We start from the raw sequence: 487,587 nt of genomic DNA on the forward strand, positions 1-487,587 counted from the left end.
GAAGGAAATGGCAACCCACTCCAGTGTTCTTGCCTGGAGAATCCCAAGGACGGGGGAGCCTGGTGGGCTGCCGTCTATGGGGTCGCACAGAGTTGGACATGACTGAAGCGACTTAGCAGCAGCACCAGCATGTTCTCACTTACCTAAAGAACAGGCGTCCCTCACCAGTCTCTGGACCTGTTTCCAAGGGAACTGCCCCTCGAGTAGCTGTGAGCCTGGTGTGCGTGCCAGAGGACGGGAGTCAGGAGTCTCCAACGTCGCCGCCTCTGCTGGCTCCGGCCTTGTCGTCCTTCTCAACACGCTCCTGTGCTGGCGCGCCGGGAAACACCTCCCACTCTGCAGAACTTGATCTGACTTCCTGCACATCTTGATTTTCTCAAGTACACCTTGATGTTAGCGAAACGTTTGAATACCCTTCTGAATTAACTGGTAAAATGTAGGCTGAATGAATACTACCCTTAGGTTGATTCTTGGCTGATTGACTCACTTTGTACGCCTAGAAAGAGGGAGTGATTTTTTCGGTGTGGAAACAATTGATTAGTGAAATGTTATGGGGGTACACAGATCTTTCACTCAGAATTATTGTCAATCAATGACCCGGATACAGGTAGGAAAGAAACACATCGAATTTGCTGATTTGTAAGATCTGAGATGGGTAAGTACTAGCGTAGATGATGCTCAAGATTCTGTGTTATTTCATGTGGTTGGAATTCTGCATTGAAAGCAGCAAGGCACAGAAGATGATAAACACGTGGGCTGCAGGCCACGTCCTGACTGGTGTCTGGCGAGATGCGATGTGAGTCACATACATAATTTAAACCTTTCTAGCAGTCACCCTTGAGAAGGTCAAAGGAAACTGGGAAAAGCAATCTTCAAAATTCTTAACTCTAGGGACTTCCCTAGTGGTCCCATGGTTAAGGTTTTGCCTCCCACTGCAAAGTCAGTTCAATCCCTGGTTGAGAAACGAAGCTCTCATATGCCTTGCGGCCAAAAAACCAAACTATAAAAGAGAAGCAATAGCGTAAAAAATTCAATAAAGCCTTTAAAAATGGCCCACATCAAAAAAAATTTTTTTAATGATTTATAACTCAGTATATCCAAAATATAATTATTCCAACATGTAACCAATATAAAAATTAATGAAATATTTTATCATTTTTGTAGTAAGTCTTCAAAAGCATATGTGCATTGGATATTTATAGCACATCTCAATTTAGACTAACCACACTTCAGATGTTCCACTGCAAGTCAAGAAACTGATACATGTAAAAGTTATCAAATAAATGTAACTGATCATGTAAAGCAATTATCCTCCAATTAAAAATTGCTGTTTAATCACTAAGTCATGTCCAACTCTTTGAGACCCTATGGACTGCAGCACGCCAGGCCTCCCCGTCCCTCACTATCTCCCAGAATTTGTTCAAACTCATGTCCATCGAGTCGGTGACGCCATCCAATTGTTTCATCCTCTGTCACCCCTTCTCCTCCACCTTCAATCTTTCCCAGTATCTGCATTTTTTCCAGTGAGTCAGCTCTTCAAGTCAGGTGGCCAAAGTACTGGAGCTTCAGCTTCAGCCTCAGTCCTTCCAATGAATATTAAGGGCTGATTTCCTTTAGGATGAACTGGTTTGACCTCCTTGTTGTTCAAGGGACTCTCAGGAGTCTTCTCCAACACCAGTATGGAAGCATCAGTTCTTCAGCACTCGGCCTTCTTTACCATCCAGCTCTCACATCTGTACACGACTACTGGAAAAACCATAGTTTTGACTAGACAGACCTTAAAAATAAATAAAATTTTTAAAACAGTGATAAAAAATCATGAAAATCTGAAATTAAAAAAAAAAAAATGTGAAAGTGAAAGTCACTCAGTCATGTCCAGCTCTTTGCAACCCCATGGACTGTATAGTCCATGGAATTCTCCAGGCCAGAATACTGGAGTGGGCAGCCGTTCTCTTCTCCAGGGGAATTTTCCCAACCCAGGGATCGAACCCAGGTCTCGCACATTGCAGGTGGATTCTTTACCAGCTGAGCCACAAGGTCAGCCCAAAGGAAAAACATGTGAAAGTGAAAGCGAGGTCACTCAGTCATGTCCGACTCTTTCCAACCCAATGAACTGTAGCCCACCAGGCTCCTCTGTCCATGGAATTTTCCAGCCAAGAGTACTGGAGTGGGTTGCCGTTTCCTTCTCCAGAGTACCTTTCCGACCCAGGGATCGAACCCAGGTCTCTTGCATTTCAGGCAGACGCTTTACTGTCTGAGCCACAAGGCCGGCCCAAGGGAAAAACATGTAACTGATCACATATTTAATGTAAGCCACTATAATCGGTAATCCAATCTTGGGTGATGCTAGCTATGCGGTGTATTAACTATGTATTGCCAAAATAACACTGTAAAAAAACTCCGCACTGAAACCTCAGGGGGATGTAACACTAACTGTGTATTATTGCTCCCAAGCCTGCAGGTCAGCCAGCTGGTTCCTGATGGGGCCAGAGGTGACCGAGCCATGCCTGCACCAGCCAAGAGGTCAGACACTGCTGACCAGTGCAGGGTGGTCTTGGCCGGGGCAGCCCATGCGTAGGTACCCGCATGTCCTCTCATCCTCCCCAGCGTAGCCCAAGCCGCCTACAGGGGAGGGGACGCTTCCAACAGGACGTCTCAGGGGCTGGGCTCAGAACTGCACTCCGTCCCTTTGCCACATGCGCCAAGGCAGGCTCACCAGCCGGAAAGCCGAGTCTGCTTTCTGGTGGGGAGTGCGTGAGACCACATCACATCACATCACATCACATCACTCCAGGGATGCTGGAGCCTGATGTTTGGGAGCACTGGTGCTGTCGGGCCCTCTCGGGCGCTGCATCATGGGTGTGTGTGCTGAGCAGACGGGGGTCACTCCTTCCAGACCTGGGCACCGTGTCTTAGAAGTGACAGGCGGTGCGGTCAGGAAGGCCGTGTGGATGGCAGAGCCCGTCGGGTTGGGCCCCTGGATCAGGACTTACGGGAACGCTCTGCTTTTGGTTCCAAAGCGAGAAGACTGCAGACAACCCGAGAGCTGTCGTCAAACTGTAAAGCACAAACCTGGGGAGGGAAGGAAGAGTCTTGTTCTCAGTTCCCCAAAGAAGTTCTGAGGGTTAATTCTATGCCAGGAACTGGGCCGGATGCAGAGACAGAAGTAGAAGAAGGGAAGTTTCCGTAGATACCGGCTCACCCTGGAGAACTTTCTAATAAATGGAAAGAACCGTTACAGCCGGATAACTCACCTGCCACAGGTGAACGCTGAAGCTGGAGGCTGCGCCAGGGGAGTCCCGTCCCAGGCTGCCCTCGGAGGGGCCCTCGGCTCTCAGCTCTCCAGGCCTGCCAGACGTTTTGGCTGTTTGATTCTTGGGGACCCCGCGGAACATGCTTCGTGCCCATAGACACATGCAGAGCCACCGAGTGCCCCAACCAGTGATGGACGACCAGCGTTAAAGGCAGCCCCAAGTCGCCTGGTGTCCGGTCCTTTGTTCTGTGGGAGGAAAGGGTGAAAGGGTACAGGAGGTCCCGTGGGATGACGGGATAAACTGGGAGCGAGGCGGCTGCGGGTGCTGGCCCACGCAGTTCGCCCAGTCCCCAGGCCGCAGCCCCGAGACACCGTCCCGCGCGCTGGGCTCCCGGGGCAGTCGCCCAGCTTCTGCGGCCGCGGAGGGCTTTGTGGGAGCGGCAGGAGCATCGCGCCGACCTGTCCCTGTTTCCTGCAGGTACAAACACCGAGAACCTGGGAGGAAGGAATTCAAGGGAACCGGCTGCGGACCCAAGGCCACCACGGCGGATGCCGGAGGAAGGACCGAGCTGGAGACGCGGTCACTTTGAGGTGGACCATCTCCCTCTGTCTCAGCAGAAACAGTAAGGAGCCCTGAACTCAGCCCTCCTTGGTTCTCGGAAGCCCCGTAAATGCAGGTCAGGCTGGCAAGCGAGGGAGATATTGCCAGGTGGCTCGCTAAGGCTTCTCTTGGCCTCTGGGTTTCCAGAACTCTGAGGCTCTGGGGAGAAGGGGCAGAAACCGGTCTCAGGCGGGGTCGCCCCTCACCGAGGAGTGGCCGGGTGACGGGGCCTCACGGTCCCCCCACCAGACGAGTCCACGGCTCCCCACCCGCGCGGTGCCCCGGGGACAAAGTCAAGCCTGCAGGAGTTCAGAGGGCACCCCACACTCGGCGAGGGCGTCGCTTGCTCTGACAGCCCCCCTGGCCTGCGCAGTCCTAGACCGACACGGCAGGGCGGCTCTGCCCCCCGCGAGGCCCGCTCGCGGAGGCACAGAAGCAGCGACCACAGAAAGTGCCCCCGCTCTTCCCGGGGAGGGGGCGTATCCGAGCCTCTTCCCTCTTCAGCAGCGCCTCTGGGAGCAGGACAGGCCGTCACGGACGAGCTCCCAGGATTCCTGGGGCGTGGTGTGAGCCTGGAGGGGCAGGGGCAGCCGTGGGCGCGGCTGCAGTCCAGCGACCGGGGGGCTGACCCGGAAGTAGCTCTGTCTGTGAACCAGCATGCAGCTGGCAGACCCGGAAGTGTTTGTCAGTGCCGCCCCCCCACCCCCACCCCCACCCCCCCCAGGATTAAAGGAGCCCTGCTGAGTAGGTCTGCCCACTCCTGTGGAGTGAACAGCCCCACTCTGGCCGGTGTCCGGCAGCCAAACTGATGTCACTGAGCGCGGGCCTGGGAAGGGAGCCCCCACGCCTCCAGGAGAGCCGGGTGCAAGGCCACCACCCCCAGGGACTCGGGCAGCAGCAGGCAGGAAGAGGACGTCCCGGGTGACCTCACGGACATGGAGCTCGGGGGGAACCATCAGCTGGGACTCGGCGACAGCCAGCGGTCAGCGGTCAAGCAGAGGCGCACGCGGCAGAGACGGACAGGAAAGGACTCCGGGGACCTTCAGCGCGGTGGGAATATTTTCTGTTCTCATTGTGCTAGTGGATACGCTGCTGTAAATTTGTCAAAACTCACTGAAACTGTCCCGACCGTGACTGCTTTCTGTTGTGTATAAATCTCTCTTCCGTGTTCAGTCGCCAAGATGTGTTGGCCTCTATGTGACCCCATGGACGGCGGCATGCCAGGCCTCCCTGTCCCTCACCATTTCCCAGAGTTTCTCAAAGCTGTGTCCATTGAATCTGTGATGCCATCCAACCATCTCATCCTCTGTCGCCCTCAGAAGGTATGTATATTATCTCAATAAAGTTGACTTTTTAAAACATGATGCCGCTCCCAAGCAGAAGTATGTGCAGGTTGATTCCTAGGTCTGGGCCAGGGGCGGGGTTGAGACCTAATGCCGTCATTCCAAGGCCGGAATGTCAGTCAGAGCGACTTAGCAAACTTGTCCCAGGCTCTCCCTGCCGCTTTCCAGTGTTACTACTTCTAAGATCTGCTGGTGAAAGACTTTATCTTTTTGGGATCCAAAATCACTGCAGATGGTGACTGCAGTCATGAAATTAAAAGACGCTTGCTCCTTGGAAGAAAAGCTATGACCAACCTAGACAGCATATTAAAAAGCAGACATATTACTTTGCCAACAAAGGTCCAGATAGTCAAGGCTATGGTTTTTCCAGCAGTCGTGTATGGATGTGAGAGTTGGACCATAGAGAAAACTGAGCACTGAAGAATTGATGCTTTTGAACTGTGGTGTTGGAGAAGACTCTTCAGAGTCCATTGGACTGCAAGGAGATCCAACCAGTCAATCCTAAAGGAAATCAATGCTGAATATTCATTGGAAGGACTGTTGCTGAAGCTGAAACTCCAATACTTCGGCCACCTGATGTGAAGAACTGACTCATTGGAAAAGACCCTGATGCTGGGAAAGATGGAAGGCAGGAGGAGAAGGGGACGACAGAGGATGAGATGGTTGGATGGCATCACTGACTTGATGGACATGAGTTTGAGCAAGCTCCGGGAGTTGGTGATGGACAGGGAGGCCTGGCGTGCTGCAGTCCATGGGGTGACAGAGTTGGACACAACGGAGTGACTCAACTGAACTGAACCGAAGGTCTGCTGGAATGATGAAAGGAGAGATGCGTCAGGCTCCTGCGCTGGGCCCCTCACCTGCCCTCCCTAGACATCAGGCCACCCTGGGCGGGGTCTCCGTGACTCACCTGGACCTCACCTCAACTGTGTCTCTGCTCCAAAGCCCTGCGTTAGCTTCCTGGGGACAATTCCACAAAGTTCCACAAACCCAAGGGCTGAATCTACAGGAATCTAACCTCTCACAGTTGGGGAGTTCAGAAGTGCAGGATCAGATGGGGGCTGGGTCCTCCGTAGGTCTGAATACAAACCGCCTCAGGGCCCTTCCCAGCTGTGGGCGGTGCCTGCAGCCCCTGGGGGGCCTTGCCCTAAGGACACACCACTCCGCTCTCTGTTTGACCCTCGCGTCACCTCTCTGCACCTGGATCCTCTCCTCTCACAGGGATGTTGATGCGGGGTGGGGCGGGCACCTGTCTCATCCTCACGCCAAGATGATCTGAGGCCCTTGACTTGGCTATTAATCTGTAGAGACAGGGGCTTCCCAGGTGGCACTGTGGTAAAGAACCCACCTGCCAATGCAGGAGACATAAGAGATGAGGGCTCCATCACTGGGTCAGGAAGATCCCCTGGAGGAGGGCGTGGCAACCCACTGCAGAGACGCCTCTGGGCAGAGGAGCCTGGCGGGCTGCAGTCTGAAGCAACTGAAGCAACTTAGCATGCACATTGCAGAGACTATGTCCAGACGAGGTCACGTGCTAAGGTTCTAGGCAGACAGGAGTTTGCGTGAGACTGTATTCACCTAACTGCACCCTGAAACTCTACCTCCAGCCCAGATCCTTCTCTGGAACCCCAGATATCGGACTCTCACTCAGAACATTCACAAGGATCTCAAGCATTTCCTGTCTAAAATCAAACTCAGTTTGCCTTCCATAAATTTGCGCATCCACAAGCTCATTTCAGCACCAGGCAACCAAACCCCTTCAACCCGTGTGGTTCAGGCCACAGACCTTGGTTCAGTTCAGTTCCATCCCTCAGTCCTGTCTGACTCTTTGTGACCCCATGGGCTGCAGCACCCCACACTTCCCTGTCCATCACCAACTTCTGGAGCTTGCTCAAACTCATGTCCATCGAGTCAGTGATGCCATCCTACCATCTCATCCTCAGTCATGGAATCCTCCGGGCAAGAATACTGAAGTGGGTTGTCCTTTCCTTCTCCAGAGGATCATCCTGACCCAGGAAGAGCACCCGGGTCTCCTGCATTATAGACAGAATTTTTACCATCTGAGCTTCCGGGAAGTCACAGACCTCGGAGGTGCCCAAATTCTCTCTCAGTCCCCATCATGCACGCTAACGAATCCCCTTGGCTGTGTCCTTGGGATTAACCTGAACCCTGTATCCCGAATCTCACAGCCTGACTCCTCCCCTGCTGACCACCGATCTCTGGGGCCAGCACTCGCATCTTCCAAGTGGCCCTGCCCCACTCCTGTCTCCACTCGGCAGGCCCAGTAGGACTTTCACGACTGTTCAGGCCAGGTCTGGATTCTGTTGGAAACCCTCCAGGGCGCCCCCAGTCCCAGCCTGCACACCTACAGTGTTCACATGGGGAGGGGGGCCCACCACGCCCTCCCCCTCCAGGCTCTACCTCCCCCATTGCTAACACCCAGGACCCTGACATCCAGCCTTCTCCTGGAGTTTGCTCAGATGTTCCTGACTCATGGCCTTTGTCCTTCGGACATCTCTGCTAGGATGTGCCCCCCGCGACAGACAACTTCAGGTGGACGCTCCCCCCTGAGGCGCCTGCTCCAGAGCTCCTGCCTCCCTGACCACCCACGGGGCTCCCACTGGCCGGCTCCAGCCCTGCTTCATCGCCCCATGGGCCACGTTTCCTGTCTGCGGCCACCAGTGTGTACGCCCCGGAGAGATGGAGCTGCTGTTTGGCTCCCTTGGACGCCTCCCCAGCTGGCAGGTGCTCCAGAAAGGCCTGCTGAGTGAACAAGCGAGGGAAGTCATGACAGGCGTGGAAAATTTGAGGAGTGTGGGCTTTCAAAGCTTATCTGCTCACGCATCCATCTTCAGACCTGATCACAGATGAGGGGGCTCACCGCAATCTGGGGCGAGACAACCTTGTGATTTGTCATCTCAAAAGGGGAAGAGGTTTTGACTTGAAAGAGAAATAAAAGCAGGCGGCCTTTATGTGGGACACTCACCCGAAGCACACAGGGCCCGGCCACTTCCTTCAGGACTTCTCCCTCTGGACCCCCCGCCCACCACCCTGCCAGAGGGGATGCCAAAGCATCCTGCCAGATGGAGCTCCTTGCTCTGACGAGACACACGGATGCTCTGGCCAGCGGACAAACACCCCTCGAGAGAATGTTTGGAACCTCACACTGGGCTATACAGAAGATGCGTTTGTATTTATTTACAGCTGCGCTGGGCCTCTGTTGCAGCCTGCAGGCTTTCTCTAGGTGCAGTGAGCAGGGGCTTCCGCCTAACGGCAGCGTGTGGGCATCTCATCGGGGGGTTTCTCTAGTTGCAGAGTGCAAGCTGTAGGCATGTGGGCTTTAGCAGCTGCGCCTCCTGGAGCAGTTGTGGCTCAGAGACTTAGATCTTCTCAGAACCGGGGACAGAACCCATGATTCCTGCATTCACGGGTGAATCCTTTCCCACTGGACCACCAGGGGAGCCCGGGCACATTACCCATACTTCTGCATTGCCTTTTAAGCCTGAGATTCTCCCTCGGTCAAACTATCAAAGACTACAAGCCTAGGACATCAGAGAAAGTACATGGCCAGTGGGACACTGGAGGGTGTGAGTGCAGTGAGTGGGGCCACTGCGGGCAGAGTCGCCGAGACATAGGCTTTTTTTTAAAAAATAATTTATTTTTTAATTGAAGGAGAATCACTTTACAGAATGTTGCTGTTTTCTGTCGAACCTCAACACGAATCAGCAGTATATCGCCTCCCTTTTGAACCTCCCTCCCATCTCCCAGGACTAGAATGTTACAGAGTTCACTAGACCGTGGATTTAGACCGGTATCCGAAGCTGGGCTCCAGTGCTTATCAGCTGGGAGCTCTTATCAGCTGTGTAAGTCACATCATCTCTCAGGGTGTGTGATGCAGGGCGGTGCAGCCACCTTGCTGGGAAGCAGTTGGCAGGTGGTGCACTTTAAAGAGGGAAGGGCTCAGGGGAGGAGGGACAGGTAGGTGGTGCCTAAGCCATCCTAAGGGATGAATGGCAGGTCTAGTCTTATGCTGATCCAACCTGTCAGGAGACTGTGGAAGCCTCCCACTGAGCCCCTGACCCTCAGCCCCCGGCCCGCGGCCGACCGTGCGTCCTGGGAACCCCCTGGTAGAAGGCAGAGGAAGACGACTCAGCCAGGTGTGAGGGCGGCAGAGACAGGCTTGTGTCTGTCCCTGCTTTACATACAGGAACCCCTGAGGTGGAGGAAGTGGGCTTGGAGGAACCAGAAAAGAAGGGAAAAACAAAACAGCCCGCAGAGGCGGGGTGGCCGCTCCCCTTCCTGTCACCTGGAGGAAATAAAGGCTAATTAAGGAGACGCCAGAGTTTCCACGCTTCTGATTCCTTTATTGCTTATTGTTCAGTGGCTCAGCTATGTCCGACTCTCTGTGACCCCATGGACGGCAGCATGCCAGGCCTCCCTGTCTGTCACCGTCTCCCGGAGCGTGTGTCCTGGGAGAGGAAGGAAGACCCTTCCCTGCCAGTCCCAGCCCTGCTCCCACCCGAGGTCCTGGTGGGGCACCCGCCCCGCCGGCCTGTCTGAGCGGCTCCCCTCCCAGCTGCCCAGCGCGACGCTGTCCTCCTCCTGAGAACCGGAGGCTGGTCCGGCTTCTTGCCAATTTGATCCCCCTCTGATGGCAGCTCCGACCCCCTCTTCACCTCCAGACCAAAGCCACGGCCGACTCGGGAACCCTGGCCCCAGGAAATATGCCGCACATGAGCCCGGGCCACCCTGGGTCCCCGGGGAGACCCCACTGAACTGTGACCTCTGTCCGCAAGGGGAAGGCAGGGGGGCTCACGTGACCCAGAGCCTCCTATTCTGAGCCCCACGGAGCCCCACGCTGAGAGGCTGGCCCGCAATTTCTGTGGCCCCCGAGTTCCTGGAGTGGGAGGTCCGAGGATTTACCGAGGACGCCCCGCTGTCCCCAAGGGTTCTGATTTCTGTTCACTGGCCGCGGCAAGAGCACCGCTCCTCGCGGGAAGGAGGCGCTTTGTGGCGTTCGCCCCAGCTGCCGTCTCTCAGCAGCGAGGACTGCCACTCACCCCTGCCTGAGTCTGGCCCACCCCACTCGGCTCCGTGACTGAGGACGCGGCACCTCCTCCCCGAGGGCCGCCTCCGTGGGCTGCGGGGGACGCAGGCGGGGAGGGGCCGCGTGAAATGGGCAGCCGCCCCGTGGGGTGGTCTCAGCACCTGGAGCGCCAGGCCTGTAGGGACAGGGCCCAGGAAGTTCCGTCCTCAACTCTCCCAAGTGCTCCTGATGTCGGTGAGCCCAGAACTGCTGAACTAAATAACAAGCTTTTTGTTCCACTTCAAAATTCAAGCCTTGGATTAATCCATGTGACCTATGCTTAGGTACCACAGTAATGATACTAGCAACCAATCTGAAATTGCTTCTTTAAACCTTTTTTTTTTCAATGGAAATTTTTAAAATATTGTCTTAGGAGTTCATTGATGCTATGTCTGGGGGGATTTTCTCCTTCAGTTTTGGAGTTTATTTATTTTCGTATTTACACTGTTGGAGTTCCCTGAACTTGATGGACCTGGAGTTTATCTTGCCCTGTTTTTGGAAAATTCTTAGCCACTATCCGTTTAGATACTTGACAAGTCCCTTGGACAGCAAGATCAAACCAGTCCATCCTAAAGGAAATCAACCCTGAATATTCATTGGAGGGACTGAAGCTGAAGCTCACCTGATGGGAAGAGCTGACTCATTGGGAAAGACCCTAATGCTGGGAAAGATTGAGGGCAAGAAAAAAAGGGGAAGACAGGATGAGATGGTTGGATGGCGTCATGGACTCAATGGACATGAGTCTGAGCAGACTCCAGGAGATGGTGAAGGACAGGGAAGCCTGACGTGCTGCAGTCCACGGACGGGTTCGCAAAGAATCAGACATGACAGCAGTGAATAACAAGGACAATCTGTCTAGACATTTCTTCTGTTGGTTCACTCTTACTCTAGGAACCCAATTAACTGTGTTGGATTATTTGATATTGCCCCAGGGATCTTAGATTCTGTGTTATGGTTTTTTTTTCAGCCTTTTATTCTTTTTTTGTGTATCATTTTTATGATTTCTGATCTACCTGCAAGTTCATCAGCTTTCCTCAGCTGAGACTAGTCTGCTGAGAAGCCTGCTAAAAGAACCCTTTTATTTCACTTATCATGGTTATTTTCAAGTCCTGATCTCAGCCTTCCAACATCTGGGTCATTGCTAGTTCTAGTCATGCTGAGTGCTTTATCTGTTGGCAATGATTTGGTTGGGTTTTGCTTTGCTTTTTAAAGTATCAGCTTTGGATTGACTGCTGAAAATTATGCATAAAGAATGTAAAGAATGTAAGAAATCACAGTAAGTAGCTTTTATGTTCATAAAACAATCATTTAATATGTGGTTCCAGGAGCGAGGAAGTCGTCTGTCTAATCAGGGGTTGAGCTGGGTTTCAGGGTGTTTGTCTTTAATTGTGACTTTCAGCGCATCACAGTGGGCCAAGTGCCGCTGGGTTTTTCTCCGTGTTCCTGCCCATCTTCTCGTTCCAAAGTTTCTTAATCCTGCAGAAAGAGGCAGCTACTGTTTATGATTCGTACTCGGCTCCTGGTGGTGGAATGAGGGATTTTTCTGCTGTCCCAAGGCTGACGTAAGCCTATGAATCAGAGCTTTGACATAAGGTTTTCAAGGCACTCCAGCCCCTCCTTCCCACGGAAGCCCCGCTCTGCCCTGTGGCCGTGGCTGTCCCAGGTGGGAGACGGTCTCCTGATCTGTCCCGAGCTGCAGTGGGTCATCGATTGTCCTCAGCTGAGAAGCCGGACCGCTCTTCTGTCCGTAGCCTGAGGCTTTTGCTACCTGGCAGGAAAGGGTGACGCGGGTAGGAGAGAGTGCTGTGTCTGCCTCCCGGAGCCCGAGGCCCCATGGAGGACCGTCCACAAGGAGCTCGCCCCTGAGTCCTGCCCGCAGGCACCCCTGCCATCTCCGGGGGAGGCTGCAGAGAGGAGCCCCGGGCGAGGGTGGGCCTGCCTGTGTCCCAGGCCCCGCTGTTTGAGCCGGACCCCCAGCCCACCTCGGCCTTCAGCGTCCTTCACCGCTAGCCTCTCTCCGCCGTGGGCTGGCAGCCGCCTCTCCCCCTCCTCTGCCAGGTCTGGCGTGGCGCGTGCCCACTCATCCTGCCAAAGGGCTCTCCTCTCCGCAGGGCTCAGCCGCAGAGCTGTCCTGCACACGAAGCTCTCTGACGGCTTGAGAAGTGCTGTGACGTTATAAACGACCTGGGGTCTCCTTGCTGCTCCGGGGGGAATGAGCCCCTCCTGAGGCTTCCTGAGTCGTGAGAGGAAGTGGCTTCTAACAGCTGGCATTTACTATAGCACACCGCGTGACTCCAGAGGCTGAGACGCACACCCTCAGCTGCTTCACATTCGAAGAACGGGTCCAATCTCCCTCACTCAGGGCTCCAGGTAAAATGCAGAACGGCCCTAACCAGACTGAGCAGGTGACGCACCAGCATCGAAGCCTCGGGGAGCTGGGGCCACCAAGTCCCCTGACGGGAGTGAGCAGAGGCTGCGGCCCAGGGCAGGCGGACGGTGAGGTTGGGCGCGGCCGAAGACCTGGGGGAAAGCCAAGGGAGCAGACGGGGTGTATGTACACACCGCTCCATGACGTGAACACACACACACCACTCCATGACGTGAGTATACACACACCACTCCATGACGTGAACACACACACACCATTCCATGACGTGAATACATACATACACCACTCCATGACGTGAGTACACACACACCACTCCATGACGTGAGTATACACACACCACTCCAGGACGTGAACACACACACACCATTCCATGACGTGAATACATACATACACCACTCCATGACGTGAGCACACACACACCACTCCATGACGTGAGTATACACACACCACTCCAGGACGTGAACACACACACACCACTCCATGACGTGAACACACACACACCACTCCATAACGTGAGCACACGCACACCACTCCATGACGTGAGCACACACACACCACTCCATGATGTGAGTATACACACACCACTCCATGACGTGAACACACACACACCACTCCATGACGTGAGCACACACACACACCACTCCATGACGTGAGCACACAGACACCACTCCATGATGTGAGTATACACACACCACTCCATGACGTGAACACACACACACCACTCCATGACGTGAGCACACACACACCACTCCAGGACGTGAACACACACACACCACTCCATGACGTGAACACACACACACCATTCCATGACGTGAATACATACATACACCACTCCATGACGTGAGTATACACACACCACTCCGTGACGTGAACACACACACACCACTCAATGACGTGAGCACACACACACCACTCCATGATGTGAGTATACACACACCACTCCATGACGTGAACACACACACACCACTCCATGACGTGAACACACACACACCATTCCATGACGTGAATACATACATACACCACTCCATGACGTGAGTATACACACACCACTCCATGACATGAACACACACACACCACTCCATGACGTGAGTATATACACACACACCACTCCATGACGTGACTACACACACACACACCACTCCAGGACGTGACTACACACACACACCACTCCATGACGTGAACACACAGACACCACTCCATGACGTGAACACACACACAACACTCCATGACGTGACTACACACACACACCACTCCATGACGTGGATATATACACACACACCACTCCATGACGTGAATATACACACACACCACTCCATGACGTGAATATACACACACACCACTCCATGACGTGAATATACACACACACCACTCCATGACGTGAATATATACACACACACCACTCCATGACGTGAGTATATACACACACACCACTCCATGACGTGAACACACACACACCACTGCATGACATGAGTATATACACACCACTCCATGACGTGAATATACACACACACCACTCCATGATGTGAATATACACACACACCACTGCATGACGTGAACACACACACACCACTCCATGACGTGAATATATACACACACACCACTCCATGACGTGAACACACACACACCACTCCATGACGTGAATATATACACACACACGCCACTCCATGACGTGAATATACACACACACCACTCCATGACGTGAATATACACACACACCACTCCATGACGTGAATATATACACACACACCACTCCATGACGTGAACACACACACACCACTCCATGACGTGAATATATACACACACACGCCACTCCATGACGTGAATATACACACACACCACTCCATGACGTGAATATACACACACACCACTCCATGACGTGAACACACACACACCACTGCATGACGTGAGTATATACACACCACTCCATGACGTGAATATACACACACACCACTCCATGATGTGAATATACACACACACCACTGCATGACGTGAACACACACACACCACTCCATGACGTGAATATACACACACACCACTCCATGACGTGAACACACACACACCACTGCATGACGTGAGTATATACACACCACTCTGTGACGTGAATATACACACACACCACTCCATGATGTGAATATACACACACACCACTGCATGACGTGAACACACACACACCACTCCATGACGTGAATATATACACACACACCACTCCATGACGTGAATATACACACACACCACTCCATGACGTGAACACACACACACCACTCCATGACGTGAATATACACACACACCACTCCATGACGTGAACACACACACACCACTCCATGACGTGAACACACACACACACACACACACACACACACTGGGCTTGTGCTCAGCCGGTCCGTTGCGTCTGCCTCTCTCACCCCGAGGACTGCAGCCCCCAGGCCCCTCTGTCCGTGGGATTCCCCAGGCAAGAGTACTGGAGTGGGCTGCCCTTCCCTCCTCCAGGGGATCTTCCCGGCCCAGGGATGGACTCCACGTCTCCTGCACTGGCACTTTACCTCTGTGCCACCCGGGAAGCCCCTCCATATACATATATGTAGCATATGTGCTATGCACATGCATGCAATGGCATACTACTCAGTCATAAAAAATGCTGAAATGTTGCCAACTGCAGCAGGATGAATGGACTCGGAGGGCATCATGCTGGGGAAATAAGTCAAACGGAGAAAGACAAATATTAATAGTATGATATCATTTATACGTGGAATCTGAAAAAACAACAAACTAGTGAATATTTATTTTAAAAAGAAGCAGATCCGCAGCTGTGGGTAACAAACCAGTAACTACCAGTGGGAAGGGGGCAACAGGGAGGGGCAAAGTAGGAGCCGGGGATGAGGAAATTTAAAGATATTTGCATAAAGTGAGAAAACAAAGCAGAGAACAGAGCCCAGAGCAGTCGGTGAAAGGGAGGGCCGCGTCCTCAGGCTGGACTCCCTCTCGCCGCTGCTGCTGCTGGCGGGCATAGCCACTCCCCTGACTCAGGATGCTGCGAGCGCTGGACCCTGAGCCAGGACGGAGTCAGGACGGCCGGAGTGGGCGCTCCAGACGCGCCAGGGCAGCAGAGATGAGGGCATCTCACGTGGGCGTGTCGGGCCGTCTCTGTCCTAGGAGCAGCCCCGACTGCGTCTTCAGCGATCAAAGCAAGGAAGAAAGCAGGCCATTTCTCCTCCTGCCAGAAGATTAAGGTTCAAACTTGTGAAGCAGTCCTCATCCAGTAGCTGTGTAACTGCCTGTTCTGAACTGGGAGGCCAGCAGACCAACGTTTCTAATTCTGAAAGTCTGGCGCCTCTCAACCTCTAGTGAGCACATAAATCCCCTGAAGTCTTGCGACGCACAGACACGGGTGCGGCGGCTCCGAGTGGGCCCGAGAGTCAGCACTCCTGACGCGGCGCTGACGGCGTACGCGGACCACTCGCTGGGGGATGTTCCGGAACTCGCACCAGGAGCTGATCCGGACCTCCTGGGCACGCCGGGAGGGGCGGCAGCCCACAGCTGTCACCACTCATTAAGCTCTGGCAGGGGCAGGAGGGCGCAGTTAGAAACCCCACAGGTTGACGGAGATGATGTCTCAACGTGAGGACCTGAAACTGAGTCTTCTGAGAAGGACTGCACTGTCCCGGCCGGGACTCCCCCGGGCTTCCAGGACAGAGGGAACTCACCGCACAGCACTGAGGGCAGCTCCCTTAAGTGCTTATCAAGCACCCACCTGGAGCCAGACATCAAGCTAAGCCCTTTTAGCTACATTACTACCCCAGGGTTCATTATTTATTTACTTCTCCACACCAATGCACCCTGAACAAGTGAATGTATTACCATAAGCCTGGGACATAATTCAAACCTACTGTTCATTATTCAAACCTACTCCTCCAAGCCAGGCTTCAACAATACATGAACCAAGAACTTCCAGATGTTCAAGATGGATTTAGAAAAGGCAGAGGAACCAGAATCAAATTGCCAACATCTGATGGATCATGAGAAAAGTAAGACAATTCCAGAAAAATATCTACTTCTGCTTCATTGACTACCCTAAAGCCTTTGATTGTATGGATCACAACAAACTGTGGAAAATTCTTAAAGAGATGGGAATATCAGACCACCTTGCCTGTCTCCTGAGAAACCTGTATGCAGGTCAAGAAGCAAGACTTAGAACCGGATATGGAACAACAGACTCGTTCAAGAATGGGAAAGGAGTACATCAAGGCTGTCATTATCATCCTGCTTATTTAACTTATATGCAGAGTACATCATGGGAAATGCTGGGCTGGATGAAGCACAAGCTGGAATTAAGAATACCAGGAGAAATACCAATAACCTCAAATATGCAGATGACACCACCCTTATGGCTTAAAGTGAAGAGGAACTAAAGAACCTCTTGATGAAGGTGAAAGAGGAGAGTGAAAAAGTTGGCTTAAAACTCAACTTTCAAAAAACGAAGATCATGGCAACCAGTCCCATCACTTCATGGCATATGGAGGGGAAACAATGGAATCAGTGAAAGACTTTATTTTCCTGGGCTCCAAAGTCACTGTGGATGGTGACTGCAGCCATGAAATCAAAAGATGCTTGCTCCTTGGAAGAAAAGCTATGACCAACCTAGACAGCATATTGAAAAGCAGAGACATTACTTTGCCGATAAAAGTCCATCTAGTCAAAGCTATGGTTTTTCCAGTAGTCATGTATGGATGTGAGAGTTGGACCATAAAGAAAGTTGAGCACCGAAGAATTGATGCTTTTGAACTGTGGTGTTGGAGAAGACTCTTGAGAGTCCCTTGGACTGCAAGGAGATCCAACCAGTCCATCCTAAAGGAGATCAGTCCTGGGTGCTCATTGGAGGGACTGATGTTGAAGTTGAAACTCCAATCCTTTGGCCACCTAATGCAAAGAGCCGACTCATTGGAAAAGACCGTGATGCTGGGAAAGATTGAGGGCAGGAGGAAAAGGGGATGACAGAGGATGCGATGGTTGGATGGCATCACCAACTCGATGGTCATGAGTTTGGGTAAACTCCAGGAGTTTGTGATGGACAGTGAAGCCTGGCGTACTGCGATTCATGGGGTCGCAGAGTCAGACACAACTGAGCGACTGAACTGAATATAATAATAATTTCTATTAGGAGCAATGATATTCAGATTTTCCTTTTAGATAAAACCACAGGCTCTGAGTCTATAGAGTTTCAAATCCATCTTTATCTGATCATGAGTTCCTAAAAAAAGCTGTTCCTATAAATCACTCGAGATTTGACTCCAAAATGGTAGGTTTTGTCTGGAGTTTTCTTCTGGGAAAGGGAGAGTACCGTGTCCCCGGCCACCCCCAGGGCAGCATCGCTGGGTGGGCAGCGTCCTTCGCGGGTCAGATGGGACTGGCCTGCTCAGACGCCCTGCTCGGGCTCACAGCGGCTCACGCGCTCAGAGCAGATGCCAAGTCTCCACCAAGCTGGTGTCACCAAACACTTGCTTTAGTTAACGTGAGGACACGGGAGAGCTATTGCACGTCTGGGTGAGTCCTTTTACAGTCTGCTGTCCAGATTGTCCAGACTTGGGGGGAGGCGGTCAGCTCCCTCCCTGAGCAGGGGTGCTGTGGGGCAGGCCTGGGATGGACATGGGTCTGGAAGACACAAGAGACATGGCAGAATCTAGCCTACCCTGCATGGTCCGGCTGGCTGATCATAGTGACAGGTTTCAAAAACTCGAAAGGCAAGCGAAGATTTCCCTAAAGAGAAGCAGTATAAACGTTTAACTTCTTAGAAACGTTCTTCAAGAGGTGCATTTCAATGGCGCTAAAAACAGGGCCGTGTCAGCCCTCTCCTGCCTTTTGAAGAGAGTGGGCTCCACTCCCTAGAGGGTGTGAGAGGCTGCCCTCTCACTTTCGGGCCCCATGTCTGGGCGCCGACCTATGCCCCAGCAGTGCGCTGGAAGCACTCGCGTGGGTCCTCCGCCGATCCCGCACGCACCTGGGAGGAGGCAAAGTCACAAAGGAGAACAGTGAGGAGCCCCACGGTTACCCGGCCAGGAAGCGATGGGACGAGATGGGACCCCAGGACTCCTTCCTGCGCTTAGTAAACATAAAGCCCTAACTCCAGACCCACATCCTGTGTCTGGAAGACGTACTGCCCAGAGCTGCTGGCTTTACGGCGGCACCCCCACAGACCTTCACTAGCATCCACACGTACTGCCCGGGGACAGTGAGCCTCCGGAAACAGAGGTGAGGAGGGAGACGATGAGCTCGTATGGAGACCCTAACTGGGCGCTGCATGCTGCTGGCCTGCATGCTGGCCAGCCTTTCGGCCAGCGAGGCGCTCCCCCGATTCTACGCATGCGCAGACTGAGGCTCGGGGGAGAGGAAACTTGGCCCTGATACATGCCGTGCATATGAGGATTAGATTTCAACTCAAACGTGCCCTTCAAGTGATCCATGCTCTTCCCCTATGTGACTGTATCAAGGGGTCTCAGAATGGGACTGCGGGCAAGGCGAGCCTTGCTGGAGGTTGCTAGAAAGATCTGGAGCCTGGCCAGATGTCCATGAGGAATAAGGCCGTGGGACAGTAGGGAGGAAAATGACCAGAGAGAGAGTTGAAGGAAGCTGCCTGCTCTGTCATCCTGTCCAAGACCAGGCCTAGGCCAGAACAAAGCTGCTTTGTCTCCTTCTCAGATCCAACTGAAGTCAGAGTGCTTAGGTACTTTTAAGGAAAAATCAGAAATTTAACTGCTTTTTCAGATAAATTGGTGAAATTTTATTTACCCAGGTGGCTCAGTGGTAAAGAATCTGCCTGCCAATGTGGGAGATTCCATCCCTGAGTTGGGAAGATCCCCTGGAGGGGAGCATGGCAACCCACTCCAACAGTCTTGCCTGGAGAATTCCATGGACAGAGGAGCCTGACGGGCTCTAGTCCATGGGGTCACAGAGAGTCAGACACGACTTAGCAACTGAACAACTACAGTTAGTTTTCCCCCCAATTCCGTTCTCCCTTTCTGAACACAAGGTCACTCAGCTGGAGAATAAACTTTTAAAAATGGGAAATCAAATGGATTTTTATCATGGTTACTTTTAACTAAGAATCAAGAAATCATTAGTTTGAACAAAAACTAAATCCTTGCTGAGAGTTTTGCATCCATATTCACAAGAGATGTCCGTCAGTCGTTTTCATATCAATACATTGTGAGATCTTTGGCTTTGGTGTCAGCAAATTGGCCTCAAAAGGTGAGTTGGAAAGTGCTCTTGCCTCTTTTCCTTTTTTAGAAGTTTGTGAAGAATTGTTATTAATCTTAAAACAATACTTGGTAGAATTCAGTGGTGAAGCCACCTAGCTGGATTTTTCTCTTGGGGAGTCTTTTAAATTAATACTTCATTCTCTTCATTTTTTACAGGTCTATTCAGATTTTCTATTCTTGAGTTAGTCTTGTGAGTGTGTTTCTAGGAAACTTCCCACTTAATTGAGGTTAATTAATTTGCTGGCATGCTGCTGCTGCTGCTAAGTCGCTTCAGTTGTGTCTGACTCTTTTCGACCCCATGGACTGCGGCCTACCAGGCTCCCCCGTCCCTGGGATTTTCCAGGCAAGAGCACTGGAGTGGGCTGCCATTTCCTTCTCCAATGCGTGAAAGTGAAGTCGCTCAGTCATCTCCGACTCTTTGCGACCCCATGGACTGCAGCCTACCAGGCTCCCCCGTCCCTGGGATTTTCCAGGCAAGAGCACTGGAGTGGGTTGCCATTGCGTTTTCCATGTTGGCATGCAGTTGTTCTTAATATTTGCTTACAATCCTTTTTCCCCTATAAATCAGAAGTAATGTCCTTTCTTGCATTTCTGCTCTAATAATTTGAATATTCTCTTTTCCTTGGTCAATCTAGCTAAATTTGTCAATTTGGTTGGTTTTTTCTTTTTTTTTTTAGCACTTCCAGTTGTGTGGAGAAAGCTAGAGGTCCCTTTGCCCCTGGCCTTTATGTTATTATGTATTGTACCTCTGTATACATCACATACACTAAAACCCAACAGACTTTATTTTTTGTTTTTAATCATAAACATTTTAAAAACTCAAAACCCCTAGTCTACTATGTTACTTACATAATTGCCTTTTCCGATGTTTCCTTTACTCCTGGTTTTTCCTGTTTTCCTCTGGTATCCTTTATCTTTTTTGTCTGAAAAACTTCCTTTAGCGAGTCTTTCAGAGCAGGTCTCCCACCAACGGGTCTCCTGTCTCTCCTTCATTTGAGGTGACCTTTCTTCCTGAAAGTCACCGTCACTGTGTGTAGCTCGCTTCTAATGAGAAATCTGCACGCGTCTGAACCTTTGATCCGCGATAGAGACTGCATTCTGTGGCTGCCCTCGAGGCTTCTTTCGTGGAGTTTTCAGTAGTTTGATCATCATGGGTCTAGAATATGAATTTGGTGTGAGGTTGCGGGGTGTCCGGTTTGAAGCTTCCTGCGGTTCTTGAACCTGTAGGCTTCCATGTTTTGCCAGATTTGGTAAGTTTTTGCCACTATTTCTTCAAATATGTTTTCTGTTACACTCTTTCTCATCTCTTTCTGGTATTCCTGTGATACAGATTTTGGTGATGTCGCAAAGTTCCCTGACCCTGTTCATGCTTTCCTGTGTCTTTTCTCTGTCGTCCAAGCCAGATAATTTTGTAGAACTGTTCGCGAGTTCAGGGACTCCTTCTGTTATCCTTGTTCCACTACTGAACCCATTCAGTGAGAACTTTGCTTCCTTTTTTGAAATTTTCAGTTCTGACTTTCGTTTACTTTTCCTTGGTGCTCCTCTTTCTTGGCTGACAATTTCCATCTTTCCACTCAGGAAGCATTATCACGGCAGCCACTCTGACGTCTTAGTCTGAACATTAAGATTACTAACCAACGGGTCTACACTTTAGACGTTTTTGATGTTAAAGTTTCCATATCTCTTTTATAAAGGTAAACTTAATTAACAAGAGCACTCCACCTCTGAATCATCTTACTAAGTGGGGTTTTACCTCAAACCAGCTTGGCTGAATAAAGGTCGATGGACAAGAACACCTACACTGTGATTGCTATTACATAACTGAACACACGCTTAGGGTATAAATAATTTCTAAAACCACAGAGGCCAAACCACAGTGGAAAATTCAGCTACTCTGGAGAGAAACAGCAAAATTATCTTCTGCAAAATTTCCTATTCAGGTATGCATTTGACAGTGGCCTATATTTCTAATGCTTCTTAAAGTCCACACAATTAAAGAGCTAGTCTCTATGAGAAAAAAAAATGTACATTTTTGGAAACATTTTGCCTCTTTGGCTCTGGATTTAATATCACAGACAGGCTTTAAATACTAGTGAGATATTTAAAATATTAACAGGATAGATTTCACTTATTTTTCAATACACAAATATAGACCTCTGAGGATTTTGAAGATTTTTTTTTAATCAACTCATTTTTTGTGAATTACTTAGGTTGAGGAGTGGCCATCACTGGTAAAAATAACCTTACACATTAATACACCCCCCTCCCTGCCTCTCATATTCTAGTAACCTCAGAACGGAGCCGGGAAAGTCTACTGCAAGCCAGCAGCTTAGGAGATTGATGTGTCCACACCACAGCAGTTGAGGACATTTCTTCCCAGGAAGCTTCCGTGGCCAGCTGATCCAGAAACGTGCAGTCGCCAATAGAAAAGAGAACTGTGAGTGGTGGTCACGGCTGACCCATGAACCCCAGCTGACCATCTGCTTCCGAGAAGAGGCCAGAGGCCAGCGGCGCAGGGAGCACAGCTCTTCCACCGCGGGGAGCACTGGCCCCACATGGTCGCCGCCCCCGACGTCCAGCCGGTCCTCCCAGCCCTCGCCCTCCCTGCCCTGCCCCCTCCTTCTCCTCCACACCGTCTCCTGACCGACTTCTCTTCTCACTTTCTCCTTTGTCTGTCCTCTGATTTCCTGCTCCACCCTTACTTGACCATAATGAATCAACTGGATATGTATTTCTCTGTTCTTAGAAAGTTGGCCATTTTACAGACTGTTAAATTTTGCAAAGTAATGTTTGCAAATAAGCAGAAATAATGTTTGCTTAAACACTCTATTTCAAGTTTTCTGCATCCTCTATTTTCTCAGAAAAAAATTTTTTTAAACATTCTCTGCTGTTTCTGAGGAGATCCATTGCCAAATATTTTTATAAGCCCATGGCAATTGTTTTTTCCTTTTTCAGAGAAATGGAAATAGCGGCAGATAAATACCACCTCCTGCTCCAGTGGTAAGACTTCAAAATGCACACTGGGTAAGTGACCTAGTTTGACTGGTTGCTGCTACTAGGCATATCACACACACGATGCCGCTTAATACCTAGACATGAACAGAAAAACGTGACTCAGTTTTAGGCGGGTGGGTTTTTTAGGGAGAAGGTTGCTTTTAACACATTAATTTCAGTAGTAACTCTCAGTAGCCCTGAGCAAGGCTCACCAGACGACAGCGTGCGGCCCTGGCGTGTCCTCAGGGCATGTCGGCTGAGGGCAGAGATGCCCCCTCTGCTTTCTTTACAAAGTGCAGCTTTCCTGTGCCAGCTGGTTACACCTTCTGGGCAGCATGCTGACCCCAACAACAGAGGCGCCCAGTCCAGCAGCTCCCAACAAGGTAGGTGTTAAAGGAAAATTGTTCTTTTCAAATTTCAGAGCTTGATTATATATTATGGGGGGGCGGGGGGGCAGCTTTCCACTGCCCCCTCCTCAGCCCACTGGTGCGGAGTACAACCAAATAAAATTACTAAAGCTTCCACTCATGAAAGATATTTCAAAAGCCTCACATAAGTCAGAGGGTTAGCATTCATCTTCCTGTAGAAACGTGTCCAGAAGCATAGAGAGCAAGGGACTAAGCTACAAAAGTCACTGCCCAATTCTCAGTTTCAACTCTGCTTCCTGCTCTGAGTCTTCGCAGCACACACCCCAGGCCGCCTTCTGAACTCATCACATTCTGGACATTTCACAGTTTCTCGAACAACCACAGACAGCTATGCAAGGTTTCTGCCTGCACTTTATTTAAGTTCAAGTGAAGGAGTCCAAATTGAGAGAAATCCCAGTACACAGCCCAGCATATGACAACTTCAACAAAGGAGAAATGAGAGCGCCCTGAGTCATTCCGTGACACTGCCCCTGGAACAAGTGGCCTGGGAACGGGAAAGGGCTGGATCAGGACACGCTGCCAACTAACAGAGGTGGGCAGGGGGTCGTTTGCCGCAGAGTCGTCAAGGGGAAGCTCACAGGTCCCCCTCTAGCAGCAGCTCCGGGGACCCTGTCCGCTGAGAGGCACAGTTCCGTTTTCATACGATTTTCCCGAATCCCCACCTCACTTTATGGCCATGGGTTCTCTAAAAGACAGAAAATGATATAAAGTAAAAATTATAATAGGTAATTCTTGGATTTGCAACAAGCATAGAGGTAATAACAGTAATAGAACATAAGCAAGGGAGGAGGGAGTAAAACTATGTAGGAGAGATAATTCAGTGGAAATAATTTAGGATAAACCCAAAAAAGATGCTTATAAGAAGTACATTGTAAGCCCTAGAGCAACCACTAAGAAAATAACTTTCAAAAGATACTGACAATACATAGGAAGGTGGTTAAGAGAGCAGATCCTAAGAGTAATTCTTCATCACAGGGAGAATTATTTTTCTTTTTATTGTATCTATATGAGATGATGGATATTTACTAAACCTACTGTGGTAATCATTATTTTATGATGCATGATATAAATCAAACCATCATGCTGGACTGATCACCGAAAACATACATAGTGATACATGTGGAAAAGACACACACATATACAGTGAGCACAGCAGGAATTAAGTTATCACACTAGGAAAGAATCACTTGATGCAAAAGAAAGCAGTAAAGAAAGAACAGAAAAACAAAAACAAAAAGTTCATGGCATATATAGAAAACAAAAAAGTGCAACTTGTAGCCATAAATCAAACTATATCAATAATAATACTAAATGTGGACGGATTAAACAACCCAAGCAAAAGTTAGAGGTCATTTAGATTCAGAGATAAAACAGGCTGAAAGGAAAAGGTATCTCATGCAAACAGCTACCATAGGAACAAGAAAGTTTATACCGGTATCAGGCAAAATGATCTTAAAACAGACAAAGACAAAGTGCTAGAGATGAAGGACATTTTATGATAAAAGGCCCGTCCATTCAGGAAGATGTAACAATCACCTAACAGAAGAATTTCGGCACACAGGCATTTTGGACCGGATGAGAGAACTGAAGGAAGAAATAGATAGTTAAACAGTAACAGTTGGAGATTTCAACACCCTGTTTTCAGTAACGGACAGAAAAACTAAGATCAAGGAAACAGAAAACCTGAACAGCACTACTAACCAACTAGACCTAAAGACGTCTGTAGAACACTCTAGCTAACAGCAGCAGAACACAGCTTCCTAAGGGAACATGAACCACGCTCCAGATGCGAACCCAAACCCCAGTGCAATACGACTCCGTGTCCACCAGAACGGCTACGTTTAGACAGAGAGATACTAATGAGCGCTGGAGAGGATGTGGAGAAACTGCTGGCAGGGATGTCGAACGCTGCAGTTACTCGGAATGCAGTTTAGCATTTCCTCAAAATACTAAGCATGGGCTTACTATATGACTCAGAAATTCCACTTCCATGTATGTCCTCAGGAGAAAACATATGTCCTCACAAAAACTTGCATGTGAATAGTATGTGAATACTCCTAGCAGTATTATTCATAACAGCAACAAGTGGGAACAACTCAAATGTCCATCAACTTACAAACTGACACATCAGACATGGTATATCCAGATATCCATACAGCAGAATATTATTTCACAATAAAAAGAAGGTAGGTAGATGCTACCACATGGATAAACCTTGAGAACATTACGCTAAGTGAAGTGAGTCAATCACAAAAGAAAACATTAATACAACATACTGCTTAATCCCACTTATTAAGAACAGGCCCAGAGTAGGTAACTCTGGAGAGACAGGAAGTGGCTGTCTTGGGGGAAGGTTGGAGGGGTGTGTAAAAGGGCAAATGACTGCCAGAGGGTATGAGGTTCTTTTTGGTGGAGAAGGAAATGTTTCCGAACTGATTATGGTGGTGGTGTCGCGCAACTCTGTGAGTAGACGGTGCCCTGTGTGGTGTGTAAGAATCTTGATAAGCTGTTACGGTAGCTCCGGGAAGTGCCGGGACCTGCATCACGGCACGTTCTGGCCTGAGGCGCACACCTCACCCTTTCTCTGGCCCAAAGTTTGTCTCCGCTATTCCAGCTCACTACTTGCCAGCTTCTTCTTGGCTGAGTTATGCCAGTGACTGGGCATCGGACTATAAACTTCAGAGAAAATGTTTTTGTGTTTTGCATGGTTAGGGCTCTCTGAGCAATTTTTACTGGGACCTTGGACAAAGGACGGGCCTTAGAAGTTACTGCATAGAGACTCGCCTTTCTCGTGGTCTGTGCTTATATTTCAAAAGGGTTTGAGCCCCAGGAGCCATGAAGATATTCCAGGGGTCTCTCCTCCTGGAGACATTTAGTTACATCCCAAAGAACAAGAACCCAGGAGGCCTTCCCCCTTTCTTCCTGAGAATTTATTTATATTGAGGGAATCAAATTCCTTTCCCTGTCTCAGGGGAAAGATCCATGTTCATAAAGCCTGCAGATCCTTATTTGGGTGGTTTCTCACTTACAACTCCTAAGAGGCAAAAAGGAATTGGAGAATTCTTCAGACTGCCCCCTAAAGATTCAGAAAAACAGAATAGGATTCCTGAGGAGGCTGGAAGCGGTGGCTTGGGAAAAGCAAAGAGAAGTGCATGTCCTTTGCCACCTGATCACACAGATGATGAAAAAGAACAGAACTTTCTTACTCATCCTTGACAGACGTCTCCTGTTTTCTCTGGTATTCTAGGATATAAATTTGCATAAATGCATTTGTTCTAATTAGCTTTGCTGAGTAGGCATTTAATTTTAAAAATGAGGCTTACATTTAATTATTCAAAAGCAAGCAATTATGATATTGCAAAGTTTGTAAGATTAATTACAGTTAACACAGTTATTTGCTCTCCTTTACCTATTATTAAGCTTTTTCTTGTTAAAATTATTATGTGATATTCTAATTATGAATCTGATGTATTTGAGACTTGCTTAGATCTTTGTACTGTAGCCATTTTATTGGTATTTGTTTGTTGGAATGATGCCATAGTTTTCCTTTTATTTGCTTTTTTAAAAAAAAAGCAGAGGTAGATTTTTGCACATTTAAAAAGTCAGTGTTAATTAAACTGAACCTATACCCTTTTTACAGAGAAGGCAATGGCACCCCACTCCAATACTCTTGCCTGGAAAATCCCATGGACGGAGGAGCCTGGTACGCTGCAGTCCATGGGTTCTCGAAGAGTCAGACATGACTGAGTGACTTCACTTTCACTTTTATGCATTGGAGAAGGAAATGGCAGCCCACCCCAGTGTTCTTGCCTGGAGAGCCCCAGGGATGGGGTCGCACAGAGTCGGACACGACTGAGGTGACTTGGCAGCAGCAGCGGCAGGCCCTTTTTAAGAAAGGGGGGTCAAAGAGGCAATGCTGCAGAAATCTGGATGGCTGTCTACCTTCTCCTTAGGAAAATTTAAGGGCAGTTTGGTCCTAAGGGTTTAACGGGTTAATAAAGCTTCTGAAAACAACAAAAAATATATATAAACTACTAGTAGAATCAGGCAGGAAAACTCCATAGACTACTTTAAAAGAGAGAAATTTTCCTAGAATATACCTTTGGTTTAGTGTCATAGGGCTTCCCTGGTGGCGCAGCTGGTGAAGAATCCGCCTGCAATGCGGGAGACCTGGGTTCAATCCCTGGGTTGGGAAGACCCCTGGGGAAGGAAACAGCTGCCCACTCCAGTATTCTGGCCTGGAGAGTTCCATGGACTGTGTAGTCCATGGTGTTGCAAAGAGCTGGACACGGCCGAGCAACCTGTACTTCACTTCACCTACAATACAGCCCCAGAAATGGTTCGATGAGGGCAATTTGGCCCCCACCACATCACTGCAGGAGGGGACAGCTAGAACAAAGGAACAAACCTGGTTACTGCTCTCAGAAACAATCGGTCCCTGCCCAGGAAACCCACGTGTACTTTCAGGACGACACAAACAAACATGGGTGTGCAAAGATCACCGAGGCGTGTCCACTCCTGCCCTCACCACCTCAGAATCCAGTCTAGGCCACTATACAGATTTCAACCAAACCTTCAGTGCAAATTTACTACCTGATCTGTCCGCAGTGAGCAGTCCCACTCCTCAATCTGCACAACCTGCTCTCTGAACCACGTCCCGGTTCTGCTGGGGTGTAGAAGCCGTGCGTTCTGCACGTCCTGTCTGAAAGGCGGAGGTCCCGCCTCTGCAACCTACACAGTCTTACCTGTAAGAGAGGACTGTGCCGTTTCCACCAAGCTCTTGGGCGCATCACGTGGCATCACAGCTGCCTCTGACGGAAGGACACAGCAGTGAGAAGAACAAAGTACCTGCCTTATTTACGGAGCTTACGTCTCCTGGGAGAACACTCTGTGAACTGAGAAGGCTGTGGTCACAAGCAGCTGTTACTATGAATGGCAGTTATTTTAGTAACAGTTCCCAATGCATACTATCCTTTTAAGAGGCAAGGTAAAAGCATATGAGAATACATCTATTGTTCCTTAAATTTCTCTGATATGTACTGAACAGTCTTGCTGGCCGAGAGACTTTGGGGGAGGGTTCTTTATAAAGTTTAATACAAGTTTAATACAATCTGATTTCTGACGAAGGAATAAAGGCAATTCAGTGGAGAAGGGCCAGTTGTTTCTCCAGTGGTGCCGAACAACTGAACAGCCATACGTAAACAGGTAAATCTAGCCACGGATCTTACACCTTTCATAAAAATCAGCTCAAAACATATCACAGAGCTACATGTAAATCAGAGTATCTCAAAACGTGTAAAGAAAAACAGGAGAAAATCTAGATGAACCTTGAGTTTGGTGATGAGTTTTTAGATATAAAACCAAAAGTACAATCCATACAAATAAAAGAAAAATCTCATACTCTGAACTTAATTCAAATTTAAATCATCTTTTCTGAGAAAGACTAATAAAATGGCAAGCCACAAGTGGGGAGAAAATATATGCAAAACACCTGATAAAGAACTTGAATCCAAAAATGTCAAATTTGGTCACGCAAGGGCGACTTTTTCACAGACTGCCGTGGCCCCTTGTGCTCTAAGTAGCCAGGGGGGTGACCCGCTGAATTCTCAGCAGTGTTGCTGGCTCAGCCCCCAACCCCACATGCAGAGAAGCGCCTTTAGCCCCCTGCAGTCCAGCAGGTCCCCAGTGGGGTCCGGTCAACAGGGGATGCTGTGGGTGCTGCGGCGCTGACAGTGGGTGCAGGACAGCTGGGCCCCACGCTTGGCAGCACCCCCGAGGCACCGAGCCGAGACAGAGGAGCCGGCAGCCTGCAGCCGCCCAGGAGCGGACCCACCGCGGGGTGTCTGGAAGCCAGGCTGACCTGCCCCACGGGAGACGGCCACCTGGGGCCACGGTGGACTTAACATGAGTGAAAACTCAACCTGCAACGGTTGATATTACAGCGTGGACTTGCTGTCTCATCAAGGGAGGAGGGTTGCCCAAGCGCTCAGCGGATCCGGGCACAGCACGGAATCCGCTGACACGTGCCAAGTGCGGGCATTCTCCCGTCACAGGACCCCAGGGGCAGGTCCGAGAGGAGAGCCTGTGCGGCCACCTGCCACGCTCTCACCCTTGTCCAGCCGACTGGGGAGCTTTCCACCACGAAGTCTGGGCGTCCACCCAGGGCCGAGGGCAGCAGGAGGCCCGGCCCCCCGGGGGCTCCGTGTGGGAGCCGGCAGGGCCAGGCGCTGGGGGCGGGCGTCCGGGTCGGGGGTGCTGCAAGGGCACCAGGGGCCTCCTCTCCACCCGCCTGCCTAGGTTCCTGCCTGTGTTTTACCCCTGATTCTGCACCCTGGGTCTTTCTGAGAAGCTGCGTCTCTAAGTTGGGGAGAGACTGAGTCTGCAGCTTGTAACCAGAACGCGCGGCATTCAACGACAGAGGTCGACAAGACGGCTGAAGCTGGAGAGGCGCTGGGCTGCTCCTGCCCATGGACAACCGGACCTGCGACCCCGGATGAGCGCCGCAGGCCGCTCGCCCACCGCCCGCAGGCTGGTGGGGACCCGGGAACAGACAGGCGACATCGGAGGCGATAGACGGCCCGTCACAGGTTCTCGGGACCCGAGTCTCCCGGGGAAACTCGCCGTGTCTCAGCTGTCTGAGCTACCAAATCTGCGCCGTTTCAGACGCCGACGTACTTTCAATGGCCAGTGCTGCCTGGTAACAGATTTAAACTGTTTTCCCATCTCCACTGTTTTGGATAAGACTCCTAGCCTACTCACCGGGGCAGGGCCTTGTTTAGCGGCCTGTAACATTTGGGATTACCTTCTTTTAGCGAAGGGACACGAAATTACTTATGCAAAACTAGCTATAAATATACATGCTCTGAATAGACACAAAATCACAACAAATGACAAAATTTAACAATCTGATGAATACCACAAACATCACAAAACATAGGAAAGTATTTTCATTCACTGCTTGATGTATTTTCACATTTTTCCTACATTGCTTTAACAGCATACTTGCTGATATCGCCTCTTCATATCAGAATGACTTTTAAAAATATCTATGGAGATAAGAAAATAATTTTACTCTAGAATGACTGATCAAAGTGGTTTTTCAACTACTGATATATTTTAAGAAGTTTCACTGAATGATGAATTCATTTTGCAAATGACATGTGTGTTAAGTTTGAGAGCTGCCATCTTTTGGAAACCATTGTCAAGTTCTTTTTTACATATGAGTTTGGGATTTATAGCACTTCAATTTTTTTTTCAGTGACTAGCAACATTTTAGGAACATAAATGTTCTCAACTATATTTATTCATGTTTTTCATTAATGGTCTTGTCATAAACGGCATATCACAGTATTCTGTGGTCTTCAATAATGTCACATCAGTAGTAAATCTAAATGGTTTTGATGTATATGATTTACTCCTCTTCATTCATTGTATCATCAAACAATACAATAGCCTAGTGATTTATTTGTATTCAAAATCTAACTCATGAATTACTATTTTGGTATAATCCGAAGAAGTATTTTGTCACGTAAGTATCTTTTAATGTCGGGATAACTTCTGATGTTTCATCCTCAGGCTCATCACACAGACCTTAGCGGCAGGACTGAATAAAGAGGCTCGCCCTGTAAATTTAAGCCTGTGGAGCCCTCGGCATGCAGCGGCACAGACGTGTTTCCCCGTCTCCGTCACCAACTGCAGAGACCTGTGCGCGCCTGGCACCGCGCCTGGCGCCCGGCACTGTCAGCGTCTGGAGGAACGCTGGTTTATTTCCCCCACGGCAGGGCATGCAGGGAGTCCACACTTGCTTCCTCTGACCTGGGCCTTGAGAGAGGAGAAAGGGTCGGAGGGGCCCAGGTGTGTGTGATGGGGAAGGGGAGTCGGGGAAGGTGGTGCTCCCAGCCAGAGCACCAGCACGCCAGGGCTGCAGGAGCATCTGCCATCAAGGCCCAACCCCAGGCTCAGCACGGTGGATGCAGCTCAGCATTCTCCCTACCACAATTTAAACTTGCAGTCAGATAAAAGCATCTGCACCACATGGACTGAGAGGAGGGGGAGAGAGATGCTGAATGCTTCAAGTGGAAAGGGTATTCCATTCATGAAAACATCCCATTTCAGAAGAGCTACCACTGTTTTTACAAGCTATAAATGACCTCAAAGAAAGGTTAGGGTCCATATCCAATAGCTGAGTGATTCATAAAACAAACTGGCCTTTGCAGGAACTCACTGTTTGAAAATTAAAACGTTCACAGGAAAAATAACTTCATCAAATCTGAAGATTTCGTAAACTGACGAAACGAAGCACTCGGGTTGAACTATCAGAAAAGAGCCCCATAGGCGAGGCACCCCCCCACCCCCCGCCGCCCCATCCCTCTTCCTCTCCACCCGCCCCGAGCTGCAGACCCAGGGACCCCCCAGCCCTCTCTTCTCCTTCCCGTTTCTGCGGAAGCAGGCTGACTTTCCCCAGGGCCACCATCTTTAGAAGCAAAGCGGTGGTAAGGGCACCGCGTGTTCCACAAGGAAGGGCGGGGCCCCCAGGGCCTCCCCCACTGCCGGGAGCAGCGCACACCACCCCGCCACGAGACCCAGACACCAGACACCAGGCCCACTTCACACCTGGCTGTGGGGCTGATTTCCAGCAGGCAGAAGGCTCCCTTTTCCAATCAGGATAGAAAGTCTATGTTCAAAACTCATCTTGCCTCCTCACTTTGTAGTCATTGCTCTGTTACTTCCAGCATCCAGTCAGGCAATTTCATTCTCACTCCTTTAAAATGATCTTGGGGGCCTTTTCTCCACACTAATCAGGGTCCATGCGGCCATGGGCCTGGCTCCACTCACCCAGACACGTGTCTCTGAACAGAAGCGCGCTTCTGCCAACGTCTCCTGCCTCAGCTGTAGCCCTGTGGATGGACACGAGCGTGCTGCGTCCTCAGCCTCCTGACCATCCTGCTTCCTCCTTGGTCGCCTCTGCTGTGCGTGCAGAGAGCTTTTTGCCTTTCAGGCTACTCATCTTTTTGATGGAGTTCTCCCATCATTCAGCCGAGTGATTTGACCCAAGTTTTTAATAAAAAATCAATTGTTCCTTTTCCACGGCAGTTTTAGATACAAACGGCCTCAAATCTCCAATCAGGTTTTTACAATTTCTTTGTTCTTTGAATTGTTGTCCCAGGATGAGCCATTCTGTCCGTTCATCTCATCCTCCGTCCCACGCTGCTCACTTTCCTCCCCGCCAGGGACCTGGGACCAGTGTGGATGGTCCATGGAGGTGCTGCCCTCCCTTCCTCTGCGCTGCTTCCCCAGACAGGCCCCTTCCTACAGCGGAGGCCGGCAGTGCGGACATGTCAGGAGCTGAGGTGGGTGGAGGTGCAGGGACAGAGACCAGGTGGGGTCCCAGCCAGCCCCAGGCCAGACCCTGGAGGGTGAGCGCTGCCCCACAGGGTGCCCGCCTCTCCAGCGAGCGCTGTCCTCCTGGCACGGCCATCGGGCGGTCAGTCCCGCTACCTCGAGCCCTGCTTCTCTCGTGCCAGTGTCCACGATGAGCCACGGAACGGCTGTCTATATCCTTCACAAGCAACGTTCCTCCAACACTGCAGGCGGGAGGTGCAGCCAGGGCCCAGTGTCCAGGAGCCCACCTCTACTGAACACAAGCCTCCGGCTCAGACTTGAGGCTGGCAGCCCCGGCAGGTCCCGGGGAAGGACGGCCGCCCCCAAACCGCAGTGCTGTCCTGGGGCAGCAGCCGCCCGGCCGCACGCTGCGTGCCCCGCCCCGCCCCTGCTCCGAGCCGGGAGAGCCTGCTCCAGTCGCCCTGGCCTCGTACTGAGCCGTCCGCAGACTGAACGCTGCTCCAGGGACCCAGGGTGCACGCTGGTTAGCAGGCCAGCTCCCACGGAGCTTACAGATGCCCACTCAGCACAGCCCAGGCGGCACTGAGTAGGTACCCCAGGCAGGGCGGCAGGAAAATGCATCCCCTCCAGGCTGGAGCTTCTCTGAGAATGAGAGAGAGACGAGGCGGCTGGCAGGGCTCCGAGGGAAGGAGGGGAGGACACCCCGAAACAGGGCCAGCTGGGCCGCCGGCAGTGCCACAGGCTCGAGCGGAGGTGCCGGCGTGCACTGGCCTGAGAACGCGGAAGCGTGAAGGGGCCGGGGGCCGGGGCATCAGATCGGGACAAGGGCAACGCGGGGATGGTGGCGGCTGGTCACTGTCACTGCAGAATATGAAAGTGTGAGCTCTTATTTTAATCATCATCAATGAAGAGACTTTTATTGGCATCTGACAAAAAAACATTTGAAAAACTCCATTGTAAAATACAAGTTTTATGGTAAAAATGCTATTTCCTGGCTTAGTATTTCAATGTGTTTTTCTTGCTGTTCAGTCACTATGTCAGGCCCAACCATTCTGAAACCCCATGGATGATAGCCCACAAGGCTCCTCTGTCCATGGAATTCTCCCATGTATTTCTTAACAAAAAGAAAACACTAATCACAAGCAAAACTGTCTAATCAAGGAACACATGTGGAAACAGCTTTTTCAGAGCGCAATTTGAAGCTACTAAATCTACTGGATCAGACAGACGCAGTGTGTGATGACAGAGTCTCCTACTTAAACATCTTTCTCCCCATCCCCCCAAAAGATCAGACTCTAGGGGTAACAGAAAAACGACAAATTTCACATGCCACTATCTGCAAGTTTCCCACAAGATTAAAGATTAACGATTATCCCACTGAAATGATTTTAAATCATTTCATAGAAATCTACCTTCTATCAAACAATACAAAAAATAATTCATATACTTGACAGATTCCAGAGGGCCAGGACAGAACTATAATCTTTATAGAAAGTGACTGTTTACAGAGATGACATCCAAGAGATGCATTTTGTAACAGCACACTGGGGGACTTCTAACAGCAGACTGCATCTTCACGCAGCTATATGTCCTCACACGGACGGTGGTGAGCCATGACCGAGAGCAAGATCAGCACCCACAGCTGGGGGTTGACAGAGGGGCTCCCAGGCCGCCCCGGCCCACATTCTGCCTTGCTTCCTCTTGGAGTTCACGGCTCAGTTTCACTGAAATTTTGTAAAATCGGATTCTAATGTCACATAACCTAAATACTTATATTACCGTTTCCCTTCACATTTCAGAGCCCAGTAGACATTTGTGTAGTATACAGACTAGTATGAAATGAAAACCCGGTATACAAACCACAGAGTCTGTTCACTTCTTGAGATCAATGAGTTTAAGTTCCAATTTGCTCCTTTTATTAACAAAGGCGACTCTTAATAAAAAGTTTTAATTGAAATTAAAAAGTACAGAATTTATCCCTCGGTCACTGCTGTGCTCACGAACAAGCACGCCTTACTTCCGCAGTTCTCTATAACACTCAGGAGCACGGGGGTCCGCACCTATGCGGACAGCAGCAGCGGGGCAGACACAGCGAACCGCCCCAAACTCCGCCCCCGGCGCAACGCCGAGGGCCCCAGTGAGACTGCGCAGCGTGCAGAGCTGGTCGTCTGGGTCTGGTCTCAGGCCATGACCAGGGTCAGGCCAATGGATTCAAATACAACCAACTTACAGATCTGAAAAGAAAGCAGCACTTCATGGTTTCAGATACATCTTGGTATTTAATGTATTTCAAAGCATCTTTACAAATAGTAACTGCAATGAGGAGAACCTGTGAATAAAACTGCTTACACAAACCCAGGACGGTGACCTCAAATGCATCATGGTCAATTCCACAAATAAAAAATCACAAGCACCTCCAGATTTTAAAACTTTAAAACGAGCAAAACTAAGGACACACACAAGGATTTTAATATAACCTTAATGGTCTAACAAACCTCCCAAACGGAAGGAAATGCAAAGCCAAGTCAACCTATCAAGTGTAACTTACAGGGACAGGCTCCAGGCTGCAGATCTTCCAGGCCACGGGACAGCTTGCTGTGGAACCACCCACCACCGCCCCCTCCGGCTGCAGATGCCCCTCTTGCTGCCGGACGCCTGAGCCCTGGTGCCGGCCCGCAGGCAGGCAGGCAGGCGCGTGGCGCCGTGAGCCCACAGCTCTACTGCCGCCTTCGCGATGCGCTGAATACCAGCACTGCACCGGCTCCCTCCTTGTGGTAAATTTGAGCCTCATCAACTTTCATAGAGAAGCATGTACCTAGACCAAATTAGGAATATTAAATCTTCCACACATGGGCTCAAATAGGAATTATTTTGTTTAGTATAATGAAAAGTCAATTTTTTAAATATCTGTAATCCTTTGCAACACGAGGCACCAACAGGGAGCAGACATTCCAGCAAAGAGTGATTGTCTGGAGGGAACTGATCCGAGTCCCGTCCTCTGCCAACAGCGCCCCGCCCCGCGCGGGCCTAGGCCACGTCTTCCAGGTAATCGGCGACATCACTGAGCTGCGACACCGTCAGGTCCTGCGTCAGGTCCTCAAGCTGGTCGTTTGGAAGAAAGAAGAGGATCGGTGTCAGCAAGAAACAGCTGTCAATGCTTCTCAGCATGCTGCTGTAACTTAAAAAGTATCATTTTATACTCTGCCAGCTGACTCACAGGGAACAGTCCTTGTCCTGGCGTGGAAAACACATACACTACGGCATGTAACATACAAGCCAGTGGGAACCCGCCGTACAACCAGGGAGCGCGGCTCAGGGCCGCGACCACCGACAGGGCTGGGAGGGGACACATTGACACCCGGGGCTGATCCACACGGGGACCTGCAGGCGTGGGAGGGGCGGGGGGGTGGCTGGGAGGGGTGGGGGAGGGGACACATTGACACCCGTTGCTGATCCACACTGATTATAGCAGAAAACAGCACTGTAAAGCAATTGTCCTCCAAGTACACAATTTTTTTAAAAAGTCTTCCTCCTCACTTCCTTCTTCCTATTTTGAAATTGGCGAGGATAACAAGAGCTGAGCTGCCAGATGAACTCTACATTAACAAGAAGACTGCTAAAATTACCAATTTGTAGTTCTTTTGGTAACTTTAAAGCAGTATTTTCAGAACTCTTTAGGATAACATAAGGTGAAAAGGTAAGAGAAAACAAACTATTACAAACTTATTAGTACACTGTATCAGGAACCAAAGAAGGCACTTCACATACCATCAGGTAACCTTCCAAAGGACTCTATAAGGGAGGCATTAACACCCCCATCTCAGGAATAAGGAAACTGAGGATCAAAGGTTAGAGCTAGCGGAAGCAAACACACATCAGAGAGTAAGACTCAGGCCCAGATTCGCTACACAACGCTGCCTGTGTCTAAGGCCTTTCCCCGCGGTCGTCTGTGACAGGCAGAGTCCCACCTCACTCGGCAAGGCAAGCTTCACCCCCAGGGGGGAGCCCCCTCAGCTGAGACGCAGCCTCCCTCGGTTCACCGTGGGCACCAACACCCAGCCAGAGGTGCCACCTGACGTCTCACACCCGAGGTCTCACGCCCGACACACACCTGGGCACTCTCCTCTCTGCCGACAGACAGCTCAGGTGTGGATCTCCATACCGAGGCGTGACTTTACCCCTGAGAGCCTGTTAGCGAGGTCTCGTCCCCCGGCCTGCTCAGGGCTCGCCGACACCCTTCAGCCAGTCTCTGCTTCAGCTCCGGCACTCAAGGGGCTCCTCTGCAGCCACCGCCCCCCAACAGGGCCTTCTCTGACGAGGACCCCTTGCCTACACTGTCTACACCCGGAGGCAGTGGGCTCTGCCTCCAGTCCTGACCCAGTGGAGTGGACCTATGCCCACAGCAGTGAAATCCCAGTAATAACACACAGGCATCTCACAAGCAAAGCAGGCCACGACTGGAAACACTCATGACAGGCATCGAGCCCAGATCTGGAGCAGAAACTCCACCATAAACCTTTCCTAATTTTCAACTGCTCTTCTCCTAGCTTCTGAAGCTCCCCAGTGACTCAAGGCAACAGGCATAGACGGCACGCCCCAGGGAAGGAACAGCATCGCACTTTATCACTGATGTTGGCGTCATCCATTTCCACAGAGAAGTCCTCCTCAATCTCTTCCCCAATACTCAGCTCACTCTTCTCTGAGCGATGGCTGGTGCTAATTTCAGGAAAAAAGAAAAATAACAACTCTGATTACAAGCATTTATAAAGAGTAACTACCATTCTTTCATTTTTCAGGTATCTTAATTCTTTAAATAAAATAGAATAAAATACTTCATGTCATTCATTCCATACATCCCATCTCACCTGATCCTAAGCTAACTTAGCAGGGGCAGCAGGAACAGTCCAATCCACTTAACAGACGAGAAAACTAAGGTTCACAACAGTGACTACGGTCACAATGGCATGAAAGAAGAAAACCCAGATTTTTAAAATTTAATTTCTCAAAAGTATGTTAGAAAGTAAACATGAATCCTAAATTGGAAGAAAAACTATCAATTGCATAAAATCCTCACACTGATTTAATTACTTCCTAATTAATTATTAGCCAAGTCACAGATTATATTTTCTCTACATTTATAAAAAAGCTATTTGAAACAAAATATCAAGAAATGTCATCTGGATCAGAAAAACAAATTGAGAGGGTGATCTGTTTACGCCAGTTGTGGACAATGCCCACCGCTGAGATCAGAAAGGGGAGGCAAAGCACTGGCGACCGCGACCACACTGCTCCTGTGGCCTGAGTCCACCCTTCACCGCTGGCTCCTCTTCTGCGTCTCATGAGCTCCCTGAACATCAAGGAGAAGTCCTCATTCAACTGTGACATCAGAAACATGCTTCACAGTCTAGGGACAATTCTGGATTGACTCTCTTTAACTCACGTTCAATCAACACAAAAAGAGAAGACAGACACTAAATAAGCACAAATGTGATTTTGGTCATACTGTCCTGTTCAGAAATTGTTTACAATTTATATATTTCTTGTCCAACCATTTTTCTTACCTATTAAAATCATCAACATAGTCGTCATCTTCTCCAGTCCCTGGTAAGTTTAAGAAAACATACATATATATTTACAATAAACACACCTCACCATATCGACAATTAGACATACACGTTTCCTTCAGAAACTACCCCAGGCAGACCGAGCAAAGAGTGAGAACCAGCTAACACAGTGGGGACCGCTGGGCTGCACCTGAATCTGGGGAAACTAACCAGCCCCTCACTCGCCTCCAGCTTCTGCAGCCGATTCCAGGACGGCCACCACGCAGTGTGCTGGAGCCGGCCATCAGCCACTGACCGCCTGGTTCTACGGAGAGCTGAGCCCCAGGCCAAATCTGCCTACAACCCGCTTCCGGGCAGCCTGTGAGCTGAGAGGGACTTTACAGTCTTCAGCGACTGTAAACACACCAACGCTGGACACAGACGGCACGTGGCGCACAGGCCGGAAATGCCCGCTCTGTCTCTCTGCAGAGCGCTGACCTGCGCGTTAAACACGCAAAGTGCACGTCTGTGAACACGAGCACCTCTGAGAACATAGGGAGCTCCAGATAAGCTGGCTGACCCTTCACTGAAGATTTCATTCTAAAAACAATCACTGGAAAGTAATCAATACTGAAACTGGAAATTTAGTTACCTAATCCAAGTGATCCAATTTTATCATTGACCAATTTAACATCTTTTAGAATTGGGTTTCCCCTTTTACCTGTGAACAGGAAAAAATATTCACATTAAATTGTCTGTTAGAATACAACAGTCTTTAAACCATGTCAACTTTTTTTTCAGGGTCTGCTGACACATAATAACTGAACACTAATAAGAAATTACGAATTGTGACTAAATACACTGCATTATTCATTATACAATAAGATATGTTTACATTTTGTATTACACACCCCTTTTAACTACACACTACTATAATATACAGACCTTGTGTAGCCATACTATATTCTTTTTTGGAACTTGGCAATTGAAACCATTTTTACCCAACCATCGGATGTCAACCTTCCATAAGAAGCCCTACTGGGTATGAATTCACAGACTATTCTTATCAGTTTTATTTTTCTATTAAACTTCTGCCTTCCGCTTCAACTTAATGGCTATTTCGTGGACTACGCTAAGCTCCTCGCGGCTTTGTTTTTCAGCCGTCGTTCTCAACGGCCTCTCTGAGTCACTACTCCCGAATCAGTGTTAACAGCGGCACGACCATGGTATTCTGGACTCCTTCCCTGAGGGTGACAAGGCCACAGGAAAGAAGAAAAGGAGGGGAATGGACGTGGCGGCCTAACAGACGCGTGGCGAGTTTACCAGCTGCCGAGACGCGCCACAGGTGCCTGCTGTCCGTGCCCCGGAGACCCCGCCCACAGGCGTGTCCCGTCTCACCAAGGCTCAGCCGCACTGCGGGCACACTCAGTCGTGCCCGACTCTGTGCGACCCTGGGGACTGCAGCCCGCAAGGCCCCTCAGTCCATGGGATTCTCCAGGCATGAATGCTGGAGTGGGCTGCCATCTCCTTCTCCAGGGGTCTTCCTGACCCACGGATCCAACGAGCACCTCTCACGTCACCTGCGCAGGCAGGTATGTTCTTTACCTCTGGCGCCACCTGGGGAGATTATGCAAACTGCCAGAGCAATTTCCTAACAAAGATCTACTCAAAGAGGCACATTTACGCTCTAAACAATGGCAGTCAAATCCTGTATTTACTCTGATACAGTATACAAAGTTCATCTGCATGCTTGCTACATGTTTAAGGCTATGCCTGTAAATCCTGGGTCTTGTCACCATCTGTGTGCATCAAGGCCACTCCGCGTCAAGCTATCAATTCCCATCTCGGCTACATATAAAAACATACAGCTGATTCAGATTGCCAAAGGCAGAGGAGCATTCTAACGTTCTTACAATGATTACTGTGATTTGTACGGAATCTCTGATGCAAACTTTAAAAAATTAATTGTACTTAAATCCTACATAACTCATTTTAAATGTCCAGCAAAACAGAGATGGCTTAAAATTATATCTATTTATTATATAAGACAGCTATAAACTCAATTTTCTAAAAGTATTTTCATGGCATAGGAAAAGCAAATACAAACAGTATAGAAGATATGACCAGACTCAAAAGAAATTTTAAAGGTTAACAAAATATTAACTGAAAATATCACTGAGTAGCAAAATTATAGGCTGTTCTTATGATTTTACATATATTTTTATGAAAAAAATAAATGATCATACACAATTAGAGGAAAAATAGCAGCAGCCTTAGAAGTACATGTCTTTAATCAGCAAGTCTAGAACTTTCAGACACTCACTTTCAGTCTCTTTCAATGAAGGGGCTCCAGCAAGGGAGCTGAGTCCACTTTTTAGGGGGGGCGCATCAGAGAGCGATGCAAGGCTTCCTGCTTGCTTACTGGGTTCACTTCTCCTGACGAGAAACAAGCATGCAGTTAATGGCGTTCTTACCCGCTGCCCCTAACACCTAAGCAACTTGAATACATCTCACAGGCAACACAGGCGCTGGAAAACAAAGAATATACATGTCACAGATTGAAGCCAAAATGTGTACCTGCAAGGCAAAGTAGACTAAGAATCACTGCAAATTCATGTAGGACATTATCGCCCATCCAGAACCTTCTCCCACAAACAAACCTGCCGCTCCTCAGCTTCACTGTCTGTGCTGCCTTGGCAGTCGCTTCAGGGGCCCAGAGATGAAGGCAAGGGACAGCGCAGGAGCCAACGGGCGCCGTAGACACGGCCCGGCCGGCCAGGCCACGACGACCCCGCCAGCTGACCCCTGCTCAGAGCAGACCGCCCCCTCCCGCGGACGGCTGACACCACCACGCGCGCCTGGCCTGCCTCCTTGCACTCTAACACTGCGCCTCTCACCCCTCCAGCACTCTAGGAGCCCCATCCCTCTCTGACCTCGTTTCCAATTTCCTCTTTAAAACTTGGTTCTTCTCAACAACATACATGCGTGCTGCTGGCTTTCCCACCGTGACGTTTCTCACCCGTGTCCCCTCCAGCCGTCTCCACGTCCTCTGCACCCCTACAGTCAACTCACCAGGAAACCACTCGTCACCACAACCCTCCACTCTCGGGCTCTCGAGCCCACCCTGACCCGCCCCGGCCCGGCCCCCCTCGAGCAGCCTGCCTGGGAAGGCCCCGGCCGGCCTGCACAAGCTGAGCACGCGTCCACCCTCCTCCAGGTTCCCTTCCCGCCGCGACCCTGCCTCAGGGGCCCTTCAGCTCCCCCGCCGGGCCTTCAGCTCAGAGGGATGAGTCCTTCCTGTCTCCTCTAGCCCAGACCTCTGCCTTCACACCCACACTCACACCTGAAAACAGACTTCCTCCTGTTGACAACCTTCTTAAATGAGCGGGTGGGAAGTGAGGTTGGATGGTCACACAGCCCCCTGTGCAGCCAGCCTAGCTCTCTCCACTCTTCACCTCAGTGACGGCAGTTCCAACCTTCTAGTGACTCAGCCGGAGAAGGCAATGGCACCCCACTCCAGTACTCTTGCCTGGAAAATCCCACGGATGGAGGTGCCTGGTAGGCTACAGTCCATGGGGTCACGAAGAGTCAGACTAAGCGACTTCACTTTCACTTTTCACTTTCCTGCATTGGAGAAGGAAATGGCAACCCACTCCAGTGTTCTTGCCTGGAGAATCCCAGGGACGGCGGAGCCTGGTGGGCTGACGCGACTTAGCAGCAACACCAGTGGCTCAGCCCAGGAATGGATTTGCAGGTACAGACGCAGCAAGGGATGCTACGAAGCAAATTACCAGCAAATCCCTTTGGATCCAAATTTAGACTACATCCCTAGCCAACTATCCTCACCACTTCCACCTGGCTAACCCCACAGCGTCCGCCTGCAGACCCAGCAGCCAGGAGATCCTGTCACAGCGCAGGTATGTTCTGGTCCCTCTGGTTCTCAGACCCCAGGGCTCCGGGACCCTCACAGTGGGGCCAGGCCTGGCCATGGCGCCCCCCAGCCCGCGTCCACCTCCCACAGGCGCCTTGGCCCGCGCCTGGCCTCCTCCCCTCTCCGAGAGCCCGCCCTGGGGCTGACGCCTTCTCTGACAACTCGAGACCCAGCGGCCCTCCACACTCGCACTCCTGCCCTCAAAGCTCAGTTCCCCAACACGGCTGCATCCCCCAGACACGGCGCCTGACGGGCCCTCGCTGATGCTGCCATCCCAGTGTGAGTTCCCAGACGCAGAGCCTGCCTGCCTCATCACTGCTGCGCCTGGCATGCGACCGGCACGCACCACACACCTATCGGCTGAAATCGTTAATGTCCAGGTCTTTCAAAACCTGGACTCTTTAAGCCCTAAAAGGCTTTCAGGACACAAAATCAGACTTATGAATTCAATAATTACAGACCATTGGTAGCTCATTTTCTTAAACAGAAAATAAAACATGCAGAAACTCCATTCCTAAGCCTCTGGTCTGATAACATAAAAGCACAGGTTACTCACCAACCATACGCTGCTTCTGGTTTAGGAACAGGGTCATCAAAGAAAGAATCCCCTTCCAGGTCATCTTCATCTGGACCGGGACCCGCTTTGGCGTTGACATCGAGACTGTTGTTGCCTAACAAGGATCCGATTTTAGCTTCATGGGCCAGTAAGTGAAGACTACTTCTGCTCTTTGGCTCTGATGATGAGATACTGGTATCGCTGTGACTGGCATCATTGCTGGCCTTCTAGAAAACAGGAAAAGACAAAAGTTCTTGGTGACATGAAAGCTAGTTTATAACTAACTTCTGAAGGGGAAAAATGTCAAAAATATTTATACCATCCCTTTCCTCCCTCCCTCCGTGGAAATACCTTTACCCGGCCCATTCATAAACAAACTCTCCCATTTCCTCCAACATATGTATCATTGCTTCATAAATTACCTTAATATGTTTTCAAATGGCAAATGAAGAGCATAATAAAGAGGCAAGGAGGGGCATCATCATTAGTACATCACATAATTGAACCCAGGAGATACACAGAGTGTTCGTCAGGAAAACTCACAATTTTCTACCAAGGGCATCAAGATGAAAGTTTTGCGAGTGAAATTACCGGTCTTAATTCAGACTTTCAGTGACTCCCTAATCCACACCTTCCTTGTGCATCCATGGACACATGTATATGTATGTTTCTATGTGAAAGTTAAAGTGCTAGTCGCTCAGCCACGTCCGACTCTGCGACCCCATGGACAGTAGCTCACCGGGCTCCTGTGTCCGTGGAATCATCCAGGCAGGAATACTGGAGTGGATAGCTATTCCATTCTCTGGGGGATATTCCTCACTCAGAGACTGAACTCGAGGCTCCCACATCGCAGGCAGGTTCTTTACCATCTGAGCCACAAGGGAAGTCCCCTGTTTCTATATACCGTAAAGCAAAGCATTCACTCTCACTCTTATTCTGCTGACCTGGGGATGTGAGCACAAAGCGTGGGTCGTGTTTTCGGTCAGCCCTGCCCTTCACGACCAGATTGTGTTCTATTCTTGGTCAGATTTCTTTCTGCCTTTAGACATTTCTACGTCAACAACAATAGAAATAATGAAACTAAAAAACCAGGACAGCAATAATAAAAGGAGCATTTATGGAAAGCCTTCAAATGTTTCCCATGGTTACCTGACTTTAATCCTCAAAGTAACTCTATGGTATGTGGACGGGTTCTGTCTTCTCTGCAGAAAAGGAAATGCAGAGGCATCAGTCACCTGCCCAGGCCTCCAGGGGGGGTCAAGAGGTCTGCTATCAAAGTCTGATTCCAGAGGTTAGCACAAAAGGCTTATACAGAGGAGTCGTATGAAACTGCAGTTGGTATGGGTCAGAGATTTAGCCCCGACACTAGAGGGCAGCACTGAGTAAGACGCCAGGAGCGGGGGACGAGCGCTCTCCTGAACACGGAACATGTGATGCCGTCTGTGCTGTGTGTGTGCGCGCTCAGTCGTGTCTGACTCTTTGCAACCGCATGGATCCCACGGAGCCCGGCAGGCTCCTCTGTCCATAGAATTCTCCAGGCAGGAATCCGGAGTGGGCTGCCACTCCCTTCTCCAGGGGATCTTCCTGACCCAGGAATTGAACCCGGGTTTCTTGGAATTGCAGGCAGACTCTTTACCATCTGAACCACCAGGGGAGGCCCTGTACTCTACTACTAACTATGTAATTTTAAGAAATTTAATGTTCTCAGGCATGAATTCCCTCAAGAACTGAACCAGAGTAGTCTTTTCCAACTCAAGTTACCACGACGAGTTAAGAAGAAAGGGATGCATGGTTGGGGAAAAGTCGCTGACTGCTGAAGCAGGGCAGTGACAGCACGTGTTGTAACTGATTCCACGAGACACTAGGATGGTTGTACTTCTAACACGGGTATGGCGGGGACGGTGCAGTAAGATACACGCCGACATTTTCACACCAGCTAGAAGCCAAGGTTAGTCAACAGCAGGTAAGACACGCGCTGTACACTCCATGTTATAAATGCAAAGAAATAAATGGTTGTAAAGAGATGTCTGGAGAGACAAATACCAAGTTATCACCCTTTCAGACAACATAGGATATTTTCAAAGAAGCAGACAGTTTTTCAAATTTCCTCACAACCTTCTTGAAGTTTTCCTGTTATTATCAGTTAGAGACACATCAACCACTTATGTATTTCTTAATAAGATTCATTCCCATTATAATTTCTGATTTACAAATGTTTTAAAAGATTTATATCTTTTCAAAGAAATATACATTTGGAAATAAATACCCTGAATTATTGTGCTTTTTAAACACATTTATGATTACAGATACTAAAATAGTATCTCCTTCAAAACACCCCTGAGAAACCTCAAAAGGATGCCTGACAAACAAACACAAATGTAAAAGCACATTACAAAAAATAATCGTCATTTCAAAGTCTCTCTTCCCATGAATTCACATCATCAACATAACTTAAGTTCATATATTGAATTATCTAAACTGAATAACTAATATGTCCATGATTATTTTTGACAGGTTTTAGCAATATTCTTGCTATGAAACAAAAGACTAGTTTTAGGAAGACAAGTTTCATGGCATAGCACATTATGATGCTCAACATAATACATACTTTTAAAAATAGTAACTTGTTTTAACATTATAGTTCTATTTATCTATGGAGTAAAAATTAAACTTTAAAAACACTCAAACTTCTTTGGAAGTGTTCCCAAAATAAATTTCTAAATCACATAGGAATGTGTCATTACTTTATAACTGGTTCTTTTTTTTTTTTTAAAACCAAAAAGACTATTACCTAACTGGGTCACTAATGAATTCACTAAACTTGATTCCAAGTATTTTTTGCTATTAAACAAAAAAAGAAACCCACACTAACAAGAGAAACATTAATCAAAACATTCTGTAGATTAAAACAAAAGTACTACAAAACTTCAAGAGCAATTTTCATCGAGAGCCCACACTTTTTGAGCAACATCAACTCACGATGTATATACCCTGGGATCTGTTTAAAAAAACTTTTACCATGGTTTAAGACAAGTCTTATAAACTTCAGTTACTTGGGTCTCTATCACCTAGATGTGGATGAATCTAACAGCTAAGATTAAAAATTGTTTAAAATGAAGTGTGACCAGAGGCCCTGGCAATTATTATGAGTTAAATTGTGATCCTCCAAAAAGTTCAGTTCAGTTCAGTCGTGCCCGACTCTTTGCAACCCCATGAACCACAACACGTCAGGCCTCCCTGTCCATCACCGATTCCCGGAGTCCACCCAAACCCATGTCCATTGAGTCAGTGACGCCATGCAACCATCTCATCCTCTGTCGTCCCCTTCTCCTCCTGCCTTCAATCTTTCCCAGCATATGGGTTTTTTCAAAAGAGGTAGCCAAAGAGGCTTCGCATCAGGTGGCCAAAGTATTGGCGCTTCAGCTTCAACATCAGTCCTTCAAATGAACACCCAGAACTGATTTCCTTTAGGATGGACTGGTTGGATCTCCTTGCAGTCCAAGAGACTGTCTCAAGAGTCTTCCCTAACACCATAGTTCAAAAGCATCAATTCTTCAATGCTCAGCTTTCTTTACAGTCCAACTCTCACATCCATACATGATCAATGGAAAAACCATAGCCTTGACTAGACGGACCTTTGTTGGCAAAGTAATTTCTCTGCTTTTTAATATGCTGTCCAGGTTGGTCATAACTTTCCTTCCAAGGAGTAAGTATCTTCATTTCATGGCTGCAATCACCATCTGTAGTGATTTTGGAGCCCCAAAAAATAAAGTCAGCCACTGTTTCCATTGTTTCCCCATCTATTTGCCAAGAAGCGATAGGACTGGGTAACACGATCTTAAGTTTTCTGAATGTTGAGCTTTAAGACAACTTTTTCACTCTTCTCTTTCACTTTCATCAAGAGGCTCTTTAGTTCCTCATTTTCTGCCATAAGGGTTGGTGTCATCTGCATATCTGAGGTTATTGATATTTCTCCTGGCAATCTTGATTCCAGCTTGTGTTTCTTCCAGCCCAGCATTTCTCATGATGTACTCTGCATATAAGTTAAATAAGCAGGGTGACAACATACAGCCTTGACGTACTCCTTTTCCTATTTGGGACCAGTCCGTTGTTCCGTGTCCAGTACTAACTGTTGCTTCCTGACCCGCATACAGGTTTCTCAAGAGGCAGGTCAGGTGGTCTGGTATTCCCATCTCTTGAAGAATTTTCCAGTTTGTTGTGATCCACCCAGTCAAAGGCTTTGGCATAGTCAATAAAGCAGAAATAGATGTTTTTCCGGAACTCTTGCTTTTTCGATGATCCAGTGGATATTGGCAATTTGATCTCTGCTTCCTCTGCCTTTTCTAAAACCATCTTGAACATCTGGAAGTTCACGGTTCATGTATTGCTGAAGCCTGGCTTAGAGAATGTTGAGCATTACTTTACTAGTGTGTGAGATGAGTGCAACTGTGTGGTAGTTTGAGCATTCTTGGGCATTGCATTTCTTTGGGATTGGAATGAAAACTGATCTTTTCCAGTCCTGTGGCCACTGCTGAGTTTTCCAAGTTTGCTGACATACTGAGTGCAGCACTTTCACTGCATCATCTTTTAGGAGTTGAAATAGCTCAACTGGAATTTCATTACCTCCACTAGCTTTGTTCATAGTGATGTTTCCTAAGGCCCACTCAACTTCACATTCCAGGATGTCTGGCTCTAGGTGAGTGATCACACCATTGTGATTATCTGGGTCATGAAGATCTTTTTTGTACAGTTCTTCTCTGTATTCTTGCCACCTATTCTTAACATCTTCTGCTTCTGTTAGGTCCAAACCATTTCTGTCCTTTATTGAGCCCATCTTTGCATGAAATGTTCCCCGGGTATCTCTAATTTTCTTGAAGAGATCTCTAGTCTTTCCCATTGTATTGTTTTCCTCTATTTCCTTGCACTGATCACTGAGGAAGAATTTCTTATCTCTTCTTGCCATTCTTTTGAACTCTGCTTTCAGATGCTTATATCTTTCTTTTTCTCCTTTGCTTTTCACTTCTCTTCTTTTCACAGCCATTTGTAAGGCCTCCTCAGACAGCCATTTTGCTTTTTTGCATTTCTTTTTCTTGGGGATGGTCTTGATCTCTATATGTGACAAACCTCCATCCATAATTCACCAGGCACTCTATCAGATCTAGTCCCTTAAATCTATTTCTCACTTCCACTGTATAATCATAAGGGATTTGATTTAGGTCATACCTGAATGGTCTAGTGGTTTTCCCCACTTCCTTCAGTTTAAGTCTGAATTTGGCAATAAGGAGTTCATGATCTGACCCACAGTCAGCTCCCGGTCTTGTTTTTGCTGACTGTATAGAGCTTCTCCATCTTTGGCTCCAAAGAATGCAATCAATCTGATTTCAGTACTGACCATCTGGTGATATCCATGTGTAGAGTCTTCTCTTGTGTTGTTGGAAGAGGGTGTTTCCTATGACCAGTAAGTTCTCTTGGCAAAACTCTATTAGCCTTTGCCCTGCTTCATTCTGTACTCCAAGGCCAAATTTGCCTGTTATTCCAGGTGTTTCTTGACTTCCTAGTTTTGCATTCCAATCCCCTATAATGAAAAGGACATCTTTTTTGGGTGTTGGTTCTAAAAGGTCTTGTAGGTCATCATAGAACCGTTCAACTTCAGCTTCTTCAGCGTTACTGGTCGGGGCATAGACTTGGATTACCGTGATATTGAATGGCTTGCCTTGGAAATGAACAGAGATCATTCTGTCGTTTTTGAGACTGCATCTGAGTACTGCATTTTGGACTCTTGCTGACTATGATGGCTACTCCATTTCTTCTAAGGGATTCCTGCCCACAGTAGTAGATATAATGGTCATCTGAGTTAAATTCACCCATTCCAGTCCATCTTAGTTCACTGATTCCTAGAATGTCGACGTTCATTCTTGCCATCTCCTGTTTAACCACTTCCAATTTGTCTTGACTCATGGACCTAACATTCCAGGTCCCTGTGCAATACTGCTCTTTACAGCATCGGACCTTGCTTCTACCACTAGTCACATCTCCAACTGGGTGTTGTTTTTGCTTTGGCTCTATCCCTTCATTCTTTCTGGAGTTATTTCTCCACTGATTCTCCACTGTCCCCCAAAAAGGGACATTGTAAGTCTAACGCCCAGAACTCCAGAATGTACCCTCATTTACAAACAGGTTCACTACAGATTTAACCAGCTATGAGGAGGTCATGGAGGAGGTGGATAGGCCCCTAACACAATACCCCTGGTGTCCTGATGAGAGAGGACAGATAAACACAGGGAGACGGCCCCATGAATGTGACAGCAGAAATGGGGGTGACGTGTCTACACACTGAGGAGCATGCAGGACAGCCGGCAGCCACGAGACACTGCAGAGAGGCAAGGACTCTCCTTCCCACCTGAGAAGCAGCCAATCCTGAGACACTCTGAGCTCAGACTCCAGTATCCAGAGCCTGGGACAATGCACGTCCACTGTTCTGAACTACCACGTTTGGGGGACTTTGTTACAGCAGCCCTGGGAACTAAGAGGTATTTATAATAAACATCTGAAACATAATGAAGTTGTGTCTTTTCTTAACAGAGAGGCCTACTGCACAGCACCATGGCAGTCACTAAGTGACCTTGGGTGAATGTCAGGATTAACACACTTTAAGGTGAACTACAGCAAAACTGTGAGAAAGCTTTAGTGGATGATTCAGTTTCTCTAGTACACTTACACATTCAAGATTTTAATCATTTCTAGATTAACAGAAAATTAGCATCATAGAGAAGTTTCACAGAGAAATTACTGTTTTTCCAGTAGCTGAAAACTCAATTATCATTAATTCCAGGTCTTAAAAACCTTGGGGGTGGGGGGAGGTGGACAAAAGCTTGCTTTTCTGAACTAAAGGCTTAATCTGCAGTGTTCCTGAGAGAAACATAAAGGTTAAGCGATATCCCAGCTCTGCAACATTCAGAAGCATCTGTCCGATTTTAACTCTCTTCTGTGCCATGCCTCATCTCCCCTCCCCCTCCCGTGTCTCCTGCCACTCCTGCACGGGGAGGCGGAGTCTTCACACTGAGCCACCTAGGGAGGCACGTCAACATAACGCTGGGCTTATCCCAGAATTCCGAAAACAAGGAACAAATTAAGAAATGTCATTTATTAAGAACTTGAGGACAAAAAAAAAAATCTCAACAAAAATTAGCTTTAAAACACCTGAAAACAATTATGAACAGAAAGGATAACCTTTGATGCTCCATTTAATGTGATGATTAAAACTGCTTAATGTTAAAAACCAACAAACCATCTAATAACTTATTCAGTTTTTTCATCTGAATGGTAAAAACCTTTGTGGAGCGTAACAAGTCTATTTTAATTTTTGGTATTTTTTTCAGACAACTAGCACCATGCTTGGTACAACAAAACAGTTTACAATTAAACAAATTATTACAGATACGTTGGAAATGTTAATACACGTTGAAAATGTCTGAGTCAAGAAACACCTTCCCACCCAGAATTTACGCACCTTGTATTCCACCTTCACTATCCATCCTTCCCTGTCTCACAACATTACAAAAACAGAACGTAACTTTTATTTCTACTAAATTAGTTCAAAACCTTAGATTTTGCTATGTATATTAACAGGTTTACAAGAGTAGTAAGTATGAATTAGTTATCCATATAACTGGTTTTTTAAAGTTTATTTCTGATATGACTATAGCTTCTCTGAAAATAGCCCAAAGTTTCTAAATGAGCAGTTAATACCTACGCCTCACCGCAGGCAGAGCAGCTCCTCCTGCAGGGCGCCCGGGCACGGGCCCCTCACGGCTGGGGCAGCACTCCCAGGTGAAGGTGCCACCGCCTACGGCGTGAAGGGCTCCCCCTGGAGCCCAGCTGCGGACCAGCCCTGACCGGAGGCAGCCTGGGATCTGGGCTGTCAGGGTGTGGAGGACGCTGGGCTAAACCAGGGCCCTGGGCGCCTGCTGCATGCACAGGGCGGAGCAGGAAGGCGCGGCGGGAGAGGGACATGCTCCTCTCTCAGGCTGGAAGCAGGCAACACGGGGACAGCACAGGCTCCTTGTGAAAGCGACTCAGAGACACGAGCAGGAGGGAGAGGGGAAAGCAGCTTCCAAGAAACTGAGCAAGTGCTCTGGGCTCAGGAGGACAATCACGAAATAGGAGGGGCTAACTTGCAGCCTGCAACTCCAACGTCCGGGCGGACAGACTCTCACTGTTCAGAGCACACGAGGCCCTGCTCGGAGCAGAGGAAGGGGGAGGCCTGGGGCCCCAAGGCCGCGACCAGCACACAAGGTGAAGCGTGAGAGGGGCTCTGGTTCTACGTATCAACTTCCTCCAAACGTCTCAGCTTCTCTCAAACTCACCACACCAACATGATTTTAAAATGTGACACTATGAAATACACTTTTCAAAAAGTACAAGAAGCTGATTTAAGACATCAAAAAAAATTACAATTCATACTTTCAATATTTTTCTTAAGGTCTGTCTCACCTCTGCCATTTGATCATAAACTGCTTAAGGGAGGACCCATGTTAAAATTTTTCTTCCTCTCAGCACTCAACACTAAAACTTTCACTATGTAAATGTTCAAACATACTCCAATACATTTTAAAACATCCGCTCATGTAGCAGTGCATAAGAACAGTGTGAACAAATATAATAACAGGAGCTTACCATGGAAACCACTAGAACTAAAGCCAGCTAACATAGCAAACACAATTTTTCAAAATCATTCAATTTTGGAAGTCTTGACCTTAGTGAAAAAAATTTGTACATAAACTAAGACTCAACAAGGACTAGTAATTCTCAGAACTGAATGTTAAATAATTTGATTTTACTCTAAATAAGTGTAAGAACTACCTTGGCAACTAATAACTCTCCTGAGAACTGTAATATTTAAATATTATAAGCAGCGCATCTGCCAACTTACTCAAAGTCTGAGACCTTTTGGGGAGGAAAAAAAGCAGCCAAGGCAGCGACACGGAGGGTCCCCGAGTCCACTGCGGGCTGGCGCCTGGAGAGCCAGGGCTCGGAGAGGCTGACGGACGCGCAGGGCTGAGAGCTGTTCAACACGAGCAGGAGTGTCCTGAAGGACACCAGGGCTGGCCTCTCGGTTGCCAACTAGAGCTTATCCAGAAAGTAGTCTGATGCTCTATTTATCTCAGATAAAAACCATCGGGTTAAGAACACATAGGTGAGCATCCACTTAAGAGGAGAGTAAAGTAAGAGGAAGGTATTTTCAACTTTTTCTATTGCCGACAAATCAAGGAATTTTCAAAGCAAAACTGAGAGTAGAGTTTTAAAATACAACAATATGATTTTCACCTAGGTAGAAAGTTAAGTCAAACTACATTTTCTTTTATGTCACCATGACTTTGGCACATTCTGCTCATAGACAAAGAAAGCGGTATTTCAAAAGGAAACATAACCCTAGGCTAAGGGGAACTGGGCCCCCGGGGAGGCCCGCAGGGGGCTGGCGGTATGCCCGCCCAGCCGCCCTCCTCTCACCCTCCCGTGTGTTACCTTGGCACCAGACTGCTGCCCGCTTGTCTTCTTCTTACCTTGTCCTCTATACCTTGGTATCTGAGCATGAGAATAAAATGACATTTTACCACAAAATAGAAATCTTTAAAAGTAAACTAATTCATACCAAACTAAAAAAGATTCCTATAGAAAATGTCTTAAAAATAGAAAATCTAATTAATATATTCTTCTTTGAAACAGTTTTTTGCCTTTTCTTGACACTCTTCCTAAACTCACGCTGCAGTTCATGTCCAGCAGTCACGGGGTCACACACGGGGCCCGCAACCTCACCCCGCCTGGCTCCCTGTGTGAGACTCACTCCGTCCCACTCTGGCCAGTGGCACCCCAAGAAAGCCAGCCTTCCATCCTCGCAGCTTCCTTTAGGAACCAACTTTCTCGGGGGGATGCAGAGCAAGCGCATCCAGGCTAGGCTGAACCCTGGGCCTGGCCACAGCTTCCTGGGACTCCTAGAGCTCTTCAGGCTGATGAGGTGCCCTTCTTAGAGCCCCAGACACTCGGAGACCTCAGAGAGAGAAGAAAGCTGGCCAGAAAGGGGTGGGCAAAGTACTGGGACCCCGAATCAAGATCCTGTAGGACTAGAGAGGAACCTCATTTTAATTGCCAAGAGCATGCCTTGTCTTCAAATAGCCCCAGCCAGCCCCACTAGAGACGAGCTTTGGTGTCCGAAGTGCCCACGGCCCCCACAGGCCTAGGTGCTGAGGGAGAGCTCAGGCAAAACTGAAGACCATCAGAAGGTGGTGGCGATCACCTGGAAACAATCAAGCGTCTCCAGGTTCACCTTAAAAATTACCATCACTTTTCATTTCCTGACTTAAAACTTAAGAGTCTCATGATCATTCTCATGATACAGCTTAAAACATTTTTATGTACAGAGAACAGAAATACATAATACATACAACAGACATTAATATATCCTCCTGAAGACATATAATATGTGGAAAGTCTGTATTGCTAACATGCTTTCAGAAATAACATCTAAAAAGAGAACTTCCAAATAACTCAGTGTTACAGGTACTAATAAGTATTTTGGAACATGCATTAATTTTAATCCCACTAAAGCCAGATATTCCCACAGAAAGCAAAGCTTTCTTTCCCTGCGGCTCCTGTGTGGCACTTAACGTGAAGAAAACATCAGACTCACAACCTCGCTCTCCCTGCACAGCAGTTCCAGCCTGACGAACATCGTGGGAGAATCCTTCCTAGACCAACACCTGCCTCTCGCCCCAGGAAAGGCTAACTGGACCTCAGGGAACAGGACACCAACCACCAGCATGATGGCCTCATTCCTGGTTAGGAATAATGCACAACATTCCTTGGACTCCCGAATTTAAAAAATAAAAAGGAGCCACAAAATCAAAGAACCAGCAACAAACAACTGGAACCATTCACTGGTGTCTACTCCCAGGCATCCGGAAAAGAAAGGAATCTAGCAGTGTGACTGCTGCTCTCCAGAAGCTCACCTGATTCAGAAAGACACAGCTGGTGCCGTCGGGGAGGACGTGCTCCACCAGAGGTGCTCACACAGCACTGCAGACCCACGCCCCGCGGGGCAGGACCGGCGGGTTCACCCACCGCATGGACGGAGCGCCACCCAGCACAGGGGAGGACGCCCTTCCTGACGGTCACCCTGCCATCCACCCCGCAGGACGGGCAGCTCTGAGTCTAAACTCCAGCAGGGGTCCCACTCCATTTCTTCTCCATTACCCAAATCCCTGAAGTCAGAAGGCCGTAACTTCAACAGCTCACACACACACACATACACACACGCACAACTCATAGACACATGCACGCATAAACACACACAACTCACACACATGCACACACTGAGACACACACCTTCATACAGATGCACGCACCCAGACACACAACTCATACATACACGTGTGTGTGGATACACACGACACGCACACAACTCATACACACATGCACGTATAGACAACACACAACTCACACACAGACACACCCCTCATACATACACATGTGCAGAGACGCACACACATGCAGAGACACACACAACTCACACGCATACGCATGCACACCCACACAAAGATAACCAGAGTACATAAACGTTCTTGTAAATTCTCAAAATAGCTCATCAATATAAAAAATCATAATAATGTACAATTCCAAATCTGAGCATCTGTCTATAGCATTTAACACAACAATTTTATACTCTGGAACTTAATATTCTGAAATTATAGGAATTTAAAAGTAAAAAATAAGTAAACTTCCTTTGTTAATTGGACCAAATGTTGAAAGTATGAAATGAATCCAAATATCCTACATTTCTGTTATTTAACAGCATATATCTTTCTACAGTACAATAATCAAAACACTATCAACAAAGCAAAAGAATTAATTAAAAAAAATTTTTCATTAGAAAAAGTAAATTCAGTATTTTAAAAATGCATAATACTAAGATACAAATATGTGGCTCAGCATAAAAATCATTGATGAAACAATTTAAGAACATATTTACCTGGCATTTAAAAAAACATACTGACTTGTATAATGGTCCCAAGGAGCTTATTAAAGTTTCAGAAGATTCTCATAAATAAAGATTCCAACAAAGGATAAGAAGCACTTTCAGCAACAATGACGCTCATACAAGACCAGCGGCAGCAGCCTTGGCCCGCTCACCTTACTGGGAGGAGTGTGTGCGCCTGTTTTCCCTTCCGGTGACTTTGGAGGAGAATGTGTATCAGACAGGTCCAGCGCACCCTGAAATATTACATGGTTGAAAATTAAGACACATTTAAAAATAAAGCATGAAATACTAGTTATATACCTCAATAGAATTTAAACATTTAAAACCACTACACAATGTTGCCATTTTTCTTTCTTCCTATTAATATAAATATCCTTAGGTTTTCTCCAAATTTTACCAAAACCACAAATAAACCTCAGGCCACATGTATTAATAAATACGCCCCTAGCGTTCTTTCCAAGTGAACCTTCTCACTTTGCTTTCCCTGCTCTCCACAAAAACACCACCCTCTGATTCTCAAAGATCGTCTCTTTCTTCCCTCCCTGGACTTACTTCTTTACTTCATTTGGTCTCAAAAACAAACAAACAAACAAACAAACAAACTCATAAAAACAAGCAACTATGTCAAGAATGCAGGACGAGGCACTCAGCTCCAGGGGCTGCCAGGAGAGAGAGGAGGAGAGCAGGGGCCCGCGCACTGCACAGCGGGGCGGGGAGAGGACCACCGTTTCAGGCGGGAAAGAGAAGAGACAAAGAGAAGAGACAAAGAGACAAAGAGAAGAGACAAGGCAAGCAAGCAAACGCCGCTCTAGGGTACGCTCTGTCTGGCCGAAGTGCAAGCTTCCAGATTTCGAAGCCAGGCACGAGGCTAGAAAGCCAGGTGGGAGCACATCATGCGGGGCCTCATGGCTGAGGAAGGGAGCGCTGCTCAGTCGTGTCTGACTCTGTGACCCCGTGCACGTAGCCCGCCAGGCTGCTCTGTCCATGGGACTCTCCAGGCCAGAACACTGGAGAGGGGACCTGTTCCCTTCTCCAGGGGGTGTTCCCAACCCAGGGAGCGGACCCAGGTCTCCCACATTGAAGGCGGATTCTTCACCAGCTGAGCCACAGGGGAAGCCCACAGCTGAGGAACCTGAAGGTTATGCAGTGTCATTCCATACTCACTGCAATGTTTAAAGAGGGACAAAATAGACAAAGGGCTGAATTTTAGAATTAATTCAGCAATCATGAACAGAAAAGACTGAAAAGATGTGAGCCCAGCAACCTGGTTTTAAGGAAGGTTTAAAATGCACATTTTGAGGCTTCCCAGGTGGCACTAGTGGTGAAGAACCTGCCTGCGTTTCAGGAGGTATAAGAGATGCAGGTTCCATCCCCGGGTTGGGAGGATCTCCTGGAGGAGGCAGTGCAAGCCACTCCAGTATTCTTGCTGGAGCATCCCATGGACAGAGGACCCGGCAGCCTATGGTCCAGGGGTCGCACAGAGTCGACTAAAGCAACGCGGCATGCACACACACACACAATGCCCTTTTGGTGAAAGCATCTCTGAGTACAGTGGGCTAATCCACAGCTAGTTTTCTTCTCCAGCATCAAAAGTCAAAATGAGGTCAATGAAATCTACGATTTTTTATTTCATTATAAAAATCACAGACTGTTTCCCCTCAAAGTGGTAAGGACTAGTAAATGACAAAAGGGCCAAAGCAGATACCTGTGAGCGCGCTGCTTTAAGTGTCAACCCACTGTGTGTGCGCGTGTATGTACACCCACGAATTACTAAAAGACGACACCGGGTATGAAGGAGGGAAAACCAGCCAGCAGTAGAGCTGACACGTCCAGCCCAACAGGAGGCTCTGCGTCCTGAGCGGGGATCCGCTTCTGGAGCCACAGAGACCCCACGCCCAGTCCACGGGACAGGCCTCAACCACGAACCAGGCAAACTGAGTGGGAAGCTCTGGACCCACCTGTCAAGAGTTACAGATGGAAAACGCACTTACTGAGTCTCGATTCCAAATCTAACCAACCAGACAGGAAAGCTCCTATTGGGTCTCTGAGGCAGACATTCTGCCGAGCAGGGCACAGAGAGCTTCCAGGAACCAGCCTTTCTTTCAGGAGCTGCTGCCAAAGCCACAGGGCCCAGGAGGGACAGTGACAACTCTTACTGAGAAACTGGGCCGGGCCCGAGCCACGTGACAGGGACAGAACCTACACAAACTGAGACGGAACGTGCAGACGGGCCGGGCGGGTTGGGGTGGGGGTCACTTCTGGTCTGGTGCAGCTTTCACTGTGTTAGAAGTAAAGACAACAAAGTCAGTTTTCTTTCACAAAGATTCACACATGCCAGTGAGTTAACCAGGTGAAGGGCTGGAAATTCTGGTCTCAAGCCTGTGACAACGATTGGGCTGGGCTTGGGAGTCCTGTGTTCAGTCCTAACAGCAAAGGAAGGAACAGGAACAGTGGTCATGGCCTGCCCAGCACGGCTCCCAGAGCTCCGTGACGCGGCAGCCTCTAGTCCTCGATGCAACCACAAACACACCTGACTCTCTACATCTCACAGGGGCGGGACCCGAGGCACGCGGAGGTTAAGTGGCTGAAGACAGGCACACACAGGATGGAACGAGATGCACTGTCGCCCAGGCAGTCTGGCCCCAGAGCCCAGGTTACTGCCAGGTGCTGAGGCAGGGAGAGCGAGCCAGAGAGACAGCCGGCAGCCAGCACCGCAGGAGGGGAGCCAGAGAGCAGAGAGAAACAGGATGAAAGGGGCAAGCGGACAGACCCAGCAGGCAGGCCACAGAAGCCAAAGACGCATCACCTCCACCCAGACCAAGGTCCAGAGACAGCAGGGACCAAGGCCACCTTTTAGTTCACCAGAAGCTAGCACAGCAGCCTCATGGAAAAAGTTCACACCAGAAACTGCTCGACTGTTACGAATGACTGAGCCCCAGTGCATGAGCTGCAGTCGGGGCTCACCGCCTTCTCCAACGCCCTTCCTGAAACAGCTACCGTTCTCTGCTAACTAAAATCACCACCCCTAAGAAGTGTGGAACTCATCATGGACCACGGGGTCTGTCCTCTGTGGTGGCTGGGTGTGCTCAGTGCTCAGCAGTGTCCGATTCTCTGCAGCCCCGTGGACTGTAGCCCGCCAGGCTCCTCTGTCCAGGAGACTCTCCAGGCAAGAATACTGGAGTGGGTTGCCATTCTCCAGGGGGTCTTCCCAACCCAGGGACTGGAACCCAGGTCTCTTCCATCTCCTGCACTGCAGGTGGATTCTTTACCCGCTGAGCCACCATGGAAGCCCTAATTTAAACATCCATTTCCTTATGTGAGCACATCTTGACTAGCTCCCAACTCCTCTAGAACAGATGACTTGCTTATATTTTATCTTTTAATTAAACAATCTATTTAGTATGCCTTTGATGCTACAGGTATTCAGTCAAGCTTTAATGATTTTCAAAGATTCTAATGGGAAATACACTCTGAGACTCTCCAAATGGAGTAATGGCAGCCCATAACCTTCCAGGTTCCTACCTACCCACTTCTATTCAACCAGGTATCTGAGACAGTCACAATGTTGTCTGTGTAAGTGAAACAGCATCTTGATAGAAAAGTATTGTTTGTAAAGGAAATCAGACTGTTAATCTCATTAGCGTGATTTCTAAAAAAAAAAGGCTAAGAATCAGAAATACAGTGGCTAATTTAAAAATTACAAAAATGTCTGGAAACTGCAGAATCAACAGTTTAAAGTTTTCAGCCTAGTTTTAAAAAGATTTTAAGTTCAAAAAATTGTTAACAAGCCTACAGCTCAGCCTACGTTTAGAAGCAGTAATAGAAATAACGACCAGCAATCCGTTGGGTGTTCTCAGCATCTCACATGCACCAACTCATGCGTGTAAGCCTCCCAATGCCCGAGTGAAGTCCACAGAGGAGCCGCCGGAGGGGAGTCACGTGACCAAGGCCAAACTCGGCTAGTGGGGGAGCCAGCAGGGGCTCCACACACGCGGCCCCTGAACCCCACCCTCTGAGTGTCCCTCCCCAGAAAAGGCACAACAGAAAGAAAAAAAAAAAAAAAGCGCAACAGCAGCAGCCCCAGAGCTTCTGCGTCTACAGTTTTCATCAAATTGTGCATTTACACAATCTCTGAGTATGTCTGGTTTGATTTGAACGAGTGGCCTCTTTTTATTTCAACCTGACTCAACACATGTCAACTAATCCGCACAGCCGCCCTAGATAGGCAAAGAGTGGAAAACAGAAACAGATAACAAAGGACAGGACTGTACTCACTTCCCCACTGGTTGACCCTTTTTCTTTCTGTTGACAGCGTCTGATCACTTCTAATAATAAGGGTCCACCCACAGTACCTTCGGCTTCAATAATTCCTAAATCTCGGGCTAAATTCTCTCGACCTTCAAGACCTTGAAACTGGGAAAGAAATAAGATGTAAGAAAGTAAAACAGAAATGCACAGAAATATAGCAAAATTATTTTCAGAGGCAAAAGAAAAGTATTTTCAAACTTAAAGACATCCCTAATCTCAAAGACATCATTTTTCTAATGTCTCCATTTTTAAGACTACACATCTCCACATTTAAAGTCCCCATGAGCAGATGCAGGCTAACACTGGAACAAACGTACTCTACAATAACAATTCTGTCAAGTTCTGTGAAGCAGGGACACTGGTGCCAGCTGTCTAACAGCTCAGATGGCATTTAAGAAACTAAGACATAATCAACTATAAAAAATAATCTTTATGCAAGACACTCTCAATTGTCCAATTTTGTTAACTTTCAACTTGTAATGAACCCATCTGTGTCAAAGGCGGTTTCAAGGACAGACATTAAAAAGCATCATTCTTACTGTGCTAGTTTCAGGCTGAAAAACTGCCAAGGTAAAGTCAAGATTAAAAAATTGAAGAAATTCGGCAACGAGACTGGCCACCAGCCGGCCTGCAAAGAGCAAAAGAGAAGGTGGGAGAGGATCTTTAGGAACCCAAGGCCTCGTCACCGACACTGGAAGTAAGATAGCTAAAGGGAATAAAGTTTCTCTGGGTTTTAAATTACAATTTCTTCTCTCTGAATAATACAATTAAGGGATAAATGTCTCAGTCTCCCTCATTATGATTGTCAGGCTGAAACAATAAATAAGACAATATGATGTTCTATAAATGGATTAGACTATTTTGCTTATAACTTTACAGTACATCAGTTTTCTGTAATAAAACTGTCTTTAACCAATAATGTTCCATAGCCAAAGATTTTCAATAGCAAATCAACAGCTGTACAATCATATACAATTTAAAATGAGAACTTCTAATAATTGACACTTCAAAAAATAATCTGAGATTCCTGACTTATCTCAAATGGAGTTAAGATTCAAAAATTCAGAGACAGACAAAATAAACAACAAACATCTTACCATCTTTTGTATTTAAAAACTTTTTCAGGCTCTCATTAACTAAAGGAGTTTTGTTCTGTTAAAAAAATGAAATATCATTAAGCATTACATGTTCGTCCCCAAAACTACTACAAAATGTAGACTAAAGTTTAATTTTTTGGCAAGATATTAAATAAAATACTGTCACACAAAAAATCATGATTAAACCCATTCTGTAACTACTGATTATTACAGGAACTGTTTTTTTATTAAGGTAAGGACTGAGATACTCAATTTGGAGATTCGTCCTGACAGCAGCAAAAGAAATTTTTAGGTGTAATAGTAATGGATTTTAAATGTTAATGAATTAGAGGGTCCCTGGAGCATAAGGGACTATGAAACCATTTCTTCAAGTGTTTCCAATTTCCCCTAAGAAAAGGGATCGATGAGATTTAGTACTGACTTCAGAGCTCCTGTGATAACTTTCCTGAGGTTACTCCAAAACTCTAAAATATACATGAAAAGAGGATAATCTTGACTCTCCCCTAACAGTAAAGGAGCATAATCTTTAGTTCAAAATTATCCCTGGCTATACACTACTATAAACAGCATTTCAGGATGGTTTTTCAGCAATTAGACCTTAAACGAAAATGAATATCGTCATTAACGTTTGTAGATTTCATACCTCGACTTTTTCTTGCTCCTCCAGTGCTAAAAACACAGCTGCCCGGAGTTCAGCCTTTAAGGGGGGTGGAAGAGGAGAGGAAAGGAAAAAAAATTATCTGCAGGCAATTTTCATGGCAAGAAGCACAAACATCGAAATTCCCAAAGTCAAAACGAAAACCAGCAAGATTATAATGCTAAGGAGGCAGGTGCAGAGAGAGGTCAGAGGGCATCCTGACACACTCTGAAGGTGAGGCAAGCTCTCAGGTCCACTGTTCGTGCCCCTGGCACTGCCTCTCTCAGCACCCATCTCTCTGGTTTAAGCTGCGATGTCCAGTCCTTAATCATGCCCACCAGTACTGTGAATGAATGAGAAATACACTCCAAGAAACAAGCTGCTGGACATCCACAACCCGCCCGTTACAGCCAGATGGAGGGGCTGGCCGACCGGCAGCTCAGGCCAGGGGCGGGGGAGACCCAAGGAGTGGGGAACAACTCGACCACCGGACTGTGGGCGACGGGACCATCGGAGGCGGGGCGGGGACCACGGAGGGGCAGTGGACAACTGGACCGCCAAACGTGCAGCGGGGATCAGAGGGGACAGCGGGTTAGCTGGACCTCAAACGTGCAGGGGCTGTAGGCGACAGGACCCCGGACGCCGACCGGCGTCCTCCGACTAAAGCCAGCAGGGCCCCTTCGTCCGCTCACCGCCGCACCGCCCGGGGCTCCCCGTGACTGACCCCCGAGGTGGCCGGCGGCTCGGACCCCAGCCCGGGCGGCCCGTCCGTCACGCCCCGCGCCCCTTTGTGACGCCCGCGTCCACACGGGCCCCACGGCCCGCCGCCCGCCCGCCAGCTCCCCGTCCCCCGCCTCACCTTGATGCGGTTCAGGACCCCGCTGTTCTCCAGCGTCTGCACCAGCAGGTCCCGCAGCTCCGTGTCCTCCTCCGCAACCACCGCGGCAGCCGTCGCCGCCATCTTGCTTCTCCAAGACAACCGCCCAAGCCGCGCCAACGGCCGCCGGTCGCCTCAGCCCGCAGGGCGCGCGGCCGAGACCACGCCCCCGGCGCCGGCGCGCAGCCTGCCGTCACGTCGGGGCGGGGCCTCGGGCGCCGCGGGGTGGGCGGGGCCTCGGGCGCCGCGGGGTGGGCGGGGCCTCGGGCGCCGCGGGGTGGGCGGGGCCTCGGGCGCCGCGGGGTGGGCTGTGCGGTCCCCAGAGGCCGGAGGCTTGGGGGCCTCCGGTGGAAAGTGGTGTTCAGCCGGGAGGCAGGAGGAAATAGCGGCGTTTGGAAGGTGTCAGGTGCACGCCTGAGGGTCGCTGCTGTGGAAGAAGGGCTGAAGTCCTGGGCCCCCAGTGGCTTCCCAAGGCGCGGCCGAGGTGTGTGTGCGGACAGGTGTGTGTGCACGCCCGCCGGGAGCGCACGCCTCCCCGCGCCGTGCCCTGGAGGGTGTGTGGACGTGCAAGCGCTGCGCTGCGGTGCTCTCCGCCCTGCGTGTCGGCACAGCTGCGCCGTCACGTGTGGAGGAAGGCGACCCACTAGCAGTTCAAGGGGAACGCTGTGGATTCTAGAATCCCCGGACTCCCGCTCGGCGGGTCTGCAGCCCGTCCTCAGAGTCGACTTTCCCCAGCAGCCTCGGGGCTCCGACGCTTTTGTCTGCAGGTGACCCTCTGCGATACAAATGAGTGAGAAAGGCAAAGGCGCGGTTTCCTGGCAGGTCTGTTCAAACTGACACGTGCCTTTCCACGCAGCCTTTTACACGTGGGTATGTTACATGCACATAGTCCTTTTCTCACTTCCCTAGTTTGGATGCTATGCTGACTACCTTTTAATTTACTAACTTCACTTAATAAATCCTGATCATTTTTTTGACGGGTACATAAACATTCTGCCTGTTTTTAGCTCCTATGTACTATTCTCTTTAAGGATGTTCACAGCTATTCTTTGTAATTAGGCTCTGATTTATTTGCATTTGTTTTGACTGTTATGGAAGTTACTCATACCAGTGGTTGAAAATCAAAAGAAAGGGGGAAATGCTAAAAGTATCTACATCCTCCCTACTCACCTAGGCCTCACCTGTTACCAAACCCTACTGAAAGTGAAAGTCACTTGGTCCTGTCTGACTCTTTGTGACCCCATGGACTATACAGTCCATGGAGTTCTCCAGGTCAGAATACTGGAGTGGGTAGGCTTTCCCTTCTCCAGTGAATCTTCCCAACCCAGGGATCGAACCAAGGTCTCCACCAGCTATTAATTAAGTTTGTTTTTCGTGTTTTTTTTTTAGTTCTTCTGGTTCTTTTTAACTCTAAATAACATATACCCTGACCCATCAACCATAAAAAAATCTTTTCAAAGAATAAAAATTCATCTTTTCTTTCAACTACTAATTTTAAAAATTACATACTTTTACTAATAGTGGAAGATTTTGTGAGTTTTAAATTATTTACCTAAGTCATTATTTATAAATTTACATATTACCTATTGGCTCCCTGCAAAGGTAGATGAGGAAGTTAGTGTATCTACACTCTTTTCCACCCATGTTATTAGTTCAAGTTTTATTTTTATATCATCAATAACTTGCATTCCCTTCTGTACTTATAATTACATTTCAAACTTTGCCGTAATTGATGGAAAACAGTCAGCAGCATTCACAGTATTCAGGGTATATCAGATCTGTAGGCAGAGCCCATATACCCTTCAGCTGAACCTTTTCTGCCCCCGGGCCAGCCTCCAGCTTTGGCTTTTCTCACCACCAGAGCCTGGTCTGCCTGCACTGGGAGAAGGCCTGACGTGCCAGGGGATTTGTCCTTCCTGAGAGTGCCTGCAATCACAGACAGTGAACAGGTGAGGAACCCCAGCTCTGTCACCCCTGGGGGCAGGAGACACATCTCAGCTGTGTCCACTAGCTTCCAGTGTTCAGGTTCAAGTTCTAGTTAAATGGAAACAGGCTTTATGAGTTTCCTTCACCGCCTGGTCCAGGGTCCCTGCTCTCTGGTGTTTCCTGGGATCCTCTCCCAAGACCCTCAAACCAAGACAGTCCCCGCAGACTGAGTCATGCGCAGCAGACACAGGGATGGGGTCTGGAATTCGGTTCCTCATCAGTCAGATGGCAGCGAGGCCCCACCGTGGTGATAAGCGGGGTGATGGTAACCGTGGAAAGGTATCACAGCTTTGCAGTTGTGACCAAGCGGGAAGGGGGTGCATGGAGGGGGGGTGCTGACTTGTGCAATCCCTCCAACACTTGGGGAAGTGGGAGCAATGGTAATTTTAAAGACTGTGGAGTCACTTTGCTTTTTTCTTTTAATGATAGAAAAATGCTGAAGGAAGAATACGACAGCCGACCATCAGCCCAGAGTGTGTGCCCATGAAATCACTTTGGTAGCTTGAAGCCACTATGGTAGAAAACACTAAGGAAATGGGCAAGTTCATAAGTTAGAGCTTAAGGGAAAAAAACCAGTTGTTAAACACTTCCTAGCACATTTCCCTTCCCTTCACTGGGCTTCCTGAGTCTGAGGATTTATTGTGGTGGTTGTTGTAAAGTCTCGAAGTCGTGTCCCACTCTTTGCAACCCCGTGGACTGCAGTACACCAGGCTGCCCTGTCCTTCACCATCTCCCAGAATTTTCTCAGACTCTTGTCCATTGAGTTGAACCATCTCATCCTCTGCTGCCCCCTTCTCCTCCTCCTTTTCCTGAGAATTTCAACTGCTTGTTAATTCTCAAGGCCTCCTGGCCTTTCTAAGCCTCAGTTTCCTCAGCTATAGAGCATTAATCTACCTCACAGAATTCTGTCATTTTTTTTTTTTTTAGGGTTTTTTTGGTTTTGTTCTGTTTTGTTAAAAAAAAAAAAAAAAAACAAGACATTAGAATTCTGTCATTTAAAATAACATAGACGAGGATCTGGTCTGTTGGCGGGGGCGAGATGAACGTGGGCAGAGGGAACCTGCAGGCAGTGAGTAGGCCACGGTACACATCTTTATTTGGCCTCGGCAGGTCGGCAGCTGAAGTTCCTGTTTCAGCTGAGCTGCGCTTCTCCATTTCGATTCTTTTAGCAGTTTTGGAAGGTAACTTTCTAAGTCACTAGGGTGGAATTTCAATTGCTGCTGCTGCTGCATCGCTTCAGTCGTGTCCGACTCTGTGCGACCCCATAGACAGCAGCCCACCAGGCTCCCCCGTCCCTGGGATTCTCCAGGCAAGAACACTGGAGTGGGTTGCCATTTCCTTCTCCAATGCATGAAAGTTAGAAGTGAAAGTGAAGTCACTCAGTCGTGTCCAACTCTTTGCGACCCCACGGACTGCAACCTACCAGGCTCCTCCCTCCCTCCCTCCTCCATGGGATTTTCCAGGCAAGAGTACTGGAATGGGTTGCCATTGCCTTCTCCGAATTTCAATTACTACTCTATCAAAAAAGTTAATATAACTCCTCACTTGCTCCCAGGGAGTCATTTATACCATGGGGGAATTTACCTTAAAAATGTACAGGTGTTTCCTATTGTAAAGTCCATAGAGTGGAAGCTCTGTTAAAATATTCATTTCCTTCAGCACTTTAACACAGAAAATGTCACTATTTATAATTTGTAAACGTGGGATTTTTAATGTTGTTGCTGTTCAGTCACTAAGTTGTGCCGACTTTTTGCGACCCCATGAATTGCAGCACACCAGGCTTCCCTGCTTATTTTCACAATTAAAGGAAACATACTATTACGTTTTCTAAATATCCCAAATAACCCTTAAATTAAGCACAAAGAAATGGGAAATGCATTCTTACTTGACTTGGGAGATAAGAGAGCTATTCATGTATTAATTTTCATATCACCAAAATTGATGGATTAAAGGCTAAAAAATACTTGAAATAATAAAAAAGATGCCCTTAGATGTGGCAATTATGTGCTCACATTTAGCTGGTTCTTGTACTTACTAATTTAGCTTACATGTTCTATTTAAGAAAACCAGTGCACAGCTGATGAGTTTGCATTGTTTAATTCACATCCTTATAAGAGTTATTCAATTTATCATAATTTTCACAGCTTTACTGAGAAATAATTCATATATCATATACTCATCCATGTAAATCATACAAGTCAATGATTTTAGTACATCTGCAGAGTTGTGCAACATCACCACATCCTAATTTTAGAATATTTCTGTCCTCCCTAAAGGAAACCCTCACCCATTAGCAGTCACTCTCCCCCACCAGCAGCCCCAGGCAACTGCTGATCTACTTCAGGTTTCTGCATTTAACCTACTCTGGTCAATTTCTACAGATGGAGTCAGCTTTTGTGCCAGGCTTATTGCTCTTAGCGTGATGCTCTCAAGGTTCATCCATGTTGTGGCTTGAATCTGTACTTCATTTCCTATTACTATTAATATGCAGTAATATTGCATTGTATGGTTATAACTCGTTTATCTATTCATCAATCAGTGGACGTTTGGATTGCTTCCTAGTTTGGGCTATTATGAAAAACACTGCTATAAACACTCATGTACAAGTCTCTGTGTGAACATATATTATTCACTGTATTTCTTACTGACACCTAAAAATAAAGACAATGTGACCAAAAAAAAGTGAAAAAGGACTTTGGGCTCAGAAGTGCAGAAGTGAGGGTGCAGAGGGACTTCCCTGGTGGTTCAGTGATTAAAACTTTGGGCTTCCACTGCAGGAGGCACGAGTTCAATCCCTGGTCAGGGAAGTTCCACCTGCTGTGATGTGGTCAAAAAAAAACCAAACTGAGCATGCAGACAAGATGGACTTGAGAGATGTGAAAATGCTATACAAACAAACCCTTTAATTAGATTTTGATAATAAATTCTGGAGCTGGACTAGGGGAAATGCCTTCTGACTTCTTACTTGCATATTCTTGGCATAGAAAGTTCCTGTTTATTTAATATTAAAACACTGAAAATGTATACTGACTCATGGGGCTCCTCTTTCCATGTGCACGTGGGAGTATTCATGCTTTCATTCTTGAGGTCAGCCATCCTGTGCTTGAAAGAGTCAGGATAGTTTAGACAGAGGTGAGGGTTAAGTACAGTGCTTCGTGACCTGTGAGCTCTCATAAATGTTTCATAGATTGTTCGAAAGACACTGACGTCCTGGGAAGGGGCTTCCCCTCCCGGCCTGTTCATCACGTTACTGAAGCTACTTCATTCATTATTTCAACGAGGATTTACTAACAGGTTTTGTGTCATGGTTAAAAGTATGGACTTTTAAGCCATGTTGAGTTCAAATCCTCTTACTAGTTGAGCTAACTGGGGCGTTCCTTAATCTCGCTGTGCCTTGGTTTCTGATTTGTAAGCAGGGTCAAAGTCTTCATGTGTGGGCATATGTATAGTTAGAGGGATTGCTTAGATCATACTGAAGGTCTGAAACGCAGAAATCACGATAAGAATATTAACTATTGTTAGTTGTTATATACAGGCTCATGGCATTTTTATTTCCATGATTTGTTATTGTTTAGTCACGAAGTCATGTCAGACTCTTTGCAAACCCATGGGCTGTAGCCCACCAGGCTCCTCTGTCCGTGGGATTTCCCAGGCGAGAATGCTGGAGCGGGTGCCCATTTCCTTCCTCAGGGGTTCTTCCCAGCCCGGGGATCGAACCCACGTTTCCTGCCTTAGCAGGTGGATTCTATGGCTCGGAGCCACCAGGGCGGCCCCCTTTTCCATGATCCTCTGAGCTAATTTTTTGTGTTTGTTGTTGTTTTTAGCTCATTTTATGGATGAGACAAGTAATACTCAAGAGGAGGTAAGCAGCTTGCCCACAGTCATACGGCAGCAACGATGAACAATTCAAGTCTACCTGGTTTGCACGATACTTTATGGAAATACTCCTCTCAATGTTTATATAACAGAACTTAATTAAATCAAATGGAATTAAAGAAATACAGGAAAAATGGTTGGATGAAGAAGATGCGGAGTGCAGGCAATAGGAAAGGCGCTTCTACCACTCACAACCACTAGGGGGCGGCATGCACCAGAACAACTTGCAAGGATCCCATTTTTCATTTTCATTAATCACTCAAAGCTATGATAGCTAATCCTATCATGGGGAGTTAATGGACTCCCCACTTAGCTGATGGCTTCTAATTAGATATCCTTCAGTCCTGAGAACAATATGAAAGTGGTTTTCTTCTACCCCAGGACTTCTTTGAGGTTTTTTAATTTAGCTTTATAATGCTTAGACCTCCTTATGAATTTAATTATCTTGTTGCTAAGTGCGTGTCTACGCATAAGTGGTTGATACAAAAAGCCATTGCTATGGTACCCTATCAGTGTATAGTACATTCAAACCTTGGAAACTTTCATTCTTTGTGTTTCAGAAGCTTCTTGAAGAGCTGAGATTTTTTTAAAGTACTGTAAATTGTTGTTACCATTTTGATTCATTATTTTAACCCATTAGTTAAATACCTTTGATGCTGAAGTTCAGAATTTGATCACTATATCAGAGCTAAGATTAATTAACTAAGACCATTAGATGTAACTGAAGGAAATATAATTTAATACTATTATAGAAATTAGGTGGCACTAGTGGTAAAGAGAAATCTGTATGCAGGTCAAGAAGCAAGAGTTAGAACCAGACATGGAACAATGGACTGGTTCTAAACTGGGAAAGGAGTACTCAAGCTAGTATATCGTCACCTTGCTTGTTTAATTTATATTCAGAGTATATCATGCAAAATGCCAGAGTGGATGAAACACAAGCTGGAATTAAGATTGCAGGGAGAAATATCAATGACCTCAGATATGTGGATGACACCACCCTTATGGCAGAAAGTGAAGAGAAACTAAAGAGCCTCTTGATGGAAGTGAAAGAGGAGAGTGAAAAAGCTGGCTTAAAGCTCAACATTCAGAAAACTAAGATCATGGTATCCAGTCCCATCACTTCATGGCAAATAGATGGGGAAACAAGAAGCAATGGAAACAGTGAGAGACTTTCTTGAGCTCCAAAATCACTCCAGATGGTGACTGCAACCCTGAAGTTAAAAGACACTTGCTCCTTGGAAGAAAAGCTATGACCAAGCCAGACAGCATATTAAAAAGCAGAAATATTACTTTACCGACAAAGGACTGTATATTCAAAGCTATGGTTTTTCCAGTGATCATGTATGGATGTGAGAGTTGAACCATAAAGAAAGATCAGCACCAAAGAATGGATGCTTTTGAACTGTGGTGTTAGAGAAGACTCTTGAGAGTCCCTTGGACTGCAAGGAGATGCAGCCAGTCCATCCTAAAGGAGATCAGTCCTGGGTGTTCATTGGAAGGACTGATGCTGAAGCTGAAACTCCAATACTTTGGCCGCCTGATGGGAAGAATTGACTCATTGGAAAAGACCTGACTTATTGGAAAAGACCCGACTCATTGGAAAAGACCCTGATGCTGGGAAAGATTGAAGGAAGGAGGAGAAGGGGACAACAGAGGATGAGATGGTTGGATGGCATCACTGACTCGATGGACATGAGTTTGAGCAAGCTCCGGGAGTTGGTGATGGACAGGGAGGCCTGGTGTGCTGCAGTCCATGGGGTCACAAAGAGTCGGACACGACTGAGCAACTGAACTGAACTGAGTGTTAAAGAACCCACCTACCAGTGCAGGAGACATAAGAGATCCTGGTTCTATTCCTGGGTCAGAAAGATCCCCTGGAGGAGGAAAGGGCAGCCCCCTCCAGCTTTCTTGCCTGGAGAATCCCACGGACAGAGGAGCCCGCCGGGTTACAGTCTGTGGGGTCACAAAGGGCCAGACGTGACTGAGATCATGCGTGTGCACGTGTGTGTGCACACACACACACAGAGAAATTGATACTATGATAAGTCCAAAATGGATGTGAATTTATTTTCTAAACATGGGTGAGACAGAAAATTAGGCTGATTAAATTGGTGAATCTAAAAAATACACAAGAAGAATAACATATACACAACATCCAAAGATCAGGATATACTCACTGAAAGAAATCCTAGCCTCTTAAAATATCCTTCATGTATATATGTGTCTATATACATATACCAACCTCTTCTTTTTGCTTTTGCCTTTTCTTATACTCCTGACTCTAAAATAGTGGTTCTCAACTGGCGATTTTGCTCTCCTCGGGGACATCTGCAAACATTCTGGTTGACGGGGAGAGGGCTCCCTGCTCCTGGGGTCCCGTGGGTGGAGGCCAGGGACTCTGTGAAACATCCTTCAGTGCCCAGAGCACCCCACAGCAAGCACTGTCGGGCTCGGAGCATCCGTCAAGCCCGTGTTGAGACATCACATTGCAGAACAACACCCCAACCTCAGTGTGATATAACTGCAAGTGACCGACCCTGTGACCCGCCCTTTGTAAGTTTTCCGGTCCAGGTTAAATGCCTTTTGCCTCTTAACACAAGCCCCCTTCCTCACCGGCTGAAGCCACTGCCAGCTCTTAGTAGCTTTGTGTTCAGAACCCGATGAAATTTTGCCCAGTGAGACTCTAAAGCCAAAAGGAAGCAAAATAATTTTGCTTTTAACAGAAAAACGTCTGTGGGACAAGTTATTTTTTAAAATAGAAAGGTATTCACACGTTCATTTTATTATAAGAAATTTTAAGGAAAATGTTACAGCTTTAAGAAAGGCCACTTCAAGTTGCTCTGAGAGCCTTTGACGGAAGATCTGCTTCCTCTGTGACTTTGCTAAGTCAGCGAAGTATCCGCGTCTTAACCGCCGACAGCATATCAAGTGCCAGAGGGTTCTGGTTTTGGTTTTCAACTTAAAACTTACAGAATGTGACAGACCTATTTACCCAGCTTTAGCAATGGTCACCATTTTGTTGTATTAACTGTATCATTGTATCCATCACCTGTCAGTGTCTATCTATATATTGATCAGTTCATTGATCTGTTCGGAACCATTTGAGAGTGAGTAGCAGACACTGGGTCCCTTTACCCTCAAACACTTCACTGTGGACTTGCTGAGAATAAGAACTTTGCCCCACAGGGTAGAGAGATAATCATCAGGAAACTGGCCACTGTTACCATACGACTGTCGGCTGGCATACTGGCGGGGTGAGGGGCGGGCCGTCCTAATTCCTAACATTTGCCGATCTCCGTGGTGTATGGCTCACTGGAGCTGGTTTTAAGTTACCAACAGCAACAGCCGGTTTGCAGGATTCCTCAATGTTTCACGATGAGCCGTGAGCCAGCCAGGCCCCCCCCCTCACTGGTTTCTACCGTTGACGGTCAAACTTTCCAGCTGTTCCGACCGTATCCCCAGCAGCAGACTTTATTCCCAGCTCAGGATTCAGTCCGCAGTCATCACTGCTCAAGTCCCCTCGCTCTCCCATTATCCAGAGTGGCTCCAGCCTTTCTGGTCTGTCATGACAATGTCATGAAGAGTACCGGTTAAATCTTCTGTAGAATGTCCTTTAATTAGAATTCATGAAGTCTTAGATTTAGATGATGCATTTTTGGCAAGAACACCATGCAAGTGCTGTATCCTCAATTCATCATGTTAAAAGCATTTGGTGTCAGCTTGTCCCATCACTGGTGTTGCAAAGTTTGGTCACTTGGAGTGGTGGTCTGAGTGTTCATGTCTTCCCCCCCAGATTCATACATAGAAATCCTGACATCCATTGTGATGGGGTTGGGGGTGGGCCTTTGGGAGGTAACAGGAGCCATGCCTCACAGGAGATCTGAGGGAGCTCTCCAGCTCTCTCCCTGCCCTGCAAGGATAGCTGGGAGACACACGCAGTCCAGCAGGCGTGGGAGAGGATCTCACCAGGCGCTGACCCTGCTGCCCTCATCCCCAGAAAGTCAGTGTCGTTGATGAGTAGCCAATCGACGGGAATTTGTCACAGCTGCCTGACATCTTGGTTAAGTGGTGTTTATGAGGTTTTCCACTGTCAAACCGTTGTGTCTGCCCTTGCAGCTAATAAGCATTTTACGAGGCTACACAGTGCAAATATCTTCATTCAACTTTTTAAAATTTATTTAGTTTTAGTTGGAGGATAACTGCTTTACAATATTGAGTTGGTTTCTGCCCCACGCCAGCGTGAATCTTCTGTAGGTATACACGCACCCCCTCCCTCTCGAGGCTCCCCCCCCCTGTAGGTCGTCACAGAGCACCCGGACTGAGCTCCCCATCCCCCCGGCTGTCTATCTCACACGTGGTAATGTCTGCTCTTCTTTCCCTTCGTCCCACCCTGTCCTCCCCCACACCCCATGTCCACACGTCTACTCTCCACGTCTGCATCTTCACCGCGGGCAGATACATTCATCAGTACCATCTATCTCCACCTGCATCTGCATCTCCACCTGCAGATACACTCATCAGTACCATCTATCTCCACCTGCGTCTGCACCTCCACCTGCGGATACACGCATCAGTACCATCTATCTCCACCTGCATCTGCACCTCCACCTGCAGATACGCTCATCAGTACCATCTATCTCCACCTGCGTCTGCACCTCCACCTGCAGATACACGCATCAGTACCATCTATCTAGAGAGATGTGTTCATACACAACCTTGTGTTTCTCCTCCTGACTTGCTCCACTCTGGATAAGAGGCTCTAGGTTCGTCCACCTCGTTAGAACTGACTCAGATACGTTTCCTTTTTACGGCAGGGTAATATTCCACGGTCTGTATGCACCACAGCTTCCTTATCCATCCCTTCCTTATACTTTTCCTAATCTTAGCATCTGGGAGCCCCCACCTCTGGCCGCGCAGCAAGGGTCCGGGCGTGCAGCCGCGGCGCTGGGAACCTGGGAAGCTCGGCGCTGGGGCTGGGTCCAGGGCAGGGCGCGGGCTCCCACCTTGCTCTCCGGGGTCTCTGGCTCTACAGAAGCCGGAAAGTCGTGCCCCCAAAATAGGTGAGAAGGATAACCTGGTATTTTTAAGGAAATGGACGTGAGAATTAGTCAAGGGGAACCACACAACCTCACGTGTGGGGCGCTCTCCTGCACACACACCTCAAGGGCAACGCGGACTCCAATGGGAAGAGACGCTCCCGTTCCCCTCAGGCACCGGTGAGGAAGGAGGAAGCGTTCTCCCCTCGCCTGGCAACGGCTCGGCCAATGAGAGGCTCTCACGACTCAGCCAATGAGCAGCCACCCTGCTCCAACGAACTTCCTTTAGGGGACTTTCTGTCTACTGCAGCCCCCACTTCCCTTTCCCTCTAGAAGAGTTCCCTCTGCTCTGCTTTCCTGGGCTTGCTTGTGGTTCACTGTAGCTGCCTGTCTCAAATAGCAAGCCTGTGCTGCTCTTGACTAAACTGGCTTTGTTGGTAAAATAATTGGCCGTTTTATTGTTTCAGATTAACAGCAGACATAAAGAATGGCATAAGATGTAGAAAGCAACATGTGTCAGATTTGGAAAGCTCAGAAAGGAAGTGACAAACTCAGTGAAGAATTAAAAATGTGTATGTGTTAAAAAAAATAACCCAAGGGCAAACGAACAGAACTAATGATGCATTAAGAGAAAGAAGTGAGAAAAAAATACATGTTGAAAGATATGTAAGAAGGCCAGGATAATGGGTACCCGAAGTTATCCACAAACTAAACCCCCAGAACCTGTGTGTATGTTCCGTGTCTAGCAGGGGTCATTAAATTAGAGATCTCACAACATCCTGAATCAGTTGCGTGAGTTTAGTCTAATCACTAGGCTTCCCAGGTGGTGCAGTGACAAAGAATCTGCCTGCAATGCAGGAGATGTGGATTTGATCCCCGAGTTGGGAAGATCCCCTGGAGGAGGAAATGGCCACCCACTCCAGGATTCTTGCCTGGAGAATTCCATGGACAGAGGGGCCTCATGGGCTACAGTTCATGGAGTCACAAAAGACTTGGTCATAGCTTCACTACTGAGTGACTGAGCACAGTCTGATCACACACATCCTTAAGGGTGGAGAATTTTTTCTGACTGCGGTGAGAAGATGCAAATACGGCAGAAGTGAGAAGTAAACAGAAGTCCTAGCAGAGCAGGTGCACAGAAGGGTGAAGAAGATACCTGTTTATCCTGGAACGGAAAGATAGGGTGATCCAGAGAGCCTAACATAGTAACCACCCAGCATCCTGATAGGCCTGGCCATTTGAAAACAGCAATTGGTTTTGTTTTTAAACATAATTCTTTTGGTAAGCCTAAGAAGAAATGACAGAAGACTACTAAATTCTTAACTCCAGGAAAAGCAAACATTGGACAAGAAAGAAAGAAGAAATAGAATCATGGTATACAACATGTCTCACAGGGATAAGTACTTATATTTTGGTATAAGGTAAATTAGCATTGTTTTAATTCTTACTGCATGGCAGGAAAGAGGAAAATTTGGGAAGATGATTAAATAAGCCATTAAATCTTTATCTTCCATTATTGGGTGACCAGGGAGAACGTCTTAAAGTGATCCAGGGAGAGATGTAAGTATAAACACAGTCAGAATGAGGAAGGTAAGTATCTGCAGAAACAGCAAGAGAAGCTGAAAGAGGCTGCTTCTGGGAACTATTCGTGAATCACTTAGGTAGGAAAAAATTAAAAATAACTTTAAAAAGTGATAAGTAAAAGAAATTTTAAAGATGAATATTTTTATTAGACAAAATATGCTGTAAGTTAAAATTTTCATTTTACTTTAAAAGTATTTTTTATTAAATGAAGCTATTGCAATGCATGACATAATTGTTATACTTTTTAATTTGGTAACTTCTTATGTTTAGTACATATTCTATAGTAAATTTCACGTGGCAGACACTGATCTCCAAATATTATTATTTTTTTTTAGAGTATTAGTCTGGCACATAATCATTCATTTCATGCAGCTTGAAAGATTTTAATGTGGGGACTTGATTTAACATTTGGCTCAGTGGTAAAGAATCCACGCACAGACACACACCTACATGGATCTTAGAAGAGACATTGGATGTTTCTAAAAATTATTAATCTTTTTTTAAAAAAAGGAGGGGAATTGAATGAAGGTTGTCAAGAGATAAATAAGATAAATTGTTTATGTAGTCTTCTAGTCTAGTCTTAAGATAAATGTGTAGTAAGGCTGTAGTGTACAACATGGTCAATGTAGTGAACGCTGGTTTTTGACATATATGTATATATATAAAAAACCAGTGTTCACTACACATATATACATGTATATATATACAAAAGTTAAGAGAGTAATGCTGAGTTCTCATAACAAGAATAACAGGTTTTTCTCTTTCTTTAACTTTGTATCTATGTGAGTTTATGGGTCTTCACCAAACTTACTATGGTAATCATTTCAGGATGTTACAGGAGTCAAATCATTATGCTGTATGCTTTAAACATACTCAGCGCTATTGTCAATTATATTTCAATAGAACTGCAAGAAAAAACAAAAATTAAGCAAACTCCAGAACATGGAGTTTTATGACATGACAGAGCTATTTCCCTTTAGATAAGCATTTGTGCCATATAAATGACAATTGAATATTCATTAACAGTTAATGTAGAGGACTTTCTATTAGTATTTAGTCTGGATCAACAGTGTTCTGTGCTAAGCTGCTTCAATCGTGTCCGATTCTTTGCGACCCAATGCTCTGGAGCCCGCCAGGCTCCTCTGTCCAGGGGATTCTCCAGGCAAGAATACTGGAGTGGGCTGCCATGCCCTCCTCCAGGAGATCTTCCCGACCCAGGGATCAAACTCTTGTCTCTTACATCTCTTGCATAGACAGGCAGGCTCTTTGCCACTAGCACCACCTGAGAAGCTAATATAACTCAAAGAACTAATGCTTGAACATGCTAGACAGAGCTCTGAAGTCAGCCATCGAGTGGCCCTAAGGCTACTGCGCGACCTCAAACAAGTGCAGCTGAGGTTTAGAGCTGTGCCCGGGCAAGGGCCAGGCACCCCACCTCCATCCCTCCCCTGAGTGACGTGGGCCGAGGGGGCCCAAGGCATTCTATAGGAGGCTGCCACACAGAGAAAAGCTTGTGTTTGCTGTGACTATAAACCCCAGATAATAACTTTCCCTTAGGTAGAAGCACTGACAAGTCAATTTCAAGGAAAAGAAATCTCGACTTATTCACATGGCATTCCTCTCTCCCCCAGGGTAAGTGAGAAGCGTGGGCCTCCTGCGGGCCTTGCGTCTTAGCTCTGCCCACTGAAACATCCTGAGAAGCACCTCAGAGTGGTTAGATAATTGAGGAGGAATAGTCTTCTTTATAGAATGCCAGGAGAGAAGTGAAGAGAGAATGATCATATTGCAATATTATTATTTTGCAACTCCAACTGAAACAACAAATCCAAGCAGTGATCATCAACAGAGGGAAGCGGAGAGGGAAGCTTATAGTGGACGGATCCCTCTGAGATCATCAGGAGCCACGGTCAGTACTAACAAGGCACGGAGTCAAGCAGAGGAGACGTCCTGGTTTGAAGTGAAGGGAACCCGCCTCCCCACCTAACATGCCCCACACTAGCATTTCTCTGCGCTTTACTTTTAGGTTAAGTAGCATTAGTATCAGTCACTCAGTCGTGTCCGACATTTTGCGACCCCATTTTGCTACAGTCTGGTGGCCTGCAGCCCGCCAGAATACCTGTAGGTTATTTGGTGTTATAAACTCAGGTTTTCTTTATGCAACTTCCCTTTTATCATTAAAAAAAAAAAAAAGTCACTTTTTGTACCAGAATATGTTTGCCTCAAATTCCACATTCAGTTCAGTTCAGTTCAGTTCAGTCGCTCAGTCGTGTCCATGAATTTCGACCCCGTGAATCGCAGTACTCTTCCGACTCTTCGCGACCCCATGAATCCCAGCACGCCAGGCCTCCCTGTCCATCACCAACTCCCAGAGCTCACTCAAATCCATGTCCATCGAGTCGGTGATGCCATCCAGCCATCTCATCCCCTGTCGTCCCCTTCTCCTCCTGCCCCCAGTCCCTCCCAGCATCAGGGCCACTTTAGCAATGTGCACATCGCCTCTCCCGCCTTGTTCTGTTAGAAGGGACCCTGGTGCTTTTCACTGCAAATTTGAATCTGAGGCCGTAGTCCCGCTGCTGTTACCACTGGCTTAGTCGCTGGACCCGGCGCTTCCCAGCCCAGGGCTCAGAAGTAGCTTTTGTTTGTGTTAGAGAAAACAGATCATCAGTTCGTTTCGACATTTACGAATCAAATTTAGGATGAAAGAGCTTTCTTGCTCTGAGTCTCCCTTTCGTCTCTTTGAGGCATGTGTTTGTTGTTGTTTAGTTGCCAAGTCGTGTCTGACTCTTTGGAACTCCATGGACTGTATTCCACCAGGCTCCTCAGTCCGTGGGATTTTTCCAGGCAAGAGTACTGGAGTGGGCTGCCATTTCCTTCTTCAGGGGAGTCTTCCTGGCCCAGGGATTGAACCCCGGTCTCCTGCCCTAGCAGGCAGAGTCTTTCCCAAGCATTTATTTGGCCACAGCTTAAAAAGGGAACTTGGTCTAAATGCTATCTTGCTTTCTAAAAATATAGCTAGTCATTAAAGTACTTTGCCTCTCCCTTGGGGCTGATTTTGGCCTGGGACGCTGGTTAAATCACAAAGCAGTCTACCTGGACCAAATTCAGATGACGACTCTTAACCTGTCTCAACTTGCTTAGAGTAAACATGATTTCATCCTCAAGTGACTTTCATCACAATCTTTAAAAGGGGGAGTCCTTTGACACATCATTGCTATTAACTCATCTTATAGGTCTGTTAACACAACATCAAACACAGCAGGGGAAAAAGAGTTAAAAGGAGGTCCCAGGAAGGCAGTGGAGGCTGCTTCCTGCTAGACCAGGCGTAGAATTAGAGCCTGGAAGAGCCCTGGTCGCAAAGGCAGCCGTGGTCTGTGGGCTCAGCGCACTCGAAGTCACGCTTTTCCCGGTTCTCTTTAGCTCCTCCTCCTTCGTTTCGATTAAGCATCTCTGCTGGGACCTGAGGCTCCTCCTGCCCTTCAGATCCTCTCTTTTCCTCAAAACATAACTCAATCCTTTTCCTGAAAGTCGACCTCCTTCATCTAGTTTCTCCTGGTCCTGAATTCTACTTTCTTTTGTAGTCTAAAGCCTTTGAAAATATACTCTTGTAGACTGATTTATCCCTCTCTTCCACATAATTACAAACTCCTCGGGGCAGAGCTGGATCTTACAATCTTGAGATGTCGCCGCTGTGCTGTGACAGGACAGACTTTTAATAGACACTGGCTAAATTACTTTAGTCCCATTCAGCCAAAAGCACGTTGTATACAGATGTGCCCCTATATGTGCAAAAGGAAAAAAACAAGAAAAGAAACAAAAAACCCTCCAAACCCATCTTATATGTACACAGCGCTTTCTGGATGAGAAACCATCTTACTTTCATTGGCTCACTCAGTTCTGTAACAGTCCTGACATCTCCCCTCTTCCCAAAGAGACCGAGTGAGTCCTGAGAAGCTTGCACTCTACTACCTCGGAATTCACTGCTCTTTCCGGAACGTCGGAGGTATCTTTTGTTCACATGCAGGAGGCAGAATAATGACCCCAAAAGACATCCTTGCCCTACTTCCCTGAACCTAGGAAATGCCCTAAAAGGGATGCTTGTTGATGTGGTTGTTGGGAACCCTGAAAGGGAGACAGGACAGAAGAGAGTGAGACAGATGCCCCAGGAGAAGGACTCCGCCCAACACTGCTGGCGCAAAGATGGAAGAGGCCACGAGCCAGGAAATGTGGGCGCCTCTCAAGGCTAGAGGGCCCCCCTGGTGGCTCAGCGGGCAAAGAGCCCACCTGCAACGCGGGAGACACAGGAGACCTGGGTTCGATCCCTGGGTGGGGAAGATCCCCTGCAGAAGGAAAGGGCAACCCACTCCAGTGTTCTAGCCTGAAAAACCCCATGGACGGAGGAGCCTGGTGGGCTACAGTTCAAAGGGTGGCAAAGAGCTGGACACGACTGAGCACACACGTTGTTGGCTCGAGGCGGGAAAGACGAGGAAGCAGTTTCTCCCCTGGAGCCTCCAGAGAGGAACACAGGGAGACCCGTGTCGGACTTCAGACCCGCAGAAATGCGGGGTCACAGAGCTTGCTGGACAAGCCACTAGGTTCTCGGAGGTTTGTTGCCGCAGCAACAGGAAGCTCCATGTAGACGTTGTCATGCTGAGTGTCGGTCATTTGGAAAATGATGGTTCCCTGGGTTGCGTGCAGATTTTTCCAATGCCAACATGCTTCCTTCCACAGTCCCAAAGAGCCACTGTCATTAATATCATGCTGAATTTGTCAGAAAACTCTTCAAGTATTAGGAAGCTTTCAAGTACTCGGAGCAGCTATCCAAAATTTCCACTTGAAAACTCTTATTTTACCATTGGCAACAAATGTTGTCAGCTGCTTCCCTTGAAGTGACAGACTCACTTCATGCGCTTTTGAAAAATGTATTCTAAGTACTGAAGTCTAACAGCCAGCTTGTCTGTCCATGGTTCTTGCAGAAAGAAAACAGGGCTCCAACTGGATTAATTGAAGTGAAAAAAGGAAGACATACTGGCTCCTGAAGCCTCAGGCTCTTGTCTCAGGCTCTGACGCCGTCTGCCTCCCTTCCCCCTGCCCACATACGCAACTGTACCCTCCACTCCCTCACCCGAGGTTCCCACCGGACTTCCGCTTTTCTCATTCCCCTTCCTCTGAACTTGTCAGAACCCGTCTCTTTAAAATGAGGCCATCTGACAGACCCACAGCCTTAAAGAACGCATTTATGGTTCCCTAGGGAAAGGACGGGGGAAAGGATCGTTACGGAGTTTGGGAAGGCCATGTACCCCCTGCTATATTTAAAAAGGATCACCAACCAGGACCTACCGTCCAGGGAGCTCTGCTCAATGTCGTGTGCGGCCTGGATGGGAGGGGAGTTTGGCGGAGAATGGATACGTGTGTATGCGTGGCTGAGCCCCTCTGCTCTCTACCTGAAAATAACACAACGTTGCTAATCGGCTCGACTCCAGTATAAAGTAAAAAGATAAAAATAAAATAAAGTTAAGCCTTCTGAGCATCCAGGGGTCAAACCTTTAATTTTTCATATTCCTTGGGATAAAGCTGAGTTGTGAGTAGTAGCAAAATATTTTCCCAAAGTAACTGAAGAACCTCGCAGATTTGCAGAGGTATTTGAGACAGTCATTCAAACTGATCAACAAGGTTTCTCTGACTTACATCAGCTAGTTCAGATGCTTGTCAGTGAAGGTCAGGCCCAGCATTTGATGAAAACTGCTAATTGGGAAAATCCTGAAACCTGTCTAGAATTGGGAGACCAGCCCCCTGACTTACTGTATGATTAGGTTCAAGCCATCTCTAGGCAACTTCGTCAAGCAATTCTTGAGACTTTTTCAAAGCCTGTAGATTGGAACAAAGTTCAAGCTTGCACACAAAAATTTAATGGACTGTTCATGATTATTATAATTGACTTCAGAATGTCTTTAAAGAAAACTCTGGTCTTTCTTCAGATATTGACTCCACCTGGTTAGTTTTAACTCTGTTTATTAATAGGCTGAGCCAAGACCTTTCTAGTACAAAGGACCAGTGTGGAACAGGAGGCCTTGTCCACTCCAGATTTAGTACATCTGACGAGTCAGCCCTCTTGTACTCTGGGTGAGTCACCTCCAAGAAAGACCACCAGAATTCTATTAACAGACCTTCAACTCCATCAAATGAAGGCTCCTAAACAAAACCCAAAGCCTCCTAGTTTCTGCTGTTACTGCAAGAGCCAGGACATTGGAAAAGCGATGCCTCTCATTGGAAGGCATGAGAGGTGCCTTCAGCTCTCCAACCAGCCTCTCCAGGGTCCTCCAGCAAAATTAACTGCACTCCTCACACTGAGGTTCCAACAGACCCCTCAGAATCTCTCCCAAGAATCAACCATCACCCTAGAAGGAAAGAGGTCCTTCAAGGCATGCAGCCTGCAGGAGAAGATTACTAGGCTCAAGGTCTCATTATCCCTTGCCCGAGCTCCTGAAACTCCCATTTTACCACGAGAAAACCTAAAGGCTAAGGGTGGAGGCTTATCCAGGACCTCCGAGCCATAAACATTACTATCCCTTGACACCCTGCTATTTCTAGCCCTCATGTGTTACAACATCCATTCCCAAAGTAAGGACATTCTCTTCCGTAACTGATGATACAGCACATTCTTTAGTATTCCAGCTGTTGAAGCTAGCCAATCGCTTTTGGCCTTCAATCAGGAAGACGAAGAATTTGCCTAAACAATAGTGCCTCTCTTTTGAGGCATTTTACTGAGAGTTTTGCTGCGGTTTTTTACTCAGTAAAAAAGCTGAGAGTTTTACTGAGTTTTACGGAGAGTTTTACTGAGAGTCCCTCCTATTTCTCACGAAATCCGCAGACTGATCTGGACGATATGAAGCTCCCTAGGGCTCTGCTGTGTTGTAATACGTGGGTGCTTTGCATGTTTGATCTCTTTCTAAAGCCGCCCTGTAAAAAGAATCCTTCTGCCAAAGCTTTGAGGTTTAATCGCATCTGTATTCGAGCAGTATATTAGAGTCACTTCCTATTTCTCTGCAAAAGGAAGATGGCTTGAATTTTGGACTAGAAAAAATGCTAAAACTAACAGAAATACAGCAATGTTGAAAATATTTTATGAATTTCCAACTATGTCCAGCAACTTTCTCATATTTAAAACAAAAATAGCATGTGAAGCAATGTATACTGAATCAGCCTCATGCATTGAACATGTATTGTATGGAGCAATGAGCTGTGCAAGAATTAAATGGCCAAGAATCCTAAAAATAGTAAGTGACCAAATTTTTAAATATTAAATTGAGGGTGAAAAGGCTCAAATCATTTCCACAAGAATGATCTCCCACAACTGATTTATGAATTAGTACAATCTTGCCTCAGAATATGTTAATTTTACCCAGTGAAACTAACTGCAGAATTAATCTCTAACTAGAATGTATCTTTCCTTCTGGGTTTTTAACACATTTTTTTTGGTTAAATTTCAAGAAACTTTAGTCATGTGATTTCATTCGGAAGTAATGTCGGTCTTCATGAGAGGCTTATGTGCACATTCATACACACACACACACACACACACACACACACATACACAAAATAATATCTTTTGACAGCATCTAAAATGCTTCTGTCCATATTTACTTCTAAACCTAAGTAATTCTCTTTCAAAAAGCAGCCTTATATAAGCTTTTAAAACCCTAATGATGATCTGAGAAGTATAGCTCTGACTTAATTAAATTACTTAAAATTGATACAAACCATAGGTGCAGAGAACTCAATTTTCCTCTCTGTTGGTCAAGGTAACTATCCTAAAAATCACTCAAGTGTCTAAGCAAATTGGAAAAGAAGTAGAAAGGAAAGCTATAAGAATGACCATGAATGAAAAAATTCACAGATTTTTTCCATTTGTTGTCCGGTTTTTCTCACCACACATTGCCTGTGAGATATACACACATGCACATATGCACATGCTCACACATATATGTACATGCACTGTGTGTGTGTTGATAGAAAAATGCCCATTCTAAGCATTATGACACTGCAGTCATTTCACTTACCTGTTTACTCAACAAATTTATTCCCTCCTCTGCCAGGTACCCATTTTGGGGAAATAAATACAAAAAGACAGTGCTCTCTTTCCTGAAAGTGTTCATGGCCTACTAAGAGACAAACATTTGTCAATTATTTATGAGTAATAAATGTAGGAATGCAGTAAATGTTATAATAAAAGTGTGGATTAAGTGCTATGTGGATGCAGAAAAAGAAATGGCTGAGTTGCTTATGAGACATAGAAGACTTCTCAGAGTAGACAGCATTTGAGCTGAATCTTAGAGGGGAAGTTTCTAGGTGGGTAACACAAGGGTGTTCTGAATGGAGGGAAGAGAGAGGACTGAAAAATCATGCTGTAATCAGGGCACTTGAGTAACAACAGCTTCACGTGGCTGAGAGCGGAATTCACACTGAGAATGAAGAGAAATTAGGTTGAAAGGGGCTGCTGACCTGAAACAAACAGACTGCCAGAGGTTTCTCCAGCAAAGACGGGTTTATTCAAGGCCAGCAGAGATTTGTAGTTTGGGATCCGCAACCATGATGTGAGCTGCAGCCACATGCAAGTCCCGGCACAGCTTCCAGAGAGAGGAAGAAGCGGCTGGTGCTTGCAGGGGTGGGGCGGGGGCTGCACCGTGAACAAAGAGTCCGTGGCTTTTTATTGGCTGAATCCTCGCCGGGAAGAGAAGGCATCTTTCTCTTCCTCTTGGGCTCAGCCATCAATCACTGCAGGAAGTAAGAGCTCCTCCTTCTCATCTCCCAACCAATAAATTGAGGTTTCTGTGTACTAGTGTTTTACATTTCCCCCATTTGATCAAGATCTTTTTCTGAAAGCATCATGGATCAAGAGCCAGGTGTTCTAGTCTCAGTGGATTTTCAGCCACTGAGTAAATTTTTTTATCAGAAAGTATCTTTCAGAGTGTAGTGTCCCAGGTCAGAGGGAAAGTTGCAGAGACTGGAAATGTATTGAGGTCACCATTGAGTAAAAAGAAGGCTAGATAGAGGGAGAGAGAACTCTCAGACACTTTTTATCAAAGTCTGTCTGTCATCAAGGTCATAGGCCCTGGAGATCATCTATAGCATCATGTCATCATCAGAGGTTTGGAGATGAACTTCCAATAGGCATGGCCCACATATCTCAGGAAGCCTGTCTCATCAGACGTTGTCTGCGTCGGTTCTGGGAAATTCTACTTTCAGGTCCTCAGATGATGTGCAGTTCGGTCAGGGTTCAGTGCTTCTTGTTAGGCGTGTCACATGAACCCAAGTGTCTTCTTTGGAGTTTGGTGGCACAAGCATTGATTAACAATACTTGATAGGGACCGCTCCAGTGAGGAGGAAGAGAGTTCTTCTGGAGGTGTCTTTTCCAATAGACAGAAGCTCCAGGTTGCAAGATGCGGTGCTTAAAAATCTTTGTCTTCTGAGAGCACACTGTGAAGATTGCTTTACCAAAACATGTTTATAGAAGCAATTAGGCCTTTGCAATATTGAAGTATCTCTCCTTTTATCATTTGTGGGCCAAAAGAAGCAGGCATTGAGTGTGCTGGGTTCCTGTGACTATCTGAAAGGTTGAGAGGTTATGAATTCCAAAAAGAAGGGATCTGAGATTTAGAAGGACCAGTGTCAAACTTTTGGCATGACGTATTTTGCTAATTTAGTCTTAGCGATGCCATTAGTACAGTCTATTAGACCAGAGGATTGAGGGTGGTTGCAAAACCAGCTGAACAACACAGACTTTTCAAAGCACCTGTCCAGTAAAAGGGGCTCCTCCACCATTGTACAGTCTGAGAGGAGGCCCCCCGGGTAGGGACAATCTTTTCAGAAGGGGTTTTAGCAACAGAAGAGGCAGCAGCCTGTCTGCAAGGGAAGACTTTAGTGCAGTGTGAAAACATACAGACCATGACTAAAACATACTTAAATCTAAGAGACAAAAGAAGTCATATGAAACCCACTTGCCAACCCTTGAATGATCCATTAGGCAGTTTTAAATGTCCAGGGGCAGTATGGACGGCCTCCCTTGGATTGTACTTTGGACAGGTGGGACAGGCTGGGGAGGTAGTTTTCGTGATCTTTTTAATGTTTCCCCACCTAGATCACAACAGATACTACTCTGCTAGTAGACCAATGGTTTGATGCATGCCCAGTGGTGAGGAGTGAGAATTTTAGAGCCTCTAAATAAACTGGTTTATTTGGTCCAAACCAGAACTTTCTTTATCAAATTAACAACTATTTAATTTCTAATCTTATTTTTCCTTTCCTAAGGCCACTTATTGGTTTCTCTAGCCAGTTTTACTAAGTTGTCATTTGGAGAAGTAGCCCTTTAGGTCATGACCAAGGTTTGACTTCTGTGTCCTTTTACGGGAAGCATTCCTTGCAGAAACATTAACAAGGAGATGTCCTCTAGCCTCCAGAGGGTCAGGTGTAGAATGCCCCAGAATCTTGGTAATACCTAAAGTGGTAGGTTAAAGTACTATATTTAATAATTCCTGAACATAGGGGCCATTTTTAACTTTACTTCCACTGTAAGTAAGGAGGCCACTTTGCTTTCACAACGTTCCAAAATCATGACCTACTTCAAAAGCATTACTACTATCAGTATAAATGTTGCAGTTTTGTCCTTGGCTAAAGTACCACTCAGCCTGTCAGGCTGAAGCAGCCAGAGATGCCTGTTCTTGCCACAAACAACATGAAAAGCAGTTGTAACAGCGCACAGGACACAGAGTCTGCCATTATCATCTTTTAACTGAGACCCACCCATGGATTATGAGACATTAGCTGGCGCTCCGGTGAGATTTCCTGCAGATTATCAAGGACTCAGGCGGTAGTCTAGCAGCACTGAATACCCACGAGGTACTTTGTCAGTGTGGGAGGGAACAGAAGTAGCTAGGTTAAGGTTACTGTGACAAAGAACCACACGCGGAGCAGTTGACAATATGACTCCGTAAGAGGGGAGGGCTGGAAACTGTTGAGCACGGTGAGAATTCTGCTACCTGGGGTACAACAATGGTCAAAGGGAGCCCACTGGGATTTTTTCAGCGGCCTTTACCAAAAGGCAAAGGCAACGACGGCTGTAAGGCAAGGAGATGTTTCTGTGCCAGAGGCTCTAGTTTGAGGCTGTAATAATATTACGGGTCAATTGATGGTCCCTGCGTCCTCAGTAAGTACCCAACGGCTTTCCCTGCCTTCTCATGTACAGTGAGGAATGTGATAACTGACCGTGTGGATCACAACAAACTGTGGGAAATTCTGAAAGAAATGGGAATACCAGACTACCTTATCTGCTTCCTGAGAAATCTGCATGCAGGTCAAGAAACAACAGTTAGAACTGGCATAGAATAATGGGACTCTCTGATTCAAAATTGGGAAAAGAGTACATCAAGACTATATATTGTCACCTTGTTTATTTAAGTTATATGCAGAGTACATCATGCAAAATGCCAGGCTGGGAAGCACAAACTGGAAAGAAGATTGCCAGAAGAAATATCAGTAACCTCAGATAACACATGACCCTAGTCTTATGACTGAAAACAAAGAGGAACTAAAGAACCTCTTGATGAAAGTGAAAGAGTAGAGTGAAAAAGCTGGCTTAAAACCCAAAATTAGAAAAACTAAGATCATGGCATCTGGTCCCATCACCTGATGGCAAATAGATGGGGACAAAATGGAAACAGTGACAGACTTTATTTTTGGGGTTCCAAAATCACTGCAGACGGTGACTGCAGCCATGAAATGACAAGATACTTACTCCTTGGAAGAAAAGCTATGCTCAACCTAGACAACATTTTAAAAGGCAGAGGCATTACTTTGCTGACAAAGGTCTGTATGTTCAAAGCTATGGTTTTTCCAGTGGTCAGGTATGGATGTGAGAGTTGGACCATAAAGAAAGCTCAGTGCTGAAGAACTGATGCTTTTGAACTGGGGTGTTGGAGAAGATTATTGAGAGTCCCTTGGACTGCAAGGAGATCAAACCAATCAATCCTAAAAGAAATCAATCTTGAATATTCATTGGAAGGACTGATGCTGAAACTCCAATACTTTGGCCACCTGATGCAAAGAACTGACTCATTGGAAAAGACTCTGATGCTGGGAAAGATTGAAGGGGAGGAGGAGAAGGGGATGACAGAGGATGAGATAGTTGGATAGAAGCATTGACTCGATGGACACGAGTTTGAGCAAGATGTGGGAGCTGGTGATGGACAGGGAGGCCTGGTGTGCTGCAGTCCATGGGGCTGCAAAGAGTCAGACACGACTGAGCGACTGAACTGAACTGAACTGAAGGGTGGGTAGGTTCATCAAACTTTCTTTTAAGGCCTTGAAAGCCATGTTATCCAGTTATTCCCATAAAATTGGGTTGGGGTTGTTATTGTTGAATAAACATATAGAGGTTTGGATCTAAGACAGAAATTTGGAATTCAATTTTGGCAATAGCAAACTAGCCCAAGAAAACCTAACAGTTGGCAATTAGCTTTAGGTTTGGGAAAACTTAGGACCCCATGAGGTCTATCTGCATCTAGATGTATGTAGCATGTAGCCCTTGATCTAATACCAGAAGCCATAAATATCAAACCCAGGTTCAGGCAAATTAAGTTTTTCCTTTGCAACCTTACGTCCCTTTATAGTGGGGTTGACCAAATATAAATGATATTCAAGAGGTTCTCCCATTAAGAATGTTTTGTCTTGAATAATGATGTTTTAAATATAGATGTAAACATATATTTGTACATGTAATATATGTATTGAGAAAAAGCCTAGAGAAAACCGAAAAAACTTATTTTATTTTCGAATATTTTATAATTACCACATGCTACTTTAGTAAACAGAAATACAGTTAAAAATAAAAATCTAGAAATACAAAACTTTATCTTTTTTTTTTCCAATGTAATTAAATTCACACGTCTTAGCTGTCCTAGAATACCGGGCACAATGCTGAAAAGCAGGCATAGAATTCTCACCCAAAGTAGAAGTGTAATCTCTTGTTGCCTTCTTTAGTCGCTAAGTCAGGTCCGACTCTTTGTGACCTGTGGACTGTAGCCCACCGGATTCCTCTGTCCGTGGGGTTTCCCAGGCAAGAATAATGGAGTGGGCTGCCATTTCCTCCTCCAGGGGATCTTCTGACCCAGGAATCCACCTGCCAATCAGGAGATGCAGGTCTGAGAGGCTGAACAACAACAGCAAACAGACGGAGAAAGGTGGGGAGAGGCGGGAACCACCGAGTCCAGCCGGAACCTTTGGCTCATTGTGCTCTCATTATAATGAGATTCAGTTCAGTTCAGTTCAGTTGCTCCGTCGTGTCCGACTCTTTGCGACCCCATGAACCGCAGCACGCCAGGCCTCCCTGTCCATCACCAACTCCCGGAGTTCACCCAAACCCATGTCCATCGAGTCGGTGATGCCATCCAACCATCTCATCCTCTGTCGTCCCCTTCTCCTCCTGCCCTCAATCTTTCCCAACATCAGGGTCTTTTCCAATGAGTCAATTCTTCCCATCAGGTGGCCAAAGTATTGGAGTTTCAGCTTCAGCATCAGTCCTTCCAATGAACACCCAGGACTGATCTCCTTTAGGATGGACTAGTCAAAGATAAGAAGACCCACCAGGCACTGATGCCATGATACTTCTGATCTAGGCTAAATGGGGACAGAAATCCCTGCTAGAATTGGGAAAATGGAGCAGGGATGAAAATCAGGGCAGACAAGCCCCAAACTCCTCCTTCCCCAGTGATTGTCCACCCCTTCTTTTGCAAATCCCTCATAACCAGCTTCCTAAGAAGCCCCTCCTCACCTACCTGCCTGCTCTCCATCTGAGAGTGTATCATTGCTTAAATAAACTCTCATGTTACTTTCTTAACCTCTCTGCTTTGTCTCCGAATTCTTTCATGATGCAAAAAGAATCTCAAATTCACTGGTAAGGCACGCAAGTGAGGGGCTGAGCCCTCATCAGTTTCCTGGTCTACACACCTGGGAGGGGGTGGGGATGCAGAGCAGTGAGCAGGAAGCTCAAAGGGGACGGAGGGAGCCTTGCTGAAAAGAAACCAGGTGAGGCCGTGGCATGTCGCCAGTGGTGACGACGTTGAATTTTATCTGAGCTTGTGGTCCTGGAGCATAGCAAATGTTAAAAAGGCCCCCTGCCCCAAGTGTCCCAGAAAACAGCTCACTGCAAGGACTCAGATTCGGTTCCTGGATACCTCCGCCTCCCCACCTTACCTGGGACAAGGCCCACCAGGGGCCCTCCGAATTCCCGGTCTTGGCCTCACCTGAGTTCTCTCATTGGTCCTTGGGAACAGGAAGCTTATTAACCAAACTTAATTTCAGCTTCTCTGCTCCCTTCAGCCTCACCCAGAGCAGGCAGTCACCCCTCTCCTGAGCTCAGGCGCCTCCGGGAAGAACGTTCTCTGACTGCCTTTGCCTACGAAGCCACCCTCTCAGCCCACTGCCCACCGCGGTGGTTTCTAGCTGTGTTTACTCCTCTCCATAAAGAAACCTCTCTTGGCCAACCCTGGAAAAGCTTGCAGCTCCTCAAGTCAGCGCTGTTTCCTGTTACTAGACTCCCTCCCCGCTCACCCCCCCCCATCGCCCGCAGGGTCCTCAAGAATAAAATTCTAAGTCAGATGCTCTTCTTATCCAGCTGTGGTCAGGAAAGGGCTCCCCAAGGAGCAGAGACTTGCACAGATGGACTGTGGTTTGAGGGAGAACTAGGAATTACGGGATGCAGGTTTGTTTTAAGAAACGGATCTTTATATCCTAAAAGAGAAGCAGGAGGACAGAATTGTGGAGTTTGTTTAGGTTGTTTAGAGGAGGTGGTTAAAGGAGCCCAGAAAATGTAAGAAGTTGGAGAAATGGGGGAGACCAGAAACATACAACACTGCTTCAGACCACAGAGGAGCCCACACAGTCCTCCTGCAGACGCTGTTTGTCAAGCACCTACTGTTTGCCATCTACTGTGCCAGGCAGTGGGGACTCAGGGGTGAGGAAACTAGTATGCATATTTAGTAAACTAGTATGGTTTACTAGTCAACTAGTAAACTACGTATGGGTGTTGACTTGCAATCTACAGGGAAGGCCAGACACGAGCAGAGTAATCACACGCGTTCTATTCAAACAGCGGTGAGTGCTCTGTGGGTGAGTGGCAGGCAGCAGGACATATTACCCTGCACCTAGACCACTGTCACGCCAAAATCACTGCAGATGGTGACTGCAGCCATGAAATTAAAAGATGCTTACTCCTTGGAAGGAAGGTTATGACCAACCTAGACAGCATATTAAAAAGCAGAGACATTACTTTGCCAACAAAGATCCGTCTAGTCAAGGCTATGGTTTTTCCAGTGGTCATATATGGATGTGAGAGTTGGACTATAAAGAAAGCTGAGCACTGAAGAATTGATGCTTTTGAACCGTGGTGTTGGAGAAGACTCTTGAGAGTCCCTTGGACAGCAAGGAGATCCAACCAGTCCATTCCAAAGGAGATCAGTCCTAGGTGTTCATTGGAAGCACTGATGTTGAAGCTGAAACTCCAATACTTTGGCCACCTCATGTGAAGAGCTGACTCATTGGAAAAGACCCTGATGCTGGGAAAGATTGAGGGCAGGAGGAGAAGGGGATGACAGAGGATGAGATGGTTTGATGGCATCATCGACTCAATGAACATGAGTTTGGGTAAACTCTGGGAGCTGGTGATGGACAGGGAGGCCTGGCGTGCTGCGATTCATGGGGTCTCAAAGGGTCAGACATAGCTGAGCGACTGGACTGAACTGAACTGAGACTGTCACGCATTGCAGAGGACCCTGAGGAGACTGTAGTTTCACTCACAAGGTAAATACGAGTGGGCATTATCTAGGGTGGGATGTGGGGAGGGGATGGAGGGAGTGGAGCATGTTAGGAGACACTGTGGCTGAGGAAGGACAAGGCCAGTGTTATCAGGGCAAAGCCAGGACCTCTGGAATGGATGTGCACAGTGAGCTAGTCCATACAGCGGGTGAGGCCTGAGCAGACTAAGAATTCTGATGCTCATTCAGAGATGAATGGGGAGGACTTCTTTGGGGTCCAGTGATTAAAACTCCATGTTCACAATGCAGGAAGCACAGGTTCGACCCCTGGTCAGGGAACTTCCACTTGCTGGCAAGAAAAACTGTCCTGCAAAACGCTGAAGCTGCTTGCATGAGAAAGCAGCATCAGCGTTTTGCAGGACAGTTGATAGGATGACTCATTTCCCCCTTTATTTCTAGGAATTTCCATGAACCTCCAATCCTTTGGCCACCTGATGCAAAGAGCCAACTTATTGGAAAAGACCCTGATGCTAGCAAAGATTGAGGACAGGAGGAGAAGGGGACGACAGAGGATGAGATGGTTGGATGGCATCACCAACTCGATGGACATGAGTTTGAGCAAGCTCCAGGAGTTGGTGATGGACAGGGAGGCCTGGTGTACTGCAGTTCATGGGGTCGCAAATAGTCAGACATAAGGGAGCAACTGAACAACAATGACCAGTGGTTAAAACTTTGTTTCCATTGCAGGGGCCAAGGGTTCAATTCCTGATTGGGAAACTAAGATCCCAATTGCCACACAGCTGGAAAACAAAACAAAACAATAACAACAGCAAACAAAGATCAACCAGAAGGCCCATAAAGTTCTTCCAGGGGAGTGACCTGATTAGATCCACACCTAACTCTAGAGCCAGTGTTGTCAAATTCGTGGGCCTGACACAGTGAGGTCAAACAAACCCAAACACGGGAGTTTGGAACAGAGAAATGTTTATTGCAGAACCAAGAAAGGAGAACAGGTTTTTGGCTTGTGCTCAAAACCCCCAAACTCTCCAGTGGTTTTTGAAGAAGAATTTTTACAGGCAAATGTATAGACTTCAGAGTGTGTGAGTTCTTCTCTTTGGTTGTTGGTGAGGTAACAGGGTTGTGCACCAAGGATTGTGTGCTCCGCCTGAAGTTACCATCCTCCACCTGGGTGGGGGCCTTAATTCCTGCAGAAGATATATCAGTATATATTTATCTCCCTTGAGGCAGGGCTCGCCGCCCTTCTGTTTCTTGACTGCTTTCCCTTTGTTTCTGCACTCCTTTAGTTCCCTGGTGACTGCTTGAATTTGCCCTTTGGAGCTGAGAGAAGGTTTAGGAGGCTGGAGCTTTAGCTACAAGCAAGAAATGGGAGTCATGGAAACATTATTGTGGCTGGGAGGGCCTCCCACGGTCCTGCGTGGTTTGACCACTTCTTGGCAGCAGAGTGGAGAGAGAAGATGGACGGAGCCAGAAGACCGGGGCCCAAGCACTGTTTGCGGTTAGGAGGTCACCGGCGATCTTTGAGGATGTAGCTCCTGAGGACACAGGGGCAGGAAGGTGGACTAAAGGCCTGGGCTGCAGGTGGCAGAGGCGGGAAGGTCGTCGTTTGGAGTCTGCTGCCCCCTCTGCCGCCTCCCTGCCTGCCTCCTCCCTCCATCGCCCACTGACTTGAGCACTGCCTTGTAGATCTTCACCTCCCAGGTTGTTAGGACTAACGACGCTGGCTGGCTGGCTGGTGGTGGGTGCACAGTCACAGCCTTGATTTTCTATTTGTCTGATCTCAAGGAAGGCTGATGGTCTTGATGGCAAGCTCGGCTCCGAAGGTCCTGCTCTTTCGTGTCCCAGAAGAGTTGCAAACGGTGGAGACCATGGCAAAGGGGCAGAGACAAATGCAATCGAGTGCGGTTACCCAGGGGTGCCCTGTGCGGTCTTGGCGCTGCACAGACAGGACTGTCTGGGGTTCAGGGGCTGCCCCTAAGGGGCCCCACATTGCTGTCTCCGCACGCCTGTCACATACCTTGACGGACTGGCCACCGGGCCCCGAAAGCCCGGGCTCCCGGGCAGCTAGACGCGGAGCCGGGGCTCCCAGGACGTCAGAGAAGGCGGCTTTCAAGTCGACCTCCCGGGTCTCGGCCGAAGGCAGGCAGGAACTAGCCCGAAAGTGAAGCGCAGTCAAAGAGCCTAGGGGGAAGACGGACAGGCCGGGGGCGGGGCGTGTCCTCTGGGCGGGGCGTGTCCTCCAGAGGGGCGTGGCGTGTCCTCCAGAGGGGCGTGGCGTCGGGCTGCTCCAGGGCTTCTCGCCAGCCCGGCGCCCGCCTGTCACCCAGGGGCGTGGCCGAAGCGGGGGCGTGGCCGAGGCTGGGGGCGTGTCCCGGGGCGGGGGCGTGGCGTCGGGGCAGCGGGGCGGAAACGCGCTGGTCTAGGCTCCCGCTGCCGGGTTCGCGGCGCAGCGAGGGTCGCGGTGCGAGCGGGCCGGCCGTCGTGCTCGTCTAGCGGACCTGGTGAGGCGGCAGGGCCTCGGGGCTCCGGGTGGTCGGTGGGCGGGGTGCGAGCCCACTGTGCTGCCGGGATCTGGGCTCCCGGGCCTCCGGGCCTCCGCAGGGCGCCCGGGGGCGGGCCGTGGCTAGCCGCGCTGCTCGCCGGCCGCTGGCCCGGCGCACGGTCAGCTTAGCGACGTCTGTTCCTTTTTCAGGGAAGCGCAGGGCCTGGCGCCGGACGCGGCCTAGCGCCCACGGGAGTCTGAGTCTTGGCGACCCCGCGGGGCCCTCCCCGGTGCGGCGGATGACTTCCCCGGCCTTCCTGGGCGCCCTGTGCCTGGCGCTGAGCTGCTTGGGCAGCGCGCGCGGGCTCGGGAGGAGGTGAGCCGCCAGAGGGGTGCGGGGCGCGGGGCTGCGGGGGAGCGGGGGGATAGGCGGGGTGGGCGGACATGGGTGCCCGAGCTTCGGGGTGGCTCCGGGGCGGCGCGCGCGGGCTCTGGAGGAGGTGAGCTGCCGGAGGGGCGCGGGGCGCGGGTCTCCGGGGGGACAAGGGTGGACCCGGGCGCCCGAACCTGCGAGCGGCTCTAGGGACCGCGCGCGCGCATTCCGTCCAGGGTCGGTGCGATCCTGGTGAAGTGGTGGCGGTTCCTTTTTCCTAGTTTCTTTCTGTCGTCCTCCCTCCCCTCCGCCTCGTTCCCTCTTTCCGTTTTCCTATGCAACTGACGAATTAGGGGTAAACAGGGGGTCTGGGAGAGGATTCGCTTTATACTTCTGTAGAGGAGACAGAGATCTGAGTTCAGTTCAGTTCAGTCGTTCAGTCGTGTCCAACTCTTTGCGACCCCAGGAACCGCAGCACGCCAGGCCTCCCTGTCCATCACCAACTCCCGGAGTTCACCCAAACTCATGTCCATCGAGTCGGTGATGCCATCCAGCCATCTCATCCTCTGTCGTCCCCTTCTCCTCCTGCCCCCAGTCCCTCCCAGCATCAGGGTCTTTTCCAATGAGTCAACTCTTCGCATGAGGTGGCCAAAGTATTGGAGTTTCAGCTTCAACATCAGTCCTTCCAGTGAACACCCAGGACTGATCTCCTTTGGGATGGACTGGTTGGGTCTCCTTGCAGTCCAAGGGACTCTCAAGAGTCTTCTCCAACACCACAGTTCAAAAACATCAATTCTTCGGTGCTCAGCTTTCTTTACAGTCTCTCACATCCATACATGACCACTGGAAAAACCATAGCCTTGACCAGACGGACCTTTGTTGGCAAAGTAATGTCTCTGCTTTTTAATATGCTGTCTAGGTTGGTCATAACCTTCCTTCCAAGGAGTAAGCGTCTTTTAATTTCATGGCTGCAGTCACCATTTGCAATGATTTTGGAGCCCAGAAAAATAAAGTCTGCCACTGTTTCTACTGTTTCCCCATCTATTTGCCATGAAGTGATGGGACTGGATGCCGTGATCTTAGTTTTCTGAATGTTGAGCTTTAAGCCAACTTTTTCACTCTCCTCTTTGACTTTCATCAAGAGGCTCTTTGGTTCTTCTTCACTTTCTGCCATAAGGGTGGCATATTTTATCTGGGTAACGATCTTGTTAATAGAAGGCATTCATACTTCACTTGTAGGCATGGGAAAAGTTCGGTTTTCCTTTCTAATGAACCATCGTTGTTGTTTTATCATTTACTTTAAAAGGTAACATTAAATTTCAGTTTTCCCAGAAAGTGTTATTTTCTGAAAATGGGCTGCATTAAATAACTAAGCATTGCCCTCAAGTAAAAAGTGTATCACCAGAGAGGTAGTGTGGTGTGCGGATTGAGTGTGAACTGCTAGCTCAGATCCAGATGTGTGATCCAGAGCCCTCCACTAAGGTCGTTCAACCCTGTCCCCAGAGTGACGGCACCTGCCTGCTAGCACTGATGCCTGGAGGCATCAGTTAAAGCATAGAGCGTGCTCCGAGCCATGCCTGGCCTACAGTGGTCAGTGCAGCCGGCCCTTCCATAGGGATCTGCAAGTTGCAAACTTCCAAAGATGCAAACATGTGTTCACATGTCCAGTTACGTAAGTTAGTCCACGTGTCTGGCATACTTGTCATGAGCAACTGAAATAATTGGCGAGTGAGGCAGGGGTTCGAGAACACGAGATCACCCTCGTGTTCACAAGGTCACTCAGAGCCTGAGGGCCTCATGGGTCAGCAGGGTTTTCCCAGGCCCTCTGCCTCTGCTTGGGAGGCCTTTCTCTCTACAGCGCAGTCAGCGTCTCCACGGATTTGAGAGGATCTTTCTCTTACACTCACAGCACTCTTTCACCAGGGTGGTACATGGTAATTGTATTACAGATGTTGTTGAGTGTTGAGTTTTATTGTAAACTCCATGCTGTTGGTCTAGTTTTCCTGGCCTCTGCCCACTCTTCCAGCCTCGGTTTCCCCCTTTGTGAAATAAAGTTTTCATACCTAGGGGGAAAAAAACACTTCTGACGCTTCTCCTGGCTCTAGTGCTCATGCATTCCTTTTTCTCTTGAACTGAGCATTTGCTCATTAGCTCAGTCTGAGAAAAGTTTTCAAATATTGTGAATTCTCTGCTTTTTAAACAGTACTCAATTATTTACAGAACCATTATGTAAGAACTTATTTCTGTTTGGCTTTTGCTGTTTCTAAAATTTCATCTATCCTAATAAAATAAAATTTCATCTATCCTGAATGACATGCCTGCTTGAGTTATATGCCCTGTTGCTACTGATGTTTTCCATCTGGAAAGTGAGTGTTTTCACAAGCCAGCCTTTCTGCCCCCATCTCTGTGTGTGCCAAGCCTTGCCAGCCTGGTGGAAGGGCTTCTGCTGAGGGATGTGTGTGAATGCTGCTCCACAGCCCCTTATGGAACGTCTCAGGGTCAGATGGGTTTCATGGGGACATTGGAAGAAGCCCCTAGGATCCCATGTCACGCATCCTGCAGAGAACAAGATCCCAGCGGCTGGGGTGGCACCAAGCCCTGTGCTGCTCTGGGTGCTGTTCTGTGGCCCGGTGAGCTGTAGGGACCTTTGTGTTTCCAGGCTTGTGGGTGTCACATGTGCTGCTAAGGGCTCATTGGTCTGTGTCTGCACCGCCTGCGCCTCTGAGGAGAAAGGGGCTTTCTGACCAGTCCTTCACTGCAGAGCCTTCCGGGCTGCCTGGTCCAGAATCCCAACCCCGTCCCCGCCTGCCAGGCTTCCCAGGGGGCGCGGTGGTGAACAGTCTTCTTGCCAGTGGGGGAGGTGCAAGAGATGTGGGTCCGATTCCTGGGTCGGGAAGATCCCCTGGAGAAGGAAATGGCAACCCACTCCAGCTTTCTTGCCTGGAGCATCCCGTGGACAGAGGAGCCTGGTGGGCTACAGTCCATGGGGTCGCAGAGTCGGACACGACCGAGCCCGCAGCATGCACCCCACCGGACAGGCCTGTCCTCCTCCTCAGTTACAGTGGTTACTGCTTGTCCCCGGGCGATGCCGTGTGTGTTTGCTGTCACCTTACTCATCGTCGCCCTCACTGCTGGTGCCCTGAGAGAGAGGAAGGACTCGGCCCCCCGTCCTCTCAGAGACCCCTGCCCACCCACAGCAGCGCCTGGGGACTCGGGCCCCGCCCCGCGGCAGCGCCTGGGGACCCGGACCCCTCCCCACCCACAGCAGCGCCTGGGGACCCGGGCCCTGCCCCGCGGCAGCGCCTGGGGACCCGGACCCCTCCCCACCCACAGCAGTGCCTGGGGACCTGGACCCCTCCCCGCAGCAACGCCTAACCTGTAGCCGGCCCTCAGTGTTGATTGGATGATCAATGGATGAATCACTTTCTGTAACTCAGGTTACAGAGCAAGCCCCTTGTGTTTTCGCAGTGACCACCTTGAATGGGGCAAGCTAATCATGGTTCACCACTGGCCTGCGACCGTGTGCCAGGTGAGTTCTGCGGGGACCAGTGACGCCCATGGAGAGGAGGTCCCGTGCAGGCTCCTCCCCAGCGCCTCTCACTGACCGAGCCCCCGGCCTGCCCACCCCTCGAGGCTGAGCCCTCCCATGCTGAGACCATGCCTCCAGGAGGCCCTGCGTGAGGGGCCAGGGGCCCTGCCCCGAGAGCCAGGTGGGCATCACAGGTGCCAGCGCAGGTCTGTCCTCTGCTCAGGGCCCCTTGGGTTCACGCCCCCTTGGAAAGCTGCACCTTGACCCCAGGTCCCCCCTACATCAAAGGCTCATCCAAGACGCTGGGTGAAGAGCTGGGGTAGAAAAGCCCCCGTGGGCGCTTGGCTTTGCCCTCCCCTACCTCGCACTGTGGGAAAGCCTGCCCGCTTTGGACTGTGTTTCCTTGGGGATGGGAGCAGGGCCCTGCTGGTCATCCTGCCCTCTGCCCCCTAGTCTGAGCCTCCTGACGTCAGACATTGCCGTCACCTAAACCAGGCCTGCCCTCATTTCCAGACCAACCATACAGAGAAGCGGCTCCCCGCGTCAGAGGGGATTTAAGCAGGAAGGCTTGGTGGGGAGCCGGATGCCTCTCCAGACCCGATGTGTACTGTTCCCTGGCTTGCTCACTGCGGCCACTGGGCCCAGGTTCTGGCCCACTGCCTGATGGTCGGGCTGTATTTCTTAATGGTTATTTATTTAGGTAAAGATCCGTTTTAGCGAAACAATTTGGAGGTTCCTGTAAAGTGTTACACTGAAGATTTTTTAGCTCCTTGAGTTAATTATTTTACTCTCATCCTGCATTTTTGTTGGCCTCAGATTTTCAGTACTTACTATTGCACTATTGCATTTGAACCTGGTGCCTGAACAGATTTGAATATGACTGGGTGTCATGCCACCCTCTGGCTCTCATTTTTTGATTGCATGACAAGAAAATTATTCATGGGTAAGTATGAGTGGATCCATCAGATAGACTTAATTTTCAAGCACATAAAGAAAACAAAAATAGCTGTTAAATTCTGTTTTCCGAATTTTTGGTTCACCCTCTTCAAATAAACATCCAGCCCCCGCCCCTGAGGTACCCTTATGAACATTGCTTGTCGTAAATTACCACAGAATTTATTTTGTGTTAGGCCTGCTTTGGATTCCATTGATGTTTGTCAAAAGAAAGGAAGGTTGCTGAGTGTATTTAATAAACAAGAAACCACTTGTCTCCTGTCTTTTCTTCATAGGAAGTTCGGGGCCACTGCAAAGACCCTCCGAATTACTGGACGATACACGGATTATGGCAAGTACTTCCTGCATTTAAAACTTCAGCAACCCCAGAAGCTGGCTAATCTGGGGTTCTGGCTTGAGTCTGTCCAGACGTGTATGCTGGTGATTTCTGTTAGGAGTTTACTTAGCAGGCCAGAAGCTTGTTGAGAAGCATCTTTAGTCTTTCTAACATGACCTGCCTTCTGTTGTCCTTGAGTTCCGTTTTGGTAGAACGATAACAGTCTAGTTTAAATATGCATTTAAGGGTTCTGGGTACATTTTCGATCACTGAGTTTTAATATTCTCATTTTCTTCTTTTGGAGTCAATAAGAAAATGCATAACAATAAATGTATGTACATTACACACATGTGATTTGTATCTATAGTATACATACTTCACAGACACCGATATTTATTCTTCTGGTTTTGCCTGCAGTTTGTTTAGTTTGTTTTTTGTGGTGTGTGCATGTATTCATGATGTTAAACTGTTTGTTCGTTTGTCCGGAGGGATCGACTGGGTCTCCCTCCTCCCTTGAGAGGGGGCAGTCCTGGCTCCTGCTGGCGCTCGTGCCCCTCAGGGACGGGGTCAGTGGAAAGCTGGTTAAACAGGGGCCTGAGGACCGGGCCTCATCCCACCTCTGGTTTTCTGTGACTTCACTGGTGCCCTCAGCCGCCCTCCAGCTGGAGGGACGGCACCCAACTCTGGGGAGCTGGGCTAGTTTCGGGGGCTGAGCCAGGCTTGTCCACCCTGGAGAAAGCAGGTTTGGTCCCCCGTGATCTAAGCCGCCCGTGGAGATGGAGCGTTGACCCATCCAGAATTGGGCGCGTGAGGACAGAATCACATGCGCAAGTGGAGGGACACGTGCTCTGTGCTAGAACATCCGGCAGCCAACCTTGGGTCGTCACCAGGCACATCCTGAGCAGGACACGTACCTGGTGTTCATGATCCTCACTCATCACCTGTAAAGAGGCGGAACCTCTTGTTGTTCTCATGCTGTGCTTGTTGAACGGAGATTTGCAAGTAACTCACAAAGTGTTGGTTGCTCACTTGTGTCCACTCTTTGCGACCCTGCAGACCGTAGCCCGCCAGGCTCCTCTGTCCATGGGACTCTCCAGGCAAGGACACTGGAGTGGGTTGCCATGGCCTTCTCCAGGGGATCTCCCCAATCCAGTGATCGAACCTGGGTCTCCTGCATTGCAGACATCTCCACCGACCCGGCTCTGGGTCGCCCCCTACTGGCTGTCTGGTTGCTCCTGTGCTGGAGAGCCTGTTTGCACGGAGGCTGAAGTTTTGAACACCCTTCCGCTTTGGAGGGAACTCCAGTGTGCCGGCTTGTGGCCGAGTGTGACTCACCCCTTTCATTTTCTCCAGACCACAACTCGAGTGTTTTCGCATGCCATTTGGAACCAGCCCGACCAAGACTAATTTCTCTTTATTTTTTCACCTCTAATTTCAAGGCCCGATAAAAGTGAAGCATGTAACCGATCCTGGCCCTTTAATCCACAGGAGATCAAGGTACTGACTTTAGTAATGTTCCCACCGCAGATTCCCTCCTCCTCTAGGTGTGCCCTCAAAGCCGTGGTTAAAGTGTGTTCACCAGCGCTTACGGGTATCTAAAGCAGCCCCACGGGTTAAGTATGGTCTGTGTTTCAGTAAGTTCTCCTCTGCCCTGGGCCCGATGGGCTTCGGCGACTGTGTGAGGGGCGGCAGGGGTGCTCAGGCCGGCCCTGGGTCTGGCCCACGGCCCATGTTTCTAGTCTGGGACCCCTGCCCACTGGGCATGAGCTCAGGTGTGTGTACTGGCCTGGCTTGTGGCCCCCAGAGTGTCCTTTCTGGCTGTGGGTGGGTTTCTCCATGGGGCCAGTGAGCAGGGAAGGGGGGATGGGTCTTTCCAGGACAAAGACTTGTATTGCAGAGTAACTCCGGGCCCTGGGGTTACGAGAGCTGGTAGCAGCCACACACACACGCACACGCACACACATGTGAGTGCAGCTTTCCACGGGGTGCTGACACCCCCTCGTGCGTGATGGTCTACTGTCAGGGACTCGTGACTGCGTCCCTGGACTTAGCGGGCGGGTCTGCGAGTTCCTGAGACCTCTCTGAAACATGGGGCAGACTTGGGATTTGCCAGAACTGTGGGCCCTTCCCAGGACTGCACGGCCCCCAGAAGGACGAGGTATCACGTCCAAACCAGTCACAGGTTCTCGTGCCAGCAGAGCCTCGGGCACTGTGCTGGGGGCCGGGGGCCGGGGCAGAACTAGGCGCGGCCTCCGACCCACCCTGCCTGCAGCCGGGAGCCAGGACAGACGTCCCCTCTGGGTGCCTGGAGGGGAGGGTAGTCAGAGCTGAGGACAGTGGGCCTGGGCCCAGCTCTCCCGAGGAGGTGGTGGTGAGCTGGAATCCAGCTTAACCAGAGACAGGAGCGGCAGCAGCGCGTGCAAAGGCCCGGGGTAGGACAGCTTTGGAGCAGCCGGGAGGAAGCCAATGTGCTGGGGGTGAGCCGTGGGCCCGGGCAGTGCTCCTCAGAGTCCTGTGTGCTGGTTAAGGCTGTGTGTCTGAGTGAAGATGCAGACATAGTCTTGGGAACATTCAAGCTGGAGAGAAGGAAGCCAGTATCCTGGCTTGATACGTTTTTTCCTAATGCTGAATAGTACTGCATTGTATGGGTGGACATGATTTGTCTAGCCATTCACCCGTCAGAGCTTATATTTTCACATATGCTTTCACGATTCCCCAGACTTCACATTTAGGTGTGTCTTAAGAAACATGTCATGCAAAATAAACTGAGCCCTTTCACTCACCTGAGTGTTATTAACGCACAGAGCTCAGTTTTGTTCTTTTTTAATGTGTTCGTTTGTCAGATCCGCCTTCTAGGTTTGAGTTGTCAGGCCTCACGTGGACTTATTACCAGTGCTGTCTTTACGTGCAGGACCTTTTGCCAGACATGAAGAGGTACTGGCCCGATCTGCTCCATCCGTCCAACTGCAGCCTCCAGTTCTGGTGAGTCTGAGTTCCCAGGCCCGTCTCGGGCCCCAGAGCCCAGGTGTGAGGCGGGACCGCGGGAGCAGGGGTGACGGAGGGCCTGGCTCCTGAGGCTGTGGAGCTGCGCCCTCCCTGGAGCGGTCCTCCAGTGGATAAAAAATGAGGGCTAGCAGAAGTGACTTTGTAAACTTGCTTTTTAATCCATCATATCTTTCATTCTGTGTTCGTGCTAAGTCACTTCCATGGTGTCTGACTCTTTGTGACTCTATGGACTGTCGCCCGCCAGGCTCCTCTGTCCATGGGATTCTCTAGGCAAGAATACTGGAGTGGGTTGCTATGCCCTTCTCCAGGGCATCTTCTGGACCCAGAGGTTAAACCCGAGTCTCCTGCACTGGCAGGTGGATTCTTTACCACTGATGCCGCTTGGAAAGCCCTCCCTCACTGCAGGATGGCGATTTATAATTCATGTCACAGTGAATCAGGTTTTGGCCAAAGTGATTCACTTAACTTGGAAGTATATGTGTGTAGACTCTTCAGGAGGAGTTAAATTTGGAGAAAAGCTTTTTGAAGCAAAGCAGAGTGACAATAACATTTGTCCTCCTGGTTCGTGGGTGCTCGGTTTGCGAGTTCCCTCGAGGGTGTGTGGCTGGGAGGTGGTTCACTCACGGCTCTGGGTCCGGAGGCTGTAAAGGTTTGGGAGACGAATAGTCCACGTCTCCAGTGCTGGCTCCGAGCAACCTGAGGTCTGGAAAGTGGTTTTAGAACAGACAGTGACCTACGTGAGTTGAAATAATGAAAAACAATAAAAGAAAAACTTTTAGCACTTCACAGTATACTTAAAAATAAAAACTCTTTGATGACTAAGTAAACAGAAGAGATTTCAGTAGTTAGAATATTCCAGATAGAATCAGTCAGGTTTTTGCCAAAGCTTAAAAATATACCACTAAACATACACAAAGCATCTCCCCAGATGGCACAGTGGTAACGAATCTGCCTGCCAATGCAGGAAGAAAAAGAGACACAGGTTTGATCCCTGGGTCGGGAAGATCCCCTGGAGGAGAGCTTGGCAACCCACTCCAGTATTCTTGCCTGGAGAGTCCCATGGACAGAGGAGCCTGGCGGGCTACGGTCCACGGGGTCGCAAAGGGTCGGACACGACTGAGCGACTGCACACACCCAAACATACACAAAGATGGCCTTCCGTGGGATGAGTCCTTCAACGTCTAATGAGATGGTGTGGGCAGAACACACACTCGGCTTTGTGTTCTGATGAGGGCAAAATGACTCGCCTTTCAGGTTGGGTGCTTAAATGACGCACTTAGAAACTTGTTCTAAATGAAAAAGGTAGCGTTCATGCCTTTGGATGTGGAGATGGTGCTCACGCGGCCGGGTGCTTACCGGCTCCCTGGTTATTGCCCGTGGGTAGCTGTCATCCAGGTCGCCTTACTGTTTGGATAAAGTGTCTGTGGAGGTGTCCCGGCCTCTCCTGTCCTTAAGGGGGAGGCTCATGGCAGAAAACTTTTCTCTTTAATCTCAAATGGGAATCACGGATGCAAAGGAGAGGGTCCTGGTATCACTTGGTGCTCAAGATAGTTCCCTAAGATTAAATCTGTTCATAAGACCAGCCATCCTGAATAATACTGTGTACACAACCGTCTGCAAAATAGGGGTGTTACTGGTTTCTGATTCTTGTAAGAAAAAGAAGGGCTTCGCAGGAGGTTAAGTGGTAAAGAATCAGCCTGCAATGCACGAGACGTGGGCTCAACCCCTGGGTTGGGAAGACCCCGTGGAGGAGGAAATGGCAGCCCACTCCAGGATTCTTGCCTGGAGGATCCCATGGACAGAGGAGCCTGGTGGGCTCCCATCCATGGGATTGCAAAGAGTTGGACATGGCTGAGCATCTAAACAACAAGAAAAAGAATGAGAATTTGGTTATCTCTAACATCTGTTGAGTTAACTCGCTCTAGGAACAACAGTGGACGTTTCTTGACTATCACTTGCTAGGAGCTGTTTGGGCGTGTGTGACTGCTTCCGCCCCTGACTTCTCCAGCTCCTTCTGTGGGAGATTCTAGAATGACTGTCCCTGTTGTGCAGAAACTGAGGCCCCCGTAATTCAGTTTCACGTTTAGCTAGTTGAAGAGTCTCCTTTTTCTACTTCATAGAACTTAGAAAGTTAAGAAATAATTCACCATGGGTGCTATTGTAGATGAAGAAAGTTGATTATTCATCTGTTTCTAATCTCTCCTCATGGTTTTCTTGTGGCTCAGCTCATAAAGAATCCACCTGCAATGCAGGAGACCCTGGTTTGATTCCTGGGTCAGGAAGATCTGCTGCAGAAGGGATACCCACTCCAGTATTCTCTCCTGGAGAATTCCATGGACTGTATAGTCCATGGGGTTGTAAAGAGTCAGAGCGACTTTCACCTTCACTTTTCTCTTTCATGGTTTTCCTGGGTCCGGGCGACTGGTAACTCACAGCCATTGCCCCCAGTCAGGACTACTCCCTGGTGATGCTACCAAAAGATCAGTGCGCGTTTAGGCTGTTTCTGTGAGAATGCATGTGGGTGCCTGCTGAGTACTTGAGTGACTGTCTTTATTAAATCTTCGTGAATTAATCATTGATAAAGCCGATGCCCGTTTGGTTTTTCCATGCTAACCCTGGTTAGCCTCTGAATTGACAAGTTGTCAATCATTCTAAAGGCGGGTGTGATCCGTATTTGGCAGTTGATTGGTTGGCAGCATGGGGCATGGGAAGGGCCCTGAGTGTGGGTCGAGGCAGGCCGGGGTCGCCTGGCTGGGCAGCTGTGAAGCCGGGCTGCTCACTGGCCCCCGTGAGCCTGGGGTCCCCGCTTCTAAACCAGCAATAATATTTTCACTTTGCAGCGTTGTGACACCCAGGTGAAGAATGGGTAAACATTTTCCAAAATTTGTTGCTTGCATGCATGCTCAGTCGTGTCCAACTCTTTTTCGACCCCATGGCCTGTAGCCCACCTGTCGTCTGTCCATGGGATTCTCCAGGCAAGAACACTAGAGTGGGTCACCATTTCCTTCTCCAGGGGATCTTCTCGGCCCAGGGGTCGAACCCACGTCTCCTGCACTGGGAGGTGGATTCTTTACCACTATGCCACCTGGTTTAATCTTCGATAAAACGCAAGCAGTTATTATCAGCGGTGGTGATTTTCTTCAGTACAAATCGCTGCTTGTTTGCGGGCATCTGGCTGGGCTGTTGCTTTTGTGCAGGCGTCTCTGTAGATGATGTCAGGATCTGGCCTCAGGGCATCCTGGTGATGAGTGAGCCTGCCTTTTCTCACCAGTGGCTGAGGAGTGGCCGTCCAGCCACGCCCATCAAGTCCCTTGCTGTCCAGCGGGGGCTCCCCGGGAGGACACCCAGAGCCATGTGATCCTGTGAAGCCTGAACGACGGCGTTCGCTTCTTTCTCAGTTGGATTTGTTGTTAATCGCAGAGGCGATTGGAGCTGCCTGGCGGAGGAAGGCCTGAAGGAAACTGATGGGGGCTGGTGGTGCTCAGCTGGGTCCGGCGGGGCCTGGGGCCTGTGCCGAGAGGAGGGCGTCTGTCCTTCCTGCTTTGTGAGAACGACAGTCTGCCTCCCACCCGGATGCCCTGCACGAGGGGCCATGCGGTGGTTTACTGGGAGGCGGTGTCACCCTTTTAACCAGAGTTTTTTTAACACACCGTTACAGGAGCCACGAGTGGAAGAAGCACGGGACCTGTGCCGCCCAGCTGGACGCCCTCAATTCCCAGTGGAAGTACTTCAGCAAGAGTCTGGATCTGTATAAGGAGCTGGCCCTGAGCAGGTGGGAGACCCAGGCCTGTAGTTGGCCTCGCCTCCCGCGCCCCACGCTCCCAGTTCACCGCACACCCACACCCGAGTCCTGGGGGTGAGCGGGGCCGCGAGTTGTCCGGCACAGCATCCCTGACTTGGGTACCACGGTCCCGGGAACCAGGCAGCTGAGTCGTCCTGAGGAGCACCCACCTCCCACGAGCCTTTCCAGACCCCTGGGGCCTGACTGCATGCAGCGGGCTCAGAGACTGAGGGGCTCATCACGCAGGTCCTGGGAGAAGTAGCCCGCGCGGAAGACCCCCGGGCACCTCCCTCTTATCAGACTCCGGGGAGGAAGGCGCCCTCGGTTCACCAGCATAGACCTCACCATCCTGGTTCACAGGCAGCGTGAGTCCAGCCGACTCTGCAGCCCAGGTTTTATTGAATCCAGCAGGAAAAGGAGAATACGTGGTCATGCTGAAAGTTTTAAAGTCAAATATTTGCATAATTCATCCCTTCAGCCTGCAACCACTTACTAAGGACCTCCTGGTTACCCTTCCTGAATCTGCGTGGCTTTCCATAGACACTTGCAAGTGCAGAGTTGCGGAATTCTGGGATTCCTGGAGCATTAGCCAGGCCCACGGGGGTGGACCGGCTGAGTCTTGTTCTCCCCGGAGTGCGTTCCCTGGGGTCTGCCGAGGAAAGACGCTCCTGCCCACCGAATGTCTGATGGGGACTATGTAGATAGCTGTGGGGAAGTCATATTGTCTCCTAGCTTCTCCACGGAAAATCTAAAATCTCGGTGCTCACAAAATTAAAGCTAAGGAGTCAAAACAAGTCCTTTCTATTTTCCTCTGTGTTATAAACCACTGGGCTTCCCAGGTAACACCGTCGTAGGGGACCCACCTGCCAATGCAGGAGACACAAGAGATGGAGGTTCAATCCCTGGGTCAGGAAGATCTCCTGGAGGAGGGCATGGAAAGCCACTCCAGTATTCTTGCCTGGAGAATCTCACGGACAGAGGAGCCTGGAGGGCTACAGTCCTTGGGGTCGCAAAGAGCTGGTTAAAACCACGTGCTTTAGAAAGTGATTCAAGGCATTGAACGTACTTTTAAAGATTGATCTAATTTGGAGTTGTTAGGATGAGCCTAGAATCCAGAACCAGTTGCTCGCTGTCCTTGAGGACAGGCGTGGCGGATAGGAGGTCACGTGGTGCCTCCTCCCGTGGGTGGCAGCCACCCGGACCGACGCTGAGGTTCCGGTGCTGGAAAGGGGCCCAGATGAGGCGCTCGTGTGCCCACGGCAAGGGGAGGGCAGGCGGCCTGGGCGCCGCTCCGGTGTCGCCCGTGTCAGCAGACTCACGGCCCCAGGTAGGGAGATTGCATACTTCCCTTTAGGGGGGTCTTCATTTCTACTACGAAATGTGATAGCAACAGGAAAAGAAATCGGACCTTCATTATACCCCCTTTTTTTTTTAATTTTAGCGTGCTCCAAAAATTGGGGATAGAACCATCTACCGATCGCTACTACCAGGTAAGTCTTGCTTCTGGCTTCCTACCAAGTGTGTACCCCCTAACTGGGGATGCCCGGCCCCGACCAGGCGTCATCACCTCAGCCGTGAGCTATCCTCTGGTTTCAAAGAACCCCCACCAGCCCCCTTCCCCCAATTGACTATTACGTTTCTAAAGAGATTTCATTTAAATGTTTTCCTGTATATTTTGTGTAAACTCAAGGCTACTTAAGCATGATTTTGGAGCAGGTTCATAGTTTCCTAGTGAGGAGTGTGTTCCAGGCTCTTAAGAGGCCGGTATTAATAGAATGTGCAGTTGGACAGCACAGTTCTATGAGCCTGAAGAAGGAAAGGAAGATTTGTTTTCGTGATGTAACTGCGCTTTGTTTCAAGATGAAAGTGTAGAGATTGGAACCCGGCGGAGCCTGTTGGCAGGTGGCCCGTACAGAAGGGCTCACCCTGGTGTGAGCGCAGCTGCGGGCGGGCGGCCTGGCCCCCAGGCAGCGGTCATCACCCGCCCGGGCCTGAGGCCTCCGCTCTTAGACCCTTTACAGAGAGAGTCAGCCGACTCCCCCTCCGGAGACAGTTTCCCTATTTGTTCCATATATGAAAGTGAAACACCCGAAAGTCACTGTCTTCAGCCGTTCTGAGTTCCGCTGCCTCGGCGGGTCCCGAACCCTCGTCCTGGCCTCGTGACCGGGTGTGGCTGAGTCAGCACTTCCCCACGGATCTGCCGTTTTCCTCCCTCCGTGGAGAGTAGGGTCGGGCGGGGCAGCGCCCTTCCGGGGGGACTGCAGCTGCCCTCTGTCCATCCGCCCAGCAGGCTGGGCATTTGCAGGCCCTTCAGTTTCACCTGGACTCACATTTACGTGGATAAGGGGAATGTGACGTTCAGAGAACAGACTTCAATTCCAAGCCAGAGCAACAGCCGCAGCGCGTGTTTTCTGAGCCCCTTCCCTGTGCTGGAGGCGCGAGGCGGGCGTCAGCACAGGCAGAGCCTGGCCTCCCGTCTCCTGGCAGGAGAGTTTCTGCTTTTGTACCCGGCACGCAGGCGCAGGATCAGGGCCGAGAGGAGAAGGGAGACCCGCGGAGCGCCGCGTGTGTGGACTCCGGCCTGGAGGGGGATCTGCGGGGGCTGCTCCGTCTCCTTCAGGGCCTGGGCCGGGGCGGCTCATCCCCAGCGTCTCCGAGCTGTGTCCGTGAGCCAGGGGCGCTCTAGGGAGAGCACGCTGCTGTCAGATGTTTGCATCCACGGGAGTGTAAACCGGTGTCACTCCTGACCACGACAGAACTGTTGGTTTCCTCTGCTGACGTTTCACTTCTAATGCAGTTTATCCGATTTCAGGTGTCAGACATCAGAGATGCGCTTGTCAGCGTGTACAAAGTCGTGCCCAAAGTCCAGTGTTTTCTGCTAGAGAAGGTCAGATGTGCTACGCTCTGTCATCCCCTCTGTCTCTACCAAGAAGACACGTGCAGTCTTCTGAGAGCTCGTGCTCACCATGGAGTTCCCAGAGCCAGAGTTGTGTGTGTGTGGGGGGGGGGCTGAGGGTGCGTGCAGGTGTACAAATGCGTGTGTGCACGTGTGTGTGTATGCTTTGAAATAACAGGCTGTTATTTGACATCGTGCTGGGCGGGCTGGTGTTCTGGCAGCTTCTCCCTAACAGGGAGGCTCCTGTTCTGGAAGGCTGCGAGGCAGGGGCGGGGCCCCGTGGGCATATCATGCAGTGTTCACGTGGTTAGTCCTCTCAGCTATCGTTTCCTGTCCAGCTTCCAGATGAGTTGTCATTTCCTCTGTCAGCTGCTGAGGTCTTGAATTCATTTTGAATTCATTTAGCGATAGGGTGCCGTTTACCTGTTTATTGACGGTGATGCAGACGTGGTGTGTGTGGGCGTCTCCGCACGCACCTTTGTCCAAGTGTACATTTCTAAGCTGAAAGTGGGGCTCCTCCCCGGCCACGTCCAGGCTGGCTCAGGGGCGGGGCTGGCGGTGACCACAGCCACCCCTCTGGGCCCTGGCCCCAGTTCAGCGCTGGAGCGTGGGTCCCGCTCCTGGAGCCCTGATTCTAGCTCCGGAGCCCCCTCTTCTGTCTTCTTTGAGCTCCCGTGATGCTCCGACCTGCATTCTGAAGCCTTCGCTCTCCCTTCAGGGCCAGGAGGTGCAGCTCCTCGGGCAGATGGAGCTGTGCTTCTCCAAGGACCTGCAGCTGCTCAACTGCACCCACGCCGGGGAGCCAGCGGCCCGCGGGCCGGGAGCCTGGCCACGCCTGGGCCTGCATGTCTGCGAGGATGGCCCGGTCCTGTACCCTCCGCTCAACCAGACCAAACTCTGATGCCGCGGCTTGTAAATCTCCACTTTGAAAAGCAAGAGGAACTGACAGACCACTGATTTTTAAAAAGCAGCTCTCAGCCGCCTTAACCTGAGCCTGTCCTGTTTGTCCCGCTTTGCACCTTGTGTCTGGGAGTCGAGTTTTGTGGTCCATGTAAAGATGGGGTGAGGAGGGGAACACCGAAAGGGAGGGAACAGCCCCGCCTCTTGGCCGCCTTCTGGTTGGAGTGAAGCTCTGGTTTCCTTTTTCTCTCCTTTGGCAATCTCTGCGACCTCCTAGGAAAATGCGGCAGGCCCGCTTGGAGCCTGGGCCGATGGTGCAGACTCAGGAGAACTCACCCCTGTGTCTCTCAGCTCTGAGGACACGTGGGGGGCTGTCAGGACCAGCCCTCAAGCCGGAGCCCAGGCTGCAAATGGATGGTGGGGGGTCGGTGCTGGAGGGAGTCTCTGCCTCGGGCCTCAGAGCCGTTGGCTCCTGTTCTGGGGTCCCCTGCCAGCGTCTCCCGTGGGGGGCTGGTGCGGGTGGCCCAGTGTCCTCTGCAGGCCCTGGTGCAGGCAGGTGAGATGCTCTGTGTGTGGGGGGGGATCTGGGTGTGTGCCGAGACCCAGCCCACACCCCCGCGTCACAGGTGCCCCCCCCTGCAGACTGAAGTCCCGCAGGGCAGGCCGTCTGGCAGCTCCCCCTTCCTCTCTGGGAAGGCGGCGCCAGAACTGAGGAGGCCCCTGGGGGTGGGTCCGTGTCCCCCGAGGTGCTGCCTGGAGGCGGGCCCCTCCCAGCGATGAAGTGCGTCCAGGTTCAGGCGGCTCTGAACACAGTGACGCTCAGCGATGGACGAAGCTTCGTCCAGAGGGAGCCGAGCGGCGCGTCAGGAATCCGAGCCAGATGTTGGCCCCTCTCTTTGCCTAATGGAGGGAGGGACCACCCTGCTCTCCACGTCCAGGCTGGGGCCACACGCGGCCTCTGCGGGGCTCCCCTGCACGCGGGGGTCACACGGGCCACGGTCTGCCCGCCTCTGTCTCCTGAGTCTCCCTGTTGCCCGGCGGCCAAGGGCATCTGCTTCTCCCTCTGCTCCTCTGCGTCTGGCTCTTCAGCAAAAGGGAAGGAGAGAACGTGACAGAGGTTTCACCTGTGCCCAGGCGGGCCGACGCCTCCTCCGGCAGGGGCCTCACTGGGGCGAACCTCTGCCCCCTGGAGAGACGTTCAAAAGGCGGCTGTCGTTTCTTCTGACTCATTTTGCAAATACACGGCTCAAGGCCAGGGTTTCTACTTCTTTATTTCCGATGAGCTGGTAAATTTAAATAAAGCTTCAACTTCATGTTTGAGTTGAATTTACTTTATAGCTTTGGAGAGTCAAGAAAAGCAGTGGTCTGCTGATACTCCTCAGACACCAGTCTTTCTAAAATCTGCCTGCGTGCTTTTTAATAGGCTATTATTTTTAAAATAAAATATGTTTATTATTATACAGTCTGAGCATTTCTTGAGGGTAAGCTGAAACTTGAGCAGGGTGGTGTAACAATGAAGGGCAGCTGAAGAGGGAAATGAAGCAAAATGTTGACAGTCGTAAGATCTCGGATGTGGACCAAATGGGATAAAATCAGGAGCGGGGTTAGCAGTTCCTAACAGGATCATCGTCTAGTCAATGCTCGTGGCTTTTTGTTAACATTTCTGTGTGGCCTTGAGCACAGTATCAGCAGTGATGACATGGCTGATAACCTGAGTCCAATCCGGTAAGTATCAGGCCACAGGTGACCGGAGAAGGATGGCAGCCTCTTCAGAGCCCGAACCCCAGAGAAGGAGCCAGTCTTCCAGGAAGGTGTCACTGAATACGATTTTGAACGAGGACCTGAAGGAGATGAGGCTACAATCCACGGAGGAAGAACCTTCCTGGTGATGGAAGCTGCCAGAGCAGAACCCCAGGGCAGCAGCCGGACTGTGTGAGACCAGGAAGGCGGCCGTGAGTGGCCCTGGGCGCTGAGCAGCGGCTGTGTGCAGGGCCGCGTGGTTCACCTCCGCCCATAAAGGCAAGACTTGTTTCTGCGCTGCTGGAGTCCCCAGAGCATCCCGAGGGCCCGTCAGCTCGAAACCAATGTTCTCTAGCCGTCGTGTGGATAAATGATCAGGCTAATGAGGGAAGAGATCCGCGTGTGTCCTGGATCTCTGCGGAGCATGTCAGCTTGCATCCTGCCCAGATAGGGACACACATGCGGTCTAATTGTCTGTTTTATCCTTCTGGGTGTTTTCTGAACTTTCAACCAGGAATAAAAATTTAATCCAGGTCCTAAGGCAATTGAAATTGTACTATAAATGTTTTTCCACAGTTTAACTCTGTTGGCTAAATTCATCACTGCAGAGAGGGCTGAAAAAGCCTTCAGTGAGCATAAGAAACTCCCTCAAAAGCTCTGGCTCAGGAAATGAAATTAGCAGGACACAGTCCCAGGTTTTAAATCAACTTTGGTGCTTCTGTAGGAAGACAAATCTATTGTGTTGTCTGTGGGGTGAGCTGTTTCCTGTAGAAGGGAGGTGGCAGGGTTTCCTTGCCCTGACAAAATGTTCAACAGACAGTGAGAAATGCTGCAATTTTACATAAATTTTGTGACAGAAATGCTGTTTTTCTGAGTGACTGTAATGAGTCCGGTCAAAGCTCTGGCTTTTCCAATAGTCATGTACATGATGTGAGAGTTGGATCATAAAGAAGACTGAGCACCAAGAACTGAGTTTCAGATTGTGGTGCTGGAGGAGACTCTTGAGAGTCCCTAGCAGTGAAAGGAGATCAAACTAGTCAGTCCTGAAGGAAATCAACCCTGAAAGTTCATTGGAAGGACTGATGCTGAAGCTGAAGCTCTAATACTTTGGCCATCTGATGTGAAGAGCTGACTCAATGGAAAAGACCCTGATGTTGGAAAAGATTGAAGGCAGGAGGAGAAGGGGACGACAGGATGAGAAGGACGGCATCGCTGACTGGATGGACATGAGTTTGAGCAAACTCTAGGAGATAGTGAAGGACTGGGAAGGCTGTCGGACAAGACTCAGCAACTGAGCAACATCACAGTGAGTCTTGCATTTCCTACAGACAGAAAGGAGAGGATTAGCACCCCAGGCTCAGATGACAGGAGGTTGTTAGAGGGTGGGAATGTGCAGGTTTAGAAGCCGTAAAACTGCAATGACTCTGCATAGGTTTGCCTGGAACATTTCATAGCTGTGCAGCTGTCAGACATTCACAATCCCTTTTTTATGGACAAAAATTGTGCAGTAACTTTTCCTACTCATTTTTGATGTTGAGTTCACAGAGTAAGACAGACTCATTTTTACCAGCAAAGATGTTGACCAGCTTGCACAGTGCGGGGGGTCCAGTCACCACCTGTTCCGCTCTCCTGGCTGCTGGGGTGCATCCGGCCCCCACGCCCCCTCCCCAGAGGTGTGAGCTCCTCCTGCTGCCATGGTGATATGGTTACTGGGGTACGTCCAGCCCCCCACACCCCCCGCCAATGAGGTGTGAGCTCCTCCTGCAGCCAGGGTGAGCTGACAGCTGCTTGGGCTGGTAGGTATTCAGTAAGTCCAAGAATCTGGGAAGGACAGCAGTGAATCAAAGATGACCACGTTCATCAGTGGCCACCTAGCAGTGGAGAGCGGAAATTCAGCCCATCCCCACCACGCTCCCCATACTCGGGTGTATGGTACCCCCTCAATCAGAGACTTGAATGCCACCTGAATTGTTTTTCTCAGACTGAAAATGGCCACATCAAGAAATATCCGAGTGTCCCATCCAGGATGGGTTTCCCAGGTGGCTCAGTGGTATAGAACCTGCCTGCCAATGCAGAAGGTGAAAAGAAACGAGGGTCCAACTCCTGGGTCGGGAAGATCCCCTGGAGGAGGAAATGGCAACCCACTCCAGTATTCTTGCCTGGGAAACCTCATGGACAGAGGAGCCTGGCGGGCTATCGTCTGTGGGGTTGCAAGACTCGGACACGACTGAGGGACTCGGCCCACACATCCAGAGTGCTATGCACCTCCCTGAGTGGGTGCTCCATTTAACTTGATGAACATAATTTAATGTTGCTATAACTGAGGATCTAGTCTACGACACCTAGAAACCCAGTGATTTGGGGGTGTGGAGGACAGTGGGGTGCACGTATTGTAGGTGTGAGATCTGAGGTGTAGAATATTATCAAAGTAGAAAAATCTTAGCTCTCAAGTGTGTTAGTAATCCGTTTATAGGTGTTTCTTTCATTCATGGCTCAGCAACATAAATACAAACATCTACCATCACAGAAGCATGATATGCATGTATGCTTATCAGTTATGGCCCTTACAGTTACAAATAACACCACCACCAAAAATTGGAAACTCTCTTTAAAATGAAGGGAGTTAATAAGCTTGAGTAACTGAAAAGGCAGCTGGAGTTTGATCTGGGGCCCCCTCAGTCGCCGCACTGTTGGCGGGGCTCTGTCCTCCACACGGCCCCTTTGCTCTGAACCTCATGTGACAAAAGGTCAAGTCACGCTTTCCAACGCTGGAACCAGCCCCATCTCCAAAGAAAAAGTACCTTTCTACCATTGACACCTGAGCGTGTTTCTGTATTGATCCAGTTCAGTTCAGTTCAGTCGCTCAGTCGTGTCCGACTCTGCGACCCCATGGACTACAGCACACCAGGCCTCCCTGTCCATCACCAACTCCCGGAGTTCACCCAAACTCACGTCCATCGAGTCGGTGATGCCATCCAAACATCTCATCCTCTGTCGTCCCCTTCTCCTCCCGCCTTCAGTCTTTCCCAGCATCAGGGTTTTTTCAAATGAGTCGGCTCTTTGCATCCGGTGGCCAAAGTATTGGAGTTTCAGCTTCAGTATTGATCCGTATGTATTGCAAATTATGAGTTCACACCAACACTTCTGATTCCAGTTGAATGTTGGAGAGCTTACGGCAGCTTTCCCCTTCTCCATATTTGTAACTTTCTCTGACGTCCACAAACCTGGATCCCGTGACCCTCAGCATCTTTCTTGTGTGATCGCTCCACCTCCTGACCCTGACGCTGCCCCCGCACAAGCGCCGGCACCCCAGGCTGGGCCTTGGTGGTCCTCCCGTCCCCTCCCCCCACAAGTCCTCATCACTGGATCCCCAGCACTTCAGAGGGAAGAGCGGGGAAAAAGGGGGAGGGAAGTCTCACCACCTTGGAAAGCATCGGAGTGCAGTTTTACAGTCTACGCCATCCATGCGTGTGCATGTTTTTGTACTAAAATTCTTATGGGAGACACAAAATGTGAGCAGAAGATGGAAGAGGATGGTGTATATTCAGCAACAAAAGTGTTCTAACGGGACACTTAGTAGTTCTATCCCAGTTACCTGCCATGAGCACCCGCCCAGTGGACGGGTCCCCGCCTTGGCTGAGGGGCTCAGATGTGTCCTCTGTGAGCTGAGGTCCAGCCCAGCGACACGGCTGTGGTCAGCGAGGCCTCTCTGAGGCCATGGAGCACCCCGCCCTGCGGGTGGAGGGCGTCTCTAGTCAGGGTTCTGTGAAGCTGTGATGACACCTTTATAAATGGCTTGGGTTCTTGCACCTCCTGCATTGGTGCTGATGCAGCCGGCGGGACCAGGGCGCTTCTGTGAGCTGGGCCTCCTCGGGCCGGACAGATGCAGCTCTGGAAGCCTGTGTGAGAGGCAGCTTGCCGCCCGACAGGCCCTTCTGGGAGAGCAGGAGGGAGAGAAAGGCCCTTGATCCACCAGGAGAGAGCGCCCATCACCGCACGTACAGATCTGTCTCAGATGCGCTCAGGCCGGCCGGCGAAGCCCGCAGCGAGTCCAGCCAAGGGCGTCTGTGTGTGTCGGGGAAGGCCCACACCCCCCACACACATCTCAGCCGGTGTTGTCTCCCCTGAAGGTGTCGGGCAGCAGGCAGAGTTGGTTTTCAAGCCTCCCCTGTCCCCTCTCTGGTGGACCACAGGAGCCCCTGTGAGCAGGGGGCCCAGGGAAATTTTCTGGGAATGAAAAATTCTATATTTCCACACAAGGGATGCCAGTGTCCACTGGGTATCACCTTCTGATGGTGTTGCCCCGTGAGATGCCGGTCGGAGGAGGAGCTGCTGTATTTGTGAGTCTTGAGAGGGAAAACGGAACCTGCAACACGCCAGAGGCCCCGCAAGGCCGTGGCCAGCCCACCACCCAGACCATCCTTGACTCCAGGGTCCTCCCCACCGCCAAGACCCTCTGGGCCACTCAGTGGGCAAGGGGTGGGTGTGGAGAGAGGCCCCATGCCTGTGCTTCTCCACCCGGGGCGCCCCAATATCCTGGGGGAGCTGCTTGGGGCTCCGTGTTGAGCCACCAGGCGAATGACGCAGGAGAGGTTCCAAGCAAACAGGCCTCATCTAAACGTCTGTGTCCACGTTAACTGGCAATGATGTTATCTATTCAGAATCTTTTACTAACTGCAGAGAGACCTGTGATCTGCCTCTTTTAACCCTTTATCTATAGAATTAATGATATTTTTGTCCTGATACATCCAGGGAATGTTTCATAGTATCCTCATGATAAAATAATTTAGTAGGCCGTCGTCTTAAGGGACTGGAAAGGGTGCAAGAAAAAATAAGGCACGGTCCCAGACTTCCAGGAGCTTAATACATGTTTGGGTGAATAGAGCATTCAGGAGAAATGTCCGAGCTGCGCAGGCAGTGAGTGAGAAACGCCCTCCATGGTTCAGATGATGAGCAAGGGGAGACCAGAGCCGGCCGGCACGTGAGCTGGTTGGGAGGGTGCCAGAGAAGCAAGGTGGGGCCTCCGCGATCGGCTGAGAGGTGGGAGCAACATCACAGAGTAGGACGCGCTCGGGGAGAGGAAGTCACCGCGGGTGGGGTGAGAGGCGTGAGCAGGGGCCCGGCGTGGGGACCAGAGGCCTTGACTGGATGCGGCCGGTCCTGGGGTTTCAGCAGAGAGTGGTGTCCTCCAAGCCAGATTTCCAACATGAGAGCTTGCAATCTTTCTGGACACAGACTGCAGAGATGGCTGGGTGGAGGTCTGCCCGGCTGGAGGTGGGGGCTGGCGGCCTCTCGGGGACCCGCTGACACAGAGGTGAGGTGATGAGGGGAGAGCCGGGAGGCCCAGGCCTGGGCTCTCGGGAGGCTCAGGTCAGGCGGGGCTGGACCCAGTGCTGGGGTGGATACTGTCCACGGCGGGGGATTTGAGCCGTTCAAGGAGCCGGCGGGGCAGGGGCAGAGAGTGTGACCGTGGCAGGCTGGTGTCCGCGGCCACGGCGCCTTCTGTTGGGAATGACCGAGCGGCCGTGGGAAAGGTCCCTCCAGAATCCGTGGAGCTGAGAGTTGCTGGGACACCTAGTTGATTCCTGGGTGAAAGTTATCTTACCAGTGTCCCGTCTCTCCTAAAGAAGAGAACACACGAACTCAGCGGGAGATGTGTGTGGAGTACACGTGGGTGTTCTACGTTTCCGTGATGTGTGGGCTGTGGGCGCATTGTTTATGGTGATGGATGCTTTCCCGGGGAGAGTCTGTCACCCCATCTTCTGCAAAACTCTGCTTCCCACCCAGTGTGGTCTTCACTTGTTAATTCATTTATTCAACAGTGGTTCATGGAGCAGCCTGTTTGGGTGAGGGCCCATGCGCCCAGGGCTGCAGACACAGGTGAGCAGGAGAAGCCCAGCCCCTCCATCTTCCTGCTCCTCCAAGAATGCGACACCTAACAGCTCCCACGTGAGGCGGAGGCTCCCGGGGGCCGTCCCCGGCCACAGCAACGTCTCCCCGCCACCCGGACGTCTCTCTGCATCCACACTCCATCTCATTCCTTCAGGAGAGAGTCGCCCCGCCCAGCTCTGTGGCTTCCAGAACAGAACAGAATCCAATCTCTCTCCAAACCTCCCCAAAGACTCTCAGAAGGTCAGGGCCACCAGGCGTCCTTGCCCGTCTGCATCGGGCCTTACATAAGGTGCTCTCACAGGCGTCCAGAGCCGAGTGCTCTGAGCCGGTCACCTCCATGGAAACCCGGCTCAGCCTGGGGCCTCCCCCAGCCGAGGCTGGAGCAGAGGGAGGAGGCACTAGGACTCGGAAACTCAGAGCCACGAGCCAGGTGTTTTCATCTCGGCATGGGGAACTGTGACCCGAGGTCAACACCCACGTCTAGCCGGGCTGAGCCTAGAATGTGGCATTTCCCCCCCAGACAGTCAGCACGCTGAACGCGCCTGCGTCCTTCCAGCGGGCGCTAGGTCCTGCCCTTGCTGCTGTCCGCCGGCTGTGTGGTCACTCAGAGCCACGTGGCTGGGTAGACTGGCCGACTCTAGGCACTGCTTCCTCAGCTGGGACCTGTGAGCAGGTGTTCAGGGGCTCCAACATCCATTTGATGTTATAACCTTCAAGGGGCAAGGGAGGGACCCCAAGTGACACAGCTGTTTCATCCTTACATTTCACCCCGGCCGAGCGGCTCACCCGAGACTCACCAGCACCGTCTCGCCCCCGGGCCCTGAACCGGCGGAATTCCGGTGCCCGTCTCGCCCTGTGGGGCGCTTACGAAGGATCCGTCAGCTGGGAGTTTTGTCTCGCGGGTGCATCTTCCCCTCCAGCTCCTGCTGTCTGCATATTTTCCTCCCTGGCGGCCAGCCAGTCCCTGCTGTCAGCCTCTCAGGGCTGATATCTCCTCTCTGACTCCTCGGGGGGCTGACGGCAGGGACCCAGACGTGCCCTCCGGCAACAAATCACTGAGGCGCGTGAGCGCTTTGAGACTTCGTGTTTCCTGCGGCTGTTACACGCCGGGGCCTCAGAGCAGCCCCGGGGGGAGCAGGGCAGAGCTCATCTCCCGTTAAAGGATGTGAAAACAGCTCCTGGAGATCCTGTTGCTCCAGGGTGGGCCTTGCTCTGGTTAGAAATTCAGTCTCGGGCCCCACGTAGACCTGCCGGTCTGAGTCTGCATCTCCACCAGGTCCCAGGTGATGACTCCGCTCGGTGGCAAGTGAGAAGCGTGGTTTCAGGGGGTGCACCAGCCGGGGACCCGGAGCAGGGTGGTCTGACAGCCTGGGTGACCCCACTCCAGCCTTCCCAGGGGGTCCAGCAGCCCCCTCTCTGCCCCCACGCTCCTCCCGTCAGGGAGATGTAGGACTGGGGCCTAGATCCAGGACCCAGACCCACGTCCACCCACAACCGCCGAGACGGCGATGAAGAGGCAGTGTGGAGCCAGCAGCGCAGGCAGGGCCTGGCAGGTGAGGGCAGCAACGAGCCCGAGGCGGGGGCCCGGGGTCGCGAGGGTCCAGGAGAGATGGAGGACCTGGCCCACATCGCAGCGGCAGCGTGTCCCGGACTCGCTTCCCTCACTGTGAGGAGCACACGGGCGGGCGCGGCAAAGATGAGGGCTTGGACTGCGTCTGGCACGAGGTGGGGGCCTGGTGGTCGAGGGGGCGGCCCCGTCCTCCCCCAAGCCCCCGTCCCCACGCCCTCCTGCCCCGAGTGTCCGTGCATTCAGCATTCCCCGGCCGTGGCTGCGTTCCAGCCTGGAGGCGGCCGCCCACCCGCCCTGGCGGGCCGAGAGCGGCAGGTTACACAGCGCTCCGAGCCCCATCGCGTTGCAGAAGACGGTGTCGTTCTACAGCCATTTCAACGCCTCCTTAACCCTCGTGATGCCAGTGCACACGTGACCCGTGGCCTCGATTCCAAGGCCCGAGTGGGGGTGACCTCGCGGGCAGTGAGTCTCACCGGAGAAGGGTCGGCTGGGTGGAGCTCTGCGGATCCGCTGGAGGAGCGGTCTGTCCACCCAGAGCCGCCTCTCCCGCAGGACGGCGCTGCGGGGCAGGGGAGGTGAGCTGACCGCAGGGCCTTCTGGAAACCAGGCCCTTCTGGCTTGCAGACCTATCTGCTCCCGCGCACCGTCCGCTGTGTCCTGCGCTCGCTGGGCAATCTAGCTGCTGCAGTAACACGCCCAGCGTTTCAGGGGCTCCCCGCACCCCCGGCAAGTCTGCTCCTCTCTCCCGGGACGTCCAGCACCGTGTGTTACGTGTTGGGCAGGTTCCCCGCGGTGACTTGGGGGCCAGGCTCCTGACGTGCTGGCTCCGGGGGCCCCCTTTTCACCTTATTGCTGGGCTTCATCTTTTATTTTTGCATGGGCCCGCTTTTGGTGGTCTGGTGAACGGACTTTTTCTCAGAATAATGTTTTTAAATACATCTCTGAAAGCACACAGGATAACAAAGTATGTAATGTGAAAATGTAATTTCCTTTTATTTTAAAGATTTTCTTTTTGATGCAGACCATTTTTAAAGTCTATATTGAATCTGTTACAATATCGTTTCTGTTTTATGATTTTTTTTTTTTTTTCCTGGAGGGGGTTGGAGTTTGCAAGGCATGTGGGATCTCAGCTTCCTGACCAGGAATCAGTCCTGCACTCCTTGCCTCTGAAGACGGAGTCTTAACCACTGGATCTCCAGAGAAGTCCCCCAGATGTGATTTCTGTTAATACAAAGTCAGCACCCGGGTGCAGCTGTTTCTTGCCTGTACTCATAACTGAAGGAAATGCTAAAGACTGGGTAGAGTTTGCAAATAAAGACGTGACTATCTTCTGGCATTTGAGTCCACAGATGCCCTTGACTTCTGACTTGGGTTCAGACCTGTGGGCAACAGTCAGGGTGGAAGAGGCAGAGAGGGGAGAGCCTCTTGTCAGGCCTCTGCTGGGAGGGACACCGACCCCCTCACACCCATCAGCCACAGCCAGGGCAGGGCCACGTCCAGCAAGCGCGCGTGGGAAATCCTGTCTGACCGGAAGTCTCTGGCTTCAGTATCTCGTGTCTCTCGTGTCTGAAACATGAGATGGGCCTGGCATATGCTCTCTAAACACTGGGAGGAAAAAGTAAACTGGGGGACTTGGAGCTTCGCTGGTGGTCCAGTGGCTAAGACTGTACATTCCCCATGCAAGGGGCCCGGCTTCCATCCCTGGCCATGGAACTGGATCCCGCGTGCCACAACTAAGGCCCGGCGCAGCCAAACAAATAAGTAAATATGGGAAAAAAACAAATTGGAGGGCCTGCTCAGGTCTGTCCGTGAATCCACCAAAGCTGCTCCTAGTGACTGATACCTGGCAAAGATCCCCCATCAGTTCTGGGCAGTTCAGCCTTTAAGGGAGGACCAGCCAGAGACACTGCGGAGGCAAAAAAGCTGCATCTTTTCTCTGCTCAGGAAAGACAGACCGAGAGACGGTTCCTGTGTCCCAACTCTGGAAGCCTGTGCAACGGACCGCAGGCCCAGGGAAGAGAAGGAACGTCTTCTGGCCTTTCCAGAACGGCAGCCCCCCGCCCGCCGTGGGCCCCCACGGACCACCGTCTGTCCCTGCTCCCTCCACACAGGGGGCGATGCCGGCTCAAACCGGCTGACACTCAGGAGTCGCTGCAGAAGAATGGGGTTGGTCCTTGGGCAACAGGCTGTCTCCCAGCCCGTCATCTGCTCGACAAACACGGCCGGATGTCCAGCTCTGCCTGCGCGGGGAGGGGCTCTGGTCACAGTGCCGGGGACCCAGGGAGGCTGCGGGAACCTGCCCGGAGCTGGGCTCCATTGTCTGTCGCTCCGTCTCGTCGCCTGCTGGGACGGCAGGTCTGGCGGTCCCCGCAGGACGGAGGGGGAGCGGGGGTGACAGGCCTGGCTTTATTCCTTTCCTGGGGCTGCTGCAGCGGGTCAGCACAGACGGGGCGGCTGACATGGCAGCAGTTTGTCCTCCCCCAGCCCGGAGGCCGGAGGTTCACAGTCAGGCTGTGGTCACGGCTGTGGCTTTTCTGGAGGCCGTGGGGAGGACGCTTCCTGCTCCTCCGGGCGTTTCCTGGCCGGCAGCCGCATCACCCTGGTCTCCGCTGCCTTCCTCACACGGCCCCTCCGCTGTGTGCCCGTGTCTGCATTTCTCTCTTCTTGTAAGGACACCAGTCACTGGTTAAAGTGAAAGTGAAAGCCGCTCAGTTGTGTCTGACTCTGCGACCCCATAGACTGTACAGTCCATGGAATTCTCCAGGCCAGAATACTGGAGGGGATAGCCGTTCCCTTCTCCAGGGCATCTTCCCAACCCAGGGATCGAACCCAGGTCTCTCAGTCTTCCCAACCCAGGGACTGAACCCAGGTCTCTTGCACTGCAGGCAGATTCTATACCAGCTGAGCCTCCAGGAAAGCCGAGGAAGACTGGAGTGGGTAGCCTATCCCTTCTCCAGCGGATCTTCCAGACCCAGGGATCGAACCGGGGTCTCCTGCATTGCAGACGATTCTTTCCCAGCTGAGGTGTGAGGGGAGGCCACAGTCATTGGTTAAGTCTCAGCCTGTTCCCATAGGCCCTCATCCTATTACATCTGCAAAGATCCTACATCCACTTCTGGTTTCCAGAAGTGTGCGTTTCTCCAATACCAAGCGATCCCACAGCACCGGCTGGGTGGCCTACAATTCAGTGCAGTTGGGACACCGTCTCCCTGGAGAAAGCACAGACCACACAGCTCAAGGGCTCGGCCCCTCAAGGCTGCCCCCCTCCCCGACTCAGATGCCAGGCGTCCAGGCTGTGCTCCTCTGAGGGGGTGTGAATCAGCAGTTTCCGCAGCCCCACCTCGGGTCCACTGCTCTGCTAGGGCGGCGCACAGAACTCAGGAGAGGGTTTAACCAGAGTGCTGGCTCGTTATAAAGAATGTCGCAGGGCCCAGCAGGTGGGAGTCCCAGCGCTGGAGACAGACAACCCCGCAGCCAGCGCTCAAGTGAGGAGCCGCTCGCTCACTGCCCGTGATCTGCACGCGACACGGGCCGTCAGGAGGGAGGCGGCTGAGAGCCGATCCAGGAGAAGTCGGGGAGGAGGGGTCTCCGGTCGGGAACGGGTCCCCTGACAAGTGTGAGCAGGAAGCCCCCTCCCCTCCCCCAGGCCCTCCCGTGGAGTCTGGACCAGCTCCTCCAGCCAAGACCCACCAGTCCCGGGACGCAGTGGCCTCGCGTAAGGAGTAACGGCTACCCCGGGGAAGGGGCCTTGGCTCTACCGGCCCCTCTGTCTGTTCAGTGGCGTCCACTGCCCGTCAGACTCCTTATCCAGAGTCCTTGTCCTCAGCGTCGCTCTAAGACGCTCACATTCTAAGCGGCCGTGTCAGACAATGAATGTGAAAGTTCACATTGGCCGCTGGGACTCCATCTTGAACTACTTAACCTGTCTTAAATCTGCTACGTTTCACACAAGATGAAAAACTTGGAGGATTTAAAGTTAACAACAAAGAACAAAGAGCATTTGTGCTGACCGCCCAGTTCTACAGGGATGGAGTCGTAAGGCGCTGCAGGCTCTGACGCAGCGCTCCTCAAAGGGGGTAAGGTGGCAGCAGGATACTCTGTGTGGTGGGAGAGCGGCCCCTTAGATGGCGATGTGTCTGTCTCAGGAGAACTTCACGAGCCCAGATTCTTGCACCTTCCCATGAGGTGAAGTGAAGCATTAGTTGCTTAGCTGTGTCTGATTCTTTGTGACCCCATGGACAGTAACCCGCCAGGCTCCCTCGGTCCATGGGATTTTCCAGGCAAGAATACTGGAGTGGGTAGCCTTTCCCTTCTCTAGGGGATCTTCCCAGCCCAGGTATCGAACCTGGGTCTCCTGCATCGCAGGCAGATCCCTTACCACTGAGCCACCAGGGAAACCCCGTAGCTATCCCTAGGAGGGTCTTTGCTCAGTCATGTCCATCTCTTTTGTGACTCCATGGGCTGCAGCCTGCAAGACTCCTGTGTCCATGACCAAATCAAAACACAAAAACTTACAGCATAAGAATATGAAAGGTAACACAGATGATGAAGAGGTACAGACGGTGGGGTCCAGAGAGTCCCAAGCACGGGGACGTCCGTCCCCATGGAGTGGGGAGCACCGACCTACATCATGTGGATGCGTTTTTGTTCAACACCCTGGAGGCTCCCTGAACCCCATCCTGTTCTTATGGAAGCCTCATTATGTAGGCCTGACATTAAATCATTGATGACATTGGTGATTAACTAAACCTCCAGGTCCCTCCCCTTCCTGTAGGTTGGAGGTGGGGCTCAAAATTCCAACCCTGTAATCATATCAACCAGACTCCACCCCTATCAGGGGGCTTGCCAAAAGTCACGTCATTAATGTGAACTCAGAGGTTTGTTATGAATAAAAACCTATGTCACCTTTATTATGTTGAAGCTGTTTCAGGAAGCAATGACAAAAATCAAATATTATGACATAAGATGCTGTTAATGCTCTAATCACTTAGGAAGTTATGAGGTGTTGGGAGCTATCAACCAGGAACTGTAGATGGAGACCAAATTCTATATTTATTATATGATAATATCGAACAAAGCAGGATCCTATGGTCCTTACCCCGTCTCCACCTGCCTTTTGTCAGTGGAAAACCATTAGTCAAAGAGTAAGTTTAATCAGAGAAGTAAGAAAATGCAAAAGCAAAGAAAAGCAGTCAAACAAGGCCAAAATATAATAGTTTAGTCATTAAGCAAAGTCAAGGACCTTTAGTTCCTTCTCAAGGGCTATAGCTAATATTCTGAGCCATGTCCTGTGATCAGTCTTGCAGATACTGAAACCCCTACCAGGTAGAAGAAATTAATTATGTGATGACCAGGTTGCAACCAGGACATGTAGTAGTAACAGTGAAAGTGTTAGTCACACAGTTGTGTCCGACTCTTTGCGACCTCGTGGACTGTATGTAGCCCGACAGGTTCCTTGGTCCACAGGGATACTCCAGGCAAGAATACTGGAGTGGGGTTGTCATTCCCTTCTCCAGGGGATCTTCCCAACCCAGAGACTGAACCCAGGTCTCCTGCACTGCAGGCAGATTCTTTACCATCTGAGCCACCAAGGAAGTCCATAAGCTGCCACAATTCTGAGAACCAGCCTCAGAGGAATGAGAACAAATCCTTCAATCTGTAGTGGAAGAACCTGGAAAGGAAGATTAACCCTACTTAAAACCACCAACACGACACTGATCAATCGATGACCAATTTCAAGACAACTGCCAGAAAAGAATGTGCTGTTTCTGCATGTAGCCCTCTGCCTCTGCTGACAAAGGCTCTTGCCCACTGACTGTCGGCGGTGGGGAGAAAGCCTTTGGGATGGAGTTCACCCTCCCAGGAGGCTGCCGGCCTCTGAAATGAAGCAAGCTTTTCTTTCCACCATCCGTGCCTGTTTATTGGCTTTTGAGCAGCCAAACCTCACATTTGGTAACAATACTCCATCCCTTCCTCCGTCTTCAAATCCACCCATGGCCAAACTAGCATTCATGTCCCAGCACTGTTTTTTGCTTCCCTCTTTGACTTTTAAAGACCCGGTTGATTACACTGGGCCCACCTAGATAATTCAGAATTGCCCAGTTTAAGCTGGTGTTTGCCAACGGCCCTGACATGCTCAGAGGTTCAGAGATTTCCCCTTGGGTGTCTAGGGGTGCTTTTCAGTCTGCCCACATCTGCACGACAATCTTGAGATTCCCTGTGTTATTTGTACCAGAGGTTCCTTCCTTTCTGAGGCTGAGCAGTATTTCATTATAGCAAAACTGTTTACCTGTTCTGTTGATGGACAGTGGGGACTTCCCCCATTGTTGGCTATTATGAATAAAACCATTTTGATCATTGTTGTTCAAGTCTGCTGATGGGCATATATGCTGTTTCTTTTGGGTAAATACCTAGTGTTAGAACTGCTAGCCAGAGAATAAGTATGTGTTTAATTTTTTTTAAATTTCAAGCCTTTTCCCAAAGTGGTTATGCTATTTTACACTCCTGCCAATGACGTGTAAGAGTCCTGGCTGCTCCACGTTTTTGCAAACATTTGGTGGTACTTCTCTTTTAAAAAAAAAAAAATTTATTTTTAATTGGAAGATACTTGCTTTACAATATTGTGTGGGTTTCTGCCACACATCAACATGGATCAGCCACAGATATATGTACGTCCCTTCCCTCATGAACCTCCCTCCAACCTTCCCCCCATCCCACCCCATTACGTTGTCACAGAGCACTTGGCTTGAGCCCTCAGCATCATACAGTCAACCCTCACTGGCTACCTGTTTCACCTATGGTAATGTACATGTTTCAGCGCTACCTCCTCACCCTCTCCTTCCCCCACTGTGTCCACAAATCTGTTTTCTCGTCTGTGTCTCCACTGCTGCCCTGCAAATAGGTTCATCAGTACCATCTTCCTAGATTTTATACACACACACACACACACACACACACACACACACACATATAGTATGTATATATGCATAAATATGCATTAATAAATGATATTTGTCTTTCTCTTTCTGACTTGCTTCACTCTGTATAATAGGCTCTAGTTTCTTCCACCTTATTAGAACAGAGTCAAATGTGTCCCTTTTTATGGCTGAGTAATATTCCATTGTATATATGTACCACTTGATGAAAATGAAAGAGAAGACTGAAAAAGTTGGCTTAAAGCTCAACATTCAGAAATCTAAGATCATGGCATCTGGTCCCATCTCCTCATGGGAAATAGATGCGGAGACAGTGGAAACAGAGTCAGACTTTATTTTTTGGGGCTCCAAAACCACTGCAGATGGTGACTGCAGCCATGAAATTAAAAGACGTTTACTCCTTGGAAGGAAAGTTATAACCAACCTAGATAGCATATTAAAAAGCAGAGACATTACTTTGCCAACAAAGGTCCGTCTGGTCAAGGCTATGGTTTTTCCAGTGGTCATGTATGGATGTGAGAGTTGGACTGTGAAGAAAGCTGAGCACCAAAGAATTGATGCTTTTGAACTGTGGTGTTGGAGAAGACTCTTGAGAGTCCCTTGGACTGCAAGGAGACCCAACCAGTCCATCCTGAAGGAGATCAGTCCTGGGTGTTCACTGGAAGGACTGATGCTGAAGCTGAAACTCCAGTACTTTGGCCACCTCATGTGAAGAGCTGACTCATTGGAAAAGACTCTGATGCTGGGAGGGATTGGGGGCAGGAGGAGAAGGGGACGACAGAGGATGAGATGGTTGGATGGCATCACCGATTCGATGGGCATGGGTTTGAGTAAACTCCGGGAGTTGGTGATGGACAGGGAGGCCTGGCATGCTGCGATTCATGGGGTCGCAAAGAGTCAGACACGACTGAGTGACTGAACTTAATTTAACTGAACTGAACCACAGCTTCTTTATCCATTCATCTGTCGATGGACATTTAGTTCTAGCAACTGTAAATAGTGCTATGATGAACATTGGGGTGCATGTATCTTTTTCAATTATGGTTTCCTCAGGGTATATGCCTAGTAGTGGGATTGCTGGGTCCTATGATAGTTTTAGTCCTAGTATTAACCTATTAACCATCCTCCAATGTGGCCGTATTAATCTGCATTCCCAAACAGTGCAAGAGGGTTCCATTTTTTCCACCCCTCTCCAGCACTGTAGATTTTTTTATGATGGCCATTCTGACTGGTGTGAGGTGACACCTCATTGTAGTTTTGATTTGCATTTCTCTAATAATGAGCAATGCTGAGCATCTTTTCATGTGTTTATTAGCCATCTGTATGTGTTCTAAGAATTCTGTTTAGGTCTTCTGCCCACTTTTTGATTTGGTTGTTTGTTTTTCTGGTGTTTTGCTGAATGAGCTGCTTGTATATTTTGGAGATTAATCCTTTGTCAGTTGTTTCATTTGCTATTATTTTCTCCCATTCTGAGGGTTGTCTTTTCACCTTGTTTATAGTTTATTTCACCGTTCAAAAACTTTTAACTATGTCCAATTTGTTTATTTTTGTTTTTATTTTCATTACTCTGGGAGGTGGGTCATCGAGGATCTTGCTGTGATTTATGTCAAAGAGTCTTCTGCCTATGTTTTCCTCTAAGAGTTTTATAGTTTCTGGGCTTGCGTTTAGGTATTTAATCCATTTTGAGTTTATTTTTGTGTATGGTGTTAGGAAGTGTTCTAATTTCACTATTTTACATGTAGCTGTCCAGTTTCCCCAGCCCCCCTCACTGAGAAGACTGTCTTTTCTCCACTGTATATTCTTGCCTCCTTTGTCAGAGATAAAGTGCCCAAGGGCCCTGCTCTTTCCAATTGTAGGGATTCTGGCAGCGCTTGGCGGTCATGCTTTATGTGGTTTTAGTTTGCACTTCGCTGGTGACAGATGATGTTCAGCACTTTTTCATGGCCACATTGGCTTTGAGAAGTGTCTAATCAAATCTCATGACCATTTCAGGGGGTTGTTTGTGTTTTTATTACTGAGCTGTAGAAGTGCTTTACATATTGCGCACATCAGTTCTTAGATATGCTTTTTGTATTTTTGTAAAGTTGTAGCTTGCCTAGTTATTTCCTCGGTGATGTGCTTTGATGAGGAGTTTTTATTTGGAGTTGTTTCGTGTGGACCGTTATTTACTTCTTTGTGTCTGCGCTGGGACTTGGCTGCTGAGCGCCGGCTCTCTCTAGCTGCGGTGAGCAGGGGTCACCCTTACTCGTGGTGCGCGGGCTTCTCATTTCAGTGACATCCCTTGCTCTAGACGCGTGGGCTCAGTAGTTGCAGCCCCTGGGCTCCGGAGCACGGGTCTAACCGTTGTGGCGCATGGGCTTCGTTGCCCTGCAGCGTGTGGGAGCTCTTTGGACCAGGGATCAAACTCGTGTCTCATGCACTGGCCGGCGGATTCTTAAGCACTGTGCCACTAAGGAAGTCTGAGAAGCTTTAACTTGAATAATTTTTTTTCTTTTATGGTTATTTCCTCCTGTGACCTATTTAGGAAATATTTGATTACTCTTAAGTCACAAAGATTTTCTCTTATCTTTTTTTAAAAAGTCTTATGGTTTTAGGGGTGATCTATAGCAAATCACTGTTGGCTAGGGCATGAGAAGGAGTCGAGATCTCTTTTCTTACCAAATGGTTATCTAGCTATTTCAATACTACGTGCTGACAGGATTGTCCTTTCTCGTTGTCTCTTTGGTGTTTTTGCTGAAAATCAGGTGATGATGTCAGTTATTGGGGTCTCCACATCCTCCATCAATCCGTCAACACTTCTGCTGGATCACACTTTATCCTGCGTCGTGATTTCTGTAGTTTTTGACAAATCTAGAAATCAGGTAGTTTAAGTTTTCCAACTTGGTTTTCCTCTGAAGGGATTTCTTTAGATAGTCTAGGTTCTTTGAATTTCCATACAAGGGTTAGAATCTTCTTGCCAATGTTTATTTTAAAAATCTGCTGAGGTTTTGATTGTGACTGAGTTATTGACTCGAATATACAGATCAATTTGAGAAGAACTGTCATCTTAACAGTACTGAGTGTTCCAAGCAATGAATGTATCTCTCCATTACTTGGAGTTTCTTTCATTTCTCTTGACAATGTACTGTAGTTTTCAGTGCAGAGGTTTCTGCATCTTGTTAAATATTTTATGTTTCTGACGGAACGGTAAATGTAGTTGTTTTACATTTAAATATATTTATATTCTTTTTCAGATTCTTCCCCCTTGTAGTTTATTAAAAAACCTTGAGTATAGTTCCTTGTGCCATACACCAGGGCCTTGTTGGCCATCCATTTTATACAGAGTAACGTGTATATATTAATCCCAACCTCCTAATTTATCCCTCCCCCCTTTCGCCTTTGGGAAACGTGAGTTTGTTTTCTACGCCTGTGGATCTGTTTCTGCTTTGTATATCAATTCATTTGTATTTATTTTTTAGAGTCCATATAAAAGTGACATCATGTGATAATTTGTCTCTGTCTGGCTTATTTCACTTAGTATGACAGTCTCTAGATCCACCCATGTTTGCTGCAAATGGCCTTATTTCATTCTTTTTTTAAGGCTGAGTATACACATATATATACACATTCATTGGTTTTATTTTATTTACTGTGGGATCTTAGTTCCCCGGCCAGGGATCAAACCAGCGCCCCCTACAGTGAATGCGTGGAGTTCTAACCACTGGAGCACCAGGGAATTCCTGTCATTGGCTTTAAAACCAGGAATTCCAGCTGCTGTTATCGTCCCAAATCCCAAATCTCTCCTCAGTTCATGGGGACCACCAGACTCTGTTTGGACTCTATTTCTTGCTCTGTCACCTGGAAACTCTTCCCAGGCAGTGACACGGGGGAGTCCTGGGGCTCACTTTATCCAAAATACTTCTCATCTCTCAGTCGAGTGGTCAGTGGGATCCATGTCCTGGGCTGAAATTTAATACGTCCAGTGTCCAGTCCAGATGATCAGCCAGACAAGCAGGAGAATATGATTCATGTCTACTGTTTCACATATTTTAAAAATTGCATTTGTTTCATATCTTTCTATTCAAGTAACAGGGCAAAGCAGCCCCTGGTAATTCATCCTGGCTGAAAACAAGTTTCCCTGAGTTTTGATCAGTCTTTAACTGAACCATCCTGTGACTACGGCTAAGAATCATGAAACAAGAAACTCACCATGCGTTATTTTCTTCCAAATTTTGTCTTCCTTCCAGAGTCTGCCTGCCTTAGCTTACTCTCAGAATTTTCAGGTAGTTGCTTTTATATTTTGCATACAGTCAGGGACGGTTACTTTCAGGAGGTTGGTTTGTTGAGTGACAAAACCGAAGTTTGTGTGCATACTCAGTTGCAAGTGACTATTTTCGACCCCATGGACTGTAGCCCACCAGGGTCCTCTGTCCATGGGATTCTCCACGTGAGAATACTGGAGTGGATTGCCATTGCCTTCTCCAGGAAATCTTCCTGACCCAGGGATTGAACCCAGGTCTCCTGCACTGGCAGGCAAATCCCTTACCACAATACCACCTGGGAAACCTAACCAATGTTTATCTTCTCTCAAAAAGCAAGGCATTTTACTTAACCCTTAAACACTATCCCTTCAATACTGTCAACCCACGTAAAAATATCCTCATGTCTTGGCTCCTCTTCATTGGGCCCAGGCTCAGTCCAACCTGTAAGGTTCCCAGGAAACCCATGCAACTGTCTGGCCTGCTCTCTGATCTGCGCTAGTCCTTGGACCACCTGAGACAGCCCTGGCTGAAGGGAGGCTTGATCATCCCATGATGGAAACAGCTTTTGATAATTATTCATTTTACTAATACAGTAAGCAAAGCCCCAGGCAGTCTTTAGGTGTCAGAGACAAAGTTAAAAAAATGAAGGTCTCAAATCGTGTGATTCTAGGTCAGAAGGGTGAACAGGTGGGCGCAGAGCACCAGGGAACACCCAGGCCATGGTTGTAAAGGCTTGTAACGAAGTCCAGTGTGGATTTAAGACGATTGGGTGAAGCAGCGGGGAGCAGGGATGCTGCGCCCAAGGGTGCAGGCACAAGACAATATTAGTGGCCCCTCTGACCCTGCAGCCCTGCCTCCTCCACGCAGGGTAGCCAACCCCTGCCCAGGGGCACGCAGTGGCCTGGGAAGGATACAGGAAAGCCTCAAGGAGATTTCTGAAGGAAGACTTGAAGTTTGAATAATCATTTGCCCACAATGATAGAATGCATTAATATTCGTAAAGCTGATTGTGACAGATAAAAACCTCTACACCTCCACAAGCATTTACACACTTGATCCCCCGACAAGTTGGGGAAGCTGATGCAGGGGAAAGGTTCCCGCCCTCCAAGCCCAGCTGGTGCTACTCTCTGGAGGCGGCGGCCAGCCCATAGAGGCGTGAAGACCAGCCGCCCAGGGCACCGCTTTCCCGACTGAGCAGGACTGCTGTCCCCACTTATTCCAGACGCTCCTTCACCGTCTGACCCAGGGAGAGCTTTCGGGGTGGCCCTTCCTTCCAGGACGGGGGTTCGCGATGCTCTGTAGCGTAAGTGGGAGGAGCTCCTGCCAGCCTGGGCCGGGAGGCCGGCTGGCCCGCCTGCTGTGAGTGTGGTGTCTGGAAGGCATGGTTGCCAATGCTGGCGTCTGTAAGACCACTGTTCTTGCTAAGGAGGCACTGAAGCTCAGAGAAGCAGAGCCATCAGTCAGGCCAAGGGATGATCAAATAGCGGAGCCAGGGTGCGGACTTTGGGCTTGGGCTTGGACTCTGGTCTTTTCAGCCCAAACCCACGTTCTCTCCACAGTGGATTCAACACCTTCCCTTCATTCACACTCAGGTCACGAATCACCAGCTATGCCATCTGCTCAAGGACTGCTGCTTTTCCCAGCTTCCTGATTTCTGTATTTTATGTTCTGACTGCTTTGCACAGCTCTCCTTGCCCTGATCAAATGAACATAGCTTTTTTGTTTTGTTTTGGTTTGGTTTGAATCCACTTGGAAACCTTCTTTGAGGTTTCATGGTGATGCCCGTGCACACCTCGGTCCTAGCAGAGAGCACAGTGACCTCCAGGACACATGTTCACTTCACCTGACCATCTGCAGCCGCCTGTCTGGGGTCCTATTTCTAAAGGCACAACTGCCTCTTCATTACTCAGAACATTTAGATCAGATGGTACCTGCTAAATCACCTCCAAGAATGTAAGAATAAACAAGTCTATAATTTGCCCAATTGCTAATTTTTCGATTTTTGAAAATAATTTTTGGACAGATGGTTCCTTAAAATGTAGTAGAAAACATCAAAAGTGTTATAGACACGTATTAAAATATATGGATAATTCTTCAATTTCATATTTGAAGAGATGCCCCCACCCCCCGCAAATAGGAAGAAAGGCATAAATTTTTGTTCCTAAGAAAAAAATGAGAGGGAAGATTTCATATACCTGCTCATGTTAACAAAGATGTGGGTTTGCTCATCTGTTTCAGATGTAGTTACATGAATTAGGAAACGGTGGCTGTGGAAAGCCTTTACCATCCACTTTGGGATATGAAATGTAGTCTTTAAATTTCATGTGGACAAATCTGTTAGTCTATCTCTTTGCAATTCACTCCATTTTTATGCTTAAAAGCTATTTCCCAACCAAGTCACATATATAATCACCTATATTTTCTTTTTGTTGTTATGATTTCCTATTTCACAATAAGGATTTTAGTTATCCCTAAGTAATTTTGCATACTTGGGAAGTGACACTTTAACTCTCCCCCCAAATGGTTGAGTTCCCCACAACAGCTTCAAATAATCTATCCCTCTATAGTCGATGTTCAGTACTTTTCTATCATATTTTAAGTCCCTGTATATTTTCTGCAGCTACTAACTGAACTGTTCTCACCCATGGTTTATGCATATGTTTTTGACCTATTCCCACTCTGCTTTAATTAATGGGCCTTCACAGTATATGTTATATCTGATATAGTAGGGGTTGTTCTTTTTTTGTTTAAACTCTTATTTATTTTCTTAAATGATATATCACAACTGGCTTTTTGATTATAATCACAATACAATTAAAATTAATTTTTTGTAGAATATACCTGTGTACATTTTTCAGTTTTCCTAGTAAGGAACATGGCATATGACTTTATTGATTCATGTGAGTAAGTCAGTCTTTTTAATGTTCCCATATCTGCTTTCATGAAAATTGGCCAAGATGGCAAGTATGTTTAAATTGTAAAGATAGTTTAGGATGCTTTCAAAACCACTCGCAGAAGCAAAGCTGGTCTTTCCTATGGTAAGATGGGCCTTGCGCTAAGAACTGCTTTACTGCGGTAAGAACAAGTGGCATAACGCACTCACACCCATATAGTAATGCCTTGCCATGGACGTGAGAGTTGGACTATAAAGAAAGCTGAGCACCAAAGAATTGATGCTTTTGAACTGTGGTGTTGGAGAAGACTCTTGAGAGTCCCTTGGACTGCAAGGAGATCCAACCAGTCCATCCTGAAGGAGATCAGTCCTGGGTGTTCATTGGAAGGACTGATGCTGAAGCTGAAACTCCAATACTTTGGCCACCTGATGCAAAGAGTTGACTCATTGGAAAAGACCCTGATGCTGGGAGGGATTGGGGGCAGGAGGAGAAGGGGATGACAGAGGATGAGATGGTTTGATGGCATCACTGACTCGATGGACATGGGTTTGGGTGAACTCCAGGAGTTGGTGATGGACAGGGAGGCCTGGTGTGCTGCGGTTCATGGGGTCACAAAGAGTCGGACATGACTGAGCGACTGAACTGAATACCTTGCAAGGCCACATTTGGAAATTTCCCAAAGTACAACAGGCAAACTCTGCACAGACATGTTCCCTGGGGCAGAAACGCTCCCCTGTGGGGAACAATTTCACAGATGAAAGTTTGTGAACATAATGGAACGTCGCATAGAAATATCAAATGATCTTGAGTCTGTAATGTTGGAAACCACTTTTAATGTGCTGTGCTTTAAAAGTGACTGCAGGACGGAGTGTCTGCTGTGAGCCGCCCTCCCCCTTCCCCTCCTGCCCGCTCCACATCACCAGGAGCCCCTCTTGGCTGTCCACACTCGTGCACGCGCAGAACACGAGCCTCAGGCCTCCACCTGTGGGCTCTGCGGGGACCCCCGCCCCAGACAGCGCCTGGCCCTCCCTCCGTCTCCAAGTCTTTGCACAGCCTCCCTTCCCGTGGTACCTTCCAGGCTGTTCCATCTGGGATTTCAGCCCCTGTCAGGCTCCCCACCGGCCCCTGCCCCCCACCCTTGACACGGCACTGATGCAGGGGGCTTAGTTACGTGTCTCCTGTCGCCCTCCCCCAGCTAAACCGTGACCCCGACCCGGAGCGGTGTCTCCCTTGATGAGGTGAGTGCACTCAGGCCGCACAGAGAGGCTCCCGGGCACAGAAACGACCCTGTAAGTGAATCTGCAGTGACAGAGGGCCTGGGATCATCGTGCTATTGATCCTCACTTATTTGGGCTTTGTCAGCTGCCAGTAAGATTGGAAAAGCTATCTTGGCTCCTGCTAGATGCAGCTTTGCACATCTATCTATATCCGTGCCTGAGGATCCAATAGATACGAGAGAAACTGGGAGGAGGGACGGGGGCTGACCCAAAGGGCCCATAGCGCTGACTGCTTCCTTGCAGGCGGTCTCTGAAACACGGAGGCCCTGCTTCTCTGAGTGAGCTCGGTGGGAGGGGTCTCGCTGCAGAAAGACAGCCCCTCCTCACGCCCCCAAACCCCTCCTCACGCCTCTCCCCACGCCCCCACACCTTCCCCACGCCCACCCACGCCCCCCCACGTGCCCCGCACCTTCCCCAGGCCCCTCTCGCCCCCCTGTAAATGGGCCTGGAAAGGCTCCTGGTCTCCAGCAGGTGTGGGGCCCCTTACTTATGAGAGTGGTCCCCGCTGTCACACTTCCGGCCCCCCCAGGGTCTCATGACTCTGTTCATGGGAAGGGAGATGGCAGATAGAGGGTCAGGGAGCCGTGCTGTGGGCATGGCATTGGTCTCTGTGGACACGTGCCCTGCGGACTCACGCCGACGTCTCAGCCCCGCTGCCGCCCTTGCGGGGAGAAGGCCTGACTGATAGCTGGACACCACGTCCTCCCCACCCCTCCTCACCACCCCCCCCCCCAGCTGGACCTCACGTCCTCCCCACCCCTCCTCAAACCCCGACCCCAGCTGGACACCACGTCCTCCCCACCCCTTCCTCATCCCCCGGACCCCCAGTGCATCTGCCGGACAACCACTGACACAGGATCTGGAGATCCTGAAGTTGGCCTCCCTCTTGCCGCTTTTCAAAAAGTCACTTAGAAACTATTTCTTAAGAGACAGTAAAGACTTACATTGATGAGTGATCAGCGTGTGACAATGCAGAGAAAATTCCATCCGCTTCAATCAGAAAACATCTATTTTTACTGAGGAAGGAAAAAACTCTAGCTGAGCTTTCTCAGCTGACAGAAGTGCCATCGAAAAAGGCTGCAGTAATCAGCTGCATAGAAGAGAAACCTATTCAAAACATGAGACAAAGGGCTGTTTTTAAAGAAAATCAAGCCAGATAACAAAAAAAAGCTGGATGAAATAAATCAGAAGGCTATTTGGCTTGCTTTTAATAGCCCAGACTTCAGTATTTTTATATGACAGGAAGCCAAGATATGAAAACACGTAATGAAGCCTCTGGCAGAAAGTGTGAATGTTCTTGTGCCACTGTTCAGCCTCCAGGTGGGTCCAGCAGGTCCCCAAAGAGGTGGGACATGGATTTGAATAAGCACTTTGGATTCCAGCTGCATTGCAGATGTGGCATGCTGGGGATCAAATAGTATAGCTGGAAAAAACAGCAGAAAATAATTTTCTTTCATTGTCAAGGGTACTCAGATTTGCCCAGCTCCACACCCGATTATGTTGTTATGTCTGACAGCTGTAGGGTAACGTCCAAGGCAAAACTGACTCCCCCGCCCCCACTACCCGTAACAGGGAAAACCTAACTCAGGCTGGAAAACCAGTCTGTAAACCGTTGTGCAGAAACAACCACATTTCTCTTCTGCAAATCGAGTGCATTCTGAGGTCAAATCCCAATCACCCCAGACCCCTGGGGCAACTCCCGAGGCCTCCCCCAGTGATGCAATGACTCAACAGCACTGGGGCCCACTCTGGTCGCCCACTGCTCCGTGTCCCTCGGGGTCCAGCTGCCTCCCTGGGCATCTGAGCTCATCCATGGGGAACCTGGGAGCCTGGGGGCGGGGGGTTAGGTTGGGAGCAGAGGGCGGGGTGCGCTAGGGGCAAACGGCCTCTTAAAGCCGTGGGTCCTTGACCCAAGCCTCTGCTTAGGCTGAGGGTCTCCCTCGCCGGCTGAGTGTCCCAGCGCATCTCAGGAGCTCCGTCTACCATCACAGGAGAGGTCAGCGCCTCCTGGGGACTTGGGGTGGGAGAGAACAAGAATCAACTTTTCTTCAGACTTTTTTTTGTCCTTATAAGAAATACATGCTACTTCATTCCCTACCTGAGTCTGAGAATTCAAGGTTAGGTTGAACAATTCTCAAGAAATGCCTCGTAATACTAAAGGGACATTTGCATTAAAAAAATCCTACGATCATTCCTTTACCAGGGCTTTCACTAATGCATTAAATAGTCATGTTAAAGAATTTGCATTTAAAACCGGGGGAAAGACCTCTTCTACCCTATAAAACTTTGGCAAAGTCAATAGCCAGTGCTCGCAACCTGGGAGACGGATCTTGTTGGGCCCTGTTGATGGTTTTTATGTCCTACTCCCACCACGCCCAACCTCCAAGGCCTCAGATATCTCTTTGTGCAGCAGAGACTTGTGCAAAGATGAAATGTGGACCCAGGGCTGTGCTTGTCTGCTGAGACCTCAGAGGCTAAGGAGGGTCCTGCCCTCGGGAGGGGCCGCAGAGGAGTCACAGTCCACAGGGTTTTGCTTTGGAGGATCGAAGAGCCAGTCAAAAGCAGTAGAGAGTGCTGGGCAATTCTGGAGCTTCATTTTTCCCAGGAAATCCATGGGTTACAAGTGCACATACTGACACATAAACAATTCTGTTGATACCTGGAAAAAATCCCCTTAGCAACGAATCAATTATCGTTTGTGAAGCAAGAACGTGCGTTCGGTGCTGCATTGGGTGCTTTGGTGGACGCAGCTTAACTTGACCTCTAGGGTTTTCTAACACTTCGCTTTATGTTAATAAACAGAAATCCTGTTCCTAAAGGAGGGACAGAGCCTTCCCCTGCAGGTGAGACTGAAGCTTCTGTGCCCACACCCGGGCATCTCCAGTCTTGGCCGGGGAAGACTGTCCCTGGCCCATCGTCTCACGGACTCCAGGCCCTCCCAGCCTGCAAGTGCACCCCTCTGGTTTGGGGGAGCTTTAAGGCATCCTTTGAGACGGGTCAGGGCACGGCTGAGTGTGGCATCAGGCATGCTGGTGTGAGAGTCCTGTGGCCTTGGCCCTTATTATCCAAGGATGTCTTTCCATGCCTTTACTTTGCAGGATTCTTTTCAGATCTCAACACTGATGCAGAAATGGCCTTTCATTTTCGAGGCAGAAGATGCCCTTCGGTTCTACTGGTCCAGTCATCCCTTAAGCTAAACACTTCAAGGAAAATCTTTCTTCTTGTAAGACCTGTGTCAAGGTTAGCTCATTCATTGCATTCTTAGATTTTCCTAGCAAGATAAACATGTGTTAATCTTTTTTAAAAATTGGATGTAGAAATGAAAGTCAAGAGCAGAGACAAACAAATCCATGGGAGCAGAGGAGCCAGAGTTGGAGCTTGTGGCCCCTGGAATTTGTGCTCTTGGAATCAGAGAAGTGTGTCTCACGCTGGAAACACTCCTGCCCTTGGCCTCTGTCTCAAGGAGTATATTTCAGTTGTGGTTTCAAATGCCTCTTCTGACTACCACTTTCTCCAATAAAAGAGAATTCCGTACCACTATAGTGATTGTTCTGTGACTGTATTATCATGCACTTCAAATACTTTCACCAGGACTAGATACTTGATTCCAAAGATTATTATTATTCCAAATAATCCAAAGATTATTTGGAAGATCCCTATGTTTTTACTGGTTATTTATACTGTAAGAAAGTAACTATCACAGGTTTTAATAACTTACCAAATACCATTTGTACATACGCTTAATTTTCTAACGTCAGTAAAAATGATGACTGGTTCCAATTCTTTCTGGAGGAGGAAATGGCAACCCACTCCAGTATTCTTGCCTGGAGAATCCAATGGACCGAGGAGTTAGTGACTAAGCCCCCGCCACTTCCTTCCGAAATCTAGTAGAGTCTGGGGCAGCACTGTCTTCTGAGTTTTACTATTTATGGTCTTTAGTCATCTTTACTGTTTCTTGCCTTCTTCCATTCTTACCCGAGTAACTGATAGTCATTTCTTTCTCAGTAAAGTGACTCAGCTATTATTAAACTTGTGTGCCGTGTGTGTGGTCAACCACTCGGTCGTTCCCAGGGGATGAGGGGAGGGAAGGGATGAACTGGGAGCCTTGGATCGACATATACACACTGCTATATATAAAGGAGCTAACTAATGAGGACCTGCTATATAGCCCAGGGGACTTAGTACTCTGCAATAGCCTACACAGGAGAAGAATCTAAAAGAAGAGTGAGTGTGTATGTGTGTGTGTGTGTGTGTGTGTGTAACTGATTCATTTTGTTGTATGCTTGACACAAACACAACATTGTAAATCAATTATAGCCCGGTAAAAATTTTTAGGAAGCTTAAGTGAACAGTGGTAATAACAATACCAGCAGCAAACACCGGTATGTCATCAACCACAGGGGGAGGGGGAGGGGTTCTGAATCAGCCGCCTGGGCTGGGTCCTGACACCCTTCACTTCTCCTCAAGGCCGGACGCCGTGTCTACAGGTTCCACAGACTTCACACTGCCTTTTATTTATTTATTTTTTCTTCACACTGTCTTTTAAAAAGGCATGCCATGTGTTCACCTTATAGATACCAACATTGCTGTTTTTGTTTTCAGAAGGAACTTGCATTGGTCCAACAGGGAGTGCTTTAAAAAAAAACAACTAGAGATATATTTATTTGCCTTTACCTTTCCTTCTTGAAGGCCATGGTCACTCCCGTGAATCCCAGCAGAAATGCCCGGTACCGGCAACGCCGGCATCTTCCATGTCAGGCCTGGCTGAGGGGCCATGGCCCAGGGCCCATCTTCCACGTGATGTTTCGTTCCTGTGGCGTTAGTGGATGTGCTCCGTGGTTAGCCTTATGAAAGTTGGAATGAATTTTGGAAGCCCAATTAAATACATCCCTGAAAATTACTTAATTGACAATTGCTGCACAGTATGCTGAATTAGAAAAGAGGGAAAGGCCAGCAAATTCGTGAGACTCCCAACCGGGAAGGCTGGTAACCACCAGGAAGTAGTTTTACAAGACTGCTAATTTCTGCAAGGCGTTCTATGTGGGCGAAGGGGACAAGAGGAATGAAAAGGTCCACGTAGATTTTCATCATTTTTACCGTCCTCTGCGTTTGGCGTGTGCATGTTCTTTCTTACAGATGACGTTCACACAACTGGAGTCAGCAGGTGTCTGTCCAGGGCTGTGTTTCTGTCCAGAAGGCCCGAGGCTCAGTGAGCTCCCGCTGTCGGGATCCCACATGCTTTCCCCAGCAGAGGTGGAATGTGAGTTGGGAAGCCTGCAAGCAAGCCTCCTTCTTTAGCATGTTCTCCTAGCATATAATTCACTTTCTATAACACAGAGACGCTGTTTGTTTTGTACTCAGCCAGCTTTCTCTTCCTCGTGAATAACTTCTGGTGGAGAGAAGCCGCCGTTCTGGTACCATGTCACGGCTCCATAGTGCTGGAGATAGGGCCTGGCCGGTTTGGTTCCGAAGACCTTTCGGGTCTTTCTGGACCAAACTGCAGGACGTTAGTACGTAAATGGGCTTCTGGAAGCCTCTCTGGAGGTCTGAAGCTAACAGTCTCCATCTGAAACATTGTCCCCTGTGCCCCGGCCCCTCCCTGAAGGAGGAAGGTGTGATCCAGTGTCTCCCGGCACCAGTCTCCCCGGACCTCTGGGTCCCGGGGGTATGAATCTTCGGATTCATTGTTAGAGTCTCCCCGGGGGTATGCTAGCGTCACTCCACATAAACGACCCAGCTGGGGGCCTTAGACATGGCAGTTTCTCATCTGGCCCTTCTGGAGGCAGGGGTCTGAGGTCCAGGTGTCGGCCCGGCCCCGGGGAGGGTCTGTCCCAGGCCGTTCTCCAGCTCTGCCGGCTCCCCGGCTGTGGCCGCAGGACCAAGCCTCCACGGGCCTTCTCCCCATGCCCATCTGTGTCCACATCTACCCCTCTTTACAAATTTTTTAAAAAACATTAATTTTTATTTATTTATTTGGCTGTACTGGGTCTTAGTTGTGGCAGGTGGGATCTAGTTTCCTGACCAGGGATCGAACTTGGGCCCCCTGCATTGGAAGCACAGAGTCCTAGCGCCGGGACCACCAGGGAAGTCCCCCACATCTCTGACGTTTGTAAGGACGTTGGATTAGGGCCACCCTACTCCCCCCACGAACTCATCTTCACTAATTACAATTACACTACACATCTACCCTACATAACTACACTATACAACTACACATCTACGCGAATTCACAACTACAAAGGCCCTCTTTCTACCCAAGGTCACACTTGCACGTCAATGTGTAAATTGTGTGGTGGAGGGGCTGGGGAAAATACAATTCAGCCTGTGACAATGGATACTGTGCCTGTTTGTTAAAATGAAAATTGATTTGGTTTAGGTGTGTTTGGGGAAATGTGTGAAACCTGGAGGGTGAAATCCCAAGGCTGGCGGTCACTTCCCTAGAAATGAGTCATTCTGTTCACTTTCCCGAATCCTCTGGTCATGGCATCCAGCCAGACAGCCCAGGGTAGACCGTCGGGTCATCTCTCCAGGGAGTCGAGCCCGTCTTGTCATCTCAAGCCCCAGGTGACTCGGCATCAGCCGCGGGCCCTCCCCTCAACTCAGGAGTCACCTCTACACCCATGTTAGCAGTCTCTCAGAGAAGAAGCCCATTTTCAGATTTGCGGGGCGGGCGGGGGCTTGGCCGGGGGCTGCCTTCCGGGACTCTGACATCAGCCCGCACGTCTCCCTTCACAGTGACTGTGGCCAGGGTCTCTTGAGACGTTCCCGCTACTTTCCGTCTGCAGGATTTGCTTCGTTACAGACCCATTTCTGCAAGGATGCGCCAACTGCTTTTTCTCCTTGGAAACTGATGCTTGTGTTCTTGTTGAAAAAGTCTTTACTTGTTGAAAAAGACATTCAAGTCTTCTGGGACTTAGGACAGGATTTCTTTTCCCTCTATGTGGGCCTGTATCTTTTTAGGTGCTTGGATGGTATCATTACCTCCTTTAGGCTTCCGCGGTGACTCGGCAGTGAAGAATCCACCTGCAACACAGGAGCCCCAGGAGACTCGGGTTCAATCCCTGAGTCAGCCTGGCGTGGCAGCCCACTCCAGGATTCTTGCCTGGAGAATCCCATGGACAGAGGAGCCTGACGGGCTGCAGTCCACGGGGCGGCAAAGAGTCAGATACGTTTGAAGCAACTTAGCATTACTTCTTTTGGAGAACTAGTCCGTCTCTCATTGTTCGCGTTTCCTAATTTGAGATTTACAAATGGGGTGATCTTTCAGTGGAAAAATACATCTGTTTGAAAGTTGTCTTTTACACTTTATTCTACATTTTGGTTTCCTAAGGAGTCTGTTCTTTCCTTTCCATCCAGCATGCCAGGTACCATGTCTGGGCAGGCGGCATCCATGAAGGTGGTGGGGGAAGAATTCATCGAGGTGGTTGCTTGCCTTTCAGGAACAATCGCTGGTGTTTCAGAGGTGGTGGTGCAGGGTGCGGCGGGCATGGGGACGGGGCCCCAGGCTCCTGGGTGCAGAACCCAGTCCCGCCCCCTCGATCCATCACTTCACTCCTCCCCACGCCTCTGCTTTACCTGAGAAACCGCTGAATAGACTTCAGTCTCTTCATCAGTGTCACATTTGCATAGTTTAAAAGGAGACATCATCTAAATGATGAGCCATATTTTCAGCATTCACCCATCAGACTCCTAAGCTGTGCCTTTACTACGAGCTCCTTTGTGTCTGCAGACAGCTCGCCCCCGGGAGGCAGGTGGCTGGTCCCTCACCAGAAGTCCGACCCCTTATCCTTCTCTTCCTTGCTCCTCCCCCAAGTGAAAAGACCAGCGCTTCCCTTCCATCTGCCCTATCTCAGAATCCTCATGGAAAGTTCCAGAAAGTGGAGGTTTTATGAACTCCCAGTAAGGGACCCCACTTCATTTTCTCCCCGCCGCCCTGGGTGCCAGAGCTTCTGGGCTCATCCTTCAGACAGAAAAGTCCTGACATCTCCTCAGCCCTACTTTTTATACCAATGATTTCCCTTTCTTTATTACACAAATCCATTTCAGTTCACCTGTTATTAATCTTGACCTTTAAAAAATCTCGACCTATTAAAAAACGGAGACATCACTTTGCTGGCAAAGGTCCGGCTAGTCAAGGCTATGGTTTTTCCAGTGGTCATGTAGGGATGTGAGAGTTGGACCATAAAGAAAACTGAGCGCCGCAGAATTGCTGCTTTTGAGAGTCCCTTGAGACTCTTGAGAGTCCCTTGGACTCTCTTGGACTGCAAGGAGATCCAACCAGTCCGTCCTAAAGGAGATCAGTCCTGAATATTCACTGGAAGGACTGATGTTGAAGTTGAAGCTCCAATACTTTGGCCACCTGATGTGAAGAACTGACTCCCTGGAAAAGGCCCTGATGCTGGGAAAGATTGCAGGCAGGAGGAGAAGGGGACAACAGAGGATGAGATGATTGGCTGGCATCACTGATTCAATGGATATGAATCCGAGCAAATTCTTGGAGATAGTGGAGGACAGGGAGCCTGGCATGCTGCAGTCGACGGGGTCTCAAAGAGTTGGACATGGTTTAGCGACTGAGCAACCATGACCTTTCAAGTTATGCCCCAAGTTACCTTCATTTGGTGAACACAGTGGAAGCCTTCACTCTGCTCTATCAACCAGTGAATGTCACCTTTGAAAACAAACAGTACTGGTATTATTTTTATTTTGAATGGAATTAATGTTTAAAATCCTTACTGGCCCCATTTTGAAGAAAGATAGAGGGACTTTTGTTAAATTCACACTAAGAATGGAAACTTTTCTGACTATATTTTCCCTCTGAGACATGCAGTATCTGGAATTTGAGCTAGTTTGTGGTTATATTTGGGGCTTCCCTAGTGGTTCAAATGGTAAACATTCTGCCTTCAGTGGAGCAGACGTGGGTTCAACCCCTGGGTTGGGAAGATCCCCTGGAGAAGGGAACGGCAGCCCACTCCAGTATTCTTGCCTGGAGAATCCCATGGACGGAGGAGCCTGATGGGTTACAGTCCAGGATTTGCAAAGAGTCAGACACAACTGACTGAGTGGTTATTGTTGGTTTTTTTGTTTTTCTAAAGAATTGGGTTTCTTTGTGATTTTTATAATGATGAAAAGGACAAAGATATTACTGGTAAGTTTTGGAAGCAGTAAGACATTTCTTAGACGTTTTTTCCCAGAGATAAAGGAATTTGCTATAGAAATGAATACTTATTCCAGAAGCAACATTAAATTGTATTAGACTTTACCACCATTTCCCAAAGGAGGAAACCAAAAATCACATTAGCCTTAGAAATCTGGAGAGATGAATGTATTTCCACATGCACAGACCTTTTATTCTAAGACAGAGACAGTGTGAGGAAAAAGACAAAGACCCAAAAGGGAAAAAAGAGAGACCCGAAGGAGGGAAATGTTCCCCAGAAAATTGCACTCCTGGCTTCCCTTCTGCAGGAAACCGGGATCACAGGGCCCCAGCCGAGTCAGCCGGACTTCACTTCCGGTTCTGCCACTGGGGGCCGTGTGACTCTGGGCTCGGTCCTTGTCTCTGAGCCTCAGGGTTTTCTCATCTGCCAGACGGGATGGTGAAATCTACATCACATGGGACATTAAAAAAGACGCTGCTCTTGGTGCACTGAGCATCCTCCCTGCAGCTTAGCAAGCGTCTGATGTGCGTGACCGTCCTCTCCCCAGTTCTTGCTCTGAGTCCAGCAGGGTCCTTGTTCTGAGCCCCCCGCCTGGGAGTTGACCCGCCCAGCTGCTCTCATCCCGTCTCCCAAGACCAGCAGGGCTGCCAGCTCCCGCCTGCCCCGGGACTGCCTTGGCTGGAGCAGGACAAGCTGCAGGAGGTGGGCCCCGGCCCGCAAAGCCCCCACTCCTTTCATTTTCCCTGGAGAGGGAGTGCTTCCCTGATGCCTGGGGGGTCGGGGTGGGGGATGCCCGGGCGGAACTACCGCCCCAGTTGCCCCTCCAGCGGCAGTTCTCTGATGCAGTCTCTGAAGCGCTGGTGCAGGAGAAGCAGTTCGCGGGCACCCGGCCTCTGGCCTTGGACGCCCCTAGCGTCCCCGCTGGCCGCAGGTGGTCGTAGGGGGCTCGGCGCAGTCCTTGGCGAAGGGAGGGGTGTTGTGCACGCGTGTGCACGCGCGCGTGCGAGGGGAGGGAGAGGGCAGAACCTGCCGCGCGGCCCCCTCCTCCCCAGCCCTCGGTTGCCATGCGGTTTCTATGGCAGCAGCATCCTCAGACCCAACTTTCACCCGTCGTTTAGAGCCAATTAAGGTAAAATAGTGGGGGGAGGGGGAGTGGCTGCCCAGGGGAGGGGACGAGGCAGGGAGTCCAATCTGAGGCCGAGACGGCGCGCACTCCGGGAAAGTCGCAGCGCGCATCCCGAGGCTGCAGCCTGCCTCCTCCTCCTCCGGCTCGCAGCGCCGGCCAGCGCGAAGCGGCCGAGCCCCTGGCGCAGTCCGGGGGTGGCGTGGCGGCCGTCGGGGGCTAGGACACGCCGGCGGAGCAGCCACCGTGAAGACCCCCGACTCCCTCCCCAGCCCCCCGGACCCGAGGACCGGACAGGCGCCCGCGGTCGTCCCAGCAGGACTGCGTCCTCACCAGCTGCCTTCCTCCAGCGCCGCCGCCTCTGCCAGCGCTCCGACATCCTGTCTGGATCTCTGCACCGTTTGGTGCCTCGGGTCATTTGCTTCCTCACTGTCCATACTTGATCGGAGGGAAAGTTTTCAAACATGCCCATCGCACAGTTGCTGGAGCTATGGAAAAAGATAGAGGTGGAGCCCATGGAAATAGAGGTGAGTCCAGAGAAGGAAAGTGTGGTACTTTTTCTGCAGTATCCTTAAACCCTCGCTCTGCGCCAGTGGGCAGCCTATGTACTATAAAGAAACCGTATTTATTGAGCGCCTATTATGTGGTAGAGTCTGGGCTGTTTAGTGAGTATAGGTGTGTGTGCAGTGTTCATATACACATATAAACTGTGCATATGTGTGTGCACACACACCCACACAAGGCGTTGTGTGTGGTGTAAATATATGAATGAAATTGAATGAAGAAAAAAATGGCTGCTCTTCAGCCAAACTTCAGGATGACTCTTAGAGTGAGTGCCTTAGAAGAGTCTCCATGCTTTCAAACTAAGCTGCATCAATTTATTTCCTTCAACAAGTGGCTTTAAATTACAAGCCCTCCAGCTGCCACAGTGAAGGATGAAACCAGAAGGCGGAACAAGTGATGAGATCTGCCTTAAAAAACAAGGCATAGAGATGATGCAACCTTAGCAGGGTGTGTGTTTGAATAAAGAGGAGAGATTGAGGATGAAAAGATAATGAAATGCACATGTCAGCGGCCCACCCGCAGGGCTGCCTGGCGCGTGGGAGGCAGGTATGATTCTGCTTAACTTGTGCTACCCTAGGGACGCGGAGCTCTCCTTTCATAGAATTTCGGTTGCTTAGTCTGAATTATAGACCATCAATGTATATTTTTCCTGGAAGAGAAAGTTCCCCAAAGTTATCAAACCTATTGAATTATTTAATATACCTGTGCTGTGTTTATAGCAACTCAGATCACATTTATAAGTGTAAATTTTAGTAACAGACCAAACCTTTACAAAATCCAACCTTTAACTTTTGCCTTATCTCATATATCTTGCATCATATCAGTAAGATCAATTCTTCCTAGTTTACATGTTTTGTAGACATATTATTTCTATATATATACACACTATGTATTGAGACATTCATGTAAATTTTTTACAGAAGGAGAGATTCTGTTTCAGAAGAGAATTAGTTAATATTTTATATTTAATACTTTTTTGGAAGCCGCACTAACTTATTAACACCTGGGGTGTGTATATTGGTCAGAGGAGCTTGTCGAGCCTGGCACAGATATGAAGGCCAATTCTTCGATGGAGCACCTGAGTGGGAGGCGATGACCCCACGGGTCAGGGCTACTGATTATTCCGTCTGCATGCGAGGCTGTTCTCGGCAGAGACAGCAACACCTTAGAAAGGACCTCTCACCCAGCAGGCTGCCAAATCAAGTTTATTTTTTCTTTTGAGAAAGGTTTGGGTTTTTAACAAGTTGAACTAATGACTTGAATTCATGATGGACCTGAAGGCCCATTCCTATCTCCAGGTGCTTTCTGAGCCCCTCATGGTGATCTCTGCTGGTGGAGGGGGGTTGCCCAGCCAGCGCCCCTCAACATCTGAGCCCCACGGAGGAAGCCTTTCTGTTGGGGGAGGGTTGGTCGGGGGGCTTAGAAAGGAGTGAGGAGTGGAGGAGGCTTGGAGCGCATATTCTGGGACTCTGGACACTGTGTCATGGCCAGTGACCCAAGCTCTGAAGAGCAGCTTATGCTTTAGACATTTCTAAGAAAGATTGAGGGCAGGAGGAGAAGGGGACGACAGAGGATGAGATGGTTGGATGGGATCACTGACTCGATGGACATGGGTTTGGGTTAACTCCGGGAGTTGGTGATGGACAGGGAGACCTGGCATGCTGAGGTTCATGGGGTCGCAAAGAGTCGGACATGACTGAGCGACTGAACTGACCTGAACTGAAAATTGAAAATATCCCAGCAATAAATATACTCGCATTATTAGAAATGTATATAACACGATCTTAGAAAAAGCTTGCAATCTGGAATAATCTGAAGCACAGTTGGCTGAGAGACTGCATGGCCTCGCCACCCCACAGAGGGCACCTTTGTAGACGTCTTTGAGGCTCATGTATATGCAACAACAAATAATGAAAACTGGATAAATTAAAAGGTCCTAAAGCAAAAGAAATTTTCTTCAGGCTTCCTGGGTGAATGTTTTGGGATAGTAAACCCTAAGGAAGTTAAGATAGAGCGTTCAATCTCTGTTTATTTGGAACCCAGAAATGAGAGCTCTTTCTATAGAAAGATTAAACTGAAAATATTAACCCTAAGATATTTCAAGGTGTCAGGAAAATGTGAGATCTCTCTATTTTGGAACCTAGAGGCTGATTTTGTTTCCAGTTTGGCACATGTTTAATGTTGTGTGATACTAAACTCCATAAAATAATTCCCATATCAAGGAATTGGGTAATACTAGATGGAGTCCATTTGACCTCTGAACTCCAAGTTAAGTGTCACAAAATCATTGTATAAAAGATGTGATTTTCTATGAGAAAATTGCTATGTGATGCCAGTGCTTATGTTGTTTGCTTTTACACACATTTTACAGAACCAGTTGTTGGTTTTCCAGGGGTAGTGATCAATGCTCGTGGACTCTAGGTTTTTCCTGCCTTCATGAGTTGCTTCTCTTCTAATCTCTTTTCTCATCTGTAGTGAGAGGGAACTGAACTAAGTTGGATTTGAGGGTCACTGGACTAGAAAAATCTTTATAAAAATCCTTATGTAGAATCCCTATACGTCCTTATAAAAATAGACCCTGCTTCAGCACAAAGACCAAGGGAAGTTCAGTTGACTGTCTAGGGAAAGTGTTTGTGGTTTATGAACTGTTTTGAGGTATTTGGAAGGCGTATTTTATCCATGAATGAGGCTTGTTGACAAGGAAACATGTACTAATTAAAAAACTGGGACCTCCATAAAACCCCAGAAGAAGCTGGCACCAAAGATAAGCACAAAGTATTGTGTGAACAGGAGGAGAAGGGGACGACAGAGGAGGAGATGGCTGGATGGCATCACCGACTCAATGGACAAGAGTTTGGGTGGATTCTGGCAGTTGGTGATGGACAGGGAGGCCTGGCGTGCTGCGGTTCATGGGGTCGCAGAGTCGGACACGACTGAGCGGCTGAACTGAACTGATTGTGTGAACGTTGTGTCAGCAAGTTAGATACACATCTTCAGAGCAGGACTTTTCTGTCACTGCTGTCTGCAGGGGCACAGTGCCCAGGGCGTGCTCTGGGGGGTGGGGGGATGTGGCCGGGGCGTGAGGACTTGGGAGGTGTGGTGGGGAAGGCAGGGCAGCACCAGCCCAGGAGGACCAGCTGACCCATCTTGTTTGTCCTTCAGAGGACTCAACGAGATTTTTCCTTCCGAGGTGTCATCACGCATTAGGGAAAGGAGAAAGCACTGTTTTTAAGCAATGCAGATCAAACACGACTCCTGAAGTTCCAAGCCTAGCTTGAACAGTGACGATTATCTCATGACTGCTGGGCTGAAAACGAAACTAGAAATGGTCGTGACAGCAGCCAACTCTGAGTGTCCGCTGCATGCCAGAGCCGGGGCGGAGTGCTGGGAGGTTTTATTTCCCTGAATTCTGTGTCTCCAAGTGGTAGATATCCTTATGTCCCTGATTTTCTATGTGGGGAAATTGAGGTTTGGGTTAAGCAATTTGCCTGAAGTCATTAAGTGGGAAGCAAAGCTCAGACACAGACCTTTCTGTTCAAGGCTCACCCTGCAGAAACACACTTTATGATTTTATGATTCGGGACTTGACTCTCTCTGGTTTAATTCCCTGAGCTTTGGCTCAAGACTGTGGTTTTGTTCCACTCTAACAGGCTGGCTACAAAGCCTCCCTGTAACCTGTTTCTGTCCTCACAGCCCGAGACTTCTGGGGCCGTAAATGCACACCCCACCTCTCCCTGCTGGTCAGGGAGTTATGTAAACCACCTGCTTCTCCTTTCAGTCGTGGTGTCAGACATGCACAGTTGGCTGATCTGGTAATTTGTCACTGTGGATATAAACACTCACTGCCTTATTTGCCTCCTGTTATATAAAGGGTCTGTCTCTGGCATGAAGCGTCCTAGAGTTTTAATTAAATTCAGGTGGAGAGGGGCCTTGATGCCACCTCTGTGTCCTGCTGTCCAGTACTGAGTGTCTCGTTAGTCCTTTGCATTGATCGTCTGCATGATGCTATTTACAAGAACATTGGCAACGCTAACTGCGCTTCATGTGTCTCTTTTGTTGTCAGACCACCGAGGAGGATCTGAACCTAGACTCAGAGCCCACCACCGAAGACACTGTGGAAGAAGTAACTATACCTGTTTTATTATTTGGGGAGGAGGGTGGGGTGGAGTGAGGAAATGAAAGATTGAAATTAGTGGTTATTTTAGTGAAATGTGTGTGTATATACATACATGTGTACACACACACGTATCCGTATGGGTTGTGTACATATTATAGTCAGTAATTTCCCCGCAAAGGGGGTACTTAGAACACAGGAAGAGAAATTACCACCCAAGGCGAGATTCAGAGTCTTCCCGTGTGGACTTTTTAAAGGGAAAATGACAAGCCGTTATCAATTAAGAAACGCACGGAAAATTGAGAAGTGACGGATCACTCTCACCTGCTGGAGGTCCGGTCACATAGCCTCTTTGAATGTTTGGGATGTGTTGTTGGAGCCACAGGAGGAGGTGGATCCCTCTGCGGCCGGGCGGAAGCAGGTGGGGGATGTCAGGGCCGAGCTCCGAGTGTGTCCAGGGGCAGAGCGATGGGGTGCTGGGCGGGGCAGAGTGATGGGGTGTTGGGCGGGGCGGAGCAATGGGGTGCTGGGCGGGGCCAGGGAGGAGGGATGGGACGCTGGGCGGGGTTGGGGAGGCGGAGTGATGGGGTGTTGGGCGGGACTGAGGGCGGAGCATAGTGTGCTGGGGCGGGGCTGGGGGCGGGGCAATGGGTGCTGGGCGGGGCTGGGGGCGGGGCGATGGGTGCTGGGTGGGACTGGGGGCGGAGCGATGTGGTGCTGGGCGGGGCCGGGGGAGGAGTGATAGGGTGCTGGGCGAGGAGGAGCGATGGGGTGCTGGGCGGGGCCGGGGGAGGAGTAATGTGGTGTTGGGCGGGGCTAAGGGCGGGGCATATGGTGCTGGGCGGGGCTGAGGGCGGAGCGATGGGGCACTGGGAGGGGCCAAGGGAGGAGCAATGGGGTGCTGGGGGTGGGGAGGACCGATGGGGTGCTGGGCAGGGCCGGGGAGGAAGGATGGGACGCTGGGTGGGGCTGGGGGCGGAGTGATGGGGCACTGGGGCGGGGCTGGGGGCGGAGCGATTGGGCACCTAGGGGTCCTGGACCCTGAAGTCCAGGGAATCTTTGGCGTATTTCCGGCAGGGAGACTGCTGAGGCCCCTCAGCCGTCAGCTTCAGGAGACAGGCTCCGGGGTGCTAGCGGTGGCAGCCAGACTGGCTGTGCTCCAGGACGCCCGCGAAGTGCTTGGAAACTCACAGAGCCGGCTCCGTCAGTAACTAGTTACCGCCTGAGGTCTCCTGGTCTCAAGCTGTCTTATTCTCAGCAACGTAGGTGCTAAGTTGTTGCAGGAATGCAGGAAGGTCGCCTGGCCTCTTGAAGTCATTTCTGATAACAGAGCATGAGATAGAGGAATGGCTACCGTTTCCTGGTGTCCCCTTGTCCGAATGACAGAAAGCCAGCCTGCCTTTGACTTTTAGTAAGTGAAGAGTGGCTAGGAGGGTCTACAGGACACAAGGCTGATGTGTGGATGCATTTGTAAGGTTTGTGGGGCAACTGAAAGACACTGTGGTCCAGTCTGTCAGTGGCTGCCTCTGAGAGATGATGCTGAGAACCCCAGGCTTCAAGCCAGCAGCAGGAAGTGTCCCCCAGGGGTCTTGAGCGGTTGTCTGACCTTTTATGGAGCCAGGTTTCCCACGTACGTCCTCCTTAGCCTTCAGAGCAAAAGATCCTTGGCTCAGATAAATGAAATCAGATGCCAACTGAGCTGGGCGTGAGGGCTTCACACTCCTTGCCACTCTGAACGTGTGTGATGACAAAAAGTCTTATTGTGGAAAAAATATCCACCTCCACAACAGTTTGTTCATTCCGTCAATCAAGAATATTTACTGGTGGCCTGTGGGGCAGGACTGTCTGTGATGGTCCCAACCTTGTTGCTCCTTTCAGTAATGCAGTTTTTACATGTGGGACGTTCTTCACGTGTGTGTGTGTGTGTGTAAAGTGTAGGACATTTTATGCAAAAATTTGGGACATCTTATGCAAAGGTCTGTCTAGTCAAAGCTATGGTTTTTCCAGTAGTCATGTATGGATGTGAGAGCTGGACCATAAAGGCTGAACGCCAAAGAACTGATGTTTTCAAACTGTGGTGCTGGAGAAGACTCTTGAGAGTCCCTTGGACTGCAGGGAGACCCCAGTCATCCTAAAGGAGATCAGTCCTGAATATTCATTGGAAGGACGGATGCTTAAACTGGAATCTCCAAAACTTTGGCCACCTGATTTGAAGAGCTGACCCCTTGGAAAAGACCCTGTTGCTGGGAAAGATTGAAAGGCAAAAGGAGACGGGGATGACAGAGGATGAGATGGTTGGATGGCATCACTGACTCGATGGACTTGAGTTTGAGCAAGCTCCAGGAGATGTGAAGGACAGGGAGGCCTGGCGTGCTGCAGCCATGGGGTTGCAAAGAGTCAGACACGACTGAGCAACAGAACAACAACCACAAACGCATAGGTGTCTTCAGAGGTGACTCTCGTCCAGCTGTACCTCATGGTTCCATCAAACCTCTGAGAAAAGGGCTCTGGTGAAGGTCGAGATGAAAGATTGAAAACAAGACGGGAAGTCGGCATCAGAAGCTGGGAGCATCTGCAGCCTACCTTCTCCTCACCTCTGCCGAGGGAAGGCTTCCTGTCTCAGAGTCCCTGTCCTGTGGGGGGCTCATGTGTGAACTCAAAGGAAAGTGACTCTGGGTGTGGTCCCACGTGACACATCAGAGGCCGTCACCCTTTGTATTCTGGAGAAAAAAACAAAACAAAAACGAGACCAAAAGGCCTCAGCAGATCCCATTAGGAAATACCCTGTCAGCTGCTGTTTGAGGGGTTCCTGGAAGAGGCTTGACAGAAAGAACATGTCTGAGGCCCCAGTGAAGTAAACTCCGGGAGTTGGTGATGGGCAGGGAGGCCTGGCGTGCTGCAGTCCACGGGGTTTCAAAGACGTGGACACGGCTGAGCGACTGAACTGAACTGAGGCCCCTGCTCTGCGGGGTTTTTGGTCCTGTTTCCCTGCTCCTTTTGGCCTGTTGTGTGTAGCAGGACCAGTGGAAATGCTGGGCAATGAGGACACTGGAGAGAGTGAGGGCTTAAGGCCGGAGCACCTGCCTCGCTGGGCTGGGCACTGCGGGACGGAGCGGGGGCCTCTGGAGGGTGAGACCGGGGGTGACCGTAGCCCCCTGACCCGCACGCAGGCCCCGTCAGCCATCTGGGGGGAGGGACGTGGGGACGGGGCAGCAAGTCTGGGGAGCGGGGGTCCCTCCGGGTGTATCCAGGACGAGCCTCTGAGGCGAGGTCAGCGGCAGCTCCTGGATCCCTGCTCCATCCCCTGTATCCCTGCTCCATCCCCTGTATCCCTGCTCCATCCCTGACCTTCTGTGTCCAGGTGCTGCAACACATGGTGAGGGGGGGAGTTTAGGCGAGTTTCTGATTTCACAGAATGGCCTGTGGAAAACACTAGAACGTGTATATATTTTTTAAAGTGCTTTGATTTCAGGGTTCTGTTTATTAATAAAGGGCTTTTTCTTGTCTGGTTGATCTTAGAATGCAGGTCCAGAGAAGCCACCCCCAGCATTATCATGGTTTCCCCTTATTTCCTTGTGACTCTTGGGGTATTCACCTCTCCCGCTGAAATTCTGCACTCGATTTTCACGGCAGAGATGATCTGGCGTCTCTGAGACAGAACAGAGTTGGGAGGGCGGCAGTCCTGCTATCAGCCTCAGCTGGCAGGAGAGCACTCTGCGGGGAGCACAGAGTCCTGCCCTGGGGGGTCGGCGGGGGATGACAGCTCTCAGCTGAGTGAGGATGCTGGAAGGTGGGGCACCAGGGACCTGGCGCCTGGCGTCTCCCCAGGAGTCAGGGGACCAACGGGCCATTCCTCCAGGCAGGCGTTCTTCTAATCCTGAGCATTTGTCAACGTGAACTCCTTCAGTGGCCAGCCTCCTGACTTCCCAGCAGCTGTAGCTTGGACATCCCCAGTTTTCAGCCAGGGGAGAGGGGTGAGAAGCAGGGCAGGGGTGAAATTTTGGGGAGTCCTTCAATCTTGAAGGAGAGAACAATCCAAGAGTATTTTCAGAGCCGTTGGGAGTCACACGGTAGCAGCTGACTCTTGCCCAGGTCAGGGTTGAGCCACATGCACCCATGTCCCCCCACAGATGTCAACGGATGGCCTCGTACCTCTTGTCCTGCCCTGGGAATCTAGACAGTTTCACTGCTCCTTAAAAAAAGAGACAGAAAAAACAATCCAAACTGGATTGAATAGAAGTTAGACAAGAAGAATAATGAAAGCTCAGAACTGATAAAGCAATTACAAGCAGTGCAATTACAGCTTGAAAAGATAGTTGGGAGTTTGAAAAGAGATGGATGAATCAATCTTCCCAGCCTGCTTGTTACCTGCCATCAATCTGTCTTTACAGAACCCACCTGTCTCCGAAGCTGGAGTTGGCGAAGGCACGTCGGCTATGTCACCGTTCACATTTGTGTTCTGTCTTGTTTTCTGTCCAGAAAAAGGCAGGAACTCTAATACTTGCAGGAATTCTAGAAAAGAGCAGTGTAAACATAATGCATTTGGAAGAAAGGCTAAAGTGACTGCTACTGCCGCTAAGTCGCTTCAGTGGTGTCCGACCCTGTGCGACCCCATAGACGGCAGCCCACCAGGTTCCCCCGTCCCTGGGATTCTCAAGACAAGAACACTGGAGTGGGTTGTTTCACATATTGGGTTCCTTCTCCAATATGTGAAAGTGACAAGTGAAAGTGAAGTCGCTCAGTCGTGTCCGATTGGTAGCGACCCCATGGACTGCAGCTTACCAGGCTCCTCCGTCCATGGGATTTTCCAGGCAAGAGTACTGGAGTGGGATGCCATTGCCTTCTCCAGCTAACGTGGCTAAACCTCTGCAATTCCCATGGGCGTTTAAATGCCCTGCAGGGTGGTAGCAGTAATGTTGGCTTCACCAGACGTCAGCACCTATTGGGGCAGACACGAAGGAAAAGGCGAGGTTTGGGGATGAACATTGGTAGAGTGTATTTGATGTGTCGGTGGTAATTACTTGCAAGGATCAACACGAGACAAGAAGTCCAGCTCCCATCGTCAGCAGCCATGGGTCCTCTCGATTATCACATCATCTCTGAAGTGTTTGCCGTGATCTCTGTCGGACACAGAAGACGGCTTGCAGCTATTTTTGGTTTCTGCGATCCTCGTCTTTCTGCTTCTGTAGCAAAGTCAGCAGGAGCAGGCCATGCTTCCGAGTGCTGCCTCTCTGAGAATAAAATGATTACTCAGTTCGTGCTAACGTCGTCCAGAACCCCGGGCACGCGCTGCATTGGGAGGTTACGCGGTCCCGCCTTTGGGTGAGCAGAGTGACCTGCTCACACCGCACAGGGCGCGGGCTCTGGCCCTGCGAACCAGCCAGCCACCTGCAGCTTCCTGACCGCTCTGGGGGGCAGGGCATTTCCTGCCAGCACAGTGACTTCAGGGGTGGTCTCCCTGGGAAAAGGTGCCCACCCGGTCATGTGTTGAGAATCATGAAGCAAAAGTGAAGGCGCTCAGTCGTGTCCAACTCTTAGGGACCCTGTGGACTGCAGCCTGCCAGGCTCCTCTGTCCATGGGATTCTCCAGGCAAGAATACTGGAGTGGGCTGCCATTTCCTCCTCCAGGGCATCTTTCCGACCCAAGGATCGAACCTGGGTCTCCTGCATTGCAGGAAGACACTTTACCATCTGAGCCACCAGGGAAGTCAGAGCTGCCCTCTCCACGTAGTTGAACGCACAGCAGTGGGGCTGGAGGAAGCTCTGGGGTCACGTTAGGGGGTCCTTTAGGGTCTCCTGCGTCTGACCCCCTGAGGAATGATGGTGCACCTCTGCCTGCAGAGGAAACCCAATATGTGCTGAAATAAGAACCTTGCTTTTGGTGTATCTGACTGATGTCATCTTCCATCTTCCTAAGCCCAAGAAGTGGGCGGTAAGTCTATTACTTTCCCGGTTTTTCAGGTGGTGAAATTGAGGCATCAGAGATGATGTAATTTGCTAATTATAGCAGAGAACCAACGAAAAAGAGAATTTCAAACCGAAGCTTTTTCTGCTGACTTACTTTCTCTTCCTAAGTCTCTGAGGTTGGGTGGTGGGTTTTGGGCGGATGGAATCAGGGCCCGGGGTCAAAGGCTGTGCTCCATTCTCTCCTCTGGGTTTAAAGCAAGGTCACAGGTGCGCTGGGGACCCTGCCCGCATCTCCTTTCTGTGACCACACTGGGGTCAGAAACTGCGTCACCATGACCCCGTCTGTCCCCAGGGGCAATGTGGAACCCACCCACCCTGCTGTGTCACTGGGCTTCTCTCTTTTTCTCTTTTTAAAATTTTTCCTTCTTCTGCCTTCAACTTGTGGCTGTTGTTCATTTGCTCAGTCGTGTCTGAGTCTCTGCAACCCCATGGACTGCAGCACGCCAGGCTTCCCTGTCCATCACCATCTCCCAGAGGTTGCTCAAAGTCATGTCCATTGAGTCAGTGATGCCATCCAACCATCTCATCCTCTGTCGTCCCCTTCTCCTCCTGCCCTCAATCTATCCAATGAGTCTGCTTTTCGCATTACGTGGCCAAAATATTAGAACTTCCAAATCTCTTCAAACTAGGAAAATACAAAACTTGTTCTTTTTTTGTGTGCGTGAAAAACATGGGGTACTTGAGCCAGAGGTGCTGTTGAAAGATACACACCCTATTTCTGCTTTTTTGGCTGATATCTCTGTCGTGGGTGGGATGCATTACTGACTTAATGAATCACAAAAGTTTCTTGTACTTTATTGATATCAAATGGGTCATTTAAATAATTATGGTAAGAGAGGATATATATAGAGAGAGTGAATTTTCCTCCCTGACAATGCTGTACATGTGTGGGTTAAGGTTCAAAGTGTCAGAGAGAAAATCATGTAGCTTCTTATCCTTTGGATATTTTGAAGAAATAAAGTCAAACAAATCCCCCAAAACGCTTACTCTTGTAACACAGATGCAGCTGGGAACTGGGTGTGGAGATACAGACTGCAATTCGCCGTGAGTCATAAAAACCTCCAGGGAATCATTAAGCCCGTTTTTTTCTGAAATGTGGGACCAAAACAGCCCACGGTGCCAAGTGAATGTCGAGTGAGCGCTTGGCTCCCTGCAGGAGACTCCTCCCCCACGGTCCTCCTCCCCGCTCCTGGGGGTGGGGTGAGTGGGAGGGCTCCCCAGGGGCCCAGGCCCTCGGTCCCTGAGTCAGGCCTCACCTTCGTCTCAGGTAGAATGATCGAAGCGCCGGCGCGTAACGTAAGCGGAGAAGATGAAAGGATTTTGGGTCTCGATTTGGAGATGCAGACACACAGATGCCTGTTTGTACAACAACGGGATAAATACAAGAGGGTGCTTCCTAGCGTCCTCCTGGGAAGATGGGAGGGCTCAGGCGTACCCAGGCGGATGGGGCAGGCCGCCCCTGGCATCACAGCCCCCCGGGTACTCCTCCAGCCAACTCCCAGCCCCCTCCCTGGCCCCCGCCCCCATCTCGGTTATCTCAGCGAGCGTCTGCTGAGCGGTGGCTCTGTGCCTGGCGCTGGGCCCGGCTCCAGTGATTCAGGGCCTCACATGAGCGAGGCATACGCGAGTCTCTGCACCTTACGCTCTAGTGTTCCTGCAAGCAGACAAGAGACCGGTCCGCGTGGGGGCGAGGGCTGTGCAGAGCCTAGGCAGACGGACAGAGCGCCAGGGTGGGAGCAGGGCTTGGGGAGGGCCTTGCTCCCGAAGGCAGATGGTTCAAGGCCGAGAGGGCCTGGGGCCGCCGGAGGACGGGGGCTGAGGGAGCTGGCGGTGCGCGGAGGGGACGCGGGGCCCGCAGGTCTGCGGACTGTGTTCCAGTTTCTCGGACGGCACTGGTGTCTCCTGCGCAGGAAAGTGGCGCATTGGCATTGAGGGTTTTCAAGCACAGTCTCTCTGGCTGTTGGGTCAGGAAGCAGGGAGTTTGGGGGAAAGTGTGAGGTCAGGGAGCCGGGTTAGGAGGCGGCAGGGGCCCCCGTGAGAGGTGGTGGTGTCTGGGCGCAGGGCCCGCGGGTGTCCCCGAGTTCCTTCGGGGCCTCCTCTGCCTGCGCTATCGGGGACTCCTCTCCTGGGCCACAGGGGACGTCCCACGGATGCTGCGGTTTACACAACTGATGTTTAGTTTCCTGCAGTTCTTGGGGCTGGAACTCAGGCCAGGGTATCAGTGGGCTGGGTCCTCCTGAGGCGGGGAGGGCGAATTCCCCAGCCCCTGCGCACTGCCCAGGCCCTTGGGGTTCCGGGACTCGTGGACACATCTCAGGTCTCTGCCTCTGTCTTCACGGGGCCTCTCCCCGTGGGCGTCTCACCTGGCCATCTTCTCTTGAGGACACCAGTCCTTTCAGATCTGGGCCCACCCTGATGACTCTGGTCCCAGCAAATGACGTCCTCAGGGTCCCTGTTTCCACATGAGGGCATGTCCTGAGCCACTGGGGTTTGGGCTTCGGCAGATCTCTGGGGACAAGTTTCAGCCCGTAACAGATACACTCGGGACACTCGGTTTTGTAGGTCTCCCGCGTCCAGGTCTCCAAGGCTTTGCCGGAAGCCCTTCTGTTCCGATCATGACGTAAGGACGCAAAATGCACGTGGGCTGGGTTTCTGGAGCCGCCTCTGCTGCTCAGACCCTGGCCGGGCAGTGTGCTGAGCCCCCATCGACCATGCTCTGCCTGCCACACGCTGACATGCAGGGGACTCAGACGCTCCTGAGACGTGGTGTCCGAGGGCACCGGAGCCCCAAGACTTGGGCCACCCCGACCTCGCAGTGCTGGGGGCGCCCAGTTTGGGAGCAGACAGCACTTTGCCGTGGTTTTGTTTGTTGTGGAGGAGAAGTGATAACCACGGTACAGAATATACAGTGATATATTGATAAAAATGATGCAGAAAGTGACTTTAAACGTAACTGCTGAGTCATAGGGGAACAAAGAATAAAGGGACCAGTGAAAGATCACCGTGACTTGGCCCTCAAACAGCTCGGGCAGATGGTTGTGTTAGCTTCCCACTGCTGCGGTAATAAAAGACCACAAGCTTGGCGGCTGAAAGCAGCATGGATTTACTGTTGTACGGTTCTGGAGGTCAGAAGTCTAGGTGCTGCCAGGTGCTGGCAGGGCCGTGTTCCAGTTCCAGAATCAGTTTCCTGCTTTTTCTAGCCTCTGCTTGTCATGCAGTTGCTCAGTTGTGTCTGACTCTTTGTGACCCCAAGGACGACAGGCCGCCGGGCCTCCCTGGCCTTCAGCGTCTCCCAGAGTTTGCTCAGACTCACGTCCGTGGAGTCAGTGATGCCATCCCACCATCTCTTCTAGCCTCTGGAGACACCTGAATTCCTTGGCTTGTTGCCCCTCGGCAGTGGCATCACTCTTTCTCTGACCTGACCCTCCCACCACCTCCTGCAAGGACCCTTGAGATGGTATTGAACCATTCATATGAGCCAGGGTGCTCACCTCATTTCAGGATCCTCGACTTAAACACATCCTCAGAGTCCCCTTTGCCTGGAAGGCCACACCTCGCAGCTCTGGGGCTTACCTCGTGGGAATCTTGGGGTGCCATTATTCCGCTCACCGTGGTGGCACCCCCTGTGGGACAGCTGGCCTGGTCTCCCCCAGATCTGAAACGGAAGCCTGTGGGTCTACAAAAGGGACATAACAACAGATGTAATGCACACTTCTAGCTTGGGTCCTGATTTGAAGAAACCAACTCTAAAACATAATTTTTGGGACAATTAGGAAATTTTGAATGTGGACTAGGTAATAATTCTGTTAATTTTTTTTTTGGTTAATTTTTTTGTTATTCTTTTTTGCTAAAGGTTTTTAGGTGAAGTATATAAACCATGCATTTCAATCAAATATTTCAATAGGCCTCTCTCAAGAATAAGAATGTTTTCCTACATAAACATATCACCCATTGTGACTGGCAGGTTGATGCTTTCATCCTGCCTTCCCCAAAACCATTGATTTAGGAAGGTCAAAAGCATTTTGTTTTATAAGTTAAAAGCTACCCACCCTTCTCTCCATGTGATTTTGCTTCCTTGAAAAAATCAATTTGGCTAAATTGTACCTCTGTTGGACAGGGCATTGATTTCTAGCTGTTAATTTTAACAAAGAGGGTTAGTGCTGACCTCATAGGAGGCTTTCTAAGACAGAGCTGCCCAGCCCATGAATCAGGCCTTCCGTGTTTACCGCATAGGAAGCTGGGGTTTGTGACCTGGAGCCTTTGCCCAAGAGTTCCTGCTCTTGAAGAGTCAGCGCTGGTTTGTGAGCCTTGAAAGCAAAAGTAAAACCTAGCTCTTGATCTAATTGTGAAGTCGGACAAATTCTGCTTTTCGACTGTCATTTCTTACATGCAAGCTTTATTTAATTCTGAAGGGAGAATCACTTGGATAGATTATTGGTAAAAGGCAAGCAAGCCAAAAATCGACAGTGAAGTGCTCAGACCTTCTCATCCTGCCTAGGATGTAGGAAAGCATGGAGAACTTGGCTGACAATGAGGAGAAGCTGGGTAACCTGCAAAGTCCTGGCTTTCCTCGAGCCCATCAGAGCGCCAGGCAGCCAGACGGACTTTATCCTGAAGAATGACAAGCCCCTTTGAGGAGGATGGGGGCATGGTCCGCTTCACAGGGGGCCCGAAATAGGTGGAAGACGAAGCCTCTGTGAAAGTGGGTGAAAGCCAACAGCTGAGCGTGGGCTCACACGCCCGCCTGATGTCTGGGAGCCCACTCTACACTCGCGTCCTCCCTAGGGGCTTCACTGGAGGTGTGTGAGGGTCAGGGCCTGGCTTCAGGGAGCCCCTCAGGGCACCCAGCACAACCCCCCACCCAGGTCCTGATGCAGGAGCCTCAGCCCCAGGGAGTGGGAAGGAAGTCCTCCTACACCCCGGCCCTGGCAGGACCCTGGATGCGGGAGAACACGGAAGCTGTAGCCAGCAGCTCTGTGAGAGGGTCAGGAGTTCCTCCCGGCTCCAACTTCAGTACACTGGCAATAAAAATTGGACACCAAAATTAAAATGATATATCATGCATCCCAACCCTATAACACAGAGGGATAAATTTAGCAAAATATAAGCAGGGTGTGTTTGTGCACGATAAGTCACTTCAGTCGTGCCAACTCTTTGCAACCCCGTGGACTGTAGCCCGCCAGGCTCTTCTGTCCATGGGATTCCCCAGGCAAGAATCCTGGGGTTGTCGTTTCCTCCTCCAGGTGACCTTCCTGGCCCAGGGATGCAGCCTGCATCTTTTAGGTCTCCTGCATTGGCAGGCAGGTTCTTTACTTCCAGGTGTGGGAGGACTTCCTTCCCACACCTGGGAAGGCCCTGAAAACAGTAAAGCACTGTTGAGAGATTAAATAAACCTAAAATAATGAGGAGATATACTAAGTTCATGGACAAGAAGACTCCGTATTAAGGTGTTCATTTTCCAAAGTGATTTTGAGATTCAATGCCATGCCAACTGAAATCCCAGGTTTTTCCTCTCTTAAATAAAATTTATTTTTTAAAGCAGTTTTAGGATCACAGCAAAATTGAGCAGAAAGTACAGTGTCCTTAAATACCTCCTCCGCCACCCACATGCACAGCTCCCCACTATCAACAACCCCCATCAGAGTGGGACATTGTTACAATGATAAACCTACATGGGCGTGTCATCATTACCCCAAATTCAGTTTGCATTAGGGCTCACTCTTGGTGTTTTACATTCTGTGGATTTGGAATGTAATGTGAAATGTAAAATGACAGGCATTCATCCCTGTATCACACAGAGTGTTTTCACCGCCCTAAGAATCCTGTGGCTCTGACTACCCACCCCGCCCTCCCCGCTCACCCCTGGCAACCGCTGACTTTTTACTGTCCCCAGAGTGTTCCCTTTTCCAGAAGGTCATGGAGTGGGAATCCCACAGTACGTGGCCTTTTCAGGTTGGCTTGTCTCACTTAGTAATGCACATGCACGACTCCACCACGTCTTTGCATGACTTGGCGGTTTGTTTTTGATGCTGAGTAATATTCCATTGTGTGAATGGGCCACAGTTCACTTACCCATTCACCTACTGAAGGACGCCTTGGGTGCTTCCAAATTCTGGTGATTATGAAGAAAGTTGCCATAAACATGGTGTGTGCGGTTTGTGGGGATCTAAGTTTTCAACTGTCTTCCCTGGTGGCTCAGAGGTTAAAGCGTCTGCCTCCAATGCGGGAGACCCAGGTTCAATCCCTGGATCAGAAAGATTCCCCTGGAGAAGGAAATGGCAATCCACTGCAGTATTCTTGCCTGGAGAATCCCATGGATGGAGGAGCCTGGTAGGCTACAGTCCACAGGGTTGCAAAGAGTAGGACACGACTGAGTAACTTCACTATCGCTAAGTTTTCAACTGGGCTTCCCTGGTGGTTCAGCGATAAGGAATCCACCTGCCAAGGCAGGAGATGCAGGTTTGAACCGTGGGTCGGGAAGATCCCCTGGAGAAAGAAATGGCAGCCCACTCCAGTATTCTTGCCTGGAGAATCCCATGGACAGAGGAGCCTGGAGGGCTACAGTCCACGGGGTCACAAAGAGTCAGCTGCAACTGAGTATGCATACGCTGTCTGTCTGTCCATCTATCTATCTATGTGTCTCTCCGTCAATCTATCCATCCATCATTGTCTGTCTATATATCTATTATTTATCTCTCCATTCATTACCTATACATTTATTATCTTCATTTGTGTATCTGTCCACCCATCCTTTCATCCATCCACCTACTTACCTATATATCAATCTATCATCTACCAAAGGACTCACAGGTAATCGCATAATTATGAGACTGAGTCTTTATGTGTATGTGCACTTGATGGATTACAATTTGCTTGAAGTGTTTTCTGTTGCAGTTGCCATTCTCAGTTTTGGGATTTCTCTCTGTGGCCTTTAGCTACTTGACTAGGCATGGGAAGACAAGGGTGAATATCGAAGGGAAAGAGGGAAGAGAATGCGTGCTCTGAGGGAGCTCCCACCAGGAGCTCCGTTGGAGGAACACCCCCGTCAGGAGGTGCAGAGAAAAGCAAGGGGGTCAGTTCAAGGGGCTTTGCTCTCATTTTGCGTAAAGTTGATCCCCTTTCTTTCGGCAGTGGGCGGGGCATCGGGGGAAGGGGAGGCATCTACACCTCATTAGCCTGAAACTGACAACCAGAGGGAGGTGATGGGGAAATGAAATCAGAGAGAGAAACGAAAGATAAGTGTGTGCCAGCCCATCTTCCCAACTGTGAAAGCTGGACTTGGATTCGACTCTGAGCTTCCTGGAAAAGGCGCTGGTTGCTTAGTTAGTCATGTCCAACTATTGGTGACCCCAGGGACTGCAGCCCACCAGGCTCTTCTGTCCAGGGGATTCTCCAGGCAAGAATATTGGAGTCAGTTGCCACTTCCTACTCCAGGGGATCTTCCCGACCCAGGGATTGAACCGGGGTCTCCTGTATTGCGGGCAGATTCTTTACTGTCTGAGCCACCAGGGAAGCCTGAGCTTCCTGGAGGTTGAGGCAAAAAAGGAGACATGATCAGTGATGCAATTCAGGGCATCTACACATCAAAACACAGGCGTGAGCAAGAACACAGCCTTGCCCAGAGCCATGGCTGAGGCTAATTCTTCCTTCTTGTGCCCATCAAGGCAGTGGAGGTCACGCTCAGAGATAACCGCCCACAATGAAGATAGCATTGAATTCTCTACACATCCTTCCTGTAGTATCTATAGATATAATCTGAGAACATACAGGAAAACAGAGGTCAGTGGACAGTTTCATGGGGTCAGGCCTGTGGCACATGGTTGAAGCCTGTGGTATTAATAACGCCAACCTAACTCAGGGCAACTTCACATCTTGTGGAACAGTGCATGAACGGAACACGTTTCCGGCCATCTCTGAGGAATGTGCTTTACCTGCTAAGCTTCTGTAAGAGTCAATCAGAGTTCCTTGCATGCAGGGTTGGCAGAGTCCTCCCTGAATCGACTCAAATCCTTGACCTTTCTTTCTGAGGACGCGGGCTCAGGTTCCCCATGGTGTTAGCACCCTGCTCAGGACACAGTAACTGCACAAATATAAATTCTATTTGTATTTATGGAATATTATATTATAATATTATATATGTAGAATGCTAACTTATAAGTGAATCATATAGACTTAGCACTCTAAGTGTAACAGAGGTGTGGCAATTGTCAACAGGTCCTTGACAAAAACTACTTTTCTGCTTTTTCAGAACAAACAGAAACCTTCCCATCAAGTTTTAGTTTACAAATATAAATACATATTGACATGGAGTTGATTTGGAGCAAACAAGAGAAAAATGGGCTACGATCCACTTATTCCAGCCACTTAATAGCATTTACATCTGTTTTCCTCATTAAAACTTAAAATACCCAGCAACCTAGAACATTTGCCAAAGAGAGCATCTATTTATGTCTAAAGTGTTATTTAATGACTCATTGTTGTATTTGCCTTGATTCATTCTTTCAGGTTAATTTAATTCTGTCTTCTTTGTTTTCTACTCAAGATTGTTGATCTTAAAGGCAGGGCAACGGGGTGACGGCCACACCGAGGGTTCTGGTCTTTCTTGCTGGAAGGTTTCCTCTGCAGGGTCCGGGGTGCCTCCCCCCACACCAAGGGGAAGTCTGACTGAGTCCAGGGTTGGGGGGTCCCTTCACCCACACTCCACCTGAAATAGGAGTTCCAGGTTCCCCCCTCGTGGGAAACTCTGCCTTCTGCACGGTGCCAGCTCCCTGGACTCAGGGGTCGGGGGCCGTGCGGAAAACAGTGGGCTCACCTCGGCTTCTCTTCCCTGGGTCTGGTCTCCTCGCTTCCCAGGTCGGCAGTGGCACACAGCTTCCCGGGGTCCACCCAGGTCCTCCAGCCCAGGCTTCCCCACCCACGTGGAGACGCAACAGCTCGGCAGGCTGCGAGGGCCCGGGGCGCTGGGACCACCAGGCGGCTGACGGTGCCAAGGCGAGTGCCGCTTCGGCTTCTCACGGTGGAAATGGGACAGGTTCACAGGCACACACAGGCTCACACACACCCAGAGAGGCTTGACTTGAAACCAGATTAAGTAAGTTCTATTTCAAGTGCAGTCGGGAAAAAAGCCCCTGGAGCATCTTACGGAGTGACTCTGGTTCTTCCGGCTGACCCAGCCCAAGGCTCCTGGCCGGATGGGCCGCGGGCTGGCGTGAGTCCCCCGGCGTGGGGGGCTCGTCTGTCCTTAGTGACAGAGGACGGCCCTTGTTCCAACGCAGGTTTTGTTTTGGTTGAAGCTGCACTTCCGTCACTGGTTCATGCACAGCACTTGTGACTTATTTATCAACTTATTTATTTTCTATAAACATTCTTATACACGATTCCCAGAGCTTATGCACAAAAGTTTCTCCTGGATGTGTTGATGTGTGTGTGCAAGTACATGGGCGCACAGACACACACTCACACACACACACTCACTCTACCTGAGGTGGAATTACTGAACAGGATGCACATGGAGAATGCAGTTGTTCAACTTTAGGACAAATACCACACCGTCTTCCAAGCCCCCTGTGCTGCTCTACACACCAAGAGCAAAACGCAAGGGATACTGGGGCTCCCCACACTCTGCCACACTTGGTATAGTCAGACTTCTAATTTTTTGCCAATTAAGTGGGTCAAAATTGCATTTCTCAGCCAAATAAAGTTCACCTTGCTCTGTACTTTTAGTGGCCACAAAAGTCTCTCCTGTGATGTGGCTCTTCCTGTCCTCCGTGCTGTGCAGTTTCTGTTTTTATATAAAATTCAGTCAGGAATACTTTAAGCCACTGCAAAGTCAGGGGACTAGCACAGTGGACTTCTCTGACCCACTGCCCAGCTTCAGCAAACATCACTCGTAGGAAACCTTGACTTCCCCACCCCGCTCCTGAGCCCACCTTCTTCAGGTTGTTTTGAACAAATTCACTACCACATCATTTCAGCTACAGCTGTTTCAGGAAACGTCTCTAAACATAAGATCACTCTTTGAAAACACTCACACACGTGTGCGTGTAACCACAAAAGCAGCCTAGTGAATGAAAACTTGTAGTTTGTAAATATCATCAGGTGTCAAGGCTTCAGCCTTTCCCAGTTACCCGATTTGTACCAGCTTGCTTGAATTAGGTTTCGGGTGAGGCTGTATCTTGTGACTGGCTGACAGGTCTCTTTGTTCAGTTGCTCATTCGTGCCTGACTCTTTGCGACCCCATGGGCTGCAGCACGCCAGGCTTCCCTGTCCTTCACCCTCTCACATGCTCAAACTCGTGTCCATGGAGCGGGTGATGCCATCCAACCACCTCGTGCTCCGTCGTTCCCTCTCCTCCTGCCTTCAGTCTTTCTCAGCATCCTTTCTGCGGCTATTAGCGGGTGTCCTCCACTCTTCCCCAGTAGCTTATTGGACACCTCCAACCAGGGGGACTCATCTTTCGGTGTCCTATCTTTTTGTCTGTATAAAAATACAGTTCATGAGGGTCTCCCGGCAAGTGTGCTGGGGTGCTTTGCATTCCCTCCTCCCGTGGAGCCACTGTGTCAGAACTCTGCACTGCCACCTGTCCGTCTCGGGTGGCCTCCAGGCATGGCTCGCAGCTTCACTGGGTCACACAAGCCCCGTCGCCAGCACAGGCAGTGATCCACGAAGGCAGCAGGCCCCTCAGGTCTCACTTGATTTGCATCTCTTTCCCATCTATTGTTTTTCTTGTCGTCTTCTTTGCTAGAGAATCCGGATCATTTGTCCTGTTTCCAAAGTTCTGAATCTTACTTGCTCAGGATCAGGACCACCCTAACGACGCCATTCGGCCTGAACCACCCACTGAAGACTCTTATTTCCAAATCCGCTCACAGTCTGAGGTCTGGGGGGTTAGGACCCCGATCTGGGGACACAGTTCAGCCCCTAAGACCAGAGGAAATGTCGAGCAGGGGACAGTTACGATCCGATTTGCTTTACAACTGACAAGCCTGAGGCTAGCCGGGAGCTCACCGCAGCTCCACAGGGAAGGGGGGCCGGTCTGGGCGGCGCGGGGTACGGTGAGCCCCAGACTGGCGGGTGCTCCGATGGACCAAGAGCGGGGCCCAGGCCGGCGCCCACGCTCTGGGCAGAGAAGGGGACAGAGGGGGGAGGTCTGTTTGCGAGGAGCCTTTCATAACCGCGGCTCGACCACGCCGAGTTCAAGATGCCCATCATGAGCAGGTGGAGACCCCGGGGATGCGCCCGACAGGGAGGTCTCCGGAAGCTGAGCAGGTTGAGGACCCTCAGCAGAAGCGCATCCTCCCGGTTCGCGCCCCTCCGGTCTGAGCCCTGCACCCCTCGTCTGCCCTCCAGGGCCGGCCTTGCCACCCAGCCTGCCTCCAGACCCCGCTGTGCCCGGCCACGCGCGGTGAGATTTCCTGATTCCTTCTTGAGAGTATGCGTCACCCGCTTCGTGGGAAAGGGCGGTCTGTGGGCGTTCACAGCAGCAGGGCAGGTCGGCTCTCCCCTTCTCAGAAGGAGATTTTCACAGAGGCCACGTGGCCTGTCTGGTCCACTCAGGGCTGACGTGACAAACCCTTGCCCGGTTTGTAGGGGAAAAAGAGAGAGACAGCTTCTAAATATAAACATACCAAGTCGTTTGAAGGATTTAGGAGACCTGCCTGGGTTGATTTGATCGTTGTCTAGCAGATTGGCCTGAATTCATCAGCTCAGCTGCGGAGAGGTGCATCGTGTTCCTTCCCCAGGACTCGGAAATGACTTCTCTTACTTTTCACGCTAGGGTGGATTCAGCGCCCTCTGCATAGTAGGAGACATTCCCAATTCACTCCAGCCCAGTCTTCCTTGAATCCATGTCGTGTGACTCGTACCTGTTGTTTCTAGGTGTTTCTGATGGAAACGGGGCTTAAGAAATGCTTGTTTAGGTGTTCTGTGATCACATCTATGCTTTTAAAAAATGAAATCATTTAACAGCTTGAATAGCACTGCAAATGTGCTTAATTGACACCATTTTGTCTTAATCAATGTGTAGAACTCATACATCTTAGCTTAGCTGGCCTGTGACTACAGATAAAGTTCGCTCATTGAAGACGCTTAAATCTTAATAGCTCTGGGCCCCCGCTCCCTCTGTGATAATGTACTGTTTTGGCTATGTCTAAAATTTATCTGTTTGTGACACTCAACTGACTGTTGCTTGCATAGAATTTAGGCAGGGAGGAGCAGCTTCAAAGAATGTTTCTAAACTAACAATTAACGGGACTTTCAAAGCAGCAATCACTTCATTATAATTAAACAAAAATAATTTAGGGCTATCGTAAGTGTCTTAATTATTTTTCGTTAAGGAGGCAATTAACTCTCTTATGACAAATGCAGTTTAAAACTTCACAAGCACAATTCTTTACAACCAATCTGAGGAGTGTGGTTTCCTATAACACGTGTACCGTTCAGGGGTACAAGTCGGCTGTTCTTGGAATCATGGAGCAAACCTTGCTATAAATGTATGAGAAGGGCTCTTGTTCTCACACCAGAGCCACACACAGTCATCACATCAACTAAACAGCGGACTTGCTCTGACCCTTACAGGCACGTGAATGTTCTCTGTCTTTGACCAGCCCGGGGTTTCATGCTCCTGAGGCAATAAACCCCTCTGACACAGCCTGAGGATCTAACATAGCTCAAACCAAGTTCAAACCAATGACGGGCTCAAAGAGGAGGCACTGAACTCAGAGTCAGGTTGGGACAGAGGAAGGAAATCCAGAAAATCCTTAAGGAGGAAAGATGATGCCTCGCGCGGTCATTTGGGTGGCCAGTTAACTGCAGACAGCCTAACTGTCCTCTGTAGGGGACCTACTGAATAAACCATGGGGCATCCACAGACCAGGGTGCTATGCTGCCTGAAAAAGCATGGGCAAGATCTCTGAGAAATGTGGTGGGGCTGATCTCCAAGGCTGACTTTTTAAGCTTTTCACTAAAAGACTTTATAAAGTATCGTCTGTATATGGCATGCTATAGCTATACCTTTTGTGTAAGAAGTGAGGGAAACTTAAGATGTACATGCTTCTTTAGAATATTTATAAATATTAAGCATAAAGATAAATAGTTGCTTTTTTGGTGAAAACAAACACCCACCCAGTTGATATGCACCAAAAGTGAATCTAGAGTAGGGATGGGACAGGAGGCATAAGGATTAGACTGGGACTTCTCAGATGCTTTTAATATAGTTAATTTTTTAAATCCCTTTTAAACAGTGTGTTTTTATATCAGCAACCATAAATTCCTGACTTGGTCCAAGGACAGGGCTTTCCAGGAGGACGCCACAGCAGACATGAGAACACCTGCCTCTGATCCTGTTTTCTGAGCCACGTCGCCCTAGGGTGTCAGAGGAAGCTTGGAGCCGTGGATGATTCCAGGTCTGGAGCAGGCAGAGCGCAGGCGAACCTGGGCGTTTTCTCCACGTGCTTAGACTGGTGGGGACACGGAGCCTTTCAAAGTGGCCTTCTTAGCTAAATTTTGAAAAATTGTACGACAAAACAAGCAACAGTAGCAACAGGTTATCAAACTTAGAATTTTAAAAACTGATGAATCTATTGTGACATGAAAAGGAAAAAAAAATAGTGAGCTTTTCCCCCAATTTTTAAAAATAGGAGGATAGTTGATTTACAATGTTATGTTAGTTTCAAGTACACAGCAAAGTGATATGCTTTTTCAGATTCTTTTCCCTTATAGGTAGTTATAAAATATTGATTATAGTCCCCTGTGCTGTAGGTTCTTGATGTTTATTTTGCACATGTAAAGTGTGTAAAGTGAAGTTGCCCAGTCGTGTTCAGCTCTTTGCCCATGGACAAAGAGTCTACCCCATGGACTGTAGCCTATGAGGCTCCTCCATCCATAGAATTCTCCAGGCAAGAGTACTGGAGTGGGTTGCCATTTCCTTCTTCAGGGGATCTTCCCGACCCAGGGATCAAACCCGGGTCTCCTGCATTGCAGGCAGACACTTTCACCATCTGAGCCATAGTAACATGTATCTATGTTAATCTCAAACTCCTAATTTATCCCGTCCTATTCTTCCCCTTGGGTGATCATAAGGTTGCTTTCTATGTCTGTGTGTCTATTTTGCTTTGTAAATAAGTTCCTTCGTATCATTTTTTAAAGATGTCACATATAAGTGATGTCATAAGATACTTGTCTTCCTCTGGCTTACTTCACTTAGTATGCACATCCCTATGTCCATCCACATTGCTACAAATGCCATTATTTCATCCTTTTTATGGCTGAGTAGGATTCCATTGTATATAGACATGACATTGTCTTTATTCATTCATCTGTTGATGGACACTCAGGTCGCTTCCATGTTCTGGCTATCGTAAACAGTGCTGCTATGAACATTAGGGTGCACGTATCTTTTCAAATGATGGGTTTTTTTATGTCCAGGAGGGATTACTGGATCACGTGATGGTTCGAGTTTTCATTTTTCGAGGCATCTCCTGCTGCTCTTCACACTGCTGCACCCGTGTGCATTCCCTTCTTTTCTTAATAGAAGGAAGTTATTTAATAAATGACAAAGGCATGATAGAATTAGGAAATCACCATTTCAACTTCCAGCTACTCGGGAATGTGGGCAAGGATCTCGGGTGGACACTGAGACCGTCGGGTGAGAGGCTGGGGGGCAGGGCAGCCACACAAACCTCGGGTGCCCGGGACCCGGGAAGGCGGCTCGGCAGGGAGCGGTCTGGCACGCACCTCCTTAACCAGCTGATCCAACACGGTGCCAGCAGTAAGGGTCCTCCAGGAGTGAGGCAGAGGGAAATGCCACTGCACCTCCTCTGCAGGCTCTCGCCAAGGGGTCTGGTCTCATTCTAACGAGGAAACAGCAGAATTCAGGGTGCGGAGGAGCCTGCAATGTAACTAGCCAGGGCTCTTCAGAGATGAAAGGTGAGGGTTTTTCTAGATTTAATCGGACTAAAGAGATGTGACAACACAATGCCATATAATCGACAATTTGATCCTGGCTTAAAAATAAATGCTGCCAAGACATATTAGGGACAGTTGGAGAAATGTAAATATTTTGTAACATCATTACATTAATTTTAAACTTCTCAGCCTCGATAGTATTTTTGTGACCATGGAGAACAACCTGGACCTTTGAAGAACGTGCTGAAATATTTAGAAGTGAAATGTCAACACACTTGCAAGTTACTTTTGAGAAGTTTGGCCAAAAACACTGTATAAATTATATAGAGAGAAATGAAAGAAATATTGCAAAAAGGTAGACATCGGTGAACTAAAGCAAAGAACTCATGATATTTGTTGTTCTGTCCACCTTTCTATAGGTCTGTAGTTGTTTCACGTAGAACATTTGGAGGAAAAGGTGACTGCAGGCTAGACTCTCACCAGATCGCAAAGGGGATCACAGTGGCCAGAGGGCAGGGTAAACACGCTTTATTTTGGCTGTACCTCATCGTGGTTGTGGCACGCGGGATCTTTCGCTCTGGCTTGTGGGATCTAGCTCCCTGACCAGGGATTGGACCTGTGCCGTCTGCACTGGGAGCTCCCCTCTGACTGCAGCGCAGTGGTCTGTGCAAGGCCGCCCTGAGTCTCCAGGAGTGGCCCTGAATTTTGTGGTTGGTTATTATCGTGGCTCCTGATGATGTTTTCAGTTTAGGTGCTTAAATCATGGTGATAAGACAGAGGCACAAGAAAAGGAAGCATGAATGCTGAGGTCAAATCTGTGACTTTTATTAGAGGCTGTTAGATGCTTTTCTCCCCACAGCTGACATCTTTCATCCTGCTGGACAAACAGGAGGCTGCCTTCTCTGTTGGAATCCTGGCTTAGGTTACCGCAGCCCCATCCAGGGGAAGGCTGTGTGTTTGTGTTCTGGGTGTGGACCCCTGGCTGTGTGAGACCTGGTGATCCCGACACATGTTCCACCCAGTGTCTGTCAGTTCGTCACCGCTCTGCAGAGCAAGCCTTGTGGCTTTTTTTTTTTTAAAAAAAAAAAAACAATTAATCTGTCTAGGGGAGAAGTATGTGAGTATGTATGAATTTAAAGCTTTGCTTTTGTTCCCCCTTCTTGCCCATTTGATAACCTCCTGAGAGATATTTTGACTCTGATTTGTTTAGTACTTTCACTGAGTTTCACCGAGTAACACATACAAGAAATTCTGGCCTCAAATATTTTGAAATCAGACTGAGTCATTTTATATCCACTTATCGCTTATTTTCCTCAGAGAGCAAGTTATGGGGGAGGTGTTCCTACCATTTTCCAATTCAGTTCACTTCAGGAGTGTCTTAAAGTAAACACTGGGGGCCCTAAGAAAGCGTAGACCCCGTAAGACCTGGACACGGAGACGTGGTGTGTGTGTGGCTGTGGAACAGAAAGCAGGATTTTCCATGTAACGCTGTGGAAGGATTCTTACCTAATTGAAAATCTCAGCGCAGTCTTTCAAATATCTGTCATCCATATTCGTGTTTTAAAAATCATGGCATAATTTTTACACTTTTTCATTTTTGACATCTTCAGGAGAGGCATCCATATCAACAGCATTATTTTTTAAAAGCTACTGAAAGCCCTCTTAGCGGCTTGGAGCTATGGAGAGCAAACAGTACCCTCAATGGGCTTCACTGTGCTTTTTATTCCCTCCTTTCATTTCTAGAACGAATTAGTGTAGATGAGAAAGTAAGTAGGACAGTGTCCTTGTCCATGGTGCTGAATTCTCCTCACTCAGGCTATAAACTTCTGTGATTATTGCCTGCATACGCACTCAGCAATTCCTTTGAGTTTTGCTGTTTCCTGTCTCTTCCAGTCTGATTCTGTTGCCATGGATACATCTCAGACACTGACTGTCTCCCTGAAATGCCTGTCCCAGTGGTTGAAGCGGGGAGAAGAGATGGGAATGGACCGTCTAAGGCAGCGTCAGCTCTCAGTGAGAATTTTTCTGAGCACTGCACTATTTCCTAAATTAATTAGAATCTGTAGGTCTTAAGTTACAGGCTAGATGATACAATTTTGGTAAAGGATATTAGTTTGAATTAGGTTTCCATAGTCTGTAGGTTGTCAGGATATCATTGTATGTTAGCAATTAGAAATCCAGAGAGGCTGCAAAAAGTAGCAAGCTACCCCCGTAGCTCGGCAGCTGCAGGAAATGGGTGTCTGTCCCCACATCACATCCAGTGAAGCATTTGGTGGGCGGTCTTCGCCGGCAGTGAGCCAGGACCTAGCCCCTCAGTCAGGCAGCCCCCCACGCCCTGGTGCGCCTGGCAGGCCACAGTCGGGGGGGAAATGGAAGCGATGGGAATCCTGGTCTGTGTGGAATGGGAGCTGCAGAGTTATTCATAAATTCACGTCTCAGAGTCAGAAGAAGTGATTTTTGATCACTGTCCCTTTCATAGGTCATGCACAAGAAATGGCGCATCCCTCAGAGCTCTCTCAGATGCCAGGCTCAGATATTTCCAGCTTTACAGGCTTCCTCGGAAAGCACTAGCATGTGTTGCCAGGATATTTTCCTTGAGCTCCAGTGAATAATAATGAGCAATTTGAAAGGAAGATATTTATCTCTGCTCTACCATGCCTTAAAGAACAGAGCTCATATGATTTTTAGATTAGATTTTTAAAATATTTTCTCTTTGTTCTTTACTGGGTAGCATAGCCAACATTTGAAAATGGTTCTTGATTATAATTCGTTTTACAGATAATCTTTTAAAAAACATGGTGTGGTATCCCAGTAAGGATGATCTGGGTACAATTAGAAGACTTAGGGATAAAGCCACTCAGTGTCTTTGGGAAGCTTTAAACATATTCCATGTTTATTATTCCAAGATGTGTGTATACCAGGAACATGGAGTTGATCAGTAACTATCAACCAACTGGCCAGTGTTTATTTAGTACGTGCTGTGGGCCAAATAGAAGATTAGGTACCACTAGTCCCTATGCTTTTGAGGCACAAGACAATTCAACTTAAATACCCACCATAAATGTGTTGGTGGAAGGTGAAATATTGATAAAAGTCTAGTCTATCTCCCATGTTATTACTCCATAATGTACTCTAAACTCAGCCATAATTTAATACACTTCCTTTGGAAAAATATTTCCCAAAGGGTTTTCTTTATTGTGAAGGTAAATGTTCCAATGCAGTCACAGGTTGACTCGAGCCCTCTTGAGGAGAGCTGTAGGAGGTCTGGGAATGGGACCCTGCGTGGAAACACAGACTCCACAGATGCAAACAGGAAGGTGAGGTCCTCAGGGTGGGCCCCGATCCGATGTGACTGGTGTCATCACATGGAGAGGAGAAGAGACACGGACACACGTGAGGTGATGGAGGCAGGGGCTGGGTCACCATCCTCAGGCCAAGGGACAAATGCCAAGAAGAGGAGAAGAGACACAGACGTACTTGTGATGATGGAGGCAGGGACTGGGTCCATCCTCAGGCCAAGGAACACCACGTTTTGCCAGCCCTGCCAGGAGACGGAAGAGACAAGGAAGGATGCTCCCTGGAGCTTTCAGAGGGAGTAGGGCCCTTCTGGCACGTTGACCTCAGACTCCCCACCTCCAGGCTGTGAGACAGGAGGGTGTCTTGTTTTCAGTCCCCGAGTTTGGGAGCTCTGTCACGTCAGTCCTCAGAGACTAATAAATATACTACAAATATGCCCAGAAAATGAATGATAGAATGTAGGACAAATTCCCTTTAATCTTATCAGTGCTCAGTATAATCAAGCCAAGTTTCAGCAGAATTGCTTTGCAGGTTTGGCTGGTGGCAGGAAACTGGGGAGGTGACAGGGGTCTGGTCGGCAGGATCGGGGAGGGGGCTTCTCAGGTGGGGCTCCTCGTCCCTGCTCCGGGACCCGCCACATCCCCTGGCCCCCGGAGGGTGGAGAGCACAGAATGGGACCCAGAGAACACAGGGATGCCCGTGGTGGGGGGCGCATCGTTTGGTTTGGGTCATCTGAAAGCACAGCCTATGAGACTGCTTTTCCTCTGAATTGTCTTCAGTTATTTTCTGTTAGGAAGGGAGAGTTTTTTGACTTGTAGGGCAGGTCTCTATCTGGGTGCTGTCTAGTTCTGAACAGGATCACTGAATTTATAACCCCCCGAACGCCTCGTGGCCTGTTTCTCGGTGGCGCAGCGGTAGCGCTGAAAGGAGGAAAACACGTGATGCTGTTAAACCACTCTGCTCCCTAGACGGCTCGAAAACAAGCCGCTGGGCAGGTGGGGGCTTTGAAGGGGTTGAAGTTTGTACTTTAAAATTGTTCCTAAACTGAGGGGTTGAAGCTACTGGAATGGGGCGGTGCTCCCCGGGGGGTGCTAGGAGCAGGTACCCTGAGCTCCCCCCTGTCCACCATCGAGCAGGACGAGGGGGCCAGGTGTCAGACACACCCGGCGTCGGGGTTTCCTCATGGAAAGAGATGCAGAGGACGCTGCAGGCCTGGCAGGGCGTCACAGGAACTGGGGACCCCTCTCCACCACGCTGTCTCGGGGAGCCCTCTTAAAGGGCCATTTGAACTGAAGGCAAAGGGGGCTGTGAGCTCAGAGGGCAGGGGCTGCAGGCGGGGGGACCCCTGTGAGGCCCTGAGACCTGCTTTCATCCCTCCATCTTCCAAGATGTGATGTGATGAGGGTTTTATAAAACATTGTGTGTGTACTCAGACGTGTCCAACTCTGCAACCCCATGGACTGTAGCCCACTGGGCTCCTCTGTCCATGGCATTCTCCAGGCAAGAATACTGGAGTGGGTTGCCATTCCCCTCTCAGGGGGATCTTCCCGACCCAGGGATTGGACCTGTGTCTCTTGTGTCTCCTGCACTGGCAAGCAGGTTCTTCACCACTAGCACCACCTGGGAAGCCCTTATAAGACATTCCGTCTGCACAATTCAAAGTCTACAGTGAACTGATGATGATTGTTCAGCTTCATAATTAACCTCCTGAAACAGGTACTGAAATATCAGAGATGACTTTGGAATCCCTGGAGAAAGAAAGACTGCATTATGTTCCAGGCAATTTTCTTGTTAAGTGAATTTTAATCTTTGAGAGCTATTATATATGTGATAATTATATATATGATAACTCAATTCAGAAGAACAATTAGCCAAGACTTTTCATTGCTTGATGATGTAACAGTAGCTTGCAGGCTGGACTCAGATTTCCAAAACTGCTATTCTGGATTTATTTTAAAAGGTTGGGGGATGCCTGCCTTTGATCCAAGGATTAAGGAGAATTTTTGAACACGTAAGCTATCTTTCTAAATTAGTAAACATTGATTTTAGAGTAAATATTGATTCAGTATATCCTCAGAGTGTTCTGCTTTTAGGAGGTCAAAAGTTCGTGCAAACATCCCCCAATATGAGCATCAGGCACTGTGGGTTTTGATTTGGGGCCATTAACAGACGCCCTGAGTCCCCACTGGGGCTGTCTAGGTGCACATAGAAGACATCGGGAAATTCCCACGGCTATATCTCTCCATTTACGATAGGAGCAGGGGAGCCTCATACACGCTCACCATGCCCCATTACACATGCTGGAGTGTGTCCAGCCATCCTGAAGACGTGTGTTCTCTCCCCCTAATCTGCTGGTCATCGCTGTGCACACACTGGGAGGTTTCCTCCCCTAAACAAGCACCCCCGCAGCTGGTGGGCATGCTGGTTTATTTCCCAACCAACTTCGGGTATATTTAGACATTTGTATGGAATCCCAATGGAGAGGACTTCCCTGGGTGACCACTGACAGCACCTGGACCCCACACTATGCCCGTCTGCACCCCTGCATGCACGGAGCTCGCCCCATGACCCCTGGCACTGCCCAGCATTCAGCCTCACCAAGCCATGTACAGGGGAATCTTGTTGACTTAACTTGCACATCTCTAATAACAATTTAATGGCTTCATCATAAGCTTGGTATCCACTTGGGTTTCCTCTTCTGAGAATCACTTGTTCATACCGTTTGCCCATTTCTGAGTTTAAATTTTTGTCTTTTTCTTTGAATTCAGTGAAAGTCGCTCACCGTGTCCAACTCTTTGCAACCCATGGACTATACAGTCCCTAGTCTGTGGAATTCTCCAGGCCAGGATACTGGAGTGGGTAGCCTTCCCCTTCTCCAGGGGATCTTTCCAACCCAGGGATCGAACCCAGGTCTTCTGCATTGCAGGTGGATTCTTTGCCAGGGAAGCCCCTGTCCTTATTTATTCCTGCTGTTTGTTCCTTGTGAGTTTTATAAACCTGTTTCATGTTCTGATATAGCCACTGTACAGTAACTCTGTCCTTTAGTGGATCAAAATAATAAAGGTGTTATTTTCAAATCCACTTTTGTTTGCAGCCTTATGGTTTGAGCCTTGGGGTACTTTTTCGTTTAAACCTCTTACTCCATTCTGGAGTCACAGAAGTTTACCCCTCCTCTGTTCATCTTCTACAAGCTTATAGTTTAATCTTCCACTTTTAGCTCTTTGATTTTTGGTGACTCTGTCACTCCCGGTAGTGATGCTAGGAATCTGACTTCACCTTTCTTTCTGTGTTGATCCAGGTTTCCCAAACTGCTGCTGAAAGGAGAGATCAGAGCTGATTCGGAGACAGGGTTAGACATGCAACAGATTTACAGGGAGGGAGCGCAGAGACCACAGAGCAGGCGAGGAGAGAGTGGCTAAGGACTGGACATGTTCCCAGCGGGAAGCACCTGGGCCCCCAGCAGGAGGTCTGAGCCCAGCACTGTCGTGGCCACCACGTCAGAGGGAGGTGACCAGGCCCGAGGATGGGGGAGGGAACTGGGAGCCGGAAATGGAGCCGGTGTGGCCAGGGTGGGCCTCGCGAATAAAGGTGGGGAGGACGGGGGCCTGGCTCAGCAAATAGGAGAGCGCGGGCGGTGCAGAGACAGCGAGAAACAGTGGGCTGGCCGGAGGTGGGGCAGAGTGAGCGTGGGGAGGACGTGGTGGGGGGCGCACGGAGGGGAGCGTCCTTCCATACCTTGGTAAGGACGGAGCTGCCGACTCGGCCGGTGGGAACCTCTGGGTTCTTGTGACACGCACCTCGAGCTCCCACTGGTCAGCCTGGCCGCTGTGCTGGGCAATTCTGCGCTTGTCCGCATGAGAGCCCACGACTGCTTTGACCAGAGCAAAGGTTAGGGAGGGAAGCTGCACGACGAGGTCGTGCTGTGGACACACGTGGCAGGCAGACAGAGCCGAGGACGTTTTTTGAAATCCTGGGTGTGGCCGAGGAGGGGTTTGCGGCGCTGAAGGCTGAGTGAGGAGGGTTTCAGGACGGGAAGGGTCCAGGTGCCGAGGCCGCGGAGACCTAGCAGGGCCTGCCGGCTCAGCACCGCGGACAGCGGCCGGGGCGTGGCGTCCAGAGGCTGGGGGAGGACTTGGACGTGAGATGCAGCAGAAGGGGGACGGGAACGCAGGGCAGGCCGCGGAAGCAGCGTCCGGCTCAGCTGCGACGCTCCGGCGGGAAGAGGGGGCGCGGTGCCCGAGTGCGCTTGCCCGGGACCCTGCGTCCCAGCCCTGCCCCGGGATCCCCATGGGCCTGCGCACCCTCTGCTTGGCCAGGGCCTAGAGGTCGCGCTGTTTTGGTGGCTGTGAAGGACTTCTTTTTACCGTATTTGCAGCTGGGTTAGAGACATGTGGTTCATTTTTATAATGAGAACTCACCTCGGGCACCCCTACTTACCTGTCACGTGGTGCTTCGCTCTTGGCGATCCCACAGGACTGTAGCCCGCCAGGCTCCTCTGTCCGTGGGGTTCTCCAGGCAAGAGGACTGGAGCGGGTTGCCATTTCCTCCCCCAGGGGACCCTCCTGGCCCGGGGATCGGACCCCAGTCTCCTGTGTCTCCTGCAGGGGCAGGCGGGTTTTTACCACTGAGGCACTGGGGGAGCCTTACCTGTGAGGAGGCCCTTGGATTAGTCTGTGGGTCCGTCAGTGTCTCCACATGAAAGGTCACATCCTCTGCGCGTGACCTGGTGTCTGATCAGTGTGGCCCTCCCGTGGGGGGTCCAGCAGTGACGGCTTCACGCCGGTTCAGGACGGTCCATATGCATTTCTGCAGAGTTCTCTGGGTTTCAATTTCCTCCTTGCGACCACTCCCACACTCTGGGGGTGGTGAGCCCGGGTGCTCTGGGTTCCCTGACCGAGCTGGCCCTGACTGAGCAGGGGGTGAGTCACAGCACAGGGCTCCCCCAAACCACGGTTGGGGCGGCTCTCTCGGGAGAAGAGGCCTTGATGGAAGCAGGGAGAAATGAAATTGCTAGACAGGATCTCTGTACATTTCCCGGAGCAACAGAAGGAAGCCCAGTTTTAGATTCAGGAAGGGACCCCAGGCGGCGCTTCGGGGCACACACCCCACAGGCCATGCCCCTGTGATGGTGCACGCGGGACCGCGCAGCTGAGGAAGGCGGTGACGCTCGGGGCCAGCCCGCGGCTCTGCGCCGCCGCGTGGGACGGGCTGGGCAGCCCAGGAGGAGCCGGGCACGGCTGGCCCGGAGCCCAGGAACTCACTAGACTGCAAACCAGCCGCGTTTACGGCGGGACGCCGCAGCGGGGAGGCGCGTTTCCTTTTCTCATTGATGAGGGTGCCGTCTCTGGAGGAGAGGGGAAGGGTCGGACCGCTGCCTGCCCGGCCGCCCGGCGCGCTGGTTGCTCCTGCGCGTGCACCGGGTCCGTTATCTCCGATGGAAGCCCGACTCCCCGGGTGCTGCTCGCATCACCGCCGCATGGCAGCCTCCTATCCGTGCAGATGCGCAGATCACGGACGGTCAGAGGCAGAACGGCTCTGCTGTCCGCTCAGAGAACAGGAATGCACAGAAGGCTTACATCTTTGACAGAATTTGTAAGACTAATGAGTAATGACAAAGAAGAGGATAAACCACACAAGTAGAGGATCCTTACATGTAAATATAAAATTCTCTCGGTAATGCCTGGACCTTTCATTAAGCTCTGAGGGTCATAATTTATCTCAAGATAGGAAACTTTAGTGCTAGCTGCGGCTTATTCACTAGTTCACTTTTGTGTCCATGTGGCATCTTTCTGTTGTTGTTCAGTCCTGTCCGGCTCTTTGCGACCGCGTGGACTGCAGCACGCCAGGTCTGCCTGTCCATCACCAACTCCCAGAGTTTGCTCAAACTCATGTCCATTGAGTCAGTGATGCCATCTAATCATCTCATCCTCTGTCATCCCCTTCTCCTCCTGTTTTCAATCCCTCCCAGCATCAGGGTCTTTTCAAATGAGTCAGTACTTCACATCAGGTGGCCAAAGTATTGGAGTTTCAGCTTCAGCATCAGTCCTTCCAATGAATATTCAGGACTGCTTTCCTTTAGGATGAACTGGTTGGATCTCCTTGCAGTCCAAGGGACTCTGAAGAGTCGTCTCCAACACCACAGTTGAAAAGATCAATTCTTCAGTGCTCAACTTTCATTATAGTTCAACTCTCACATCCATGGAAAAACCATAGCTTTAACTATGCGGCCTTTTGTTGGCAAAGTGATGTCCCCACTTTTTAATACGCTGTCTAGGTTTTAGTCATATTTAATATTTCTCATTGTAGCGCTTAACTCTTGAAAACCAATTATGGAGATCAGAAGCATGATCAAAACCACCACCAGAATCCTCAGAGACTTCAGCAACCTGAGAGAATTTCAAGAGGAAAATTCTCAGAGGCCCCTGTGTGTACAACGTGGGATCCACAAGCCCAGACTGGAAATGCCAGCAGCGGTTTCAGAGGCAGTTTTCAGCAGCCTTGTGTTTAGTCATCCTCGAACATCTTAGAAGCAATTTTCAGCCTTTTTTGCTCATCCCCATGGGCATTTCAATGTTTGAATTTGAGAAGATGGCTTAGAAATGCAGCTGGAAAATTCAGAGACGTTTTCTAGATTTTATCCAAAATAAAACATCCCTCGCTTCCCAGCTTCTCACTCTGCCATGACTGTGCAGCAAAGGGGAACAGAGCCCCTCCCTGTGGGTCCTAGACCCAGATCCTGGGAAAGTCCGAGTGTGGGACATGGTTTCAAGGAAATCCAGGCAATTGAAGAGCATTTGGCTCCCGGTGGGCACAGCTGGGTCTGTAGTTCAGGGCTCGTTGCCTGACTTGTTGGGATGACCCCTGCCCTGGGATCCACGGGACTCAGACCTTGAGGGCTCCCTGCCATGTGGCGTTCAGGACCCAGAGACCTGCTTTCTCCTGCTCGCTTAGCACCTCCTTTCTTCTCTGTGAGTGCTGGGGCCCAGCCCCAGGTCTCTTCGGGTCCAGGAGGGCCCAGGAGCCTGTGCTGGGGCAGACACCCACCCCCAGGAGGCTCTTCCTTCTTAGCGGATTTGCACCTGTGCCCTTCCTGCCTCTGACCTCCAGAGTGGCCAGGTCCAGGGTGAAGGGCAGGCACACCCAGCTGGTCGGCACCTCACAGACCAACCAGGTGCGCGGGGCTTAAGGGCCCGTACCTGTGATGTCACCCAAACAAAACCATGTCGGAAGCAGAAGCCCATCACTTGACACACGAGTCCACCTCTCAACATGGTGGGGGGCGCACTTGTGAACGGTGGGTGACCGAGCACTCACTGCCTTCTGTTACACTTGGGCCGCAGATGCGAACACATCTTATTAATTAATACCTGCCCAGGTAACACTCACGGGGTTTAAAAACAGTTTGCCCCCCGTATACTTCACCAGGGGCTTCCCAGGTGGCGCTAGTGGCAAAGAACCTGCCTGCTAATGCAGGAGACATCAGAGGCCCAGGTTCGATCCCTGGGTTGGGAAGATGCCCTGGAGGAGGACATGGCAGCCCACTCCAGTATTCTCGCCTGGAGAATCCCATGGACAGAAGGGCCTGACGGGCTACAGTCCATGGGGTCACAAAGAGTCAGACATGACCGAGTGATTTAGCACACCCACATGCATGCCTCATCAGTGGAAGTTCATTTCTCAAATACTTCTGATTTTCCTTTTGGAGAATATTTAGTGAAACTGCACAGTAATTTCTGGGTCTCCTTTTTGGACATTCTTTTTTTTTTTTTTTTAAGGTGCTAATTAGTTTGTGCAAAGCCTCAGAGTCAAAGAGACAGATTTAGTATGCAGTGTTTAAGGAGTACTGGTTAAAAGGAATGACATAAAATCAATGTAGGCTTTAAAAATTGTTCCACTTGCTCTCATTTTGTCATTTTATAAACATGTTATGTACTGTCTGTCACCTGATCACAGAGACGATCACCTTGAAAGTAGTAACTAAAAGTGCATTTTAACCTTATGGTTACACATGAGTAAATTATTTTATTTTTGTTAATAAGGTGGCTTGTCTGATTTTCTCTATTCCTTAGTAAAGCTTCCAACCACTGGTTGAACTTTGGTATAATTTAGTCCAGGGAATATTCTGGGTCACTGGTTTGGGCTGGGTGCACCTGGATAGTTCTCCCAATTCTTGTGCCTCAGTTTCTCCATCTGGGGGTTGGGGGTGCCTGCTGTAGCCCCTCCCCACCACCGAGGGGTGACCTGAAAACACCCACTTCCTGCCTGGCACCTGGTGTCACCAGTGGAGGTGGTGGCTTTGCTGTGGGACTGTCCCCTTGTCCCGGTATCAGAATTCTACCTTATTTTGAGCCTCCAAAATCTAAGACTGGGTCTCACTTTAAAATCTTATTTTATTATGTAGGCTATTTTCCAGTATTTTTTCATGAATAAGTTAAAATAAGAGTCCCTGTAACCAACTAGGTCATTCACTTCTCTTTTGTGTTTGCTGAGGTCTAGGGAGGGATTTTTAAAAATATTTTCTAAAATGCCCCTCACCCCACCCACCCTGGCTTTTTGCAATTGCACACCTTTAAGACTATTTAATTATTCCTCCTAGTCCCTTTCCTCTAATCAGTTTTAAACTCTTTATATAATTAATAAGTGATAGGACATAAATTTAACAAATGTGATTTCTCAAAATATTAAACGTTTGCATCCAAATATACTCATTGATTTAAAATTATGTGTGTGAGGATATGCATGTGAAACATTTTAATATAAAATATTTTTAGAGCTTAAAATTTAAAATAATTATAAAGATAAAATCTGGTTTGTTAACAGTCATGCAAACCTTTCTTTTTCCTTGACTTCCCCCTCTGCCGATGCCTTCTATTTCATTTTTGTTTCTCTGGATCCTCTATGTTTTTCCTTTGGATCCATAGCTATTGATTATGCTTACCAAAAGTCGAGCATATCAGATCCTTCTAAATGCTTTAAATTTCTTTAAAAGCACATGATCAGTGTCCTTTAAAGATACACAGGCCAATTATTACGAAACTGATGAGAACGCTTCTGAAAATCCCTAATGAGAGGGGTGACGCCGCGGCCGGCAGTGTTTTCCCTGCCTCCTCCTGCAGAGACGCTGAGTCCGTGAGAGGCTGGGGGACTGCCGCTCACTGTCGTTTCCGGGATAGCTAAGCTCTGGGCGTTTATCCAGATCCCTTTGTAGAGTCCAAGGTTTATTCCTTCCGGATTCTTCCTGTTTTGAAAGCTAAAGTGAGGCATCATGGGTCAGATGTTTTACGTTGTAAATGTTCTTTGCGATTAAGGCCGTGCGTTTCCAGCGCCTCTCATGAAATAAAACCTTTGCCCTGGGACAGACGATGAGGTGACGGCCAGCGGGGTTGGAAATCATCTCCAGTGAAGGAATGCCCACCACACAGATACACCCAAGCGCAATCAGGCTGGTTGGCTCCTTCACACCCTCCCCAACCCCTTCTTTTAAAGACCTCACCCAGACAGGGGACCAGGGTGTGGAGAAGGACCGAGTCACAGAACCTGCATCTCGCCCCGGCCTGTGATCCGGGCGCCCGAGGGCAGACGCCGGCTCGGACGCATCAGAATCACAGATCTTCTGCCAGGACTCCTGCTCCGTGGGCCTAGTGGCCCGAGACCTCACTGTCACCTGGGACTCAGAGAGTCACTGGCTCAAAGTACTTTTCTAGAACTCCTGAGGAGCTGGCCTAATTGGAACGGTGTTTTCCGGGATGTAAGTAAGTTCATCACACCAGGGACCGCCAGACTGCTAGAAGCAAAGCAAGTGCCCGATTTGTAAGAAGGAGCCGCGCCCCCGACCCCCCAATCCCTCTGGAGCACCTGCTTCCCCGCCCCCCAAAACAGACCCAGGCGCTCCTCGGCGGGCGTGAGAGCGGGCCCCCAGACAGCTAATGCCTTTTTGCCTCGAAGCTTTTCTAATTACAAAGGGGAACTCCTCTAGTATCTAAACATGCTGACATTTCAAAATAAAGCTACTGTAACACTCTGAAATGTTTCCCTTGGAATCTAAATACTGTAGTGATTGGATAACCCACCGTCATTTTGCTGAAAATATACAAGAAAATGCTTTTTGCTGAACAGGCATAAATTTTTGTGACTCTTTCTGATCCTTGAATTCAGCTTTCCATTCCGCTTCCCCCTAAGGATGTCATCCTAATGTGATAAACATAGATATTTGATAAAAAGTCATCCATTCATCACCGTATTGGAGGAAGAAATGGCAACCCTCTCCAGTATTCTTGCCTGGAGAACCCCACAGACAGAGGAGCCTGGAGGGCTATGGCCCACGGGGTCGAAAAGAGTCACGCATGACTGAGCACATCACCTTATATATTCTTGCGGGAAAAAAAAAATATCTGTTCATAATTTGAAATGGATTTTTAAATTTAATTTTCTGTAACCACAAGACTATGTTTCCTTTGAATTATTACAATTATTGGTATACAGTTGATTAAAATAAAATATTTGATAATTGTTAAATATAAGAAGGTGATGGGAAAGTCAGCGTGTAAGTGGGAGGGACAGCGCCCCAGGTTCATATGTGGGGTTTAATGAGATCCCAGGGCTCGCCCTCACCCTCGTTCTGCCACGAGAGGACACAGCGAGAGGACAGCTGGCTGCAAACCTCCTGAACGCTCCCGTTTCGGTCACTGCAGGCGGCCCGTCTCCTCCGGTGCCTGCCCCGAGTGAGACCTTCCAGTCTGCACACTGGAGGCGTCAGCCCAAGATGGGGAGTTTTAATCAACTATTCCTCTGATTCTTGCTTCGGAAATGGTTTTTATCCTCCACTGCATCTCCTGAACTATCCATGAGAGTTTCTTTTTCCCACATAGTTATTTTTATGTCTTTATTCTTTGTGTCTGAATTCTACGGAAATTGTCTTTACTTTTTAAAAAATTAATATTATGTATTTGGCTGCATCGAGTCTCAGCTGCGGTACCCGGGATCTTTGCTACATCATGGGAGACTGTTGCGGTGCACGGGCTCTCTGGTTGTGGCCTGGGAGCTCAGTACTTTTGGCAGGTGGGCTGAGTTGAGCTTCCCAGGTTAAAAAAAAAAAATGAAGTCGCTCAGTCGTGTCCAACTCTTTGGGGCCCCATGGACTAATGTAGCCCACCAGGCTCCTCCATCCATGGGACTCTCCAGGCAAGAATACTAGAGTGAGTTGCCATTTCCTTCTCGGGGGAATCTTCCCGCCCCAGACATCGAACCCAGGTCTCCCGCATTGCATGCAGACGCTTTAACCTCTGAGCCACCATTCTAGTGGTAAAGAACCTGCCTGCCAATGCAGGAGAAGTAAAGAGACGTGGCTTCCATCCCTGGGTCGGGAAGATCCCCTGGAGGAGGCCGTGGCAACCCACTCCAGGATTCTTGCCTGGAGAACCCCATGGACGGAGGAGTCTGGCGGGCTACAGTCCATAAAGTCACAAAGAGTCGGACACGACTTGAGCGACTTAGCATACACACACATGTGTGAGATCTTAGTTCCCAGACGAGGGACCGAACCCACGTCCTCTGCGTTCAAGGTGGATTCGTCTTTGCTTTTTAGAGTGGATTCCCAGGGAAGACCCTCTATCCTCTTTAAATTTGATTTTCCAAAGCAATGAATCAGTGTTTTGCCTCCGCTGGGAAGTTAAATGTAGCAAGCGCATTCTTCTTCACATAGACTTAAAGCTCTCAGCTTATTTATTTCACTGACAGCTCTAGCTCTGTCTTCAGTTTAGTGCTGTGTTTGTGGTTAAAAATTAGAGCTTTAGAATGAAAATTAAAGACACAGTGGTGGTGCTGCTGTTTGCTCTTCGCCCCGATGCGTTTGGCGAGCTCAGGCAGCTACTCTGAGGTCCCCTGACTGGGCTTCCTTCTCTTGAAGCATCTTTGTGGTGACCGTGTGGTCCTCAGTGCCCACTTTTACAGCTGCCCCTGTGGCTGGCACATGAGCGTGGGCCCCCAGCTCGGACGGTCCGGGTACCCAGGCCTGGGTGAGCAGCTGCCAGATGCTGGATCCACCATTCGGTTCTTCAGGCTGTGCCCCCAGACACACGCCCACCAGTGTTACTGCTCCAGCCTCCTCACACACTGGATGGTCTCCATCAGGTGATGTGCAGCTAAAGTCAAGAGGTGCTCAGCACCACGTGGAGGACAGGGTCAGGCGGGTGGGATGGGGGGTTGTCGGAAGCAGCCACACTTAGAGAGGGGCTGGAGACCACCCCCACGACCCCCGGCAATGCAAATCCTCCTGCCCCACGGGGCGTGGGAGAGATAGCAAACCTACCCCACGGCCACTCGTGTGTTCTTATCTTGTCCTGGCCCACGTGCATGCGTGTTAAGATGTTTCAGTCGTGGCCCCAAGGACTGCAGCCCGCCAGGCTCCTCTGTCCATGGGATTCTCCAGCCAAGAATACGGGAGTGGGTTGTCATGCTCTCCTCCAGGGGATCTTCCCCACCCAGGGATCAAACCTGGGTCTCCTGTTTCCTGCATTTGGCAGGTGGGTTCTTTACCACTAGCGCCACCTGGGAAGCCCTGGTCCACAGTGACTAACCACAGAAGTGGAGATGCTTCGCCATGGGGGTAGAAGTTAGCAGTGACATCAGCTTTCCTCGCTGCTGCTGATCAGGATGATGATGGTATATATTCCGGTTTCCTCGCGTCATATGAAGTGCTCATCAGGGATTATTGGGGAAAAACTTTGCATATTTTTCTGGTCACATTGGTCAAAATCCTTTTGGTCTTAGAGTTAAAAAGCAAGACAACTTTCATGTGCTCAGTTATTATCTGATATTATTATTTTGTCAGATTATTGACCTTCTCAAACAAAGGGGAAGAGAGATAGACTTCTCTTGGCAAAATATCTAACACATTCTAAAAACACATTTGAGTGACTGAAATCTCATGTAGACAAGATCGAGGGAATAAAACCATAAGTGCCTTTTTTTCCCCTTTTTCATAAGTGTTTTTAAAAAGCAAAATGATTGGAAGCAAATTTTAATGGTTAAGAACACAGGCTTTGGATCTCAGTTTCACTCCCAGTTCCATCAGGTGTGTGATTTTGGAAAACGTCCTGACCCTCTGCCTTTGTCAGTCTCATCATAAGAAGCGTGGAGCCTGCACCGCATGGATTACCGTGGGGACCGAGGGAGGCAGGCGTCTAAACTGCTGCTCCTCAGATGTTTTCTGGAACACTGTGTGCAGAAGGTAATTACTTTAGAAACAGTCAAGCCTGTAGTAAGGAGGAGAAAAGAGCCACAGCCCCCAGAAACCAGCAGAGCAAATCCTCTTTCTCCGTCCGCAGGCCCGCAGAGTCGGGCTGAGCTGCCCGGGCTGCCTCGCGGGCGGCGCCACGTGGAGTGTCGGAGAGAGAAAGCCCAGGTCCCGCCCCTGCTTCCTGGGCAGGGAGAGGCTTTACATCAAGCGGGAAGGCTTCAGTATTACGAGGACTGGGACACTCTTCTGTCTTCATCAGTGAGAGCCGCCGGTGTGAATGAAAGGGCCTGAACTGGTCAGGGTTCCCCAATGAAACAGACCAGCAGGGTGTGCTGCCCTAAGCTGCTGGGTCGTGTCCGACTCTTTGTGACCCCGTGGACTGTAGCCCGACGGGCTCCTCTGTCCATGGGATTCTCCAGACAAGCATACTGGAGGGGGTTGCCATGCCCTCCTCCAGGGGATCTTCCCAACTCAGAGATCAAACCCATGTCTCTTAGACAGACAGACAGGCTGAGCAAGAAAGGAAAGACGTTTATTCTAAGGACCTGGCTCACACAGTGGGGGGTCGGGGGGAGCTGGCAGGTCTGAGATGTGCCTCAGCTGTGTAGCCACTTCCCTCTGACCTGCCGATCAGACCTGGAGAGACCCAGCCTGTGCTGGGGGGTGGAGGGGGGTCAGGGCAGCCGGCCCTGCTCCCCAGGACTGAGAACCAGTCCCGCTTTATTCTGGTGGCCTTCTTAAATGGAGGCAGAGAGGAAGGAACGAGATGGTTAGTGTTCTCTCTGAACTGTGGTCCACCATACTGCTTCTTTGGACAGAGTTCTGGTCCTCGAAGGTTGGGAGAGGACCTTGACGTTCTACTCGGATTCAGCTCTCACTTGGACAGGATGGCCACAGGCCACATATGTTACTGCCCGAGCTGCACCCACGGCTTGGCACAGAGCATTTCAGAGTCAGGAAAAGGGCCCAGCCTGGGTTTGCTGACCACACTGGACTGATTTGCAAGGCGAGGTTGAGGACACTTGACGCTCCATTTAAGATAAGTGCGAATTTTCTACAGGTGCAGAGAAAGGTATAAGTAGTGTGTTAAAATGTCCACAAAATAATCCCAGTGGGCTCTTCACTGTCTGGGATTGGCTTATATTTCAAGTCTAATTACGATGATTGTTTAAACACTCAATGGCTATTTTGATCTGGTTCTCCGGTTGTTCTGTCTGGCCCCACAAAGGAATGCTCTGACTTCCGAGGCTGTTCAGTAGGCTAGAACTGCTGAGACAAAGGCCTTGACTGGGCAGCTGAAATAACAGAAACTTCGGTCCTCCCAGTTCTGGAGGCTGGAAGCCCGAGATCAAGGTGTCGGCAGAGTGGTTTCTTCCAAGACGTGTCTCCCGGCCGTGCAGACGGCTGGCGTCTCCCCGTGTCCCAGGCGGGCGGCCCTCTGTGTGTCTGGGCCCTGGTCTCTCCTGATACGCGACTCAGGCAGCCGCGTGGCCTCATTTGATGTAATTGCCTCTGTGAAGACCACATGTTCCCCATAATCGCCTCTGTGAAGATCACGTATCCCCTATAATCACCTCTGTGAAGACCACGTGTCCCCCATAATCGCCTCTGTGAAGGCCACGGGTCCCTCTCGGTCACCTTCTAAGGCACCAGCGGCTAGAGCTTCAGTCTCTGAGGGAGCGCGATTCAGCCCGCAACAGTTCGTGTTTATCAGTGATGTTAGCATAGGTGGAATCATAGTCTATGTTTCCTTCTGAAACTTTTTAATTTTTGAGATTTATTCCTGTCAATTATGTAGTTCTATTCCATTCTTTTTGAGTGCTATGTAGTATTTCACGGTATGAAAACTATCAGCTTATTTTTCCCTTCCCTTACCAAGAAGCCAAGTTAGATGACTTCCATTTTTGTTGTTGTTGTTGTTCTTTAAAGCGGTGCTCAATGTCTCACGAACATATGCTAGAATTTTTGTCCCTAGTCTAGATACATAACAGCGAAATTGTTGACCACAAGATATGTGCATTTTCAGATTAACTGGCATCGAGACGTCCTCTCCACAGGGGTTCATTCATTTATTCCCCCTTTGACAGCCCATCAGAACTCCTGTTTCTCAAAATATGCACCGTCTGCCATTGGATACAATTTTCTACCCTCCTGCTGTTTGCAGGAGCAAAGAAATTCTAGTTCTAGATGTATACCCAGGGACACACACACACATGCATGCGTGTTTGTGTACATGCATGATCACGCATGTACACACGTGTTCACAGCAGCACGCTCACAATTCCCAATACCTGGCAGCAGCCCGAGCACCTGTCCACAGAGGAACGGATAAGCAGACTGCGGGTGTGCAAACGACGTAATCAGGTCCTGACACACGCTGCAATGTGGACAAAGCCACACAAAAGCCACACATTGTCAGCCTCAGAGCAGAGAGCAATTCTGTGTGAGCAAAAATGAGTTTGTTTGGGGAGAGCAGAGGAACTGCCGCTGGAGACAAGCAGGCCGTATTTTAGGGGGAAACTGGTGAGGGTCGTTTTGAACCAGTTTATTGGAGAAGAGCTGGAGTTTCTCACCGGCTGCAAGCCCTGCCGCCGTCCTTCTTTTCTTAAAGCCAGAGGTGACATCCCCAGGTGAAAAGTGTCCTCCGTCATTAAAATCTAAGTCTCAACCCCTGTCTTCCCGCTGGAGACGCAAGACTGGCGCGAGGGAGAGCGCCCGCTGCAGGGCCCCATGTGAAGCGAGCCTTGCTTTAAGTGTTTCTGCAGTTTGACTCCCCGAGGAGAAGCTTGCAGAGGGGACATCCGCAGAGAAGGGGCGTAGACTGCATTGCCAGGGCCTGCCAGGCTGGCGCTGGGGGAGAGCGGGGAGTGACTGCCTAAGGTGTGTGGGGTTTTCTTTCAAAGCGATAAACGCGTTTTGCAATTGGATAGTGGTGATGGTTACAGAACTCTGTGCGTGCAAAATTGCTCAGTCGTGTCCGACTCTTTGCGACCCCGTGGACTGCTGCCCACCAGGCTCGTCTGTCTATGGGACTTTCCCGGCAAGAACGCTGGAGTGGGTTGCCATGCCCGCCTCCAGGGGATCTTCCTGACCCTGGGATTGCAGGCGGATTCTTTACCACTGGGCCGCCCTACACAGCACCATGGGTGCACTAAATACCGTCGAATTAGACATTCTAAATGCTTAACCCCCTGTTATGTGCACCCTCCCAGTGGGGGCCCTCCCCGGCCCCCCTCTTAGCCCCTGGGGGTTCTCCGCTCCTTCCTTCCTCCTCACAGCTCACTTATTCACCGAGCCGCCTTTCTGTCCCCTCTTCCTTCTGAGCGCTCAGGGTGAGACAGCCCTCGGGCGCCTTTATCTGCCGCTCCGTGGGGGGAGACGTGCTCTGAGCTGCTCTCCTCCCAGTTATCACGGCCCGGCCCCGGGCGGAGGAGAAGGAGCGACGGCCCGCTAGGAGGGGCGCCCGTTCGGAACCGGCGTGGCCTCCCCTGGGACCCGCCACACACGCCTTGGCTCCTTTTATCTGGAAAGGACACCAGCAAGCGGCTGCGGAGCGCGGGCTCCTCCGCCGCCGGCTGAGGCCGGGACACCCCCGTGACCCGCTCTGCTCTGCCCGGAGGCTCAGCCCTGTCCGGCTCCGTGCGACCCCCTGGACTGCAGCCGCCGGGCTCCTGTCCGTGGGATGCTCCAGGCAAGGATCCTGGAGTGGGTTGCCACGCCCGCCTCCAGGGGATCCTCCCGACCCAGGGATCGAGCCTGGGTCTCCTGGATGTCAGGCGGATTCTTTGCTGTGTGACCGCACCAGGGAAGCATTAACCCGCTGGAGTCCATAAAAAGCCAGACAGCCCATGGACCTCCGGAGCTTTGGGTCCTAGGGAGGGTCTGGAGAGGGGAGGCTGTGGAGAATAAGTCCGCCTTCCTCCAGTCGGTCCCCGCGTGAGGGCAGCGCCTGGTCCCCGGGGGCGCATCAGTGAGGCCCCCGGGGCGGACGGTGCAGCCGCGCGCGTCCGGGGCGGGGGCGGGCTCCCCCAGCTGCGTCCTCTGCTGCCCCCTGGCGGGCGATGCAGGTTGGGCGGGGAAGCCGCCGCGATGACCGAGGGCCGCGGGCCGCAGGGCCGACCGACCGTCTGCAGCCGCCCTGCCGCAGGACCAGGGGCGGGCGTCCACGCCGCCACCATCCGAAGACGTTTATGACTCAGTACAGCAGAGGGTCTGCTGGATAAGCCCAACAGCGGCAGGGTGCTGTTTGGGTCATCTCTAAATGTTTCCGAATGGCAGACCCTTGAATTGATCTCTGGCCTCTGTATAAGGAGGAGGCCCCGGGCGGCGTCCAGTGTGGTCTTCCGGTCAAGCCGGCAGTCCTGGGTGCCAGCGTCTCTGCTGCCCTCTGCTGTCTCTGCCCTGCTCTCTCACCATCGTGAGCTGGCAGGTGGAGTAAAGGGCCTTTGAAAGCGAAAGAAAGTGAAGTCGCTCAGTCGTGTCCGACTCTTTGCGACCCCATGGACTGCAGCCCACCAGGCTCCTCCGTCCATGGGATTCTCCAGGCAAGAGTACTGGAGTGGGTTGCCATTTCCTTCTCCAGGGGATCTTCCTGACCCAGGGATTGAACCCAGGTCTCCCGCATTGCGGGCAGACGCTTTACCGTCTGAGCTACCAGGGAAGTCCTAAAGGACCCTTAGATCTAGTCAAGCCTCTGCAGGTCGACTCCTGGGGGTCACAGACGCACAGGCCAGTGCTTTCAGAGCAGCGTGGGCTGTCTTGGGGCTCCTCTTTACTGCTGCGCCTGGGGGACCCTTCCTCTTCCTGCATCATCCCCAGGCTCAACTCTGCTTGAGGCTCCTGCATGCCAGACGTCTGACACATGCAGCTTGTTTCTCTGGGCTCCCCGAGACCACCTCAGCTCGACTTTGCATACTCGGAAACCCAGGCACAGTGGTTGAGGGCCTTGCCCAGCGCCTGGTGCCTGGAAGCGCACTGTGGCCCCCTGTCACACAGCCTAGGCACCCGCCCCCGGCGGCTGCTTCTCCTGGAAGGTCAGCAGTGCCGGCTGGGGAGGGGCCGGGCGGGAGCGGGAGCCCCAGCTTTCTCCAAGACCGGCAGTCATCACTTCTGTGCACATTGGTGAATTCAGGACACCAGCGACCCTCCAGGCACACCCTGGCTTTCCAAGAGTCAACCCCATGCACTAATTTCATTTGGGAATTAAGAGCATATTCAATCAACTGCCTGCCTGTCTAAATTCGGCATCTAAGGACCGTGCACCGAGCCTTCCAGGAAACCGGGACTCTGGGAATGAGGCCAACCGTCTTACATTATAAAACTGGACTGTCAGCTTTACATACTTAAAGCCGGATATTGAGAAGACCCGCAAGCATCGAGGGAAACTTCGCCATCCAGGCCAGAAATCCCAACACTGAACACAGAGCACGTGGCCCTCGTGTGTGTCCCGTGACACACGGCTGCTCTCTGGGCCTTTATGAAGGTTGTCAAGCCATAGTCTTCCCCAAATGGCCATTGATCCTTGGCTTAGAAAACTCTGGTATTTTATTTCAAATCCACAAAGCACAAAAATATTTGCTTGCCCAGGTTTGTCTGACCAGTTTCCCCTTCACGAAACGCACCTGGAGTTCAGTCTGCTCGGACGAGGGGTCTTACACCAACTCTCCTCTGGCTTGTCCTCCATGGTGGGCTAGCGTGACGGTCTTAAAATCAAGCAGACACACTGGGATGAGCGCGGCGGCGGGGACGTGACGGGATGGGCTGGGGAGGAGGGAGGAGCAGCCAGGGGCCGACTCAGAGGCAGGACTTCCTGCCGGGCCAGACGGAGCGGCCTGTCCGCCCCCTGCCCTCTCTGGCTCCTCCACACCTGCCCCCGGCTCTCCTGCTCCGGTGGAGGCGGGATGGGGGGGGCGCCCTGCGCTGTCCAGCACCCCCAGGGCGGGGCCAGAGTAGGAGGACCCGGGGCTTCACTCTGCAGTTGGAAAAGCCCCTGCCCCACACGCCCGTGTTTGGGTCTGGCTGCCCGTGGAGCGGGGGGCAGCGGAGGGAGAGAAGGGGACGACGGGGCTGGTGTGTCTGCAGAATGACGAGCATTGTCACTTCATCCCCAAGTCTTTTTCAGGGAGAGTCCCAGACATTGCGTGGCCCGTGTGTACAGCCCCCAGATTCCCAGATGGCCGGGTCAGGAGACCCTGCAGGGTGAACCCCGCCTGAGAAGGTGCTCCTTTGGGTTGGCTGTGGGTTGAGAAAGGTAGTGGGTAAACGCAACGTGTTGTGGGGCTTTAGGGGCCCCTATTTCTTGCTATTAGGCATTTATTTGTAAATGCACCACTTAGGTGTCATTAGGCCTCCTTTTCAAGTTGCAGAAACCAGCTCAGACTGGCTGAAGTTAAAACTGGCAGTTTATCTCCTCCTGTCACTGAGAAGAGATGGCTTCTGGCAGCTTTGAATCCAACGGTCCTGTAACTGTCAGCAGGACGCTGACTCTGTCTCCCTCTTTGATCCCAGACCCGTTTCCGGGCCAGCAAACTCTGGAGCATCTGTGGAATGACCCCATGGCTCCCTGGCCTGGGTTCCGTGCCGGGCACTGCACCAGGCGAATGACGGGGCCTGAGTTACGCCCCTGCCCGTGGTGGGGGATTGCAGCGATGGGGTCACTTTCACCAGCCTGCGTGGAATCTGCTTCCCACAGGAGGAAAGGGGACATTTGCCGAGGAGGGAGAAACTGTGGGGAGAAAGACCACAGGCGTTTGCCCCTCATGCCCCGTGCGGCGAAGGCCGGGGTAGGAGCTGCAGAAATAAGCAGTAGATCACGTAGAAGGAAGCATCTTCCTGCCATTCCACAGTCACGGTCCAGCTGGGGGTCGGAGAGCAAGGACAGATGGACGCGGAGCGAGGCTCGCGGCCTTGGCCGCACCTGGAGGTGATACAGGCGCTGATGGGCTGGGGTTCCGTCCCCAGAGGCTCTGAGTTACCGGATCTGGGAGTTTTAAAACTCCATCCACCAGGGAGAGGCAGGGACGTAAGGGAACTGGAGACCTGGCCGGTACCCGCCCTGTCACCGGTGTGAAGACTCAGAGGTGGTGCAGGTGAACTTGCGGCGCTGGTGACCGGGAATTCTCTCGAGGTGTGGTCCCCACGGGGCCCCTTCCTACAGCCTGTTAGGCAGGAGGGGGGCCAAAGTCATGGAGAGGGGGAGTTCGGCCTCTCTGTCTTCTGAGCCTTGAGCTACAGTTATTAGTCAAGGGTGAAAGAGACAAGTTTGCCCACTTTCTCCAGCTCATGTTTTAGTGGATTTGAGCCTCAGAACAGAGAACAGAGGCAAAATGAGGAATACAGCGGAAAATGACAAGTGTGCTCCCAGGATGCTGTGTGCAGAAGCAGGCAGAGGTATGATTTCTGTTCTCGAGACCCTCAAGTCGTGGTGTTAATTAAAATCTTCAGGTTATGGCAGTTTCGAGTCTAGACAAGGGGAGGCAGGGAGCTGTGTGCGTCTCCAGGCCGAACACCTATGGCCGAATGTGATTGGAATTTTAATTGGGTGTCCGTTAGGCTATTTACAGATTAGAAGTCTTGCCTGCTGCGGCTGAATGAGCACCTTCTCTGGGACAGAGGGCCTCAAGGTCACACTAAGATGCTGGCCGGCCCCCAGTGATAACCACAGCTCCTTAGCCGAAGGCTGTGTGTCTGGAGATTAATGAGTGACTTTTTTTTTTTTTCGGTTACATTTTGAGGTTGGGGATGGGACATCACTTCCTTTGGTTGAATGTAAAAGTTGCACAAAAGTTTGCAAGTTCCCTTCTTTCGGTGTTTATGCTGACGGGCTTTCTGAGAGCTAGTGAAACTCCTCAAGCTATTGACAACCATGTGGAGATTTATGTTCAGAAACAAAAAGCCGCCAGCCTTGGTGAGTGTCCGTGTAGCTGTCCGCCCTGAGCAGCGGCCGTCCAGGACGTCCTGTGACTTAAAGGACTTTTCTCCACTCTCTGCCCCCACAGGACAAGGGTGACCCGGCCTCGCTCCAGACGAAGACAGCGGTGTCGGCCGAGGTAAGTGACACCAGCTCGGCTTGTTTTTCTCCACGCGAACATCATTTACATTTTTTAAAAAGTTCAGCGTGAAGTCTTTCTCGCTTTGGGGGTTGTTTTACGCTGCCCCAAGGCCAGCAGAGACAGTGGTGTGCTTCTGGAAGAGCGGAAGCCGCCCCGCCGCCCGCAGCACGACCTGACTTCTCCGATGTTGCCCAGAGTTGTGTAATAACGTCTTCATACAGCAGGGGTCTGTCTTGCGCGTCACCCAGGGAATGTCACCCAGCTTTCCAGGAAGACAGTTTCATTCTGAATCCGAAGCCACTGGGGAGGTGATGCGTGTGGCCTCATGCACAGCGCTTCTCTGAAATCTTTCTGTGCCTTCACAGCGAGCAAATGAGACGTCAGAGCTGGGCAGGGCTGCGACGCCGGGCGGCCAGTGCTGTCCCCGGGACCAGCGGGCTGGCGGCCGGCCAGCTTCAGGATCTACTGTGTGCGGAGTTCAGGGTCCGCTGGAAGCTATTCTAGGAATCTGGCCTAAAATGAACCGTTTGGGATGGAGGTAGATTTCTTGTAATATTTAGAGCAGCTGTCTGGTTGAAATACTGACATTAGGGGTAAGGGATGTTATAAGATGGACTCATGGATGTTTGGTGTCTCCCAGCAGTAATAACTTGACCTGTGACCGTGGAACAGGGGCAGCCTCCATTGTCCAGCCTATAGATTCTCCACGGGCTTGGCAGGTACGATGGCCCGATCCCTGTGGGTTCCAAACAGGTCACAGAAGCCTGGGTGCGGGTCAGGCTTATTTAATTTACGTGAATGCATCACACCACGTTCTGGTCATACTAGACAGAACTGCTCCTGGTTGTCGGCATGTTGGACTCTAAGAGTCCTGCTTCCCCGGCCCTGACCAGGTGGTGGGCCACCAGAACCCATGCAGTTCTGGAGCTGCTCTGAGAAGTGGCGGCTTCTTGCTGACTCACTGTGGGACTGGGGCCCAGGGCCCTGCAGAGCCCCTGTGTTCCAGGATCTGTAATCTTGGAGCAGAGGAAGCTGGGGCCAAGAGTGGCCAGTCCTGCATTTGGTTGCTGACATAAACAATGCTTATCACTGAATACCAGTGTGTTACTTTTCGTACATTTGGGGAGTTTCCTCTCTGAGTCTCATTGTATTTTTATTAACAGCCCAATCTGAAGAATTTGGAAAAAAAGTCCTCAATACCATCATCTTGTATGAATTAGATTTCCTTATTAGACATAAAAATTGTGTCAGTAGAATAAAAAGTGAATGATCAATGATCTCTGGCTATATAAAATCTCAAGATGGTCCTAATTATTTCAGGCTGGTGACTAGACAGATGTCTATACCGTTTCGAACTGCATCCTAATGTCAGTAAACTCAGAAAATGAGATATGTTGTAGTAGCAGGAAATTGGCCTTTCATACTTTCTTCATAACCTTTTCTCAGTCTATTTTATAATCTGTTCAAGAAAAGAATTCCCTGGTGGCTCAGATGGTAAAGAATCTGCCTGCCATGTGGAAAACCCAGGTTTGATCCCCGAGTCAGGAAGATCCTTTGGAGAAGGGAACAGCCACCCACTCCGGTATTCTTGTCTGGAGAATCCCATGGACAGAGGAGCCTGGTGGGTTACAGTCCACGTGGTCTCAGAGAGTCAGACATGACTGAGCAACTTTCACTTTTCACTTTCAGCTGATGGTTCTTAGCAAAACTTTTATTCGGCTTTATAGGGAAGCCCAGGGATTCATGGGAAAGTGTGTGTCTGCTGGAAAATCGAGCTCATTGTTCATACTTTATCATGCTCCATGTTTAGACCAGCCACACTAAACAGCAGTGATTCTTCTCGGTCGTAGAAATGAACAAAGGCAAAGAAAAGGAGCCTGGTGGGGAACAGACGGGGTCCTGGGGTGTGGCGGGGGTGCAGGGCCCTTTGTGAACCGTTCCCTCTGCAGCAGTGGCCAGGCCCACGAGGTGTGACCTGCAAGAGCCGCAGACAGGACCCAAACGCTCTTCAAGGAGGCTGTTTCTATCAGGCCTGGATCACCTCCAAAGTCAAGGCGCCCGGGAGCCCAGAAGGGGCTTTCCGGGTGGCCAGGGCCCCTCTGGGGCTCTTGGCCTCTGAGTGGGTGAAAACGGTTGCCTGTGTTTTCAGATCCACCCTGGGTATGATGAGCAGGAAGTCCTTCTTATATTGAGGACTGTTGTTTAGTCGCTAAGTCATATTCAGTTGCAACCCCATGGACTGTAGCCCGCCAGCCTCCCCTGTCCATGAAATTCTCTAGGCGAGAATACTGGAGTGGGTTGCCATTCCCTTCTCCAGGGGATCTTCCCAGGGATCATACCCAAGTCTCCTGCATTGGCAAGTGGGTTCTTCACCACTGCGCCACCCGGGAAGCCCCACTGAGGACAGAACCTGCAAATCAGAGCTCACACAGCATCCCCTGGGCGCACCCCGAGAGTATGGAGAAAGTCCCGGGACAGCCGTGAGTGACAAGTCTGCCTTCCCCTTCTCTCCCCCTCTCTTCCCACGTGTACTTTTGATAAGACTTTTCAAAACTTTACATTAGATTGTTACCCCAACTGGGAGCATTATGAGGGTCTCCTGTTTCAAACCCTAAGGCAGATTTAGCTGTCAGACAGTGAACAGGTGCCGCTCTTGACTTTGACAGGAAGCATGATATTTTACCAGGCGGGTCGGAGAGGTGCTAATGGGCACAGAGCCGCCCGTCCTTAACCTGTTTGACCTGATAAACCTACTCATGGCCTCCAGCTCCACGGCTGATTGAATTTCCCCTTTTTCTACTATGGTTTCACTCTTCACTTGATTTTATAGGAAGCTCTTTATTGATTTAGTTTTGGCCGAGCTGGGTCTTCATGGCTGTTCACTCGTTTCTCTAGTTACCACGACGGGGGCTGCTCTCCAGCTGCGGGGAGCGGGCTTCTCTGGTTGGGGAGCAGGGCCCCGAGGTGTGTGTGACTCCTAGGTTCTAGGTGTGACTCCCTGGTTCTAGGTGTGACACCCCGGTTCTAGGTGTGACACCCAGGTTCTAGGTGTGACTCCCGGGTTCTAGGTGTGACTCCTGGGTTCTAGGTGTGCGGGCCTCCTGGGTTCTAGGTGTGACTCCCAGGTTCTAGGTGTGTGGGCCTTCTAGGTGTGACTCCCGGGTTCTAGGTGTGACTCCTGGGTTCTAGGTATGCAGGCCTTGGTGGTTGTGGCTCGAGAGCTAGGGCTTAGCTGTCCGGAGACATGTGGTATCTTCTTGGACCAGGAACTGAACCCGTGTCTCCTGCATTGGCAGGATGATTCTAAGAAGCAATTTAAAAAGAAGACAGAGGAGGTAAAAATTCCAAAGGGGGGAGAATTCTTTGGGCCAGCTCTCACCCTTCACGGGACAGAGGGGTGGCTTGTTTAGAGCGGCTTCTGCGCCCGAAAGGGCTGTCTGGGCTCCTTCCCTGGTCTCCCTTCCTGTTTTTTTCATTGCTTTGGAATGAACCGAATGCCCTTTTCAGACAGTGGCGTTGTTCAGTGAGGCCCTGATTCAGGGGAACTTTACAAATAAAGAGACGTGACTGCTCCCTCGGGGCCCTGCTCTTGCGGCTGAGGAGCCAGGCCTCCCCGGGGGTCACCAGGCAGGATTGAGGCTGGGCGGCATCTTTGGGGGGCGTGGGGAGGCGCGGCAGGCGTGGGGGGCGAGGCCGGGGGCCGAGCACAGACCGCGGCCGGCCGAGCACAGACCGTGGCCCGCGCGCACCGAGGCGGGCCGAGCACAGACCGTGGCCCGCGCGCACCGAGGCGGGCCGAGCACAGACCGTGGCCCGTGCGCACCTAGGCGGGCCGAGCACAGACCGTGGCCCGCGCGCACCGAGGCGGGCAGAGCACAGACCGGCCCGCGCCCCTCCGCCACCGGCCGGACCGCGCGCGGCGTGGCTGTCGTGGCTGTTTTGTGTTGATTCCTAACAATCTGAGAGACAATCATTCTTCTGTCAGATACCTCCACATTACATGAATTAAGTAAGGGATGACTCATACTTAATCCTCTGAAAAGGAACTTTTCAGAGCGCTGCGGTGTGCGGGAGCACTGTACCGCGCTAACCCGCCGCTTGCTTTTCCGGAGCCCGCCCGAGAGAGGCCGCGTGGCGGGCGGCCCCCGGCGGAGCCAGAAACCGCTCTCGGCCTGCAGCCTTGAAGCAGGGCCCGGGCTGGCTTCTCTTCTCTGCCGCGCCCCGTATGACTGCGCTTGGATCTGCTCGTCCAGGGCCGGATGGATCCCCTGAGGGTCTGAAGCCTGGGAATAAGGGTGGTTTTTTTTCTCTTTGACTGTCTTTTTCATCAATCTTTCCTTGCCTCCGCCTGGAATCCTGAGGCTCTTGATAAAGTATTCACAGAAGTACCTTGCATCTTGTTGATGGTGTTGATAAGGTGAAGGTGACGGGTGTCGTTAGCAGGGCGGGGCAGAGGGGGTCGCAAGGGAAATCTGGGTTCTCAGCCTGTTTTCAGGGGCAGAAGTTCTCCCGTGGAGCGGAGCCGCCCCTGCCCCGCAAATTCAGCTTAGGTTAAGGCTTCTCCCTCCTTCCCGCCACAGTGGAGGTGTGGACATTTGTGTGGGGCCGGGGTATTCCCCCCCCCCGCCCCCGCCCACCAGCAGACCTGGGGCAGATACGGCAGGCAGGCCGGGACTGCAGAGTGGGCGCAGACATCCTCTCGAGGCACCTGGGGTACCTAGGGAAGGTTCCAGAACAGCAGAGGAGATGCCTGCCTGAAAGCGGCACAGTGCAACCTCTGCACTCGTCTCCGTTCCCTCCTGAACAATCACGGAAGAGTCAAATACGTCTCATCTCTGTATTTCTGTAACTGTGGGTCTTTCCCAATCTGCGGGTAGTGCTTCAGGGGCAACTACTCAGGGACAAATGTGGAGCTAGGAAAATCCTTTGATCAAGGTCATAACTGTAAATTTCCTTTTGGGGTATCTGGAGAAAAATTAAGCATTAACCTTAGGGGGAAAATCTGACCCCAAATTTTAGCATAGCTTACTTCCCTCCCCCCAGCCAAAACAGAAAAGATTTATAGAAAAAAAAAAATCCCAAAATTCTTAGGGATTTTCGTTCAGTTCTAGGATCCAAGGTGATTTTTTTTTCTTCATACTTTTCTGTAATTTTTAAAGAAATCTAAGCTACTAATCAATAATCATATTTTAAGGAATAGTTAAGGCTCAAGTCATTCTAAAAATATTAAAATAACTATAATCATTGGGTGATTATATTACAGATGTCTGGAATTTAATAACAGATGGATAATGCTAATGTCTTAGATAATTTCACCAACCAAAGGGGGCATTTAGTGGCCTGTAGTGACAAATAGAGTGAAAAGAAGTAGTCAGTTCATTAACTGACAAGTCACTGCAATTTGCAATTGCAGCATAAGAGATGTCACCAGAATTATACACCCGAGCAACCCAAAGGGTTTGAGATTTGTCTGACGTTTGTAGCTCACCTTGCAAATGTCTCAGCCATAATGATGGCCATTGTGACGCTGACCTCCGGTGAACTGGAGAAGCAGGAAGTGCTCTGTTTATTTTTAACAGGCCGAGGTGACAGCCAGCACCCGCACTTCCCACTTGCTCCCTCCTTGTATCAGAGCCGAGCACCTGCCCTTGGCCAGCCAGTTCCCCGGGATCACTGTTCCTCCCTGTAGTCACTGCTCTCATAGACGAGGAACTGAAGGCCGAAAGAAACGAAGCCCTTCGCTCTGGCGTGCAACCAAAAGGTGATGCGTGGTCCTGTGTCTTTCAAGCAAGCAGAAAAGCTTTTCAGTTCTCTCTTATAAGCTCCAGCTCGCTGTCTCACACCTTCTACTGCAGTTTAGGGTGGCATTTTCTAAACTATGGGAAATTATGGCTTTCATAATCTACAAAGCATTAATCTACAAAGCTACTATTTTTTACTACTATTCCTGTTATGAGTTGGCCTCACATGAGACTCCAGGCTAACATGTCTGATCCCACCCAGGACCTAAAGATGCAGTCAGGAGCGCCGTTTCATCTCCACAAGGGGGGATTAACTGTCGGGGGGGAGCTGCTTGGCTGGCCAGCCCCGGGCTCTCTGTGGCCCACGGCCTGGGAACACGGCCGGCTGGTCTAGGGATGCCTGAGCCTTTACGGTGCCAGCACCCACCGCTGCTTCGACAGGACGCGGCCTCCGTGTTCCTCTCTCGTAGATGTGATGCCGCCCTCATACTGGGATCCTTCTCCCGCGACTTCACTTAGGAATGTTTTCCTCCCTGGGATCACGGTGACCGTCCTTTATACCGTCCATGACAGCACTGACTTTGACTAGGAGGGTGGTCGTGTGCTGGGATCAAAAGAGGGCAGACCAGGAGCCCACAGGCCTGGGTTGAGGCCCTCTCCTCACCCCACCCGGCCACTTGGTGAACATGACCTCACTTAGGCCAGGTCACCCGACTGGGCGGCTACTGAAAGGTTGGGACTGTCATCCTTTATTGGAGATAAAGGATTGTCTCAGCAGTTTTTCTTTCTTATATGTTTATACATACATATAAACATGCATTCATGTACGATGTGTAAATATACACGTGTAACATACACATGTATACATTCATAAGGATGTAGATGAATTTGTCACTTGTGGTCTCCAGATTCTTTTCACAGATTTTTCCCTCACATTATTAGAAGGGGCTCATTCATGATGAAGGGTTTACACTGGGCTTTGCAAAATATAATGACCCTCCAGCTGGAGTGCCTAGGGAGCCCTGTGGCCCTGATTTGATCCTGCCGTACAAGACCATCACCCATACCCCCCACACGCCTGGCTCCAAGCACCTGCTGGTCATGAGCTGGACACATCTGATGCTTTCGAACCCTTCAGCTCTGCGATGGTCTGTCTGATCCCACGGGGACCTAGAGGAGTGGAATTCCAGGTTTTACAGAGGAAGACAGGGCCTAATGCTGCAAAGCTGATGTTATGGTGTCACTGAAACACGAAATGGGTACTCTGTAGAGTTGCTGGTGGTGGTTTATTTCCTGGGCCTGATCGTCCCCGCATTTTGGCTTTGCTGCTGGAGGGTAGATGCCCGTCTGACAAGTCCTTTCAAGCAGGGACCAGCAAACAGTGATAGCTCTTTTTCAAAATAATTTCTTTTAAGAATGTATTTGGAAGATGAGTAAGCCAAGACTGTCATGACAATTTTCCATGGCATAAAATAAAAGGTAATTCATTGCCACAGTCACCATGACAACATTCAGTTCGCGTACTTACATATACCTGCAGTGAAATTCTATCAACAGTGAAAGCTTTTTATTGAAACAAGCCACTGGATCTAACATGACCGTGACTGAGCCACAGATCAAAGGCCCTATCTTTTTGTTAACCTATTTCCAAAGGACTAAGCCCGAGGTAATTACCTTTTAATTCCCGTGGAAGTTTGAATTGAATTGCAGTTGGGATACCCCAAAATATTGTCACGAAAACCCTGATGGCTTTAGGTGGGGAGAGTTTAGGCAGACCCTCAGCTTCCCTCCTCCTGCCCCGTTCTCTCTCTCAGAACCCGGGCATGCCGCCACCAGGGGCGACGGGAGTGAGGCTTGTCTACAAGCGCACTGTGTCAGGCGTTTCGGGGAAAGTGTGTGGTGCAGGAAAGATGGCATTTCTCATTGAACTGTCTCCCTGCACCCCTGTGGCTTGAGTTCATCTAACCTGGGCTTGATTCCTCCTCCCAGGACAGCCAAGGCAGACCTCATGCTTCCCATAATCCATGACCAGACCAGGCGCTGAGCAGTCACTGTCACCCTTGGGGGCTTCTCAGGTGGCGTTAGTGGTAAAGAACCTGCCTGCCAGTGCAGGAGACTTAAGAGATGCAGATTTTGATCCCTGGGTCAGGAGGATCCCCTGGAGGAGGGCATGGCAACCCACTCCAGTATTCTTGCCTGGAGAACCCCACGGACAGAGGAGCCTGGCGGGCTGCAGTCCGGGGGTCGCAGAGTCAGACACGACTGAGCACACGTCCAGCGGGGAGGAGTTTGGGGGGCTGATTTTCATGCTGTAGAGACACCTCTTGTTTAACTCTTGGGGTTTCTACTTTCAGGTAGTACACCAGATAGATGTACCCTTAGAAGCAGATGTTTACACATTTCTTAAGCCTTTTATCATATTCTGCACAGAAAACAATCGGAGATGATGTCTGTGCCCCAAATGAGCTCACTTTTCTTTCTCCAGGTAACCATACCCCGGTGACCATGATGTTGGCTATGCTGAAAACACTCTCGTGTGACGTAAGCGTCTTTTTCCAGGGCTTGGATAGGAGGCAGACACTGAAAATTAGCTTTCTAGTTGTAGTCCATGTGTTTGAGATGATACTGGAGCTTCGCATGCCCCCACACAAAGATTCAGTAACAAATTCTGAGTTCCAATCAAGCCTGGATGTTAAAAAGCGAAGGACTATTACAAACATCGAAACAAAATGTTAATGAAAGACCAGAGTCCAGGTTTAATTTCCTCCTTCACCATCCCCAAACGCCAGGGAGCAGGGTTTGACGACGCATAAACTTCTCTCTCCCCTGTTCTCGGGGGGCCGCAGCGGCCACCGCGAGGGCCAGGGCTGGCTGGTGGGTCTCCTCCGCGGTGTGAGCTGGGTCTTCTGTTAGTGAAGAGCAACTTCACTTCTTGTAGTTTTCACTTTCTTGTAGCTCCCGAGAAAGTTTGCTCGTTTCTGTGAGCAATGGCAAGTAGATGTTAAGATCCAGGACTTTTCCAAGGGGTGAGATGTGGACTGATTTTAGGGAAAAGGAATAGAACTGGATTTCTTTTAAGTTTCTGACAATTTGACAAAGAAGAATTCAAGATGGAAATGTGAGGGGTTGCCTGGTCCAATAAAAATAAGAGACAAGAAATTTGGTAAGAATGGGAAGAACACCAGTTTCCATTAATTTCCCTGTTTGGTGCCAGTGTTCAGGAGCAAACCAATGATTGGGAGGTTTTTAAAAAGAAGCATTTTCCTCTGTTGCCAAAATTTGGCTCATGAAACAAACCATGCTTTGTTCTCGAAGTAACAGCTCAATATGTGATTTTTTCCCCTTAGTCTGCATTAATTGCCAGTGGCTCCACTATAGGAAAAACGCACATGCCATGGCAGGTATGTGATGCACCTTTTAAAAAATCCTGTTTTATCAGTTCCTACTAGTTTTTCTAATGGAAGGTATGATTAATAAATATCACACCTTAGAATGCCCCTCCAGAGGACTGACCCAGTGATTACTCTTCCAAAACTCTCTTCTATGTTGTTTATCTGAAATAAATATGTATGTGTATATACACTTCTGCACACTTGCAGATAAATATGACATTTACATGGATAAATGCATGTTAATTTATTCAAGAAATAGAACATACAGCTCCAGAAGCAATGAAATGAATGCAAAATTGTTTTGGAAAAACCAATTTTCTGGAATAGTAACTTCTTGAGAAACAGCAACTATACTTCAACTATTTTCACTTATTGGAAAAGACATGTTTAGGATTTTAGAGAAGGGAAGAGATGGACAGGACTATATCATGTGGGTTGTCCCAAACAGGACAGTTTTGGTCCATTTCAGTCTTGAATTTCCTTGTTGTCTTTTCTTCCTTCTTTTCATGCCCTATAATTTTATACCAATATATTTCCATATCCACATCCTTAACCGTGACATCTATTATCTGTCACATAAAGTTCCCTGGTGGCTCAGATGGTAAAGACTCTGCCTGCAATGCAGGAGACCAGGGTTCTGTCCCTGGGTCAGGAGATCCCCTGGAGAAGGGAATGGCAACCCACTCCAGTATCCTCGCCTGAAAAATCCCACGGGCAGAGAAGCCTGGTGGGCTACAGCCCATGGGGTCTCAAAGAGTCAGACACAACTGAGTGACTAACACTTGACTTTTAAAAAAGCTGTTTGTTCGTTGGTGGGATTTTTCACATTGCGTGTTTAGGTCTTCAGAGGAGGAGCCTGTTTATGTATTAAAAAGATGCTCACAAAGGAAACTCTTAACCTGCAAAGGGCCACCTCTGACCTGCCGCTCTGCCCTCCCAGGCGGCTCTGATGCTGCATGGTCATGCTTCCAGCTGTCCCAAGACAAAGCCTGACGCCAGCCACAAAAGGCTGATTCTTCAGGGGGAAGCAGGGGACTCAGTTTGCCGAGACAGCAAAGCAAGTTTTCTCAGATGGGACGTGCTCCAGGCTGGCCTGCAGTAGGTGCGGAGAGAACATGTGTGTGCGTGGGAGAGTGTGCCCCTGTGGAGCCGTGTGCACGGGTACATGTGTGAGTTGTGTATGTGCGTGTGTGGGGGCGTGCATGTGTGTGCACGTGTGTATCTGTGCATGCATGCGGAAGGATTACCCCAAGGACTAAAACCGGATAAGGTGATTCTTGCATAATCAGTGCGTGTAGCTGACCTGGGGCCACCTGAAAAGATAAGGCATCATTTCTAGCCCCCTAGCGCCCCCCGCCCGTGTCTCTCCCTCTCAGAGTAAATGACTGACACTGACGGGGCGGGCGTGGGGGATAGGTGCACTGCGGGGAGGGTCACAGCCCGCCCCTCGGGGCCCCTCTGACTCTTAGGGCCGTGCTGGGACAATTGACCGGTCCGCGTGGACTCTGGCGGGATTCCGCGAACCGCCGGCGTGGGCTTGGAGCGCCGCGCGTGACTGCGGGGATGGGCCGCGCGGCCTGGCGCTGGTCCTCCGCGCGCTTCCCGCGGTGGGCGAGGGCGGCGGGCAGGAGGATCGCCGCCGGCCGGGACCGAGCCCGGCCCGCCCCGCGGGGGGCGTGGCCCCGAGAGCCGCGGGAGGAGGAGGCGGCCGGGCTGCGCGGCGCGCGATGGCTCCGGACGCGGGACGGAGGATGCTCGGGCTGCCGCGCCAGAAGCTGCGGAAACTGTTTCTCGGAAAGGTAGGCGAGCCCTCGCGCTGGAACGGGGCGGGTGCCAGTTCCAGGAGAGAACCGAGGTTTTCTGTTTGCTGCTGGGCACCTGCTACCGTGACAGATCTTGGCCGGGAAAGGGCAAGTTGGCTCTGTTTTCCGAGACAGAGTGAAATTCTCTGAAAGGGTCATAGGTCACGGGTGGAGGCAAAGAGCAGGTCAGAAGCTGGAGTGAAAGCTGTTATTGTTTTCAGTTCGTCCTGTTTCTGAGGTCGGGTTACAGCCAGAATGGATTTAACATCGCTCTTCAGTGTCTGTTCACGGTCAAGGGGAACCGGGGCCACTCATCGTTTTCCTGCAGTTTTAGAAACGAAGGGGAGAGAAGTGTGACAAAGTTGATGGTTATTGCAGCTGTAACTGAAAGGTAAAGTTTTAGGTGAAGAGAATCAGATCTGGCAGTTTGCTCTTAAAACATTTTTTAGAACTTTTAAAAATTGTAGTAAAATATATATAACACAGAGCTTCCGTAGCGGTTCAGATAGTAAAAAACAAAAAATCTGCCTGCAATTCAGGAGGCCTGGGTTCGATTCCTGGGTCGGGAAGACCCCCTGGAGAAGGGAATGTCAACCCACTCCAGTATTCTTGCCTGGAGAATCCCTTGGACAAAGGAGCCTGGCGGGCTGCAGCCCATGGGTTTGCAGAGAGTCGTGTATACGACTGAGCGGCTAACGCAGGCGCGCACACACACACGACATAAGATTTACCATTTTAACCACTTTCGGCAGGATTACATGTTTATTCATTGTTGTGCAGTCATTACCACTGTCCATCTCCAGAAGGCTTTCATCTCCCCAAACTGAAACTCTGTCCCCATTAAGTGACTCCCCAATCCTCCCGCCCCCTACCGAGCTTGCCCATTTTAAAGTGAAATAATGCAAACACACAGTAGTCATGTGTGACAAGCACGCATCAGACTACAGTCCAAACCAGGTCACGCAGAACAGCTCCTGCAGTCTGTCCCTTGGACTTCTTAGAGAGGTTACTTTCAATTGCATCTCACATACTGCCTTTACAAAAGGCTTTTATAATACAGGGTTTTATAAATCACTGACATACCAGGGATATTAGGACTGCGAGTCATAGCACTTTTTTGAAGAAAATCTGTGAGTTTCCAACAATGTGCATATAATTTTGTTTAATTTGGGCAAGAAATATTCTGATTCTCTTGCTTTAGTGAACATCTCTAAGTGTGCATATGCATTGTATGCAAATTTGCTGTTGATAAATGTTTTTTATTTGTAGTTCTAAATGCATGAAAATGTATGTTTCACTTTAAAGTCACTCCTAAAAGAAATATTTCTAATGATTTTGTACTGGGAATGAAAGTCGTCTCCTCCTGCTTTTGGAGTTAAGAGAACTGAGGCCTTAAGGAACCAGGCCCGGGTTCGCTTTCAGAAACCCAGACAGATCCACGCGGGAAAGCAGCCCCGCGCCAGCCCCAGCCCTCAGGTCTGTGACATCCTCATTGTCATTCCTATGTGGGCTTTTGCTCTGAACCTCACATCTCTGGGAGTATTCCCTTCTTGATACCCCTTCTTTTCCCCAAAGACGTCAAGAAGGTTGGCAAATATTTTCAATATGAGATTTAAAAATGAGTAAGTGCCAATATGGAGGCAAAGAAAAGAAGGCAGAAACTGGATCTGAAGGCAGAGGCGGGGTCGGAAGGCAAGGCCATCTGGTGGCCAGCTAGAGCTTGCTGGCTGCCCCGGGGGTGGGTGCAGCGTGAGCTCAAACCACAGACAAAAGCCCATGCCTTGTTGTTCAGACGGACGCTCTTCTTTCTGTCCCTGAGCCCAGAGAGAAGTCCCCCGCAGGGCCTCCTAAGGAGGGCACCACGTCGGAGCAGGGAGCAGTGACCCCAAGGGGAGCCTCTGTTAAGTGCCATACGTTTCTCACTGATGCCTTTTGTGATGCTCTGGATTGCGGTCAGGCCAAAATACAAAGCAGAGAAGCACTTCCATCCAAAGTCTGCTTGTGTGGTCCTGGTGAACAGCCCTCTGAGAGCTGCTCTGTCCAGGAAAGTTGGAAGGCGTCTGGGTGTCATAGCGCAGTTCTCTGTGACTTTGGGTAGAAAATCCATAGCTTTTGTTAGGATTTAGTTTGGGTTCCTTGACAAGTACAGGAATGCAGATTCTCTATATCACAGGTTACAAGGAGGGACTCATAACATTTGGCTGCTAGAAGAGGTCTTAGAAACCACCCAGCCAGTATCCGTCATCTTTTAGATGAAGAGACCAAGGATCTGAGAGGCTGACATGTCCAAGGTCGTAAGATGGGCGAGTGGCAGAGCTGGGGCCAAACTGGAAGCTCCAGACACCCACCTGGAGCTCTGCGCTTTATCCCATGATGGGGAGGGCTCGGCAGGGCCGCTGGGGGTGAGAGTGTGTGTCCCCACCCGCCTGTGTCCTGGGGCTGCTGACTCCAGAGTGATGCCCCCCACTCCCAGCTAGCTAATGCTGATTCCATATCACTTACTCAGGAGGGTACTTCCTGTCTACAAACCAACACACCCAGCGTCCACTCCCTCTGTGGGGTGGTGGTTGTTTCAACTCTTTTATTGGAAGATGGTTGCCTTAAGTGTGTTTGTTTCTACTGTACAGCAAAGTGAATCAGCTAAACGTGGACATGTTCAGTTCAGTTCAGTCACTCAGTCATGTCCGGCTCTTTGCGACCCCATGGACTGCAGCACGCCAGGCCTCCCTGTCCATCACCAACTCCCGGAGCTTACTCAAACTCATGTCCATCAAGTCGGTGATGCCATCCAACCATCTCATCCTCTGTCGTCCCCTTCTCCTCCCGCCTTCAATCTTTCCCAGCATCAGGGTCTTTTCCAGTGAGTCCGTTTTTCGCATCAGGTGGCCAAAGTATACACACATCCCCTCTTTTTTGGATTTCCTGCCTTTAGGTCATCACAGAGCACTGAGTAGTTTCCTGATCTATACAGTAGGTTCTCATTAGTTAGGGGCTTCCCTGGTGGCTCAGCTGGTAAAGAATCTGCCTGCAGTGCAGGAGACCTGGGTTCAATCCCTGCCTTGGGAAGATCCCCTGGAGGAGGGCATGGCAACCCAGTCCAATATCCTTGCCTGGAGAATCCCATAGACAGAGGAGCCTGGTGGGCTGCAGTCCACGGGGTCACAAAGAGCCAGGCACGACTGAGCGACTAACACTTCAGACACACTCCTTAGTTTCCTACTTTCTACTATCAGCAGTGTGTGTATGGCAACCCCAGTCCCCCAGTTCACCCTGCCCGCCCTCCCTGCCTCCAGCCCCGGGTATCCACAGGTTTGTTCTCTATGTCTGGTCTCTGCTCAGTACATGAGATTGTCTTCAGAGTCCACATGTATGAGTTCCTGAATGGCATTTGTCTGCCTCTTTCTGACTCACTTCATCCTGTGTGACAGTGTCTAGGTCCAGCCACACCTCTGCAAATGACCCAGTCTGTTCCTTTTCATGGCTGAGTAATATTTCATTGGGCCTATGGACCATATCTTTATCCAACTTCACTGTTAACCCTGAGAGCCCTTGGGCAAACAGTCCTGGATATTGCCTCAGTTTTGTAGATGCTGAGGACTGTTTAACAACCACACCGCCTGTCGTAATCATAGGAGCTTTGTGAAAACCACATATCACATTAACGCAGACTAAATATGTAGCAGTCCAAGTGGGTTTCTAATGACATGATGAACTCCCGTAATGACAGCAGTTAATCTGTTTCCCTGTGGATGTATTCCTAATCCGTGATGTGACTTTATTATTAAAGCCATCTGAGCCTATATGTTTTGTGTTTTTGCAATATGAGAGAAACCACTGTGGAAAGGTGGTTAATAGGGTCAGCCCAGAGATGGTGATTTTTATATAAATTTAGGACATTCTATGTTTAATATAGGATGAGAGGAAAGCTTCCGATGGCATTATACACAGCTGTTTGTTGATATAAAGTGTAAGCAACAAAGTTTTGACTTGCTCAGATTAGCAAGGAGAAATGTAATTGTATTATTGTTTTAAAAACATGAAATTGTAGCAGATTCCCACCACATTTAAGGGCCATGAATAGAGAGGAGTTTTAAAGCGCAGTTTGTATTAAAGATTACCTGAAGACAGCTAATCCCAAACATTTGCTGTTTGAATTGTAGCAAAGCGTCTGCAGAAATACAATGGACCATGTCAAGGGCTGAGGAGAGGGAGGGGTCTGAAAAATGTGTTCAGTAAACATTCGCCACTTTATTGATCCTCTATCCCATGTTATCAATGAAAACTTACGTTCCCAGGAAACTGATGGCAGCTAAGCTGCAGAGAAATCAAGGCGGGTGGGCTGAGTGTGTCTGCAGCTAGAATCTCAGGGAAGAAACTGGCAGTCCTTCCCGTGTGTGTGGCTCCAACAGCCTCAAGCCCTTAAAACCCCCTGTTTGTGGCTTTTTGAAAACAGAGTAGAAAAAAACATGGATCCACTTTCTGCCACGCAGGACAGTATCAATACTAAGACGGCCCCTGCACTGGAAAATAAAACAGAGATTTTCAAGTATATGATAGGTTCTTTACGGAGATTTATTTTCTAAGTTATGACTAAAGTTTTAGTTGCAAGAGATTTACTTTGAGATGGACTGAGAAGATCAGGAGGGTCTTACTACATGCCGTAAGACAGCCCTTTGGTTTTCCTGAGGATGACGGTCCGTCCTCGTCATAAATACTTGCAGGGCTCTTGATCTGCTCCTGCTGGGGGTTTGGCGCAGCCCTCGATGGGTGGGCTTGCCTTTAGTAGCTTGCAGTCTGGCGGGAGAGTCCATCCCTTTACCCTGGATAAAGGATGCTCAGAAACAGGATACAGAAATAGCATAACTGCAGGGGAGAGGGGGTTGTTTTTAATGCCATGTACAAGGGAAACAGCATCTTGTTTCTGCCTTCTGCGGCGACTATACCCACGGAATAAACTTCAGGAACGGGTCCCGTGTGTCAGAGCAAGTAGGCCAGGTGCAGTGAGCGGATGGAAATGTGTAGCTCCCAGCAGAACACGTGCAGCTCACTACGGGGTCAGGGATGGGGCCTCGGCAGCCCCCAAGTAAAACATCCCCAAGAGCATCCAGCCGTCTGGTCCGGAGCTCACCGAGAAATGAACCAGCGCCCGCACACCGCTGTGGGAGGGTATGGGGGTGGGTAATCACAGCAGATGGTAAGTGACCCCCAAGGCCAGAGGTTCCCAACCTCCAGGCTGGACTGGTACCTCCTGTCAGATCAATGATAACATTGGATGTCACCCTGAAACCATTGCCTGCAACCCTGGTCCTTGGGAAAATTATCTTCCTCCAAATCAGTCCTTGGTGCCGAAAGGGTCGGGGACCACTGCTCAAGGATGATGAGAATCATCCTCTTCTACAGCGATGCCACTCACTATGGATCCATCATCCTTGGGCTAGTTTAAATACTTGATAACTCATCAGTGTCCTAAATCACTTTCACTTTTCACTTTCATGCATTGGAGAAGGAGTGTTCCTGCCTGGAGAATCCCAGGGACGGGGGAGCATGGTGGGCTGCCGTCTATGGGGTCGCAGAGAGTCGGAAACGACTGAATCGACTTAGCAGCAGCAGCAGCAGCATTCTAAATCAGTGTAAGCTTTTGAAGCAGCCATCTCCTTACAGTTTTGCTATCTGCTTCATAAAATAAGATTTGTCTCTCTTTACTCTAAATTGTCCTCTTAAACTCAAATGCCTCCTGCCGTTCTTGAACCTGAGGTGGAGGTCTTCACAGACAGTCTGGGCTCGGGTTTCCCTTTCAGCGATGTGGGTGAGTCACAGACCCACCACTTGGAGCCTGTGCCGCACGGGCAGTCCTGTGAACAGAGGGGGCTTAGGTGGTGACAGTACTGCCGAGGTTACGAGGCGAGCCCTGTCTGGAGGGTCACAGCTTATTAAGAACTATGAATAAAACAAAAACCCACTGCAGTGTTCTTGCCTGGGAAATCCCGTGGACAGAGGAGCCTGGGGGGTACAGTCCACGCGGTCTCAAAGAGTCGGACAGGACTGAGTGAGCAATAAAGCAAAAGCAAAGTCTTTATTTAAACTGACAGTCATCGATTTGATCCAGACTCTAATAAATGCACATTGATATAGCTTCTGAGCAAGAGTTTTAAAGTATCAATACCCAGGTACAGACTAAATGCCCTTTGACTGGACAGGAGAGAACGGGTGACCGTGATGTGCCCAGACCCTGCCTGGTCCTGCCCTCTGCTCCACGCAGCCTCTTTTTCATGAGAAGACAGGCTTCTGGCTTCCAGGATTCTCCTTGCTCCTTGGCTGTGACTGTTTGTTCTACTCTTTTTGTAGAGTAGCCTACACTCTGTTCTATGGATTTCCAGGAGACTGTGAATTCATTTGGCTTTGCATAAAACCCCCAAATTGGCTGTTAGAATCCACTATAGATACAAAATCCAGTGTAACTGGCTTGAGCAAAAAAGTAATTTATGGGGCTCGTGAATTGAAAATGCAGGCGTCTTCAGATTCAGAGCTCAGAGACACTCACCTCCCTCCAGGCTCCTGGCCAGGCGGGTCCTTCCTAAGCTCCGTCCGGGGGCCACTGCTGTTTCAGACTCACCTCTGCACACACTCGGAAGCTGTCGGCATCTGGGGTCTGTCACCAGAGTGGGGATGGTCCCTGAGGTAGCAGGCCCATGCCAGCGGCAGGCTCTCCTTTAGGGCTCGAGAGTGTGCTGAGCGTCTCCTGCAGGGCAGGAGAAATGGGGACCCAAAGGGGACTTTGGGCTCTGACCACAGGGGACCCGGCGAGGGGAGGGGAGGGATGTGAGTGATAGTCATCTCACGGGCCCTGCGTCCTCACTTCTGTAGAGACAAGGGATTGTAATCTCCACTTTGTTAGGCCATTCTAGACAGTGATGTGCCAGAGAGTCTGGGAAAGATTGAAGGTGGGAGGAGAAGGGGATGACTGAGGATATGGTTGGATGGCATCACCAACTGGATGGACATGAGTTTGAGTAAACTACGGAGTTGGTGATGGACAGGGAGGCCTGGCCTGCGCAGAGTCGGACATGACTGAGCCACTGAGCTGAACTGAGAGTCTGCAGGCCAGGAGCCCCCAGGGCGAGGTAGCTGCAGCAGGCTGCCCGCGCATCCCCGCTGAGCAAGGGCCCCGTCGAGACCCAGCACACGGATCCCGTCCTCGCTGGGGCCGAGCTGTGTCCTCAGAGCCCACGTGTGAGGACCCTGAGCGCCCGCGTCTCAGAATGTGGCCGTATTTGCAGAAGCGGCCTCCACGGACGTGATCAGATGACAGCGACATCCTTGCGGTGGGCCCTGATCCCGTAGGAGGCGCCTTGTGAGCCAGGCGCCCCGGGCACAGACATGCGCGGAGGAACAGCGTGTGCGGACCGGGGAGGGGCGAGGCGAGGGCGGGAGGGCCGGCCCTGGAGGACCCCCGCCCCCGACGCGAGCGCGGCCGTCCGCTGCCTGGGCCCGCGGCTGGGCGCTTGTTGCTCGGTCCTCACTGACTCAGGTCCAGAACCGGGCTGAGCCGGAAGGCAGAGCATGGAGGCGGCGCGGCCGGCCCCTGTCCCGAGGGTGCTGTGAGCCGCGTCTGCGGGGGGACTCCGGCCGCCGAGCGCGCTGCGGCGATGTCCCCGCCGCCTCCTGTAAGTGGGGACCGCGCGCCGCCGGCCGGACCCGCCCTCCCCGTGGCCGTGGCCTCGCCCTGGAGCGCCGCGGCGGCCGGGCCATCGCCTGGGCCGGCCGGTCCGTCACCCCGGCGCGCTCTGCCCGCTCAGGGTGCCTGCGGCTCCGGGCCCCCGCGGGGCAGCGAGGCCGCCCTGCGCTTCCTCCCGCCCGTTGTCCTGGAGGCGCGTGTTGTGAAGGGCAGGGAAACCCCCAGGGACGCTGATCACTCCAGGGGCCTCCCCGGGCGCCTCGCCAGTCTGGTTGCCAAGCGGCTGTGCGTTCGCATCAGCGGCCCCCATGGCCCACGACCGGCCGGCCCGCCCGGCGGAGGGCGAGGGACCCCGGGCCAGGCCTGCGGAGGCCGCCGCAGCTGCAGCCGTGCGTGTCCTCAGGGACTTTGTCAAGAGGAAGCTGCAGGTCAGTGGCGCGTTTCCTGCGCTCGGGGGTCTGCAGGCCGGGGAGCAGCCGCGTCTACTCCTGGACGGAGGGGCAGGGACCACCTGGAGAAGTCCGGGTGTCGGGGACAGTCCAGATGCCCAGGCTTGCGATGCTGTGACGTCTAAGGGCCCCAGCGGGGACGGGCGCGCCAACAGGGCGGGAGCTCGTGGAAGGAGAGTACTCCAAGCCCTCCTGTCCTTTGAGGGTCTGCCTTCTCCCTGGGGATTTCCGCCGCGATCTCTGACCGGGTGGCAGAGGCCGGCATGGTGTGGACCTGGTTTGTATCGGTCCCGCGGTGGGAAGGTGAGGAGGGGCAGGGAGAGAATCCCCTGCAGTGTCCGTGTGCACGGATGGTGCCCAAATCAGCCCCATGACCAAAACCTCGTCAGATCCTCCTGCGGGTCCCGGGGTCTCCTTGCCCCGAGGGTGCCCAGGGAGCAGGACGGCCCCTGGGTGTCAGGGGCACGGTGAAGTTCTCTGCAGAGTAGCACGCCCAGCAGGGCCGCTGCCATGGCAACCGGGGGCCTCCGCCTTCTGCTGTGTGTTCAGTTTTCACATGCCTTAGGACGCGGGCACAGTGGAAGCCCTGAAATTCAGGAAGCGCTTGGCTTGAGGCCTGTTCTGCGCTCGGCCTGGGCATCCAGCCCTGTGGCTCCCCCCAGGGACTGCTCTCCAGGTCCTCCCCGCCCGGCCGATCCTGCCCCATGGACCGAGGCTGCCCGTGGAGGGTGCTGGAAGGTCCTCACCCGCCGTGTACCTGGGATCTGAGATGCTGCGACATCACCTCTCCTGGGCACCTCCCTGGAGCTGGTGGCTCAGTCCTCAGACCTGCCTTCAGGTTCCTTGTGCCTCCAATGTCGAACTGATGGCGTAGACCCTCACGAGAGGGTGATGGTAGTTGGCCCAGGCTCTGGGGCCAGCCTGCCTTCTCAGAGAAATAGGCAGAAATAAAGCACAGAAAAGCTACCCTGGGTGGCAGTGCACACGGATCTTCCTCGTCTCCTTTCCTTGTCGGAATGGTCTTCGGAGAAACGAATCCGTTTTCCTTTACAGCAGTCTTCTACTCCTCACTGAATGTCGTGGGGAGAACGCGGGGCTGTGGAGGGTCTCGGCCTGTCCCAGCACTTTCTAAATGGCTGGATTGCCACTGCCTTCTCCTAGGGATCTTCCCGGCCCAGAGATCGAACCCGGGTCTCCCTCATTGTAGGCAGATTCTTTACCATCTGAGCCACCGGGGAAGCCCTTTCTAAATGACAGGAGGGTTCTAATTATCCTGACTCAGTTGGTGGTGTGCTCATTAGGAGCTGCCGAGTTATTCACTAAAGCGCCAGCTTCTGTTTGTGTTTGTGTGTTTCCTTTTTCAATTGCGAGGAAATTGAATTTAGGGGCGGATAAAAGATGACTGAACATTCAGCATCCAAGCTTGGCGATAACGCTTGAGAAGCCACCGCGCCAGAATAATGCAGAGCATCTTTGCTTCAGATCCTGTTGAAACCAACCAGCGCCACCTTTGAAAACCTCCTCAATCCCGCCCACCACCCCTTCCCCACCAGAGGCAGCTGCTACCCTGAATCTGACACATAGTCTGCCTTCTCATCTTCACATTTTAAACTCACGTGAAAGCAGTCTGTGTCCAGACAGCACATAGAGCTGTTCTCTGCATTTTCAGAGTTTCGCTAGCAGAATCACAGTACACATGTTCTTCTGCAGCTTCTTTTGTTCCTTCAATGTGTTACTGATTTTTTGTTCTTTCCCTCTCTGACGGACACCCACATTATCCCCAAATTTTGGCTGTTAGATATGGCTGCAGTAGCATCTTGAGTTTCTTGCAGTTACAGTCACAGAAGTGCAATTGCAGCTAAAAGTCTGTATATTTTCATTTTATTAGGTGCTGGTAATTGCTCTCTATTTCAATTTCTAGTAAATGGGAGGACATTTTCAGACTCTTTTAAACATTTTGCCAAACTAGTGCATGGCATATTTTGTGTTTCTCTGTTACTACTGAGGTTGGACATTTAATGAACTATTTTGTTGACAATTTTGGTTTCCACGTGAATTGTCTGTTCATGTTGTTGCTGTTGCTCAGTCACTAGTCGTGTCTGACTCTTTGCGACCCGTGGACGGCAGCACACCAGGCCTCCCTGTCCTTCACTATTTCCCGGAGTTTGCTCAAACTCACGTTCATTGAGTTGGTGATGCCATCCAACCATCTCATCCTCTGTCACCTCCTTCTCCTTTTTCCTTCAATCTTTGCCAGCATCAGGGTCTTTTCCAGTGAGTTGGTTCTTCCCATTAGGAGGCCGAAGTATTGGAGCTTCAGCTTCAGCATCAGTCCTTCCAATGAATATTCAGGACGGAACTCCTTTAGGATGGACTGGTTGGATCTCTTTGCAGTCCAAGGGACTCTCAAGAGTCTTCTCCAACACCACAGTTCAAAAGCATCAATTTGTTAACGCTCAGCTTTCTTCACAGTCCAACTCTCACATCCATACATGACTACTGGAAAAACTGTAGCTTTGTCTATAGGGACCTTTGCTGGCAAAGTAATGTCTTTGCTTTTTAATATGCTGTCTAGGTTGGTCCAAGCTTTTCTTCCAAGGAATCTTTTAATTTCATGGCTATAGTCACCATCTGCTGTGATGTTGAAGCCCAAGAAAATAAAGTCTGCCATTGTTTCCATTGTTTCCCCATCTACTTACCATGAAAGTTATGGGACCAGACGCCATGATCTTCATTTTTTGAATGTTGAGTTTTAAGTCAGTTTTTCCACTCTCCTCTTTCACTCTCATCAAGAGGCTCTTGAGTTCTTCTTCACTTTCTACCATAAGGGTAGTGTCATCTGCATATCTGAGGTTATTGATATTTCTCCCGGCAGTCTTGATTCCAGCTTGTGCTTCATCCAGCCCGGCATTTTGCATGATTTGTACTCTGCAAAGAAGTTAAATAAGCAGGGTGACATTATACAGCCTTGACGTACTCCTTTCCCAATTTTGAAGCAGTCCATTGTTCCTTGTCTGGTTCTAACTGTTGCTTCCTGACCTGCATACAGGTTTCTTAGGAGGCTGGTAAGGTGGTCTGGTATTCCCATCTCTTGAAGAATTTTCCATAGTTCGTTGTGATCCACACAGTTAAAGGCTTTAATGTAGTCAATGAAGCAGAGGTAAATGTTTTTCTGGAATTTTCTTGTTTTCTCTATGATCCAGTGGATATTGGCAATTAGATCTCTGGTTCCTCTGCCTTTTCTAAGTCCAGCTTGAATATCTGGAAGTTCTCAGTTCACGTACTGTTGAAGCCAAGCTTGGATAATTTTGAGCATTACTTTGCTCATGAGCATTACTTTGCTAGGATGTGAGACGAGTGCAATTGTGCAGTAGCTTGAACATTCTTTGGGACTGGAATGAAAACTGACCTTTTCCAGTCCTGTGGCCACTGCTGAGTTTTCCAGATTTGCTGGCATATTGAACACAGCACTTTCACAGCATCATCTTTCAGGATTTGAAATAGCTCAACTGGAATTCCATCCCCTCCACTAGGTTTGTTCGTCGTAGTGATGCTTTCTAAGGCCCTCTTGACTTCGAATTCCAGGATATCTGACTCTAGGTGAGTGATCACACCATTGTGATTATTTGGGTCATGAAGATCTTTTTTGTATAGTTCTTCTGTGTATTCTTACCTCCTCTTCTTAATATCTTCTGCTTCTGTTAGGTCCATAGCGTTTATTTCTCTGTTGGGTTATCTGTCTTCTCTTTAGTGATTCCTGACATTATAAATTTTAGTCATTAATCCCTTGTCACTAATGCTCCAAATAACTTCAAATGGCTTGTTGTCTTTAACTTTGTGTGGGGTCTTTCGCAATAAGGTTTGATTTCTTCAAACCAATCAATATTTTTTTGTTGTTGTTTTCTGTTTACTTGTCATTTAAGCAATTCTTCCTACTTAAAAACATAAAGACTGTCTCCTTTTTCTTCTAATACTGAATTATTGTACTGAATCTGATTTTGTATACAGCGATGTAGGAATTTAATTTTCCCTGTAGGGAGACAGTTACTCTCTGTGTTTCCGTTAAACAGCCCATCTTTGTCCCTTTTCCTCTCTGCTCATTTTAGGTCCTGTGAGCCCCTGGGCCACCAGGAAAGTAAGCAGATCATCAGGCTGGAAATTATTTTTGAGTAGGCACTACAATAGGTGATTATTCTGAATCAATTGTCAACAGTGCTGGATTGGAGTCGAGTTGTTTGCTAGGATGCAGAGGAAGAAGCATGGAATCTGGACCAGGAGGGACCAGCTCACAGTGGTTCCTATGCTCTGGTGAGCCCTTAACCCAGCAGGGAGCAGAGCCTGGATGGACACGCTAATGTCTCGGGGGCCCCCTTCCCCCACCTGCCGGAACGCAGGGCCTTGGACAGGGCCCTTGGTTCTCGGAGCAGGCCCCGCCGGGTGAGTGTTCCATGGGCATTTGGTGAATAAGTCCTCTGAACGTGTGTTCGTAGGAAACAGTGAAGGAACTGGCGCTGTAACATGCTGGGAGAGCAAAGTGAACACAGGGAAGGTTTCCGGATACTTGGCCGTTTTGCAGAGAGGGGCTCTGGATACTGTGGGCCTGGTGGGTGGACACTGTGGGGAGGCAGGGCCGGTTCACACTTAGCTCTTCTCGGATCCAGAACCTTCCCAAGATGCGATGACTCCCCTGCATGGACATGTGTGTTCTGTCTTGGGAGTTTCACCTAGGGTGGCATTGGCCGGAGGGAGGGCTGTGCAGCAATGTGAGTGTCCTCCGCAACCTGGGGGTCCTCACCGTAAGGCTCTCGATCCATCGGCAGCAAGCTCTTTCTCTGACCCGTATGGGGCTTACAGGGTCCCTGCTGCTCTGTCAGTCACCTGGCTCAGGTACGGTGCTGTTCAGTTGCTCAGGCTGTCCGACTCTTGGCGACCCCGTGGCCTGCAGCACACCAGCCTTCACTGTCTCCCAGAGTTTGCTCCAATCCATGTCCGCTGAGTCAGTGATGCCATCCGACCATCTCACCCTCTGCTGTGCGCTCCTTTTGCCTTCAGTCTTTCCCAGTCTGGGGTCTTTTCTAATGAGTCAGTTCTTCGCATTGGGTGGCCAAAATATTGGAGTTTCAGCTTCAGCCTCCGTCCTTTCAATGAATATTCAGGACTGATTTCCTTTAGGATGGACTGGTTGGATCTCCTTGCAGTCCAAGAGACTCTCAAGAGTCTTCTCCAACACCATAGTTCAAAAGCATCAGTTCTCATGTGCTCAGCCTTCTTTGTGGTTCAACTCTAGCAAATGGAGCTGGTGGACTCCCAGGCTGATCTAAAGGGCAGGGCCAGTTTTCAGAGAAAGCTCTAATAAGGATGTCTCTGATTGGAAACTGGAGTATTTTCATAAATGCGTAGGGTTATGCTTCTGACCTAACAATTGTCTTCAAGTAATCCATTTAGGATCCTTATTCCTACGGAGTTTTGTGGAGTTTGTAACTCTAAGTTTATCTGATCAAAGATTTTTTTGCATCACAGCTGTAAGTGGCCTGTGGGTTTCGAGCTATTTAAATATGGAATAGCACCGTGAATAACATCAAGGAAAAGAGGAAATGTTAAAGTCGGTGAAGACATGAGTTTAGACAAGTTAAATCTGAGTGATTCAGTACAGACACTGAGCTTGTCATGCATTTTATAAATATCTGCAAATGCTTGTAAATTTTATTTCTGATGTTAGGATTTTTCCCCTCTCTGTTTAAAAATAACTTTTGATTTCTTCTACAGTCTCCACTGAAGCAGTATTGCTGGCGCTTGTATGAGACGGTTCACATTTCCAGCGCCTATGTGTTTTCACAAATACTTATCTTGCAAGCATACAGATCAATGTATTGGGTTTGTAATCACTCCCCTGTTGTGTGAGGTTTGTGTTGGGGCTTCCTTGGTGGCTCAGATGGTAAAAAATCTGACTACAATGGAGGAGACCCAGGTTCAATCCCTGGATTGGGAAGATCCCCTGGAGGAGGGCATGGCAACCCACTCTGGTATTCTTGCCTGGAGAATCCCGTGGACAGAGGAGCCTGGCGGGCTACAGTCCTTTGGGTCACGAAGACTCAGACACGACTGAGCACCTAACATTCCTCCCTGTGTGAGGCTCGGGAGTGTCACGTGGGACCATTGGCAGGAAAGGAATGAGTAACGTCGGAAGCCTCTGGGTATTTTCTTTCTGACTGATCCCGTTGCTGGAATCAGTCACTTCTCCTTCAGGACTTTTCTTCTGAAACCCCACGGTTGGGACCACCCAAGTTCTGGGTAAAAGATTATGCAGCCAGATTATGAGGCAGCACCTGCCCAAAGGCGCCGTGGAGACTCCCGTGTTAGCGTTGCTGGGACCGCTCTCTGCCCTTGGCCGTCTCGGCGGAGCCCTCTGTGTGTGAGATCTGCCTCGGTCTCCTCCCAGCCTGGTATCTGACTCCTCTCTTGAGTCGCCTTGGTCTCTGGCCCTTCCCCTCCCCTTCCCCCTGCACGAAGTTCTCCTTCCAAGCTGGCCCCCACTGCCTCCCAGCAGTAAGAAACGTGTTTGGAAGACTGAGCTGTGAAGTTTTCTGGAAGGGTTTCTAAAATGTTGGGAGACTTCCTCCCAAAACAGTAGTTTTTAGGATTGTTGATTTGTAGCTTTCCTTTCTGTCATTTTATTTTTAACAGTAGTGAACTGGAAACAGCCTACTTTAATACAAGATTATATAGCAAGCAAGGATAATAGCAAGGAGAGATAAGAAAGCCTTCCTCAGTGACCAATGCAAAGAAATAGAGGAAAACAATAGAATGGGAAAGACTAGCGATATCTTCAAGAAAATTAGAGACATCAAGGGAACATTTCACGCAAAGATTGGCTCGATAAAGGACAGAAATGGTATGGACCTAACAGAAGTAGAAGTTATTAAGAAGAGGTGGCAAGAATACACAGAAGAACTGTACAATAAAGATCTTCATGACCCAGATAATCACGATGGTGTGATCACTCACCTAGAGCCAGACATCCTGGAATTCGAAGTCAAGTGAACCTTAGACAGCATCATTACGAACAAAGCTAGTGGAGGTGATGAAATTCCAGTTGAGCTATTTCAAATCCTAAAAGATGATGCTGTGAAAGTGCTGCACTCAATATGCCAGCAAATTTGGAAGACTCAGCAGTGGCCACAGGACTGGAAAAGGTCAGTTTTCATTCCAATTGTAAAGAAAGGCAATGCCAAAGAATGCTCAAACTACCACACAATTGCACGCATCTCACACGCTAGTAAAGTAATGCTCAAAATTCCCCTAGCCAGTCTTCAGCAATGCATGAATGGTGAACTTCCAGATGTTTAAGCTGGATTTAGAAAAGGCAGAAGAACCAGAAATCAAATTGCCAACATCTGCTGGATCATTGAAAAAGCAAGAGAGTTCCAGAAAAACATCTATTTCTGCTTTATTAACTATGCCAAAGACTTTGACTGTGTGGATCACAATATACTGTGGAAAATTCTGAAAGAGATGGGAATACCAGACCACCTGACCTGCCTCTTGAGAAACCTGTATGCAGGTCAGGAAGCAACAGTTAGAACTGGACATGGAACAACAGATCGGTTCCAAATTGGGAAAGGAGTACGTCAAGGCTGTATATTGCCACTCTGCTTATTTAACTTATATGCAGAGTACATCATGGGAAACGCTGGGCTGGATGAAGCACAAGCTGGAATCAAGGTTGCCGGGAGAAATACCAATAACCTCAGATATGCAGATGACACCACACTTATGGCAGAAAGTGAAGAAGAACTCAAGAGCCTCTTGATGAAAAGAGGAGAGTGAAAAAGTTGGCTTAAAGCTCAACATTCAGAAAACTAAGATCATGGCATCCAGTCCCATCATTTCATGGCAAATAGATGGGGAAACAGTGGAAACAGTGGCTGATTTTGTTTTTCTGGACTCCAAAATCACTGCAGATGGTGACTGCAGCCATGAAATTAAAAGATGCTTACTCCTTGGAAGGAAAGTTATGACCAACCTAGACAGCATATTAAAAAGCAGAGACATTACTTTGTCCACAAAGGTCCATCTAGTCAAGGCTGTGGTTTTTCCAGTGGTCATGTATGGATGTGAGAGTTGGACTATAAAGAAAGCTGAGTGCCAAAGAATTGATGCTTTTGAACTGTGGTGTTGGAGAAGACTCTTGAGAGTCCCTAGGACTGCAAGGAGATCCAACCAGTCCATCCTAAAGGAGATCAGTCCAGGGTGTTCATTGGAAGGACTGATGCTGAAGCTGAAACTCCAATACTTGGACCATCTGATGCAAAAAGCTGACTCATTTGAAAAGACCCTGATGCTGGGAAAGATTGAGGGCAGGAGGAGAAGGGCACGACAGAGGAGGAGATGGTTGGATGCCATCACCGACTCAATGGATATGAGTTTGGGTAAATTCCAGGAGTTGGTGATGGACAGGGAGGCCTGGTGTGTTGCAGTTCATGGGGTGGCAAAGAGTTGGACACGACTGAGTGATTGAACTGAACTGAACTGACTTTAAAATGAGTATTATCCATGCATGGGACTTCCCTGGTAGCTCAGCTGGTAAAGAATCCACCTGCAGTGCAGGAGACACAGAATTGCAGCTTCGATCCCTGGGTCGGGAAGATCTAGAGGAGGGCATGGCAACCCACTCCAGTATTCTTGCCTGGAGAATCACATGGACAGAGGAGCCTGGTAGGCTACAGTCCATAGAGTCATAAAGAGTTGGACATGACTGAAGCAACTTAGCATACACAACCTTCCCCACTACATGCAACCTGAATATTTTGTGCTTCTGTTTTGTGTTTGCATAAATTTTACTGGACGAATGAAGAGGAGTGAGAGGAAAAGGACCGGGAAAACATTACAAGGTCTGTTCTGTTGATTGAGATGGCCCTGGTGGAAGAATGAAATTTTAATTTGGGACTCATCTGAGAACAGTGTGCAAACAATACATAATTACAGTGCTCTTCCTGTAGAAAATGATTTCATGTGACTCTTCAGAAGCAATCTCAGTAGATCACTGCTTTGAAATAGTATCCAAAACAGAGCAGAACAGCATGATTCAGAGGACTGAGAGGGTTTTGAGACAAATGATTTAAACCCTGTCTTGTTCAATGTGTAGTAAAAATGCTTTCAGCTCCACGAGTCTCAAGCATTTTCTGAAGGCAGCAGATAATGTCACATATGCAGGTTTAGCTTCCAAATTATCTGTATATGTTTAGTGTCACTTCAGTGGTAAGCAACTAGAAAATGGGTTGTTCTGCATTTGTCGATGGGTCTGGCTGTTTCTGGGAGTTTTACTGTGAACTTTATCATTTGGGAACCTCCATAACGTATTTTAAACAAAGCAGTCAGTACATTATACAGTGGGATTGCATTTGTACCCATAGACCATGCATTACACCGCCTCTGTTTCCTTGGCCATGTGGCAAGATCTAACTTGTGCCCCTTGTATTGGAAGGTGGACTCTTAACCACTGGACCCTCAGGACCCTGCCTCTTTCTTAGTTAACTTCCCTGAGCGCTCTGTTGCAATGTCCCTGGAAATGTAGACCAGTCCATCAGGAGGGTGTTGTGATCAACCCTCTCACCTGTGGACATTCAAGGTTTTCCCCGTTTTTTGGTGTTAGTATTATTTCGCTTTGCAGATCATTGCCACGTGCACATATCCTCGTGCATCTGTGGCGTGTGCCTAGAGGTGGGGTGGCTGGGGGCAGAGAAGAGCCATCGCCAGCCCTGCTCACGCCGCCGATGGTTCTCCCGTGTGGACGAGCCAAAGGGCTCCTCAGGCTTCTTTCAGATTAGACGGGGATTTAATCCAAGGTCACCTTACTGTGAACCAAGACTCAGCCTGAAACTGAAGTTGCATGAGGATAATGGTGCAGAGTTTTGGAGTTTGTAAACTGAGACTGCTTCCTGTTTGAATAAGGCTCTGCTGAGTGCGGTAACCAGAAGATGGGAACTTCTCAAATCTGTGCTATTTTATCATTCTATGTATGACAAGGCTGTCATGAGAAAGGTGAAGTTGTTTAATACTTCATGGGGCGAATGGATGAAATATTTAAATATCCCTGAAGGAGGAAGTGCTGTATAAACAGACGATGGCTTTGCTGAGCGTGGCGCGGCCTCGGTCCTAGCATCTGGCCCGGGTGCCGGGGGCCGAGCAGCACGCTCCCTCGTGGATGAGCAAGTGTGAAGACGCACCGCCATCGGCGCTGCGGCCCTGCGCTCAGGCCCCGAGTACCTGCGTTTCAGTCCGTTAGGTCTCTTAACGCCCTGCCGGAATGATGGCTGAGTTTTAATCGGCAGATAGAGGAGCAAATGGCTGGATCCTCCTAATGGTTCATGAGAGCAGGGCAGTTACGTCTTCCTGCAGCATGAGGAGCTGGTGGGATCGCTGATACCTTGTGTTTAGGTCCGGGGTCTGAACTAGGGCAGGAGAACCCGGTTACCCGCCCCGGGGATGCGCGGCACTTGCGGAGAAAACGCCGTGTTCCATCTCGGTTTAAAGTGGAAGGGACGTGGGTGGGCTGAGGTCCAGGGCCGAGCCGCAGAGTCAGGAGCAGCCAGAGGGGCGATGCAGCGGGCAGGGCGGCCGAGAAGCCGGGAAGGCATGAGTGACAGGCGCCTCCCGCTCGGCTTGCCTGTGGACCCCAGCTGGCCCTGCTGAGGGCCCCGCAGGCCCTGGTCAGCTCTCAGCCCTGGAGGACCGGCAGGGAGGAGGCTCCTCCCAGCGAGGTTCAGGGATGTTTGAGCCCAGATAACTGAGGAGATGTGACAGAAGGGACCGTCCTCTCCGGCCCGAGTCTACGTCCTGCAGGACATCCCACGGTCTGGCCGCCTTCTGTCTCCAGGGGGCGACCCCTGGCCCCTCAGCCAGCACTCCCGCCACTTTGCGGGGTGTTGTCACCTGCTCGCTCTCTCCCGGGAGCCATCCTTCCGCCTTTAACTCTCCTGATCCAGCTGCTCAGCAGCAGAAGAGCAGAGCTCTTGCATTCTGAGCTTGTAGAAAAACTTGACACATGAAGGACAATCCGTATAAAAGCAAACCCCGACTCGTCCGTTGGGACAGAGGCGCCGTCCCAACCCAACTCATCAGGCCCACAGGACACGTTCACTTGGAAAGCAGAGCTTCCTTTCAACGCTCTGCTCACACGCTCTGATGGAGGCTTGACTCCTCAGTTCTGTTTTACTCAGCACAGTTACCTGAATTCTGCGAAGAGAGCTTCAAAGGGACCGTAACGTAGTCAGACGTAAAAGGCAATTTCAGTACCTAAGAGATAGGATCTAGGTTTTAAGAAAGCTAAGACAAATTTCTCTCAGAATTGGACATTGAAGCACATCAAGCATTGATCATGTTCACTATCAATTTTTTAAATTAAATTCAAGTTTGAATATTTGTCTTTTGGTGTAGAAAATTCTTAAACCATTATCTGAATGTCCATGTAATCTCAGATGATTTTCAGTCATAACTTTCAACAAGTTGCTCATCTTAATACATTATAAATAAAGATTAAAAATGTAAGTTGTAGACCTTAAGACACTACAGTACATACAGGTTTTTCCCCAAATGTACTGGTTATAAAGGAAATGTAATGTGACACATGAAAATATACTACTAAACCACAGTTTTCTTCAAAGATAAGGAAAATTGAGACATGTTTTAAATAAAGGAGAAACCAGATAATGGAACAATGTTAAGCCTTTCTTTAATTTTTTTTTTTTAATTAAGTCCAGCAAGCCGAGGGATAAAAGGAAAAGCCATGGAAAATAGAAAATATTGCATCTATTTAAATATAGAAATGAAGCCATATAACTGTGGGGTTTTGCAGAAGAGAATGAAATGTCACTGACTTGAACCATGTAAAACCAGAGCAGACACAGGAAGGGGAAGATGAGGTGGACAAAGCCTGCCCCCCATGCTAACTCTGCCCCCAACCCCAACTCTCAGAGCGGTGAGTCAGGAGGAAGGGTTCCAACTTGATAAATCAAGAGACAGGTTATTGAATTACTAGAAAAATTAAATATTGTGATTTAATAAACCAGAAATGGAAAGTAAAGAGGAGAGGCAGGAAGGAAGCGAAATATTTGTCTTTCAAACTAGGTCACTGAGAAAGTCTGCCTAAAGGCGCTGAGTCAGGAGTGAGTGTTCACTGTTATCATGAAATCATTTAATTAAAGTGAGTTATAGTCGGCCCAAGGTAACAGGATAGGGGCACACAAATCACAGAACTCAGAAAACAGACCAGATGGCCACAGCCTAGAAAACAAGGGAAACTGGGAAATGAAGGAACCTAGTATGAAAGATGACAGCAAAACTGAGACCCTGTGCAGTTTCCATTTCAAAAATATAAAGGGTTAAACATAGTTAAAACAGTCTCAGCCTGAGTAGAAGAACAAACCCTGCCTATCTGTATTTGAAAAATGCCTCCTAAATAATGTTTCTGGGAAAGACTGAAAGTCTGAACTAAATAGATTTCAAATTAAAAGGGAAGCAGAATTTGCAAAAGATGCATAACAAAGAAGGTTCCATTCAAGGAAAAAAGCATTAAAGGACATGCTTTATGGGAAGACCCCGATGCTGGGAAGGATTGAGGGCAGGCGGAGAAAGGGCAGACAGAGGATGAGACGGTTGGATGGCATCACCGACTCGACAGACTTGAGTTTGAGCACACTCCAGGAGATGGTGAAGGACAGGGAGGCCTGGCGTGCTGCGGTCCATGGGGTCGCAGAGAGTTGGACACGACTGAGTGAACAACAATAATCCTGAGAACAGAAGTACAATCTACAGTGAAGTTCTGACCGACGTGAAGCCGTAAATCAAAGAGCAGCATCAAAGTTCATATGAAGGGAAAACTGCAGAAAATCCAAGCAGAGAATCCCCGAGTCAGGACTGGCGGCATTTCATCTGGCCTCTGCTGGGGTCCGTGTGCCTCCGCGCCACCTTCCTCGCCCCCAGAGCAGGTCAGATCCACCTGTCTTCACCCTGTGCCCAGGGCACCGCCAGCAGTCGCCCCGGGACTGGCTTCTGTGCTTCAGGGTGGTCGCTGGAGTAAATGAAGAAAGAGGCAGGGCGTTATTTGTGATCAGAGAATCCACTGGGGCCGGAGACTAATGATCTGAACCGGAGCTGTTTTCAGGAACGGACTGATGTTTTCTTTGAGGACGAAATCAGAGTACATTTCCCTGATCTGCTTTGTAGATGCTTGAGGCAGGCGGGTCTGTTTTCCCGTGTGGATTCCTCTCTCTGTCTTTCCCTTCGCGTCTGTGTCGTACACACGTGTGTGTATTGATAGGTTTGTATACACCCAGGTGATGTCTCCTTGGTCCTGAGGAGTTAGGGCTTTACTTTTCAGAGGGAGGACCTTGGAGATTTTGCAAGGAACAGGGTCAGAGCCCTCAACCATGGCCCAGGCTCTTAACACCGGGCTGGGTCCTCCTGGAGGTGGAAAGTGAAAGGATCAGTCACGCAGATGTGTCCCACGCTGGTGACACCATGGACTGCAGTCCCCCAGGCTTCTCTGTCCATGGGATTCTCCAGGCAAGGAGGCTGGAGTGGGTTGCCATTCCCTTCTTCAGGGGTTCTTTGACCCAGGTAGCAAACCCACGTCTCTTGCACTGAAGATGGGTTTTTCACCATCTAAGCCACGGGGGAAGGTACACCTGCCCTAACTCACCTATGCTTTCTGTGCAGCTTTATCCGGTCCCTGCTCACACAGTATTCTAGGCCCCTGTACTGTTCATCTTTGCAGCCCCTCTCTGTAATCCCCCTGGGCACACAGGCCCAGAAGGTTGCAGTCAGCATAGTGATCTTCCCGAGGAGCCCAGCCCAGGGATGGACAGAGTGGGAGGAGCTGGTGCCACGTGGAGTCGCGAGGAGTCACGTGGACCTCAGACAGCCCCTGCTGAGAGCTACCCAGGCATTTTCCTTCTAGAACTCCAGAGAAAGGATGATAAACGAGCAAAGGGTGAACCCAAAGCTGAAGGAGTATTTGCTCCCCTCGGATGGTTGACAGACGGTGCTGAGCTCAGTGGTGAGACCCCGTGGTCGCTGGTCCCTTGGGGTGTGTTGATGTGTTTTTAGACCATGACCCATCTGTCCTCAGGAACACAAGGTCATGAGGCTTCCTACGAGCTTTGCCTGGGCCTCCCCATCTCCACTGCTCCTCCAGTTCTTCATCCTCTATCTACTTGGTGGAATGTTTGCCAGACCCTCTGAAACACTCCTCCACCTAAATCTGTTTTCAGCCCTTCCTTCCCTATGAAGAAGGCAGCAAGGTCTCTGACCTCCCGGTGCACGTGCGTCCTAACAAGACTTTGAAAAGAGGTTAGAACACAGAGCTGGAATTCAGAATGAACTGTGAGGATCTCTGAACCATTCCCTGCTTCCATGTAACTGATTCCCAACGTGGAAATCACTTTTCTGGGCAATCCAGTGTTTCAAAACCAGGCTCTGAAATAACCTGTGCCTACTGGTTTATTTTTCAATTTTCTGGGGTTTTTTTTTTTCTGATTATATTTTGTCTCAATTACATTTTCCTACCTTACTTTATGTTTACTCAACTGTGACTTTCCAAATAAAGTCGACTGTGGGAAATGGGCAGCTAACTATTTCAGGGGCACCCTGGCAGGAAGCCGTGTAGGAGAAACAGGGCTCTTTTTGGAGAACCTGGTCCTGTGGCTGTCAGCTCCCTCCTCTGAGCCGGCTGCCCCTGAAGGCGATGGCTCAGCTGAGCGACCGAAGGTGCTAAAGAAGCGGGGTCAGCGGGACTCCCATCCAATTCTGTCGCCAGCCAGGGAAATATCCCCAAGAAGCCCAGTGAGCTGGGCTTTCCGCGGGGCTCTGCCCTGGGGATCAGCCAGCACTCCCAGGAGAGTACGCTATCGGGTAGTTTTTAAGAAACTCTAGCATGTTCTTCTGTGACTTCTGCTCAGAAAACTAAGCCTGTTGTTTTAAGAAATAGCCATATGTTAAAAGATAGATCTTCTGGAAGGTGTTTTTTTTTTCTTTAAGCAAAACAGAAAAAACACTTTTTAAAAACATTCCTGGCGAGAGGGACTGGAGGAAGGAGAGATGCAGCGAGGGGCCCTGGGCACCTCCTGCAGGGGAGGGAGGCGGCCTGGGGCACCCGTCTCTGGGCGACTGTCTTCACTGGATGATGAAAGGCGGCGGTGGAAACTGGTACTGCCAAGTGCAAAATAATCAAGTTCCTTTGAAAGAGGGGAAGAGAGAGATTTGACAAAGGGAAGGCGTACAGCACTGCAATGTTAATATCTGCCCGATGACCTGGCGCCTTTCTGCATCCTCGACACCGTGAAAGGCACATAGGAACGTCCCTGGTGGCCTGGGGGTTAGGACTCTGTGCTCTCACCGCAGAGGGCTCAGAGTCAATCCCTGGTCAGGGAACGAAGATCCTGCAAAACCGAGCAACCAAGAAGACGACTGTAACCGCCACTGCGTTCTGTCCTCTGCAGCTCCCCACGAAGAGCCTCGCCATGATGGATGCATGAATGAATGTTCTCACAAGGCACTTTAAAGCTCAACCTTACCCAGTACTGGACAGCCGGTGCAGCCGGCGGGAAACATCAGGAAACCACAAGTAGCACAGGCTGCCGGGGGTGCTGCATGCAAGGGTACTTGATTAGCCACAGGGCACCTTGGAAACACTCGAGAAAGACCAGACAGTAGCGGACGTGTGAAGACCCAAGTTCTGTCCTGTTTCCTGTTTCACAAATGGCTATTCAGGACTTGCTTCCTGCCAGGCGCTGTTCTAAGTATATTATCACCATGAACTCATCTAACCCTCATAACGACTTATGAGGCGATACTATGGTTACGTTTTACAGAGGCGGCAGCTAAAGCGCAGAGGGTTAAGTCACCGGCTCAGGGTCACAGCTGGTAACGGTGGACGCGGAGCCCGACCCCGGGCATCCGGCCGCAGCCTCCAGGCTCTCACCCACCACGAGGAGTTGCCTGCGCGTCACGATGGGGAACGCAGGAGATTTTCATCGGCTGTGAGACCGCTGGTTTAGTCCGTGGATGCCCGCCCGGCTCCGCCGTTCCTCCCGGGATCCTGGCGGACTCACGTGGGCGTTGGCCTCAGCCCGGCTCTCTTCCGGTTGGCTGCCCTTGACTCTGCAGGGACCGCGCTGGGGTCCTCGGGGGAAGCCAGTGTTTCACTGCAGGTGTGTAGTTAGAGCCCTGTGTGGTCTACAGCGGATCTCCCTGTCTCGTTGGTTCCCAGACCTACCGGATAAAGGACAGGCGTGGGCATGACCGTCCACGTTCTCCAGGTCCCGATACTGGCACTTAGAGAGCCCACACCATGTACGCTCCAGTGCCTGGGCAGGGCTCAGGCTGGTGTCCTCACTCCAGGCCTGGAGGCCTCCCCTGCAGTCCCTTCTGCCCGGTCAGCACGCTCTCCCAGCCTCAGGGTCCCTGATTGATGGTGACCCAGGCTCGGAGCTCCCTGCTGCCCAGAGTGGGTCCTCGGGTGGGTCCCCGCCGGTAGGCTCCACTTCCCCTGCTGGCTCCATGTCTGCTAGGAGAAGCTGCTCCAGACCCTGAGTGCCCAACGGGAGGCCTGCTCCTCGGGACCGGGCTCCCAGATAACCCGGACCGCTGCAGCCCGAGGGTGGCTTGGATCACATGGTGAATGCCCTCTGTTGTCCAGTCAAGTCCTGTCCGGCTCTTTGAGACCCCGTGGACTGCAGCCCGCCGGGTTCCTCTGCCCTCCCCTGTGTCCTGGAGTTTGCTCAAATTCATGTTCACTGATGCAATTTATTTTTCATGATTATTTGAATATTGTGTCCTTGTAAAAATATAAACATTACAGGTAAGGCGATAAAGTCTACCAGACCGTGGAGTGTCCTCCTGCCCTAAGACCTTTATCCTGCCAAGCGCACCCATTTCTAGAGTGGGTTTTCTCCTTATTGCAGAAACATCTGTTTGGTTGCATAAAATACACAGCAGTGCTTTGAGAGGGCTCATGTAATTATTACAACTGGAACCTGCTTTTTCCGTCATCAGCCTGTCTTGGAGGTAGATCTCCGTTACCTTTTCTACAACAATGAGCAAGCATCGTCGTGAATCAAGTCCTTTCCTTGTAGGTGGGTGTTTAGAGTGGGTTTTTTCTATTATAAAAGATGATGTATCTTTTACATCTCAGGACCGTTGTTCCGCTAATAGCAAACTGGCCCAAACAAGTCCCCTGCTGCAGCCTTAGAGTTAACAGCAAGGGAAATTCAGAGCTGGGAAGGACCCCACCTCGTGTGTGGGCTCTAACTTCCTCATTTAAAGATGAGGAAACTCACAGAGTGACTCCTTCTGTCCGCGCAGCAGCAGGCTGACTTCCGGAAGCTCCCCCGAGCCCCACCTGGGACCCATGGTGTTGGCTTGGCTCCCCTGGCTACCTTTCTCCTCTCACGCGAGCCCCACGGTGTGGAGTCCCGTGTGTGAACTCGGGTGTCATAAAACATGCAAGCTGGGAAAGTCACTCCCTTTTTCTGTGAAGTTTCTATCACAGAACTTTACCCTTTATTATTAAACAGGCAATTTCTTAAAAAGCATCTTCTCAAATACCTTTTTTTGAGTTCTCGTGTTTTGTTTTATTGAGCTAATGTGTTCATCCGTTCATTGTAAGAGTTAGAAACCTACTCTTTGTAGTGAGCGTGAAAGGTGAAAATTGTGGTGAGCCTTCATATATTTTAAAATATACTTAGAGTTCTTAACAGTACGAAGTGTTTATATAGGTGAAAGCCTTATAGATGTTAGTGATAAGACCTGGGAGCTTGAAGATTTCTAAACTGGGCATTTAACGGCCAAGTATGTCCATCTACATTCCTCCTCCCAGACGTCCTGTAGCTGTCAGCAAGTTCAGACGTTTGACATGAATTCCCTTGTGAAGATCAGAGGTGAGTGTTGGTATGTAGAATTTCCAAATTATAGTATGAGCACCCCTCTTCAGATCTCCTAGGTTTGCCCTAGTCGACATTACTAGGATGATGTTTATTGAGAAGAATGGAAGATTAATAATTATGCTCCTTTGAAATTACTGACCAATCTGAAAAATGGTAAGATTGATGATCTCTTCTTTGATGAGTGTTTTTTTTCTTTTTCTCTTTTTTGTCCTTTTTTGAAGTATAGTTGATGTACAATAATTATATAAGTTATAGGTGTGCAGTATAGTGATTCACAATTTTTAAAGGTTATACTTCAATTATAACTATTATAAAATATTGGCTATATTCCCCATGGTGTGTTTCACACATAATAGTTTGTCCTCCTGATCCTCTGCCCCTCGCCTCCCCGCTCTCCTCATGCCACGGTAACCACTCATTTGTTCTCCATATCTGTGAGTCTGCCTCTTTTTGTTACATTCACTAGTTTGTTGTAGTTTTTACATTCCACGTATGGGTATCAACCAGTATTTGTCTTTCTCTGACTTATTTCATTTAGCTTGATGCCCTCCAAGTCTATCCATGTTGTTGCAAATGACAAAGTTTCATTTTTTATGGCTGAGTATAATTCCATCATGTATATATCCCACATTTTTTTAAATCCAGTCCTGTGTTGATGGACACAGGTTGCTTCCATATCTTGGCAGCAGTGAATAATCACTATGAATGTTGGGATGAATGTGTCTTTTCAAATTAGTGTTTTTGTTTTCTCCAGGTGTTTGCCCAGGCTGGAATTGCTAGGTCATATGCTGGTAATTCTATCTCCAGTTCTTTGAGGAAGCCTCGTTCTGTTTTCCACGGTGGCCGTGCCAGTATACATTTGCACTGACAGTGTACATGGGTTCTCCTTTCTCCACATCCTCACTAACACTTGTTATTTGTGTTCCTTTTGATGATGGACATTCTAACAGATGTGAGGTGATGTCTCATTGTGGGTTTGATTTGTATTTCCTTGATAATTAGCGATGTTGAGGATCTTTTCATGTGCCTGTTGGCCATCTGCTATTTAATGAGTGTTTTGATGATAAGTGAGCAGATTTTGAGATGCATCATTTAATCATTTCTTCATCTGATATATTTAACCATATATTATTGATCCGTGGACTGGATCCAGAATATCTGTCGTGGGATTTAAGAAAACCATTCAAAACAGAAGTAATACACGAGGAAATGAGAATGTGTTGTTCGAGAGAAGGCATTAATGGGATGGAAGGCAGAGTGAGACAGCACGTAGGTGACTTTGAAACTAACAGATTTGCTCGAGGTTCTCCCTGATGTCAGAGGTCACCTCCGTTCTGGCTGCGTGCCATTTGGAGGAGGAAGAAGGCTCTGAGAGTGCCTGGGGCCGTTGTAGGAGGTGTCAGAGAAGGATCAGAAAGAACGAAGACCTGACCAGAAAGGGGTCAGCGCTGGAGGCCACCCCAGAGCAGGGCAGAGGGGCGCGGGGTGGGGCGAGGGCTGCACTCCATCCAGGAGGGAGCAGGACCTGCTCTTGGTCTCCCTGGAGTTCTTCGCACAGGTTGGCCGCCATTCATTCGTGGTTTCATCACTGAAATGCTCATCCTTTGTTGGTCCTCAAGGGATGGAGGCACCACAGTCCGTGTCCACGTTGTCCAGCCACTGCCCACCACCTCTCTGTGTGGTCTTTAAGAAAGAGTTTTACATTTTTACATAGTTGGGGAAAAAATGAAAAGAGTATTTCATGACCCATAAAATAATGTGAAATTCAAATTCCAGCGACCACAAGTAAAGCGTTATCAGAACCCAGCTTGGCTCGCTAACGTACCTGTTGTCTGTCCGTGGCGGATTTCCCCCGGCAGTGGCAGAGCTGAGTGATTGTGACGGGCCATGTGGCTTCTACAGCATTCACCATCTGCCTGCTGCAGGAAGACTGCCACCTGCTGCTTAGCCCACTGACTGTCAGAGTCAGCCTCGGGCGAAACACTGAGGGTTTCGTCCCTGCGGTTATCCGGCAATTCTCAGTTTTCGGGTTCCCACAATTCTAAGTAACTTTTGAACATCCAATTATTTGTCAACACACCTATGCACATACAGACATACACACAAGTAAGAAGAAAATCTAACGACTGGACTTTTAAGCTGGCTAACCTTTTATTCACCCCCTACCCAATTCTTTTATGTACAAGCCAAAGGCCTCATCAGTGTGACTAGAAATATTAGGATCTCACTTTTCATAAACCAAAGGTCAGTCATTGAGACGTAACTCATCTCACGGTGTTTGCCAAGTTCACGCTGCCTGTGTGTGTGAGAGGGTGCAGATGTCTTCAACAGGGGGTGAGATTTTGAGATACGTCTGTGTTGATATATCTGTTATTTACCGTCTTGGGAGCACATACTCATTAATCCATGCTTTGTGACCTTTTTAAAAGGAATATATGCCCAAACTCTTTTGTCTTGTGTTTTCAGATATTTTACTGTAGGATTAAAAAGTCAGTATGTATGGTTTAGATTTTGAAACAGTCTTAAGATGATTAACTATTCAAAAGAACACGGAATGCTTAGTTTTCTTAAATATTTTCAAAGGCTTTTAGTGTCTCCTGATGAGTTGGTTTAGATGTCCTCTTGTAAACTGGAGTTCAGCCTGACAAAGTAGACTGAGCTCTGTTCTCTAAGGAACCGTCCGGCTGTGACTTCCTCCCAAGGCCAGCCCGTGATAACTGCTGTCTGCCCGCAGACTGGCAGCCCCTGGCAGATACGATCTTCACTGGTTCCCTTTGTGCCTGTAACTAAGGAAGCTCTTTGAGGGGAAGTGAAGGTAGACTCACAAGCTATTTTCGTCTTTGTAGAAAAATGCCCAATAAAACCATCCTCAGGGAAAAGTCTGCCGAATGCGCCTGCCCCAAGCACAAGCTGGCTACGAGAAGCGCTGCTGATGGGACGTCTAGGGACGCTCCAGGGTGCGAGTTTGCACCCCGGGGACCTTCTGGAACTTGCAGAGATACGCTCTGCGTCCCTCACGCCGCCCCTCCCCCACCCTCTTCTTGAACTTCCACCTCTGTGCCCCCGTCTCTCCTCCCAGACTGTGTCCGTCCACCCAGTCCTCTCCCTCCCACTCACTGGGCCCTGCTCAGCTTACAAACAGGCTCATTGTTCTCCGACTAGTTTGCGTAAACTCCTTAGATGGCACGTTAACCCTTTGTTATACATGCTGTGAAATTTTTTTGCAGTTTGTTTCAGTTTTGGTTATGGTGTTTTGATACCCCAAAGTTTGCAGTTTAGTCTTGATTTCATTTGAAAGTTTGCAGCCATCAAAAGATGACATATATGTCCACTCTTGTTTTATTTTAGTATTGTGGCTGACATTTTTCACATTTAGACGTACGATTTTTCTGGCATTTTAGATTGTGAGTTGTATTCTAGGGATTTAACTAATTTTTTCCAGACTGCTGACCTGTTCCTCTCCAGTCACTTCTTATTATAACCTTTGCTTTTAAACCTGTGTGTGTGTGTGTGTGTGTGTGTGTGTGTGTGTGTGTGTGTGTGTGTGTGTGTGTGTACTCGGTCGTGTCCGACTCTGCAACCCCATGGACTGTAGCCCACCAGGCTCCTCTGTCCATGGGATTCTCCAGGCAATAATACTGCAGTGACTTGCAATTATACTCCAGGGGATCTTCCTGACCCAAGAATCAAACCCATGTCTCTTGTGTCTCCTGACATTACAAGCAAGCTCTTTACCGCTGAGCCACCTGGGCATCCTGCTTGCCAAGCAGGAAATGTGGGTTCATTTCTGAGTCAGGAAGATCCCCTGGAGAAGGAAATGGCAACCCACTCCAGCATTCTTCCCTGGGAAATCCCATGGACAGAGGAGCCTGGTGGACTACAGTCCATGGGGTCGCGAGGAGTTGGACGTGACTTAGCAACTAACCACCACCAGTGACCTCCCCCTTCTCCTTCAATTAATAAGAGGCGGCTGGTGGGGCTGGTGGGGCTAGTGGGGCTCCCTTGGCTGAGCGCTCATGCCTACCCGCAGGTGGGCCAGGGGCAGGGCTACGGGTCAGGAGTGTCGTTCACGCCCCAACGCCCTCCTCCCGAAGCGGAGTTCTGCCAGCTCACCTGAGCGCGGGTGGGGAGCTCACAGCCACCCCCCTCCCGAGAGTCCCTCCTGCCAGTCCCCCCGCGGAGGTCTCCCTGGAGCTGCCCAGGAACCACCGTCTTGCTGTGGTTTTGTGTCCATGTCATCGCGTCCCTCCGCTAGACCCATGGCCGGAGGAGCACATGGCAGGACTCAGGGCCAGGTGGGGGGGTGGCCGCTACAACCTGTCCGGGGGCAGCGGGAGGCCTGGCCCCCTGACCTCAGAGAACAGTCTAGAACACGGGGGTCACACATGGTGCTGGAGTCAGATTGTGCCTTTTGACAGCAATTTGCCCAGCTACAGCTAATAGTGTCCTGGGTCTGGCGTCATGAGGAACTACAGACCAGGTGACTTAGCAGAAACTGATTCTCCCACAGGCCTGAATTGATGCTTTCAAATCATGAGGCTGGACAAGACTCTCGAGGGTCCCTTGGACTGCAAGGAAATTAAACCAGTCCATTCTAAAGGAGATCAACCCTGAATGTTCATTGGAAGGACTGATGCTGACGCTGAATCTCCAATACTTTAGCCACCTGATATGAAGAGCCAACTTATTAGAAAAGACCCTGATGCTGGGAAAGACTGAGGGCAGGAGGAGACGGGGACGACAGAGGATGAGATGGTTGGATGGCATCACCAGCTCGATGGACATGTTCAGTTCAGTTCAGTCGCTTAGTCATGTCTGACTCTTTGCGACCCCATGGACTGCAGCACGCCAGGCTTCCCTGTCCATCACCAGCTCCTGGAGCTTGTTCAAACACATGTCCATCGAGTTGGAGCAAATTCCGGGAGATAGTGAAGCACAGGGAAGCCTGGCGTGCTGCAGTCCACGGGGTCACAAAGAGTCGGACACGACTTAGAACTGAACAAGAAAGAGCGCAAGCCTGAGGCCGCAGGTGTGACCGTATCTCAGAGCGGGCTCCTCTAAGAGCGCTGGAGGAGAGGCTCCTCTGAGCTTCTCTCTTGGCTTCCGCGGCCGTGGGGAGGCCTTGGCGCCCCGGCCTGTAGTCGCATCACCCCTGTGTCTGTGCATCCATGTCTTCTCGCCTTGTGAGGACCCCTGTCCTATCGGATGAGAGCCCGCTAATGGCCTCATCCTAACTGCTTGCAACCGCAGAGACCCTCTTGCCGAGTCAGGTCGCACTCCGAGGTTCTGGGGGCTGGGATGGTAGCACACATTTTGGGGGATGCAAGGGGACCCACAGTTTCTTTCTCGTCCTCCAGCCTCCATCTCATGGCTGTGTCTTCTGGAGACCTGGGCCTGGAGTGCAGGGCTCAGCTCTGAGTCAAAGGCTTTTCTGTGATTTATCACCAGAAGCAAACACAGTCCAGCTGTTTCCATGTGAGTGTGCGTCTGTTTCAAGCCAGTGGCGCACAAACAGAAGTTGAGTACGGCCCTCCCCACCCGCCCCTGCAGGAGTTGGGGATAATCTGTATTGTCATGAGGGGCTGGGATGACCGGATGGGTCAGGAAGAAAGGATACCAGGGGTGTGGACGCAGTTGGGCGGCTGTCTGGAGGATGGGCTCTTGAGATGCCGGGAGGGAGAGGCAGGGTCAGACCAGCTCGGGCGGGGCTGAGGCAGGAGGGAGTGATGAGGCTCAGGACTGGGTGATGGCCGCAGGGATGGGGTTAATGTGGCGATGGCAGAGTGACTTGGTAGAAGCACCAAGAGGAAGTGGGCACTGCTTGGCCGTGACGGATGCGCTAACAAACTGGCCAAGTGCCTCTGTGTTTAGATCACCGCACCGTGACACTCGTCACCGGCACAAGTAACATGGCCAAAATTGATCTCTTGGATGTCACAGGAAAGTCTCATTTATTTTTTGCCTCTGGTTTCACTCTGAATCTTTTGTGAAAGTCGGTGTCGTGGTTTTCACTTGCTAGTGTAGTGAATCTGAACAAATGACTCGTTGGGTCGGAAATAATCTCAAATCTAGGACTTGTCATCCATTCCTGTGTTTTCAGCCACTCCTAGATACTCCTATTCTTCGTTTCCCCTACATATCATGTGTGAATGTTTTTATATTTCTGCCCAAGGCTGTGACCCAGATTTCTAGACATCGGTTATTTAAAAGAACAGAGCAAAAGGCAGTCGCTGTTTTCTGTATTTTTCTTGCACAATCCGTCTGCACAGATTGCACCAGCTTTTCATAAAAATCTTCTCTTTCATTACTTTCAGTGTCCTTTAGATGTATTTTCCCCCTCATTTTATTCAGTCAAGTATGATTTTTTGAAAGCTCTCACACTTACTTTCTCTTGTTGTGTTCTTTTCATTTACAGGAACCCAACTGGCCACAAAGTCAGTCTGTGGATACAGGGTTCCTACAGTATGGAAAGAAAGAGCACGTATCCTTAGACCAGGGTGGTGAGTAGAAGGCAGTGGTAGGGAGGTGTAGGTGGTGAGGCGCAGTGTCTGCAGCGAGAGCTCAGGGAAAGGACGGCAACTCATCAGAAACTAAATCTGGGAATGAGCCCTGGAGACTGTGGCCAGTGATCCAGCTCCGGAGAAAGACAGATCACTTCTAGGGAATTTGTGATTCGTTTTCTTGATCTGTTCCTGTGGTTTTTGGCTTAATTTCTAGACAAGTTGTCACAACTCCAGACCTCATTCGCGGAGGGCCCTCCCCCTTCCCAGTAGCACCTGGACCCCCCCCGAGGGCAGAGGAGTGAATAATTAAATGCAAACACCTGTTACAGAGATACCTCCAGGAGAAGCTCCCAAACCTGCAGGTTGTATGTTCTAATTAACCCACCCCGGTGAGATTGCTTCTTTACCAACAGAAAGGAACTCGGGATAAACGTTATGTGTTAGTAGCCAGTCAGGGGATGTTTGTTCCGGGCACAGGACAGTGTACAGGGTCAGCAGTTGGGAAGGCAGAGCGTTTGGCCACGGCAGTATATTCTAGACTCGCGGGACGCAGCACAGCCGGGACCTTGGTGGGCCCATGCGGAGCTGGAGGCGGGGCAGCGGGGCCTCCCCAGGGTGCGTGGCGCTCACGCCAGTCCTGCAGGCCGTGCTGTCTCTGCAGGCTCTTGTGGCCCCTCTGGGATCTCTTTCTACCACCAGACCGCGGTAGCCCAGCTCCTGCAATGACCCATGAATGCTTACTAAATAACGAACTAGTTTTCTAGTAGGGAAAGCCACTAACCTTTCAGGTATGACCTAAATCAAATCCCTTATGATTATACAGTGGAAGTGACAAATAGATTTAAGGGACTAGATCTGATAGAGTACCTGAAGAACTATGGACGGAGATTCAAGACATTGTGCAGGAGTCAGTGATCAAGACCATTCCCAAGAAAAAGAAATGCGAAAAGGAAGAATGGTTGTCTGAGGAGGCCTTAAAAATAGCTGAGAAAAGAAGAGAAGCGAAAGGCAAAGGAGAAAAGGAAAGATACTCCCATCTGAATGCAGAGTTCCAAAGAATAGCAAGGAGAGATAAGAAAGCCTTCCTCAGGGATCAGTGCAAAGAAATAGAGGAAAACAATAGAATGGGAAAAACTAGAGATTTCTTCAAGAAAATTAGAGATACCAAGGGAACATTTCCTGCAAAGATGGGCACAATAAATGACAGAAATTGTGTGGACCTAACAGAAGCAGAAGATATTAAGAAGAGGTGGCAAGAATACCCAAAAGAACTGTACAAAAAAGATCTTCATGACCCAGATAATCATGATGGTGTGATCACTACCCTAGAGCCAGACATCTTGGAATGCGAAGTCAACTGGACCTTAGGAAGCATCACTATGAACAAAGTTAGTGGAGGTATGTAATTCCCATTGAGCTATTTCAAATCCTAAAAGATGATGCTGTTAAAGTGTTGCACTCAATATGCCAGCAAATTTGGAAAACTCCACAGTGGCCTGGACTGAAAAGTGACAAGACTGGGAAAGGTCAGTTTTCATTCCAATCCCAAAGAAAGGCGATGCCAAAAAATGCTCAGACTACTGCACAATTGCACTCATCTCACACACTAGCAAAGTAATGCTCAAAATTCTCCAAGCCAGGCTTCAACAGTACATGAAGCGAGAACTTCCAGGTGTTCAAGCTGGATTTAGAAAAGGCAGAGGAACCAGAGATCAAATTGCCAACATCCGTTGGATCATCGAAAAAGCAAGAGAGTTCCAGAAAAACATCTACTTCTGCTTTATTGACTATGCCAAAGCCTTTGACTGTGTGGATCACAACAAACTGTGGAAAATTCTTCAACAGATGGGAATACCAGAACACCTGATCTGCCTCCTGAGAAATCTGTATGCAGGTTAGGAAGCAACAGTTAGAACTGGACATAGAACAACAGACTGCTTCCAAACCATGAAAGGAGTACATTGAGGCTGTATATTGTCACCCTGCTTATTTAACTTATATGCGGAGTACATCATGAGAAACACTGGGCTGGATGAAGCACAAGCTGAAATCAAGATTGCTGGGAGAAATATCAATGACAGATATGCAGATGACACCACCCTTAGGACAGAAAGTGAAGAACTAAAAAGCCTCTTGATGAAAGTGAAAGAAGAGAGTGAAAAAGCTGGCTTAAAACTCAACATTCAGAAAACTAAGATCATAGCATCTGGTCCCATCACTTCATGGCATATAGATGGGGAAACAGTGGAAATGGTGAGAGACTTAATTCTGGGGGACTCTAAAATCACTGCAGATGGTGACTGCAGCCGTGAAATTAAAAAATGCTTGCTCCTTGGAAGAAGAGCTATGACCAGCCTAAGTGAAAGTTGCTCAGTCGTGTCCAACTCTTTGTGACCCCATGAACTATAGAATCCATGGAATTCTGCAGGCCAGAATGAATATTGGAGTGGGTAGCCTTTCCCTTCTCTGGGGGATCTTCCCAACCCAGGGATCAAACCCAGGTCTTCATCATTGTAGGCAGATTCTTTACCAGCTGAGTCGCAGGGGAACCAACCTAGACAGCATTTTAAAAAGCAGAGACATTACTTTGCCAACAAAGGTCTGTCTAGTCAAGACTATGGTTTTTCCAGTAGTCATGTGTGGATGTGAGAGTTGGACTATAAAGAAAGCTGAGTACTGAAAAATTGATGCTTTTGAACTGTGGTGTTGGAGAAGAGTCTTGAGACTCCCTTGGACTACAAGGAGATCCAACCAGTCCATCCTGAAGGAAATCAGTCCTGAATATTCATTGGAAGGATTGATGCTAAAGGTGAAACTCCAGTCCTTTGGCCACCTGATGCAAAGAGCTGACTCACTGGAAAAGAACCTGATGCTGGGAAAGATGGAGGGCAGGAGGAGAAGGGAACGACAGAGGATGAGATGGTTGGATGGCATCACCAACTCGATGGACTTGAGTTTGAGTGGACCCTGGGAGTTGGTGATGGATAGGGAAGTTCATGGGGGATTGCAAAGAGTCAGACATGACTGAGCAACTGAACTCAACTGAGCTGAAATAATGAATGGTGTATCTGCAGAGCCACATATAAACCTCCATGGTGGGTGCTAACTCTGGCCCCAAGTACCTGGTAGTCTTCTGTGTCTTCTGGCTCACAGACATCCCGTCACAGCAGCATGGGAAACGTCTTCCATCAGTAGAGTCTGCAGACCTGGACAGCAGGAGGCACGTCCGGGCCCTGGGCGCTGGAGGCCCATGCAGACTGTTGGCTGGCCTTGCCCTTGCCTAGGCACGTGCTCCTTCAGAGTCTGCACCCTCCCTTTTAGACCACGCTCAGGTGCCTGGGACCCAGAATTTCCTGCACTGGGGACCCCAGGCCCCCTTCCCGAGCCTCTGTGGGGCCTTTGGGGGGGAGGGTCCATCCACCCGGGGCAGACCAGCCAGCAGTGTGTGCACCCCCGTGTCCAGTCCGTCCACGCTGTCAAATCTGTGTCTGCCGAGGTGTCCCTCGGACCCCCGAGATAGTCTTTCCTTGTCGGCAGGGTCTGTGGTCATGTCCCTCATTCATTCCCAGTACTGGTAACCTGTGCGTTCCCTTTCTTCTCTTATTTTTTGTCGTGTTGTCAGAGGTTTGTCAATTTTGTTGATCCTTTAAAAAAAAAAAACACAGCTGTTTTCTCATTGGTTACCTCTGTTGCTTTTCTGTTTTAAATACCAATTATTCCTCTTCTGTATATTTATTAATGCACTCATTCCTTTCTTTGTATCTACGCACGTGTGACCGTGTGATTAATGCCTTTCTTCCCAGTGGACTTCCTGGTGGCTCACAGCTAAAGAGTCTGCCTGCAATGCAGGAGACGTGGGCTCCGTCCCTGGGTCAGAGATCCCCTGGAGAAGGGAATGGCAGCCACTCCAGTGTTCCCGCCTGGAGAACCCCATGCACAGAGGAGCCTGGGGGGCTACAGTCCGTGGGGTCACAGAGTCAGACACGACTGAATGACTAACAACAACAAAGTGGAGGAGCAGAGACAAGAACGTGTGTTCCGTCTTCCTGGAAGTCTGAGATGTAGTATGTGTAGTTCCAGGAAGTAATAAAGAGACTGTGTGTGACTGTCCACACACACACACACACACACACACACACACGTGCGTACTCACGTGAGGCTATGTGCATGTTGCTTTATAGGAACGTGTATAAAGAGAACAGCACGAAGTGTGTGATGTTGGGGGAACAGTCACAGTGCTGAGGCCGCTGTCTCCGCGCATCTGTCCCTTACTGCTGATTTAAAGCCCCAGCAAGCCTCAGGGATTATGGCTAAAGTCTTATCTTTAATTCCCCAGATTTGAAACCAGGCTGAACATTAAAAGCAGAATTGGACTGGATCTTTCAGATGTTCAGAGATTGAAGTTATACATTTTTCAGTTGGCATCCCCGTGATGGTCCCGACACAGTATCTTTACAGCAGCCAATCAAGAGGTTGGCAAGGAAAGGAGAAATAGACACGGCGTGGTCATGGTGATTTTAGACATAAACACGGTTAAAGTTAAGTTGCACTGATTTCATTAGTATTCCATGGGTATTTTGAACATTACACTGTCAAATCTGGTTAAATATAGAATATGGCATATTTGAAAACTGAAGACCTCTCAAATGTTTAAAGATATCCTTCCGTTTAGAAAATCAGGGTTGTTGTGTGCACGATACAGACCTTTTTAACTCCTAATTTGCTTTCAGCTGTGATGAGTCAGAGGCAGATGCAGAAACTGAAGTGTTTACTTGAAAAATGGTACATGATGGTAATTCAATCCGTTCTGGAGAATAGAGGGTATCTTTGTGCATCTGTCGATCCAGGGGGTGGTGGGGACCAGAAGGGTTACATACGGCTCACAAAGGACGGGCCAGGATTTGATTCATCCTTTCTTCTCTTTTGTCCTTTGATATTTACCAATCCGCTTAACCCACCTGCACATCAGGCTCTTAAGTTTCATTTGAGATTCTTACTTTCGTGAGATCAAGGTGATGTAAAAAATAACAGTGATTAGAAATAGAAATGTAATTGGAGATTAAGGTAAAATACAAAGCAGTCTAAAGTAGCTTCCCCTTCTCTGTCATGTATTTATCCCTAAGTACGTGCCTGTCTTGATTTCCAGCTTCTAGGACCATGGTTCTTATTCCTCCATTTAATGAAAGTAGAGCGTTGTCACACTTGGACCCAGCAAGACAGGCACCCCGCAGGCGTCATCCCACTGTGCCCTGATGATAAGCAGGGAGGCCTGTGTCCGATTTGTGCCCAGGTTTAAGTAAGAGGTGACAGCCTTCATCCAGACCCTGATGTCCAGGGGCCAGTTTCCGGGGTGACCCCAGTCCAGGCTCCCGGCTTCCACATGGGTAACCCTGGCCCCTCCTCTTCTCAATGAAGGCTGCAGGCTGAGTGGCTCGGGACTGTCATTTCTCCAAGTTGTCCACGTTATTAGCTTGACCTAAGCTTCAGAACTCAACACATTTTAATTTGGTGGTACGATTGATCCTGTCGTCATTACTTGTTCATGAAAATCGGTGGTGGGGACTTCGATTGAGAAGTTGTCTATTCCAATGTGTAGTGAAAGTTGAAAACTTTAAGATTTCAGTTGTTTTGGAAAGGAAGCCCTTCTGGTGAAACCTTAGAGTCGGTTAACAACTGCTAATCATATAAGCAGGGGCTTCCCTGGTGGCTCAGATGGTAAAGAATCTGCCTGCAATGCAGAACATCCAGGCTCAATCCCCGGGTCAGGAAGATCCACTAGAGAACGGAATGGCAACCCACTAAAGTAGTCTTGCCCGGTAGCAGCACAGGTCTGCCTGGGTTCCCAGAGCACACAGCTAGCTGATCACTGGCACTTCTAGTGAGAATGATACAGTGTTCAGTCTATAGGACATCACCGAACATCTTCTGTATTCCCGGCTTTGTGCCAAAATGACAAGACGGGAAAATAAGAGCTGTGAGCAAGAGTCTTTGTTTACACAGAAACTATATTTTTTAGCATCCTAATATCTTTTTAACATCCTATTTACAACATCCTATTTACAACATCCTATTTACACCCAACAAAGAAGATTACTGGGTTCAGTTCAGTTCAGTCGCTCAGTCGTGTCCAACTCTTTGCAACCCCATGAACTGCAGCGTGCCAGGCCTCCCTGTCCATCACCAGCTCCCGGAGTTCACCCAAACCCATGTCCATCGAGTCGGTGATGTCATCCCACCATCTCATCCTCTGTCATCTCCTTCTGGTCCTGCCTTCAATCTTTCCCAGCATCAGGGTCTTTTCAAATGTCAGTTCTTCACATCAGGTGGCCAAAATATTGGAGTTTCAGCCTCAGCATCAGTCCTTCCAGTGAACACCTAGGACTGATCTCCTTTAGGATGGACTGGTTGGATCTCCTTGCAGTCCAAGGGACTCACAAGAGTCTTCTCCAACACCGCAGTTCAAAAGCATCAATTCTTCAGTGCTCAGCTTTCTTTATAGTCCAACTCTCACATCCATACCTGACCACTGGAAAAACCATAGCCTTGACTAGACCAACCTTTGTTGGCAAAGTAATGTCTCTGCTTTTTAATATGCTGTCTAGGTTGGTCATAACTTTCCTTCCAAGGAGTAAGCATCTTTTAATTTTATGGCTGCAATCACCATCTACAGTGATTTTGAAGCCCAGAAAAATAAGATCTGACATTATTTCCTCTGTTTCCCCATCTATTTGCCATGAAGTGATGGGACTGGATGCCATGATCTTAGTTTTCTGAATGTTGAGCTTTAAGGCAGTTTTTTCACTCTCCTCTTTCACTTTCATCAAGAGGCTCTTTAGTGCTTCTTCACTTTCTGCCATAAGGGTGGTGGCCGAGAGGAGCTACCCCGCATCAGAGGTAAGGAGCAGTGGCTGCGCTTTGCTGGAGCAGCCGTGAAGAGAGACCCCACGTCCAAGGTAAGAGAAACCCAAGTAAGATGGTAGGTTGTTGCGAGAGGGCATCAGAGGGCAGACAGACTGAAACCACAATCACAGAAAACTAGCCAATCTAATCACAGGATCACAACCTTGTCTAACTCAATGAAACGAAGCCATGCCGTGTGGGGCCACCCAAGACGGTCAGGTCATGGTGGAGAGGTCTGACAGAATGTGGTCCACTGGAGAAGGGAATGGCAAACCACTTCAGTATTCTTGCCTTGAGAACCCCATGAACAGTATGAAAAGGCAAAAAGATAAGACACTGAAAGATGAATTCTCCAGGTCGGTAGGTGCCCAATATGCTACTGGAGATCAGTGGAAAAATAACTCCAGAAAGAATGAAGGGATGGAACCAAAGCAAAAACAGCACCCAGTTGTGGATAGGACTGGTGATGGAAGCAGGGTTTGATGCTGTAAAGAGCAATATTGCATAGGAACCTGGAATGTTAGGTCCATGAATCAAGGCAAATTGGAAGTGGTCAAACAGGGGATGGCAAGAGTGAATGTCGACATTCTAGGAATCAGTGAACTAAGATGGACTGGAATGAGTGAATTTAACTCAGATGACCATTATATCTACTACTGTGGGCAGGAATCCCTTAGAAGAAATGGAGTAGCCATCATGGTCAACAAGAGTCCGAAAATCAGTACTTGGATGCAGTCTCAAAAACGACAGAATGATCTCTGTTCATTTCCAAGGCAAACCATTCAATATCACGGTAATCGAAGTCTATGCCCCAACCAGTAATGCTGAAGAAGCTGAAGTTGAACAGCTCTATGAAGACCTACAAGACCTTCTAGAACTAACAACCACTGCCCCCCCCAAAAAAGGTTACTGGGTACAGCTAAGCTTTTTGAGGGATGGAAATTTTCTGTGTAAAATCCAAGTGAGCGAGTCATGTCCGACTCTTTGCAACCCCATGGACTGTAGCCTACCAGGCTCCTCCGTCCATGGGATTTTTCAGGCAAGAGTACTGAAGTGGGTTGCCATTTCCTTCTGCAGAGGATCTTCCCAACCCAGGGATTGAACCCGTGTCTCCCGCATTGTAGGCAGACACTTTACCGTCTGAGCCACCAGGAAAGTCCAAAATCCAAGTAACTATTCTTAAAAGTGATTCATCTCTGTTATTTAATATCAAGTTTAATCCTGTTATGTTTCCAACAGAACTAGTCATGACAAAAAAAAAAATTACTGAGTTAAATTAGCTTTTTTCCAGATCCAATAAAGAACACAAACATTTTTTACTGAACTTAATGTGAATTTAACTGTAAATACATGGATGTAATTATCCCAGGGAATACTGTCCCTTTTTTCTTCTGTGGTTGTGCAATATTAGCAAGAAAAATTCCGTTTTTAAAGATAATGAGCAATAATAATAATTAGGTAATTCTTTAGTTCTTTGATTCTTCTTTATCTTTCTAGTTGCCCTTTTTCTGTTAACATCTTTATTCTGTATTTCTCCATCATTTTAAATGTACCCAGACATTCACTAACCTTCAATGTAAGACAAGATAATTTGAATTCTTCTGTTACCTTTCATCACACTCTCCCCACAACCCAGCTTTGTCCCTGACCGCTCCCCTGAAATTATTTCTAGAAGCTACTGTTTACCTTTTTCGCAGTAAATCAGCATTTCCTCATCAAGAATAATGCTGCCTTTTGGAAACTGTTCTCTTTTTCCTGAGCTGTAGCTCTCTGAGTGAGGTAGAACGGGGTTCCAATCCTGCTGTCTGGTTTCACAGAAGTCACCTCTCCATCTGTATAAAGAGATGACACAGCCTGCCTGTTGGAAACATTCTATAAGATGATAGATGTCAAGACCTAGTTTTCTTACTCTTTTCCAATTAATTCTCTTTCCTGAGCATCCTTTATCCTCAACTTTTCTGGATAATTTCCTTATTCCTGAACACTAGTTACAGATAACTTCGGTTTTGTTCTACTTTGCATAATACTCAATCCCTAAATTAAACCTAGCCATTTGAATGGCTATCATCACTCCATCAGTAATTCTACAGATGATCAGTTAATCTTTCAGCATTTTTGAAGACTTCATACACAGAGTTTCACTACTGTGATTCAAGGCTTTGTTCCATGATGGTCCAGACAAGCCCATTATTGGGGTTTTCCCCAGTTTTCCCAGGGCTTTCTTGGGGGCTCAGAATCTGCCTGCAATGCAGGAGACCCAGGTTCAATCCCTGGAAATCCCCTGGAGGAGGGAATGGCTACCCACTCCAGTATTCTTGCCTGGAGAATCCCATGGATTCTCTGGGGGCTACAGTCACTGAGGTAGCAAAGAATCAGACACGACTAAGCGCCTTTCACTCTTTCTTTCCCCTGACCTGACCCCCTGCTTGCCGTGGGAGCACACTCTTCTGCACTCTCTGTGTTCTTAGGTGTGTATCCTGTTCACTCCCACCTGTAGGTGTCACAGGGCTTTGCTTTCCCTCCCACCTACCTAAGTGGCTGTCCCCTTGCCCCTTAGTTATCCGGGGAGGGTCTCCAGGCTGTGCAGCATGGGGTGGGTGGGCCATAGGTTGTACTAATTCTTAACTTTCTTTACTGAAAGAAAGTTTTTTTTACTGAAAGAGTTTTTTCTCTTTCTCCAGAGACGGTACAGCAATATACCAGAAGAGCTGCATGAACTTCTTTATTTCTCCCCATGTTCACAGACATTTTATTTATTTTTTTTTTTTGCTTAAAACAAAAGAAAGTTATTGTCTCACAGTTCTGGAGCTTAGGTCCAAAGTCAAGGTGTTGATAGGTCCAGGCTCCCTGAGACACATGCAGGGGGATCTCCCTGGCATCCTCCGGCTTCTGTCCCCATGGTCCTTGGCCCCCGTGTTCCAGGCATCCCCAGGGTCTCTGCCCCTGTGGTCGCATGGGCGTCCTCCTCCTGCGTCTCTCTGCGTGTAAGAAGGACTCCAGTCCAGGGACTTCCCTGGCGGTCCAGTGGTTAAGTATTCGCCTCGCAATGCAGGGACACAGACTCCGCTCCTGGCTGGGGAGCTAAGATCCCACAGCCGGGAGCCACTAAGGCCGGCGCTGTGGCTGCTGAAACCGTGGGCCACACTTAGGGCGCCCGTGAGCCGCAGTGAGAGATCCCACGTGATGCAGTGAGGATCCCCGGCGCTGCGACCAAGACCCGAGGAAGCCAAGTGAATGAGAAAACTTTTAAAAAGATCCTCCAGTTCTATTGGATTAGGACCCACCCTGAGGACCTCACCCCCACTTGATAAGGTCTAGTTCACAGGCCCCGGTGATGTGGGGACATGTGCATGACCGTGACGGGTTATGTGGTCACGAACTCTTGGTGCTGTTACACTTTAAAATTTTATATGATGGTTGTAAAGTGACATCTCCTTATCTTATTTTTTCCCTGATTTTTTGCTCCTTTCCTTATTTTTTTCTTACGACAAGTAAGAAATGTCATGCTTTCTGCTTAGTGAGTTGACGATGTCTTCAATTCATGAGAATGTCATGCTTTCTAGTCATGTAGATTTCTCGTGCTCCAAACTGTTTCCATAATTCTTCTATTTCCTGATTGATTTCTCTCTTTTGCATTAAGTAAAATAACGTTGAGTAGGATAAGTACATTGTATGGTTATCTCTACTGATGCAGAAAAAGCAATTGATAAAATTTTGACATATAAGTTTGGTAAAGACTTTGTCTATTGTAGGCATAGAAAAGGACTATTGATTTTTAAGCAGATTTTATATCCCTCAATCTTTTTGGACTTTCATTCGTTTTAAGCCCCTCTGTTCTATTGGGATTTCTGTGGTCAGGATCGTGTCATCTGCCCAAAGAATCTTCGAATTCTTTCAACTTCCCCCTTCCAACCGTCTGCCACTCATTTCTTTTCTATCAGCCCCCCAGCTCCACCCCCCACCCTCCTCCCGCTCCTCTTGTCTCACTGTGTTGTAAGGACCTTTGTTAACCGGTTGTCATGTTAATGAGAGTGCTTGCTTCTGATTTTAAGTTTTTTCCATTAAGTGTGAAATCTGCTTAATGTTTTGGGAATGTGGCCACACTGAAGATGTCTTCTTCCACTCCAAGTTTTCTGAAAGAGCTTGGGTGGAAGGTGTTGCAGGAAGGGGGACCCCTTCCAGGGCCCGAAACTGGGCTTTTGTCTAACACTCGGAAGTGGATTGTCCGAGGAGACACATGTACTGGCAAGGCAAGAGGTTTTATTGGGAAGGGGCGCCTGGGCGGACAGCAGGAGGGTGAGGGGACCCAGGAGGCCTGATTGGGTTTCATGGTGATGGGATTATTTCCGGGTTGTCTTTAGCCCATCATGCTGACTCGGAGTCCTTCCTGGTGGTGCACGCCTTGTTCAGCCAAGATGGATGCCAGAGAGGAAGATTCTGGGAGGTGGTCGGACAGGTGGGGTCTCCTTTTGACCTTTCCTGAGCTCTTCCGGTTGGTGGAGGCGTATTAGCTCTGTGTCCCTCACCAGGCCCTCCAGTCGTGAAACAACTCATGCAGATGGTCACTGTGGGGCCTGGCCGGGGTGGGCGGTTCCAGTCAGCATGCTTCCCCTCACAGTGATGTGGGTGGCTCTGGCCACTACGTGCGGAGGGTCCACGAGGGCTTTCTGCAGGGGCCCACGTCCTGGAGACAGCAGCCTGTGTCAGGAGGGTGGGTCATTTGAGAGCTGCTTAAAGGGAGAGTGCTGGGGGTTGGTGATGGATGGGGCGGGGGAGGATGGCCGGGGAAGGTCAAGGATGACTGCTTGCCCTTGGCTTGCGTGGCTGGATGGACACCACGGTTGGGGCAGGGACACGGCAGGGGTGCTGACTCTGCCCTCAGTGACACCGCCGTGCTTTCCAGATGCTTAGCATGGGATGCTGCGTAGACGCGGCGCAGAGGCACCCAAAGCAGGGGAGGCTCTGCTTCAGTCTGGACTGGAGCTTCAGTGAAAGCAGATGGGTAGGGACCCCTGGGAAGCCAGTGTGAACTTCAGTGTTTCAGATGTTCAGGGGGAACGGAACAGAGCAGCAGAAACAGAAGCCGTGATCGGACACAGCGGGAAATGACCCCCTAGGACAGGTCAGAGTACCCAGTTTTCAGACGTGATGGTGTTGCAGGGGAAACCGAAGCGGCTCCCGTTCAGGCAGAAAGGTTTTTTCCTAAGGACTGAACAGTGCATCAAATGTGTAGCGGTTGTATCTAAGTGTCTACACAAGTGAATCATTACAAACTCCTCAGAGTTTTAGTAACAAACACGAGCTATTAAGAAGTGAATATATTTTAAGCACTTGAATTATAACTCCATACATCCACCACCATAACTGGAGTCAGTGAGCCATTGAATGCAATGAGCTATTTTGCCTTTGAAGTTTTCCAGAATGGATGGTGTCTCTGTAAAGTAACACGTGTTCTTGAGAAACCTTGAATCGTGCAAACTCATCTGCTGAAGATAGCAAGGATTTGGGGAAATGGAGTGTTGGGATAGAATACTCAAAACCTTGGAATCTTATTAACCGGAGCACTGGGTGCTGAGTCACTCAGGTGTGTCCGACTCTTTGTGACCCCAGGGACTGTAGCCCGCCAGGCTTCCCTGTCCATGGGATTCTCCAGGCAAGAATACTGGAGTGGGTTGCCATGGCCTCCTCCAGGGGATCTTGCAGAGCCAGGGACTGAACCTGCGTCTCTTATGTCTCCTGCGTTGGCAGGCGGGTTCTTTACCACTGAGCCACCTGGGTAGCCTAGAACACTAACCCCTCACCACCTATCCGCCCAAACTCAACGCTAGTAAAGGTACCCTTGTGTGGAGAAACGCGTGTTAAATTCCTAATACAGGAAATACGCTGCAGTGGGTACGGAACTTCACTGTAATGAAGAGAAAGGCGACGGCCTGCTGGAAGAGCGGGGGTGGAGGGGGGAGGCTGGCCCTGCAGGCGCGGACACCAGTGCGCGTCTACATGGGCGGCTGCGCTGGGCCGTCTCTGCTCGCTTCCTTTGACAAAGATCCAGGCAGCTCCCGTGACGTGGAGCCTTTCACGACTGAACACGTGACCAAACAGGACCAAGAGGGACCGCGTGGGGTCAGAGGGCATCGCTTACAGAAGACCGCGCCTCTGCGTCCTGCCCTGCTCACCCGCGTCCGGCCTCTGTGTTCAGCGCGGGGACCTGGAACCGCCGTGCGCTGGAGACGTTTGCCCAGGCCCACTGCAGCTTTTACCTTACGTTCACACGTCGTCAGTCCCAGCTCCGCGGGTGAACCTGCGTTTTATAAAACATGCGCCCCCAGCAAACCTGCTGTGCTTCATAGGCAGCTTGCAAATATCTAGATGTCATTTGCTTGTGTAGAGGCCAGGCGGTGGGAGATGCTGACCGCGAGTCTCCTGGAAGAAGAATCTGACCTTGACCCACCCTGCCTGCAGACTGTGCGTGAGCAGCACCTGCTCTGACTCCTCTAGCTAAAGATCTTCTTGTAACTGTGAGGGGTGTCTGTGTCTGTTATTTATGATCCGGTTGAGTTTATCCTAATTATTTGGGAGATGTGTGTGGTTCTTTCCAGACTCAGCGCTCATCTCTTATGTAAAATCAAGTTCCGATTCCTCGATCGTGACAAACACGAGCCAAAATTCTTCCAAAAACTGAAAATAACATCCAGAATTAAGGTTCTTCTGAAGACAGCAGTTAGAAGAATGGAAAGTAGATCCCTCAAACAAATGTTCCCTGAGGAAGAGATGCCAAACTCTTCCATTTTTTAATCAGTTACATTTCCTAGTCTCATAATTTATTTCATCCTCCTTTTGTTTTTTCTTGAGTGGAAAAAATTAACACCTTAAAACAGAAAGGTACGCTGTAGGTTAATTGAATTGCAGAAAAGAAGTCAGAAGTTGCCAGCTTTTCTGAATTATAATCACAGGAAATAAACTTTGCATCCTTCTACACAAAACCTGATTCTTGGATTTTTCCTGCCGTGTGTCACTTTTTCTTCTTCTGTGAAGAAATTTTGAACTAAACTAAGGGGGATAGTTGAGAAGAAAAGATAAGTTGTTCATGACGCGGGATCTGAGGCTGATGGCCCCTCTGGAGGGCGACCTTTCTCCTGTGACAGGGAGTTGACCTGTTTTAGCTCTGATTGTAGACTCACTCCCCTTCGAGGCTGTGCCACTGATTGGCGTGTCGTCTAGTCGCTAAGTTCCGTCCACAGCTCATGTTCTTTAGTTCCTCAGGAAGTTAATACTTATGGTCTTTGAACTTATTAGTATTGGTCTCAGTTCATGTGAATTGAACCCTGTGTTCAAGATGAGGGCGTCGGTCCAAAGCTGCAAGCCCTACGTCGTGGCCTGCAGCGCAGCACAGAAAGACGATTAACCTCCAAGATGTGCCCGGCTATCCCTGCGATGGCATCATTGGGAAAGGGGGCTTCGCTCAGCACGCAGAGCCGTGACATCTGCCTGTGGGTAGGCGTGCCGAGGGCCAGGAGCTGAGGCTGATCACATGGGCGATAACACGGTTTTACCCGTTTTGCTTGCTGAGATGAGCTGTGGTTAGAAGGCGACTGTGGAATTCAGCAGATTCAGGGAGGCGCGTGTATCGGGGAGACGCACCGCGGGCCTGTGGCTGCGGGAAACTCCGCGAGTCGTTGAGGGGAAGCTGATGGGGGAGGGGCGGGAGGGGTCCTTCCGAGCAGAGGCTGGGGAGACGGGCGTGTTGAGGAGGCCGAGCCTTGAGGTCAGACGTGTCCGGGTCTAGTGCAGTGGGCAGGGGGACAGAGGCTGGGGGGACGGGCGTGTTGAGGAGGCCGAGCCTTGAGGTCAGGCGCGTCCGGGTCTAGTGCAGTGGGCAGGGGGACAGAGTCCGGGGAAGTAGCTCCCACGAGGCATTCTCAGGGCACAGCCTAGGCGCTGCAGCTTCACGTGGCCCTAAAGAGAAGGAAAAGAGAGAATTGTTTCTGAAACTCCGATCTGGGGACTTCCCTGACGGTCCGGTGGTTAAGACTCTGTGCTCCCAATGCAGGGGCGCAGGTTTGATCCTTGGTGGGGGCACACAGCTCGACCTAAAAAAAAATTCCAGTCTGCTCCCACCAGCAGCTTTCCCGGGGATGTTTGGGAAAGAGTCGATGGGGAAGGCTAGAAGCAGACACCCAGGCGAGTGACACAAATCCCTTATCGCGGCATCAGGAGGAATTATTGTATGAATCCCTTTATTTTTTCCTTTTAAATTTCTTTATTTTTTAACTGAAGGATAACTGCTTTACAGAACTGTGTTGGTTTCTGCCAAACATCAACAGGAACCAGCTGTAGGTGTACGTATGTCCCCTCCCTCTTGAACTGCTTTTACTCTGCTGCTTTCTCCTGAAGCTGCTAGCGCTGACTAAGCCGCTCTTGGCAAAGCACAGCGGCCGTGGCTGAGATTTCAAGCTGGTGGACGTGCTGTGCTAACCGGGAAACAGAACGCCGCGAGGTCGGATTAGCCACCGTGGCCGTCCAAGGGCGGTGGGTGCAATTCCAATGGTGTAGGCTTTTTGTTTTTCTTTTTTAACCATATTGTTACAAAACTGCTGGGGACATTTTATGAACAGTTAGATGCTTGCGGCCACAGATCTGGAGAGAGGCTCTGCTCTCGGAGCCTCAGGAGGCCAGGAACAGGGAATCTCTCCGTGGCTTCGTGGTCGAGCTGTGTGGCCTCTTGGCTAAGTCCTCACTGTGTTACGTTTCTCCGGGGGAGATGCTCCCCAGGGTGCAGGGAGGTCGGTTTCAAAATGACAAGAGTAGGGTCTCCAAGAAAAAGATGCCTAAGAACAGTATCACCAGCGACATTGAGAATCCCTTTCTTAGCGGCCGCCCTGCAGCCTCCCGGGTGAGAGGAGGGACCGGGACCCTGGACGTGGTGGCATGGCCCACCGCCCCGAGCTGCCCGCCCCCGTGGCTGCAGGCCAGGGGCTCGCTCAAGACGGACAGGCTGGCAGCACAGCAGGTGGCCAGCCTTGGCGAGCTGGCCACCCCATGGAAAGAGCAGGCCCTATATTAAGCAAGTGACCCCAGGGCGCTCGATTAAGTCAGTTACTAAAGGCGGTTCAGACTTACCCTGGCCCCGAGGAAGCAGGGCCGTGCCCTCGCCGCCCCCCCTTTGGGGTGATGCCCGCCGAGAACAGGCCTGAATGTTTACAAACGCCTCTGGGAGGTTCGCTCTGTGCCATGTGAAGGCGTCAGAGCCTACATGCCTGAGGGGGAAGGCTGCTCGGCTCCCCAGCACAGCTGACCTCCCTCCCAAGAGGGGACATGCTCTCCCGCCTGCGGCAAGCCTTCTCCAGAGTCTACGGGGCACTGCTAGTAAGTACCCCGGCTTGTGTCGTGAAGGAGCTCTCGGGAGGGGCCACGACTCTCTTTTCAAAACTACGCCTGGGCCTATTTGGGAGCCAAACTGGCCGGTCACTTAGGGTGATGGATTTTCAAAGGCGTGCATGATGTTTATAAGCCTTTTTGCCACCTCTTCTTATTTTATTTGATATGAAAGTTAGAGCCTGATTTTTAAAACTGACTCACTTTTCTCACTGTATCTCCGTTTGGACCCGGTCTCGGTCCCCTTCATTTCTGCCCGCCTTTCTACTTTCCATCGCGGGAGCGTCCAGTCCTGCAGAGCGGACGCCCTCTGTCCCCTGACACTTGATCTTGTTCGTGACCTCGCTCACGCTCGAGTGCTCCCGTGTGCCTACTCCCTCGCTGCGTGCTTCAGGGGACGTCCCGTGATGTCGCTCCAGTGAGGGGTGATTTCTGTGTGTCTGCAGCTTGAGCATCCGGTCGGGGGGAGCTGTGTTCACTTCTTTTCTTTCTCCTGAACGTCTCTCCACTTTCCTTTTTTATCCTGTTTTATCCTGCTCTTCTCCTTCCCCTCCCTGCGCTCCCTTCCCTAAGACGGCAGGTCCTAGGTGGGTGACGATTGGCTGGTCTGGGGCCTGGTCTGGGGCCTTGGTCTCCAGGACCCTCACACCTGCTCTCCAGCTCCTCCTCTCACATGCCATTTGCTCTAAGTGCAGCTCGGCTCATTTGTGGTTCTCTGTCCCGTTACTGGTCCCAGGTCAGGGGACGGTTGTCACAGGTCAGCACAGCTTCCCGGAGCATCCTGAGTGCTGCCGGGTCCCGAGGCCTGGGCAGCTTCCTCCCCGCCTCCTATGGTTCTTGCTCTTCTAGTCTGTGGACAAGCGGGCTCCCCGGTGGCCCAGCGGTGATGAATCCACGTTGCAGTGCAGGAGATGCAGGTCCCATCCCTGGGTCAGAGAGATCCCCCGGAGAAGGACGTGACCACCCACTCCAGTACGCTCACCTGGAGAATCTCATGGACAGAGGAGCCTGGTGGGCTACCGTCCATGGGGTCACAGAGAGTCAGACACGACTTAGCATGCAAAACACGAAACACATGTGTCAGAGCTGCATGCATACCATCACGACAGACTACAGGCTTCCCACTGGTGACGCCTGGATCTTGTTATGTGTGAAGCCACCAAGAAAACATACAAACGATGCTGTTGATGATCATCGATACTGTACACTGTTTATGACCAAGTGAACCCCTGTTTATTTAATGTTTTCAATTTATTTAATGTTTTCAACATTAAATAAATGGCTTTATAAAAACATGGCTTTATAAAACACAGCCATGGAGATGGGCAAGCCAAGTGGGAAGGCTTGTGAGCATCCGTCCACAGCAGGCATGTTCAGAGACCACGGAAAGGGCCTCTCGCGTCTTCCACAGCACGTGTGGCATATCTTCACAAGTCCGAGATGAGGACTGGCCGTGGAGAGGAGCAGTGTCTGCTCTGTAGGGCCTGTGCTCCCATTGTACAGATGAGAAGGTGGAGGCTTCTCCAGAGGAGGCGAGTCGCTCGGTTACCCAGATGCTGGTGAAACCGGAGTGCAGCCCACGCAGCCCATGCAGGGCAGAGACCGCCCGCCCGGCTGCCGGCAGCCCAGCCCCACTGACAAGCCCCCCTCCCGCAGAGAGGGGAGCCACGCCCGCATGCCCAGAGGCGCTGCCTCCAGGAGTGGGGCGCCCGGGTGCCTGCGCCTCTGATGCTGGCCGGGTGTCCGTCTTTAGAGGGTCTGAGGCCGTCAGAGCCGTCCACGGCCGTCACCACATACTGCAGCATCCGGGCCATCAGCATCTGCTTTCCCCACCCACCCCGGGCCCTGCGTCGGCAGGTCTGTCTGCACATCAGCCCTGCGGTGGGGATGCGCCGGGTCCCGGAGCAGACCCTGTGGAAGAGCGAGGCTCTGCTCTGGGCGCTTCTTGTGCGTGTGTGAGCGCCTCTGAGCAGGGCCGCCCGCAGTGGAGCTGGTGAGGGGCCTGGGCTGTGCGGTGACCACGGGCGGGAGGGCTCCCTGACTGGGGCCATTGTGTCCGTGGGGCAGGGCTGTCCGGCGTCTCACCTTTATCCTCCCCCTCCACTCCCGCTGTGGGCTTTCCCCGGACTGGGCACCTCCCAGGACTCAGGGAGGGACCTGCTCAAGACTCCAGGCTCCACCAGCAGGATCAGGGCTGCAGAGATGCTGGCGGTCCCACCCCAACTGCGTGTCTGTCAGCCTGGAGGCTCAGGACCAACTTGGCGGGTGGTTTCCCGGGTCACCACCTCTCTCTGCAGCATGGGACACTCTCCAGAGCAGATGGGCACCCACCGTCCCAGCGCCCTGCCCAGGGTCTGGGCTCAGCCCCTGGCAGTGAGGGCCTGGAAGGTACCGGCTGTCCCAGCGCCCTGCCCGGGGTCTGGGCTCAGGCCCTGGCAGTGAGGGCCTAGAAGGTACCGGCTCCCTGAGCTCTGGGTGGACGGTTCGTTTAGAGGTACCAAATATTTGCTTAGGAATTATGGAGGGTTTATTTAAATGAAGTTATTTATAAAACAGAAGCAGACCTACAGGCATGGAAAGCAAGCTTACCGTTACCAAAGGGGAAAGGAGCAGAGAGGGATAAATCAGGAGGTTGGGATTATCATCCACGCTGTGCTCAGCTGTGTCAGCTCTCTGCGACCTCATGGACTGTACACCCCGCCAGGCTCCTCTGTCCATGGGATTTCCCAGGAAAGGATACTGGAGTGGGTTGCCATTGCCTTCTCCAGGGGATCTTCCCCACCCAGGGATCAAACCCGCATCTCTTGTGTTTCCTGCATTGGCAGGCAGGTAGGTTTGCCACTGAGCTACCTGAGAAGCCTCTAACAGATAAACACTACTATATATAAGATGGGCTTCCCTGCTGGCTCAATCCCATGGACAGAGGAGCCTGGTGGGCTACAGTCCATAGGGTCACAAAGAGTCAGACATGACTGAGTGATGAAGCACATATGTCAGATAGATAACCAGCAGAGACCCATTGATAGCACAGGAACTCCACTCGGTATTTTGAAATAACCTACAAGGGAAAAAAAAGTCTGACGAAGAATAAGTATATATGTATATATAACTGAATCACAGTGCTGTGTATCTGAAACCAAGGTAATATTGTAAATCAATTATGCTTCAGTTTTTAAAAACGGGTGTTTGATGTTGTCTGATGCCTTTTAACACCCAAGAATGTGGGGGAAAAGTGAATGCGCGTGGCTCCTAGCAGCGGAAGTGGTTGTATCTGCCACCCGCACCTCTCCTGCAGGATCTGTCCAGTAACCCCCTCCGGGCCTGCCCGGGAGGGGCCCTGGGGAATTACCAGTGACAATGGCCGGGTGCAGCCTACCTCTGTCTCCTCTGCATCCTCTTTACCTGCTCACCAAAGAAGATGGTGGTGGTTTTCCTACGGCGCCCATTTGCGTTGCCCTTTTCCTCATCAGACGGAGGGGACGCACGCAGTCTGTGTTGGAGGTCTGAGTTGGAGATTTCCCGGAAAACCTCACGATCTCTGTTCTCAACCCCAGGCGCCCGAGTCTGAGCATCTCTTCCTCTGAATTCAGGTTGGAGTTCTGTTTGCAGAAGGGGACCCACGCCTCCCGCAGCAGGAGAAATGGTGTAAATGCACGTGGAGGTGGGAGGGACCGGGGTGGGGAGACCAGCGAGTTTGTGGTATGAAGCCTTAGGGCGGCTGCCTTTCTGCCCCGCGGTAGGGTCTGAGGGCAGCTCTGATTCCGGCAGGTCTTGCGAGGGGCAGAGAAGAAGATGCTGCCTTCGGGTGGAGCCGGCTTGCCTTGCAGTGGTTGTGGGCGTTAGGACCCAAGAAGGTGAGAGCTGTGTCTCCTCACCTGAAGCGCTTGGCTCCATCCTGATGCCCCCGCGGAGGTCGGCCGGGCAGAGCCCCTTTCTCAGGACACGTGGGTCGTTGGATAGGAATGGCTGGGGTGAGAAGCAGCCCGTTTGGCAGCTGCGTCTTGGAGAAACAGGGATCGGGGGTGCTGGGAGTGTGAGCCACGGGATGATGGGAGATGCTGGGAGATGCTGCCCGGTGGGCAGAGGGGCCCTGTCTGCTCAGAAAGAGCTGAGCCCGGTGAATGTTGGGGGACTGCACCCCGCGCTGGCGATGGGGACTGACATGCGCGGTGGTGTCGCGGAGGGAGGGACTGGCGCCCGTGGGGGCCTCCTCGGTGTTCCCGGGGCCTCAGCTCCCCGACCCGCAAGCTCTTCTTCAGGGAGACGTGCAGAGGAGGGGGCGGGAAGGGTCTGGGCCCGGGGAGGCGGGCACTCTGTGCAGGGGGTCGGGGTCTGCGGGGGGGACAAGGTGCCCTGAGGACCCCCGGGGCTGTCCCTGGGGCTGGACTGGGCGCTTGGCCTCGGGTCCCTCCTTCCGGAAGGGGCGAGACCAGTGACATCCTTGTCCTTCGCACCGCACGTCTCTGTTCACCTGGTGGGTCTCGGCCTTTGGCCTCCACCTCGAAGGGGTTCCGTCTGCATCGTGAGCCCTTGGATGCTTCCTCAGGCCCAGGTTCTCTTGATGACTGTGACTTCCTGGGGCTCACGTCTGCGTGGGTGTGTGTGGGTGTGCGTGGGTGTGTGTGGGTGTGCATGGGTGTGCAGCTGTGACCATGCAGGTGTGTGTGGGGGGGGAAACCCACGGCTCAGGCTCCCTGGACCCCTGACCCCCGTGCTGGTCCACGCCCGGCCACCTTTCACTTCCAGCCTCTCTCGCTGCTGCTGCGACAAATGTGTTCTCACCCCCGTGCCTGCTGCCGCGTGCTAAGCAGCTTTGGTCGTGTCTGACTCTTGGCAGCCCTGTGGACTGTAGCCCGCCAGGCTCCTCCGTCCTTGGGGATTCTCCAGGCAGGAATCCTGGAGTGGACTGCCATGCCCTCCTCCAGGGGATCTTTCCGACCCAGGGATCGAACCCGAGTCTCCTAAGTCTACCTGGATTGTCAGCAGGCGGTTTCTTTAACAGTAGCGCCTCCTGGGACGCCTTCACCCAGGTCTCCCCAATTCACTGACTCTGTGACGTTAGCAGAGCAAGTTAGGCTCTTCGGACCTTAGATTTTATATCTGGAAAGTGAAGTTGAGGTAGAATTCAAGATTCTTTTTTTTTTAATTGATAGGTAGTTGGTTTAGAATATTGTGTTAGTTACAGGGGTATATAAAGGCACATTGGGGTCTTTGCAGGTTATATTCCATTTTGGGTTATTGCAACGTATCAGGTATAAATCCCTGTGTTACACAGTAGATCCTTGTTGCTCAGAGACCTAAAATTCTGATTCCTGGCTTAAAAGCCAGGTGTTAGCCATGCGCCAGGCACTGTCCTGACTGCATTCCACACAATGATTTCGCTTATTCCTTCTCATTCTTAGGAGGGCCGCACAATTACTCTCCTGTTTTACAGATGAGGAAACCGAGGCGAGTGTGGCGGCGGGTGTAAGCTCACGTCGAGTCCGGGATCGTGTCGGGCAGCTGACCCGGGCACTTCCCCTGCCGGCCTCCCCGGCACCAGCCCCCCACCCAGCTGTCATGTCACCCCCTGCCCCTCCATCAGCCGGCCTTCTTCCCTCAATACCCGGTGGTGACTGATCGCTGCTGCCCTTTGCTGAGCCGCCACGAGTGGACGTGGTGACGTGGTGGGGATCCCTGAGAGCTGACTTGCAACCAGGGGTCACCGCCGGCCTCTCCGGGAGGCCCTGCCCTCCGCAGGGATGAGGCCTGCCAGTGGGAACGCGGTGTCCTCGCAGGACCGCGGGGCGGGGAGCACGGCCTGCCCTGGGCTGGCCCGGGTCCCCCCGTGCAGCGGCTCCAGCAGACTCAGGGTCCTTCTCGCCCCCAGACACCCTGACGCACAGCCTTGGGGAGCAGGGGAGACACCCAAGGCTCTGGAGGGCAGGCAGAGAAGGAGAAGGATTGCTTCTGCACCCAGTACACCCCTCCCTCCTCAGCCGGGGTCCGCGTCCTCCTCTCCTGCTTTCAGTCGTCCCCTCACCCTCCTTCCATTCCACCCCCGCCCCCCACCATCACCCCCTCCGGCTCGTCCCGACCTGGGAGGTCTGGACCAGGGATGAACCCCTCCCGCTAACGGCACCCTTGGGTGCAGGCTGGCATCCTCGGTGGTGAGTGCACGCACAGTCCACACTCTGAGATGATTCTGGCGAACACGGTTACACGCGGCTCTGCTCACACAGACCCGGACAGTCTCACGCCGGGCGGCGTCACGAGCCTCCTGCCGCTTGCTGAGACACTGCTTGCCCTCTTCCAACACTCCCAGATTCAGTTTGTGTGAGCGTGCTGTGGTCGCTTCTTAGCACAGAAAATCAAAGTCTAAGAAGCCACATCTGAGCAAAGAAAAGGGATTGGGCTTCATGCAGTCCAAACAATCCAACAAACTAGCTCCACGGGAAAACAAACACGGTGACGTCAGCCGGACATCAGCAGTTTTATAGAAGTTTTTGGGAAACTCCCTCTAAACCACCTCCATGTTAGCAATTTAGAGGCAGGAAATCCCCTGGCCTCTGCGAGTCTGGTCCTGACTTCTGCAGCTGCAGGGGTCATGCCCAGGTCGGGACAGGGCCACTCGACAAGGCTAACTCGTCAAGAACCCTGAGTTACCCTCTGTAACAGTGGCTTATACCGGGTAAACTGCTGAGCATGTGGCTGTCCCGTGGGGTCCACAGCGTCACGGCCCTCGTCTGAGAGCCGGGCGTGAAGAAGGCGCCCACTTCTCGGCCTGAGGTCTGGCTCCAGTGGGATAAGCCAGGGGTCCTGGTCACCCTGCTCCACCCATAGCAGATGCCAGCAGGCAAGGCTGTCGTGATGGAGGCCTTCACAGCGTCAGAGCCAGCGGCGGAGTCGGGGCGGGGAGAGGCAAGTGGCTGCTCTGCCATTTCTCTCCCTCGAGCAGCGGTGTGCAGGCGGGCCGGTGGTTCAGAGATGTGGCCCGCTGTCTCTCTTCTCCATGCGTTGTTCCAGCAGCGCGGGGCAGGGCTGCCCTGAGAGGTGACCTGCAGCGGCCTATCGGTCCTTCCCCGCTTGCCGCAGACGTGGTGGAAACACAGGCGAGAGACACATAGCCTCCGGCAGTCCCGGCAGACTTCCTGGAAGAAGTGGTGTGTCTCACGGGAGGAACGGGATGGGCCAGAGGGGGGCAGGCAGGACCACAGGAGGAGGCAGGCTGGGGCGCCAGGGGCCATGGGTGTGCCTGCGTCTGTACGCGGAGGCCAGGCTGCGGGGCGTGGTGCGTGCTGGGGGTGGCTTGTCAGTGGTTCTCCGTCCTGACCCTACGGCAGGGAGGAGACAGGGTCTGGGGTCCTCTCTGGTTCTAGCAGGGAGGGAGGAGGGACGGGAGTACACATTGGTGGAGACCAGGGCACCATCATCTCCGCAGCCCTCGGGATCGCCCCGTCTTCCTGCCCGTGTGTTAAGGCCTCCGTGGGCATCTTCCCAGGGGCTGAGCAGCAGGCTCCCCCCATTTGAGCTCTGGGTCTCTCTGCCCCTGAAGGTTCGAGGTTCTGGGATGCATTCTCCTTCTGTGGTTCTCAGGGCATTCTGGGACATTTCTGCTTAGAGACAGTGATTTTCCTGACAGGGACCCACTGCTCGGAAAAGGACCTTTATTGCTGGATGGAGGGAAGTGTGTATAGTCCTGGACCACCCTGTGGTGAATCACCGATCTATCACAAATGAAACTCGACGTCACGTGGCCCCTTAGGGTTCTCCAGCCAAGAGTGCTCGAGTGGGTCACTGTGCCTTCGTCCCAGGGGTCTTCCCGAACCAGGGGTGGAACCCACGTTTCTTGTGCCCCCTACATTAGCAGACGGGTTCTTTACCACTAGCGCCACCGTGGAGGCCCCATAAGTCACTGTGAAAGTGTTCGTTGCTGAGTCGTGTCTGACTCTTTGCGACCCCATGGGCCGTAGCCCTCCAGGCTCTGTCCATGGGATCCTCCAGGCAAGAACACTGCAGTGAGTTGCCATTCCCTTCTCCAGGGGATCTTCCCGACCCAGGGGTGGAACCGGGCTCTCCTGCACTGCAGGCAGATTCTTTACCCTCTGAGCTACAACGGTAAATTCAAAACTGGCCAGTTCACACTGAGACAGTTTGAAGTGCTTCCCGTCTCTGGCGCTCAGGGCGCCAGGACTGTAGGTTGTGACGGACTCTGCGAGCGGACATCTGTTCCCTGTTCACTCCTCACTGGATCTGGAGCACGCTGTTACCTTTCCTGCTTTGTCAGTGCTTTCTCCTAATTAAAAGGATTTTTATATATGAAAACCTCTCGAGGCTTTAGACCGCTGTGATCTGCAGGAGTGTACACATATGGGGACACAGTGTTAGTTGTGGCTGAGGATGCGTTGGCTTCCGTGTTCGGCCTCGCCCCCGAGGCTGGTGCCGACAGCCCCCGGTAGGTGAGTTGGGGGCCCCCCTGCAGGAGGGCAGCTCGGTGACCTCAGGGCTGGCCTCGTTAGACCAGCGGCTGGGCTGGATGTCCGCCCGCCGCCAGGCCTTCCTTTACCCCGTCCCTCACTGAATTTTCTCATTTATCCGTTCACCTTTTAAATAGAGCCGAGTGGCTCTAAAGCCCACAACAGAAGGGACTTCCCCGACGGTCCAGTGGTTGGGAGTCTGCGCGTCCACTGCAGGGGGCACGTGTTCCATGGCGGGTCCGGGAACAAAGATCCCACATGCTTTGCCGTGCCGCAAAGAAAGGGCAGGATGAAGTCGTTTCCGGGGCGTCAGTTACGGAAGGCCATAGGACTGCGGAGTCTTAGGACGTGATGGAACCGCAGCTCTGTTTCTTCTTGAAGTGGAAGGTCAGAGAACATTCTGAGCACAGGCCCACAAGGCAGTTATTTTGCTATGAGAAGGGCAAGGGTCGGGGGAGGCTTATTTCTGGTTTCTGATTTCACTTCGTAGCGTCTGATCGAGCATCTTATTCTAGGTGTCAAACAACCCACGCGTCTTTCATATGAACTCTTTTTCTCAGCGTGCCCACCCGGCTTCCTCCTGGGGTCCCGTTTATTCCTCAGCCGATCACTGAGCCCCGATCTCTTTCTCAGGCTGAGACAGACTCCGGGGGAGCCCCAGGCCCCTACGGCCCTGGTCCCGCCTCCGGAGCTTGCCTTCCCAGCCCGCGACCCCCCGGCTCTCCGGGCCTCGTCCGTGTGGGGCCGGCACCGTGGGGGCTGCGGAGCTCTGTGCTCCAGCGGAGGGGAGATGACCCCTGGCTCTGATGGCATGAGCTGCGGGTCAGCCGTGAGCAGTGAGCAGCGGCCTCTCTGCAGCAGTGCGTCGTTAAATTAACGGGGCTGAAAGAAGGACGAAGCGGTGATGCGCCTTTAGGTTTAATCGTGATTTTATGTTCTCCAGGTCATTACTGAAGGAAGAGGAGAAGCTGGACGTTTTATTGTGTTTGTTCAGTGGAGGCTTACTCTGGAACGTATTCCGGGGGTAAATAGCCCACAGGTTATATGTAAGTCAGCATCTGAAAGCGCTTAGAGCTTTAGTTAAGGATGAGCAGAATCTCATAATTAAACAATACACTGCACAGGCCGTTTTTCTTCTGTAATCTTATTTATCATCATAAGATTTAAACCTGAGCCCCACCTGAGAGAGAATGGCCTGGTGGGGCGAGAGGCATGCAGCAGGAACTGGGTGCAGAGTCCCTCCCGGGACCTGCCAGGTCCCTGGAGGGGTGGTGGGTGTCAGGGGTGTCAGAGCCCCAGCTCCTGGGGGTCAGGATGCAACTTGTGTCTCTGAGACAAAGGAGCAAACCGGGGTCAGAAGCTGGGCAGCAGCGACCTGGAGTCGCGAGAGGAGGGGCCGGGGGCCACGCGGCACGGTTTCCTCTTGGGCGCCCAGGAGCCCGGGTGTAAACAGCAGCAAGAAGGCCTGGCCTTCCTGGGGCCCAGCGCAGCGCCGGGGGCAGGCGTGAGCGAGGAATTGAGGGCAGTCCCGCCGGGCGGGGGACCTGCAGCTTGATGGGGTCTTGGCGCCTGCGTCAAGACAGCTCCTGGCACGGGGCCTGGCTTCCGTGGGGCAAGGCCTCCGCGTCCACCACTGCTCCCAGGCAAAGAGGGCCCTCTGTATCAGGGTTGGTAAAGGTCCAGCACGCAGCCCCACGGAATCTTCTTGTCTTGGAATGTGGTTTCTATATCTTGTCCTCAGATGATTCTTCAAACTGCAGAACTCTAAGCAGAACTCCCCAAGTCTTGCTTATACATCTTCAGATTTCTCTGAATCTGGTAGATATTTCATGGAATAGATTCTTTCATTGTTGTTGTTTAGCCACTAAACAACTGTTGTTGTAAGTCGTGTCTGACTCTTTGAGACCCCATGGACTGTAGCCCACCAGGCTCCTCTGTCCATGGAACTTTCCAGGCAGGAATAGTGGAGTGGGTTGCCATGTCCTTCTCCAGGGGATCTTCCTGACCTGGGGATCGAACCCACGTCTCCTGCGTTGGCAGGCGGATTCCTCACCGCTGAGCCAGAGGGAAGCCCACAGATTCTTGTGGTCTTGCCCTGTGTTCGCTTTTGGCTTTTCTCGTTCCCTCCCCTCCTGTCTTCAGTCTAAACTGTGGACCAGAGGCTCACTTAGAGCAGTGACAGGTAAGAGACAGAGGAGACGAGCAACTGAGAGGGGAGAACACTCCTGGTTCCAGAACTGCCAAGTCGGCCCAGACGAGCCTCCCATAATTAGGGATAGGAGACAAAATGCCCCGAGGCTGGAGCGTTTCTGATGTTCCTCTGGAGAAGCTTGGCCAGCCTGCCGGTTGCAGAGTGTCCCGTGTTACTCATACATTCTCTTTTTGGCTCTGTCCTGCATGGTGTCTCAGATTTTCTAAGTTTGCATTGTCTTAGATGACAAATCTAAGTGAAAATATTTATAGTCGTCTCTCCATCTCGGTAGGAGATTGTTTCCACAACCCCTGCAGACACCAAAGTTGGTGGATGCGCAAATCTGTTATCTAAAATGGTGTAAGATTTGCATATAACCTACATACACCCTGCCATATACTTTAAATCATCTCTAGATTACTCATAATACTTAATACAATGCAAATGCTATGGTAAATAGTTGCCATCACTCTGCAAATCCAAGTTTTGGTTTTTGGAACTTTCTGAAATTTTTTTTTTTTTTTTTAGCATTTTTACTCCACAGTCAGTTGAATCCAAGGATGCAGAATACGTGGATAGGAGGGTAGACTGTACTACATTTTTGTCGCGTTTTGACTTAAAAAGCAATGTCTCCCACTTAATTGTCTGTTTGTTTGCAGTTTTATTCTCCGGACTTACTATTTTGTTAGCTGTTGGTGCTGGTAGTTGCTCAGCCAGGGTTTGTAATGTGAACTAAATATTATAGAATTAATATTTATGGTAAAAAAAAATATGGCTTTATGGACTAATGGCAGTGATCCAAAAATTTATTCTAATGAATAATAAACTCACTTGTGGAAAAGACCTCTAAATGTACGCAGTTCCCAGAGTTTCAAGCTCTTTTGCCACACTTGAGAGTTTCCTTTGCCATTACCAGACATTTCCTAGGCTGTTGCGTGTTTCATGTTGGTGAACAAGGTGCGCAGGGGCTCAGCGGAAGACGCAGGGAACTGGGATGAAAAGACCACACTCTGATGGTGGATCAACAAGGCCCCCCTGTCAGCGCAGAGAGCTATCCTAACTGTTTTCGTAACGTTTCTTTTTATTTACCGAGTTTTGGCTCTGACGGGTCTTCACTGCGGCGAGGGCTTTTCACTGGTTGTGCCGAGCGGGGCTGCGCTCTAGCTGCCGAGCTCGAGCTCCTTGCCGCGGTGGCTTCTCCTAATGCAGGGCAGGGCCTCAGGGGTTCCCACGCTCGGGCCCCAGAGCACAGGCTCAGTAGTTGTAGCCCTCGGGCTCAGATGCCCCTCGGCATGCGGGATCTTCCTGTGTCAGAGATCGAAGCCGCGTCTCCTGCACCGGCAGGCGGATTCTGTACCGCTGAGCCCCCAGGGAAGCCGGCACCTACTCACGGTTAGTAAATGGGAGTGACGTGGACAGGTCCGTTGTTGTTAACGTCTCTCTGATGAGACTGTGTCCCTCCAGCTGGTCCCCGTGTCTCAGCTCCCGGAGGTCCCGCGCCTGTGTGTAAACTCCAGCCGGGCGCCGAGGTCGCTCTCCGGTGAGGGCAGCTGGCCCTGACTGTGCCTGACCGCGGCACTGACCCGGCTCCCCGGGGACGTAGCTGCTGCGGTCCCCAGGAGTCCTGTCTGCGGCAGGCTACACATTCCCACCCTAGGCAGACAGCCGTGTGGAAATGCCCCCGAGTTCGGGAGAATCGAGTCTGTTTGTGATAGGAGAGCTTTTCCCCACGTTAACCCAAGGTCCACGAGAGGTGCTAGCTCCCTTCTCTCACGTGCGGGGCTGGGGAAGAAGCCCACCCAGGGGTCCAGGCTCTGTTGCACCCCATGAGCCAAAGGTGGAGGCGACGGGAGAAGTCGTTCCGTCGTGGTGATCAGCCTTGGCCTCGATCGTGCTCAGGGGTGTGGGGGACCTGCAAAGGTGTGAACTGACGGAGCTTGAAACTGATCGGCAGTAGCCGCGTAGACTCAGCAGTGCTCACACCGCAGGGCCACACATGGGGAGTCGTGAGGATGAGGAATTAGGAAGGGTGATTCAGACGGAGCCACCGAAGGCTCGAGGAGCAGAAGGACCAGGATGGAGCTGCACTTAGGAGGCTAGTCTGCCCCGTTTCACAGGGGAGAGCAGGGACGACTGCTTGAAAACCTCAGGAGAGAAGACACGGCGGAGGACTGTCTGAGGCTGGTCCTCCCTGGAGCTGTCCTCTGTGAGCGGTGGATTCCCTGACGGAGGTGGAACCAGTTTGCACTCAGGTTTCTGTCCATTCCTGGAAAGAAAACCAAACAGTGACCTCAGGGAAGCAGATGGCGCTCAGGGAACAGATGAGGCCTCGAAACCAGAGAGCTTTGAGAAAATATGGCACCAAAGCCATAACTCAATGGGATGGAATGAAGAAGGACTAATTGAGGGAGGAGAAAGCATTCTTTCAGACTTGAAACATATTTGCTGGGGGAAAAAAACACACACACAGAAAAAGTAGGGCAATGCTTAGGAATTGGCCTACCATGAAGAAAAGAAAGATGGAAAAATGTGATTGAAGAGAGAAGAAAGTTCATTACGTCTCCCTCGGTCATGTCGGTGAGTCCATGGCATTCTTGACTCATCGAGCAGGAAGGGACCTGCCCATCGTCCATATCCATAGATGGAATCGCCCAGCGGGGCTGAAACCAGACCCTGGTGACGCAGGACCCAGGGGAGGTGCTGGGGTGTATGGGTGGAGTGGGGAAGCACGGGGCGGCCTTGGAACAGGGCTGGGAGGGGAGGCTGGGGGGCTCGGGGCTAAAGGTGCTCGGTGGAGCCGGGTCCCCCTCCCCGGGAGCAGTGAGGGGCCAGGCTCCTCGGGCTGGCCCTGGAGTGAGGACGCTGCGTTTCTTCCCGAATCCTTTTCGGAGGAGGAGATGGGTGCTGACCCCAGACAGCTGGGAGGGGCCAAGGGTCCTGGAGGGGAGGAGGAGCCCTGGACCCTCAGGCCTGGCTTCTCTGTTAGCTGCAGGCTCTTTCCCTGTGTCCGTGTCTGTGTCAGAGTGCTTTGCAGAATCCCGAGTTTAAGCAGTCTTCTTGGGGGCATGGTGCTTATTCCTGGTTCACGGCCCGCTTCGCTCGAGGGGCAGCTCTGCTTCCCTAAACAACTCCTGAGCGCCCCCTAGATTGCCCGCCCGGCGCTTCCTAACTCCCAGCCCCTCTCCTCCGCCGCCTCCCTGCTCCCCGCACGGCCCGCGTCTTGTGCCCGGTGGGCTCCGGGCCGCTGACCCCTCAGACTCGGCGCACGGATAGCTGGCCTCTCCCTGCCTCCCGGACGGGATGGAAGCGAGGTGTCTACCCCACTACCAGCTGCCCCCCGGGGTCTGGCCGGGCAGGGGTCCCCCCCAGAGCCCACCCTCCTGTGTGTTCAAAGCACCGTTGTCCCTAATCAGAGCAGCACATCTTCAATAAAGAGCTTTCCTGCTCCCCAGAAATAATTCCCTGAACACATGCTGTTGCTTGCTTTATTTTTATTTATTTATTTATTTATTTATATTAGTTGGAGGCTAATTACTTCACAACATTTCAGTGGGTTTTGTCATACATTGATATGAATCAGCCATAGAGTTACACAGCCATAGAGTTTTTTTCTTTAAAAAAAAAAAAGCAATCTCTTTATTGACCTGGATGCTATAAAAGGTTGTCTTGGAGGGGAACTTTCGACATTTCCGGCTTTGGACTCAGGGCTGGGAGAGCTCTGGTACCCGATTTTCTTTATCAGAAAGAAGACCTGGGGTTGACCAGCGCTCTGTCCCCGAGAGGCACCTCCGCTTGGTGCCTGTGAGCACCCCTCGTGGACAGGAGGCTGCAGCACGCGTCGTCGGGGACGAGGACCCTCGGGATGGTTTTCTTGACCTGGTGGCGACCTTTTAGAACAAGCGCATTAGGTCCGAGTGGACCAGTCAAGGCTATTTTTAGCACAAACGGAAAGGAAACGGTGCTGACTGCCTCGGGAGCCTGCTCGGAGCCTCACACGCTCTGCTTGTGTGCTGGGCCCGCGTGCACCCTGCCCAGCGGCCCCGCACCTGCCCGGGAAGTAGGGGCGGCAGGCCCGAGCAGAGGGGCCGGGAACGCGGGGAGGCCCTCTGCTGGTGCCTGTCCAGGGTCCCGGTCGGGGGGTCAGGCGGCCAGGGAACAGTAGGTTGTGGGCTCCCTGTGCTGCCCACCCGGTTTGGTAAAAGGGGACGAAGTCCCAGCACCGGGGACGGTGTTTCCCAGGGCCTTTCCCAGCCCAGAGTCCAGCTCTCAGGCCGACTCCCGGGGTCCTAAGTGTGCGGAGGCGGAGCACAGGGTGGTGAAGAGGGGTCCTGGGGTCCAGGCTCCACGGGAGCCCTGATAGTAAGTGCGTCTGGCAGCTGATGGGAGATGGGAGGAGGTGGGGAGGGGGGCTGTCTGGTGCCGCACCCCCCGCCCCTTTCCAAGGGCTCCCAAAGCTGGGGCGCAGGAGAGTGGGGGCCTGCTTCTGCAGAGCCTTCAACTCAAGGTGAGCATTCCTCTCTCGCCGAGAACTCTTCCCTCGTGAGGGGTAAGGCCTCCCTGCCTCCACACGCAGAGGCCACCCGCTTCCCCAGACCGAAGGGGGACCATGTGTCCTGAGATGCCCCCGTGTCCGCCGAGCTGACCCTGCCTGAGACTGGGGCCTGGTAACATGCCTGCTCCCCTCACAATCACAGCAGATCATTTAGAGGAGCGAGCAGGTTCCACTTCTTTCTTATCTGGGATCACGGAAAAGACGTGGTGAGATCCCCTTGGAATCATCGTCCGAAAATGAAAGGTCACTCTCGCTCCACTGCCCTCAGAGAACCGAGACAGAGATCTGCAGGTCCTCTGCCTGTTACCAGCTCAGTGCTCACAGAGGGGGAATTCAGGAAATACAGGGATTCGGCCTCTTGCTATTTAGGGCCTGTGGGTTAATCACTGATGCTTACTGTCTGGTATGAAACCGTTAATAACAGGCGAGGGTTATCAGCTGACTTTCCTTCCCTGTTCTGAGAATTCAGGAGAAATCTTGCTTGGGTTCGGGATTCCTGCAGGGTTTTCACAGGGCGTGTCTCCTCCTCCGCCCCGCCCCGATCCCCGGGCCCCAACCCCCAGGCTCCGATCCCCAGGCCCCCAATCCCCAGGCCCCCAATCCCCAGGCCCCCAATCCCGAGGCCCCTGCCGCGGCAGGGCCTCGTCATAGTCACCCCATACGTCTTTAGTCTCCATCAGTTATCTCTCAAAACAGTTGTTTTCTTTGTTTTAATATATTCTTTCCAGATAGACTTCAGAATATGCAGACAGCCTGTAACTCATCAGCTGGCCGGCCCCTCCGGAGATCGGGGGCTGTGGACACGCTCTAATCACAGATCAGGGGGAGGTGTGGCTGAGGCTGACTTCAGACCCTCAGCATCAACCCCGGCCCTGAGGATCGATCGGCCTTCCTGATTCTGCCGCACCTGCCTGTACATCTGAGCCTTGGAGCACTCTTACCCCGGCTCAGCTCGTGGGGGCTGCAGGCTCACACACGTGCAGTTAGAAAGCCCAGCTCGCGCCTGAGGGTCCAGCAGGGGCCAGGCCAGCTCTGACTGTGGCTTGCTGAGCAGCATCTCCCCTTCAGCCTGTCTTCCCCCAGACTTCCCATTCCTCCCTTCACTCGCTTGACCTCAGACCCCAGAGATGAAGGCGAGGCTGATGATGCTGACGTAGCATCCTGAGGCTGGGGATGCCTTTTCACCACTGAAAGCTCAGCTGGGCTGGTACCGTCGAGCGTGAAGGTCTGTCCTTCCGTGTTGAGGAGCCTGGTGCTCTGGGGTGGCTGTTCCTCCGCCGTCCACGCGCTGCTAGGAGCAACACCGCCTGCCTCGGGATTTCACACCCAGAAGCTGCAGTTGTTAATAAGAATTGCTTTCTACTTCATGCAGCCACAGACCAGTGTGTTGTGTCCAACTTTACGAACCGGTGGTTACCAGACACGCAAGCGTCAGCGTGACACGGATAGAGGGGAGGAGAGCGATGGGTGAGCTGTGTGCCCTCTGCCTGAGTTTTACCAGCTGAGTCGCTCAGGGTCTCAGAAGCATCACTGTACTTGATTCAAACCTGTCTGACATTTTACTCGGCAGCGTCTCTCAAAAAAGGAAACAGGGCGTTTGCATTTAAATAACACTTTGAACACTTAGTGAAATTGTAGAGAGATGCCTTTCATCTCCATCGTCTATAGGAACTGTAAGTTGCCACATTGCAAAAGTACAGGTAAAATTGTGAGTAAAAGGCTCTCAGAGGTGAAGATCACATCTGTGAGCTTTTACATGGGGCACGATTGCCTTCTTTGCTTGGGCAATCCTGATTGTCTTAAGGTGTTAAGATTATGCCTATGCTTAAAGAGGAATAAGCGTGAAGAACTAATCATCTCGAAATTTGGGAGTTGTTATCTCAGCTTTTTACCCTCTACATTAATTACCTTTTGGTGGTTAGCAGTTTACCCCAAAACTTATTGGAGTCAAAAAAATGAGCGTTTCCTATCTAAGAGCTGCTGTGAGTAGGGAGGCTGCAGCTGAGCTGGGAGCCCACGGCCAGGGCTGTGTGTGGTCTCACCTGAAGGCCTGTCTGGTGGGGAACTAACTGTTTCTGAAGTCGCTCAGGGGACTGTTGGCCTTGGTCCCTCAACACAGGGCTGTTCTACTGGGCTGGGTTACAGCCTGGGAGCTGCCTCTGCCCCCAGGGGAGCCTTCTGAGGGTGACGAGGAAGCACCAGGATGGAAGCCGTCGTCTTTCTGTAATTCACACCCCGTCACTTCTGCTGGATTCTACCTGCTGTATTCCACGTGCTGTCTGCTACCTGTTGAAAGCACGTTACTAGGTCCAGCCGGAAGCAAGGGGAGGGGATTCTATAAGCAGGTAAGTGCCAAGGGGCAGAGATTATTGGAGGCACCTCAGAGGCTGCCTGGGTAACTCCTGCTTAAGACAGAAATTAATAATTCCATGGGGAAGGAGGAGAGGAAGAAAGATCACAACTGATATCTTCCTTAGAAATCACGTTTCCATGGTTTTTCTGGGTTTTTTTGATGGGGAATGAAAATATTATTGCTATTATTGTGTCAGTGTTGTGAAAATTTAGGGGCATGAGACTGGAAAAGATGCTTTTTTAGATCATTCCTGAATCACAGATTCTATAAGCAAATTTTAGATTTTATGGAGGGTTAATAGTCACCATTGCCTGGATCTTTCTGTAGTGGGCATGGATTCTTTTTTTTTTTACAGTAATAGCATGGATGTAAGAAATGTCATTTTAAGAAATTCTTGTAAACCAGTTTAGTCTGCTCTGAGTCTATTCCTCCCAAATTAGCAAGAGCTGCCCACAAATTCAGTCCCCATCACTCACTGTTTTCTTCTTCGCATTCCATCCCAAACCCTCTCAGGAAAGCCCGTGGCATCTTGAAAGAGCCAGGAGGTGTGGGGAGGGCTGTCCTCTCGGGTCAGACCTGGAGGGGAAGGCATACAGCTCGCCTCCCAGCGCAGCGAGTGTGATGGGGGAGATGACGGAGAAGCCCCATCCCACGAGCGCCACGTCTGCCAGCGGCCCACTGACTCTGCGTGGAGGGGGGTGACTGCAGGGGATGTGGCCGCGTGCAGGCCTCGGGGAAGAAGCGGGCCCAGTCACCCTTCCGGGCGGTGAGCCTCGGACTCGAGTCTCCCGGGAGCGTGCGTTCTCCATCGCACATCAAGGCACTGGTGCTTCGGTCTGCACGTCCGTGGGCTTGGCGCGTGTGAGCCGCCTGGAAGGGTGAGGTTCCGGCCGGCAGGTGTGAGGGCGGCCCGCGACAGGGCCATGCCCCCAGAGACGGGTGCTCCTGGGAGCAGAGTCCCAGGAATATTCGCTGGAAGGAGCAGCTCAGTCTCCATCGTAAACACTTTCTATTCGAGTCGCTGGTGTGATTACTAGTGTCCTGGCTGGCCCCGCATCACCCAGACGCCCAGACTGCGCCCAGCGCGAGATGGCTCGTGTCCGGACACTCACTGACCTGGGGTGAAAACAGAGACAGTCAGGCCGGGAACAGTGGCTGCTTGGGGCTGAGCCGGCCTGTGAACCTGGGGAGAAGTTCAAAGGGCCCACAAGCGGGAGGAAACTGGGGGGGTTTGTGTCTGTACATTTCCGTCCCCGGCTGTGGGCCGCCTCCTCTCTCTGTGTCATCTGCGGTTTGTCCAACCGCTCTGGGAGCCCTTCACGGGCTCCGTGGTCTCACGTTCCGGCATCCGTCCTCCAAATCTGCCTTTGTCCCCCTGGCCCTCCAGGGCCCCACGTCCCGAGTGCTGTCCGTCTGTCCATCAGTGTTCAGTGGGTTGGTCACTCACGTCCCAGACATCGCCCGGACTCCCACGGAAGATCCTGTGGGGTTCACACCAAGTGCTCTGGATTCGCATCAAGACCTTCTGAAGGTCATCACATTCACCAATGGAGTGGAAGGTGTGGTTCCCCCAAGAGCTGCTTATGACAAGCTGTTTAGTCTGCCTCTCCCTTGAGCACATGCTTCTGCATTTTCACAGTGCTAGGACTGCGGTGAGCTCTTTTTGACCCAAAAAGTACTGTGCATTCCTCTGATATGTTTTGTTGACTCAGTGACATGAGATCTGACCTGTGTGCCTGTTCTCTGAAGATGTCCGAGGGTTTTAGATTTTACACAAATGCATGAACCGCAAAAGATGTTAATATATATTATCAATAAATTCAACTTGTATTAAAAGTTTAATATATAGTATTAAAATTTAACTTATTTTATTAAAACAAAATAACGGGACAGCAAACTATTTTCCTTGAGTGTGTATCTTCAGCAGTTTTTAATCCTCATATTAAAAAATTTTAATGTGGTAAAATACACATAAAATTTGACAATGCTTTGGCCACCTGATGCAAAGAGCTGACTCATTGGATAAGACCCTGATGCTGGGAAAGATTGTGGGCAGGAGGAGAAGGGGATGACAGAGGATGAGATGGTTGGATGGCATCACCGACTCAATGGACGTGAGTTTGAGCAAGCTCCAGGAGACAATGGAGGACAGAGACGCCTGGCGTCTGCAGTCCGTGGGGCGACAAAGAGACTGACACAACTTAGCAACTGAACAACGAACAACAGCATTTACTGTCTTAACCATTTTTAAGTACAGAATTTAGTGGTATTCAGTTCAGTTTAGTCGCTCAGTCGTGTCCAACTCTGCGACCCCATGAACTGCAGCACCTAGGCTTCCTGTCCTTCACCAACTCCCAGAGCTTGCTCAAACTCATGTCCATTGAGTCAGTGATGCCATCCAACCATCTCATCCTCTGTTGTCCCCTTCTCCTCCTGCCCTCAATCTTTCCCAGCATCACGGTCTTTTCCAATGAGTCAGTTCTTTGCATCAGGTGGCCAAAGTACTGGAGCTTTATATTCAACATCAGTCCTTCCAATGAACACCCAGGAGTGATCTCCCTTAGGATGGACTGGTTGGATCTCCTTGCAGTCCAAGGGACTCTCAAGAGTCTTCTCTAACACCACAGTTCAAAAGCATCAATTCTTCTGCACTCAGCTTTCTTTATAGTCTGACTCTCACATCCATACATGAGTACTGGAAAAACTGTAGCTTTGTCCATAGGGACCTTTGTTGGCAAAGTAATGTTTCTGCTTTTTAATATGCTGTCTAGGTTAGTCATAGCTTTTCTTCCAAGGAGTCTTTTAATTTCATGGCTATAGTCACCATCTGCAGTGACTTTGGAGCCCAAGAAAATAAAGTCTGCCACTGTTTCCATTGTTTCCCCATCTATTTGCCATTAAGTGATGGGACCGGATGCCATGATCTTAGTTTTCTGAATGTTGAGTTTTAAGTCAACTTTTTCACTCTCCTCTTTGACTTTCATCAAGAGGCTCTTTAGTTCTTCTTCGCTTTCTGCCATAAGGGTGGTGTCATCTGCATATCTCAGGTCATTGATATTTCTCCTGGCAATTTTGATTCCAGCTTGTGCTTCATCCATCCCAGCATTTCACATGATGTACTCTGCATATAAGTTAAATAAGCAGGGTGACAAAATACCTTGATGTACTCCTTTTCCTATTCGGAACCGATCTGTTGTTCCATGTCCAGTTCTAACTGTTGCTTCCTGACCTGCATACAGGTTTCTCAGGAGGCAGGTCAGGTGGTCTGGTATTCCCATCTCTTTCAGAATTTTCCAGTTTGTTGTGATCCATACAGTCAAGGGCTTTTACCTAGTCCATAAAGCAGAAGTAGATGTTTTTCTGAAATTCTCTCGCTTTATCGATGATCCAGCAGATGTTGGCAATTTAATCTCTGGTTCCTCTGCCTTTTTTAAATCCAGTTTGAACATCTGGAAGTTCTCAGTTCACGTACTGTTGAAGCCTGGCTTGGAGAATTTTGAGCGTTACTTTGCTAGCATGTGAGATGAGTGCAATTGTGCGGTACTTTGAGCATTCTTTGGCATTGCCCTTCTTTGGGACTGGAATGAAAACTGACCTTTTCCAGTCCTGTGGCCACTGCTGAGATTGCTATACAACCGCGGTCCCCGCCCATTCCTCGGGCATCTTTCCCGCAGGCAGAACTGAATCTCTGCACCTTTCAGACCGTGACTCCCCATCTCCCTCCCCCATCCCAGCAGCCACCCTCGGCTTTGTATCTCTGACGCTAACAGCTCTTCACACAGGTGGGGCCACAGCGTATTTGCCCTTCTGTGATGGGTTGACTTCACTGAGAATAAGGTCCCCAGTGGTCATCCATGTTGCAACAGATGTCGGAACTTCCTTCCTTTTTGAGGCTGAATGACAGCCCAGTGGATGCACTTTGGTTTATCCACCCCTCTGTCCGTGGACATGCGTCGCTTCCCCCTTTTTACTGTTGTAAATAATGCTGCTACGAACGTGGGCGGGCAGATGTCTCTTTGGAACAGCGCTTTCAGTTCTTTGGGGGCATATATCCAGAAGTGGGATTTCTGGATCGTGTAGTAATTCTATGTTTAATTTTTTTTTAGTAACTTTCATACCATTTCCAGAGCAGCTGGACCATTTTATATGCCCCTGGTTTTGCACAAGAGTTCCAGCTTCTCTATATCCTCACCAGCACTGTTGTTTCCTGTTTTTGAGTATAGCCATTCTGGCAGATGTGAGGTGGTGTTTTCAATGTGTCTTTGATTGATTTCGCTAATGATTAATGATGTCGAGCATCTTTTTATACTGTTGTTTAGCCATTTCTATATCTTCTTTAGAAAATTTACCCTCATCTCTCACAAACAAAAACAAAACATACTGGCATTTTAAAATAGTATTTTCTAGCGTTTCCAGAGATCTGACCAGTGTCAGATTCAGATACCTGACCGACCACTAAATGGAACATTACTGACGTCAGCAGGAAGCTGGGTTGCTTCGGAAGCCGTGGGCAGCATTTAGAGTGCCCTCTTGGCCCGTGTCCCCGGGAGGATGCCCCATGACCTTCTGCCTCTGACTCACAGGAGACCACGCTGAGCTGTAGTGGGTGAGGGTGACCAGGCGTGCCTTTTGGAATGAGTCTGCAATTTCAGACGCGAACTTCTGACCAGAGTCCAGCCTTTTCCTTCCGTTGTTTCTGGATCAATCAGCCGGAAGAAGATTGACTTTCAATAACTTTTCTATTTTGGGATCACTAATCACTGTTCTCTCCAGCTCACAGGCCCACAGGAGGAGGCAGTGGACAATGAGCCCTCTTGAAGTGCCTCACTTTGATTTAAGCCGTGCGCGTGTAACCTGACACAAGGCAGGTCCTCAGGACTGTGTATTTCTTCTCTGAATTCTCCCCAGCAGCGGCCAGGCTGCCCCAGTCACGTGAACTCGCTGGCTCTGACCCGCTTCTGCTTCTGCAGTGGTCCCTTCCTTCTCCCTCACCCAGCTTCCTTCTGCTGACTTGGGGACCAAACCAAGTTAGTCCCCGAGCGAGGCTGGGAACGGGATTTCCCTGGTGGCTCAGACGGTGAAGAATCTGCAGTGCAGGAGACCTGGGTTTGATCTCTGGGTTGGGAAGCTCCCCTGGAGAAGGGATGGGAACCCACTCCAGATTCCTGCCTGGAGACTCCCATGGACGGAGGAGCCTAACAGGCCCCCGTCCAAGGGGTTGCAGAGTCAGGCACGACTGGGCAACTGACAGTTTCACCTTCAAGGTTGGGAATATGTTCTGAGGGAGCTCGCCGGGTGATCTTAGAAGGAAACTTCATGTCTCTGGCCTTGTTCTGAGTGAGGGCCGGGCCAGTCCCGGGGTCTCCAGTCTAAGTGTGGTTCTGAACGCGTCTGCGCTTCTCCGTGGTTTCTGCACTCGAGTCTTCTGGTGTGTTTAGTCTGATTCTCCCACGGATGAGGATGGCTACCTGGAGGCCTTCTCAGAGGAGAGGCAGGACTGAGGTCCTGGAGTTTTTGCTGGAGGTTTTGTCTGGAGTGTTCTTTAGGTTTAATAATCGTGGGTGCAGACAAATAGGAAACAGCCCGGTGCCCCCGCGAAGGGTTTCAGAACACACTTTGATTTGTATGTTGTTGTTTAGTCGCCTGGTCGTGTCCGACTCTTTGCGACCCCACGGACTGCAGCTTGCCGGGCCTCCCTGTCCCTCACCATCTCCCGAAGTTTGCCCAAGTTCATGTCCATTTCATCAGTGATGCCATATCCAGTCATTCTATCCTCTGTCGTCCCCTTCTCCTTCTGCCCTCAATCTTTTCCAGCACCAGGGTCTCTTCCAATGAGTCGGCTCTTGGCATCAGGTGGCCAAAGTATTAGAGCTTCAGTTTTAGCATCAGTCCTTCCAATGAGTATTCAGGGTTGATTTCGTTTAGGATGGACTGGTTTGATCTCCTTGCAGTCCAAGGACTCTCAAGAGTCTTCTCCAGCACCAGATGTGGACGCCCTGACTTGGGTGCCCCATAAATGTCCCCAAGGTGTGTGTGCTTGAAGACAGACCCCCAGGGGTCTCCTTCATCTGCCTGTCTCGTCGGGGCCAGTTTCTCTGTGCCCCTGGTGTGGCTGTCTCAGGAGACCCACGGGATAGCACGTGTGACGGCAGGAACAAGGCCTGGAGGCAGAGGAGAGTGGGCCTTGGAGACATGTACCAGCTGTGGTTGGGAGAGGCTCTGCCAAAAACAGAAGCTAGAATGTCAGATAAAATAATATGCGCCAAGTGCCACGTGGGCTGTGCGTGTCTGAGCCTGCAGGATGGGATCTGGACGGGGTGGGAGAGGGGGTGGGGGAGGGGCAAGCTCCAGTTCTTGCAGATGGGGGTGGGGTGGGGTGGGGGAGGGGCAGGCTCCAGTTCTTGCAGATGGGGGTGGGGCGTGGTGGGGGAGGGGCGTGGTGGGGGAGGGGCAGGCTCCAGTTCTTGCAGATGGCGGGGTGGTGATGTTATAATGAGGGCTTTGTGCTCCCCAGGGAAGGGTTGCAGAGGAATGCGGATGAGAGCACCAGGCGTCTGGAGTGGTAACATTACACACCGTTGTCATGAAAGAGTGGGCACTCTGGCTTAGGTTCATTCCACTGAGGATTCAAATGGCGCCTTTGTTCCCTGTCGGATGTGGAATGCCGTCACTCGGCTCGTGAGGCAGGAATGACCCCAGCCCTACAGGGAGGACACGAAGGCCCAGAGAAGTCTGGGTTTGTCAAGGTCACTCTGCTGTGTGGCTGGACCGTGACTAGACCTTGGTAACAGACTATGATTTCTATTCATTTACTGTCTTTTTTAGTACATACACCTGCTATTTGATATAGAAGAAGCCAAAAAAGCTAGACTTCACTGAGTTTCCAATGTGGATAGCGGGGCTCTGGGGAGGCAGGGGGAGTCCACTCTCCAGACATCCGCAGGCGTGGAAATGTCTTTTGGAAAGTGGTGGGTGCACGCCTCAGTCAGAGGGAATTGCGCTGCAGCCTTGAGCGAATGCCTGACTTGCCACGTTCAACATGGCTTGCCTGAGTTGGTGATCAACCGGTGATCGGTGCAGTATTTTTAAACACCCGTTTGGTCTTTACGATTTTCTTGTTGTGTTGACCCAGCACTGCTCCCAGACCCTCTGGTTCCCTCCGGGTCTGAGCCGAGCAAGCTCTCTTGCTTTAAAGAGCTCCCTGAGGCTGCTGGCCTGGACCGTCACAGCCAGCATCTGGCTACCGGGTGGCCGTGAGGCGGTGACCCTTTGGCCCTGCCTTCCTCGGCCGAGCGCGGCCAGCGAGGTGCGTGTGGCCAGAGGAAGCAGAAATGCCAGGACGAGCCAGGTGCCCCCGTGCCCACCACAACCACCGGGCCGCCGGGGCTCTGGCAAGTGTTGACCCAGCCCAGCTGGGGGGTCAGAGGCCTCGTGGTCCAGCCCAGCGGCAGGAGAGTGGGCCGTGAACACCCCACAGCACACTTGGCGGAGGGAGGGGAGATGCTTCCCCTGAGACCCATCGGGAGGAGCATCTTGGCTGGAACCCTGCGCTCTCCGGGTCCCGGGGACAGCGTGAGCGGGTCCCAGCCCTGCAGGCCTCTCCGCGAGGCCGTGAAGGTCGGTGAAGCCGTGATCTGGGCTCCCGTCTGAGGCAGGACAGACGCGACGCTACAGCAGCAAAGGGAAACCCTCTTTGCCGGGCGAGTCCGTGACCAAACCCGGCATCTCTCCTGTTCCCGACGACCCTCCCAACCCCACCGGTTCGAAGTCTTGGATCTTCAGCTGAAATTTGGCTTTAGAATCAGATCAGGATTTGAGTCCTGACTTTGCATTTACTGTGAAGTGACTCACTTTCTGCTAGCCTCCACTTCCGGCTCTGTGAAGTGGAGCCTCTGACCCTGGGGCGGGCGTGAGGATTCTGTGGTTTAGAGAGAGAGGAGCCTGCCGTGTGCCCCTCGCACCCGGGACGTGTTGTCGGCTGTGATGTTTTCTCTTTTTCTAGCCCAGCCGCCACAGGAATAATCTCCCACAAATACCACGGAACAGGCTATTTCGTTATTCTGCAGGTTCTAGTATAGTATACAAAATTGTAATTTTTATTTAGAAATAGTTAATCTTTGGGGAATTTAATGTGACTCAGCCTGATAATTTTTTTATCCCATTCAAAATTACCAACAGCCTTGCAATTTCTGTTCTTAAACAAGCAAAACACAATGAAATAAAATAAACAGAAGTGGGTGTGTGCATAAATATTTGAGTGTGTGTGTGAGAGTGTGTGTGTCCTCAATACCTCAAGGACAGGCTTGGAAACTTTTGTTTAAAGTTCACTTTTGATCCTGAACATCTGTATGAGTGGTTCTAAGAACATTTTATTCTTAAGTGAACACTCCAAACATTGGCCATGACCAACTTCTTCTAAATTGTGTTTATCTTCCATTTTCTGGGGGCGCTGGACTTGGTAGGAAGAGGCACGGTGCCTGCTTTGTTGCCAGAGTTTACTCAGACTGACAGCCAGTAGAGATGAAAACAGAAACATCGTGATGTTGTTCATTGTGGCCTCGGAAGCTGAACAGAACAAGGGAAATTAAATCCAGTTCAAGCGTGATGCTAAAAAAAAGTGACCTGGGCCATGTGCTATGTGCAGATGGACAAGTGAGATGCTAAGAGTTCTAACAAGTTTCGTCTACAAAGTTTACAAAGCGTCTTCAACCATTACTGAACTTTCCAGAAAACCTGAGAGTTGGATGGAGCTTGTTCTGCTTTACAGGCAGTAAAACTACCTCATCACTCGTCCAAGTGGTGCGTTTAAAGACCCACTGCTCACGGACCACCAGCTCAGAGCTTAGCCATGGGCCTGGACACAGAATCTCAGGCCGGTCTTCTGGCACCAGATTCTCCCCCCCAGCAGTGACTGCGCCCACATGCTGGTTTCCTGGGCCCTCAAACCTGTCGCCTGGCCGTGTTCCCACTCTGTCTGCGGGGACCCTGCGCCCCGTGCCTCCCCTTCCTCCAAAGTCCTTCCAGGAGGAGGTGGGGACCCCAGCACCAGCTTCCCCACCAGGTGCTACTCTGGGTGATCCAGGTTCCTCAAAGGACCGTGGGAACCATTATTCTAACTGCCCAGAAAGGAGGTTCCCGTTTTGGAGCATCGGTGGGTGGGGTGCACCCCTTTCATGCCTCCCATTCTCCAGGGCACCCTTGGAATGCCCCTCGATGTGGTGGGGCAGCTGCCCTGCCTCTGCGTCTGCAGGGATGACTTCGAGTTTGGAGGGGTGGGTGGCAGGGCCTCTGTCTGAGCATCACGGCTGTAGACCCAGAGGTGCCTCCTGCCCCCTGCGCCGTCTTTTCACGCAGAGTCAGCAGCTCCGGCCGCAGCCTCGCATCCCAGAGTGAAGACTTCAGTCTCTCGGGCGAGTCCAGAGAGGGCGGTGGTCTGAAAGTTTTTCTTTCTCGACAGTGTTTCGGTTCAGATGCCCGGTGAGGAAGCGGTGGATGTGGCGCCTTTCTGTTAATGGACTGAATTCTCCTCTCCTTGGGCTGCTGTAGCAGAGTGCCTTGGACTGGGTGGATAAATCAGCAGAATGTATTTTCTCCAGTTCCAGGGGCTGTGAGTCCAAGACCAGGAAGTCAGCGGGTGGGTTTCTCCTGGGGCCTCTCTCCTCGGCGTGCGGACGGCCGCCTTCTCGCTGCCTGTTCACACACGTGTCCCCCGGTGGGCCAGCGTCCCTGCTGTCTGGGCCCAAATTCTCTTTTCCTCTAAGGACACTGGTCAGGTGGGGTCAGGCCCAGCTTAGGGGCCTCATTTTAACTCAGTCACCCTTTAAAGACTCAGTCTACAAATATACTCACATTCTGAGTTCCTGAGAGTTAGAACCTCACCATGTGAATTTGAGGGACGGGCACAATTAAGTGCATAATAGTTAAACGTTTAACGCGTTTGATGAAATGTTGGATTTATACGCTAAATCAGAGCGCCCAGGTATGCTGCCCGAGTCACGTTTAGGTGCTCCTGACACCGTGTCTGGTTAGACGCACATGCAGTCAGTGATGTCCAGCGTTACCCCGATCTCCTGTTTGTTTTCACATGTATCCTGAGTCCAGCGAGCCGGGCACTCAGGCGGTTCTGCACAGCGATGGGCTGGCTCCAGGTGGAGTAGTTACTCACCTGGTGTCCTTCCGTTAAGAGCTCAGAATTCTCTTTTGTATTTCACGTTTGGATCTTTCCATATTTCTGCATCCTCAGAACTGGTATTAATTAATTGATGGTGATACATAAACAACTCATAATGCTGAGTTAACCTTTCTCAACATGAAAACATGGGGTTGGGCTTGCAGGCAGAGCTGCGCCTACAACCCCAGAAGGCAGACAACCCACCGGAATCCCGTCACTTGCAATCTGATGGGTCTCCGTAACTCCAGGGCAAACCATCTCTCACCACCCCTGCATTCGATGTGCCCCTTGGCTGCCAACTGAAGGCTACATTACCTTCCCCAAAGACTGTCACCCCACCTTTGCAGCACAGCTTAGAGTGACCCCTCCCAGAAAGAGGACCAAAGAATTAAATTCACGTGAAGCAGTGTCTCACAGACCTACAATAATCTTAAAAGAGAAAAAAGTAATCTGGTAAGATCTAAGGCGTTTCTGATTTTTAGGTAGTGAATGTTTTGAGACAGAGAAATATCCGTAAGATGAGAAAGAAAGTCTATCTTCACTCACTTAAGGCAGCACTTGTATTAAGTTAGGAACGAGGCTAGGATCGCCACCCGCCCCTTTAAGGATTCCTGCTGGTGAGATGTTGCAGGAGTGAAACAGCCCGAAGGAGTTCTTTAATCCTTAATTAGTGCGCAGTCAAGGAATCCTCAAAACGGAGACGATGTGTATGACCAAGAAGTCATGCTGGAAGCGGGAGGATGAGTCATGAAGACCCTCACTTTATGAAGTGCTCCAAAACCGACTCCAGGCAGCCTGAGGTTAAATAGAAACAACCGAGTCATAGAGAAATGGAAGAAGATATGGCTAAATATTTAACCATATTTATATGGTTAATTTAACCAATATTTCAGAATAGGAAAAGGCTTTCTAAGCCTGTAAATCAAGGAAAGAATAATCTCACAGAAAGAAATCATTTGATTTGACTTACTACAATATTGAGAACTGAATAATTGGACGTGCTATGCAGCTAAGTCGCTTCAGTTGTGTCTGATTTTGCAACTGTACAAACTGTAGCCCATCAGGCTCCTCTGTCCATGGGATTCTCCAGGCAAAAATACTGGAGTGGGTTGCCATCCCCTCTTCCAGGGGATCTTCCTGACCCAGGGATTGAGCCCACATCTCTTATGTGTCCTGCATTGGCAGGTGGGTTCTTTACCACTAGCACCACCTGGGATTCCTGAATAATTTGATATTATATGTTAAATTTTATAAATAAAATGATAAAGAGTAGCCTAGGAAAATACACATACATAAACTTTAATAAAGGGATAGTTCCTTAATATATAAGGACTCTTGGAAAATAATAAGCAAATACTAACTCTCCATTATAAAAAAAAATGGACCAATGGTATGCATATACTTTAAAAAATTACAAACCACCAAATTTTTTAAACACCAGCGATACTGATACTACTAATACACCAGGCTTCCCTGGTGACTTAGATGCTAAAGAATTTGCCTGCCGTGAGGGAGACACAGGTTTGATCCCTGGGTTGGAAAGATCCCCTGGAGAAGGAAATGGCAACCCAGTATTCTTGCCTGGAGAATTCCCTGGACAGAGGATCCTGGAAGGTTATAGCTCATGGGGTTGCAAAGAGTTGGACTCAACTGAATGACTAACACTTTTTCACTTTCAATACTGAAATAAATGCAAATTAAAATGGCAAGTGATTCCTGGTAGTGCAAACTGGCCCTTTTTCAAGCGTAATACTTACTAGTGGTAGGTGTTCATCGACTGATGGGCTTTCACTCTGCTGGGGAGTGGAACTGATTCTGCTTTTGGAAAATGACTTGAGATTATTACTATTATTAACCTCAAAACTTTTGTGACTCTTAACTCAGTATTCCAACTTGTAGGAACATATTCTAAGGAAATAAGACATTAGTTAATGGTCTATGTTTGAGAATACTCTTTACAGTATTATTTTTAACTTAAGAAATATAACAATGGGAAAATGATCAAGCTACCCCATACCACGAGGCTATGCAACTATCAGATGCAACCGTTAGAAAGCCTGTGGAAATGCCTGTTACACCATCAGATTTAAATCTGAACAGCCTGTAAATTCTCAGTCTGGTGGGTGTTCTCCTATTATACACTAATGTTTTCCAAATTAATCTTTGCAATACTTACTCTTTTGTGATGAAACCATTGATAGAGAAAATAATTGTTCATGCTTCTCCTACAGAATTTATGTTCTCGAGCTAGGGATTGTGTTTATTTTACTTGTACCTCCAGTAAGGATATTCCCAGCATGCTGTGTTGTGTGTTAGGCAGACACAAGTATTTGTTCAATAATCTCTTTCTTTCTCTCTGGCAGACACACACGCACACACACACACGCACAGTGAGATGTAGGCAGACTTACTCCCACACGTTGAAAGAGAATAAACCAAAATAATAGTACTAGTTATGTAAGTGAAATTCTTTACTTTAAAAAAAAAGGCATTATGATTTTACCTGCTGGAGTGGGTAGTTGTTGCCTCCTCTAGCAGATATTCCCAACCCAGGAATCAAACCGGGGTCTCCTGCACTGCAGGCGGATTCTTTACCAGCTGAGCTACCAGGGAAGCCTGCATTAAGTTTACATCCAACTTATGAGACAATTTACCCATTATCAGTCTGTAAATGAGCTGAGAGTGAAGTTCCTTAATTCTCCTAGTGGGAGCTATTAACCCGCTGCACTGATCTGGTGCTTTCCAGGTTTTAAAGCTAACTTCTGAATAGCCTTCATCTCCTCGATTCCTTTGATTCAGCCTCTAAGATGACAGCACAGCCCCCCTCCCCCGCGTGTTCCCATGAAGGAGCTGGGATCCAGGAAGCGTGGGCCCTGGTCACAGGGTTGGTGGAAGAGCCGGGGGCAGCAGGCCGGACACGGGGGCTCAGTCTGGGCGCTCACCCCAGTGCAGTCCCATCCCTGCCTCGGGCCCGCGGTGCCGACCCAGCCTCCTGCTTCCACCCACAGCCCTGGAACTAAGAACCCACCGTGCTGGCAGGGACTGAGCTGCATATCCATGGCCCTAGTGCCGTTTAGGGAGGAAGAAGACAGAGCCTGGAAGCCAGGACTTTGTTTCCAGGGTGGTGAAGACAGAGAAAGAAACGCGTGGCCTCTGAAGGAGCTCAGCTCTGCCCTTCTGCGGAGCCCGGAGCTTTCTGTCGGGGCGTCGCCGGGGGACACGCCCAGGAAGGTGCGGGGCGGCAGCGAGCCGCTGGGGGAAGTTTCCAGTGCAATTCGTTTTGTCAGCCTGTGTTTGAAACAAAGACTTCATGACCGGTCTGACACAATTTCCATTTTGGTTTTTAATTAATAGGGCTGAAATTGGGAAATGGCACTTTTGGTCCTAATATATTCAGCATATTTGTCTGAATATGCTTGTCTCCTTCCTGCCCCATTAGCGCTGATGACACCGTGGTCCCCACCATGATTCCCCACAAAGGGCTTTGGTGGTGAGGTTGTTATGGTCACGGGCAGTGTGGGTGAGGAGGGAAGACAGATGCTCATGTGAAGGGGTGGGGTTTCACGGGAGAATCGCACGTGATCCTGGAAGGGACCGGAGGCGTGATGCTGGCCAAGGGGGCAGCTTTGCATGTCTTCTTTCCGGGAGGTTTACCTGTTCGGTTCAATGTCAGAGATGTAACATTGGGGCTACGAGGCCTGTTTCCAGCCATTCCTATCTTTGTCTGAGCACGCCTGCATTGCGTGCTGACCGGTGTTTGGGAGGGGCGGATGGGGCAACAGGGCAGAGCCGACTGAGCTGACGCGGCCCCCACCCCACGTGGATGCCTCACTGACTCTCCGTCCCAGGGGCAGCCTCCACTCCAGAGCACAGCGCAGGTGCACGACCAAGGGCCAGGGGGTCCGAGTCTGTCCTGAGATGCTGGAGGTCAGGATCAGCCAGGTGAAAGCCACGGCCGCTCCCAAACCATGTGGGGAAGCCCTGCAGCTCCCGATCCACCGGGCTTCAAGGCTGTTCCCGGCGTCATCCGCTGCCAGAGCCCCTGGGTGGTTCTGTCAGGGTTTCAAGGCACAGCCTCAGGTTGATGACACTTCTCTTAAGCAGTTTGCCATCTTTGTCTAGAACACCTTCAGCTCATCACTTTAAAGCAGGCTCTGACAGCTCATCACTTTAAAGCAAGCTCTGACGCACGGAGACGAGTCTTGTCTGCAGCAGGAGTAACGTGATTGGTCCCCGAGACACAGTGCGTGTGATGATGCCTGGATGGTGCTGGGAGGGGGCCTGGTCTCCAAGTTTTCAGCTTAAGCTCCCGTGGCCTCCATCACCTATGTGTCACGGGCTGCTGGGAGAATTGGTGAGACCCTACATGAGCTGTTAGCAGAGTGATAGACACAGAACGGATGCCCAGTGTCGCTACCTGCGGTTAATCCGGGACAGGTTAATCTGATGCTGGGAAAGGTTGGGGACAGGAGGAGAAGGGGGCAATGGAGGATGAGATGGTTGGATGGCATCACTGACTCAATGGACATGAGTTTGAGCGAGGTCCGGGAGATGGTGAAGGACAGGGAAGCCTGGCGAGCTGCAGTCCATGGGGTTGCAAAGAGTGGGACACGACTGAGCGACTGAACAACAAAAAATCTGGGCAACCTTCTGTGTGGCTCCTTGTCTGTCACAAATTACACTCAAGTCAGAAATCAGCCTTGGTGAGAGGAGTCAGTTCATCCCAGCCGGCCTTTGGCTGGACTGCTTCCCGGTTCTGGCGTTGTCTGTCCTAAGAGATCTCATAGGAATCTGCGTGACGTCTTGCCTCAAAACCTGCCTTTCCCCGCATCCTTTAGGGATGGAAGCTGCGAGAGGTCCGTTTCTTCCTCCTGACCCCCATGTAGACAGCCTTCCCCAACAGGACCCAGACCTGTGTGTGGTTCCCGACCCGGGACCCCTTGCCGTGAGCTCCCAGGGCCTTCCTCTAGCTCCCAGGGTGCAGTCTGTTCTCACAGAAATGAGGACTATTATCGTTATGCATATTGGAGCCTTGTCTGTGACATCATTTGGTGAACTAACATTTTTTGTTGTTGAAATGTATTGTCTCTCCTAGTATATATTTAAAGCTTCCCTGGGGTTGTTTTTTTCCAGAAAATCTGCAGTGGTGGGATGAAATGTTTGTCATCAAGCATTCACTCAGCATGGGGACACTTGTCCCATTGCCCAGCCCTGCTCATTCTTCTGTTTCTCTAAACTGGAAGTGACACCCTCTCCCATGCGGCACATTTCACATCCCATGATGACTTTAAAATTATATTCAAGTGTGTTGATTAACAATGTTCTGTTTAATTTCTGCTGTACAGAGAAGTGATTCAATTATGTATATATATTCTTTTTTATATTCTTTCCATTATTGTTCGTCACAGGGTATAGAAAATAGTTTCCGTGCTAACAGTAGGACCTTGATGTTTATCCACCCTGTATGTAATAGTTTGCGTCTGCTAATCCCGAACCCCCAATCCAACCCTCTCCTATCCAGCTTCCCCCGTAGCAAACACAAGTTGTCAATCTGTTTTCGTTTTGTAGATATATTCATTTGTGCCGTATTTTAGATTGCACCTCTAAGTGATAGCATAGGACACTTGTCTTTCAGACTTACTTCACTTAGAATGATAATCTCTAGGTCCATGTTGCTGCAGGTGGGATTATCCCATTTTTTTAACGACTGAGTAATATTCCGTTGTGTATATTTATGCCACATCTTTATCCATTCATCTGTCGATGGACATTTAGGCTGTTATTTTATCTTGGCTATTGTGAATGGTGCTGCTACGTACGTGTATCTTTTCAAATTATAATTTTGTCTGGACATATGCCTGGGAGTGTTATTGCTGGATCACATGGCAAATCTATTTTTAGTTGTTTAAGGAACCAAGGAAACTCCATGTTGTTTTCCTTAGTGACGACATCAATTTACATTCCCACCAACAGTGTGAAGTGAAATGGAAAGTGGCTCAGTTGTGTCCGACTCTTTGCGACCCCACAGACCGTAGCCCACCAGGCTCCTCTGTCCATGGGATTCTCCAAGCAAGAATACTGGAATGGGTAGCCATGCCCCCCTCCAGGGGATCTTCCCGACCCAGGGATCGAGCTCCAGTCTCCCGCATTGCAGGCAGGTTCTTTACCGTCTGTGCCACCAGAAAGGGTTCCCTTTTCTCCATGTCCTCTCCACCATTTATTGTTTGTAGACTTTTTTGATGATGGCCGTTCTGACTGATGGGAGGTGATACCTCATAGTTTTGATTTGCATTTCTCTAATAATTAGCGACATTGAGCTTCTTTTTGTGTGCCTACTGGCCACCTGTCTGCCTGCTTTGGAGAAATGTCTGTTTAGGCCTTCTGCCCAGCAGTGATGACGTGTGGCTCGTGAGACTCAGGGCCCGATGGCACTGCTTTGCGGCCTCGAGCCCACCGTCCGTCTGTTCTCACTGGCTCATCCCGTCCCCTAACGAGGCGGTTATTCCCACGGTGCCGGTGAGAAGGCAGGAACTCGAAGCTCTAAGGCTCCTGCCAGGGGCCGTGGGAGGAGTCAGTGACTCGGACCCTGGTTAAGAGCAGAGCAGCTGCCCCGCCGTCTTTTTTACTCAGTCAAGGTCTCACCAAGCACAGATGGGAACGAGAGGTTCTCTGAGCACCATCTGTTACCAGGGCATTTACCCGCACCATCGGGTATCAGTCAGCAGCTCCTGGGAGGGGCTGTATCTTTGTGGACAAAGGGGGTTGCGAGGTTCTGGAATGTTCCAACCTGTGCCAGAGCCTGTGTTCTGGGTCAGGACCGCCCTCCTGCACATCCGGCCTGGCTCCATGCTGAGCTGCGTCCAGGAACGAGCAGAAGTGATGTTCTCTGAGGCCTTTTCTGGACATTGAGGCGCTCTGGCCTTCAGCTGGGGGTGCAAACGGCTTGTTCTCCTCTCAGCCTAAATCCAGGCATCTGTAAAATCAGGCATCACACTGTCTTGTCTCCCAGTCTTTCTCCTGATCACCGTGCCGGGGTGCTGGGCGTAGGGAGGATTTCGTGAGCGCTGATTGAACTGCTCCGTTGTGTGCCGATCAATACACACTTGCTGAGTTCAGCCTCCTGTGCGCGGCTCTATTTTAAGCAACCTGCAGCCTCTCATTCGGGAAGCACACAATCAGGGGATGCATACCATGTCTGCGTCACACCTTGGGAGGTGTGGGGTGAGCGAGTTGCACCTGGGCTCACGGCCCTGTGGACCGTGGAGGAGCCCCCTATGCTGGGAAGAAGAGCACCTCTTGTTAGGTTGAAACAGACGGCACGTGGAGGACAAGCATGCAGATGAAGAAAGGATGAGACACCCCACTCAGGCCAGCCAGCCCCCCTCCCCTCCCACAGGCCATGGACACCCTGAGCGCTGTGTCCTAACGCAGGAAGCATTCCACCTGTTTCTGCGGTTCATCAGTAGAGACCACCTGAGCCCCTCCTGTGAGGCCTCTCTCCTCTTGCTCACCCTTACGTGCGGGAGGGTCTCTGGGTCACTGTGCCTGGCTGATGCTTCCTGTCCCCTCCGTTGCTCTCCTGTCTGCTCTGCCCCGGGGTGTATGTTCCTTGTTCCTTCCGCCATGACAGGTCATTTCTGGCACCAGGCGACTTCCCGAGCTCGTCTCTGAGCATCACGTTCTAGGCGGTGGACGTGGTCCGTGGTCCCGAGCCATGGGGTGCTTGCTCTGCAGACTGGTCACTCCAGTTTACTCTCTTACCAGCCAGCTCTTCTGCATTCTTGCCAACCTTGAGTGCAAGCAGGATATGAATAGCCGTGAGCAGCTTTAAATTATAGTAAGAAAGAAATATGGATCTTTTGGAGAGCTTTGATTGCTTTACATGCTCGCTTGTGTGAGGTTAATAATAAGCAGAGTCTCCCTTGTCCAGCCTCCCATCACCCGCCCAGCAGGCTCACCGGCGCTCGGTCCTGGCCCTTCTGCAGGGCCCGCAGCTCTGGGCTGCACGGCCACGGCCACAGCCAGGGTGGAATCGTCCGGCAGGCTGGCATGGCTCAGCCCGCCAGTGAACGGACCAGCTTCCCGAAAGCCCCCAGCAGTGGCCCCCTAGCCTGGCAGCGCTGTTCACGCGCTCGGCGTTGTTAACTGCAGGTGTGAACAGTGCCCCTGAAATCTGACGCTTCTTATAGTAACGCGGTGTCACACTGAGCGGGCAGCGTGTCTCCGTTCTCGGGGGGCCGGAAACAATAGTGCCCCTTGCCATGAGTGTTACCTGAGGTCCATGAGCTGCGATAGTTGATTACAACGAGTGAACTTTGAGTAGAGAGACAAGAAAGCCTGTCTGTGGAAGGTGAACTGAATACTCTGGAAACAGGCAACACGAATGAACACAGATGAGAACCGCTCCTGAAAAGGGTTGAGTGACATACCTGTAAAATCGGGGGAGGAGAACTGCAATTTGCCCTGGGGTGCTTTGCAAAGTTAGTTTAAATTCTCCCCCATTCTGCTCTTGGGGAGAATGAAAACATGTATACATATGGCTGAGTCCTGAAACTACCGAGGCATCGGTAATCTGCTATAATGTACGCTCAGTCGCTCAGTCATATCCATCTCTTTGCGACCCCTTGGACTATTGTCCTCCAGGCTCCTCTGTCCATGGGATTTTCCAGCAAGAATACTGAAATGGGTTGCCATTTCCTCCTCCAGAAAAATAAAATGTTAATAAAAATTCCCTCATTCTTCTACCTTGAGAGTTCATACCTGGCGCTCTCTGGGTGCTGGAAACCAGGGGGGAAGCGACACGCATCTCCCAGGACGCTGGTTTCACTCAGGTGTTCTCCTGTCATCTCTCCACCCTGGTGTTGCAGGAGAGTGGGGCTTGAGCCCAACCCAGGAGCGGGTGCACAACCCCCCACGCTGAGCCCTACTCCCCACTCTGTCGGAGGCAGCAGCTAGTTGGCACCTGACTTTCTCTTACTGTTGTCGCTCTGGGGATGAGCCTGTGACCTAAACTGGCTTATTAAACTAAGGGTGAAATTCCCCCCTATGTACTCAGAGCTGAGATGCACATTTTTTACATGTTAACACCACTGAACATGGAATGCATCTTAGGGTGGGTAGCATCTTCCAGGAGATGAGGCACAGGATTTCATAATGGGGCCGAGTTCTCACTTTTCACCTTGACGGATGGAGCCCTGGTTCACTGAGGACTCTCAGGAGAGATGCATTTACATTGGGCAGATCTTGTAGATTCCCCAAGAGAGTGGGAAGGAGCCAAGACCTTGAACTGCAGACCTGCTGGCCACAGCCTGAAGTAGCATTAACCCTTGGAGCCCCAGTTACTCAAAATAAGGGATCTGTTATTGCTTAAGTCACTTTGAATGGCTCACAGCTGCAAATACCCTGTTATGGTCTGGTGTGTGGGGGCATGGTTTAGCCAAAGAGAAAAATGGACCCATATTCATTAGTCTACCTAAGTGAAAGTCATTCAGTCGAGTCCGACTCTTTGCGACCCTATGGACTATGCAGTCCATGGCATTCTCCAGGCCAGAATACTGGAGTGGGTAGCCCATCCCTTCTCCAGGGGATCCAACCCAGAGATCGAACCCAGATCTTCCGCATCGCAGGCAGATTCTTTACCAGCTGAACCACAGGGAAGCCCGAGATTACTGGAGTGGGTAGCCCATCCCTTCTCCAGGGGATCTTCCTGACCCAGGAATCGACCTGGGGTCTCCTGCATGGCAGGCAGATTCTTTACCAACTGAGCTCTCGAGGAAGCCCTAGTCTACCTAAAATGATCGGCAGATAAATATATACTTTATAGTAAAATAACATATTTGGGGATTTGATCTCATTTTTTCTCTCTTAATTTCCTTTATTTAACCTAACTAAAGGTTTTAAGTTTTTCAGAGTAAAAAGTTGAATAAAAAGGGAAAAAAAATGCAGTGGCACAGTAACAGCCCTTGAAGGACAGAGAGGTCTTTTAAATGAGATCTAACGCGAGCAGTGTTGCCTGGGGGGAGTAAGGCCCCACCACTGGACCTGCCTGTTCTGGGAAGGACTCCGGCTCCAGTCCTGCGCTGACCGCCCTGCAGGTGGATGGCCTGGAGGGACTGGGCTCTGTCGCCCTCCTAGGCCTGGAGGGTCTCTGACCACATGTCCGAGTCAGGGCAACAGACGCAGAGCAGAAGTTGTGGAGCCTCCGCCCGGGCTCCGAGGCCCGAGGCGTCGGCGTCCCCAGCAGCTCTGCCCACCCTCCTACCCCTGCACGTGGCTCTCGGCGACGTGGAGAGGAAAAACCACGTGGAAGAAGGTCCATCAGGGAAACATCCTGACGGACTGTACTTCACAAATTCTCGGCAGTTTCCTCTCTTAAGAAAATGAGATTCTTTGATCGTAATGTGTGTGGAAATTATCTCTGAGCTCATCCAGTAAAACACCTTGACTTCACAGAGGCTAAAAGGCTGAGCGTGATGAAGCAAGCTGTCTAAGGTCATAAATGCAGAACCCGACTGCTATTCCCACCCTAACCTCAGCCTCGCCGCCCCCACCTCTTCCCGCCTCCTGCGTCCGTGAGGTCTGTGACTGTGCAGAGGTCTGCATCTGCACGAGGGTCTGCTTCACTCCTGGAGCTCGCAGATGGGACCCGAGTCCTTTCCCACCTCGCGCAGCCCGCAAGGGTGCCCGTTCCACGTTCAGGGCTCGGTGTAAAGCTTCTGGCAATCTTTATTGCAGTTCAGTAATATCATCTGCAGAAAAACATCTCGCTTTCAGAAGAGTAAAATACAGTAGTGGCTGCGTTATTTTCTGTGATTAACTCTTTGTTTCCTTTTAGTGACTTGGAGGCAAACACTTGCTAAATCAGAGGATGTTAAGAACCTTTTTACCCCTGAGTATGGGGAAGTGTTTTTGAAAACTTGACTGATATGGTTGAAGAATAATTCAATTTATAAAAACACAACCTCATTTCACAATAAACTGTTTCCTACGAGGGTTCTGCTCAGTGTCACAGCGACGGGTGGGGAGGATGTCTGTGTGACACAGATTGAGATTATTTATGAATGTAGCAAAGCGTTACCATCCACAATAGTAAGTGTTTGAAAATGTGTTCCTCTTCAGTGCCACTCCATTTAGTTCTGTTCTTGTTATAAACGAGGAAGTTGCATCGCGCCTCTTAGATTTAACGTCATTTATCATTCCTCTCTCTTTTCCATCCTTTTAGTTCAAGAGTCACAAATAAAATGCCATTAGCTATTTTCATCAAGTCATAGGAAATCTGTGTAAGGTTGGGTCATTCTATATTCTGCACGCCTGGCTATTAATAGGAAATCCAGGAAAACATCTGTGTTTTTCTAGGAAGAGAAGGTGGTTGATGCAGGGCTTCCAGCCTTTCTGGTGCTGATGACAACGCGGATTCTGCTTTCTTGCCAGATTCAGGAACAGAGGGGGCCTGCCGGATTGGAGCTCAGACCAAGGCTGAGCCTGGCGATCTGACGGGAATGACTTACCGCCTCAGGAAAGGCTTAGGAGAAAGGAGCGGAGTGGTGAATAGCGCGGTGGCAGGTTCTGGAGTTCCGGGCCGCTGCCCACTATCCTGCCACACGCAGCCCCGGGTGAGCAGGTGTGACCGAGGCCTCGGAGGCCTGTGTATCATTGGGGAGCCTGGTGAACCGCGAGTGCCTCGTGTGTCTGTGAAAGGAGAGTGTAAGCACAGCGCTTGCCTGTTTAACCAAAGGCAGCGGCCACGGTCTCCACTGACCACGCAGGGCTGGAGAACCCCGGAGCAGCTCCCAGCACCAGCGGGCCGTGCTCTGACCCCCAGCGGAGCGGCCGCTTTGCGGTGCATCATCGGGTGACATCACCTTCCACCGTGGAGGCAGGCTGTTTATCAAGGACGTGAAGCAGCTCCTTAGGAGCAGGGAGGGTAAAACTTGGTTAAGTCAAGAAACAGGGTCAGGATCATGGCTGCATTGACTGAAAGCCATCTCCAGGTGCCTTTGGAAGTTCCTCAAAGATCACAAAGTGAAGAGGGGTAAACTTCATCTGGTTATATTTAAAGGAAACCAAATTAATGTCTTGTATGTTGAAGACCAAGCATTTTCAACCGTCCTTCGAGTAAACCCAGTTGGTGTGAATTTCCCAAGAAGAGTTAACTGTAAAACATTCTTGAAGTTGGGAAGAAAATTGGAATGTAAAATGCACATAATAATAAGTTTCTGGCCAGACGGTTTTTTAAAAATAGCAAGTAGAGATGAGAGGATGTAATACCCCAAATGGCCTTTGCTACCAGTACTTTTCAGGGTTTCTTTCTGGGGCAATCTGCAGCGCTGGCTAGCCCTCCAACTTCTACGTTCTCTGTAGCGAAAATGTTCCAAGGGCAGTATTCTTCTGGAGCCTCTGTCGTGACCTTTAACCATTCTTAAATTCTTTTAGCATCTGTGGTCTTCAAAACACAACAGCAGAAATTAATGAAGATCTAGCGAAAGTGGGCCTTCGCAGGCGGCGCTGGTGGCAAAGAACCCGCCTGCCCGTGCAGGAGACATAAGAGATGCAGGTTCAACCCCTGGGTCAGGAAGATCCCCTGGAGGAGGGCAAGGCACCCCACTCCAATGTTCTTGCATGGGATTCCATGGACAGAGGAGCCTGGCAGGCTGCAGTCCTTTGGGTTGCAAAGAGTCTGACACGGCTGAAGCGGCTTAGCATGCACGCACACTAGCGCACGCTAGCGAGAGTGTAACAGTCATGAGAATACGCTTTCAAAAGGCCTGCCCCTGAAATGGGCGCCTTGTCAGCATGCAGAGCAGGACAGTGAGGGACTGGTCTGGTGCCCGAGATAACGCAGAGCATCGGCTCACACGTGGGTTCCTCGGGAGAGAGTGCTTTCCAATAGAACCAGGGAGAAAGTTCTCAGGATGTATTCACGTGACAGCCACACTTTCACGCCCCTGAGTCCACACATCACTACATACTTGACATCATCATTCCACCAGCCAGTAAGACATAACAATTAAGAATCCCGAGTAAGGGTCGTCGGCATCTGTACGGATTCTGAGCAAGCTTAGTGACTGGTGGCATATTTGCCATCACCAACATTTAAAAGTGACAGTGTGAAGGGCTTCAAGGACGACATTTGGCTTCTCCCTTCTGTAAGACTGAAGCATTCATACTTTTCCTTGGATTTCTTTTGTCATTCTGGGAAGAATTGTCTCCTATCAATAAAGGGTTCTCACTGAGCAGGGGAATAGCCTAGCAGGCATCACAACTCCTCTGGAAGGTTTAGAAATACAACGGCAGTGAATCGAGTGCACATCTCTAGTTTTATTGCTTGCAAAGGCCCATTTTTCAGGTCCACTTACATAAGCCTGTGCATTGAGATAATTGCATAATCTGGTTTAAAAAAAAATCTTTGAATTGCTGCCCACACGATACAACACTTTTCTGTAGTTGCTGAGCTGCGCAAATGCTTGCAGATGGTCCATTAGAAGAAGACATGGTCTGCTGTTCACCAAGAAAATAAGAAGATGCAGCTATGAGGCAGAGTAGAGAAAGGAACAGAGTGAGCCAAGAGGTCTGGGTTCTAACCCAAAACGTGATCCTGAGCAAAGCGCTGGTGCTTCCTGGTGGGAGGTGTCTGCAGCTCTCAGAGAGGTGCTGGGTGAGGGTCTGTAATGGGGTCTCAGTGGGGCGGCTCCTGCAGGCAGGGGGCCTTGGCACGGAGCCACCAGTGGGACATAGTCTTAGGTGTTGGAAACAGACAAACAGATGACCTGTCCAGGGGTTGAAAGTGAAAATGTTAGCCGCTCCGTCCTGTCTGATTCTTTGGGACCCCATGGACTGTAGACCACCAGCGTCCTCTGTCCATGTTCTCCAGGCAAGAATACTGGAGCGGGTCGCTATCTCCTCCTCCAGGGTTAGCCACAAACCAACCTGACGCTCCTCAGCTTGCGCACCTCCTCAAACCCTGAGAAGCCGCCCAATGCAGATGAGTCCTGCCGTCCCATCCCTACTCCTGGTGAGAGGGAAGTGTGGCCCTTTCTATAGCTTGGTCTGAGGGTCAGCATCATTTAAATTTTAGCTGAGACATCAGAGAGAAAGAAAGAGAAGGAAGGAGAGAAAAAAGAAGGGAATTGGGTGAGTATGCAGTCAACACATTCAACTTCCCCGACCCATGGGATATCACCCACACTCACATGCCTGGGTCAGTTTACCCTGACACCCAGCTTTACCAAAGCACCGATGCGTTAGGACTCTGTCTGAGGCAAGCGGGTGTGCATGCGGGACTCAGGCACGATAAGAAGTCATCTTGTCTTGATCCTCAAGGGATGATGATAGAAGGGGGACAATCACACTGACCCTTCCCCCACCTTGACCCCCGAACGCCTCTGGGCAGCAGGGGCATCACCCTGCTTGTCAGGCTCCTGGTCCCTGCTGCAAACTGGATGCTGTGTTGGTTCAGTGTCTGTGAGTAGGGACACAGTGATGGAAGACTTCCTGCGGGGACCCCAAAATAGAAAGCCCAAGACCTGTCTCATTCCCACAGAGGAGAAAGGAAATCTGGCTTGGCAGCTTGGGGAGTGAGTAAGTCATGCATTTTTGGTAATTCCCAGCAAAACAAACGAGCGTGATGTTGAGGGAACCTTCCTCGTAGAATATAAATCTCTGCCATCACGCTAGTCCGATTTACGTTTCAGCCTTGAGGCTGATATTCTTTTAAGGGTAACAAAGATCTTTTTAAAACAAGAATAGTTTACAGACCGTCATCTTTCTGCCCTCGTGGTGACTACTACCTGTCAACATGGGCCTGACACACAGTTCTGAACCCCATGCTGGGAGCCTGTTGTTGAGAAAGTTGGCAGGAAGACAGGGCTCCTACAACCCTGGGATCTGAGATCAGGGGTAGAACCAGTGCCCCCGCATTGGAAGCAGAGTCCTAACCACTGGCCCTCCAGGGAATTCCCACCCCAGGTTTCTGGGAGCACCAATCACCAGGGACATCCCCCCAGCCCAAGCTGCCCCTTGACCCGGGCCTACGGGCCTGACTGGGGTGGGGACTCCGCCAGCATCAGCCCACCCCGGCGTCTGCAGTCAGCCCCGAGCCCTAATCCCTTACCGCCTGCTTCATGTGGGAGGCTGTCCTCAAAGTGGAGGCTGCTAGAGGAGTTCTGTAAGGCTTCCCCCTGCGTATGTGACATGAGAAGCATACAGTGATCACAGGAAGGATCGCACAGGAGCCCTGGAGACACTGCGGGTCTGGGTGCAGTGAAAGTGAAAGTCGTTCAGTCGCCTCTGACTCTCTGCAACCCCATGGACTATACAGCCCATGGAATTCTCCAGGCCAGAATACTGGAGTGGGTTGCCATGCCCTTCTCCAGGTGATCTTCCCAACCCAGGGATCAAACCCAGGTCTCCTGCATTGCAGGCAGATTCTTTACCAGCTGAGCCACCGGGGAAGCCCAACCAGCTTGATAAAGCGAGTGTCCTGCAAAGCCAGTGGTGTGAATTGTTTGGTTCCCGGTGCTCAGAAAAGTTGCGTTTACACTACACTGTAGTCTATGTCTTTAAAAAGTACGCATCTTAATTAAAAATACTGTATCGCTAAAAACGGCCAGCCATCACCTGAGCCGTCAGCTAGTCTCAGTAACGATGTCAGAGATCAGAGATCACCAGAACAAATGCAATGACAGTGAAAAGCTCGAGAGAACTGTGGGAATGGCCCAAAGGTGGCACGGGCACCTGAAAGGGAGCAAACGCTGTGAGGGAAACTGCGCCAGCGGCCTTGCAGGGCGTGGGGCGGCCACGGACCCCCGGTGCGTGAGAACCGCGGTGTCTGCGAAACGCGGTCAGTGGAGGTCTGCGAGGAACTGGAACTCAAGCTGGAACATCAGACGATGTGATCGTTACAAAGTGCTGAGGGGTTCCCAGAAGAAAGACGTTTCCTCCACCGTGGAAAGCAAACCCGAGAACAGGAGGTTCTGTTTGAGTTTGGCCTTGACAGACGGAGGTGGGCGAGAACACCCCGCTTTGCACAGCCGTGGTTTCTAATCCTGCCAGCTGACCACGTGAGCTCACCTGTGCTTTGAGCGTTTTCCTAGGAGCAAAGGGAAGCTCACTGATGTATTCTGAGCGTGTAAAACCTGGGGCAAAGTTCACATACACAGAAACACCTATGTACACACACACACACGTGAATGAATGGTGTGCATTGATTTTCTAAGTGTTGAGTTTGATCAATAAAATAGACCAGCACTGAAAAACAGGTGTCGGGAACGCTTGCAGGCAGAGATGCAGGAGAGGGAAGGGAAGCAGCCCCAGGCCCCGGACAGGCCTGGGGAGGGCAGCTGTGGAGAGGCTGGCTGGTCCAGGCGGGCTGGAGGGGAGAGGGGAGACCGTGGCTGGTGGGAGAAGGGCTTGAGGGCTGATGGGGACACGTGGTGGGTGTCCTGAGAGGCAGTGTGGAGCTGGTTCCATTAGCACTGGTGCCCCAGGAGGTGGGGGGCTGAGCAGCGTGAGGCCTGAGTCTGTTAGTGAAGTGTGGCTGGGGGTGAAGTTGGGGGAGGAGGTGGAGAGGAGCACTTAGACCTGGGGGCAGAGATGGTCGCGGGGCAAGTGAACCTTTGCACCGTGGCACAGGTGAGTCCTGAGGGCCCGGCAGCTGGCGGGATGATGCCAAGGCGTGGTGCAGAAGAAAGAGTAAACGTGTACCGGTGCCAGATGCCGCCCGTCCAGAGTCTGAGCTTTGTGAGTGGGAGACGGGTGATGCCATCACAAAGGGAAGCGCCCCAAGGAGAGGCAGGGGTGGGTTAGTTAGAGTTAATCACTCAGTCGTGTCCAGCTCTTTGTGACCCCATGGACTGGAGCCCTCTAGGCTCCTCCATCCATGGGATTCTCCAGACAAGAACACTGGAATGAGTTGCCATTTCCTTCTCCAGGGGATCTTCCCCACGCAGGGATTGAACTTGGGTCTCCCACATTGTAGGCAGATTCTTTACCATCTGAGCCACCAAGGAAGCCCCTGCTGTGGGAGTAAGTCTTACAAACACAGATTGGAGAATCCAGTGAAGCCATCCAACAGACAAGTTATAAAAATGAGATCAGGGCTATTGAGAGCTATCAGAGCTGGGAAAACAGGTTTAGAAATTAGCTGTGTTAGGGCGAGAGATGGCAGAAAGTGAAGAAGAACCAAAGAGCCTCTTGATGAAAGTGAAAGAGGAGAGTGAAAAAGTTGACTTAAAAGTCAACATTCAGAAAACTAATATCATGGCATCTGGTTCCATCACTTCATGGCAAATAGATGGGGAAACAGTGAAAACAGTGACAGACTTTATTTTGGGGGGGCTCCAAAATCACTGCAGATGGTGACTGTAGCCATGAAATTAAAAGATGCTTGTTCCTTGGAAGAAAATCTATGACCAACCTAGATAGCATATTAAAAAGCAGAGACTTTATTTTACCAACAAAGGTCCATCTAGTCAAATCTTTAGTTTTTCTAGTAGTCATGTATAGATGTGAGAGCTGGACTATAAAGAAATCTGAGCACCGAAGAATTTATGCTTTTGAATTGTGGTGTTGGAGAAGACTCTTGAGAGTCCCTTGGACAGCAAGGAGATCCAACCAGTCCATCCTAAAAGAAATCAGTCCTGAATATTCATTGGACGGACTGATGCTGAAGCTGAAACTCCAATATTTTGGTCACCTGATGCAAACAGCTAACTTACTGGAAAAGACCCTGATGCTGGGAAAGATTGAAGGCAGGAGGAGAAGGGGACCACAGAGGCTGAAATGGTTGGATGGCATCACTGACTCGATGGATGTGAGTTTGAGTAAACTCCGGGAGTTGGCAATGGACAGGGAGGCCTGGCGTGCTGCAGTCCATGGGGTTGCAGAGAATTGGACACGACTGAGCAACTGAACTGAACTGAAGGTGATAGATGAAAATGCTCAAACGCTGAGCCCGAGTGAGAATAACTGGTTCAAGCCCTCCTGGCTCACCAGCACTGACAGGGAGGGTGGGGTCGCCTGGGACTCGGTGCTGCTCTCAGGGACCCTAATTCTGCCTCTAGGGAGGCTTCTTGTACCAGAGCTTGTACCAAAGAAGTGACCCCAAAGCCCCCAGCGCTCAGGATGCTCCCCCACCCCCTCCGCGACTTTGGCAGGGCTCTGGAGAATGCGCCTCCACCGGCTGGTGCCGGCAAGTCTTGGCGTCCCTTGGAGACACATGGCCCCAGTCCCTGTCTCCATCACGGCACGGTGTTCTTCTCTGATGGTGTGTCTCTTACAAGGACACCCGACACTGGATTTAGGGTCAACCTTAGTCCAGCTGTGACTGCATCTTGACCTCACTGCACTTTCAAAGACCCTATCTCCAAATAAAGTCTCATTCATAGCTCTGCGGGTTGGGACTTCAAACAACCTTTTGGCGGACACAAACCACACCCTCAGTCAGGTTAATCCTCCATGAACATGGCAGATTCTTAGGTTTTTCACATTTTCAGACCGCCGTTTAAAATATCCCCAAGCGATAATGCTTTTGCAATATGCTTTCGTGTTGGCAACTTCAGTCTAATCCTTCCTGAGAAGTCGGGGAGATGCGCTGAAGCAGTTGCTCCCGGGCAAGGCTGGCAGGATCAGAGACTTCCTGAAAAGTCACCTTACCGCCCCCTCCCCGTTGTCCTGGGAAGGAAGCATAGGCACAAGAATAACCGGAAGCAGTGATGTCATGGGCTGGGGGTGGGGGGGGGGGCAGGCACAGGAGATGGGGGGGGGGGCTTGGCTCAGGAGTGTGGTCTGTGCACAGGGCTGAACTTCAGGATGTACCATTGTGAACCTAACATCTGTTCCCTGCTAAAGAATTCTCTTTTTTTGGAAAGTAGATGTCATATGTCCTCAGCATATAACTGATTGGCCCCTAGTTACGGGAGATGATGTGCTAGTTACTGGATGAAAGAGAGGAAGCGGGAGGGAGAGGAAGGGGTGGGCAGCTGATCTCGCCGAGTCCACTCATTCTTCCCTCTGTCCCGCATCACAAAGCACATTGTGTTGAAAAGCCCCGGTGACTCTCCGCCTGGCAATCCGCTGCCCCATTCGCGCATCTATCCACTCAGCGCATTTTTGCTTTGCATGTTCAGGCATCACGACAGGCACTGTGGTTAGTGGTTTGCAAAACAGACACAGTTCCTGCCCTTGTGGAGTCTGCAGTCCATCAGGAAGAAAAGCATTCAGCAAATGGTCACACACATACACCTGGGTGCGTGGGTGCGTGCTCACTCACTTGTCGTGTCCGCCTCTCTGCAGCCCTACAGGCTGTAGCCCACTAGGCTCCTTGGTCCATGGGATTTCTCCAGGCAAGAATGCGGAGCGGCTGCCATTTCCTTCTCCAGGGGATCGTCCCGACCCAGGGATCGAACCCTAGTCTCCTGTGTCTCTCGCATCAGCAGGCAGATTCTTTACTGTCTGAGCACCCAGGGAAGCCCATCGGGAAGAAAAGCATTAATCAAATGGTCACACAGGTACAGCTGAGTATTCCAATCTAAATAATTTAAATAACTGCCATAGCCTTGAGAGCATCTCATCGGGGGCCTGACTGATTCTGGGGTTCATGGAAAGCGTCCTGAAGCACTGGTGTTGGGTATGAGAGCTGCAGGTGGAGCCTGACCTTGTGAGGGAGGGTGGGTCACGGTGTGGCCTAGATGGGGATTCGTGGCCACGCAGCGGCTTCAAGACCCTCAGGAGTGGGGCCCGCCCGAGAGCTCAGAGAAGGGCGCGTGGCTGGAGCCCAGGAGCAGGGGTGGGGAGGGTGGGGAGACGGTGGGAAGGGCCACGTCAGGTGTTTATATCAGGCTGTTTCCACAGATCTGCCTGAGCGCCAGCAAACTTGCTTGGCTTTGTAGGAAAAGACACTGATCTGGGAATAGCTCTGAGATGTTTGTCGAAACCCGGCTGTTTCACAAAGCCTCTGATATTACAGCATCAGTTTCTATACAAGGGAATACTATTAAAATTGTATTTAAAAATTTTCCAATCTTATGAGGTTATTAATGAAATAAAATTGATCCTTGTGGTATGGGAAGAAAAATCAATCTATGCAGTAACAAGTGCTTGTGAGATTAATTTTCATTTTTTTGGTAAATTAATTCTTAGATAATTACTGCTTTATACTTTGTGCCTAGATTATAATGTGGTCAATTTTTTGTAAATATTTCATGTGAACTTGGAAAGAATGCACAATCTAAAGTGGTTGGATATATGTACTTGTTCCTTAAGTCAACTTTCTTAAATGTATTGTTTAATTATTCAAATATTTACTGATTTTTGTTCCTCTGCTTGATTTTTCATTTACTGAGAGATGTGTTAGGCATTCCTCCAAATGATAATGGATTTGTCTATTTCTCTTCTTGATCCTGCCAAATTTTGATGAATATATTTTTAAGCTTTATTATGTGGTACATGCAAGTTTGGAATTATTATGTCTTCCTGGTGAATGGAAACTTCATCAATATATAGTGATTTTTTTTATATCTTCACATGCGTGTCATTGTATGACATTAATGTTGCTTCATCATCTTTCCCTTTATTAGTATTTGCATGACATATCTTTCCCATTCTTTTATTTCAAGTTTTCTGTGTCTCTTGTTTTAGAAATATCTCTGTAACTAAATCCATTTTAAAACAATTTGGCATTTTTTGTCTTTTGACTGGAGAGTTCAGCCCGTTCACATTGATTGCAATTTTTGATACGTATTCATTTCTTTCTACATTTTTAGTTTGTGTAAAAGGTCTAGGTTTTGACTTTGCCTTACTTACAATCTAATAATCAGCATGTTTCTATTTTAGAGATGTTGGAGGAAAACACAAGCTTCTAGATCAGAGAGTGGGGACTTCCTCACTCAAGTGGCATGAGTACCATATCCCCTGGCTTCCTTTGCCCCCGAATACCCAAAGGGGCATTGCAAGGGGGCCAGATGGATGCTGTGCTCAGAGTGAACCCGCATCCCAGGCAAGGATCACTGAGCCTGGGGACCTTGCATTTATAACAAGGGGTAAGCAAGCCTGCTGTCTGTCCTAGAGGAAAACGTTACCTCATCCCCCAGCGCCGCTCGCTGCAAGCACAACCCTGAGAGATGGGTCGCGTGTGGCCAGCATGAACGGACGAGGAATGCAGAGATGTCCCGGTCAGTGGTGGCCGCCACTCCCAACGGCTTGTGCTTTCCACTCATTCTGCTTTTTCTGAATTCCTACATTTTCTTCTGGAATATTTTCTTGTTCTGTACTTTTGACTCTACTAGTCTAGCAGTTAGAGTTGGCTCTCCCATATCCCCAGGTTCCACATCCTTGGATTCAACCAACCTTGGATCCACCAGTGGTGTTAATACTGCATTTTATATAAGAGATGGAGCATCTGTGGATTCTGGTATCCGAGGGGTTCTTGGAGCTGGTTCATGGATACCAACAGACAACTGGACACAGTGAATTTTTACTTTTTTATTGATTACTCTAAAATTTTAACATGTATATTTAACTTAATCTAAAAGTAATCTGCATCTTTACTGACTTCCAGAAAAAGTACAAGGACATTAAAAGGCTATAACTCTCATCACCCTCCTTCTGCTATGCTATTTTTTCAGTCAAGACTTCATTTCTAACTTGATTTTTATTTCCTCTTTGCTGGCCGTGAGTGTTTGGCTCTCCATGTGATATTTTCACTAGTCGTGAACTTTCTCAGGTTCTTGATCTGGAAGTCTTTCTGATTTTCACTCTGTCAATTTTCAGCAGATCTAACTTTTCCTTTATCAACTCTCTCTCGGACTTTGTCTACTATTATTTAATCTTATTGTTGTTGGCTGCTCAATCACTAAGTTATGTCCAACTCTTTGCGACCCCTTGGACTGCAACACACAAGGATTCCCTGTTCTTCACCATCTCCCAGTGTTTGCTCAAATTCATGTCTACTGAGTCAGCGATGCCATCCAGCCATCTCATCCTCTGCCGCCCTCTTCTCCTGCCTTCAATCCTTCCCAGCATCAGGGTCTTTTCAAATGAGTCAGCTCCTCTCATTGGGTGGCCAAAATATTGGAGCTTTAGCATCAGTCCTTCCAATGATTGTTCACGGCTGATTTCCTTTAGGATTGACTGATTTGACCTCCTTGCAGTCCAGGGAACTCTCCAGCATCATAATTCAAAAACAAATTCTTCGGCGCTCAGCCATCGTTATGTTCCAACTCTCACATCCGTATATGACTACAGGGAAAACCATAGCTCTGACTAGACAGACCTTTGTCGACAAAGTGATGCCTCTGCTTTTTAATACGCTGTCTAGGTTTGTCATAGCTTTTCTTCCAAGGAGCAAGCGCCTTTTAATTTCATGGCTGCAGTCAGTGTATGCGGTGACTTTGAAGCCCAAGAAAATAAAATCTGTTGTAAATTTACATTATTACAGTTTTATTTGCAAAGTTCCACTTTTGTTTACAAATCTGCTTGATCATTTTATAATCTCTAGTTTCCTTGTAATGCCTTCAACCCCCCTTTTGTTTTTTAAACATATTAAGCAAACACACTTTATATAAATTATACAAAGGCTTCAGTTCCTGTAGTCTCCACGCTGTCTGACTCTGTAGCTTGTTACCTCTGCTCCCTCTTGCTCCTGGTGACCTAGCTCCTCGTGAATTTAGCAACTGATCACTGCGAGCTCATATTCCTTACTATTTTCTCTGTGTTGAAGCTTTGAGACATGTTTGAAGAATGTTCCTCCAGAGAACTTACATTTGCTTCCGCATGGCCCTTTTGCTGCTGTGAACGGGGATCTTTGGAAAGGAAGTTTCTGGCTTGGAGTTTTTCAGGTCACACACGGAGGGTGAGTTTTGTCCTCCAGCCATCACGTGTGGGAGCCGCAAAAACCAGAGAGGAGAATTCTTCTCTCTTTCTCTTTCCAGTGCTCACACCTGTAAAAGCAACTCTCCTCCTGCAGGGAGAGAATTTCCCAGCTCACCTTACGGTCTGCCCCAACGGAGTCCTGCCTTCAGGGTGGGTCTGACCTGCCCTGCATGACCCAGGCTTTCTCCAGTCCTTACCCTCCCCTCTGAGTCCCACCCATTCTCCAGATCCTGTTCAGACCTCAGGTCTAGGCCAGAGGGACGGTCACAGGCTCCAGGACAAAGGCTGCCCGTAACATCACTTACCATGGGAGAACTTCTTATTCTCATTCTTGGTCTGAATGTGTTTTCCCCTGCTCACTGTTGGCTCAGCCATGCTCTGAGAAAAAAAAGGGGAATTTCCCTTTGGTTTCCGTGTCTCAGGAAAGCCCCTCTGCATATTTAACCCACCATATTGCCAAGAACGCCCTCCCCCACCGCCCAGCCTGGTCCTGCGTCGTTCTGATGAAGAAGGTGAGGGATGGACCCCAAAACACGACACGCCGTGCAGCCTAAAGCCCTGTTGTTTTGTTTCTAGTTTCCTGCATATTTTTGGATGTGTTTGTCTAGTTCTCATTGCTAATATAAACGTTTAGTGCCTGAAAGGCTGTAGAGGGGTGGGATGTGGGAGGGAGGTTCAAGACGGAGGGGACATATGTGTACCTGTGACTGATTCAGGTTGAAGTGTGGCAGAAACCAGCACACTGTAAAGCGATTATCCTCCAGTTAAAAATAAATATTAAAAAAAAAAAAGATTTCTTGCTAAAAAACATTCTGGCAAGGAGTTTACATTCTCCTTTGTACCCAGTCCAGGTCTTAAGAAACTTTCCTATTATAAGAGGGTGGGTTTTTTTTTTTCCTTTTTAAGTTACAAAAATCCTTCCTGCTATAGTTTTAACCTGTTTCCTCTTTCCTGTGAGTTCCCTTCCTTTCAAAGTTCCTCTCTAGTTTATGTATGGGCTTGGGTTGACAAGAAAAAGCCCCTTATTCCTCTGTTCACAGCCCCGTCTCCGCACATAGGCTTGGTCCAAATTCTCCGTTTGGTCGTGCGCCGCCCTACTGACCGTCTTCATCAGGAAGGTTCCCTGCAAATTTGTGGGATGAGGAATATGTTTGTCTCCATAACAAAGGGCGAGCAGCACAGAGCTCCACACCCAGAGCTTCAAACGGCAGACACTTACTGTCTGACGGGTCTGAAGTCCAAGGTCAGGGGTGCAGGGCCAGCGGCTGGGAACCGCCCCGCCTCTTCTCACTCGCCTCCTCCGGCCTCTGCCTCCGCGTCCCTGCGGCCTCCTCCACTGTCTCTGCCTCCACGCGGCCCCTCTTTGGAGGACACCAGTCATGCCGGGTGAGGCCCTCCTTGTCCAGCACGACCTCATCTTCCCAGTTACACCTGCCGTGACCCTATTCTCCAAATAAAGCCACAGTCTGAGGTTCTGGGGGATCAGACTTTTAACATATGTTTTTAGAGGGGACAGGACCCAACCCATAACATCGTGGAAACAGCAGCGAAGCGCAAACCCGTAAGTCCTACAGATACCTGCACCTCCCGGTGAACGCAAGGCTTTCCACCCCTCCCCACTTTAAAACTGATAATCAGAGAAGACCCAGCGAGCGCAAGCACGTTGATGATTTCAAACGTCCTGCCCCGGCTCGCGCACGTGGTCAGAGCCTCACCGTGGCGTCCCTCCACGACCCCTGGAGTAAACTGGGGTTTCACAAGGACGCCTGGCCTCCCTGCTCCCAGACCACGCGTCCTGCCACCAAGGACACACGCGCTGTGTGTCCCCAAGGCCATAGTGAAGCCACTGGAGGCCGCCACCGGAGCTGGTCTGTGAGATGCTCTAACGCCAGAATTAGATGCTCTAATCTCGGCCCCAAGAGCATTTCTTGGTCAAGGGCAGGTGTCCAGGGAAACGAGGACCCTGGCCCTTCTCCCACCGTGGCCAGCCCTTCCTGTGGCTTCTTTTGACACCCAGCTAGTGTAGTGCTGTGAATCTGTGAGGACCTGGACACACAGGCCTTGTCTGATTTCTCCTTGTTCTGTTGTGTGAGTTTAGATGGTCAGTTCACCTCCCTGGGCCTCAGTGTCTCCACCTCGTAAATGGGTTCACTACGTCTGGTTCATAGCATTCACAGTGTATCACAGAGATGGAGTGATAGTGCAGGCCCAGATCTTCACCAGTCATCACCAAATCCCTTTAAGCCAGCGTGTCAGGGTGTGTGGCACAGTGGCCCTCTGGAGTGTGCCCACGTGGGTGTGAGAGGCTAACAGAGGCCAGGAGTGGTTATCGAGCAGGTTAGGGTAGGAAGGACCCCGGGGAGGACGCCCCGGCACCGCCTGTGGGGCAGAGACTTCAGGAGGCCTCCCGGAGCAATGCAGGATCTTGAGGCGGTGGGAGGGGGCGGGAAGGACGCGCTGGCAGTCGCCGTGGCCCCATGGAGGCTGGACGCTCCTATGCACACAGGTGTGGGTGCGGCGGACCCAGGAGGAGAGGTGCTGCGTGTAGGAGAATCCACTCCCCACCCTCGAGCTCTGCTTCTAAAAAGGTCACGTTGGTCGGCAGACTGCAGATGACTGTGGGGCCTGGTCTTGAGCCCTGAGGGACCATACTCTGGGGAGAACAGCGGGAAAGCAGGGAGACAGGGGCACTGTGGAGACAGTATCGCGGCGAGTCGGAGTCCCTGCACACGGGACCCACTCGTGACACAGTGGCTGGCGGTCTCATCCTCTGGTTCAGGTGATGGGGTGACTGGCCGTGCCCTACACTGGATGACACAGACCGATGGAGCAAGCTTCCAGATTAGCATTCTAGAACATGGAGTGGGGGGCTACTCTTTTCCCGGGCATGTCATTGATCTTCCTGGGTGGAACTCTAGGATTTTAACAAATAACATCTTTGTTGAGCACTTTACAATTTGTGGAGCACTTCCTCACTTTGGTTTCCTGCGTGGATTGCCGGTTTTGCAGTGATGAGCTTGTGAGCAAGGTAGACAGGTTTCGCAGAGGGGTCTTTCTCACCTCGGCACTGTCGAGTTCTGCAGGGGCTCGTCCTCTGTGGGGATGTCCTATGTGCTGCAGAGACTCATCAGTGTCCCCAACCTCTGCCCTCGAGATGCCAGCAGCAGCCTTCCCATCACCCCCAGTTGTGAGACCCCAGAATGTCCCCAGATGTTGCCAACTATACCCCTTGACAAAGTCAGCCCTGGTTCTAGAGGCTCAGAGGATTTCGGCACAGTCATAATCGGAAGAGTGGGTAGGAATGTCATTCCAGATGTTTCCCTTTCTGACGTACATCCCGCAATGCAGCGCTTCTCACCGTGGCATCTTTAGATCACGCTCACCTCACCGTAGCTGCGTTGAATTTGCTCTCTGTTAAGGAGGATGTTTATATTCAGCTGCACCTGTTTGGTGTCCAGACTGCGTCGTCTCATTTCCAGACTTACTTTGTTCATTTTTAGAGTCTCTCGTTTCTTAATCATATTTTCTTTAAATATATATATATATATATTTATGTACTTCTTTAATTTTGGGCTGCACTGGATCTTCACTGCTTCGTGTAAGCCTTTCTTTAGTTGCAGCAAGTGGGGGCTACTCTCTTGGTGCGGTGCTCAGGCTTATCACAGTGGCTTCTCTTGTTGGGGAGAGTGGGCTCCAGAGAACAGGCTCAGGAGTTGTAGAGCACGCGGACCTAGGTGCCTCGCGGCATGTGGGATCTTCCCAGATCAGGGATCAAACCCGTGTCCCCTCAACTGGCAGGCAGATTCTCAGCCTCTGGACTACCAGGGAAGTGCTGTTGATCCTATTTTCATTTCTTTTATTTCCTTAAACACATTAAATTTCATTTTATATCCGACACCTGGTTAAGTCCAAGAGCCAAAGTCCGCACGTCTGATTCTGTAGTCGGCTGTCTTGCTGACTTTGCTGACCCCCTCCCTGTGTCCCTGTTCAGTGGCTGTGAGCTCCTGGAAGCTGTATGCAAGGAATTCTTTGAATCCTGGGATTAAAGCAGATTTCTCTAGAGAGCATTTCTGTGTGATTCTGCTGGGCCCCTGGGCGAAGAACCACCTGTGTGTGTGCTCAGTTGCCCAGTCGTTTCCGACTCTTTGTGACCTCATGGACTAAAGCCCCCCAGGCTCCTCTGTCCATGGAATTCTCCAGGCAAGAGTACTGGAGTGGCTTGCCATTTCCTACCCCAGAGGATGTTCCCAGCTCAGGAATCAAACGCACATCTCCTGTGTTGGCAGGCAGGTTCTTCACCGCTGGGCCACCGTGTGTAGGAGACACTGCTACATCCTTTCTGCTCGGGCCCTGGGACGCAGGCCACTCTGCGAGCAACCCCTCCTGGGGCCTCCCTGGGGCTGGGGCTGCCCTGCTGTCTCCTGCAGAATCCTGACCCCCAGACATCACAGCTCTCTTGGCAGGGTTTGAAATAAAGGAGGGGGCATCCTCCAAATCCCTGAAAGCCCTCTGGGCAGAGGGGAAGCAAGGTGGGAGGGCACAGACTTTGCCAGTTACCTTCTTGACAGAAGCCGGCCTCCCCTTCCTGCCCAGGGTGTCTTGTTCTCAGAGAAGGACCGCTCCCAGTTATCATCCTCGGGATTCTCAGATCCTTTGCCTTCTGTGTTTTCGGGACTTGGTACAAACTTTAGTTTTCATTAATCAATCATGAGATTTTATTTGTTCCAAGTTCTCATTAACCCTGTTCTTCCACAGTCTGGGACCTCACCTCCTCTGTCTGCACAGAACACATCTCCTTGTCCCCAGAGCTCACCCCAAAGCGCCCTCCTCCTCGGCTTCTCCAGTTAGGGTCGACTCTTCGTTCATCTCTGTTCATGGAGCATTTTTTTTTTTTTACATGTTTCTTTCACGTTATGTAAAACCTACATCAGATTTGTCTGTTCATTTTCCTCCTTGAGCACACAGCTGTGAACTTCTGGAGGTCAGGGGCCGTGTTGTAATCACATTGTACTCCCGCATGCAAAGCACAGGGCCAGGTACTCAGAGGAGCTCCGTAATCCTGTGTTCAACCCATTTGAATGCACACCGACCAGTCTGATCCTCTCTTAGAAGCAGCAGTGGCCATTGAATTCAGTCCCAGATGGATCATGCTTAAGTCAGGAAGAATCTCAGGATAATCAGGGGTTTCTGAGCTCTTGGTCTTCTCTCCAAGCCTCCCCAGTCTATCATCTGGGCACCAGCCTTTATTAAGCTCGTCTTTTCTTTCCCAATATTTGCTAGGGATCGCTTGGAGTCAGGTTAAAGTGGGCCCTGATACCTACCCAAGATTTGCTGATCTGGAGGGTTTGGTTGCATTAGTTCACACAGTGGTGGCAAATGATTGCTAGATTTTGAAATATCTCTGTTTTACCAGGACAAAAGCAAACAGACTTGTTCTAGCAATGAAATAAACTCCTCAGTTAACATATGAAAGCTACTTTTCTTTTTCTTTTGAGATGTCTGAGTTCAATAGAGCCATTTTATAGTATTCGAACATGGGGGATCCTGAATGTCCCATAGACAATGCCTTTCCTGTCTTGTCATAACAGGTCAAATGCTCTTGTTGGTGAAACACAAGCCTTGATCTGGACCTACCCCAGGTGTTTGTCTTGCACAGGGCGCCCTTGAGCTAGCATCGCTGGCAAGCCATAATCCTGTGTCTGACTAGTTGTATCATCTACCCACAGCCGGCCCCTTCCTACTTCCTGGAGCCGGTGACCAGCCTGATGTCTGCTGTCCATCAAGTGCTGTCTTTGCCAGAGCAGCCACGTGGCAAAGCCCTGGCCTGTCTTTGTTTGCTTAGAGCTGGCATGCCTGAGTGGTGCTGGCAGGAGACGCAGAGTGGTAGGAAGCTCCTCTGCTGAGGAGGGATAATGGCCCCCAAGCAGAATCCTTGCAGGAAGCAGGACCCGGTCCGGGGCCTGTTTTCATCTTAGAGATGCGCAGTGGGAAAACGGAACATGCAAGTGGGCTCAGGCTCATCCAGCAAGGAAATGGCAGCGCCAGCATCTTGATGCTAAACTGACTGTGCTTACCCCCGTTAAACCCCAGAGAGAGTGTCTGACCTCACCTGCTGACCTAGGTGCAGCATGAACTTACCAGTTCTTTTCTGGGAGCCTCTGCTGTTTACTCGCTGTAGCAAAGATAGCCTGACACCAGTATTAATGCAGCCTTTGATTAAGCCAGGGGATCATATGACAGGTAGATTTTTCACAATCTGCCTGGCAAAGCAGTACTTGTCACACAGCGCTGCATGCACGGATGCTTCTGGACTTTTCAGGGCGTGGTGGTAGTTTGTTAATGAGATTGTCTGGTCCGTGTTTTAAACAAAAATACGTGGACAATGCACAAAAGGAAAACAGAAAAGGCTGCACAAAGTCTAAAGGTCACAAATCTGAACCGGCTTCCAGCCCTCTGATGAGCATTTCTGGTGGCGGGGGGTGGGGGTAGGGGGTGCGGGAAACTGTGCTCCCCTTTAAGGCAAATCCCCTGCAGCCCTACAGCCAGCAGCTGGTTTCTGAGGGCCCTGACTCAGGACACTCAGGACGCCCGATAAATCTTCCGTTTGGGTAATTTTCTATATATGGAGTCGGAGGTCATGGAGAACGGATGCATGTCTTTGTTCTCCAAACATAGCCGCGGAGGCTTCTCCAGCTGGCTGCGGCCGCCCTGGGCTGCGCGGGGATCCACTCATAATCGGGCAAGGACTGGCGAACCCCCAGGTCGGGCGCCCGGGCTGCGGGGACGCGCTCAAGGGGAGGGCTGCTGGGGCCAAGGGGCGAAGAGCGGTGTAGAGCTCACGTGTGCAGGCTCCTGGCGCACCCTCCACCCCGTCTTGTTCCGTTTTCTAGAAGTGTTTGCTAATCAGCAATCAAAGTTTTGTTCTGTACAGAAACGCATGGGGGCCAAGTCCTTATATGGATGCTTTAAGGAAAGAAAACATAATGACACCCCAAGCTAGGGAAACAGCCCAGCAGGCCAACCAAAGAGAGAGACAGCGACAGTCGCTACTGCTGAGCAGCCGCGCAGCTCGCCCCGCGCGGCGCCGCGGTCCCCTCCGCGGGCTCATTAGGAATGCGCCGCCGAGGGCGCTGATTGGCGGAAGGGGCGGTGGGGGCGGAGCCACAGCGAGTGCGTACGCGGAAGGAGGGGGCGGGGAGTAGAAGCGAGAGCCTGGGGCAGTGGGGCGCTGGGCGCTGATTGGTGGCAGTGGAGGGGGAACGAGGAGGTGGGCGTGGCCGGGCGTGGCGGCGGGTTCTGATTGGTGGTAGTGGTGGGGGGCCGGGCAGGGAGGGGCTGTCCGGGGCTGGTTCTCCCGGGCCGGAGGAGAAGGAGGAGGAGGAGGAGGGGGGGGAGGGGAGAGTCCGGGGCGGCAGGCTCTGATTGGCCGTAGTAGCAGAGGGCGCGGGGCGGCGGGTTCTGATTGGCGGTAGTGACTGTGGGCGGGGCCCAGGGGGCGGGGCTGGCCCGCGCTGGCTGGCGGAGGGCCGGGCGTGGCCGCGGGCTCTGATTGGCGATAGTGACTGTGGGCGGGGCGCAGGGGGGCGGGGCTGCCCGGGGCTGGTCCTAGCAGGCTGGACCAGGAGGTGGAGGAGGAGGGGGAGGGGAGAGCCCGGGGCGGCAGACTCTGATTGGTCGTAGTGGCGGAGGCCGGACGGAGCGGCGGGCGCTGATTGGCAGTAGTGGCCGTGGGCGGGGCGCGGAGGGGCGGGGCTGCCCGGGGCTGGTCCTCGCAGGCTGGACCAGGAGGAGAAGGAGGAGGAGGAGGAGGGAGGAGGCGGGAGCGCTGGGCCCCCGGCCGCTGTGGCCGGCTCGGCCTGCCCTTTGTGCCCGCCGCCCGAGCCCCGCGCCGATGGCCTCCGTCCCGGGCTCCCCGGCCGCTCGCGCCCGCGAGCGGACCTGACCCCGCGCGCCTGGGATGCGCCGGGGATGCGCGTCCTCCGGCCCTGCGGCTCCTCGCGGCTGGGCGCCGGGCGATGGAGCTGAGCATGAAGAAGTTCACGGTGCGCAGGTTCTTCTCCGTGTACCTGCGCAAGAAGTCGCGCTCCAAGAGCTCCAGTCTTAGCCGACTCGAGGTAAATGCCCTCGCCTCTGAGCGCGCGGGTACCCCGGTCCCCGCCGCGCCCTGGAGGAGGCTGCGGGTCTTGGGGCCGTCGCGAGCCCTTACGATTGTCAGATGCACGGTCACCCTGCGACCCGTGTCAGGGAGCTAAAGTTGAGAGCCGCTCCGATCTTCCTAAAACCGAACGTTATTGTCGGGACTTGGTAAATCCTTGGACGGGTCTTCGGATCCTCAGCGGGAACTAAGCTCTGCCCGCGTTGAATCTCTAACCAGTTTTGTTCCACGCTTTGTGCAGGATTTGGGGTAGTCACCCCGGGTGCCCACAGGGTGCTCTGGGTGGAGAGGATTTCAGCCTGTGCCGCTCGGGGTGGCACCTCAGAAGTCCCAAGTACACAGCCTCCCAAGCCCCACCCTCGGCTGGTGTTGATCAGGTTTATTTTACAGAGACCCAAAGCCACACAGATACTACCATGTAGTGTAGATTGTTTGTATATTTGAAATCAGTGTAGAATTGACAAAAAGGGATTTTTTTTTTTAAGGGCAGCACCACAATCCACCTGGACTAGTCTGAAATGGTGCTCCGTAGTAAAGTGCCTGATGCAATAGCCCTGTGCTTCTGGGTGTGATATGGATTCATTCTGAAACCCAGAGGACCCTTTTCTCCGGTCCTGCATCTTGTCATCTTCGGGTTTCCAAGTGGTCTGTGCACGGTTCTCTAATGTGTTTTGTATTTCAACAGTCACATCTTATTCTCTGCATTCCAGTGTCCAAACTACGTAGTTGAGTCTGTAGATGACCAAACTGTGAAGCATGTTTAAGTGAAAAAAAGAGACATTGTGGGGTTTTTTTTGGGGGGGGAGGTGGAGCTAGTGGACACAACCTAGAGATTTCTTTTGACATTGTCCTCGCCTTTGCCACAAGGCTGGCACCTATGGAGGTTTTGATGTGTTTGCTTCTAATGAAGTCACATCAGTGGGAACAATGTCACATTTTTCATCTTGGGTTTCTTTGTCCTGGCTGCCATGATATTAGATACAGGCGTGGGTTCTGTAACAAGAGATCTTTAAGCGAAGCTCTGGAGTAGACATGAAAGCAACAGAGAAGGACTTGTTTTAAAAGTTTCTGTTATGAAATCACTAAATCAGAATTTTAAGGACTAGGTAGGATCTTTGTGACTGGTTTCTGAGGATAAAACCTATCTTTCAAATACAACTGTTAATTCAATAATTCAATAATGGAGGAGGGCTACCTTTAAACCTCATGCTGATAAATGAAGCATAAGTTCATTGGGATAAGTCATCTTCTTGGATGTCAGGCATTTAAAAAACACCAAAGTGCACAAGAGCAGAAACTCAGAAGAGTTTTTACCTTCATGCCTAAATGCCAAGTTTATTATACAGCTTCTTGTCTCCCTCCATTCATGTCCTTGCCCAGGGGAAGCAGTGAACTCTGGTGTTGTTTAGGAAAAGGAGCCTAAACACTGACCTTCCTGGATGCCAGGAATCCTATGGGCCAGATACATTTACCACTGGTGTTCTGGGCTGTGGAAGTGCCTCAAAAAAGAATACAATAGGAACCAAGTCGGGAGTGGGGACAAAGAAGTGATGTTGCTTCAGTGTGAAAATAAAATTTCTGCATACAAAATAAAACTATAAATAAACCATCAGGCATGCAGAAGGTCAAGCGGATGAGGGAGAAATGTAGTCTGTCTGCACATGATCATTGAGCAGCTCGTGTGACCCAGGTGCCCTGGCTGGAGGTGGACAGAAGTGCTGATAAAGATGCCCAGCACTGATTCAGTGCTCCACTCTCTGCAGACACTCTCAACAGCTACTCCTAGTTGATCCCTGTGAAAATCCAGGTAGACATGTGTTACTATCCTCATTCTACTGCTAGGGAGGAAAAACCCTGAGAGCAGAACCTGAGAATCCTGCTGAAAACTTAACAACCAAGTCTTCCTGCAAGTGTTGGCTAAGATCCTACTGTGTGTGTTCGTAGCCCTGTTCTGGGCTGTAGGTCCCGACACCTAGGACGCAGCAGTCCTGGCCTCATGGTACCTCCACCTGCCGGGGCATCTACTGAGTGCTGACCTGTACTTCAGTCCAGTAAATCCCATATTCCTGCCCAGCTGCCGTCCAGCATTCCCCAAAGAAGCCTGTCTATTCAGTAGCTCAGTCAATAAAGAATCTGCCTGCAATGCAGGAGACCAATTCCTGGGTTGGGAAGATCCCCTGGAGAAGGAAATGGCAACCCACTCCAGTATTCTGACCTGGAGAATTCCATGGATAGGGGAGCCTGGTAAGCTATATAGTCCATGGGGTTGCAAGAGTCGGACATGATCTAGTGACTAAATCACCACCACCATTCATTCATTCAGTTACAGATTAGAGACCAAGAACCACTCACCAAAAAAATGTGAAATTTAGGAAGGAGGTTTGTCAGTTATTTGAGTTTGAGAAATAGGACGTATAAAGTACTTATACAGATGTGCATTTCCTCTGTTTGGACTAATGAAAAAGATAGCTCATTTTGTAAGAAACTTATTTTTTAATTCTTTTTGTGAAATTTATATTTTAAAATAGACTGAAAAATTTGTTTTGTTCAAATTCAGTATCTAGTGATATTAACAGGAAAGTAGCAGTAGTTATTATATTTGGAGATTGAAACAGTATCATCTTTATCAAAAAGGCTCCTAGGGAGAGACTTTGTGTTTCATACTTGCTTTTACATTTGACTTGACTTTTAGGTTTAGAACTCAGCATTTGGTAAACTCTAATGAACAGAGAAGCCAGGTTGCTTAATATAAGATTTGGAATCTGTTTATAAATTACAGCTTAAATGTTTTTATAGTGTATCAGCATTGTGCCTGCTCAGTTGGCTAAATCATCGACTGGCAAGGATGATTTGGGGGGCTTCTAAATGGAACTTGGATATCTTGAATCTATTTCTATGTGCATTCCCTAGAAAGGCTTCAGGGCTCAGCCTCTGCCAGACCCTCACCCCCAAGAAAGCTCTGATCTCAGGTCATTGGCAGCATTGCCTAAGAACCATAGCACTTCTAGAAGGTGTAACTATTGCCTCATCTAACTGTTCACATTATAGTTGAAAAAATGGGGCCCAGGGAAGCAAAATGGCTTGCTTAATGCTTCTAACATGTTTGACAGGAAGTTCTTACTATGAGAGCATGTGCTGTCTCTTATTAATTTTAGCCATTTCAGGTTGTGTGTTTTTTTGGAATTTACCATGGTTTAGAAGATGCACAGATGAAGGCTATTTTCATTTTTAAAAAGAAAGCTACTCTAGGGGATATTTTTGGAATGTGCTCCATAACCTAAAATTACCCTAGAGAACCTTTTCTGGAATTTGGGAAGTTCTCGGTGGGCTTTGCAGTAGAGCCACTGAAATTGGAGTCTCACTTTTACCTCTCACAGCAGAGCAGTTCCTTCAACTCTCTCAGCCTCATTTTTCTCCTCTGTGAAATGGGGATGATTGTGACTCCTATTTCATGATTCCGAGCTACCATACATAAAGGTTTAACATGGAGACTGGAAGATAAAATCAGTGATCAGTCACTGTTAGCTATGGGTATTGATAAAGTATTTCCCAGATTTATTGATGTTTTTCATGTTGATCAACGTCTACTGGTGCTGTCTGAGCCTAAGATCGCACACCCCGGCCCCCCCCCGCACCATCTCCTCCGAGGCCTGCAGATCCCACGGCTTGTGCCATGTTCCAGCCTGGTAATTAATTAATCATTGAGACGCCCGTCCTGAGCACCCTGGGGAAGGAAAGGCAGAGATCAGTTCTCACAGACTGTTTTCCAGCCTGATTCATTCGATAGCAGTGGCCCCTCTGGCTAAGATGGAGTTCCCGTCATCTGGCTTGGATACCGCTGTTCCTCGTCCTTATCTTGCCTATCACCTGGGGTCCAGGAATGCATTACAGCGCAGGTCCTGAAGCCGAGGCACCAGAGCTCAGGCGAGTTCTAGATCAGAAACCGCCCTGCCATCGCCGTGCTGACCTAGCAGATCTTGGGGAAGGAGGCCTAACCACCACCCCTCGGTACCCCAGGAAAACCTCCCAAGTGTGCACAGGTTCCAGAGCATGGCTCGGGGCTTGGTCAGGTTCAGAGAGGTTGGCCAGGAGACATTCTGGAGAGAATACTGGGCTTTGACTAATGAAAAGGGATATCGTTTACTCGGGGTAAGATTTATCTACCAGTTTGCTAAATGGATCAGTACTCAAGATCGGTTCATTTAGGGAACACTTCTCTTGCTTGGGGTTAGCAAAGCCAGGTGGAGAAGGAAATGGCAACCCACTCCAGTGTTCTTGCCTGGAGAATCCCAGCGACGGGGGAGCCTGGTGGGCTGCCGTCTGTGGGGTCGCAGAGTCGGACACGATGAAGCGATGAAGTGACTTAATAGCAGCAGCAGCAGCAAAGCCAGGAATTTGGTTCCGTTTGTCGTTTCACCTGATTTTGATGTTTTTACTGAAAGACATTTGGGGATGAATGAGAAGGACAAAAGGCAGGTCCTCTCCCTGGGGTGGGGCTTCGCAAGTGGCGCTAGTGGTAAAGAACCCGCCTGCCAAAGCAGGAGACGTCAGAGAGGAAAGTGTGAGTCGGGAAGATCCCCTGGAGGAGGGCGTGGCAACCCACTCCAGTGTTCTTGCCTGGAGAATCCCATGGACAGAGAAGCCTGAAGGGCTGCCGTCCATAGGGTCCCGCAGAGTCGGACACGACTGACGTGACTTAGCACCAACACACGCACTCCCTGGGGTCTTGATATGGTGAACTCTGGAGTGGAGAAGAGTTTCATTCATTTATTTGCTCAATTATCTACACATTCAAAGAGTTTTCAGCACATACCATGTGCCCCATGCTAAGCAGTTGAGAAATAAACATCGGATCCCTACCCTCAGCGAATTTAACATCTAGGGAGAGAGGCAAAGACACATACGGAAACTGCTCTGTAGGGTGGAAGTCCTGTGAAATCACTGGCATCTTTGGAGTTCAGTGGTTAATTATATCAATTGTCAATTTGTTCCCATTTCCAATGCTTACAGATAATCAGCCATTATCTATGTGCACATATGAATACATTTTACTCACCCTTTTCCTTTTTAAAGGAAACGTGGTATCCTCATAAAATAAAAGTTAAGGGACTATTAGCAAATATAGCAATGTTGGCTCCATTCTGGGGGAAGAAAAAACTTCCTGGAAAGTTAAAGCATTCAAACTTATTCTTGATCCTTGATTGGTAAGCTCTTCTTGATGTTGGGAGGTTTCCAGCAAAACCATTTGCAATTAAAATAATTTTCAGGTAGTTTCAGTAAATGCACCCAAAGAAATTCTATGTTAATCCTTATTTTATTGGGATTTTGGACAGCAGCAGCGACAGGTCGGTGGAGACCACAGAAATAGTCCATTTTCAGCCTCAGCATGTCCCTTGTGCTCAGTCATGTCCGACTTTTTGGGACCCTGTGGACTGTAACTTCCCAGGTTCCTCTTTTGATGGGATTTTCCAGGCAAGAATACTGGAGTGGAATGCCATTTCCCTCTCCAGAGGATCTTCCCCCCACCCGGGGATCAAACCTGTGTCTCCTGGGTCTCCTGCATTGCAGGCAGATTCCTTAACTGCTGAGCCACTGGGGAATTCCATTTTAGTGAATACTTAATTTGCTTATTGTTTTACTTATTTATGCTTTGTTCCATTTTGAAGACACCAGACTTAATTCCTTATTTGTGATCTGCTTATCTTTGCAATTTCATTACACACGTTCTTTCCTTACATCTAGGAAAACACCCCCAAAGTATTGTTTCTTATTCAAAAACATGTAAAAAGACAACTAAACATATTGAGATTTCACCCCTTAAAAAAAAAAAAATTGTTTGATTGAAGTATAGCTGGCTTGGGCTTCCCAGGTGGCTCAGGAGTAAAGAATCTGCCTGCCAAACGGGAGATGAGGGTTCAACCCCTGGGGCAGGAAGCTCCCCTGGAGAAGGAAGTGGCCACCCACTCCAGTATTCTTGCCTGGAGAATCCCATGGACAAAGGAACCTGCAGGGCTACAGTCCATGGGGTCACAGAAGAGTCCGATACGACTCTGCAACTAAACAATAATAGTTGGCTTACGGTGTTGTGTTAATTCTACTGTACAGCAGAGTGATTCAGCTATGCATATATATATATATATATACATTCATTTGCATATTCCTTTCCATTGTGGCTTGTCTCAGGATATTGAATACAATTCCCCATGCTTTGCAGTAGGACCTTGCTGTTTATCCATCCTGTGTATAACAGTTTGCATCGTGAACCCTAAACTCCCATCCGTCCCTCCCCCATCTCCTCCCGCTTGGCAACCACAAGTCCGTTTCTGTGTCCGTGAGTCTGTTGTGCAGATGCGCCCCTTTTTCTTCCACCTCTTTGGCCTATTCATTGAACGTCCTCCACAACGTCTGCCGAGACTTGTGTGTTAGTCACTCAGCTGTGCCCGCCTCTCTGCGACCCCATGGACTGTAGCCCACCAGGCTCCTCTGTCCATGGGATTCTCCAGGCAAGAATACTGGAGTGGGTTGCCATTTCCTCCTCCAGGGAAATCTTCCCGACCCAGGGATCGAACCTGGGTCTCCTGCATTGCAGGTGAATGCTCTACCATCTGAGCTACTGGGGATGCCCTCGCCAAGACTATTTGTGTATATTTTTAATGCATTTAGAAGTGCAGGAATGAAATAAAAGCACGCTAAGTGAAAAATGGCATATCTGTCCACATCAACTGCTTTGGCAATTACCCAGGATTGCATGCTGTTTCTTGCATGTCAGGTGGACAGTTTCTTAGGTGAGGCAAATTAATAAGTGGGTCACAGCTGCTGGGACTCTGAGACAGAGGCTGGAGCAGGAGGTAAAGAGTGATGTCTGCGCAAGAGCCCAGGTGTGGATTAGTCCCTATGGGGCTCCAGTGAGCAGTGCCCTTTCAGATGTGGGGAGACTGGGGGTGAGTATGTTCTGTGTGAGTCTAGCTGGGAACCAGTAGTTGCGCCAGAAAGGCTCTTTGGTCCAAGCTTCTGTGCGTGTTAAGTAAGCAAGCCAGTGTAGCTAAAAGCATTCTCTAGAATGCACTGCTATTATTTCCAATGACGCTGGGTTGTGTTGTATTTTTCCCCCAGCAGCATCACGTGTCAGCTGATGTATTTTCACTGGTAAAAGCTAGTAAATTAAACTCAAGTAGGAATTACCAGCAGATAGTCTACAAAGCTGCAGTGTGATTTAATCAAGCAAGCGGCTCAAATATATTCAGTATAAAATATTGTTCATTGTATCTGACTTGCAGCGGTGTAGGAAGCCTTCCCTGCCAGTGAGTTGGCTAAGGCGCGGTCATGGTGGTGCAGGTGTAATTAAACCCCAGGAGCCTGCACCCCGGGGGGAGAGGTGACTGCGGTGGCTGTGAGTATGTTTCACACAGTCTGCTCACTGTGGCTGATCCCCAGGCGGGCAAGAGGCAGAGTGTGGAGCCACGAGATGGGCGCCGACAGAGCTCTCCCCCTTCAGACTTGAGCCCAACTCTCCCAGCCCGTCTTTCCCACTGGCCGGGCCTTGGGCTTCTGTGTTGTCCTTGGTGAGCCCACCGTGCCCGATTTCAGCTAGAATCCTGCTGTGTCGATTCAGAGAGGACCCCCAGCCAGCCTCAGTGTTTGAGCACCCTTGGCATGTGGTCCAGTTCCTCACCCCCACGTCCCCCAGGCGAGGTGTGGCGACCCTGACCTGCCTTCAGCTCAGTTTACGAAGAATTGCCCTGCCCCCCACCTGCCCCTGGGCTGCAGATCCTCCCCCAGCCCCAGGTCCTCCTCTTATGGGATGGGAGCTCCATCTCGCTCCCCTGCTGCAAACCCATGGTAGTGGTCCCTTGAATAAAGTCTTCCTCACTGTCTTTAGCAAGTGCCAGAATAATTTTTCATGAGCAGCACCTGTTATTGTTAGAAATCTGCTTGTGTGCCTTGATATCCCTTAAAGGGGGTCCCAGGAACACCACTGGTCAGACAGCCCTGACCTATTCCAACCAGCACACACTCAGCACCCGATCTTCTCCAAAAGCTTTGGTTTGCCAGCTCCCAAGGCTGCCCTGATAGCTCAGTTGGTAAAAAATCTGCCTGCAATGCAGGAGACTCTCGGTCGGGAAGATCCGCTGGAGAAGGGATAGGCTACCCACTCCAGTATCCTTGGGCTTCCCTGTGACTCAGCTGGTAAAGAATCCACCTGCAATGCAGGAGACCCTGGTTCGATTCCTGGGTTGGGTTCACGACCGTGGAACACCAACAATGGGCGTAAGAAAGTGACAGTGATTTGTGAAAACGAACCAGCTGGAGTCACTGTGATTGTGTTCGTGCGTGAGGGAGACGGAGGAGGGGTACCTCTGAGAGCACTCCACCCCATAGGGCGTGTACTCACTAGGGGTGACGGACACTTGCCCAGAGCATCTCAGTAGTCTGGGAGCTTAGGAGAGGCCTCTCACCTACTCTGGGATCCTCGTCCCTCCTCCCCGCCCTGCCCCCAGCCTGCTCCATCTGTGGTAGTCCTCCCTCCGGTCCTCCCCTCCTGTGATGTCTGCCACTCAGGCCCTGCCCATGCCCGGCCTCCCCCAGGGAAGCTGACCCATGGCTGGGATTTAGGGCCAGCACCTGGCCCTGGAGAGCTTGCGTTGGGACGGGGACGTCCTATGGGAACCGGGGAAAGGAGTTGTTGCCATGTGACCGAGGGTGACATGGAGCGCGCTGCCCGAGTCCCAGTCTGCAAGGGTGGTCCCTGCTCAGAGCAGCGCCCCGTCTCACGAGGAGGGTGCTGTTTGGAGAAGTCCCGAGCAGAGCTCCTCCCTTTGGTTTGGGCTCTGCCCCCCATTCCTGCAGAGTTCTGGGTTTTGAGAAAGTTCACAAGGTCACAGACGCTCCTGCACAGTCAGGCGGGGCCTGGGGCAGTGGTGCTCCCTTGGCTGGTAGGGAGGACCACCCCCCCATCCCCTCTGATGGCGTTCTCCAGGTGGGCCCCGCTCTGTGCGAGCTCTGAGCCTCCTGACTGTGCATGAATTTGCATAAAACCTTGAGCCCACGTGTGTCTCATCTGGGACCCATGGAGCTCTGCTCTGGGGGCTCTGTGTCCGGGTCCAGCCATGAGTGGCCGTCGGGACCTCTGTCCTGCTGTGTCCCGCACACGTGTTCTCTGGGGCCGGCGTCTCCTGCGACACGTGTGAAGTCCGTGGAGGTCTCTTTGGAAGTCTCTCTTAGGTATTGGGCTTCCTCAGTGGATCAGCAGTAAAGCATCTGCCTGCCAATGCAGGAGATGCCGGTTCAATCCCTGGGTCAGGAAGATCCCCTGGAGAAGGGAATGGCTGCCCAGTCCAGTATTCTTGCCTGGAGAATCCCATGGACAGAGGAGCCTGGTGGGCTGCAGTCCACGGGGTCGCAAGAGTCAGACACGACTTAGCAACTGAACAACAAGCAACTAAACAGTCTCAGATATTAACAGAACATTTACCATGTGCCTAGAAATTATCTGTAGGACTTGGGTTCAGAGGGTTTAAATGTAGGAAAAATGACCATGACCTGAGACTAATAATGTGGGGAGGATTAAAGCCACTAAGATACCACGACAAAACCACACATCTGCTTGAGGAGGACCCGAACTGTCCGTCCTTCAACTGTAGGTCCTGCTTACGCACTGTGGGTCGGCTGCCTGGCATTCTAGAATCTTCCACAGGTAGAGCGTCTAATCTGCTTTCACAGTGTAGCTGGTAGAGTGTCATCCGCAGTAAAAAGTATGCAAAAGCCAGACATTGTCATCACTTAAAATTTCTTAGAGCAGTAAAGTGTCTTAAAAGGGTTGAGGAACTATCAACATTTTAAAAGCAGATTCAGAAATTTCAAAATGTTTTAGTGCTAGCAATTTTTAAAAACTAAAACGATGAAAGTCAAATGGGCTTTTATTTTAAAAGCCAGCTCTCGCCGAGGAATAGGTTTAATTCCAGGGAGGTGGCTTTTGTGATGTCTTAAAGCAATTTCTAGTCCCATTTGAAGGCTTTTGAACTCCTAGTGTGGTTGTGATACATCATTCCACTTCAGAGCCTACAAGTCCGCTGTCTGGCTCAGGACAAGCAGGTTCCCTCCTCCTCCTCCTCCTCCTCCTCCTCCTCTTCCTCACCGTCTCTGGAGCAGCCTGGCTCTGTGAAGGATTCCCTCCGTGCTTGTGACCTCGGGCGCCTTTCTTAGGGGCACAGCAGCTGGCCGGGTTTTCTGGGCGCTCCCCACCCCAGCCCCACACCTGGGCTTGAAGTCCGTGGAACTCACGCCTGCACCACTGTTGAAGGAGTGCCACTTGAGGCCCCCCTGCCCTCCTGTACCTGGCGGGCCTGACCCCTGGGCTCATCTCAGCCCGCACCTTTCCCCCAGCCCAGGGGGACACCCCTGACCGCTGGCGGGGTCAGATGCGTTTTGGAAACTCTTTAAAGCATTATGGAAATGTAGGACTTCCCTGGTGGGCTCAGACAGTAGAAAATCTGCCTGCAATGCAGGAGACCCAGGTTTGATCCCTGGGTCAGGAAGATCCCCTGGAGGAGGGCATGGTCGCCCTCTCCAGTATTCTTGCCTGGAGCATCCCATGGACAGAGGAGCCTGGCAGGCTGCAGTCTGTGGGGTCGCACAGAGTCAGACACGACTTGGTGACTGAACAAGTGTATTGTCATTCACAGGACAGTGGAAATGCTTGTGAGGAGCCCACAAGACTGACTTCACAGTTTTCAGTGTCTATGAGGAAAGACTCCAGAACGGAAACTCCAAGGATTTGTTTTGCTTCCCTGAATTCTTTGTAACCAACATAATTATGAATTTCACTCTTCTGCAGTATTATGCCAGCATCAACAGCTCACGTTTGTGTTTGAAAGACGTGATTGTCTGTAATTACCCTTCAAGTGCATTTCCTATTTCCAGACACACATATGTCACTGAAAGGGCGATGGGTAGTCTCACTCCCAGAGCTTCTCCATCTGGGAGAAAAAAAGTAGAGGCAAAACCAGGGTTGAAGTGACTATTATTTTCCCAGCCAGCAGGTCTTTCTTGCATTTTATAAATTTTAAGGTGAAGGGGCCTGAACTATTTGAAAACTAAACAATACAAGTTTCCTTTCTCAGCAAAGACCAATGTGAAATATTCACTTTGACAATCTGGAGATTAAAATGATCAGATCTCTATAAATATTTAAGTTTATGTGTACATGTGTTTTAACTATGTGTGTGTGTATGTGTATATGTGCACACACTAAATGTGGTGTTTTCCTGGCCATGGTGATGAGCTCAGAGTTGAGCATGTCATCTAAGACAGTCAAAATGGATTATAACTTGGGACCTTTGTTCACTGGCTCTGGAGAAACAAGGAGGCATGGAGCCTGGCAGCTTTCTGAGAGCAGGGGGTTACCCATTCAACAGAGGAACCAACACACAGAGCTGAAGAGAAATGAGGTTGGAGCCTTGATCAGCCCATGCCTGAAGTCCTTACTACTTTAGAACATTTTGGTTATGTTTTCCAACCAGTTTCTCTTATTGTTTAAGCCAGTTTGATTTGGGTGGTTTTTTTTTTTTATGCAAGTAAAACCTGACATATCTAATTAACTCTCTACTAGAATCCTAAAATAGGTATAATTATATCCTTTTCATAGATGAAGAAACTGTATTAACAAGCCAAATAGCTTGAATGAGGTCATACTGATTTTAAGTAGGGAATCAAGACTCTAACTTGGTTCAGTTTGCCTCCAAAGCTTGTGCCTTTAACTACTATGATGTATAAAGTGAAGTTGCTCAGTCGTGTCCGACTCTTTGCGACCCCAAGGACTGTAGCCTACCAGGCTCCTCCGTCCATGGAATTTTCAGGTAAGAATACTGGAGTGGGTTGCCATTTCCTTCTCTGGGGGAGCTTTCCAACCCAGGAATGGAGCCTGGGTCTCCCGCACTGCAGGCAAACGCTTCACCAGCTGAGCCACCAGGGAAGCCCCACTATGATGTATACTAGATCTTAAATAACATGTTTAGACCAGATTGTTCTGTTCTGTTCCCGCTGGCCGGGGAAATGCTTTCCTGAGGATGTTTTCTTTCTACAGAAATCACCAGGGGATCTGCTTTCAAAGTATACATTGTGTTTAAGTTCGGGCTCCCGGTAGCAGGTGCCTGGTGCACGTAGGTGCTCCGTTAAGGTCAGTGGTGAAGGAATGAGCATGTGGACCCTCCCCCGCCCTCTCCTGGGGCACCCGAGAGTTCAGTGGGGCCAACCCCCCGCCCGGGTCCAGGGCTTCAGACCCAGAGAGCTGGGCATCCCGTTGAAACACATTGCTGTTGATTTCTGTAATTACACAAGGGGGATGTCTCCTCCGTCTCACTTTCCCTTCCTGCTCACGTTGTGTGTCAGAGAGGCGATGCTTCTGGCGAGAGCCGAAGGATGCTGGCAAGCACAGGAGAGGCTGAGCGGTCCCAGGGTAGTTACAGCCTGTCGGCATCCCTGAAGCGGGGGGCGGCTGGACCCGGCTGATGCTATTAAGGGTGTTCGTCCATTAGGATGAAGAGACACATGCGGTGTCTCCAACAGTTTTGCGAATGTTGATAGAATTCTGCCAAATGGCTACTTGTAAAGAACAGGGATGTGTCTTAATAGGTTATTAAGGGCATGTCTTAATAGGATAATAATGTATATTATTTGGAAAATATAATACTACTGTTAAATTTATGTTTCAAAACATAGTAGAAACATTTTTTTCAGGTTTTCCAGTTACACTGAGATGGTAAATTGAGAAAATTACCTTTTTATTCATTTAAAACCTTGATGTATTTTTAAAGGTTTATTGTATTGAAGTAGAGTTGATTTACAGTGTTGTTCATTTCTACTGTTCAGCAAAGTGATTCGATGGTGCGTATATATGTATACATTCTTTTTCATAGTTTTCTACGTTATGGTTTATCACAGGATATTGAATATAGTTCTTGGTGCAAAAAACTGAACTGTATTATGTTCACAGTCATTCCTGCAGTGTGTTCAGTGAGTCTGAGAATCCTTTTGTTCCTTTTCTGTCTACTTTTATTTCTCATAATAGTCTCCAGTCTAAAATCTAGACTATGTAAATAATAATTTAAATAAATAAGATTTCAAAACAAGATAGCAGTGGGTATTGATTCTAGAAAGAGTATTTTATTTATTGTACTTAGCTTCCTACTTCGTAAAATTATTCAGCATTATAATTCTATGTAAAAATGAATATGCATATATTCATTTTATAGAATAAAATTTGTGAAAACATTGTAACATTGGTTTCCTTGCATTATTTTTCTTATACTTTTGCGCCCAAACTTTTCCCAGCAGTACTTGTTTACTGTGGTGGTTGTATTTTGATAAATTACTAGAAGGAATTTGTTACATAAAGCAAAACATTACAAACCTATGATATACCTGATAAGACTCCTGAGCAAGCAGCCATCTCTACCCTGGAAGTATCCACAGACTTTGTACTCAAAGCGTTTCTAAGTGTTTGGCATCATGGGTCATGTAATGTGATTGCCTCAGATTTCATCTGTTTCAACTGACGTGAATTCGTTCCTTTAAATTGTGTCCTTGATTTTTGCTTGTAGGTGATGGGCAGAACTCAGGAAATTCACATTAATTTCCTCTCCCTTGTTCAGCCACCACTGTCTGTGTTGGTTTGATTATCTTTTAATTCACAGGGAAGAGAGAGAGCTTTTTGCGTTGACTTCCGTGGTGATGTCATGCTTAATTGGAGAAAAATGACTTGCTTTCATACACTTTTTAAATAATAAGCCACACTCTGAGTAAATGCCTTTATGCTCCCAGAGCCATTGCAGAATACCTTTTTCAGGTATATTTACCAGTAAGTATTTCTATCTCTAGCAAACTTGTGCATGTGTGTGCTCAGCCACGTCAGTCGTGTCTGACTCTTTGAGACCCCGGGGACTGTAGCCCATCAGGCTCCTCTGTCCATGGGATTCTCCAGGCAGGAATGCAGGAGTGGGTTGTCCTTCCCTTCTCAGGGGATCTTCTTGACCCAGGGATCGAACTCGCGTCTGCCTTCGTCTCTTGCATTGCAGGCAGATTCTTTACCCTGAGCCACCTCTAGAAGCCCTGAAGCCCCTCTAGAAAGCTACTTGGTAGCAAAATATATTGTGTTGAAATAAATAGCAAGAGATATAAAGAGGAGATGGGAGTCCAGAAATAAATTGAAAACAAGAGAGTAAGAAGAGTGAGTGATTCAAAGCCAGTAAATGTCCTTTATCTTGAAAAAGGGCAGACAGGTATTTTCTGATTACATGAATATTCCAGTTTGTCAACTCCCCATTTCCAAATAAGTCCAGATTAATAAAATATGCTGCTCTGCTCAGTCGCTCAATCATGTTTGACTCTTTGTGACCCCATGGACTGTAGGGGTCAGGGGACCCCACCAGGCTCCTCTGTCCATGGGATTTTTCAGGCAAGAATACTGAAGTGGGTTGCCATTTCCTCCTCCAGGGGACCTTCTCAACCCAGGGATTGGACCCATGTCACCTGTGTCTCCTGCATTGCAGGAGAATTCTATACCTAATGAGCCATCTGGGGAGCCCCCAATTAATAAAATATACTTGACACTAAAGCTTTTCTAAATAAAATAAAGCTTTTGATAATTCAGAATATACCTTACAGTGTTTCCGTATTCCTAGGTCAATATAAAAATCCAACCTTGTGGTTCAGCACCGTAGCTATAGCAGTATTATATCACAGAAAATGATGGAATCATTTAACCTAATGGGTCCTGTCTATCAGTTCAGTCACTCAGGCGTGTCCGACTCTTTGCAACCCCATGGACTGTAGCATACCAGTCTCCCCTGTCCATCACCAACTCCCAGAGCTTGCTCAAATTTATGTCCATTGAGTTGGTGATGCCATCCAACCATCTCATCCTCTGTCGTCCCCTTCTCCTCCCACCTTCAATCTTTCCCAGCATCAGGATCTTTTCAAATGAGTCAGTTCTTCCCATCAGGTGGCCACAGTATTGGAGTTTCAGCTTCAGCATCAGTCCTTCCAATGAATATTCAGGACTGATTTCCTTTAGGATTGACTAGTTGGATCTCCTTGCAGTCCAAGGGACGCTAAAGAGTCTTCTCCAACACCACAGTTCAAAAGCAGCAATTCGGCATTCAGCTTTCTTTATGGTCCCAACTCTCACATCCATACATGACTACTGGAAAATCCATTGCTTCTACTAAATGGACCTTTGCTGGCAAAGTAATGTCTCTGCTTTTTAACATGTTGTCTAGGTTGGTCATAGCTTTTCTTCCAAGGAGCAAGCATCTTTTAATTTTATGGCTGCAGCCACCATCTGCAGAGATTTTGGAGCCCCAAAAAATAAAGTCTCTCACTGTTTCCACTGTTTCCCCATCTATTTGCCATGAAGTGATGGGACCAGATGCCATGATCTTCGTTTTTTGAATGTTGAGTTCTAAGCCAGCTTTTTCACTCTCCTCTTTCACTTTCATCAAGAGGCTCCTCAGTTCCTCTTCACTTTCTGCCATAAGGGTGGTGTCATCTACATATCTGAGGTTATTGGTATTACTCCCGCAATCTTGACTCCAGCTTGTGCTTCATGCAGCCTATAGTAACCCTGAAAGTAAACCTGAATCAAGGTTTGTCCCTGTGTCTATTACACAGGCACCCTATTTCAAACATCTCATGCAGAGCTGCAGTATGTGAAATAGATTTTGCAGAAGAGCCAGTTTGCTTGCGAGGGGATGGTAGGGTCTCCCTGTGGCCTCCCTGTCCCCCATGGGTCTGTGGCCAGATCACAGGACTCCAGGATCCCAGAGAACCCCAGTTGAAAACCAAGTCACTCTAGAAAAGCAACTAAGTAACAGCCTCATTATCTTTATCTCCCAGTTAATCTTCCAGATAAGTTGACAAACCCCCCTCCTCTCTTCCCTCTCCAAATGTCAGCAGAGACCAGGTTGAATTTGGGCTGACTCTACCATCGGTGTATGTTTTGGAACTTGTGCTCAGAGTAAATCTCCGATCTTAAATTGTTTAGCTATTCATGGTTAGTTCATTTTTCTCTTTCATAAGAGTTCTATTTTTAAACCATAGCCCTAGCTTCCTGGTTGTTTGGATCTGGGGATAAACATGCCTCTGTGTCCATCTGTGTATCAGCTGTGGAAGACACGGAGTAAACACCTACAGCCCAGAGCTGCCAAGACTGAGAAAGTCTTTGCTCCTAGAACAGGGCTGGGAAGAGAGTTGGGAGCTTTCTGTACCACTCACGGGGAGAAGTCATCAGATGCTGTTACCACGCTCTGCAGAATCGCGTCTATCTGTGCCATATCCAGGGAGATTGCTTTCATATGCCTTGTAGGTCCAAACAGTACGCAAAATGTTATAGTTTCCCCAAGACTCAAAAGTATGACTCCGAATTTTGTCTCCCTCACAGACAAAAATAATCCTGTAGTCTGTAACTAAAATCTACAGGTATTTTTTTTTCTTCCATATACTGATAGATTGTTAAATTAGATGTGAAGGTGTTGAGCCAAATGTCTTTCTGTTTTTGTAGTACCAAATTCAGTTCAGTTTACATGGGTATAAGGATACTTGTTAGCAGTGCAGTTAAAGTTACCCAGCTTCTAAGTCGTGTGTGGTTGCTTTATACCTTTGCTAAGGGAGAATTGTTTATACCCCCAGAAACTTCATTTCCAATATGTGTTAAATACCTATCCTAAATTCTCTTGCATTGTCAGGAAGCAAATATCCTGGGCGATTGTCTGTCATACATTTTGCTAGTGTCTTTGGGGGATGGGGCGGAGGGGTGTCTTTGAAAAATTCCAAAATTTCCCTGAGAACTGACACAGAATTAAAACCAGATACATGAGAAGCATGCACGCTGCTTCGTTCTTTAAATTCCATTTTCATGAAAAGCACCAAGAAAGTTCTTTGAATCACCTGTGTGAGGAGCTGTTCTGTCCTAGGTTCCCTTGAATCTTACGACTTTTTTTCCTGTTTTTTCAAAGAGTTTTATGAGATCTAGTTCACATACCATTCAGTTCACCGCTTCTCAGTAGACAGTGAGCGCCGGGGTTTCTAGTGTATCACAGAGCTGTATGACCATCACCACAATCTAGACCTTTTTCATCTCCCCAAAAGGAAACCCATTTCCGTGACCATTCATTTCTCCATCCACTGTGCCCCACCCCCAACAACCCGAGTTAATGGCTAATCACTTTTGGTCATTATAGATTGGTGTGTTCTGCACATTTTTTTATGAATGCAGTCACAGAATACAAGATGCTTTGTGACTGCCTTCATTCATTTATCATTATGTGTTCATGTTCATCTGTGTTGTAGCAGATATTTCTCTTAATCACCAGATACTCTATTGCATGGACATAGCACGTATTATTATCCACGAATCAGCTGACAGACATTTAGGTGGTCTCTTGGTTCAGTTCAGTTCAATCACTCAGTCGTGTCTCTTTGCGACCCCATGGACCGCAGCATGCCAGGCTTCCCTGTCCACCACCAACTCCCACAGCTTGCTTAAACTCATTTCCATCGAGCTGGTGATGTCATCCAACCATCTCATCCTCTGTCATCCCATTCTCCTCCTGCCTTCAATCTTTCCCAGCATTAGGGTCTTTTCCAAGGCGTTAGTTCTTTGCATCAGGTGGCCAAAGTATTGGGAGTTTCAGCTTCAGCATCAGTCCTTCCAATAAATATTCAGGACTGATTTCCTTTAGAATTGACTGGTTTGACCTCCTTGCAGTCCAAGGGACTCTCTAGAGTCTTCTCCAACACCACAGTTCAAAAGCATTAATTCTTCGGGGCTCAGCTTTCTTTATGGTCCAACTCTCACATCCGTACATGACTACTGGATAACCATAGCTTTGACTAGATGGACCTTTGTCAGCAAATAATTTCTCTGCTTTTTAATATGCTTTCTAGGTTGGTCATAGCTTTTCTTCCAAGGAGCAAACATCTTTTAATTTCATAGCTACAGTCACCATCTGCAGTGATTTTGGAGCCCAAGTAAATAAAGCCTGTCACTGTGCCCATTGTCTCCCCATCTATTTGCCGTGAAGTGATGGGACCAGATGCCATGAACTTAGTTGTTTGAATGTTGAGTTTTAAGCCAACTTTTTCACTCTCCTCTTTCACTTTCATCAAGAGGCTGTTTAGTTCTTCACTTTCTGCCATAAGGGTGGTGTCATCTGCATATTTGAGGTTACTGATATTTCTCCCGGCAATCTTGATTCCAGCTTGTGCTTCATCCAGCCCAGCGTTTCTCATGATGTAATCTGCATATAAGTTAAATAAGCAGGGTGACAATATACAGCCTTGATGTACTCCTTTCCCACTTTGGAGCCAATCTGTTGTTCCATGTCTGGTTATAATTATTGCTTCGTGTCCTGCATACAGATTTCTCAGGGTTAGGGTAAGGTGGTCTGGTGTTCCCAATCTCTTGAAGAATTTTCCCCACAGTTTGTTGTGGTCTGCGCGGTCAGAGGCTTTGGTGTAGGTGGTCTCTACTTTTGGACAATTGTGACTAATGCTGCTGTGAACCTTTGTGGACAGGGTTTTGTATGGATGTGTTTTCATTTCTCTTGGGTAATACCTAGGACTGAAGTTGCTGGGTCACATGGTAACACCATGTTTAAGTTTTTGAGAAACTTCCAGACTGTTTTCCAAAGTGGCTGCAGATTTTGCATTCCCACCAGCAGAGACCGACGGGTGCAGTTTCTCAGCAAGACCTGCTGCTGCTCCAGAGACACCAGAGAGGGTGTGAAGCCATCCTAGAGGGTGTGAAGCCATCCTAGGGGGTGTGAAGCCATCCTAGAGGGTGTGAAGCCACCGGAGAGGGTGTGAAGCCATCCTAGGGGGTGTGAAGCCATCCTAGAGGGTGTGAAGCCACCAGAGAGGGTGTGAAGCCATCCTAGGGGGTGTGAAGCCATCCTAGGGGATGTGAAGCCACCCTAGGGGGTGTGAAGCCATCCTAGGGGGTGTGAAGCCACCGGAGAGGGTGTGAAGTCATCCTAGGGGGCGTGAAGCCATCCTAGAGGGTGTGAAGCCACCAGAGAGGGTGTGAAGCCATCCTAGGGGGTGTGAAGCCATCCTAGGGGGTGTGAAGCCACCCTAGGGGGTGTGAAGCCATCCTAGGGGGTGTGAAGCCACCGGAGAGGGTGTGAAGTCATCCTAGGGGGCGTGAAGCCATCCTAGAGGGTGTGAAGCCATCCTAGGGGGTGTGGAGCCACCCTAGGGGTGTGAAGCCATCCTAGGGGGTGTGAAGCCACTGGAGAGGGTGTGAAGCCATCCTAGGGGGTGTGAAGCCACCCTAGAGGGTGTGAAGTCATCCTAGGGGGTGTAAAGTCATCCTAGGGGGTGTGAAGTCTTCCTAGGGGGTGTGAAGCCATCCAAGAGGGTGTGAAGCCATCCTAGGGGGTGTGAAGCCATCCAAGGGGGTGTGAAGCCACCCTAGGGGGTGTGAAGCCATCCTAGAGGGTGTGAAGCCACCCAAGAGGGTGTGAAGCCATCCTAGGGGGTGTGAAGCCATCCTAGGGGGTGTGAAGCCACCCTAGAGGGTGTGAAGCCACCCTAGAGGGTGTGAAGTCATCCTAGGGGGTGTGAAGCCATCCAAGAGGGTGTGAAGCCATCCTGGGGGTGTGAAGCCATCCAAGGGGGTGTGAAGCCACCCTAGAGGGTGTGAAGCCATCCTAGGGGGTGTGAAGCCATCCTAGGGGGTGTGAAGCCATCCTAGAGGGTGTGAAGCCACCCTAGAGGGTGTGAAGCCACCCTAGGGAGTGTGAAGCCATCCTAGAGGGTGTGAAGCCATCCTAGGGGGTGTGAAGCCATCCTAGAGGGTATGAAGCCATGTCTGTCTCACTGCGCTTTGGGCTGTGTTTCCTGATGACTAGTGGTACTGGACAACTTTACATGAGTTTGTTGGCCCTATCTTCCTCAGAGAAATCCCTATTCAGGTCATTTGTCATTTTTTAAAATATTCGGTGATTTTTTAAATTATTGAGCTGTGAGAGTTATTTATATGTTCTGAATACAAGCCACTTACTAGGTAAACTCCAGGAGTTGGTGATGGACAGGGAGGCCTGGCGTGCTGCGGTTCATGGGGTTGCAAAGTTGGACCCGACTGAGCGACTGAACTGAACTGAGCAGATATATTATTTGCAGGTATTTCCCCCATTTTCTCGGTTGTCTTCATTGTCTTGATGGTATCATTTGTGGCACAAATGCGGTGACTTCTGCGTCTTACCCTGCCATCCTACTGTGACTTGGGGTCACTCTGAAGACCCTTTCCAGCCCTGCCTGGACACCCAGATTCCCAGGTGGGTGTGTCTGGGATATGTCTCTGCAGAGTTGAAGTCCCAGGGTTGCTTGCTTTTCTCATGTAATAGAGCCAGGAAGGCAGGGGGTTTTCCCACTGTGAACAGGTCAGCGTGTTTCAAAGGAATCCCTTTTAACTTCTACAAGCACTCGGATCTATGGGTCTCAATATAAATAGGGTACAGTTGGTTGAAATCTAATCAATTTAAATAATCTTCTATCAGGTCCACCATCTTCTTTTCAAGTGGGCAGGAATTGCTGAATCCATAGGTCTGGGCTGTAGCTCTAACTGAAGGGACTGAAGAGTCTCACATGTGGAGGCCCCCACGCCCCCCTTCACGAGGAGCCTTGCACTGGCGTTTGCTTTTCTGTGAACGCTCCTCGAGGTTTTGAACCTGCAGTAGGGAGTCAGGACCCAGAGCCCACTGATCTGATAACAGGTGGTGATTTTGTGCCTTAAACTAAATTCAAATCAGCCTGCAAAGTAAAAAAACGTTTTTTTATTTGGGTTGTCATGTTTTAGGCAAGATAGAACCTTTATATCTCAAGCATTGATCTTATATTTTCATTTCAGGCCTTATTACCACAGAAAGCAATCTTTGAGTTTGCTCTTTTCAATAAAATGTGTATGCTATTTTTATTTTTATGTCACCTTTGGAGCATCGCAGCTGAATACATAATGGGGAAAATGTACGGATGTTCCTGAGTGCATTTCTGTCTAAAACACCTACCCCCACAGCCCTTTCACAGTTAGAATCAAAGCCTGTATATTCATTTGTTCCTATAATGTCATATCAAATTTTAAGTTCCTACAGAGAAAGCATGATATTTTAAAATTTAAATACAACTATCTACTGGAAACTTACAAAGATAAATTCTGATATTTTAATTGGATTAAGCCTCAACAAACAAATTCTAATTCCAAGCAAGAACTTTAGGACCTCATATTTCATCTCATTTTTTAGGCTAAGTGATGACCCAAGGGTTGCCTTTTAGGGCCTCAGCTGGTAAAGAATCCGCCTGCAATGCAGTAGACCTGGGTTGGGAAGATCCCCTGCAGAAGGGATAGGCTACCCACTCCAGTATCCTGGCCTGGAGAATTCCATGGACTGGATAGTCCATGGGGTTGCAAAGAGTCAGACATGACTGAGCAACTTTCACTTCACTTCAATCTAATTAAGGAGACACGTGTAACATTCTTGCATTAATTATGAATGCTGTAAGATTTTGTCACACGTGTGGCATAAATTACAGATTCGTCTATCATCTATCTACCACAAGACCATGTGGCTTTCCAAGAAAGCAGAGTCTGTGAGGGCGGAGCTCATCACTGCTGTAACAAACATGCGTTTTGACCCCGCCCATAGCCCTTGGGACCCAGAACCTGTGCAGAGGACTTGCTGGCAAGTTGTAAATCTAAAGATATCTGGCCGGAATCTTTGGAGACAGTCTGATCGGGGGTGGTTCTAGGAGAGGTAGAGGGGATGGGATGGTGAATGTGAGAGTGGAAGGGTGCGTGGAGCCAGGGACGAGGGTGGCAGAGCTGGCGGGGCACGTGGGGAGCCCGTGGGCGCAGCCCCTGCCAGCGCGCGGCAGGTGGGGCGGGCTAGCCCCGGCTTGTCTGCTGTCTGGAGGGACGTGAACCGTGGCTCTGTCGTGAAATCTCTGTGTCTCTTGGTGGTTTGGCGTGCCCACACCCCGGGTTCACTGTGTTCCGTGCAGGCTCCATATTTATGTCTGATCCTCGAGACAGCCCTGGGTGGAAGGGCTGTGATTAGCTCGCCCTGCAGGGGAGGCCGTGGAGGAAGGCACCGCCGATGGCGTGACGGTGGGAGGCCCAGGGGCCACAGGGGCGCCCCAGTCCTCCCCCCGCCCAGCAGGCCCTCCCGTCCTCCCTGACAGCCTGCTCTGCTCAGGCTCGCTGAGTCGGCTTCGGACCACCTCATTCACCGCTCACAGGGGGCCCGGCCACACCGCACAGTGTTCAGTGTGGAGTCCGTTCCTTTATTTGCTTCTGGCTTCTCTCTCTCTCTCTTTTTGTGAGTTTTCCACAAGGTCGTTCCAAACCTGCCACGGGTCACAGGAGCAAACCTGTGTTGAGGGAGAGTTTTAAGAAGAAAGGAAGATACTTTCCCTGCTTTTTATGAGGGCTCTGTGGTGCTCCCACGTCAGTAAGCTCTGACTGCCAACACCTATCTTAAAGAAATTATTTCCTAGACCGTTTGTTCACCTCACGTCTCAGCGCCTGAGGGTCTGCGAGGGGAGAGTGTGAGTGCCCGTGTCTTTTAAACGGTGTTACTCACAGTTAAAAGCTTTGACACTGGAACAGTCTCCTCCTTGGGAATGTTTTCATGGAGGATGAGTAAGAACAGAGCTTTTAAAAGTGTTTTTTTCATGGTCACTTCGTTTTAAATATTTCGGCATTCCACTCCTCTTTGTTGAGCTTCTCCTTTTCCCTTCTGTCCAGTTCAGTTGCTCAGTCGTGTCCGACTCTTTGCGACCCCATGCTCTTGACATAGCAGGTTTCTTTACCACTGAGTCGCCAGGGAAGCCCCATAATAAACGCCTCTGTACCCGTAATTCAGCTTAATGAGATAAGCATTTTCAATGCAGCTGAATTTTGTTTGCAGCTCCCCAGCCTCATTCCTGTCCTTCTCCTCCAGGAGTTACCATTCCTGGATTCGACATCACCATCTCCTGTACGTCTTGTTTTTCCTGGGTGAATATAAACACGGCCACGGTTTTTCCCGCAGTGGACGTGCTTTATAAACGGAATCACTGCGTGTATTCTAGTGCAGCTTGTTCAGTGTGATATTGCTGGGATCTGTTCACGTTGATCCGGGAGCTTGTTTCCTTGTGTTTGCGCCCGTGTGGTGTTGCCGTCTGCCCTCTGAATATTCATGATCAGCTCTCCCGTGGGTGGACGCTTGCAGTCTCCTCCTGGCGTTACCGTGCGCAGTGCAGTTTGAGCATGTGCGGGAGGGCGTCTCCTTGGGGGTGAGGTTCCTGGGCTGGGGAGCACAAGATCCCCAAGTTCACCAGATATTCCCAAACTTCCCTTCTCCCCTACACCCCCACTAGCGATAGACGCGGGTCCCAGTCTTCATCCTTAGGGTCAGCGGGGGGTGGGGAGTGAGGGTCTGCCCTGGGATGCACGTGGAGTGCCATCTCCCTGTGGGTCTTACGCTCTGCCCATGACCCCTGTGGCTGACCCTCTCTGACGTATGGCGGGTCGTCTTTGTTTCTCCCTGCATTGCCCGTTTGTGTAATTTTTGTAATTTCCCTTTTCTCTGGTTCTTTCGCGGCTTTCTGGGAGTTGTTTATATATTCTGAATAATAATTCTTCATCAGTTAGATGTCCTGTTAGCCCCTCAGTTGTGTCCGGCTCTTTGCGACCCCATGGACTGTAGCCTGCCAGGCTTCCCTGTCCGTAGGATTTTCCAGGCAAGAGCACTGGACTGGGTTGCCTTGCCTTCCTCCAGGGGAGGCTGAACCCAGGTCTCCTGCGTCACGGGCAGATTCTTTACCGTCTGAGCCACCTGAGAGATTAGATGTACTATTGACAGCATCTAGTGTGTGACCTACCTATTAACCTCTTTATGCAGGAGTTTTAAATTTTTATGTAGCAGAATTTATTAGTCATTTTCTTTATGGTTGGTGCCTTCTGTGTTAAATCTGTCCTTACTCTGAAGTCATAAAGAGAGTCTGTTTCCATTTAAAAGTTATAAAGTTTTATTTTGGCCTTTAACTACTGGACATGAATTCTTTTTACAGCCTTTGTATAGGGAACTAATTTTGTTTCCTGTCTTTGTAAATAATATAACCATTTTCTCAGCCCAACCTGTTGAAGCGACCTTTTCTCCACTGCATGGCCACTCAGTCACATCGTGGGATCCCCTGAAAGGACTGGGTCCATTTCTGTCTGGTTTGTCTAGCCTGTGCCAAACCCACACTCATTTAGTGTTGATCTAAAATGTCTTGATATCAAAGTCAGGGAGTCCTTCCTGGCTTCGCCTTGTTTTTCTCAAGATTAGCTTTGATGACAGTTTGTCCTTGACATAAATCTTTAACCTCATTGGATTCACTTATTTTCCACTTAAATAAGATGTTTTCTGTGAAGATTTTTACAAGCAGTGGAGCACTACACATATTTAATTTGTGAGTATTCACACTGTGAAAGTGTTGTGACTTCTACGGATTTAAGAAAATTGTATGTATTCCATGTTTCAGCTAGTATGTAACTTGCTTACAAGTATAGATATGTGCCTGATTTTTGCTGTTTTCTCTCTGTATACATATGTCAAATAGCTTGTGGGTGTTCAGTAAATACTATTTGAGTGGAAACGTCAGTCAGGCTCAGGGTAGACCAGTTAGCTGTCTGACCATTTCGTGTTTCTAGCTCTTCTTGCTTTAATTGCTGTCTTTTTGAGGTGAGGGCAACGGGCTTTTTGCTTTTATTCTTTTAATAAGTGCTAGATGCACGAAACATTTTAATACATTGCTCCCTGTGTCTACAGGCAAAAGTGGAACAGATTTCAATAGGAATAATGTAATAAAAGTGGCTTCTGCTTAAAATATTAATTTCCTACTGATTTTAATAAGACCATTTTCAAAATGCAGTAGTACGCTGTTTGCCATTTGTTTTCACTTTGTGAACTAAGGAGATTTTTTTCACTGATTTCCACACATTCGAAATGTCATTTCACTTAAAAAAAAAAACCCATGTTGGGCTTTATCGTTTAGTCTGAAAATGGGGAGGCTACAGCAGCTTTTATGTTGAAAGAATGGTCGTTTATTCAGCCAGCCTTTCGGTTGAATGTACCTTTCTAAAAGCTTTTGCCTGTTTTCAGCCCTTCCTATCAACTCAGCTTCTTTAAAAATCACCAAGAGTAGAATTTCGTGTCCCAGGGACGGGGCTATGACACAGTTACGCACCTGGGTTTGCAGTTTCAGTACCTTAGATATCCCGGTATATCCCTTTGTATAGGGAACTAATTTTGTTTCCTGTCTTTGTAAATAATATAACCATTTTCTCAGCCACCTGTACCCCTGCTCCCCAACCATCCATCCCCTCCTGGGTGATCAATCCGGTCATCTGAGGGTGGGCAAGGAGGTATCTGATGGGGCTGAGTCCCGGTCCACTGGGCAAGGGGGACAAGCTTGGAGGAAAAAGAAAGGAGACAGAAAAGAGAGATGCTGGCTGCTCAGAGAAAACCTTTTCGTCTCCTGGACCACAACAGAATCTAACAGAATCTAGCAGAATCGAGATTTCTCTTCCGTGCCTCCGTCCTCTGCCAGAAAGCAGGCATCCTTTTCCTGACGCAAGAGGAAAGAAAGTCATATAAACAGAGCCACTTAGAACCGAAATGTTTGGAGCCTTTACCCACACAAACCACCCAGGATGTAGTTCGTGGTGAGCAGACTCCAGTTTGTTTAACCAAAAGTCCTGACGTTCAGAGGGTCATCTGGTTCCAACTTCTCTGCCTAGAGTGGCCCTGAAGTCACATCAATCCTGAGCGTGTGCTGACTTCTCCGCGCCTTTGTTTGCCCCGCCAGTCTCCATCGTGGGGAGGCCGGCCTTGATTCTGCAGCCTGTCATCCGTCCATAAGCTAATTTGTTCCTCTAAGAGCATACGTGCCTACCAGAAGATAAAACGAGGTGTGTCTGCCCCGCCGTTTGTGTCGGGGACCCTCTCCCAACCAGGCCGGGAGGAGGGAGCAGGGCAGGGCGTTGAGGCCCTGGGAAGCCGGAGCCTTCAGCAAGCACAGCTCCTGGTCAGGAGCCCTGAACGAAGCAGGCCATGTCCCAGTGGGGCTGGAGGTGCCTCCTGAGTCCCCTGGCTGGGAACAGAGTGGCACCTTTCCCGAGAGGACCAAGAATGCCATTCGTACCAAAGCTCCCCTGCGTGACTGCAGTGCTCCACACGGGCAGCCCGGTGCTCCCAGTCCAGCAGGAGGTGCTGGCGGAGACGGGCCCCCAGGGGCCCCCAGCCCATGCACAGCCGCCACCGACGCCCCCGAGAGCAGAGCCAGCCGGCTGGACCAGTTTCCGCATCTCCAGGCTCTGAACCTGTTTCTCCTCTGCGCCGTCCTCCACGGGGTCTTGGCCCCGGGTACCACTTGTGTCTCTCTCTCTGTTTGCTTGTATCTTTGGGTTTAATTATTTGAAAGGCCCATTTTGATGTCACTGTTAAATCCAAAGGAAAAAACCGTGAAGAATTTGCTTTAGCCTGTGTTATTGATTAGAGCTACGGTTTTGTATATCATCAAAATCTTTGCATTTCCTTTCTAAAACCTCTGGTATTTTCATTGAACTTTCCCTCACATATTGAATAGCTTTATCTGCACACCTATCTCTCCCTCTGTTTCTGGAAGAAGAGAGAGTCTTCCTTCTTTCCTCACATGTTTTCCCTTAGCTTCCCGGCCCCCTGTCTCCTCCCGCTGGGAGTCTCCCTCCCCTCGCATTGCCTGCCCCCGCTCCCTCCTGCATCTCCAGCCGGCCCTGAAGCGGGAGGAGCCTCGGGTCTCTAGGTGGTCCCCGCTGCCAGCGTGTGTCTGTCTGTCTTCTTCCTCTGCCCCTTCGCAGACCTTGGCTGCCTCACCTGCTCCTCCCAGCCCCCTTCCCCCTCACCAGTCATATTTCAGCTTCAGCCATGGGGCTGCGCTTTCTAGAGCCCCATCTGAAGACTCCCTCTCTTCTTGACTGTTGCACCATCCTCATCTGGAACCACCTCCACTTCCCCGCTCCCTCCTGCCTGTCTTGTATCCCTTCCTTTCTCTCTGAGATGCGGGTGGAAAACGCACTCTGCCAGGTCTGCCCAGATCGCTCCCTTCCCTGGGCAGCGCGGGCAGACGCCACAGTTGGGCTCCTATAGTCCGGGTTCCATCCTCTCCCTGCCCCAGCCGTGCGGCCCCCACCGGGCCCCTGCTCCCGAGCTGCCCAGCTGCAGAGGCGGGCCACCTTCCCCCCGAAGCCCTCCCCCGTGTCTCTGTGTGCTGGTGGGGTAGCCACGCTCCTGGGGAAAACCTCGGTGTCGGAAAACTTCAGCTTTCCTCTCCCACATCCCGGTCACCTTCTCCTTACTTCCCTCTGGACCTCACCTTGTCACCTCCCCACGGTGACTGGTGACCACGCCTTCACACTCACCTGCAGAGCAGCGTCCGGGCATCAGGGTGCAGTTCGTGGATTTTAACCTCATCAAGAGGATTTCCCTTTCTCCAGGGTCAGGTACCAGTAACCGTTCAGAGATTTCTGTATCCAGACCCCACTCTAGACTTCCAAGTTTATCTTATGTTAAGCTGGCCAAAATGGGAATAGCATTTCCATCAATTGTGAGGAATATTCCACGTCTAGAAATCTTGATCTGTTGAGCTGATCATCAGGTCAGCCAATAAGGGATCCCGTTTGTTGACTTGGTAATAATCAGTTGAATTAGTTATAAGCACTTCCATCCGTCCTTCTTTCTTTCCTCCCATCTTTGTCAATGAGTAGATCACGTCCTCACAGAACATCTTATCAGTGCACATTAGATGGGCCTCTGAAACATGTAGGGTGGGCTTCCTAAGGAGACAACTTCTTAGCAGTGTGACTTTCGGTGTCGTTGACAGGTTTTTTGCAACGTTACTACAATTTCTAGAGGTTACTGACGTATAAAAATGTGTGCTGACATCTGACTGGCAAAACTGACCCATCTGTGACCATCTCAACGTGCTGTTTTTCAGAGTGGAAGAGGGGCTTTTGATTACAGAGTTGCCTGAAGGTGCAGTGTGGCAGCCTGGATGGGAGTGGAGGTTTGAGGCAGAAGGGATACACGTACGTGTGTGGCTGAGTCCCTTCGCCGTTCACCTGAAACGATCACCGCATTGTGAATCGGCTACACCCCAATGCCAAAGAAAAAGCTCAAAAGAGAAGTTATCTGAGGAGTGACGTCCCAGTGGACAGGCCTCGTCCGTGGGGACCTGGGGCCCAGCCCGCCTCCCTGAGCACTCCTCTCATCAAACCCCAGGTTTTGGAATGATGACCCAGCCTTGAGGACGGAATCGTGTTAGGAATTGTATGATGGTATAACCTTTACAGTATTTTTCTTCCAAACACTTAGAATTCTTTTTCAGGGTCCAAAGTCCACATTGGGATTTCAGGACCCCCGAATACACAGAGCTGGGGTGAGAAGAACCGAGCCTGTGCTCAGGAGACAGGGCTGTCACGGGCTGACGAGGGTCTGCTGGCTTCTCCCTGCGGCTCTGGTCCAGCGGCCCCCTGGGCGCCTCCTCTGCACTTTGATCAACCGCTCGACCTTGAGTGACTGAACACCCTAGTTTTGTCCTCTTGTGTGATTATCACTGTGATGGATGTTGACTTAGAGAGCCAGGTCTTTGCCCTCGGGACTCCATGATGATGCTGTTTTTGTTCCCAGGCATCTAATGGTACCTTGTTACTGATTCCTGTTTTTGTTTTTTTTTAAGTCACTCAGTCGTGTCCAACTCTTTTGCTACCCATGGACTGTAGCCCGCCAGGCTTTTCTGTCCTTGGGATTTTCCAGGCAAGAATACTGGAGTGGTTGCCATTTCCTTCTCCAGGGGATCTTCCTGACCCAGGGATCAAACCCACATCTCTCGCATGGACAGGCAGGTTCTTTACCACTGAGCCACCAGGGAAGCCTGTTATTGATCATCCTTATGAATGCTGCTGCTGCTAAGTCGTTTCAGTCGTGTCCGACTCTGAGACCCCATAGACAGTAGCCCACTAGGCTCCTCTGTCCCTGGGATTCTGCAGGCAAAAACACTGGAGTGCGTTGCCATTTCCTTCACTAATGCATGAGTGAAAAGTGAAACTGAAGTTGCTCAGTAGTGTCCGACTCTTCGCGACCCCATGGACTACAGCCCACCAGGCTCCTCTGTCCATGGGATTTTCCAGGCAAGAGTACTGGAGTGGGGGGCCATTGCCTCCTCCAATCCTTATGACTAAGTGAATGTAACTAGGAGAGATCTGGTGTGGTCTGTTCTCTCCACAGACCTGTCTTTAAATGAGAGAGGACAAGCACGAGGTCAGGTTCCCGTCAGGCAGCAGGTGGATCAAGACCCCCGGGCTGCTGGGCACGGATGCTTCAGTGGAAGACGGTGCTCCAGACCCCCTGCCCCAGGGCAGCCTGCCTGCTCTCCACACCCCCCTCCCCTCTCGGCCTCTGTTTTTCACTCGGGGTCTGATGTGGGACCAGCATTAAGTCTCTTCTGACTTGCTTCCTCCCAGGTTATCTCGAGTTGCAGTGGGTGGAGCGGTCGGAGACCTACACTCTGGGTGGGCTGGGATTCCAGCTCCTCGCTCATCATTTAGCTGACAGATGCTGAGTGGCTCCAGCTCCTGAGTGTAAAGTGCGGTTAACAAGCAGGCCGAACGCCCAAGGTCATGCTGACCAGTTAGTGCACGTGGAGCTCTGAGGGTCAGCTGGTACCGTCAGTGGGCTCAGCGCCCATGCCAGGCGCCTGCTCTCCCCGGAGAGCAGTCCTCTGGCTTTTTCAAAGGACTCTCACTGGGGCTTAGTTGCTTTACAAGTCGTGTTAGCGTCTACTGCACAGGGAAGTGAATCGGCTCTGTGCAGACACATATCTCCTCTTTTCTGGATTTCCTTCCCATTTACATCACACAGCATTGAGTCGAGGTCCTTGTGGTATATGGTAGGTTCTTATTAGTCATCCCTTTAGATGCTCAACATCACTGTTTATTAGAGAAATGCAAATCAAAACTGCAACAAGCTACCGCCTTACGCCAGTCAGAATGGCTATCATCAAAAGTTCTGCCAACAATAAATGCTGGAGAGGGTGGGGAGAAAAGAGAGCCCTCCTACCTTGCTGGTAGGAATATAAGTGGTTATGGCCATTATGGAGATTCTTTAAGAAATTAGGCATTAAACTATTATATGACCCAGAAATCCCATTCCTAGGCACATACGCAGAGAAAGTCATAATTCAAAAAGATACATGCACCCCAGTGTTCATTGCAGCATTATTTACAATAGGCGAGATGTGGAAGCAACCTTAATGTCCGTCAACAGAGGGATGGATAAAGAAGGTGTGGTCCATACTCACGATGGAATATTACTCGGCCATGAAAAGGAACAAAATGGGGCCACCTGCAGAGACGTGGAGGGACCTAGCGACTGTCTGACAGAGTCCTCTGGTTTTCACTGGAGGCAACACCCAGCTGATGCCCTGAAGGCTGGCTCTTTCTCGCGCAGTGGCTCATCAGTTATCCTGTGGATTTCCCCATCACCCTCACCTACTGTTTGTAATTTCTGACCCTGCCGTTCCCTTGAGAGGTCATTCTCTCTCTGCTGATCTGTAACATCAGCAGAGATATTTGCTGTAAAAAGTTTCCTCATTTCAGCCTTTCAGGGTTTCTGCAGGCTTTTCCATCCATTGCTGCAGCCTGACAGGTTGTCCAGCAAAGGCTTGAGGGTGATTACTTTTTACTGAATAAATCTTCCATCACATTCTCGCTTTTTAAGCCCTGATGTAGTCCTCTGTCACAGATGCTCTCTATCCTTGAGGGCATGAAAGAGTCATCCGTGCTTTGGGTTTGGGCTGGTTTGGGTTTGGTCGCTGTGATTATGCAGTTTGTGGTACTGAGGGTACAACGCAGGCAACGTGGACGTGGTCGCGGTGGTCAGTGCGGGGCATCAGTGTCCTGTGACGACTTAGGAAGAGTCACAGAGCTGGCTGCGTGCTGGGTCCGTTCCCTGTGGCTCTCATGGCACACGACCGTGAACCTGAGTGTGGCTTCCTGTGGGTGAATCATCAGAGATCCACACTCACAACCCTGCAGACCAGAGGTCTGAACTCGGCGTGTGAGCAGGGCTGTGCTCTCCTCGTCGCCCCGGGAGGGGAGGGGGTCCCGCCTGCCTCCTGCAGGCTCTGGTGGCTCCAGGCGCCCCTTGGCGTGGAGACCTGTCACCCCGACCTCTGCCTCCATCGTCCCCCGGCTCTCCTTTGTGTGTCTGCCCCCACACGGCCATCTTACGAGGACCCACTGGGCTTGGCCACCCTCCTGCAACCTGGCTTGGCTAAGGACCTTTGCGGTGACCCCATTTCCAGACGAGAGCACTTTCTCAGGGGCTGGGGGCCAGGGCTTCAGTACATTTTTGGAGGGGACACAGTTCCACCCACAGCGCGTGCTGGTGACCCTTTGGACCACAGCGGCAGCCCCGCCATCGCCCATCTAAAAGCACCCTGCTGACACGCACGGAGGTTTCCCATCCTCGAGCTGCTCACTTGGTTCTGTGTCTTGATGTCACTTGATAGGTTTTCAGTCGTTTCTGGAAGAAGAGGGCCAGTTGGTGTGTTTGCTGAGCCCTCGAGATCAGCTGACTGATCTCTTTCCGTCCCCTCCATCTATTAAAGATGAAAGCCGTTTATCTCGGGTGCTCCGTGGCCTGAAACGGGATCCTCTCTCCCCCAAATCGGAGAGAGACCCGAGGTCACATCCCGGAATCGGTAAGCTCATCTTAAGCTGATGTACCTGCTAGACCCTCGTGCGTCTCATTCCTACCACTTCCTGCTCCTCAAGGCCCGTTGACATGGAAACTATTAACTTACCCTTCTGATCTCATTTCCCACTGTCTCCAAGTTGTGCACAAAAAGTAAAAATGAAACAATGACAGAGAAACCTGTTCTCACCAGAGAGATGTCATCTTTGATATCTGAACAGCGCCAGCCTTCGGGTCTTCCGCCTGAGCTGCTCTAGCCCACCTGGAATGCCCTGTCCCCACAACGTGACCCTCCGTCCCTCCTGTAAGCCAGCCCCACCAGCCCATCATCCCTCCTCTGACCTCTCCAGCTCTCACTGTCCCCGCATCTCACATTACACGTCCATGACCTTGGATGTCTGTGTTTGGGGATAGACGATCCTGTCTCTCCAGTTAGATTACAAGTTTCTTTCCATTGTGGTCACATGACTAGAGTTTAGTTGGCATTGTGTACAAAGTGGGGGAGTTAGACATTTTCAGAATATTTCCAACAAATACCCCGTTGGCCTGAACATTCCATGAGAGTCTTTTATGAGCCTGACATTGCACGCCCTGTTTTAATGAAAAGTTGTGTGTTTGAGACACAGCCCGCTATTGACTGCATTTCCTCTAAAGTCACCAGAGTGGAGCTGCCAGTCGAGATGTCCTGGGTCCCTAAGGCACCTTCAGGCGCTTATCCCTGTGATTTAAAAAAACAGAGATGAAACAGGAGCCCTGAGGACAGGACGGCATCGTGGGTGCAGTTTGTCCACAAATCAGGGCTCGTTTCATCCGATTCCAGTCTGAAGTCCCAGCCCCTCCCGCCGGGAAGAGTCGACTCCAATCACGTGGGGCCGGTGAGTCACACTGGCTGAGCCCCGGTTCCAGCGTGAGTCGCTAGGTGATAATTTGGAGCATGTGTTTGCAGAACCATACGCTTCATCCAGTAGTTCTGCAGACGAATCCATCCCTTTTCTCTCTTCCCGTGAAACTGAGCAAAGATGCCCACAGTGGACTTTAGGCTTCACGGGTGGTGGGTGGTGACTGGCCCCGCAGCCAATATTTTCATTTTCAATCTGACCATCTGTTTCTAGAAGACCTGACCTCCTTTTTTAAAGCACTTAACTTTTGAAAGAGGAGCAACAGCCCGATGTCCTTGGGAGGGACGTTACTAATTTCAGCCGTGATTCATCCAAGCCTGAGAGCATTTTTCCTCCTGTTCTGCAGTGGCTGACCCTGGCCGCCCACCTCCTGGATGTCCCTGCCCACTCATGCCTCCTCGCGTGTTGATAAACACACCCTGCGGAAGCGACCCCACCCCTTCTGTAGCGGGTGGGGGCACGGGGGTTCTGTGCAGGGCCTCCCGGTCCTGTGGACGCCGAGTAAGGGCCCTGTGTCTGCCCTGGGCTGGACGCTCAGCCGTGTTTCCCGGGCATGGCTGCCTTCCTGTGCTCGGGGAGCCCTGGGTCCATTATCAGGGCCGCAGTCGGAACCCCGGGCTGCAGGCATTCCTCAGGCACCCGGACTGCCGGGTGGACAGCTGTGGAATCTGGGGTCAGCGTCCAGGCTGCCTCCGATGGCTTTTCTGTGGGAATATGAACCATGCTCACGCAGAGCTGAAATCAGCCCTGGGTGCTGGCTCCCGGGATAAGTGCTATCAGCCTGGCCGCAGCGAGGGCTGGAGGCTGCAGAGCTTCCCCGCCCTGGGCCAGAAGACCCTCCCTGGAGAGAAGGAAGCGAGGGGTGTCTGCGCCAGCAGGGGAGCGGGGTCCCCTCAGGTCTGGAGTCCCAGGAGCCCCGTGACCTGGATCCACCCCTGCCCAAGCTCCCTGCCTACCCACTCTGCTGCAGCAACCTGCTCCTTCCTCATCTGAAAATAGTAACTCAACGTTTTTGAGCAGCTTCCATGTGGGAAGTCTTATAAATTGTGCTTTGAATATTTCTTTAAAACTTGCCTTTTTTTTTTTAAATCCTCAAAACAGTCTTACTGTAAATAAATTATCTTCCACATCGTCCTGATGAGGAAGGAAGTAGACTCTGAGGGTGGAGGGTAACGATTTATTCAAAGGTCCACGGCTGGTTGATGGGACAGGTGCTGGGTTGTAGATCCAGTTCATTTGGCCCAAAGACTGGTGCACACGCATGCACACACGTGTGTGCACTATTTCCACCAAGAGATTTGACTATGCTGCCCTCATCCCTCTGAATGTGGAGCAGACTGTTTGGACATCTATGAACCTCTTTTCAAACCTCATCCCAAAAGCAGTGGAGGCTGGCGGGTCCACGGGATGGGGCTGAGTTCCCGCCGTCTTCTCGGAGACCCCTGGGTGATTTCACACCTGAGAGAATTCTGTTCTCCTGTTTCTTTAGGAGAAGTCCAGGTTTAGTTCCTGGTCCTATAATTCTTGACCCATCATGAGTTAGGGGGACCTGACAGGTTCCCTCTCACCCCTTCAGGACACACCCACGGCAGGGGGAATGGGTGCCCCCAGCCCTACCGGGAGACAAGTGTTGGTGAAACCATGGCATACATGCCCCGTCACCACCGGGAGAGCCGGGAGAAGGAAGCATCGTGAGTACAGTTTGCCCACAAATCAGGGTTCGTCTCACCGGATTCCAGTCTGAAGCCCCAGCCCCTCCTGCCAGGAAGAGTCGACTCCAATCACATGGGGCCAGTGAGTCACATTGGCTGAGCCCTGGTTCCAGTGTGGGTCGCTAGGTGATGATTTCAACAAGAGCAACCCTCCCGTTTTGTCATCTCAAGATGGTCCTTTTTTTTTCAGAGATTCAGGCTTTTCATCTTATGCTTCCAAGTTTGTTTATATATTATGTTTATTTCAAGATGACTTGCTTTCTTGATCTTTTCCTATAGAAGTGCAAATGTTTTCAGGGAAGACGCTTTGTCATTGTACCAGATTCTCAGGATCATGACAAGTTATATTTTGAGGGCCTACCACCTGCCGGGTCCTGGGGCGAATGCTCTACGTGTGTTCCCTCCTTTATTTCTTATCACAAGCGATCGAGGTGGGGTCGTCCCATTGCACGGAGGAGGGGACAGGAGTGAGTGAAAGGTGCTGGCCGAGGCTGGCGGTGATCGGCACGGGCTGGGGTGGGGTGATCTGCACGGGCTGGGGTGGCTCGGTGCCCCGGCTGATGCTCGTTTATCCTCCAGCGGCTTTTTCCAGACCCGCAGTGTGAGCTCGGGGTGCCAGCTATCCCGGCACTTCTCCGGCTGCCCGGTCCCCTGGGGCCTCTGGACCGTGGTGAGTGTTGCCGGGCCCTGTGTGTTCCTGCAGTGACTTAACAAAAGCAGGATTCACTTCTTACTCAAGTTTCAGCCAAATGTCCCTGTTCCTGGTCGCTGGGCAGGTCTCTTCTACGTGGTGAGTTATTAGTAGGACTTCAGGCGCCTTGCCTTATGGGCTCACCCCTTCCAGGGCCCGGGAAGGCTCTGCCTCCCCAGGAGACAGGGACACTGGTGGAGGAGGCAGCTCTTCCTAAAGGGCCGCCCTTGCTTCCCTCCCATTGGCCAGAGCGAGTCACATGACCACACCTGGCCCCAGGGAAGGCTGGGAAGTGTAGTCCTGGGCTGGGTGGCCCTTGCCAACGCAGCCCACCTGTGGCGGGAGAAGGTGGATTTCTGTGACGACGGTATCCGGGACACAGGTCTCCATGCGTAGTTGATTTACACTAAATTTGTCAACATTTCAGAATAAACCTTGGTAATTCTGCAGAGTAGTTCCTCTGCTTGCATGCTCAGTCGTGTCTGACTCTTTGTGACCCCATGAGCTGTAGCCCACCAGGCTCCTCTGTCCTTGGAACCTTTCAGGCAAGAATACTGGAGTGGGCTGCCATCTCCAACTCCAGGGCATCTTCCCCACCCAGGGATCACACCCGCCTCTCTTGTGTCTCCTGCATTGGCAGGCAGATTCTTTACCACCAGTGTCATCTGGAAAGCCTGAAGGAGTTCCTAAGCATTATTAAAAGGCTTTGGAGACCATGTTTGACTTTTTCTCTGCAAGGGTATAAAATCATTGTGGACAATTGCACACAGTTACAAATGAGTTTCAGAATCAGGTCTGGACTTGGGTTGACAGCCAGCCGCAGTGGAGACCTGTAACTAACCAATGCAAATACGCTAGTACTTCTCAAGTCCCCACTCCCTGGGGGAGCCCCTCATTATTAAGAATCTGTAGTTGAATGTGAGAGTGAAATAATATCCATGGACTGTAGTCCACCGAGCTCCTCTCTCCATGGAATATTCCAGGCGAGGATACTGGAGTGAGTTGGCCTTCATATTCACTACTGTCCTCACGTGGCCAATGTCCTGTCGACTCGAATCTGTTTCAGAACATTCTGGGTAGAAAGGGAAATGTGGAAAGAACCTGGGCATCCAGAGCCCCTGCCCTCCATCTGCGTGAGGCCTGCACTCGGGGCCAAGGAGCTGCAGGTCCCCACATCCTACAGTTGCCATCGTAGAAATCGCTGCGCCTCTAAGACTCTCTGATGTGCCACCCCCTCCAATGCTCTTAAAATATCTGCAGATGAATCTTTAGTCACTGTTGTTCGTGTAAACCCCCTGAGTTCCGCCAAGTGTTCCTGAGTTTATTGGAACAATATCACATTTCAGAGAGATCATTCATGATCTGCTCAATGGGAGACGAATCCTGTTGTCATGATTTCTGTCTTTGCGGCTCTTTCCTGAATGTATTTACTGAACACTTGGCGTGGCAGCCTGACTGCTTTGGCGCATATAAACTTTCAGTTGGAACCGCTGTAAATTAAGGTGGAAAAGACGGAAAGCTGTGATCACAGTCGCAGATAAAAATGAGCAAATTGGGCGCACCATGTGCCATCGCGGGGCTTCCCCGGTGGCTCAGTGGGAAAGGATCTGCCTGCCAACGTGGGAGACGTGGGTTCCATCCTTGTGCTGGGAAATCCCCCTGGAGGAGGAAATGGCGGCTCACTCCAGTAGTCTTGCCTGGAATATTCCATGGAGACAGGAGCTTGGCGGACCACAGTCCATGGGGTTGCAAAGAGTCAGACATGACTTATCCAATAAACAACAGCAACGATATGACACAGTATGTCACCTACTAGAGGGCTCTGTGGTACCCATAGAATGCCTAGCTTATTTTGCATTTATTGACAGTATTTCATGGCATAACAGTATGGTATATCATGGTTATAAAATAGATTTTAAAGTATGAGTTTTTATTGGCCCCTAGTTGGAGCGTCTCTCTCATCAGTGGGTTGAGCTTATAACATTACTCTAAATAAAATAAATGTATTGATTGTCTCACTGTGAAGTTATGTCACCATTAAATAGAACCTGTAGAAATAAAATACTGTAAGCAGAAATAAAATAGAAATAAAATGCTATAAAAGAATATGAGAGCCAGCAAACGTGCACATTTCTTTTTGAACAGATTAATTTTTGCACGGTGCTTCCCAGATGGAAATGAACCTAGACAGAAAACATCCACGGCCACCCAGAATGGGGAGCCAGGAGTCTGGGGATAATCATCATTTCCTTTCGTTTTAGTAAACATCCAAAAGGAGTTTGCAAGCCTCACCTGCGTCCCCATGCATACTGTCACAGGCAAACCTTCCTTGGGGGCGTGAGGAGCAGAGTCACACGTGTGGGAGACAGGCTCAAGGACGTCATTGTCAGAGGGCAAAGGTGACGGCGTGACGGTTCTGCCGGGACGTGGACACGACACCCCGTCCCGGCACTGGGCAGCCCGCGGATGAGAGCCCCGTGCTTTCTGCGGAGGTACTCGGTCGTGTCCGACACGCTGCGACCCCGTGGACTGCGGCTCACCAGCCTCCCCTGTCCCGGGATTCCCCAGCAGAGTACTGGAGGGGCTGCCACTTCCTTCTCCAGGGGGTCTTCCTGACCCAGGGATCGAACCTGTGTCTCCTGCATCTCCTGCATTAGCAGGAGGGTTCTTTACCAGTAGGGCCACCTGGGAAGCCCCATGTGCCTTCCAAACAAGCACATTTTCACTGCTTTTAGCTCATAAGTATTAATTTGGTAATTGCCAGGAACTAATTTATGTAATATGATACTTTGAAAAACCCGAGAAGTTAGAGTAAAACTTACCAATTGAAAGAGAGATAAATAAAACAATCCCACTTACAGTTGCATTAAAAAGAGTAAAATACCCATAAATAACTTAACCAAGGAAGTGAAAGATATGTGTATTGAAAACTCTAAGGCATTATGAGAGAAACTGAAGATACAAATAAAGGGAAGGGTATTTTGTGTTCACAGATTGCAAGGCAAGCTTGTAGACAGAGAGTAGAATGATGGTTGCAGGCTGCAGATGGCAGGGGATGGGTGAAATGGATGGAGAAATTGCTGTATCTTAATTAGAATCAACATTGGAAGATTTTATTTTCCTAAGCTCAATGTTTGTATATGCTTTAATTCTGTTTACCCCAAATGAATTTTTTGTGAATAAACACAATCAACAATCAAATTAAATTGAATGAATTTGAAAGTAGGCTCTAAGAAGGTGTGGAGGACAAAAATATATTGAGGTGTTTTTCCTTCAAATTACTCCTCACATCAAATTGCACAGAATATTTATAGCTTTTACGGTTTAAAAGGTTTTTTTTTTCCCCTGCTTGGTAAACTGGATGCATAATGATGTTGCTTACATAAGAATTCTAAAAGGTGCTTTCAAAGTATTTTGGCTTTTCCAGTTAAGATGGAAATCACATCTAGCATTTTTCATAGTGGAAATTTTATTATTGTCTGTTTATTTTTTGGCACTTTTTTCCATACAGAAAAATAAAAGCCTATTAAATTTTGTATGTGTTTCTGTTATAAAAGACCCTGATGCTGGAACAGATTGAAGGCAGGAGGAGAAGGGTACGATAGAGGATGAGATGGTTGGATGGCATCACCAACTCAGTGGACATGAGTTTGAGCAAGCTCTGGGAGTTGGTGATGGACAGGGAGGCCTGGCGTGCTGCAGTCCATGGGGTCACAAAGAGTCGGACATGACTGAGCGACTGAACTGAACTGAACTGATGAATTTGATAAAAACTCATTGTATACGATGATACTTGTGATTAAAAAATTAACTCTCATATGACACATTTAGTCATGAAATAGAAGTTGTGCTGGTAAGACCACTGCACATTCACCAACTCCAGTGAATAAGGCCACTGGTGCCACGCTGGGCATGGTCCATGTGATGGGTTAGTAGATTTAGATATCTTTCACTCCCCTTAAACACTTGGTTTTTTTGAATGTGTCCCTGCTCAAATAAGAAGTGTTTATTTCACAAAGTTTACTTCCATGTCCCTAGAAGCCAGCCTAGCAGCTCCAGGCAACCCGTGATGGCTCCAGGTTGGGCTGGACACTGTCTGCTTTCTCCGGGCTCACATGTGTGGACCTCCTCGCCCCAGCTGCACCTGCTCGGCCAAGGGGAGGTTCATGTGATGGTTTCTAAGGGCTTTTCAAATCTACGCCTCTATGCGCACGTCCACGTAATTCCCCATGAAGAATATGGTGGAGGAGAGGTTCTCAGCGATGCTGGCCGCCCCACCAGCTGGAAGCTGACCTCTCGTCCACGGCTTGACCTGCTCGGCTCTCTTCCTGGGCTTGCGGGAAATACTGAATTTCCCCTCAAGGGAGGAAAAGTGCCGAGAGGAGACCTCAGCTCCCTCGCTGCGGGCAGGGTGGTGGGCACGGGTCAGAGTGGACCCAGGCGTCCAGGTGGGTGTGGTGGGGCTGGTGGAGAAGGTCCCGAGGCCAGAGAGGCCCCGGGGCCTCCAGACGGGGCCCTCAGGGAGGGCTTGGCCTCCGACGTCCATGCTTGTGGTACGTGTGTCCCAGGGAAAGTTCTTGTAGTGAGAAAAGTTGTTGTTCACTTGCTCAGTCGTGTCTGCCTCTTTGTGACCCCATGAACCACAGCACACCAGGCTTCCTGTCCATCACCAACTCCCGGAGCTTGCTCAGACTCATGTCCATCGAGTCGGTGATGCCATCCCACCATCTCATCCTCTGTCGCCCCCCTTCTCCTCCTGCCTTCAGTCTTTCCCAGCATCAGAGTTTTTTCCAAAGTAGATACTGTGAAAACTAGGGTAGATATTCGAGTGAATTTTCACACCAACTACAGGCTGTGTGCATATGCAGTGGGGTGATTTAAATGCCATGTTCTGTGTCTTTCACCCTCGAAATTTTAATATCCCCACTTGATCTGCGCCATCAGACACAACAGCCAGCCCTCCCTCCCCAGGGGCTTGGTCCCCCCAGGAGCTTGGTCCCCCCAGGCCCCGGGAGCCCCAGGGAGGAGGGGTCTGGGCTGTTTTCTCTCCCTGGAATGGTGGCTGGTGTGCTGTCGTTGGTGGGAATTGTTCATGGAACCAATGAATAAACAATCTGTAGGTGGAATAGAAAAGAGTTTTATTTGAGCCAAACAGCAAGAGCCTCCTGGGGGAAGTCCACGTAGCTGAAGCCAGGAACCGATTCACCAGGCAGGGCTGGGGGGTGGGAGGATGCCGTTGGGGGGTCCACCCTGCATTTCAGGAAACACCCCTGCAGATTCAGATGCCGACTGCCCCCGGAGGACCAGCTGTGCCAAACCTCATCTCTAAACATTCACTCCCAGGGGCCAAGAGGGCGTGTTTAAACCAGAAGTTTCTGGAGAGAATCGAGGAGTGTGTTAGAGTGGGAGCCAAGATTCCTCACACGCTTGCTTTGCTCTCAGTAATCTGACACAGTCAGACTTCAGTGCTGCAGCCCTGATCGCCGCTCTGCGGAAAAGTAAGGTGCAGGACGGCCAAGGCGCTTGCTAGGGTCACGCGGCTCGGGGGACCGGGACTTGGACCCGGGCGGCCCCCACCCCCAGCATCCTCCCGGCTCAGTGCTCGCGGGCGGCCTCCCTCTCCTGAGGTGTGATTTTCAGACCCGCTGTTTCAGGAGCGTCTTATATCCCAAGATTTCCAAGTATGAACTCATTTCGTGGAGGGTCTGTGTGCTGGGGCGGGGATGAAGGGCCGGGGCCCTGGCTTCCTCTAGAAGGAGCACCGGGTGAACGCCGGGTTCGGGACCCTGGCTTCCTGCCCTGCCGGAAGGACAGTGACGTCCAGTCATCTCCCTCTCAAGCTCTAGGATCATGTCTTCATCCGAAATGACTGATGTCCTGAAAAGTTTATTCTTCCAAGTCAGTCGATGGAGGGATTTCTATTTTAAAAACAGGTAGTGACCCTTATTGATAAAGAGAACAACAGACCATCAGATTTTTTTTTTTTTTTTTTTGGTTCATCCAGGGATGGGTGTTATTCTGAGCTCTTATCTCTCTTTGGATAAATGGTTTAGTAACCAAAAAAAAAAAAAAAAGCCTAGAAGTTACATGCTGACATATTTCCAGAGGTAGAGAGAATAAGCAAAAAGTTAACACCAAACTCGTGGCCAATCAGTGCATAAAAACAGAAATTGGCTTTCTTCTCTGAAAAGCTCCACTCTTCACATAAATTAAACAGGGAACGAACACTTGCTGCTCTGAAGTGCTTCCATCTTGGCAAATAAGGTGCCTCCTTGTGCTGGATTTGGCAAGTCTGGACTCCATGCCGAAGCCAGTGCTGGAGACGGCTCTTCTCCGAGGCTTTGGGAGGGTCCCCACCTGCTTCCCCAGCCCCCACCAGGCACTAACTTGGGATCACTTTGATGCAAAGTCAAAAAATTCACAGAAGTCATAAATGAGTCTTCAGATGTTAACTTCACTCTTTCATTTGTTAAAACATCTTCCCTCCAGCGTGGTTTGGGAAGTCACACAGCCTTTACTGACGGGCAGCTTGTGGAAGCAGAAGCTGTGTGCACAGCCTGTGATTTATGTTCATAGTCTTGGCTACGGCAGTGCCTCTGCTTGCTGGGGAAGTGAGCAACGGTGCAGAAACTGCCGGTTTTTTAAGTATTTGCTCCGTCTTGGTTTGTTAGTTTAAAATCACTCTTGTCTTTTGTTTAAAAAAATATATAGGACCACCTCGGAAATCTTTCTGATCATCTGAGTAAGACTGTTATATTTTAAAATGGGGCTTCCCCGATGGCTCAGCGGGTAAAGAATCTGCCTTCAATGCAGGAGACAGAGGAGACGCAGGTTCAGTCCTTGCAAGAAGATCCCCTGGGGTAGGAAATGGCAACCCACTCCAGCATTTTTGCCTGGAGAATCCCAGGGACAGAGGAGCCTGGCGGGATACAGTCCTCGGGGTGGCAAACAGTTGCACACGACTGAGTGACTGGCCACGCACCCACACGTTTTAAAGTAATAACTTTCTTTTTATAGAGGCCATGACTTGGATATTTTACGACTTTAGAAAGTCCAGCTTTTCAAGCTGCTTGCTGAATTAACGTGGTTTTTCTGCGGTTATTTGCATGGTAACTTGTCCCCATTTTTCCATCATGCTTATGCAGTTATATTTAAAACAGTCTCGCGGGGCCCCGAGGGTTGCTGTGTCAGGTCACCTGGAGACGATGGGGAGTCTGTGTGATCATGAGGTGTGTTATTACCTGTGATGCTGCCTAACTGCATCCTGATCAGACTGAATAGAAATGATTTTCTTTGAGTTTAATGGAATTGAAAATCATTTGCCTTTGAACTCTTTATTAAATTTTTTAAGATATCTTGAATTTTATTTCCAAGTTGGCAAAATCCCAGACCACTTCCCTGCCCAGCTTATCGATTCTGGGTCGGTCTCCCTCCTTCTGCGACTCTCCAAGAACTTGAGTGTTTATGATCATGACCAGGGAAATCTCAGGAAGAACTTCCACCAGGACAGTCAATACAACAAACCCATGTGAGCCTCACGGCGAGCGCTCACTCTGTAAGCACCTGGCCCTCGGTGATGCTCCCGGGACAGGGCTGCCTTGCTGGCAGGTGTCTGCTGCTCCACCGTCCGGGTGAGGAGTTCCCCACCCCCAGCGCTGGGGGGCGGTGCGCACAGCAGGGCCTCGACCCCAAGAAGGCCAGGCACCCGCTGCAAGCCTTGCCATCTCCTGCAGCGGATCGCGGGGCGATGCTCTGCATTCATGCATGCAGAGTGTGAAGCTCAAAAGCACGGGCCAGGGTCGGGGCGGCGTCCCTGGGGCGTGTATGGCCAGCAGGTGATGCTCAGCTGGCCTTTGCAGGGCTGGTCTCGTCCCCGGGGCAGACTTTCTGTGTCTGAGGCAGCTTTGTGGACGGAGTATAAGGGAGACCACCCCTGCCAGAGACGGGGGGCACTTGCTAGTGGTCCCTGACAGCCCCAGGCACCTGGGGGAGCCGCTGTCCCCTGGGCAGGGGTGCCACACGTGCAGAAGATGCCTGCCCTCGCCCACCCTACGGCCTCTGTGCCCTGAGCCCCAGAGCGCTCCCCTCCCCTTGTTCCTCCTTCAGGCTGGAGGGGCCCTGGGGCCCTGGGGGCTCCGCTCTGCATCCTCTGTGTGGGGGACGCCCGTGGGGTCCTCAGTGACCAGCCCTGCTGCTCCTCCAGCACCGGGCAGCCAAAGGGACGGGAGGTCCAGCTCTGCACCTGTGTCCTGGGCACAAAAGCCCACCTGGGGGCCGGGGGCTCGGGCGAGGGGACGGGCCCCCAGGACAGCCCTTCAGGGAGGCCCTCGGCATGATGCTCCAATGCAGAGCTGGAGGGTCCTTCCTGTGACTCCCGCCGAGGGGGCCTCCCTCCGCCCTCCCGACCGCCCCCTCTGCGGCCGCGCCATCACGCTGCCTGAGGACGGGCCTCTTTCGCTGACCGTGTTCCCTCTGATTCAGCGCGGTGAGATGTCTGTGTTCGCTTCCTAATCAAAATTAGTCATTGTGCACACTGATGTCAGAAGTTGGGACACTTTTTTACCAATGTTTATTAACTAATATGTGGAAGACACCACCTCAGAATTCAGAAAACTATCTAGAAAGTTAGAATCCTCATAAATGCCACCACTCAGGCTTAAATATATGACATCTGGGGACATTTTCATTCTTTTGGAAGTGTGTCTCTGCATAATCTTGCCATCATTCTGAACACGGAACTTGGTATCCTTTAAAAAGACTGAACTCTATAAGTATGTTCTCATGTCATTAAATATCATCATAAGTGGATTTTATTTTACATATAGAGATCTATTGTCTCTCTTTATTTAAACATTAGGTGTTTAAATTAGACGTTTCTCCCCTCATGTGTCTCATTGTGCGTGCATAAATGCTAAGTCTCTCAGTCGGGTCCAGCTCTTTCCAGCCCCATGGACTATAGTCCATGGGATTCTCCAGGCAAGAATGCTGGAGTGGGTTGCCATTTCCTTCTCAAAGGGATCGTCCCGACCCAGGGATCGAAGTCATGGCTCCTGCATCGCACATGGGTCCTTAACCACGGAGCCATGGGGAGGCCTTGTCTCACTGCAACTAATGCTGAAACGGCATCCTTAGAGGTAAATATCTTCTTCCTCTGATTTCTCCCCCAAAGTCTCGGAATGAAATCACTTGTTTCACGATTAAGGCTTTGGCTCAAAGGTGCCAAGTTGCTTTCCAGAACAAGTGTCGCATCTTAGTTTACCCTGACGGTTGCCAGTAGGTGATCAGTACATTTGGCACACACTGGATATTTTTTTTTTCAACATCTTGGCTGACTCAGTTCAGTTCAGTTCAGTTCAGTTGCTTAGTCGTGTCTGACTCTTTGCGACCACATGAATCGCAGCATGCCAGGCCTCCCTGTCCATCACCAACTCCCAGAGTTTACTCAAACTCATGCCCATCGAGTCGGTGATGCTATCAAGCCATCTCATCCTCTGTCGTCCCCTTCTCCTCCTGCCCTCCATCTTTCCCAGCATCAGGGTCTTTTCCAATGAGTCAACTCTTCGCATGAGGTGGCCAAAATATTGGAGTTTCAGCCTCAACATCAGTCCTTCCAATGAACACCCAGGACTGATCTCCTTTAGGATGGACTGGTAGGATCTCCTTGCAGTCCAAGGGACTCTCAAGAGTCTTCTCCAACACCACAGTTCAAAAGCATCAATTTTTCAGCGCTCAGCTTTCTTCACAGTCCAACTCTCCCATCCATACATGACCACTGGAAAAACCATAGCTTTGACCAGACGCACCTTTGTTGGCAAAGTAATATCTCTGCTTTTTAATATGCTATCTGGGTTGGTCATAACTTTCTTTCCAAGGAGTAAGCGTCTTTTAATTTCATGGCTGCAGTCACCATCTGCAGTGATTTTGGATCCCAGAAAAATAAAGTCTGACACTGTTTCCATTGTCTCTCCATCATTTCCCGTGAGGTGATGGGACCAGATGCCATGATATTAGATTTCTGAATGTTGAGCTTTAAGCCAACTTTTTCACTCTCCTCTTTCACGTTCATCAAGAAGCTTTTTAGTTCCTCTTCACTTTCTGCCATAAGGGTGGTGTCATCTGCATATCTGAGGTTATTGATATTTCTCCCGGCAATCTTGACTCCAGCTTGTGCTTCTTCCAGCCAAGCGTTTCTCATGATGTACTCTGCATATAAGTTAAATAAGAACGGTGACAATATACAGTCTTGACGTACTCGTTTTCCTATTTGGAACCAGTCTGTTGTTCCATGTCCAGTTCTAACTGATGCTTCCTGACCTGCATACAGGTTTCTCAAGAGGCAGGTCAGGTGGTCTGATATTCCCATGTCTTTCAAAATTTTCCACAGTTCATTGTGATCCACACAGATGAAGACTTTGATGTAGTCAATAAAGCAGAAGTAGATGTTTTTCTGGAACTCTCTTGCTTTTTTGATAATCCAGTGGATATTGGCAATTTGATGTCTCGTTTCTCTGCCTTTTCTAAATCCAGCTTGAACATCTGGAAGTTCTCGGTTCACGTATTGCTGAAGCCTGGCTTGGAGAATTTTGAGCATTACTTTGCTAGCGTGTGAGATGAGTGCAATTGTGCGGTAGTTTGAGCATTCTTTGGGATTGCCCTTCTTAGGGATTGGAATGAAAACTGACCTTTTCCAGTCCTGTGGCCACTGCTGAGTTTTCCAGATTTGCTGGCATATTGAGTGCAGCACTTTCACAGCATCATCTTTCAGGATTTGAAATAGCTCAACTGGAATTCCATCACATCCCCTAGCTTTGTTCGTAGTGATGCTTTCTAAGGCCCACTTGACTTCACTTTCCAGGATGTCTGGCTCTAGGTGAGTGATCACACCATCTTGATTATCTGAGTCGTGAAGATCCTTTTTGTACAGTTTTTCTGTGTATTGTTGCCACCTCTTCTTAATATCTTCTGCTTCTATTAGGTCCATACCATTTCTGTCCTTTATTGAGCCCATCTTTGCCTGAAGTGTTCCCTTGATGTCTCTAATTTTCTTGAAGAGATCTCTAGTCTTTCCCATTCTATTGTTTTCCTCTGTTTCTTTGCACTGATCACTGAGGAAGGCTTTCTTATCTCTCCTTGCTATTCTTTGGAACTCTGCATTCAGATGGGAATATCTTTCCTTTTCTCCTTTGCTTTTCACTTCTCTTCTTTTCACAGCTATTTGTAAGGCCTCCTCAGACAACCATTTTGCTTTTTTGCATTTCTTTTCCATGGAGATGGTCTTGATCCCTGTCTCCTGTACAATGTCACGAACCTCCGTCCATAGTTCATCAGGCACCTTATCTATCAGATCTAGTCCCTTAAATCTATTTCTCACTTCCACTGTAAAATCAGAAGGGATTTGATTTAGGTCATACATGAATGGTCTAGTGGTTTTTCCCCACTTCTTCAGGTTAAGTCTGAATTTGGCAATAAGAAGTTCATGATCTGACCCACAGTCAACTCCTGGTCTTGTTTTTGCTGACTATATAGAGCTTCTCCATCTTTGGCTGCAAAGAATATAATCAATCTGATTTCGGTGTTGACCATCTGGTGATGTCCATCTGTAGAATCTTCTCTTGTGTTGTTGGAAGAGGGTGTTTGCTGTGACCAGTGCATTCTCTTGGCCAAACTCTATTAGCCTTTGCCCTGCTTCATTCTATACTCCAAGGTCAAATTTGCCTGTTACTCCAGGTGTTTCTTGACTTCCTACTTTTGCATTCCAGTCCCCTATAATGAAAAGGACATCTTTTTTGGGTATTAGTTCTAGAAGGTCTTGTAGGTCTTCATAGAACCGTTCAAGTTCGGCTTCTTCAGCGTTACTGGTTGGGGCATAGGCTTGGATTACCGTGATATTGAATGGTTTGCCTTGGAAATGAACAGAGATCATTCTGTCATTTTTGAGATTGCATCCAAGTACTGCATTTCGGACTCTTTTGTTTATCATGATGGCTGCTCCATTTCTTCTAAGGGATTCCTGCCCACAGTAGTAGATATAATAGTCATCTGAGTTAAATTCCCCCATTCCAGTCCATTTTAGTTCACTAACTAGTTAGAGCAAAAACAAATGGTCTTATCTGTTTAATTGTATCTCTGTGACAGCTGGTGAGGTACTTGAAAAAAATAAATTTCTTGGATATTTAGTTTCCTTACATGTAAACTGTCTTCTGTCTCCACTAACCAGCTTTAATTTTGGGGGTGCCAGTCCCCACACACAGACACACACATAGGTCACACCACAGATGTATCACACAGGCACACATGCACGTTACACACGTCACACAGATACACATCACATCACAGACACGCACACCATAGACACACACACACACACAAAAGTCACACACACACACACACACACAAGTCACACACACACACACACACACACTCGTCAACTTTTCCTTTGGCTCCAAGTCTTTTCCTGGTTTGTCCCTGGCCTTTTAGTGTCCTTTATGGGCTTTCCCAGTGGCTCAGTGGTAAAGAATTCTCCTGCAATGCAGAAGACACAGGAGATGCAGGTTCGATCCCTGGGTCGGGAAGATTCCCTGGAGGAGGGCATGGAAACCGACTGCAGTGTTCGTGCCTGGAGAATCCTGAGGACAGAGGAGCCTGGCGGGCTACAGTGTATATGGTCACAAAGAGTGGAACACAACTGAAGCGACTTTGCACACACGTGTGGGCTTTTAGCATCTACGACCTTTCCCGTACTTGCATCCTTTCTGCTTTGCCCCCGCCTCTTCCTTCCGTCTCCCATCCTGAAACGGGATGTCTTCATGACACTGGAAAGTATTAACCACACGCAGGTTCCCAGCATTTCTTTCTCATCCAATCCACTGTGTGTCTCTGTAATATTTTGGTCTACTTTTCCATATACCATTTAGTTGGTATTTTTATTGATAGGTGTGGACCCGTTGCCATTTACTTTGTTGTTTTGGGTTTGCGTTTATACAGCCTTTCTGCATTTCCTGTCTAGAGAAGATCCTTTAGCATTTGTTGAAGAGCTGGTTTGGTGGTGCTGAATTTTCTCAGCTTTCGTTTGTCTGTAAAGCTTTTGAATTCTCCTTCATATCTGAATGAGATCCTTGCTGGGTACAGTAATCTAGGTTGTAGGTTATTCTCTTTCATAAGAACAAATATTAAAAGGAGCAAGGGAGAAACAACAAATAACACACAAAGAGATTCCCATAAGTATAACAGCTGATCTATCAATAAACACCCTTCAGGCCAGAAGGGGATGGCAGGACATACTTAAAGTAGTTGTTATTTTTAATATTTTATTACTCCTTTGAATGTTACCTAGCTTCCCTGTTGCATTCTTGGTTTATAAGGATGGAATTGCATTTTGTGTTTTGCTTTGCATCCAAACCTATTATTAGATCTAATATATTTATTTTGGTTTATGCTTTTAGTATGCTAAACATACTCTCACACTGCCTTTGACCTACAATTGTAGTGCTTATTTCTATTTCTGTGCTTATTGCATCTTCTAGAATTTCCAAGGGAGTGTTAAATAGTGATGGTAATTACATGTGCTTTTGTAAGTCCTATAGTTTGGGGTAGGAGTGTTTCTCTTTTTGCAGATGAAATGCAAGAAAGAAAGATTAAGGCATTTGTCACTGGTGACATTAAATTCTGCCTGTTGAACAGTTAGAGCTGTCCAGGTACCTTCCTGTCTTGGGTCAGCGGAGAGAAGGCAGCTGAGACCAGATGGCATGACCCCTTTGTATGCTCAGTCTTGGGAATTCAGGACGTTGTGTGACACGTTTCCTGTGTGTGAGCTTTTGCATGATTTTCTGGGGAGAAGAGGGCAACACTGCATCACGTCCTCAAGGATTTCTGTCCCCAGGAAACTTGAGATCTGCTGCCTGCAACCAGGTTGGCGTTGGTGGTTACAGGTGGAGAGCAGCCGTGGGGGGTTGGGGTGGTCCCTGGGCCGCAGGTGGAGGCATGTTGGGCGGTGAGTCCGTGACCTCACCCCCAGACTGGAGACGAGACCCCGCCCGGGGGGTCCTGGAGCAAGCCTGCCCCAGCGCGGACGCCGCAGCTCGAGGAATTCCCCGTGCCGCTGTTTCCCCAAACAAGTTGGCTTTTAGATTAAGACAACGGAAAGAGGTTTCCCTGGGCCAGTTATCTTTTAGCAGACCCTTGGTGAATTTAAGTCGCTCACGGGTGGCCTGAGAGGGGTGTACCTTCTGTGCTCCGTGGCCTGAGCTGGTCTCCATGTCCCAGTGTGGCCCGCGCACCTCACATTACAATCACCTGCAAACATCCCTGTCTGTGCTTGGAGCTCGCCTCTGGTCGGAAACGGTTTCTTGGAGACCTGGTCCTGCCGCTCTGCCAGCATTTCTCCACAGTCATCTGCACACGTCTGTTTGTTGTTTAGTCACTAAGTCGTGTCTGACTCTTTGTGACCCCATGAACCGCAGCACGCCAGGCTTCTCTGTCCATCACCAGCTCCCAGAGTTCACTCAAACTCATGTCTATCTAGTTGGCAATGGCATCCAGCCATCTCATCCTCTGTTGTCCCCTTCTCCTCCTGCCCTCAATCTTTCCCAGCATCAGGGTTGTTTCCAAAGAGTCAGCTCTTTGCATCAGGTGGCCAAAGTATTGGAGCTTCAGCTTCAGCATCAGTCCTTTCAATGAATATTCCAGGTTGAATTCCTTTAGGATTGACTGGTTTCATCGCCTTGCAGTCCAATGGACCCTTAAGAGTCTTCTCTAGCACCACAATTTGAAAGCATCAGTTCTTTGGCGCTCAGCCTTCTTTATGGTCCAGCGCTCACATCCATACATGACCACTGGAAAAAACCATAGCTTTGACTAGATGGACCTTTGTTGGCAAAGTGATGTCTCTGCTTTTTAACATGCTGTCTAGGTTTGTCATAGGTTTCCTTCCAAGGAGCAGGCGTCTTTTAATTTTGTGGCTGCAGTCACCATCCACAGTGATTTTGGAGCCCTAGAAAATAAAATCTGTCTCTGTCTCCAGTTTGTCCCCTTCTCACATTAAGCTGGACCGCTGGGAAATGGACCAAAGCTAGTTCTCTGTTTTTTATTCCCCTTCCGGTGTTGCTTGTCTCTCTCACTTGGGCACCGTGTTTCGCTCTGGTTTCTGAGTCACTGCTGTGAATCTCCTGGTTGCAGCTTCTATTAATCAGGCATGCTCAGGCCGTGTGTGGAGGACACAGACCAAGGTCTTGTCCGAGTCTGCAGCCCGGGGGCCAGGTACCCGAGCTGTCACCAGCAAGTCCCTGGAGCATCACTTGTAAGTCCTGCTTTAGCAAGACCATCAGATCGGCCCCGGGGGACTTGGCCCTGAGTCAACCCAGTGTCAGAGTCAGGGTGAGGTCGCTACTTACCGAAGAGTGTTCAGAGGACCCCTGAAGTTTCATGCCTTCCTAATTTGCCTGAGTAGCTCATCGTGGATCTTTCTGTCCATTAATCCATCTGACCCTGTTCTGGAAGCTGTTTTCATCATACTCCCAACTCTTTGGGCCAGTAAGTCCCTGCAAACTTTACATTTGCTGCATGCTGTGTAAACAAGACTGTGTGAGTCAGCGCGGCCCGAGGGAAAGTCCCTCTGATCCAGTCCATGCTCTGTGATATCACAGCCTGTGTGCCTCTGGCCCTGACCTCTGGGTGGCCGCCGTGTGACCTTGAGCTGCTACTGCGCTTCTCCAGGCCCAGGTGGGCGCAGGGGGAGGATGGAGCCCCTCGCCCAGCGGCCTGAGGGCCGGAAGTGCCCCGAAGGGCTAGAAGAGACTCCAGGCCAGTGCCTAGCGCTGCTCAGAACCTGAGGAGACCGGACGCAGCGAAGGCCCTGGGGCGGAGGGGACAGAGTGTTGCACAGATGCCATGGTCCCCGCCTGCTGAGCTCTGTTTCCCAGGGACTGAGGGCTGATGCTTCTGCATCATCCAGAGACGGAGCCTCCGGCTGGACCGGAGACACCCGCTCTGCATCCCCAGGGGCGATGTTGAGGCCACAGAGGGGAGGGGGTCGGGTGGGGGAGGGGAGCAGGGGCTGCACACCCAGCGCGTGGGCGGGTCCCTTTGCAGACACTCAGAATGGGAGGGTGGAAATGCCTCGGCGGAACGTTCTGGAAACGGTGCTGAGGTTGTGTAGTCAATCAGTCATGTCTGACTCTGAGACCCCACAGACTGTAGCCCGCCAGGCTCCTCTGTCCATGGGATTCTCCAGAAAAGAATACGGGAGTGGGTTGCCATCTCCCCCTCCAGGGATCTTCCCGACCCAGGGATCGACACCGCACCTCCTGTGTTGGCCAGTGGATTCCTACCCCTGAGACCCCAGGGAAGCCCGAGGCTGTGGTCGGCTCCTCCTGAGAAGGGCTGTGGCCGCGTCTCAGTGACGGCAGCACCAGGGCCTAGGGCGCGGGCTCAGGACTGGAGGAACGGTCCTTTCCCGCGTTGTGGATAATACACTTACGACAGGTCGTCATGTAGCTTCTGAAGCCCTGAGTCCCAGTCTGGGTTGATGTGAAACCCTTCCCATCCTCCGTCCCTCCCCAGGTGCCAGCTGTCTCTCTCGGGAGGGAACTCTCAGAGTGACGCGGCGGTTTTGCACCCAGAGGGATGACCGTCCTCCCCGTGTCCTGCTGCGGAGCTCACGGACACGGTCTCCTGAGATGACCCGAGCTGACTGGCCCTGCCTGCAGTCCTGAGTCTCTGCACGAGGCTCAGAGCTCTCTGTCTTCGGGACTATTGTGGGGCTTGGGGGTTGGGAGTCCACCCTGGTCTGAGCTGATTTCCCCCAGGCCGTCACACCACCTCTCCAGGCGGGCACCCGGCTCCTCTGGCCGATGATTCACAGGCTCAGGGCATCCCCCGCGAATTCCAGCCTAAACCCCCTGGGCCTGACTCCTCCCCCGCAAGATCCCGGTACAGGTGGGGAGCGGGGAGCCAGCCGCACTCGGGGACCAGCCAGGCCCGCGTGGGGAGCAGTTGTCTGGCAGCCCGTCCACGCGGGGGAGCCCCTCTGGACGGGCGGTGGGGCGGGACCACCGCGACCCTGATGGTCACCCACATCACCTGGGTCAGTGCCAGCTTGGGCCAGATGAGCCAGAATAAATTGCACACGCCAGCCTCCCAGGGCGGGCTGGAGGAAAGGCGATGCGAAGAGGGAATCCGCAACTTTGACTTTGAAAACCAGTTCCTTCTCGTCGTCTCGGCGGTCTTTCAGGTTAAAGAGTGGACCGGTTCCCTGGGAGGAACGCTCTGGAATTGGCTGTAAAGTAAATTATTTGGAGGTTGGAGGCACAGGGGAGCCGGAGAGCCCCCCCGCAGGTGGCCGAGCAGAGCGTCCTTCTAACCCGCTTTCATGTCCCGGCCCAGGATGAGCGGTGCCCTCTTAGGGTCGTTAAGTTTTATAAGAGCCCCGTGCGAGCTGTTAACCTAGATTCACTGCTTGGAATCACTTTGGTGTGAGCATAAAACTGGCTTCTCTGAAGCTCAACTCCACTGCTTAAAGGTTTTATAAGTGGCATGTGAAGTGTGGCTTTGGGCGAGATTGTGTTAGAAATCCCGTGTCCCTTTTCCCTTGTAAACGTTAGGGGTTCACTCCAGGAGCCCTGGGAGGAGTAAAGCCGGCTGCTTGTTGCACATGGGGCCGCTCCTAGGTCGTATCAGTAAAGCCCTGTGGTATTGATGTCTTGACGGGTGAGGAGGCTCCTGTGATTCGGACAGGGTTCAGCCGGCAAGAGAGTGAACCCTTCTAGAAGCAACCCTCCCCTCCTCATCCGGCAGCCGCTGGTTTTCTGCTGCACCTCTTCCTGGGTGACTCATTCACTGCCTCTGTCATCGCTGCCGTGTCACAGAGGGCTTGGACACAGGGCAGCACGTGTCCCTAGGCTTCTGTCCGATGCAGGCCCCCCCAGGCCTGCAGAGAGGAGGGCTGGCCGCTCGGCTACCGGGGAGAAGCCGTCTGCAGCCACACGGGTGGACACTCTAGTGCAGGGCCCCCAGCCTCTGGGATCGAATGCCTGGTGATCCGGGGTGGAACTGATGTAATAATAGAAATAAAATGCACAGTAATTGTGTGTGTGTGTGTCGCTCAGTCGTGTCCGACTCTGTGACCCTGTGGACTGCAGCCTGCCAGGCTCCTCTGTCCATGAAATTCTCCAGGCAAGAGTACTGGAGTGGGTTGCCAGTTCCTGCTCCAGAGGATCTACCTGATTCAGGGATTGAACCCGGTTCTCCTGCACTGCAGGTGTCGTGTGCCTTGAATCATCCTGAAACCATCCCTGCCCCCACTGGTCTGAGGAGAAATTGCCTTCCATGAAACCATTCCCTGGTGCCAAAAATGTTGGGGCCAGGTTCAGGAGACTTTGAGGAGAATGTGTGTGCACACCCCCACTTGGAGGAAAGGCGGTTTAAATTCTTGATACTGAAACCAACAGCCCCGGGTTTCTTTTGAATTTTAAATGGTCTGAGGGTTGAACACGCTTCCCGCAGGGTGAGAGTGAGGGCTGGCACCCTGGATGCCCATGCCGGCAAGTGGGCAGGAGCCTTGGGGAAAAAACACCGTATTGGCCTCTGAGATGCCCCGAAGGGCCATAGGACAGGCCACCTACATGGCAATGAGGGACCCCTGGTGCCATTTCTTGGACCTGTGCTCAAGGAGGGGTCAGGAAAGAAGAAACGAGGTGAAATAGACAGCTGCTGAAAGGATGAATAGACTTGGGCCAGAAAGCAGGCTTCTCCCCTCCCGGTGGGGGGCGGGGAGGTGCACCCAGGCGTGTTCCCCCGAGGCTCCTGCCCCCTGCGCCTGGCGCCCTGGACGTTGGTGACAACCCCAGCCTTTTTCTTCCGCAGCTGCAGCCCGTCATCATGGGCTTTGTCGGTCTCCCCAGGCATGTCAAGACCCCGATCCCATCTGAATTCTGGTCAGACAGCCCAATGCATGGAAGGTTTCTTATTCGGTCCTGTGATACACATTTCAGTCACGTCCCTTCTTCAGTACGACGGGGCAGATAACGTATTAACTTTGCATCTTCCTTCATTGTGCTTCGTTGTTACTTACGGTAAAGTATTTGTTAAAGAGAACGTAAGACTAGTTTTTCTTTCTCAAGTACACTGAAATATGTGTTTTCATGTTAGTCGCTCAGTCGTGTCCGACTCTTAATGACCCCGTGGACTGTAGCCCACCAGGCTCCTCTGTCCATGGGATTCTCCAGGCAAGAACACTGGAGTGGGTAAGCCAGCCATACCTTCTCCAGGGGATCTTCTTGACCCAGGGATCGAACCCGAGTCTCCTGCACGGCAGGTGGATTCTTTACCATCTGAGCCACGAGGGGAGCTCCTGAAATACGTGCTGTAGGTTCCAGGAACTGGACAGTGCCTAGCGACGCTCCCCCCAGATCCACAAGGCGCATGTGTGTGTCGGCGTGCTCACCGACGGCCTGTGTCCAGATGTGAAGGTGGGTATGGAGGTGTCCGAAGTCCGAGCTGAGCACAGGTCAGTCTGGGTGACTCCTTTGCATCTGGCAGCCCAGGGACCAGAAGGACCCCTGTGATTTGATTTCGTGTCAGCTCATACCCACACCTCTTCTAGTTTCTCATCAGACTCCATTAGAAGAAATTGTTGACAGTTCTTGGAAAATATGGCCCGTTTGTCCAGGCACAGATTTCCTCTTTTTGGTAACCTTTGACTCAGACACATTACCGAATCTCAGCAAAGTCTTTTATTGGTATGTTTAGACATGGGATGTGTTTACTGACTACAGTGTCGTTAATAACTAGTGTTTAATAAGAAAAGTGTTCATCACTTAGGTACTTTTCAGCAGCTATAGGAATGGTCTTTCCCATAATGCTCGGTATAAGAGGAAAGCCTTCAGGGACTCACAAGTCAAGGAAAATGAAAATGGAATCATGATGACATGAAGGAGCCCATGTGGGTGAATTTAGCACCTCCTGAGCAGGGCAGAGTTCCGCAAGCAGCCATCCTCATCAGGCCAGACAGGTGACGCAGAGGCCTGGGGGGTGGTGGTCCTGAAGCTGGCAGGAGTGTCATAAGGAAGGCATGGAAATCACGAGGAAGGGGAAGGACCCCACCTGTCCATCACGGATCCCACCACACGCCCGCGAGGAACGCAGATTTGTGTGCTTAGGCGGACTGTTCCTGCCTCAAGCTATTTCAGAGCATTTGAGTCCGAATTGCGGAAGAAATGGATCATTTTTACGTGGTATCTATCGAATGGGCGTTTTCTGTCATCACTTGGGCAGCAATCTAGCTACACAGGGAAATGGCCGAAGAACAAAATATCACTAAGTTCATTTCAAAATCAGGTTTGTAAAGTTACCAAATCTTTGTGAAACTCTTGACTGCTTTCCATCCAATGGGCCCCCAGTGTACATGCAATTTATGTATTTTTAAGACTTGCAACAGAGGTGCTGGTGGTGTGGTCCGGAGCATCCCCTCAGCTTTATCCAGGGTGGAAGGTCACACTATTTTCTTAAAAAAAAGCAACCCACACGCACAAGCCTGCATTTCTTTCCGACCGCGCTGTGGTTTGGGTGCTTGATTTCACGTCCCGTGGGCCAGCGTGTGTATGTGACCGCGGCCGGGGGAGGCCGTGTGCTGATGGCCATGAACCCCCGTCCCTCCCTCTCACACGCTGCAGCCTCTGTCCGCCTCGTCCAACCAGCACACGTCGGGAGGAGGAGGGCAGAGAAGCCCCTCTGGGATCTGTGTTCCGTCAGCAGCTCCCGGTCCAGTCATGAGTTCTTTCTATCCGGTTTTCACAACAGAAGAGACAGGTTAAGCTTCCTCTCCCATGCAGCCCTGTAAAGCAGGCCTGGCAACCGGGGAATATTGCAGTCTTGAGGCTTGAGGCAGAGGTTCAGATGTGCACAAACCAGTGAAAAATCGCGGAACTCTTGCTTAAGGAGAGGGGCAGCCGTTGTTTCCCGGGGAATCATTATTTGAAAAGTTCGAGGGATAATGAGAACAGTATGTCAGCTGGTGGGAAGAAGAATGTGAAAGTTGAACTTAGACGCTGTGTCAGCTGCTTCGGTGATCATTCTAAGAGTTCCTCACTCCAGGAGCTGCCCGAGGTCATTCCCCGGAGTCCCTGTGTGCCTGTGCACACACACACGTGCACACACATGCACACACATGCACACACGTGCACATACAGAGGGTGGGGTGCAGTTTCAGCCTCCACTTCAGGGCAGCCTGCTGGTGAGAGCCCCTTCCTGGACAAAGATGCCCTTTTCCAGGAACAGGCTCTGACCTCAGCCTGTGACTGAGTCCAGTGGGGCTCAGTTCTGGGTCCATCCAAGAGGACGATGTACATCTCAGTGGGGTTTGCACGACTGTTGCAGAGCGATCCTCCTGGGAAAGGAGAGCAGTTTGGAAACATTCAAAAACAGATGATAATCAGTGGGTGTCTTTCTTAAATAGCTCGGTGTATAAGTAAGTGCTGGCAGAAATGAGCCCAGTCCGTGTAAATCTGTGCCCTGTGTCTGGCTCAGGGATAGTGTCATCGACTGGGAGACGAGCCACGTGTGTGGGGGCCGGGAGGGGAGGGCTGTCCCTGAGGGAGGGGCCTTGGTCCTGAGCCCAGGACGTTCGCCGCTCATACACATCACCCGTGGTGGCCATTCTGTTTAAATGAATCTTGGTCCTTCCAAACGTGGTCTGTATCAAGGAGTTCAACGAAAACCAAACGTGTGAGTAAGCATGAGTAAGTGGCCAAGGTCCTGGATGCCTGCCGCCTGCGAGTTCGGCCTGCCGTGAGGGTTTTAAATTCAGCAGTTTTGTGTAAGTGGGTCCGTGTGTTAATGACGATGGAACATCGTGCACAGCTGGACCGCAGAACTCACGGAGCACCTGCCCGCTGCCAGGCCCCTGCCCTGCCTCTTAGTTCAGGACTTAGGTACAGTGGCTGGTCCGTCACTGCTGAACCCCCAGGTAGGGAATTACTCATCCTCATCTGTAGGAAATGAGAGAACTTCTACTCGGCAGCTCAGGATAATAGCCTCAGCTGAAAGGGGTCTTCTAAACAAGTCCTCAGATCCCCCTTCCTGGTGAAAGAGTGAACCTCTGACATATTCTGCCAGAGCCTCAGAAAAGTCGGGCTTTTCTCCAGCGTCACTTCAACCCCTGTTGTAGACAAAGTGTGTGATCCTGAATTACAAGATACCTGGATTTGCTGGATGGGGCTGAAGCATTCTGGCAAAACCCCAAGCTAGGTTAGACTTCTGCAAGCGTTTAAAATATGCTTTCTTTGAATTTAAAAAGTATATATAATGCAAATCACACTCCACGAATGTGGAGAATGTGGAAAGTTCCCCAGCCTGTCTTACACCACGAATGAGAATGGATCTCAGCAGGTTAGCTCAGTCAGGCTACAAGCCTGGTTCTACAGACATGCTCTGGGCGTTCCACACACCATTCTTAAACCATCTGCAAGGTGTTCATTTATTCTGTAAATGCTTGTTGCGTAAGTGCCATGTGCAGGCCGCTTTGAGGTCGGAGGGCAACACTGGGAACAGAATGGTGTCCGCAGCGGGGGTTAAACTGGGAATGAAAATGCTGCTGCAGAATCTCTCATTTCCCCAGGAAGTGTCTCCCGGCAGCCGCTTCTCTGGATCAGGCTCGCAGGTCATTAGATAACAAGCCCTTGAGGCCGAGGAAGCCCATCTAACGTGGAGGAAAAGTGTGATTGGCCGGCTTCCGCCGTGGCCCTACGGCAGACCCCGAGGTCATCAGTCTTTGGTGTTCTGTAAACCTCAGCCGTGCTGACTGCCCGGTTCAAGTGACAAGGCCACTCTCCCGGGTGAGTCAATCCAGTGCATCCGCTCGCTAGAAATACTTCATCGGTGCTCATGACTCTTTGGAAATCTGTGACTTTTAGCTCATATTGGCAAAAGCTGACATATGTGTGGAGCTCACCAGTTAGCTTTTAGAAGGTATCATTTGGGGCGGAGTTTGAACAACTCTGCCCTCGGGAGTGGAGGGCAGTGTGATGTGGGTGGGCTGGTGGGGGCATTTGAAAACATTTAGCAGAATGTTTTGTAATTATTTTTAGTGTCAGCTAAGTTGGTTAAAAAGGAAGAGGGATGGTTATTCAGCTGATTTCTTTGAACGAGGTTGTGGCCAAAAGTTTCACCTTTTCAAAGATTTTGAAACCTGATGAAAGCATGTTGTCACTGAAATTGTTTAAGCTTAATTCTGAAGTTCATGAGTGTTTTCTGTTTGGATTTTGTTTGTAAGAATCTCCAGGATAAGGGAACACAGCCAGGGCTGGCGACGGCCGCCTGCACTCTGAGGCTCGGATAATGGACTGGCAGTCTTCTCTGAGGATATTGGGACGACTGACTTTTAGGGGGAAATGATTGTGACCAGGGTGTTTACAGTGGTTCTCAGCTATTGCCCTAAGTGTCACCATCGTGCATTGGCCTTGTATGGGGGACGCCGCTCATGTAGAATCTTCCCTAGATTTAGGGATTAATGATCCAATCACTTTGCCGACAAAGGTCCATCTAGTCAAAGATACTGTTTTTCCAGTAGTCATGTATGGATGTGAGAACTGGACCATAAAGAAGGTTGAGCACCTGAGAACTGATGCTTTTGAATTTGGTGTTGGAGAAGACTCTTGAGAGTCCCTTGGACTGCAAGGAGATCCAACCAGTCAATCCTGAAATACATTAACCTTGAATATTCATCGGAAGGACTGATGCTGAAGCTGAAGCTCCACTACTTTGACCACCTGCTTCGAAGAACTGAATCATTGGAAAAGACACTGATGCTGGGAAAGATTGAAGGCAGGAGGAGAAGGGGACGACAGAGGATGAGATGGCTGGATGGCATGACCGACTCTTTGGATATGAGTGTGAGCAAGCTCTGGGAGTTGGTGATGGACAGGGAAGCCTGGCGTGCTGCAGTCCATGGGGTCACAGAGAGTCGGACACGACAGAGCGATTGAACAGCAAGAACGATCTAACACACACAGATTACAGAAGTGACTGCAGTTGATTTTGTTTAGATTACTACTCATGACTATTGAAGGAAAAAAAGTAAACCCTTCATGTTTATATCTACAAAGCTATTAAGAGGAATAAATTTATCACACAAGTCATTTTGTCTAATATTTCATAGCAGACAGTCATCTTTAATTTCACTTTTAAATTTTTTTCTATTTTTCAGTTTCCAGTAAATTCATCCCACCCACCCCCAAACAGCCCACCTCTCAGAAAAACTACTCTATTCCCTCCCTGGCCACCGGCCAAGCTGGGAAATTTGTATGGTCTCTGTGTCACACATTCTGATGTTTACCGTCTCTGCCATGATAGGAAATGCGTGTTCATCCACAATATGAATCTCAGAATGTTGAGTTTAAAAATTCTAATAGCTTTAAAAATATTGAGCCTTTCTTTTCCACCAAATGGTAGGTTTATTCTTCGCATCCAGAAATGGCATCCTAATTGTTTCATGTTGGTTTCCATCTTTTTGTTTTCTTACGACAAGTTATTTGAACTTATCTGCTTTTCAAAACTCACAGTTTATTTTGCATAAACTCTCCATTGTATTTCAGTATTGGATACATAGTAATGGGTGAATATAGGACATGTGGACAGTTAGCAAGATGATTTTATTGATTTAAATTTCTTGTTATAGATGCCTGCATCTTCTTGCTCATTTTTACATTTGTATATAAAAGAATTCAGAAAGCAAAAGAAAGAAAATTAGTCATTTATGTTCCTCTGACACTATCCCTGTTAACATCTTGATGTATTTCCCGTAAATGTTTTTCCTACAAATCTTTTAAATGTGAATATAACCGTCATGTACGGAAAATTTATTTACTGCCTTCTTTAGTTTAAAATCTTAAGTTTCTTTTGACTTTGCAAGTAGACTTCAAAGTCACTTTTTAAAAGTGTTTTATTCTGAAGTAGTTATAGAGCAACAGAAAGTTACAAAAACTAGGGCAGAGGTCTGTCTGCCCTTCCCCCGTTCCTCCCCTGGTCGTAACTTTTAGAACCAGGTTGTATGCTTAGTCACTCAGTCGCGTCCGACTCTTTGCCACCCTGTGGACGGTAGCCCATCAGGCTCCTCTGTCCGTGGGATTCTAGGCAAGGATGCGGGAGTGGGTCGCTGTGCCTTCCTGACCCAGGAAGGTTCCCGGAGGCTATCCCTCCTGCTGCTGCTTCCCACATCTAGAGACACACTATGACAATGATTGACCTTATAGGACTATATGTGTGGTCAGTCATTTCGAGTCACCTAATCATCATTCATCTTATCAGAGACTCAGTCACACATTTGGTAATGCAAGAACCAATCAGTCAGTTAGTTCAATCGCTCAGTCGTGTCCCACTCTTTGCGACCCCATGGACTGCAGCACACCAGGCCTCCCTGTCCATCATCAACTCCAGGAGTTTACTCGAACTCATGTCCATTGAGTCCGTGATGCCATCCAACCACCTCATCCTCTGTCGTCCCCTTCTCCTCTTGCCTTCAATCCCTCCCAGCATCAGGGTCTTTTCAAATGAGTCAGCTCTTCACATCAGGTGGCCAAAGTATTGGAGTTTCAGCTTTAACATCATTCCTTCAATGAACATTCAGGGCTGATTTCCATTAGGATGGACTGGTTGGATCTCCTTGCAATCCAAGGGACTCTCAAGAGTCCTCTCCAACACCACAGTTTAGAAGCATCAATTTTTCAGCGCTCAACTTTCTTTATAGTCCAACTCTCACATCCATACATGACCACTGGAAAAACCATAGCCTTGACTAGACGGACCTTTGTTGGCAAAGTAATGTCTCTGCTTTTTAATATGCTGTCTAGGTTGGTCATAACTTTCCTTCCAAGGAGTAAGCGTCTTTTTGTAAAATAGGCAGACTGCAAGTAATATCGCTAGTAATGCTAATGTGACGTTGGTGGTAAAGAATTCACCTGTCAGTGCAGGAGACATAAGAGACAGGAGTTCAGTCCCTGGGTTGGAGAGATCCCCTGGAGGAGGGCATGGAGACTCTTCCAGTATTCTTGCTGGAGAATCCCATGGACACAGGAGCCATGGTTACAGTCCCTGGGGTCGTAAAGAGTCAAACACGATGGAAGCAACGTAGCATGCACAGCATGCAAGTAAGTAGTTAAGCTAAGAACTTCCGTTAGGAGGGGTCCAGTGTCTCCTAGGTTGTCTGACACTTTGGCTCTGTACCAATCACCATCTTTAAAGGAAGTGATGTGTTGGCATTGGACACAAAGTCCATCAAAAACATCTGCACGCACGAGGCTAGTGGAGGGTGACCCCTTACAGGATGGAGGAAGGCATGCTCTGTCTGACACAGAAGGAGAACCTTTCGTCTCTGTGGCCGAGCCAGTATTTCTGCCATTGGGGAGGTCTGGTTCATGCAAAAGGCAGACACACAGTGAAAACCAGAGGGGAGGGAGGAGGCCCAAATGGGCAGAGAAAATGTTTTATGTTTGCATTTTTCTTGGCTTGCCTTAGCATCGGAGCTTTTCTTTTCAGCATCAGTGTGATCCTTGGGGACTGGCTTTTGTACTGAGCGTCTTTCTGTGAGGCGCCTGTCATGCGGGGCATCAGTAGCCTGTGCTTTTTATTGCCGCCGGATGATGAATCCCAGTTTGCTTAAGCATTTACGTTGGAGGACGTCTGGGCTGTTTCCTGTTTGGGAGTAGAGCTGCTGTGAATATCATGCTCAGGTTTCTGCGCGGACCTCGTCTTCGCTTCCCTGGGATGAGCGTGTGAGGATGCGGTTGCTGGGCTGTGGGGTAAGGTCACGTTTCATTTTGTAGGATGCCAGCGGCGGGACCATCTTCCATCCCCACCAGCCATGGAGGGGAGACCCGTTTCTGCTGCATGCTCGCCAGCATTTGATGTTGTCACTGTATTTCTTCTGTTTTAACCACTGATGGGTGTGCAGCGATGCCTGACTGTGGTCTTGCCTTTCTCTCGCGGCTACCGACGTTGGATATGTTTTCACATGCTGGTTTGCCATCTGTAGCTCTTAGGTGAAATGACTGTTTCTCTCTTTTGCCCACTTTCTGATGGGATTCTTTGTTTTATTTTGCTGTGGAGCTTTGAGGATCCCTCATTTGTTATAGATACGACACCACGGTTGCGAAAGCGGTCTGTAGATCTCTCCTGGCGTGTAGCTTGTCTTTTCATCTTCTTGGCAGAATCTTCACAGAGCAAAAGTTTTAAGTTCAGTGTGATAATCTTTCCTCCTTTGGATCAAGCTTTGGAGATCATGTCTGAGAATTTTTACCCTAGACCTGGGTCCTGAAGCTTCTTCCCCCAAAATTTTACAGTTTTATGTTTTGCATTTTAAGTCTGTGATCCATTTTCACTTCATTGTATAAAGCAGGGGATTTTAGGCCCCCCCCTTTTTTTTTGCCTCGGAGGTCCAGTGCTCCAACCCCGTTTATTGAAAATACTGTCCTTCTTCTGCTGAGTCTCTCCTTGACACCTCCGAGAATCCACTAGGTGTGTCTGAATAGGTTCACTCCAGGCTGTCTGCTCCTGTCAGTCTGTGCGTCTGTCCTTCCCTCAGTCCTTCACTGTCTTGATTACTGGAGCTGCGTTGTAAGCGTTAACATCTGTAGAGTGATTCCTCCCACTTTATTATTTTTTTTTTAAATGGGCTTTATTGATTTTGAATGACGTTGTCTGTCTATAGGGAGCCCTGCTCAGGTTTTGATGGGAACTGCATTACCCTGCAGACCAATACTGGGAGAATTACGCTCATCTGCTGAGTTTTCCAGTCTGTGAACATGAGTGCCTCCCCACTTGTGTAGCTCTTCTTCGGTTGCGTTCAGGCACATCTGTAGTTTTCAGCACCCTGATATCGTGTGTGTTTCGGTAGTTTTCTCCTACACATTTCATTATTCTGGGAGCAACTGTAAATGGCATAACCACTTTTAATGCCTTTGTAAAATGTCACCTGGCGGATGTCGTCATCACTTAATTCTTCCGCGTTTTGGGGGACATTTACAGCGTTTCTCATTTTCTCACTCTTATAAAGAAAATCATTGTAACAAGCAGCTTTCTGTGTTCAGATTGTTTTTTTCTCACTTTACACTGTTGTGACAGCGCTCTGAGTCTGAGGACAAAAGGGAGAAGATGCTGAGTCTGTGTGTGGCGCACGGCACGCGTGACGCCTGCTGCCCCCGCATCACCCTCTGCACTCGGCGCAGTCTGTAAAGTCGTGCTGAAGAATAAAGACCCACCACCCCGTCCTCACACCTGCAGCCGCCCCGGGGTGGACACTGACCACCTGCCCACTGTCGCTTCCCCGAGCAGACGTGTCTGCTGCAGGACCTGTGGGCACCCGTGTCCATCCACGGTTTGGGGCTCTTTAGAGATTCCTCGGGGCATCTTAACAAACCCAAGTCATAGTAACGACGTTCTCATCCACGTGAGAAATGACTCTTTGCAAAGCACCTCCTTGAAGGTAACTTTCAAGATGAGATGAAGCGCGTCAACAGGCCCCAAGAGAACCTGCGCTCGGAACACGGCATCCAGACCCTGGGGCCTCAGACCGTTGTCCCCTCCCAGCTCGTGTTCCACAGAACTTTGCTTCTCAGGGGCTCGAGGGTTGATGGGGCTGACTAGAGTGAACCCACCCAAGGGACGTCCAGCTGTCGGAGCCGGGGAGCCTGCAGCCTGCGTGTTGGTGGAACGTCTGCACGCTCCGCCGCCCGAGGGGAGGCCCCTGCAGGGATGCTGCTCTGTCTGCCCAGCACCGTTTATAATAGAAGCTTCCAGGGCGTGACCTGCATAGCCTGTGATTTATAAAAACACCAGCAGACTGCAAGGCTTTCAGAAGGAAGGAAGGGAAGATAATTTGAGGGGATGGCCGGCAGTGGGGGTGAAGAAAGACAGAAGCCGGGAGGCACTTTCATTTCAAAACAGAGGGAAGCACCCAACTTGCCTTAATAAGCAAAATTAATAGGGGTAGGGGTGGGAGGAGCGGAGAGAGGTCTGGTGGGAGGGCAAAGGAAGGAACCGGAAGGGAGACGCGTCTCAGCCGCTCCTCCTCCGACCTCTCCCCTTGCGCTGCTCTGATGGAGGAGCCCCAGCGTAGCCCGCGCAGACCCTGAGGGGCTTCCGGGGCAGCTCAGCGCTGCCTTCTGAAGGTGGGGGGTGGCTCTCTGCCGCTGGCCACCCCTGGCTGCTGGCCCTGGGCTGTGAGTTAGTCCTGCGACTGCCTTGGCTGCTGGGTCACTTTCTTGGGTCGAAAAAAGGAAAAACGCCATTCTAGTGTGGGTGAGAGAAGAGAGCCCTGTGTGGACCGTGTGATCTGTCCTCGGGGAGTTCGGGCGGCCGCGGGCATCGGCCAGGCGGGTCTGTGGGCAGCGCCCCGGGGGAGGCACACCTCGGACACCAGGCGGGCCTCCCCCTGCGCTGCGCCCACACCCTCCCCTGCATCTCGGGGCCCCTGCCTCACGCCTCTGGTCTCCCTGCTTGTCCCCTTGCTCCTCTGACTTCAGGAGGGTGTGCGCTTCTTCAGGCGGGTGTCCTCGTTCTGTCTGGAGGCCCGCGAGTGCCCGCAAGACCAGCTGGAGTTCCACTCTTGCGGGAGAAGTGTTGCCATCCTAAATGGCGCGGCTTATATTTAGCCTTTGGAAGCGGAGTGGAGGCTTTGCGTAGAAGTAGCTTCCCGAGGACTGATTGGCCCAGTGCAGCTGGTCCTGTAATTTCATCTCGCACTTGCTCACACCAGCGGGCGCAGACACAGTGGCGGAGCCGTGTAAAGGGCGATTTAAAGGGCAGAGAAGATTCTGTGATGCATCAGTCATTCGTCTCAGGAGCCTCCTTGGGTGGGTCGGGGAGGAGGCAGGGCTGCCTGGAGTCCATCTCCCATCCGGGCGCACTGGGAGGTTGGATCCACTCGAGGCCAGCCTCTGGTTCCCTGGAGAAGCCGCCTGACCTGCCTGGAAGGAGGCGGCTCCTTCTGGCTGGGAGTCTGGGGCTCCCGCCCGGTCCTTCCTTCCTTGTGTTATGACGCTAACATAACACTGCCTCCTGGGGGCTTTGTCATGAGCAGGCTGTGTTGTTAGTTCTGGCTGTTTTATGGGGGGGAGGGGTTGTGCTCCCCAGAGGGCTTCCCAGGTGGCCCTAGCGGTAAAGAATCTGGCTGCCAGTGCAGGAGTCGCAGGAGACGCGGGTTCGATCCCTGGGTCAGGAAGATCCCCTGGAGGAGGGCACGGCAACCCTCTCCAGTATTCTCGCCTGGAGAACCCCATGGACAGAGGAGCCTGGTGGGCTTACAGCTCACAGGGTCACAAAGAGTTGGACAAAACTTACCGACTGAGCACACTCACGTGCCCCCTAGCGGGACTCTTCAGGGGTCCCCGTCTCCCCTCCCTGGAGGCAGCAGACAAGCTACACGGTGACTTCTGTCTGCAAAGCGTTTCTGAACTTCCTTCCTAGCAGTATGGGGGGCTATGTGTGGGGAGTCCTCTTCCTGAAAACGAAAGCCTGGATAAAATATCTTTCAGTTAAATGCACTGATGAGCTGGGAGGCGGAGCAGATGCTCAAGGCCCATGCTGGTGTCAGAGCAGCCCACAGGTCGGGGAGCCTCCTCTCACCCCCGACCTCAGGCTGAGACCCCGGAGAGGAGCGCACGCAGCCCTGAGGTCTCCCCAGGCACGCCCAGGATGCCGCCGCTGACGGTCCCGGGGGGAGATCCAGTCCTGAGCGTCGGCATTTAGATGGTGACATGGAACCCCCAGATGGGATGAGGTCCCCAGGAGGCGATGGCCTGGGAGAAGGGGCCGGGACCAAGTTGGGGGGTGATGTTGAGAGACGGATAAAGGCCGAGCCCTCGGGACCTCCCAGGGGGCCTGATGTCCTCGAATCCAAGTGGGGAAGCTGGGGTGGTGGCTGGTGCCCGGCGCTGCAGACACTGAGGCCTGACCACGGGGTTCAGCCCCGCGGAGGGCATTGATGAGCGGTCGGTGAGCCGTGTAGGGTGGGGCAGGTGCCCAGGGGAGGGCAGCCCAAAGTCTGTGTTTTGCTGAGAAGGATGCAGACAGAACAGCCTGTTTGTGTGTGGCTGGGAGCCAGCGGTAGGTAGGGTGGGAGTGGGGAGGGCAGATGAGCGGGATTTCCCCCGGGGAGCCCCGACCTTCAACCTTCGCAGAGATTACAGGTTCCGCAGCCCCGGCCTGGCACCTGGAATCTGCATTTGTAGCAGGTTCCCTGGTGGGTCTGATGCTGGGGCACGTGGCGACGCTGAGAATCTCTGCAGAAAGGTGTCACTCCTGGGTCAGCACAGCGGGTTTGGGGTCTGGTGGAAGGACCACGGAGCCCCACGGGGGTCCCCCGGGGTGTCAGCCTCTGCGGACCCACGCTCTCAGCGGGCCCCTGAGAGCCAGGCCGTGGTTCCCTGGCTCTCTCCCCACCTGCCTGCTCCATTATCAGCCACAGGAGAGGGGAGGGCCAGCCTAGCAGGATTTGCTGGGAGCGGGTCAGAGTTAGCCAATTTCCTTCTTCTTTTCTGCGTTTTCATAAGCCACCTATTTAATCATTTACTCTCGGCCCTTTCTGGGAGTTAATTTCCTGCGCAAGAATCAGTGATTTCTAGAATGGCCCCGCCGCCTTTGGTAGAGACCCAGCTCACACTTGCCCAGTTTTTCTTTTCTACGTTTTTGTCATTACTATTTTGCCACTTTTGATCTGCATTTACTTCTCATGAATCTCCCCCCTTTAATGATATGGAAAGCAGATGATTCAGAAGGGAGGAAATTTCCTGCCAAGGTGACTTTGGCACGGGGCGGGGCTTGGAGGACACCTCACCGGTCCCCTCTGGCCCGATACCAGGTCCCTTCACTGCCTGTCTGCCTCGATACCCATGGGGGAACGCCTTCCATCCGTCAGAATTCAAGCCCAGTTCAATGGGAGATTCTAGAATTCACTGTCACAAATTAGTCTGTCACATATCGATGTCATTTCAACAACTCCTTACTCTGGATCATTTTTGAAATGATCATTGGATCATTTTTGAAATCCTTGCTGGCAGAGCACACACCTGGCCATGATACCAGGCTCTCCCCCAAATTTCTCAGGTTATCTGTAAAAAAAAAAAAAAATACACTTCATAGGAGTTATGCTAGAAACCAAATGTTAGTGCTGTCTGTAGACAGTTTAGGACCAGACTTTATGTCCTTTAAGGGAATGGCATTAAAATCCACAAAGAATTCTAGAAAAAGTGACCTTCCTCATAAGAGGGAAAAGATGTTTATTTCTAAATGAGGCATAAGTAATACGTTAAATCTGGTTGCCCTTTAAGGCAGTAATGAGACAGTGATTCAGAAAATACGACTGTCCGTTCTGGAAATGGTTAGAAGCAGACAAGTCCAGACATGTTTCCCCAGCTCCCATCTGGGTGTTTCCTGTTCACACAGCACTCAGCTTAGGTCTCCAGACCTTGACTCTTTTTTTAAGCTCTTGGGAAAGAGGAAAACAAAATATCTCAAGCAAGTTCAGGCCATAAGTGTTACTATGAGTGCAGGATGCTAAAATCTAAAATGTGGAACTCCTGGCTCCTTTTTCAGTGGATCGTTGAGATTCTTTGCTGTTCCAGACCTCCCTGACGTTACCTGAAACATCACAGTACTATCAGGGAGCGGCCCGGGGTTTTAGGGCCCTTCCCGAGGAGGAAGTTAGCTGTGTGCTTTGGTGCATTTGCTCTAAGGACTGACAGCGAGAATCCCCACAAAAAGAAACGTTACAGAGAGATTTGCTTCTAAGCCTTCAGCTGCAATGTCAGGGCGGTGACGACGCAGGAAGGTGAATTCTGGCCGGCTGGTGTGTTTGCTGGTGGGGGAGAGCTGGGGGCTTGGGTCGCTGGTCTGTGCGGGGTGAGGGAAGCAGGGCCCTGGTGGGGGGATCCCCCAGGGATGCACCTGTCTGTCAAGGGGGCCCCGGAGGGCTGAGCGACGTCATGCTCCTCCAAGCGGAGGCGCGGACGCAGAGGGATGGCCTGGAAACTCTGGAGGCGCACAACGCGGTCGTTTGTGACTAGCGCTCGGAAGGGCCTGGGAGTGGGGCCGCGGGGTCAGTGGTCACCTGCCTCCTGGGAGTCTCCCCGGGGCCCCGGCCTCAGCCCCAGCCGGCGCTCACCCTGGTGTTGAGGGTGACCTTCTTTTCAGCTGTGTGAACGCTGGCGTGCTGAGGCACCAAAGCGAAGTCACAGAAGGATGGCGCTCGGTGACCCCTGCTGACCCGCGGGAGTGGCATCGTCTCTGCTGCAGGACTCAGCCATGTTCGGGGGGTCGGGGACGCTGGATGACCCAGTGCCATCCTGCCTGCGGGACGGGAGGTGCTGTGTGTTACCAGAAAAGTCAAGTGCAGTGAAAGGCGCTCAGTCATGTCCGACTCTTTGCAACCCCACAGACTACACAGTCCATGGAATTCTCCAGGCCAGGATCCTGGAGTGGGGGGCCTTTCCCTTCTCCAGGGGATCTTCTCAACCCAGGGATCGAACCCAGGTCTCCCGCACTGCAGGCGGATTCTTTACCCGCTGAGCCAGCAGGGAAGCCCGTTGGCAGAACGGGGGTGTTTTATTCTTCCTTCCGTGACAAGTAGCCATCAGGTTCTTTCTCGTCGGTGAGTCGGTGGAGGTGGAGGCACACCTGCGCGGCATCACTCATCAGGGCCTTGGCGAGCGCTTTGAACTTCGGCCTTGCCTTCTCAGTGGGCATCGGTCTGCAGGCACCGCCCGGATGAGCGCGGTCTTTTTGGGGAAGACACAGGTGCTGCCCTGCGCCCCGAGGCGCCCCTCTCCCTCCCCCTTCCCTGGTGGCTCAGCTGGTAAAGAGTCTGCCTGCAGTGCAGGAGACCCGGGTTCAGTCCCTGGGTCGGGAAGATCCCCTGGAGAAGGAAATGGTTACCCACGCCAGGGTCCTTTCCTGGAGAATCCCACGGACAGAGGCGCCTGGTGGGCTACGGTCCTTGGCAAAGAGTTGGACACAACTGAGTGACTAACACTTTCCGCTTTTTCCCTGTCGTAAATGGAGAGATTTCCCTACAGAAGAAGCCGTGCCCCTTTCTGTCACTAAAGGGGACCTGGGATTCCAGCGGGACTCAGAGGTCATCTCCACTCATGGGGGGAGGACCATGCCCTCAGCGTCCTCTCTCTCTTACATGTTGCAGGAATGCCGGGGGTTTAGTTGCTAAGTCTGCCCAACTCTTGTGACCCCATGGACTGTAGCCCGCCAGGTTCCCCTGTCCATGGGATTCTCCAGGCAAGAATACTGGAATGGGTTGCTGTTTCCTTCTCCATATTCAAGACGTCGTTACATTAAAATTCTTTGTGTCTTAACTGAACACATATAAGCTTTGTGAGCTGACCCCAAAAGGATCCATTTGGGGTATATTCATTGCTTGTTTTCACAAATAGAAACACAATTGCTTTTTTTTACAAAAATGGAAAAGAATCCTTGAATATGTGGAGATTGAAGGGTTTCCTTTAACCACTGGAATAAAAAGAAATGAAAAACAATTGTCTTGCAGCCCAGGCGACCTTCCTCCGCTTTCCCCAGGTGTCTGGTGTTGGCTATATGGAGGTAGTAGTCACAAAGTGTATAACTCTGAGAAACTTGAGTTTTCCACGCGTCTCTGAGAGGGGCCACTGCTGTGTGGATTACTGCTGTTACGACTTCATATGCCTGAGGCTTTAAGGTTCCTCTTGACTGGAAACCCGGCTCTCATACTTCCAGCCAGGCAACCTTAGTCAGGGTAAAATCTCACTTGGTAGTTGTTTAAGAAGTAAAAGAAATAATGTTTGGAAAGTCCGGCTGCCCAGAGCACTCTATGCGTGCGATTACAGGTGATGTTTTTAAGATGTGCTTTGCAGTCAGCCCTGCCTGCTATTTTTCAGTACGTAACCCAAGGCCAAAACCATAGTAGTGGATGAAGGATCAGGATGCATGGATGGAAAAGGGTGTCTTGGAGAAGCACAGAGATCAGTTCAGGAAAGGCCCTCCTTTCCAGCGTCCGCGTCTCCCGTGGCTGGTGGTGGGAGGGCTGCCTCGCCCCTGACAGGTAGGCAGTGCATCTCCGGGACACTCATCAGAAGCTCTCTGATGAACATTGGGAGTGATTCCTGTCAGGGCTTTAATTTCAAAATCAAGCACTTTTTCCCCTACTGGGAAACATTCTGAACTGGCAGAAAATCTTATCTGGCTGCTTCTTCTGAAATACAATCTCTGGGATAGAGATGAACCATCAGCTCTGGCAAGAATATAAGGGGGAGCAGAATAATCAGAAGGAGAAGGAGAAAAGAAATCCCTATTTCACAGACGACTGCTGCCCGTGGACGGCCCTTCAGGCCACAGAAGTGTAGACACTTAGACACATACTCAGAGGCTCGTTTGGTTCCATGGTCCCCACCTTCCTCCATATCAAAGTTTTGCCCAAATTGTTAAGATGCAGGATGGGTTTCATTGAGATGAATACAACACAACTCTACGGAGAAAGGAAACAATTAAAGGCTCACAAACAGAATCACTGGTACAAATAAGCAAGCAGATTATGCAAAGCGCTGCGATGTCACAGCTCTTAACTCCAATCCTGGAAATCCATAACCTACCCATCTCGTGGTAACTTGAGAGGAGGACGAATCCAGAGGAGCCCCTTGACATGCATTTCTGTCGTTCTTCTCTTGCAGGAAGAAGGCATTGTGAAGGAGATTGATATCAGTCACCATGTGAAAGCAGGCTTTGAAAAGGCCGACCCCTCCCAGTTTGAACTGTTGAAAGTCTTGGGACAAGGCTCCTATGGAAAGGTAAGTTGAGTCCAGGGTTCCCTCCAAGTGGGCCTCATTCCGCTGCAGCTGGTGCCCCACGTCAGGGCGAAGGGGAGATGGCAGAGGTGCCCCCTGAGCCCAAGGGAAGTGTGGCCCCCAGCTGATGGAATGAAGGTGGCGCCTGCTCGGCAGGCCCTGTGATAATGGGGGCCGTGACCTCCCTCTTCATGGCCAGAAGCCTGAGACAGTCGAGTCGGGCTTGGGAACGCGGCACGCACCAACCCCCTGTGGCTTCCACGAGCATTTAGTGTATCTCCGTGCTGGGGAGTGTCCTTGAACTTGAGCCATACATCTTTGGGAAGTACGCTCCACAGGTATTTTTCAAAAAGAAAGAAAAAAATTAAGAGAACAGGGAAGAAAGCAGTGGAGACGGCGGAGCCCTTTGGGACCCACTCACGTGTCGCCCAGGGAGGCAGGGAGACGGGGCCTGCAGCCTGGGTCCCCTCCCACCCTCCTTGTAAGCCGCGTGGTTATTCTGCCTCTCCAAGCCTCAGTTTCCCCACCCATAAAATGGACGTAATAGGAACTACTTTCTATAATTCTTCTGTGGTTTCAATAGCACAAGACTCCCATCTAGCGATTGTCTGATGAATCTGTGCACTAGAATTGTTCGTTTCAGGACATCCCTGGGGATCCAGTGGTTAAGAATCCACCTTCCAATGCAGGGGACACAGGCTCGATCTCTGGGCAGGGGACTGAGGTCCCACAGGCCTGGGAGCAACTAAGCCCGCCTGTCTCAATGACTGAGCCCTCACTCTAGAGCGTGCTCTGGCCGGGGAGGCCTCTGCCCCACAGCTGGAGCAAACCCGAGCGCCAAAGACCCAGCGCAGCCAAGAAGAAGAGTTGTTCATTTCTTTTCTTTTTCGCCTTCAAATTAAGACGAATACTGATTTCTCCCAGGAAATGAGAACCAGTTGTCTGTTCACATAGGACTGCTTCCATATACAGCAGGATGTCTGCAGATCTCTCACGAAACTGGGCAAGTTATTCCAGGGCCACGCTAATGTCTCTACATCCTTGGTGTATCTGTTAGAAATTATACAGACTTATGGTTTCTAGAACATGAGGCCCTGAGATCACCCAGGAGGCCCGCCTTTCCCGGAATTTAAGCAGGACAGGGTCCTGGCTTTTTGAAGTCACAGTTTTTGTGTGGAATGTGGATATTTGTCAGGTTTTCCCTTTTTTTCATAGGACTTGGTGCCAAGATGAAATCTGGCCCGTGTTGATTTCATGTAGGATTGATAGTATGTTGATGGTGTTCTAGATAATCTCTTACAGACCACGGAAATTTGCTTGTTTGTGAAATCTCCCTTTTGGCATTCTTAAAAGGTAGAATATTTTTATTTTTCTTTTCCACATGGCAATGTGGTAGCAACATGTATTTATATTAATAGTAATGTATCTGCAGACATGTTCACTTGAACCATATGAAATTAGCAAAATTCAAAATGCATTGGCCTTCAAAAATGGCAATTTCATATGGTTTTTAGGCATTTATTGAAGTAAGAGCGTGAAGATTTCAATCTCTCGGGGTAAAAAGTTACCAACACATGGAGGCAGACCTGTTTATGTGGTTGTGATTTGTCTTCTCACTAATTAGAAAGGTTGGAAAAGGGGTGTGTGTGTGTGTGTGTCTGTGAATTAGTCCACTTCAGTCGTGTCCGACTCTTTGCGACCCCAAGGACTGCAGCCCACCAGGCTGCTCTGTCCATGGGATTCTCCAGGCAAGAGTACTGGAGTCGGTTGCCATTCCCTCCTCCAGGGGATCTTCCTGACCCAGGGATCAAACCCGGGTCTCCTGAATTGCAGGCAGAGTCTTTACTGTCTGAGCCACTGGGGGAAGGGGAGTAAAGAACCACGACGTGGAAATAGGGACAAGCACGGAGCCCTCCGCTCCCGTCAGACATGCTGCCCAGGACTTGTTTCCCGAGGATGCGCAGTGGCAGCCGCATCAGCTCTGTCCTCTGTCCTCGGTCATGGAGACCTGGACGCCCACGCAGGCGAGCCCAGGGCTGCTGGGCAGGTCGTGCTTGACCATCTGGGCTGTCGTGTGACCCTGACTTCACTGAGCACCCCTCCCCCAATCTCAAGGTGCCCAGAAGCAGAAGAGATGGAAGATGCTTTCTGAGGTCAAGGAAAATGGATCTGAGCCTGTCCTTTCAATACCCGACTGAACAAAAGCTACACTGACAATGCCTTCCTCAGAGAAAACACCTTTTCCAATTTCCTGCAGATTCTGATTTTAACAACATTCTTTGGGAAACAAGTGAAATCCTGGTGTTCGGCAGAATCCCCTTGGAATGATCATCTTCATAACACTGAACTCTTTTCCTTCCCAGCTATGATTATGTTGTTGTTACTGTTCAGTCACTAAGTTGTGTTCAACTCTGCAACCCCATGGACTGCAGCACGCCAGGCTTCCTTGTCCTTCGCTATCTCCCGGATTTTGTTCAAACTCATGTCCACTGAGTCAGTGATGCCATCCAGCCATCTCATCCTCTGTCGTCCCCTTCTCCTCCTGCCTTCAATCTTCCCCAGCAACAGGGTCTTTTCCAGTGAGTCAGTTCTTCGCCTCAGGTGGCCAAAGTATCAGAGCTTCATCTTCAGCACCAGTCCTTCCAGTGAATATTCAGGGTTATTTCCTTTAGTATTGATTGGTTTGATCTCCTTGCAGCGAAAGGGACTCTCAGGAGTCTCCTCCAGCACCGCAGTCTGAAAGCATCAGCTCTTTGGTGCTCAGTCTTCTCTGTGGTCCAGGCCTCATATCCACACATGACAACTGGAGAAACCAGAGTTTTGACTACACCAAGCTTTGTCAGCAAAGTGATGTCCCTGCTTTGTAATATGCTATCTGGGTTTGTCAGAGCTTTCCTACCAAGGAGCAAACATCTTTTAATTTCATGGCCCAAGTAAATAAAGCCTGTCACTATTTCCATTGTTTCCCCATGTATTTGCCATGAAGTGATGGGACGAGATGCCATGATCTTAGTTTTTTGAATGTTGAGTTTCAAGCCAACTTTTTCACTCTCCTCTTTCACCCTCGAGAGGCTCCTTAGTTCCTCTTGGCTTTCTGCCATTAGAGTTGACATCATCTGTGTATCTGAGGTTATTGATATTTCTCCCAGCAGACTTGATTCCAGCTTGTGCTTCATCCAGCCCAGTATTTCGAATGCTGTACTCTGCATATAAGTTATATAAGCAGGGTGACAATATGCACCCTTGTTGTACTCCTCCACAGCCTTGTCATGGCAGAGGGGCTCACGTAACTCAATGAAGCTAGTAGCTGTGGCATGCAGGACCATGGAGACAGAGGGGTCACAGTGGAGAGTTCTGAGAGAACGTGGTCCCCTGGAGGAGGGAATGGCAAACCACTCTAGTGTTCTTGCCATGAGAACCCCATGAACAGTGGGGAAAAAGCCATAATTATACGAAGCATAAAAAATAAAGCATAGAAGATTAATATCTTCTGATATTAATAAATAAAGAGATAAATAAAGAGTAAATAAAATAAAGATAAGTAAATAAAATAAAGAGTAAGATAAATAAAAGTAAAGCAAGTAAATGGAGATAAATAAAGGAAGAGGCAGTGGCATCTCCTGCAGATGCTTAACCTCCATTAACTGGAGATTCCCCAGCTCAGCCAGTGCCTATGCGTCTGCCTCACGGGGAGGTGGCTGTGTCTCCACATGGCTCGGGGAAAGGTTTTGCAGAGTCGCGGCTGAGCTGCTGGAGAAGGGTTCCAAAAATAAAACGAGGGAGGTCGTGACGAGTCACCTGGATTAAGTGCTAGAGATGCCGCCTCTGTCTTTGCCGAGATTGACGGGTTGTTTGGGAACTTATTTCCCTGCGTCAGGATGTGTTCCTGGGTCAGGTAAGAAGGAAGAGGCGAGAGGTTCAGGATGCTGTGGACAAAAGAGCTCTCCCTGAGTGGACAGAGCCCACATCTTCACTCTGTTACATCCACCTTTTAAGTTGATCGATACTGTCTTTTGCTGTGTCTCTCAAGGTTAGCTGCTCAGCTGGCTGTAGGACCATTCCGGCCTCACTTCTTTAGGACCTGGCGTGTGGCAGGAGCCTGACAAATATTGGGAGAATAAGGTTTTTTCCCTGTCTTTTGAAAATAAAAGAAGTCTTTTTAAAAATAGATAAATATGAACAGCCATTTTTGTGTTTGTGATTTAGTCTCTAATTGTGTTCGACTCTTTGCAACTCGCTGGATTGCAGCCCTCCAGGTTCCTCTGTCCATGGGATTCTCCAGGTAAGAATACTGGAGTGGGTTGCCATTTCCTTCTCCAGAGGATCTTCCCAACCCAGGGATCCAACCCAGGTCTCTTGCTTTGCAGGTGGATTCTTTACCGTCTGAGCCACTAGGGAATCCCTATATATATAGCCATTACCACCCATCATCTCATTTTTAAAACCTGAAATGCAATAAACAAAGAAGGCTTATGTGAAGACGTCTCTGCAAGGTTTGACATCTTGTAAATTGAATCTATGGCTCAGACTGTAAAGAATCTGCCCACAATGCAGAAGACCTGGGTTGGATTGCTAAGTCAGGAAGATCCCCCAGAGAAGGAAATGGCAACCCACTCCAGGACTCTTGCCTGGAGAATCCCATGGACAGAGGAGCCTTTCGAGCTGCAGTGTTTGGGGTCGCAAAGAGTCTGACATGACTGAGTGACTGACTCCCACACAGACTGAACTGTACTGGTCAGCTGCCACGTGAATGTGGTTCAGCGTGGACTTTAGTAGACGGTATTCTCTGCTCCTCTGGAGAAGGAAGTGGCAACGCAGTCCAGTATCCTTGCCTGGGAAATCCCACGGGCAGAGGAGAAGGGCCCACGTGGGAATGCTCTGGTTTCTCCGCACGGCCCCCTGGGCACTCCTGCCACAGCTCTGCCCGCCTGTCGGGAGGCTCCTCACCAGCTCCCAGACGGAGCTCTCTGGGCTGGGACAGGAGACCCGGCGCCCAGAGAGGCCCAGGGCCCCGCGGCCAAGCAAACACTTGTGTGATGCACTCATGCACAGAGGCACGGCCCACGCCTCCCATGGTAAGGGTTCCCAGGGACACTCGTCCAGAACCCGGGCGAGGAGCGTGCCTACTTCTCGTCGCCCGGGATTTGCTAGATTCTCGGCCCCAGGGGCAGCGTCTGTCCCGGGAGCGACACTGTCCTGCCCGCCTCTGCCCTCCTTTCTGCTGGGCAGAGGGCAAGGGGTGCTCCTGCTGGCCTGGGTGTCCCCGGGGCCCTGGGTGACAGGGTCACGAAGGGGCGGGGTGGGGAGTCCCGGGTCCGGAGGCAGCTGATGGGCAGGTGGTGACCCCGGGAGCTGATGCGAGGAGGCCATCCCCCTACTCTGCTTGACACCTCCTGACCTGCCTCATCTCCCAGGGGCGGGGCCGTTTGTGTCTCCTGGGGGCGGGGTCATGCCTCCCAAGGGCGGGACTTGTCTCCCATGGGCGGGTCATGTCTCCCGTGGGCGGGGCCGCATCTCCCGTGGGCGGGGCCTCGTCTCCCATGGGCGGGGCCGTGTCTCCCGAGGGCGGGGTCGTGTCTCCCAGGGGCGGGACTTGTCTCCCGTGGGAGGGGCCGCATCTTCCGGGGGCGGGTCATGTCTCCCGTGGGCGGGGCCCGTCTCCCGTGGGCGGGGCCCGTCTCCCGTGGGCGTGTCATGTCTCCCGAGTGCGGGGCCGTGTCTCCCAGGGGCGGGCTGTGTCTCCCAGGGGCGGGGCCGTGTCTCCAGGGGGCGGGACCGTGTCTCCCAAGGGCAGGGCCGTGTCTCCCGTGGTCAGGGCAGACTGCTCTGCGCTGCCGTCAGGCCGCTGCTCCCCCACCGCCATCCCGTGTCCTGAGTGTTTGGGGTGGGGGGTGACGATGCAGCCTCCCACAGCCCCACACTTGGGCGTGAACTCCTGGAGCCGGGACCCCGTGTGTCTGTGAGGCCGGTCTTCTCGTCTCAGAAGGCCGGTGAGGGCCCCCGTCAGGGACACGTGGGCAGCACCCCTGCCTCCTGGACGCGCGTCCTCTGTGTGGGTGTCTGTCATGACCGCAGCGGTTTGCATCTGTTGGGAAGTCCTCTTAGAAAAACTGGACACTACCTTTTCTATCTGCACAGAAGGTGCTTTTCTTCCCTGCTGGATACCCTAGGTTGGTTGGTTGGTTTTTCACTAACCTCATTCAACAATTATGAGTGTGACTCTTAAGCTTAGCCTCTCAAACGGTTGTCTCTTCTTCTTGCTTTTCCCCCACAGAACATGTCAAAATGTGTTCCAGCAAATGTTAAGTGTCCACATGAGAATAGGTAAGAGCCATTTAGAACCAGCTCTGTCTGTAAACTTCAGCTACTCAAAGCTAAAACATGGATGAGGAAAACGAGAGAACCTAGCTTCTTGAGGGTCCGAGTCTGTCCAGTGTTGTCTGGCAGGGACTCTCAGGGGAGGCTTTGCTGTAGATATTTACAGGGCATATTTGCAATAAACCACGTGGTCTATCTCCCTGAAAACTTATGAAGAGAGTTTGGTTTTCTAAACAAGTGTTCTGATTTTACAAAAGAAGGTGCTATTCTGGTTCAAAATTGGCAACGGAGTACATCAAGGCTGTATATTGTCACCCTGCTTATGTAACCTCCATACAGAGGACATCATGGGAGATGCCAGGCTGAATGAATCACAAGCTGGAATCGAGATTGCTGAGAGAAATATGAACAACCTCAGATATGCAGATGAAACCAACTCTAATGACAGAAAGTGAAGAGGAACTAAAGATCTTCTTGATGAGGGTGAAAGAAGAAAGTGGAAAAGCTAGCTTAAAACTCAACATTCAGGAAACTAAGATCGTGGCATCCGGTCCCATCACTTCATGGCAAATAGATGGGGAAACAATGAAAACAGTAACAGATTTTGTTTGCTTGGGCTCCAAAATCACTGCAGATGACTGCAGCCATGAAATTATAAAACACTCGCTCCTTGGAAGGGAAGTTTTGACAAAGCCAGACGGTGCATGAAAATTCAGAGACCTCACTTTGCTGACAAAGTTTCATGTAGTCAAAGCTGTGGTTTTTCCAGTAGTCATATACAGATGTGAGAGTTGGACCATGAAGAAGACTGAGTGCCAAAGAACTGATTGCTGTCAAACTGCTGGAGAAGACTCTTGAGCGTCCCTTGGACAGGACGGTGATGAAACCAGTCCATCCTAAAGGAAATCAGTCCTGAATATTCATTGGAAGGACTGACGCGGAAGCTGAAGCTCCAGTTCTTTGCCACCTGGTGCGAAGAGCTGATTGACTGGAAAAGACCCCAATGCTGGGAAAGATCGAGGGCAGGAGGAGAAGGGGACGACAGAGGATGAGATGGTTGGATGGCATCACCGACTCAATGGACGTGAGTTTGAGCAAGCTCCAGGAGCTGGTGATGGACATAGAGGCCTGGCGTGCTGCAGTCAGTCCATGGGGCTGCAAAAAGTCGGACACGACTTAGCAACTGAACAACAACAATTGCCTCTGATATAGTGTTTCACAGAAAGAGAATGGTGCCCACAATAAGTATAATTCTTAAGGTGAACACATAACATGGGTCCTCATAGGGTTGTACTAAATTAGATGAAACTTTTTAGACGTTGGAGGAGATGTTACATTTATGTTTTTCCTATAGCATATTTATTTTATTGGGGTTTCCCACACTCCCTAGTGTATCCCCCTGTCAGATCAAATGAGGAAAACGAGTTTGCCGTCTTAACAACTGCAGATGTCCTGTGTTCTCTCCTTAGGTGTTCTTGGTGAGGAAAGTCAAGGGGTCAGATGCTGGACAGCTCTACGCAATGAAGGTTCTTAAGAAGGCCACCCTGAAAGGTGAGGAGTTGCAGAGGGCGAGATGTGCCTGACTGTGGTTTATCCTCTGCTTGTTATGGGGGATACAGCCATCCTGTCCAGGGTTGCTTGACTTCTGCATGTTGACACGTCACTCTGATGGATAATACACAATGCAAACATGTCCCTGAATATTTAGCATCTCCCTAGAAAACGTGCACAGCCTTCGGAGGGAAAGCCATATTGTGTAAATACCACCCTCCACATATGCTTGGCTGTGACATGCCATTTGGGGGAAGGAGCGCTGAGGAGGCGAGCAGAAGCAGGTTGTTGCGGCTGTATTGGGCGACAAAGCAGCCTGAATCCGTCCGTCAGGCTGGATTGCTCAGTTTTAAACAAAATGTGACTCACAACTGTTTTATTTCTCTTTCGTCCGCCAACTGGGTTTTAGAAATTCAGTCCAACACCTGATTTCCCTCCCTCTGAACTCCTCCTACGCACCCTACCTCCCGGCCAAGAATGTGCACATAACACAGGTCAAAATAAGCTGTTATTTGAAACCTCTGTTCCAAGTGCATGGTCATGTAGCCAATAACACATAGAATGGAGCACAAACTCCCTCTGCTCTGATCACCTCCTGGGGTGAGGGAGGGATCTCGGGTCCTAAAGAGTGAGAGAAGGCTGAGCGCACAGCACCTGGTCTGGACGGTGAGACGGCGGAGCCTGTCACCCACCTACGCTCTTCACGGGGGGAGGGTACCCACCACATGGGGCCGCACGGGGCTCCCGGCAGGTGTGGAGCAAGTCGCAGGGGCTGTGAGATGCAGACTGTGTAGAAACAGGAGGGCTGGGTGAGCCCTGGCTCCAGGGAGAATGTGGGGGGCTTGTTAGAACAGTTCTGTGGGCTGGCAGGGCACTGAACACATTAGATTGAAGACCAGACAGGGCACATCGATCCGGCTCATGGGGAATCCCACGGCGGGGAGCCTTTCCTGTGGGGCGTGCAGACTCCCTCAGTCATGCCCGACTCTGTGTGGCCCCGTGGACCGCAGCCCGCCAGCCTCCTCTGTCCATGGGGTTCTCCAGGCAAGAACACTGGACGGGATTGCCGTGCCCTCCTCCAGGAATCTCCCCGACCCAGGGGTCGAACCCGTGTTTCCTACGTTTCCTTCGCTGGCAGGCAGGTTCTCTGTCACTAGCACCACCTGGGAAGCTTTCCAGTGCGGTGGGGAAGCACGTCCGACAAGGGCAGCAGAGGTCGTGATTAGGGCTCTGGGGCCTGCAAAGCTCGCAGATGCCGAGGCAGGTCTCTCTTGGACTTTCAGGTCTGGTATCACAACGTCCTCAGCACCTGTGAGGAAGGGGCAGTACAAAACATGTCGTCCTCTGCCTTCAGGGCGGGGCTTCCCTGGTGGCTCAGAAGGTGAGCTGTCTGCCTGCAACGTGGGAGACCTGGGTTCAATCCCTGGGTTGGGAAGGTCCCCTGGAGAAGGAAATGGCAACCCACTCCAGTATTCTTGCCTGGAAAATCCCATGGATGGAGGAGCCTGGTGGGCTACAGTCCGTGGGGTTGCAAAGAGTCGGATACAACTGAGCAACTTCACTGGTTCACCTTCAGGACACTTCCTGTCTAGTTGCTAAATAAGATATATTTTTGAACCACATATAGCCAATAAGACAGGAGAGTAAATGCATAGATAAAATTATATATATATATGAGTAACAGGCAAATTTGGCCTTGGAGTACAGAATGAAGCAGGGCAAAGGCTAATAGTTTTGCCAAGAGAATGCACTGGTCATAGCAAATACCCTCTTCCAACAACACAAGAGAAGACTCTACACATGGACATCACCAGATGGCCAACACCAAAATCAGACTGATTATATTCTTTGCAGTCAAAGATGGAGAAGCTTTATACAGTCAGTAAAAACAAGACCAGGAGATGACTGTGGCTCAGATCATGAATTCCTTATTGCCAAGTTAAGACTGAAATTGAAGAAAGTGGGGAAAACCACTAGACTATTCAGGTATGACCTAAATCAAATACCTTCTGATTTTACAGTGAAAGTGAGAAATAGATTTAAGGGACTAAATCTGATAGACAGGGTGCCTGAAGAACTATGGACAGAGGTTCGTGACATTGTATAGGAGACAAGAAGCAAGACCATCCCCAAGAAAAAGAAATGCAAAAAAGCAAAATGATTGTCTGAGGAGGCCTTACAAATAGCTGAGAGAAGAAGAGAAGCGAAAGGCAAAGGAGAAAAGGAAAGATATTCCCATTTGAATATGTAGTTCCAAAGAATAAATAGTAAGGAGAGATAAGAAAGGCTTCCTCAGTGATCAATGCAAAGAGATAGAGGAAAATAATAGAATGGGGAAGACTAGAGATCTCTTCAAGAAAATTAGAGATACCAAGGGAGAATTTCATGCGAAGATGGGTTTGATAAAGGACAGAAATGGTATGGACCTAACAGAAGCAGAAGATATTAAGAAGAGGTGGCAAGAATACACAGAAGAACTGTACACAAAAGATCTTCACGACCCAGATAATCACAATGGTGTGATCACTCACCTAGAGCCAGACATCCTGGAATGTGAAGTCAAGTGGGCCTTAGGAAGCATCACTACGAACAAAGCTAGTGGAGGTGATGGAATTCCAGTTGAGCTATTTCAGCTCCTAAAAGACGATGCTGTGAAAGTGCTGCACTCAATATGCCAGCGATTTGGGAAACTCAGCAGTGGCCCGAGGACTGGAAAAGGTCAATTTTCATTCCAATCCCAAAGAAGGGCAATGCCAAAGAATGCTCAAACTACCACACAATTGCACTCATCTCACACGCTAGTAAAGTAATGCTCAAAATTCTCCAAGCCAGGCTTCAGCAATACATGAACCGTGAACTTCTGATGTTCAAACTGGTTTTAGAAAAGGCAGAGAAACCAGAGATCAAATTGCCAACATTCGCTGGATCATCAAAAAAGCAAGAGAGTTCTAGAAAAACATCTATTTCTGCTTCATTGACTAGGCCAAAGTCTTTGACTGTGTGGATCACAATAAACTGTGGAAAATTCTGAAAGAGATGGGAATACCAGATCACCTGACCTGCCTCTTGAGAAACCCGTATGCAGGTCAGGAAGCAACAGTTACAACTAGACATGGAACAACAGACTGGTTCCAAATAGGAAAAAGAGCACATCAAGGCTGTATATTGTCATCCTGCTTATTTAACTTATATGCAGAGTACATCATGAAAAACACTGGACTGGAAGAAGCACAAGCTGGAATCATGATTGCCGGGAGAAATATCAATAACCTCAGATATGCAGATGACACCACCCTTATGGCAGAAAGTGAAGAGGAACTAAAAAGCCTCTTGATGAAAGTAAAAGAAGAGAGTGAAAAAGTTGGCTTAAAGCTCAACATTCAGAAAACTAAGATCATGGCATCCGGTCCTATCACTTCATGGGAAATAGATGGGGAAGCAGTGGAAACAGTGGCTGACCTTACTTTCTGGGGCTCCAAAATCACTGCAGATGGTAATTGCAGCCATGAAATTAAAAGACACTTGCTCTTTGGAAGGAAAGTTATGACCAACCTAGACAGTATATTAAAAAGCAGAGACATTACTTTGCCAACAAAGATCCGTCTAGTCAAGGCTATGGTTTTTCCAGTGGTCATGTATGGATGTGAGAGTTGGACCATAAAGAAAGCTGAGTGCTGAAGAATTGATGCTTTTGAGCTGTGGTGTTGGAGAAGACTCTTGAGAGTTCCTAGGACTGCAAGGAGACCCAACCAGTCCATCCTAAAGGAGATCAGTCCTGGGTGTTCATTGAAGGACTGATGCTGAAGCTGAAACTCCAGTACTTTGGCTACCTGGTGCAAAAAGCTGACTCATTTGAAAAGACCCTGATGCTGGGAAAGATGGAGAGCAGGAGGAGAAGGGGACGACAGAGGATGAGACGGTTGGATGGTGTTGCCGATTCAATGGACATGAGTTTGAGTGGACTCCTGAAGTTGGTGATGGACAGGGAGGCCTGGCGTGCTGCGATTCATGGGGTCTCAAAGAGTCAGTCACGACCGAGTGACTGAAATGAAGTGAACTGAACTGAGGCCTAAACGTCTTAGGTAGAAAGGAAGAAAAGAATTTTTTTCTAAATTCTTCATTCAAGAAGGATTTAGAAGATGCGTGAGACTTAAGATATTAAAAAGAATTTCTATAGAAAACAGGAATCAGGGTGACATTGTCAGTATGGCCCATGAAGAAAATATGGAAACTGCACACTTTGGCCAGACTGGAGCCTGCATCAGAATCACCTGTGCGTATTTGAGGAACGTTGTTAAAAGTAATTCCTAGTCCCCACTCCTGACCTACTAGATCATAATCTCTTAGGGGCAGAGCCTAAAACTTGACTTTTCTAACAAACTGTCCCAATAATTCTTTTCTACACAGAAGTTTTTGGGGTCTGTGATGTAGGCATTCAAGTTTATTTTAGACACTGGAGTTTTTAATTCAGCCACATAATTTAAGCCATGCTACTTATAGTGAACATTTTTTTTTTGTAGCTGTAATAACATTTCTAAAATTGTTTGTCAGTTGAACTTGGCCAAGGTCTCCATAATAATATAACTTTAAAGAATCATTTGTTGTTAATAAAAGAAGTATAGAAAATAAAGCAGCTCTTGACTTTCTATCCCTCACTTTATAAATAAAATAATCTCATCACTAAACAGTAGTTTCATAGAAATAGAAAGTCAAATTAGACATTTGTTAATTCCGGATCATCAGAATGTCTAGAAAATGAACAGCTTCCCTGGCACTTCCTCAAAAGTTAACAGAGTTAGCATGTGACTCAACTATTCCAATCCTTTGTATATAACCAAGAAAAATGAAAACATAGATCTACACAAAAGCTTGTACATGAGTGTTCACAGCAACATCAGTCAATTCACAGGAGCCCAAAAGTGGACAAGCGCCCAGTATCCATCCACTGGTGGATAAATAAAGCATGGTATGTCCATACAGTGGAGAATTATTTGGCAATCCAAAGAAATGAAATACTGATGCATCGTATGGCCTGGATGAACCTTGAAACAAAGTGCTGGGTAAAAAGAAGCCAGTCACAGCGTTGCTCATGTTGCAGGGTTCTATTTAGACGAATATCCCGCAGAAGCGAATCCGCAGGGACAGAAAGTAGCTGGATCGTTGCTGGGGCTGGGGGGTTAGGGAGACAGGGCCGAGTGACTGGCCGTGGGTTTCTTTCAGGGGTGATGAAAATGTGCTATGACTGACTGTGGTGGTGGCTGCACAGGCCGAGTGCTCTGAAAACCACTGAGTTGCATGCTCTAGCTGGGAGGATTGAGGGGTGTATGTTTCCCAGTAAAGCTGCTATTTTTAGAAATGAACAGCTGCTGCATGACATGGCCATTTGCGAAAACCCACACTTTCATCCTCAACGCGTAGAGGTTCACTCTCTTAGACACAGAGCGGGCAGCTCCCTGTGGCTGGAGACGCAGGCAGGTCGAAGCAGGCGCCGTGTTAGGTCATCCTCCGGCCGAGTGTTCCCGGAGGTCCCCTGCCATCTCCCCTCCGTCGGCAGAGCCCATTAACCTCAGCAGCAGGCACCCAGCACCTAGCATTGCTCCCGCCCTCTCTGCTGGTAACTGTTCTTCCTCCCATCACATCGTTCCTCCTGCCCCCAAGGAAGACGGAAAGGTGGGAGAGAATGGGAGCCACAGGGGAAGCTGTGTGTCCATCCGCTGGTCCTTGTTCAGCCCATCCGTCGATCTCAGCCTGGACCCCTTAGCTCCTGTGCAAACACTCATCTCTGTGGTTTTAGCCTCCTGGGTACAGGTGTCTCTACATTTGTTTATAATCCAATCCAGTGTCCTTGAGAAAGTGCTCCTGATACAAGGTTACACGGATTAGGCCGGATATGAAACTGTGTTACAGAACAATTGAGATGTTGCTATTAATAAAAGCATGAGTGTCTCTGTGAGTACAGGTAGATGCCTGTGTGTTCACAAATACTGAATATATGTCACACTTATAGGAAATGAGCCAAAACAAAAACAGCCGTAGCAGCATTGGGAGCATTTGTTTTCATCTCTATATTCTGTATTCCAACTTTTCAACAAACATTTGACTTTGTATAACATGAAGGTTTTTTTTTGCATAATATTCCAGAACAACATGCTTGACTATGTGAAATCCCTTTTACATTGTGAGAATAGGTCATATAAACAGAAAGTCAGAAAAACTTCCCACTTTCTTGTGCTCCTTTCAAAGGCAGCTTCCAAACCAAACATTAATTTTATGTCATCTATTTCGACTTTTCATAATGATACGTCACTAAAGAACAGATTTTTTTCCCCAGAAATGCAATCAGAACTTGTTTTCCTAAGAGAAAATATAGAAGTTTTACAAAACAGTCCTTTGTGTGAGCTGGTGATTGGACCCATCAAAGGGGGACCAGGTACATCCTAAACGGGGCCGGATCCTCTGAGCGACTGAGGGGGCTTCTGCCCTTCCTAGAATTTCCTTTCCCCTCACATGTGGAAGAAGAGGGCTTTGAGATTTGTTTTGGCTCCAACACCTCTGCATCCGTCAGCCTGAGAGGTTCAAATATTCACAAGCCGTTCTCCACCCTCAAAGCATCCCCGGTTTGCAGGCTCGTTAGTGAATCAGAAGAATGTGTTGGAAAAGCAACGTGGGTGACAGAGGCACCCGTCGGGGATGCAGACAGCCAGCCTAGGAAAATGCACCTGAAGCGTGAAGTTATTTTGCGAGGGGGAGAATGGAAGGAGGGCGGGAAACTCGTGGGAATGATTGTAAACCTCCCGATTGCTTCTCAGGCACGCGGGTGACCGTCCGTGTGCAGAGGGTGCGTCGTCGTCGTTTGGATTCCAAGTAACCTGACAAGCGGAGAGTAGTCCCTGACAGCTCTCTTTCATCTTTAAATGAGTTTGGAGGTGTCAGGCGCCTGCCCCCTCTTTCTGTAACGAGGCAGCACGCCATTTCTGAGGAAAATGTCAACTGCTGAAGCAGCTGACGGGTGACAAGCCTGCGGGAGCACCGCCTCGGCCCGTCCACGCCCCCAGCCCACGCGGGCCCCCGCGAGCGGATGGCGCTGCGCGCCCCCGGCTCTGAAGGAGGCTTTCAGAGTGTTCAGTGCCTCTAACTGACAGCGTGTCTGTGTCCGTGACTCAACGCTGGCTTACCGCAGGTGACAGCTCCAAATAACAGATCCCAAAGGGTGTTGTAGGGGAACTTGGTTGAAAAGACCGCGTGCTCCCAAGCCTGAGCCCAGGATGAAGCAGGACGGATCTCTGTCCCCTGTGTAGTGACCAGCCAGCGGGGGCTGTCACCCACGTTAGCAAGGTGATTCCTAGCCGGGGCTGCAGGCTGGAGTGCCCTGCGGGACTCTTACAGAGTGCTGGGGTCGCGTCGGGTCCGGATGTGGTCTGGGCATGAGAATACAGGCGTCCCCTGTGCCCCGCCAGCGAGGGGACCCCTGTGCGGGGGCTGGGAGCACAAACGCTGGACCCTGGGGTTCCGTCTGCCTGTGCCACCTTGGGTAGCCTCTCCTGGCCACCGCTGGCCCCTACATAACAGATGATGGCAGTGATAGCACCTCCCTCACAATGCTGCTGATGTGAGGGTTAAACTCATCCACACACGTGAGCTGCAGCCAGCACAGGGCTCAGTGGCCCTCCCTTTGTTTCTGGGCCTCTTCTCCTTGGAGACTGGCTTTGGAGGTGTGCTGCACTCTTCTTGTCTAGGTTTGCTTTAGGTCTGATGGAGGGCAGGAAGGAAGAGGAACGTTGAGCCTTCATCGCCATCTGGTTAGAAAGACGTATGTCTGGGTCCAGTCCTGGCTCCTCCAGCTCCGTGAAGAGCCTGTGATGGTGCTGGTCACCGCCAGTGACGTTAGTTAGTTACCAAGGATGCCCGGCACCTGCTGGGGACCACAAGCCCCCACCCCGGGACGGCTCCTCCCATAGAATTCTCATTTTAGTGACAACTGATGAGTTTGAGTCAATTCCGGGAGCTGGCGATGGACAGGGAGGCCTGGCGTGCTGCAGTCCACGGGGTCGCAAAGAGTCGGACACGACTGAGCAACTGAACTGAACTGAACTGAACTGAAACATCTCTCCATAATTTGGAGAGAGCTTTTATTATGCAGTATGTCTTTGCAGTGGTAGTCTTCCGACAGGACTTCACTTGTGTTCTCACACCTAACTTTTCAGCTATTTTCTCTATAAGTCAACTTTCTAAGCCCAAAGGAGATACACATTCCATACTTTGATGGAAATGGCTTGTGACCTGTTGATTCTAAAGGAAAAAGTGTCCTGGCAAAACCTTGATGTTTAGCAAGTAACTGATAGACCATTCTGGGCACCTCGTGTGTGTTTCCTGGCGGCTGCGGGTGGGTTCCAGCAACAGCCTGGCCGGGAGAGAATAGGGCGGGCCCCAGCGGCGCCTTCTGAGCCTCTTGGGGTGTCTGTCGGACCACAGGGCTGTCCCCCCTCTATCCTCTTGTCAAGGAGAGCTCTGCCTCCATCCCTTGAGCATTGGCAGGTACAGGACAGAATTGCACGGATCCCATTGACACTGACTACATCTCAAAACGTTCACATCAGAGCTAGCCTGCTCGGCTTCAAGCCTCAGAATGTGTTTGGAGCACCATTCTCTCTCCTTTTCTCTTACACTAAGATGCTTTGTTTTAAAAACTCTGCCTTAGAAACTGAGCTTCAGTCAGTGCCTGAGTCTGAACAGATGTTATTTTCCTGCTAATTCCTTTCTGTCATTTCATTCACATTCGGGTGGTTGCCCAGTCCTCCGGGGGGAGGGGGTGGGAGTAGGCAAGAGTCCAAGCACATGTGTTCCGTGCCCTTATGGTAGTGTTAGCTGCATTTTGTGGTGAGGAAATCGAGGTGCAAGGCAGTGAAGCCACACACTTGGAACCACGTGATTCGGAGCTGGTGGGGTCTGGGTTCCACGTTCATCCCCTCCCAGGTGAGGGGCACCTGGGACCAGCCTTGCCCGTCACCCACACGGCATCATTTCACCATCAGGAAGCCTCACCCCGCTGTCCCTGGGGTGTTCACTGTCCAGGGGAGCTATTTTCCCAACGGGTGATCTAAGACAAAAAGTACCGAGCCAGCATCACCCTTAGGTACAGTGCTTCAGCTTGGTTCTATGCGCCTTGATGTCCCTTATATGTGCCTTTCTACCAGAACTGTATTTCTTAACATTGTAGATAAAAAGTAGGAAATAAGTTTTTCCATTTGCTTGCGTCTTTAATGCCTGTAAATGTGAAAGCATAATGGACTGAAGACTTAACGCTCAGAGTCTCTGGCAAAGAAGTTAGTTAAGTAACCGTGACAGTCTTGGTTCCACAATTTAGGTTGGTGTAGAGGAGTGAAAAGGCAAATCTTGAGGAGTGGTGCCTGATATGATTGTCAACGTGGCTGACACTTTAATTTTCATCGTTTCAGGTTTTCTCCCTTTTTTCCTCTGGTGTGATGGGCAGCACAGAGGTTTGATCACCAAATGTTCAGCAGCACAGCTTCCTCTGGGAAGCCCTCTGTGCTGTGAACTTGACCTTTGAAGGCTAAAAGATCCTGCATAAAGATAAACTTTTATTCTACATTCTGGGTCTGCTCAGGGTAGAATTTCAGATCTGCCAGGATTTTGAGGACAGAGCCGGGAGGTGGCCAGTGTGGTCACTCAGCCGGGTGGAGGCTGAGTTCATCGCCAGCCGGGGGTCTGGCTCCAGTTAAGAAGCTTGGGTCTCCCTGTGACCGCGGGAGACGCGGGTTCGAGAGCCGTGTGCTCCCCGGGGGGGCACTGTAGACTCACACCTCCCCCCACCATCCAGGCCTTCCTAAGGTCGCCTCCTACCGAGTCGTTTGTCATCTTCACCAGGACTGAAGAGACCACACTTGTTTTTATCTCAACCTTCCTTTTCTTTTGAAATACAGTGTCTGTATAATAGAATACAATGTGGCATAATGATATGATGCGACAGGATATATAATGTAGCGTAAGAACAGTGTAATTAACGGAGGCCGGTTACAAAAGCAGCCATGGAAACCACATCCTCCACGGGGGTGGTTTGAAGTATGAAAGATGCTCATTTATCTCCAGTGTCTACTGTTTGTGTGTGTGCGCGTGCTCAGTGATGACTGATTCTGCAACCCGGTGGACTGTAGCCCGCCAGGCACCTCTGTCCATGGGATTCTCCAGGCAAGAATACTGGGGTGGGTTGCCGTTTCCTCCTCCAGAGGATCTTCCTGACCCAGGGACTGAACCCGCATCTCCTGCACTGGCAGGCGGATTCTTTATCATTAGAGCCAGCTGGGAAGCCCCCTACGATTTATTAGTGAATCTCAAAATAGCCTAGAACATGAGGGTTTTTTGCATCCACAGTGTCAAGCCCCGCTCGATTCCAGACTCACGTGTGGAATAGCAGAGAGTAGGCATCTCAGGGAGGCGCTGGCCTGGCTCCAGGTGCTGAGCTGGTCTGGATCCACCCAGGAGGAGATGGTTGGGGAACATTTCGCCTCGGGCTGTGTGAGTGTTTCATCGTTTCTGTAACCCGCGGACCTGGTAACAGTGGAAGGATGAGGGAAGCATCTCTCTGGGCTCCTTTCTTTTCTTCTGCATCTCAGTCTTAGGGCTGAAGACCCCCTGGAACCCTCACCCTCCAGAGGCAGCATCAGAAACGAGGCCCTTGCTGTCACGTCAGTTTCTTCCTTAGTGGAGGGACCGCTCTGCCGCTGCCCGTCAGGTGGCCGAGGCACCGTTCCAGGCCTTCCGCTCCCCCCTGGTGGCCCAAGTGACGGTCCCCACCCCGAGGGGACAGGCTGTGGGCCCTGCAGGGCAAAGCCGGCAGGTGCAGCCCCAGGTCCCCCATCGCCTTCGGAGGGCCAGCCTCACACCCTCAGTCTCACGTCTGAAGGGCCCTCCGTGGCACAGCTGTCCTTTCCCGCGGCGGCAGCGCGGCCCCGTCGCCCTCTCGCAGGCCGCCTGCAGTGACCCGGTCCTGCCGTGGGCGCGCCCCGCCTTTCCCTGGTCCTGCCGCCCGGGACCCAGTGCCTTGCGTTTGGCCAGTCGATGCGCTGGGGCCAGTCTGCTCGTGAAAGCAGGGTCCCCAGACGGGCGTGTTCATCAGCTCTGTGTTAAGTTCACTGTTGGGGCTGGCGTCTGGGGTTCCCCTGTTTCTTTAGTAAGAGTATTATGTTTAGTATGATGTATTTAGGCTCCTGGCCCTTTTGCCGTTTGTTTCAGATAATCTCTAAGTTTTTATTAGCCTTTTAATTTTTATTAGCCTTTTTATTTTTTTAGATGGGAAATTTGTTTTGTCACTGAGTCTATCACTCTTTCCTATGTTATTTCTTTCATTGCTTTTATTAAAAAAAAAAAAATCCCCACCCAAACCTCAGATAAGTATTCAATTCATCTTTGTTATCATTTTCATGACTTTTTAAAACACTCACCTCTCTAATAGACCTGGGATTTATTGTGTAAAAAGTAGAGAGGGAATATATATTTATTTTTCCACTTTCACTGGACAGCCCCTTGGAATCTGAATATAAGGTGTCTTTTCCTGACTGTCACCAGGCTTATGATGACCCTTGTTTTCCATTACGAACACCATCATCAGCTGTGTGACTAAGCAGTGCTCCTCATTCCAGAGAGATCTGAGCTCAATGACAATAGCATCAACCCTATTTAAAGAATGTTTCGATTTTCCTAACCGGAGTCATGCCGTGAGCTTTGCAAAGCGATGGCAGGAAGGGTGTAGGAACACAGCGTCCCCTCTCCTTGGCTGCTTGCTTCGCTGAATCGCGCCATGGGTGGGAGGGGGGGCTTCTCCCGGAAGAGGACTTCCTCGGGGGTGGCAGACAGCCGTCTCCCGTGGCCTGTCCCCAGTCTGCCCGGCTCCGCGAGGTCAAGGACACGACCCAGGAGCCTGAGTGCATAGGACGAGGCTCCCCTCGAGGAGCTGCCCCGAGAGGCGTCCTGCCTGCCCTGGTCGGGGAGCGGGCAGCCCCGGGCCCCCGGCACTGATGCAACCCCCAGTCCTTCGTGCGTCTCATCCAGGGTCTCCTGCTCAGCCTGGGAGGGTGTTTGGAGAGGCAGCGCCCTGATCCCCCCGCTTACGGGCCCCTTCAGGGCGTCCAGCCGTCATCCGCTGCGTCTTTTACTGAAGGAAGGGATCTCAGGGTCTGTTTCCTCTCCCGAAACCCTTCCTTTGGCCTCGGGGGTCCGTAACCCGGGGCAGGCAGGAAATGGAGCGACTCCTCGTACCGTCTCCCTGGGGACTATCTGGCCTGTCCCGTCTTTGTTGGTTCTCCTGAGCGGCAGCAGTGCTGGGGTCAGAGCTACTAGGGACCCAGTTACACACACACACACACATTCTTTTTTACATTCTTTCCCGCTGTGGTTTGTCTCGGGACAGTGAATGTAGCTCCCTATGAGCTACAGTAGGACCTGGTTGTGTATCCATCCTGGATGTGGCGGTTTGTCTGCGTCTTCTAACCCCAAGCGCCCAGTCCATCCCGCCCCACCCCACCCCCACCCCCACCCCTTGGCAACCGTCCTTTCATAAAAATAAACAAGTAGGAAAGAACTACCAGGTGATGAATGAGCTTGGGCTGGGGGTCCGTCCTGGTGGAGCCATACAGATCCTGCCGCAGAGCGTCCTCTCTGGGGCAGCCGGAGTCCTGAGCGCGTAGACTCGTGCGGGGTTTGTCCTTTTGTGTCTGGCCTGCTTTGCTTAGCGTAGTGTTTCTAAGGTTTATCCCTGCCGTAGTGCGCGTCAGAATGTTTGTCTTTCAGGGTTGAGTAATATTCCCCCGCATGGCCAAGCCCCCTTTTGTTTATTCAGCCATCCCTCGGTAGACACTTGGGTGGCCTCCACCTGTTTTGCTCTTGTGACTAACGCTGCGGTGAATGTGGGTGTACGCGATCTGTTGGAATCTCTGCTGCAGTTCTTTGGGGAATGGGCTCGCTGGGTCATATGGTATTTCTGTGGTTAACTTCGTGAGGAGCTGCCAGGCGGTTTTCCACAGTGACTGCACCATTTTACCTTCCTGCCAGCTTCTCCACGTCCTCACCAATGCTTGCTATTTTCCATTTTTTGTGGGATTTTTTCCCCCTATTATAGCCATCCTTTGGGAAGGACTTCTTAAATAAAGGGCTTGCTTCCCTGGTGGCTCAGACGGTAAAGAATCTGCCTGCAATGCCGGAGATCCAGGTTTAAGTATGTGTCAAAAGGCCAAGAACAAACGACTTAAATACTTGATTCTGAGGGTGATAGTCATCGCAGCTGTCACACTTAGGGACTCTTGAGGGGAGTTTCCACCTTCACACACGCGGGGCCGTAGGAGGTCACCTCGACGCTGCCCTGGGTGTACCAGTTTGCACGTGGGAATCTTGGCGTTGTTCTTACTCTCAAGCAGTGACTTTGTTTGTTTTTAATTTATTTTTTGCCTCAAAACTTATTCCGTCTGTGTTCCCAGATGGCTGAACTTTGGACAGTGTCAGCACTGAAAAGAATAATACTGTAATTTGTTACAACAGACTCATTTTTAAAAAATCCATAATCCATAGTTATCCTCAGGAAGAATGAGAGAAGGGATGTTCCTCTTGATGTCTAGTCCCATCAGAGATGAAAAAATGGGCGTTTTGTGACCCTACATGACCCAAGCAAGGATCGTACACGAGCTAACCGGTGAAGAATTGTAAGGGAACCCACAGGTCATTCGGTACCAAAATGTCATGCCTCGGGCTATTTATTACTTACAGAGCGACTTGTGCATCTTTACAATGGGAAACCGATGACTAGCCACCTCGACACAGTGGAATTCAGCGTCACTGAGCAAGGGCAGCCCAGCACCCCTGCCCCGTCTACTGCACCCTGAGGCCTGCAGCGTCGCCCAGGAGGTGTTTCTGCCAAAAATGTTTGGCCTCAACCTTAAAAAGCCTCCAGACCTAACCTTGGTTCATAAGAAATATAGGAGTTACAGCAATCAGTAAAGCAACAATCAGACACACCCGGAGACAATCTACAAGAAAACTGGACTTAACCAAACAGGCCCACAGAAAGTGCAAGGAAAAAAAGATGTGGGGCCATTTTATCCTAGAAGCAAAAGCAATAAGGAAATGCAACCATTGAGGTGATGTGTGAACCCTGACCGAAGCCTATGTTGGAAAATAACAGCTGTGGGTGACTGAAGGCAGGACTGGAACGTGGATGGGGTATTGGATGATGTTATGTATTCAGGGTTAGTTTCCTTAGGGGGAGAGGTCTTCGGGTTATGTAAGAGACTGTCCTGTTCTCAGGAGATGCTGCGTGTGTTATAAATGCACCTGGGGTGGAAGGTCATGGTGTCAATGGTTTATTATCAGACTTTTGCCTAAAATGTGTGTATGTGTGAGGAAGAGAGGGCGAGAGAAAATGTGTCCAAATGTGAGCAGTTGCTGATTCCAGGTGGAGGCTTCAGGAGTGACCATTCAGCCTGCTCTTTAAACTTCTGTATCTGTTTAAGAAGTTTGTGACCAAAAAAAAAAAAATGTGGGGAGTTATCTATATCTAAAGTTTTGTGTTTAGATTCTCCAGAGCCTGAATCCTGCCTTTGAAAGTCTTCATTTTTTTCTGTCTTGCAGTTCGGGATCGAGTCAGGTCAAAGATGGAGAGAGACATCCTGGCAGAAGTGAATCACCCTTTCATCGTAAAGCTTCATTATGGTATGTGTGTGTGTGTGCACTCAGTCGTGTCCGGCTCTTTGCGACCCCAGGGGCTGTAGCCCACCAGGCTCCTCTATCCATGGGAGTCTCCAGGCAAGAGTACTGGAGTGGGTTGCTATTTCCTTCTCCAGGGAATCTTCCCAACCCAGGGGCTGAACCTCATCTCCTACATTGCAGGCGGGTTCTTTACCACTGAGCCACCTGGGAATCCCTTCATTATGGAGTAAAATAAACAGATAAATAACCTACTTTTGAGAGAACCCAGAGCAACCCTCCCCTAAATCAGGGGAAACTGAAGCAGAGTCAAAGGGCCTCCTGGTCCCAGCGTCCAGCCGTGTCTGGTGGGAAGGGAGGCTGTCTCCCCCAGTTCCTAAATCTCAGATTCTTCTCTGGGGCAGGAAGATGCCCTGTTTTCATATGCAAGACCTAATCAGAGGGAGTGAGGGGTTACCTTTAATTAAATTATCATCATGGACAGTGTTTTTAAAAAAAGTCCCAACTTGGGGTGAATCTATGACATTTTTGTGTTGTTTCAGAATAAAATGCTTACGATTCAGTAGTTTCTTTAAACCAGAATGGTAATATCTCCTGCCTTTTAAGTAAAGACAGGTATGTTAAAGATGTGAGTCCTCAGAGCTTATTTCCAGGTAGGTTGTCGTTTCCATCTCTCAGAAGGGAAAGCTGAGACTCAAACGGAATAATTCTGGCTCTTGAGGCCACACACCTGTGATGCCCCCCGAGGCTTTTTTGTCTGCTTTCTGCCGTCCTGTCTTCTCAGAGAAGCTGTAAGTGAGATCGTCAAATTACTGATAACGAGACGGTGACTCCAGTATCATGGCAGACGGCATTAAAGCTTACAGCGCTAATTGAGTGATTGCTGTGGGTGAAGCCTTGCGCAGAACCGGGACAAACCCTTGCCTCGTGGGCACAGAGGCTCGGGGGCGGGCGGCGCGGTGAGAGAGCGCCCGTGACTTTTACCCAAGTCGGGAGTGAAGGCGTGAACACGCCGAGAGGCGGAGGGCACAGCTCTCTGCTCGAGAACCGCCGTTTCTAAGAACACGGTTTAGAGAGGCTTGTTGGGGAAATAATAAGAGCCAGTGTGGACGCGAACCTGCCGCTGCCCGGGGGTGACCGGTCCCCTGGGGCCGCGGCAGGTGCCCGCCGACCCCAGCGGGGGAGGGAGGCTGACCGCCCCCCGCCCCCTCCCCGACACACGGCCGCCTCTGCTGTGCTGGTCCACGGTGTTGGACCTGATCCAGGTGTGGTTTCAGCCGGTCTCCGGGGTTTTTCTGAAGAAGTTAGGAGCTGGGCTCTTACAGAGATTTTCTAGGCATCCTCTGCGTTTCCTCGGTGATTGAGTAGAAGGCGCCTGTCCTCCACCTGCTGGTCAAGCCCTTGGACAGAGCTTTCATCCACGCGGGAGTCCCCACGCCTCTGACGAAAGGATGTGTAGTTAGAGGCTTTACGTTTCTAAGTGAAGTGGAATGCAAGTGGCTCAGTCGTGTCTGACTCTTTGCAACCCCGTGGACTATACAGTCCATGGAATTCTCCAGGCCAGAATATGAAGTGGGTAGCCTTTCCCTTCTCCAGGGGATCTTCCCAACCCAGGGATGGAACCCAGGTCTCTGGCATTGCAGGTGGATTCTTTACCAGCTGAGCCACAAGGGAAGCCCTTCATTTCTAAAAGCCCACCATTAGAAGCTTCTGGCCTTGACGTTCAGAAAACGAACAGTTTCCAAGTGTGTGGGGCTGTCAGCGCCCCCTCCGGCCAGACCCCCTCTGTGACACAGACCCCCTCTGTGACACAGACCCCGTGACGGCCCAGCGCTGACTTTGGACCGACCGTCCAGTGGCCACAGGCGTTACTTTCTCTTGACCCTCACGCGCCCGCAGGCCCCTCCGACCGAGGCGTGTGCTTGCTCGTGGTGGGCGGGAGCAGAACCGTGGACCGCACGCCCGTACCTGTGGCCCTCAGGGCCCAAACCGAGGCCACGCGCCCCCTGGCCCCCAGGCACAGCAGGCAGGCTGTCCCAGCCCCAGTGCAACCCTGAGAGGAGGAACGGGTGGTGGGCATCCTTGAGCCCTGAGCTGCGCCGAAGCTGGTCCATAGAAGGGCAGGGTGGTCCCGGACGGTCCAATCGCCCCGCCCCGCCCCAGGCAGCTCACAGCAGAGCCGACCCTCCGACGAGACCCAGTTGGTCCCGTGTTCACAGAGGTGATGAGAGCACGGGGACCTACTGATCCTTTTCCCTGCGTGTCTTTCAATACCCTTAGTGATTACGAAAGGGAGGCAGGGGATAGGGAAGGAAGAGAAGCATTCTCCAGACTGTTAATGAGACGTGCAGGCAGCGCTCCTTGCCACGGGCCCCCTCTCTCTGAGTGCTGCCCCCCACGCTGTCTCCGCCCCGCTCCAGGCCTGCGTCTGAAATGACTACACGGTACTGTCTGAGCCAAAGGCAGACGGACTCCCAGCGCTCAGCGCTGGCCCCAAGGGAGTGACGGCCACCCCAGGCACTGCGACCCCAAAACGCTCTCACTTCTCTCTGTCCGCAGCCTTCCAGACGGAGGGGAAACTCTACCTGATTCTGGACTTCTTGCGCGGAGGGGACCTCTTCACCCGGCTCTCGAAAGAGGTACATGGTGTGGGGCGGGGAGCTGTGGGTGACTGCCTGGAGTCTGCGGGACACAGAGGGGCGGCAGGAGGGGGCTGTGTGTGAGTGTGTTTGTGTCTACATGCATGCACATGTATGTGTGCTGGGTGGCGTGTGTGTGTGCAACATACATGTGCACGTGTGATGGTGTGGGGTGTATGATGTGTGTATAGGTGTGTTACTTGTTTTAAAGAAGTCTAGCAAGTCACATGGAGAAGAAATCTGTTGTCCTCAAAGAAAGCGTTCGTCGCTCAGTCGTGTCTGACTCTTGGCGACCCCATGACTGTAGGCCGCCAGGCTCTGCTGTCCATGGATTTCCCAGGCCAGAATATTGGAGTGGGTGGCCATGCCCTTCTCCAGGGATCTTCCTGACCCAGGGATCAAACCCAGGTCTCCCGCGTTGTAGGCAGATTATTTACCGTCTGAGCCAATGAAGGGTCTTCAGAAAAGAGACTCTTCCCACGACCCCCATGGAACTCTTGAACCGTCCTTGTGTAGAGCAGATGGAAACTTTGTCTGTGTTACCTGGGGAAGACTATTTCAGAGCATCTCAGTTTCCACTGTGGGAAGATGCTATTAACACAAGGACCACACTTCTGGGAGGAGCGTCCAGTTAAGGCTGCAGACGGGAGACCTGCACGACCCCCAGCCCCTGCACAGCCTCAGGGCTTATCCTTGACACCCAATCCCTGACGGGAACTTCCCAGAAAGTCTCACGGCTCAGCGTGGAAGCGCTCTGGCCCCTGCTTCGTGGGATGGAAAACCCAGGCTCCTGCTCCAGGCAGGGGTGACTGGGCTTTTCGTCCTGACGATTCCGTGCGGTCTCCGTTACACAGAGGAGAGGGTGACAGCGCTGGTCATGATGCACCAGCAGGTTTGTGACCCTCTGATGCAGCCTCCCCCCAGCCGCGGGGCTCCCACTGGGCCTAACAGAGGGTTCAGCTGCACGCTCCCTTTCCTCACCACCCACAGGTACAGAAGGGAGCCGTCCACTCCACCTGACACTCTGAAGTGAGCAGTTGATCGCGGTGGGGCCGGGTGGGGTCTCTGAGACCTCAGGCTGCCCCGTCCCTCCATCTCCCATGGGACCCCCAGGTCACAGCACAACTGATGTATCGGGCTCTTTGTGATATCGATTGAAAGCATGGCTGAAGAATCAGGTCCAAGTTCTCCAAAAGCCCTCTGGGCGCAGGTCTCTGGCCCCTTAACCCGCCTCCCAGCTGAGCCAAGTTCCCAAAGAGGCGGGATCCCTGAGGTTGCGTTTCTCGCCTGTCGCCTCTTGGTTTGCTCCTTCCCCCTCGTCTACAAAAAGCCAGGCCGCGTCCAGTGTGACACACCCTGTGTTTGGGCTTCTGGACCAAAAAGGCAACAACGATTAGCAAAACCCTATCATGGCTCCCAGTGGGAGCACGTAAGTTTCCTGTATGACCCTTTATTTCAGAGTTGAAGTGAAGTTGTCCAGCGTGGGCTCAGCAGGGTCTCAGAGTTCACGGACACACAGGAAATGAACGTTACCCTAACCCCAACCCTACGTGAAAAAGTATTTTCTCTCCATTGTTTTCCCCGAGTCCACTGGATGGCATCCTTATGAGTGTCCGTCTCAACGCTGACTCCTTCAAGAACTCACCCCCGTGGGTGTTTCACTCCCGTAGAGAAACTCTTTGTCATTTGAATTTGGAGGCCGTCCTGAGCTGAGTCCTAAGAACAGCCGAGAAGGGGAAACGGCGCCTGTGAGCCTGGACTGCAGGCACGCCCGTGTGGTTGTGTCCAGAAGTGGGGACGATCGGGCGTAGGGGACCCCGACAGTCAGCAGCATCTGACGACAGAGAAGCCCCCTGAGTGTGTTGGCCAGTTTAGAGAAGAAAGACCCAGCCAGGGGAGGAGGTCCCGGTCAAGCGTGGAGACCAAACAAGCGATTCCAGAGGCCGGAGGGGCGGCGAGGGTTGGCGGGACCCTGATGCTTCTGTCCAGGACTTGGGGCGCATGTCCCGGCCCCGCTGGGAAGCATCCCCTTTGGAAGGGGCCGAGCTCCACCTGCACCAGCCTGATGTTGTCACATTCGTTTCCCCGAACGACCCATATCCTGGCCCCGGCTTCCCGGGCAGCCTTCTGCTGGTGCACTGATTTTCAGAGGGAGTTCAGTCGTGACATGGATTTCTGGTCTCTGTGACGCTGACTTCTCATGGTGCAGCTAGAGACACACTTTCTGGGAGCATCCGGCTTGCTGGTGAGGTAACTACAGAATTGCATGCTGGTTCTCACAGCCGCCAGGGACAGGAAGACCATGCGAGGCAATGACCTTGAGGTCTGCTGGGTGCCGTGGCCTCAAGCGTGTTTTAGCTGAGCCAGGATCCCTCTCCCACCAGCCTCCCCGAGGGAGGCACCTGCCAACACATGAGGGGGTCGTGTTGGTGATCCGTGTTGGTCATCCGCTTCGGAGAGACAGCAGCTCCTCGTCCGTAACCCGAGGGGGGATGATGTGAGGTCTGAAGGAGGAGAAATGAGATTCAAGACGTAGTCTCAGGAAATCTTTCAGGCCTGTTTACGTCAACTTTCACAGCATGGTTTAGCTGGTTATATTATAATAAAATGGTATATCCCAGGCAGAGAAGACGCTTGAGAGTCCCTTGGACTGCAAGGAGATCCAACCAGTCCATCCTAAAGGAAATCAGCCCTGAATATTCATTGGAAGGACTGATGCTGAAGCTCCAATACTTTGGCCACCTGATGCGAAGAGCTGACTCATTGGAAAAGACCCTGATGCTGGGAAAGATTGAAGGCAGGAGGAGAAGGGGATGACAGAGGATGAGATGGTTGGATGGCATCACTGACTCCATGGACATGAGTTTGAGTAAACTCCGGGAGTTGGTGATGGACAGGGAGGTCTGGTGTGCTGCAGTCCATGGGATCGCAGAGTTGGACATGACCGAGTGACTGAACTGAACTGAACATCCCAGGCACTTGTATTAAAGCATAAACTCAGAAACACACTCCCAAGCCACGTGGTTTGAGGGGCAAGAGAAACTGGAGGAGGGGACCCAGCCCGGTGTTCCCCCCACAAGCCGAGTCTCTTTGTGAGAAGAGCCCTCGGATTCACTGGTCCCGAAACTGCGGCGAGAACTCACGCTTCTGTTGTAGAAGCTGTAAGAGCCTGGTTGGGGCCATGGTCTGCAGAGCAGAGCTGGGCTCAGAGGTCGGGGCTCAGGTCTCAGTGCTTGGGGCTCAGGACTCGGGTCTCAGGACTCAGGGCTCAGGTCTCAGTGCTCGGGTCTCTGGGCTCAGGTCTCAGGGCTCAGGGCTCAAGTCTCAGTGCTCGGGGCTCAGGTCTCGGTGCTCGGGGCTCAGTGCTCGGGTCTCTGGGCTCAAGGCTCAGTGCTCGGGGCTCAGGGCGGGCCTCAGGGGATGGTGTCCTGTTCTCTATACCTGGCAGACCAAGCAGGCTGTCTCCTCTGTCTCCTGCAGGTGATGTTCACGGAGGAGGACGTCAAGTTCTACCTGGCAGAGCTGGCCTTGGCCTTGGACCACCTGCACGGCCTGGGCATCATCTACAGAGACCTGAAGCCAGAGAAGTGAGCAGCCCCCCACCCTCCCCCCTCCCCCTCATGCTGCCCCAGAAACCTCACCCTGTCCCTGTTTCGCTGTGAGCACACGTCAGGCCCGAGGCTGGGCACGTCTCGGTGCTCCCCACACGCAGCGATTCCACCTGCCCGCCCCCCGAAAGGGGCAGACGCAGGCGTGGCTTGTGCTGAGATGTGTGGGATGGCCCCGCCCCTCCCCCGACTCTCCAAACACCCCCCCGCCCAGGAGACAGGCCGGGCCCGGCCTCACCCCTGTGGTTCAGGGGAGGCTGGGCAGGTAGGAGGTGACCCTCCGCTCCTCCAATCACACCTGCTGTCCCCCTTCTTAGGTGGGGCTCGTCCTGCAGTGGGCACGTCCCCCCCACACCTCCTCCTCCGGGCTGGCCTCCGGCCCACCTCCACCTCCAGGTTCTGGAAGCCCTTCAGCTGCCTCAGCAGGCCCGTTTCTAGGTGACGAGTCAGATGAGCTGTTCCAGGGTTTTCTAAAAGACAGTGGACCAGATTCCCAGCCCAGATCCCAAATAGATTCCTGTATCTTTGGCAACGATCATCTGTAATGTTGTTTCTAGGATATTTTGCTAATCCAGTCTAAATTTTTTTAAAGTCCCCCCGAATAGTAATGTTCTTATTTCAGGCATTTTCCTGCTATTTTCTATGCAGAGCTGACACAGTCTAGGAGGGACCCACTTGAAAAGGAGGGGTCTAGAGTTTGCTGTTTTAAGTTCAGTGGTCCCTGCTGCAGAGTTGGTGGTTTTTCAACCCTCTGAAGTGGCTGATAACACCCCACCAACCCACCCCTATCTCCTCGTAGACAGAGGTCCACACCTGCCACTGGATGAGGTGGGGCCTGGCGGGACCCCAAAGCGTGGGGCGCAAGGCAGCCCAGGCCCCGAGGGCACAGGAAGTGAATCTCCCCACCTTCTCCGTCTCTTACTCCTTCCCCTGCCGTGACCTGAGGAGAACACACACTCGGCTCTGAGACGCAGCCGTCGCTGACGGAAGCACCTGGGTTTGCCCAGAGACCAGGAACGTTGTGTATGTCTCTGATGCAAAGTGCGTTTGCCTGAGACCCACGCCCGGCATCAGCCTGACCGCCCACTGGGCAGGGCATGTCTGGCCACACGTGTAAATGATGCATGTGTAAATGACCGTGAAAGGCCCTCTCCTGAGTGTCCCCACGCCCTGCAAACGCCGCCTTCAGACCACGGGCACTGGGCCACTGTCACCCCTGCTCTGAGCCCTGGGCGCCCAGGAGGGCAGCACCCTGAGTCTCCCTCTCGTTAAGGGTCAGAGCCATCCGGACAGTTAGACGTGGCAATACGTCATTGCAGGCTGAGGAACAAGGACTTTGTTGTCAATGAGAATTAGTAGGCAGTTAATCTTGAAAATTGCTCGCTTCTGGGGCAGAGGTTAGGTGTAAGTGAGAAGCAAAGATGAGAACCTTTGCCTCTTTCATTATAAATTGTCATCTCAATTACATGCTGTAAAATTTCCCCGCCCTTTTCCATAAAATAGTGGGCATTACTTTTAATCCCATGGCTGATTATTTTTTAATTGTGGTTAGGTGAATATAACATAAAACGGCCCATCCTAACCACCTTCGACGGCACAGTTAGTCATGTCAAGAGCACTGACACGGTTGTGCATCACCACCCTCCATCCCCAAACTCCCCATCCTGCAAACGGACACTCTGTCCCCGTGGAAACACCGCCTCCCAGCCCAGCCCCCAGCGCCCTGCCCCCAGCACCCTCCGCCCGCTCTCCGTCTCTGCGGACCTGACCGCGCTGGGTCCCCTCGCGAGTGGATCACGCAGGAGCCGTCCTGTTGTGACCGACACTGCCCTCAGCCTCGTGTCCTCCTGGTGACCGTCCATTCGCTAGCCTGTGTCCCAGCTTCCTCCCTGGCCCAAATGCGCTTAACCCTCACAGTCCTCATCCTGGTCTCTGTGGAGCTGGGCTGGCACCTCCCAGGCGCTGGGGGAGCAGGGTTTAGTTACAGCGAAGAGCGAGGCAGGGAGACGGGAAGACCCCGGGGAGCCGTGGGCTGTAGCCTGGAGCAGGGCCTCGCGGGGCGCTGGCCTGCCTCCAGCCCCTCCGTGCCCCCCGCGGGAGCGAGCCCGGCCCCTTGGCAGCAAGCCGGGGGCGGCAGGACGGGGCTCCCGGTGGGGCTCGCAGGTGGCCCGTGCTGGCGGCGAGGCTGTGGTCTCACAGGCTTCCCTGGAGCTCGGGGTTGGTCCCGAGAGCCGGGACAGGGCTCCCGGAGAGATCCGGGGAGAGGGAGCGGGCTCCGTCCGGCCAGCGCCCGCCTGGGACAGGAGGTCCCTGAGGGGCTCAGGCGCTCCTGGCCCCTCTCAGCCCTGTTCTCACAAGGCAGGCAGTCCTGGGGGCGGGGGGCCAACCGTTCCCCCGGGCTCGAGAAGGTCTCAGACCTGCCGTCCCCCACGAAGGGCACAGGGCTGCCCCCTGCCCCCGTACGCCGAGGGTCTGTGTGTGCCCGATTCAGCGGAAGCTGCTGACCAGAGAAGCAGCAGCCGGGGGCCAGCAGGCACCCCCTCACCCCCGGCATGGAGGCCACTCCCCAGGGCCTGGGCGGGTCCCCTGGGGTCTGCGTGTCTCGTCTCAAAGCATCTGTTTTCCTCCCCTTTCTTCCAGCATCCTCCTGGATGAAGAGGGGCATATTAAGATCACAGGTGTGTAAGTCTCCCCATCCCCGCCACTGACTTCATCCCGGCCCTGGTACACGGCCCAGGGTACACCAGCCCAGAGCCCAGGCCCTCCATCACCCGCGTGTGCACACGCATTCCCGTGGCCGCGGCTCCTTCTGTGTGTGCCTGTCTTCCTAGGGAAGTCACAGCTCCCAGGCGGCCCTCCTTCCTTCTCTCCTTCTGACCGCAGACCCTTCTAGCACCTTTCCTGTTGACCCTCAGCGTCACTGGCTGTTTTGTTCCTGAATCTCATCTCAGCATGTGTGCAAGGGCGTCGCCCCGCTGAAACCTCAGACCCCTCCTGCCACTGCTCAGTTCGGTGGGACCGAGTACCCGCCTCGTTCCCTGACCCCCGCAGTACTGGCCTCCTCTCGCTGAGTCACATTCCCAGCCTTACAACAGTACCAGCTCATCGTCTTACAGCTCTGGCAGCCCGGAGCCCAAACCCATCCCACTGGGCTGAGGTCAGAAGGGCTGGGCTCCCTTTTGGAGGCTCCGGGAGGATGGTCTGCTTACCCCTCCAGCTGCTCGCTTCCCTTGGCATGCTGCCCATTCCCTCCTTTGGAGCCAGTGGTCAGCTCCCCTCTCTTTCTGACTCTGGCCATGCCCCCCTGTCCAGAGGAGGGCCTTGAGCTTCATCCTGGAGCCCTGGGTGACTGCCCATCTCAGGACACACTCCTGGTCACTCCTGCAGGGAGGGCCCGGTCAGGTGACTCGTCCACAGTTTCCAGGGTTGGGGCGTGGACGTCTGTGGGGGCTGCTCTGCTGGCCCCCCACTGACTGGGTCCTGGCCTGGCCTCCACACACACCCACTGTCTGTGTCTGCCAGCCGGCCGCTCACGAGTGCTCCCCCCTCACCTCCAGAGGCGGCTGTCCCTGCTCGGGGGGCAGCGCTCCACCCCAGTTGCCGTCAGAGCCTCCTCGTGTCTGCTCCGGGGCCCCAGGTGCTCTGGCCTCCCTGCTGTCTCTTCTCTCCTTTGGGCTGGCTCACCCCACTCCTGATGGCCCCCGCATCCCAGCACAGAGCACAGAGTAATGACAGTAACTTCTCTTTAATGTCAAACAGTTAGACTTTTCAGGTTTCTCGTGAACTATGCATGAGAACACGGCACTAATATGACACAGCCTTCGGAGGCACCCTGGAGGGGGTCACAGGTTGGGGGGCGCCTGCAGCGTCCACTGGCGTGACCTGCTGCTGACTCCACTTTGACCTGTTGGTGCCTCTGGGCTGCCCGCATGGAGGGCAGCAGAAGAGATGAGCGCTTAGAAGCCAAGAACCTAAACCTGACTCCCGCAGCCAGTTGAAACAGTTCAGAAGTGCCAGCAGGCATTTCATGGAGATTTAAGGTTCTGCTAACACCTGTCCAGTTTTCCCTGCTGAGTGAGGAACTGCACATGTGTGTTATATAAACCCACGTGTGCACACGTGTACAGAGGTGGCTGGAATAAGCAGGAGCGGCCACACTAAATGTATGTGTCGTATCATAGGGTTTTCTTTCGGTGTTAGTTCTACAAGGTCTTGTCGGTCTTCATAGAGCCGTTCAACTTCGGCTTCTTCGGCATCAGTGGTCGGGGCATAGACTTGGATTACTGTGATGTTGAATGGTTTGCCTTGGAAACGAACAGAGATCATTCTGTCATTTCTGAGATTGCATCCAAGTACTGCATTTCAGACCCTTTGGTTGACCATGATGGCTACTCCATTTCTTCTAAGGGATTCCTGCCCACAGCAGTAGATATAATGGTCATCTGAGTTAAATTCACCCATTCCAGTCCATTTTAGTTCGCTGATTCCTAAAATGTTGATGTTCACACTTGGCATCTCCTGCTTGACCACATCCAATCTACCTTGATTCATGGACCTAACGTTCCAGTTTCCTACTCAACGCTGTTCTTTATAGCCTCGGACTTTACTTTCACCACCAGGCACATGCACAGCTGGGCATCGTTTCCGCTCTGGCCCAGACACTTTGTTCTTTCTGGAGCTGTTTCTCTGCTCTTCCCCAGCGGCATGTTGGACACCTACCGACCGGGGGGGCTCGATCAGAGGATTTTGGCTTCTTCTGATGCAGTCATTGCCGTCTCTGTTATTTATTAGCGACCCCAAGTTCGTCACTTGTCATGATTTGTCATTTTGGCACAAATGACAGACAAGCCCGTGAGACTCTGATGTGCAGAGCAAGGCACTTCGGCAGTGAGTGTCAGACCCACGTGGGTGGCGGGGAGGCTGTCTTAGCCGTGGGGTCTCTTGGTCCTCACTCGGCCCGGGAGGAGGTGATGTAACCTGAAGTTCACAGACGATGAACTGGAGGGGTCTGTAATCTCAGGACCACGTGCTCACGGTGTCCCCCACCCCTGGGTGCAGTAACACGGGCGCCCCTGGCTGGTTTTGAGGATGAGATCTGGGGACGGTGACCCACAGCAGGAGCTCTGAAGCCCCAGCAGACTTGTCTGTCTTCCACTTCATGCCTCACCACTGGGGGCTGCCTTCCTGAGCACCCTTCTGCCCGTGACCCCTTTCTGGTCCCTTTCTTTGGAACAAGTTTCCTCTTCCCTGCCCATCCATCAGAGCAGCCCCAGAGCCTCTCCCCTGGGCCGCCGACATCCGGGGTGTCCTGCCAAAAGCGGCCTCTGGGGAAGTGGCATCAGGCATCAGAACACAGGCTCCGAGTACCCTTGCGAGCACTCCCGGACGTGTTCATTCCAACAGACTCTGACGGGGAGGCGCGGGGCCTGGCTCAGCCTCTGCGGGCAGCGTGGCCCCAGGAGGGCAGTGGGGGGAGGGCTGGCCGGGCAGCCAGGGGCCTGAGCACCATCCGGAGCCTGAGCACTGTGTTCTGTGTCCCTGTAGATTTCGGGCTGAGTAAAGAGGCCATCGACCATGACAAGAGAGCCTACTCCTTCTGCGGGACGATCGAGTACATGGCACCCGAGGTGGTGAACCGGCGGGGCCACACGCAAAGCGCAGACTGGTGGTCGTTCGGCGTGCTCATGGTATGGCGTGCTCGCGGTGCGACACCCACAGTCTGCAGGCGCCCGGGTCGCTGTGCCCCTCTGCTCCTGCCCATCCCCGGAGCTCAGAGATCCGGGAACAACCCAGGAAAACAATACCCATTGTGTGACTCATCCGTCCCCGAGCCTGGCATTTCCTGGCAGCCTCCCCTCCGTCCTCCCCAGGCTCCCAGCATCGGGAAACAGAGCAGGGATTCAGCTAAGGATACAGATGTGTGAAGAGTCAGACCTTCTTGATGCTTAACGCCCTTAACATTATTTGAAAGGGTGCGGTCATTTCCAGATTAAAGACATTTTTCTTATTTCAATCACAGAATCCCTCTACTTAGTCATAAAAGTCACCATGAACCAAAACACACAGGTGGAGCTTTTTTACATCTACGTCTAGAAACGTGGATTTTCTTCACATCGTGTGTTCGCAGAGCATGCGGTAAACACCGTCTAGACGGGCCGTCCCGTAGTCACGGCAGAAGTGGTGCTGGCCCACACGGCCCCCTGTCCTCAGCCCTCCTTGTCCCCTGCCCCCGTCCAGTCCCCCTGCACCGGGTCCCGGGCTGGCGGCCCCTCACGCTTGCGTGCCCTCAGCAGGAACCAGACCTTGGTGGCTCCCGGGTCTGATGCTGGATGGGAGAAGCATCGTGGTCCAGCCCCCTCCTCCTTGTGCGTGTAACGAACGAGGAGACCGAGTGACAGGAATTCTCGGAGATTCCACGGAGCTTGCTCGGCTGCCTCTTTCCAGCACACGTCTCACACCCTGACCACGGGACCTCTGGCCTCTGTCCTGCAGGGTGTCACCCGTGTGCCTTCCGGCTGGCACCCAGGAGTCTCACTCGGTCTCTAGGTTCCGGGCTCTGGTCCCGCAGACTCAGCAGTGCGGGCTGATGGGACTTGTCAGCACAGACCCCGACCTCAGTCTGCAGGGCAGACACGTCAAACCAGCTCGGCGGGGGGGCGGGGGGGTCAGTTCCCACGGCCTCAGCCTGGACGCCAGGGCACGGGTGTCCAGAAGACACCACCCACCGCCCTGGGCAGCGCCCCCGCCTCCAGGGTCAGTGTGATCTCTCCCCTCCAGCCACTCACAAGGAAGTCAAACTGATGAGAAGGCTGCTCCCCAAACAGTCACAGCAGATGACGCAGGTTAATCCAGGCAAGGCGATTGGCACAGTGCTTGGCCTCACGCGGGCCCCATGAGTGCTGGCTGCCAGGGCCCTGGTGAGGTTCACTGTGTTCGTGGTTATTTAGACCTTGAGTGGCCTCAGCTGAGACGCAGTCTGTCTTCCCGGTGGAGGCCCCTGAGATGGGACGTCCAGCTCTCCCTTCCGACCAGCCGTCTCTCTTTAGACACATCAGTGAGACCGTCAGGCTAGCTTCTCCCCTGCAAGGTACCACCTCCATGGCTCTGCTCTTGTTCACGTGGGTGCTTCCCCGTCAGCCTGTCTGGAGGGTGTGTGGTGGGGGTGGGCGCAGGGCGTCAGCACCCTCACTGCAGATTTTACCAGAAGTTTGGTATCACCTTCCTGACACGGGCTTCCCGGTCCCAGGTCACAGTTCTGCATCTTCAGGAGCGATTCTGGTTCTTCAGCCTCCATCCCCCTCCATCCCCCCTGAACCCCTCCATACCCCTGAGAAGCACGGAGCGGGGTGGGCTCCCTGAGCACCGCCAGCTTCCTCCCGTCCCTGGACCCCATCCCTACACTCTCAAAGCCTTTAGCGTGTACACTGGGCTCGCCAGAGCCACACAGCGGTTCCCCCGGGAGCCCGTACCCGAAGCTCTGAAGTCACAGGACGCCACGCGTGCCTCTGCATACCTGATGTTTATCAGTAGCAGAGCAGGAGGCCGGCCTGAGCCCGGGGAGAAGGACCGTCTTAGCGGCCAGCACAGAAGGCTGCACACAAAACCACACCCAGCAGAGCCAGCTGGAGTTAGCGCTGTGAGGCTTCTGAGGGAGCCGGGACATGCCGTCCACCTCGTCTGTGTCTCTGTATATTAAGATGACAGGCATAAAATCTATCCCAGAAAGATAAAATATGCCTTACATGCTATTTTCTGGTCAAAATCATTGCATGTTTAATAAATGGAGAGACTGAAAGGAAGAAAAGGAACAGTGAAGACAGAAAGGAAGATGAAATGAGAAACGACCGAGGGAGGAGAGATGTGAGAGGCAGAGAGGAGAGAGGAGGGCCGGGAGGAGATGCTCGCACTGTGTCCTCTTGGCGCTTGGCCTCATCTTGGCTCATGAACACAAGCGTCTCATCTTGTGTCATGAACACCTGTCTCTGCGAGGGTCTGCCGGGCACGGGAGACCCTCACGGGTCCCCAGCCCAGGAATGTCTGGGCCCCAAGGGTCCACAGGCAGTGACAGCAGAGCGGGCCTGGATGCCCCAGCCCCCCTGACTCCTGCACCCCCGGAAATGGCCCCCAACTTTGAAGACAGTGGCCCAGAGAGGCTGGCCTCTCTCCCCTGCTGTCTGCTGTGATCCTCACTGCAGGGACTATCTGGCCACCCTGCTCTCCGGCCCTGGACACTCCGTGTCCTGAATTACCCACTTAGGGGCCCGTCCGCTCCACATTCAGTGTCTCGTGACCACTGGGCTGTGGGATCACAGTAGGGTGAAGGAGGAGGGTCATCTGGGTGATGAGTGCATGGCTCTCAGAGTCCACAGGGATCCTCACTTTCGATCTGGACTGAAAGCTGTCTCTCCCCCCCCCCCCCCCCGCCTCCTCCTCACCGAGCAAATCCACTGCCCCCACCAGGGAAGGATGGGTCCTCAGTCGCCCCCATGGAAGGTGCGTGGCCATGTCCTGCTGCCTCTGCAGGTCCCCGTCCCGGCACTGACCCCCGCTCCCTGCCGTGGAGCTGAGTTATTAACCATCGCCTGCTCATCCATCTCTGCACTGAACGTCGAGCCCCGCCATGTGACTCTGTTCTAAGCAAGCATGTGGGCCAGCGCCTGGAACTGACCAGGCTTCTGGTGGCCACGTGAACTCGGGCACACTCTGCCCGTCTGGGTCTGTCCACTGGGTGGTGGGCTTGGTCTGAACACTTGCTCCCATTCTGTGTTGCTCTGCAGTTCGAGATGCTCACGGGGTCGCTGCCGTTCCAGGGGAAGGACAGGAAGGAGACCATGGCCCTCATCCTCAAGTGAGTCAAACTCCCACCTTGGGATCCACCCCAGCACTTGCTTGCCCCTTCTGAGAGCAAGAGCTTCCGTCTTCGAAACCAGGCGTATCCAGTAGGCAATGATGTTAGTAGCATCCTTGGCATTTCCCTGTCACTGGATAAAGCGAGTGGGGTGTGATTCTGAAGAAATCTTCCATCAAAGATTCTGCTTCCCATCCATGAAACTCATCAAGGTTGTCTGGGGGCAGGGTCTTCAGACATGATGGCTGGTAACCTTCAAAAATGCAGGCTCTGCGGCAGGGGGAGGCAGGGGCTCCCAGGAGAGCCTCCCTGCTCTGCCTGCTGCCGGCTCATGCCGGGGCCCGAACTCTCCTGCCTGACGTGGGCGGGAGTCACGTGTCCCACGTGAATGAGTGCGTGCATGCTAAGTCACTTCAGTCGTGTCCAACTCTTTGCGGCCCTGTGGACTATATCCCGCCAGGCTCCTCTGTCCATGGGATTTCCCAGGCAAGAATACTGGAGTGGGTTGCCATTTCCTCCTCCAGGGGTTTTGCCAACCCAGAGACTGAACCCATGTCTCTTATGTCTTCTGCATTGACAGCTGGGTTCTTTACCACTAGTGTCATCTGGGAAGCATGTGACTGAGTGTGAACATAATTTTCTCCTTAATGTTCATGCAGAATCTTGTACCACGAAAATAAGTTTTGCTCTTAGAAGCCTAGAAAGACGTCTAAATGCAGAGCCAGTCTTTCTGTAATATCCTTTTTTAAAGCATCATTTAGCTTTTTAGTTCCCCGACCAGGGATCCAACCCACGCTCCCTGCAGTGGAAGCACCAGGTCCTAACCGCTGGACCGGCAGAGAAGTCCCTTGCTATAACACCTTAAATGTGAACAGGCTTCATCTGAGCCAGATGTCAGATAGCAAGCCGTGGGAGAGAGAGAAGCAGGCAGAGGGCCGACGAGAGTGGGGAAGTGGCCCCTGGAACAGGTGGACTCCAAGTCACTCCAGAAGCTCTCGCTGCTCGGGGGGCGGGGCGGAGGGGGGCGCTCACCACACCTGCAGGAGAAGCTGTGAAGCTGCTTGGCCTCATGACCGGCGCTCTCAAACTCTGCTTGCAGGTGGACACGCAACTGTTATAAAAGCGAGAGGCACCTACAAACCTTTGCTTTTTTAGATCACGTCATTTTATAAATAGAAGGAGACATCCCATAAACAGTGTTTTCCTGTATCAAGTGACCTGATACTGTGATGACATGCGTCACTACAATCTGCTGTTTCTATGATGGCCTCTGCTCCTTTTCATTCTAAGGGGGCACAAGACCATTTTCAGGAGCTAGAATAATTTTCCCCCCAGCAAATCCCAGGTGTGAACTTACAGCCTGTTACTTGAGAGTGACAGCATTTCTGAAGGAGCAGTGCCAGACTGTGGTCACGTGGTCCCTGAAGGGAGGTGGGGGTGTCCAGGACCCCAGGGGCCTGCAAGGCCCTCCTTTCCCAGATGTGACCACAGACTTAACTGGAGGCAGATGGGAGAATCCAGCTGCCTCGTCAAACTGAGAGATTCCCAAAATGTCAGCAACGTCACTCATCTCTCCAAAGCCTTTGATGTCGTTGTCTCAGGAAACATAGTTAATTTCCATTTAAAATGTTACTTACGTTCATGGGAGCATTGCTGTTTATCTCTAGGGGCTTTATTGTTTTTTAATAATTTATTAAACAGCTACTGTGCATAGCTGCTCTGGTCACGTTGGTTTGATTGCACTTCTCTGTGGATGCCGACTGCAGAAACCCAGAGCACTAGGGCAAACTCTGGTCCCCCTCGGCTCATCCTTCCCTTTAAATATGACTGTGCTTTTCAGAGCCAAGCTAGGCATGCCGCAGTTCCTCAGCGTGGAGGCCCAGAGTCTGCTGAGAGCGCTGTTCAAACGGAACCCCTGCAACCGGCTGGGTAAGCCCCTCTAACCCCTGAGCCACCCGGGGCTGCCCGGGGGGTGGTTGGAACGTGGAGGACGTGCAGGTGTGAACCAGGGGGGAGCGGAGCTCAGGAGGAGCCCTGCGTGGCAGCAGCAGGTGGGGGGCTGGAATACCAGGACCCAGTCCCCCCGGCACTTCCTTGACGTGCAACCTTGAGCAGAGGGCTGCCCCCTCTGTGCCTGGGTTCCCACCTGTGAAGCGAGGGTCATAGCAGAGCTTCTTCACGGGCTTGTGAGGAAGACCTCCAGAGCCAGCATGGTACCCGCCACGTAGGAAACACGCAGTGTGTGTGACAAAGGAAGGTGTGAAAAGCAGAGATAATCGGAGTGCACAGACCCAGGGGTGGGGAGGGCATCTTTCTTTCCCTGCTGCTTGGACAGACAGAGTCGTCTGAGGCTCAGGTCCTGGCAGAGGAAACCATCGTCCTGTGCAGTGCGTCTTAACAGGTCTTGTTAAACTGTCCCCCGAGATCACTGCAAGAAAGGCAGAGTGGGCGAGGAGGGACTGTTGGGCTGTCCCTGGAAGGGCCGCAGCACTAGACAATGAAACATGAAGCGCCCGGCTGGGTCCTGAGTTCATGCCAGAAACAGAAGAGAGAACCAGCTGTGGAGCAGAGGAATCCCTCTGGTCTGTCATCCTGAGAAGTCATCACGCAGCCTGCCACCAGTAGCTCTGCTGATGATTGAAACTTTGATTTCGGTACCAAGGCTTTGTTATGAAAATCTGCCCAGTCTCTGCCTTGTCGTTTGTGAGTGCCAGGACAGACTCCGGACACCTGTTCCGTTACAGATGCATATGTGACCACGCGTGCAGAGCGCCTCCCTCCTAGGTAGCAGGCACACCGCTCCACCCCCAACTGCTCTGCCCGTGGGCAGCGCCCAGGTGTGGTCTCACCTGCCTGACCTCTCCAGGGGTAGAAACTGGAGCCAGGAACTGGAAATGAAGATGTCAGCTCATTTATCCACTGAAACACACACGAGAACAAACAGTTCAAGTCTCATCCCTTGCAGCGATTGAAGAATTCTGTCTTGGGAGTCCCTCTTTTCCTTCAAATATCACAGCATTTGGTGGGGAAAATTCTCATGGGGAACCAGGTGACTGTAACCAAGCTGAGGGGAGGGGAAATGTATTTGTTCTTCCTTTGTTCTGGAAAAAGGAAATAATTTTCTGAATTTACTTTTGTCTTAGAATTTAACATCACAAAAATCATAGCTCTCTAACCCAGAATATTATTCTGTTATTTAGTTTGCATACCTGATGAGAGAGAAAGATGGATTGATCTCTTTAGGTGGATAAATAATCATCAAATTATACTAGCCTAGTGGAGTCTGCCGCAGCCTGGAAAACAGACCATCCACGGCCAGAGACTGCCCTCCTGATAATCTCTAAAGTGAATTATTGTAAAGGTTTCCAGGAGTTATGGACCATCCTGCAAGAACACTTCGTATTAATGTCATAGGATGTGCAGACTCATATAAAGAGGAAATCATAGTAGGAATTATTACTCACCCAACTTGACCCAGGTCGGCTACTAAATTTAATTACCTTAAATCTTTGGCCTATAAAGTGAAAATTATGTTGTGTAGATTAATTTTGCTCTACACAGGCGGCTAGATTAGAAGGCTGGAACTTCTTCCCCCTTTTGATTGCCTTGAGCCTTATTCTTGACCACCACCACCCCCCACAGTCCCCTGGCTGTTTGGTGAGTTTGTCAACATCAGAAGATCTCATCCAAATCCTGGGTCCTCTCATCAACCTGTGCTTTGACCTCATCACCTTCCAGTCAACCCAGATCTCTGTCCATTGATCCTTGAACTGTAGAGGGGTCCCCTCTGTCCACATTTCCACTCTTAAGCTATGACCACCTTAGAAAGCATATTAAAAAGCAGAGACATTACTTTGCCCACAAAGGCAATCTAGTCTAGGCTATGATTTTTCCAGTAGTCATGTATGGATGTGAGAGTTGAACTATAAAGAAAGCTGAGCACCGAAGAATTGATGTTTTTGAACTGTGGTATTGGAGAAGACTCTTGAGAGTCCCTTGGACTGCAAGGAGATCCAACCAGTCCATCCTAAAGGAGATCAGTCCTGGGTGTTCATTGGAAGGACGGATGCTGAAGCTGAAACTCCAATACTTTGGCCACCTCATGCAAAGAGCTGACTCATTGGAAAAGACCCTGATGTTGAGAAAGATTGAAGACAGGAGGAGAAGGGGATGACAGAGGATGAGATGGTTGGATGGCATCACCAGCTCGATGGACGTGAGTCTGAGCAAGCTCTAGGAGTTGGCGATGAACAGGGAGGCCTGGCGTGCTGCAGTCCGTGGAGTCACAAAGAGTTGGACACGACTGAGCGACTGAACTGAACTGATCAGGACCCTAGTGATATGGGGTCAGGGGCCACCTTGCCCCAGGGTGAACTGATCCCAACTAATCACATTTCCAAATAAGGTTGCCCATGAGGTTCTGGGGTTAGGACTTGACCACATGAATCTGGAGGAACACAGTTCAGTACCTCTGAGAGTGAGTCCATAGCATCTGCAGTGGAAGAAATGGTGGAAGTTTGTCTGGTTGGTGTCACACACCTGGCAGGTGACAAGACCGAGACCCTTGCCCCAGATCGCCTGCTGGACCCGAGGGGCAAGGGGCAGGGGCAAGGTGGGGCTGGGGGGACAGGCATGGAGGAGGCAGGCGGGCCCCCAGCCAGGCCTGGAAGAGGCTGGGTGGCCAGTGGGTGGGATGGCAGGAACAGGCTTCCTTTCCGTGCCATAAATGGAGAGATTTTACTTTTATATTTGTCAAAAACAGAGTCAAATTTGTGTCTATTTCAACCATGGTGCAAGTGGACCCAGCAGCTAGAAGGCTGGATCATTTGGGCTTCGCCCTTGTTTATTACACACTGTGGTCTGTTCGGTGATGGAAGCAGGCGCAAAATAAACCGGCTGCTATAGTCAGGAGGGCCCCCCGGCAGGGCTGCCTGAGGACCTGGGGTGATGTCTCCAAGCCTTGTGTGTGTATCAGCGTGGGAGTCGGTGGGGGCATGGGTTCTGGGCCAGAGAAACACCACGCAGAGTCACAGATGATCCTGTAGCACGTGAGAGCACGTGTGATCTCAGGCGGCCGAGGGGAGGGGCCAGGAGGCCATGCAGACTCAACAGTCCACCTTGCAGTCCCCGAAGGATACAGCGAGGGGGGCACGGCGGTCTGGTTTCTCAGCCGATCATTCTGGTCGTGAATTAGAGAAGGACCCTCCGGGGGTCCCTAGCTCATCCCTGTGAACATCTGCAGCCTCTCTGGAGAGTCCTGGGACATCCTGGGCTCCTGGGAGACCAGGCAGCAGGTCTGGAGTCAGACGTGCGGCTGAGCATAAAACAGCATCACCAGTAACCTACCACCGACCGCCCTGGGGACACCGGGGGCGGGCCGGCCGCTCGCGAGGGCTCTGCTCTTCCGGCCAGAGTCCATCTCCACGGGCTGTGCTCTCCTGATCTGGCTTCAGACACCGGCCACCCTCCTCTCCAGTCATCTCCGGCCCTGCTGGCACCACCGAGACCTCTCGTGCTGGGCCGGCCTTTGATGGCTCGGTCATGATGAACACCCTGCCCCTCGCTGGGAGCTGACGGTCCCACACCAGCCCTGAGGATCTGCTGGGGCCCTGCCCTCAGCCGGCAGGGCCCTGGGAGATACAGCTACGGCCGAGCAAAGATTCTAAGCATCAAATGAAATATCAAGCTGACTGAAGATACTTCAAAGCCGTAAAAATGACGTGTAGATGAACTGTGGGTGATGAAGACATAAAAAGGAGACCTAGTGTTCAAATCCTGGGCGGCTGTAGACTGGCCTTCAGGAGTGCGCGGGTTCGATGGAACGCAAAGTACGCGAGGAAAATAGCCAGATGTGAGCGGATTGTGAACATGCCCAAAAGAACTAGAGAACGACTCTGTGTGACTCTCAGACAACAAACACAGCACCAAATAAATAGTTCAACAGTCACGAAGGGCCCAGGGATTAAACATTTCCCCAAACCTTCTGTGGCCAGGAAGATTCAAGGAAAACATTTTTGGCAGAGCCTCAGAACTTTTGAGGGATGATTTACTGAGACTGTGAGAGCTTGTTGATGATTGAGCCCAGGAGGAAATGAACAGGGTCGCCTTGTTAAAAAATGTGCAGTGGAAGGGCTCCAGGTGACCAGGGTCAGAGAGGGTCAGGTCCCAGCCACAGGCCCAGTGCTGCGTTTACAGCCGCGCCCAGTGGGGGTCGGCTCCCACGGATGTAACATCACCGCTGGACCAACACGGAGAAATCCAGACGTGGTCCAGAAAGCCGCCTTCGGGAAGACGGCCCTTGAGTGATCTGACAGCAGAAGTAATTAAATGTGATACTTACTGGCACTGCAGAGAGTAAGCGTGAATTCTTGAATCTGCATATTTGACTGGCATCGGGATCTTGATGAAGGCTCGCTAAGCTGCCTGGAGATTGCTCTTCTGTTCTGAATGTTTCCGTCCACGCTCACCTGCCCTTGGGGCACTTGCCTCTGGGGACAGAGTGAGGCTTGAGTGCGCTTGGCGACGACCCCACAGCACGTCAGCCGAGATTCAGCGACGAGCAGATGCCCCCGACTCTCCCAGGATGGATCTCTGCTCACCGCTGTTTGTCAAGTGTGTTTAAGCAAAAAGGAGTTGTCAAGTGCAGAGTAGACTAAACTTGTTTCAGGAGAGGATGAATAGAACTGGAATCCAAAATAATCACCCCACTTTCCCTAGGAAGGTTGACACAGGCTTCAGAGAGCTGTGTGCAGAAACGTTCTGTTTTACATTTCCCTGCTCTGGAATACTTATAATTTTTGAGTCATAACCGAAGTGTCAGTTTACCGTCGAGTGTTTCCTGAGGCCTAGAAGCACAGACATGGTGCAGAATCTCAGTGCAGTGGAAGAAGAAGGTGCAGATAAAAATGTGCCCAAGAAGACCCAGCGGGTCCAACAGAGACTTGTACTTACACCAACACCTCTATTTCCTGTCTGTCCTGTTTTGTTTCGATTCCTGCGGCATGTACTTGCAAATAACAAATGAGCGTGAAATGGCAATGGGTGAAACGTGCAGAAAAGACCGGTGAGAGTATTTATCACTCAGGCATGTCCAACCCTTTGCGACCCCATGGACTGTAGCCCGCCAGGCTCCTCTGTCCCTGGGGATTCTCCAGGCAAGAATACTGGAGTGGGTTGCCATCTCCTCCTTCAGGGGATCGTCCCGACACAGGGATCGAATCTGGGTCTCTTGCATTGCAGGAGGATTGTTTACCATCTGAGCCACCAGGGAAGCCCAGAAAAGAACTGAAAGTACAAATCAGAGGTGATTTTTCATTTTGCTTTAATCATGGTGGCCAGAAGTCTTTTTCAATCCTGAATCTTGGGCTTCATCAAAGGAGGCCTGCTTGCAGGTGGGCGCAAAGCCAGAACATTCATTCTCGACATGTTCCAGCAGCTGTCTGGGAACCTGGGAGGGCCGCCAGGTGCTGGGGATGCCCAGGCTGGACCGCATCTCTGGGCTCAGGTCAGGGCTTTCTATGGAGATGGGCACGGACTTCCGAAGGGTCCTCAAACAATGCTTTCTCTCCACTACTGACAACGCCCCTGACACTAGACGCTCGGGCTTTCCACACAGACGGACACTCCCCATCTCTGCAGACACCCACCGGGTCCTAGGATTCAGCGCAGTTCTGACCGCCCGAGTTATCCTGGACCCCAGAGGGTCACAGTCACTCTCATCAGACCCCCCGCCTCAGACACCAGCCGGGGGTCCCAGGTCATGGCTGTGCTTCCTGCTGACCAGGTGTGAGCCCAGGGTTCCCGGGACCGCCCTCCACCCCTCCCCAGCTTTGGTAATTCAGAGAGCAGATCCCAGACCTCAGGAAGGTGCTCCTGTGACTGTTACTGATTTGTTGCACAGGATGCTCTAAAAGATTAGAGAGGGACCTCCCTGGTGGTCCAGGGGTGCCGTGGCTCCCTTAGGGGGAGAGCCCTGTGACGTGTCTGCCTCCCGGGTCCCTGGAGGGGACATTCCGGGTCTGACCCCTTCCTCCTGTCCATGGTCATTTGCACATCAAAGGGCTGATTGGCAGGTCCCGGAGGCTAGTGTGTTGACGGGGCCGGGGGCTCTTTCCCACCGTGCTGGCCTGGCCAGGCTTGTCCTCCGAGATGACCTGGTGCCACGGGCAGCTTCTCGACGAGGCCCACAGCAGGCTGTGTCTCCTGGGACCCCCAGTGTCCCGGAGGAGGGTCCCCCGGCTGCTCAGGCTGGACGGTGAGGCCGGGTCGGGGGCTCCACGGGGACCACAGCGGCTTGAGGTGGCCACGTGCCTTCTGTCCTCCACGTCTTCCTGCCTCTCCCGAGGATGAGGCTTCAGGTGGGGTGGGGGCGGGCTGGGTGGGGCTGGGCCTGGACGAGCTTCTGCATTGGTGCAGGGCGGGGCCCCTGGCGCTCGGGGAGCCTCCCGCACAGCGTGTTCCTTTGAGCCGGAAAGCCTTTTTCCCTCAACGTGCAGCAGGCGTTGGACTTGCCCACCGGAGGCGGCCCGCCACCCCTTCCTGCATCCGTGGCGAATCCCACCTTCGTTAGTGTTGACGAAGCCACGTCAGCACGTATTCACTCCCTGAGACATGGAGGTCCCGGCAGGGTTCAGTCTGGGAAGTGTGGGATCCGTGACGATGTGCATCCGCCGTCAGGGGTTGGACAGTCCCGCTGCCCTGATGTCCTCTGTGCGCCCCCTCCCTCGGCCCTCGGGATGTAACCTCAGCAGCAAAGCAGGCAGGGGTGAAGCAGGAATCAGCAACGGGCAGCTCTGTTGGCATTCAGTGCCCGGTGCTCACGGGTGGACGCGGCTCCCTGCTGGCCTGTCTCAGGCTGCTGTCCTGCAGGACATGGGCGCCCCGGGCGCTGCCTTCCTCCCTGGGAGCCTCGAGCCAAGTCTCTGTGCTGGGCTCCCCCCGCCCTCACCCGTGTCCTCATCCTACAGGAAGGCCCGGCCCGAGGCTGGTCCTGATGGAGCCCGGGCCGGGCCTCCACGTCCTCACCCAGCTGCCCCAGCATCCCACAGCTACTGCTGGGGGCATCTAGCCTGCGCCTCCCCGCCCCCTCTCAGCTGGTCACAGCCCCGCAGGCGGCGTGGTGGTCTGTGTGGGCTGTGAGGCGGGCAAGGGGGTGGCTGGCAGGAGACGGGGAGCTAGGGCTGCTTCTCCCCGGAAGTCATCGGGACCACCCTGCACGTGCCGCGAGCACCCGCCTCACTGCTGCGTCAAAGGGCGTGCAGTCACGTGTTTGCTGTGACATCAGAGGGCATGCAGTTGCGTCTCTGCTCTGAAATCAGAGGGCGTGCAATCACGGGTTTGCTCTGACATCAGAGGGTGTGCAGTCACGGGTTTGCTCTGACATCAGAGGGCGTGCAGTCACGGGTTTGCTCTGACATCAGAGGGCGTGCAGTCACGTCTCTGCTCTGACATCAGAGGGCGTGCAGTCACGGGTTTGCTCTGACATCAGAGGGCGTGCAGTCACGTCTCTGCTCTGACATCAGAGGGCGTGCAGTCGCGTCTCTGCTCTGACATCAGAGGGCGTGCAGTCGCGTCTCTGCTCTGACATCAGAGGGTGTGCAGTCACGGGTTTGCTCTGACATCAGAGGGCGTGCAGTCACGTCTCTGCTCTGACATCAGAGGGCGTGCAGTCGCGTCTCTGCTCTGACATCAGAGGGCGTGCAGTCACGGGTTTGCTCTGACATCAGAGGGCGTGGAGTCGCGGGCTTGCTCTGACATCAGAGGGCGTGCAGTCACGTCTCTGCTCTGACATCAGAGGGTGTGCAGTTACGGGTTTGCTCTGACATCAGAGGGCGTGCAGTCACGGGTTTGCTTTGACATCAGAGGGCGTGCAGTCACGGGTTTGCTCTGACATCAGAGCGTGTGCAGTCACGTCTCTGCTCTGACATCAGAGGGCGTGCAGTTACAGGTTTGCTCTGACATCAGAGGGCGTGCAGTCACGGGTTTGCTCTGACATCAGAGGGCGTGCAGTCACATATCTGCTGTGACATCAGAGGGCGTGCAGTCACATCTCTGCTCTGTCATCAGAGGGCGTACAGTCATGGGTTTGCTCTGACATCAGAGGGCGTGCAGTCACGTCTCTGCTCTGTCATCAGAGGGCGTACAGCCACAGGTTTGCTCTGACATCAGAGGGTGTGCAGTCGCGTCTCTGCTCTGACATCAGAGGGCGTGCAGTCACGTGTTTGCTCTGACATCAGATGGCGTGCAGTCGTGTCTCTGCTCTGACATCAGAAGGCGTGCAGTCATGGGTTTGCTGTGACATCAGAGGGCGTGCAGTCTCGGGTTTGCTCTGACATCAGAGGGTGTGCAGTCACGTCTCTGCTCTGACATCAGAGGGCATGCAGTCACGTCTCTGCTCTGACATCAGAGGGCGTGCAGTCACGTCTCTGCTCTGACATCAGAGGGCGTGCAGTCACGTCTCTGCTCTGACATTAGAGGGTGTGCAGTCACGGGTTTGCTCTGCCATCAGAGGGTGTGCAGTCACGGGTTTGCTCTGACATCAGAGGGCGTGCAGTCACGGGTTTGCTCTGACATCAGAGGGCATGCAGTCACGGGTTTGCTCTGACATCAGAGGGCGTGCAGTCACGGGTTTGCTCTGACATCAGAGGGCATGCAGTCGCGGGTTTGCTCTGACATCAGAGGGCGTGCAGTCACGGGTCTGCTCTGACATCTGAGGGCGTGCAGTCACGGGTTTGCTCTGACATCAGGGGGCATGCAGTCGCATCTCTGCTCTGACATCAGAGGGCGTGCAGTCGCGGGTTTGCTCTGACATCAGAGGGCGTGCAGTCACGGGTCTGCTCTGACATCTGAGGGCGTGCAGTCACGGGTTTGCTCTGACATCAGGGGGCATGCAGTCGCATCTCTGCTCTGACATCAGAGGGCGTGCAGTCACGGGTTTGCTCTGACATCAGAGGGCGTGCAGTCACGTCTCTGCTCTGACATCAGAGGGTGTGCAGTCACGTCTCTGCTCTGACATCTGAGGGCGTGCAGTCACGGGTTTGCTCTGACATCAGGGGGCATGCAGTCGCATCTCTGCTCTGACATCAGAGGGCGTGCAGTCACGGGTTTGCTCTGACATCAGAGGGCGTGCAGTCACGGGTTTGCTCTGCCATCAGAGGGCGTGCAGTCACGGGTTTGCTTTTACATCAGAGGGCGTGCAGTCGCGTCTCTGCTCTGGCATCAGAGGGCGTGCAGTCACGGGTTTGCTCTGACATCAGAGGGCGTGCAGTCGCGGGTTTGCTCTGACATCAGAGGGCGTGCAGTCACGGGTCTGCTCTGCCATCAGAGGGCGTGCAGTCACGGGTTTGCTCTGACATCAGAGGGCGTGCAGTCACGTCTCTGCTCTGACATCAGAGGGTGTGCAGTCACGTCTCTGCTCTGACATCTGAGGGCGTGCAGTCACGGGTTTGCTCTGACATCAGAGGGCGTGCAGTCACGTCTCTGCTCTGTCATCAGAGGGCGTGCAGTCGCGTCTCTGCTCTTACGCTCTCTGCTCTCTGGCCCCCCAGGTGCTGGCCTGGACGGCGTGGAGGAAATCAAGCGCCACCCTTTCTTCGTCACCATCGACTGGAATGTAAGTTGCCGGCCCGGGTCCCTTCTGCACGGAAACCACAGGGAGGTGGGGCTGGGGCAGGGAGCGCGGCAGCTGCTGGATACAGACCAGCGGTCAGCGTAGACCCGTCCCCTGGAGGAGGGCGCTCCCTCGGGGGTTTCCCAGGCCCAGGCCGGGGACCCCCCACCCTCCCCTGCAGCTCTAGGCCTGGAACCCGTCCACCCCTTTGCCGGTTGGAGACCATGGGCCCCCCTGGCCCTGCAGCCCTCCTGCCTCCCTGAGGACCGAGCCGAGGACACCCTGGGCTACTCCCATCTCCTCGGAGTGTTGGGTGTGGGGCCTCTGGGCCCAGACTGGGGGCAGCTTCCTGCCTAGAGTCGGGGTCCCATCTGCAGTCAGCTCTCATTGCTGTGGAAGCTGTTACAGAAAGGCATTACTCAGACAGTTGTCTGGGATGCTTGTTCAAGACCTAAGGAAGACTTGTTTGGGGGGCTGTCACAATGGTGTGGGGGCCATTTCAGGGGTGGGGGTCCTGCCTTCAGGAGGGAGGTGGCGCGAGGACCAGGGGTCGGCAGGCAGAAGGTGATTAAGGGGGAACACCTAGGGGTTCCAGCTAAACCCACCTGCCAGGACTCGTGCTGACGTGGGCATCGTGATCGAGCCGGGTCGGTGTCCAGGGTGATGAGATGTGGAGGGCAGGGGGTGGTCAGACTGACTCGGGACTCCTGCGGGAACTGCACAGAGCAAGAGGGGGCCCCTACAGCCCCCGCTCCGCCCCGCAAGAGCCCAGGAACACTCGGCCTGGGGGACTGGGGGTTCCAGACCTAGAGCTGGGGCTCGGGTGAGACACAGCGCTGTTAGACCTGGCTTCCGAGGTGAGAGGAGCCTTGACTCCTTGGCGATGAGGTGCCTGGGGAACCCGGGCCGCCCTGCCGGGGTGGGGGCTGTGCTGGAAGTGACCAGCGCAGGATGGGAGGGGAGGGCGCCCAGCAGCCGCCCCTCACGAGCCTGGCTTGGGGCCGCCGGCAGACAGGCTCACCCCCTGCCTGGACAAGGAAGGGGCTTGTCCTGGGACAGGGGCCAAGTCAGCGTCTCGGGGTGCATGGAGTTTTCGCAGCAGGATGGCCGGGGACGCTGCAGGCTGGTCTCTGTGCGTCCCCGAGAGCGCAGGTCTGTGCGAGCCCTGGGCGAGGCCGTGGTGCCCGGCTGGCCCTGGCCCTGCGCTTGGGGCAGAGTCCTCGGACTCCTGTGCCAAGAAGGTGGCACGTCCGCGCTCCGTCAAAGCAAATCAGGCTGCAGTTAGGTTGGCAAGCTTCTTCTGCTGTTTTTAGCGCTTCATTTCACTTGGGTTTGCTTTGGTGTTTGAGAGAGGCCCCCGGATGCACTCAGACAAGCTTCCCTGCCAACATCTCATGTCTCGGGGGTCAGGTGGGGGGAGGACCAGCAGAGAGGTCTCCCTGAGCCCCCAGCTCTGAGACCCCACTTGGTGCAGGCGGACGTGTTTCATGACCACTGGGTGCTCGCCCACGTCCAGGTGAGCAGGTGCCCAGGATACAGTGATGGAAAGACACCGCCGCCCTCCAGCCGCTCCGAGTCCGGGGGGACCGCCGTCCATCGTCCAGTCACAGAGGCGGCTGTGACAGGGCGCCCTGTGGGGGTGGGGGGGGCTGCAGAGGGGGCTGACGAGCGGGGCGGGGGCAGAGGAGGGAGTCCCTGCAAAGACCTCCCACCTCCGGGGGCTGCAGCCTCAGTCCAGCCTCCCAGGTCCTCCCTGGGATGAGGAGCCAGCAGCCTCTCCAGCCTCCCAGGTCCTCCCCGGGATGAGGAGCCACCATCCTCTCCAGCCCCCACGGCACTGGGTCAGCCAGGCAGGGACCGCTGTGTCCTGGCCAGCCTCGGGCCCAGCCACACCCCCAAGCCAGGGACCAGCCCGGCTCCAGGAAGACGTGCAGGCCCCAGCGGGCGACAGGACAGGTCTGTCCAGCAGTCCATGCTCTGCTTCCTGCAGCCTCGGTAACTGGAAACCACAGGGGTGGCCCCTCTGCAAAAACTGTTAATACCAAGAGGCTGTCCTGCTGCCAGACAGATGCTCAGAAAATGACAATGACATGACCTCGCCTTGACTGGTCTGTGACTTTACCCAGAGGCGGCCTTGGCACCAGCCTGGAAAATAGAAGGACATGATTTCACCTCTGCTACCTTCTCTGACCCAAAACTGCCAGCGGAAGTTCTTGTGTTGTTTTTTTTTAAGTGAACGCCTGTCATCTTAAACGCCCACACGTCTTCTCCCGGGGGTCTTTGGTTTCCTGGCGGGACCGCGTGAGTCCGTGCCCCTGGGGGTCACTGCCCCGTTTGTCCTGCTTTGCCACCAGCTCACCCCCGGAGCCTGGCAATTAGCACCTTCCCAGGGGAGCACTGCCCCTGCAGGCTCACTCCCTGCGTCAGGAGAAAGGAAAAATGACGCGCTGGTGATGGACCGCACGCCTCTGTGGGCAGTGATGGGAGCGCGGGTGCAGGAGCGGCGTCTACTTTGTCTGGTGGCTGGAGCCGCGCTGAGAATAGAAATGAGCAGAAGCCCCAGAGAAGCTTCATCAGCGCGAAGGGCCTCAGGGCCTCGAGCCAGCCCGGAGCCCTCCAGCCCCGCCAGGCTCCTCTCGGGAGGGACGAAGCGTCCACCCCAGGGCCCTCCTTGTAACGTGACGCCTTGTGATTGCAGCTGCACCCGTCAGGGCTGGAGTCAGGCTTGCGTTGTTCTTTTCACTTTCTGAAACCCTTCCAAGCACATCGCCAGAGTCACGCGTGAGGTGGGAGGGACTCCTGGGGGAGACTGAGGCTGAGGGCCGTGAGAGGAGCGCCCTCGGACCCGGGGAGCCTGGCAGCACGTGGACCGGCAGTTGTGGAGTGGGGATCTGGGCGCGATGGGGCTTATTAAGCACAGAGGGTGGGCCCCAGGGCCTGGGTGCTGGGAGCTTGCAGCTGCCACTCACCATCTCGCCATATTGGGGTCCCCTCTACAGCCCCCTGGGAGATTTCTCTAGATCTACCCCCATGTTAAATACCCCAGAAGGACCCGCCCTTCCAAGGAGCCGACAGGTGTCTGTTCAAGGACTGATTGCCCTCTGGCTCAGGGGTTTTGTAAACCCAGACGCCGGGGTTGGAATGCTCCCGGTGGGATCTCCCCCGGAGGCAGAGCTGTGCGCTGCGAGGACCAGACACCCCCGACCCACCCACGGCGCTCTGGAGCCGTTGCACTGCTTCCTGTTCCTCCTCCCGTCCTGTCACCCCCTGCGTCGTTTCTGCTATTTCAGGAAGCATCTCTCACGGTGCCCTTTGCCTAATTGGAGCGTGTTAATTTTGAAATGCCTGGAGCCAGAGTGCTTGTAGAAAACAGATGTTCGTTCTGTGACCCCGAACTGCAATCAGTTCTCTCTTCCATTATCGAGTTGCTATTTTTGTTTTGCTCCCTCTGTCCTTCCCTAGTCACCTTTTAGGTATAAATAGAATTCGGATGCACCTGCTCAGAGAGCCCCCGTGTGTACACGTGATGTGAAATCCGTCCCAACACTGCTACAGCTCGTGTCATCCGAGATCCCAGGACAAGTGCTGGGATTGAAAGTGATGCCCATTGAACTTGGTCTTCAGACCCCACTGCCTTTCCATCGGTGTGGAGTGAATTGTCCCAGAGGCTCAGAGAAGGGGGCGCAGGTCAGAATTAGGAAGCTCAGAGTCCTCCACAAGATGGTGGGCCCGTCCACTTTCCGTCTGACGCTGCGCTCAGCAGTGGATGTGACAGAATTAGAAGCAAGTTCCCCTTTTCTCTAAATCTTTAAACCCACTCCAAGGTCTGGACACAGGGAGAGAGAAGAGACATGTGTAAGAATAACACTTACTGGTGCTTTCCAGGCCTCTCTGGTGGCTCAGTGGTGAAGAATCCACCTGCACATGCAGGAGACTCAGGCTTGATCCCTGGGTCGGGAAGATGCCCTGGGTCGGGAAGATGCCCTGGGTCGGGAAGATGCCCTGGGTCAGGAAGATGCCCTGAAGCAGGCAATGATTACCCACTCCGGTGTTCTTGCCTGGAGCATTCCGTGGACAGAGGAGCCTGGCGGGCTATACTCCTTGGGGTCGCAAAGAATCAGACACGGCTCAGCAACTAAACAACAAAGCACTTGCCAAAATGTTTATCCAGCGACAGGAAGACATCTAAGACCACAGCAAACACCAGGGTGCATGGGAAGGGCAGGGTGAGCGAACACCGCAGGCGGCTTTGAGGCTTTTTGCTGCCCACTTGAAAGCAGGATGAGACCGCAGCAAGCGCCCGAGACGGGGGTCCGGGGCGTATTTCACGGACAGGCTCCGTCTCTGCAGCTCCCAGTGTCGGGGAAGAGGGGTCTTGGGGGGCTTCCTGCTGCCACCGCAACACGCCTCGGGGAGCTTTCTCCCACACCGTGTCTTGGGTCAGTCGGGCTCTCCGCAGCTGACGCACAGGCTTACAGAGGCCGTTCGGAAAGTGCACGGAAGCACGGCCACGCTTGCACACGCCGCCGCGTGAAGCCCGAGGGTGCACAGGCTGCACACCCGCTTCTGGGACCGGCGCGGTGGGCCCTGGAGTTGGGATTCTGCCCCGGGCAGAGCAGGGGCAAGTGTGGGCCGAGCACCGTCCCAGAGCGGGGGCCCCCGGGTGCCGTGTCCTCTCTGGATCCCCGAGTTATCACTCGATGTTTCAACTTAAAATACGCGCCGCTCTCCACCCAGACAAAGCCGCAACAGCTCACTGCTGGAGGACCGTCTGATTGCGATGAGCTCGCCTCCTTATACGTGAGGACTTGCGAGTGGGGGTCTGTGTCTCCTCCCAAGGGGTCAGCCTTCTGGCCAGGACCACCTCCCGGCTCCCAGTGGATGCGGGTGAAGACTTGGCCTGGGTGTTGAGTGAGGGGAGGAGCCGAAATGGTTGGGCTTCAGCCTCCAGGTGCAAGAGGTCTTCGGATGAAATGACGACCTGTTCTGTGTGTGTGTGTTTACTGAGATACAGTTGACATGTATTTGTTTCGGTGTTACGACATAACAATTTGCTCCTTGTACGTATTGTGATGTGATCACCACAATAAGCCTAGTTGAAATCTGTCGCCACACGTAGTTGCGTGTTTTTTCCTTCAGATGAGAGCTCTCAGGATCTCCTCTTTCAGCAACTTTCAAACATGCACCAGTCTTCTGATCTGTAGTCAGCATGCGGTACAGAACCTCCCCAGGACTTATCCATTGTAAACTGGAGATCCGTGCCTTTAACCCCATCACCCGTTTCAGCCACTGGAACCTCCTCCCGCCCCTGGCCACCACGCGTGTGGTTCTCTTTCCTGGAAATCTCTTGTGTAAACAAGTGCCCCCTCATCATGGAAGCAGGAGACGGGCTCTGCTGGAGGTCCCTCCCTCCCCACCCTCTCCCCATCCTCTGGGAAGTAGCAGGAGGACAAATATTTGGTGACTGGCCCAGCGCAGACACCCCAGGGAGAACGGCCGGTGGCGGGGGGCCAGGCTGGGCGGCCAGCAAGCTTGGTAACGGCGCGTGTTTTAACCACAGTGTGGAGCTCGCCCTGCATATTAGATTTCCCCTGACCAGTGCCTGCGTCAGGGAAGTGCACGCGCACGTGCGCGTGCACACACACACACACACACACACACACACACACACCCCTGATGTGTCAGCACAGAAAGCGGCATCTTTCCATTTCTGGAAAGGGTTATCAGTTCAGTTCAGTTCAGTCGCTCAGTCATCTCCGACTCTGTGACCCCATGAACCGCAGCACACCAGGCCTCCCTGTCCATCACCACCTCCCAGCGTTTACCCAAACTCATGTCTTTTGAGTCAGTGATGCCGTCCAACCATCTCATCCTCTGTCGGCCCCTTCTCCTCCTGCCTTCAATCTTTCCCAGCCTCAGGGTCTTTTCAAATGAGTCAGCTCTCCACATGAGGTGACCAAAGTATTGGAGTTTCAGCTTCAACATCAGTCCAGTAACTCAATTCCTGATGAAATCTCTTCACCCAGGGCTGGAAACGACCAAGTAACGGGAGGCTCGATTAGCTCACTTTTCCTCCTCCGAGGGCTCCCGAGTGCACACCCCAGCTCCGCGTGTGCACGCGCGGCCGAGGCCGCCCTGAACGAGGGGAGCCCAGCGGTCAGCGGTCCGTGCGTCTGTGCAGGCGGCACCTGCAGGGTGTGCTCTGGCGGGGTCTCCGCTGAGGCGGGAAGAGTCTGGAGACCCAGGCCCACCCCCCGCCTGTGCCTCTGTCACCCTTGACCCTGGAGGGGGTCTTACCTAACCTATTATAGCTTCAGTTTTCTCGTCTGTAAAATCGGTGGTAAAATCTGCTTTCTCGAGTTCTTGAGAGACTGGGAGCAGCCCAGACAGGCCGCTGCATCTGTTTGCAGACCCACCTGTCATAGGCCTGGTGGAGCCTGTGGAAGGACCACAGGCTGGAGCCCTGGGAAGGGCTCCATGTTCCCAGCCGGGGCCTGGGGGGCCCGCCGGTGAGGCAGGCTTGGGAGAACGCGTGCTGCCAGATTGCAGCCAGACCCTCTCCTGGTCTCCACGCCCTGCCGCGGGGGTGCACGGCTCCCCACGATTGACGCCACCTGCTGCCTGTTGCCAGGGCGATCTGACTGAACCCAGGCCTCCCATTCCCAAATCCGCCTGGGCGGAACCCCTGGCCCACGCCTGGCATCACCAGGCCCTGCCGTTCCGGCACCCACCTCCCTCCTCAGACGGGCATCCCGGGCCCTGGGGCTGCCCCCCTAACTCCCCCCACAACACGTCAGCATCATCCGTCGCGAGTCCTGCCCGGCTCTGAACGCCTTTGTGTTGCTCCTTAAAAGCAATCAGCGAGGGGTCAGGCTTGGAAGAACGTATGTGAGGGGGTGCCCTCGAACTCTGTCCAAGGCAGTCACCGTGAGACTGTCAGACGCCAGAAGTGGCCGGCTCTCTGACAGGCGCTCCGAGGGCCTGTTCAAGTCTGCAAAAACGTTTATATCAACCACAAAGCCCGACTCAGCCCCTGGACTTGAACAGAGGGGTCTGGACGCCCGAATCCGGGATCAACCGGAATAGGTGTTCCAGGACATGCACAGACCCCGCGGTGCAGGTTAGGGGGACGCAGATGGGGTCGGTGTCCCCAGAAACCGGCGGCATCTGAGCTGCTAGCTCCCAGTTGTGGGGGGACGATGCAGAGGAGAAGGGCTCTTCCTGCTGGTACCTGGGGGGGCGGACGTGACTGACCTGTCAGATGCTGCTTGAAGCAGATTCTACTGCGCAGAAATGATTGAAACTGTTGGGCTAAAATCAGTGTTTAGATGTCCCCAAAGCCTTTGCCCTGGAGCCACGGCCCCCACGGCTCCTTGTGGACGATGTGGCTCCGTCTGTCCTCAGCGTAACGTGTTTTCGGGGTGCTCCCGCACATGTCAGAGCTATGGGAGAGGCTCGGTGCCCTGGGGGGACACAGGCGGCCCCTCCCCCGCATCCCCCCAGCCCCGCCGACCCTCAGCCCCGCCCCGTCCTGCCTTCCCTGCAGAAGCTGTACAGAAAGGAGATCAAGCCGCCCTTCAAGCCAGCGGTGGGCCGGCCGGAGGACACCTTCCACTTCGACCCCGAGTTCACGGCGAGGACGCCCACAGGTGCGTGCGGGCAGGGTGGGGTGGCCTGGGCTACTTTCCCATGGGGGGTCCTCTGGCTCGGCCAGGTGGGGCCAGGCACCCCGGAGTCAGAGGGCCCGACGTTCAAGGGTGTGTCCAGGGGCAGTCACCCCCAGGTCTGTTTGATGTGCTCATTTCTCTGCTTGTCGTAAAGACGCACGTGATGGAGCCGCCTCTCCCGGGGGACGTCGGGCCTGGAATCTCCCCCGTGCTCTTGCTCCTTCTGCTCGCTCTTGGCCTGAGTTGCCGATTCCAGGGACTCACCCCGGCACATTCGAGAAAAGAAGCTCGAGGCAATGAAAGTCTCATTTAATTAGCAGTTTTATGGGAAGAGGGAGGCTGTCAGCCAAGTCTGTAAATGCATGAACTGTTGATCTTATTCGTGCAAAGAACCAAACAGCTGTTTGAAGCGTTGCGTCAGCTCCTGTAGCTCAGCAGATGGACTCGAGAGTTTAGCTTCCACGATGCATCCTGAATTACTCCTAAAGTCTACCAAATTCAATCAGAACTGGTCAGCTCCCTTTAAAAGTTGTCATTCTGTGATATTAATGGCAAGCCACTCCAATATTCTGCCTGGGAAATCCCATGGACAGAGAAGCCTGGTGGGCTACAGCCCAAGGGGTCGCACGGAGTCGGGTGGGACTGAGCAACTGCGCATGCGTTGACTTTTTTTAAATACAGTGAGTGTCTTTGTCTGCCCAGTTGGCCGTAGCAAAATACCGCAGACTGGGCAGCTTCAAGTACAGAAATTCATCTTGGTTTCCCATGAGAGCCCTGTCCTGGTTTGCAGATGGCTGCCTCCTCCCTGTGTCTTCAGGTGGCCTCACTCTGTATCCGAGAAGAGAGACAGAGGTCCCTGGGGTCCTCCTCTGATAGAGACAGCAGTCTGTTGAATCAGAGCCCCACCTTTACGACCTCACTTGCACCCTCAAGGCCCCTTCCCCCAGTACAGTCACTCTGGCCTCCAGCAGGGGAATTCTGTGGGACACAGTCCAGTCTATCACAGTGAAGGCATGGTGGTTTTGTCTGAAAATAAAACGTAACAAGCCCCTTCTGGAGATTGTGCCCACTCTTCAGGTGGCTCAGTGTAAAGAATCCGTCTGTGACGCAGGAGACACGGGTTTGACCCCTGGGTCAGGAAGATCCCCTGGAGGAGGAAATGGCAGCCCCTCCAAATAGCCTGGCAGGCCACAGTCTGCAGGGTCGCAGAGTCGGACACAACTGAGCGCCTGAGCGCGCCTTATTCTGGAGCCTGGGTGGGACACGCTCAGCCGGTTGCAGCTACTGGGGCTGCGTGCTGGGAGCATGGGCTTCCCCACGCTCTGCTCACTGCTGTTGCTCAGTCGTGTCTGACTCTTTTGCGACCCCGTGGACTGTGGCCTGCCAGGCTCCGTCTGTCCATGGGATTTCCCCGGCAGGAACAGTGAAGTGGGGTTGCCATTTCCTGCTCCTCTCTCACTGTTCAGTCCAGTCCAGTCGCTCAGTCGTGTCCAACTCTGCGACCCCATGAACCGCAGCACGCCAGGCCTCCCTGTCCGTCACCAACTCCCGGAGTTTACTCAAACTCATGCTCATCGAGTCGGTGATGCCATCCAGCCATCTCATCCTCTGCCGTCCCCTTCTCCTCCTGCCCCCAATCCCTCCCAGCATCAGGGTCTTTTCCAAGGAGTCAACTCTTTGCATGAGGTGGCCAAAGTATTGGAGTTTCAGCTTCAGCATCAGTCCTTCCAATGAACACCCAGAATGATCTCCTTTAAGACGGACTGGTTGGATCTCCTTGCAGTCCCAGGGACTCTCAAGAGTCTTCTCCAGCTCTCACTGTTACTGATTCTGAAATCGTCTGTGATTTAAAAGACAATCATGAAATAAACAGACAATCAAATACGACATATCAAGTGGATAACGTTACAACAGAGAATCCACTTGGCTTTCCACATCACCGAGGGGGCCCTTTCGGGATGTGAGCTCTGTGCAAACACAGAGGTGGGGCGATAGGCATCCGTGGGGCCTGGAAGGCGCCTGTGGACCCCCACAGAGGAGGCCCTAGGACCCGAAAGGAAGCGGATGTTAGGCGCTATCAGTTTGGGAGTCGAGGCACAGACACTCACTGGTCTCTTTCGGGTCCTCCTGCAGCCCCCAGATAAAACCAAGACCATCCTCAGGGTCAGAGCCTGCCGAGTGAGGCCTGCGGTTGCGGTCGGGGGTGATCAGTCGCTACTGCAAGATTTCCATGACTGCTCAGGAGGTGGAGACCCGGGGGGTGTCCTCTAGGAGAGAGGGCGGGGTGCTCACCCAGCTCTCAATGTCCTCGGGAAGTCCTGTGTGTTGGAGGTGAGGGGCAGCCAGTCCTTCCTTTTGGCAGCACTGACCCAGTTCACAGACTCAGGTGGACTTTTTAGCCCCAGAGGTTGTAAAGACGGAGCAGGAAGGGGGATTCCATCCTGGCTGTGCCCTCAGCTCAGCTGAGCAGGTCACCGTCCGCCCCCTCCGTGGCTTACCCAAACTCCACGGAACCCAGAGAGGGTTAACTCCAGCAGAGGACTCCGCCGTAGCGAGCACCCTCAGCGCCTCCAGGTCCTTCCTGAAAGGTGCACGGTTTCACCAAGGGTTTCCGTCGTTTGGAACTGTGTTTAAAATCCTGAAGTACAGACCGGATTTGTGTTCCCTGTCAAGAAAATGCTAATGCAGCCAACTGAATTATTCACCTGTGCATGTTTTTTGTATCGTCCGTGAAGAATTTAAACACCAACCTAGTTGGCCTGTGTGGTTAGCGGGCTTTTTTTAAAGCACATCATATATCTTTTGTGCAGAGAATTCAAGTTTATTTTATTATTAGATAAAGGAAAACATAGACACAGTGCATTTTAATGCTGTCCAGAAATGGCTTTTTTACCCCTTACTATTTGGATTTCTCTGATCAATTGTACTCACTGCAGGACCCGATTTGCCTTTGAGGAGGTAGTAATTGAAATGCCAAGACATAGAAAAATAACTCTGTGTACTCAAAAGAGACCAGACTGTTCTGAGCACATGATTCGAGTTCATGACTGTGAACGGGCAGCAGATGCGGTGCGGCCCTGGAGCAGCGGGTGGTCCACGCCCTGTGTCAGACTTGGACGCACCGTCGGGATTCTCTACCGCGGTCTTCAAGTCTTTCATTTTTAGCTTAAGCTGCGGCTAAAGCTGGTGGACTTTCCCTGACGACACACCAGCTGCCCTTCCGAGTCTGCTGACCCATGGGAGATGCCAGCCTAAGATTTAAAAGCACAACAAACAAGTCAGAAATCACTCCCAGGATCAACGAAGATTGACTGTACTCAGCTTTAAATTTCCTTTCCTCCGACTCACACGTTTGCCCTTCTTTTAGTACTGAGCTAGAAGTCGGTGTCCCCAGCCGATTGTAAAGCATGTTAAACGTTATAGCTGCCTCTGCCACGTGGTCACATCTAGCCGCACGGACCAGTGCTGGCTGATAACCTCTCCTGAGGTCCGTGTGAACCTCAGCGGGTCTCTCCTGGGTCTGAGCAGGGAGACGCACCCCGATAGAAGGCATGGCCCTGGACTTCACACCTCTTCGACGGTTGAAGTCCTTGCTTACTTGACCCACAGACTTTCTCCATTCGCCCGGGAAGGTGTATCAGTTCAAATTCGTAGGACGCTACATCCCGCCCGCGCAGACTCCCAGTTGCTGTAACTGAGCCTCCATCCAACTCGGCCTTCAGCCTGTATGTGGCTCACCCTAGATCCTGGCGTGGGCTCGAGTTCTTCATCCAAACCTGCACCTCTGGGCTTGATGGTGGCTGAACCAACGCTGTGTCCCTGCGCTTGGTGCGGACCTCGCGCAGGACTCGGCACCTGGGGAATTTTTAAGAGCAGGCAGATCTCAGAGCCAGAGTTCTCTGCAGGGAAAAAAACAGCCAAATCCGGCCCGGGAACAAAACCTTTTTGCATGGCGCTTGCTGCCTCTGCCGTCTCAGTGCATGATTTCCACATGCTAGAAACTATGCAGCTGCGTCTTAGGCTTTTTAATTAAGCTTCTCCAGTCTAGCACGCTGGCACCTTACTTCCAAGTGCAGTCAGCTTCGATCTCACTCACTCGGGTGACTCTGGAGCCCTCTGCCAGGTCGACATCAGGGGCTGAGACTCGCGTCCTCGTGGTCAGAGGTGCTGAAGGGAGTGGGCCAAGCCCGCAAAGTCCCCGTCACCCCGCGAGGTCTCCCTGGAAAAGCCGTGGGGGCTGCCCGGTCACAGCTCGTGGTTTAGCTCCCAGGTACAGATGGAGCACCCCAATTGCCTTTCCCCCAAAGTATAATGCTCAGGATGAAAACGCACATTCCTGCAGCAACTGACCCCCACCCCACCCCGCCCCACCCCCCTGCTCCACCAGGAAAGCCTTAGTTTACATATTGTTTCCACGTCAAAATAAAGTATTCAAACCAAGTCAAGAGATGCGCTCGTGCTCAAGTCGTGTCCGACTCTGTGCGACCCCATGGACTGTAGCCCGCCAGGCTCCTCCGTCCATTATTCTATAAGCAAAAATACTGGAGTGGGTTGCCGTTTCTTCCTCCAGGGGATCTTCTTGACCCAGGGATCAAACCCAGGTCTCCTGCAGCTCCTGCACTGCAGGCGGATTCTTTAACCACTGAGTCACGTGGGAAGCCCAAGTGAAAACAAGTAGAAAAGCAAAGGCCCGCTCCTATGGCCTTTCCAATCCCACTTGCCAGCGTTTTCTAGATAATTCAGATTTAAATTTTGCATATATACCTGGTAAGAAAAATTTAAATCCACATTATATACTTTATATATTATTATAATTTATTATTTATAACGTATGCGCTGCACGCATGCGTGCTCGGTCGCTTTAGTCGTGTCCAACTCTTTGCAACCCCATAGACTGCAGCCCGCCAGGCTCTTCTACCAGTGGGATTCTCCAGGCAAGAACACTGGAGTGGGTTGCCATTTCCTCCTCCAGGGGATCGTCCCGACCCAGGAATCAAACCCACGTCTCCAGTGCCTCCTGCACTGGCAGGGGCTTCTTCACCACCAGCACCACCTGGGGAGCCCCCGGTGTACGACAGGACTTCTTATATTATTATATGTTGCTTACGGCCTTTTTGTAATGTGCTTTAGAATATATTAAGGTATTTTTTATTTTTTCTCCCGGTGGGTATGCTCTACAGCATATTTTCTCTTCTTCCACTTGACCAGCTGTTTTGTTAGCTGACACAGCCGTGTCTCAACCTGGGCCTCGTAGCCTTACTAGTGTTACCTGCACCCAGACCAAGCGTCCTGATGATACGGATGCAGCTTTACTGGCTGCAGCAACAGTTACCCCACATGGATGCAGCGTGGTTTCCTTGATGATAAATATCCAGGTTGTCGCCAGAATTTTTTTTGCTGTTACAAATGTTGCTAAGACCAACATTTTCTACATTTATTTCTAATCACCTTAAAGTAATTCTGTGGGGTAGGAGAATCACTGCTGCTCTTCAGAAGGCAGGTGGATTTATGCTTAGGTAGACACTCCACGTCAGCCTGGCAAAGATTCTGCGGACTTGGGCTCCCACCCACCACTGCAGAGCCAGCCCTGACCAAACCCGCACTTGCGAGGGCTCCTGGAGCAGGAGCCGATCTGTCAGGCAGCGTGTTACCCCGGTTACCGTGCCCCCATTAGAGGGACCGAGCGGCCTTCTCAGGTAGGAGCGCCGTCCGTTCCCTCCCCCATTTTTTTCTGGGCCTTTCCCCCTTTTCTCACTGGTCTCCAGGAGCTTTTTGCATAATAGAGAGTTTTGTCTGTTATATATAATGCAGATCTTTTCTCTCTGCCGGTCTTTTATCCTTTTGTTTTCCTTAATGGTGAACTTGAAACAGGACCCATCTCAGCAGCAGTCAAGCTTTCGAGCAAATGCCCAGAGCTTAGAGGGGTCAGCGCTGAAGGTCTCCCTGAGGGTCTGGGAGCAGAGCGTCCTGCGTGCTGCGGGCGGGCCCCTTGGGATCCTCGGGGGACAGAAGGGTCACCCTGCTGGGCCTGCATCCATGTGCCTTGTTCTGCTGAACCGAGACACTCAGAGTGTGGCCTCCCGGCCTGCCCGCAGTGACAGCTCACCCCGAGGTTGCTGGTGGCTCTGGGCTCCGTCTGGAGCGGGCAGGGCAAAGGGCTGTGGCTCAGAATGAATATCGAATACGTTGTTACCAATGATCATCCTGAAGTTTTTGTTCTGAGTATTTTTGCTGCAGTGAAAGTAAAGTCACTCAGTCGTGTCCAACTCTTTGTGACTCCATGGACTGTATTCAGTTCTCCAGGCTAGAATACTGGAGTGGGATCCCCCCTTCTCCAGGGGATCTTCCCAACCCAGGGATCAAACCCGGGTCTCCCACATCGCAGGCGGATTCTTTACCAGCTGAGCCACAAAATAAAGTGCGGTTTCTTACAGCTCAGCCTCTCTGATCTCAGTTTTACCTCCTCGTCTGAGACACACACACCCCTGTGCACACACACCTCACACCTACGCACACTCACCCACACACACAGCTCACACACCACACACCTACGCACACTCACCCACACACACAGCTGCACACGTGCACACACACAGCTCACACACGTGCACACACACCACACACCACAGGGTTTCTGCACCGCATCGTGGCTCAGCTCCCCTGGAAGGCTGATTCTCTGGTTGTTGCCTGCAGACTCACCCGGCGTCCCCCCCAGCGCCAACGCCCATCATCTGTTTAGAGGATTCAGTTTCGTGGCCTCCACCCTGGTCCAGGAGCCCTCGCAGCAAGATCTGCACAAAGCCACAGTTCACCCCATCGTGCAGGTAACCTACCGCCGTCCAGGCGGTCCCCCGAGTCCAGGCGGTCCCCTGCTGTCCAGGCGGGCCCCCGAGTCCAGGCGGGCCCCCCGCGTCCAGGCGGCCCCCGAGTCCAGGCGGGCCCCCGCGTCCAGGCGGCCCCCCGAGTCCAGGCGGCCCCCGCGTCTAGGCGGCCCCCTGCGTCCAGGCGGCCCCCGCGTCCAGGTGGTCCCCATCACGCAGGGCCTCTGCAGAGCCCCTTGGTTCACTCCCCCACCTCCCCAGGGTCCTGAGTGTCCACCGTGGTGGACGCCCCGCATTCATGCTAAGACAGAAGGAGTCCTGGGAGAATGTCACCGTGCTGTGTCTTGGGTCAGAGCCCAGCAGGGCTCACACTGGGGGTCTCCTGTGCAGAGTCAAGGAGGCACCCCAAGAGAGCGGTTGGGTTTGTGGGCGCCAATTGCCATCATGAAATGCAGTTTCGGGGGCTCAGCAGAAGTGCCGCCTTTATGAGGAGGTCTGCACGGCGTGAGGGTGAGCACTGTAGACTCTCACGGCATCAGGACTGCCTCCCCTTTAGGAACCGAGTCGGTGCGCTGGGTGCCTTGAAAGGCCACGTTCCTCTCCCCAAGGCCCTTTGGGAAAACACAGCTTGTCTAAAGCAGACAGCGCTGTGGCCGTGTCACCGTAGTGGGTGACTCTGTCTACACCCTGAGGCAGCAGGTGGGGATGGGGCGGGGCGTCAGGGGTGGGATTTCCATCAGGCGTTGGCATCCAGACCCGGCTCTGGACACAAGCGCCAGAGCCGCCGCCTGTGTCTCGGGGCGTCTGACCTCTCCCCTCCGGATCCTCACTCCCTGGGCCCTTTGGGGGAAGCAGGCAGGGCAGCCGACCCAGGGGCCTGACCTGAAGGATGGGGACGCTGGGGTTGCGATCTGGAACCACCGCCAACCAGCCCTGTGACCGTGGTCGGAGCCCGCCGCGCCCGCCTGGCCTCGGCGTCCCCGTGCGCGCAGGCTGGAGCCCCCTGAGCGCCCGCGTTGGGAGCACGAGAACCGGAGCCCCCTGACCCCGCTCTCTGCCGCTGTCTCCGCAGCAGCTACACGGGAACAACATCCACTTCACTGACGGCTACGACATCAAGGAGGACATCGGGGTGGGTTCCTACTCCGTGTGCAAGCGCTGCGTGCACAAAGCCACGGACGCCGAGTACGCCGTGAAGGTAAGAGCAGGGCGCCCGGGCGTGCGTCTGCATCTGCGGGCCCGGGGCGGGAACATCCGGCTTCGAACACCCTCTCAGGCGTCTTTGTCCAGGCTCTGATGTGGGCAGTTCCGTTTGCCTTGGTATCAGGTCACTTCTTAAAAAGCTATTTTGCAAATCATGAGTGTGTTCTTCTCCAGTCAACCTACCTAAAGGGTAGGCAGGTACTGACCGCCTTTAGTAACTTTCCACCTGAAACACTGGGACAGAAGCTTTGGGTGCTCGGAATTTTAGAAAATAGAGAGTTGGGAGATGGGCAGTGCACCTAGGGAAGGAGGGGAGGAAGGGGGGAGGGATGAGGAAGGCAGCTACCATCACCAAACTTAAATCAAAGAGATAAACAGACGCAGATATTTTGTAACATTTGCAAAAGCTTCAGCAGAGAGCTGGCAGTTTTACCCTCAACATCAGGCCCAGTAAACAGTGACGACTGTCTACCACCCAGTTTGGCACTCTCTCCATCCTGCCTTTTGCTTCTGTAATTGTTGCTAAATTCAATATTTGATCTGGAAATCCAAAATATCAGTTTCTTGCATTTTCTGGTTGGTAAAATGTGGACAGTCAAAGCTATGGTTTTTCCAGTAGTCATGTGTGGATGTGAGAGTTGGACCATAAAGAAAGCTGAGCACCGAAGAATTGATGCTTTTGAACTGGGGTGTTGGAGAAGACTCTTGAGAGTCCCTTGGACTGCAAGGAGGTCGAACCAGTCCATCCTAAAGGAACTCAACCCTGAATATGCATTGGAAGGACTAATGCTGAAGCTAAAGCTCCAATATTTTAGCCACCTGATGCAAAGAGCCGACTCACTGGAAAAGATCCTGATGCTGGGAAATTGAAGACAAGAGGAAAAGGGGATGACAGAGGATGAGATGGTTGGATGGCATCACCGACTTGATGGACATGAGTTTGAGCAAACTCCAAGAATTAGTGAAGGACAGGGAAGCCTGGCGTGCTGCAGTCCATGGGGTCACAAGGAGTCAGACACGACCAAGCAACTGAACAAAAATGTGGATGAAAGCTAAAACTTTCTGCTAAAGTCATAATCTGACTTTTGCGAAAAGCATGACATGTGCGTGTTCTCCCTCCATGAGGGTGAGAGCTGGTCTGTTCACCACTTGCCCACTCAGCTGGCCAGGAGACGCTTGAGGACCCAGGTCCAGCCGATGGTGTTGTGGCGATCAGCGCACCCTGGCTTATCCCAGGATGGCGCACGTGACAGTCCCCTGCTCTTCAAGGAGCCTCTGGGGACAGATGGAGCCTGTGCAGCAGGCAGTGGGGTGAGAGGAGTCGTTCCAGACGCTGTGATCCCCTGAGCTCCGAGAAGATTGTTCGAAGCGATGGCTGCGATGCCATGGCCTCATCCCGCCCCACCCCCAGCTCCCCGGCCACTGCTGGGAACAGATACTCCTCGTGTCCAGCGGGACATCTTCCCAGTGCCTCGCACCCCGAGGACATGCTCAGCCCTGGCAAAGACACCAGCCCCAAGCATCACAGGTCCCTTGGTTTAACTGGGGCTGGGAATTTATGGCTTTGTGACAATATATCTTGAATTCCTCAAACAAAACAGCGTGTTTACATTGGAGGAAGCCTCAGTCTGTGCATTCCGTGGGTCTGTGGTCGTCAGCCTGCCCAGCGTCTTGACCACGTCGAGGAGCAGTTGACAGAAGGAAGTATCGCAGGATTTTAAGTCCCTGGGCGGGTGGGGTTGCGGCTGCAGTGGGGCCACCCCGCATGTCGGTCTGATGTGTTTCGGGGTTTGGCTCAATGAGTTTCAGTTTTCCTCGTCCTCGGGAGGATTTAATGGGATATCAAACGATGCTGTTCCCATGTTCAGACGAGCTGATAGGAGAGAGGAAGCCCAGGTCCTGCGTCGACGAGAGGACTTCAGTTTTAAACATATTTCACGTGCTTCGTAAGCCTGCAGGGGCTTCTTAAATTCTTTCTGCGCGGTTCATCCCTCACAGAATTTCTCTGGACAGTGTGTTGGGTGGCCAGCAGCAGTGCTATAGACTATCAAGGCTTCCGCTGAGTGCAGAGAAACGCGTCTATTGTTCAAAGCCTCCCGACACTGGTGCCCTTCCAGAGCGCAGCCTGACACGGGAGGTTTCTGAAAATGAGCCCCCGCGGACAAAGGCAACGGTGTCTTTTCCCCAGCATCCGCGTATCCAGTTCTCACCAAAAGACACCATCTGAATTCAACTTTGTCAGCAACTGACTTCTAACTCCGTCCCCAAAAATCAGACCCCATGCCTGGCATTTCCGGAGATTCCAGCCCCAGTTTCTTGGGCACTGAAGCCGGGAACTGTGGCTGCAGGTGATGGTGGGAGTCCGAGCTGAAGTTGAAGTTCCTTGAAGTCGAATCCTCGGGGTTCCCTGGACATTCAGGGCAGGTGGGCGTCGCAGGGACCGCCCTCATGGTCTCTGAGCCCCTGGGGGGTCGTGGTCCGTCGTTGGGAACTTGCCTGGATTAGGCGAGGAGGGAGGGGCACCTCCCAGTGAGAGGCGCGCCCAGGACCCTCGGCTGCCTTGGGGCACGCTTACCCGCTCACCCAGCGTCAGCTCCTCCATCGGGGGGGGGCAGATGCCCTGTTTGGGTTTCCTTCCGAGAGGAAAGCCGGCAGGAGTCACATGGCAGAGAGCGTTTAGGACAAGCCCATCTGCTCCCAAAGCTGCCCGGCGGCCCCCCTGCGGCTCCCCGCTCTGTTCCCTCTCCAGCGTGTCCAGGAAGAACACAACGGACGTGTGTGTTGGCTCTTCTGTGCTCCGCTGACCTCACGGGCAGCAGCGCCACACTTATTGATGGAGAAGCCCAGAAGCTTCACGACTCCACGTGTTCCGGATGTGACGCGGACCCCAACTCGGCTGCGAGCGGATCCTGGCTCCGCACACGCCCTGTTGATCTCCAGCGTCGCCTCTTGGCCACAGCGGTGTGCAGACCCCGCGCTGCAGACTCTTGGACGAGACGGGGTCGGTTTCATTCGGAGACCATCCAGTCGTGTCCTCAGTGGCCTTCAGGGAGGGGGCGGGGACGTCCCCTCTGGGTGCAGAGCCGCAGGAGGAGACCGCGTCCCTGGACAGAAGGGCTGTGGGCAGAATACGCGGGCCTTGCCTGAGGCCATCACACGGGGTGGTTCTGCCCCCCGGGGGAACACGCGCGTGGGGCGGGAGCCGCTCCTGGCATGTGTGCCCAGAGGTCAGGGTGTTGGCCCAAATCCCACACAGGGCCGCCCCCCGGTGCCCCAGAGACTCAGCCTCCAAGGCCAGGCGTGCCGAGGTTGGGAACCCCAGCCTAAAGCACAAAGATAAAGGAGCATGAGGTAGACAAACCCGGCAGCTGGTGTCTGGAGATGAGGGCGGTTTCCTTCTCTGCGGAGCCTCTGCTTGCTGTCCTGGTAGCTGGGCGGCCGTGCACCAGGAGCACGCTTCGTGCAGGGTGGGACAGCCCCTCGCTGTGACCGAGCCGGGGCCGGGTGCGGCCCCTCTGAGGGGCCTCGGGGCCAGTTCTGAACCAGCAGCCTCCGAGCTCAGGGTACAGCTCACCGCGGCTCTCACATTCCTGGAAATATCACTGTGTTTTGCTTGAAGTTTATGTCAGCCTTATAAATACCTACTTTGGTATTGTAACTACTCTATCATCACATTAACTGCCATTTAAGTTAAACTGCAATTTCAGTTCTAGGGCTTTATACCAATATACTGAAACCAACCTACCCGGGTATTCGCCCCAGAAACAAGAGTGCTGGGTTTGCACTTGTTCTCCGCTGCATTTTTATACTCGGGTCCTGAGTTAGCGAGACTACATGGAATAGCGACTCAGTGGCTCTGGGAGGGAGTGGAGGATGGGGGAGTCTGGCGTGCGGCAGGCCGTGGGGTCGCAAAGAGCCGGACACGACCTGGCGACTGAGCAACCAGAGTCTGGTCCCTGGGCGTGGTCCCTGCCCCCCACTGAGGCAAAACCCACCAGGTGCCGGGATCCCCCGCCGGGAGAGCCCGACCTGGGAGGACACGATGCTGACCCCCCACCTCAGATTCATCATCATCCCCCCACGCGCCTGCCTCAGGCTAGGATGGCTGAAGGGAAAGAACCGCGGCGTTCTCTCGGGCACATGGCAGTGAACAGATGTGCCCTGCTTTCTGAGACCTCAGAGCTGTTCTCATGGGAATCTGATGTGAGACTCAGGTCCACCTTTGTGTTGACAGCCAGCCCCAGAGGCTAGTGGGAGGAGATGAAATTGTGTAAGACTTTGAAATAACCCAACACACAAACTGCATAGATGCGAAAGCGTTAATGCACCTTTCATTTAAAATAAGATTGAAATGGAACCAGTCATGAACTGCAGAAGGTAACTATGAATGCGTAGGATTCAAAGGGGACATGTGTATTTGAAAGGACAAGATCATCCATGTTCTTATTTCATGAGAGGTTCTGCACGCACTTTGTAAAAATTGCATGCAGTTTTGCTTTTCTTTCAGTTTTAGGTCTTTGTGGCTTGACATTACCAGGTGCGTATTCTAGTCTGGGCCAGTTTGTACATGGTCCCCCCGACTCCGCAGTGGTTTCCTCACTCAATTCAGCTCAGTTCAGTCGCTCAGTCGTGTCCAAATCTTTGTGACCCCATGGACTGCAGCACACCAGGCTTCCCTGTCCATCACCAACTCCGGGAGTTTACTCAAACTCATGTGCATTAGGTCGGTGATGCCATCCAGCCATCTCATCCTCTGTCATCCCTTCTGCTCCTGCCCTCAATCTTTCCCAGCATCAGGGTCTTTTCCAATGAGTCAGTTATTTGAATTATGTGGCCAAAGGATTGGAGTTTCAGCTTCAGCATCAGTCCTTCCAATGAATATTCAGGACTGATTTCCTTTAGGATGGACTGATTTGATTTCCTTTCTGTCCAAAGGACTCTCAAGAGTCTTCTCCAACACCGCAGTTAAAAAGTATCAATTCTTCAGTGCTCAGCTTTCCTTATGGTCCAACTCTCACATCCACACATGACTACTGGAAAAACTACAGCCTTGACTAGATGGACCTTTGTTGGCAAAGTAATGTCTCTGCTTTTTAATATGTTGTCTAAGTTTGTCACATCTTTTCTTCCAAGGAGCAAGCGTCTTTTAATTTCATAGCTGCAGTCACCATCTGCAATGATTTTGAAGCCCAAGAAAATAAAGTCTGTTTCCATTGTTTCCCCTTCTATTTGCCATGAAGTGATGACACCATATGCTATGATCTTAGTTTTCTGAATGTTGAGCTTTAAGCCAACTTTTTCACTCTCCTCTTTCACATTCATCAAGAGGCTCTTTAGTTCCTCTTCACTTTCTGCCATAAGGGTGGTGTCATCTGCATATCTGAGGTTATTGATATTTCTCCCAGTAATCTTGATTCCAGCTTGTGCTTCATCCAGCCTGGCATTTATCATGATGTACTCTGCATATAAGTTAAATAAGCAGGGTGACAATATACAACCTTGACGTACTCCTTTCCCAATTTGGAACTAGGCTGTTGTTCCATGGCTGGTTCTAACTGTTGCTCCTTGACCTGCATACAGATTTCTCAGGAGGCAGGTCAGGTGGTCTGGTATTTCCATCTCTTTCAGAATTTTCCACAGTTTATTGTGATCCACACAGTCAAAGGCTTTGGCATAGTCAATAAAGCAGAAGTAGATGGTTTTCTGGAACTCTCTTGCTTTTTCAGTGATTCAGAGGATGTTGGCAATTTGATCTCTGGTTCCTCTGCCTTTTCTAAATCCAGCTTGAACAGGTGAAGTTTTCTGCTCACATACTATTGAAGCTTTGCTTGGAGAATTTTGAGCATTATTTTGCTAGTGTCTGAGATGAGTGCAATTGTGTGGTAGTTTGAACATTCTTTGGCATTGCCTTTCTTTGTGATTGGAATGAAAACTGACCTTTTCCAGTCCTATGGCCACTGCTGAGTTTTCCAGATTTGCTGGTATATTGAGTGCAGCACTTTCACAGCATCATATTTTAGGACTTGAAATAGCTCAGCTGGAATTCCATCACCTCCACTAGCTTTGTTCATAGTGATGCTTCCTAAGGCCCACTTGACTTCACATTCCAGGATATCTGGCTCTAGAGGAGTGATCACACCATCGTGGTTATCTGGGTCATGAAGATCTTTTTTGTATAGTTCTTCTATGTATTCTTGCCACCTTTTCTTAATATCTTCTGCTTCTGTTAGGTCCATACCATTTCTGTCCTTTATCAAACTCATTTTGGCATGAAATGTTCCCTTGATATCTAATTTTCTTGAAGAGATCTCTAGTCTTTCCCATTCTGTTGTTTCCCTCTATTTCTTTGCATTGATCCCTGAGGAAGGCTTTCTTATCTCTCCTGGCTATTCTTTGGAACTCTGCATTCAAATGGGAATATCTTTCCTTTTCTCCTTTGCCTCTCGCTTCTCTTCTCTCAGCTATTTGTAAGGCCTCCTCAGACAGCCATTTTGCTTTTTTGCATTTCTTTTTCTTGGGGATGGTCTTGATCACTGCCTCTTATACAATATCAAGAACCTCCATCCATAGTTCTTCAGGCAGTCTGTCAAATCTAATCCCTTGAATCTATTTGTTACTTTCACATAATTATAAGGGATTTGATTTAGGTCGTACCTAAATGGTCTAGTGGTTTTCCTTACTTTCTTCAATTTAAGTCTGAATTTGGCAATAAGGAGTTCATGATCTGAGCCACAGTCAGCTCCCAGTCTTGTTTATGCTAACTGTATAGAGCTTCTCCATCTTTGGTTGCAAACAGTATAATCAATCTGATTTCGGTGTTGACCATCTGGTGATGTCCATGTTTAGAGTCATCTCTTGTATTGTTGGAAGAGGGTGTTTGCTATGACCAGTGCGTTCTCTTGGCAAAAGTCTGTTAGCCTTTGTCCTGCTTCACTTTGTCCTCCAAGGTCAAACTTGCCTGTTACTCCAGGTATCTCCTGACTTCCTACTTTTGCATTCCAGTCCCCTGTGATGAAAAGGACATCTTTTTCTGGTGTTAGTTCTGGAAGATAGTGTAGGTCTTCATAGAACCATTCAACTTCAGCTTCTTCAGCATTAGTGGTTGGGGCATAAACTTGGATTACCGTGATGTTGAAAGATTTGCCTTGGAAATGAACAGAGATCATTCTGTCGTTTTTGAGATTGCATCCAAGTACTGTCTTTTGGACTCTTTCGTTTACCATGATGGGTACTCCATTTCTTCTAAGGGATTCCTGCCCACAGTAGTAGATATAATGGTCATCTGAGTTAAATTCACCCATTCCAGTCCATTTAAGTTCATTGATTCCTAAAATGTTGACGTTCACTCTTGCCATTTCCTGTTTCACCACTTCCAATTTGCCTTGATTCAGGGACTTAACATTCCAGGTTCCTATCCAACATTGCTCTTTACAGCATCGAACCCTGCTTCCATCAGCAGTCATATCCACAGCTGGGTGTTGTTTTTGCTTTGGCTCCATCCCTTCGTTCTTTCTGGAGTTATTTCTCCACTGATCTCCAGTAGTATATTGGGCACCTACCGACCTGGGGAGTTCCTCTTTCAGCATCGTATCTTTTTGCCTTTCCATACTGTTCATGGGGTTCTCAAGGCAAGAATATTGAAGTGGTTTGCATTCCCTTGTCCAGTGGACCACGTTCTGTCAGACCTCTCCACCATGACCCGACCGTCTTGGGTGGTCCCACACGGCATGGCTTAGTTTCAGTGAGTTAGACAAGGCTGTGGTCCTGTGATCAGATTGGCTAGTTTTCTGTGATTGTGGTTTTCACTCCGTCGGCCTCTGATGGAGAAGGGTCAGAGCTTGTGGAAGCTTCCTGATGGGAGAGACTGACTGAGGGGGAACCTGGATCTTGTTCTCAGGTGGAGCTCAGATCCTTGCAGTGGCCAGCAGGTTCCTGTTCCCGGAACTCCTCCGGCCCCTACTCACCCCATCCTTAGCCCACTCCTGGGGGGCAGCACTCCTCCATAAACCCAGAACCGTGCTCCCCATGCTGGGCATCAGTCCCTCTGACCACGATGTGGTCCCCTCCTGTCCCCATCCTCCTGGCCTGCAGTGCTTATTTCAGGGCTCTTAGAACCCCAGCATGCCTCCCAGCTTGTCTCCTGTCCACACCCCGTCATGATGCTTGGTGGAATCAAGGATGGATGGGGAGAGAGAGAAGTACCAGAAGTTCCCTGGTGGCCCAGTGGTTAGGACTCGGCTTCACTGCTAGGGCCTGGGTGCAACCCCTTGTCAAGGAGCTAAGATTCCACAAGCCACATGGTGTGACCAGAAGGGGGAGAGAGAGGTCAATCAGGGGCTTTTCTTCAAATTCGGAATCACTGCATCCCTTCCTTTGGCGTGTACTTATTGTCAGAGTGGGCAGGACGAATGGTCCACCCAAGACTTCTCATCTCTAGATCGCATTTCCTTCTGCACGCGTTTCCTTACTGAACGCCTCTGTTCAGTAACCAGTTACTTTCATTCATTTTTCACAGTTCAGTATTAACTCTTTTTCCCAGTTAGACACAGTGCTAGGTTCCAGGCAAAAAGCAAACCTGTTCTCAGGGAAACTCACAGTCCGGCCAGGTAGGTCTTTACTGATCACAGAACCAGAGCCCAGAGCCAAACGGGGATATGGCTGATGAATCCGAAACGAAGGGAGCCCTCTGTGGCTGCAGCCCCTCCTGTTGGCCCGTTTCATCTGCCGACGCACAGACATCGGCTCCTCTCACCCAAGGCGCCGCTTGTCCATTTCCTCCCGCGTGTCTGCGAGGCTCACGCGGGTCCGAGTGGACGTCAGCCGCCGTGGCCACACTGTCCCGAAGGGCGGCACAGCTGGGCGTCCTTTCAGGAGCAGATTCGTGTGTTCCTAAAATAGCAATAGAGTCAGGTAGAAATAAAGCGCCATCCTTGAAACTGTGCCGGCGTTGGCGTCGCCCAATTTATAATTCTAGCGCAGTGTGGCCGACACACTCGGGGCTGAAGCTGGACTGACTGTCCATCCCATTTGTATTCACAACAGACGGCTGACAATTACACCGCGTTTCTGGGCTCGTTTTCATGCTGCGTATGTAATTTGTCACCCAGAAAAGCAGTGGAATTAAGACAGATGGCTGACGTGAATACAGCCTATTTTTAGAAGGAAAACTGATTGGCATGGAAATTTAATTTTTTCCGGCAGGAAAACTTGGCGCCCTTTCTCTGTGTCATTTGTTTAAGTTAATTGAACAAGAGAAGGTATCTGTCAGTTTTACAAGGGACTCCACGCTCTGCTAGTCTCGTTTCAAATACGGTATTAATCCTCTCGACAATTCAGAGGAAAGACCCCACCTCGGGAGGGGGTGCAGTGGGCCTGGGCGTCCCCCCGTCTTGGGCACCTCAAAGCCCTGTGTTCTGCGGTATCTGGGAGGGAAGCCCGTGCTGGACAGAGGTGAGGAAGACGAAGATGGGGCAATGCCGAGGCCCAAAGGAAGAGGAGCAAGCGTGTGGGTGTTGGTGGCGTCTGGACCAGTCTCGTCCCCGCCTTCAGCCAGCAGGAGTAAGACGTGCTGATACCACCTGTGAGCTTCCCCTGCTAAGGAGAATCACATCCTCTGCATCCTTTGTTGGGGCTGGACTTGCTTCGTGGGCTGTGGAAGCACAGAGCTGCTCAGACAGCAGTGCCTGGAGAGTCTGGTTTGCCAGCCTCGCTGGGCGCTGACCCCTGGGGGCGTCTGCTCCAGGTGAGGACAGACCCTCTGGTCCTCCCCACCTGTGGTCCATCTTGTCCATCTGAGTGTCCGCATGGAGAAGGGAGGCCTTGCATGTGAACATGTTTACTGAGAATTCCTCCCTTGCTTTGTTGCATAAGGAAGATTATAAAGCAGCATTGTTCTCAAAATAAGGGACTCCATTGACCGGGGCTTGCTTGAAGGAGAAGCCAGCCCCACAATAGCCATCCCAAGAAATGGACCCCCACGGAGAAGTTCCTTCCTGGAGGCTTCCGAACAGTGTTCTCAACCCCGACCCCGGGCTGTGCCGTCCCCCACAGACCTGGCTTTGCCCTCAGGGACAGGGACCAGTCCTCACGCCTCTCTGTCCGTCCCTCCTGAGCTTTCTGCAGACAATTGCAGGAAAGCATCTGTGGATAAAGGCAGCCCTCCCTCGCTGACGGCAGTCAGGATCAGGACTCTGGGTCTGAGCAGAACCCGCCGCTGTTCTGAGCAGAGCCGGTCCCCATCGCCCAGACTGGGGGTAGGGGTGGGGGCAGCAGCCGGCAGGGCAGTTGCGGGAGCCTGAGCCCGCCTCGGCTCCCCGGGGACCCCCTTCCACTACTCACCTCCAGGCCCACCAGGGCCCCCAGCACGGCGCCCTGCCCCCCCCCTGGCTTCCGGTCGGTTCCACCTGGGGAGACACCCCAGGAGGGAGGAGGGCAGCGTGCCTGGGCCTGGGGAGGGGGGGGAGGCTGGCCATGCAGCTGCCGCCTCTGGTCCCGTGTCAGCTCCCCTCGCCCTGCCCCGGGCCATCGGCATGGTAAAAAAGTTTCTTCTTTCTTGTTCACCTTGCATCCTGTTCCATGGTGATTTGTCTATCTAGTCAAAGCTATGGCTTTTCCAGTAGTCATGTACGGATGTGAGAATTGGACCATAAAGAAAGCTGAGCACCAAAGAATTGATGCTTTTGAACTGTGGTATTGGAGAAGACTCTTGAGAATCCCTTGGACTGCAAGGAGAGCCAACCAGTCCATCCTAAAGGAAATCAGTCCTGAATAGTCATTGGAAGAACTGATGCTGAAGCTGAAACTCCAGTACTTTGGCCACCTGATGCGAAGAACTGACTCATTGGAAAAGACCCTGATGCTGGGAAAGATTGAAGGTGGGAGGAGAAGGTGACGACAGAGGATGAGATGGTTGGATGGCATCACTGACTCGATGGACATGAGTTTGAGCAAGCTCCAGGAGTTGGTGATGGACAGGGAAGCCTGACGTGCTGCAGTCCATGGGGTCGCAAAGAGTGCAACACGACTTTGACCGAACAGCAACAAAAATCCTAAAATTTTATTTGAAAAAAAAAATGAATATACTATTAACTTAAAAAAAAAAACCAGTAATGATTTTAATCTTCTCAAGTTGCAAAGGGGTCACAGCCAAGGAATTGAATGGCTGGCAGGCAGCTGGGGCACAGAGGGTCCTAGAACCTCAGTGGCCAGCGTGGGACCCACGCGACGTAGAGTACACACCCCAGGCAGCTAAGCATCCTCATGTTAAGGCTTAGCCTTCACCAGTCACTGAAGGAGCCTTTAAGACATCTCCTCTAGACGGACGTGCTGTGTGTTGACTTCCTTCAGTAACAGAAGTCACCATGGTGTCCGAGCTAGAACTTCAGTAACAAGAGGCAGTGTAGGAAAAAGCACCTTCTGCTTTTCAGGTGCCCGTGTGAACTCCCCAAACTCACCCTTCTTCCTCCAGCTGTGTAACGGCTTAAACTTAGTGTCTGGAGGCGAGCGCCCTCTTTTTTTTTTTAGTGTCAGTCTTGCTCACTAGGAAAGAAAGGATGGCCATGCATTTCTGGGCAGTGTTGGGTTATCTTGGCTGAGCTCAACCTCGAGACGGTGAGGGGGAGGGCGCAGAAGGGGTCCCAGCCGCAGGCGCCCGCTGCGCCTCACGCCTGTCTGTTTCAGATCATCGACAAGAGCAAGAGGGACCCCTCGGAGGAGATCGAGATTCTCCTGCGGTACGGCCAGCACCCCAACATCATCACCCTCAAAGACGTGAGTGCCCGCCGGCGACCCCGCTGGCGCCCAGCTGTGTGTCTGTGCCCCGCCCCCCGGACCCCCGAGGATGCGGGCCGGCTTGCCGCCCGCTCACCCGCCCTTCCTGGTGCCGCGGAGCCCGAGGCCGCTGCTGCCCCGGCCTCTCGGGGTCACCCGGCAGCCGGGGGCCCGACCTGCCCGGCCATTCATCACGCCCCATTGACGGCCCCCCACCCCTCCCCGATCCCAGAACGGAGCGTGCGTGGGGGAGAGGAGAGAGACCCCCGCGAGGGTTCTAAGCTGTGCTGTCTCTCACCGTCGTGGAGAGCGTGCAGCCCGTGAAGCGGGGCTTCAGAGTGAGCTCCAGGTCCACGGCCCCGGCCAGCTTCCCTCGGTCCCTGTCGAGTGATGCGGGGTCCGTGTCCCCGGAAGAAGGACAGGGGCGGGGGGGGGGGGGGGGGGGGCGGTGCACTGGAGCCAGACGGATGCTCCTGGCAGCGTCCAGCCCGGCCCTGGGGTCAGAACGGGGAGCGCACTGGCCTCCTCTCCGCCCCTGCCCTCCACCCCAGAGTGACCCCAGGGTCATCAGCCCAGAACCTCAAGATACTAGGACACCTCCCCTCTGGATCTCTCCAGGGCCCCATGAATGCCGCGCGTAAGAGGCCTTCCTGACGCTGGCTCAGTTCTGAGGACAGGCCTATGGGAACAAAGCTTAAAGGGAAGCCCAGCCCCCAGACCCCCGGCGGCATGCGCCGGCCTGCCCCCCGCCCCTCCCGGCCTGGCGCCCCTGAGCCGGGCGCGCTCCCTCTCGCCCCCCAGGTCTACGACGACGGGAAGTTCGTGTACCTGGTGATGGAGCTGATGCGCGGCGGCGAGCTGCTGGACCGCATCCTGCGGCAGAGGTACTTCTCAGAGCGAGAGGCCAGCGCCGTACTCTGCACCATCGCCAAGACCATGGACTACCTCCACTCACAGGGGGTAAGGCGCCCCCGGGGCGGACCTGCGCGCTCAGCGCTTGGGAAGCAGGCGCCCCCACCTCCCTCCCCACCCCCAGCCGCTCCTCGTGGGCCTGCGTGACGCACGCAGCCGTCGTCCAGGAGCTCGGTCAGGAGATTTAAATTCACTGGGACCCGTTACAGCGAGAAAGTACTTCGGGCTTGATGGTGGGGTGCTTGTCACTGTCCCTCCCCCCACCACCCGGGAGGCTGGTGATGAAACGACCGTGAGAGCCGAGATCGCAGCCCTCACCGGGGTCCGGCGCCACTCTGAGCTCCTCGTCTGGTCCGTTCTAGGCTCCGGATCAGACCCATTTCACAGATGAGACCAGAGCACAGGAGGGTTGAGGGTCTCGCCCAAAGCTGCACGCAGAGCCGGTTCCCGCCCAGCACCGTGCCTCCAGGCCTGCCCCCTACTCCCAGCCCCAGATTCCCCACCTGGTCAGCACCCCCCGGAGGCCTGCACTGTTCCTCGGCCAGCTGCACACGTGTGCCCTCTGAACAGGGCGCTCCTCCGGGCCCACAGAGCGGTCGCTGGTTCTGGGATTAGTAAACCCTTCCCAGGACCGTCAGACTTCAGGGGTGGCCCTTCAGAGCGTGGTTTTGCAGGCTGGCCTCTGTTGCAAGAAGGGAGCTGGCACGGTGGTCTTTTGTCTCCTGGCCTTGCAGCCTCTGAAGCCCCGCCGGCCGCCTGCCGAGGCCTTTTTTTCATCTGCCTCCCCCGTCCTCTGTCTGGGCGTGAGCAGGACAATGGAGACACGTGGGCCCCATGCGGGGTGCGGGCACGCCACGCGTCCTCACAGTGGGCCTCTGTCCCTTCAGAAGAAGCCGCTCTGTGCCCTGAATAGCTGAACAGCCTCTGCTCTGAGGTGCCGCTGGCTCTGTCCCGGCCGCTCCCTGGGCACAGACGCAGTCTCGGGTTTCTGGCCCCTGGCCGTGAGCACAGGACGGAGGCTCCTTGTCTGCACACCTGCTGAGGTGCCCGGCACATGCCCGCGCTGGAATGTGGCCGCACACGGCCGGCCTGTATCCTCAGAAATTCGTCCACGTTCCCGAGCACCGGCGGCGTCCCCGAGTGATTGCCCCACGGGACCCCCCTGACCCTGGACAGCAGCCTACTTATTTATTCATCCAGACACTCGCCATCCTAGGGACTGGGGCAGTGGGTCGGTCCTTGGTTTTGAGCATCAGTGTAAGAGAAAGAGAAGGGGGAAGGGCCCGCAGAGTTCATAGCATTCCAGCCAATGTTCCTGCCGCCAGACCCGCTCAGAGTAAGTGGCTCCAAATGAGCCCTTACCTCGTGAGGGCATCCCCCCGTTTCTCGCCCCTGCTCCATCCTGGCTGCCCCCCCCCCCGCCCCCCGCCGAGTTAGGCGTGACTCCTCCTGCCTGTGTTCCAGGTTGTTCACCGGGACTTGAAGCCAAGCAATATTCTGTACATGGACGAGTCTGGAAACCCCGAATCCATCCGCATCTGTGACTTCGGTTTTGCCAAGCAGCTGCGGGCCGAGAACGGGTTGCTTATGACCCCCTGCTACACGGCCAACTTCGTGGCCCCGGAGGTGAGAGGACCGCTGGGCCAGCGGGGGTCGGCCCTCTCCCGCTGCCGGAGCGGCCACCTGTGTGGGGTGCAGGAGTGGGCAGGAGCGCCAGTGGGAAAGGGAAGCTTCGGTCTCTGTTGGGTCAGCCGCTGATCGTGCTCAGACACGGCTGTTTTAACATTTTTATTTCCTATTTGTAAAATCTGCAATGTAGAATTGTCATTGTGCCATAGACTGTTTCGACCAAATCTGCTTGCCTGTTAAGACTTGCAGTGAGAAGTGGGCATCTCAGGTGGCCCCAGGGGTAAAGAACTCACCTGCCCATGCAGGAGACATAGAAAACTTGGGTTCCATCGCTGGGTCAGGACGATCCCCTGGAGGAGGAAATGGAAACCCACTCCAGGATTCTCGGCCGGAGAATCCCATGGACGGAGGAGCCCAGCAGGCCACAGTCCAGGGGGTCGCCAAGAGTCGGACGGAACTGAAGCAACTTAGCATGCACGCACAGAGTGAGAACTAATGCGTTGGTCTCTCCTCACCTGGAAAGGGAGCCAGCGGGTCACCTGGGATCAGAAATCCACCCACAGCTGCACCGGGAGACCTTCTGCCAGAATTCCTGCTGCAGACTGTCTTCCAGGACAGGCTCACGTGGGGGCCGTGGGGTAGAACGTCATGGTTCTGCAGGGATTTACGGATGAGAACCCGGGTGGATCCTGAGGGCCCTCCTCCGCGCTCGCCTCGGGGCCTCCGAGAACCAGGGCAGCGCATCCTAGGAGCACATTTCCCCGTTTCCGCGCTGCCGGGGTCGTGCCCCGTAGGTCCTGCAGTCCCTGATGCGTTTGTGAAGACAAATCCAGCTTCTTGCTTTTTAGGAAACAGCCGAACCAGGCGTGCTGGCGGGAGCAGGACTAGTGCAGAGCAGGCTGACGATGCTGGGAGTGGGGGGGGGGGGGCGGGGGGGGGGCGTCAGGAACGAAAACAAGCCTCGGGTTCGCGTGGATCCTCCTGGTTGCGGGTGAAGCTGCCCGGAGCGCTCCCAGTGGGCGCGGTGGCGGGTACCGCGCTTCCTAAGAGAGCCACGCTGACACCTAGTGGTCAGGCTGCGAACTGCCCGAGCGGCGGTGCGCGCAGGGTCCGCAAGCTGACCCCGGGCAGTGGTCCCGGAGGAGGAGGTCTGCGTGCTGCCGGGATACGGATGGACGCGAAGCCCGGGATGAGCCGTGGGGCCGGTATTAGCCTGTCCAGATGATACCTGCGGCCCCTTAAAAAACATTCTGGTTCTGTCTGATCAACACTGCTGCCTTATTTAATCGATGCTAATAATAATATTGATGGTTTTAGTGATTCTAGACTGCCTTACACTGATCTATTAGTTTACCATTTACCAAATACTTTATCAGTATTTTTTGCCTTTATCCTCATATGCCGTATGGAATGGATGGGGTAGGTACTATTAGCCACATTTCACAGACTCAAAACAAACAAACCAGGCTCCATGCGTGGAAGGGACGTTGAAGATACTCAGCTAGTGGAGATGAGAAGAGCTTGAACACCGATCCCTGGGTGCATTCACACACCTTGGTGACCTGCCTACGGTGCTGGAGATGCTGTGCCCCAAGAACAGATAACCCAGCCCTTGTATCTAAGGAAGCTGTACACAGCTCTCCTGATGCCACGCTCAGTGTAAATCCAGTGACATGCAGTCTCCAGGAGCATCTGTGCTCTTTCTTTATCGTTATTCTCAACTGTGAGCGTAGCAGAGGATTGCCCTCTACTGCAGGAAGTGACCCTGGGACACGTGAAAATTCTCCCATCCTAACTAGTCCTCAAAAAATCAAACACAGACTTACCCGTGACCAAGCAATTCCACTTCTGGATGTAAACCCAAAAGCAAAGGCAGGAATGGAAATATGTCCACCGTGTTGACCGCAACCGGAAGGCGGAAACAGCCCGTGTCCATCGATGGAGGCTTCCCAGGTGGCGCTAGTGGTAAAGAATGTGCCTGCCAGCGCAGGAGATACTAGAGACTCGGGTTCCATCCCTGGGTCGGGAAGATCCTCTGGAGAAGGAAACTGGCAATCCACCCCAGGATTCTTGCCTGGAGAATCCCATGGACGGAGGAGCCTGGTGGGCTACAGTCCATGGGGCTCAAAAGTCAGACACGACTGAGCGACTAAGCAAAAAGGACGGAAATCCTGCCCCGCGTCACAGCACGGATGAACCCTGAGGGCTCTGTGTTAAAGGTGTGATAGAGAAAAACACAATGATATGACTCCTCTTACACAAGGGGCCTAGAGTCATCACATTCATAGAGACAGAAAGTAAAATGGTAGTTCCCAGGGGCTGGGGGGAGGGGGGTGGGGAGCTGTTTCTTGGGGACAGTTTCAGTTTTTCAAGATAAAATGAGTTCTGTGAAGGGAAGGTGGTGACGGCTGCCCAGCAACGTGAATGAATCTAACACCACTCAACCACACCTAAAAGTGGGGAAGGTGGGAATGTTGTGCCAAGTATATTTTGTGAGCTAAATCAAAACCTGGACAGCATTTTAAAAGCAGAGACATCACTTTGCCAACAAAGGTCCATCTAGTCAGAGCTCTGGTTTTTCCCAGGAGTCATGTACGGATACGAGAGTTGAACTGTAAAGAAGGCTGAGCACCAAAGAACTGATGCTTTCAAACTATAGTGCTGGAGAAGGCTCTTGAGAGTCCCTTGGACTGCAAGGAGATCCAACCAGTCCATCCTAAAGGAAATCAGTCCTGAATATTCATTTAGAAGGACTGATGCTGAAGCTGAAACTCCAGTACTTTGGTCACCTGATGCAAAGAACTGACTCACTGCAAAAGACCCTGATGCTGAGAAAGATTGAGGACAGGAGAGAAGGGGACGACAGAGGATGGGATAGTTGGATGGCATCACTGACTTGATGGACATGAGTTTGAGTGAACTCCGGGAGATAGTGAAAGACAGGGAAGCCTGGCGTGCTGCAGTACATGGGGTCGCAAACAATCAGAGATCACTAAGCATCTGAATGACGAGCAACAGTCACTTCAGTCGTGTCTGATTCTTTCGACCTCGTGGACTGTAGCCCACCTGCCTCCTCTGTCCATGGGATTCTCCAAGCAAGAACACTGGAGGGGACTGCCATTTCCTCCTCCAGGGGGTCTTCCTGACCCAGGGATCAATCTGCATCTCTTGTTTGTCTCCTGCGTTGGCAGGCAGGTTCTTTACCACTAGCACCACCTGGGAAGCCCAAGTATATTTTACTATACTAAAAAAAATTCTGCCTTTTCCCCCCAAACCACGTGACTTGCGAGATCTCAGTTCCCCAACCAGGAATTGAACCCAGGCCACCACAGTGAAAGCCCGGGATCCTAACCATGAGGCTACCAGTCCCCAAATTTCTTCCTTCAAAATTAAATGTTTCCTTTTCCTTCTGTCGTATATTCGTCAAGAGCCAGGGCTCCCTGTGTGTGCTGGGGAAATCCTACTGCGGGGGATTGGGGTTGTCTTTGCAGTGGTAAACAGTGGTCTCACTGAAGACGTCCCCCGCCCCCCATCTCCACCCCCCATACCCCACCCCCACCTCCACCGGCCTTAAGGCCCCATCACAGCTACACGCTTTGAACTTGAACTCTGCCCAGCGCTGATCCGCGTCTGCTCTCCCCGCAGGTCCTGAAGCGGCAGGGCTATGACGCGGCATGTGACATCTGGAGCCTGGGGATCCTGCTCTACACCATGCTGGCGGGGTAACGCAGCCCGTGTGGGTGCCACTCGGGCCCCCGCCCAGGCCCAGAGCTTAGGCCCGGGCCCCGGTGGATGGTCAGAGAGCGGGGCGGGAAGTTGAGCGCTGCCTGTCGTTCAAGGGTGTCTCTGGAATTAGGGAACTGACGCTGCAGGGCTCAGCTCCCCACAGAACCCCAAGCCTCAGACCACGAGCCCACTCTCGCCTCTGGGCCACGCACCCTCTGGAAAGGTCACATCTTGGCTTAGAAATGTCTTCTCCAGCCAGGAAGTTGCAGTGTCCTGAAGCCAGCAGGCGGCCCCGGGCTCCAGCTCACAGATTCACCCTCACTCGTTCTGCTCCCGGGTGAATCCTGACCTGAGCCCCTCACTGCCCTCACTGTTGAGTGAGAGGAGGACACGGTGTGACATTGAAAGCTCCTTCCAGCCAGGAAGGTCTGGAATCCTAAGATCCTCTAGTGCCCAGCGGTTCAGACTTTATTAAATACTTGGGTGGCGGGGCAGGTGAGATGGCTAGGTCATCCGGTCCTCTTTAGGGGGGCAAACTGGAGAAAAGGGCCTCGCAGGAGTGACCGAGGATGACCTGCGTTTTGTGTGGCCCCAGGGAGTCAGTGATGGTGTTCAGTGGAGGGGGGTCCCGGGCGGCCTGCCGTCTCTTGCCGGCGCCCCACTTGGTGACCCTTATGGCGCTCGCTTTGCCGATACATAACTAGGAGCACAGACCTGCCACTGAAGGGAGTGCTGTTAGAATTACACAGAAGTCCCTTCCGAGGAAGGCCACACTGACCCGCCCTGGTTTATGTGAGGAGGGTGGCAGGAAACCTCTATCGCACATTAGTGATGGCACAGGGACTATTCACATTCTATGTGTGTCTATGCACACCGCTGCTATAGTGTATTATGCTGCCCATTTCCAATTGAGCCTCAAAAGATTAATTTGTCAAAGAACCCACTGTTGGTAATATATCAACCAGACTTATCATCTCAGACTTCAAATCCCAGGCTCCCATGCACTATACCACACTGTTGCCATGGAAACCGTATCACTGGGGAAACCACTGAACCACTCTGTCACTGGGGAAGCCAGAAAGTCCCGAAGAAGTCCCGAAGGGCTTATCTTTGGGTCCACAGAACTTTCCTCATTTGCCCTATCAACCTTTAGCACTGGGCAAGTAAGGAAAAGAGACACAGCAGGAAGAAATAAATTACGCTTTGCCATGAATCTTGGATTTGGAGTATGATGGGAAAGAAAAAAACTGATTGTTTTTACAACAAAGAGGCACAATGAGCTTCATGTTATAAGATTATAAAATGGAAGCTCACCACCACAAATCTCTCATCACACAGATTCACCCCTTTTGCGAACGGGCCGGATGACACCCCCGACGACATCTTGGCAAGGATTGGCAGCGGAAAGTACGCCCTTTCCGGGGGAAACTGGGACTCCATCTCTGACGCCGCCAAGGTGAGCTCTCTGCCCGGCGCCCTCACGGCTCCGGGGTGGAGATGCTGCGGGAACATCTCTGAGGAAGCTAGAGGATACTTTCCATGCAAATAACGTAGATATTTTATACTCAGAGATTTTGGACGCCTTTCAGATAAAAAAAATTATTTTCGCAAAAATATTTCATAACCCTTTCACATTTTGCGTAGTCTTGTATATTAGAGTTCTTCAGGGACACAGAATACGGTGTGTATGTACCCAGAGACTGAGACAGAGGGACGGAGGGCTGTTTCTGTGGAGCCGTGGAGGCTGGTAATGGTTAAGTCCAATATCTGCAGGGCAGGCCGGAAGCTTGGAGACTTGGGGAGGTGTAGACGTTGCCTCTCTCATCCAAAGCTGTCTTCTGGCAGAATCTCCTCTTGCTTGGGGACGTCAGTCTTTTTTCACGTAAGACCTTCAACTGGTTGGATGAGGCCCACCCACATTATGGAGAGGTCGATGGATTTAAATGTTAATGTCACCTTCACAGAAACATCTAGGCCAGTGGGCTTGGTTTTTGTTAGGTTTTTGCCTTGCCACCTGGCTTGTGGGATCTTGGTTCTCCATCCAGGGATCGAACTGGGGCCCTCAGCAGTGAAAGCGCAGAGTCCTAACTACTGGGCCATCAGGGAAGTCCCTGCTCTGAGGGTTTTTTTTAATTTATTTGGCTGTGTTGTCTCAGTTGCAGCACTCAGGATGTTTTGTCAGGGTGCACGGACTCTCCAGTTGCAACATGCGGGCTCCAGAGCAATGGGCTTCCATAATCACATCTCGAGGAGGCTTACTTGCTCTGCAGCTGGTGGGGTCTTAGTTCCCTGACTAGGGATCGAACCTCTGTCCCCTTAATTGCAAGGAGGATCCTTAACCACCGAACCGCCAGGGAAGTCCCTGTGAGGTCTTGAGAAAGTCAGTAAAGTTTCCTCAACTTTTCATTTTCACACCTGAAAATGGGAAGAACAATCCTTCTAGGAGATATTTGTCTCAACAAGTTACCAAGACTAGTGTCAGCAAATTTAAAAAGGCTTTGGGTTTCTCGTAGGAGTTGCTTGAGGGTATATGGTATCTGTGTTGTGGTTAATGACCACAGGTTCGGTTGAGTGATGCAACTTCACACTATGCAGAGACTTGAATTGACTTCATTTCGTTTTGGAATGTGGTGGAACCACGAAGGGCAGGAGAGCAGGCTGGTGGAAACCCACGGATTCTCCCCGGGGCCTTCCTTGAGCACATGGTGAACAGGTGGACACGTCACATCTTCCCCTGCCACATAGGGGCGTCATATTCAGCCCCTCCCCCAAGGACGGTCCTGATGACTCACAGGAGTAGATGTATCAAGTGTGTGAAGACAGTCTCACGAATTCCATGCAGATGCAAATCACAGTTGAAACCATACTTGTTTGTACATACATTTGCCTGTATTACAACATGTTAGTATAAAGGTAAACTCAGTCTTTAAACCCATTTTAGGAGTTTTTGTTATTACGTTATAATCAAAGAAGAAAATCACCTCTATGGAACATGAAATCTTTGAACACATTTCCAAAGAGGAAAAGGAGTACGTCAAGGCTGTATATTGTCACCCTGCTTATTTAACTTATATAGAGTACATCATGAGAAATGCTGGGCTGGAAGAAGCACAAGCTGGAATCAAGATTGCCGGGAGAAATATCAATAACCTCAGTTATGCAGATGACACCACCCTTATGGCAGAAAGTGAAGAGGAACTAAAAAGCCTCTTGATGAAAGTGAGAGTGAAAAAGTTGTCTTAAAGCTCAACATTCAGAAAACTAAGATCATGGATGGCATCTGGCCCCATCACCTCATGGGAAATATAAGGGGAAACAGTGGAAACAGTGTCAGACTTTATTTTTGGGGGCTCCAAAATCATTGCAGATGGCGACTGCGGCTATGAAATAAAAAGATGCTTACTCCTGGGAAGGAAAGTTATGACCAACCTAGATAGCATATTAAAAAGCAGAGACATTACTTTGCCAACTAAGGTCCGTCTGGTCAAGGCTATGGTTTTTCCAGTGGTCATATATGGATGTGAGAGTTGGGACGGTGAAGAAAGCTGAGCGCCGAAAAATTGATGCTTTTGAATTGTGGTGTTGGAGAAGACCCTTGAGAGTCCCTTGGACTGCAAGGAGATCCAACCAGTCCATCCTAAAGGAGATCAGTCTTGGGTGTTCATTGAAAGGACTGATGTTGAAACTGAAACTCCAGTACTTTGGCCACCTCATGCGAAGAGTTGACTCACTGGAAAAGACCCTGATGCTGGGAGGGATTGGGGGCAGGAGGAGAAGGGGACAACAGAGGATGAGATGGCTGGATGGCATCACCGACTCGATGGGCATGGGTTTGGGTAAACTCCGGGAGTTTGTGATGGACAGAGAGGCCTGGCGTGCTGCGATTCATGTGGTCGCAAAGAGTCAGACACGACTGAGCAGCTGAACTGAACTGAACTGAATGGCAACCAGACCATTAATTCCATAGCTGGCAATTATTTGCAGCAAATGCTGTACCAAATATGTATGGCGTTGAGGACAGTAATATTACATGTCATAAAATTTAACGGAGGACATTGTGACTGGTTTGTACCTGTGGGATAGTCCTTATTTCAGCTCGTCCCCTGGGAAGATGATAATTTTGACTCAGTATCGCAGTAACTTACATGCACTACTGAACATCTCCACATTTTTTCTCTTTAGATGTGAAATCTTTCCTCCAGTAGACACCTGGAGTGGGGATTCCCTAGTGGTTAGAACTCCATGCTCTCACAACCAAGAGCTCGGGCTCTATCCCTGATCAGGAAACTAAAATACCACAAGCCACTGGGCACAGCCAAATAAATTAAAAATAAATCAATCTGGGGGGGACCCACCACGTTGATGATGGTTAAACGTTTTTTTCCTAAAATTCACCTTCTTATAAACCTGAAAGCAAACGTTTGACCCCAAATGCACAGAGTCACTCCCAGGACAGTGGTGAGGTTTTGCCATGACTGGGAGGAGGGCGACGGCTCTGAGCACGGGCAGCCCTCACTCCTGCCCCCGCCCGCAGGACGTCGTGTCCAAGATGCTCCACGTGGACCCTCAGCAGCGCCTGACGGCAGTTCAGGTCCTCAAACACCCCTGGATCGTCAACAGGGAGCACCTGTCCCCAAACCAGCTCAGCAGACAGGACGTCCACCTGGTGAAGGTACCGCCCGCGGTCCCGGCGGTGGGAGGGGGGCTTCCTGCCGGTCAACCCCCGGGGGTCGTGGGGCGGGAGGGGAACCAGGAACCGGCACCGACAGGCGTCCCCCACACCTGCGGTCACATACCAACTCTGACGAAGGCGCAACTTCTGAACAGCTTCATCACGTGTGTGTGTCTGTGTGCAAGACAGAGAGGAGAGACAGGCTGGGGGCCCTGTACCAGGCCGGGCGCCAGGCCTGCGCTCTGGACCTGAGCTCGGCAGGCGCCTGTAAACACCAGAGGGCACACAGCTGAGGCTTCACCAGCCGGATGGCTGTCACTGCCCACCTCTGTCACAGCACAGAAACAGCCCGGATGGCACCCGAGTGGTCGCTGATTTCCAGGAAGAGCTTATTTATACCAGGCAGCGGCCGGCTTGCGCCCTGGGCGGGGTTTGCTGACCCCTGCCCCTCCCCGCCCCTCTGCAGCGAGCCTTTCCCGGCAGCTCACCAGCCACCACACCCCTGCTGGCGTGGCCTCTGAGCTTAGGGCATCTCGAGGTCTTGGGGCCCGTGCAGGAAGCCCTGGACGATGCGTGAGCCCAGAGCAGCCGCACCCGCGGAGCTCAGGGCGGACGGCCGAGGGGGTCTTGCTCGGGGGTTTGGAGGCCTCGCCCCACGGAGACGCCGCTCCTTTCATCCTTGCCTTACGGCGGGCCCGCACTGCCTGGCTCTTCTGACCTGGTGGGGCGGCCATCACTTCCGGGCCACCGCGGCTGTGTGTCATTGAACCTACACACGGCCGGGCAGTGGCTTCCGGTCACCCCACTGGCGACTCCCCAGCCCCTGTGCTGCAGCCCGGACAGACGGCCGGCGTCCATAGGACCAGGGGGTCCACACGGTGGGGACAGGGGGTTCCACCCACGGGCCGTGCGCCAGGAGGGCTGCGCCCCGGGCGCTCCTGGTGGCCCGCGGAGGCTGACCCCGCCTTATCGGCGCTGCTGTTGTGATGACACGGGGCAGTACGGCCCAGTCCTGCTCCCGGGCGGCCTGGCCCATCACGGCCTGGCTATAGAGCCCCACGCCCCGTCAGGACGTGTGAGGCCCGCACCCGTCTGCGGCGAGCCCTGCGTCCCAGTGGCACCCTCCTCCCGGCGGGGGTGCGCAGGGACAGGGCCTCCTGCGAGGAGCCGCCCAGCCCGACCTTCCCAGGGCGGTTAGAGCTGCTCCAGGAGCGGCCCCGGCCCCCAAGTGGGTCCCACACCCTCAAAACGGGCCGAGCTGGGGGCCGACGGGCTCAATCGTTCCCGGGAGGGTGCCCCGGGGACCCAGCAGGACGGGCGTCGGGAGGCCTCACCCTGGGGCTCCGTGGAAGTCCCAGGCGTCCGTTCAGTTCACTGGACGGTGGGTCTGCGTCGCTGCGTCACTGCGCAGGCGGTGGGTCTGCATCACTGCGTCACTGCGCAGGCGGTGGTCTGCGTCCCTGCGTCACTGCGCAGGCGGACGGTGGGTCTGCGTCACTGCGCAGCTCACGGTGGGCTGGCGGATGCGGCGGTCAGAGCAGCATCCCAATGTCTGAGTGCTCCCGCCCGGGTCCACCGGCCGCCCAGGCTCAGCGAGCCCGCCTCCCCCTCGGTTTGCAGGGAGCCATGGCCGCCACCTACTTCGCTCTCAACAGAGCCCCTCAGGCCCCGCGGCTGGAGCCCGTGCTGTCGTCCAACCTGGCCCAGCGCCGGGGCATGAAGAGACTCACATCCACGCGGCTGTAGCCGAGCCCCGCGCCTTCTCTGCAGCCGGGAGAGGATCCGACGGTGACCCCCGGACGCGGCCGGGCCGATCTGCCCCCTCCGCCCCCACCAACCAAACGGAGCCCTTCCTGCGCCCCGTCCGTGCGGAGAACCCGGGGGCTCCTCCGGGCCCGTGGGCCTTGCACACGGCTTGTGTTTCTGTGGAGCGATGCCTCCTCCAGCTGCAAAGTCAGCAACCTGGTCCCACCTCCGGCACGCAGCCTGGATGTCACAGAGAGGAGGGGTCGGTTACGGCAGCGCCCCTGGGGGCCCGGCCCCTGCGCCCACGGCTGAGTGACTGGCGGGCGGACGCCTGGTGCCCCCGAATGATCCAAAGAGCCCTTGTCTCCTCCGCCCCCCAGCCCCCCGCTCGGACCGAGACCCCGCCTTCTCTCCTGTTGCAGAGCTGGCGGGGGGGCGAGGCCACCCCAGAACCAGTGGCCGCATTTCACAAGCATCCCTGGTGTCCCCTCGCCCGGGAAGGAGCCAGCCGAAGCCTGTGCCACCCTGACGAGGACCAGGGGCTGGTGGAGGGTTGCTCCACTCCCGTCCCGAACTTCCGAGAGGTCCCGGGCTCCCCCCGAGTGCTGGCTGTCCCTTTCCTGGTCCTTGGAAGCACCGCGGTGCCCGGGGGAAACCCGAGCTCAGCTGCTTCCATCCCCGCCCCCCCCCCCCGCCCCCACCCGCAACCCCGCCCGGGGCCAGAGGCGAGCAGCCGGATTCTTGCAGAGGGCAGGGTGCCCTTTGTGGAAGCTGGACTTTTGTGCCGTGTGTTGTGTTTCTGTCGCACAGGGCTGTCCTCAGCTGAAGTGTCAGGGATGTTTAATGTTTCTAATGGGCGTGTGCACACGGGAGTGAGCGGCGTCTGGCAGCGCTGGGCCCCCCTACACTCAGGCGGGGAGGGCGCGCATGTTGTTCTCAGCCAGGTTTTCGCCAAGACAGGATTTAAAAGTCCCTCTATCTCCACTCACTCTGGTACCCAACCCCAAGTCAAGGAATGCCGCACTCTAAACTATAGCTCCCTAGCTCGGTCTAACGGTCTTCAGACCTTAAAATATAAGCATATTGCTGAAGCTTTAATTATTCCACGAGGCTTTTTTTTCCCCCTCAGAACCACACAGAATGAAAAGTTGGGACCAGATCCATGTACTTGTTTTCCCACAAAACCCTTTGAGGCATTTCTCATATTTCTCAATAGAAAGTGCTTTTTCCCCGAGGCTCAAGAGACTTCTGCCCGCAAGGGTTTCGTTCTACATAAATACGGTTTCACCTGTTATTGGACACTTAGGCAAACCCGAGTGGCCCCAGGTCACAGGTTTTGCCCTCCCGGAAATCGACCATGATCGTTTGTATCTTGTTTGCTGCGCAGAGAACGTCTGGTCCACTGGCCCCTCGGCCTTTGTCCTGGGCTTGTGGGCAGGTTCGTTCATTTGCTTCGAGTTGGAGCCTCGCAATGGAGGGAGAGAGAAGGAGGAGGAGGTGCAGCGCTGGTAGGGGTCGGCGTGTCCTCTGAGCGGCCCGCGGGCTCGGCTCGCCTTGGTGCAGCCCTCCACTCTGACCTCTCTGATCCCCCCAGCTCTACTGAATGGCCCGACGTGACTGTCCACGCAGCGCCCCCCTCCCTCACCCTCCTCCGAAACGAGGCTTTCTGCAAAAACTCCCCCGGAGAAGTCAAGAACCCATTTTCAACTGAACTTGAAGCAGTCTTGAGTGAAGCGGCCCGCAGCTGGGCCTTCTGACCAGCGGGCGGGGTGTGAGTGCAGGCGCGTTCGCTGCGCCTCCACCGCGCACGTGCGGCTTCGCGGGGTATGTGCGCCTGGATTGGCCGCCAGCAGGCTCACCGGCTTCCCTGCCCCCTCACAGAGCCAGACACCCCCGGTTCACAGAACGCAGGTTCCCAGCCCTGGATCGCAGGCCTCCCGCCCAGCCGGACCCTCTGGGGTCCCCACTCTAGTCTCATCCACCGTGCGCCCCCACTTTAAGAGAAACACCTGACTCGCCCCCCGCCCCGCAGTGAAAGCTTTGCACCCCCGTGTCAGAGCAGCGGAGAGTGGTCTTTCCCGTGTTCCCCAGGTCGGGCGGTCAGCGATCCCAGACCCCCGTCGCTGTTAGGAAGGCGGTGGGCCTGTGAGCGCTCCTACCGCTGATGGAGCCAGTGTGTTCACCGGGGTGTCGCCCCTGCCCCCCCTCCCCCCGCGGGGTCCCTTTGCCTCCCTAGCCCCGGCCCCGCAGGAGGATCTGATTTGCACTCTGCTCACGTGGGCTGGCTCCCCGCGCCCCCGCGCCTCTCCGAGGGCCGTGGGGTTCTAGCTTGGAGGGGGCGCTGAGCTGCTGAGGCCTCAGGCCACCAGGGAAGGGACCTGCCCCCGCCCCACCCCGACGCCCAGCACTTTGCGCCCCAGCCCGCGTCCATGTTTACAGGGGACTCTTGTGCTCACGCTTTATATTCTGTGTTGGAGACGGGCGGCCACTCTATGGTATTTATTACGCTTTCCAGACTTTCTGAATAGGTTTTTTAATAAACACGGGTTTTATGAAGTGTACTATTTTTCTAGCACAGCTCTGACACTGGCCTTTCTCTACTGTTTCGGGTGATGGTCTGCAGGTGAGCGTCTGGCCTCCCCGCCTCCCGCCCTCCTGCCAGCCTCTGCCCCAGCCAGCCGGCCCCCTCTCGTCCTGGGGGCCAGAGGCATGGCTGTGTGTGTGCACGCGTAGGTGTGAGTGCTGAGTGTGTGCACGTGTGTGTTTGTGTGTGCACGCCCCGGGCAGCCGGGCAGGAGACAGTGGATGGTTGCGTTGGCAGCGAAGCAGGCCTGGGGGCCGGCGGGCTGCTAGGCTCCATCTCCATGGTCTCCGCTGGGTGCCCCCACGTGCCACTTCACGCCCATCTTTTCTTTGTACAGAAATAAAGCAAGAAGCTACGCTGTTGGTCATCAGCTCTCCAACCTCATTTCTTCTCCCCTCTTGGTCAGTTCCTCACCTGTGTGTGTCAGCAGGCGGGACACACACACACACACACCCCTCTCTCTCTGCAGGCTGGACCACCCCCCCCCCCCACACACACACACATATCTCTCTGCATGCCAGACCACCCCCTCGGACACACACACACACACACACACACACGTCTCTGCCGTCATTTTAGGGGCTGCTTCCCCAGCAGCACAGGGGTCCCTCCTGAGAGCCTTCAGGCAGGAGGCGCGCTGGATTTCAGGGCCGGCGGTAACACACGAGGAGTTCTTTGCGGCCCCGGAGGGAGTTCAGAAAACACCCCCCGGAAGAGACTGCGCTGGAGAGAGCAACTCGCATGCATGGTCTGTGGCTGCGCAACAAGCCCCAGTGGCGGGGGGTCGAACAGCGCCTTGGGAAGTGGTTCTGGCGGTCGGAAGTCTGAGGTGGGCCCACGGAGGGAAGGCAGGGCGCGTACCTTCTAGGGGCTCCGGGAGGCTCCAAGCCCCACTGCCTGCAGTTTCTGAGGCGCCCACACTCCCTGGCTCCCGCTACCTCCCTGCAGCCTCAGAGCCAAGTCCGCCGTCCTCCCAGCTGTCCCCCCAGAACCCGGATGTGCTCCCCACCGTGAGGCCAGCTGACAGCAGCTGAACTCCACTTGCGGTCTCAGCCCCCCTTTGCCCCGGGACCAGCCCGTGACATCCCCGACATCCTGTCTGCCGGGCGGGCAAAGGTCAGCCTGTGTGTGGATCGCAGACAACTGTGACGTTCAGGCTCTGCTTCTCAGGAGCTGACGAGTTACCTGCTGCCGTCTCGCGTGTAGGAGACCCGGATAGGAGACTGGAGTCAGGACCCGCCTCCCCAGAGCCAACAGCAAGACCCCGCGCACGTCAGTCCCCGCCCCGCGCCAGGTCGCTCCGGGGGTGGGGGGCGTGGCCCAGGCCGAGGGCGCGCAGAGGTGCTGCATCACTGCCAGGCCAGACCTGGGGAGCCCCCGGCCACCACCAGGGGCTGCAGGCAAACGGCCGTCCTTGGCCCAGGTCGGGACGGTTCTGTGCCCCCGGCCGTGTGCTGTCCGTGAGCAAGGCCAGGGGTCCACCCTCCCCAACACCGGCGGCTGCGGTCCATACCTACCGCCCTCACTTGTCACCCATGAGGCGGGGAGAGGGGCTGGCCTGGGCAGGGCGGTCTGCGGCCTTAGCTCACCCGACGTCCCGCTGATCCTCAGCCACCAGTGCAGGTATCTTCTGCAGGATGTGAAGTAGGCCTGCAGACACCTTTCATGCAGAATACCCTGTCTGTATTCTCCAATCCCGCTTGTCACTTGTCCTAAGCACCACCAACCAGGCCAGTAGCCATATCTGCGTCCCAAGTCCCTGGGACCTGAGGCAGGTGAGGGAGACCTGGGTCCCCAGTGTCCAGAGCACCCCCGGGTCACCCGGTTCTGGGCCCCAGCAGATCCTGGACTTCATGCGCTCTGAGGCCTCTCAGGTAATGAGTCTGCTCGTGGACGAGGACAGAAACCAGACGGCGTGTGACCCGGGATCCCAGGTCAGACGCGGGGCGTGGGGTCCGGCTCTGCCGCTCAGGTGGCTGGACAGACGCGGCCCTGCCCCGGGGCTCGGCTTCCCGGGCCGGACGCCGGACGAGGACGCCTCCCTTCCCGGGAGGCACCCGCCCCAACTACCTCTGCTTGTCCGCGCCGGGACACAGTGGCGGTCACTTCATCACGGACACGCGGACTCAACACGTGGTCCCCTGTGCAGAGTCGCTGAGTCAGAGCGCACCTCCTGAGCTGGGACCGCACGCCCATGGCGGTCCCGAGAGGTTCCGAGCCGCGGGGCAGGGCCCGCCGCTCCTGAAGCCCAGCTTCCAGCAGGAGAGGAACAGCGCAACAGGAACACAAGCCGTGACAGGACCTGACACCAGCAACAGCACAGGGTCAGGAACCGCAGCTGCCGCGGGGAGGCCTGCCCTGCAGACAAGAGGAGCTGCGCTTTCATTCAGGAAGGCGATGCAAAGCGCAGTCCTTAGGATGTGCCGGCTCTTCTCAGAGACACATCTTGTCAACCTTCCAGTGTCGAGCCCGTGACTTCCCAGTTTCATTTAATTGATTCCCCAACAACGGCTCTAATTCAGGATCTAAAATCAACAGCCCTCATGTATGACACGTGTCCAATCTGGGTGTGTATTTGTCACTTCACTATGACGAGGAAAAACATCACATAAGCATTTGGCAGAGAAACAATTTTCAATACGCTGTTCTCATTGCACCTGAGCTTAGGCAAGAGAGTCAGGATTTCCAGATCGTAGGTGTGGTCTCAGCTCAGAAACAGCACTGCTGGCCGCCAATTCCAGGATTTCAGTGTTTCCCGCAAGCCTTATCCACGCAGGGTTTCTTCCCTGAGGGAACGGGAAGTCAGCTCAGCGCCAGACCCTGACCTCAGGGCTCCCGGGCTCTGCTCTGGGCTGAGGGGTGGACTGGGAAATTGGAGACTTTGATCAGGCGGACACATGCCAAGGCCTGCAGACCTTCTTTCCAACTCTGCCCCTTTATCAGGTAAACCTGTGGACTTGGAAACCAATCGATCAGGCTTTGTTTTTAGTCAGAAATAGCAGTTGAAAAGGTAGATGCTCAGACTGAAGAAACGATTTTTTTTTTTTAAAGAGAAATTAAGAGCAGTGTTAGGCTCTGCACATAAATTTAAAGCACATTTTCAGAGCCTGAGATTTGTGCTAACAACAAACTCTGGCCTAGTCACACAAGATCCCCAGTTACACCTAGAAAACATCCAGGAAAATCCGGAACCACGTGGGACTTGAGCCAAAAGACTGACAGGAACCGCAGTGGAAGCATAATGTCTAAGCCCTTGAGGTGAATGATAAAACAACTGATGTAAGTCTCACGCCACCAGATGAGCGACTGTCCCTGATGTTTTGGACAAAAAGAGGCTAGTGGTCAGAAGGCCGCCCAGACCACAGTCCACGGGGCCGGGACCCGGGTGCCCAGGGGCTGGGACGCGGGTCCCCAGGCCATGTCTGTGGGGCTGGGACGCGGGTTCCCATGTCCCCCGAAAGTTCGAGTGGCCTCAGACTTCCCTTTCCTCCAACAAAACCTTCTAGGATCCCTGTGAAATGAGGAGGAGGCAGGGCGGTCCTGGTGACCCCGGGGCGGGGTCTCAGTCTCCTGAGGGCTGACGGAGACGCTGGGAGAGGGGTGCACGGCAGGGGAAGTCCAGCAAGAAAGGGGGTGCCCTGAGGCGCGATTAGGAAGGTTCTCCCCAGGACGGATGGAGAGCGGCTCGGTCTGCTCACAGAAACGTTTCTTCAGACCAGCTCCTCGCCATGCCAACAGAACTCGGCCCTCCATCCGCTTTCTTCCTGATGAGAGGAGACCGAGGAAACAAGCAAGTCACACCAAGGATGTGACCAGCACAGGGTGCCCAGTGCTGTGGGGGACACGGGGAGGCCCAGGGGGCAGCGGCGGGCAAGTTCAGACACAGAGGGAGATGGTCTCCCCAAGAAGATGCTCTGAAGGAGCTGGCGGGCCAGGGAAGCGGGGCGTGCGGGGCAGGGGCTGCAGGGCTGGGGCTGGGGGAGGAACTGCAGAGCGCGGCAGGAAGAAGCGCCTGAGCTCACTTCCTCCTCCCAAAGCTTCCCTGCAGCCCCACCCCCAGCCCCGGCACCCCAAACCCGGCTCGGAGAAGGGTTTCCCGCCGGTTTGCAGTTCTCAGGACGGGCCACCAGAGGGCAGTGTGGGCCCTGCAGGTGTGGACGGGTCACTTCCGCCCCTGCGCCCCCTCGCAGATCACACGCGTTCCTTATGGGGACGTGCTCGGGGGAGGGCAGCTGTCCCAGATCCTGCCTCTGCTCCTTAAGCCCCAGCCCGAGCTGCTGACCCGAGATGTCCGCAGAACTGGGCGTCTGTCAACATTGCCAGAAGCTCTGGGAAGCACATGCGGACGCACCATAAACCTACTCTGGGCAGAAGGTCAGGATCTTTTCAGTTCTTCTTGATTTCATGTTCGCACGGCTGTCTCACACACAGGAGAAAATCTCTCTTTGAATGGTGACCCACCACTCCAGGTTTCTTGCCCTGAGAACCCCGTGGACGGAGGAGCCTGGTGGACTGCAGTCCATGGGGTCGCAGAGAGTCGGACACGAGGGAGCATCTGAACAGGACGCAGCAGAGAGCTGATCCGCATCCTTGTGCATCAGAAACCAACACGACAGTGTAACGCAACTTTCCTCCCGTTAAAAAATAAGTTAAAAAAGTAAAACAACAAATTTAAAACGTTTTCTAGGGAATTCCGTGGTGGGCCGATGATTAGGACTCAGGTTTGATCCCTTGTCAGGGAACTAAGATCCCAAATGCTGCAAATCGTGGCTTAATTAATTAATTAAAACATCCTGGTAGAGGGGCAGAAAAGTTACCTAATTATTAGAATTACATTCCTTATAACAGGTCCGTAAGAAAAATTTAATTTCAGAATAGGTCTTCGGAGGTGCAAACGACTCAGGTAACCCTCAGAAAAGGGCTCAGACAACACACCTGTATTTCTCAGGCTCCCCTGTGGTTCGGTGGACCGGCCCTGTTGGAGACGCGCAGTACCACGCGAGCCTCCAAGCTCCAAACTCAGCCCAGGCCCGCCCTGACCCCCAGGCTGCCGGCCACTGCGGGCTGCTCTTCGCCACGGGGCTCCCTGACAAGCCTCCCCCCGGTCCATCAGCCCTGAACATCCTGTGCGCCTCTCAGCCGCCCAGTCTGGCTGCTCCTGCCCGACTCCCTAACTCAGCTGAAACTGAAGCCCTCTGACCCGCTCTGCCTCCCAAGGATCCGTCCGGGCACCCTTCATTCCGGGGCCTCTCCCCGGCCCGCTTGCGTCATCCACCTCCCGTCCTGCTAGGTCACTTGACCCTGGGCTTCCTCTCCTCCCTTCCTGGGCGTCTCTCTGCTCACCTGGGCGTCTCTCTGCTCACCTGGGCACCTTCCTGGGCGTCTCTCTGCTCACCTGGGCGTCTCTCTGCTCACCTGGGCACCTTCCTGGGCGTCTCTCTGCTCACCTGGGCACCTTCCTGGGCGTCTCTCTGCTCACCTGGGCACCTTCCTGGGCGTCTCTCTGCTCACCTGGGCGTCTCTCTGCTCACCTGGGCACCTTCCTGGGCGTCTCTCTGCTCACCTGGGCACCTTCCTGGGCGTCTCTCTGCTCACCTGGGCGTCTCTCTGCTCACCTGGGTGTCTCTCTGCTCACCTGGGCACCTTCCTGGGCGTCTCTCTGCTCACCTGGGCGTCTCTCTGCTCACCTGGGCACCTTCCTGGGCGTCTCTGTGCTCACCTGGGCACCTTCCTGGGCGTCTTCTGCTCACCTGGGCGTCTCTGTGCTCACCTGGGCACCTTCCTGGGCGTCTCTCTGCTCACCTGGGCGTCTCTCTGCTCACCTGGGCACCTTCCTGGGCGTCTCTCTGCTCACCTGGGCGTCTCTCTGCTCACCTGGGCACCTTCCTGGGTGTCTCTCTGCTCACCTGGGCGTCTCTCTGCTCACCTAGGCAGCGCTCTGACCTTGCACCTGGGCTTCCTCTGCAGCGCTGCCCGCCACACCCACCGTCCATGCTGCGGCGTATGGTTCCGTCAGCAGATCGTTGTGCCCGGATCCCTAAACTGTGTTGAAGGCAAACCTGCCGCCCTGGTCCTCCTGGAGGAAGCCCGGCTCACCCAGGCCGAGCCCTACGTTCCCCGAGCCCCATGAGCTTGGCCACTGAGATCTCAGCTAGTCCTGAGGCGCGCCCCACCTTAAGTTTATATCACAGTGCTGTGCCCCCCAAGAGGGCGCCTCCAGCCACAGGGACTATTTAAATGTGAATGGCTTTGTTGTTGCTGTTTACTTGCCAAGTCGTGTCTGACTCTCTGTGACCCCCTGGACTGTAGTCCACCAGTCTCCACTGTCCATGGGGATTCTCCAGGCAAGAATCCTGGAGTGGGTTGCCATTTCTTTCCCCGAGTGCTCTTTCCAAACCAGGGATCGAACTTCGTTCTCCTGCATTGGCAGGTGGATTCCCTACAACTGCGCCACCAGAGAAGTTAAATAAAATTTGAAATTCCGTTCTGTGGCCTCACGGGCCACATATCAAGAGCCCTGTGGCCGACCAAGGCCAGGGCTCCCGAGTTGGAGAGTCCAGACTCTAGAACATTTCCGTGAAGGCAGAAAGTTCCACTGGACGGCGCTGTTCTAGAATATTGATTGGGAATCTTAGTTACAGGCACAAAAACCCTCTTCAGCAAGTTTAAGCGGAAAGGGAATTATCACAGAATAGTAGGCACCTTGCAGAACTTTCGAGAGAGCTGGCGTGGAAGCCACACGGCCAAGCAGCATACCCCCGCCCCTCCGCCCCAGGCTGCTTGCAGAGCCCTGGTGGCCTCCCCGGCCAACTCCCGTGTCCTCTCCCCTCACACGCGTCCCAGCTGGCTGGGACTCTGTGTCCATTTGCTCCTGGGTCTGCGTCTGGGAGTCTTGGCCTCTGGCACCCCACCTTGCAGTTGCAGGATCGCCTCGTCTCCCACCTGCCATCCCTACACCTCCCCGCTCCCTGCCCACCGTAGCAGGACCCCTCGTTCGGGGTCCCAGCTCATCAGGACGGGTCACCGCTTGACGATGCCCTCGGCCTGCAGCGCAGTCTGGGGGTGTCCTCCGGGCCAGCTTGATGGAGTTGCATTCGCGTCCTGGAAACCCTCCCCCCGCAGAGCCCAAGAGCACACACAAAGCCAGGAGCGTGCTGCTCATGACCCACTGGGCCCCGTCAGCACCCACCCATTAACGCCCAGCCTCTGGGACCTGGGGGAGAGAGAGAAGCCGAGAACTGTGGGGCCCCGGGCCCCCAGCCCCGTCCTCTGAGCCCTCCGCGGGCGGCCCCTTGAGATGGTGCGGAGGACCGGGGATCCCGGAGGCAGCGGCCTCTGTCTCCTTCCTCCAGCTCCGTCAGCTCCGCTGCTGAGACCGAACTCTGCAGACAGCTCAGGAGGCCGTGGGTCTACCATAGGGGCCCCCACACACTCGTGTCTGGGGGGGGACCCTCTTCCCGGTTCATGAAGGCTCTGCGCCCTTCATCCTGCAGGCGCTCTCTCCACGTGACCTCATGGAAACCTACCGGCTTCCCGAAGGCCCCCTTCAAATGCCGTCACACCGGGGTGAGGGTTCGCCACGTGGGTTTGAGGGGACACAGCCCCGTGCACCCCTTAGGCTCTGAGCCCCCTGGGCAGAAACGAGACCGTGCGGGTCTGGGGTGGTGAGCGCTGGGTGAGCGCACGCAGATGCCTCATGGGGGCCGGCTGGTCTCGCGGGGCTGTCTGGAGCCGGGCTCACAGCTGGTCAGGGCGGGCTCCCTGGAGGAGGCCCCAGGAGGGTGCCGGGGGGCTGAGCCACCAGCTCGCACAGTGCCCCTGTGCTGGGGGACCCCCCCACCCCCACTCCCGAAAGAGGCCTGGTCTGCGCGCTGTCTCTCTGTCCAGACGCCCTGCCCAGCGGCTCCGGTCCAGGATTCGGGCCTCAGAGTCTCAGAGGCGCTTTCTCTGATGGTCCCGTCGGAGGCTGCCGCGGGCCGCCCTCCGCACCCCAGCCTGTCTGCGTTCTCCCCCTCCCTCACCACCCTGCCTTGCCCCCCTCCTCGTGCTGGGCATAAGCGCACGGATCTACCCTCCCTGCCTGTGTCTGTTCCTCTCCATCTCTCTCCCTCTCTCCCCCTGTCTCCCTCTCTCTCTCTCTCTCTGCTCCTCTCTGTCTCCCTCCCCGCCTGCTTCTCCTGCTGGAACGTGAGCGGAGCCCTCACTGTCTGTGTCTGCCTGAACCCCAGCGGCACCACCCGCGTCCCCCGGGGTCCCAGCAGCGCCTGCAGGAGGATGGAGGCGAGGCTGGACCAGCGCGGGGAGCAGTGCAGAGACGGGCAGGGGCTCCCGTGAGAGCCACCTCCCCTTTGTCCCGTCTCCGCACCCCAAAGTCACCGTGCTCCCGAGGCCAAGCTCGCTCTGCTTGCCCCACGACAGACCAGTGAATCCGAAATGAGGTGTGGAGGCGAGGAAAATGACTCAATCCGGAACGCCAGCTGATGGAGAAGACGGCAGGCTAGCGCCTCAAAAGAACCATCTTATCGGAGTGCTGGATGCCAGGATCTTTTACAGATCAAACATGGGGGGAAGTGAGGAAGCAAAGTAAAAAGACCAGTAACCTTGCAAACATCTCCTAGAATGGCAAGCCTCAGGCAGGGGATGTGCTCCTTTCTTCCCTCCTGCCATCTACAGGTGGATAGATTCTGAACAAAGGCACTTCATTAACAGGCAGAGGGGCAGGGTTCTCTGAGGCAGGCTGCTCTGTACAATATCAAAAGCGACGAACAGTAAGTCAAAGAAACTGTTCCAACATGGAGTCAAGAATTGTCCTCTCTGCAACAACTGGAAAACTTCATTTCCACGCCTGATAGCAGCCGTGTGTGGGAGCAGAAAAATGCACGCACTCAGACACCTGGAAGCCACGGGCTCAAACCCTGGGCCTTCCTGAGCTGCGAGAGGGCCTGTCCCGAGTCAGGGGAAGGGACTGGGGGGTGACGTGGGGCCTGTCCTGTTTCTGCCCTCTGGGGGGAGCCACGTGACACTTGGGGACCACGGAAGGTGCCACACGGGGTCCCCGCCCCCTCGGTGGAGACGTCCAGAGTAACTCTTCTTGCTGCTGCAGGCAGCGGCCCCTTCAGTGAAACGACCCGAGGACGCTAGCGTTTGTTTTATCAGCATCAAATTCTGTAAAGCTGCCTCTTCTCCTTTTAAGCGTAGACCCAGGCCGGGGATAAGAGAGGAGGACAAACCAAATATTAGCTTTCAGACTCGCCGCTCAGAGCTGCAATCCAGACCAGAGGGCACGGCCCACGTGGAAGTGTTTCTGAGGTCAGATCAACAAGCTTAACCCCACCGAACGATAACCCGCTTTGTGGGTGAAAGATTGCTGAAGAAATCGATCTCAACTGTGTTTCAGTGTTTGTGACTAACCCGTGTACCCACAGGACCCTCGCAGGATACACTTCAACTCACCCGAATGCCGCTGGCTACTCTGATCTCTGCCCTTCACCCCATTTAGAAGATATGCCAACTGAGGCCACTCGGAGCCTTTGGAATCCAGGCTCCCAGTCTGCTGGCTTCAGGCTCCGGAGAGGCGCTGCAGTGGAAAGTCCTGAGCTCGCCAGCGGGTATTGGGTAAAACGGGAAGAGACCCTCACGGAGCATCAGAGGCAGCTAGCTGCAATCTCTCGAAGAGACTGGCCGCTGCCACAGCAGGCCGGGGACACCTGTCATGATAAAGACAATTCATGCTCATGAAAATTGTGACAAGCTGCCATATTCGATATTCAGAATACACACCTTTTTCAACTGCTCGAAACATCATTTTTCAATTGCTTAAACCATTTAGGTTTTAAAAAAACAATAATAATAAATGATCTAAAACACACCTAAGCATATGGAACAGATAAGGAACAAGATATGAAATGAATGAAGAAGCACTGAGCTGGGCTGGGGCTGGAGTCACGCCCCAGGCCAACAACAGACCTGCAAACACAGCTAAGTAACGTTGCCAAGTCGTGGCCTGTAAAACAGAGCCCATGGTGGACGTTTCCAAGTCTTGCAGCCTATCAGCTACAAGCGAAAAAACAGGTGTAATTTCTGTTACAACAGGCAGTGCTTCAACTATTTAGCCAAAAATCAAGCATTTATGGGAATTTTCAGAGAAGACACTGGTGGTTCTCTCATTGCTTTATTCCATTGTGTAATGCATATTGACAATATTCACATCTGACTTCCTGAAGCAGACACTCTGAAGAGTGTCATAGTGTTCCTTAAAACTGTTTTCATTAAATACGTGCCAGTGTAACGACTCTTCCTGAGTTTACAGAACTATTGAAAGAAATTAAAGACGATGAGTGTGATGATACTGGCCGGTGCTCATTGAAAGAGTTTCACAAAGATTTACCCCTACTTTTCCCTAACTCAAGCATTTCTGGACATAAAGGGAATGTTTGCCAAATGCTCAGTAATCAAAGCCACAAACAGCAGTGGGACAGATGTTTTCTCCCCAACAGCACACTGTAAGAAGGAGCTAAACCTGAAGCTTAAAGCCTTCACATAGAAACTTCTGACCGGGACTTCTCTGGTGATCCAGTGGCTAAGACTCCATGCTCCTAATCCAGGGGGCCTGGGTTCGATCCCTGGTCAGGGAACTGGATCCCACATTCCATAACGAAGAGTTTTCATGCTGCAACTAAGACCTGGAATAGCCAAATAAGTAAATACTAAAAAAAAAAAAAAAAAAACTTGTGACCTAGCTAGACAGGTATGCAGATTTATTTGCAATTGAAATTTTTGGAATACAAATCAATAATAATGATATTACAAAGTTTCCTAACATGAATAAACAGGCAGAATGCTTTAATAGTAGTAAACAGTATTATTTATTCCACAACCACTCCCAAGTTGAAGCAGTACTTTTCCATTAAGGCAATCATTAACCTTTGATGTCAAGGTTAATACAACTGACTTGAAACAATGTGGGTGAATTCATTTAACTTGAATGGTTGTTGGTTTTGGGGGGTTTTCCCCTAGACTTGTGGAATCTTAGTTCCCCAGCCAGAGATTGAACCCTGGATCCCTGCAGTAGAATCATGGAGTCCTAACCACTGGACCCCCTAGGAAAGTCCTTGATATAATTTTGAATCTGATATGCTTTTCCTTCAAATTCTTTTTCAAAAGTAAACTACTTTTGTCAATGAGAATGCAGATGATAAGGAAAATGATTTTTTTTTTTCTGTTTCCTTTTTGGTACTTGATTCAGTTCTGGAAATTTTTTTCAGTTTGGAACAACTTGAGTGTGTGAGTATACTTTTTTAAACTATAAATGCTATGAAATTTAAATAGAGATCAAGTATTGGCAATCAAAGCTTAACATCTAAATTAAGATGAATTGTAAGTGTAAAATACACAGCAGATATTGAAGACATAGTATAAAAAAAAGAAAATAAAATATTTCTATAATTATTATTGAGGCTTCCCTGGTAGCTCAGCTGGTAAAGAATCCTCCTGCAATGCAGGAGACCCCAATTCAATTCCTGGGTCAGGAAGATTCACCAGAGAAGGAATAGGCTACCCGCTCCAGGATTCTCAGGCTTCCCTGGCGGCTCAGTTGGTAAAGAATATGCCTGCAATGCGGGAGACCTGGGTTCGATCCTTGGGTTGGGAAGATCCCCTGGAGAAGCAAAAGGGTACCCACTCCAGTATTCTTGTCTGGAGAATTCCATGGACTGTGGTCCATGGGGTCACAAAGAGTCAGACACGACTGAGTGACTTTCACTTACTAGAGAAGCTGAGTCACTTCCTCAGAGTTCCCCTTAACTAGTCCCGTTAACAGTTTCATTTCCAAGGAACTGCAAGATGTACCACAGGCCTAACTGGATTCAGAATCAAGCAGTGGGGTGGACTGTGGGCCCGGTGCTTCCAGGGGGCACTTAGAGTGGGCCGTGATGCCGAGCGGGTCCAGCTGCACCCCTGACTACAAACTGGCACTGCCCCCTTTCAGATGGACCTGGGAGACCCGCCCTGTGGAGACCCAGTTCCATCCCCTTGCTGAATAAATCAGCTCTGCATCCTTGATGACCGTGTCTGCATCAGTATTTTACGAAGGATTACAGACCAGAAAAGAGGAGGTGGGGCCACTTCCCTGGCAGTCTGGTGGTTAAGACTCTGTACTTCCAGTGCAGAGGGCATGGGTTTGATCCCTGGTCTCAGGGGACTAAGTTCCCGCAAGCCACGTGACAAAATAATAATTCATTAGGGATTACACACGGATGTTGTCTTAATTCTGCCATCCCTTCATATTTATTCACTGAGCTCAATCTAGAAAGAAGAGCTCTCCTATGTGACTAGGGCTGTCTGAAACAGCTCATACAGATAAACGCTTCTTCCCCTTTAGTAACCTGAAGCGGTACACTGATTATGGCAAACGAGTGTCTGGATTTTTGCTCTGTTTATTTCTCTATGCATCTTATTTTCAATTTTTATTTATCTTATTTTTTGGCCTCACCGCACAGCTTGTGGGATCTTAGTTCCCCCACCAGGGATCAAACCCGAAACCCCTGAAGTAGAAGCACAGAGTCCTAAACAGTGGACTCCCAGGGACTTCGTTTTGCATTGTTTTAAATATTTATTTTCTCTGTTAAGTTTTTAAAGACTAGCTTTGTTGGGATATAATTCATGTATCCTACAACTGACCCCTTTAAAGTATACAAGTCAGTGGTTTCTAGCACAGTCACAGTTGTGTAACCATCGCTACAACCAATGTTGGACCATTTCCATCACCCCAAGAGGAGAGCATGGATGCGTTAACATCCATTTCCCAACCCTCCCAGCAACAGGCAGCCACCAGGCAACCTACTGTGTCTGTAGATTTGCCCCCTCTGGATGCTTCATACAAGTGGAGTCAAGGATAAAGCAAAAGTGAAAGTCGCTAGTCGTGTCCGACTCTTTGAGACCCCTTGAACTATACAGTCCGTGGAAT

At 51.1% G+C, this 487,587-nt stretch overlaps 3 protein-coding genes and 1 long non-coding RNA gene across 15 annotated transcripts; 2 read left to right on the plus strand and 2 right to left on the minus strand.

Annotated features, from left to right (window-relative positions):
* Positions 1 to 1,086: 1,086 nt before the first annotated feature.
* Positions 1,087 to 4,471, minus strand: LOC136163282 (uncharacterized). Of its 2 annotated transcripts, XR_010662210.1 has the most exons (4): positions 4,061 to 4,471; positions 3,255 to 3,499; positions 2,994 to 3,072; positions 1,087 to 1,777 (listed from the first exon to the last, which is right to left on the minus strand). It is a non-coding gene; the product is annotated as an uncharacterized lncRNA (long non-coding RNA). The 2 variants fall into 2 exon arrangements; XR_010662209.1 differs by having other exon boundaries at positions 3,255 to 4,471.
* Positions 4,472 to 35,107: 30,636 nt separating this feature from the next.
* On the minus strand, positions 35,108 to 61,821 carry CEP43 (centrosomal protein 43). 6 transcript variants are annotated; one of them, XM_065930989.1, is made up of 13 exons: positions 61,652 to 61,821; positions 60,799 to 60,852; positions 60,156 to 60,210; positions 59,598 to 59,686; positions 59,026 to 59,163; positions 54,903 to 54,983; positions 52,242 to 52,301; positions 42,717 to 42,943; positions 40,553 to 40,665; positions 38,882 to 38,950; positions 38,248 to 38,287; positions 37,306 to 37,402; positions 35,108 to 35,788 (listed from the first exon to the last, which is right to left on the minus strand). In XM_065930989.1, the coding sequence occupies exons 1-13, from the start codon at positions 61,751 to 61,753 to the stop codon at positions 35,714 to 35,716; spliced, it is 1,200 nt and encodes a 399-aa protein (XP_065787061.1). In that variant the 5' UTR covers positions 61,754 to 61,821; the 3' UTR covers positions 35,108 to 35,713. The 6 variants fall into 6 exon arrangements, with proteins under 6 accessions (XP_065787061.1, XP_065787064.1, XP_065787063.1 ...); XM_065930992.1 differs by lacking the exon at positions 59,026 to 59,163; XM_065930991.1 differs by lacking the exon at positions 52,242 to 52,301 and having other exon boundaries at positions 42,717 to 42,940.
* Positions 61,822 to 90,063: 28,242 nt separating this feature from the next.
* RNASET2 (ribonuclease T2) lies at positions 90,064 to 109,670 on the plus strand. Its single transcript, XM_065928944.1, has 12 exons — positions 90,064 to 90,166; positions 91,941 to 92,114; positions 92,303 to 92,476; positions 92,668 to 92,833; positions 96,299 to 96,359; positions 97,589 to 97,644; positions 99,069 to 99,126; positions 100,541 to 100,611; positions 104,294 to 104,407; positions 105,858 to 105,906; positions 107,229 to 107,303; positions 108,031 to 109,670. Exons 1-12 carry the CDS (start codon positions 90,064 to 90,066, stop codon positions 108,211 to 108,213), a joined length of 1,284 nt encoding a protein of 427 aa, XP_065785016.1. The 3' UTR covers positions 108,214 to 109,670.
* A 33,610-nt stretch (positions 109,671 to 143,280) lies between these two features.
* Positions 143,281 to 474,600, plus strand: RPS6KA2 (ribosomal protein S6 kinase A2). 6 transcript variants are annotated; one of them, XM_065930995.1, is made up of 23 exons: positions 143,281 to 143,566; positions 147,667 to 147,726; positions 193,120 to 193,170; positions 382,500 to 382,616; positions 390,401 to 390,482; positions 405,117 to 405,197; positions 407,751 to 407,830; positions 411,311 to 411,417; positions 414,079 to 414,116; positions 416,983 to 417,125; positions 420,216 to 420,286; positions 422,127 to 422,215; positions 431,833 to 431,897; positions 439,441 to 439,543; positions 446,255 to 446,385; positions 447,455 to 447,580; positions 459,265 to 459,354; positions 460,156 to 460,314; positions 461,731 to 461,892; positions 465,541 to 465,617; positions 466,960 to 467,077; positions 470,156 to 470,293; positions 471,914 to 474,600. In XM_065930995.1, the coding sequence occupies exons 1-23, from the start codon at positions 143,504 to 143,506 to the stop codon at positions 472,037 to 472,039; spliced, it is 2,277 nt and encodes a 758-aa protein (XP_065787067.1). In that variant the 5' UTR covers positions 143,281 to 143,503; the 3' UTR covers positions 472,040 to 474,600. The 6 variants fall into 6 exon arrangements, with proteins under 6 accessions (XP_065787067.1, XP_065787069.1, XP_065787068.1 ...); XM_065930997.1 differs by lacking the exons at positions 143,281 to 143,566; positions 147,667 to 147,726; positions 193,120 to 193,170 and adding an exon at positions 252,790 to 252,940; XM_065930996.1 differs by lacking the exons at positions 143,281 to 143,566; positions 147,667 to 147,726; positions 193,120 to 193,170 and adding an exon at positions 311,343 to 311,652.
* The last annotated feature ends 12,987 nt before the right edge of the window (positions 474,601 to 487,587 follow it).

Source organism: Muntiacus reevesi, chromosome 3, assembly GCF_963930625.1.
Source record: "Muntiacus reevesi chromosome 3, mMunRee1.1, whole genome shotgun sequence".
Classification (NCBI taxonomy): Eukaryota; Metazoa; Chordata; class Mammalia; order Artiodactyla; family Cervidae; genus Muntiacus; species Muntiacus reevesi.

Bases quoted from the DNA above. Each gene is read 5' to 3' on its own strand.
- CEP43 (XM_065930989.1), bottom strand. From the start codon at position 61,753: ATGGCGGCGACGGCTGCCGCGGTGGTTGCGGAGGAGGACACGGAGCTG. The intron at 42,944-52,241 runs GTAACACACGGG...CCTGTTTTCTAG, and splicing joins GGCAGCAGTCTGGTGCCAAG to AAGGCCAGCAATGATGCCAG. The intron at 38,951-40,552 runs GTGAGTGTCTGA...TCCTGTTCACAG, and splicing joins TTCATTGAAAGAGACTGAAA to GTAAAAGGGGAAACCCAATT.
- RNASET2 (XM_065928944.1), top strand. From the start codon at position 90,064: ATGTTAGGAGACACTGTGGCTGAGGAAGGACAAGGCCAGTGTTATCAG. The intron at 90,167-91,940 runs GTGAGGCCTGAG...TCTGGGGTTCAG, and splicing joins TGAGCTAGTCCATACAGCGG to GGGCTGCCCCTAAGGGGCCC. The intron at 107,304-108,030 runs GTCAGATGTGCT...CTCTCCCTTCAG, and splicing joins AGTGTTTTCTGCTAGAGAAG to GGCCAGGAGGTGCAGCTCCT.
- RPS6KA2 (XM_065930995.1), top strand. From the start codon at position 143,504: ATGCCCATCGCACAGTTGCTGGAGCTATGGAAAAAGATAGAGGTGGAG. The intron at 417,126-420,215 runs GTATGGCGTGCT...GTTGCTCTGCAG, and splicing joins GGTCGTTCGGCGTGCTCATG to TTCGAGATGCTCACGGGGTC. The intron at 461,893-465,540 runs GTGAGAGGACCG...CTCTCCCCGCAG, and splicing joins CCAACTTCGTGGCCCCGGAG to GTCCTGAAGCGGCAGGGCTA.